Raw genomic sequence first — 517,479 nt, 5'->3', positions numbered from 1 at the left:
ATTTTCATCTTGTCAGCTATTTGCTTTGTTGTGCAAGTATACATAATCAGGGAGCTGGGAGGGACAGAGAGGGAGGTGGTGTTTATGACTCTATCCACAGTTTTATCACTATCACTATTTAGTCTGTAAAGTGTTTCCCTACAAGCAGTAAGTCACTACTTTCTTCAGTCTGCTTCTCCCTTTGCAATTCCCTTCAATCAAAAATTTGGCTGCAAGGAATTGTGTATATGTGCAAGAGGAATAATCTAGTGAATTGTTAAGTACAACAGATAAACACTCCACCCCAAGTATATGTCAGTCACTTGGAGAATTTAGTGCCAGTTTCACAGGTAGGGATCTGATTACATTAACATCGGTTTGATTCTAATAACACATTTATTGGTTGAATTTGGTCGATCGTAGTGGCAGCTGCTGCATAAAAGCCATACTAGCATGAGTTGCATACTCCCCCAGCTGGAGAAATTCCTTTCAGGGCTCCAAAAGCTGCGAGTGCTGCAGATGAGTTTGAGGTAATACTCCAGAAGCAGATTGTAGAAACTGAAAGTGAGACCTGAAGGTGGGAACCTCTGCTGCTTTGTGTAAAGGTCTCCTCAGATCCAAGGTATCTGCAAAATATCTCCATGACCTGTGATCTCCATGAATTGGAGATCAAGAACAGATTGGTTGTAGGGGTGGTCCCTACTCCCTCAAATATCAATATTACACCAATATTAAATACAACAGATTATTTACCTGAGCTTTTATTTGAATCAGTTTATCCTGCTGTTGAGCCTGTGTAGTCTTTAATGTGAGGATATGTTCTGAGAACTCAGCCTAGTTTCAGTTTAGCAGCACTGCTGGCATACCCATGTACCTCATCACCTGTCAGAGCCAATATTGACTAGCTGTGCACCAGAGATAGAAACTTCAAATAGCTTGGGGGCACCAAGAAGCAAGATATGCCAGGAAGACCTGCAGACTTATTCAATGATTTTTCCACATCCGAACCACAGGAAATAATTTCATACCATAAGATGCCAAGCTGTATCAAGCAGCAGCAAGAGGGGGCTGCTCCAGAAAGAGAAGCAAGTTGGAGGATGAAGTGACACCAGTGAAGCAGGCAGGGCAGTGGCCTGCTGCAGTCTCTGAATGCAGAAGAGGCAGATCTGGGGATGATAACACGGATCAAACAAAATTACAGATCTCCAGAGAGGTTCATAGCAGGGAGACGGATCTGAGGTCAAGTCTGCAAATCAGGGTCAGGATCAGTGAGGTGCAAAGTGATGCACAGGTGCAGCTGCAATGTAAAACAGGCTGCGACTGGAGCAAGGGCTTGAGCTTAAATGCAGCATCCACTCCTTAAATGCAGGGAGAAACCAACAAAGTTTCTCCAAGCTCTTCCTCACACATCGGATGTGTCACCACTGCCTGACAAAAGGTTACATGGCTGTGCCAGGTCAGAAGTGGCCTTGAGCACAGGCAGCCAAACCCATAGGAGTGAGGAGGCAAGGCTACAGAGCCTGTAGCTGCACCCAGGGCCATGACAAGCTAGATAAGCTTTTCAGCTAAAGCAGTGGCTAAAGGGGCATTAATGGCAGTTTGTACTTAGGGTGGAAGTGCTGGGTTGAAAGGCAGATATGAGTAAAATCAGGTAAGGACTCATCTGGGAACCGATATGACTTAATATTTTCATGACTTTGCATTAAAGAGAGGGGCTTTTAAATTAATTCTGCTGATAAAATATGATTGGGGAGGACCAATGTATGTTTTGTAAATTTTTTGCATTTATGTATACCAATATACAGTGTGAGTTTATACAATTTTTATTCTCAATGACTCAAACATAACAAATTAGAAGATCCTAAACACTATAAGATCCTGGGTCATGCCAATAAGGGATATCAGTAACAGTTTCTTATGAGAATAATCAATAAAGAATATAACCCCAAACTCCTGAGTAGAAGTCAGTGAGTCACAAGGCATTTTTGAGTCACCAGAATGATGCAGCTATGAAATAAGCAAGTAGAGCCTAGGATACATAAAGCTTAACATCAGGGAAAATATTTCCAGTGAAGATATGAAAATTAATACTGTTGCATCCCACCTAGGATATCATAGGGAATTACAATCACGCATGTTCAAGAAGAATTTATTCAGACTTAAACAGAGCAGAGGCCTCTGGGGAAGGGAGAGCTTATCTGAGACACATAGATTAGAAGGGTTTGATTTGTTTAACCTAGGAAAATAAGATGTGAGACAGTTCTAAGTGTTACAGGGATGTTAATGGATGGAATTGTCATAAAAGGAAAAGAGCATAAACAAGATACAGATCAGTATAGGCTGGAAAATGGAAGATAGTTTCTAATCATAAGGTGTGGAAACAGCCTTCTGTTAGGAGAGCAGAGGGGGAAAAATAATCTATTTAAAAGTAGACCTTGGTAGATTCATGAAAGTAATTCCGTGACAAACTTGCCTGCAAAAGGCAGGATGATTGGATTCGATAACCTGTATGACCCTGCCCTGTATTCTTAAGTGGACTGCAATCAAAGGATAAAGAAAATAAACATTAAAAACAAGCTTTAGAGGATAAAGAGAAGATTCAGATACAGCACTTAGGATGAGTTGAAATATGTCAACCACAAGAATCAAAGAATTAACCCATTTTAGGGGCAAGGTGAGATGGTCTGTGATTTGGACCCAAGTCAGGAGGAACCAGGATGTCCTCATGCCAAGGTGATGATCACCCAAAGCGGGTGTTAGGGAAGGGGCTGGCAAAAGACAAGTTAAAGACAGACAAGGGATAAAGAAATGAGATATGTGACTAGGAATCAATATCAAAGTAGAGAACAGAATTAAAGATCAAAGTAGACAAAGGACACATGAAGAAAAGAGTGAATCTAACACTGATAGAAAACTATTCTTGTGAAGCCTTCTGTTGCCAGGGTCACAGAGTATTGTCAGTTTAAAAGCTGATGCAGATAACTGCAGGTCCAAAAGCAATCCTGTAAAATTAGGGGGGAAAAAAAGGAAAAATAATCAAAAGAACAGGGGGAGGATAGGCCTGGGCCTAGGTAATAAAGAGAAGGTTACTATAATTTGGCAAGAAAGACTGTGAAGAGAGGATGACAGCAATAGCAGTCACTGCATGCTGAGGAGGCTAGAGTCAAGAGCAGAGTGGTTACAGTTTGATGAGCTACACGTGGTGTCAGGATGGAGCTCATTTCAGAATAGAGCTCATTTTGTTTCGACTCCTCCATTTTGCCTTGCTCACCACCCCTGTAATTAGTCAGACTAATTAGCATACCTGGCCCACTTACTGTCATTATTTATCATTAACTCTTATAAAAGCTAAATGCTCACCTCTTAGTACCTCAGTATTGGTATTTACACGTAAGGAACAGACAGGAGTCATGGTCTTGCCTGGTACTGGATTCTGTGGGCCATTTGGAAGTGCCACTCATTTCTAGTCTTGACTTCTATTAACTTCCTTTATGCCTGTGCTGCTATTTAATGTGGCTTTTGTTTTAATTTTGATCCTGTGAAAATAGAAGAGCAATGTCAGTGACATTATGTTAGCTTATGTTTAGCTAAGAATATGAAGCAGAAAACAAATAGAATTTCTCAGCCCATAATTAATATTTACAACCAAAGTCTTTAGGTACTCTCCATAAATAATATACCTGTTGCAAAGCCTTTTGTGGCTCTATTTTCAGAGAATTAGATAGCTGCCAAAAACGACTTACTGATTTTAATAGCTACTCATTACATAGAAACTAGAACTTAGTCTGAAATGACACATAATCGTTTCACTTTTAGAATGCATTTAAAAATACTTTCTATCATTCATTTATTTAGGAAGTCTGTTGCATGTGAGGAACTGTCAAAATTGTTAGATCCAATTAATACGAAAAGTTAACATCTACTAATTTTGCCCTGAAGTATAACTTTACCTCTCATGGAATGGAAATGAAGATTATTTGGCTGAGTCATCAGAGTGGGTTTTATGTTTCCCTGCCAGCCATTAATGAATTGTAAGAAATAAAAATTAAAAAATAATAAAACAAAAGATTAAACCAAATCTGTAGAATTAGATTGACTTGCCTTCCTAAAAATGGATATTACTGCAAAACATGCAGATAGGGAGAGAAACAGATGGGCGATATCTGACAAATAAAATTTCCAGATACTGCCCCATCTGTTTCTTTCTACACAGTTCAGCTATAAGCTTTTTAGCATTATAGGGTTGCTTAGGTGATATTCCTCTTTGCAATGACGTCTCACCCAGACACTAGCAAAAGCAGGTTGGTACAGTAATCTGAGAACAAGGATCAGTTCACTAAACGGTTACCAATTTATATCCTCAAACATACAGGCATTAAATTTTCCCTCTTTTATAGTGGAAAGATTTTATCTTCAAAAAAAATTTTTGTGAACTCTTTGGCTTGTTTTTGAAATTTTTTTCTAGAAATAATAAGATCAGCAAAGTTAGAGGAAAAAGAAAACTAAATGTGCAGAAAATATTGCTTCACAAGGGTAGCAAAAGAAATGCATTTATAAGTACATTGGAGACATTAGATCATTGTCGGTTAAGATGCAAGCAGTTCCTGTTGATCTCCTGTACATTTGAAGACCATATTACTTTATCTGGTAAAATCTAAATTTTTGCCTTCTCTGCTTAGGTTTTATTATGTTTTCTTCACTTCCTGATACTTTTGTAAACAAAGTTTATTGTTCCTCTCTGAAACTCTGACGCCTTAATTTATGAAAGAAAAATGTGTCATGAATATTGCTACATTTTACAAGAGCCGAAATCATCTGGAAACTATCATGGCCCTAAGGAGATAACCATACAGGACTACCCAAAAGGCAGCACAATCCCCCACTCCTCCCATACACCTGGGTGTGCCTGGCGACATCTGAAATGATGAGTATGAAGTGTTAGAATCAATGTAATCAGCTGCAGGGTTATAGCTGCACACATGATTACATCTTACTGAGCTGGCTGTACTGTGGTTTGATAAGGAAAAATCTTTGGAATGTTGCTAGATCAAGGCCTTTAGAACTCTGTATCATAGTGTAATCAAAGCTGATGACAGTTTGTCTTACAATAGAGAAGTTTGTGACTAACTAGAGAGCAAATTATTGGTAAAGAAAGGAAGGAAAAGGAAGGCAGGAAGAAGGAAGGCAGGCAGGAAGGAAAGATTTAATCTCCTAAGCTACTGTTGAGTTTTTCTCAGCCAGTTTACTCCAAAACAGAAAGGGCCAAGCAAGAGATCTTCATTAAAGACTTCTTCCATGCAGCTGCTCTGCAAAGTGACAGATGGTTAGTGTGTTCTTCACTATTTTGATGAAAAGTCAATTGGTACACTTTGTTCATTAGGAAAACCTGGAGAATTCTGTAAAAGAGCAGTGAAGGTCACGCTTTGTCAAATTACATACTTGTATACATGATCAAAAGTTATCTTCTTCATTTAAGCTGCAGCATAATTTTCCAATCAATAAAGAAGCCTCCAGATCTCATCTGCATCCTTAAAATTGGGTTCTTAGAAGTAGATGCAAAGTAGACTTTTCTGACTTGTTTGAATTTTAGGTTTTCTGAAGGAAAAAAAGTGAAAATCTTGAAACAGGAAATATCTAAAAGGAAGAATTTTTAATGCAATGCCCTCTTTGAGCATTGCATGTACTATTTAGCAAACGCCCTTGTGTACTTCTACAAAAACATCTGTCTAAGGGTCAGCTTCTGTACTGATAGAAATCCCTTTAGCAATCTTAAAATGTAAAATTAAGGGATGTTTCTAATGTGCATGTACATCCTCAAAGAGAAATTGTGGCTTGGTGCCATCAGGAAATTGCTTATTCTATGAAATCATAATATTTTTGAAAAACAATTTTAAATGGCCAGATTAGACAAGCATCTTTCATTTAAATAAATACCCTATAAACAATCTTTATTGATAGGCACACTGTATTACTGTTGGCTGGACGATTATTTTAGCCAAATAAAACTAGTCTATGGCATGAACTCTAAAAGCTTTCATTCATGGTATACCTGCCCATCAGTTAGCCTGCAAAAGTACAAACACAATACAAATACTACCTGTTCTAGGCATCCAAAATAATACCACTTCTGCACAGAACCAATAGGAACAAAAAACATAGGAAGAAAGAGGCATATGGAAAGTAACTCTTAATGAAGCAGTTGATCTTGTTCTATATTTATAGGCAAGAAACAGAATATTTTTTAGATACCTCTTGTCAGGTTTTAGCTTGACAGCTAGACTACAATAAACAAGGTACATTCCTAAATTAATTTCATATGAGGCTGGTGACTGGATGGTCAGAAGAACAGAAGGCTCTTCTGCTCGGTCCAATGTTGCAGACTTTTACACCTTGCCACGAAACCTGCTCCTTATTTACAGAAATAAGAAAACAAATGTGGTTTTCACTTGACATAGAGGGTAGAGTTCTGTATATTTTACATGAGACATGTTTTTTTTGTCATCTTTTCAGGTTATTATCCCAAAGATCTTGAGACAGTGTTACTTGATTTCTCTTCCATGTACAGTTGGTTAGTGAGAGTTCATTTGCACATGCATTTGTTTCACTTTTAGGCACTGTCTTTTATGTGTTTACGAAAAGGAAGGAATGGTGTGACACATATGAGAGCAACACAATAAAATATGACTGTGCACACTGGGCAACTGAGGTACTTTTTACTACTCTTTGCTGTTATTTGTTGTTGCATGTAATATACTTTCCTTTAGTAAGACTTTTGGCATCGTCTCCGGCAGGGAACTCACTGGGAACTTGAAGACACATGAGCTGGATGAATCAATTGTTAGATAGGCTGAGAATTAGCTGGTCTGCCAGGCTCAAAATGTCATAATCGATGGCTTACCCACTAAATGGTATCCAGTAGCAAAATGGACTAAAGGACCTCTAAACATCTCACCAACAATTCTGCCTGTGATTTTTGTGACAGGTGCATGGCATGTTTGCTGTTGCTCAAAAAATATAATTCTTTCCTTTATAAATTGGGAATGATCTTGTAAGAAAATCAGTGAATTCTCATCAATTGAAAGAGGTAGAAAACGAATAGTTTTCCTTGGAATATTTTAGGTAATGTATTGCAAACCATTCCCTTTATAGCTAGTTTTCAAACTTGTATTTTGCATCTTCTTAACCAATTACTGCATTTATAAGATACTTGTTTTTACAAATGGATAATGAGGTATTTCACACAAACTGTTTGCTATGTTTGGAATATTAAACTCAATAAAGTCTTAAAATACATATGAAATTAATATTAAAACCATGAATTATGCTTTAATAACATTAAATATCACATTAAAATAAAAATATTAAATGTGTACATATAAATATGCTTCTAAAAGTTGGTATATATGGTTTTAATTTTCTGCTGGTATACTTATATATATACATACCCACTTGCTGGGTATTAAATACTACTTTTTAATGAAAGACTCATCCATTAATCTATGTAAATAAATGATATATATCTCTCATAAACTATCAAATTTTTAGTAATACCGTTGTTTTAAATCTATGTGAGTGAAATTTGAAAAAAACCTTGGAAGTTGTTCGAAAATTACTTGTAATTTCAGATTTTAGGAAGCTGATAAATTAGGACAGGCAGCTGTCTCCTAGCTCCATATTTTGATTTTATTCTACTATAAATTTAAGAAAATCTCACTAGGGGCTTGTCAAGATTAATTTATTGTTTATGAAAAATACTTAAGAGTCTCCCAGTTCAGATAATTAAAGATATATAAAACAAAAACAGTTGAGTATGTTAAAACACAAATTAAATTCTATTTCAAATCTACAAGAGGGTATTACTGATCCCTTACTGCGATGGCAGAGGTTACTGAAGTAATGTTTAGGATATCCTGTAGGATATATGCAGCTTTGCCAAGAATGCAACTCTGCCAAGTCAGTTCACTTTCCTAATCCTCAGGTTAACGTAAAATGGGTTCATACTCCGAAATGGACTAAATCAATTAATTTCCAGGACAGCTGGGAATTATGAGCATGAATCCTTCTCCATCCTGAGAATCAGGAGCAACTGTGATACACTGAGGGCCTTGAGGAGACATGAGAAGCTGCTTTGGGGAGCCTTCCCCTTATTCTTCTGGGACCACGACATAAGCTCAGGCTGTCATCCTGGTTCTGTGCCTGAGTCATGCTGCAAATATGGTTGTTCATACCTCCCTGATTCTGACTCCAATCCACACACTTGGCTTTCTGACCTAGTCCCTGACCTGTATGGGCACTACAGACTACACTGGTAATCACTGGGCTATGTCCAACCATGGTTACAGTCACCAGACCTGATCTGCTTTTCTCATTCAGGTGCTTCATTCTTTTCATCAGGGCTGCTGCCTTCTCTGCCTTGGTGTTGTTGCAGCTTCAGGTTTGCTTCTCCTTTCAGAGCAGCCTCTCCATGCTGCTCCCAAACACTGATGGGAGAATGTGCATAGGGATTCCAGTGCTGCATGCATCAGGAAAGTGACCCGAGTGGGCTCAGCCAACTATGGTTCTCCAAGGATGTCCCAGGAAGCCTTGTACCACCAAGTTAGGGATTCAGAGTAGGTCATAACCCCCATCCATTGATGGAAGGCCCATGTTGTTGAGGTGCAGGGGACAATGAGTCAGTTCTTGAATCACAGTGCTGTCTCCCTTGCCACTGTGTCCTGCTGGAATGGATGTAGATCCTTGTCCCAAAGGACTCGAATAATAAACAATATACTTACAAACCCATCTACATTACTTGGCATAGAGAACATTTTCTAGCATGATGATCGAAGGCAATGCAATAAAAAGTACAGCTTTAATGAGAGACAGCCTTGACCTTGTAGACCTTATAAACAAAGAAGGGTAAGATCAGCAGGAGGTAGGAAAAATGAAGGAAATAAAGACCTGAATTTTGGCAAATCAGATTAACAGCTGAGATTTTTGAAGTATGTTTAAATATATGTGTTCGCTACTATAGTAGTTTATTCCAAAATATATTGTGTTTGCCAAACGCTATCAATATCCTGTGCTGCACTCATCTAGTGCAGCTTGTGCTAGCTTTAACTCTCAGTAAGAGCTCTTCAGGCAGCCTAAGCATTACTCAAAGTATCAAAATAGTCTTTTTTTTTTTTTCTTTGAAGGTCCACTTCCTGGAGGCAACTGATTTCCTGTGAATATCAACTTCATTTTAAAACAAAATGAGAATTTACAGGCATATTGATTCCAGAGGGAAACTTGATCTGAGTGCTTGATTTGAAAGAATAAGGAAAAAGTAAATAAAATAACATGTTAAAAACGTATTGGATTCTTATAAATTCGAAATTTCTTCGTGAATGCTGGGTGCTTATAATTGTCAGTAACAAGTTGAGCCTTTTATCAATCAAAATATATTTGGGTTAGGATTTGGGGATAGGGATTAGATTTGAAGGAGTAAGAAAAAACATCCTTCAAATGGCTAATTGTTTCTGTTGAAAAATATGTTCTCACCTGTGCATTATAAAAAATTGAGTGAGGATCAGAGATTAACTGGGAATACATTCAACTTAACTTCTTTCTCCCTTTTGCAGGAATCAGGAGAGCTTCTCCCAGCTCCATCCAGCCCAAGATTACACACCTGCACCATGTCAGAGCTAGCCTTGGGCACAGCCAGCCCCCTGTCTGGGAGGATGTGTGTCAGGCTGCACTCAGAGCCTTGACAGGGACTAAGACAAGATAGTGCTTTGTTCTATGGGGTAAGAGTAGTCAACCTGTGTGTCAGTACAATTTACTAGTTTCAGGACTTTCTTTACTGTGGTTTGACATGGAGGTTCTTTGGGAGGTTTTGTGTCTAGGGCTGTTACAATACTGAATAAATGCTCTTGGTCTGTACTGAAGAGTCACAGCAGAAATTACAGAGGTCTTGCAAAGGGTAGCAAAAACACCCTTCTTGATTTGTTACTATCAATAAAGAAAATACGAAGTCTGAAAAAAAATATATGTAGATGTCTACTACATCTATCTATTCCACAGATGTTCTGGAATTACAAAGTAAGACTGATACTGCTGTCACCTGAAAACATCAGGACTTTTAAATTCCATAGTCAAGGGATCCAGTAGCCTGAATTGTTGATAAAACAGATAAAAGCAAATCAGAATGAAATTAGCACTGTCAGCAATTGAGGAAATGGGTCTTTTTTATCCCTGTGCTACATGTGAACGCAATTCTGAAAAACTAATTCTTTTAGCAAGATTAGCATGAACAACATTGTAGATTATAATCAGAATGAATAAAGTAATGATTTTTTTTCTTACCTCATAGATGAAAAAGAAAAAATGCAGTTTAGAAGGTACATTTATGAAAGTTTAGTCTTCTGAGTAGCAAGCAAGGATTACTTTCGCAAGCTGTGTTGGCATTTATATCTGAAAAGCAAATGGAATTTAATTATTTTGATGAATCACTGTGGTTTTCAAGATTCATCAGTCATGACGAAAAATTAATATGCTTAATAAGTGATCATTCTTGTTCCAGCCTAGTAATTCCAAACTTTTAAATGCTCTTTTCTTAATTCTAGTTAGCATATTAAGCATGGAATTATATCATTTTAAATATATCATTTGAACTATAGTGGTTTATTTAGGAAATACGTTGCAGTACTGGTCCAAGCAAAAACTGCTTCATCTCTACTACCAGGTATTAGTCTGCACACTCTCAGCTGTGTTTCCAAGCAACATGAATTCCCTCATCTCTTTGATGCATTTCACCTCAGTTTCTGTCACACTGAGCTCCTACCTCACCTTCAATTGTGATACAGCCTGCTGTTGGTGCTTCCCGAAGGTTCTTGTCTGAGTGCTGGTGTACTTTGTAACTAGATTGTGGCATTTGAACAGCCACAACACACAGATCCATACCTACATTTACAGTATTCTGGATCTGTTCCAATGGCTGCCCTAACAAGGATATTTTTGAGACCTCACAGCTTCAATCATATCCATACTTTGAATTTCTGGGGCATCTCTGAATATCATACCTCATGTGACTTCACAGTCCTGGTTGAGAGGAACTCGAGCATTAATGTTTACTGATAGTACAATTTCATCTTCTATATTCTGGGATGATCCACAGTAAGCTATCAATTTCAATATATCGAAGTCCCCCTTCTGGGACTTAACACTAGATGTGGATATTTCTGGTCCATTTGAAACCTAAGATGACATTATCGGGTTCCAGTGGGGATACATGCCCAGCTGTTCTCAGCTTTAAGGATACACATTCTTTCCAACATCCGTGGAAAAAAATCCCTGACTTATATAAGGAACCAAAAGCAGAGACAGCTGCTCATTATACTTTAGCATCTCTCAGTCACAGTATTAGACACATCAACCGTGTTTATGATGCCCAATATTTTTGAAATGCCAAACAGACTACCTTACTGTATTGATACTTATTGCATGACAGTTCTTACTTGTATTGCCAGCATATATATATATTTGCCATTGCTAAATGTTTAAAGTGTTAAGGTCCACCAAGGCTGCATGTGATACTGGCTTAATGACATGTGCCCCTTACAACCTAGAAAAGCAAATGAGGAATCTCACTCACATAGTTGCAGTAAGAATTAACGTTTCCTAGACCTTTCACCTACCTGATGTTGTGTTAATACCCTTGTGGATCTGGTTCCATGTGAAAAATATTATCTATTGTATCATCTGCAGCTACACTGATTCTACTTGTCCTGATTTATTCTGATTTGTCCTGATATAAAGAGTCCTGCTCTTTACATCTTTTTCTTTGGTGTGTTCAGCCTGGAGGAGACTGAGAGGAGACCTCATTGCAGTCTACAACTTCCTCATGTGGGGAAGAGGAGGGACAGACACTGATCCCTTCTCTGTGGTGCCCAGTGTCAGGACCTAAGGGAATGGCCTGGAGGGGTGCCAGTGGAGGTTTAGGTTGGATATCAGGAAAAGGTTCTTCACCCAGAGGGTGGTTGAGTAATGGAACAGGCTCACCAGGGAAGTGGTCACAGCACCAAGCCTGACAGAGTTCAAGAAGAGTCTGGACAATACTCTTAGGCACATGGTGTGACTCTTGGGAGTGGTCCTGTGCAGGGCCAGGAGTTGGACTCAATGATCCTGATGGGTCCTTTCTAACTTGCCATATTTTATGATTCGGTGAGTCCTATCCTTCCTCCTGTCCTCTATCACTCATTTCCTGAAGGCACTAGATTTCTTTATTTCTTCTCCTTATTACAGGCAGAAAATTGACTCAGCTGGCTAGAGTAGGGAAAGAACATTTCTTGTATCCCAAATGGTAACTTTCTGCTTTACTCTCACTTGTAAAAAAGGTTTCACAGCACCAAGCCCAAAGCCCCTCTCACATCCCTATGCAGCATCCTGCTGTTATGCATGCCCAGTCCTTTTAGAGAAGCTGGGGTCCTGTGAGAGCTGAATGAAGAACGTCATTTTATTCAGTGCCTAACATAAGGCATGGTGGGTGGCTGCCCACACATGCAACAAGTACAAAAATTTGTTTCCAAGATGCTTCCCACACATTTCCAAATCTTCCCTTGTTCCCCTGATACTATCCTGAACCTGGAGCCTAGAGTTAGGACATATTACCCCACCTTTTATTCTTTTATCATCTTCTCTGAGTACTCTACTTCTAGACTAAAAACTACTAGAATGTGCAGAAAGCTGTGGAAGACCTCTCTTGTTGGAGGGACTACAATGTGAAGGGACAGACAGAGAGATGGGCTTTGAGGCATCAGTGCATCAAGAACAGACTTAGGTCCCCCTTCTCCCTTCAAGTAATGTTTTGTTGTATAGTACCTTTCTACATAAGCACAGAACAGAATCACTTTCTACTAAACTTATCTCCTGAGAAGAACCAGCCACTTTCCACACCTGTCTAGTCATGTGATTTGGAAAAAGAGACAGCAACTCAAGGAATGCAGCAGTGGTGCCTCACTGTCTCTCAGGGGCCCATTGATGGACTGGGAACATTTACCTGCCTGAAAGCTCAGTTTCAGGCTGGTGGCATTTGTCCTTAATGGGTATTAGCAGTGCTAAAAAGAAGACTTCTGACTGTCTCTTTGACAGTGAATTACTTCTGGTGACTGAAGGCCTGAAGAGTTCAGTTCCTCGCTTCTCTAAATTTTCTTTTGACTGCTTTCTGGGATGGTATGGGACTCTTACACATGCCAAGAAGGTCTCCTACTTGACAAAGAAAGGAATTGGTTGAAGAAATACAGGTTTCCAAGACAGAAGACAGCTCCATTGAGGACTGTGAAAAAAGGTCAGAATCATCCTCATGTCTAAACAGGGGGTTCAGCTTGCTGTGCAGATCAATGATAGGTGTCTACTAGCCCAGACCATGCTGGTATTTTAAGCAAGAATCCGTAGTGAGTTGTTACTTCTCTGGGGTAGAAATATAGCTCTGCATTAGCCTGTGTAGAGGCAGCTCATATCATTTCTTCAGGAGAAAGAAAATCAGCTCATTTTGTGAAATAAGAAAGTCTCAGTGGGACAAGAATGAACAATCACAAACCAGTTATATATACGAATATTACTTTTTAACTAACTTTCATATCATTTCCATGTGTTGAATGAACTAAATCATTCTAGGATTTGTTTACCTTGATCTGGTTTTCTTTAGATATAGTACTGTAAAGGGAATATTGATCCTTCTTTTAAAAGAAAAGTTCCTAGCCCTTTTACTTGTAACCATAGAATTTAAAATATATGTAAGTGTACTATTGAATCAGTAGATTTAAGGAAATTAACAACTCAACTTTACTTCTGTACCAAGATCCAGTGAACTTTACCTTTGTGCCAAGATGCAATACACACAACATTGTGTGAAGTTAGTAATATTTCTGGACACATCTTATTGCTAACCCCTAGCTCTCTTCAGAAAAAAAACCTTTAGCCAGGTCTGTTCATAATGAGTGCTATAGGTGCACAGGACATGCAAAGAGGTGAATAGTGAGAGCAGAACACACAGAGATTGAGAGGGGAAAAATTTTTGCTTCACAATCCATCTCAGAAGGCCAAAATTGACTCTAAAGCAAACAGACCTATACCAACAAAACTGTTTTTAGTAGATGTTTTCCTGGTCTCTGCCTAGGAAGGGAAAGTTGTGTTATATTTTCAGCATTCATAACTCAGTCATTTTGACTGTTTATTGTGAAAAACCGTGATACAGATAATATTGATAGTTATACTATGTGTGGATGTATTACTTTAAATCAACAGCAATTTATTTTAAAAACTTTTTATTATAGATTTTCTGCATGTACCAAGAAGTCTCTTCTTACTGCAAATCTGAGAAATTGAGAGTGTCTGCCAGACAAAACAGCTGTATCAATAGGTAATTTTTTCCCATTCCTCTGGTTTATGTGGAGCACTGTGTGAAACCCAATACTGCTTTTCAACCCTTTTTCTCTCGGTTGCAGCTAGCAATCTCTGGTTGGGAAAAATGATGAAGATAACTTTTAAGGGTATCAGAGAGTGACAGGTGCTCATTGGTCCTTAATTCTCTCTTTTCTCTTCTCTTCTCTTCTCTTCTCTTCTCTTCTCTTCTCTTCTCTTCTCTTCTCTTCTCTTCTCTTCTCTTCTCTTCTCTTCTCTTCTCTTCTCTTCTCTTCTCTTCTCTTCTCTTCTCTTCTCTTCTCTTCTCTCCTCTCCTCTCTTCTCTTCTCGTCTCGTCTCCTCTCTTCTCTCCTCTCCTCTCCTCTCCTCTCCTCTCCTCTCCTCTCCTCTCCTCTCCTCTCCTCATGTGCATTTCTTATTGTTTAACTTTGCCTCTCTCTATCAGCAAACACTTTGTATGTGGGAAGCACACAACACACAAATTCAGTCCTGCTCTAACTGCAGTAATAACAGTTGGAGTTCTTGATGGTCTGAACATGCATAAGTCAACAGGCACCCATGGGATGCACCCGTGATGCTGAGGGAGTTGGCTGATGTCATTGCAAGGCCACTCTGGATAAATTTTAATCAATCATGGCAACAGCAAGAGGTACCTGAAGACTGCAGGAAAGGAAATGTTATTCCTATCTTGAAGAAGGGCAAGGAGGAGCCAGGGAACTACAGGCCAATCAACCTCACCTTGATCCCTGGAAAGGCAGTGGAGTGGCTAATCCTGGAAACTAGTTCCAGGCACATGAACAAGAAAATCATCAGGAATGGCCAGCATGGTTTGACCAAGTGGAATACATGTTTGACCAACTTGATAAATTTTTACAGTGAAATTTCCGGCCAAGTAGATGAGGGGAGAGCAGTGGGTATTGTCTGCCAGGACTAAGGGTATCCTCGGCTGTGTTAGACAAGATATAGACAGCAGGTCAAGGGAGGTGATCCTACCCCTTTACTCAGTGACTTGTGAGGCCAAACCTGGAGAGACGGTCCTGCTTAACCTAGAGAAGAGAAGGATGAGATGGGATCTCATTAATATATGTAAGTAACTGATGGGAGGGTGCAAAGTCAATGGATCCTGGTGCCCAGCAGGACCAGTTTGTGCAGTGGGCACAAACTGAAACACAGAAGGTTCTGTGAATACGTCAGGAAACACTTTTTTACTCTGTGAATGACCAAGCACTGGCACAGGTTGCCCAGGCAGATGTGGAGTCTCCATCCTTATATTCAGAAGCCCATCTGGACATGATCCTGGCCAAGCAGCCCTAAGTGATTCTGCTTGAGCAGAGGGGTTGGACCAGATGAATTCCATAGGTCCATTCCAACCTCAACCATTCTGTAAGTCTGTAGTTCTTCTCATAAGAGTAATTTAGACAAGAAACCTTAGAAGCTTAAAATCAAATTTGATCAGTTTAAGAAAAAAATTACATAAGAAATTTGTCCGTAATAGGACAATACTAGAACTGGTGATAGTGGAAGTTTCTCATTCATATGTGTCTTCCTTTAAAGTTACCCTTAAAAAATTCAGTAATTCTTTTCATTAAAAATACGTACTGATAGAGGTAAAAATGAGATCTTTAAAATATTATAAAATTATTTATGCTGTTTAATCATGCAATGATATGTGTGTTATGCATAATTTAGGTTGCTTTTTTTACTTAAAAAATAATGAGCTAGGTATTTTACACACACAGCCACAAGAAATCTTCCCCATAATCAAACCACTATGTCAACTCTCTTTATGTTTAATGAGCTGGCTCAATTAGAATATACAGCAATATCCTTTTTTATTATGGCTGGGTGTATAATACAAGGGGTCTCAATAACAAAGAAAGAGCTGCAGGAGTTGGCCAAATGTGAACTTCAGCAGAGACTCACAGACACAGTTTTTTCCATTCTTATTTCTAACTTCTACTGCTATCCCCTCTCTACCCTGCTCAAATTCATAGTTTATTCAGCTCCCTTCTATGAATTTGGAGTCAGCAGCTGGATATTGTACATACCCAATCCCTTCATGAATCTTGATTATTTTATCATCTTATGGACTGACCCTCAGAAGTGAAAAGTCATGTGCTTGTGACTCAAAGGGAATTGTTCATGAGGGTCTGCGATTTGGCAAGAAGTGCTCAGTAATTCTGTGTTTAAAATATGAATGACTTCTTTGTACACAATTTTAGAAGTAACAATAAATCTATTGTATTTCTATTCCAGTGTGTTGTAATACAGCCTGTGCACCAGCTGTTCCTGTTTACAGCATGAGAAAACCCTTCATCTTAAAGGCTCGTTTAAACAGAAAGTCTGCTGTATATTCTGATCATGCCATAAGCATGTAATTCTTATGAACAATTATATGATCTAATCATATTATTTGATGATTATTTAGATCTAATTAGGTTAGGGTTGAGTGAACTTTGATCTTTCATATTATATTTTCCATAGATATCTGTGCATGGAGATGTATATACAGATTTAACTTAGAAATAGCATGTTTATTATTATTCTTGGTCTACTAAACAGGTAGTAAGGTGCTAGTGTAGAATTAATTGGTTTGGTTTAATTAACTGAGTTAATTTGCATCTTCTTCTGTTTTCTCAAAATCGCCCTATTTTTTAATCTAAAAGATTGTGTCGACATATGCAATATGTAGAGTGCCCTTCTATTTATGTAATACTGATAATAAGCCACCACACAATTCCTCTTAAATTCTCAGTAATGAAGTGCTGGCATGTGTCTGATTTTTCTCCATATGGTTTTAACGAAGAGCTTTTCAGTTTTACTAGTACATAATTAGAATATATGCATAAATCCCACTCTATTGCTCCAGTGTAATTAAAGATCTTTCTTCAAGAAGAAAATTATAAAGCTTTTCTAAGCAGAGTTGCTGAAACCTGAAATCCTTGACTAAATGCATTTTTATGCATGAATCAATCTTCTGAAATAGTTCTGAAAACAATTAATAATGGTCTGCTTAAGAGAAAGCATCTTAGTTGTTTAATGTGGGAGAGAAGTTTCTCAACATTTTCTTCTGCACAACTTTCATAACAGTGTTAAGAAAAGCAGAATGTTCAGGCATTCTGCTCATGTGGAAGATACAAAACTCCTTTGTGCTAATTAGCTTTAAATAAAACTCCTTTCAGGTAAAGTTATTTACATGTCTGGATGTCTTATAGTATATACACCAGTAAGGTATAAAGCCGACTCACTCTAAAAATAGACTATTTTTGGCTACTCAAAAAATAGACATTATAGAACTATATAACTAATATTAATTTATTTAAACTTTACCTCCTTTTGCCCAGGGTGCAGCAGAGGCAGCTAACAGCCATAACACTTTGCACATCTATTTCTGGGTTTCTTTTCTTGCCTGGGTTGGTTGGAGGACTTCCAGGAATTTGTCTAAGAATTTCGAGGTGGCTGCTGGAAAAGTGTGAGTACTAGAGGCTTTTGCAGAAGCCCACATTTTCTCTACTCTTCCTTTTATCACCAATGTTACAGAAGCTTTTCTTGCTGCCCTGAATGTCCCTGACTGGATTTATTTCTATCAGAGCTTTAACTTTCCTAACCAGATCCCTGGCCATTTGGACAATCTCTCTGTCCAGGTTGCCTGTCCTTGCTTACACCCTCTGTACGCTTCCTTTTTGTGTTTGGTTTTGTCCAGGAGCTTCTTGTTCATCCACTCAGGCCTCCTGATGTTTTTTCCTGGCTTTCTCTTTCTTGGGATGCATTGATTCCAAGCTTGGAGGGGGTGATCCTTGAAGATTAACCTGCTTCCTTGGGGCCCTGCTCCCTCTGTACCAAGCAGATACCTGAAGAGGCCCAGTCTGCTCTCCTGAAGTCCAGGGCAGTGAACTTGCTATGCCTCATCCTCACTGCCCCAAGGACCTTGAACTCCACCATTTCATGGTCTCTGCAGCCAAGCCTTCACATTTTCCACCAGCCCCTCCTTTTTGGTGTCTCCACAATGCCAGTAAGATCACTGCCCTGCAGTTGTGTGCACATCTCTAATTCCTTGTTTATGCCCCATACTATGTGCCTTTGCATAGTCCTTTGCATTTGAGTCCCTCATGAAGCTGACTTACCAGCTGGAGTAGCTGAAACTCCTTTGTGATGCTCTTCAGGTGCTCTCATGCTGACCTGATCCCTCTCCAGGTGCTGGACATCTCTTCCCGGCACTGGCATCAAACTGGTAGGAATGGAATGGATTGACATTCCTCTTCCCTGGAAACTTTAAAGTTATTCTAAAACTTAGTTTTATATAGTTAATTTTACTTTAAATCATTATATGATCCTATTATGAATATTTCCTCTGTCATGTTCCCTTACTGGTAGCTGCACAAAATGTGAAAATATCATGAAGATTTCATATGGTTTCTCTTCAAGCACAGAGACTTGAATGATCCCAGATTTTGTATTTATTTTTAATCAGAAATGCTTCTTGGAATTGGACACTGCCACTTCCCAAAGGAACTGTGGGTGGAAAAAATCACTAAAGATAAAAAGATGAGATAAAAAGAAATAAAATGCCTTGTTTTTAAATTGAGTTCTTGAAGAAATACCGTTGCTAAAAGGGAAAAACAGTAGAGATAAACCGCCTATGAAGCTCGATGCATTTCTAACCTAGGGAGTAGAGCACAGCAGTTTTATAGTCAGGAGCAGCAGAGGTTCTATTCATCTATTTTCTGCTTCTTTTGTTTTCTCTGCTTATTCTGATTCAACCACCTGTACAGTTTCTGTTATTTTGATTTAATTACTCGGTACTGCTTCTTCTTATCTGGGCAAGTGCTGATATTTAATCTCAGTTGCATAATATAAGCAAGTTTAGCACCTCTGAGCATCTCTTTACCTGTCACAGCAAAGGACAACAAAACGTTTTGCAGTTCTTTCTCTTTTTCATTGATGGATGTCTGTGCTGTAAGCCTATGCGATTTCACTATTTATCCACACTTTTGAACTTCGTATTTAAAAAAAAAAAGTAAGAGACTGTGAGGAAGGTCCCAAATCATCCTTCAAAGTCCAAAATGTATCTCATCAAGAATGAGGGTAAAATATATCATTTCCAAATGACTGTAAGCATCACAACACTAAGTAATCATCTCTGTAATTTCAACTGCTCCTAAAAGTAGTGGTTTCTATGGATAACACTAAATTAAATGCAGAGACAGATGACAATAATGCCATGCATATAAGTTACACCTGTATCTTCCTGTGTAGGGTTCCTTGAAGACAATACCTATAATGAAGACATAAAATAAGTGAAGAAACTCTCCCTGTAAAGAATGAATTCTTGAATACAGAGGCTACAGATGAGCACTGAGGGAGCAGAACTTGCTGATGAAGCAATACAGTTGGACCTGGAAGACTACAAATAAACACAAAAAATTGTAGCTCTGGTGGAAATACATATGCTTTCCTGAAGGCAAAGTAAAAAATCTATTATGCTGTGGAACATATGTACAAAAATATCTAGCATGGCTTTCATGTTGTCAGTTATTTCTAAAGAAGTGGAATTAATAATTTTATGTGCTGTGTAAAGAATCGCTTATATCTGCTGCTCTTCATTGTCACAGCAATTTTATTTCTCAACAACTTTCTCGACTTGAATCATTGCCATCAACTTCACCTATTACTTGTAGATGTGCTTTATTGCTTTCCTATCCTTCTCCTTTAAGTGGCAGATTGCTTCATCTGGATGTTACCTTTCCAGTTAGTAAACTCTTGATCTTCACATCTGTTAATTTCACAAGGAAGTGGAGGAGGATGTTAGTATCTATCCACTGACCACTTACCTACATCACGGAACTTTGTCAGACGTGACAGGCTGTTTATTAGTTGTAGTGTGTGTTATTAATATATATTGGTGGATTAAAGAACAAGATGTTGTGACTGATAGCTCTTTTACCATACCATCTAAAATTAGACTATAAATACTTATTTATTTTTGTAAAACTATCATTTAAATTCAGCAGAACAAGAACAAAACTGAAATTGCATGCCTTCTACCACTGTGACTGAAGTTTAAATTTAAACTCGTATTATTTCATCAGCCCAGTTAAAGAATTTTGCCATTGAATCACTGTTTAGGTATGGTTTCTACAGGTGCTTTGTGACAGACACTTAGCATATTCCCCACAACCTGAGATCCTTTCCCAGTTCTGTGAAACAGGTACACCTCTACAGAAGGTTATATCTATTTTAAAAGTGAGCCTGAAAAGGCAATGCCGAAGAGCTGTAAATTATATTTACGATTTGCTATTGTAATCTTAATTTAGATACTTTATGCATCATTACAATAGTAATTTACCACATAATCTCATCTTTTCACCCCATATTATCCTGTGCTCAAGGGATAGTCTCCACATAGCAGACAGTTACTCAGAATCACTTTTTAGTCCATATTCTTGCACTCAAGAACTATGAAATTCTTACTTTCCATAAGGTGATAAGGTGACAATTTAAGAAATGTAAGCATCCAGCTTCCTAAATCAATGGGAGCAAATCACTGCCAAATAAATTAGGTTTAAAATATTGTGTTTATTGCTTTAGAAATTGAGTGAATCTTTTTCTACTATAACATTTTGCAATAGGGTCAATTATTTTAATTTACATGTACTTACATGTCTGAACAAAAGCACAGATTATTGGCAAAAAATGCCAAAATTATTAATGAATTCTAATGCCAAATTTAATCCGCATCTGGTGAGAGCAGTAAGATGGGCTACATTGCTGCAGCAGTTACAAATTAAAATAATCATTCAGGAGATGCACAGGATGGGATTCACTTCACCTGCCTTCTCATGACTACAGTACAGACAGGTATAGAACTCTAAGCTAGTAATTCAGGATTTCCCTTATATATAGAGGGAGAAAATAGCCAATTTCATTCTACTGACCTATGGCATCCAACCTGCTTCAGGTGCCAACGTTAAGATGAGACAAACAATTCTTTAGAAGCATCTGTTTTATTCTACTGATTATATGAAAGGGGCCTAAATGGGTAGCTCAGAAAATTTCTCTGCTGCTCAGAGGAATTCCATCCATATTAATTTATGTAAAAACCATGGTGCAACTCACCAAGCTGAAACTTAAGTGCTGCAGACAGAGAGAAAATATATTTCTCCATTAGCTACAAAACTGCCTTGTCTCTTCTGGAGATCATCAGCCATCTTAGCTCCATAATGCTAATCCTTTCCTAGATAATGGTGATTTCTCTCCAGTGAACTAGCCAATGGGAACATACAAACCTCTAGGCATTTAAGGGCTACATCATGATACATGTATACAAATGGCCTGAATAAAGGTCAATGCCTACTTCTGGCATGTGCATCTCTTGTGAGCTTGATCCGTAGCGCAAATATTCCTTGAGGGTCAACCCTGGGATAGGTTTAAATAGCCACTCGTGATGAGTGGCTATTTCCTTGGCATTTTCCCTGATCCTCACAAATTGCATTTTTTTTTCCAGCAGAGTATCCTTAACTGTGAAAATTGCAAGAACTGATTCTCTTTCCCTCTAATGCAAGAAATAGAATGTTAGCATGTAGAAGAAAACTATGTTGAGAAACATGAGGAAGAAACATGTTGAGAAACTCAGAAAAGCATCCACATTTCTGATTACATATGAAGATTTTGTGGCATGTCTTAGGAAATATTCTATATAAAGTAACAAAAATCTTCATACTATGACATCATGTCCTTGAATACTTGATTCCAGTTTCCTTTCTGTCTCTATTCATGTTCTTATCTTCTTTTACCCCATGCAGACCTATGTTTCTTACAGCCATTATTCCTACTGTTTTCTTTCTTACTCCACTATGGACTTAGTTCCTTCCATGTCTCTCAGGCTTTGAATAGTGCCTTCTCTTTCTCTAAGAACTGTGGTCCTCTACAGATTCCGGTGCATGATCAGATTCTTTCTAGAAACTTTCAAGTACTCATCTGTTCAGCGTTAACCACTCCATTCTTTCCCTTTTGTTTTAAATTGTCATCACAAAAATTCTTTTCTGTCTGGGTTACAGTTTATCTTCTGTGGGGAGGGATGTTATCTTTCATGTTCCTCTAAAGTGCCACATGCGTTTACACTCATATACTTATATATATTTGCATGCTTGAACATAATTTTGAATAACTATTTAAAGAGTAGCCAGAGTAATATGCATAGAGCATGCCACAATACCAAAAAATATTACAAAATCATACAAATAAATATAAGTGAACATGAAGAAACCTTTCTGAACAGATGTTATCAATTACTAACATTATCTTTCATCACATGTTGTGCCTTCTCTGTGTCTGCTTTCCAAATTTGTATGAATGGCAGAAACACCTAGAGATGAATTTTGCTAAGAAACCTGAGCATTCAAAGAAGCATCAGTTAAAAGTGTGGAAAAAAAATGTTGCAAATATTTATGTTAGGGATCCATAGAACCAAAAGTTAAACCCTTATTTCACTACAATGGTGGTCTCAGTCACCATTAACCTTCACCACTCGAAGGGTGGATGGACAATCTGTGATTTTTTTTCTGGATATGCTTGTCAAACTGAACAATGTTTTGTTTCAGGTATTTTTTTCATTGCACACTGTCATCTCTATTTTAGTTTAAAGTCATTCAGGCATCACCAAAAGCTTTTGGTAAAGAAACTCTTTAGACATATTAGTCTCTTTACCTAAAAGGGCCCTATTGAGCTTCTGGGATAGTAAGGATGTACCTAAACTGTGTGACACAGGCACTCAGCAGTGCACCTGCATTCCTGGTTACTCCATCATACAGCGTCAGAGTTCTGTGGGAATACACCACAGGCCGAGCTTTGCCTAAGATTTTCATGCTCTCGGACCCAAGTTTATACATAGGCCTAGTGCACACTGACATGGAAAAACTGAAAAAGCCCTTTAGTTGCAAACTGATTCCATTATGGGAAGTAATAGCAGTGTATATCCTATGAGCACTTATTTATTATTCTAGATAAAGCATCTCATATACCTGGGAATGTTGTGTTTGCCCCAGCTAGCCTCAGGACTAACAATGGTGAGACTATTTAAGACACCTTTTTTGTGGAGAGAGCTCTTCTCCCTTGTGAAAGGGTATGCTAAGCAGCAACGACATTCTTACTACCCCAATACTTGGACCAAACCCATATCCCACAGCAAAAGTGAGATTATAAAGATTCAGCATTAAATAAATGCACTGCTTTGTTGGATAAAAGCATACGGGGCTGATGAACTATTTCATTGGCCTACTTTTTATTACAGCTCTGAAATACTCTTCTTGATGGGTATAACTAAGGGTCCTACAGTCAAACAAATTTTGAATAAAACTATGGCCAACACAAGTGGCAGCTCTGAAGACCTTATTTCCTTGGGCATAAGCAACTGCACTACGAAATTCTACTGACCAAGAAAGATTCTTTTCCAAGCCTATTTTTGTGCTCCTCCTGTTCCTGAAATTCAGCCCTGTCAAACTTATGATTCACAGTGACAGTCTGCTGCTTTCCAAGAAAATTTGAATCTCAGTTTAGGTACTGAAATAGAAATAGGTGAATAGGTGCCAAGGACAATGATAACCACACTTACAGGCCTACCATAAATCAGGAAGTTTTTCCTAAGACAAGACAGAACGTTTAATTAAATGTAAAATATTGACTTGTGTGGATAAAGAACATGTGTAGAAAGAATGTCTAGCAGAATTACTGCATGGGAAAAGTACAGAACCCTTCAACTGAGTCCAGCTCTCATTTGTTGCCTTTACTGCTTATTTCTGATGGTTTGGAAGTAACATAATAAATACAAAATTTACTGCAGTCATCTAGACAGCAGTTTTTAATGCAATAATAAAACCAGATTTGATATATCTTCCTTTGTTATTTATGTCAGTGAAACAGCCAGTAAATGTACAGCAAGGTAACTAAGAGCATAATTTGCCCTACTAGCTGGAAAAATCAAAGCTGCAGGGAATATACAGAATGAAAAACCCATACCCAGTAGACAAAAAGGTTAGACTCCCAGATTGCCATGTCTCTGTCCATCTTCACTTCTTAAACTGTATACCCTTCATAAAAAAGCTGTCTCCTACTGGTTGATTTTAAGACACTTCATCCAAAGGTGGCTGCTAGGATCGCTAAGAGCATTAAACATAGATAATAATAAATATTGTACAATGATTGCTTGTGTTGTCCTGTGCTATGCTGTATGTCAGAAACAAATAATGATATTTCATTGAAACAAGTAATCCAAAGAGTGTACCAAGTTTGGGATTTCTAATATAAATATTTTATTAAGATTCGGATATTTCTGGAAACTTAAAGACTTACTTGCCTTTGTTTTAGTAGTCAGTAAGAAAGCAGTGAACTTAAACCGACTAAAAGCTATTTTTTTAAAAGAGATTTTACATTACTTTTGAAGTTCTGTATAACCATGAAAAAACAATTTTTACTATTATTTAATTTTTCTGGATGGGTGCATCTGGCAGATAAGAGATCTGAAAATGGGATTCCTTCCAGTGCTGTAAGAGGGTCTTGGATAAAACTGGACAATTCCTCTCTAACCCTGTGCAGTCAAAAGAATTCGTTCTATACTCAGAGATATCTCTCTGTTTCTAAAGTTGCTTACACTTCCCTTGATTTAAATAGCTGTATGAAATCCTAACTAATCTACAAGGAAAAACAACAACAACAAAAAAAACTTGAATAAAAATAAATTTTAAAAAAACCAAACAAAAGAAAAACAAACATTCCCTCCCCACCAAACAGCACTCATTGCTGTCTCAATAAATTCTTTTGAATAGAAAATAAAGATCCTACAAACACCAGATAAACAATACAATTTCTTATGTAATACTTCATTTGTAGCAATCAACATTTACATTTGATGGAATTCAGTTCCTCAGGATGTTAAAATGGTTCTTATCTGCATTTAATTGATAAAACTATCTTTTAAAATGCTAAGTATCTGTTCCATGACATTATGCTTTTCACATTAGATAAAGCCAATGACAAGAAAATGGTTCACTCCAGAAATGTAAACATCTACAGAAGTAATGCTTCAGAACAGCCTGAAAGGACATAATAATGTTTACCACTTCCCATGATTCCATTTGTGTATCTCAGATCATTCTGTGTATATTAGGAAAATTAGCCATGCGATTTCTGGCATTTTTTTCACTTTATAGATACTGTTGCCAGGTTTACTTAATCTGGGCAGTATCTACACCTATCACAGAGCATTCCTCTCAGAAATCTTCCTGAAACTTCCTAGTGGAATGGTTTCCATTAAAGGAGAACTAAACTAAGGTCAAAATTTGCTGTAAAACCCACTTTTGTATTTTCAAGCGCCTTCCAGGTCACTCCAGAAGACCATGATATGTTTGTGAGATGGCTAGCAACATCCACTTTGTCTTTAGAATTACCAATAAATAGATATTTTAATGAGCAAGAGACACTTTTTATTCAGGTCAGAAATCAGCAGATTTCACAATGTGTAAAAGAATAGTCTAGAACATTGAGCGATAAACCCATGGACTTGGAACATACAGGAGTCAGTGATGAGGCTTGAACAAGGTAGGCACAGGAACATAATTCCATACTAATTGTGTCTCTGAAATATTTTTATTTTTAGGACAGGTGATTAAACTGTGGAGAGCTTCAGAATATTAGTTTTCTGATGAGACCTAGAGAAATGTATGTGTCTGATTGTAAAAGACAGAACAGTGAGGGTTGTCTCCATGCTTATTTAATCCTGAGTACATAAGAAACAGGAGACAACAAGGCATGCATGATTCATTTTGGAAATGGGCAAGTCCGGAGAGTTCCTAATGAGACTGCAGTGCATAAATACATACAATATGGCAGAAAAGTCACTGGTTCAGAATTCTTGTTCAGAAATATAAACTTCTAAAATTGTTGTGAGAATTCCTGAAATTTCTTCTGACAGGAAGGACATGCTAGGGCAAGCAAGGATTGTAACTGCTCTCATATGCTCCGAGGTCCCCATGCTGACCTTTTATAAGTGAACACTTTTTTCAGCATGATCAGCAGTGTTGTACCAGTTATTCAGCTGTTAATGAAAAAACTTAGCTGTTAAAACGCAGTACTCTTTAGAAAGAAAGAGAGAAGAGGAACGTGTGGCAGGTATAGCAAATAACAAAAGAAAATGGGCATAAATTAACCAATGACAGTGTAACCCAATTTTCTCTCTCTTTACCTATCTTCACAAATTCTGTGGGCCATGTCAGGAAGGAAGAGGATACTTTTGTAAATACTATTTTTAGTATTTTACAGTGTGAATAATCATAATATTAATATATTATTATAATGTATACAATATATCTATTTATAATTCACAACCATAAAGTAAATGTATCATCATGCCTCTAAGTCTCTCCTCTAAATGTTGCTGGTAACAGTGAATTAAATGTAGTTACAAACTAGCTACTTTTCTTTTTCTTGCTACTTTAAGCTCTATTAAGAACATTTTTAAAGTTCTACTGACCTCTGTAGACACTAAAACACAACAGAAAATTCTCACATCTGGAAAAGTGAACTTATTTACATGCATTTTCTTAGCAGTCAGTCCATCAGCTCTAGTTTTTAATGAAGCATTTTGTTTTCTTCTGGCAGAACTATTTATTTGTGTTAGAAACATGCATAATTTCCAGGAAAAGATTCTTGCAGCCACCTGTAGATGCTTCATGAATGACTGATCTACACAGATGCCATAGGTAAAAGGAAAAACAATTTGAATTGTAAATTGAAGCTTGCAGACTACTAAATCTTGCTGCATGCTACTCTGGGCAGTATGTTGAAGACCCTGGAGATATTTCTTTAGCTGTCATTTGAAACAGGCACAAATAAATGAACCAAGGACAGCAAACCATTAATCACAGCTACACTATCAAGGCTAACCTACCAAAAGGAGTGACAACGTACAACTGCTGAAAAAAATAAAGACATGTAATGAAAGATTTTACTTTTATGTTTGGTACTGAGGATGGCTCACCTGAAGCAGACTTTTTCATCTCTTTTCAACTGCTTTAGGGAAACACCATCTCTCTTTTTGGGACTGCTGAGGTGGGACAGCTGCCTAGACACCGATGAAGAGCATGTGAATTTTGCTAGAAGAGATGAACTGAACAGAGCTCGCAGCGAGAGCAGAGAGGAACCAGATGGACCCCTGAAATTTGAGCTTAATGTTTGTCACCAGGATCCAGAATACAAGTCCCCAGCTCCCTTGCCACATGCTCAGGTCAAACTGATCACCAGCTGGGAAGCAGGATGGAATGTAACAAATGCCATTCAGGTAACCTTTTATTTCCACACTTATTCCACTCATCATTTAAAAAACTGGTCATCACTTAGCCTGCTCTATTTTACTTAGCTGTACCATCATTTTGCTTATTCTAAAAGGTTTCTGTGAATTTATTACTCACATATTTGAATCTTTCTGCATAAGATTAGCACTCTGATAAAACAGAGTTCCAAAGAGAAAAATGATACATATGTCATCTGAAGTTTAAAAAGTGTTTAAATTAGGTGGAATTGAAAAGGTGGTGATTGCGCCTGTTTTGGAAGTGCCAACATTATCTTTAATAAGCATATTTGAATTCAGAGATGTTTGATAGAAATGTGAAATAAACATCTGATAAAAAGAGGATGGTAAGAGCCAGACTGACGTCAGACATAAATTTACTGACATGTAAATTAAACTAGAAATAAATTGAAGCACGAAGCACAAGAAGTGTAATAATACTTGTCAGTGTTAAAGAAAATAGTTAGGTTGAATAGACTGAAAGCATTTGGTCCTAACATTCTGTGTGGAATTTGAGTATCTTTCCAAATCCTTAAATTTAGCATTAAGTGTTTCAGAATCTTTTTCTCACTTTTCATGATTCATTTCCTTACATAATTCTATCATTACCACTAACTTTCTGTCTGACATGGTAAGAAGAAAGCAGCATCCACAGACACATCTAGTCCCAGTAACTGTTGCTTAAACACTTTTTTATGCCACTTTAATTATAGAAAAATAATCTTTCCAGTGTCACACAAGTCTGACTATGCCGATGTACGTTTGTTTACATATCCAGTTCATCCCTCAGCTCTGCAAGGGAGGAGAAAAAAGGACATATTTCTAACCCTGGTGTATTTTCAAACATGAGCACCACCACATGAGAGCCAGTGCAATAACAGGGCACAGTAGCATATCATACTCTGAAAGTGTTCAGCTGTGAATAAAAGTGTGAAGTCCTAAAATACCCCAACTGCATTCTAGTAACACATTTTATCTTCAATCTCCCTCAGCAGCATCTAGTCAGGACAGGAGTCTGGGATGAGAGCCCATTGTCTCTGTGAGTTTTGCATTTGATTTCACCAAAGCCAAGATTTCATTCTGGAAGTCAGTTTTGTCAGTATTTGCTGTATGACCTTTTGGCAAATCACATTCTCTAACCCATTGTTTTCCTTTCTGAAAAACAAAAATAATAATGCCTCTGTAAACATATCAAAGTCCCCAAAAAACCCTAAATGTTGTGTACAAAATTACTGTTAATTATTAATAATATAGCTTTCAATTAAAAAATAGACTGATAATGTATTTTAACACAATCAAATATGCAGTTGTCTATTTAAAATCAGGAAAAATTCAAGCTAACTTATCCAATCAAATCAGTAGCTATGGTCTTAGTCAAAACTCTCAGCATGCTGAGTGTTAATTACCATGGCTCTCATTTGGTCAAATATTTTAGAAACTAGCATTAAAAGAGCAGTTGGCTACAGCCAACTGTATTGAGGTTTTCTCCTAAGGCAGGCTGAAGGTTGCAAAGCCTGGAAACTGCAGTTTTGCTAATAGTATAACCAAAGTGCCCTACTGACACTTTATTAAACTGTGTGCTTGTGGGACCAGGTATGTGAATCTGTGTACACATATTTGTATTATTCCTATTTCCCAATACCCGGGATTGGGAGCAAGTCATTTGGTTTAGAAACAAAGGCAGAGAGCAGAGAAAGGGAAGGGGAAAGGCAGGAGAGGAGAGAGGGGAGAATATTGAATGGGCATCTGTCAGTAGAAAATAACAGTTTGAAGAAATTTCTATGAATAGCTTTGAAAAGAAAGTCAGAGTTGTGAACAGAATGATTAAAACAATCTAAGTGTTCTTGACTGGTGAAGATAATCTTTGATAAAATGACAGTTGTTTTGCCCTACCCAGAGGAAAGGGCAGAAGTGTTTTGCATGACAATTAGAGGTAAACATTTCAGCAGAATTTTTAAGTGTTCTAAACAGTTATTTCAGTGAATTCAATTAGTCTAAAAATGAAATTATTTTGCAATCCAGATTTATTATGGGAACAATTAAATCTTTGGTCTCTGAAATTAAATACAAGGGTTTTCTCACAGTGTTTTAAATATGAGTCTTTTCAAACAAACAAGAAGAGATTTTTATTTTGTTCTTAACTTGAACTGAAAAAATATGCACTTTTGGTGCTGATACTGTATGTGCAAATGATTGCTTCAGACATTTAAGTTTCCAGGGAAACATGTTTCGTATTTCAGCACTGCACAGGCAAATCAAAACCTGTTTTCAGTTAATCTGGGTAAGGACAGAGACCATAAAGCTGAGTTAATTCAAATGGGAAAATGTACTGCATCATCTCGCAGAGTGATGCAAGTTGCATTTGTTTGTATGTAGCAGTAAAAGGCCAAAATTATTTGTAATGACTTGTACACTGGTGCTGGATAGATAAGCAAAGCAGTAGTCACAAAGAAGAAGGTAGTTAAATTCCAATGGTACAGTATTTCACAGCAGAACCAAAGGACAATAAAGACTATTTATTTGCCAGTCACATGTAGTAGGATTTTTGCAAAGACTATGGAGAAAGCCAAACTAAAAGAAAAAGGCATTCAGTCTATAGTGTCATGAAGGGGCACAAGACAATGAAGAAAAAACAAGCGAGAAAGAGAAGTGAAATAATGGAAAGAAGTGAAAAAATGTTAATCTTACCTATAATTTATACCTGTGTACTTTATAAATGTAATTTATACCATTGTGAGTCGATCTCCACTTAGATCTCAGGAGGGCCTAACAGTGAAAAAGATCAACCGCTTTACCAGAAAGATTCAAGTGTCTTCCAGTACTATGATGCCTGAACAATCTTTAAAATACAGGCTAATATAATTGCACAACTTTTCTCTGAATGTTTGGTAAAACATGATGTATCAAATCTGGCTGGAAAGCAGCCCAACAGAAAAGGACCTGGGGATGCTGGTCAACAGCAGCGGAACATGAGCCAGCCTGTGCCCAGGTGGCCAAGAAGGCCAATGGAATCCTGGTCTGTATCAGCAATAGTGTGGCCAGCAGGACCAGGGCAGTGACTGTCCCTCTGTATTCAGCACTGGGAGGCCACACCTCAATTCCTGTGTTCATTTTTGGGCCCCTCAGTACAAGACAGACATTGAGGTGCTGGAGCATGTCCAGAGAAGGGCAACAGAGCTGGAGAAAGGTCTGGAACACAAGTCCTATGAGGAGCAGCTGAGGGAGCTGGGGCTGTTTAGCCTGGAGAAAAGGAGGCTCAAAGGAGACCTTACGACTTTCTACAATTACGTGAAAGTAAGTCGTAGCCTTGCAGGGGTCGGTCTCTTCACCCAGGCAACCAGTGACAGAATGCAAGGACATAGCTTCAAGCTGTGCCAGGAGAGGTTTAGCCTGAACATTAGGAATTATTTCTTCACTGAAAGGATTGATAAGCATTGGAACAGACTGCCTAAGGAGGTGATGGAATGACTATCCCTGGAGGTGTTCAAGAAATGACTTGCCGCAGCACTTAGTGACATGGTCTTGTTGACAGGGTGGTGATGATCTTAGAGGTGTTTTCCAACTAAAATGATTCTGTGAAATCCAACTACACATTCTCTTTGATTCAATGCATCTAATACCTAATGTTGCCAACATTCATATCCTTACTTTTGCAAAAAATTAGGTTGTACAAAGATTAGAAATACCTGCAGCAATGGAAATTTTCTTGTTCCATGATCAGAGTAACACAATATGGTGCTTGACTACTGTCAGTGCTTCCAGGAATAACAATAATGAAATTAGTGTTATTAATCATTACTTTTCAATGTATCAATAATAAATTAGCAATTATTTCTGTAGAAATCATAACTATTCTCATTATATTTATATTCTGTGTATTATACATGAGTTTAGAAAAGACTCAAGACTTCAATAATCATAATTTTAAAACCTGAATATCCATATTCCTTTCACTGCATGCCTTTATGACCATATTTCTGTACTGAGTTCCAATTTTAACTTAGGTAACTGCAACTCCTAAATGCTTAACTGGAAAACACACTGATGCTGAGGAACAGAATTAGCAGACATGCCTCCAAAGTATAGAGGCAAATATCTGAGGAGTGTCTAAAAACCCCTCTCTTTAAGCTTTACTGACACAAAATGTAAGCATTTTCCAAATATAAATATGTACATGCTTGTAGTCTTAGAAAATAGATCATTAGATGTGTAACGATATAAATCCTCTCATCCTGAACCTTAAATAATTTAGTCATTTTTGGCTAAATAGCCACTTGGATTTTAACTCCAGCACTTGATCCAAAGTATTTATTTTCCAGACGTGAGAACAAGGGTCAATCCTTTCTTGAGCACAGAGCAGTGATTTCCTTGAATTATATGTTATATATTGAAGCTGAAGGCATATGCATTGAAGCTAAAGTCATACTCTGAACTAAATTACAGACATCTGAGAGAAACTAACTTCTGCATTTCATATCAAGATGTGGTATGGAGAATTGAAGGGAGATGCCCAATGCTGATATCTAACCTAGGACCAGAAAGTAATTCAAGTTTCCAAATGAAATGTCAAAAAATGACAGCACAAAGTAAAATTCCAAGATAGTAGGACTATTGTGGTGGCCATAAAAATTCCACATAGTGAGTATGATTTTAGATGAAATGTGCCAGCAATACTGGCAAATTTATTTTTCCAAGGCTTGCAACCACAAACCCTTATAGCCAGAACTGCAGACCCAAAAAAAGCCCAGTGAGGGCCGTCTAAATTCCGATCTGTTTTTTCTATGATAGAATGTCACCATTATGCAATGCAATTGATAAAAGATATATTTTAGGGGAGAAGACTCTGTAACTAGTGTTTGTACCCTGGTTTTCCCTTCTGATTTTCTCTTGAGGGGACAAAAAGATTCCAGACATACGTCACTACTTTGTATAACCTTTTATTTCAGCTCAGACCCTGTGGTAGGCTTCTTTTGTGCACATATTCATATAGTACAGAGAAGGCTGCATTCAGGATATATATCTTCTCTATTCCCAATCCTACTTCTTATCATAAAAGCTTTTTATCAAAAATGTGTTATCCTGCAACAAAGAAATAACATCTAAATCAGAGAAATATCTTTATTTGACATGTAAGCATGGTGCAGCAGACTGATTTTGAGTTAACTAACTGCCATTCCCATAAATCTCATTAGACAATGTACTTTATCAGTCTGCTTTTTCCTTGGTCAGCTGCAAACACTAAAAAATGTTATGAAGACAGAACTCCTAAACACAGAGAAGTGGCTCATCTAAAATGGTTCCAGGAATAAATATTTGGATAATTCTCATGGGATTTAAGTTGCTGTTTTGTAGATTTTGACTTTTATGTCATATGTCACATTATTTGGGCAATAACCAGGTGTGAGGGAGGGAGTATTGATGGATTTACGTTAACATATTCTACTGTAACTATTATGGAAACGTTAGGATGTCAAATCAGTTTCCATAGCCCCTCCATGTCAGGTTTTCCATCAAGTAGAAACTGTGATATAACATAACTAGTCCACAAAATTATTCCTTGGACATACAGATAGTCCCAACATATGGACTATTGGTTCAGAAAGCACAATACTAGCTCCTGAAGCCCAGAAAAAAGCACATGGGTTACACAAGCAACAGACCAAAGTATTGCAATTCTTTAAGCCTTCTAGGTGTTAAAATGACATATCAAAATATCTGTAGAAGTTAAAGCAGACCTTAGATCATGCTTGCCCTCACCATGTGTTCAAAATTGCTGTTCTCAACAAATGAGTTAACAAGAGTTACAGGAGGCGTCTCTCTCTGTGTGTCCTTCATAAATGATTCTAATAGCCTCAGTAGTTTGGCTACAACTGATATACTTTATTATATAATTTATTATATTGATCTAATTTAAGCTAATCAGCATATATCTCATATGAGAGGGAAACATTCTAAAATATAATACTCAAAAAACCCATGGAATTTAACATGCAACCTCAGCCTTAAATCTCAGTATCTTGATTACACTGTGTGTAAGATAGATATATTTTTAAATATATATTCTTAACCAATACTTTATTTTATATCTTGAACAGATTTTTACCTGAGTTTTACAGACATACCTGTCTAATGTTTCATTCTTTTGATAACAGTAGCCAGAATCACTGCTGGGCCTAAAGAAATATGAATAATTCTGTTCAGAACCTCAAATTATAATCTTACATTTCAAGAAAGTATTTATTTGACACTTGATTTTTAGCAATGACAATTATCTATCATTTCCAACAACTTCAGCAGAAACTCTTCTTGCCTTGTACTTTTGAAATCTGTGTATTTCAGCATCTAAATTTCAAAGCCACCATGTCTTCTTGAGCTTACTCCTAGAAACAGCAGCAAACTGCAATGCATAGTATACTTATCCTGGGATTGATGTTCAGTTTGTCACAGTCTGGTAAAGAAAGTGCTTGAGAAAATTTGCAAGTGGCTATTTCTTGTAAGTGAGGACTTCTCGTTGACTTTTCAGTTGTCATATAAGTTTGAAAATTGTTTCATCTGGAAAATCTACTACTATTAATCTTTTAGAGCAGCTATTTTATAGATGTGAGTCCTCCTACATGAAGCAGATGGTAATAGAAATTGTGTGCATGTAAAAGGACAAAAGAACTAGGAAGTAAGCATATAGTAGTATGGCAAGTAAACTGGGAGGGACCAGCTCAACTCTTCTCCTTACAGTGGTGCTTTCCACTGGTAATAACGTGAATTTTTTGCATTAATTGGAATCTGCAAGTTGCTCTAGCATGCTGCCAACAGATCTCGTTAGTAAGGACATAGAGTCGTAGAATCACGGAAGATCCCGAGATGAAACGGACCCATTAGGACCCATCATTGGGTCCAATACCTTGCTCCAGCACCTGCAAGGTGCAGTGCGTGGTCCTGCCTTCAACACTGACAGAATTCCTTGGATGGATGCACTGGAGGAGTCTGTCAGTATTTTAACTATTTTATATCTCACTCAAATACATCTCCATCCAAGGGCTTCAAACCCTGCCATTATTCAAAGGCCAGCTACTATCAGTGGTGTTGCTAGAGCTTAATAGACAGTCTGTCAAGTGACAGAGGTATGATTTACATACTCATTTACATATATTTGCAGAAAGGGTGTGTTCATTTCCATTTCTTCCGTAACACATATGAAACAAATGGTATGTGTAAGTACCTCAGAAACCTGAACATTGTGCCTCCTCCTCCTCTCAGGCCTCTTTTTATTTCATTTCACCATTAGGAAGCCTTCAAAGCACCCAGGAGATGGCCTGCTCTGGTGGTGTTAATGCCTAAAAAAAGCTCTTGCGTTGGTACATAGATAAATTAGAAACACGCACACACACTACACCACTCCTTTTCTTTGCAAGACTTTTTTATAAGGAAAATCTTACCTGCATTAATACATACGGTCATGACCAGCTTCCTCTTCTCTGTACTGCTGTCCCTATCCAGGCACACAACTAATGCTGGCAGTCTCTCCTGAATGTCTGCCTCGTGCCTTCCTCCCTGAGGTCATTGCTTGCACCAGACTCAGGCTCTTGGAGCTCCTACAGACGCAGCTGATAGACACCACATCCTTCCCCCTTGTCTTTGGGAGTGTGGAACTGAGGCAGAGTGTGTTTTCCTGGGCCCGTTCAAGTCCACATCTTATTTAGATCCTGCTGCTGCATACATAAAATATTGGTCTGTCTTTCCAGCAGTCAAGCAGTTAAACAGAGTTCCTAGTCTTTCATCCAGTGTCTGCCCACACCAGAATTCCTTCATTCCCTGTGTGAGTCCTTGTCCTTGCTACCATGCAGGCCTGTCATCTGGCATCATCTTTCAGTCAGGCCTCTTTCTAGAGACTCAGACTAGGTCCCTGTCCTGCTTATTTTTATTGTAAAACCTCACTATTACATAATCTGTCTTACCAATCCACAAGGCTAAAACTGATATGAGCACTTATAATTCCCTGTCTGGGTCACAATAACACATTTTTCCCTAACCTTTCCAAGCTCACCCCATGCATACCCACCTGGAAAGCTGATGCAGTTCCATAACTCATAAGACCACAAGCTTTTGCAAGAAAGTCTTCAACCATCAAATCAAATGTAAGCTGCTCATTTTTTCTATAATAATCTACTATTTTTCTTCCTTCATCTATTGACTTTGGTCTCTCTTTTTCCAGTTACAATTACCATTTTCAATTTGTTAAATACTTAAACAAGCATTCCTATCAACTGATATGAAAATATTCCTCTGATACTCTTAGAAATGTCCTTTTGATGAAAATTGCAAAGTTATAAGCTACACTGAAACCAGCGTTTCCTCTCTTGACTCACAGTATCTGGTATTGACTCAAGGTTTCCTTGACTCCCCTCTCCACCTGTATTTTTTTTGCGTTATCTTTCCCCTAGATTTTAAATTCTTTGGAGAAGAGAGCATCTCTTTGTGCTTTGTTTGCACATTGCTTTACACAATGGGATTACATTCAAGAACTTCCAGGTGCCCCAATACTGAAAACAATTTTGAAAGTGAGTCTCAAAATGTTTCCTATTTTACAGAAACTCCTTACAAAATAATGATTGTTTAAATGTAGCCTGTGATAAATCAGTTTGACATTTGATTCAGTTTCGCCTCTTTTCTCTATAAGGAATTGATTCTCCTTGCTATTGAGACTCATTGTAGAGGCTGAGCACAAGATAAATCAGCAAAAGAATGTGATGAGAGTACCTTTAGAATATTCAGCCATTAAAATGGGCATTCCATCTTAAAATCCAGATGGCAAAGAAAGAAAATGACAGAAATATGATATCAAAGATAAATTGATAGTGGCGTTATGAAAATTTTACTCTTTGAAACAATAAATGTTGCCAAAAACAAAGTATCAACTAGTCAGCTGCTTGAAAGCAATGATCCCTTTATTCCGTGGGAGAACCCAATGTGCCACGACTTGTTGCAGAACAAGGATCTCTGGCTCCCTCAGGTGAAGGGAATAGCTGATGTACTTTCCCACTATACTAAAATCAAATTAATCTACCATACTTTTTGGTGTCATCAATCCCTGCAAGCATTTTTAACAAGCTGAATTAAAACAGATGGTGTAATTTCTCCTTCTCTTTTTTAAATTCATGGTAGGTCACGTGGTATTTAAATACACTGTTATTAGGCAGCTTTGAATTTCTGTATCTGTTATATTTGGCTACTTCATTGTTGTGGTGTTACATTAGACAGTTAACTTTCAAAACAAAGCCCAAATTACCTATTATAATTATTCACCAGCTTTCTGTGACTGAGATCATTTGTATGCCATTGACCAGCTATCACTACTGGAAAACATTCTTCTTAAATATGTTCTTTCTGCCCCTGTTCTTAAACTTATGAGGTATGTAACTTCAGCAAATTTGCTTTAATAAACTGTATTTAGTAATATAACTCCTCCCAGGATAATATTCCTCCCAAGACAGCAAGAACAGAGTGACAGGCAGCAGAAAGTAAAATATTTTGTCAGATGGTATTCCTTTCCTGTTTTTTCTAAACTTCTTTCACTTCCATTAGCAAATTTTCGGAAGGGAGCTCATTTTTTTTATGAAGTAAAAGAGTGAGCCCTAGGGTTTGTCAAGCAATAAAAGTTAACAAGCTCAGCACTTGCAAATGCATAGGAGAATTTAATGCTGAAAGTAAGGGACATCTGAATTATTATAATGTGCTGGTAGAATCAGAAAGAGTGATGTTTCTCTAGCAGGCTTTCCACATGGTAAAGTTTCTTCCACACAATCCATAGACAGTTAACCTGCAGTTTACTTCAGTGTATATAATTCCGGACAGCAGTAGATTCACTGAAATGGTACAAGGTCTGTCTGATTGAGCAAATAGAGCTATGTGAGAAAATAAAAAGCCCTAAATACTGATTATACACAGCATTGAATATGACATATTGTAACCTAGTTTTAGCACAGTAAGCTGTATAAAACATTTTACCCCTAAAGCTAAGTAAAAGAAATTGTCTTCTATTTGTATGTCTTCTCCCTCTTCTCCCCACATACACCATGCTTCCTGGAAGGCAATGTTTCTCTGTATTCTTGGCCAGTGGCACTGGTTTTGCCATATGTACAATGCTGTGTTACTAAATAGATAACAAAAAAATGAAATTTAATATTTACTTCTTGAAAATGTAAACATATGAGTCAAAGTGAAGAAACATTCACTTCAGCTCATACACACAGGCTGCTATCCATTTCAGTTTCTCTTAGTCCATTTCTTGAATTGACACAAATAACGGCACCAGTAGATTATGTTTTGTAGTCTTTACAACAAACATTTTTTGTTGGTTTATGTTATCAGTAGCAATGGCAGTTTCAGGCCTTTTCCTTTACTCTACAATATTTCTATTCATGATGTTTTTTATTGCTGTTTCCCCCTCCAGAATCATGTTTGGTTCAGGCTAGTTCCTCCCTGATAAGCAGAGAACATTTTTCTTTTCAATTTTAAAACCCATTCTAATTTAATTATTTCAGACTAAATCTGGCTATTTCAGAAACTGTGAATTGTTCTATTGAACCTTGAAAAAAATGTGGATTGAGAATAAGAATTATAAACAATATAGACCCAATATATCTTATTTTTATAAGAAACTTGTTTCTTTTGTTTATAAGAAGTTATCTATTTTTTTCTGTTATAATGACTGTTACTGCTCTCACTTTACTGTCACTCTAGAAGTTGGCACTGAAGTTTATTCTATCTCACTACATTTTGAACCCATTCTCTTGTCTCATTGTCTACATGATTTTTGCAACTCCAAATGGCATCTCCTCAGCCACCTTCCCTTGAGGGACTTGAAAATCTCCTTCTAAGCTTTAGTTGGAACCTGGAGTTTAAAATGAATTCTCCAGTCCTGCCCTTGTTGCCTTTACTTGCCTACTGATTTCTTTCACTTTGGCTGGAAAGCCAACTGCTCTCAGACAGAGCAGTTTCTTTTATACTTTTTGTTGTTGTCATCTCAGGCAAAAAATAAAATACCTGCACAAAACTGTAGGCTTCCCTCTGCTCCTTGGATGGGATTTCAGAGACTCTTTATTATCTCCTAAATTGTGAGGAGCTGCCATTCCACCCCTGAAGGTCTCCTTTCCTATTCAGAAAGGATAATCAGCTGCATAATGCATACTTTCCCTCTAGCTTTCTTCTTATTCCTGTCTTATGCTCAGTTAAGTATTTTTCATATCCAGTCATTTTTCCTCACAGCCTCTTGCCCATCATATTCTCCTACCCCTTGTTTCTGCCTCATACGGTTCACAGTCTTATGTTCTAGTGTTCTGCACTTTACCTGAGGGCACTTTTTTTCCCCTCTTCCTGCCTCCCCCAGTGCAGTTACGTTCCCAAGTTATCCAGCTTCTTGTGCTTCCTTTGCTCTTCCAGGGCCTGCCATTGTCTCGTGGCCTTTGTAAAGGAATTCACTTGACTCTACAGATGACAGAGAGAGACACAGGAATCTCTGATGGAGATTCACAAAATCTAAAACAAGTGCCCTGCACAGTGGAAACAAGTAGTCATATGGTGATCCTTATTTCTATCCATCCTTTCTGGAGCTACCGGACCCCTTCCAATTCAGATATTCTGTGATTCTGTCATTAGCTTAACTTTTTGCTGTGTTTAGGTAAGAAAAGTAAGGAATCCTGTTCCTAGTAAGAGGACATCAAAGCAAGGTAGATTTGTCATGTGTGTCTCTTCTGCTACTGTGTGCACTCATTCATTGAACATCTGTTTTAGACAGCGGTTGGGTGAGATTAGCCCAATTCATAGATGCTAAGAAGAGATAATTTCCTTGGGTACCAAAGAGAGTAAAGAAAGTAGTCACTTTAGTAACTTCAGTTACAGGCACTGAGTTTTCACCTAAAATTCATTAATTACACCTTGTGAATAAATTTCAATTTTGCTAAAAATTTGAATGTAAGAAATGAAAATTATTTAGGAGAAAGGAACAAAAATCAAATGCAGCCTTGAAATTAATTTCTCAAACATGAGATCACTACAGATTTCAGCACCAAAGTAGGAACAAAGGAGAGATTCAATAGAGCTGAGAAGTTTTCTCTGCACTATGAGAATGACTCAGGTTAAGAACAGAAAAGAAAACTCTTTTTTCAAATATACAAACTTTTACAGCAATTGCTTAGCTAACTGTTTTAATAATGAAAGAAATGCTTTTATTTCAATCCTTACAGACAGTTTTTGTATGTAAAAGTTAAGAATAAACCTGAGGTCTTCATCAAGGATCAAAAATAATCAAGGTCCCCAGTTTCTTCCCTCAGTTCCTCTCCAGTGCAATTGCAGACTAAGAAAATAAATAAATAAATAAATAAATAAATAAGAAAGAGGAAAATAAAACAAAACAGACAACACAGAAAAGGAATATTACTTATTTTATAACTCCAGTCTTTTTTTTCCTTGGCCCATAGAGGTCAAGGACCTCTACCACAGTCTGTACAACAGAATGAGAAATACCTCCACAAGTAGTAATACTTCAAGTATTTTACATCTAGAGACTTTAAAAAGATGTTTTCAATGAGCATTTTATACATTATATGCCTGGTTTCACAATGTAGAACCATATTCAATTTTTTTTTAATTTAAATGAGAGTTTACCTAACTTTGCTTTTATGATGAGTGCTCAGAGCATGCAATAAAACCCATTCACATTTCTTTTCTGACCTTTATTTTTTTCTCTTTGTTATTAATTATGCATATTTGGGAATGTTTGTCTAATCTACTTGAAATTAAGGGAATTATTCTACTTTGTTAAACATTAAGAATGATGTGGTCTTTTATGACATTATGGGACAGAGACACCTCCATTATCAGAATTCATTTGCAACCTCAACTTTATTTGTATCTGTGCATGATGAATTATCAGGCTGTAAAATCAGTTGCTGCTTCTTTTATCCTAAAGGTAGAAGCCTCCAGGGGTGCCACTGAAGTTTAAGTGAGGTTAAGAGAGGAAAAGCAGTAGAAATTTGTGTCTATACCCAGCCTAATGGTAAACCAGCATTTTTTTCTCATGTATTCCAGAGGAATAGAGTATGGTACTCTGTATCATTTTAATGATTCCTGCAGACCAAACATAATAGCATACCACTATTTATGTCTTTCATCTAGACAATTAACTATATTCTCCCCAGGCTGTGCTCTGGGACAAATTTCCCCTTTATATGCTGAAGTCTAGGAGTCATTACAGCTTGAGTAAGAGTCCACCTAAATTTGGTGGTTAGGTCTGTACTGAGGAAAGAACAGGATAATATCTGCCAGGGGAGATAAGTCACCTTTTATTCATGACAAATCCTATGCTGGTGTTCAGAAAATACAACTCAGCTTCTATAAGATGTAACCTGTCTTCCTTTTCAGCTCTCAGAGGTGCATAAGGTTTTTTTCCAATGCAAAGTTCTTTGCAGTATGGTGTTGTTTTCTTCCATTTCCACTTCAGCATTACTTGTTAAAAGTGACAAGAACTGTGGCTTGTCCCATCCAGGCAGCATTCAAGAAAAGCGCCTAATGAGCCAAATGCTTTCTCACAGCCTGAGTTTGAACTTTCTATGCACTTGAATTCTTCCTTTTGTTATGTCAGTGCACGCTCAAATAAAGTTATTTGACTCCCCACTGCTTTGCTTTGCTTGTATTCTCCCAAAGCCCCCCTCTGCTTCCCCTCAAGCTCTTTTGGCCATACATTCATGGAACTCACTTGCATGTTGCTGTGCTGGATGTTTGGATCACTTGCCTGCCTTCAGGTGAAATCCTGGGCTATAATGAGTGAAATAGGTAAGCAGCCAGGGAGTCTATGTTGCTCACCAAAACTAACTTTCAGAATAATGTTTGTTTTAGTTTCAACTGACTTACTTTTTTTATCTCTTTTTCCTCTCTGATGCATAACACATAATAAGAACCCTCATTCTCCTATAAAAGGATGCTTTCTCCTTTGGGACCAAGCAAAAAAATGTTTTCTTAAAAGGTAATTTGCTTGGGAGATTTTCTTTGTGTGATTCAGTTCATTCTTGCAGAGAGCTCTGGATTTATGCAAACTAACGTTTTCCATCAAACCATGAGGAATTAAGAATCAAGCATATTTCAGTTTGGGGACAAATATTTAAACCAATAGCAAAGCCAATGGGATCAGATTTCACATTTAGTAGCAGCAATTTTTTTTCTTTGTTTTCCCAGACATTTTCTTTCCTCTGTTCACTTTTCTTATCTTTAGGAGATTCTTAAGACTAATATATCCACTAAAAGGAGAAAAAAAATCAGTGGCTTCTGTCAGTCAAATGGACAGATACATTCTGCTGTGCAGACCATGCAGCTTCTTTATCTGCTTAACTTATCACAGTATCTTCTGAGCAGTCTATATCTGCCTTATCATCTACTTATGGTACCTGAAGGATTGACAGGTAAGCACTTCTAAAGTTTCTTTCAGTATATAAGGCAATTGAAGGCATTAATCACAGAATAAACACCTTAGTCACTGTTGTCCCTGCAGCTGAAAGAGGCTGGCACTGGCAGAGAGAAAGAATAAGAAAAATCAGGAAAAACAAGATTGCTGGGGTCTAATACAACCATCCCTGAAGTTAAAGGAAGATTTTTCACTGACATTAGAGGAGATGGATCTGCTGTTAAGGTCAGACAGGCCATAGACAATATTTGAAGTTTTCCACAGAACAGCTCATTGTATTTTTGAATTCAAACTCAGCTGAGCTGTGAACAAACTGTGAAGTGAGAGGGAAAGTAGATGAATTCTTTTCCTGAAATCTATAGAGCAGTGCCAGGAGTTTGGGTAGCCAGCCAGGGAAATGGAAATTCTTACTGCTGAGAAGTAATAGGATATAACTGATATTGCAAATACGTGATGGGATGATCTATGCACCTGGAATTTAAAAGTTATTAGATAAAACATGTTTACCTAAAAAGAACAGGCAAAAGAAATGAGGGTGGCACTCTATGTTAGAGAGATGATTATCTGTGTTAGAGCTATTGTCTGGAAAGAAAAATTGTACTGTTCTTGGCGACTTCAGTTTTAAAGACCTACGGCAGGCGTTCTATGCAGTATGTAGTAAAACACCATTGAAGTTTCTAAAAATTACAGATGGTAATTATCTAACACAAAAAGTATTGAACCTAGCATAAGATAATTCTACTTTGAGCCTCATTACATTGGATAAAAGGGAACAAATTGGAGGATCTAATTACATTAATTATGGGAAAACAGAGTACTTCATACCTCAAAAGTGAATTTTTCAAACCTGGAGAAAATTATGAGAGATAATTCATTAGGAAGAATAAATACGGACAACCCATTGTGAAAGAAACTTTAAAGTTGTTTAACAAGAATTTTTGAGATGTCCAGAAGGCACACCTCATAATTAAGAAACAGTATACCAATGTGTTAATACCCCTCCTACTTCAGGAGTTAAGTGAATGTATCAATTAAAAAATTTTTAAGTATATGTATATAGCAAAAGGGAGAAATAAAAGGTGAGAGTAATAACTATATGTTACAAACAGTAGCAAAGAGAGGAAAAAATGGATCTCCCAGTAAACAGGACAACAAGAAAACAGTTTTTAGGAATTAGTAAAAAAAGAGGCTAGGTTTAGTGTAAAAATTCAAAACAGAAATACTAACTGTGGCAAAAATTAAGTATAAATGGAAGTGTGTGTCTATCTATGTGACTACGTATGCTTGTCTGAAAGTACCAGGAAAAACAGCAGAACAAAGTTAAAAAGGAAGGTCTGCATTAACTGCTACAGAGCAGCATATAAGTGATTTCATTTAAAAGGAGAGGTAGAAAAACTCACCTATAACTAAGTGTTAAGGGAACCAAGTAGAAGAAGGTATTTATAAAACATGCAGATAAGATAAACACTTCTGTGAAAGCCAGGAATTTTGCCTAATATTTATGAGGGATGAGACAAAATAATGAGGCAAAATATCTAAAACTGCATCTGTTCCAGAAGAGTATAGGAGGTAAATCAAAAATCTGTTTGTCATCACTAATCGAGATGAACACCAGAGACATAATGAGCACTGGGCTGATGGCATCTCTTGTCCCCCTTGGTGCACACAAATGATCCTGGCCAAGTCAGGGAGACACAGGCACCAGAATACGTGGATGTAAGTATGGGAAAAATTAACTTAGAGATTTTCTCATGTAAGAATACCTTAATCTTCTCTGAGATCACTCACTGAATTTTGCAACAGTGATTTCCTACTTTAGTAGAAGGAGGTTCTAAGACTCTTCTTAATTCTAAAAAAATAGATGCAGCTGTTCATAAGTAGTTCCTCTAGAGAACCAGGAGGACCTGCTCATAGCACAGGAGAAGATAGTGCCATTTTGTAATTTTTCAGGATATGCATTATGCTATTCTGCATAAGACATTTAAATGTTATGTCTCAGAGTTTCTACACTGTGTGTACACACTCCATGCTCAGCATGGACATCGCTGAAAGGAAATTCATCTCAGATCTGCTAATGGCCTATTGTAAGATAGGTGTGAATTTTAAATTGACGTGTCTAATTTTTCCAAGCTTAGACTTGGACAATTAACTATGAGATAACCTCAACTGTTATTTAAAATGGGTGTTGAAATGGATCTCAACAGTATTTTGAAGGCAGAATGCCCAGCAAGTTTTCACTTGGGAGGCATAACAAAAGACACATCTGACCAGATAATATTCTTATTCAATTACTACCACATGTGGACTCTTCAAGAGATTGTGGATATCATCCCAATATTTTAAAAACCCAATAAATCCTGACTAGTGAAACCTGGCAACAATGCTGAGAAAAAGAATGTAATTGTTGCTACAGTTTTTAATTGATAGAGAATAAAAAGCTAGAAATATAATTAGTGTCAATCATTATGTTTCTGGAGAAAGAGTTCTTACAGTCCTTATTAAACACACTTCAAATTAATCTTTTATGACATTGTAATTTAGTCAGTGAAAGATAAATAATATATTTACATTTTTAAAAGGAATTTTGACACATTAATATACAACATGCTGATTTAAAAATTAGTGCAACCACAGAGTACATCTTAAATGGATTAACAACTGCCTAAGTGACAGGTTCCAAAAAAGTAACTGTCAGAGTGGACATATTGTCAAATGAATGAGTTTCTAGTAGTGTTTAGGAGGTTACCTGGTAGAATGATCAGCATCTGGTCCAGTATTATTCAAAGTAGTCAACAGTGGTTTGGAAGAAGATGCAAAATCACTGATGATCATGGTGGTGACTGAGAAAGGAAGACCATGGAGGTCAACAAGCAAGTAGCTTTCTTATCATGGCATGAGATTAAGGGATGTGCTATGTTTTTAAATTTATATTAATAAAGTTCCTTCTTTGTATAAATACCACAGCAACCAAGGCTTGCATCTGTTTGGGAAAATTATGTATTTCAAATAGCAACAAATGTTAAACAGCATAATTAAATATTTTGTGGAATTATACTGAAAAGCAGGGATCTTGAATTTATCTCCCTACTCTTCCAAGAAGATTCATGTAGGATGCTTTCCGGTATAGTTTCTATGTCTAACCCATGTTCATGCAAGGTATCAAATGCATAGTTGGGGAAAATAGTCAAACTCAAATGAACCATTCCAGTGGAGTAACTACACTCCACTGAGTGGAGTGAGAAAGGCAATCAGAGCTAATTTGGAAGTCTGGCATATCAGCATGTATTCTGCATATAGGAGAGCTGTCCTAAGGGAATAATTTTCAGTTAAATTCTTCTTCATTTCTTAATTTATTTTTCCATATGATTAAATCTTAAGGTGAAATAATTTTCTCTGTCTCTGTCTTGATTTTTAGCATTTCTTTTGACTCCATTTAATTTTATTGTCTTTTGGCATGCCTCAACTCTGGCCATGATTTGACCTTCTTTACTTTTTAATTACTTTTCAGTTTGCTTTTTTTTTTCAAAATGTCATATTTCAGGTTAAAACAACCTATGAAACAAAATATTTTACTTGGGACTAAAAGCTTTAAAACTGAATATGAAGGAATTTTGATATCTTTCTCTGAGTGTCTGTCCATGCTCACTTTTCAATTTTTTTAAACACATTTTATTCCTTGGGGAGATGCTTGTCCTGAGGTGAAGGAGTGTGATAGCCGTATGATAGCAAAAAGCCCATTTTTTTATTCAGCACTGAATCAGATGTCAGCTATTTTTAAATAAGAAGCCAGCCTTGCTGGTGTGGGAAACACACACATGTAGTTCAAAGAGTGTAGTCAAACCATCAGCAAAGTGTTTTAATGTGCAGATGTAGAATGGAATTCCTGTTCTGCTTGTTTTTTTGAAAAAACAATTGTAGGTGGATTGGTGATTCCTGGTGACACCTGTCGTACCTGGATGCTTCTGCTTGGGAGTATTCTGACAAGGCAAACAGCTTCTAGCTGATTCCGACCTTTTCTTACCTGCCCTTTCTGCTCTTCTCCTTGCTATTTCTCCAAAGGCTGGTCACCAGCTGAGCCCTCAGTTCTTTGTCCCGCCTTGGCCCAGCTGCCCACGGCTGTCTGCTCTGGGTGTTTGACCAGGACCTCCATCCAGACACACTGACTGACACAGAAGAGTGCACTTCCATCCTCAGTCTAGGGTGAAAATACCCAAGTCTTGCAAATGTCGTGGGACGCAAGGGAAGATGCAACCTGCTGGGCAAGTTTGGGCTCTCTTCTCACCCAGGGTGGATGGAGTGATGGTAAATAACACAACCACTCAAGATGCTCCATGGCAGAGGATAGTTTCAAAAACTCCACCTCCTCTGTCCCCAGATATGTGAGTGCTTTTTCCCTGTGATATTCTATTCCATGAACAGATCACCTTAAAGCAGCAAATTTGAACTAACACATTTGACTTTGCTCTAGAACAGTTGGAAATAAAGCCACTCAGACTAGAACACTTCCCAGACAGAATGCTGAAACTAAGAGTTATGAGGCAATTTAGGGAACAGTTCCTTTTGCTGCTCATTTTTTAACTGATGCCTCACAGCTAAGGCTGTCTGTGCCATAATTTGGACATGAGACACAGGATCAGAAGATTCAATAAACACAAGTGCTGGGACCAGGCTGGACGAAATGTGCAATAAGAAATGGTGCAAGAATTACCTGAGTCCCTTTTTCCACTAGCAAGGAACCATTGAAATTTTGTCATGCTCTATCTGCATTCTCTGTGCACTCACCTCTCATGAAAGGGGCACAAAAGGCACCTTCATCAACATCCATGAAAGGATTTCTTTATGGTGGATGAATTTTCCACGTAAAAGTCACTTTTAGGAATAATCTAAAGTTGCTGAGCAGCCGCAAGCCAGAGAATACAGACTGGTGCCTGTTATATTACATCGACAGTAAAATAATTTATTAAAAATATCTCTTTTTTTAGCTAAATTATTTAAACTTGATAATGTTCTTGATAATTGTCCTAACAGAAAGTATTGCTTTTGGAAAGGTAAGAACTGGAGAGCAGGTACAAAATTAATTTTGAAGCCTGGAAGTTTACATTTGTTCTTTGAGTTCTGGTGACCATCAATTACAGTTTTGGTTATTTTGTAGAATTTTGTTATTACTATTCTTTTATTTTAAATAGAAAAAAAAAGTTCCTGGAAAGGCAGAAAAAGCATTGTTCTTTCACCACAGACATAGTTACTGTATTGGCATGGTCAGTGTTTTCTCATTTCTCTCCACTAAACATGCTCTATATTCAAAAAGCTGTAAAACCAGTTATGTCCACAATGTTTGCTTTCTATTAGTAATTGAGACCTGAAGTTTACAAACTCTGGAAAAAAAGATGTCAAAGACATAAGCTGAAAGAAATACTTAGAGTTTCTATAGAAATGTTCAATTTAGAAATTCTAAACTCTAAACTTTGGAGCAGACAACCATACATAATTTTAAGAAAAAATATATATAGGCAAAAGTGGGTTTATTTAATAAGGTCTGAATTCACAAAATGAAAAAAAAAATTCAACCCAAAAAAACCCACCTCTATCATCCTGTGGTCTGTGTTAGCTACTGAATTAAACTATTTGGTATAAACAACAGCAAGGAGATGTTAGAGGTCAGAATTACGTTATGCTCTGATTAAACTGACAATTACGCATGGAAAAGCAGACACCTGTGGGAAGGACTGTAAATGGCTGTGATAAGGTCTCTCAAAGTCTTCTGCTTTGGTTTAGGCTGAGGCTGGTCATCCTTAACAGATTGAATTCAGCAGGGGAGAAGCCATTGTGTGGGTAAGGCCTATGCTGACACTTACCTGCAGGTTAATTATACAGTGACCCTTTGGGTCAACAGATACAGTTTGAACTCCCGTTGCAGATTAGGCAGCAAAATAATACTGTGAGTATGTGTGCTAGTTTGAAAACAAACCAGTGGGAGGCACCAAGTCAGAATAACAATTTAATGGACATTAAAGAAAAGGGGGGAAAAAAAAGGTAAAAGAAAACACTGTCAAACTGACAGAGTCAAGGTACAACCTGACACCCTGTTAGGCAGGGTGGTGGTAGCAGTCTGGTAGAATGGTGGCTGCAGTCCTCTGAAGCAGTGATCCTGTAGTAAAACAGTCTGCTCTTCCTCAGGAAGTCCAATGGTGGCTGTGTAGCTCCTGTCCTCTGGAAATCCAGTGGGAAGCCAGTGTCTCTGGTGTTCAGCCTCAGCTTATATCCACGATGGGATGCTTGGTTCCTCCCTCTGGGTGGAGCATCTCACAATGGGGTAACGAGTCATGAGGCAGAGTGTTGATTAGGCTCATTAACAGAAGATAGTCCGGAGGGAGTTATCTCTGAGTCAGGCGGCAGGACAATGATGGGCAATTAACAGAAAGATAGTCTGGGGGGAGGAGGCAAGGAAACACTGCCCCACCTGGTTTCAACAGCTGACAGGGGATGGTAATAGAATACACTGCAACCCAGGACATTATCCACCCCTTATTCTATTACCATCTACATTATCCCAAATCAATACCTTCTTAAACTCTAAAACACACATACATATAGATAGATATATATACACAGTGAAACCTACACACCGTTCTCACCTAAGATTAGGTCTCCTTGTGGTACACAACGGGTTTCCCCATCTTTCTGCATTACCCACCAAGTGCAACCAGGTCCTTGAGCAAAGACAATCCCACGGATGGGTTTGTCTTTGCCTGAGGTGGGATTAATCCAAACAGTCTTTCCTAAAATACCTCTCAGGTGTACCACAGGGACTCTATCTCCATCCACTGTGTGCAAGGGTTCAGACTCGGCAGGACCAGCTCGATTGATGGACCCTCGGGTATTGACTATCCAGGTGGCCTTTGCTAAGTTCACTTCCCAATTTTTGAAGGTCCCCCCACCAAGTGCCTTTAGGGTAGTTTTAAGTAGTCCATTGCAGCGTTCAACTTTTCCGGCAGCTGGTGCATGATAAGGAATATGATATATCCATTCGATACCGTGTTCTCTGGCCCAGGTGTTGATGAGGCTGTTCTTAAAATGAGTCCCATTGTCTGACTCGATCCTATCAGGGGTGCCATGTCTCCACAGGACTTGCTTTTCCAGGCCCAGGATGGTGTTCCGGGCTGTAGCATGAGGCACAGGGTAGGTCTCCAGCCATCCAGTGGTTGCTTCAACCATGGTCAACACGTAGTGCTTGCCTTGGCGGGTTTGGGGAAGGGTGATGTAGTCAACTTGCCAGGCTTCACCATATCTGTACTTTGACCATCGTCCACCATACCACAGAGGCTTCACCCGCTTGGCCTGTTTGATTGCAGCACAGGTCTCACAACTGTGGATGGCCTGTGAGATGCTGTCCATGGAAAGGTCCACCCCTCGGTCACGGGCCCATCGGTATGTTGCATCTCTCCCCTGATGACCAGAGGCATCATGGGCCCAACGAGCTAGGAATAATTCTCCCTTGTGCTGCCAGTCCAGATCCACCTGTGATACTTTCACCTTGGCAGCTCGGTCCACCTGCTCGTTGTTGTGATGTTCTTCATTAGCCCGACTCTTGGGTACGTGCGCATCCACGTGTCAAACCTTCACAGTCAGCTTCTCTACTCGGGCGGCGATGTCCTGCCAAATCTCAGCAGCCCAGATGGGTTTCCCTCTGCGCTGTCAGTTGGCCTTTCTCCAGCGATCCAGCCATCCCCACAGAGCATTAGCTACCATCCATGAGTCGGTGTAGAGATAGAGCCTCGGCCACTTCTCTCGTTCAGCGATATCCAAAGCCAGCTGGACGGCTTTAAGCTCTGCGACCTGACTCGATCCACCTTGTCCCTCGGTAGCTTGTGCAACTCGTCGTGTGGGGCTCCATACTGCAGCTTTCCACTTCCGGTTAGCGCCTACAATTCGGCAGGAACCATCAGTGAAGAGGGCATAATGTCTTTCAGTCTCCGGTAGCTCATTATATGGTGGGGCTTCCTCAGCACGAGTCACTTGCTCTTCCTCTTCTTCAGAGGATAATCCAAAAGTCTCACCTTCAGGCCAGTTTGTTATAGTTTCTAGAATCCCAGGGCGATTCGGGTTTCCAATACGGGCACGCTGTGTGATGAGGGCGATCCACTTGCTCCATGTGGTGTCGGTGGCATGATGCGTGGAAGGAACCTTTCCCTTGAACATCCAACCCAGCACCGGTAGTCGGGGTGCCAGAAGCAACTGTGCTTCAGTGCCAATTACCTCTGAGGCAGCTTGGACTCCTTCATAGGCTGCCAAGATTTCCTTCTCTGTGGGAGTGTAGTTAGCTTCAGACCCTCTGTAGCTTCGGCTCCAGAATCCCAGTGGTCGGCCACGAGTCTCACCAGGCACCTTCTGCCAGAGGCTCCAGGACAGACCATTGTTCCCGGCTGCAGAGTAGAGCACATTCTTCACCTCTGGTCCTGTCCTGACTGGGCCAAGGGCTACCGCATGAGCGATTTCCTGCTTGATCTGGGCAAAGGCTTGCTGCTGTTCGGGGCCCCAGTGGAAATCATTCTTCTTGCGGGTAACCAGGTAGAGAGGGCTCACGATCTGGCTGTACTCGGGAATGTGCATCCTCCAGAAACCTATGGCGCCTAGGAAAGCTTGTGTTTCCTTCTTGCTGGTCGGTGGAGACATCGCAGTGATCTTATTGATGACCTCAGTGGGAATCTGGCGTCGTCCATCTTGCCACTTTACTCCCAGGAACTGGATCTCTTGGGCAGGTCCCTTGACTTTGCTCCTTTTGATGGCAAAGCCAGCTTCCAGGAGAATCTGGATGATTTTCTCTCCTTTCTCAAACACTTCCTTTGCTGTGTTTCCCCACACGATGATGTCATCGATGTATTGCAGATGTTCCGGAGCCTCACACTTTTCCAATGCAGTCTGGATCAGTCCGTGGCAAATGGTGGGACTGTGCTTCCACCCCTGGGGCAGTCGGTTCCAGGTGTATTGCACACCCTTCCAGGTAAAAGCAAACTGGGGCCTGCATTCTGCTGCCAAAGGAATGGAGAAGAAGGCATTGGCAATGTCAATAGTGGCATACCACTTCGCTGCTTTGGACTCCAGCTCGTACTGAAGTTCCAACATGTCCGGCACAGCGGCGCTCAATGGTGGCGTGACCTCATTCAGGCCACGGTAGTCCACCGTCAGCCTCCATTCTCCACTGGACTTACGCACTGGCCATATAGGGCTGTTGAAAGGTGAATGGGCCTTGCTGACCACCCCTTGGCTCTCCAGTTTGCGAATCATCTCATGGATGGGAACCACAGAGTCTCTGTCGGTGCGGTATTGCCGGCGGTGCACTGTTGCTGTGACGATTGGCACCTGTTGTTCTGCAACTCTTAGCAGTCCCACGGCAGAGGGGTCATCTGAGAGGCCAGGCAATGTACTCAGTTGTCTGATATCTTCTGTCTCCACAGCAGCTATCCCAAAAGCCCAACGATGTCCTTTTGGGTCCTTGAAATATCCATTTCTGAGATAGTCTATGCCGAGAATGCACGGGGCCTCCGGGCCAGTCACGATGGGGTGTTTCTGCCACTCGTTCCCAGTTAAACTCACTTCAGCTTCCAGTACAGTCAGCTGCTGGGATCCTCCTGTCACCCCAGAAATAGAAATGGGTTCTGCTCCCACATACCTTGATGGCATCAGAGTACATTGAGCACCGGTGTCAACCAAAGCCGTGTATCTTTGTGGGTCAGATGTGCCAGGCCATCGGACCCACACAGTCCAAAAGACCCGATTCTCCCTTTCCTCTACCTGGCTAGAGGCAGGGCCCCTCTATTCCTGGTCATGTTGCATGTTGCTCCCTTCCGGTGAATACGTTCCTGAGGTCCCTTCAAGAGGATCGGTCATATTATCATTCCGGTACCGTCTGGAGTTCTGTGTGCGAGAGACCGGAGCAATATTGACTCTAGATGCGCTTCTTGTGGTAGTTGTCCCTCTTTTTAGTTCACGTACCCGAGCTGCTAAGGAGGAGGTGGGTTTTCCATCCCACTTACTCATGTCTTCTCCATGTTCCTGAAGGAAAAACCAGAGGTTACCTCGTGGGGTATATCCTCTCTCCCTGGTTGGGGGTCGCCGGCTCCTAATGGCAGAGACTCTTGTTGGTTCTGGTGAGATCTGGTAAATCTCTTCCTTAAGTTCCTTTTTCAATTTCTGATGGCCTTCTTCAATCAAGCTCCGGACTTGCTCAGCCAAAAGACTTGTTTCCACGGATGAGACATGGGTGCGAAACGGGGCTGTGACGGTGTCCTCGTAAATCCTCAGTTTGTTCACCAAGATGCCCACCCTGTCCTCGCCTTCCCTCCATTGCAGTGTTGCCAGGTAACGGGAGTATATCTCTGGTCCAAGGCGTGCGAACCTCAACCACATCTGTGACGTGCACTGGACACCATCTGGGCTCTTAGGAAATCTCTCATCTTCTGAGAAAATGATCTCCAGCACAGCCAATTCCCTCAGGCACCGGATACCTTGTTCCATTGTGCTCCATTTTCCTTGGTGCACCTGGAGGTCTTCTTTACAAAGGTACCTGTCCCTTACACTTGTAAGCAGTCGCCGCCAGAGGCTGAGGGTTTCTTGGGTTCTCCCGATCCCCTGGTCAATGACCACATCCCGGGACAGAGATCCCAGTTGCCTGGCCTCACTTCCGTCCAGAATGGTGTCATTGGCTGCAGCGTCCCAGATGCGAAACAGCCAGGTCAGGATAGACTCGTTTGTCTGGCGGGTGAATTCCCTCCGCAGGTCACGCAGCTCACCCAGGGATAGCGATCGAGTGATGATCTCCGGTTCTGCTTCTTCTGCTGGGTGCGAAGGTCCTGCTGCATCCTCGTCAGTCACTATGCGGACTGATTTGCTTTTTGATTTCTTCTTCTGCACGGGGGCAACTGCAATCGGTTTAGGCTGTTCTGGTTCAGTGATGGTTTGCATGGGGACGCTGACAGTGCTTTTGGTTCCCTTCTCCTCTGTGTCAGTCTGCGTGGACATGGACGCTGCTGTCTTGCGTCTGGGTTCTTTCTCCTCTGTGTCAGTCTGCGTGGACATGGACGCTGCTGTCTTGCGTCTGGGTTCTTTCTCCTCTGTGTCAGTCTGCGTGGACATGGACGCTGCTGTCTTGCGTCTGGGTTCTTTCTCCTCTGTGTCAGTCTGCGTGGACATGGACGCTGCTGTCTTGCGTCTGGGTTCTTTCTCCTCTGTGTCAGTCTGCGTGGACATGGACGCTGCTGTCTTGCGTCTGGGTTCTTTCTCCTCTGTGTCAGTCTGCGTGGACATGGACGCTGCTGTCTTGCGTCTGGGTTCTTTCTCCTCTGTGTCAGTCTGCGTGGACATGGACGCTGCTGTCTTGCGTCTGGGTTCTTTCTCCTCTGTGTCAGTCTGCGTGGACATGGACGCTGCTGTCTTGCGTCTGGGTTCTTTCTCCTCTGTGTCAGTCTGCGTGGACATGGACGCTGCTGTCTTGCGTCTGGGTTCTTTCTCCTCTGTGTCAGTCTGCGTGGACATGGACGCTGCTGTCTTGCGTCTGGGTTCTTTCTCCTCTGTGTCAGTCTGCGTGGACATGGACGCTGCTGTCTTGCGTCTGGGTTCTTTCTCCTCTGTGTCAGTCTGCGTGGACATGGACGCTGCTGTCTTGCGTCTGGGTTCTTTCTCCTCGGTGACAGTCTGCGTGGACATGGACGCTGTTGCTTTGCATTTGGTTTCTTTCTCCTCTGTGTCAGTCTGCGTGGACATGGACGCTGTTGTCTTGCGTCTGGGTTCTTTCTCCTCGGTGACAGTCTGCGTAGACATGGACGCTGTTGCTTTGCATTTGGTTTCTTTCTCCTCTGTGTCAGTCTGCGTGGACATGGACGCTGTTGTCTTGCGTCTGGGTTCTTTCTCCTCGGTGACAGTCTGCGTAGACATGGACGCTGTTGCTTTGCATTTGGTTTCTTTCTCCTCTGTGTCAGTCTGCGTAGACATGGACGCTGTTGTCTTGCGTCTGGGTTCTTTCTCCTCGGTGACAGTCTGCGTAGACATGGACGCTGTTGCTTTGCATTTGGTTTCTTTCTCCTCTGTGTCAGTCTGCGTAGACATGGACGCTGTTGTCTTGCGTCTGGGTTCTTTCTCCTCGGTGACAGTCTGCGTAGACATGGACGCTGTTGCTTTGCATTTGGTTTCTTTCTCCTCTGTGTCAGTCTGCGTAGACATGGACGCTGTTGTCTTGCATCTGGGTTCTTTCTCCTCGGTGACAGTCTGCGTAGACATGGACGCTGTTGCTTTGCATTTGGTTTCTTTCTCCTCTGTGTCAGTCTGCGTAGACATGGACGCTGTTGTCTTGCATCTGGGTTCTTTCTCCTCGGTGACAGTCTGCGTAGACATGGACGCTGTTGCTTTGCATTTGGTTTCTTTCTCCTCTGTGTCAGTCTGCGTAGACATGGACGCTGTTGTCTTGCATCTGGGTTCTTTCTCCTCGGTGACAGTCTGCGTAGACATGGACGCTGTTGCTTTGCATTTGGTTTCTTTCTCCTCTGTGTCAGTCTGCGTAGACATGGACGCTGTTGTCTTGCATCTGGGTTCTTTCTCCTCGGTGACAGTCTGCGTAGACATGGACGCTGTTGCTTTGCATTTGGTTTCTTTCTCCTCTGTGTCAGTCTGCGTAGACATGGACGCTGTTGTCTTGCATCTGGGTTCTTTCTCCTCGGTGACAGTCTGCGTAGACATGGACGCTGTTGCTTTGCATTTGGTTTCTTTCTCCTCTGTGTCAGTCTGCGTAGACATGGACGCTGTTGTCTTGCATCTGGGTTCTTTCTCCTCGGTGACAGTCTGCGTAGACATGGACGCTGTTGCTTTGCATTTGGTTTCTTTCTCCTCTGTGTCAGTCTGCGTAGACATGGACGCTGTTGTCTTGCATCTGGGTTCTTTCTCCTCGGTGACAGTCTGCGTAGACATGGACGCTGTTGCTTTGCATTTGGTTTCTTTCTCCTCTGTGTCAGTCTGCGTAGGCATGGTGTTTGTTGCTCTGCTCTTTTTCCCTCCCTCATCCTGAGGATGCTGTGCCATAGCTCTGATTCTAAGCATGGCGTACATGGTGCAGGCTGTACAGAGAAGACAAAGCAGAACTGACAGCAAGTTTATGCCGTCTTTGACATCCAGAGGGAATTCAATATTTTCAAAAACTGCTGTGCCTGGCCTGAAAGGCTGGAAGAAACCACTCTCTACTCCTCCCACCAGGGGCTGGGTGCGATTGTTGAGGAGATCCCAGACATAGGAGCCCAGACTAGGACAGCCAAACAAAACTGAGTATATACTCCGAATGGTATTCATCGCCTCGCAGGTTATTATGCTGTAGGCATAATAAACCATTAAAGCAATTCTCATACTATTCCCTGGTTTTAACAGGAGTAATACTACAGGCAGATAGTTCCCCATGTGAGGAAAAATATAGAGAGCAAGATACAGTACCCATGTAGACAAGCTGAGCACCATGGTGAATAGGTTTCCGTTAACACAAAATTGTAATTCTGACTTTCTCTCAGAGCTGCCCCACATTGGGCGCCAAATTATGTGCTAGTTTGAAAACAAACCAGTGGGAGGCACCAAGTCAGAATAACAATTTAATGGAAATTAAAGAAAAGGGGGGAAAAAAAAGGTAAAAGAAAACACTGTCAAAGTGACAGAGTCAAGGTACAACCTGACACCCTGTTAGGCAGGGTGGTGGTAGCAGTCTGGTAGAATGGTGGCTGCAGTCCTCTGAAGCAGTGATCCTGTAGTAAAACAGTCTGCTCTTCCTCAGGAAGTCCAATGGTGGCTGTGTAGCTCCTGTCCTCTGGAAATCCAGTGGGAAGCCAGTGTCTCTGGTGTTCAGCCTCAGCTTATATCCACGATGGGATGCTTGGTTCCTCCCTCTGGGTGGAGCATCTCACAATGGGGTAACGAGTCATGAGGCAGAGTGTTGATTAGGCTCATTAACAGAAGATAGTCCGGAGGGAGTTATCTCTGAGTCAGGCGGCAGGACAATGATGGGCAATTAACAGAAAGATAGTCTGGGGGGAGGAGGCAAGGAAACACTGCCCCACCTGGTTTCAACAGCTGACGGGGGATGGTAATAGAATACACTGCAACCCAGGACAGTATGGAACAAATGAGATAAGCTTGGTACAAACTGCAAGGAACTGAGAAAACATCATTGTTCTTATGTTAGTATGGAAGACAACTCTGTGGCTTTATCTTTTTGATTTTTTCATAGATTTGGTTTATTTGTGGTGTTTTTAAACTCAATCTGATATGTAAATGTTCTCCAAGGATTGTTTTCGTAGAAAGGAAATCAAATTCACTTCTTTAGGCGGCTATCTAACTTCCCAGTCAGTGAAAGCCATGATTAAAAATGGCATCATATCAAAAGCTGTTACATGTGTGCTACCTGCAGCCTGGCTGCAGCCAGATATCTAATCTTTTTAAGAAAGTAGACTGCTTGATGGCAAAAATGGTAGAATTTTGAACACTTATGTGAAGTTCATATACAAAATAAATGCTAATTACACTGCAAGGTAATTGGGTCATGAGACCAGTATTAGAATGGAGACATTGAGAGGAGAGATTTGGGTGACTAAGTACCACAAGCTGTGTAGTTGAATGTGCCAGCTCCTAAATGAAACGGCATCTGCGACTTATACAAAACCAATGCTGTAAATGAAGTCATGGAAAACAACCAAAAAAGATATCTGGCCAATGACTTTATTATTATTTCAGTAATAATAACTGAGCTACTTCTGTTTCAACACATAAAGGCATAGACCTTTCTAGCTGAAATATATTAGTGCATGTATTTAATTCTTTTAGCTCAAATCCAATTGAAAGCTGAAGATACCTGCTTCTAGAGTGAAGCCTGGTGAATTAGACAACATTGCTCTTTCATATGATAGGTACTCTATTTTTCTCATTGGCTTAGAGAAAAAACACTCCTCTAATTTAAGGACTTTTTTCTTTCCTGATTGATGGTCATCCCACAGTCTGCCCAAAAAGAACTGCTATTTTGTGTCTGGAAGAGGAGAAGACTACTTTTTATATGTTGATGATTATTTAGTGTTTTAAAAAATGCCTCTCTTCAGAGCCCTCTTTATGAATCACGCTTGGGAGTACTTGAATCACATGGAAGTGGGATGCTAGGTATAAGCCCTACAAAGCTGAGACAGGCACCTGACTTCTTGATGACGTCTATCAGAGATGAGCTCTTAGACTGCTTTCACAGAAACTGTCTGATAGCCATAAAACCAGAGAAAGTTCATGGAAAACACCTAAGGAAGAAGTATGCCTGAAACTCTGGTCCCCCACATGGCCTCATGGTCATGATTGTGCATGGTAAAGTCTAAGATTAAGATTTATACCATTAAACTCACCTCTTCTGTTTTGGCTCCTGAAAGTCAACAGCACTACCCACTCAGGAAGTGAGGGAAGTGTGGGTTGCCCCTTCTGTGGAGAGACCTGTTTCTGTTGGGGGTTCATAGGTTTTGCAAAGCAGATAGGGTTGCTCAGGTTTGGTTAGAAATAAAATCTAAGTGTGTGTGGTCCAAGTCAACTCCTTCTGTCAGGCCAGAATAAAAAGCATGAGCAAAAATACTCAGATTTCATCATGTGATGGGATGCAGTAAAAATATTGAAGTGAAAATTTCTGCAGAACTAATTGTTTTTCTGCAGGAATGTGTTTTGTTTCCTCCTTACCTTTCTTCAGTTGTCATGAATAAAAATGCCTGACCAGTGTGACTCATGTGCAAGTCCGAATTTCAGGTTTGTAACATAAAAAGAGAAATGTCATAGAAGCATCTTTCTTAAATTGGATGTTTTTATTAATAACTAATTTTCAAGGGCTGTGTTGGTTTTCTGCTGATGAAAATGAAACTACATAAAAGTGTAATTTGTCCCTTAATAGAGAGAAGAAAGAGGGAAAAAGACAAAGAAGTGCTCATAGTGTTCTGTGAAAAGTAAAATTCCTTCTTTTTTTATCAGATAAAACAAGTAAAACTGTGTTCTTTTCAAAAACTGTTTAGTGAAAAAAAAAAAGTTTTTATATGTTTTGCATGTATTTTTAAACACCTAAAGAAGTTTGCACAGTGTAGAATCTCAGCAGTGAGAACAACCATTTTAGCAGCAGACTTAGCAAGAGCAAAGGCCACATGAGGCAGAAGCTGTGGAGGAAGCACAAGCATAGTCTGATGCACTCTAATGCCATTTTCTCTCCAGAGGTCTGTTAAAAATCCTTAGACTGAAGAGAATTGTCATTACTGAATCTATCTACACTGCTGTTCTTAATTGGAGTGAAACGTGTACAGATGATGCCAGAGATGCTTAATTTTACTGATACTGAACCTGTTTCATTAATATGCATGTTGACTGAATAACTAACTATGAACCTTCTAAAATGTGCTTCTAATCACATCAGCGTTAAATATTAACTAGAAAGCTGACTCTGTCATTCAGTCACATTTTCATTTTCCCAGCTTATCATTATGTGGGTGTTGATAGAAGTAGTTACTTTTGCTGGTAATTTCGTTTATCATAAATAAACACATTTCTCATGGTTGTTATTTACTTAGCAGAATGGAGCAGTCCTTACACCGTGCAGCTGGGTGAAAGCAACGTTCGATGGAGGACAGGTTTGGGGTGCAACTTCTAGTAAACATTTTGCCTCAGGGATTTTGTGCTATCTCTCTCTCTTTTTCCTCTTCAGGGAATATTTGTCCTAGGATTGCCGTATGCTCTCCTCCACAGTGGATACAGTGGTCTACTTCTCATTGTCTTGGCTGCAGCATTATGCTGTTACACAGGCAAAATTCTAATTGCTTGCTTGTATGAAGAAAATGAAGATGGGCAACTGATACGAGTGAGAGACACGTATGAAGATATTGCAAATGCCTGCTGCAAAAAGTTGTCTCCCAGTCTAGGTGGCATAGTTGTCAATGTGACCCAAGTGGTGGAACTGCTCATGACATGTGTTTTGTATCTGGTTGTTAGTGGGAACTTACTGTCTCATAGTTTTCCATATGTACCAGTGACTGAGAAAACTTGGTCTATAATTGCATTTGTTACTCTCTTGCCTTGTGTATTTATCAGAACTCTCAAAATTGTTTCCAAACTCAGCCAGCTTTGCTCTTTGGTTCATTTTGTTATCATCCTTGTAGTGATAACTTACTGTCTCACACAAATACATCAGTGGTCCTGGGCAAAATTCAGACTCTCCCTTGAGTTTGAGGACTTCTTGGTCTCTGTAGGGGTGATCATCTTCAGTTACACTTCGCAAATATTTCTTCCCACACTTGAAGGTAACATGAAAAACCCAGGGGAATTTAGGTGTATGCTAAATTGGACTCACTTTTTTGCCTGTATCTTGAAAACAACCTTTGCACTGACTGCTTTCTTGACCTGGGGTGAAAAGACAAAGGAAGTTATTACTGACAACCTGCCATCATTTTTTGAAACCCTAGTGAATTTATGTCTCTTAACCAAGGCTTTTCTTTCTTACCCTTTGCCCTTTTTTGCAGCCACAGAAATTGTGTGTTCTTGTATTTCCAAAGGTAACCATTCCAATTACAAATCTCCACTACTTGCTCTGGCTGTAAGAGGCTCATTTCTCTTGTTAACTCTGTTGATGTCCATGTTCACACCACATTTTGCCCTGTTGATGGGTTTGTCAGGCAGTGTAACCGGTGCTGCTATGACTTTTCTTCTTCCTTCTCTCTTCCATTTAAAACTTAAATGGAAAAAACTGTCCTTCTTAGAGAAATGTGCAGATATCTCTGTTTTTATTTTGGGCTTCCTTTGTAGCCTTGCAGGCATAGTTTGCTCAATAAAAGGGCTGCTTGAAGTATTTGGAGGACTGTAAAAGATTTCCTGAATGACAAATAAGGATCAAATCTTATAAATGCTTTCACCCTGTTAGTCAGTATATATGAGATTTTGTCACTAGGTAGAATTAAGCATATGCTTAAATGTTTGCAGATTCAAGTCTTTAACTAGAAAATTATGTGGCTCTAAGCAATCTGGAAAATAACATTCATAGCCAAAAAGTACAAAATCAGGCCTCTTTAAAACATTGAGAAGAAAGGTGTTGGAGATGGTTTAGCATAAAAATAATTGTAAGTAATCCTACATAGTTTTAGCCATACATGACATGCACATCCTGAAATTACTACTGCAAGGGATTCCACCAATTTAGCCAGAAGGTTCATAGGGTTAGATACTGTTCAGTCTCAAAGCTATCAAAGCTAGCTTACAGGATGTAACTTGGAGAGGTCTATTATTGAAAATGGATGAAATATTATTTCACCTCATTGGCAAACTGCAATTCAACATGTGAACAGAACAAATTAGTGAATTTTGGTTTTTATGTAAGACAAATTCTACTACTTGTTTTTTAAATGAATAGGCAAAAAGGGAGCTCAGTTTAAAACAGCTTTGAAAGTGTGCTTTTATCACAACTTCAAATGGGAATACAGTCAAAGGCGCATTCTAACAGTTCAAAGTCTTGGAAAAGAGAATTTTTTCTGAAATAAGCTATAGCCAGTGACTGCAGCTTTTCTGCAAGTCTACCTCCTAAGATTCACGTCTCTGCAATGCAGCTACTCTATTGGTTGAGTGACTAGAAGTCTCGCTGGTAGCATGAAAAAGTTAACATGCAGTTCACTTTCCTTCTTAGGCAGGAAATTTCTTAGATCTGTGTATTTTATCTGATTCTATTAAAAGCTCAATGAAGTAAATCAAGTTCAATAAACAGACACAGTTAACTTCCGGTACAATGTGGTAGATCTTTAGCTTTAAAAGATATTGGATTAATAAAAAATCAGCATTGCAATGTATTTCACATTAGTGATAAAACATTATGACAAGAAGTGTCAGAGTGCTCTAATGAATACATATTATCTTATCATACTAAATCTCTGTTATAAAACATAATTAAAGTAATTAATTCAAAGAAGAAAGTGTGTGTTTTTATTATGAACAATTTCACACAACCTTGTACTGTGTCATATGGAAAAGTCTTTGTACATCAGCGTAAGACTGGGTGACAAAGAGCCCAGCACTATCTGCTTAACTGAGCTATTTTTGCTATGTAGTGTCTCAGCATTAATGCTTCTGTCCTGCGTGAGCAACAGTTGCCTCTCAAGGCTAATTTGCTGAATGATAAATAACATGCAACTAAACTAAAGGGAGGAATTCTGGAAAGCCTTGTATGTCACTCTGTTCCTTTCTTGTCTGCTAATGTACGCCTGTCATGTGGAATAGCGATGAAACGTTTATTAAAATAAATTGCATTACTACAACATTATCAAGAAAACTGTGGAAATAGCTAGTATCTTAGAATCTTATTACTTATTTGGTGCAATGGGTCAAATTCTGCACTCAAATCCTCAACAATTTTAAAGATATTTGATAAAATTTGTGCTGGAACAAATAAGAGACTTTTTATTTTTATGTAAAATGTCAAAAATACATTGTTCATTGAAAGGGTTGAAAGCTTATTATTACTGCTATGACACAGTCAGAAAGATATTATTACTTGGATGATATTAATCAAAGGATATCATTACTTTCTGAGTGGAGGAGCTTCACAGATAAACAAACACACAGGAACAGTATTTGTTCTGTTTATCCTGTATACATCTCTAAGGACAGAGGGAGGTTGTCCAAAGAGTTTTGTAAAAAGTCTTTCAGATACTTTGCTTAAGAACTCTCCAAAAAAAATCTCTTTTCCAATCTCCTACTTTTATTTAATGTGCTTTGTCTCTAACTCTTCAGAAAATCTTGGGATTCCCTCAGTGCATTTGCTGTTGGGAAAACCTTGAAAACCAATATAAGCAATTTATTTTGTGGCAATTTTAGGAATTCCCTGGTTCATCACTGTGATTCAAAATTGGCTTTAGCTGTACTTTCTTCTCTTAGCCTTTTCAAGAAGTCAGTGCCCAGTCCTTTCAAGTCAAAGATGGTCATTCCCCATTTAATCATGCTCCCTCTTATATACGGTCTTTCCTACAAGGATAAATGCTTCCTGCTTTATAACATATGTACTATTATTGTCCTTATTTAATCATTTATGTAATTTCTGTTAACATCAGGGAACAGCAAGGGCTATGATTAACAAGTCAATAGAACTGTAAATGCACAAAAGGAAAGTCATCCAAGTGCAAGGCCTCAAGAAGTCACTTACAAAAGCCACTAGATTAAGAGAGAAAGCATAGTTCAAGACTTTTTGTGGCCAACACTCAGCAATTTTGATGTGTGCCATTGTTGTGGGACACAGCATATGTATGAGCTTTGCTTTAAAGCCATGCCCAGACATCTTGATGAGAGACTGCCTTCTGGGGTCAAGTAAGTGAACCTCCCAGTTTGGAAAGGCAGAGATGCATATACACACCCTACAGACCAAGCCTGAATCTGGTTCTCAGCACATGATGAAGACAAATATTCGTGATGTAAGGCTAACTCACTGGATTTCATTTCCTAAAACACACAACTGCATCTTTTTAGATATAAACTTATTTCTGAACATTTCCCAATGGCAAAATTCTATTAAAAGGGCACATAAAATAATTGCAACTTTCTATATTAGACATTAAAATACCATCTATAGAATATGTTTAGAGAATCTGGAAAGGTGGCGTTACTATAAATTATGAACCAAGAGGATCTGCATTTATCTAAGTAATGACTGCTTGGAATTTTTGTCACTAAATTTATACTACCAATCATTAGAATAACTGAAACTAGGGAACTAAAAGGCTGACTAAATATTAGTATATTATTTTGGCCACTCCTGGATTATTCATTGTAATATGATGGTGCTTTATCAAAATTAATTCTGAAAGCAAACAACTGACAGTAGTGAACATGAAGAAAATGGTATAGAACAAATTTTGTGCTGAAATAAAGCATTTTCAAACACTCTTGCTTCATTTGTTCTGTCAGTAGAAGTATGAGTAAAGGAACCTGCTTCCTTTCAGCAGCATCACAGGCATTGCCCAAAATGCTTCTCCCATTTTGTAGGGAACACCAAACACTGCATTCCTAGTTCTGACAGTAGTCGTGCAGATTTAAGTCAACCAGATTACCCTAAAATTAAAATATAGGCTCAGCTAAGTTATCTTAGGAATCTCAAGTGTTTATTTATTAAGGCTTTTCAAAGCTTAAATCTGAAATTAGACCGAAAACCTTGCTCTACTGACTCAGTGGGAGAACAATAATTTACTTATGTGGAACAATGCTCTAGCCTCTGTGGTCCATTAACAATACTTAATTTACTTTTGCACCAAAATTGGTCATCACTTTACTTCATCACTGTAGTTTATTTTTGACATTACTCTACCTCTTCTCTTTTTCCAGCAGTGAGATTGATATTTTTTCCTGACAACGCTACTAAAATGTTACAGAGATGTCAGAAGAGCGGTTGAAAAAATTCTTGAGGTTAACACTATTTCATTAACTCTTCATCCTTGATTGCTCACTTTATTTTTATTTTCTGAATTCTGAACTACATGTACAAAATGCACGTCATGGTAAACTCTGAAGAAGTGATTGTATAAAAATTGAACAAATAAAATGTCCTGCAAATGCTTCATTAACTCAAGTTACAATTTTCAGTGCTTCTTTTTAGAACTACCACATTTTAAAAACTGAGAGCCGATTTCTAGAAATCATTTATCCAGTTCTTCTGCATTATTTATAATTATCTGGATGATATATTGGTCTTAGAAAATATTCATCTTCTAAAATGGAGTAGAAAAAGAAGTATTTCTCAAAAATATTTCTATAGTATTCTGAGATTTAGTTGTCCCAAGAGTTCATATGGGATATAAAATATTGGAAAATTTATTGTGTTCTTTAGTTGCTGACAATGTATGTAAAAATACATAGTCTAAAAATCCACCTAAATATTTTTGTTCTCAGCATAAGTATTTGTCAAGCTGTTGACACACTAAAGTTAACTTCTTCATTTTTCCACAGCGTCATTACCTTTATGTGGTCACCCCTCAGATGTCCAATATATTTGTCTTCAAGCTGTCTCTTGGAGGGGTGGGAGTTCCAAGATCTTCATTTTACAGTTTTGGGATGAATACTCAGAGCAGAGATGAACCCAAGAGGGAATCCCAAGGAATTTCTAGGTTAATACTTGTTGTTGTACCATGTCTTTGTAGTGATCCTGACAGTCAACATTTCTTTTTTTTCTCTCTTATTCATCCTTCATTTTATCTCCTCTGTCAGTTTGTGCCTGGATAACATGAAGGTATATAGCACAGCAAGCACCGCATTACGCAGCATAAATATTTAACTGAAAGCTGCCTTTCTCATTTGTTTTTTTTTTTCTTTCAAGATAGAAATATAAAATTAAATAGCTAAATAATAATATATAGAGGGATGCAGCACATGGGAGACAAATTAAAGACAGAATAAATGCAACACAAAAAGCAAAAGAGGAGATGAGGGAAAAATGTGGAAGAGGAAAACTGAAAACTGGCAAAAGTTTGAGAAGTAAAAAGGAAAAGAAACATTACAGAAATTAAAAAGCTCTGAAGGAGAGAAGGGAATGGCAATGTGGGAGAATTCATTTAATGTATGATTTAACATCATCTATAAACATTTTCTACAGTTTTGCACAAGCAGTAATTCAAGCTATTCCAGTTAATGTAAGTCAATATATTCTGTGTGTGAACAGTTTTCCTTTGTTTCACTTCCCCAAACCTCTTATGAATTCAAAACATTTAAAATAAAATCATCCTCATCTGCGTGGAACTACCTCCATATTTTATGTTTTCTGTTACCCAAAGGAATTTGAAAACATGCTAAATAAATAGTATTATAAACAGATTCGCTTTCTCTGTGTGTCTTTATCTATTCCTCTTCTTGACCTCTACTGCAGCAATGATTCAGAGATATGCACTGCTTCTAAGCAGTTATTGCCTAGCAGCCCCAAAGCCAGTGCAGAAAAAGGTCTTAAAATTGGTAAAAGATTTTTCACCATGACCACCACAGAGGCTCTTTTGCACTTTGGGCCAGAAACAAAGCTAATATCCCTGCAGAATTCTCTGTCTGGAAATGGCTTAGATCGATTTATGTGCCTGGTAGCAAACTGCACCAAGGTGGGAGTCGGGAAAAGCTAACACTGAGATGGCATTGTACTTACCCCTGTTGCTCCTTGGGTGACTCAACATGTAAAATGGCAAATTGTACCAGCATATAAAATAAAATATCCTTGTGAGGTCCTTCACGCTCGCAATAGGATCTAATTAGACAGTTCCCCCAAAATCAGCAATGTGTGGGAGCAAGATCCAGTTCCCTCCAGAGAGTTTGGAATAGACCAGCAGGAGATAAGGCTGCCTTTGGATGTAACGTGACTTCTGATCCAAATTCTGCATGGATGCTTCAAAGCAAAGTTTTTGCTCCTACATTAAGACAAGTTTTGCTATATGCTTTCTATGCTAAGCTAAAGTGCTAATGATGGCACAAAGAATTATAAGAAATCAAGGATTTATTAGTAGCTAATCAAATAAATAAATGGGAAAAAGGATGGAATAATGGCCTTAAGGAACAAATTCGAAAGTGACTGGAGAAACAAAGAATGGGAAGAAAAGATTGAGTGCAGTAGAAATTAAATTGAAAGGTATAAGGTTAATCTTAATTTCACTCTGTGCAAAATTGAACACAATTTAAATCACAGATAAAATTTGAGGATTTCATCAAGGTTATCTTTTACCCTGATCTTTTGGCTTCAGTGATAGATTGAAAAGGAACTGTGTTCAATAAAAAATGTTCTTTTGTCATGGGTTACCATCTACAATGCTGTTTTCCTACACAAGGCTCTTGACACCCATAAAATTGTTCCTACTCAAGGTGGAAAACAGCAAAAACAAAATAAAAAAGGCAAGAAAAGTAATAATTAGCAATGAATTCTGAGTGTAGCCTACCTTAGGCCAGGACCCCAGACAGCATGGGATGTACAGCTAAGTCAACAGGTGGCCATATTGTTAGCACTGTAGCAATGATAATTATTTGCAATAATAATGTAATGAGCAAAGATGGGGTGAAGGCAGAAGGATTAAAGGAGAGCATAAGCCATGCTACATCTACCAAATTCCTAGTGCAGCTGCTTCAGGGATACTAAGCCTCCTGCAGACAGCTGCATCCCCCTGTTGCCATCTGTGGCTTGCATCTCTGGTGCTACTACTGCCGACAACTTGCACAGTTGCAAAGGCCTAACCCTCCATCGGCAGAAAATATCTGCTCCCACACCTTCTTGCAGGGAGCATGGCTGCCACCTGATCCGTAGGATACCAGGGCTTTCCTGAGATTTAATCAGCTGTTAACTAACCCTAGGAGTGATGTCTAGAGAGAGGAATGTCTTGCCAGCTGAGACATCAGATGGGAATGTAGGATAGGCATTAAGTTATCAGTTTTATTAGACAACACTAATCTCATTGGTACAGACTTGCTAATTACACTTCAGGAGAAAGTTTTATTACAAATGGTCTGATAGAAATCTGAAATGGGTCAAATTTTAAACGTTGGTTAAGGTAAAACAATCCAAGTCAAAGTGGGTCCACTGACTTCCAAAAGACTTCCAAATGAACATAGTGAAATAGATCAGAAACAGAAGATTTATAAACACATTTTCCCTTCCTTCCGTCTCGCCCTCAGTCCCTTAGGACTCACAGTCAGAGACTTACTGTGCCACTGTTTCCCCTTGCTCCCCAGAAAAAGACTTTCTCATCAGTTGAGACCCAGTGTGAAGACTGTTCCCTGTTCTTCTTGAATAGACCCTCATTCTCCACTTTTTGTGGATGTGCTCTTTGTCCCTGCCTCTCTCACTTGCACATCACAAGCAACTCACTTCTGTGCATTTTCAGCACCCTTCAGGAAACAAACCACTTCCCTAAACCTCCACAGGTTGCTTTTGGCCTGGTATAGCAGCCAGGGCAAGGGAAACATAAGCAGGCAGCCTTCTCTCCTAGATCATTGGTGCTGGTTCAATGTGCTGCTTTTACATGATAATCCACAAACAGGTATCTAAACTCATGGGCTGGCTAATACAGGTGATCATTTGCATTAAAAAAAAAAATTCTCCCATAGTCTTTCTAATTGTATCAGTCACACGCCTTGCTGTTGTGGGCCCAACCATAATACTCTGGAAATGGAAGTCATGCAAAACAAGGTACTACCAAATAAAATATATCTGCTTTACTTACTGTGGGTAAACCCAATCTGAGCTTGATAGTTTACATGTCACAGTGACTCTGTGCGTGAAACATGTGAGACCATCAGGCCCTAAAACACCAATTCAAATCAGTTAAGTATTGTGCTCTCAAAATCAGTTACCCAACCAAATAAAAATTTAAAAATCAACATCGTGGAGGTCTTATTATTAATCTTGCCATAATACAGCCATACAGAGAGTTTCAGGTCAGAGCATAGTGTATCAATTGGGTCTGGAGTACAGCACAGCTGTTTTCAGAGCCCTGGAGCATCATCAAACAGGACAAGAGGATACAAATTGCAGTGGCTTTGGGAGTCATTAAGCCCACAGATCTCAAAGTGTGAAGGGCTGGATCAGAAGTCCTAAAGAAGTCTTATACTCCTAGGATGGACAATATGAGCAGCTCTGAAGGACACTTCTTAAATAAATGTCTAATGCAAAGCATTATCCCTGATTGTTTTCCATCCAGGCTTAACTTAAAGATCCAACACCTCAATTATGCCTCAAGGCTACAATTTAAGACTTACTTGCTGGCCTAACCTGTTTACATCCCTAGGAACAAAAAGCTGACCTTGATTTTCAATGACGCTTCTATTCTAACTCCAGAAACTGGAAATGTGTTTATTTGACAAGACCCTTAGCTGAAGCAAATGCAACACCTTACTTGCTGTTCATCTTTTCTGTCAATGCAGCATTTTAGCCTAAGGCCTGATTAGGATTTTTTTAGGGTGATTGGACATGATAAGCTCCTGGAATAGTGCTAAGCCAGTGTAATTGGAAGAGGTCTTAGAAGAGATCCAGCCTCTTAATGACATATGGTCAAAAGGTTACTTTGAAAACCAAGAGGTCTTTCTGACTCCGTTTTTCAGCTCTGCAATTTCTTCTGGACTGAACCTGGGAATGTGGTTCTGAGACTTTTTTCTAAAGATAGAATAAAGAAAGCAAAGCTCTTGAATGCTTACTTTGTACGATAGTGTATTGGAGCACTGTATTTTACTGCTTAATGTTATTAAAACTACCGATAAAAGATTGCTTTATATCAATCATTAATTTCTAACACATAATATATTATATATAAGAACCACAATTTAATTTACCATTGGACTGAAATAATCTTAGAATACATAAGATAAAGCACAGAATAAAATTGGATAAGACAGAATAGGTTAAGAAAAAATAATTTTATATCTTCCTGAAAACAAATACCATTGATATTGCAGGGAGAGGCAGTTGTAAATGAGAATTACTAATATTGATCACATTTAAAAGTATGATTGAATCACAATATGGTCAGAATCTTGCTTTTATGCAAGAAAGTCTATGTACAGCATCATCTATTTAGGAATTACAGACCTAAGTTATATTTATTTCACTGAAGATTTCTTCCCCCAAATTAAATAGCAGAAGTAGAGAGCTCTGGAGGGAGATAGGTACAACAAATCCATAAACCAAGACAGAGGTCTTTGAGAAAATATGGAGTTTCCTTGACTACAGTATAAATCCTAATCTTTGAAAACCTTAGCTTTATGGAAAAATACTATTGCATTTCTTTTCATATAAGAAGCCTATATTATATTCTCCTTTAAAGCTCTTGACAAAAACAGTTGACAAAATCATCCAGAGCTGTTTTATGATGTAGCCTACTGCAGGAAAGGCAAAACAGAGAGCAATCTGCTGTTTTAATTACATGTTCGAAGCAAATGCAATATCTGCAGCTTTAATAAACTTCGACCCTTTAACTGAATGTGCCCTACAAACACATTAATGCCCATCTGGGAAATAATCCAATGAAATAATCCAATCATACCAACAGAGAACGACTGTTAGATTGGCAAGTGAGGGCTCATACACTTTGGTCAGTAGCAGGATGTTCTCTATTATCCTGTTGCCAAAGCTAATAGAATTCCATAGAATTATTCATCTTTATAAGAAACTTGAAAATCCAGTTGACTTGAAATGAGTCAAACTACCATCACTGTGAAATTAAGCCCTGTTAGGTTACACAGATATTAGCTGGCAGAAAAATAAATGTAAACTCAATTTCTCTTTGCTAGCTTCACCCCTTGCTTCACAAAGGTGCCTTTTTTTTCCCCAGCAAAAGGGAGATGATGTTGCTATTGTTGGCCTCCTTAAGTCTGTTGTATGTGAGCTGTGGTACAGAGAAAAAAATTAATTCAACGGAGGAAACTGTTCAGAAAATTGATTGAATCCAGAAAATCTCCCAACTGCCTGGAAGGACCTAGTTCAGTCTCAGAAACAAAGGCTACCTGCTTATTACCTTTGAGACTCAGAGAACACAATATGCAACAAGTGGAAAGGAAAATTTTCTCCCCATTACTACAATGGTATTTACTGCCACCAGTTGTGCCTAAACTACAGTGAAAGATTCCGAACTTCCCAGTTTTGATGTTACAATGGCTAACAAAGTCATAGAACTGGCTAGTGTCTCACAGCTAGGTAAAATCTCTCTGAACCAGTGAGGTCCAGCCAACTGATATTGATTATTATATTTATTTAGAGCCACTGCATTTTGATAGTTATGAGGAAATTTTGAAGTGTGGAGAAGGAGTTACATTGCTGGCAAGATACATCTGCTGGCATAAACACAAAGCTGGCAAAAAGATAAGATAAAAAAAGAAGTAAGTGATTGGCCCAAGACTGGAGAAAGCAAGCTTGTCTTTCTGTTTCCTGCCCAGATATTCTATTCATTCTGCCTAAAATGTCATGATTTTAAATTGCATGTATAGGTCCCTAACTACTGGTCAATGCAATGGGTTTTTTTAAAAAATTGACTGTCTCCAAAGGAAAAAAAGTGAGATCAGACTCCAACGATTTGATTAATAGCAATTTGAGGCTGCTAACAAAGTTCCCATTCATGTTAGGCTTTTTGTTTGTTTGAATGTTGATTCTACAAACCAAGAAAGCATTTAGTTAATTCTTCTAAGGTCTTGAGCAAACAGCAGGAGGTAATAGCTTGTATTCATTTCTAACCTTAAAAAGCAAGGGTTTTCATGAAAGTCAAACACTCACTGGCAAAGTGCAAACTGTAAAGGAGTACTTTACTCCTGCTGCCTTCATCAGAAACTGTGGAAAATGGCCACACTGAAGACATGAGACCCTCTTTCCAACTAAAAATTCTAATTTGGCAACAGAGTTGCAATAATAAATCAGTTTTCTGTTGGAATTCATAACTGTGTAATGTTTACAGTTACTAAGCATTAAAGGATACCTAATTTTGCTGTATGTTGAAAAATGAAGCAACTACAGGAAAGCTTTAAAATTTTTTACTTCTTTTTATTTTTCATCCTCACTCAAAAGATTCCTTTAGGATATTTTGGAATATTTTATTTTTGCACTATCCAAATTATACAGAATTTCACACACAACTTCCTTGGAGCAACATCGTTGTGTGAAATTACTAAAAATCAGTAATTTATTAGTTCAGACCAACTTTTTTCCTTTCATTTTCTCAGGATCTGATGAAGTAGTTTGCATTCTTGGGAGACCAAATATTAGCAGTAGCTATGCCACTCCCTTCATACCTAAAACCTAGCCACATTTATGCCTAAGACAAACAGAAGGTAGATTCTGACTGAGAGTCTGCACACATAACCAGGCACAAGAGACTTCAGAAATTAACCTTGTAACCCTATACCCTTATAATCTTGTATGAGACATTCCCATGCAAATGAGGGACTGCAACTATAGCTCACTGTGTAAGATCAAAAGTCCATCCAGAAGTGTAACACCTCTCTGTCAGTGACCAAATACAGATGTCTGGGTAATGGTGTACAAACAAAGCCAGAATATGTCAACACTTCTCCACAATACTTTTTCAATCTCCAGTGTTGAGTGGTTCAGCAAATTCCTGAAGGAGAGATATTATCTGTATTCGTGTATTATCTGGTGAATTTTTCTTCTGTTAATTAGCTTTCTGAACAGCTGTACAATTTTAATATCAAAATATCCTGTGGGAAAGATTCCGCAGTATAACTAATTTAGTTAATTTTCAACCTACGTCTCAAAAATATCATTTGAACCTTCACTTGCTTTTGTAGAAAAAAAAATATTATTGACTGTCTTGTCCAGGCCATGCTGGCTGTACAAAATTAAGTTGTCTCTCCCAGCTGAACATTCCTAAACAATTCAGTTGCTCCTCTTATGGAAGCTATTTAGACTCTGGTCGCTGCTGTTGTCCTTCCTTGAACTTTTTTTCAGCTCTGCCCTGTCCCTTCTGGGCATGAGAGATAGGAGGGAACACCAGAAACTGAACATGGTATTTTAAAAGTGTACATAACCTGACATGCTGTTTTGTTCTCTATTTGTGTAGTAATCATTTCCTGCTCTTTTATTGGTAGCATTGCTCCTGCTGTGGTGGCTCAAGGACATACCAAAGCAAGCAGCTTGGAAATGGAGGCAATATGTTTATCAGAGCAAATGAAAAAAACTAAAAAACTTTTGGCATGCGTTTCACAAAAGGGATCATATGTTGAAGAAGAAGTGTAATACCTAAAAATTGTTTTATTTTGTACTTGCTTCTTTGACTTTTAGTGAATATAAAACTGACATTTTCACAGAAGTATGTGTTGCATATCCAAGACCTTTCTTTTTGTTGAGCTGCAGCAGAAGTACAGAGTTTGTGACCCTGCATTAAATTAGGATTATTTTTTCCATTTTTTGTGTTACTTCACAGAAATCAAAACCATAGAATGACAGACTCATAAAATATGCTGAGTTGAGAGGGACATCAGGATCATTGAATCCAACTCCTGGCCCTGCACAGGACACTCCAAGAGTCACGCCATGTTCCCGAGGGCATTGTCCAAATGCTTCCTGAACTCTGACAGATTTGGTGCTGTCACCACTTCCCTGGGGAGTCTGTTCCAGTGACCAGCCACCCTCTGGGTGAAGAACCTTTTCCTGCTATCCAACCTAAACCTCCCCCTACTCAGCTTCATGCTGTTTCCTCCCATCCTGTCACTGGGCACCAGAGAGAAGATGTGCCTGCCCGTCAGCTTCCCCTCATAAGGATGTTGAAGACCACAATGGAGTCTCCCGTCGGTCTCCTCTCCTCCAGGCTGAACAGACCAAATTACCTCAGTGTGACTTCCCTTCCAGACCTTTCACCATCCTCGTGGTCCTCCTTTGGACTCTCTCTCTATTAATGTCTTTTTATTGTGGCTCCCAAAACTGCACACAGGGGTCGAGCTGAAGCTTGCTCAGTGCAGAGCAGAGCGGGACAATCCCCTCCCTTGCCCGGCTGGTGATGCTGTGCCTGATGCACCCCAGGACACACTGGGCCCTCCTGGCTGCCAGGGCACTGCTGACTCAGGTTCAACTTTCTATTGACCAGGACCCCCAGGTCCCTTTCCATGGGGCTGTTCTCCAGCCCCTCATTCCCCAGTCCACACACACAAGCAGGGTTACCCCATCCCAGGTGCAGAATCCAGCACTTGCGCTTGCCAAACTTCAAATGGTTGATGATGCCCATCTCGCTAATTTGTCAAAGTTTCTCTGCAAGGTCTTTCTGCCTTCGAGGGAGTCGACAGCTCCTCACAGTTCAGTGTCCTCAGCAAAGTTACTTACTACTGCTTTGAGAATAACTGGTCTGCAATCTCAGAATCCCTAACTGAAAGGATTGCAAAAAATTATTGTCAGAGTCGCCATCTTCCATACCTTTCATATAGAGGTAGTTTTCAGGAATGTATTAGTTCAGCTGTATTTCACCCTCAGTTTCCTTTAGATGTCCTGGCAGTTTGCTCCCCGGAGGAAAGTGTAGTGCTGACTTGCCAGCTGGGGTTAAACCACCGCAATTTGTTTTACAACCTCCTCCACAGACCAGTTTAAAAGAGATTCTCAGACTCGTCCTAGTAAAGGTGACTTCTGGAGTGTGAATTTCTTAGATCTTCCTCGCTGAGGAAACGTGCAAGAATCCCTTTGGATTTTCTGCTGTAATTCCTCCTCTCATTGATATGTCAATTGACCTTAATGACTCCAAGGGAGGCAGCCCACGCCGCAGGGCTTTGAGGAAGAGCTTGCTTTTAGTTTTAGGTGTTTGGCAAGTATTCCCTAAAACATTCATTGTTGGCCTGTGATTTGTATCATTATGTTTAATTTGCCACTCTTCAGGTTTTCTTCCCTTTCGCTTGCTTGGACATGCTTTGGTTTTTTGCAGGATATCTTCTTACCTTTTTCAGCATTTCTTTTACTGGTTTTCTGTCCAAATCAAGACTGTAAAACTACACACTTAGGTGGATAAAACAGAGACATGCCTTTAGTATATAATTATTTTTTAAAAATCTTTAACAATCCCCCCCAACACATAACTGTTTCTTTCATTATCTTTCTTTACTACTTTTTAAAGTCTCTTTTATTAGTTGTTTTGCTTTTTTGCCATGTCATATTCTCACAGTAATTTCGTTTATTTTTCTGCTCATTCTTTCCTGCCCTCTGAAAATTCCTTGCTCATAATTTGGTATAAATTGCTGCATTTCTTTACTTTTTGACTCTTTTATTTTCTGTTGGCTGGAACCTATGGAGCACATTTTTGGGTTCAGCTGTGTCACGTGCTGATTGCAAATGCTTAAAGTCAGGTAATTGTGATTAACATACAGCCATTAATGCACCAGAAACAGAATGTGTCATGTAAGCAAGAATTTTTCTGAGCTGCTGCACAGAGTTAAAGTATATGCTGCGATCTACACACTTAAATGAAAATCAATAGATAGCTGTGAAATGAAAACACCTCAGGGAGATTCAGGTTCTACTGAAAGCACTCTCTTGGGGGAGGGTGCAAACGTATCAGACACGAGCAAAAGCCATTGATTGAGAGCTGAAGGGAAAGAAAGTTCCAAAAGTTCTCTTTAGGAGGCTTATTCTGTCCTGTATCCTTAGCACCCTACAGATAAGCATCAGGCAAATTTAATTCTTTCCTTCAATTGGCTTAGCCACAGAGAAGAATTGCTGTCCTAAAAAAACATGTATGAAATGCCCAGCCTAAGATGACTCACGTACTTAGAAGACCTATAGATCTTGCCTTTATCAGAGACACCGAAAACAAATTTTCAAAGGATGGAGTGTCTGAGATGACTGATGTAATGAATTACCTAATCAATTTTCTGCTGAAGGACAAGGCAATTTCCTGTCTAGACTATATTGTAGAAGTGCTTGATACAAATTTTCAGCAAGCAAAAGAATAGCTGTCTGTGACTGTTTCTGTTCACACAAAACCTGCAGAAAACACTGCAAGTTTTTTAAAGTAGTACTGAACTGACTAAAAGGCAGGATACACAATAAAAACATAACATCCTGCTCTCCTCAGTGTTTCTATTGAGAGCAGGCAGTGTTTATTTCCAACTTACCAGTTGAAAAAATTGTGATATTAAAGCCAACCTTGCCTCAGGTCCTCTCTTACAATCTCAAGGCTGCATGACTGAACTGTGATACTCTCCTATCTGTTATATCAAATTAATAGAATTATTTGTGAAATAAAATGCCTTTTGAAAGTAAAGGTATCACAATTTGACTGATAGGTTGCTTCCCCTGCTTAGCCATTTTTGTCTCTATTATTAAACTGCAATTCAAATGACAATTTAAAACAATTCTTTTTGTTTCTGAACTGGATTAGTCTCATTAAATGTACTATTACTTTGCAAACAATTTCATTTCTTTGATTATTTGTCACACACTTGTTGCCACTATATATGTTCTGTTGGGTACTTGCTATATGTCTGTTACAGGAGAATCACCTCTTCACTGTTAATGTTAGTAGCTCCTTGAAACAATTAATTCTTGAGTTGCAGCACTTCCATGTGTTTTTATTCATCACATATATTCAGCTAATGGCATAAGAGAAAAAAAAATTAAAATTACAAAAATTATAAAGGTGACTTATGAGCACTGTGCTCTTCTTTAAGGACATGCATACTTCTTGTGGTTTCACAATACTTTATTCTAACATCAGGAGCTGATTTCCATCTATCAATACAATACAAGAAGAAAATTTTCAGAGGAAAAGTCAAAAGAGAAATATTTGCCGTCAGTTCAAGACTCAAGTACTGAATGGTACAAATGCTCTGAAACTTTTAAATGTTGAGAGTACTCAATAAATAGAAATAGAGGCTAAATGTTTTTCAAATTAATCACACTAAAAAGTAGGTGGGAGGTTTTGGGGGGGTGGGGAGGAATGGGTATTGGGTTGTTTTTTGGGGGAATTTTTTCATAAAAACACAGAGACATAAACAACCTGGGTTGGAAGGGGCATGTGGGGTTTGTCTTGTCCAGTCTCCTGCTCAAAGCAGATACAAATTAGAAGTCAGGTCCAAAGTGGATATGCCTTTGTCTTCCCTACATCCTGAGGCTGAGGTACTCAGATCTTCACTGCATCTGCCCTTCTGGCCACCCAGCTCAGTCCCCTGAAGGCAGAGTTTGGGGCAGAGAAACACTGAGCTGAGCTGGGGATCATTAATGGAGAGAGAAGGATCAGATGGGATGGCAGATCTCATATACTTCTGCAGTCCTGGGTACCACAACCTTTGTCTCAGGAGCCAAGGAAACTTGCTCCAGAGCTGCCTCTGTACCAGACATCCTCCCCACAACCTAAAAGATGGTAACAAGGTCACTTCACTGTTCTAGGGATATTTTGTTCTAGCATATTACTTAAGCACACTACTGGATATCCTTTGATAAGTGAACGTCACATGAGATAAACCAATAGGTTTACAATTTCTGAGCTGCATTTCCATAGGAGGTTTATGTTTGGTGATTCAGTAGGTTGTACATTTCATCTTGTATTTTCTTGCCTTTACAATAGTTTAATTTAACAATTACAAAAAAGGATTTCCACATCATTGTAGGACCAGGAAAAGAAAAGAAAATAGAAAGAAAAGGTCACTTGTTCACAAAGGTTTTGAAATCCTATCCTGAAATTATGGTTATTGTTATGGCCCTACTGAAAATCAGAAGGAGTTTTACATCACAAAATGTGGAGCTATTTGAGTTAGTCTGTAGACACTAGAGTACATAAAGCATTTTAAATGCCTGAAATAGAAAAAGTAATACAGTTAACAGTATTGAGTACATTTTTGGCACTAAACAACTACAGATCTTATTCCTGACATATTTAATCAGTCCTATAAAAAAAAATAGCTTTTAGGAATACCTGTGCTGGAATAAAAAATGTGTATGGACTTCAGCATTTAAGCCTGTGTTAATGAACAGATTAAATATCCACTCTGGAGACACTGGGAGTACTAGGACAAAGCTGTAAGGCAGGTACCTCTCTACTATCTCAGTGCAAGCAAAGAAGGTGGATTTCTGACTGTAAAAGTATTTTCAGCAGCTCTAAAGATCAAGTTAAAAGAGTATTTGAGATTGTTCAAGCTTAGTTACTACGTTTTATGATGACAGAAGGAGTGACATAGGCTGTCAGCAAACATCTCGAAATTAAATCTGCATGCTGTGTAAAATAATACTCCTCCACTTCCACGGCACTACTGTAGACTTCCTGAAATGAGATACGAAGGAATAGAACAGTTAATTATATTCTGATGTCAGAATATGATTAACTTCTTTTTCAGAAGAAGAAGTCAGTTTAAGAATCAAACTTTCAATACCACTTTCCTAGTGAAAATTGTTTCCCAATTGTAAAAGAGATTGCACTAAAGAAGCACCTATACACATCTTGCTCTTGTATCACAGGTGCAGGAACAGTGCTTGCTTAGTGCCAGAATGAGTGCGACTGCAAGTACCTGTGGAGCTAAAGCCGAGCTATGGTCAGCTAGTACAGCTCAAATTTCTACCCATCTTCAGGGCAAATCTAATTCAAGGCAAATTAATTTCAAATTTTTAGAGTTTATCTGCTTACAAGTCTCTCAAATATTATATCAAAGTGCTTGTCTCCTAATGCAGGGATGACACAGCCATTTTAAAATGTGTACAAGAACACACTATGCACATTGAATGGTGGCAGAGGTGTTAAAAATATGGTGTTGTGTACCCAGTAGGCAAATTGATTGGCAAGTCAGTACCAGTGACATCTTTGCATTTAGCACACCCATTTAGCACCCTGACTGGGCTTGGAGGCAGTGCGAGGGCAGCTCCAGCATTCCCATGGCAATGGTGTGCTTTGCAGGTTATGATCATAAGAGAAGGTTAAATTCTCCTTTGTCTTGTGCATTATGCTGTCATTTAAATCTGGTGGATTGAGCGCAAACATGCATCAGAGCAGTAGTGGTGCAAGTACACCCAGTTACACTGGAGCTGGGCAGGGGGTAAGTTTACATCAGTGAAACCGCCTCAAGAAGCTGCCTCGTCTTCCTCTCCAGGTGCTTGGTCCCGACCCCTTGACTCTCCCAGCACCCTGCTGGTACAAGTACTTCTTCAGCCATTCATAGATCTAGCACAGATTCCAACCGAAAAAACTGGCCTTTGTTGTGGGGTGGTATATTTGTTTTAATCCAGGTCAGTGCCCCATACAGTTGCCATGCAGAGCTCTGCAGACCCAAGAGTTGGCACAGGAGCTGAGGCAGCCGCACTGCTGCTGACATCAAATCACCGCCTGAGGGACACTGTCTTGTTCCAGAAAAAGGTGTGTCCAATAGCCAAATACCAATTACTGAAAAACCTGTCTAAACTGGAATTACATATGACACTTCCCATAACAGCAGAGAAAATTACTGGAATCTCTCATCTCAGGTAGTAGTTATGTGGTCGGTATCATTGGACTCCACATCTCCAGGCCTGCGTTCCTCCAGGCTGGCATCACTGAACCTACATCCGCAGGTGGAAGCCTTGTAAAACTGCCTTAGGAGAATAGGCATGCATGCACACATCACACACACACACGCACACACACACAAGCATGGTTTCCACAAGAGAAAAAAACTCTACACAACCTCTTTGAGGTCTGTGAGGCTCTATAAAAATGTTGGCAAAATGTTTCAAAATGAGCCTCAGTCGCTTTAGCCTTTGCATTCTAACTGACTGGTTGCAAATTTTTGGATTGCTAAAGAAGGAAAAGTGTAGCATTTTTTGTTGCCAAAGACCAGTGCAATGATCACACTTGACTGCCATTTCCCTGACTGCATCATGTTTTATATCCTCTCTGCATGAAACAGTAGCAGTACATTAGGTATATTACAACAACATCTGCCCTCAGTAAGAGGCAATATGCTCTTGTATTGCATAGGAAAAGTCTATGAATGAAGCTGATATAATTAACATCCTTTGAAGGCAACAATTATTAAATAAATAAAAACAGAAACTAAAGAGTAACCAGTGCATTACCATGTATACAGAATTTTTCAGCCATCAGTATCCATTTTATTCTGGACTAGTTATTTTTCTCTTCTATATTAGCACAATTCTTTGTCTTTTCAAGACACAAAGCTATATGCAGACATGTACATTTCATCCTGATGCCAGTATAGATGATACTAGATTATACCAGTATAGATAGAAATAGATGGTGTCTCTGGACCAGATCAGAAGCTGAAGGAAATTGGCTTCAATGTATCCCTGACAGTTTATACCAGCTGAGAAACAAGATTGCTCTCTCTATGTGAAATGGAGTTTCAAAGACAGATCAGAGCACTTTTATAAAATGACCTCAGTTTCTTCAGCAAAGAATTATCTTTATACTCCCCATCTTTCCAATAGGTGGTTTTCTACTTTTTCTTTCATTTATCCTAACAGTTAGTTTGTTTGATCTTTTTCTCTTCAATTTTTTGTGGTATGAAGTTGAATTTGACTTGGCATGTTAGGGTTTATTTGGGCACTTAGAAACATATATAAAAATTTGTTTAGGCAGCTGCAAATAACACACATATACCTAGAATGTACACACATACTCCCTATACCCTACATGGTTATTATATAACCCAAATGGTTATTAAGAACTGTCATATATTGAACATGGAATTATTTAAACGCCAAAACCCTGGAATATCTGAAATCTTCACCCCTCTAATGTTAGGGATCTAACCATTAGGACTCAGTCTCAAAACCTCCACCTGATGAGCAGACTTACTCATAGGGTTTTTTAAATAACTCGTTCTCTCGGGAAATGGACACATTTGATTCTTCCTCAGTCAGAGTTTTCAGACCTCAGTCTCTTACCACTGAGGGAAATATTCTGAGCAGGATAGAGAGCCTGGAGGGTGCAGCTGTGATGGTTGTGTGTCCCTTGCACTGTTGATGGAAGTGGGGCACTGTGCAAAGGGGCACTTGGTTCCTCTGGGGCTGGAGCACATTCCTCTGCAGCTGAGAAGTAAAGACATGAAGCGGCAGGAGAGTTTCCTCCTTTCTGAATCAGTAATTCTGCATTTTGTGGGAGACTCCCAGCCTGCCAGAGCTACCTTAAGGCAGCCTCTGACCTGGAGTCTGGCACACTCTCCACACAGATCATGGGTGCTCCAGAGCAGACATACAGGACTCCACACTCTTTCCAGCTCTAACACAAACACAGAAAGGCAGGCTATATCATGTACCTTAAAGACCGGGATGCAGTCTGCACAGGAATTTTTCTGAAACAAGGTTATTAATTCTAACTTTCTCATTTGAGTCTCATTCGCTCTCTACAGTTATCTCCATCCGTTATCCAGATACCTCCATGTAACAGGAATATGAAAGGCTTGTTTTATGGTCTAGATTCAAGATTATTCTTTGTCCATCACATTAAATTTTACTATCCTTAGTACTACTTGGTTTCTAAAAAAATATTAGTTTTTTACTTTTTGTTGACCTGTGCTGGTTACATGAGAGAGCCTTTTCTCAAACACAATTAATTAGTTGCCCAAGTCCACCTGATTTCTGGATTCCTGACAAAATGTTTTAAATTCTTTAAAATACTGAAACTCACCAAAGTACCTGAGCACACACTGGACTTTAAGCATCCTCTCAAGACAACCTTTCTTCAGAGGGACTCTTAAGAAACATGGTTTAAGTGCATGTTAACAACTGGTTTGCCGACAAGAGGCTATACTGCTTTAGATCCCATCCTGTTCTGGTTGAAGTCATAATAAAAGGATATTGTCAAAAGCAGTGACTATTGAATTAGTCTGTTAACCTCACTGCTTTGAGACTAATCTGGGAAAAATTCCAATGTGCTTAATTTTACAGTAACTCTTCAGAAACTCATAAAACTTTTTCCTTACATATTGAAATACAAGGTATCTTATATAAAGAAAACAATTTGTACCCTCATTTCCTTGAATGTAATTTCATTTAAAAAAAAGAAGAACAGTATACAAGAAAGCTTCTTGCCCTTACAAGGTCTTAAAATAATTAATAATATGAATTTATATCATCTTTGTAAGCAAATATATTAGAACAAATTTTGTGCCATGGCCTGTTTGGAACAGAATGATTAATCCCAGGTACACCGGCTGAGATCACCAATGCAAAATACTCTGATGGTACAACACCATTTATGACTTCAGTATGTTTAAAGTCTCCTGATAAATAAATGGGGTGTTAGACTAATTAATACTTGTGAAGTGCTCTGAGTGCCTAAGATGAAATTTGTTGAAAGAGCACTGTTGGGGCCCCTCTCCCAGGGCTCCATGGCAGGGGAGGGACCCCAACAGAGCACATGCTTTTTTCTTATTCTTCTGCAGAATGAAAAGCAAAGAAATTTACAGAATTGCAAATAAGTGCTTGTTAATCAAGAGCTTTAATTAATGAAAAATAACAGGAATTTTCTGCACTATGTCTGTGAATATCTTCAGAAGAAAAATATTTCGGGTTTTATGCACAGTTGTTGATTTCTGACTGGTATTTGACAAGCACAGGGATGGAAGATAAGCTCAGAGGAGGGTGTGCGGGGAGGAGGCTGTTGCCCCTATACGCAATGCTGAGCCTGGATCCTTCACCACGGACTATGATGCTACCAGAGCTGTCACGGGCTCCTTAGCTCGACTCTCACTTGTCCTCAGCTACAGCTTATTTTTCATAGCAGGTGTAAGAGGTTCTAAGTCTGCTCAACTAAAATTAAAGAGACTGATGTTTATATATGAACGTGCTCCTTTCACCACTGGGAATATATATCTGTTTAATGTATAGAATATAGAGTTATTCAGTGTTTGTTTACTGGCCATGTCCAAAGAACTGTTTGTTAGTCTGCTCAATGCATTCTGTTCTAGCTTATAAAAAATCAGATCTTCTCTGTGGAACATGTATTCCCATGCTCATCTTTCCTCTCCCCACATGCTCATTTCAAAGTTCAGACATCAGGTTTCACCCGAGAGTGACAACTGTGCACACATTTTTGCTGAAAAGCTAATGGACCATCACATCCTGCTGTGTAATTTTCTCACCATTCTTTGAATTCTTCAGGATGAAGGTGAGGATGGCTGCATAGCAGGCTGCCTGTTAACCTGCAGTCTAGCTCAAAATGGACCTGGATCCTGTGTACCTGGATTCCAAGACAAATGCTTTTATTTTCTAGACTATGTTGGAGATCTAGCACTAAAACTTCAGCACTGGCTCTCTTTGATCTACACCATATGTATTTTGGCAACCTGGCCCTGACACCACATATCACTGACTGTTTCTTTACCATGATGTTCATGAGATGCAATACAGACTTTAGCTGAGAGAAAGCAAACCTTGCTTTTGTCCACCACTGTGATGCCTGGTCTTCCAACAATGGTGCAGGTTATTATACTGAGTTTAAACTCTTAGGGATTTTTTTCTAGAATTAAGACAGCAAATAGTTGGCCAGTGCAGTTTACTAGACAACGCACATTTTTCCTTCTATGGATAAAATCTACCTTCTAACTGTAGCAGTCTGAGGAAGGTCCAAATAAAGGTAATCATTCCTAATATCCACTGTAGAGGGAAAAAAGGTTTACAACTACTTTTCTCAAAACAGCACAGATAACTTTTCATCTCTTTTTATCTCAGTTAAGAATCTCAGGGAAGAATCTGGCAAGCTAATGTGCAATGGCCTGCAAAACATTTGCTACCTGTGCAAAAAATTTCCCACTGGGAAAGTTCAGGCTTTCAAGAAATCCTGCAGGAAATAGCTCCTTATCCAGCTACAAGCACCACTCACAAAATGAAGCTCTGTTGCTAAAGGGATCCAACATTACAGAGAAATTTATCTTTTACAGAGATTTTCCTACCTGTTACTGTTTTCTGCAGATCCGTGTAATTTTTTGTGTATCTGTGGGTTAAAGGAATCTTGGCACTTGCTGTATCAACAAACCAACTCTCAAGCTTCAGCTCTCTTATCTAAAACCCATTTTCTAACTGTAACCTCGCTATTTATATATATATTGATCCTATATAGGAAGAAAAATGGCCAGTGCAGTTTCAAATGGTGCGAGTGCTCCTTCCTTTGATAGATTAGTCAACAGAATAATAGATTGCAATGTGGGATTTTTTTTTCCCCACAGGTTAATTTCACTCTGTTGTGTTCAATATTATTAGAATTGTTACCACTGTAGCTGATGTATGGCCTGTGATATCTCACTAACAGAGTGCCTATCATGTGTGCACGTGTGCATGAAGACTGGCTGTTTTATCTACCGTTTCAAAGAAGCTTAAAAAAATATGTGTGGAGCATTGCTTTCCTTGCAGCTGCATGGACCACAGACTCTTATTTAGTCCTGAAATATTTAGAAAGGTGAAGTCAATAGAAACTTTAACCTTCTGAAGTTGAGTCTTGATTTCGCAGGTCCTTTGCTTATTAACTTGGTTTGAAACATACAGGATTGTGCTCCTAACTATGTTGCAATGCTGCTGTTGAGATTACATGAGGGCTTGGTAAGAACAAGGCTTGTCAGAAAAATCTTTCAGCAGCCTCTAGCTCTACTAAGACAAAGTAAGTTTAACAGTGACTTTCCACCATTATATTGGAAGCAGGCTCTCTCTCATATGTTTTATTAAAATAATTTGCAACCCAGATTAGCTTCATTGACACCTTGCTCATGGCTTCTCTTGTCAGCCCTTGTTTTTCCTCACACTACTAGAACACATTACTTATGTTTTTTCAACAGTGTGAGTGTTTATGAGATGAGATATACTTCAGATTTTGAGTGGGAAATTAGTTAATTATGGATATTTTGTCTTTTGAAAAAACACTGGTTTTTAGTCTGTTTTTATGTCCAGGTTTTAGACCTTCATCTCTCTTGTAATCTATTGATTAAGGCTGTCACTTTAGTTCAGCTAAGGATGCTCAAGGATACCAGTTGTTTCAATGTTTATGCATTAAGATCACTAACATTCTTTCAAACTATCCACTTAAAGTCTTTGGCAAAACTCTTTGTTTTCCACAAAACTAAGCAGAACCTGAAAGTTAAGTGTACCCTGTCCCTAATTATGGCTTTTACAAATTATGTTTGTTTTCTGGAACTGTGTCTAATGCAAGTAAAAGGCAAAAAGAGACAGAGTGATCCCTCTAATTACATCATTAGCACCATCAGAGTGTTTACCTGGAAGGTAGACACAGGCCTGGGTACAATCTTGATCTGCATGGAGAGCTGGCAGCTATGACTGCACTCGGCAATACCAGGATAGACACCACACCCCTGGCAGTAAGAGGAAGCTATTTCCCTCTACTAACTCCTGCCCTTACAGCCCAGTAAGTCAACACACTTAAGAGGCACAGGAACCTTTCATTCTTGCTTGGCTGTTGGTCTCTTAATTTATCACTAAACACATTTTTCGCTAGGTTATAGGGGTTTGGCTGTCTCCTGCTCTCTTCTTTGAAGATTTTCTCCTGTGCACAGATATGGAAATGTAGTGAATCAGAGAGCATTCCACCTAATAGTCTGCCCATAGACCTGCTAGTCTTGGGAGGCTCCTTGGGTTGCCCTATAACCTATGGTTAACAAATTTATTTGAGAAACTGAAACCACCTTCAAATTCCTGCTTCAGCTCAGGTAAAGGACTGATCTGTACGTTGCCAGATGCCCCCATGATCTGTGCTTCTCAAGTCCCTCTGTGAGCAGGGCTCTCAATCTCTCAATTCTTTGCTGTGTTAAAAGTCACTGAAAATTACAGACTTCAGATTTCTCCAGGAAGTTATGAAATGTTTTGGATGTCATGTTGCTCATCATAAGCAAAACCTTTGGGACCCAAAACAGAGTAGCAATAAAAAAGATGTTTTATGTTCCACACTCTCCTATAAAAACAAGGTAATATCTGCTTTGGAAGGAAGGATTCCAAGGAGTAACCTGAGACCCTTTGCTCAGGAGTACAGAGACAGGCTGCTATTTGGTAAAGTCCAATTTAAGCCTCCAGACCAGTCTCACCACTGCAGCAGTTCCCAATGTGAATAAGCTTCCTGACAGAGGATGTGTGAAGCCACAAGAATAACCATCTGCTGTCTCTCCACAAGCCAGTTTACAAACTCTTCCAGGATCCTGGACTCCTTGAAGGTGCACTGCACTCCTCCTGACCGGGGGAAAGCCTCAGTGGACTATATATGAGTCGTGACTGGACTAAAATTCTCTCTGTTGCTTTCACTCTATGATTTTGTCTCAAATGTAATTAATGAGAAAATGACCTATACTCCTTCTCCCTTCTGTGTGTCTGGGATAATACCCAGACTTATTTCCTTTAGCAAATAGCTTTACAGAGGGAGTTCAACTTCCTTGTTTTCCAGATTAACTCAGGTTAATTAATAACAAATTCTTCATCATTAAACTAAGGATAATTCCTTAGGGAAAAATCCCCTTTTGTTTCATCTCATTCTTTTATCATTGTCCAAAGAGAATTTTCATTTCATAATGACAAACCCTAAACAATTCTCTTTTGATTAAAACCAAAAAGTCTTATCATACTTATTCTCATGCTTCTGCCATTCCTGCAAAGCTCTGCAGGTACCAAAAGCCACTCCCAGATCACCCTCAGTCCCAAAAAACAAACTGAAATTTGCCCCTTTCACCTCCCCCTTCTCTCTTTCCACAGACTGAGGACTACTTGTATCTGGCATTTTGGAGCAATCTGTGAGTAAGGCATTGAGAGATCTGAATCTAGATCTTGTATTTAGAACCAGTTATGGGAAGTGGAACATATAGTTTCAAAACATGTATTTTCCCTTATAGTACATTTGGAGGACCACAGTCAACAAATACTTGTGGAATATTTCAAGTGAGTAGAACTGTCCCAAGTTGTTTATTTGTGATTTCACTTCAATAGATTTAGTGACATTTTGGCACTGACTGACAATCTAGGTATTTAACCTGTCTAGATATAACACAGACAAGGTCATATTAATCAGCAAAGTAAACAGTGAATTTGACATACTAGAGGTGCTGCAAAAATATTAATGAATAAAAGATGCCAGTTTTAGTTCAAGTAACTCCAGTTCCAGGATCTCCAATAACAGAGGTATGTGTACATGTGATAGGTGAAACTGTCTTTGTGAAGGAGGATCATAAATCTTACGTTAAAGCAGTCTGTTTCCACCACAGTATACCTTAATGTTCATGTGAAACAGAGCCTGTTCCTAATGGCTCTATCCACAAAAAAAATTCAATCACTTTGTGTTGATTGCTTGCTCCGGACACCAAAATTCCCTCTAAAAAGAGGCAGTTAAAGCTTTCAATTTTTGTGTTTCCTGTCAAGGCACTGAGGGAGGTGAGTGAGTTTTGGGACTGCAAATACTTAAAACCATCTCAAAGCTTGTTACATAGGAAGTGAGGCAATTCACAGGGCAGAATACTTTGTACTCCTGGCAGCAATATCTTTCCTTGTTTAAAGTTGCCTTGTTTGCAGAAGGGCCATGCATGGGTGTACATGAAAGCAACTAAAGCTGCTGTTCACAAGGTTCCCTAAATACATTAACCTTGCGCTGGAATGGGGCAGGGATTTACTTTAATGGTTACAGCAGGAGCAATGAGATTCTTGAATTGAACTCTCCCTTACATCAATATTTAACTTTGAGGAAGGCTAGAATTCAGAGAGATATTGCTTTTCCCCCCTTGTTTTAATTGGTATCATCTTCCTCTCCCAAGATACTTGAAGATTGTAATAAGAAATATTTAGATCCCTCTTTCCACATTCATTGAATATACTGATATTATATTTTATTAGAGTCTCAAATAGCTTACATCCTCTTCTTAATAACCCTATGCCTTACAAGCTTCTGTTTCCTCAAGCTACAGACAAATCCTATTACAGGGAGTAGATTAAACTGGGCCTTGACAGATCTTTGCAATTCACCGACAAAAAAGGACAAGTTGTCTTACTAATAAGACGACATCATGATCACACTAATATTATGCATCTCAGTGCTCTCAGATGCAAAAACTTTTATGCAAACCCCCTCCAGCAGGCACATTACCCAAATAAAACCCAAGCAATTTTCTTCTAACAATAAGCTAAACTATCTAGTAGAAAGAATTACTTCAGTTTCATATTGCACACCAAGGAGCCATCAGTCAACAACTGCATGCTTGATCATGCCCTCTGGCTCCACATCCGCAAGGGACCCAACTCATCCAGATTTTCTTCTGCCACTATGAATGATGTGTATACTTTTGTGTACAAACATGAGCCCTGAACAGAGGGCAGAGACAGGGCTGAAGGAAGAGAGCACAAAGAAGCATTTTGTTCTACTTTCTCTTAGGCTCCACAGTGTAGCAGAGGATAGATTTTTGGTGGTGAATGCAAGGGGAGAGAATCACAGTGCACAGAAAAAGCAGTTGTACCCTTTAAAATGCTCTGAGCTCTCTAATAATGCCTAATTCACGAGGATTTTAACCAACATTCTTTTAATCAACAGAAACCAACCTAAGTGATCGGGTGCTTTCAGTCCCATTTTAAAAGTGGCCATGCGATTTCTTCAAATCATTTTGATGTGTGCAAGGATAAAGGAAACTAGTGGCACCACCAAGAGAGTATTAGACCAGCTTTCAGGGCAGTGGTCTGAGAAGAACCTCTTGCAGCAATTCTGTTATCCAGGATTTCACACTCCTGGAGAGCACCCATGACAATTAGCAATCTTTGATTCCTTGGACATTACTGCAGAAAAGTTAATAAAACCATAAATAGGATCTACTTCTGAGATTCTGGTCAGACTTTCTTCATGTTGCTGTTAACTGAATAGGGCATAAATTCACACAGATGGAGTTATTTCAGACAGGGATTATGGCTGCATGGAAAAAACAGTAATGAACCTTCTCCATCAGTATATCCTTTGGAAAGATTTGAGACGAGTTATAGTCTCAGGTACTTTTTCTGTGGAACCCCCAGGACACCCAAGAAATCTCATTTCTCCAGGCAGTCTGAATGTGCAGATGAAAGGAGAATCTACTCCTTATTGAGCAACAATAATTTAAAATCTCTATTAACTTACCTACTGCTGTATTTTTACCTTTCTTGAGTTACAAAATGGTAGAGCGGTCATAACACTTTCCTTACAGGCTACACTACAGACTGTGCAACTAAGACAGATGGAATAGAATGGCTTCAGGATAAATATGAGAGAGCAAAAACTAATTCAAAAATTTAACATATATAAAAAAATTAACTTTTTGCCATGTTCAACAGGTAGGTCTAAATCTCCACACAGGAGTATAGATCCATTTTTTCTGTTCTTTTTGATAGCTATTTTTTTTCGTTTTGCAACAGACTGGCAGAAAATGATTGTGTTCAAGTGCTAGTTCAATAAAATTTGGGGCAGATATATAAAATTCAAAACATATATAGGCAGCAGTATAGGATCCTGTTGCCAAATCCATTTAGTTGTATTCAAACTCACCATGTTTAGCCAATTATAGCTATGTTTGCTGTTTAAGACTGGCAGTATCTTAGGTTTGTTATTCTCCCCCTCATACTAATCATACTTGAGTACCGCTGACTTGAGTTCTGTCCAATATTTTTTGTCCATGATCTTTCTGTAGACTTTTTTTTCAAAATAAAACATCGTATAAAAAAGTCAGGAATTCAAAGTCATGGTTCCCATGGTAACATTAAATCTTTCACATTGCATTGTACATGCACTAAAAATAAACATGTAATAAAGTACTGCATTTTGTATGTCAAAGGGAGCAAGTGAATAAGGCCAAGTACAAGGTCCTGAATGTGGGCCAGGGTAATCCCCAATACAGGCTGAGCATAGAATGGGTTGAGAGCAGTTCTGAGGAGAAGGACTTGGGATGCTGGTTAATGAGAAGCTCAACATGAGCTGGCAGTGAGAGCTTGCAGCCCAGAAAGCCAATCATATCCTTAGCTGCATCAAAAAAAGTGTGAAAGGAGGTGATTTTTCCCACTCTACTCTGCTGTCATTAGACCTCACATGGAGTACTGCATCCATCTCTGGGGCTCACATTAGAAGGAGATGGACCTGTTGGAGCAGATCTAGAGGAGGGCCAGAAAGATGATATGAGGATGAAACATGTCTCCTCTGAAGACATGCTGAAAGAGTTGTGGTTGTTCAGCCTGAAGAAGAGAAGGCTTTGGGGAGACCTTACAGCAGCCTTCCAGTAGCTACAAGACAGCTGAATAGGAAAAATTTACAGGGGCCTAGTGATAGGACAAGGAACAATGGCTTCAAACTGAAAAAGAGTAGGTTTAGCTTAGATGTTAGGAAGAAATTCTTTCCTGTGAGGGTGATGAGGAAATGCAACAGGTTGCCCATCCCTGGAAGTGTTCAAGTCCAGATTGGATGGAACTTTGAGTAACCTGCTGGAGTGGGAGGTCCCCCCCTGCACATGTCGAGGGGGTTGGAACGAAAAGATCTCTAAAGTCTCTTCCAACTAAAACCATTTTATGATTCTGTCAAGTGACTGCAGCTTTCATTTTACTTGCCTGGATTTTACAGATTGAAGTTTCCAGCCCCAATATCTCAGAAATGTGGTTTTACACTGACACAGATCCATAATGTGCAGCATCTATTTACAGCAAGTACATACAATCTGCCGGATGGGCAGCACTGATTTACACCAGCTGAGCTTGGGACCATCTGTGCATGTACATTTGGGGATGTGCTGAGTCTGCAAAGGGGCAGGGGCAGCACATTCCTGTGCGGCACACAGGCATTCTGGGGAGTTCCCTTACAGCTTCAGCAGTGCCAGAAAAAGGGGGCAGGGGCACTACAGACCTTACCCAACCTGTCATTGGCATATCATCACAAATACCAACAGGAGCAGCAATACACTGATAGGCCAACCTGCTTTTCTCTACAGTTTGCAGCCCCTTGGCAATTGGAAGGTATTTCTAAATGGAAAAATATACTAACAAAGTAATTATAAATTCCATGCAAATCGAGACCTACAGTGTCTGGAAGTGCAAAATAAGGAATAGCAGCATAAGCAAAGAGCTCCCCTCCATATTGAGGAAGGAAGAAGTGTTTTGTATATGCTTCTTGTCTTCAAATGGACTTAAATAAAATCAAGAGCTTGTGGGCACAGAGAAGGGTTCTGAGATACTTCTTCTCTCCAGAGATTGTGGAAACCAGAACCCAAAGTACATAGGGACTTTCAATAGCTCTTTTATATGCAAGGCATGATACCTTTTATATGAAGGTATCCTCAAAATCATATGGGTATCTGATGTTCAGTCACTGAGACACAATTTCCTTTTACCTCCAGAACATGTTTGTACAATTTTGGTGTCCCTCATCTTAGACCATCTCATCTTTGAAGGAGTTGTTTTCTCATCACTGAAGATGCAGCCTGAAATACCACATGGCTCTTACTCATGACAAGCCTCTGAGATGCTGTAATGCTACTAATGCATCCCATAAACCACACTAACACAGTTTTGTTCGACCTGCAGTTACTAAATAAATGTTATCCCTTGCATATCTCCATTTAAAATGAAAGGATATCTGAAGAGTAACTGTGGCATTAGGTGAGTTTAGCTTAAAAACAAACAACTCTTTGTGTTTGAGGTTGGGTTTTGTTTGTTTGTTTTGTTTTGAAAGATCCTAAAAAACAACATGCAAAGAAAGACATAAAAACATGCATGGTATAAATGTTATGATCCAATAAGGATCATAGGCAGTAGGCAGAAAAACAGGATATGTTTGTTACTGGAAGAGGACAGGGAGGCAGTATCTCTATTACAGTGTTTTTTCATGTGCTTTGGAAAGAGGCAATCCATACATACCCTTAACTTACCTCATACTCATATTTTGTGAAATGAGTTTAAATGTAATGACTGTATCTCAAAAATATGATTCCTGTCCTAGAGGGTAGAAGCACTTTCTGAACATTTCCATGTGACTGGTATGATGTTTGGACTTAGTTAAGTACATTTTGACTCTGAAAGTAGGTTTGAGTCCATTTGCTACACCTCTAACATGAAACAAGGGACATCTCCTACATGTTTAATGTCCAGATTATGTAGAGGCCTCCGAATTTGTGAATGTGTGAAATTCAGATGCGTGAAATGCTTTGCTATGAGTCATCAGAAAAGAGAGCTCACTTTAGAGCTCTTCGTGATGCGTGCTTGTGCTAATGATGATGGGTGAGCCTCTCTTAAACTTTGTGTTAAAATGACACTCTTGTGAAACAACAACACATGTCAACAGGAAAAAAAAACTCTGAAATGCTGTGACCAGCTCAAGTTCTCACCTACTTCTACAGTAATTCTAACACCACATCCTGTAATACAGTAATTCTCAGCATAAACTCCTGTTTTGGAAAATTCATGACTTTTCACAATCTTTGTCAGTTCATTTACTTAGTTAAGAATTTTCTCCCTTCTTTGGAACCATTGAATTCACTGGCCAGGTTTATGCAACAGTAAATATTCAGTGAAAGGTGTATGTCTATATTGGGGGACATGTCTATCTTCTGTACCTAAGGGGCCAAGGGATTTTTTTTCACAGAAAGCACACACCGAATATTTAGCACAGTGACATTCTATGTAACAAGCTCTAATGGAATATCTGAGGTTTTACTGATGGTTGGCATAAGTTTTCAGGAAACATAATGCTAGACTGGCCCCCCTGGAGTGTGTACCTCAAATGAACTCAGATGTAGAAACGTTTTCCCTTTTCCAAAGAGAAAACTGTGATGGCAGCTGGATAGCAGAGCTGTTTCACACAGATGTTATTGAAAGTAGGGTTTGCATCCTAGATCAAATCAACATATGGCATACTAGGTACAATTTTATTTTTCTATCTTTACTGCTACTGTCTAAAGTTATTCATTGCTGGCAAGACTGAAAGAGGAACAAGCTAGAAAGTATTCCACAGCAACTGCTGTGTAGGACGCAGGGATACACCCTCTTTCAAATGGATGAAGTATTTTAAGATACCCCTGGTGTTCTACAAGTCTAGTGGCATGGATCACAGGTTCATGCCTCATCTGCTTCCCTGCAAACTTGGTCTCCTTCAGGTAACTAGCAGATAAGGCTTACCTGCATGTACTGCAGTGAAGTAGAGAACACCGTTATCTTCTGTTCCTGTTTGGTAGCAGATAGTGAGAAGAGGTGATGCCTTTCTGCTCCAGTTAACTATGTCCTGACAGAGGTCCATGCATGCTGTCCCTTAAGGAAAATAAAAACCAAAAAACCATAAGAATATTTTCTGTTTGTCTGTCGGATTTTTTAACTGTGCAACTCTTATCAGACCAACTGTATGTGTAAATTCAGTGTAATTAGACGCATTTTAACACTTCTCACCTAATACTTTAATCCCCTCTAGACCAAGGATATCCCCAGTTGGGGGGAAACACAAAAAGCCTATGCAGTTAGGATGTTTCTGTAGGTTAAGGCAGTGGAAACACTTGACACACAGAGCCAGGTTTCTGACAGGACTAATCAGCCAGAACTTGGCTTGTGAGACCCTTGATTAACCATAAACAAAATACCGTTCTAACAAACTTTACATAGTGCTTTGGAGGGTCAATCCTCCATCCCATACTCCCCCAACTCTACAGTATTGACCTCAGCTATAGGGCATTCACACTTTCCACTCCTAAAGTACTCTTCCACAAGATGTCTTTTCAATCGTTTGCCTTTCTGTTTATCCCAGGTGAACTTCTCCAGACTTTGTCCCTTGGGAGCTTTCTCATTATTCTCTTCTTTGCTCTGAGGCCTGCAGTCCTTACTGGACATCCAGCTCCAGTGTAGAAAAAAGCAAGAGGCTGTTGCTCTGTGCCCATCTTCCTGCACCCTTTCCAACTGCTGCTTTGGCTGCCATTGCATTTTCTTCCGACCCTCTGGAAAACCTGGTAGGCTTTTTTCTTTACTTTTGATTCCCATTTTTTAGGGTTCCCTATCTATTTACATGCTCCAGGAGACTCTTGCAAATATCTCAGTCTCTTACTCCAAAGTTCCTTACAATTCCTAATAAAAAAATGTGGGTATGAGAACATATACTTATTAATTCACTGATGCACATGCACTTTTAGCTCTTCTGTATGTTTAATTCTTTCTTTCTGTATATCTAACTCTCTTGTTTCTCTGTAGTTCCAGGGGAATGTCTCATTTTTCATGAGATCCATGCCAAGAACTACTTATTTTAGTTCAGATCATCTGATTCTTGCTAATTACTTAAGGGAAAATGATCATGTAAAAAACACCTGGAAAGAAGTACAGATGAACTACTGGACCCCAAAAGAATATTTCAGAATATTATAATAGACCAATGTACATTTGTAACATATCATATCTAGTAATTATGTAAGTGCCAAAGTTAGTTCCTTTTACATAAAAAGAGCTACTACAAATGCCATACTTGTTTCATTTAAAAGTACTTGAGGAAATACATGTTCTTCAAATCAAATACAGAGAATGAGAAACTTCTGAGGAAGAGGCAAGACACAGAAACAAAATTCCAGTGTTGAGAATTACCTGCTGTTAGAGATTCAAACTGAAGTAATGAGGTCATTAGTTTTATCTTTCTTTAGTTTCTACGCTTTGTGGGTTTGGTTTTTTATACATATTTGTGCAATACCTAACTGTAAGTGGGTGCTTCTATAAAACAGTTCACAGTTAATAAGCTAATGTAGAGAGAAGAAATTACAAACAACTCAAGCAGCTAATATGTTGACTATTAATTAACATGAGCGATTTATTCAGTGTTGTAGCCAGACATAAAACCAGACTGAAAGATGAAAGGGCAATTTAGAAAAAGACTATAACTTACACCGTTATCAGCTGCAATATCTGAGACCTCAAATACTGGCCTAATTACAGCTCATCTGAAATGTATCAGGGCCTTATCCTCTACAGGAAATATTAATAGAAAATTACTTGCTTTTCAAAGCCAGTAAGCCCATCTGCAGGTCCCATATCAGCTCCCTCCAGACATATATCTTTTTACACATGGGTGGTCTGTCATATGATGATTGACTCAATCTTGACAAGAAAAGGGATAGAAAAATTATCGCTTTGTGCAGATATGACCACTTGTGACTTTGGCAGGTGAATCAGTACAGATTGCCCAACACCAACTTAATTGCAAGAGATAACATTTTCATCAGTTCTTCCATTTTCATAAGCACCAGCCAACATGCTTATCCTTTCTGTGCTAACTAACCCCCTCTCAGATTATGACTCCTGCCATATTTTGTCCATTGGGACCAGCCATAGGTAACACTAATATTCAGCAGCACTGAAGCTATTGAGCATTCTTTTGCATAGCAAAGTAGCATTGAGTAGCACTCTGCTACACAAATGCAACTACTTGCAGCTAAGGTATTTCTCACTGTCAGCAAACACATCACATTTCCACCTTTTACTGAGGTGGTATGTATGTATGCATGTTCAAAGGCAGATGAAAAACTGTTCTGCGAGGATACTGGCACCCTGGGTTATGAGCAGAAACAGTGATGAGCAGGTGGTTTGAATACCAAAACTTTACCAAGCTTTAAACTTTTGCCCAGGTTTAGGATATTAACAAAATTACATAGGATGATAGTCCCTCAGACCATGGGAGGGACGAAGCCAATTCTGAAGTATATTCAAATCTCTAGGATATTCAAATCTCATCAAACCGTGATTTTTATATTTTTCCTCCCCAAAGGCTGGCCTTTGGTACTCAGTTGAGGTGTTTTAGCCGGTCACAAGGATTATTTCTAAACTTGCTCATCTTGATTCTCTTGTAAAGGAAAAAAATCTCTGTTCTTGCCTTTCTGAATTCATCTGAAACCAAAAGCAGGAGGTACTACTACACCAAATGGGGCCAATGCTTACTCACATTTATTTACAAAACAGATGCTTTCCAAAAGTAAGGTACAAGAAGGAACACAAACACCTAGTTACAAGATCAATCTTTAAGCTATGTTTTAGAATAATCTTTCAGTGCACCTGAATGTCACTGAAGCAGAGAAAGAAAGGAAATCAACGACTAAAACCTCAATTGAATAGTAAAGAACTGGCAGATGTGGAATCTGAATATTATAGCTTCTAAGCAGAAACAGTAAGTCTCTCAGTGTGGGACACTTTTTTGTTTGTGTTAATTATATTAATTAGAATTAGAACTTCCACCACTCCAATTTCTTGCAGCTGTGTGGTGCTAGCTGTTATTGTTATCACTCACAAAAAATACTCCAACAGAGGGCACCAAGAAAATTACTTACAATCTGAACACCCACACAATCCTGTCACATTGGAAAGACTGCAGACAGCATAACTAATAAAGTTATTGTGCTATTTTGAAAGAATAATAACATGTTTGAAGAGACCACATTAACCCTGTTGTAAAGTATTGATTGCACTCTATAGTAAAGGAAATGAAACAACAAAGACATAGTGTTTTAATTCTTTTCTTATTTGTTCTTGCTAGTTTTTCCCTTTTTCAATTTACACCTATATTTGAGAACACAGAGAATGTATCACCTATGGTTCACAAAGGCAGTTTTATTTTCATAGACACTTTTTCAGCAACTTGATGTTTTTAGGATTATAGTTCAATTCAAGCAAGTGGTTGTGAATATGAAAGAAATTCCCATCTAAAATGGCTTGAATTCTGTTTATCATGTTTCCTTCTCTGTAAGAAAAAAAAGTCAATTAAAATGCCAAAATATGTCTGCTGATTGGTTCTGGACATTTCAGTTTAGACATGTTACCAAAAAAAGGTATAATTATCATTTCAGTTGCTAAGAAAATGCTCTAATTTCATACCAGTGCATTACAAACAAGCAAAGCAAGTAAGGCCTTTTGCAATAATTTGCTGTTGTTTTGAAAGCACATCTGCTTGCCTACATCTAAAATACAATGCCCCAGTATAAAACTGTTATAGATGAGACTGAGGCAAATATTCAGGATAATTTTAGGATTTAACATTTTCACAGCATTTAAAGCACTTATGTCATTAAAATACTGAGATTCAGTTACTTCTACTAGATTTGTTTAAACCTGATAAAAGCTACTTTCTTATTCTGTGCTAAACTGTAAATTTAAAGGCAAGAGAACAACTGAATTATCAGAGAATGATGGATAATACAAACATCAATACATAAAAATCAGTTATCATTCTGTCATATTGTAAATGAACACAATTTTTAATCAGTCTCTGTGGTGATTTCATATATATATAAAATCACTTCACCTTTTTTTTTATCTCCTCAAGTGGTTCTTATAAGAGCATGATTCCTGTAATTGCATTTCCTTCCTTTTCTATGAGAGTATCTGTAAAGACATTTGGCATCTCATCAGCAAAAACAGCAGATGGAGAAAGGCCTTCCTACGTGCTCTGTCAAGGGAATTGCAAGTTTAGGTGGGGTTTTAATAGACATCAAGGATTTAGTGACATGCCAAAGATTGCATGCCTTCACTGTGCTTATTATTTGTGCCTTTCTCTTTTAATAGAAATGAAAACAATTACTGTGCAGAAAACATTTAACTTCTCTCTGAGAGTATCATACCATATGGTATGGGGGATGTATAGCTGACAAAATGAATGTAAAAATGAAGCACATACACTTCAGATGATGCTAGTTGAACTAAATTTATGCTTGAAATTTTAACCGAACTGATAGAAAAGTTTACAAATAGCAAAAAACTTCCTATGCTAAAAGCACTTCAAATAAAACATTAAAATACTTGTTAGTGAGTTTGACTTTATTTAAAAATGGCCTTGGGGACCAAAGAACATTTAAACAGACAACTACGTAGGCACTGTAATTATAAGAATTAAATCAACAGAGTTTTCCCAAATAACAGTCTTGTTATCACATGATAGCACATGAAATTGCAAACAGAGCACATACTTTTCTCAGTTACTGGGAAAAGAGATTTTCCTGATAGGACATGATATTCACAAATGAGGCATGAAGATATTTGTACTGGCCATTCAAGGAGGGGAATAAAACCCTTTTTGGTAAGAGAGAAAATTCACAGCTTGTATCTTGCATATTTCTCAGGGAGTCATTAAAAAAACCTGTATCTGATGACTTAAACCCTCAGCAAATTTACCAAAAAACCCCCAGACTATCCTGAATTTTCCTTTCTGTGAGTAAATAAATGTGCTCCCAGAAAGTTCATTAGCATTCTCAAAATCCTACAGGACATGAAGTCAGCGTCAAAATTCTCCATGTGGCACACGTGAAATGCTTGGGCTTGTACAGATTCTAGAACTGGATGAAAAGATTTTGTAAAGGGCCTTCAACAGCCTAATCTCTTTCAATCTTTCATGGTATGAGTTCCCTGCTTGTCTCATAGAACAGAGAGAATTTCTGTCATGCTCTAGAATTCAGTGAGGAAATACAGAAATAAGAGAACTCACCGTTAGGTAGACCTTCATTGACATGGTGACAATATTCACATCCTTGCAGCAAATCTTATCTGCAGAAAGCAGGAAAATAGAAAGAAAAAAAAAAGAAGATTAAATAAGATTTTGGGACTTTGGGAATAGCATAGCATAGAAATATTAGTTACAGTGTTATAAAAGCACAGGGGAGTTGTACCAAGAACACTGCAGCTGCGCCAAGATCTCTTGAATCAGGTTTCAGACAGCTCAGTATCTGCATGCACAGGGGAGAAACACGAGCTATTAATTGCAATATTAATCATATATTACCACTGTAGTATTGCAAGGAAGCATGTCACTGCATGTCCAAGACCAAATGTCAGTAATCTCTGCAACTGCTGAATTCCTTACACCAAACTGCTACAGAAACTTATTTTCTGGGGGAAAAAGTAAAGGTATGTTTCAATTGGGCTGCCTGAGCAGATCCCTGACCAAAATTCACAACAGTGACATAATTTTAAAGTCATTTTCTGAATACTAAGCACCAGGCATAGAACACAAAGAAAGGTCTTGAGGAGTTTCTCTGCTCACTTTTCCTATGCATTTTTTTTTCCTGACTTCTCTTTCTCTTTGATCAGAAGATTATTCTGGCCTCAATATCATCCTTTCCCTCACCACTGCCTGCTGTCCAAGGACAGCTGCATGCCCAGCCAATGTGCTCCTTTTAGTGCCCCCACCAGAGAATGATGATTTAATTTTGGCTTCCTTGAAACAGGAATGTGCTAAGAAACCAATAATTTACATTTCTGGTATACCACTTCCTAAAATGGTACTAAAGCATTTCATGGTCTGTAAACCTCTTAAGCTATACCTTTGAAAATCTTTTGAGGTGATCAGTGCGCAAATAACACACATCTTCAGGGTGCTCTGCCCACTACTCCTGAACTCACTGAATTTTATAGCTGTGCAAGAAGAGCCACAAAAAACCTAATGGCACATCCCCATCAGTTTCAAAGAGGCACCAAAGCATAGAAATGAATGTGATCGGTCCCATGTATCATCAGCCAAGATTGTTTTCCCCATACAAACAAATGCAGAAAATAAGCTCTTTCTTTTCCTTTCAAACAAAGGACACTCAGATTAGCTGAAAGGCTCAGGTGATTGGATACAAGACATTAAGACATTTGTCTGTGAAATACAGTTCAAATTCAGACCAGAAAGCTGAAGTTCTTAGACATCCAGATCACAGAAACTGCCAATGCTGTGGTGGGTAGCTTTGGCAAAGACAAAGGATTGCATAACCTGAATAACTGAAACAACCTCTAGCATCCTGGATGTTTCCCTGGGCACGCAGAATAGGGCTGAAATACATTGGTAAGATGTCTCATGGAAAGTTGCATTTTTGTTAGTTGCGCTGTATCTGTACTGGGGATAAACAGAGGGTTCAGTCTCTCAGGGCTGTCAATCTGTCATCTTACACACACAGAGAGAACAGGTTTTGCCTTTTAAAAGAAAGAACACTGTGAACAGAAACTCATCATTAATCAAGGCTTATTTCTCCATGTGAAGGAAAAAAAAGCAAAGTCAAGTCACCATCTCCACATTTGGAGCTCTATTCCACTTCACAAGCTGTGGATAAAGAATATAAAGTAGAACCAGAAAGTTTGTCCTTAGAGAGAGGAAAAAGAAACACTTAGGTCTCTGTGTGGGATATGCTGGTCTGTGGAAGTTGAATAAACTTGTACAATACACATTGCGATGACTCACAGAGCTTGATGGAGGAGCACTGTATGCTATCCGTCAAACATTTGCTTCAAGACAATCCTTGAAACTTTGAACACAGCAGGGTGAGTAGATCACAAACCTCTCTGTAATCCCTGCATGCTGCTAGGCACTCTACCTGCCTTATAGCAACAGTGGTTATAAAAAACCCTCCATGTGCCAACCTGAAATAAATTAATGAGACTAGTTATAATTTATGACTGGATAGGTAGGCTTCCACTTTGCGATCCCAAAGAGTTGCTGGAGTAATCGTTGTAAGCATAAACCAATAGAAAAACCCATCTCCTCCAGGTGTTAGAATTGCAGATTTCATTGTAAATCAGGCATGACTCAAATCCCTGACAGTTGATGATTAAAAAATTACAGTAAAAATAATTTTAAGTCCTTTTTAACAATATATTCTTATTAGTTTTATTACTGACAACCCTCTCTGAGATCTATAGTACATAGATAAAACAGTAATTAGTGTAGGCAAAAGCAAAGACTAATTTAGAGAGAGATTAGCAAGAGCAATTTTTGGAACTTAAAGGTTGAAACATTTTCAAAATTAAGTTTATTAGTCAATGAAATCTATTACAAGGCAAAGTGTTGGTTAAAGACTTAGACTCCATGAAAAATAAAGACTGAATGCTTCTTCAGGCCTTTAACTCAGCTGAACACAAGTGTGGTCATTTAAAAGAGGGTATCATTGGATGACACCACTACTGATACTCTTACACATAAAGCACACAAATGATCCATTCTATTGGCCTTAAAAGCTAAATTTTGAAATCTCAACGATTTTTACCATTTTTAGTGATTTAATATATATTTTTCTCTCGGTGTATTTTGAAAATGCCCTCAGGAAGGGTGCAGGGGAAAGCAGGGAGGCAGGGCAGAGAGTTATGAGATCTGGCCCAGTCTAGCAAACTATTATCATAAGGCATGATGAAGGAGGCTCTGGTTTCAGTGGGACTGTTCACAGTACCACGTGGAGAACCTCTGTTGCTGGACAGAGCTCTCATTGATTATATAACAACCAAATAACCAGACCTGAAGTGCTACAAAATGCATCATCTGAGTGCATTGAAAAATAAAGGGAACATATTCTCTAATCTTTATACTTGTAGATGTTACTTGCAACCTCAAATGCAAAAAAGTAGGCAGAAGTGAGATTTTAAGCAGACTATACTGCTTAATAAATGAAATATTTAGCACTCTGGAATTAACAATTCTAATCCTAAATGCCAGGCAACCACTTTTGAACTGCTACCATAGCTAATTACTCCAGTGGGAAAGGAAACAGCAGAAAGGGCATTTCAGCTGTGCAAGGACAGGTTCTCTCTGAATTTATATTTTGTCCAAATAAAACCTGTAGTTAGATGGAGTTCATGGGAATCTTAACCCTTCCTTCTTAGGAACTGAAGGGTTTCTGATAATTGTCTTTTTCTTCCTACTGAATAAGCAAGTGATTTTCTCTAAGACTAAGATAATTTATATTTATAGTTTTCTTTTTTCATTTTATCATTGTCTATTATCTCCTCTGGGAAAATGATTTAATGATATTGTTGTCTCAGTGGTGTTATAACTAGTGCTATGATTATAGTGGTGCCACATGGTGAATAGTCATTAAGTGCTGGCACTCAGGTGGGCACTGGAAAAACAGTAAACAACCAGCTACCTCTTCTCACTGGTACACCAAATGAGAGAAACATGCCAAACTATTGTAAACAGGACCTTAGAGGTATTATGTCATTTCCTGGAGGCTGAAATATTCCTGACTGAGAAAACCTGAAGATGAGGTCCACTAGAAGTTACTATGAAACATTTTTTGGGGCTCAGATTCATTCATAATACCTCCTTTGAGGTGTCTGAGACTAACAGACTACTTCTTTGGAGTATGAGCAGCCAAGAGGGGGGACGAATAGACTAGAATGTGGAGAAAACCAGGCTGAGATACTACAGATTCCCTCAGGTCTCCCAGACCGGTTTTGAGCTAGGAAGATAATAAACCACCCAAACCCAAGCTGAGGGTGAAAAATGGCCAATCCTTCATACAGAAACACCACCTTGCAAACTGTATCAGTGTTACTTCTGCCATCAGTACTGTAAAGATGTAAGATTCCTGTTTGCATCCTAAATGTCCCTGCCTAGAAGAGATGGCAGCTCGAGAACAGGATGGGATAATGCAGAGTGCAACAGTAAAATGTATTGATCCAGCTGTCGAACCTGGAGAAATGACTTTCGTGTAGGCCAAAGGAAGATCCACAAGCACATTTCAATCTGCAAATATTGCTGAGAACCTGAGGACTGTGTTTTTTTCAAGGGAAGGGGCATCTGCAAGGAGTTAGGTAAAACAAAGGATGTGGGCTTATTTACAGCACATAAAAGGAAGGTAATGTAATACAGTATATTTGTCACAGAGGATGAAGGTTGACATGGCACTTGCCATAGGTATTCTTGAACTATTCTACTGTCCTCTAGTCTGTCATTGTTGAGATAAAACGGACAGTAATACAACTCAGCTGAGTAAGTGAAAGCCGTGATAATAAATAATCATCCCAGCACAGACAGGAAAAAAAGCATCCAAGTTCATTATAAAATCTGCCAGATTATTCTACATAAAGTGAAAAGTCATTTTCCTTAGATCTTCATTGAAAAGAAGAGAGTTCAGAATCCAGTGGAGGTACATTTTTAAAACTAAAATAATCAATTGGACCGGGTAAAATAATGCTCTCACAAAAATGCCTGAATGAACCTTTTTTTTAGAAAACAACAAATTCTATGACAAGCTTCCAGGTAAACCCTACTTTCTGTTCTACAAATTTTTTACTTTTCAACACTCTCCAGACTCAAATAAAATTATTATTAAATGTATTACAGTATCCTGTTTCAGGTAGCACTGTCTTCCTCAATGCTTTTCTCTCCAACTTCTCTGATTTGTTCCTATAAAGTTGTTCTAGAGAAGGGAGAAATCTTCCAGGTATTACACAACTAAAGCTGGATATAAGAAATGTAAGTTTTAAATTTAGAACTTAAAAAAAAAGAAAAAAAAGAGAGAGAGAGAAGAATAGAACAACTTTACACACAGCTTCAACCTCCTGACATACAGTAATTCAGAGTGAGTCACCTTCCATCCAGCAAAGAGAGAGTACGGTAATTCAACTGCCGATAAACTCTTTGGGCAGAAGGTAGCCTATTTTAGATAAAATATATGCACATCTATTCTTGGAGTAGATAGCCTTTTCCATTTTAGTAGCTTATTTTAAAAACCGAGAATTGAAAACTTCATCTCTAAAATGAAGGGATAAAAGTGGAAACTCAGGGCTTTATGGTAGGTATCTGAAATCTTGGAGTTAAAGTACACAAAACTGAGGTAGTAATATTCTAAGAACAACCATAAAATAGCTGTCAGACCCCAGAGACAAAGTCTTTATGAGTTTGTGAGATTTATCTGATGAGACTTTCCACTTTTGAAGAGAAGTTTAGTAGCAGACTTATGAAAGACTATTCTAATAGAGAAAGCTTTTGTGGAGTGACATGAACAATCACTATACCAGATGTCAGTTATGACTTGTGAGTCTGCTGAGTATGTATTAATGTGGCTTGATTAATTTCCCTTGGGGATGAAATCTTCCTAAAACTATAGACAAGATGGCAACCATGATTTTTTGGCAATTCTTTCTGCAAAAGTATTTTCTGAGCATTAACATTTCCTCAGGTTTATATGAGATGAAGAAATAATTCAATATCTATTCCTCCTTCTTTGAGAGGTCATATATCCCTACCCCAGCTGACAAACTTACATCATCGGCTGAAGAAGACAGAGCTATATTTTGTTTAGCATCTTTCCCTTCCTAGGTCTCCTTTTCCCTGCAGGTAATATCAGTAAACCTCTACCAGGTATGAACTTTCCTTTTCTAGTGGGCTGTCACTGATCAGCAGTGTAGCCACAGATACGAAGTGCATATAGCTGGGACCCAGTTTAGCTTTCAATTGGAAGGCAGTGAGATTGCAAAAATAAATGTGAGTATAGTCCTGGACTTTAAATATCTTTAATCATATTCCTGTTCCCTTGAGTACAGACTGAGTGATTGCAGATTCCAATTCTTATTTCTGGCTATCATTAAAATTTGTGAGGGTAAGGTTGAATCATATACTGGGCTCCTTCAGTCTCTTTCTTATTCAAATCATAGCCATCTTTTGGGTAACAGCAAGAACCTGAATACATTCCTTTATAATGGATAAATGTGCCAGAGCACTGGCTAATATTTTTTATATTGTCACTTACTCATGGTTGTTTATGCTCAGGGTTGTTTTCTTTAGACCACTTTATATTCAGGCAGACTTCTCAACACCCTCATATGTATCAATTTCCAATTAACAAGAAGACGTGGAAACAAAAGTTTGGATCTCATGGAAGTTTGGGACACACCACTGTAACACCAACAGTTATTACAGGGGGACTAATTTTTCTCCTAAAAGTCAAGCCTAGTTTTCTTTCATTTTGGTAACAGGTTTTACAGTAGTCTACATAGGACATTTATGCCTGGATAAGCCAAACAAAGTCCCTACCTATCCCATCACACCTGCTCAACACTACTGAGTTCTGCATTACTTAAAAGTCACTTGTGATTGATAAGCTTTATTTATTTCACTTCAAAGTTTTCTGATATAGGTCTTCCTTCAGATAAGGGTCCTACAATGTGTGCTGTTGAGGATCTAATGGTAATCTCAAGAACAGTATATCTGTTAAGGGAAGGAAGACTGAATTCTCAATCTATTGTACTTCTAAATAATTAATTTGCCTTCAAGCCCCCTTAATAAACTAATCACTAGATGTAGCACAACTGGACATAGCAGCACTGTGAGAGATCTTGAGGCTACAGATGACTTGCATGTCATTACTACCCCTAGATAAATCACACCATTCAAATGAAGTTGTTGAAATTTTGTCAGTAAAGGGGCCCATGGTTTGACATTTACAAATGCATTTCAGATGTCTCTTTTCTATGAGATATCTCCTCTGCAACTTCTGAATCTTTTAAACTTTGGGGAAAAAAGCCTAGAAAAAGAGATATCATAGAATCATAGAAAGGATCTTCAAGATCATCCAGTTCCAACCACCCTCCCCCAGGCAGGGATGTCATCCACTAGACCAGGTTGATCAGGGCCCCATCCAACCTGGTCTTGAACACTTCCAGGGATGGGTCATCCACAGTTTCTCTGGGTGACCAGTTCCAGCACCTCATCACCATCACAGTAAAGAATTTCTTCCTAGTGTCTAATTTAAACCTACTTTCCTTCAATTTAAAGCCATTCCCCCTGTCCTGTCACTACACGTTCTTGTAATTAGTCTCTCTTCATCTTTCATGTGTACTCTCCTCCAGTAATAGAAGGCCACAATTAGGTCACTCCAAAGCCTTCTCTTTTCCAGGCTGAACAAACACAATTTTTTTAGCTTGTCCTCATAGGAGAGTTCTTCAACCCTCTAAACAACTTGGTGACCTCCTCTGGATTTGCTCCAACAGGTCCATGTCCTTTCTGTGCTGGGGATCCAGAGCTGGATGCAGCACTGCAGGTTTCACAGGAGCAGAGCAGAGGGGCAAATCCCCTCCTTTGCCCTGCTGGCCACGCTGTTTTGGATGCAGCCCAGGATACACTTGGCTTTCTGGGCTGTGAGTGCATGTTGCTGGGTTATGTACAGCCTCTCATCCACCAGCACCCCCAAAATAGTATTTAAGTGTTTCAAGGCCTATCATTTGACAATTCACAAACTGCATGCTCTTTACAGGTTCTCAAGACAAAATTATCCAGTTCTGCACTTCTTTATATGTACAAAATATCTCCATGTTGCTTCTGCTAATCACAACATGCTAAGCCTGGGTTAAAGGTGGAGGAAAAGTGTAACTTTATTTCGCATCATGTTGATTTTAAGTTCATTTCTTTCACCCGTTAACTTTTTACGAACATTTTACTTGCTGAATTTTAAGTGTTCATGTTTACTCAATTGAGCCACAAGTATATGCAGGTTTTCCTAATAAGGAAACAGAAGCAATACTGTGTGATTTATCCTTCTGATCACAGACAACCATTTAGCCCCAAAAGCTGCTGCTAAAGTGGTAACTCTAGAAAACCCATTTTTGTGTTTTCCTTTTATATTAATTTTTCTATCAGCTTTTTGTTTTCACTGCATCACATTAACACCTGCAAGACCTCATTCAACTCAACCATTCTCTACTGTTGGATCTCTTTGTCTACTGCACTTCAGTGGCAACAAATGCTCTAAGGCCATCTGTCCATTTTTCTTCACAGTTTCTCATGAATCTTTGCAGAGCACATTGAGTGTCTTTTTGGAGTTGTTCCAAAACCTGAGCAAACACCTTCAACTGAGTTCAAGCTCAGCTTTAGTGCTGTGGACTTTAAAGCTGTACCTGCTTTCAAACCACTGCAAGCAGCAGGTACAGGTACAGGTACAACAATCTAAAAAAAATTGGTCAATCAGTACAGCAGTGAAATGTACTTTTGCAAGTCCTCAGAAACTTTCAAAGTCTTTTTGGTGTCTTCCCCAATGGCACAAAATAATGTTTCCTCCTATGTTTCTGATGAGGAGTATGAGTATGAAGCTGTGATGAATGGCATGGGGATAGAAGTCGACTGGTAAGGCTTGTAGGTAATGTGGAAAGGTGCATTTGCTTAAACACATACATACAGAAAATGTGTTGCAAGAACTTGTTCAAAACCAAGCAGTTCTGAGGAATTTAATGCCTTCATAATCACCAATCAATGAATCACTCAGTTATTCTGAGTTTCATCTGTTAGCTGTCTCCCAGAGACCAGCTCTCAGTGTCCCTTGCTTTAGCCAAAGAGTGCCTTACAGAACAAGACCCTATTAAAACAGAGACTTTTACAGAACCTGATATTTAGACAAACTCAGGGACCAGTTTCTTTCTGGGCTGGATCTCAGCATGAGAAATGCAGAGTACAATGTAATTTTGAAGAGATGAAATTCAGTAAAACAATTTATTTCAGAACAAGGCCATGCCTCACTCCTTCTTGAAGGCTATTCCCATACTATATTTCAATTGTCAACTATTTTGTCTGCTCAAAGAAAAAATAGACAGTATTTGGTTAATAACAGGAAATGTGCTCTTTTTAAAAAATCGCAGGCTATTTTATCAAAACTGCAGAAATGACAAGCAGACCCAAGTAGTACCCCATCTCTGGATAGATGGTGGAAAGTTCTACCCTGGAAGGTGGACATTGCCGAGAATGGTGGTCAAGTGAGAATGGGAGGCTCAGGATGGGAAATTATAAGATGATAAAATAGAATAATAGAATCGTTAAGGTTGAAAAAGACTTCCAAAATCACAGCCCCACCCTTTGACTGAACAAAATGCCACACAGTAATCTCTGTAGCCACTCAAGCCTGTCACTAGCTTTGATGACAGGGGGCTGAAGAATGTGAGCAAGAGCTGCAGATACTCTGTCACTGGGCAGTTCACCTGTCGCATGTCCTGGTCTCACCATGAACCACAAGTATCTCGGTGAATGTGGGCTGCTCATATTTGGAAGTTATTATCCAGGTCCACCTGTGCACGCATGATATACATCAGTGAATCCTCATCCTTTTCAGAGCTTCTGACTGCCCCACATTTGCTTCCAAAAAGCAGCTGTATGAGGGGAAGCTGTTGAAAGGCATCAGTAAGACTCTCAGCATTGTCTCTTCCTCTTCAGTCCATGTGTTCATGGTTTCTTAAAACAAGAGTGTTGGCTGCTGATTCTCTGTGAAATTAGCATACTCTCAAAAAGTCTCTGTGAGTTCTAGGCATTAAAATAACACATGTAATTGAAATTTGAAGTATATTTCATAGAGGTATTCTTTTCAGAAGTCAAAATACAATGAAACCCCTGCCACAGGTATTGTTGGATAAGGAAACCTCAGTCAATAGAATTCTCAATATTCTTTAGGATCTCCAACCTCGAAGAGCTGGAACTTCAAGGCCTTGGATCTTGCTAAGGCTCACAAAATAAATGAGCAGATTTTCTCAAAGGGAGCAAATGTGCAGAGGGGTGGAAAGTTGGATGGTAGCAGCAGGATAATGAGAATACTTGACTATCTTTTTTTTGAAAAATTTCATTTAAATCTCTCCAAATCCCCTTGTGCTCTAGGAGAATGGTTAAAGGTTTCTTTAAAAAAAAAAAGAAGGAAGAGGGAAATATTTTTCCTGGTTAGGAATACGTAATTTACTATAAGATATCTAGACTTTACTTACTGTTCAAATACCGTAGGAACATACCATGTTAGATGTGGATTCTATCTTAGAGCACTGGAGTATTGCTAATTTAAGATATTTTGCTGTGAGATGATATATTGTGCTAGACATCTGTCAGTCACTATAGATATAATTAAGTGATAGCCTGTGTTAAAAAATATGTTATGGTGGGCCTAGCAACACCCAGAAGTATAATGGGAAGGTTTTAAGCAGGAATGCAAAGAGGGTAGAGGCATCTAGTAGAGTTTCAGAACCAGTTTCTTGAAACTGACAGATTTATTTGACACTTTATTTAGGTGTTGTAATTATTAAGATAAAGACTGCACCTTCCCTAAGTTCCAAATAGCCCTCGGGCTGGAGGGAAGGGTGTTAGTGTGGGGTGTCTCCATTTTTCTGCTATTACATTAGACTCGCATTTAGTATACAAGTTGTTAGCTCAGACACTTTTTAAAAGACCTGCAACAGGTAATATAGATTTGCTTGCTCGTAACTGAAACACAAAAATGGGTAAAACATTTAGAGCTCTAAAAATGTAAAAGCTGGAGAAAAATAAATCCATTCCTGTCATATAGCATAAAAAATACCTCAAACCTGAAGTGTAAGTATTTGTCAGGATGTCAAGTACGGTAGAAGGACACATAGAGCAAACTACACATAATAGTTCAACAGATGCAGACACACAGAGGGAAAAGTGGAATTGTATGCACACCTCACCTCTACCTCTCAAGCTTGAACTCACTAGTCACAGAAAGAATAGCAATCAAAATCCTTTTTGTTGCTTTTTAATAGCAATGGAATAGTGAGAAAGGATGAAATCTCAGGGGACTCCTACTGGAACATATGTAAGCTATCTGGATAAAGCCCAGATGATTGCTCATCATCAGTAGGATCCATCACCTCAGACCAATGAAATAAGCAGCAACCTGGAGCTGCACGCTCACCATCACCTAACCACCTCTCCCACTCCAGACAATCTGCAGTGCTGACCACTGGAGATAGCTGCAAGCCTGTCATGGAGGTAAAAGGGAAGGAAACATTGGTCTTCCTCTCCTCTGCCCTCCCAAACAACTCCCGAGTTATTTGGCCTGAAGTCACTTTTACAGTGTTAGTTGCGTAGCTCCCAGCATGAAGGCAGGCATCAGATACCCACGTACTCCCTCACACCAATATGACTTGGTACATCTTTTTCATTAACAAGAGAAATGGTGGTGTATCCCCAGGCATCAGAAGCTGGGCTGGCACATTTTTTTTGTTCACCTTCCTCAGAACAATTTCCCATCTGGTACGTGGCCCATCCTTCCTGAAATACTGGGTGTCATGAGATCATCTCACACAGCTCCCATTCTTCTTGAAGTTTGAACAAAGAGCCAGTGTTCACTGAAGCACATCATTTTATAGTTCATGGTAAGCATGCAATCTGATTTTCAGCCACTCCACCCAAATGAAGGACAGGGTTTTCCAGGTGTAGAGTTTTTTTAGTGTTGGGCATGTGTGAACTACACATTATTTTGTATAACACATTGTGGTTCACTTTTTTTTTTTTTTTTTCTGTGAAAACTTGAGGGCTTGTGGGGCTTAAAGGCAAACCTATCAATTGCCAGACAACGGCTGGAAAGGATTTTGAATCACAGCAAACCTTTGATGAACCTGTATTGAATTTCGAATTTGCAATAAAACCTGTGAGTTTCCAGTGGTTTCAGGTTCAGTTGTAATCATTATACAACATCTCTAATTACAAATTGCCACGCAAAAAAAGAAAATCTAATAAAAAATAAGTTAAAATAATTGGAGTAAATTATGTTTATTTAAACATAAATTCCAGCACTGGTGACTTTATCTGTTATTCCAAATGATTTTTGGAGTACTAAGCTCTGGCAGTGTAAGGACCTGCAGTGCTTTTAGAAACAGAGAATGAGGCCTTTATTATAGGGCATACCTGGGGTCTGGATCAGGAGAGAGTATCCTTTGTCGCAATCCCGGGTGTCAGAGTCGCACAGCTGCACACAGACCTGTCTGAAAGGTCAGATAGTGATCACACGTGGAAATGATAGGATAATGGCAATACTGTTTATTACCGTTCCAATTGCGAACAATGAGCCTTTACTGGCGTTAGGAGCCAGACAAGTGTTGCCAAAGAAAGCAAAAACACGAATTCTGACTCGAGGATACAGCCAGGCTGTTTGATGCGCGCTGATAATACCACGCTCGCCACCCGATCTATACCGCGTTTCCAAGAGCGGGATGAGCCAACAGATCCCACCCGAGGCGCAGGGACTTTCCCCCGCAACCAGCGCCCGAGACCCGCCGCCCCCGGCCGCGCTCCCTGCCCCGACCTCCCGCCCCGCCAGCTCAGCCGGCGCCCTCTCCCTTCCGCCCCTCTCCTCCTTCTCCTCTAGAAGCGGCAGGTTCCCCTCAGGCTGGAGGTTGAGAGCAGGGGGCTCGCACAGCCGCCTGTAGCAGCTCCGGTGCCGTGCTGAGTCGAGCCGAGCCGAGCGGAGCCGCACCGAGCCAGGCTGCGCCGTGCCGGAGAGGGCGGAGAAGAGCCGAGCCAGCCGAGCCGTGCCGAGCCGCGCCGCGCGGCGCCAGGGACAGCCGATCCGAGGGGAGCGGAGCCGATCCGGGCAGCGCCGATCCGAGCCGGTGCTGCCCCCGCGCCTGCAGCAGGAGGCGCTGCCGGGCGCCGCTGCGCCCGCGCCGGGCTGCGGGCCGGAGTCCCACATTCCCCGTGCCAAGTGCCGGGGAGCGGGGGTTGGACGTGAGCGCTCGGCTCCTCCCTCCCGCCCCACTCGCCCAGCAGCAAAGTAACTCCGGAGTACGAGGGGAATCGGTGCCACCGCCGCCGCGTTCGTCGCGCCGCAGACGGCTGCCCCAGCGGGCGGCCCCAGGGCCAGCGGGCGCCCCTCGGCGCGGGGGTCTCCTGGCGAGGCGCCGCGGCGAGAGGGGAGGTCGAGCTGCGCTCCGCCCGCCGCCGCGGGCCGGGGCAGCCCCGGCCTCTTTCAGAAACTTCTCCGCAAGTCGGTATGGGCAGGGGGGCCGGCGCCGCCGCCTCGCTGCCGCTGCTGGCGGCGCTCGCCCTGCTGGCCGGCAGCTCGCCCGCCCTGCTCGGGGCGGCCCGGGCCCAGCTCTCGGCAGGTGAGTTCTTGCTCGGCGCCCAGGTAAGGGCGGGCGGCGCGCCGGGGTCGTGTCGTGCCCGGACTGCCTGCCGGGAAAGGGAGGGGAAGGAAGGGGAGAGGGTTGGGAAGGGTCGCACTGCTCCGGGGCCCGGCTCCCGCCCCGAGGACCGGCGGTGGGGCTGCAGAGGGGCTGCCCCACACCCCCACCGCCTCCGCTCTGCGGGGCGCGTTGGGCGACCTACGCGTGTGCGCAGGCTGCTGGTGCGGGGCTCGCAGGGGCGGGCGAGCGCGGGCTTCGAGCGCCTCACAAACTCCCTTTCCTCACCTCCTCCTCCTTCTCTCCCCCGGCCAGCCTCCCAGGTGCCGGCGGGGCTGGAGCTGTTGTCGCCCCTTCCCCCGCTCAAACTTTTCCCGGCGTTTCCCTGCCCGGCGCGGAGGGCGCAGCCCGGCCGCTCCCCTCGCCCCGAGGCGTGGGGCGGGGAGACACGGGGGCCACTGGGATCCCCCCTCCCCACACTAAAAAAAGAGTGGTGGGTGAGAAACAGGACGGAAAGCACCGATAGGGTCGGCGTCTGTTTTGTGTGAAAGATGCGAATTTCTCGCCCCTTCCTCCCCGGCCGCCCAACGCCACGGCGTTTTGCGGAATTAAAGCCCGCGGGGCAGGGCGGTGGGAGCTGCGGCCGGCGCGGTGGTGAGTTGTTGGCCCCGGGGGAGCCTCGGGGCAGAGAGTCCGGGGCTGGAGCGGCCGCTCCGGGAAGAGGGGGCAGCATCTCCCGTGTTGCGCCGGGGCGATGCGGGGCACTGGGGACTCTTGCGCCGGACCGTCACCCCCACCTGCTCCGCTATAGTTTATGAAGCACCCTTCGTTTGCTTGGGGTGAAGCTTTATCGTGAACGTGTTCTTATTTTTCGCGGCGTGAAGTGTTACGCGAAGGACTGGCTGAAATAGAATTAAGGCTCTTGTTTTTCTTTCTTCCCTCCCCCACTTTCTTTTGAATAGTACTTGCGAATGCATCGGGTGCATCAGTTGGACAGGCATTTGAGATCTTTATCATAGGCTACTGATTTGAAAACTGCCGTTAATAAAAGTATCTACACTCTTGAGACTTTAAAAGACTGATGTGTGATGTGACTTTAAAGGGGCTTTTCTTCTTTTCCTCCTGGTCCTCCTATAAATTAGTTTTTAATTGAGACATTTGAAATGTCATCGATTAAGAAATACGCTGAAGCAGTGCTGGTCTGAACAGATTATATCCATCCTTTTGTGTCTGACTTTGGTGTGTATAATTTAACCTCTCTGTGTCAGAATTGTAAAATTACATAAGCGCCTACGAGCCCTTTACCCGGGAAGGGAAATGTACCATATACACAGCTGGTAGGTTGTAGAAACAGCTAAAATAAAATATTCCCAAGCGTAATATCTTTTCATTCAAAACCATAGTTAAGTCAGACCAGTGATTTTGCTTTACTCTTAACTCATCAGACTAATGTTAACACCAAAGGTAACACTTACGTAAAGATTTTTTTATAAGCTCGTTCACTGGTGTAAGGAGAGTAGGAAGTTCTGATAACTTATATGGTCTGTGGTATTTTATGCTAAAAATGTGGCATGCAGCCCATTTTGGAATTGCAAGTTCAAGGAGTCGGGTTGGTACTGTAGGGTATGTGTTAGGTAAGTGGAAAAGAACGTTCAATATCCTTCTGACCAGAGTAGGTGAAGCTTGTCATGGAGTTGAACAATTGTATCTAGGAAACACAAGATTAATTTTTGTGTGTGTGTGTGTATAGCATGTCAGTAGCTAGAGACTTTAGTTTCTACTGCCAAGTATCAAGAATACTGATGTATTGAGCCAGCCGGAGGTTTATTAATCGGAGACACTCAGACTTTTTTGAAGGTTTAGCAAAATAGAGTTGTTAGTAGCTGGTTCTATCATTGTACTCAGTTTAAGGTATGGTTCTTGGGCTCTTATTAAATGCATTTGATATCCACAAGTAGAGCTATGCCCTACAGAATTTGGTAACTGCCACAAACTTTGTTTCGTTATTCTAAGTCAGTCCCTGGGGTGTGTGCGTGTTTGTGATTCTGTTGATGAGACTTCTTTATCCTGGTGTTAGTGGATGCACACAAAGGTTTGGGTTCGTATGGCTGTTCCAGTGAGAGCCTTTCTGTAGCTTATAACGAGAAGTTTCTCTGGTGCACACTGGAACATCTGTTTTATACCTAGTCATCTCCACTGTTCAACATAGATGTTTGTAAAACAGTACCTTTCATTGACTGCCTTCCACCGTCCTCACCATAATATAACAGCCTGTACTTTTCCAAGTTAAACTAAACCTAGCTGATTCTTAGCTCCCTTTTTATTAGTATTCTTCTTGTCTGAGCTGCAAGAATTGAAAACTGTTAATTTTCCTTTGTCATTAATGAAGGTATTAAATCAGTCTGGACCTTTCACAAATCTCTCTCTCATTGTAATTTGATTTTTATTTCTTTTTTATGATGCTCTGTACTACTCCTGAGCATGAACGATAGCAAGATCCAGAATTCTTCATAAAAACTTTGACGTGTTTATTAAGGGTCTAATCAAATTAGTATGAATTTTTTGAAAGTTGGCCTTCTTTGGGAACTGCGTGTGATGATTTGCCGTCTGTTCTTCCTCCTAACATATTCCATGAAAGCAAATGAGAAGGAGCAGCAGCAACTTAGGAAAAAGAACAAGATACATTTTGTAATTTGTTGCTGTCTTAGAAATTGTGTATATCTTCTCCGCCCCCTTCGTGCATAATCGAGACATTGTATCTTTTGTTTTTCTCCCCAGATTTCAAATGAAAAAGCCCCCAAGCAAACAAAACCCCAAGCAGCTTCTCTCTGCTCTTCTCCCCCGCCCCCTTCCCCCCAACACAGCCATAATCCGCAGTGTAATGTTTTCTGGTCTCTGTAGATTGTTTCTTTACACCGCTGCTTTCCATGACCCTTCAACTTGGGTGCGTGCCTGTCAGAATCTAGGCCAAAATGTTTTGGCAGTGTGTTCTCTGTTGAAGTCTAGCTATTCCTTATATAGCACCTCCTTTCATCTGCAACTCCTACAGTTTGATAAAGAACAAGTTCAGCTTGTTTTCACAACTCAATCACTTTAAACTTATATTTTTTGAATATTATTTTTAGCAATTTGCATATTTTCAAATTTGAAAAAAAAAAAAGGAATATTTAAAAAAAAAATTTGGAAGAATGTTGCCAGCTTGTCAGCTAGCTGATAGAAATATGCATTGCACTGCCTCTGATGGTGTCTGTGCAAGTGTGTGGGGTTTTTAATTACTAAATAAAAGATATGAGGATAAAAATTCTATGTGCATCAGCTTACCTGAAGGTATTTAACTGTGGTATTTCAGACCACAGGTTTTTTAAGCATAAAAAGCACTGTATGTTTTACGAGTTCAAGTAATTTATTAAAATAGTTATTCCTTAGATTTTTGCATGCAAAATAGTTAGTGTCACAAATGAACATGTAAGAGTAAATATTTCTAAGTTAATCATTTTCCCTTCCCCTGATAAAATAGTTATAGTCTGTTTTTGGGAGTGAATCTAATTCAGAAATTTGATATGATAAAATAGAAGATATTATTTGTTTAATAACATTTTTTTCCATTAAATATACTTACAGAGAATAATATGAAGATTGTAACCAGCATATCTCTTGTTTGTAATCATATAGTAGAAGACACTGAGAGCTCTTTGAAAATGTTGAAAAATACTTTAAAGTAATCAAACTCAAATTAGCTCTTTGCCACCAGAACAGCAAAAGGTTCTTCAGTCACATTTTACCTTGAATGTGCTACAATTTGCATATATACGAGATATACAAGAGACACTGGTGCAGGTAGGCGTCTATGTATAAGAGACTTATCGGTAGTTTTTTTATTTCCCATCAAGCTGTTAAAATGTATTGACAAATTATATGGAAAATGAGTGAAATTGGAAGTGAAATTATTTTCTCGCTTTCATCACCTCCTTCTCAAATGTTTTCTTCTCTTTATATATTCAGTTCCTTCCATGGCACTGTTGGTTCACAGATTACTTGTCTAACTGTATTTTCAAGTGCCATATTACACTTATACAATGGATATAAATTTTCTAATTGGAATTTAACTGATTCATGTGAAATTGAAAGCACCCACAACGCAATGACCCCGGAAGTCCTGTTTAGTCCCTTTTTTCTGAGAAATTACAATACTGCTCGATTAGTGTGGTAGTGATGTACACAGTGCACCTTAAAACAAGGAAGAGGTCTTGCTCTTATTTAAGATCTAGTTATGATAATTAATAAAAATTTAAAAATCCTAAGGAGGGAGGATCTGCACACGATGGGGTGGGAGGTCCACCTAGTCCAGTCTCAGATGGTGGGCACTTGGGGAGAGGGATTTTTGTCAAGGTGAGTGACTTCCTCTGATTATTGTCTATCCACAGTGACAAAGTGTTAGTATTTTGTACTGTAAGTGGACTTTGTAACCATGATTGTGCCTGATGACATTTTCAGCCTGTATTGCTTTTAGCATTTGCCTTGCTTTCTGGTAAGGAATCTATGAGTTGTATGGGAAAAGCTGTGGTCCTTTGTTTTTTGAAATAGCTAGTTGTATTTCATATATCCTAGCTCTTGTATTAAAAGATGAATGATAATTTATCCCATTTTGCCTTCTTCATGCTACACAGAGTTTTTTCACTCTATCTCAACCGTTCTTTTTCTAGTCAGAAAAGTCCAGTTGTAGCCATCTTCTATGAAGCTACCATTCCATATCTTCTTTTTATCCTCTATCAGCCTTCTCTTTCTGTTCCAGTTCTACATTGCTCAGAGCATCTGTGAGACAGCTGCCCAATGGGTTTATACAGCCCTTAATAATGATTTCTGTTCTGTTTCTTATCTATAGCGTGATCATTCCTGTCATTTCCTTGGCTTTTTTGACCATTTGTCTCACTCCTGGTTGTGAGCTGAAACATCTGTGGAACTATTGCATTACTGAAGAGCTGAGATATTGCATTAAATGATGGTCTGTGATGTGGCTGTGACAGTGGACAGCAGAATTCTTGGGAAGGAGAGAGTCTTTAACCAGCCCTTTTGGAGGAAGGAGAGATTTTAAGCAAGGCTCTTGAAGGACCTGTGACATCATGTTGGGTGTTTGGGAGAGTTTAATGCTTACCACAGTAGTTTGTCTCTTTCTCTTTCTTGAGATGCTCTTGTTAATACAAGTAAGTTAAAAAGAGTTTATCCTCTTACATGTAAAGATTCACAGTGCCTGGATTAACATGCAGAGAGATCTGCAGCCTTGCTGTGGTGCTGCTTCCTGCTCTTGAGTCCTTACGATGTCTTTGTATGATCTCTGTTGGGTAGACCTCTAGGTCATCTCACCTCTCAGGAGATGGTATGTGACTGAGCGTTAGCATCTGTTTTGGTGAAATCTCTACTCTTTCTTTTGCAACACAGATCCTGTTGAATGTGTAATAAAAAAATTACTTCAGTTCTGTTAGCTGAGTCAGTTAGGATATACCTTGTGTTTTCAGGTGCTGATGGAATCCCTTCTGTCATAGCTTATCATGGTCATGAAAAGATGCCTTTGTAGTGCTGCTCTCAGAAGTGTGTGCTCAGATTTGGAGCTTCATTTGCAATCTGCCTATGCTGTTAAACTAAGCTAAATTACTGCTGCCACAGAGGGGGGCATTTCTATCACTTGAGTAGCTCTCGGGTCTTTGCCTGTGCTAGGTCTGGCCATCAAGTGGCCTGTGGGTGAGTTGGTTTAGCTTTATGCCAATCTCCTTGAAGGGAGGATGGGGCTTGGGATTAGTTCCCTATTGGTTCACTGATGTTTGGGAGGATGAGGGCTGATGGTGGGAAGGCTCAGTTTGACAGCTGTAATTGCAGTGCAGCTCATGTGAGGTGAACCTGGCACTGTTTTGAGTCACACTGGATCTACACTCTACTCACCATGCCAGCTGAGGAAGTACAAGCAGGGGCCAGGAGGGCACAGACTGAGGTGGGAAGAGAGGCCTGGTGCTCCCTCTGGAGCTGGAGGGGTTAGACTGGGTGAAGGCGTTTGAGGCTGCGTTCTGGCTGACTGCACACCAACTGATGACAGCGTTATGCTAGTGTTTCTGACATGCAGCTCTGAGTAAAATGGGCTTAAATGTGTTCTTTTGTTCTAATAGGTAGCTAAGGCATTTATTATATAATTGTATAAGCAAGGAGTGGCCTATTCATGGCACTTAGTAGAGAGCAATTGTGATGTCAAGCAACAGAGGACTTGATGGAGCTGACACCTAGGTACAAGGCTAGAATTAAAGGATGTTGTGACACCCAGTTTGGGGCACAGCAGGAACTGGTTTACAGCTGTTTTCTGTGGTTTCCACATTTTTCCATGCATGATCTATCCTTGCCCATACTCTGGGGTTTTTAAATAGGATTGCTCATGAGATGTGGATGTGGGTGTAGAAGAGGAAAAATGGCCATGGTTTCTAAAGGCCAGAGTGAGCCATTTGGGCAGTGGTAAATGGCACTGGTGAAAAATTTGCATCATCTGGTTGAGCATAAAGTCCTTCTACACCTAATTTTGTAGGTCAGAGAGGTCATTACCTTGTGCTGTTTCCTGGTAAGCCTTGACTACAGGTGGCTTTAAACTAGTTGTTTAAAATTGTGCGAACTACCCAGCTGAAGTCACCTATAGTGCATACCTGCTATGTATTTGCAAGCCACTTAGTCTGCTCTTACTAGGAGGCCATGTAGTTGAAAGCTGTGTTTGCATTTTCAGTAAAAGATCTGAGGGATTAAATTTCTTGAGGATTGGTGCTGTGGAAAAGTTCAATTCTTTGTCCAGTACTAAGGTAATATGAGGTTATTTTTGTTAGCCAGTGTATGAAAGATTGGACCTTTCAGTTTGTCAGAAAGTCATTTACTTCTGTTGCCACTTACTAAAAACATGTGATTATATTTATTAATTGAGTAGGAAAAGAAGCCATTTCTCAACTACCGTGTCATGAAATTAATTCTACTGACTTATGAGACACTGTTGAATACTTTCAATCCAAGTTCTGTTGCAATGAAATTATGCTATGTTCATTCTAATTATTACACACTGGTTACTCAATTTATTTTGAGGTGGAGTTGTATGCTTTCTTTTGTGTGTAAACACTTGTTCTGTAACAGTAAAAACGACTGATGAATATTAACCAGAAGAGAAAAATGCTATGAAGAAGAATTGTGGCTGTAATTCAAGTTAATTCAAAACTGCTCAGAGTTCAATTTTTGACTGGATAACTGACTTCTTGAACTATTTTTTGTATTACTATTTCTGAATAGAGGTTGTGCTTCTTTGTGAGTACTATAGTGTGGTTTATGATATTTGTTGTTTTTAAATGATTTATGGTTTTAAGTAAAAAAGAAAAAAGACTATTAAAGCTCTGAAATTTTAGGCTGTTTTTGCCTTCTTCACTACAGTGAAAAATAAAAATACGAGACCTGGCAGAGAGTTGCCCTGTCGCTATTAATTAGAAAAATGCTCTGATTTTGTATTTTGACACCTCATTGTATCTGTATCACAGCTCTGTGATATTAGGCTAGAGTAAGATCAAAATTGTCTTGGTTCTCCTAGTGTCATCCTATTCGCCTGTTCTTTGTAAATGTGAAAGCACTTATCAGCCATGAGAGTGCTGAAGAAATGTGACTGAGTTCATGACCAGGTAAGTTGTCAGTGCTGACTGCCGTCACTCTGTTTAAAATACTTTAAAGGGACACTTTCTTATAAAAATAAAGGCAGTTTTATGTTTTGTTCAACTTCTGATTCCTTAGAAGAAATGCATTTTTACAATTGCAGAATGTACTTTCTCAGACATCTCTCCAATTAGTATGCTTGAGTCTGAGTGCTGCATGCATTGTAAGTAGACAATACATATCAAAACACTGTTGTGTTAACTTCAGTGCTATTTGTCATAAGTTTTACAGAGGAAATAATGGTGTTGGCTTAAGAATGTTAAGTAAACAGAAGACGCCAGTCCAGTTTCGGAATTACTGAATGATTGGTCCCATAATCCCTTCCCCCATACCTGAAATAAGAAGTGGACTGTCATTTTCCCTGCTGTTCTCACACTCCTTGTCCCTGTGGTGGTGCATCTGCCTCCCACCTTCCCCAGGCCAGTGTTTTCTTTAAGTGACCTTAGACACTTGTGACAGCCCCCTCTGCCCCTTTTTTTTAACCTCCTTGGCTGTCCTTGTTTTTTGTTGGAAGAGTTTAATGTTTTGTGCCATAAGTGAAGGGAGGTAAGGTAGATGAGATTCCTTACTCAGAATGGTTAGGTATAAATAAATAGTTGAGTATAAATATAATTTGACTTTTCGTGAAATTTTTGTGTGCTCCTTTGCTTAACTGGTTAGCTGTATCTGTCTTTGTTTATGCGACAATGTGGTTAGGTGCATTCCATGTTCACTTTCCAGGCTAGAAAATTTCCAGTTAAAGAGGCTTTCCACTCTTGCACAGCAGAATTGTAATAAAATTATCTTTTCAGTCTTTTCCTTAGCCAATTCAGAAAAGCCAAACAAATATTCTCCTTGCAGTTAGTTTTTACCAGTAATCAGTCCTGACTCAATTTGTGAGTATACTAGAAATTGAAAACTCATTCCACAGGCTGGCCAACTCTTCAGCATATGAATACTTTGTGTGTGTGGTCTTGTTTAGTGCAAAAGGTCTATTTATGTTAAGTTTCTTGCATTTGTAAATCTCTGAGGGGTTGGCTTTTCTTCCTTGCTACCTTTTCTTTCAGATAGCATAACAAACTATTCACAACCCCCACCACAAAGAAAACCCTTTGTCTCCTTGCTTTACTTACTTGTAAGAATGTAAGTAGATATGTAAGTGTGAATTAAAGAAAGATAATTTCCAGGTAAGAGCAAAACCCTTGGCGTGTAATGATTTGGATTTCTGAATCAGTTGAAACGAGGCTTGGTAATGAAAGGGATTATAATTTTCCTGGTAGACACAGGCTAAATAGATGGGTGTAATGTCACAGCATGTAAAGGTTTAAAGGTGGGGTTTTTTTCTGACTGAGGTGGCTGAAACCTGGAAGTGAGAAGTTGTTAATCAAATTGGTTTTTGTTTTAACTTTTAATATTTTTGAACCACTTCTGTTAGTAGTTACTGACTTTAGATGCTGTTATTAGCCACTGTGGCTGACTTTTACCTTTGATAAAGTTAGTTTAATGGTTTAATGCTTTGATTCTTCTTACATAAGCGGGAAGGTGTTGCATTCCTAGGTGGTGTGTTATTCCCAGTACTTTTTTTTCTCTGCCGTTTTTTTTCCCCTTCTTTTTCCTTTCATTTGAAATACCTGTAAGCTGATTTAGTTAAGTACTGTAGGGTAGGTTAACAGCTCCTTCTGAGTCATGTTGAAGGCATGAAGTGCTTCCAGGTCTGTAGTTCTTTCCAGGGATGAGCAAGTTCCTGGCCAGTTTGTGTATCCTGTTGTCTGCACAGCAGCAGTTAACTACCAGACTCAGTTTATAGGTTGTTTTAAAGGCATTGAAATGGATATACTAAACAGCTTTTTGGGGGGTGGTGATTGTTCTCTCTGGCTCACTTATCTGCGTTTTTTGAGCTTATACTCCAAATGCTCAACTCTTTTGGTGATTTATTGGTGTTTCTGTCAAATGTTGAACAAGGAGTTGCATTAAATGACCAGCATTTTGGAAGGGCAGGATTATGCTCTCATTTAGAGAGGCTGCACAGATGTTCTTTATGAGCATTCAAAAGAGGGGAGTCTGTACATTGCTTTAGGGTTGACAGAAACCATGTATTTTAAAATCCTTGGTCTGAGCTTTATGGGCTATGTGACAAGGCTGTGAACCTGAAAGAGTAGCATTTGTGATTAATAATGACATTTGCAGACCCTAGGAATACTGGAATATCTGTTGGATTGCTTTGCTTGCATAGTGATAGTATCCAGATGCTAAGCATAAACATCTCTCTCTGTTTGCTTAAGCATGGAAATGGAAATGAAAACAAGTACCAGATAATTTGAGTTTCTGGGAAATAATTTTGGCCATCCATCTCTTTAAACAGCTACTCTTGCCACCTGAAAGCAACCTTAAGTAATTAATGGGCCAGTCCTTTTCTATGATGAAGAAGTTGAAAGAATTAGAATAATTATCTTTTAGTGGAAGTGAATATGTGATTAAACAAACAACAAAAAAACCCCACTGCTCTTGAACGTGAAGCATTTGCATCGTGAACCTAAACCTAAACAAATACCATCATTAGCAAGTGAAGCAAAAGGCAAAGAAAATACTCAAATTTACTGAGTTTCTCTATTAGGCAGACCCCAGAGGACACAGGAACAAGTGAATGAAGTTGGTAAATGTTTATTTATTTCCCTAATAAAATAACAAATTTATTAACTTTTGAAGGGCACAACAGTACTGATGTCAATTACCTAATAGGCAGTTTAAGTTCTTACCAAGTACTGTTTCCTGGGCACTGCTTGTGTAGTACTTGCAACAAAGCTGTAGTGGAAAGTAGTTTTGGAGAATTTCTTGTCTTGAATAATACTTTGAAAACGGGTAAGCAACATAATCTTACTTTGATTTATGAAGAATAGGGGAGGCATAAGTGCACTATTCCTTTGTCTTTGAAGGAAAAGCAACTGGTCGCATATTTATTGGAGGACAAAATTAAGTATTGGGATCCCAATTTTGTAATAACTAAGTCCTTAAACCATAAAGATCCCAAGTCCCCTTACATGTTCTTCCACATCAGTTATTGTCTTGTGGTTGAGGATCAAGTCTTGTGATGGTGGCAGCATTTTAGCTGTGCTAACAAAATAGAAGATTTGAAAAAGAGTAGCGTAAAATTAAGAAGTGGTAGAAGGGATCTGTAAATCTATTACAGAAATCTTGAAGCGGATGAATTTCTTCAGTACTGTGCCATGAATGAGAAGGATGCCTTTTTTTCTCTATAAGACACAAAATGTGGACGGAGAATGAAAGAAGTTAAGCCCATCCTTGTTGCTGCTCTTCAGCTTTTGGTACTTTAGGAATAACTTGTATTTTATCATCATCTTGTTACACTGACAGGTTTGTGGGCAGTAATACATAAAATTCTAAACAGCTCTATTCGTGCTGTATGTTGAGTGTATTGCCAGGTGAAAGAGGCCAGAAAAACAAACTAGCCTACCAGCCTGTGGGATGAATACCTTCTTAGTTAAGACTGAACTACGGGTAGGCAGGGGGTTTTGATCACTTTCTTGATAATTCTCCAGTTTTTTCCATGTGTCTGCTCAGCTTTTGTTTTATTGGTGTGGGGTTTTTTAAACTCCCAGATTAGGGTACCTTTATCTTCCAGTTTACTATATTAAAAAGGCCTTGTCAAGGTGGAATCCAGGTAAAACTGGTTTCTATTTATTTCCTAATCCTTTTTTGAGACATTCTGCATTAAAGATGACTGTGTATGGTTTATCATGGTATTCTTCCTGTCCATCTTTTACATTCTCTCTTATCTGCTTGTTTACTGCGTCTCTCAACTGTAGTAATTAAGTATCTGATTAAATTTACATTCCTTTGGGTAAGAATTAAGAAAGAGCAGGCAGTATTTGACCTCAGTATTTAAGCAAAATGGGTCCTTCTTATATAAAAGATTATTTTGTCTATGTTTAGGTCCAGAGAAGTTGCTATCTCCTTATACTTTTGCAGTTCAGAACACAATTTAGGAAAAGAGTGGGATTGAACTTTAGGATTTCTGTAATCTGTCAGGGGAAAAAGCAGAGAAAGTATAGCAACATTAAGAACATTAGAGTTTCACATATTAAAAACTTCTGTCTAAATAAGTTGTAATTAAGAGGATTTGCCTTTAGCAGTATAAAAGATAAACTACCAATGATTGTATCTTCTATGTAAATGTTCAGTAATTGATGTATAGCTCATAAATGGACCCAGTGGCTGTTTGATGAATGTGTTTATACATGATAAAATATATAAATACTTCTAAGTCCCTGGAGTATTTTTGCTTTCTTTCACATATGATTGATCAGTTTACCTAAGACACAGAGTAGTTTGTTCTCAGACGCAGTTTACAGATTCTGGCATGATGAAATGTTATAATAGCAAGAGATAAAATGCACGGGCAAAGAAGATATTCTTAATGGGGGACTGTAATCAGTGTTTGAAAACTGGCTAATGGATTGCAGAAGATAGCAGCCTAACAGACAGACAGCAATAAAGACCATGTATGAAAATGCAAATACATGGTAAAATTAAATGAAGTCAAAGCTTGGCTAAATGTTCTGTATTTCAGTTTGCTTTCCAAAAACTTTGGAATGAAAGGCTTGGATAACTAGGAAGTCATCCTTTTTTAATTTAAACTGTTAATGTTGAATGTCTGTGAATAGAAACATTAAAAAAAATAATTTCCAAAGGCAAAATAAAGTTATGTTTGGGTAGAGCTGTCTGCATACTTAGCTGCACTGTATTTTGGTCTTGGAAACTTATGAATTGCTCCAGAAAGAAATTAGAAGGATCTTGCCAGTTTTATCTGTGATGCTAGTACCTCTCAGGGCAATTCTGTTTTTGTGTCTTAGAAGGACTATGGCCGTATCTGCATTGGCAAGCAATCTAGTGCAACAGATGCTGGTTGCAGAATTGAAGCATTACAGAAAGTGAGGCACTTGGAACCATTGCATGTGGTGTAGCCAGGCAGGGTTACCTCAGATTTCACAGTCTCTTTCCTGTAGGCTCATTTTTTTCTGGTGTCTTGGATTCCTAAGGATCTCATGGTACATAGTCCACTAACTTTGAATCAAGCTTCCCTGAGAAGTCTTGGAGCATTTCAGATGTGGATCTTCTGGTGTGCTCGTCTCTGACTGTGGTGGTGAAGTTCACCCGTATGAGAACTGTGCTGAGAAACAAACTAATGGTAAATGGCAATCAAGGCATTTATTTTCCTTCTCTTTTGAACCAAATTCCCAACACAGGTACGACTTATTTTAAAAAAACAAACAAAATAACCCCCAAAACTATAGGACACTAGACAGACTCCCTGCTAGAGAGTGTATAAAAATCAGCAGGACAAAAAACTGAAGAGGAACATGCTCTGAAAAAGTAACAATATTTTTGAAATTATGTCTCTTCTCCTTTTCACGAACATGCATCTCTATTGTGGTTTTAAGTGTTTGGCTAGTAGGCTTTTCAAGTGGTGAGCAAATAAGAGATGAAGATGATGATGTCTTAATTTAGTGATGAGTGTTTTCAAGGCCAAGAAGCTAACCTGGCAGGAAAAACTGAAAGCTTGTTTAGATAGTGAAATTAAATACTGTATTCATACAATGCTCTTTATTTGGGTGGGAAGAGCAAAGATTGGCCTCAAAATGTTTGAGGCAGATATCATGCAGGCTGTAGATCTCTGGTTCTGTTTTCCTCTCTGAGATTCTGTTGCCCCTTGCGATACTCATAGTTGAGAGACCTGAAGTACTTTAGTCTCATTATGTTCCTGTGATTTCTGTTGTACTATACCCCTCATTTAGCACCAAGACTTGACTCAATCAGAGTGTACAATGTGGCATTATGCTTTAATTTCTTATGTTCTAAATGATGTCCTAGTTTGTTACCTAGGTGTGGGGTTATCCCATCCTGCAACAGGTAAGTGAAATTTTATATGAAGCAAGACTGCACAAAATTATACCCCACTGAGAGAACTAGTCCTTAATAAGGCAAGCATGTCAGTGTGTTTGCAAGTAGCGTTGATGGTAATAACACTTATTTGTAAAGACACCAATAACGTCTCAGCCTGGCAATAACATCAGTAACACCTACAATGATTTTGAGGGAAATGGTTGGTAAATGGGGCCAAACTAGTAGTTTTCCTGTGAAAATCTCTGAAAAGAGGTAGGGGAGGGAGAGAGAAGAGTTGTTGGTAAAAATGAAGTAGAATATATTAAACTTGAAAATGGAATATAAATCATAGGAAATTGGAGTTAAAATAAGAATTGACCAGGAGCAGGGGGGAAGCTGCATGCTAAGACCAGCTGAGATGTCTGCCCCTATAGAGTTTAATATCTCACTATGTGTGAAGAGTGTGATCTGGAAATGAGATTAAAACAGGAGTTGACCAGAACCAGGAGATGAACCATTGCAACTTCATGGAGGTGTCCACCCCCAAGGAAATTAATATCGCACAGACTAAGGAAAATATGATTTGCAAAGAAGATATACATGCATTCTCTGTCTCAAGGAGATCATCTTATAGGACTTGGATAGGAAGTAGCCTTGACTTTCTATCAGAGACTAATGTTCTGTTGTCAAATAGATTCTTCCAAGGCCATTTGAACATTTTACTTTAGCAGATTTAGCAACAAAACTACTATTGAATGTTTTATTAATGTTGCAAAGCATATTGTGGCAAGTTCACTCTTCTCATATTTAATCCTCTTCCTTGCACAGTAACTAATAAGCAGATCAGATTTCTGATTAAGCAATGGAGGATCGATGTCATTATTAACATACGAGACAGTTTTTTTTCTACCTCTGTTAGTGCAACAGCTCCCAAAAGCATGGAGTGTCAGAGATGAGATTGTTCTTTAGAAGGAGGGAAGTGCAAATTTTTCGTAGTTTATCTGTTAGAAAACAGTGGAATATGTTTTTTTTATTTTATGGTTTAGTTAAATGCTGTATTTAACACTTTAGTTGCCCTGCTTTTTCTTGAGTTCTCCTAGTAAATGTTTTCACAGAAGTCAGGGAAGTATATAAAACTAGTTATCTCAAAATACAATTCCAGATGAGATATATTTGGTTGCACACTGAGTATATCTGATGATGAAGAAAAATTTTCGAATCTTCCCCTGCATCCCCAAGTTTTAGCATCAAATCTTTCAGGCATATAAGTTTCCTTTGGCTAGAAGTCATGTGGATGTCAGCTATCAAAGTTGTGTGTTTCACTAGGCACTCAAAAGAAAAGCATAATTGTAATTCATGTTATAGTAACAATACCTACACTACCACTTATTGCTGTCTTTCCATTTTCAATGCCAGTTTTCTAATGGAGGGTGACCAGTGCTCCTGGTTCTGTTGGTGGCTGTCGTTGAAATAGAATGATTTACGGAGTAAGTTGTGGTGTCTCTTTCTTCTGCTGTGTTAATCAGGACACATGGGATGTTACTGCGAGCCAGAATAGTTTGGGGTTGATGATTTAATTTTGAGTGGATTTGTGAACGGCATCTGGACCAAGAACATTAGTGCATGGGCCAATCCTGGCAGCAGGAATACCTGTGGGTGCAGGCTGGATAGTGGCTGGGTGATGCCCTGCGAGGAAGGGGTCTGTGGTTCATTGCTGGCTGGGTATGCGTGTGAGGTTTTTTTGTTTGTTTGTTTGTTTGCTTCCGTGGGGCTTTTAGTTAATTTTTTATTTTAGTGAGCAAAATGAATTACATACTGGACTGCACTGAGAGGATTGTAGCTGGCAGATTGTGGCAAGCTGCTGTCCCCCACTACTCAGTGCTGGTGACTTATGTCTGGAGTATTTTGTTGGGAACTGTGGCTCTTGCCCTCTCCCGGGTCACAAAGGATGTGGGGAAGCTGAAGCCTCTTGGGAAGTTACTGAGGTTGGGGCCTAGATGGTGTGACCTAGATGGTGTGATCTCCAAGGGGCACCTGAAGGGAGCTGGGCTTGTTTAGTCTCAAGATGAAGAGTAAGGGGATAATGTTAACAGGAGGTTGCAAGGACTTGAAGGGCGGTTATGAAGATGACAGAAACCATCTCTTTGATAGCAGCAAATAATACAGTAAGGGGCAGTAGACTCAAATTGCAGCTTGGGAGGCTCAGCTTGAGTACTATAAAACATTGCTCGTGTGTAGGAGGGTGGTAGAGCAGAACAGACTGCCCAGGGCAACCCCTGTCCATTGAGGCTTTCAGTCCTCAGGTAGACAAAGCTGTGGCTAATGTTATAGTCTTGGTGATAATTCTGCTTTGAAGGGGATATTTGGCCTAAATGGCCTCCAGAGGTGTCTTACAAGCAACACTTCTTTGATTCTAGTAGAACTGTACCCTGCAATTTCATGGGGCGTGGGAACAGGTCGATGCAGGTTGAAAGTGCAGGCTCCAGCCTGGCAGAATGGCTGGCTGGTCTCTGCTCCAGAGAGACATTTTGATAACCTTTGCTCCTTCGCTGAGCAGTCAGACTGGATTTTTCTTTTTTTTGTTTTTTTTTTTGTGAAATGATACATTCACATCTAACCCAGGAACGGGTTTGCAGAAACACATGGACTTCTTTGCTTTTTTTCTTTCCCCCCCCCCTCCCCCCCAACTCGGTGAGTTGGGCAAAATTTATGCTTCTTCATGCAAACTCATTTATAAACTTGATTCACTCTGCAAATCAAGCATGAAGACAGCAAGGGTTTGGAGTTTGACTTCTTGCTTCTGTTATATGGAAAGCATAGCTCTCCTAGTAAGAGGATGTCTGGAAGTTCTTCCATGTGATTTCCATTGTTCCACGAAAGAGGCACCTTACAGTTGTATTCAACACTTGCTGAGGTAAAACCTCTCATGCCTGTTTAACCCTTGGCTTTTTGAAGGAAGTGGTGAAATGAAAAACTCCCTTTCCAACACAGAGGACACCTTATGTGAAGTTTTCTGCCTGTCACAGACATGTGTGTAAATACACTTCTCTCTGTTGCCAGACCTTTTCTCAAAACATGCGTGAAGGTGATGTGTCCATATGTGACAATAAGGTCAAATTCAAATTAAAAATTAATTTAAAACGTTTTAGTTGAATCATGTTAAAATTCTGTGTGGATTGCTTTCATTCAGTATTAAAATGTTGTATTAAAATTCAGTTTAGTGTAATTCACCTTAGGAATGGATTAGGTTAAATTGGATTAAAGTAGACTAGTTCTGGAAAAAGAGGCTCCACAAGTTTTTCAAAGTGAAGTAAAATGACTTTAGAGATAATTTAGACTAATTTTCAATATGTTCCAATATGTCTTCCTATGGTACATAAACACTTTTGTCAAGATTAAAATAAGGTAGGTATATGATTCAGCTCTTCCTTGCTCTGCTGAGGATAAATGTCAAATCTCTGTTTTTTTAATGTTGAGCCCTTGTTTTATCCTTCTCTTTTGGGAAGTCTCTGAAGGCCCTGTTGAGCCTTCTTCCTCAGTGTATTAGGAAGGTATATTTTTCAGGTTCTCCAACAAAGTTACTTGAGAAGAAGTGTGAACTCAGATGATATATTATGCTTATTCAAGTTGAGCTGTGCAAATTGCGTAGCTTTTAGTACAAGGCTATTTTTAAAGTTATCAATAAGGAAATGTGTAGGAAGGGGTGTCCCCTACAAAACACCAGACACTTAACTAAAAGTATGGCATTAAGGTCTGTCAGCAAGACTGATTTATCATTTGTGTAGTGCTTTCTTTGAGACTTGGTTGGCTTTAGCCTCAGAAGTATTTCAGATAACTAAGGTCCCCGAGGCATCTAGTGATCTGTTTTGGGGCAATTTAAGGAATTGTGATCCATGACCATCTGCTCTAATAATCCCGGTCAGAGCTTGAAGATGCAGATCATGGAGAGGGAAGTGTGTTTACTCCTTTGTGACCACAGTGGATGGCCGTGCTTCTGCTTAGCAAAGGGGGCCTTAACTCCTTCAGCCGCTTTAACCAATCCAGTGGGAGTTCGAGCAGTGAGCACGCTGTGTTGGCAGATTCTGAAAGGGATTAAAGTCTCCTTGAAGCTGTGTGCTCTAAAGTTGTTACAGGCAACCTTCTCATGGTTAAAAATCAAGAAACAAGCTGCTGCTTACCAAGGAAAATGTGCCCCCTCTGCCAAACCCTCAAATTCAAACAGCCCACAGAATAACACCTTTGTGCATGATGTGTTTGATGTGATGTATACTAGTATTTGTGAAACAAGCTTTTTCATATTGTCAAAACTTTTTGAGCTAATATATTCAGGCTATTTTGTATTTGGGAAAAGTAGTTACCTCTTCGTATTTGTTTTAATATATGATAAATTAAGTGATGACTTTGTTGTGAATTTAGAATTTGAAATGGAAGCAGTCTTTCATTCCAGAAGTACAGACACTTTTGTTTTGTAGAAGATCAGTGCAAAATTTTGTAGTAATTTTCTGTAGGTTCAATGTAAATTATTAATATCCAAGTAAGTAATTTTGATTGGCTATTGTGCTTCTTGGTGCTTAACTACAAGATTAAAAGAGTGGATTGAGTTCTGTTTCGTTTAGCTAGCACAGAATTCTTCAGCCATTTCTGTGGGCAAAATGCCTTCTGTTATGGGATCTGTGTTACCTGCAAAGATCATTCGATGTCATTTAGTTAATATCACATTTGCTATATTTGAAGGAAGAGTCCTTCACTTAAAGTGCATTCAGTTTGGGGTTACATAACACTAACCTTGGAGACTGTTGTGATTGTAGGATTTTGCTTCCACTTCTATATCCCATGTATGTATTACTGAGTACTGTCCTGTCACTTCTGTTCCTCTTTTGCATGCTATAATTTCAGTAATTTGCATGCTGTAAATTCAGTCTGATGAAGAGTTTGATGCACACTCTGGAAAACTGCACATGGCTAGCAGCCTGTTGTCATGAAAATAGACACTGAGGGCAAATATGCAGATAATCAAAAAATGTTTGCTTTAAAATTCTGATTTGAGAAAGATCAGGAGCTTAAGTTGCTTTAGATGGGGGGAAAAAACCCTCTCTCCCACTGGTTGCTGGTAACATTTCCCATTGGAATGATAGTGCTCTTGACCCACATATGTTTTTTTTTGTTGTTGTTGTTTTTTTTTTTTTTTTTTTTTTTTTTTTTTTTGGTACAGTACATCATTGTTGATGACTCCTTGCCATTCAGAAATTCAGGAATAATGATGATTCAAATGCTTTTTAAATAGGAAATCCCATAATATTGATGAAAATGAGGAAAAAATGAGAAGCTGACAAACAGTTGAAGCACCAAAACCAGAAGACTGTGTTTAATAGGATATTTGTCTTCATTTTTTTTTATTATTCTGTATTTTTCCCCACTCTGTGATTTAAAAGAAGTATGAAGAAAATGTTAAAACACTACTTATTGGCCTAGACTTTGGATCCCATTCTTAAATACTGCCAGTACTGCATCTTATTGAACATCCTTGAAATACTTGGTATTATATGATTGGAATTTTAATTTCCTGGAATTTCTGGGAAAATGCTTAAACTCTAAAGGGTTTTGCTTGATTATTCTTTTTAAATTGACTGTGCTTAGGAAAGTTAAGCAACCCCATTCAGAGAATACTCCAGGACTGCCCAAAGCAATTAGCATAAACTTTGTGGTTTCCAGTTAAAACTTCTCATTCACAAGAAAAATCTATCCCATTTTTGGCTTGTTAGTTTGAATAAAAGAAAAACTTTTAGGCTTTCAAGCCTGCATTTGTAAAATAATTTCAAATCTAGTGTGTAGGCTTCCAAATTGCTAGTTGAAGACTGGTTTGTTTAAAATATGTCAACACTAATTAAATTTAAATTCTGTTTGGTTTCATGTATTGGAAGTTGTTCTTTGTATGATCTGGAGCTTTCCTTGGATTCCATAGTGGTAATGTGTGCTGCTTGAATGAGTTAACACTGCTGGCAGTTCAAGTAGAAAGAAAAAACCTGAGGAGAAATTATGTTCAAGTGGGTAGCCACTTGCAATATGATACCAGTCTTGAAATTCCTAGAGCCAGATTAGTATGATCTGGTTTATTCCTACAAATACGGACCTTGGGGCTTTCTTCATTGTCAAGTGAGTACGTTGAAGTCACAGTTCACTGCAGAGCCATGTGTATTATGGATATTACATACTTCTAGCTTGAACAAGGAGGGAAAGAAATGAGAAGTGTGAATGTTTTTGTTTTCAGGCTAGTTTCTAATGTAGGGAGAGAGGCAATTTTATAGAGCATTTGGCATTCTTAGAAGAAAAACTAAAAAAAAACCCTAAAATCTGCTTACATTCAGGAAGATTGGTATTTTATTTATTTCCCCTTCTGTGTTTCTAAGAACATCTTAATTAAACAAGAAATCTTTCAAGCATGCTGAAGCAATGCTGCAAAATTGTTATACCTGTTTTCTCCAAAACTATGATGCCTGTAGCAAATTTGTGAATTAAAAATGTCTCACTCTCCACTTTTTACCTGAGACAAGGAACATTTAAAGGTTCTCAATAAGGTGCATGTATGCATCCTTATGTAATTTTAACTTTTCTGCACGTTAGTTTATTATTATTACCCCTCATCTGTTTTGTGTTCTAATTATTGAGCACTCGTTCCAACTGCTTTTACTAATGCAAACAGAAGGAAAACCAGGAGAGAAACCATGAGTCAACTGAAATAATTATTTTTCATGATGGCGAGTTGAAATTGATTTATTCAGGTGCTATGTTTCTGCATTTTTCTAGGATTATCAACTGCAAGTTTGATTCCATCATGGGGTTACAGATTTGTCTGGCCTAATGTATAATTTGGAGCTGATTTTTACAGTGCATTTTTGGGATTTGTTGGAGGGTTGCTTCCAGCCTGCCTCCAGCATCTGGAGGCAGGTGCTTAGGATCTTGGAGTTCTTCTGAAACAGAAACTTTGGCTGGTACGAGATTGCCCTGGCACCAGGATTTTGTCATTCAAATCTTTAGTATTTCTGTGACCTTTCTGCTCAGCCACCTCTGAGGATGGTAACAAACTTCCCTGTGAAGACACTGGAAGGAAATCTGGAAGAGACTGGCTGAAGCCTGACTTGTCGGCTGTGGAAGTCAGTATTACTCATGGTAGCTTTAGGCTGTCATGAGACTTTGGGCTGAACTTTACATACAGGTTTTAGTGCTCTGGAAAGTAAGTGGTTATGGTAATTGTGTCTTCAATCCTACTTCATTTCTACGAATGGAGTGTGGAAGTAAGGGACTTTTTAACTTCTCCCCAAGCTTGAGTAGATTTTGACTGCTGTCTAAAAAACTTAAAAATGTTAATGCATCTAGGTTAACATGACAAGCAGTTTTTCTTTTCCTGGTTTTCCATGAGATAAGGTTAGGAGCAGGTTCCTTGGCAGCTGACCTGAATTGGTGCTTCTCTTGGTGCCTCTCTCTTCCTCTTTCCTTGGCATGAAACTCCCTGTTCCGGGTTTGCCAGTCCAGCCTGATAATCCAGCAGGAACCTATTCCTTGAGGTGCTACTTAGGTGGAAGGGTGGGCCAGGAGCAATGCTGTTGCCGCAGGGAGGCAGCGGGGCCAGCAGCGATCCTGGGAGTGCAGGGTCAATTCCCGATCTGAGAGAGCTCCAGATCCTTGGCTTTGTGGCTCAGGTGAGCATGAGTCCAGGCGCAAAGGGTGGAGGCCATAGTTGGTGTGCCACTAGGTAAGAGTGATGAATATTAATCATGCCCCTAGGCGTTCCCTTCATCTGTTAACCTGTTTACTGGCAAACCTTTCAATTTTTTCCCCATCAGACACGTCTGGATAGCTTTCTAGGGCTTCAGAGTTAAGGCTGAGTGTTTTTCTTTAACTTGGGTTGACTGCCTGCTGTTGGCTAGGAAGGATGAAGTGCCCACTCCATTTCCCCGGGCTCCTCGCAGTTACAGCTGCAGCTAAAAGGTTGGAAATTCTCCAGAATTCTCCATCCACTTCTGGGAGAAGGATGCAATTTATTTCATTCTGAAGCACTGTGCAATGCTTGTTGCCGCTAGTCCTAGATGAAAACCAAAAAATTGTGCACTCTAATTTTCAGCCATATGTTCGTTTAACCAACTCAAATGCCAGTATTCTCTGTAAGCCTCCTCTATGTAAACCTCCTCATGCCTCCTGTGTTATGTCTCCTGTGGCCTCTTTGACACTTTATTAATATCTGTTTTCAACTGCTCGAAAAGGTTACAATGTTACTTTAAAGGGTTTTGCGTTTTTGTCATTGTGATGTTATTTTTCTCCTGCGATTTCAAGTGGTAAAAGGTCAGAATTGGTAATCAAATCTTACTGGACTGAACTTAGAATATATGCTTCCCCTTTTACCAATTATTTTGTGTCAGTCTGTTTGTAACTTTCCTTGGATAGCATGTGGAAAACTTTTATAAGCATGAGCGTGCTATAGTTAGTATGCCAGCATGGTGGAAACATTTTTCAGGTTGTATTTTTTTTTCCTAAGTAGTCCTCCTTTAGGGTTAGACAAATAGGGAAGCAGTCTGTTAATGACATTACTAATTTCATATGGGAAGACTTGAAAAGGACAGGCTAATGAGAGAGTTGAAGTGAAACGATTTCATGTTTTTTATTCAAGGTAACTTTGCGATCCTTCTGGATGACATTAGTCCTGTCTGAAGGTTTCTGTAGTGATTCATAAATTTGAAACCAGAGAGTATTTTTGTAAAAGCAAATATGTAGTTTGGCATAGTAGCTTAGTAAGTCCTTTTTCATAAAAGACTGAAAGTGCTACCTCTTCTAGATGAATCATCCTAATTATATCTTTCCACTGTAATTGCACGTGCAGTATTATTAGGTGGCATTAAAGATGTAAATGATAAACATTGCAGATTTATTCTTCAGATTGTGGTTTCAGGGCTCTCTTTCCTGCTTTCTTGGTCTTGACAATGTTGCATGGAGGTAAAGTCTGCTGCTTTTAATCACACTTTTATTTTATGAGTTCCATGTACCATTTGGTGCAAACCAGGTTGTAACTGTAACTCTTTGAACAGATGAATCTTTTTCTTGGACTGATCGTGGAGGGATAGTGTTATGCAGCTAAAACCCCAGAGTTTATTAATGGCACAGTACAGAAATTGCGACTCTCTCTAGGACTTTGTATGTGGCTTTCTGGGTTTTTGAAGGTGTCTGAAGTGGACAAGTGATAGTAATTAAGGTAATTTTGATAGTCTGATTAACAGAAATATGTGGTCAGGGACTTCTCTGCGCAGCCACTCTGTGTTACCAACACTGGTGTTACCATTAACCTGTTACCACATTTGCATTTACTACAGCTGAGGGTGTTTTGTTGTTAGTGATTCTATTTATATATTTATTTATTTATTAAATAAAAAAGAATCTTGCCAGTGACTGCTATGGTCTTAAAAGTTTACTTTGTAGAAAATTAGACAGGAAACTTGTGTCATACTCAGTACTGACCTTGAGCATGTAAATACACAAGCATCTGATTTTACAGACTCCTCTTAGAAAACATTACTTTTAAAAATATCTTTTCCTGGCTTAATGACCTGAATTTTTAGCATTGTGTTCTCCTAGGCCTAAACTTTGAGTCAGATTTTATAGTTCAGCAGCATTTAGGGCAGAATCCCTGTATTGAAACTCCACGATGATCACATTGTGAACAGGAAAAGTGGATTTGAATGTACAGATTTGAAACTCCTTGCTCTCTTTGGTTTTGTTTGAGTAGGTTTGGATATATCTAGGAGAAACGATAGAAAGATTTGTACTATTGTTCTCTGTTGTGCAGGCAAACTAGAACCTGTGCTGTCGACTTAACTCATGGTTGAGTCATTCACATCCAGTTTGGGAAGTAAAGGGGTTCTCTGGGAAGAGACAAACGTAGCCTAGAGAGGTTGCTGTACTTGTCAGTACAGTCTGGATTTTGTCCCTCTTTATTGGAGGGACAGAGAGCACTGTGATGTATCTGAGAGGTGTTTGTTGAGTTTGTGACAACCTAATCAAAATTGGCAATATTCATTAATGTTAAATTCTGTTGTTAAATACCAAAGTTCATTTTGTTGTTAAATACCAAAATTCATTAATGTTAAATATGTAATGTTAAAAATTGTTTTGCCCATAATTGTTCAAATCAACATTTTTCTTATTTAGTCCTTATAATATGCACTGGAGACTAACTCAGAGTTAGCTATCTCAGTGTTAATTGGAGCATTAACTGTTCTACCAGTCAGACTCCTAAAAAAATGGAATCTCTGATCTTCAGCAGTGGATGTAAAGGGTCTGTGAAGAAGGTGAGGGTAATGCCTGGGTAGATATAGTAGCATGCTTTTTGAATATGGCATTCTTAACTAATAACTTTGCTACAAAATTACAATTTTAGACTGTCCTCATCTGGAATCTTGTTGTAAGGTTAAAGCCGGTTCAAGATCTTTTAAGAGACAGGTTTTACAATGTTGTCCACTAGTGCTAAGTAAGGCATTATTTTAATGCTTCTGGGACACGTCAGAATAGATGCTTCCATTTTCTCACCCGTCCTGTTTAATTAATTTTTGTTGGTCATTAATTCTATGTCAATCCCTTTGTTCAAGAGATGGAAGGAGGACAAGACCAGTAGGATTTATTTAAATTACTTATAATGTTCCCGTGGCCATTAATATAATAGCTGAATGCTTTATGAAAGCTATGAAATTTGATGCAATAACTTCCCTGTTTTTAAATAAGGTTTGTGGGATTTAATACTTTCTCTCAGAGAATGTCTGCAAATGAGTAGCTGAATGCATGACAGAAAAAGAGGAATAGTGTTGAGAATAATGCAGAGTAATGCATTTTGCAATCTCTCATGTTACAAATGCAAAGTGTCTGTTGGAGGTAATAGAAAACATGAAATTGTAGGTGCTTACAAGCTGTAGTTACAAACTTTGAAGTTTAGGGGAGTGGCAATTTATCTTTTTTTGAAAAGTAGTCACTTTAAAATACCTAATTCTGATTAATTGTCTGGTACTGTGCTTCATTGCAGACAGTTATTCTCTCTTTTGGGTCTGCAGTGGGAAAACCTCTAGCTGAGAGTGCTGAAGAAGTAATCTTCCTGTTCACTGACTGCTACATTTTATCTTTGGAAGAAACCCTTTGAGAACATGCTTTTATATGGTGCTCTTGATTTTTTTGTACCCTTTCACTCTTCCATTTGACTTTTGTTCTTGTTGGTAAGGAGTAAAGTTTGGAAGTTACCAAGTTTCATAACTTCTGATCACCAGTACAAAGTCTGAGGACTTCTGCCGTGAGCGGTGGTCAAAGTAAAGAGTGAACCTTAACTATGTAACTATTAAATTTTGGCACACATTTAAACCTGGAACTTCTTTGAACTTTCAAATATTTCTAACAGAGCATTTTGTGAGGGAGTTTGTGGGCATGCTTTTGTTGTTTCTGTAGAGCTGTAAATGTGAATAATATTTCCTGCACAAAAAAAAGTGTGTGATTTCCCTTCTCTAAAAAGCATATGAACTGAAACACCAGAGAAGCTGTGGAGCAGTAGCTTAAATCAAGGAGGTAAAAGAATGAGCAGGGAAAAAAAGTATAATCTGCATCTGAGTTGAGATGAAATTCCTTATTTTATTCTCAGATTTTAAAAGTACTTTTAATCAAAACTTAGTAGAAAACCTTTACCTGCCTATTTTAAGTAGCAATTTTTATGGGAAACAGGAAAGCTGGACATAGAGCAGGCTATGAGCACATAATTTACGATCCAGTGTGCAAGCACATATGAATGGGATAACATAAATTAGTAGAGGAGGCAAAAGTGCCATTTTTCATAGAGATTGAATCTACAGGACAGCATTAACGTTGTAAACATTTTAGAGGAGGTCAGTGTTAGCCAAGCAGTGATTTATAGAGAATGGCATAATTTTTTTTTTGGTCAACACACAAAGTAAAGTTTAATTTCCATCTGTATTTCCTTATTGCTTGCTGGTGTTTCTTCCACTCCCTCCTGGTCTCTCACCCCTCCCCTCACCAGACAAGCATTCCAAAGATAGCCCAGAAATACTCTTGGGTAAAATCAACTTGAAGGCTCCGGAGTGCTTGTTGTAAGGAAGAGATTAGATTTGTTTGGACAGGAATGTAGAGTTGAGTTGCTCATAGCGTGGTGTCACGCAAGTGCATGTAAATTGTTCTAACAAACAAAGTTGAACACATTTTATTTTACATGTGATGCTGTTACAAGATCTGTTTCTGTAAGTAGCCTATGTTGAAGACAGCAGGAAGCATCAATTTCAGATGCTTGTAAGCCAGTTTATAAATTATGAAAGTTGTGTGTGTGGCTTATTTTGTTTGTTTTCTTTTGGGTTTTTTCCCCCCTTTTATTTTTGTTTAGAGAATCGTGGTTAATTTTTTTAAAAAAAAAATCTGTGTAATTATATGTGCACTAATTATAAATGCAACATTAACCTGACAACCACAAAATCAATATGTTTTGCCAGATGTTTAAGTAGTGTGATTTTTGCAGGCACTGCACATGTGAGTTCTACCTTTTTTTCTGTTGACATAGAGTCTTGGGTGGTAGTCTTGGGTACGACCACAAGAAATGCACCAAACCCAAGAAAATAATTTTTCTGATACATACACATACACTTTCATGTATTAATTTTCTGACTGGACTTTAATTTCTCTTGGAATTTCAAGCTTCATACATGCAGCAATTTCCTTTAAAGCTGCGTCCAACTTATTTGCAGAAGCAAATCCCTTTTGTCAGTAACAAGTAACCAGGAAGTAAAATGAAAAAAAAGCATTGGAAAAGAAACTTTAAGAAAAGATTTGAGATGAATGCTTTGTTTCTCCCTGTCTTGCACAAAAGTCTCTTTTTCTTCTCAAGCCATTTAATTGTGGGCATGAAGGGATTTTTGTTGTTCCCAGGTTATTTTTCCAACTAGCTTGGAACTATCTGAATGTTGGATGGGGGACGCCTTGCCTGTTGCAGTGAGGTTTAAACTTTCTGCTGGAAGAGCTTCATGTAGCCACGAAGCTGACTGAAAGCTGTAGGTGTTGGCTGTGTATGGTGTCTCCTTCTGGTACTGCAACCCAGGAAGACCCTCTTGGGCGGGGTCTCCAGGAAGACAGGTGACATGAAGAGAAAATGGATGGATAAATATCCAGGTGAGCTCTCCTCAGTTTGCAGGCTCTCAGGCTTGTTGTAGAGTAGGAATTTTGTAGGTACTTGATGGATTATTTTTTGACTGAAGCAGATCTGCTTAATTTTTTCCCATTTCAGTAAAAAACTAATACGCTCTGGGGGAAGCTGTTGTTGGGAGTCAGCTGGCTTGAGCCTGTCATACTCTGGTTTTGTGTCTCCTCAGTTATTTGGTTTCTCCTTCTGCCTTGATCCACCCTTTTTTTCCTCTTTTGGTTTGGGGGAAGCAATAGAAGCTTTAAAAAAAAAAAGCAAAGCTCGAATTCCCTTCCCCCTCCCTCCCCCCCCACCCCCCCGGTTTGTTTTATTTGTAGATTTTTTGGGTATTTTTGTTTGTTTGTTTTGTTTTGTTTTGTTTTCGTTTTCTCTGCCAGTGAGTTTCTCTCAAGACCACCTCTAGCAACTCCCCCTCTTCCCGCTTTCCGAGCATCTTCCGGAGCCGTTCCGGGCTCTGCAGGCCGGGAGGGGCCAGGAGGTGGCGGTAGAGAACACGCCGGAGCCGCGGGCGCTGGCGCGGCTCGTCCCCCGCGGCCGCGGAGCGGCGGCCGGAGCGCGGTCCCCGGCCCTGTGCCAGCAGAGGGGTCCGCGCCCTCCCGCCCACTACGGGAGCCCGTGTTGGAAACGCCGCGTGTAACGAGAGGTTTTTGGGTTGGCTGGCTTTTTGTTTGGTTTTTAATTTTTTTTTTTTTTTTTTGAGATTTTACTAGCCCGAACTAGGGAGAAGAGAGGTAACATAGCAGTGCGTGCATCTACATTTTAATAAACATGTTCCTCCAAACCCAGAGTACAGCATAGACAGTGACTGGCTTATTTAAGGTTGTGTGAACTTTTCCTCTCCTAAATTCCCGATCTGTCCTCATCTATTCCTTATCTTGCAAAATTGGAATATCTTGGATTTTGTTTAACCAGACGTCCTCTTTTCCCACAGGTTTGTAGAAATTCATGAGCTGGAGGTGTGAAACTGGAGGAATGTTAAAAGTTAAGGAAAGCCCATTAGCTTTATTGGAAAGCTGAAACAGTTGGGAGTTTGAATGAGCAATCGTAGCAGTGAAGTACCTCCTCTCCTCCCACTTCTGTCTTCATGCTGTCACGAAAATGTAAATTTTATTTGACCAATTTAGAAGCCTGTGCAACTAAGTTGTGCCATATGAGTACTAGTTCTCACACCCTGTCTTTCCCAAGCCCACAGCCTTCTTGGCAAGGGCCATTCTGCACACTGTGGTGCAGGTTGACGTCCCTTGGCTGGTACATCAGGCGTGTGCCTGGTAACAGAGAGCACCACGCCGTCCTGCTGTTTTTGAGTTCTGTTGCCAGTCTAGAGATGGGGACAGGGAATGAGACATTGGTGGTGTAGGACTGCTGTTGTCTGCGGAGAGGATGCCCACAGCCTTTCCAAGGGCTGGTGTGCCCCTACACCTCCGAAATGTGGGGAGGCTGGAGCTGACCTCCTCAGCTTTTGGTGGGTGAACTCCAAGGAGATCCCCTCTGGCTGTCCAGATGCTTATTAACTATCTTAACTCTATGGGGCCACCTACACTAAATTTTAGGACATTTTACTTATCAAATTGTATGATTCAGTATTTTACAGTCTATTCAAAAAACAGTGTAAACAAACAGTAACTTCAATGCTAACTTGAATAGAAGTGTTAGTTGTGTATGTTAAGCCATCTCCTGTTTCGCTCCTGAGACTTTGGAAATAGCTTCCTATTCAAAATTATAATTAGTGTAACTTGTTATTATTTAATAATTGTGATGCCTTATGTTTTCTGTCATCCATATCTAGTGTTGAATTGCTTCCACAGAAGAACAAAGAAGTTCCGTTTTCGTAGTTTCTCTTTTCTGCTCCCTTCCCTCCATTTTGAAGTTCTGAAATGCTCTAAAAGGCTCTCCTGGAAAATCAATTTGCTGTTTATGTTGGTTTAATGCTTAACACTCCCTGCATGTCCTTTGTACCCACAGCTGTGGAATGCTCTGCTGCAGTTGAATTTGTGCATTTTCTGACATGCAAAATACAGTGAGAAACTTCCTTATGAGAGGAAGGGCTTTAGGTTCATTTTCAGTGTTTAATTTTTTTAAAAGAACATCAGGAGTAACAATTCAGTGCACAAAGATTTATGTCCAATCTTGTACAAGTGTTCTGATATTGCAGTTTGATAATTAATTTTATATTCTGCTTAGTAAGCTTGCAACCACTTTGGATTTTAGAACAGGAGTGCTACTGCATTTAAATTGCTACCTGCCCCCTGTGTTAAGGGGAAATCTAAAGTAGGAAGGAATAGAAGTTGGAGTGTGCTAAGTATTGTAAAAGTTAAGTGATATAGTTTCTTTTCTTGTTATTTCTGCTGTTTGTTTTCCACACTGTAGGGAAGAGTGATTTATCATCCCAAAATCAGTTAATTAATACTTCTTGTACTTCGTGTGATATAGCAAGACTGGAAAGCCTTTTTGTGAACTTACTGTTTATCTCTAACACGTCTTTTTAGGTGACTTGCTCATGTAGAATTTACTTTGTCAGAAGGAGAAAAGGAAGCTCAGGGATGCAGTGGGATTATTGCATAGATATTTTGAGCTGCAGTCACTATTTAGGATAAAAAAATCTCCTAAGATTTTCTGGGGGCTTTTTTCCCCCCCATTAAACTTGTTTCAGAAAACAGAGAAATGATCTAACAGCTAACTTTTTTTTTTTTTTTACTGTCGTTTCCAAACTTCCAAGTTTCTAGCAGTTTCTATATATGAACCTTGCTGATGATTTCACAAGGACCATCAGCTACTTTGAAGTAGTTCCCGTCCTTTTGAAATCCATACCAGAAATAGCAATAAGCTAGGAGACAACAGGAGAAGGAAACCTTGTAGTTGTTTGCATGTATCTCGGGATTAGCTGAGTATATAACTGTGAGGAACAAATGCCTAGTGGCAAGGCTTTGAAGAATATTGTAAGAGACGTTAGTTAATTTAAATTGGAATTTAATTTGGCAATTGATAAGGGACATTTGCAACATGTTTATAATGAAGAAAACAAGCTTTCTTTACAAGTATGCCAAATTGCAAGTGGGGAAATTAAAATTAGTTTAAAAAAAAGTGAGAAAAACCAGAATACTAACCGTGATTCTAGTTGTAAATCCTTTAATGGATTTAGTGAAGTTGCTAAAAATGGGAGTCATGCATTTAAGCTACTGGAAAGAATTCTGTGGGTCAGAGAAAGTCTCCTGAGTGCTCCTAGGCACTATGAAACTTAGAGGGTAGAAGTGAAGTCCATGATGGCAATACTGCCTCGTAGAGAAATCTTACCAGTGACAAATTTTGAACTGAGGACTGTTATCAGCTGCTAACAAAAAGGAAGAGTTTGCTTTTGAGATAAGACTGGAAAATTTCCAAAAACTCAGGTTGTGGAAGAGGGCATGTGTGTGTCTGTGTATAAATGTACCGTAGACATTAGTTGGTTTCAGTACCGGCTGTTGTCATCAAAATGAGCAATTTATGAAATGATTTTTTTTCTCTTGATGCTGGTACTTACTGTCTTTTTCAAGGGTTATATCAGGAGAGGATTTCACCCAGTGCATGCAAGAGGTCGTAGGGTATAAACAGAACAAATGTGTGGTATTGAGACACAGAGCTGCATGCTAATCAGGGCAAGCCTGGACTTTGAAGGACTGTGTTTGTGACCTCTGATGTGCCTGCAGGGAGTCACTACACAGACTTGTGCAGTGTTTCGAACTAATCAGGTCTGTGCAATGATACCTCTAAAGCATTACAGTGTTGGAGTGAGCCTGCCAGGATGTTTCAGTCCACAAATACCTCGTCAGCATTGTCTAGTGGTGCTCTGGAGAAAAACAGGTTCTGGCTGACAGCAATTATAATATAGTTAACGAGGAGGGTGCAGCTCAAACTCAGACCTTGAGGGTAGAGTCCACTGTAATAGGATTTTCAAAGTATGTCAGAAGATATGAGATAAAAAGATATGCTATTGATAGAGGCTTTCATAGCAGCTAATCAAAGGAGGTAGTTACCATGAAGAGCAGCTGCTTATCCAGAGTGCTTTCAAAGACAAATGGAGAGGTCGAACTGTGCAGTGAAGGGCAGTTCTGCACTACCCTTTAAGAGGGGGAGGTGACTCTAACACGATAACAGTCCTTCTGGGGTCAGAGAGTGAAAAAAAGGTATTAAACCAAGGATGGCCTACTTTAGTAATTTTCACTATATTCACATGCCACGCAGTTCTGAGACTTTGAGGTGTATTGGCTACCAGATAGCTGGGTAACATTGTACTGGAGACACACTCCATAAAGTGCAAGGAGCAAAATACTTACCATGTTTTCATTTATTCAGATTTGGAATACCCTTAGAAGTGCTTTGATAATATGGGGAGAGGAGAGAAGGAGCAACTCAGGTTATCTTTGTGTATTCAATCATTTTATTTTTTTGACATGACATGGATAACGTTTTGTTTTGTTTTTAAAAGGTTTTATGATAGATCCCACCTTTTTGATTCCTGTAAGCTGACTTGACAGAGTCTCTCCTCATTATTAGTGAGATGCGTCTCAGTCTGACAACTGAATATGAGAAAGTTTTGTTTCCCATAAACCTGGGGACAGCGTGTAGTTATTAGACTCACACATCTGTGTGTTTCAAAGCCTTACCAGCAAAGTGACTGACTTCGAGGAGGGGGACACTGAAAGACTTTTAACCCCTGCAGGGAGATTTTGTGGCACCATTTGCTGTGCTGCTGGTCCTCTTGTAGTCACCAGTGCTATCTTCAAGTCTGCTGAAAACAGGTTGCACTAATTTTAATGAGACATAAGTTAAATGGGCCAAAGTTATACCTGAAACCAGGTGTGGAACACTTGTAGATCTGTCCCCAGTCTCCTAGAAAATTAAGTTTACAGCACTTGTAGAGCGTTCTTTTACTGTGGTGCCTGCAGTCCCAAAGGAGTCATAGTTTGGAGCTACATTTTTAAGTGAAATATGGTTGCAGATCTTGTTAACCATTGGAGTTCAGCTGTGCAGCAACAATGAGAAGCAGCAATTGGTGATGGTGTCCAGAGCAATGATAACTTGACACCTCTGAGGAGAAAGGCCCAGAGCAGGGAGGTGCAGTGCAGTCCTAGAAGAGTTACCGTTTGTACATTTGATGGCAGGGTGTCCATATATCTGTCACTTCAACTACTCTTTCAGTACAAAAAAAGTAGTTTGTTGCTCTTGAGAAAATATTTTCAACCTAGCTACAAAATTATTGCCACTAGGATGACTCTGTAGGTGAAAGCCTTGACTGCCTAAATCAGGCTTTAATTTCTGGGGTATCTACTGTTTAACTCACCAAATATATCCAAGGGAGTGTATGTTGAAGTTTATAATGCAGTCTCCGTAACGCAGAATTACTCTATTCTGTGACTGGTCGTGTTGTGTCCTTCTGTGGTTAGGACAGTGTCTGCATTTGTGGAGTGTGCTGTCTAGTTGGTTTTCTTCAAAGGAGAAGAAAGCAATGGAATTAGGAGGGAAACGGTAGCCTTCTTCAGATAAGAATTTCTTACAAGAATTTCTTTCAGATGCTTGTTTAATGTAGCAGAACATGTTAACAGATGGAAATACCAGGCCCATTTCAATGGTGGCTGATAGCATGCCTCAGCATAAGAAATTCTTGAAATTCTTCTGTTAGTCACTGTGAAAATATAAAAAAAGGTGGTGCTTAGTAGCCAAGAAACATAAAGTTGACCTTCTGTTATTTATACTTTGACGTGTTACATAAACCGCTTGATTGTACTAGGAAATGAAGTAAAGTTTTTTAAAAATTAATCCCAGAGAGACTAGACATGTTCCAGACAATCTTTAAGGACTGTCAGCAATATTTGTGTTTGTCACCTGATATAGGAAGCAATATAATGAAATAGCTGAAAACTCTGTATCTTTTCTGTGATCTGTTATGTCTCAGACCATGGAAATATCAAGAGATTTGTGTTAATGTTACTACCCTTTGAGAAGGGCAAGTGATCTACTTAAACTTTAAAACATTGAGCCTACAATATTTTTGAACTTGGACCAAGAATCATGTGCAGTTGACACTCTAATGCATAGGAGATACTTTCCTGTCTACAAACTAATAGAAAATATGAATGATTGGGTTTTTTTTTTTCAGTAAATAAAAATTTCGTATATTGCACAGTACAGCAAAACATGGTACAAACTAGGAAACATTTCATTGTGATTTACAGGAGATGATTTTTTTGTCAGTTTTAAGTATATGGAAATGTAGAGGTTCGCAATAAGCTGTATGCACCCTGGAATTGAAAGACCTTCGTTAGACAGTTCAGACACCAGTTACTTTTGCATTTGATAGGAGACCTTCCATTTGCAGCTTTTAACCATTTTTAAAATGCAAATGAAATGGGAATGAATAGAAAATTTGATGATTGACCGAATACTACTTTATAATATTATGGTGTGCTAATGTTAGGATCTTAGGTGCTCAGTTTTTGGGTACTGCAGAGATTGCTTGTTACCTGAGAGGTGAAACAGGTGACTGAATAACTAATGTAAGTGTCATGCTATATTTTCAAGGCAAGACAAAAAGAGGGGAGAAAGCTAATTAGCAAAATTTAAAAAAAAATTATCTAACAGTTTGATTTCACAGCAAGCAAGCAAACAAAGCCCAACAAACCTACTGTGGCCTTATTCAGTCACTTCCTCTGAACAATTTATTTTAGATTCATTATTCAAGAGCTGAAATCTGATATACCTCTAGATAGGGAAATTTGGAGTGATATTGGAAGACTCACTAAAAAGTTCATCCAATCTAGGAAAATTTTTGTCTCCGGGAAATAACTTTGTGTTCTGTATTTGAGTACTACTTATTATAACTTGTCATGTACTTTTCTACCCTGAATGCATCAGTCAAACATTTTTGGAAGTACATTGGAACAGACTGCAGCATTTTTTAAAGCTGAGCTTTAAATTGTTGATTTAAGTTTTATCTCTGAACAGATTTTGTTTTTTCTTCATCTTTAGAACAAAACAAAAAACCCCAAACCCTATATGAATTCAACCACCTCAACAATTATGTTTATCACCATAGACTGTACATCTTTAACATCTTCAGATACGTAGATGTTAAGCTAGGAAAATGACATTCTCTTGGTACTTTTGTTTAGTAAAATCCCCTTTTTTCCCTCATGCTTACCCTTGCCCCTTGCTCAGCCCCTCCCCCAAATTGGTTTCTATTCATTAAGGTAATATGTAGAATTAGTCACTGTATGCGGATTTGCAGAGAGCATTCTGCTTGTGATGAAGCAGTGGACATTATTCATGTAGAAAAAAGCGAAGGAAGAGGACACCTGGAAAGAAATTTACTTTCGGTTTTAAAATCAAGTTTTATATTCAAGTCATCTTCAAACTGGGTTGATGTTCTTAATCGTTCTCTCTGAATTTTATTTAATTATGTTAATCAAGGAATAGCTGAAGAGTAGCTAACTATTAAGCTATTCCTAATGGCTATTCTATTAATAGATAAGGGCTAACATAGCAGTTAGCTCACTGATTTCTTTTTCCCTTGACAAACTATGTCTCTTTTCCCTTGCTTCTCTTGCACTGTATACAGCTGATCCCACTGACTGAAGATGCTAACAGGGAGTAAAGCATTCCCACCAGTTATTCATAACACTGGTATAATGATATATTTGTTTTATGCAATATGCTTCTAGCTATGTTTAACTTTCCCCTATTTTTAGAGATAGTGCTTAGAACATTTTAAATGAGCTTAGAATCAGATTTCTTCCTCTAACATTGTGTAACTGAACCCTTTAAAATTAGCAGAATATGTTCCAATAGAATTGAAACACCTGTGGCAATTGCCTGAGTGTGTAGACATATTTATCTCCCTCTAACTACAAAAGATGTGGGTTAGAAATGTACTTAAATACACTGTGTCCATGATTCATGTGCCTGTTATAAAATGGAGAAAACTGACAAATGTTGTTGATTGTCCTCTCAAATAATGGGTTTTCTCTTATTTTTCAGTCTTTTGTTACCTTGTTGTTTAGTGAGTCAGATTCTTTTTTTCTGCTCAAGCTAAAATCTTAGGAGGTTGAAGAATAATCTCTCAGTATGCCATTAATGGTCTTGTCCTTGGTAAGGATGCTTTAAAAATGCATTTTTAAAATTCATGGAATCTTAAATACAGCATTGCTGCTGTTGAACTCATCTTTAGCAGGAGTTAGGGAACGTCACACATTCTGTCACCCGTGCAGTTAAGCCTTTTTATACTTGGCTTATCTGAGCAAGGAAGTTGTCTGTTTCCATTTGTAAAATAGCTGTGACTAAAGGGGGTCTTTTGGGGAAAGGTTAGAAGTTCCTTGCAGATGTAATATTTGCTGAAAGGAATTAATATGTGCTTCTGGTGGAATCCTCAGCTAGGCTGGTCTACCTATTCTCATGATGGATTAAAAAAGAGCCAGGGAGACTAGCCTGGCTGTTACTTATCACAGTTGGGTGAATACAATCTCCAGCTGTTAGTTCCACCTTCCAACTCTCAAATCCTTTAGTTTTACCTGTCTGCTCTTTCACTAAGCCTGTATATATAGATTAAAAAAAAATAGTTAGCCTGTTTTATTTTTTGAAAAGAAAATCTGGCATAGGGAGCACTCACACTTTTCTTGTTCTTGTTGCATAGATTTGGAAATGGGATTTAAGTGCTTTAAGGGCCAGTGATGAAAGCAGGATGGGCAGTCTACAATGCAGGTGTAGAGTATGGGGAGACAAGTATGCTGAGGTCAGGCCACCTTTCTCACTATCTCTTCTTTGAGACATCTACTCCCAGTGTTCATAATCTGGATGATTTTGCTGTTCTGTACTTGTCTCTACAGGACTTGTGTTTTTTCCTTAATGAAGAACATGAAAGAACTTGTAGGGCTACAAAAGGAAAGATTTGTATTGTTTTAAGTAGATCTTTCCTCTTTATAATGTCAACAAACCCAACATAGGAAGTTTTATGGGAGTAGGAAATTTACTGGGGACACGGTGGTACTGGTGGAGAGGGATCCTGAAGGATGTTTTCAGTTCTTGTTGTGTACTAAAAACTTGTTGTTTGTACGTACTGTATATTGCTGCCAGAGGGGGAGGTTTTGACTTCTGTTCTACTCATTTGTGTAGTTTCTCTGATGCCAGTGGAAGGATGAGTGGCCCTGTCCTCAGACAACTTTTCAGGGACAGCATCTGCTTATGCTCACTGACTTCACCAGAACTAATGCAGCTTTAGCATAGATCTTGACAGGCTTGAATGCTTGTCAGTGTTGTTTTCCTTTTATTCAAATTTGGCACCTAATGCATTCAAAGACATGCTGGCAGATCACCTAATTGAGAGTTTTGTATTTGCTTGGTTAGAAAAATTTGCTGAAATAGGATATGCTTGACAGATTGGTTGCAGACCTCCTAGGGGGAGAGATGCCATTATTAGTGGTTTAAGTGCCAAGTTGTAGGAGTGCATAGCATAGTTGTAAATATGGATATATTTCCATCACATCTCAGAATAAAACCAATTTAACCTGTCATCTCAGAAACTAAAAAATAAGATATTGGCACTTTTCTGATAAAATGGGCTACGTAATTATTTAGATGTGTAGTCATTGTTAAGTTTAACCTGTGTTATTTCCATTAGGGCATTTTGTGCTCTGGATAAGTATTGTGAACTGTGAATCAGAAGTTATAGATGTAAGGATTCTAATGAGTTTATTCATGGTCTGCTGGCACACAAAATGTTATCTAAATTTATCTGATTGCTTCTTAGTTTTGTGGCTTCAAGGAAGTTGAGTTGATTGAGGAATAAGGCAAGTACTCTGGGAAAGTACCTTTGTAAGGTGAACCTGCTATTTGTGCAGACTGCAGGTATTTCACTTTTGCTACATAGTCTCAAAGGAGAATTGGTGTGTGATGCTCAGCTTGACAGCCAGTTATATGCTCTTGTGTGACTGCTAAGTGAAACTGGCTAATTGATAACGAGTCTATTTATTCTTGCTTGTACTTCACAGTTTCTTTGTAATAACTATTGCAAGAGGTTTAGGACATGTCATAGTCTTAATGAATGTAGATAAATAAAAAAGTACTTGCAGTCTTGCTTTGGCTTCAGGAAGTAATTTTTCAGCAGTCATGATGTAGGAACAGGGTGTAGAAAACTACTTTGTAGAAGTCTGAGACATATTTTTAATAAACAAAAACAACTAGACAAAACTATTGTGAGTTTCTTTGAAATTTGCTTGCAGTAAATTATCATGAAGGCTTTATTTCTGTGATTCAGGTAATGAGATATTGGGCTTTTTAGTCTGAGGTCACAAGTGCTTTTATGGTCCTGGTTCAGTAGTCAGAACAGTGACACATGATGGGGAGAATGAGACAACGCAACATCCCGGAATGGTTAATCCAAGTTTATGTTCAATTGCAGAAGAATGAAAGAACAAATACACAAAGAGAGGCTGAATCATTATCTTGGTTTTGTAAATAACCCTTTCCCAGAAGCCATATTAACATGGTCACACATGAGGCTTTTGTGTTGGAGTTCCCATGTTGTTTTAGATTTTAAGGGATAAGTGAATGAATCTTGCTGTCACCTTCATGACTGGGAGTACTAAATTATAAATAAAAATGCTGCTTGCATGAACAAAACCATTTGCATGCTAGTGGATAATGAGATGTCCAACATTTATAATAAACTTTTATCATAGATTAAATCAATATTCAAATACATATTAGATTTTTCATATGCCACCTACCATGAACTATTAAAACCTGATGGTTCTCCTGTAGTTTTCTCCACTTTGAGCCTAGAAGGAGGAAACAATTAATGATCATGCGGTGTCAAAAAGTCCAAGGCAGTTGCAGAACAGTTATCTGTGCACATATTTAGAGAGTGAAGAGTAGCTAGTGTTGACTCACAGATAGCATAATTGCCTCACACATAGCATAATTTCCCTTCCTTTTTTATTCCCTCAGGCCTTGCAAAATTGTTTTGTATCCTGAAACATGTTTAATGGAGCTATTAAGAAGTAATGCCTTATGTTTAGGAGCTGCACTGCTATCATGGGGTACCACCAATGAACCAAAATCACTGAGATCACAGTACAGTTCTGAATATTTAAAAACAACTTCTAAGAGCATATTTTTTTTAATTGAGATGATTTAATATACAGGAGATCTTATTGTGACAAAATGTCAGTTTGAGACTTCCTGGATTTATTCAGGCTGTTGAAATCACAGATTTTTGAATTTTAAAGTATTCTGGCTGTCATAGTTGAATTAATACTTCAGTTATTACAAGTGATTAGACCTAATAAACTGTGGTGGTAGTACTAGATACAGTGTCCTTCATTGTTTATGCCATTTTAGAAGATGGAAAGAAATCCTGAATATTTACGTCTTAAGAAGAAAAGGCTACAGTGGGATACATTTGATGTGCAACTGTTCCTCTAGAAATGACAGAATATGAGCGGGTTAGGCTGTGTGTGATCTGTTTAAAATTTAATGGTGATTTCTGTTTTGGAGGGTTTGTGTTGTCCTGACTGAGTTTGCTTTCAGTACCCAGGCTGGGAAGTGCAGGTCAGCAGAGTTTTTCTTTCTATGTAGGCTTGGATGAAAAACATGTAAGGCTTTCTACCCCTTTTTTTTGTGGTCTGAAGGGCTAAGAGGTGGTGCAGTGCCAGAGGGCCATGGCCCTGCATTCTTCTATGCTTTTCTCAGATCAAATGAGAAGTAAAATAAGGGGTTTTATCCTCTTCCTTCTTAGCAGCGGTTTGTGTCCAACTTCCCTGTATAGCAGAAGGTGTAGGTATTTGAGCAAGTTGTCACAGGCTGAGGTAGGGCATGAACTTCAAGCCTGCTGATGGCTGTAGCAATTTTATACCCCTGTGTATCCTGTGGTGCATGTGGAAAGATACTAGTGCCTAAGTTATGTTGAAACAGGATTTAAGGGATAGTCAATGAAGCCGGAAGAGAAGGACTGGCAACTGTTTCTTTGTAATGTAGCACGAGGTTGAAGCAGAGCTACTGAGTACCAGCAGCAGGGGGTGAGAGATTGTCCTTGTTGTTCCTGATTCTGAGTAGTGGGTAGTATCTGTACCCCCAATTACTTCTGCTGTGAACTAAACTGCAGGTTATTTGAAATTTGTTTTAAAACCAGGACACTTTGGACCCTTCCATAATCAAATACAAAATGATATTGCCTTTGCAGTCTACTAAAGAAGTGGTTTGGAGGTCTGTAATGCAGAAAAACCTGGATAAAATATCTTTAAAGTTCTCTGGGATGCATTGAATACAGGGGGAGAAAAATAGTTTGAATTTGTGATAGTTATAGGTGTCTATAAAAAGACTTATGACTGCATTCTTGTACTGAAAATATGCAGACATGAGGTGTTTTTTAGATTACAAGAGTGACTTGCAGAACAGTGAGAAAAGAATCAAGAGATCACACATGTAGTTCCTAGATGCCTGTAATCTGCCCTGTAACTGGTCAATGTGTTTGGAAAAGCTAACTCTAGGAGCTCTGCTTCCTCATATGTAAGAAAATGCAAGTTGTGGAGAAATAAGCGTGGTGGTGGTAGCAGAAATGTGTGACTTAAAAAATAAAAACCAGACTCATGAGCAACCTGTAACTGTATGAAAAGTTTGGTGTTAGAGCCTCTTGGTACAGCTATATTTGTGACGTAAACTCAAACCTCTTAGAAGGTAATTTAAAATGGCCTCTATCTGGACAGTGTTTCATTTGGGGATCTGTTTTCAGCGTGTAAATTCAAATATTTTTGTCATGCTTCTCATGCTATTTTTCCATCAGGTTATTGAAAGATGATTTTGATTGTTTCTTGGAAGAGTCTACACTGTGCTTAGCTGTCATGATTTTTTTTTCTTGTTTTGTTTTGTTTTCCCCCCGATTGACAGTTTAATCTTTCAGAACAGTTAAAGACAAACTTTTCAGGGGACCTTTCTGAGCCATGATGAGTTACTAGATTAGTTTGACTGCCATCAGGTACCAAATCTGTTTCAGCAGGGTGTGTACATTTGAATGTTGTAAGAAAAATCCGGTTTATTTTCTTCAGAAGGTCTTTTAATACTTAGGAGTTATGGTAATGCTGCCAGTAGGAAAAGTTTAGAAAACGGTTTTTCTACATAGAAACCTAACCCAGCTTCAGAGAACAATAGCAAATTGAATGATTTTTTATTGCCATTTGTTAACAATGTCATCCTCCCCTTCTTTACTGATCTCCAGTCAGTTTTATGTTGCCTATGTGAAGTCGGTGCCTTCCGCTTTGTCTTAGTTGACACTTTACTAGAACTAATGACTAGCAGCTGACTGTTGTTTTCCAGTCATGAAAATCTAATGGGATATGCATTTGTATAATAAGTGTTTGAATTCTGCTGAGGACTTGTGAAATTTGGAGAGTGTTCCCCTGTTTTTCCTTGAACCTACAGTTGATTATGGCATCTGTTGTGAAAGGACTATTTCTGAATGATTTGGGGACGTGCTAGCAGGCAGATAGTGAGTGAAAATTTGCCATTGAAATGGTCAGAAGTTTAGTTTATGTGCAGGATCCTGAAAAGCATCAAGACTTAAAATGCTTTGACTTGCTGGTATACTTCTCTACTTTTCTGCTTTCTGGTTCTTTACAGTCGAAATATTTTGTGCGCTTTGAGTTTACATTTCTGTTTTAAAAAATTTCAAATGTTAGTGGATACTTTCACACTTCAGAAGTGCAACATTAGGTGCTGTATCTGATGCAATGGTACTATGTGCCAGGGAGGTAATGAAATACTAAAGAGGTGCTCAGCATTCCATATATATTTACCTAATCTGACTGTATGACTGCCAGATGTTTCAAGGGAGTCATCTGTCTGAAGTCTGACTCCCCCAGTGAGCTTTTGGGGTGAGAGAAATGGTCTATGTCATTAACCTTTGATTGTATGTATTGCACTTGACATAACAAGGCAATTAAGTTATTGACAATGCTTTTTTAATGTCAAAGTTGTATGCTACTCAGAAACAAACCCTCTTTGTTTGGGGATATAGATATGTTTCTTTGCAAACTAGTTCAAGACTGGCAGTACACAGACCTATTCTGTCTGTGGGAACTTAGGGAAATCCTGGAGGGTGCATGCTGGCATTATTCTGCACTTGGCCAACAGGAGGTAAATAACAGTTAGAAGGAAGAGTGGTTTCATAGTCATAAAAAGCAGTGGTGGTAATTTTCATGCTATGTGTAACAGAAGGTGTTTAATTAGGTTGCAAGTTTGCAGTGGGGTTTTTTGGCCGTTTGTTTCTCATCAAGTCATAAATCCCTTTCTTCATGTAAAACCAAAGCTATTTTTGTTTGTGGCTCAATGAGCTACAGTTTATGCAACAACAAACCCATCTTGGTTCACTTATATCTGAATGACAGTATAGAATTTTTTCCATCCACCCTGGATTACCAGTATTGGGATACCTGATTTATACCAGGTGTATATTGAGGTACAGGAGTTGTGTGTGGACTGTTTGTGTAAGCAGATAAGTGGCACATACCGGAAAGGTGCATTGTTGCAGGGACCTGCCTCTTAAGCAAACACAGCTCTTACTTTACTAGTAAAATACAGATATTTTGTTTACATTCACATTTTAAGCACAAAGATATGTGTTATAAATAAAGCTAAGGGAAGGTGATAGGTTGGTTAGTAGAATTTCTCTTATGTTATGGAACGCACTTGTTTTTGCAAAATTTATTGTCTTTCAGTTGGGGTTTGTCTGGCAAAATTTTCAGCTTTTTGGTATCAAAGTGACTTTGGAAAGGAAAAAGAATTGATGAAGTGCTTTTTTGCAGATTGTACTTTCTGTTCTATGACTTAAGTTAATGGATTACCTTGTTAATAAAGTTACCTAGTGACTTACCCTGGCCTTGCTGTTGACTGTGAGTGGGAAGGGAACTGGTTAAGTGACAGCCGTCGTTCGAGATCCTCTGCTCCATGGGCCAGTGTTGATGTTTGGTACTTCTCCATTAGCTGGAAGCACAGATACGGCTGTCATAGCACTGAATGCTTGACTCTACATTTTTGTCTCCATGATAGTAAAGTGCCTCAGAGAATAGAAACAAGTACAGTGCTTCATGAAGTGTGTCTTGCACAGTGTATCCCTGACCTTATTGTGTAGGAGTCCCTGAATCTGAGCCAGCCCACTCCTCGGATGGTTTCCCTGAGCTGTGGCTGTACTAAGGTTTGCTCTGTATAAGGCGGGATTTGAGTGAGGCACTACTTAGTAGTGGGATGAAATCTGGATGGTTTTGACTAAGTGCTTAACATTTCTCTACTCACAGTTACCTGATTTAAGTAACTTTTTTTTGGAGTGGGTTTTTTCTTCTTTTAAATTTTGTATTATCTTGCTCCTCTTCTGAGTAGCTTTGTCACTAAAAAGGTCAGGAGAAATACAGTGATGAAAATTTTCTAATTTCTGTATGCAATGTGAAGAATAGCAGTGTACTTTGTTTCTAAGTTTGAAATTATAAGCAAAGATATAAGCTAGTATTTTAGGAAAGAAAGGATATGGTAGATTTATTTTGCTCAGTATCCTATTCACATCTCCTGGTGTTCATTTTTGTTGTGAGCCAAGGGCAGAGATATTGACTGTAATCAATTCCCCTTCTCTTATTTCTTCTCCTCTGTGTCACAGTTTTTTCCCTGTGACCTGTGCCTTTACAGTTCTATAGATGAATGTAAATATCTTATGGAGCAATCTCTGTAAGATGAAGTATTCCCATATTTCAGCTCTTTCCTTTACAGCTTCCACCATGCCTTGTTAAAAAAAGAGAAGAGATAAAACCCAAGCCTGTGACACAGAGCAGAAACATGAATCTATAAATAACTGTTAATAAATGTCTCTGGCTGAGAATGCAAAATTATGTTAAATGTCAAAGGATTTTTCCTTTCACCTTTGGTGTAATCTTAGTGCTTATCTGTAGCAAGCATTTTTTTTCCCATTGAAAACAGTTTCTAAACTGGAATGTGTCAGTTTATAGGGGCTTTGTATCACCTCATTAGAAAAGCAGGCATTCTTCTGAGGGGGAAAGGAAATATGAAGAATCCCAGATGCAGTCAAAGCTAGGAACAAGTTTTCTAACTTTAAGAGATATGGAAGAGAACGCTTACAAGTTGCAAGGATGCAGAGAAGTGTTCCCTTCCTGCTGAAGCTTTGCCGGCTGAAGAGGCTGATGCTTGTAGCTGCTTGTAACTGCTGCCATGCAGGGGTGATGCCCTTGTGACCTCTGCCTCCCCTCGCTGCACATTCACTCTTGCCCATTTGTCCAAATCAATTGTGTAAACGGGGTTTGCCCCTCAAAGTCACTGCTTTATTTTTAGTTGGTAACGCACTTATGTAAGGAATTCAAAACGGCATTTTTTCATAAATGGTCTGCCTTATTTAAAGGGTTGTGGGAAGGAAGAAAAAGAGAAGGATTTAGGGATCTTGTGATGATCAGCATGTCAGCATGTGTGGCCCATACTGGGTAGTGTGGAGTACAGCTGCCAGTTAATGTGCCGTCTCTAGTCCTGTTGGATGGGATAGGATGTAATTGCTTTGGAGAGGCAGAGGGCGTGTCGTTCTATTTTTCGAATATTGGAGAAATCCTTCTTTTTAGTGTAAGGCTGTGTATTTCCTGGTTTCTCAAGGAAGGCTCTAGCTTGAGATTTGGTGATTTCTGACCACTATGAAGAGAGGCAGCTCACTTGATACCACGAGGAGTAGATGCATAGATTCTGCCTCCTTCTTTGTGTGTGCGCCTGTGATTGATGTTTTTCATTGCTGATCCTGACAAGTGGCACCATTGTACTGAGGTGAGGTAGAGAGAAATTGTCAGATTGCTTAAATCCCTGTGAAGGCTGACAGCAGAGCTATGGTGGAGGAAGAGGGAATACAAATAACTGTGAGGTTGATTTCCACCCCCTCACCCCCTTCCTTCTGCCCAGCCCATGTCTTTTTGAGTATGAGGGTAACACAAGGCAGTTCCACGTGGGAAAGTTAAGGAATTAATGTGCCGTATCTCAGTGTTACTGTACTGGGGCTAAACAGATGGTGTAATTAGCCTACAGCGGTGAAGAGCTATTTTTCTGATAAGATAAAAGGAAGTAGTTGTAGGTGGTAGAAGAAGAATCTCTTAAATTGGCAGGGCTCGCAATGTTTTTATACAAATGTATGAAGTGTATGGGTCTTATAGGTCCTTTCCAACTGCAGTTATTTTTTCTTTATATTTTTGTTTGTTGAGTGGCTTATAAGGGAAAAATATTTTCAACACTTTTACCAAGCTCATCTGGAAGAGTGAAGGAATCAAAACCAGACATTCTCTTCTCTTGGTTAATGGTGATTGTATATCTTTGAAGTGATGGTGAAAAAAATCTTCCTTCCTTGACGAGGGCTTGGGAGGCTGTTGGAGGATGACGAGGGTCTGTAGGAGGTCTGTTCTTGACTGACCCCCACGTGTTCTGGGTTTTGAACTTGTTTGCTTTTCATCTCTGTTTCTGGCTTATTTTTCTGGGATATTTTAAAAAGACAGGAGCAATTATAAATAAAATTTAGAAGAAATAAACAAGAATAAATATGGCTTGCACAATTTGAAAAAGAAAGCATCTAAATGAGAACAGTGGAAAAATGAAAAAATGGCATCGGGAAGAGAGGAAAAATGGCTATATTGGGAGAAATACATCCACAACTGGAACAAGATTCAGTTTTTTTTCATTAGTTTGTAAGTCCGTTGAATTACTTTTGCTTGCTTATGAAAAGAAAACAGGCATACTTGCTTTTTAATCCCAGGTCTTCATGTTTTAACCCTAAATCAGTAGGATCTCTTCTATCAATGACTTAGTCATTCTGATTTCTTGATAGTTTGGTTAAGAATGGCTTCTTAGATATATTTCATAAAAGACCTGGCATTGGTGAGTAGAAAAAATGGCAAAAACATTTGCATTGAAGTTTTTTTTTTTTTTTTTCTGATATTTTTCTTGCTTTTTCCCAGGAAGCAGTTAGGCTTGGTACATTGGTTTTATTTGCCTTTGCTGATAGAGGCTGCTTTCTGTTGTGCAGTGGTAGCTTCTGCCTGTGTTCAGAGGATCTAATTTCTCTGTTTACTTGAAGGGGAGAATATATAAAGCTTCCCAATATGCTGGGATCTTTTCCTTTTCATCAAAAAGACTCCAAACATCCCTCAAATCTAAATTTGAGCCTTATTTCACAAACCTTGTTTTTGCATCCTCTTTCCTGGGAGAGGAGGTGTTTGGGGAGAGCTGTGTTTTGGTGGTTGTCTGTATTAAAATACTTCTTCAGGAATATCCACTGGACTCTGCCCCCCACTACTCTCCCCAACACCACCACCCTTGCCCCAGCTTGTATTTTGAAGGACACCAGAAGGTAACAATAATCTACAAGGTGACTTATACACTTCCTTCAAAGAATGTACCTACATCCAAAGGGAAGTGGAACAGGAGGGGGAGGATAAAAATATTAAAGGAATGCAAAAGGCTTATCCTAAACATTGTGTAGTTGTTAATGAAACCATTAGGGCACTAGTTTATACAGTGAGGCTTTTGGTTGTTTGTTTTTGGGTTTGTTTTTTTGGGGGTGGGGGGATGTTGGTTGCTTTTTCTAAAAAGATTTAGTAGATTTTCCATTAAAAGTGGTTGAGAAAGCATGGTGATAAGTGATTTTCATGAAGTCCCTACATGATGAACATCAGTTGGGTGTCCATTTTGTGAATGTGGGTCATAATTTCTTTTAGGTGACTGATGCTGTTACAGAGCTTCCCACTGTCATAATCTCATTTCCTCTTGCAGCCATGGGGAATGAGCACACCCGAGTGGATACAACCTCTCAGCACCACTTACTAAGAATGTTTCATCTGGTCCTGAGTGCTCCCGAACAGGCAAAGGGGCCAAAGAATCCCAGCAAGCGTTCAGGTTGAACTGCAGCCCCTTGCTCTCACTGGTGCCAGCTGCCTACTTCCCTTGGCTTGGTTGTGTTCTCTGAGCACTTTGCTCCTTGGCAGGTGTGGCAGGTTAGAGCACTCAAAGGAAATGGAAGAAGATTTTTAAATTTACCATTTGTCTATACTTTGACTCCATTATTCCTTCAAAAAGGACTACGGATTAAACAAACTGAGGAGGGGAAAAGGATAAGAATGGTATTTCAGGAGGGGAAAAAAAAAGCACATTTTCAAGGAATTATATATAAGGTAATAGTATGTTAAGGATATTTTTGAAAGTTCACTTAATTCCTGCCTTTCAAAAAGGTTTTAACACTGTAGCTGACATTTAGGTACCTAGTTTTAATCAAAGGGAGAGATGGTTGGATTTAGATTAAATATCATTCCTGTCAGCTCCTCTTTTTGTTTAACAAGAATCCGTGTGTGTGCATAAATACAGATGTGGGTGCATATCTATTTTTTTAATATACATACTTGTGCTCTGTGTGTTGTATATATAAAAATAATTTTATGTGAATACAAATCAGGTGTGGGAGGATGTAAATTTCTTCTACCTTTCTTTTGTGAGGATAGAAACTTGAAATACAGTGATTATGTTCACTTTTATTTGTAAAAAGTCTACTGGAGGATTAAGAGATATATTTATTACATCTTGTTCTGGCATTGAGAAGGATGAATAGCAGAATTGTTCCCTGTCAGGTATTATCCTAAGAAGTTATGGTGAATTTCAGTTTATCTGTGCCCCCAACTTCATCAGTGTTGGAAACACTCTGTTCTTAAACTACGGAACAAATTCAGAATGCTTTTTTTTTTTCCTGGATATGTATTAGTTTATAAAAATTTGTGTCCCTCTTTCAGCTATTGAATTTAATTTTCTACTGCCCAATGTGTGCAATTGTTTTGAGTGAAGATTTTTATGAATAAAAATGTGTTTTTAATTGACAAGACTGTCAGTTTTGAATCCCTTTTAGATTGGAGAAAGAAGGTATTTTTGAGTTTGAATTCTCCGATATTCAGATGTACAGGAGGATGCTTAATGGCATTGCTTTTCCTGCTTGAAAGTGTATTGACTAGAAGCTTACCTTGTTGCAGGCACATACACTTTGTGGACCAGAGTAGGTCCTCTGCAACTGTGTAGCACTCCTAATTTTGAATTATGGTGCTTTCCCCACCACTGCTTGTTGAACAAGGCCAAATAAGGTTATGGAGGTTGTTGTATGTGTTGAGTTAATGAGCTCAGTGAGAGGCAAAATGCATAGGCTGAACAGATCAGAATCAATCCTTGGCTATTGATTAAACACACCTTGCAAACCCATCTGAACTTAATCGAATCTCTTGATTTAAACACTATATAACTATTGTATTTTTTCCTTAGTTCAGTAAAAGACCCAGATGTCTGCTTTGACAGACTGAAAAAAATTTAGGCAAATTTTCAAGGTTGAAGTGCTGTCCTGAAGTTGATCTGTTCTGCATTTTGTCATGCCATGCTCTTTGCCCTGGCACAAATGTGAAACCAGCTTGTGGGAAACAAACACCCTGGCTGTCTTTTGCAAAAGACAAACACATCACTTTGTAAATAAAACAATGTAACATGAGTTTAGAGATACTGAAGGGCAATTCCAGAGTCGTTTTTATTTAATCTCTTTTTTTATCTTTAAATACAGGGATTGTTTTGGGGAGCGTGTGTGTGAGATAACTACTGGAAACATTCACTGAAGCTCTGTATTAGCCCATTGCTTAAGACAATGCATTTCCTTTTTAGTAGCTATTGCTTGCTCTTAAATATGTGTACAAACTAGTTTGGGGCAAATATTTCTGTTTAATTAGTTTTGATGCATTCACTGTGCTTAGTTTCTCTACTTACTGTGTCTTCCCTCCCACTCCTCTTTATGTGAGGACAAAATTACAGTCACGATAGCAACTTTCTAGTTAAATTTATTTGCCTGTGGAGGAAGTGATTTAAATTAAGTGTGATGCTTGGCATAGTTCACAGAAATCGCTGTGTCCCTGTGCAGCTTTGCTCGGGTTAGCTAAGCTGTGTTTGAAGGCCAGGGCAGCCACAGAAAGTTGGAGGTCCTCTACTGCAGCTGGCAGGTTTGCACATGATTTTGCCAGTATTATACAGCATCCTTACATCAGCATATGAAGAGCTGAAAATGTTTAGGAGGTTTCAATTTACAGATGTCCTCATTCTAGAAGTCCACCAGAATTATCCACTTTGGCAGAAATTCCTCAGTAGTCTGGGAATAACTGTACAAGAGATAATTTAAGGTGCTTTTAAGAGACTTGTGATAAATCTCTCATATCTTTAGAATGTAGTTCAGACTTAAAGTGAATGCTGATCTTTTAGGGGTATATAACTTACATTCTCATTTACTCTTAAAGGTGTATCTCAGAAGAAAAAACTGGGAAGCTTTGCTGCTATTATGTCTCAAATAAGCTGAAGACTCTGCTCTCTGTTGTCCTCTGACAAAATATTTTAGGAATTTTGAGTAGTCGGCTTTGATTCACTCAATATACTGTGCTTGTAAACTTCTGGGATTATTTTATTTCAAAAGGATAACAGGGATGGTGTTGTGTTAATGTGGAACCATTCCTTTTATCTAAAGCAATGCAGTAGTTCTCATTTTGGGGAGCTGTCAATGCTATGTGCTGTTCTCTTGTCTGGGGACCTACAACAATGCAAGAGAATGGGAAAGGGTAAAAGAGTTCTTGCAAAAATGTGGAAGAGACCAGCTGCTTGTGATCTTAGGTAGAAGTCTGAAAAAACCTACAAGGTCCAAATAGCCAGAGCCACTTGATTTGTCCTGATTTTAAAACACAAAATAGGTTTAGGAGGTTGGGTTTCTTTTCTGTTTTAGAACTACTTCATGTTTTCTAAATAGAGTGTTCTTTTAATCCAAAATCCCTCTACTGTAGTCATTTTAGTACATCAGGGAAAAATCAAAACCAGAAAGCCAGACCAGGTGTGTTGATGCCCTTCTTTCATCCTTGGCATTGGCACTTTCTTTGGTACACAAATGTTACATAGCCTTTCAGTGCAACATCTGGCCTGTTTAAAAGATATGCAGTTGGGTCAGCTGTAGGGTAAAGAAATTAATTCTTAGTCATAGTTTAAAAACATTTTAATTACAATGATGATGATGATGGTGTAGTTTTTTAACTCTGCATGTACTGAAAGTAGTTGGGAGTGATCTCGTTCTTCATGAGTCATGTTGAATTCTTCTTTCTACCCCCATCTCTTTGTGCGTGACATGTTGAGAAACACTGCTGAGGGAGTGGGTTGGAGTGAATGGTTGTGCCACAGGACACCTGCATATCCCAATCCTTCATTCTAATTAGGTTTTAAAGTGTCCATACATTGAATTTCATAAATTAAAAACAACTGATGGATGGCAAGGAAAGTGTGTGATGAGGCAGTGCATGTACTTTTTTATGCCTTGAGGAAATGGAATGGGAATGTTACACTTTGGGCAGACCCCAGCTAGATTTGTGGACAACTGGGGTAAGAAAATTTTTTGAGACAGAAATAAAGAGAGAATGATTCATAAGCAAGGGTGTCTGGAATAGAGAACAAGGAAGGATGAGTCAGCAGGAAAAAGAAAAGTGATGAGGTTTACAGAGATCACAGCTTTAGAGTGAATGTAAAAGGGATTACAAAGGTTTGGGCTGGGAGGGAGAAGTCATATAAAAATGTCAGGTATACAGCATTGACTTTGCCAAGTGAAACTGTAAGAAACCAATCTGGCCTTGCAAGCACTCAGGGTGAAGTACTGCCTAGTTTTCTAACACAGAAAAGTAAGTAAGCATTTCCCCCCACCTCTTGCTCTTGCTCCCCTCACTGCCCCTTCTCCCTTTGCACACTGAGCTTCCAGTCATCCTTAGTCACTGGCAGGATGTCAGTATTTCCTTAGGACCTTTAATAGCAATTTCATAGTGTCTTGAAAGTGGGTATATCTATTTATGGAAAACTTAAAATAGTCTCAGGTCTTGACAAAGGGAAGTTTGTCATTTAATTTATGTGTGTTAGCTTCAGGCTGTTGAACAAACAATAAAGTACTTTAACCTTGCATGTGCTCACTTGGTACTAATAGGCTTTCTTGAACAACGGTTTAATGTGTGAACCAAGTCCACTTTAAACCTGTGGAAGTATCTGTGGAGATTAAATTTATTTAAGATTTGTCTTTGGAATTATGCATTTCTTTTTCCAAATGTTTTGTGTTGGAGCAGCTTGATGGGTGGGTAGAGTATAGTAATCATGGTTTGAATGGCTGTAGTTTACAGTGATGTTCTTGCTATTCTTGGCTGTAGGCAGATTTCTGTAAGAGTGGCTTAAAAGCACAACATTGCACATGTTCACATTTTGAATGCTTTTTTGCATTTTTCATATTCTTTTTATATCATATCCTATCTTGCAAAACCAAATGCTTTTGCCCTTTACCAGAGTACGTAGAAAAACTATTTTTAAAACTTCTTTTCCATCTGTTGGTTTCACTTATTAAAAGAGAAGAAAGACAGTGAAGGAGGTGGAAAGGAATACAGCAGTGCAATCTGGTATTTAACAAACCAGAGCACATTTAAAATTATATTATATTTATGTAGCTGTTTCATTCAAAATTCTCCTTAAGAAAATCTTCCTTCTGTTTTGAAGGGCCTAAAATTGTCTAAGCACGTCAGTGGAGTAATCTTGACTTACATTAGTGTTTGTTAAAATAAGAGGTGAGACTACCCTACTGGTGATTCTTCCTCCCCTTCTCCCTCTCTGTGAGGAACATGGAAACAAAACTGTTCCTAAATCTTCAGGATTTTTCTTCTTAAAAAAGTGCTCTTAAACAACATTTCATAACAATTTAAATTGAATTAATAGCAAACATGCTGAATGTTCATCTCTATGCATTTCCTGGCAGAATTTCAGAGGACTGTTTAGAACCAGGGTGGAAGTAAGTCGCTAAACCTTTCCAGTCAGAATTGGTTCACATTGATTTCTCTACCTCTTAAGCCAACATGTGTGCTCATATAAGGAGGAAGCAGTATTTGTGTTTTCACTAGCTCTCTTCAGTGATGGACTTAAGTGACTCAGATTTCAGTGAGCCCAGCCACTTCAGCCTTGTTTTAAATTTGAATTAATGGTGGAAAAAGGAATTGCGTGCTTGCAGCTGTATGCTTGTTTTCTCTGTGCCCCATCAACAGTGTTTCTTATCATTAATGCTAGTCTGCTGATTTTTTGCCTACCCAGGGGGAGAAACAGTCTTCTTCACTATCTGGTTACCATTGTTTCCTGATATATTTGTGAGTCAATATGTTTGCTTATTTTTAGAGAAGTGGAAGGAAACAGGGGAGGCCCAGGAAGTTGACAGAAACTGCAGGGAAAATAGTTTGCAGCGAGAGATTCACCTTTCCTGCGGTGGGTGGCAGTGGGTTAGCCTTTCCCCCCTCTCCTCTGCAGGGTTCAATGGCAGGAATCACATTGCTTGCTTTTGAGCTGCTGTAGACAAGGGGTATTATTGGCAGGCATGATGATGACTGAGGAAAATTCTTTGTGTGAAGATGGGGTAGGAAGGTGTTGGGTTTAAACGGCCTTGGGTCTAGCCAGGCCTTTTATCTCTGGTTACTGAAAGATTGATTGTGTATCTCAGAGTACATCTGTGATGTGTTGCTAGTCAAGCAGTGTATATGAACTCCAATCCTTAAATTAGGGTAAGAAAATAATTATACATTTCGTAATAAATGATGCTAAATGGTAGAATTTGGCAAATTCCATTCTGTTTCGAGAGTCACTTAAAAATCGTAGTGTTTTATTGCCCTTGTATAATGTCTGAGAACCTTGATAAGGAGGTCACAAGTGGGTGTGCAGTTGGGCATGTTTTCTTTTTTTCCCCCAGTGATGTGAACTTAGTCAAAATATTTGTTAGAAACACTGAGTTTAAAATTATATGGCTCTCTCCAAAGTGGTGAAGAAATGTTTACATGTGCTGCTATCAGGAACACATATAATTTTAATTATATTTCCTGCCTGCCCTCAATTTTGAATAGCACAGCTGGGAGGTAACTGGAAAGAGGACAGATGAGAGCAAGATGATTGTGTCAGAAAAGTTTGAGAACTCTGTCCTGGAAACTCTTTTTTAGAATGCTTCACTTTAATAGCAGCAGTTGAAAACTTTTCTCGTGTTTGAGGTCCTGCACCCTTTATCCTTCCTATGGTAATGGAGAACAGATTCATGACTGAGGAAAGCTGCTTCCTAGGCAAGGGCTTCTTCTATGTTCAACTGTGTGCTCCCAGATATTGCTACTCCAAGTGGTATATATTCTGGCACCAGGCTAACCCCTACCCTAACAGAACTCTCTTCAGGCACTGCCAGAGCAGTGTTTTGTTGTGACTAAGCCATGGCACTATCAGCTTTCTTATTATCCCTTGAGCTTTATCTAATTCACATTGGATGCCTTCATATGCCTTCATGTAATTCTGGATTACTAACTGTCCAACTCAGTCCTTGACAATAGGCCGAAACAGTGTATTTCTTCACACTGGAAAGACAATTTTATGAAATGATGAAGTCAAATGTCTTCATGCCAACCCCATGCCCACCATCCCAGTTTTGTTTCACTCTTTTTCTTTCTCATGTGTTTTTGAAAACAAAGTGTAAAAAAAGGACCAGCAGAGAGGATGTTCACAGAGTAGCAATATAGAGGCTGTGGAGGACGACTCATCCAGGTCAGGTCACTTTGCAGTACAGATTATGGAAGCAGAGTGAATCTGTTTGGGACTGTGTGCTCTCACAAACTTCAGGTTAGTGCAATATAACTAAAAGTGAATGTGTGATGAACCCTTTCATTTACAATACAGTGTAGCATTTTTTTGCATAGAGCATCACTTTAATGGGGTGAACAAGCTGAGTGAGAGATTAGTGTTCAGTGAAGATGAAGGTTGTGAAACACCTGCTCTCCTCTGCCAGCCCTGTTGATGCTTTTGTTGTCATTTGATCTATTCTGTCTGGCCTAAGATTGCTCTTCTAGAACTCTGTTTGGAAAGCATTTACATCACACAGCTTCCTCTTATGCAGTCAGTATACTTGAAGTAAAAAATTTTGTAACAGCGATTGTGGAAGATGGAATGTGCAAATCTAGTAATTTGAAGTCATATGGAAAATCTTCCACCAAATTTGTGTGATTCAGATTCTACAATCTGAATGTAGAATAGATTCCTGTATGTTAAGTAAAACAAGGCTTCTCTTAAAGATCTTACTGGACTTCTTACCCTTGGTTTGCCTTTGCTCATTTACAAGTTGAGCCAAGTATTAAAGGTGATGGGGAGAAGTGAAGGCATAACTTGAGATCGTGAGATGTGGTTCATTTCAAACCATGTAATTCAGTTTAATTTGAAATTTAACCTCATTTAAATAGATGGGCTGCCAATTTATTTTCTAATGCAGGCATGCCAGCCTTCTGCTACTAATTGTCTGTATTAAAGCCTTCTCAATGCTTGAGTTCGTCAGATTGCGCATGACTGGCGTAGTGCAACATTGCATGGTTACAGCCTCTCTTCTCGTTTGCAGCTCTGTAAAGTATTCTATGCACATTCAGTAACTTGGAATTTGGACTTCTCTAGGATTAATCATCATAGATAAAATCCAGGCCTGCACATGATTTGCTTTCTCTGCCAACTTGTGTAGGGTGGCAGTCCCTTGTGAAGGAAAGGCTACATAAGGATGGTGGAGGGTGCGGCTGAGGATAGGCCAGTGGCATGTTGCGCACTCACAGCTGCCTTCCCTGGTACAGAGGCATCTAGAAAGCCTTTGGGAAGTCCAGATTACAAATTGGTACTACAGCAGCAGAAGAGGCTGTTGAAACCTTCTGGCTTGGTTTTTCTGGGTAGTTAGGAATTGTGGATTCCCCTTTTCAGCTCAAGTCTGGTCTGGTCACCTGGCAAGACTATGGAGGGCTCTGTAGCTGTTACCAGCATTTCTGCATGAGTTTTTGTTGGCACAGCTCCAGTGCTTGCAACTTTAGACCAGGGTGTCTCCCCAAAAATGGTATTAAAAATTACAAGTGTCCAGTGGGTATTGGTGCTCACCCTCTGTAGAGCTCCATGGTCATTGGGAAGGGAATGTGAAGCAAACTGTTACCCTAGATCATGTTGATGTACAAGAAGCTCTCTGTAGGAGAGGGAGTGGTTCATCATGCAGAAAAACTGTTTTCTTAAGAGTCAATATGCTTAGATTCCACATAGTGTTTATCCTTGTTTCAGGGCTCCATCCTCCCTTAAATTTAATCTCTTACTCTGTAAAGACAAATAGGAGGGCACTTTCAGAACAAAGGTGATTTACTAAATGAAGAAATATACTATTTAAATTTCTTAGTATAGAAAAACAATTTCTTTTCTTGTACTTAATATTCTCTCAAGAACACCTGCCTATTGCACTTTGGCAGTTCCTGTTCCTTCTAGTTGATTTTTGGATTAAAAAAATATATGTTCAGATATATTACAAATCAGAATGAAAAAATTCTTATGCCTTCTAGCTTAATTTTTGAATTCACTGGAAGAGTGAAAATTACCTTTGCTGCCTCTGTGTTACACACTGTATGCTTGCAGTATTTTCTAATAGACATGAAGCTATGGTGAGCTTTTAAAATAATTTTGAGTGGCTAGTAATCTTGTCTAAAAATGCAAAAATTTAGTTGTACCCTGTTGGTATGAATGTTCTAAGTGTTATTTTTTTTCCCCACATACAAAAATAAGGATGCCTTCTTTGGGCTTAGCTTGTGAGCTCTAAGATCCATATTAGGTATGTGGTTCTTTTTTTTCAATTGAGCATTTTTTTCAATTGAGCAGACTTGGACTAAACAACAGTCCTGATTTTACATAGACTGCAAACTTCTGAGATCCACCACCGCCCCCTTTCTCCCTTCCTTTGTCCAAATTGGCAATAATGGCTTCACTCTGCTCCCTGTAACAAAGATAGTCTTTTCAGTACTTTGTGCTGTTTCCCTGTATTTCTTCCCATTGCCTTCACACTTGTGTAATTTTTTCTGTCCCGTACTACTTTCTCAAATTATCCTCTTTGCTTGTCTGTTCCTATACTGTTTTATACTAGAGTAGCAACCTCTAATATGTCTCTCTTTTAGTCTGTTCTAAATGAAATACATTGTGTTACATAGTTGCACTTGCCATTTAATGGGGGTTATTTTTTTATATTTATATACAAAGAAAAACACTCCAAGGAATGTTATGTTCATTTGGATTGTGAGGGATGCAACCCTTGCATGGATGTGCTCATTTGCAGTTTATGGCTTGCCCCTTCTGACTTTAAAGACATTCTTCTCAGGTTTGAATAGGTGTAGGTGTTTAATGAATGTTAAACCTGTACAAATGAAAGATGAAGAAATGTGCCTGATGATATGAGTCCTTAATTCAAATTTCAGATTAGGGGAGCTTTGTATAGGCCCTTGAGAAATTTGTTACTTGCTATTATGCCTAATGTGAGTACAACAGATTTTAAATAGCTTGCTTTGTCTGTTCTTCCATGACCTGCTCACTGCAATGTGGAAAGCAGATACATAGCTGTCCAAGTCTGATTTGGAGTTAATCATATCTATCTTAACTTCATCCTGAGTCTTAAAGATAGGACTCTTTGTTTAACTGTCATGTGGACTCAGCTGTCTAACTGGAAAAGGGAGTCTGTCATGTCTTGTATCTTTTACCAGTGAGTTAAGGATGATGTTTTTCTAGGTGTGCTTCTAGTTCCTCTTTGCTTTTATCAACTGGGGACTTGCTTTTCTTCCCTAGTTAAACTTCTTTAATTGAGAATCGTGGTGCCTTCTTCAGTAAACAAGGCAGCAACTGTTATTAAGTCTTTTTTTCTCCAATAGTAAGCTCTCCCTTAATTGTTTTTGTAATTTATTTTTTAATGATTTCTACTGGATGGAGTCCTTTGACAGGGCTCTCTTTGCTGGTCTGCTGCAAAGAGACAGTCTAATCTGTGAGAACCTAGTTATGAACAGAAATTGTTGGGAAGGTTTCCATGCTTTTAAGGGGGTGTGTGGATAGTCTTCCAATGAACTTTCAATTGACAGTTAATATTCTTAGAGACAATAGGCTGGCTTAAATGCACCTTCATTTTTCTTCATTGGTCTTCAGAGCTAAGTGTAAATGTTGAATGTTAATTATTCAACCACAGAAACAAATGATGTGGTTGATTGACTTCCAGGTGCAAATGCTATTATCAGGCTCATATGAGTGTATGTGAGGTGTTATTGTGTGGCCATGGTGGTGTCTTTTGGGTTAAGAGTATTCCACAATGTCAATACTAAGTATGCTGCTGAGCTGCTGCCATCCTTGCTGGGTGAGGAGGCACTGGAAGTTGGGTTGAAAACGTGCCACAGGAAACCTTGAGGCTGTGGTAGGAATCCCTGTAAGGCTGTAAGGAATCTGCTGGGTTTTTTGCTTTATTGCCCATTCTAATGTAGTCTTCAGGCCCCTCACACAGCAAATGTCACCACTGAGACCATATGTACAGTGCCTGTACTTCCGAGCTTTTTCCAGAAAGGTGGACAGCAACCCTTACCCCCACACTGTGCTGTTCCTTGGGCCCAAAAGAGAAAGGACACAATCACAGGTGGGGGCCTGAGGGGCAGGGGTTTGAGAAAGCAGTGCTGTATGCAGCTGTGCAGCACTGCAAATCCTCATTATCCTCTACCTCCTGAATCACACTAGTACTGTGGTATTGATGTATAATCACCCATAGCGCGGGAAGCAGTGTTAATGTTTATTGGCTTTGTCTTTACCCTGCTTGTTCATGCCAATTCTCATCTATAACAGAGCTTGCATAAAGACATATAAATGCATAATGAATACTGAACATCTGTACGTAGTACTGTTGAGCACTTTTTTGGTAAAAGTGTTTGGAATGCTGGCTGACTATTTAAATACCCACAAAGGAATCTTGTGATCTCACTGTGTTTTATAAAACTTGTCCTAAATATTTAAAGACAATTTTGGGATTTCAAAAATAGCTTTATCGGGTGTTAGTGCAGCTCTTGAGTTTGAATTGTGCTTTTTCAGTAGGCACGTGTTTAAAAGAGAAAAGTAACCCAAAATTATTAGATCTAAACTGTATGTAGTAAAATAAACCTTGACTATGTAACATGTTCAGTATTTTTCCTATTGATGCTCACTTGAATTTCAATACCCTCCACAAAAGTTCTTTTTTTTTTTCCTTTTTTTTTTTTTTTTTTAATTCCAGTTAGCCATTAGGCTTGCAGATCGTTATTTAATGGATAGTGTATTAATGGACTTCCCACCCTAATTACTAAAATGAGTGCATCACGAATGCACTAGTCAATCAATGACTGAATGTGTGTGTTGGATCTTGAACGCTCTTCTTTTTCACTCAATTGCCTCAGATATCCTGAGAGTTTGTCTTCTGAATTTTAGTCACACCTCAGTAATATTTAGAGATACAAGCTGTAAACATTTTGTCATTGAACTCAATGCTATTCATGAAGTGTTCTTTTTGACTGTAATTGGAGGTGGTGATTTTGTTGAATGAGTAGAACCTTGTTTGGTTCTGCCGCACAGCTCTTGGAGTTCTATTAGTGATGATAAAGCGTGAGTTGGAAATGTGAATGCGTGTGTATCGATACCCATCTGTCAGTTAGATACATATAAAGGCACTCATATATAGGCTTATGTATATTTAAGGCTCTGGCCTTTATTGTTCTTATGTTGCTTTAATGTAAAATCCTTACTTTAGACTCAAGATATGCAACTCAGCAATAATGCATTGGATTTATATGAAGGTTCAAACTGCAGAATGGTTTGTGAAGCTATTTTATTGAAACCAGTCGAAAGATGCATGCTATGAGCAGTAGCAATAAGACATGATCAGGGCTGTTTTTCATGTGCTGTTCTTCTCTTAATTACTTAGGATATATTCCAGAGACCAGGCTAAAAACTCTCTTGCAGGAATGGAAACCAAGAAAATGAAATCTCATTGAAGAACTTGAAATTCAGTAAGAGGATTAGTACTGTGACTGTGACTGTAAACAACAATAACAACAACAAAGTTACTTAAGCAACCTGTGCCATTTGACTCTGTGAACCAAAGCTGTTTTCTTTTTCCAGGTGCATCCTAAGGTATGGGCAGTGGGAGGTGGTTGTTTACACTCTGCCTGCTGTGAGCCTATTTGGCTCATTTGTCTTCTAGGTTAGGTGTCTGGCCAGAGAACCCCAGAATGCTGAGGTGAATCAAAGAAAAAAATGATCTGTTTTAAGTTGAAATTATTCAGTGATAGAACACTGTGAATGTAATAAACTTGCTGTTGAAAATACAGGGAGCTGGTAAAGCCTAGTTTTTACCTGCATCCTAACTGCTGGGCCAGTGGCCACACAGGCAGCTAAAGAGGTTTTGTGTAGAGAGTTGCATGTTAAGTTGCTGAACACTTGCTTGCTGCTTTTTTTTTTTCGGTCATTACTAAGAATGTTATGAATTGTTGCTAAGAGTTACGAAAAAAACCCTCAACAATTCCAGGTCAAATAGACTTGAAAGAAGATCTCTGGCTACAGTACAAGGCTCGATTGACAATAGTGCAGTAAGGCAGTATAATCCTATTTCAAAAGACATCTTTCAAAAGACATCCATTTTCTTCCCCTCTCATGTGGATTGTTCTGGAAGTGCTGAATAGCTTCTTAATGAGTCATAGGTTGCAACCCAGTCTGTGCCGTGTGTGTAACCCTCTTTCCCCCTTTGGTCAGTTTATCACAGAGCTGACACAACACAACTCTTTCAACATAGCTTCCAGTCAATTATTTTGAGGCCTTGGAGTCAGCCAGTATTAAGAGCTACTGATAAGAGTGCAGGTTTTGCAAAAATGTTAATGGAAGATAGGGAATGCATTTTTATCCCTCCAGGCAATCCGTCTCCTTGAACCACGGCTGTCCCCTGCTAGGAAGAGAAAATGACCTTCATAGTATGACAGCTTTTTGTTACTAAAGTTATACCTACTTCTATATTTCATTTTTTAGACAAGCCTTTGAATTCAGAAGTAAGCATTCTGGTGTTTCACAAGAAGACTTCAAAGAGTGTGTTGGTTTTAGAAATGAGGTTTTTCCAATGTTTGCATCTTCTGAATGAATCATTGAGTTTATTCGCTAAAATGAGAATAAACATTCTACCGTGGCCCAGCCATAGACAGACTAGATGCACCTATCAACAACTTCTGAATTTTTAATATTTTTTTTTTTTGAGGAAGACATTAAAGTAGATGTGTCACTCGTTTTTCGTGTGTTCTAAAGTTTTATTTTCAGAATGGCAATATCCAAGAGCACTGGAGACAGTGTTTGCTATCTCTTTAATATTACTGAGAAGTTATATCTCTGTAACCCTAAGTAAATGTGATAACCACTTTCAGTGACTTAGGCTAGTTAAAAAAAGCATGTTATGTTACAGACTAAAGAGATGATGCATATAGCTACACACCCCAAATAAGTATGAAAGGAACTGTTGGTGTTGTAGCAAGCAATCAGTTATTGGTTCACTGGCTTCTTGTAGTTTCAAAATCCAGAGTTTGTATATATGAACGCAGCAGATCTGCACTGAGGAGTTGAAACTATTGTACAATCCATTGTGTATTTTGAAAAACCTGTAGGAGAAAATACCTAGTAAGTCAAGCTTTTGGACTTTATATGAATGTTGTCTTTCACTTAAATGATGTGAAACATGGATATAAATCTGAAATATGTTTGTGTATATATAAAGCAAGCAGATTAATTCAAGATGAATTTTGTGGAGGGAGATAAACTTCTGATGTGAATACAGAGAACGATGCCAGGATGAAGCAGAATTTGACAGAACTGTAGTACAAATCTGTTGTGATTCCAGGTTGAACTTTTTTTTTTTTTTGTGAACCTCTTTCCATGGCTGCTGACTTCTGCTGTAATTTTGCTTCTGGTCAGATTTTATGTTTGTGATACTGGCAATGCTGTTGTATGATCATTTAACTCTGAACTCCAACTGCTTTTGGAAGTAGTTTCATATACCACCAGCAATATAGTAGATGTTAATCATGTAAATGGTGCACAGCTAAAATGTAGAGACGTGCCATGCTAAAGTGATTATGGTTTCAGAATGTTACTTAACCTCTGAAGGCTACCTTTCCTAATTTTTTTCATGGCTTAATCTGAATCTTTCTCATTTGATTCCTTCACTTATATGAAGTAAGTCTGGTTTATGCAGAAATGGAAGTAGTAAGGAAGGGTTTCAACCTAGTAGAAGACAATGTACTCGTATTTAGAAAAGTTTAGCCATGTAACTATGAAGACAAAGATGTAGTGGACCTTGATTATGGCCTAATGCACTAATTAAATATTTGAAGTGTGTTTTGATTTTCTGCATTCTTTTTTTTTTTTCTCTGTATCATTCAAGTGATGTCATGGCCATAAAAATGCTTCAGCTTTCTGAAATTTGATTAGTTGCTGTAAAAGTAGTCTTTAATTTGAAAGAATCTGCTGTGAGATACGTAGTGACAGTAAGTTGAACAAGAGACTGTGAGCTGTGCAGACTACACTCTAAAAACTGTTTCTTAGGTGCTGCAGTTCTAGGCATGTTATTTAAGACATGTTAGAAAAACTATGCAAAGGAAGTTTTTAAAACCATGGGGAAGTCCAAACATTGTATGTTTCAGAATTTTCTGTTGTCAACAGGGCATTATTACTCTGTTAATTAAAAGTTTCAGTGTAAAAAGCTGTCAATCATACCCTGCCCTATCTCTCCCCAACCCCACATCCCCACAGATAAATGCTTATTTTCACACATAGAAGTTACATTTACTGTTAAAAAATGAAATATATTTTTCCGGTGTTCAGGTATAGTTTTATTTCTCTATGCTTTATCTGTTTTATGGTAACTTTTCCAATGAAGTTTTACAGGTTCATTAATTTTTGTCATTGTTGGTTATTAAAATCTTTTGTCTCCTTATATTCATGGCATAAATCCAGCAGGGCTGGATTTAAGATTATCTGGCTGGTGCCAATAGAAGCAGCAGTTTGAATATCACTGTTTAATTTCCTCTTAAAATGCATCATGTTGCCTTTGGGGCTCTATACACTGGAAATATTCTAACCTGTTTTAAAACTGGTTGGAACACTTGTATAGATCATGGTCTCTTCTGCAAACAGCGCTGGTTTGTCTGACCTGTTTTCTCTTGAAATAACTCAATAAAATGACCCCAGACTGCAGTGTTAATATGCTGCTTATTGCTCTTTAAACACATTGGGAACCTCTTGTTCTACTTAGAACTGCTCCTATACAACTCTAGATTCAAAATCACTTTGCTTTTTTTTCTTCTTTTTTCAGGACTATGTTGTCAAGCTTGCCTTCTAAAAGGTCAAGAGGATTTGTAGATGTGAGCACAAATTTAAGAGTGCTAATTAGGGAAACCAATGTAGAAGATACCTATTTGAGGCTTTTATCTCCTACTAAATGGAGTTTGAATTGTCTTGATTTGTGCATAAATTTGGGTCAGACCTGGAAAACTGTTCTGACAAAAGATTTGTTCATAAATCCGCTATTTAGCTGATAGCACAGTGCTCTGTATTAGGACGTCAGGGTTAACTTCACTGTTATTATTGTTAATGTAAATCTGGCCATTTCTCTGTGTTATGTTGTCTTTTTGCTCCTGTGAGACTCATTTTTTTTCTGAAGTGGCAAACTACATCAGAATGCTTTATAACTGAACAAAATGTTTTAAGGTCTTTTCTCCTGCTGGTGTGGGGGAAAATGTACCATTAAGTCCTCACAGCAAGGAAGCATCACAGCTTTTTGTTTGGGGCTTCTCAACTTCTTCTCTATGGAAAACAAATCCCAAAAAAAAGTCACCACAAACAGAAACATTTTTGTCTGGGCTGTGATATAAAACTATTATTATTTACTGGCTTTACAACTTTATCTTAAGCACTGAAAGTTGTCTTGTTTTGATAAGAGTGTTTAAATTATTGAATCCCAACTGAACTTTTTTTCTTCTTTAATTTCTAGTATAAGCTGTTATGGCCTTTTTCCAGAAGCTCTCTGCTGCATTTTTTTCCACACAGATGACTAATACTGGGTATGACCATAGAGTGTTTTGCATCAGATATGTCTGAGCATGCTCCAAGCCTGAGGAGCATCATGTCAGCTCTTATCCAGGGGTTGTGTTGATCCAATGCAAAGCTCAGGCCAGGCTAATGTGATTTTTTTTCCAGTCTGGGCTCTTTAGTTCAGGCTGGCCACCATGTTAACACAGCTTCAAAGCTTTCCAGTGGCTCAGAGTGCTGGCAGGGCAAACTTGCTTCTGCTGTAGAACTGGGGCAGAGCAAGTCCCTGTCTGCCCAGTGCTGACTGTATTTAGTGAGCCTAACAAATCACTGCTTTCCATAACCTGCTGTCCTGTGGTTGCACCAAATGGCAGACCTTGGAGGAGCACCTGCAGGGAGGCCTTAGGGCTGTGGGCACATGGCTGAAGTGACAACTGCACTTTCATCCCTTTAATAGGTAGGTAGTGAGGAGCCCACCTACTTTTGGAGCAGCATGGATTAATTTTGTGTATGTTACTTAGGATGCTCTAACTGCAACACTTACTTGGTAATGGGAACACAGCTTTTGTTATTAGAAAAGGGAATTTTTTATGTTTGTGCTTGTTAAGGGAGATTTCACTGTTCCTCTTGGACTTGGCTTTGTCTCTTCAATAAAAAAAGACTGTGGATTTTGGTAATTAGTGAGATTTGCACATCAATACAAGAGTAGATGGTTTTCAGGTGGTGGTGACAAACCTTTAGTTGCATATACATTGTCTTTAATAAAGGACATAATTAGGCTTGGCATTCTTTACTCCATTAGCCAAGTTCCTAGCCTTAAAAACCAAAATGGCTAAGCTGTTCAGATGGTCTCATTCCCTAATCATTGACTGTCAGAGACAAAATGTAATAAACCATAGCTGCAGTTCTTGTACTGGGCACTTTTATTCTTGTTGCCTTTACATTTAGAATTTTTTTTTTTTCCTGGCAGATTTTTAGAACATCCCCTCCTCTCCCGCATACAACACCAAAAAATCCCCACTTCACTAAAACACTAAAATTGTTATACTTTACTTTTCCTGTTGTAAAGTACTAACATGATGTAGCTGAAAGACTGAACTTGGTTTTCATCACAGGACAAAGCACAAAAATATCTGCTGGAGAGGAGGGATAAACATGACCAAATATTTTTATAGTTCACAAGAAATCTTGAAAAACATTTTGTAGATCTTATTTTTTTTGTCATACATGAGAACTCTTGCACATTGCTATTTTTAACATTAGGTCAATGCATCTTCACTTCTAGGTTGAATCTATACTGACCTTTTAATCAAAAGCTAGTGCTGCTGCTGATATTCTCTAGGATGAAAAACTGCTGTTCTGTGTGCCCATATTTTGCTTGCAGGGCAGAACATACCACTATTCTCTGTTTTGTACTTTTTGCATTTATTTGCTGCTATTTAAGAATGAATTATAGAAATAAAATTACAATTCTTAGTATGCAGACAGATAAGATGGAAGACAATCACACGAGCTACATTTGAAAGAAAAGTCAGACTGGAGAGAAATCTGTGAGAGGGATTTGTGTGCTATCAAAGCAATTTGGTCCCCTGTCAGCTCGTGCATTATGGAGGAAAAATTATGGAACCTTCATAGAAAGTAATTCTTATTCCCTGTAGCACAGTTCCCTTCTAAATTTTTGCTTTCCTCTCTCTGCTTTGTAAGCAAGAAGGAAGTGCTAAATATAGAGTAAATGGAGTTGGAGTCATTTAATGACCATTCAGTTGCTTTCATTTACTAACCAGAAGAGTGGGTGGTCAAGTAGGTGGTTCTATCAAAGCTCCTGTATGTAGTGGAAGCTTCATGTTCTTTCTCATTTTCTTCCAATAAAGTTTTGTACTGGTGACAAAATAATGAAGCATACTAAGAATCTAGAATATATAAATAAATTTTGTATAGTTTGATGAACATTTCAACAACAACAGCAAAAGGTCCTGTTTTCTTTTCTGTCAATTTTCTGCTCTTTTCTCACTTAGCAAGTTGTGAAGCTATAATGAAGGACTGATGCATAGCCAAAAGCATGGTAGTGACCATCATCTCTGGAAGCTTCATGTTCTGACACTCTAGAAAAGCTAATTAGGAACAGCAGTGGCCCAGCAAGGAGCTGTTGCAGTAGTTTGTTATCAAACCTCAAGATCTATTGTGGGCTCCGAGATGAACTGAAAAAAACCTGATTGTTTAGGAATTGTTAATCCACCCTGTCTTTAGAGATGCCTCAGAAAGCAGATACTACCTTCTAATCTCTCAAGAGATAATTTGAAAACAAATGAATCTGTAAGAATAACTTTGGATTTTTTAAGCACAGTGTTATATGTCTGCAGAAATACAAATGTGGTACAGGTAGTTCTTAATAAAAGCTAGAACTGTTCTAGTTTTTACAGGACTTGGTTCTCACAAAAATAAAGTGGAGTAGAAATAATTGGAACAGAGTATTTCAAATGGGATAGGTGAAAACCTCCAAGCCTTTTACAATAAAGCTATATTGAGTAATGCTCTATTGAACCAAGGCAATAGCTGCCTCTGTCTGATCATCAGCCTTCTATGTCAGTGCAAGGGGAGTGAAATATAGAGCAAAAGTGTCTTACTGCCAGTGCCCCCTGGTGAATTCCATTTTATTAAGAATGTTAGTTGTAAGCATATTTTTGTTCATTCTAATATTACATATTTGATTGAAAGTAAAAATGCAGAAACTTTACCACTATTTGATCCCTGTTTATACTAAGAGGATATATAAAGCATTTTTTTTCTACACAACAGTACCTAAAGAATTACTTGTATAAACGAGTGGACCTAAACTTGACTAAAGCTACTTGTTACTTATGTAATTGGTATCTTTAGGCACTGACTGACTTAAGACTTGCTCATTTAATTGAGAGTTTGACATTTATTGTGATAATTTGTCATGAAGTAATTAACAACAGTGATTCTAAGTAGAAATATTTTTATTGAGTTTTCTTCTAATTATTCATTTTGTTTGAATTGTATTGATGACATATAAAAAGAATTCAGTATCAAGTATTTTTTTCTTGGAAAAAATAAAGCATAACATCTAATGCTTATTCACTGTTAACCTTCTCTTTCACATTTTAATACTTTGTTTCTTTCCTTTCACCTTACCCATTTAAAGTAAGATGCTGCTGATAAAGAGGAGCAACTCTCCTCCTACCCATTCCTGTCTATTTTTGACAGCCTGAGTTGAAGAAGGCTGCTATATCAGAAGCATTACCGTGTGTGTAAATAGCCCCTGTATGCATAACATCTCAACTCAAAATCTGTGTTAAAAAGTTCTTGTAAATTTAGCATCAATCTGCGCTTACGTACTCCTACTATATTTAATTCTGAGTACCAGCAAAGGCTTACTTCACATATACATATTTCAGGCACAGCTGACGAGAGGACTCTTTGGCAGGTTATGTCCTCGGACAGAACCGTGTCACTCCAGTGCTGCTCCTCATCTTCTTTCTCTTCTTGAACTGACACTTTCTTCTTCTTGAATTCTTTACATCAGCAGCAATGTTCACTGGTCCCTCCCACAGGCCAACCAGTGTATTTGTATATCCAGTATATCCAAAACTCTGACTACTTTCTGTCAGCTAGTTGCTTGCAGATTAAAGCACCGGTGTTTGTATCTTGTAGAAATGTAAGAGCATTTAATTTTCATGATTTTACTCTTCAGAGGAAAGAAAGATGAATCTGAAGCAATTAGTCTAGCATATGAATTGGTAGCAGGAGGTTTAAAGGTGACCTGAAAATGTTGATTGAATAAACTCAATTCATTTATGGCTGTATAATTTAAAACTAATTCAAATTAGATCTTCCTCTGCTTGCTTTCTGAAATTAGAGTTGTGAATTTCTGGTTTGCAAGACCTAAAAGCAGCAAAGAATTAAATTACTTTATCTAAGAATGAAGATGTCCACTTGTTCCTGATGGCAAAAAAAGACAAGATTTTGAACCCTCTTCAGAGTAGCGTTCATATAAAAACTCTCTGGCCTAAGGAAAAAAGGTCTTTAGTTCTTCTTGTCTTCTGCCGTCTGAGCTGTTTCTAATTGTCTTTCAATATTTCTAAAGAAGTATGATTGGTTTTGGTGGTGTAGAGTTCATGTATTCTTTTATATTTTCTCTCTACAATGTACAGATGCAAGGATGATGGGGTGAGGTGATGAAATTGCCTTGCTTTATCAGTGTGGTGAAAGATCCTTTCCTTAAAACCCACTGTATCCTGATAGTGCTATTCCTACTCTGGCAAAGGAGACTTGAGGAATAGGTAGGATCCTGACTTTTCATGGTTTTTATTTGCTATTTAATTCAGAGTTAGTGAAGATTCTAGAAGTATTAATTGCAGAGCTATTATGTGGTAGGTAGTCATTTGTCTTGAATAATATTTGAGAACACTTATGTTGCCTAACGTTTTCTTCACAAAGTATGAGAAGGGATTTGGACCTGCATGCCTTTTTTTAACTGAATGCTGAAGGAATTAAATTTTTTTTTGACAGTCAGTCTCCTTCATGTTGGGTTGCCTGTTTGCTAAGAAATTAATTTATTTCTAGCACTTTTCCTCTTTAATATTTTCTAATTCTCTAATTTATAGATTGATTGTAGTAGTACTGAGTGGGTTGAAGTAGATGGATTAGAAGGGAGGTAGCAAAATATTTCTGGTAATCAACTTTCAGATTTCATTACTGCTGCTGTTGATGTATGTGTAAAAACCAAACCACAGCAGTTTTTGGTAATGGAATTTCTTGCATTAGCCTGTGACTGCTCTGGGTTAAAGCCTGTGCTCTGTGAGTTTGTTGCTCGCCATATTTGCGTGCAGATGTGCTCCGCTCAGCTGTAATGCAGCTGGGTCCCACGCTGCCTGCTTGCACCGAGGGATTCTCTGGCCACCACACAGGTGCTTTGGAAGCATCCTGAAGTAGCAAGGCTGAGTGAAACCTTGTTCCTGTGTGGTTTCTTATCCTCTGCTAGTGAGCTGCCACTGGCAAGCTGTGATGTGACAAAGCTGGCAGTAATAAAAAACGTGATGTTTGACACCAAAACAGATCTGAGTACAATAAGTCAGATGAGCTTTCAATCTTTGTGACTGTTTTAGCAAATGTGTATTCAAAGTGAGCAAATGGCAGAGCAGTGTGACTCAGTAGTGGCAGCTGGGGTAGTGATGCCATCTGTAGTCTGAAATGACACTCAGAGTAGCGTGGAGTTGCACGACAGCTACGTGTAAGGTAGGTGGGCCCAGACTGATACAGGATATTCAGGCTGTGGAGTAGCAGCACTGAAGAGCAGATGTCCAAAGAGTATGAGGGATCCCTGGGAAGATCCAATATTGCTGCTGTGTAGACTATTACTGTGATTTTTGGGCTTAGAGGGAGGGTGCTGCATCCAATTTTATCAGGTGGCCATAGGAAGTCAGAGACCTACTGAGAGTGTTGCTGAAAGAGAACAGATGTGAATTGTTTTGTTAGAGCTCTTTTTTGGAAATGCTCTGCTACTGACTTGCAAAAGCATTACTAGAGATGGAAAATATGCCAACTGCAGTACCAGCACTCTGCAATTGCCAATTTGCAATTCCTGCTTCCCTGAGGATTAAAAAGGATTGACAGTAGCTATCAACAGAAGTCATCAGCATAGATAACTACTTTATGGATTGAAGGGTAACACTGATTAGAGCTTTGAAAATGTGGGGCGCTACTCCTCATACCCACTCTTGTGGTCTGTTCAGTTGAGATGTTCTTGTAGAGTCTGAAAACAGTTGCTGGTGTTGCAGAGTAGGAACAGATCACTTAGGGACTGTTCTGAGTAGGTTTGTTAGTGGACTGTCTCAGTGTACCTTCTCAATGGCATCAGTCATCAGCATTTTCTGCTATAAATCTACAAAATGGTGTGTCTTAATTTAGGACCTCAGAACACAGCCAATGCCAAAAATCAGCTCTGCCATCTTGACTAGTCTGTGAGATGGATTATTGGAGAGCCTTGCAGCAAATTCTGAGTGATGATTTAGTTCTACAAAATGTAACTCAATGTAACTGATCTTGGGTGTCCCTGAAAATTAATTTTTAAAAATTTTTTTGTTATTTAAAGGGAAAGTGTTAAGAGAATGGAGCTAGTCTCTTCTCAGTAGTATTGCTCTCAGCTGAGCAATACAACCAGAGACAATGGCAGAAACTGATGAACAGTTTCTGAACTGAAAATGAGGAATGACTTCTTTACTTTGTGGGTGACCATGCATTGCAACAGGTTGCCCAGAGAGGTTGTGGACTCTCCCACACGGGAGATATGGAAGAACTGTCTGGACAGAATTCTGAGTAAGGTGCTCTAGGATGATCCTACTTGAGCGGGGAGGTTGAACCAGATGACCCACTGTGGTCCCTTCCAACGTGCCCCATTCTGTGATTTATCCTGATTTGAAGGTGATACTTCTCTTTAGTGAGAGGGCTATAGACAAGCAAGATATTGAGCTAATGGGATCAAAATGGTGTTGATATGCCTCAGCTTTCTCCTAACCCCTGCAGCATACCTGCCTTCCTGGATCACAAAAATGAAGACTATATCTAAATGCTTGAAGCTGTAGTGATGAGTCTACCAAGTTAACTCTAGCTGATACTAATTTGGGCTGGAAAATGAGGAGTGTTTTCCATATAACTAGTCTGTATAAAGATCAAGACAAAAGCATAATGGTGTGTGGGTCACTAGTCACTACAGAAAAGGTGCTGACAATGTCTGTCTCTTTTCTTTGGCTAGTAAACAATGTGTTAGCAAAGTCAGTCATTTTCAATTCTCCTTGCTCTGTAGGTGGTATGAGATTCAAGCAGAATAATGCTATTGGCCTCTCAGTCTGGTTCTCAGCTTTGAGCTGCACTAGCACTTCTTCATTCTCAACTTCAGAGATGGTATCAGGGCAGCTATTACTAAAATATCTTAAAAAAACTCTGAAAGCTTGCATTTTGTTAGCTGTCCACAACACATGTCCCTTTGCCAGGTTGACTATTCTGACTCTTAAACAGATGTTGTTGGCAACGTAGATGAGTAGGATGGTATGATTTCCTCTCACCCCTTTTGGACACCTGTGAGCAACTAAAAGGAGGAAACACAGCCAACCAAAGGGTTTGCTTGCCTAAGCCTCCATGCCTTCTCATCTCCCTCTAAACACAACTGCCTTATTTCTTATACTAGCAATGGAGTCTTGTAATCTTCTTTTTTTTTTTTTTTTGGTGCTTATTTAACCCCTCATACCCTCTTTCCCTCTAACCCTCTGGGTTGTTTTAACTGCCTAAACCAGTGGAAAGCAAATCCAAAAACAACAACAGAGGAATGGGTTTCCGCCAGTTGCTGCCATGAGTTTTGTTGAGTTGAATTGGCTGGCTTTCTGTAAGGGGGCATAAACAGTGAAAGGTAACAAAAATAAAGTTTGTTCTTTGAAAATGGAGAGAGAGGAAGTGAAAGTGGAATGCAGCCAAAGTGATGGGCTATAAAGAGAGTATTTTCAGCAGTGCTGTGAATAGATAAGAGTGGGAGAAGACTCATTTGTCAAGGGCAGAGAGGAGATGCCAAGGTGATTGGGTTAAGGGGAGATGAAGGCTGGAAGAGAGTGTGGCTCAGAGAAGCTTTTTAGTTATCCTTCAAAAACTGAGTATAGCAGGAGTGAGGACACATGAAGAGGCTTGAAGGAAGATGTGAGTGTTGAACGATGATACCTGTAATACTTGAGAAAAGAAGTGCTGACCTGAGATCAAGTGTGTAGTGAAAGAGTAAAAGGGTGGTTGTAACTTGTGCTGCCCTACTCCAAGGTTATCCAAAAGGCAGGCTGAGGTTCAGTTTAGACAGAAGGAGACCACTTTAGATCAGTGTTATGATGAGGTCAACCCCACAGAAAAAGGGTTTGCAAATGCATTTGTAGATGAGGGCACCCAGAGATGAGATGCAAACAAAAAGACATGGAGTCTGTCTTTGTTCTTTCAAAGTGTATGCAAGGAGGGGACAGAACCTCACTGTGCTGGTGGGTGACATGGATTTGCACTTGAACTTAAAACAGCCATTTGTAATAGTCTGTACCTGTCACTTCTTTTTTCTTAACAAATTGTGGTATGAACAAAACATATCTGTTTTTTCATTGTCTCATACTTTTTTGGGGTGGACTGTGATATGGCAAAAAATAAGGGAGGAAACTTCTGGTCACACTTTGATGCTGTTTTATTACAAATTTCTTATATTCCTCTGGTACTAAAGTGTTTCAATTCAAAATCAGCAAAATTTTTATTATGCTTGCTGCTTTATTCATTGCATCCAGATTATGTGTTGGTTATTAAGTATTGATTTTTCTATTGCATTAAAAATTGTTATGCTTTCTTGGGCTTTGGTCTCTATGAATTATTTTCTTCTGAATGTATTGCTCTGCATTATGTTCTGTATTTTAACCTTTAAATGATAACTTGGTAGTTCAGATCCAACTTTGAGCTTTCTTTAAATTATAATTGCGAAAAATTAGGAAGCAGAGAAGAATATTGCTTTTGTGGAGAAGCTAGAGTTTTTATTTTAATTTTTAATTTTTTAAAAAATTATTTATGGTGACAAGTGATGCAAGCATTAGGACACACATTGTCCACTGAAACAGTTCACGTTTTTTCTTCAGGCTTTAAGAAAACAAAACAAACCCCAAATGCGAAGCTCTCCAAATATTTTCTCCTTATACAAGATTTTTGTTCTCAGATGAGATATAGTAGGAATTTTGAAAATTATTCTTTTTAGCTGCTTATCCTGCTGCAGCCTTTCTTTCCTTCCCCTAGAAAATTGCATACTGTTTTAGGTAATGGCAGACCAAAAAATGAATGCTTTGTCGTATACACCTTTGTGAATATAGTACCAAAGGATAACTGAAAAGATATTGTGAAAACATGGGCATGTAATACTGGTATAAGTTCTAGTTGAATATGTAAGTGTCTTGTCTAATTTGAAAAAAGAGAAGCTAGTGCAAAAGCGAAGTGTGAGACTTTTTTTCCTTTTTTTTCCATTTCAAATGTTCTCTAAGCCTTTATTATTTCTATTATAACCCTTAGGAGATGGAAAACTAGAACCACACAGATTTCTGGGTGTGGCTTATAATTTTGTAAAGAAATGTTCAGTATTCTTTTATAAATTTTCTCCCTTTTAACTCTTGAATCACCTTTTGGCTATTATTTAGCATCAAGCTGATGTTTTCATGAGAATATTTAATTCAGTCTTAAACTCTAAAGGCTGAGTGGTGAATTTATGCTCTGACTAGTACCGGCACCCTATCAGTGCCTACCGGGACAGTTTTCAGCCACAGGTTTTTTTGCACTTAACTTCTGTGCAATGTGCAACATAAAGGGATATGTTTTCACTTGTGTGCTGGAGTGGTAAGATTGTCAGAATAGTGCTTCTCTGTTCCCCTTGCTGTGCTTTGGGCAGTCTGCCTTCAGGACACGGACGGATGATTGGCTTCAAAAAGCTACGACTTCATTGCACAGCATAAAGCAGGTTTTATCCAACCTTCAGGCTTACACTATTTTAAAAAGCCAACCCAGTGAGAATGTTTCTCCATTTAAGAAATGGAGAGATTAAACACAACTTGAATCTGCTTGAAAAATACTATAATATAGTTAAGTATTCTTGTAATAGTTAGTTTTAGTGAAACTCAAGCGCAGATTTTCAGATAAAAACACAAGTTTAAAGTTCTTGAGTTCAATTCCCTGGGAAGCCATAAAATAATGTTATCTTTGTTTTTTAAATGGTAGTATTACTACTGTTCTGATTGTAAATATTTTTAATATAAAATAGTGATTTCTTGCTAGAAGTTTATACGCCTATTGCAATTTCTCTGTTGAGAGTTTTTTTAATTGCACAAGTAAAGCCAAGTTTGATGGCATATCAGTAAGTTTTGTGCAAAATGGTGTGCTGATTTGTGCTGTTTGTTCACCAGACGTCTTGCTGAGGACCAAATCTGATGAGAGAAGAGATACACTATTTTCTTACATGCACAATTTATATTTTAAATCAGTTCAACAGCAAGTAGTGATTTGGCTACAAGATGTAAAGGAAGAAAGTGAGTTGTTAGCATAATATGGGTTTCTCTGAGCGTTAAAGAGCTTTGCTGTCAGATTACTCTCTCCCAATGTAATTTACCTAAAATATTTTCCTCATAGAAAATATTTTGATAAATCTTACTTTGCTGAAGAATGAAGTAACAACTGATACAAAGAGTAGTGTGTGAAATGAATCATCCATTTGACATTCATTTGATTCTGTAGGGCACATGTAAGGGAAGACTCAGATTTGTAAGTCCAAAAACGAAAGGTAGAAGACAGAAGATAAAAGAAAAATCTCTTATTTCTTTGTGTTTGCTGTTCTCAGCTTGTTCAATATGAAAAGTTTTCATATAATTCTTGTTTTTATCTTAGATTTTCTGTGATACTTTAGTCCATCTTTAAGCATAACATCGCAAAGGACAATGTTATACTTGTCTTTGTGATTGAATAAAAGGTGTTAAAACCAGTAAGGAAGTGCAAAACTTCATTTTGATACCAGGGAATGTATGAAGCATTGCTGAGGAAAGCTTAAGATAAGACATCATTTTAATAGGAGATTATGCAAGGAGAGCCCAGGAAAGGATGGGCTGCTCCATATAACCTTGATTCTGGGAAGGTGATGGAACAGTTTGTGCTTGAAGCCATTTCCAGATATGTGAAGGACATCAGCAAATACTTTCTGCTTGGACATCAGTGGACACTGTCTTCCAAACAGGGAAGGTCCCACTGAGCACCAGGAAACACTAATACATTAACGTGGGGTTTTTTTGTTTTGGTGGTGTTTTTTTGTTTTGTGGTTTGTTGTTAGTTTTTGGTTTTTTGTTTGGTTGATTGGTTTTTTTGGTTGTTTTTTCTTTTAACAGTGTGGGTTACTGAGTACCGGCACAGGTTGCCTAGGGAAACTGTGGAATCTCCATCCGTGGAGATGTGGTCTGGACATGGTCCTAGGCACCTAGCCTCTAGATGGCCTGCAGTAGCCCTTCCACACTCAACCGTTCTCTGATTCTGTAGATTGGGGCCCAGTATATCTTGAATTTGTTATTTGTTGGTCTGTATCTCATCCAGTCTTTCACTAAATTTGGAAGTTTGGCTGTCTCCTGTTGGTGTAGAAACCTTCACTGCTTTCAAAATACTTTTATACTGCTCTTCTTTCTAACCTTCCTTTCATCTTGCTGGATTGTATGAAAAGATATGCAAGATATTAAAGTACTTACCACTTTTCTTACTACAAAATCAGAAACTAGAGCAGTATCTGCACTTCTGACACAAAAGTATTTAGTGTTAGTTTTATTAGCTCTTAGTTTGGCAGCGCCTGTGTGTGTGAAGGTATATTTTTAAACTCAGTATGTACTGCTCATGGCCCTCCTATTTATGTGCCAAGGTTTGGTGATTCACTGCTAACTCAATTCTTTGTGTACCTTGACGTTGTTTCTTGAAAGATCTCTTCTGAGAGGTTCTTGTCATCCTCTTGAGGCTCTGGATTTATACAATGACCGAACTCTTCAATCATCTCTCTACCTTCTTGTTCTTATCTCCTTCTGAGGCTTCAGAAATGATCTTTTGTTACAGCTTCTGTTATTTTCAACATCAGAGCTCTTCTATTTTCTTGCATTTAATTTGATCTTCCTTTTTGCATGACCATTTAATATTTTATGCACTATCTTATGCTCACTTCCCCTTAGGAAGTCCTCAGCTTTCATGTTGGCCACATTCATTTTGAGCTCTGTACCCCCATGTACCTTGAGCTTCTTTTAAACTTCAGTCTGCATAACTTACGTACTCTTGTCTCATTTACTCATTTGTCTGGCTTCTGCACTGATGCTGTGGGAATTTGTGTTTGTTGTTCTCAAAGAGGAAACTTTTTTTTTGTTGAATATTTGCTCCTATTGCCTAGCTGGAAGCTTTTGTTTTTGTCTTTTGAATGAAGTTTTAATAACTGATAGAAAAAGAGATGGGTTCTAGAACAAACTTTAAATAACTTATATTGTCCCCTGTCACCCTACTTTATGGCTAAACTGTCAAAATTGTAATAGGGTGGCACTGAAAAGCAGTGTCATGGAAAGGGACCTGGGGGTCCTGGTTGGCAGAATGCTGAATATAAGTCAGCAGTGCTCTGGCATCCAGGAGTGCCAACCCTCTCCTGGGGTGCATCAGGCACAGCATCGCCAGCCGATCAAGGGAGGGGATTGTCCCACTCTGCTCTGCACTGGGGAGGCCTCACCTCAAGTGCTGGGGGCAGTTCTGGGTGCCACAATATAAAAAAGAGATGAAATCATTAGAAAGTGTCCAAAGGAGGGCCACAAGGATGGAGAATGGCCTAGAGGGGAAGCTGTATGAGGAGTGGCTGAGGTCACTTGGTCTGTTCAGCCTGGAGAAGAGGAGACTGAGGGGAGACCTCATTGCAGTTACAACTTCCTCGTGAGGGGAAGAGGAGGGGCAGGCACTGATCTCTTTTCTCTGGTGACCAGTAATAGGACCCAAGGGAATGGTCTGGAGTTGTGTCAGGGGAGGTTTAGGTTGGATATCAGGAAAAGGTTCTTCACCCTGGGGGTGGTTGGGCGCTGAACAGGCTCCCCAGGGAAGTGGTCACAGCACCAAGCCTGACAGAGTTCAAGAAGCATTTGGACAATGCTCTCAGGCACATGGTGTGACTCTTGGGGATGTTCTGTGCCCAGGAGTTGGGCTCGATGATCCTGATGGGTCCCTTCCCACTCAGCATATTCTGTGATTTTGTGATGTGTAGTTGTTAGGCCTGCTTTTGCAGTTGAGTTGGTGGCATGATTAGTAGAGATAGAAGTTGAGCTGTGAACTTATTTCTTCCAAGTCCTTATTTAATCTTTTTTTTTTCCCTTGGAGAGTAGGTTACAAAATAACCTAGCAGTCAATCTGCAGAAAATTTTGTGATTTCATGTACTGTTAGTAGGGCTATCTTCATTTAACACTCCTGCTGAGTTTAATCTTATTCTTATCCATTGCTTTTTAACAGCATATTGTAAGAATGTTTAGGAGAAATGCCAGAGCCTGTGATATCTATATAAGATTTTTCTATAGATAAGCACTATCAGTGTCTTGGAAAAGGTATTGTTTTCAGAAGCTGCATTGTAAGACGGAATATCCATAAAAAATAATCAAAGTGATTAATTTATTTTTAGAACCCTCAATTGTGTTCTTGAAGTCAGAGAACTTGCTTGCTGTCATTTTATTATTGGTATAGGTATGAAAATATTTATTAATTTCAAGTACATGATTCCACCCCTCAAAACCCCAATTTTTTATATTCAAATGGTATAACTTCTTGTCACCAGTGCAATTGGTCAGAAGTTTGCTCAGTGTACTGCAGGAATACTGAAGCTTGCAGCCTATAAGCTGAAATATTAAATAGCCTTGGTGTTCTGTGGATGTTTTAACTTATCTATTGATGAAAATCTACACATAATTTCATGAAACTGTTGATTCTTCTCATGGTTTCAGAAATGTCTTGTGAACTGAAATGGAAATGGTCTTGGTAGCTTCAGTTATAGAAAGTGATCTGCGTATGTAGGGCTGTTTGCTCTCCACTGCCTTTCCCATCCCAAGGAAGGATGAAAAAGACATTAAGCAACTGAGACTTTTCACAGCTACCTCCTATCACCTCTCCAGTAAAGAACAGAAGAACTTCTTATCCCTGGAGAATAAGAGGAAATTTAAAGACACTTTTGTTTAGATTATGTTTTGTTTCGTTTGGAAACTGAAGGACAGAGAATGTAATAGAGGCTGATCTTTTGAAGAAAAAGAGACCTTTGTCTCTTTCCTTTTTCTATCCAGTTCACTGCTGGTAAAGCATGGAAAAGATTCTTCTTGGCAGTGAATGTGAAGATTTTTGAAATTCGAAATATACAAGGCTTTTCCAGGCTGGGTATATAGAGAGAGAGAGGCTAATTTAATGGAAGAAATTTAATAAATGGCATGGCCAGGTAGACCATATCTAACTGTGAATCTTCATGCTCTGCCAATATTTGAGGTTAGGCTAAATGCTGCCATTAATAGTGATATGTTACTCTGAAGAGTACAGGAAAGGATGTCCACCTGAGGCTTCTTGCATTCTCAATAACTTGCACCTAATAATTATCAAGTTCCCATCTTTCCTTTCTAAAATTAGCTATGATTAAATTAGCTATTTATTAATAAGGAATATGGAAGGCAGAAAATGAAAAGAAATATGCATAGATCAGACTTGATTGTAAGCTGTTTAGCTTTTTTTCCCCCTACTCTTCTCCTTTGTTATTGCACTACTTAATGACTTTTGGAGGGTGGGATTGGTTCTAATTTCACAGTGATTTATAGCAAATACTGATTTAGGAGAGGTTTGTCCAATTCCTTGTCAGAAAAAAATGTATTTATAGGGATGTTTAGATTATTTGACTGTTAGACAGCACCAACAAAAGCCCTACAACTAAAATATAATAACGTTAATTTAGGAATAAATTACAATATTTCCTATTTTGTTGTTGGAGTTTATATTCCATTGGTGCTATTGAATGAGACTTGGAGTCCCATGTTCAAGTTACTAAGCTAAGAGGGTGATTAAAACTTCCTGATATTAAGAACAAGATTAGAAAAAATTAAAAAACTTTTGCAGGTAGTTGAATTTACTTGGCTTTTACTGCTGTTACTTGAAATCAGTTGTTTTGTATAATGAATTCTAGTACTACAGAATAAGATACCACTCTAAGGAAGATAAATATTCTTAGTATTTAGTATGACTTCTCCTTGTAACAGAGAATCTGTAATTCTCCTTAAGTGCAGCTCTTTTCATGGTTATTTTTTTAACATTAAATAGTGCCTCTGATCTTCTGCCTTTTTAGATGCCATAGGTTAATTAAGGTTGTTTCAGTGTTAATTTCAGTAGATAATACTTAACATAAGCATTTTAACACAAGTCATTAAAATTTATTCTCAAACTGCATTTACATCAATTCTTAGTATAGTCTCAATAGGTGTTTGAATGCTCTGCAGTCAAGGTGTTTTAAAATGCTCATAACAGAAATAATGTAGTGCCTTTAGGAGATGAAAACATCCTATGCTTCAAGGTGTGCTATAATATGAACAGGTAAATTAATGTGGTAGGTGGGTGATTTTTAAAAGCAGAACTTGTACCTGTATGTATACGACTGAAAAGAGACCTGCTATAGCTCCTTTATACTCTTCAACCTTTGAATTCACCACTCAATGGGAGAAGAAAAAAGTAAATTTTCACAGGACTTTTACCTGACATCACAGATCAACATAATTTTGTACTGGGTTCTTGCCATGGAGCTATCTACTTTGATAGATTTAGAGCTATTCATTATGATTTTACAGCAGGTGGTGGAGAAAAATAAAAGTGTGCTCTCAAACAGAAGGAGCAGATTGTTCCACTAGTCATTTGAGCTGAATGAGAAAAGAGTATTTCATCCCTGATGCGACACCTTCATACATGGAAGTCCCAAAAGAAACCATTGGTAACTGAGCCCTGTGTACAGGAGAAATTGTGCTGACAAAACTTTGTTTTGTGCCTCTAGTAGATCTCTTCTCTTATGCTGTTGGTTTGCTGTTTCCTTGTCCTCCTGGTCTGCTTGTTCCTAGTGGATGAGTTTCCTCGCTCACAACCAGCTCCTTAAAAGGGAGGGGCATGAACTTTGAGATATTACTAGTGTGTTTTGCATTCTGCATAACACCAGAAGTGGTTAGATGAAAAACAGATCTCAGAACTAAACTGTTAACTCGGATTCTTTCAACTGTCTTTCAATACATGCCATACTGTGCCTGAAAAAAATCCTTTGCCATGCTGATAGGTTATAGTACTAAGTAACGGAGAACACTTCCAAAATCTAAATATTAAAACTGCCATACAGAATATTTACATGCTATTTGGGAATAGCATCTTTTAGCTAGAAGTCAGTAGATCTCCAGTGCACCATCCTTATAATGCTATTAATAATAAATGTTGTGAGTATCTTTAATTTAATTTAATGTTGTTGTGCAACTGCCTGTTTCTATTCTATATAGTAGAAGTGCATAATCTCTAGGAAGTGCAGTGAGAACATTGGAATTGTTAGATAAAGATCAGCTATTCAAATTCAGAATCAGTTTTTTCTTTTTGTCCTGAGCTGATGAGCTGGGAGGCCACAGTAAAGTTGTACTGGGCATCCATTTATCAGTGGGAGTTATTGACACGTCCTTCTTCTAGTCTTAAGCTTATTTTTATTTTAACCTGGTGGAAAAAAGATCTGTTTAGCTCTTCTTTCCTGGGTTGTGATAAAAGGAGGTAGGATAAATCCAAATCACAGGGCAATGTCAGTGCCAAGTGTTGCTGCTAAGGAATTATCATTATGATTTTAAAACTGTGCAATTGATTTTTAAATTTAAATAAATAAATAAGTATTTAAAAATAGCTTTTTATAGGTATTTTGGATTTGTGTGGCGAAGTTTTGGTGGCTGGGGGGGTTACAGGGGTGGCTTCTGTTAAGAACTGCCAGAAGCTTCCCCTATATCTGTCAGAGCCAGTGCCAAGCTCCAAGACAGACCCTGGCTGAGCCTGTCAGAGACAGTGGTAATGCCTCTGGCATAACAGATTTAAGGGGAAAAATTTTCTGTGTGGTAAAAGGGTTTTTAAGATTTGATATTCTTTTTCATTACCCTACTCTGATTTGATTGGTAATAAATTGAGTGTGGTTTGCCCATGATAGTAGTTGGTGAGTGACCCACAGGTATTTCAAAATATTTTTCTCTCCCCTGAGGAGGGGATTGATAGAGCAGCTTTGGTGGGCACATGGTGTCTAGCCTGGGTCAATCCCCCAAAATAGATGATGCGTCAGTTTTGACTATAATGTCTTTACTAAATCTTCATTAAATTTTGGTTGATTTTGGGTATTTTATGATTAATTTTGAGATTAAATTTAGGTTAATCTTGATGACCTTGTTATTAAGCAGACCTTTAATTTATTTTCTGAGAGTTCAGTGTGGGATATTAATCTTTCTTTTTATAATGAACATTTAAGATTCTTTATCTTTCATAGATGAAAATGGACATGTAGGCAGGAAATTTTTTGAGGCTAGCATGATTTATCACTTATCTTTTAGAAGGACGTTGAAGGGGAGTGTGTGTTCTCGGTCTGTTTAAGCTGAAGTTGATAACGTAGTGAAGCTTATGAGAAAAGATAATGGATACAGTGAATTGTTGTTTTTCTTGGTTTCTGTGAAAGGTAAATGTTTCCCAAATACTTCACAAGCAACTGAGCAAATTTGATTGATCCAAAATACAATTAGTAGTTTGACAAAATAATCAGAGATATTTAAAATTCTGTCTTCTTATCTATCTATTCCATCTGTTGGTGGGGTGTTTGTTCCCGATGGACAACCTGTGTTTTTCTTTTTGCTTGTCTTTGATGGTTGAGGGTGACTTGATTGCTGCTGCCACCTCCGCAGGTGTGGCAAGTCATGACTCTGGTTGATGCTGTCACATCCAGCTCTTCTGGGCCACGTCCTGGGGGCAGTGTTGTTTGAAGAGAGGAGATTCTACTTATTGCCTTCCAACCCAGTCCCTTGACCCACATCAGGCTGCTGAGGTCAGATCAGTCTGGTGTATTACTCTGATCACTGCTGCTGCTGCTGCCATCTTTTTCAGAAGCATGATAATAGAAATATAAGGTAAATATGGATTTAGGTACTGCAAGATCCAAGAACATTTGAATGTCAGCACTGTGTACTTCCAGCTGGGAGATTGAGCAGATGTGCACAAATCACAGTGGTAGGATATGTGTGCTGGTAGGTATGGACAAATTCCAGTGGCAGGGTGGTATTGAAGAAAAATTGTAAGTTATGTATCAGTGGTAGCTAAAGGAATGTGGTGGTGATAGGTAATGGGACAGTGGTTGGTAGTGAAGTACCATTTTATTGAGTTTTGGAGGAAGTTACAAATGTCTTAGTAGGAGATTTCTGACTTATCATCTGTAGGATATTAGCGGACTGTTGTCAAAGCGTTAGGCAACAAATGTGAATGGCTATTTGAGTTCAGCTGCTGAACTTCATTGGAAGGTAGTGAATGTTCATCAAGCTGATCCACTGTCTTCCCTGAGCAATGCTGTTACATTATTGTGGACAGTGGCCCAGTAGCTGAATTAGGGTGCTAATAAGTCCTGGCCTACTGTGTGCTTTTGTCAGATGTGGTTTTACGTTTGAGTGGTTTAAGATTTGATTTAAAATGTATACAGTTTTGAACAAATGACTGGGAACAAAATATATCACTCCTGGTTTCACCCACCCACCACCTCTTCTCCCTGTGTTTTCCACACAGCATGTTGCACCAGGTTTGTCTCTTTCTGCCTGGAATTACTGAAATAGCATGCAGGCAATTGACTGTTAAAAGAGAGAAGGAGAGGTCTATATTTGCTCATGTTTTAAATCTTAAGGAGTAGTCTGCAGGGGGTTTGAAATGCTTGGCCTGTCTTGTGTAGTACTGGATAAAACACTACAGAATTAGTTGTTTACCTGCCTTGAAAAGTCTCAGTATGTTGGTAAGAGGTAAGGTGGCAGTGTGCTCCATGAGAGGAAGCCATTGGTTCAAGCAGTTGTTACAGGGTTGATTTTGTAGTGGGTTGATAATCTGCCCTGATAAACTTTGCTCATATGTATATGATAAACGCACACTTGCTTGTTCTGTGGGTGCAGCCATGAGGTTGGGATTGCTTGCTGTGTATTAAAAGGCGAGTTGTTATTGCTAATCAGAACCCTGATAACTAAAATTAATAGTGGGTACAAAGACAAGCAATTAAGGACATTCATCTTCTAAATGAGACTAAAAGATTCATTGGTGGTTTAAATTTATATACTGAGGGCACTTAAACCATTAAAAAGGGTAATGGGTGCCCTGCAGGCATGTGCTTCAAAGCCGTATGTCATTTCGGTGCTGGGACAGGAGACTGATAACTTCCCTTTAAGGGAAACTGCTATTCATTTATCAATAAACTGTTGAAGGAAATGTACATTTTTTTGCTGTAGAGTGCTCATAGAGGTGTAATGTAAGTTAAATCAAAATGCAAGATTTATGTTCTAAGTATTTTTGGTGTTTTCATAATAGATTTTAATTAGAAAAGTCTCTCACTGGTAACAGAGGGCACTGGATTTGGGATTTTGGAAAGTATAAATATTTCTCTGACACACAAATATTTCTCTCGTGCCTTGCAGTCTTTGACAGTGACACTGATGTAGTAACCAACAGGGAATAAGATGTTGGGGCTTTTTTGTTGCTGCTGTTGATGCTCTGCTCATGTTTCACAGGGTGATGTTTGAGCAAGTTTTGTTAATACAGAGATGAATATGACGTTTTAAGGGTTTATGGTACAAGGATTTAGCACAAATTTTGCTTCAGTATAGAATTTTCTTTCTTTGTCCTTGCCAGCTGAAACATTGGTTAACAGGTAATTCTGGGGGTGCCTGGGTATGTATCTGGCAATGGGTTTTGGTGAGGTAGGATTATCTAAAACTTGGTTTTGTCATTCATTCAAAATTACAAATACTTTTGCAGATTTTTGGGAACTATTTGAGTTATCCCTAATAAAAGATGCAAGATAAAAGATCTCTTGGTGTCGGACACAGTACAGATTTGTTTATGGAATTTAGTAAAAGGAAATTACTCTTCCCTAAATATGAACACTGTTTTTGCAAACTCTCTGCCTGTTACCTGATACTTGAATATTCTGTTTTGGGTAGGTTAAAAGCATTTTCATTCTCAATTTGGTGACATACATGCCCATTCCTCCTTTCCTTTTTCTCTGGCCTTTCTGAGTTCTATACCATGTATATCTTGTACAGGGGGCAGGAATGAGCACAGGCTGTAGTTCTTGATGGTCCTGAATCTCCCCTTTCCCACCTCCAGCCCATTTGCCTCTGGGGTGTGTGTGAGCTGGTGAGACCCAGGCAGGCATGGAAGAGTGTTGGCTGTTTGTGCTGATGGTGACTCATCAGAGAGCAACACTGGACTTTATTGTAATAACGGGTTTTTGTTTGTTCTCAAAGTACTTGTCCCATATTTTGTATTTAAAAGTCAGACAACAAAGTTAATACGAACACCCTGTTATTCTAGAAGTGTCTTAGCAAAAGGAACTTTTGTTGTGATAAGTGTTGTTATTTGGATTGATGTGCCTGAATTACTGAGGACAGGAAGAAGTGGATTCAAGAAATATCTCCACTGACTTCCAAAAATGGTCTATAGTCTAGTTCTTGGGTTCTTATATAAACTTCTCTGGATTAAAAAATACCACCTAAATCATAACGAATGCAGTGTGTTTTCTCTTTCACTCTCTCCTGGTATTGCCTTTTGTTTTTGAGCAGGAGGAGCAAACTCTAGGGCTGTGTGCCATGAATAGAGAGAACAGCTCATGCAGAATTGTATGCATGACATCTGTATTTTCTTGCCTTTATGCTCTGCTTTTTCCTTTGACCAGGCTCTTTTGATTCCTTTGTTTCTTCCTTCTCAAACTTTGATCTTTTTCTGTGATTGTCATGCTTTCTTCTCTTTTTCCCAGACTATTTAATGGCCTTGAGTTAATAATGGACTAAAAAAGTTTCTGAATGAGACAGGGCAGATATTACTGTTATGCATGGGAATTCTGTCCTTTTTTTTTGCCTCCCATCCTTTACATTCCTCCCATTTTTCTTTCTCTCTGTCACTTCTCCTCAGAACTTCTGTTGTAAGGTTTTGATATCTGTTGTTTTTGTGACCCTGAAAAAATGCCTTGCTATGTTATGCTAGACTGATTTAGTAAATCAAGATTACCAAATTCATTCTGCAGCAATTATTTAATTTCTAAGTAATTTTAATTAATTTTTCTGACTGTTTTGGGCGCAGTATTTATCCTTGTTGTCAGTGTTTGGACTGCTTATGTTTTCAATGCATCAGAGTTTTTGATTTTCATCTTTGACCTCGGTCCATTATTTTCAGCTGTCCCTGTGGTTTAGATAGCATGTTGCTTTTTGTCATGCAGATAGGTTTCACTTGGATTGGTGACTTCAGGCTATGATTTGCTCTGAAAGAAGGTGCTCTTGGGGGAAATTGGTTGTGTGGAGTAGTGATGTTTTTACCAAAGAGAGTGGAACACTGATGGGTGAGTTGTTTGCAGGCTTTAGCTTTGTAAAAGCAAGCCTGTGAACTGTGGTACAAGGCTGTGCAGGCACTGCAGTTGTGGTGGGCCCCTGAGAAACACTTCTGCTTGACTCTTGAAAGATCTCTGCTTTTAAATAAACTAATAACAAGTTTCTTCTCTAGGAGGATGCACATTTGATGATGGTCCTGGGCCCTGTGACTACCACCAAGACCTGTATGATGATTTCGACTGGGTGCATGTCAGTGCTCAAGAGCCTCACTATTTGCCACCTGAAATGCCTCAAGGTGAGAAACCTCATAGATATTGAAGGATAAGTTTCTTTATAAATTTGGAGCCTCACTGAATATGGCCTCAAGGCCATGCTCTGAGATCCCCATTCTAACCTTGATAAGGGAGGTAATAAAAAGAAACAAAACTAATAAATGTAACAGTCTTGGTAATTGAGAAGCCTTCTTAGATCAAATCCCCCTGTAAAGCTGGGATGAGGCGTAGGGAAGGGAGAAAGGAAGCCACAATTTCCTCTTTATTCTGTGTGGAATTCCTCTTGACTTTAAGTCAAATTCTGTGTTTTATATGACAGCTAATGTATCGATTCAATTATTCAGGTAGGCACTAGAAGAAATGGTGAAAAAGGGATACATGCAAAAACCCTATACACTGATTCCTTCCCTCCCCTCCCCCCAACCTCCTATCATCCGAAGGTAATCAGAAAAGCTTTGATTTATGGAAATATTGCTGTTGTTAATTACTATTTAGGACAGGTAATGAATAACTGAAGAGGCACAGCCTACATGACCTTGCCTGCTCACCTTTGATGAACAGCTTAATCGGCGCTTCCCAGACAGCATGATATGCTGAGAGAATGAAAGCATTTGAAATTCAGCTACATTTTCCAATTAATAATACATTAAGTAATTAATCATGCAGAGGAGGAAAAAAGGTCATGGCTATTTTATTTGTATCTAAAAGGTTTTGTGAAGTGAGGTGTGTGTGGAGAAGGAGTGGGAAATGTTGCCACACAGAAGTAACCTCACCTCTGCACCATTCTTTCCCCTGCTTTTTCATACTGTTGTGAATTATTAATGGTGGTTGATCTATATAATTTTACTTAACTGCTACCTAGCTGGGTTACCCCTGCTTTGGAGTCATCAATACGAGCAGGTGTTACCATGCCCAATAACTTGCAAAATAGTTTAATTAAGCAAGACCCACAGTTTATTTAATGGACTTCTTGGTGCTTCAGTTTTGCATAAGGAAGAATAAATTTAAAGCCTGAAGCCTCAACATTCGTGATGGTCTTATATTAAAAAAAGCTCAAAACAATATCTCCCCTAGTAAGGCTGAAATTAATTACTATTCTGTTTGCATTTTTCAGAATCTACATGTTTTTTTATAAAGGTTGGAGGTATCTTAATTGTGATGGAAGCACTATTTTGGGAAATTTTGGTATTTTCAGACTTTTGGCACACCTTGTCTAGGAAGAAGAGCAATTTGAGGAATTTTATTTTGAATGAACCTAAATGACGAGATAGCTTCTTGCTTACCCCAAATAACATACCTGTCATCCTTAGGCAGTTTTCAGTGTTAAATGACACAGTGCTCTCTGGTATGTGATTTCTGTTCAATTCTGCTACAGACTCTTTTTTTTCTCTGAGTGTAGCACATGGATTCTTTCAGAGGAAGTTCTTATTTTTGCATCTGTATGCAAAATTGTGGCTGCTCAATAAAATCTATCAGAATAAAGGAATTTTTCAGGGATAGTCCAAAACAGATACAGCAGAAGCTCTGGTTATTATTATTTTCTTTCTTTGGTCAAAATGCTAGGCTTCTTGTTAAAATGCTAGGCCAAGCTTGATGTTTGGTGACTGAGATGTGGACTAAAACTAAGCCTCAAATCTGTTCTGGTCTGATGAGCTTTCCCTTAAGAAGTTCAGAGTCTTCAGATTCTGAAGATGCATGCCATATCTAAATATTTAAGTTCATTTGTGTTTGAAATAGCATAATTTTAAATTAAGTCTAAAAAGTTAGCCTGGTTCTAACATGAGTGCTGAATTCTTCTGATGGATATGCAGGAAATGGAACAGCAAGAGGTTCAGGCAAAAGCAGAAGGAAAATAATTGTGCAGTCATCTGCTGTGCAGTGTTTTAACATTGGTGACCCTTCCTGATTACTGTTGAAACTGTAGGCTTGAAAGCATTCTACTATTCATGAAGAAGTTATCCAAGCAGAATAAGATATGCTAATGAAAGTATAGATAAAATTAAACTACTGCAGTTTTCAATTTGAAAAATGATATGTTTTCTAATCTGTAGAAGCTAGGAATCTCTTAGGCTCCACTGTTTCCTGTTCAGTCAGTGAAAGAGAGCAGAGAAGGGAAGGAGTACCTAGAAAAAACTAAGTAGCAAAGAAAACGAAGTCCTAGGGTAGGGGCTGTTTTCTTTCCATCTCTTCTTCTCAGGCTCTATAATCCTTCACCTCGGCACAAAGCTCCTTGATCGACACCTCCTCTGTATGGACACCCTTTGCAGTGTTTGGAAACCTTGACTTTCACATCTCTTTGGAATACAATAAAATGGGGGCTCCAGGCATAGATTTGTCTCGGGAGGAGCACTGTTTTACCACTGTGATAAGAAGGTAATACCCTTACAGTGAGTATGCAGCTTTCAGGGCTCTAACTTTACCAGGTTCACATGGAATCATTGTAGTTATAGAGGCTTTTACTCAATTTTCAAATGATAATTTTTAGTCTTCAGTGTCTTCAGTACTTCTTCAGAAAGACTTATTAAAAAAAACCCCAAACAACAAAACTCCCCAAAATAAAGAGTGCAAGAGAGAATAGGATACGTAAAAAAATAGTAAAAGGGAAAAAACTGACAATTGTTAATGTTATAGCAATTGCTAAATTGACAAGGGCCAATGTTTTACTTTTGATTCAGGGGGGGTGGTGGTTTAAATCAATGTTGTGCTTTGGAGAGCGATGATGAATCATGAGAAATTTCAGACCTAATGGCATGTGCTTCAGAGTGCTATGAAAATATGAAAGCTTCTCCTAATGGAAAACATTTTACAAGTGTAGCAATAGTAAATGCTATTGGTAAAGCAAGTATAATTACCTCTGACTAATTAATGCAACTTCAGATATTTTTTTAGACTGACCTACATTGTGTTTCTCAAGCTGTGAGCAGAGGCAAAAGCCACTTACCTCCTGTTATGGGAAAAATAAATGCAGCAATAATGATTAATTTAAAAATAAAGTGAGCACTTAAAGCAGGTGCTTGCGTACATGTTTAAATATCAACTTGTAAATTGTCCAAACTGCAGCTTACATGATAAAATCTTTGGATTACTTAGTAAGACCTGGAAAAACATCTGATTTCCAACATTAGCTTTCTGAGAGCAGTGAAAGCAACTGTGCTAGATCAAGCTAAAGACCTGCTGATGTTGAGTGTAGCCATTAGCAGTTGCCTAGGCAAGAAAGTAGAGGTAGGACAAATAAGTGCTGATCGACGCCCTGGCTGCTCTCCTACTTTCCAGCTGTTTGGCATTTAGGAATGTTCTCAACTAGAAACAGTCTTTATTAGTAATATTCTCAAGGAGTCTACTGTTTTGCCCTGTCAGCCTTGTCTTACTGTGTGCAGGCTCCTTGAAGGCTTCAGGTATCTGCTATGGGCTAAAACAGAGTGCCAGGTTTTGTTATGGAACATGGGGAAATGCAGCTCTTCTTGCTTGTTTTGGACTTGCACGTGACTTCTCTGCTAAATATGTTGGTCTTACATACAGGAAGTGTGCACAGCTGAGTACTAATCCTCACCTCCCACCCACTCATTTTTTTTTAAATACCTCTTTAATAAAATAGACACTTTTCTCTGGACCATAATTCCTAGGTCAAATGGTCCAAGACTACTGAAATGTTCCATAAGTGGAAATGGTTCTGCAACTGTACATTTGCATTTTGTGGGAGGCAGGGCTGCTAAGCAGGTGTTGTATTTTTGTAGACATGGTGACAAAAAGTGAAGTCCAAGTATTTACCTTGTGGTCTTTGTCCCTCTAAAGAAAGATATCTTCTAGATGTTAAAGCAAACCCTTTAGAGCACATATTATATTTTCATGTGTGTTATTTTTATACATCATACTAAACAAGATAGAAATTGGAGAATGCTCTTAAGCTGAAATCTAATTTTGTCTGTGGATATTTTCCAGTTATTTTAGGGAATTATTCATTGTGTGTGGGTAACTTAATTTTGCAGAATACAAGAGTAAATAATAGTGCTTTCTTATACCACTGGAGATGTGCAAAGGGAGATTTTATCTATATTAATAATACATTTACTGATGGTTTTACTCCTAGATAGATAGTTTATTTACCCTGTTTGCTTTGCCTGTTAAAAGCAGCATTACTCTGGGGCTATGCAAGGTCAGGGCATGAGAGCCTGTAATGGGCTGTGCGATGGGAGCCACTTAATGAAGTGCCTTTTTAATGTAAGAGCTATTACCCTCCTGGTTACAAATGCATTTTGAAGAATGTCTAAATTATAGTGGACAATACTGACGTGCTGAGATGGACATCTTTTTTCTGATCTCTCAGGTGGATAATGTTCCTGGATTGGATGTGTGCTAATTTTTTAAAATTGGTTTTATAGAAATCTGAGAAAACTAAATTAACAGCAGTGGGGGTGGTCCTTAGCTGCACTTGTCATCTGCCATGACTAAAGAAAAACAAATTAAATCTTTAAAGGTATTCCTTAGTATTATAGAGTTTTGCAAATGCAAATGTTATTTGTTACAATGAAGAGTATTGCAGAAATAATTTTGTCACTTTACAGAAATTGTATATAACCTGTTATGCTGCCTTGTTAACGAATAAAACTAAATTCACTATTCTGAAAAAAAGGAAAAGAAACAAAACAATCCTGAAAAGTAAAACATTAACATATTCTGGTTTAGGTGGATATTTTGGGGGAAGATTACAGAGTTATTTCAGAATGGAGAACGTATATGGTGAAAGGTATTGGAGGAAATCTGTCGACAAATAATCTTAGGCTCTACTTTCATGGTTCTTTTTTATGGTTTTTAGGTAGAATGTCTGACTGCTCATTACCACATCCTGTCATGCCCAGAGGCATTCTCATGTTTCTGCCTTCTCCCAGTTGTTTTGATGCGCATGTGGTTGTCTACTTGTGTGGATTGGAAATAAAAAAAGAAAGTATGGAGCATGGGTCAGTTTGTTAGCCCTGTTAGCTCATTGTGCATCTTTAAAAAGATTTGCCATGCTTGTGCAGCTGATGAGGAGCATATTAGCTCTTGGCATGAGTGGGTACAGGGCTTGTGTAAACCTCTAGGGCACCTGAAGGAAATATGAAAATTACATCCTTAGATTTGCGTGCAACTTAAATGTTACTGTACAAATAGTGTTGAATATTTGTTGTGATCCGAAAGGTCAGTTGTTCTCTATTTAAGTTCTGCCTTGTACAGAAAGGAAATAACTTTTGTGTCACCTGCATGACCCAAAATGAATTTCAGCGCAGGACCAATGTCAGTGTTTATGAAATGTATAACTGAGAGAGGGCAGCCAAAAGGTCATGAAATTTGTGTTTTAATATAGATTTCATATGGATGTAGCTCAGGAAGGAAAGCTGTAATGTGAATGTCATATAGATGAGACTTCTGGCCTTTTACTTCACTTAAACCTGAATTTTTCTCCTGTAAAAATGAATCCACCAACCCATGAATAAATTTAAATTATGTGGAAGTGTAAGGGTATAGTCAGACGAAAGCTAACTGGGAAGCAGTGTCTAGTGAAAAAAGATGCATTTCTTGAGGCATGGAAAAGATTGAGAGCTCGGCAGTGGGAGAACCCTCACCATGTCCTGGGTTACAGAGCTCTTGCACAGTGATGCTGCTCCACACGTGAAGTGGCAACTTGCTGTTTTGTGCTACAGAAGGGTGAACATCAAACAGGGTCTCTTTCTGGGTCTCTTTATTTTAAGAGAGGCGAAAAAAGTTTACTAGTCCACTGAGCAACTAAGAACTGAATTTTCAAGATCTTGCTGCTCTAGGACTTGCTTTGTTGGTGTAAAAATCAGAGAAACTGCGTGAAGGAATTTGTTGACTTGTCCATAGATTGGAAAATGCAATCCCAGAATGTAGTGGTTCTAAAATTTGATAATTGAAAGCTTATCTGGGTCACTCATAATGTTATGAAGTAAATTGCAAAAGCTTGGGTCATCTGTTTGGAGCCGCTAAGAAATTCTGGTTGTCTTTCCCCCCTTTTACATTTCTTTATATGATAGGATGGATATGTTTTATTTAAGGTGGCTGAATTTTTTTCATTGGATGCTTAAGTCTTCATATTCTCCTTCACCCCAAAAGCTGACTGGCATTTATTTCCTGCTTAGCTTGTCAATGCACTGCAGAGCTGAATTTATTTGAAGTACTTCTTTGATCAGAAAAACATATTTTCCTGCCTTTCTTGTTCAGTAAACCTTGTGTTTTTTTTTTTTTTTTTTTTTTTTTGTCTGTGTTATTTGGTAGTAGCATCTTTAACAGAAAGAAGCCTACCTTGTTAGTCCAGTGCAATTAATGTCTGCCTAAGGAATGTGTGTAAACATCCTGATCCTATTTGGCTCATTCAGTACAGTGCACTATCAATCTATTGACTAATTCCAAGGATTCCCTGTTGTTCTCAAATACATCTGACTTGGTATAAGGTGAACAGCAGAGGGGCACAGGGAAGGCTTTATAGATATTGCACAATGTATCAGTGCTTTTGTACAATTAGATAATCTGGTTTTTGTCAAGAAATTTAGGTGTGAGTTTAGTAAAATTTTTGTACTAATAGTAACAGCTTTGGCATATGAGTAACAAATGTCTTGGGTTTTCATTCATTGACACAGACTTCTTACTGAATTTGCACAAAATTACTTCACCTTTAAGGCCAGCTGCTACATCCGCTTATCTACACTGATTTGGTTGGTTTTGCTTTTTGTTTTCCTCTTCTAAGTTATAATACTATTTTGTTCAGCCTTATCCCTTCTATCCAGTGTAAGCTGTATAAAATGCAGCCTTCTGAGAAACTGCTCCTTTTTCCTTGTTCTTTTTTTTTTTTTCCTAGTTCAATATTTGAAGTATGTTTATATGTTGTACTGAATCTGAAGTACTAAATTAAAACAAGGGAAGAAACCCGTTTGTTATAGATAGAGTTTCAAAGTAGTAGGTCAACCTTGGACAAATCCACCTTTGCCATCCTGATACCATCAGAGCATTTGTAACAGTATTCTTGCTTGTGACAGAGCCTTCTGTCGAGTGGTGCAGCTTTCTGGCTTCTGGTATCTGTATCTCCAGGAGTTCAAACGGTATTGGTCAGCACTGTGAGCAGGGAGAAATGACCAGTTCTGGTCAACTCTTGCCACTCTTGGTCAGAAGCCTGGGCTGTAAGTGGAAGTGTTTCATTGCTTGCATAAAGTCAGCTGCTGCTTCGGGAATTGTGAATGTCAGTAAGAGGCATTACCTGCAACTGCTATTTTGGTAGCATTGTGAAGGGTGAACAAAAAGCAAAATGGTGCTGTGCTGGCCTTTCAGAATTGAAGGGAAAACAGGGTTGAAAAGCACCTTGGTAGCCTGGAAGGTGTTACAGATTATTTGAGGCATTTAGAGGCATTCAGAGTGGGCAAGGCTAGAAGTCCAAAGCACAGCAAGGAGCAGTGTTCGTTTGGTTTCTCACAGTTTACCTGCATGGAGAGGAGCAAGCCAGCCTGGCTTTTGAGTAGTGTATCTGCCTGTTGTGCCATTGTCCTACCATCATTTTCACTCTCACTTTCTGCTTGTGTGTGTTTATATGTATTTATTATTTTCTCCTGAAGATAACAGTTGCCTTGCCTTCAAATTTTCTGGGCTATTTTGGAGTGCACTGGAGGGTCAGACCTGAATTAATGTAGTGCTGCTTCTCACGTGGCTTCATTTGGCTCAGAGCACGGGCAGAGCTCGTGTCCTCCTGCTCACAGTGCAAGGCACAGGGTCAGCACATCTGGTAACCTGGAACCCTCTGTTTGGCACCCTTTGGCTGGACCCTCTCATAGAAAAGATCAAAAGCAGACAACTAGTGTATGTGAAGTTATTTTATGTTTGCATGGCTGCTTCAGCTTGCTGTAAGTGTAGGTGGCATTCTTCCCTGTCCCTGTCTACATCTGCTCCTACTCTTTAGCTTTACATTTCTGTAGGAAAACTCAATGCTCTGCTTTCTGTTCCCACTCACCTGTGTGCAATTTTTAGCAGTAATAAAATCACATCTTGTCATGTAGGAGATGGAGAAGAAGTGAGATTAGAAGTAGGGGAAAAAAGTAAACTAATTTTACTATTTGGAAGAGGATAAATAAAAACAGCACCTAGGAACTATTTGGGGAGGAGAGTGAAGGAAAAATATTGTGATGTATGAAAAAGATTGGTGTTCAGACAAGATGGAAAAAAGCCCTGTAATAGAATGAGTAATGTATAGTGGTTGCTAATGCAGGTTATTGCTTCTGAAGCAGTAAACTTCAGAAAGAAATGCCACGTATTTCTGTGGCTAGGGTGTTATGGTAACCCTTTGTGCATGGGTATGTCCCCTTCCCTGGGCTAACTTCTGACTTTGGCCACAGCAGATATGAAGCCTCTTAATGGAAGTGAAGCTGTGAGATACTTTGAATTCACTGCAGAGTAAAAGCATCCCCAATTTAGTACGGGACCTGTTATGCAACTGTAAACTAATATCTGAATTACCTACAAATCTATAGCCTGAGCAATGACAACCCCAACAACAGAAGCAGCAATGCCCATAAAAATAAAAACCTTTAAGTAAGATGAGATAAAATTCAGTAAGCCATATAATAGCAAAAAAACCAAAGGGAAGTGATGCTTTCCTTCATGTTTTCAATGTACAGTGCCTGAAATTTTCCTGTCTGCTTAAATATTGATTTCTGAGGTCTAACCCTTTTGCTGCTCAGCATGTAATTTATGTTCCCTTGTGCTTTTGCTGCAGATCTGTGCTGATGCGGCAGTCATTGATGTTTGTTAATAGTGACTACAGCTGCAGTATTAATAAAATTACTATTTTATAGAACAGATTTTGAATTAGCTGAGAAGGTTCAAACTTTTCATAACTTGTGGTGAGCTAATGAAACAATTACAGTCAGAAAACTGCAAAATATTTAATTTGGGTGTTTTTATCATTACTTACTATTGCTATTTGTTCAATTTGTTTTTATTGAGCTAGTTAGTAAGGTTTATTTAATCTCTCTTTCCCTCTTTTCTTTCTTCCCTGTCACTTTCCTCCACACCCAAACCTCTTTGCTGGGATTATTTTGTTCCCTTTCCCACCTTGCTACACATAAATACTTTGAAAAGGCAAATCTGTCTTATGATGGTTACACAGATTTCATTTCTGAGCATGTAGGCTGTGAAGAGGCAACTGCCGAGGTGGTGCTCATTAGGGAAAGAGCAGGTTTGTGTCAGGTACAGGAACAGATTCAGTTCCTTTGCTTTGCTTTACCTTGTATGTGATGTTTGTGTTTGTTTCTGAATCTTGTTTAATCATTAGCATGTGTAATGTTATTTCCACACACACACTGACGTTCGAAGATATCTTTTTTATTTTTTGTCTCATCTCCTCCTGGGCTTGAAAGAGTAACTTTGTTAAAGTCTGTTTTAGAGTAGATTTTAGAATATTATTAAGAAATTAAATGCATTGAGGACATGACCCACTAGAAAAATACTACTCTTAAAATGCAATACATTATTTCTCTCCAAAACATGTTGCTTCTGTCCAAAGGTGAGTGGGATTTTATCAGATTTAAACTGTAGTTAAAATTAGCAAACAGGAAAACTTGAATTAGATCATACATTTTAAATTTGTTTGGCATTTTACATACTGTCTATCTTGCAGAGGAAAAAAGCATATTTTCCCCTACCCCTCTAGGGCCCCCCACTCCCATACTCTCAGCAGACTTGAAAAAGCACCAGTCTTCTATCAGGACCCTACTTTGTATGGAAAGGTATAATTAAGTAATACTCTGAACTAATAAAAGCCCAAGGGTGGGATTTTTTTTTTTTTGGGGGGGGGGGGTGAGTGATTATGCTTTTTATTTCCTGAAGAAAAGAGGCATTTGATACATATTTGTTTCAGGGGAAATAGCTTTTAGAGCTCCCAGTCTATTCTGCAGTATAATCACACAGAAAAAAAAAGAATAAACATATGGAACTTAGAGGTAAACTTACAATGCACAGTGCTGGACTATCCAGAGGTACTCCAGTTAACCTTGTGTTCCTGAGGAGGGAGAGATGACCTAGCTCTCCACCCATTGCTGAGTTAGCAAAACCCCCAAACTTCCTTGTGTTCTTCTGTCTTTTTAAAGAACAGTTCTCAGGATTTAACAGCTATTTACTCTGTTTGGGATCAAACTATTTTTAGCTTCAAAAACCTCGCCTTGTATAAACATGAACCAGACATACTGTACTCTTTTAGAGAAAGTCAACAAACAGTATGAACTAAGCATCTTTCTCGTGCATTTGTGTTCTCTTAACTTATTCTCGTGAATGAGGGATCAGTAAGCACATGGCATACAAACAGAAGCAGCTGTTGTCATTAATTTTTCCTCTTTGGTATAGCTGACATCTGCTAACATAGCCTTTACCTTTCTCAGCTTCTCCACTGTGTGTGCCAGGCTCATGGCTGGCTTTGAAATCTCCCAACTTGTGGACTTTCTTAAAAGAAATAAAGAAAACATGCAGCTGAGTGAGATTTGCAGTGACATTAGGAAGTATCCCTTGCACTAGCAATCGAGACGGCTTCCTGCATCTGTTGGTTACAGTGCTTGGGAGCAGGTTGCCTTGGCTCCAGGCTTTGTAGGTGGTCTCTTATCACTTTCCTCCAGACTGATGGTAAGAGCTCTGCTTTCTAATTAGACTGCAGTTGCAGGTAGATATTAAGCCAGTATAAGTTTCCAATTAGGTTGCAGCTTCACAGGTCACAGTGAGCCAGCCTAATACCTTACTGTTGAGTAAAGGGATTATTCTGCTCATTTTACTCCCTCTCCTCCCTGGCCTTCATGTTTCACCTAACTTCCTTAGCTAGTTTTAGTCATCAGTGATCACTGAGAACTGATATAGCTCATTATCCCTGAGAAAATGTTGTTGTTTTTCTGGATTCATCTGACTTAGGGAATTGACTTGACTCGAGTCTGACAAGCATCATAGCTAGCAGCACAAGGGAACGAAGGAGCTGAAAGGACAAGGGGCATAAAAACAAGAGGAGAGGCAGGCACAGGGAGTTGTTAGGTCATGCCACCTGTAAGCTGGAAACAGCAGTTTGTGTTTTGAATTTTGTGATAAATATAATCTTAATTTCCACCCTGTCAGCCCCAGGTTTTTCATTGCATGGTCCTGCTAATGCCTTTGTATTGGATCTTGTCTGAAGCCAAGAGATGAGTCTGTTCATCTTGTGAGTAAGACAATGGATATTCACATTTGTGTGTAAGTTCTTTCTCCAAATGTGGAAAACCATGTAAGCAACTTATTTGGAGGATTCAGACAGATATGTACTTTTGAGTATGTTGATTGCACATTGTTGGAAAACATTCTCCACTGGAACTCATTGAGTGTATAAGGAGGAGGAGGAGGTTACCACCAAGTGAAAAATGTTGGTCACCTGGAAGCAGGTGACTGCACAAAGACAGCTGCTGCATGAAGCAAATATGGCCTATTCGACAAATAGGTGTTTGTACAATGGCTTAAAGAAAACATGGGTAAAAGTGGACAATGAACTTCTTAGATAAAAATGTCTGGTGTTTTCCTCTAGACTAAATAAATTTCACAATCCAACCGGCTGACCTAGTATGAAAAAACCTTCTCAAAATTACTATGGAAATTTGCTTACATTGTATGAAATCCATGTTACTCACAAGGTACACAATTTATTTTGCATATATAATTTATATTTATATAAAATTATATTCATGTAATATTCATGTGGAATTTATATGAAGATTTTGATTAAGGAATGTGAAAGAAGCAAAGTGGCAAAGCAGTGTATATAGATTGTGGGTAAGGATCAGAGAATAAATCAGCACAGGTGATATTGCTGTGTGTGTCTGCTACAGCCTATCAAGAGCAGGAAACAGATGAAGCCTTCTTTATGCAGTTGGTGAAAGCGTCACAGCCAGAGACTCCCAGAGATGCTGCCTTCACAAACAAGGAAGAGCTGTTTGAGTATGGTTAAGGGCAGCATCAGCCGAAATGATCATGAGCCTTGAGTTTGAGATCCTGAGAAGAGTCCCCAAGGCTAACAGCAGAATTACAGACTTGAATTTTGAAGAGCAGATTTTGACCTCTTCAGGGACTTGCTTGGCAGGATCCCATTGGGAGGTACCCTGAAGGGCAAAGGGGTTCAAGAGACTTGGTGGATCAAGGACAGCCTCTTGGAGCACAGGGACGGACTGTTGCCTTGTGCAGAGAGTTAAGCAGGTGTGGCAGAGTGGCATTATGGATGAACAGAGCCTGTGCACTAAAAGAATTCACAGAGAGAGAAGCAGGGAGAGGCTACTTAGAAAGATATGGAGACGTTGCATGCTCATAATAGGGACAGAGTCAAGAAAGCCAAAGCTCACCTGGAATTCAAGGCAGAAAAGGAGCTGGAGTACAACAGGAAAGGTTTCCTCCATAAGTGCTCTGGCAGCAAGAGGGAGGCTAAGGAGAGAGTGAGCCCATTGCTTAGTGAGATTAGGGACCCAGGGACAAAGGAAAGAGGATGTACTTGATGCCTTCTTTGCTTCAGTTTTCAGAGGTAAGGACTTATCCCCAAACCTCTCAAGGGCTGTGAGAGTGAGACTACCTGAGGAGATGTGGACAGAGGGATCACTTAACCACTTGGGCATGCACTAGTCTGTGGGACTAGCTGGAATGCATCCAAGGGTTGGCAGATATTGTGAGGCTGCTTTCTCTATCTTCAAAAGTTCTTGGCACTTGGGGGAAGGTTTGCAGGACTGGGACTGTCAGGGGAAGGTTTGCAGGACTGTCACACCAGTTCTTAAAATGGATTAGAAAATGGGTACAGGGAAGTACAGATCATTATAGAAACAGTTTCCAAACAAGTGAAAGGGAAGAAAGGGGTTGGTGGGAACAGCCAACATGGGTATGAAAAGGGTATGGGTATGAAAATCATACCTGATGACTCTTACTGCTTTCTGTAGTACAAGGTGAACAAGGTATCATGTGTCCCATAACTTGGCTTTAGTAGGCCTGTAACACAGTTTTTCATAGCTTAGTTTTCACTGAACTGGAGAGATACGAGCTCTGCAAATAGATGATGAGAGGAAAATTGGCTGAACTCCCAGATTCAAAGCTGTGATCAGGGGTGCAAGTCCTGCTGGTGGTCAGTTTAATGTCTTTAGAGTGCTGGAGGGCAGGGCTGTGCTTGAAGGATCATGGACAGGTTGCAGAAGTAGACTGACAGGAACTTCATGAAGATTAACAAAGGGAGATGGAAGGTCTTGGCCCTGGGGAGGACCAGCAGCCTCATGCAGTAGCACAGGCTGGGGCCAGCTAACTGAACAATGGTTTTGCAGAACCTGGGAGTCCTGGCGGAGCATGAACCAGCAGTGCATCTTTGCAACAAGAGTGGCTGATAGCCTCTTGAGGCTGCTGGAGTACACACAGGCCATCCTTCCTTCCTGCTTAGCACTGGAGAGACACATATGAAGTGATGTTCCTGGTTCTGGGCTCTCCAAGACAAGAAAGGCACGGGCATGCTGGAATGAGTCCAGCAAAAGGCTGCCAAGCTGGTCTGAGAGTGGACCACAGGATATTCAAGGAGAGACTGAGAGAGCTAGGTGTGTTCAGCCTGCAGAAAAGAAGGCTCAAAGGAGACCTTATTTGTGGTCTAGAAATGCCTGATTGGAAGATACAGGAAAGATAGAGCCGTGTGCTTTTCTCGTGGTGGTGGGATGAGGGGCAGTGGACACAAATTGGAATATGGAAAATTTTGGTTTGTGTTTTTTTAATGAGTGGTAAAATCAGAGCAGATTCCCAGAGGCGTGATAGGCCTGCTGTGTGGTTTAACCTGATCTGAGTAATGTGTTGGACTAGAATGGCCTCCGGAAGTACCTTCTAACCTGAACCACTCTATGACTTCATTACAACAGGTATATGAGCATGTTGGCTAAGAATTAATATAAATTAAGGACTAGAAAATTAAGATGATGAAAACTAAATAGAAAAAATAGATTAGTGAGTTGAACAAGATGGAGAATGGTGTGGGTTTTTGCCTGCCACGAATTGGTATTAGGCAGTAGTAGTACAGATCTGAGGGAGCTGAGAGTTGTGCTCAGGAATAGACATTGTGCAATAATCCTTATTCTGGTAATAATGTATTGGCTTTGGGTAATGTACTTGCTTCTCCTACTGGTAATGATGATATCAAATGGCAACAGCTGAAAAAGAAATACATGTTAAATCTGTAGGACAGGGCACTATCCATGCAGGACCTTTTGAATGAAACCCTTGATTCCAGATTTTTTCAAGTCATTTAGGATGACCTAGATTTTTTTTCTTAAAGACTGTAGATTATTCTAAGTTTTTGTGCTTTTCTCATTTCAGTGTGATGATGAACTTGTTGATGCGATGTTGTCATTGTATCAGCTGGGATTTTTTTGAAGACCAGAAATTATCCAAAACTTTTGGTTCTTTTTAAAATAATCTGCTTGGGTAACAGTTGATATGGTATTGACTGCAGAGCAGTATCAAGGGAAGAATGAGGCTTAAAGGTGGTAGCATAAGTAGATTTTTTTGTTGCTGTTTTATGAAGGTAGTGTTTTATTCACAGAGTATTCTTTGTTTTGGTACTTGTACTCAGTCAGCCCTTTATGACTACTTCTGTTTGTGGGACTGCAGCTCCAAAAGCAATGACTCAAGAGGTCTCAGGAGTGACAGGAGATTTTACAACCATGTATGGATATATGTACAGTTGGGGTATAAATTGTTTGTGGGCAGATGTAATTGCATCTGCAGTGAGCATTTGCCCTTGTGATGTTGTCTATTTCAAAACCAGATGCTGAGAAATGGAAAAGAACAGAGAACAGAACAGTCAACCATGTTTAGGGTTTGGAAAGCGCCTCTTGGTGAGACTGAAGAGTGACTGCCTCTTGAGTCAGTCTGGAGGAAATTTCAGCTCTTGTGAGAAGGGCCAGAGAATGGCTGCATGAGGAAAAGGTTTAATTGGTGATGACTATTTAACCTAGCCACCAAAGACACTGGGTCTAGCAACTGCAAGCAGAAGTGATATAAAATCTTCACTGCTCTATTTTAAACATTTCTGTTCTCAGCGAGGGAAGTTAACATTAAAACAATTCGGGTTACTTTAGATTTTTTGTTGCTTGTTTTGTCACTTTTTCGTTTTCAGTGACTTGTAACTGGCCTACTTCAGATCTTTGTTTTGTAGCTTGTTTATGTATTTATTAGTTTCCACAAGTGCAACTAAAAAAGAACTATTTATCCAGTCTGAAGTGGAAAGGTGATTGCATGGATGTGTGTTATGAAGGTGCAAAATGAGTATGAGCTGGAATGCAAACCCTTGAAGGCAGCTAGGCCTGTCTCTTGGGAAGAATGTAGTTTATTCAGCCGGGAAGTTGTTGGGTAGAAAGATTTATTTACTTATTAGGTTTTATAATTTCAGTGTGTGGCAGCATTTTAAAGTTTGTACCATGGATTGCCAAAATTTTCAGATTCGTAAATTGGGAAATTGTGGCATGTCCAAGAGTTCAGCACCTTCTCCCTGGATCAGGATCACCCCTCACCAGCCCAGAGATCCTTCAGTCTGCTAACCTGTTCACCCCATCTTCTAAAACCAACCATCTTCTCTGTCTTCTTCCCCCACTACCTTGAGACAGTTTCCTTTTGCTTCAAGCTCATTCAGGTCTGAGATCTCAGGGGGTGACCCCACCTGCTCTGTGTATCAGCAAGCAGGTCTGAGGAGTGGAGCTAGGACCTAGTACCGTGGCTGTGGTCACTCTTGAAACCATGTGTATCTTGAAACTTTGTTCTTCTTTTGCCTCTTTCTCCTTGATCCAGCATAGGTGGATCCATTGATCCATTGCAGGTGCGATCCCCAGATGTGAGAGGTCACAGCACTGCTGGAGAGTCATATGAATGCCTCCTTGAGGGACCTGCATTATTTGTATATTATTACATATTTTTTATATAACATTCATCTATTTAAAGAAGGCTTCAATAAGATTTTCCTAAATAAACATCACATACAAAGCTGTCCAAACCAAACCTCCAGCTCCTTGGTTGTGAAGCTTTGTGTACTATTTAGAGCTTGTTTTAGAGGTAGCAATATTTTACAATTTCAGGCTTTTAAGAAAGAGGAGCAAAAGAGTGTTTGTCATCATGACAGCTGTGGCAGGTGTGTATTTACTGAACAGGCCCTTGTTAAGCCAGCAATTTGAACAGATACCTCAGGTAGGCTCCCTGATGTCAGCTAATTGGTTACAAGATAGGAAGTGAAAATTAGAGATTAGTGAGAGTTTTAACTTTTCCTTGAGTAAATCCGAAATAGTGGTGTTTTTGGGGGAGAACACGTCCAAATACTTCATTCAATGTATTCTGCTTAACTTGAGCACCAAGTTCCCTTACCAAGAGGAGGAAAGTGGTATTCATCCAGATCTGTGCTAAGTGTTTCCTATTGACTTCTGGAAAGGGAATGCTTTGCTGCTCCTTTTTGAGTAATACGCTGACTGTTTCTGGATTGCTTGCAGACTTTAGCTGACTTTGCTTCTAGGAGAGACTTTCAAATATATCTGACTTAAATAGATGAACATTTATCTTCCATGTGCTTTGATAGCTTCTCCTAAAACATTTCCTGTTAACAAAGATATTTGCATGTAAATGTTTATCTCTTGCATTCCATCTGCTCCATCTCTTTCATCCTTAACTCAAATCCTAATTATGGTAGCATTTATGATTTTTCCGCAAGGAAACTGTGATATCACTTATATAGGATGTAACATCTCTATAGCAATATTTGAAAAGATAAATTTGAAATTTTACTTGATTCTTATCTTAATAAAAATTTGATAAGTACAGGGAATCAAATCTCGTGGTTAAGAGTGTAAAAGGGGGAATCAAAAAGTGTTTTTCACCGTTACTCAGTAGTGTTTTACTGAACTGGAGAGAGACGCAACACAATTGATTGTTGCCATAATGCAGAGGCATTGAGTTTAACAGATGAATGATGTTTATTTACTATAAATCTCAATGTTGTTCAAGTGTGCAGTAGGCTTTATTGTTTTTTATTTTATTCAGGTGTCCTGCATTTAGCTTTTACTTAGTTAAATAAAGCAGAAAAAAATTTGTTGTAAAAATAACAGAGAAAATAATTTGTGTCTTGGGCTAAATTAATGTCTGGATGCTGGAATCTTGTGGAACTAAAGCTTATGATACACTTAAAATATCCTAGCAAATTCCTCTTTAAAGATTTGCATCAAGGTTTTTATTATTTACCTACCCATAATCCTGTAGATAACTGCTTAGGATACTGCAGTGTGTTTGCAGAAGAGATCATTATAAAACATAATTCACTGTGTTAGTCCAGTTGCAGATGGACAGTTATGAAGACAACCATCCCTAAGTTGCGAAACAGCTGCTTTGTGGGTGTGGAGAGTGCCACATCCCCATCACCTGTTTATCCTCCTTCACTTTGAGACTCAGCATGACTTGTTGGAAATGTATTGAAATCTTTTGTGGGTAGCTGAGCATTACAATTGAGAAAACTGACTTAAAGGGAAAAAACCACTTAAGTGTCAGCTGAAAAAAAGATCTGTTGTGTCCTTCCATCCCTTCCTCCAAACATAAACTGTAAATGTGGGACTACAGACTCTGTCTCGTGATTTGATTCTCCTTAAAATTCTATAATTGTACAGTTACAGAGAAAAAGAAAATCCAGTATTAATATAAAGCTGAAAGTTGTAGTCAAGGAAGTTTATTGACCAAAGTATAAGGCTGTAAGCTAATGGACTTATTGCTTAAATTATTTGGCAGGTTTCATAAATATTTTATGATTTTGTCTAAATGTTCATATTTTGAAGTAAAGTTTGAGAAATAAAACAAAAGCATGATCTAATCTAAAATGTAAGTATTTTTTAATGTAGACTACTATACCAGTCTGCTTTCAGATAATTTCAAAAATATTATGGAATGTTTCATGGTAAACATAAACCTAATGTTGCTTTTAATTCATCATTTACCACAGCAAAGTCTCTGTTCCGTAATATCATCAGCATATTAGTTCTCCGTAAGATCTAAACCACTATAGATCTTGGGAAAACAAACTTTGATCAAAGACCTGAACTTGAAATACATGTATTAATTCTTCCCTTAGGCTTGGTAGGATAGTGAATATTTTTTTGTGTTCAATAAGAAAGTTAATTTTAGTATTATTAAAAACCTACAGTAATCTGCATGCTTCCCTGATGCCTTTGTACTTGATTGAAATTTATAACGGGAAGAAAAATTATACATAATGATATTTGTTTTTGACCTTACATGTTGATTAGAACCAGAGATAGTTACCATTTTATTTAATTGCCTAAAATGATGAAAAACATTGATTTTGTACTTTGTCATTTCATAGCTATCCCTTCCCCTTTTTGCTCTGACTTATCTTCATCCCTCTCCCACTCTCCTGAAATGCTCTTAGCTACCCTTTCATAGATAGGCACAAGGTCATACAATAAAAGGACATCTGAAGCTGCAGCAACATGACTTCGGTGTTTCACAATCAGTTTGTTTGCTTACATTAATACATATGCACAAAATGTTAAGGATTCTGCTATTCCTTTCATTTCTTTCCCTCCCCCAAGTACCTTCCTATGTGCTAAATGAGAGTAAGTGATACACCAAGGAAGCCTGAGGCAAAAGAACTAGCATTTTTCATACATATTTGCACTGCTTATCAAAAAAAATTAATGACTCGAGTTTTAATCTTCTCTCAATCTGATGAGATGCAAGCCGTTTGCAGAATTCTTAATTGACCTTTGAAATATAATCACGGAGTTATTCACTAAATTAATTCTTCTGAAAAGAAGGTCTGAAGACTAAACCCTTCTAGAGTAGGTGGGTATATTGGAACGCAATGTAAACAAGGAGCAAGTAAAATGACCTGGGGTTTGCAGGATGATTTGTTTGCTTTTTATTTACAGAAGGCTGGCTTAACATATAATGTTTAGGGAATTGTTCTTTTTGCTTTACAAGCTAGGGTGTATAGAGAGTTAACATTGCCATAGTAAATGGCAAAATTTAGGTCAAATGTATCTGATTTGCAATTTGAGGTTCTGTCATAACGAGGGAGAAGAGACAGTGAATGGCTTTGATTTACATTTTGTTATAGTAAAAATGATGTGATGAAGGCCAAGTTATTGATGCTGTGAGCTTCATAAAATGACAGCCAATCTACTACTTCTGAAGGCAATAAAAGTCTAGATCACCAATGAGAATAATCAGGTATTTTTATGGAAAACTGATATTTTAAGCATTCCTTTGCCCAAGTGTTTTCTTTTGAAGACCTGCTTAAGTATACAGTTCTTACAGGATTCTTCATTTTCACTTGTGAGCTTGCTTTCATCCAGTGGGCTCCCTACCTGACACTAGCACAATGGCACTTATAAATCTGACCAAATGTGTAATCTTGCACACCAGACGTAGGAAACTGGGAAATCTTATCAACGTAACTGAGAGAGTGTAACGAAGACTGGGCCAGGCTATTCTCAGAGGTGCCCAGTGACAGGACAGGAGCCAATGGGCACAAACTGAAACAAAGGAGATTCCTTCTGAACATCCGGAAACACTGCTTTACTGTGAGGGTGACTGAGCACTGGCATAGGTTGCTCAGGGAAGTTGTGGAGTCTCCAGCCTTGGAGATACTCAGAAACTGCTGTGCACATAGTCCTGGGTAAGCGCCTCTAAGTCACCCTGCTTGAGCAGGAAGTTTGAACTGAATGACCTGCAGAGGTCCCTTCCAACCTCAACCTTTTCTTTTTCTGTGAAATCTTTGAATTTTGTTTTCTTATTTTCCGTAAGTGTAAAATACTTTTATTAAGATTTAATGCTTCTGAATAGCCAGACAAAAGAGCTTTCCAGCTCTGAAAGTACTGTCCATCTCTTTTATTGTCGTGTTCTGTACACATGAAAGCAGATTTGATTTTGTCTACAGTTCTGTTAGGAACAAACTAGAATTTCATTGGAAAAAACATTTCCTTTTGAGTGTTGCACCGCTCTTATGATTCCTCTGTTACTTTTTCCATCTGATACTGGCACCGGTGCTCAGAGTAGGTTTTAACTTAAGCACAACATCTTCACCTTATGCCACTTTAGTATTTTTAATAATAACAATTTTAGCTTGATTTTTCTGATGGATTTCTTGTGTTGGCAGTGTTAATTTATATACAGTTTCCTGGGGCAACACAGACAGTTTTATTACTGTTATGGCTTTTCATTATAATGAAAATTCCACAAATAAGTGACATGGATGTCAATATTAGAGATCTATGAGAGAGAGAGGAGGCAAGAGTAGATTTGCTCAAATTTTCATCAAGCTTTTTCTGAGTTTGTTTTTTTTAAATAAAAAAACCCCTGTAAAATAAACAGTTTCATTTTTTATTAATTCATTTTAATTAATATTTTTATAAATTATTAATTTAAGAATAAATTTTATTAATTTCATAAATTTAATTTTTAATTAATAATTTATATTTTTAAAATAAACATTTAATCTACTTGGAGATAGTACAAGTTTGTAATATTGCAGAAGGTAGTTATAATTTTCTTTTAATGTTTTTCAAGTTTGATGTTTATGACTTGCCATGTGGTATTAAGCGTATGCATAAATTGCAGTTCATTGTGCCCCTAACTGGTGCGATATAGTAATTTTAAATCTTTAACCACTCCATTAAAGGATAGAGATTTTGGAGATTTTTTGCTATCTAAGAGAAGAGAGCATAATTAAAGGAGGTGCAAACCCACATTTATAAGATATATGGCACATCTGGCAGCTTGTGTGAAGATGTTTGTTTGGCAGTGGGAATGCCTGCAATTTTATCTGCCAATCTGACACAGTAGGAGTTTAGCTAATGAGGTTGCTTAGCAAAAAGTGCATCAGGAGGAAGTCAGGGTTAAAAATAAGCATACATATGAAGAGGGAGCAAAAGATTTATAATGGATATAGAACTGTTCCAAGTTGTTATGGCAACTAACATTTTAGACCCATAATTACCTGTTAACAATGCTGCCAATCCTACACAAGATTGCATTTTAGTTACGTGTTTTTCTTCAATATTTTTTTAAAATCTTGACATATTGCCCAAAATAGTCAGTCTTTTAAAGATGTCAATGATGAAGGAAAGTCCGTACATTTTCATTTTTTTTGTACAGCTACATTGAATAAAACCCCAAAACTTAATGGAATAAACTAAAAGAAAACCAAGAAAAACCCAAGGAAACTCTGTCTGATTTTGTTACTGAAGCATTTTTTTCCCCCTAAAACCTGAAAAACAGATGTTAAGATATAAATCCTAGTATTACTTGTTGCTCAGGCTTAAATAATGAACTTTTTGAACATTTTAAAATCAAGATAATAATGCTGTTTACTTTCTCTATGACGATTTGTGGGAAAAACATTGAAAATATATAGACATAATCAATTAACAACCAGAAGGCATAATTTAATTATTTGCCCTAATTGTCCCACAATGGAGAATAAATTTAATTTTTTTTTGCCACCCCTTGAAGTCAGCTTTTTTTCATCTGTGTAGTAGACGTTCTGACAACACTTCATAAACTTAAGGGTGTAAGCTCTTCTAAGAGAGAAGAAGAATTTTAAGTACGGGCTTTTTACTTAGCAGGATTTTCTTGTCTCTGAGGACTTACTGTGCCACAGCACTGTTGGAAGATTTGGTATAAACGTAAGTTTGATCAAATCAAAATAAAATTATAGCGACATACACACATTTATTAGTTACAAGCTACCTTGGAGTCGTCATAATGTGACATGTAGTTTGCCTTGAGATTGGTCTCATTTTAGGCTTTTTTTTTTTAATTTGAAGAGAGAAAAAGTCTACGTTTTTTTTTTTTTCTTTCCCTTTCCTGTACTTCCTGCATTATCTGTGCAAGAAGGATGAGACAAATAAGAAGAAATAGTTGTAATCTAGAACTTGCCATTTTTCTAATCAAGGGGGCCTGGAGTAATGTCAGTTTTTCGAAAAAAGTGTGAAATTTTGAAGACAACTCAAGGAAAATAGACTTCTCCAAAGATGTGTTTAGGTACAACCCTCTAAATTTCTTTCAGGTGGAGCTGTGGCAAGGCACTGGATATTTAAGGACTGTGTTTTTCTGCTCATCTCAAAAACTGAAATTGTCATCCCTATTAATTAAGTGTTTTTGTGAGCACCTCCTTGCTAACTGGCTGACAAGTTTTTCTTAACTAAGAAACAACCAATTCGAGTATAGTTGATTCTTCTTCCAAATCAGATATCTCCATGGTGAGGTGTCTTTAGCTTTTTAACCCTTCAGTTTTTCACATGTGTGCAAAGACTGTGTTGCTTAGGTAGCTTGGAAAACCAGTGTACCTTAAATTTGTCAGGTGTTGCATAAAGTTCTTGTAGTGTTGAAGAAGACTGGGTTGTGTTCTCCTATGTTTTTTGAAGGTCATCACTAATGTCACTGAATGGTTGGATTTGTATTCCTACTATGACAAGGATAAGCAATTGTTTAACACCCCTGAGTTCGAGTGTGTGAGTATTATTTAGCATAATGTAGTAGAACCTCTTTCCTCTTGTGCATTTCTAGTAAGGGCATATTTGCAATAAAATGAAGACACTTGCTGTTGGTAAGTGCGGTGTTTGATATATTGATATATTGATATTTGATGTGTGCACAAAACGGTGACATCACGTTTTCTGGCCATTTGGAAAGTAGGGAACTAAGCTCGAAAGAAAGCTGGCAGCCTGAGCTGGGAATGCAAGCTTTGTCAGCCATAATTAAAGAATGAGGTTCCCAGAAATGCTCAAGATCTTATTTTTTTTATCAAATGTATTGGAAGTGTGAACTATGTATCAATGAGGAAAACAGGAAAGAATACAAAGCCTGAAACATTAAATACAATTCTTCAAACACATCTGTCCATGACAGAATTTTAGTAGGAACTTGCTAAAAGCTTAGAATTTAGTTCAAACCCCAACCTTTTTTGTGAGATGTTAGAAGCTAAGAGCTTGGAGGGGTCTGTTGAGGACAACAAATATTGAAGGATTAAAAAGAAAATTCCAGGTCATCTTATTACAGGGAAGATGAACGAGTTATTTTAAATGCATGTACACAGTAGAGGAGTTTTTGTATAAGAACATCTATGGCTGTGTTTACAGGAAGCCCTCAGGTACTGTCCACTGCAAGGAATCACTGGCAGCAGGGAATAATATTCCAGGAATTCAAAAGAAACTGGAGCTGTGAAATTGTGGAAGTATTATTCTGACCGTTGCTGACACCTGAAAGTGCAAAAGCCTGGTGCCATCTTTTGCAAAGGGCTGGAGTAGGAAGGAGGACAAATAGAGTCATCACAGTGGGAAAAGTTACCAGTAGGATTTTCACAATATATTCTGTGACCTTTGCTGTTCCATGTCAGAAATGTTTTGTGAAAGGAGGTAAATTCTGGGACTAAAGGTTTCTATGTAAAATAAAATTAATTACTATGATTACACTTGCATCATATTCCAGAGAGCTGCAGAAAAATCTTATTCAGTTTCTGGATGACAGCAAAATATTAAAGTATGTGAAGCACAATGCACCAGTTGTGCTTCAATTTACTTATTCAAACTTTGGAGAAATTCTTTGCTTACTGCAAGAAGTGCCTGGCAAATAATCAAATACTGAGTTGCCGTGGAACTTATTGAATGGGAAAATGGAAAGCATTCATAGGCTGCAAGAAAACTGCACTCTTGTCCTGCATGTAGATGCTACAGAGAGACTGGTTTTATTAGGACTTACTTTGCTAAATTGAAGAGGGAAAACACCAACAATTAGTGGTGCTTCCTTGTCCTAGGCAATTTTAGGTAATTCTATGCAATCAACCTGCTGGTGGTTGATGCTTGTGCAGGTGACATAATCTTCCAGTCCAACTCAGTTTTAATAGCACTGCCTCTGCAGATCTACGTTGCCATTCTGGTACAGATATGTTAAATCTCTTTTCACTAATTTGTAGTGCTGTTGTAAGCACGCAGGAGGTGTATTATGTGGTTAAAGAGAGTGTGGTCAAATTGTGGGCTTGGGTTGATGGAATCTTCTTTACCAATGGTGCTTACATGCCTTCACATGATCAGAGCTGGGCTGAGTATTATCTGAAAGGATATAGAAAATTTAAAAAGAAAAAGAAGCAGAATAAAGAATAAGGGATAAAGAATGATGGCTCTTTTTACCTTTACTTGAAGATGATGAATTTTGAAAAACAGCATGTAGTGTAGAGGAGCTTGAGCAAGAGAAGTCAGACATTGTGTGCTTTCAGACATTACACATAACCATAAACCAAACAGTATATATGAATACAGAATAGTTTTTCTTAGAATACCTTTAGTAGGGTGAGACAATAAAAACAAACAGCACAACATAATGAAGGATGATATGTATGTTTGAGTGTAATAAATTGTTTTGACAGATGAAAGTGCTGGATGAACTAGTGAATGGTAGGACTTTCAGTATGAGAGTTTGGTAATACACAGTGGCTTATGACATTTCTGTCTTGCTTGCTGGAAGAATGAACATGGGAGAAAATTAGACCTTTTCTTGTGCTGTTCCTTAAACATCCCAAATGGCCAGGGCCACAAATATTATTATTTTAATATTTAGTGATATAATGTAACAGATTATTTCAGAAGCTCCTGCCTACTGCTTTCTCCAGCTCTATCCTGGCATGACTTGGAGAGAAAGTGGCTGCTTGTACGCTACCTTCGAGAAGCAGGGACATTGGCATGACAGTTTAGTATTCAAATTTTGAAGGAGGTGGACCTGTTTTGAAGACGTCCACAAATAGATCCAAGGGTATTAAAAATAGCCATGAAGTGGCTTGTGAAGCTGGCCTTCTAAGTACCTTCCTGAAAGCCTGACCCTTTTCCAAACAATAGGGATGAAAATTACTGTAAAACTCAGATTGTTTCTGTGGTGGGTAATAACAGGACCTGGATATTCTCAGTTTCATGCTGCAAGACTTGGTGACAGCTGGAAGAGGTGTGCTGGGAACTAGCTTGTAGTCGTGGATGTTGCTTAAAAGATTGGCTTTTACATTTAAGCAAGGAGAATTGGCTCATGTTCTCCTCTTTTGAGAAAACATGACTTTTTGCAGCACTGTTGTTGTTTGGTTACACTTTCTGAAAGGTGTGGGGCCTTTTTGCATTTAGTAACTCTTTAATTTATGTAACAACTTCAGCATCTTGGATTAGGGATTCTTGAAGTAGATGCAGCTCAGGAGGAACTCTGAGTCTGCATTCATTTGATGGAACAACCTGGTTGTGTTGTTGTTGTTTTTGAGTGGTATGTTATGTAGTTCTGTGGTGTCTTGAAGCTGGAAGAAGCCTTGTTGAGTAATCAGAAAAGTATGAATCACTGATTAGTTTATTTATATAGTCAAGAGTACTGTTTTCTGCCGAGAAGTGAATAAAAATATACTTTAATGGTAATAGAGTATAACTGAAACAAAAAATAATTAATTTTTAAAGTTAATTTAAAAGCTTTCTCTTTTCGCCTTTCCTTCCTTTTTCTGCACTGGAAAGCATGAAAGCAGCATTCAACTTTGGTTTTCATTCATTTAAGGTGTGCATTTTGGTTCAGATAAAAATATTCTATTAAAAATACTCAAACCAAACACAAGTGTTGACAAGCTGTGAACAGACAGCTGTTCCAGACAACCATGTTTTTGCATTCCTTTCTACTACACAGAAGATTTGATTTGATAATCTCATAAAGAGTTTATGCGGGAAAACTCTGGTTGTTGTTTTTTTGCCCATATCTTCTCCTTCTTGTTGAAAATTTAGACAGCAACAGACAGCTCCTGAAATTGGGAATGCCAGAGGGGGATGCATCTTCAGTCTCACCATTGTTAGTGGTAGAGTGGCAGCAAGGGAGATGAGTCTGATAGCCAGATTCTAGAAAGCTGTGCATGACAGTTGGCTCATTTATGTATCCTAGGCATCTGCCTTTCTTTATAAGCTTCCAAAAATGGTGAGGTCTTTTGTGTATATGGTACTTATTCTTTTGCACTGAGAAAATAAAAAAGGAAGCAAAAAGTAGTGTCTCCCTAAAGAATGTTTTTATCTCTTTGTTTCTGTGCATGTTTTTCCCATTACTGTGTTTCTCCTGAAATTTACACTGTAGTTTTTTTAGGTTAAGGATCAAGTTTATTCATACCAAAGTAGCATATCCACTCAGTGTCTCATGTAATTCACTTTTGTAAATAAATATTTTTAAGCTGAGTTGCATGGACTGGACAGGATGTCTGATTGAAATGTGGGAAACTGCTAGTAAGTGTCTAAAGCATAGAACTAGCAAGCTACACGTAACTCATTGGAGATGATTCTCTAGTAGGTCTCTGCAGGAACATCTAAATTCAAGCAGCTTTTAGATATGAGCATATATGTTAGAAGGACTTTTCTCATTTCTTAAGTTGTTAAAACATATTGGTCAATGGGAAGTATTAAATTGTATGAAAAAGTGAAATAAAAAAACCAACATTGCTTTTTGCATTCAGTGAATACTTGAAAAACTTAAGCATTACCATTCCTTGCCATTTGTAGTAATCTGGAGGGTGTTCATGCTAGACAAGAATTGTTTTTTTACAAGTGTTCATTTCACAGGTTCTTAGTTTCTGCTGTTTTTGCAGGAAGATTTTATCCAGTAATAAAGTTAAGCGGTAATCTGTTCTCTATTAGATTCAAAGGTTTTATAGACTTGATCAATGGTGAGTGTCATGAAATACACACTGAAATTGTTTTCGGTGCATTGTCGCCAGCCCCTGTTGGTGTCATTCTGCTCCCACTTCCTAGGGAGGTGAAATTTCTTAGATATTCTTGAGATTAGTAAATTCTTAACTATTTTTAGAAGGACTTGAAATTCAGAGGGGAGTCCAGGTTAGGAAAAACAGCTTAGTTTAATGTAAGTAGTGTTTTATACATTATATGGCTAGGAGGGACAGGGGATAATTTTTTTTTTTAGTTTTCTCTGAAACACATTTTCCCAGAGATTTTAGTGATTTGATTTATTTCAGGTTAATGTGTAGGGCCCAGTTTAGTGCCATGTTGCATTTGCCTGCCTAAGGGAAGCACTGCGTATTACGTAGGTTGAATTAGGGAAGCAGTGTGCATGGACAAAATGTTTCTGGGGGAGACCCAGAATTCATATGAACCAGAAAGAGCCTCTGGTAGGTTGAATCATTTCAGCAGTGAGGCAAAACCTTGCTTGACAGAAGAGACACCACAGTACACATGCTGGAGAGCAAGAAGATGAAAGATAAATCTGACACTTTGTCAGAGGTGGAAGAGATTACATCTTTGTCTCACAAAAAATTAGTCTGGGAGTAAGTGGGAGAGGTTGCATGAAGAGCCAGAGGTCTGATGACACACGGAATTAAGGGATCCAGGGCTGTGTTTGCTGCACTGTCCATTTCTCCAACTGTAGTTCTCAGGTATTGTGCTATTAGTGCTGGTCTCATGGTTGCTGAGAATTGGGTTTTTTTTTTGGTAGGAGGTAAATAATATATTTTAAAAGGTTGGTAGTGGTTCAATATGACTGTTTGATGTTGGAGGAATGAAAAATGAGTTTTCATCACCTCCGCCCTCATCCAGAGCTTGATATGGGGGGATTTGTTATGACTGTGGGTTAGGTATGAGGCATATTTTATTTGGAGAAGTTGGAACAAACAACCCCCATCGTTCCCCTAATACCCCTGCCCCCGAACGCAGTAAGTGAAAGCAGTTCCTCAGAATCTGATTTATTATAGGGTCTTATATCAAGAATTTAAAATTGCCTGGTTTTGAGGAAAATAGTCATCATAGAGAAGCATACAATTTTCTTTATACCATTTGCTTAATACTGAACATTACTGCTGCATCAAATATGTGAGAAAAGGGGGGTTTTGCTGGTGTTATTTTCCATTGGCACTTAGTCTTTCTGAAATCTGAAAATTATTATTAAGCCCCCTAATAGGCAGAATTATTTTTGAACGAAGTAACAATTTATCTTCAACTATCCAGTTAACTCTTGTTCTCTGTCCTCTCTTCTAGCCAGTTCTCCTTGCTAGACATAATTTTCTTTTCTCTGCCCCTCTACATTTTGAACTTACAGTTTTATTTCGTATGATTCTCATATATTAGTAAGGGAAATAAGACACTTAAGAGTGTCCTTGTGATTTTATTTCAACAATTTTAAACCCTTTATACTTCCCCTAGTCCTTTGAAAAATATCCATACCATCATTCATTTTTATACTCTATAGAATCATAGAATGATGGAATGGTGTGAGTTGGAAAAGACTTTAGAAAAACTAAAGTTTTTTCCAGCTCTAGTTCCAAACTCCTCTACCATGGGCACGGACACCTTCACTAGACCAGGTTTTTCAAAGCCCTGTCCAACCTGGCCTTGAGCACTTCCAGGAATGGAGCATCCACAACTTCTCTGGGAAGTCTGGTCCAGTGTCTCACCATACCTGAGCCCTTTTAAGATATATATAACAACATCAATTAGTATGAAAGATAGAAAATTATTTGGGTTTTTTTTTCCTAAAACGGAGCTAGATGTGCAATAAGTAATAAAATTTTTCAGTTGCACTTGTGCCTCTGAAATAAATCTACATGGATGTTACAGACTTTTCTTGTCTGTACCTGAACAAGCACATAAGAAAAAAAACCTAAAAAAAAAAAAAGTCTTGAAATGAGATGTTTCAAAGCAGCCCTCTAGTAGTTGCCTCCACAGCCTTTTTGCAAAGACTCAGAGAGGGACAGAGCTTTAGAAAACCTGCATTGATCTCAATGTGTTCTTTCTGCTTCATTCAGTCCCTCTTTGGGAAAGGTTGAGGAGAGCCCTGAGCAGGCTTTGTTTGGGTGTTTTAAGGCTATTTTTATTGCTTACAAAATATTTGAAGTTTTTTGTAGTCTGGAGGACTAATTATCCAGCTATCCACAGACAAGGACTGGAAGAGTTCCCAGTTTAGGCTTCTCTGTTACTTGTGTGCCTACTTAGTTGAAACAAAACCCTTAAGTACTTTGTTTTTATTGTTTATTTGCTTAATCTTGTCTATGAAATTCAAATAATAGAGAGGTTTCTGTGAAGCAGATACTGGCCTTAAGCATATTGAAGTCACTAAATTCATGCTATCTTCTGAAGAATTGCGTTACCAGATATTTACTAACAGCAATCTTGTTTTTGAATTGGTAGCCTAAAAGTGGAAGGTTTTGCTTTTTAAACATGGGCAAGACCTGTGTACAAGAAAGGCATATCCTGGAACTCCTGAAATATAATATTACAAGAGAGTTGCTTTGGGAAAAAGATCCCCCCTGGTTTAATGTACAAAATAATTTAGTTAAAGCTCTGTTTTAAGAGGACTTTAAGAGGTTCATTTCTCAACCTCCCATACTGTGCTGCTGGACTTGGTCAGGCTGCACACTGCTTATCTTTATTTAACCTATTGCTATCTTTCTCTTGAACTCCTCTCCTCCTGCTTGTCTGTCTTTTCAGCTTTCAGTCTTGCATCTAAAGTCATTCTGTGTGTTACAATTGTGTTTCACCCTTTACCCTCCTTTCCTTTAATACTCCTTTGTTTGTAATCCCATTGTTTGCCATTACTTTGAGATGTCTCACAGCCTTGTATCACAAGCTGTGTTGCAGAACATTACTGCTTTTTTGTACTGCAATGTATTCTAGAGGTGGTCCTGTGGAACTCTGTCCTTAACTTTTCTGCAGCCCCGTGGTTGCCTTTTACCAAGTGTTTGTGTGTGTTCTTTTTTTTTTTTGTGTATGTCTAGCTATGCTTTCCTTTCACTTATATTAATTTTCATCTCTGCTATTCCATCTGGTTTTGTGATATGTTTTTTCCACCAGCATATTTGATGTGATTATTTTTATGTGGAATTTCAGGGTGATGAAATCCATATATATATTGTATTCTATTGAATTTTCCCTTTGGTTTTTGTCTGTTTGTTTTTTGATTGTTTTGGGGTTTTTTTTGTGGGTTTTTCTTGGAGTTTTTTGTGTGGTTTTTTTTTTTAAATTTCTTCCCCCTTATATTTAGTTTTTCCTGGACAATAAGGTTCTTGCCATAGGAGTATGAACTAGGCAGCGGAACAGAGCTTCAAAGTGAAGAAGAATGTTTTTGCCTACTTAGCTCCTAGTGATGAGTGGTCTTGAGTAGAAATTAATAAACCTAAAAGAGAATTGTGTAGTATTAAATGTGTCTATTGGCTAACTCTCAGAAGTAATTCAGAGTAATATTGAGGTGTCTGACAATGTAATTAGGCTTGCATGTTATCGTCTTGTTCCTTCCTCAGCTTAATTATACACCACCCAAAATGATTCATGAAAGGCGAAGATGTTTTCTGTTGAATCCAATGGAACAATTACATTTCTGGAGGTGATGCAGGAGTACTCCAGTGCTTTTCACTACTTTGGGTACCACAGGTTCATGTGTGTCCAGTTTGAAATGAAAGGGTGGAATGGAAATTTTCCAGTATGTTGCTTAAAGTGAGTCTCTCTGGCACAGCAGCACTTTCAATAGTGTTATGATTTATCAGTATAGAATTCTCTTTCCATACCAATGTGATGCCCCTGTCAGTTTAGAGTAAGTAATCCAATTTTTAAGGCTTTGAATGGAGGTGAAACTTCATAACCATCCCTTCTTTGAAGACAGGAGCAATGTTTCTAATTGTTAGAAATGATAAATAGCTGTCTAAGTAATTGTGCCTTATAAAGACAGTGAGGCACTGATCACTCACAGTAGCAAATGTGCTTGCTGACCTTTGAATTAGAGGAGAAATTGTGGCAGATATTAAAAATTATGGCCTGTTGGTAGTTTTTCTTCCCAAAAGTTATACCTGTCGGAGATTTTGAACTTCAGCAGCATGGTTTACATAATACTGTCATTCCTTTTTTTCATGGAAACTATTGATTCATTGGATATCATATGATATGAAAGCATTAGCATTCTCAAGGAAATGCTAATTTGCAAAAAAATTAATATATACTCTGAATATAAATTGCAAAAAATAAACTGTGACAATTTGTTGCTATGATACAGAACTGAGTTCTGGCAAAAGAGAAGTGTAAAATTAAGGGCAGAGTGGAGTAATTGTTTTAGATAGGCTACAGGTGTCTGGCATTACATAGATGTAAATATTATGTGTATTTGATACATGCTTTTATTTGCTTCTCTTGGCTTCACCCTCCTGTATCCCTGTACACCCACAATGTCTGAAGGTGCCTTTTGTGTAGAACAATTGAGCCTTGCAGGAGAGAGGCATTTCTCCTGATGATTCTAGCAATATGCATCATTCTATGTACTGATTTTATCACACACTGTTCAAATTAGTCCATTAAAATTAAACATCACTGAATATTTCCATAGCCACCTGTGCTGTCTTAATTCCTGTTTTGCTAAATAACTGAACCATATGGTTGCTTCAGGCCTTGCCTCGCCCTTGCTGTGTTGAATGTTACAAAAATGCTTGATAATATTAAAGGAAAAAAGTGCTTCTTTCAAAATAGATCTTACATCTTTCAAGGTATTATTTTTATTCTGTTACGTTTCTTAGTAAATTTACAACTAAAATCATAATTTGTACCTGGCGTTAAAAGAAATTAATGGGTTTTATTAGCTGTATAGACTTTAAAATTATTTTCAGCTTTTGAAGGTATTTATTTGGTTTTTTGTTTTGCATTTTCTTCAGATGAAACAGCAGCTTACTTGTTCCTGCGGGTCTGTGAATCCGTTTATTTAGATGTTTATGTATCTTTTATGTAATAATGAGAACACTGGAGAAAGGAATGTGAGATGGCAGTGGTATAGAGCCAGAATGCCTTCTTGCATTGATAGCTGATGGATTTCTTTTCCACCTTGCCACTATCTGCAATCATGTACTTGGCTATTCACAGCTTTCCCAAAACCAGCAAGCCAAAAAAGCCCCCAACCCAAACAGTTGATTCCTGTGTAATTATGTGAACATGTCTAACTAATTTCTATTGTTAGTGTCTAATTTTTGCTTGATGAATTAATACTCAAAATGAAATTGCTGCGTCATGGGTAACTTTGCTTTAATAGGGGCAAAGATTTCCCAGAGCTGTGAGTTTCTTTGCTTGCACACCACTGTAGTTTAAGAAGGTGCATCTAAAGAAAGCCTGATATGTTTACTGGGTGATCTCATCATTCCCTCATGTCCCCTGGTTGTGCAGCCCCTCCATGCTGGGCTGGTGTTACCTGATGTCCAAGCTCTCGGGGTGCAGTTCTGGACACTGCTCGGCTGCCAGTACGCATGCTATGCTGTCTTCCAGTTTATGCCTTGTGTTGTCCACCAGTGTTCCAGCATGTCTTTTCCTTCCAAAAGTCTACCCTGTGGTAGCTGTCAATGGCCTTGTCATTGTACTGCAGAAGCTGCCGAACTGTGGTCCTCTCGCCCCCCCTTTCCCAGTTCCACCATTTTGAACTAAGGAAGGACGGAGGGTCATGTGAAAGGACAGTTTCAGAGCTGTGCAGGGGACACACAAGACTCAAGGGTGTGGGAGGCTGTGGGCCAGTCTGGATGGCCTGAATGGAGTTACCTGTGAGTGCCCGGGGCCAGGGAATAGCTGCTCTTGCTGCTGACCTGGCCATTTTAGGAGCAGGCATTGAAATGAAGTGTCTTCTGTCTGCCAGAACTGATGATCTTCAGCTCCATAACCATGTCTTGACAGTATATTTAAAGGGGTAGTGAGCCAAGGTACAGATACAGGAGAGTACCAAGAAGGAAGTTCTATAATGTTTAATGAAGTGCAAATTTATTTCTCTAAATATATAAGCAGAAGAGAGTGACGCAGTAGATACCACACCTCTTAGCCTGTGAGGCTTACTTCATTAAGCTTAGGAAAGAAACATTTGATGAAACTGAAAAGGTTTTATGGCAGATGAAAAGCTGCTTGGAAAACACTGATAGCATCCAGTCTTTCTTATTGTTTTTGTTAGTGCCATGGATGATGAAATAACAAATGTTCTTTGGCTGAGGCTATTCAGGTTATACCTGTGAGCCTATTTGAGGGTAATCTGGGGTTCAAAAATTATTGTGGTGCACTGGGGTAGTACTCATCAAGAAGAATTGAAAAATAATGAAGAAGAAATTATTTGGTGAAACTGTGCAGGCTTATTACTCCGTTGTGAAAAAGGCAGACAGAATTGATTTGTAAGCAGTGTTCTGTGTAAACATACATTAAATAATCTTTTCAGGGTTTTTTTTTTCTTAGTGCAGTTAGAAGAATAGGTATTTTTATTCAGTTTGGAGTATGGAAGGAAAATGCCTGTTCTGGGAAATCTCAGAGGAAAGCAGCAGAAATGACAGAGGGATGAACAGCAGCCTTTCCTCTGTGCAAAGTCCAAAGAAAATTAGGATTGTTTCTTCTACTGGAGAGAAAAAGGAAATGGAAACTTTCAAAAAGTTAAGGGTTGGTGCAAAGACGGGGGTAACCTAAACTTCATTTTGGCTGGTGATAGGTTAAGCAGTAATAATCTTAAATTGCAGTAAGAGAGATTCAGGTTGATGATTAGAGATAATGTTAATTGAATTCTGGGATTGAGTGCTTAATAACTGTCTCTTACCAGAGTCGTAAGTGTTCTGCTAACTACTGTCACAGTCTTTTGTCCTGAAGTGTTGCTATGTGCATAAATACCAGGAACAGTTTTGTCTTCTCTTTATGAGAAAAAAACATACACAGAATCTATTGCCTATTTTTATCTCTTTCTGTTGGAAAGAGTCAAAATCCCTTTTCTTTCACCTAAGTGCTGTGCATTTCCATTCTGTATAGGGAAGATTCTGATTAGTCCTTGGTTAGTCTCAAGAGGGTTGATAGGTAAAACATAACAGGAAATAAATATTTGATCTTTTTTTAAAATAACCTATTTTAGTAACTACTCTCTCATTATTAACAGCTGTACTTGTTTTCTAAATTTGTTTGATATTCCCTTCACAGAGATTTTTCTTGTTTTTAGAATAGTTTAGTGTTAAAAGACAATACCATAATACCATCTCTCTTCTTTTCTGAGATGCTACTTGACTTCTGAGTATTTGATTTGGACATTCAACACATTTGAAGGCAGTGTTATGATTCATGGTTGTTAACAACTTTAGTTTTCCTCTATGGTTTCAGCAAATTCTAATTTTGAAAGGGAAGTTTCAGGGACTGAAATTATACTCTTAGTTCAGGATAAGTTATACATTCCCTTAGGAAGTACAGCTGCAAAACCTTTGTTTAAAAGCCTAATTGCAGCTGAAAAAAGAAAAGAAAATAGCTTCTTGGATGACTTGGTACTCTGATATCTGTATGGTGCCACTGGAGAAAACAAAAGTGGGAAATAAATCACAGAATATATTTGCATTAAATTACCTTTGGAACATGACTTCAATGTCCTAGTAGTCCTAATAATTAATTACAATGTTTGGCTAATGAATATTAGTGTTAAAAGTTCACAAATTGTCTGAAATGGAGGCAAGGTTCTCATCCTTCATATGGTACATATTTGGGTAGATTTATCAGGTTTTTTGTACTTTTCAGAAGTCTAGGTTAATCATATTACTTGCTGCCAGGAAATTGCTCCATGTGCATGAAGTTACCAGCTATATATTATGGGCTTGGATGCATATGTTTAGTATTTTGTTGGCATTGTGAACTTCAGTATTCAAAATAGAGGAGGTATTAAATAGGATTAGCATGTATAAACTCACTATTTGGAAGCAAAAAGCTGTTTCAAATGTTCATGAATTGGAAAATGTGGTATCAGGAGGAAAGACGCGAATCTTTATAAACTGAGATGTGTTCTGAGATGAAAACAAAACTCCCCCAAACAAGAAAAATGACCAAACCCCATTAATAGCTGTTGAACTTCAAGTTTTGTCTGAAACAGCAGTCCTAGTTCATATGCAGTCTTTCCCCTTGCTGTTCTCCTATTGCTGGACACTGAGTCCGATTATTTCTTTCAAAACACTATAAAAAATGCTACTGTGCTAGCATGAGTGGTTTTTATAATAAATATGGTTGTTTCCATCCATTTCAGAAGTATTTCCCTGTAGAAGAAAGATGGTGTGTACTAGAGTGTAAAACCAGTCGAGCTGCTAATATAATTTGAAGGGCAAGGGTTTTATAAGGAGAGTTTATTCATTTATTTTAAAACAACTAATTCGGATGGAAAACATAATGACCTCTCAGGCATCCTAGGCTCCATCATGGCTGATGGAGATGCAGCAGGCGTCAAACTAGGTGTAGGCTATAGCCATGACTCTGGGTGTAGTGTCTTAATGCTAGTCAGTTAAAGTGTTTGGGAGAGAAGAGTTGATGTCTGGGAGTGGAGGGATGTTAGCAAGTGGTGAAGCATGACGAGAGTTGTCACACACCATATATCCCATGTCTCTGTCTTGACTGCGAGCTCCAGCATCTAGGAGAGCAAGGAATTCTAACTCTTGAACTTAGGGTTTTAATGTATTTTGTAAGCCTTCCTAGGTATCAAGACAAATGTTTTAACCATGTTTTGGGTGGGGGGTTTTTGTCCATTTTTTAAAATTTTCACAGTCTGTATGAATTCTTTCTGGTGTGCAACATGTATTTGGGGTTTTTAATCTTGTTTCTGTGGTAATTAATATAGTGTTGTACGAATCTCCATACTCTTGGGCAGTGCATTCCTTAGTGTGTTTTTTGCATATGCATGATTCATGGATTTTGACTGTTCTCTTTAGGTATTGTTAAATTATTTATTATAATTATCATAGAGATATGCACTATAGGATTGCTTGCACTTGCAAGATCAACATTACCATCAGTAACTGGAAAATCAAAATAAATTCCAGAACTAACTGTCTGTATATGATCCTTTTTTAAGCCTCTTCCTTTCCATCTATGTAATATTCAGCTCTTTATGGGGCATTCAGTGTCAACACACCACGCTTGTTAAATTGCTCAAGATTTTATTTTACAAATATGCATAACCATGTGTTGATGGTCTGGAAGACAGATGGAAGACTTCCTTGGAAGCTAATAAATTTCAAGGTTTCCAGCTTTTTTCCTTAAGCAAGTACTTGAGTTCATTAGAGAGTACTGCAGTTGTATTCTCAAAGGCTTGACTTCTGGTTGTTCTCATCTTGAGCGTGAGTCACTACGAAGTGAAGTATGTACTTCAGAGGGGAGTTCAGATAATATTTTGAAGAACAGCAAAAAAATTGCTATTAAATCTGTCTTCTGAATGCATAGGGTGAATATTTTTTCCACTATTTAAGTATTGTTTTATATTGTTTTTCAGAACTCCTATCAGTGGTAGTCCTTCTCAGCAGTTGGTTCTTAATTCATGTTGTGCATTTAACCAAGGAATATACAACTCCTTAAGTGTAGGTCCTACACCTGTAAAAGCAACAAAACCTGGAAATAACAAAGACTCTTCAGGTCACTGTTGCATAAAACAATGTTCTGAGAAAAATTGATTTCATAACAGGAAACATAACTATTTGGTGCCAAGAAAAAGTGGTTGAAAATAAAGGAGTGAATATTCTTCCTGTTACCAAAAAACCCCTAAAAAACCCAGTGAAAATATTTTACAAACCTCCCATGCTTTAAATAAATTCTTAGACTACTATAAAAAAAATAGGACGTTTAATTTCCTCTTCTGAAGGTCTGTAATAGCAGTTGTAATCCACTGTCACATATAACAATGAGCCTTTATTTAACTGTTGGTGATGCTTGGGAGTAGTATTCTCAGCAGATTGTTAATTCTTATTTTCTCCTGTCACGTGCTTATCCAGGGAATGACCAATTTTGTTTCTGTTTTCAGTTTCAGTGTTTTAAGCTGATAGGAGTAAATATCTTCTCAATGCACTTTTAATACTGTTGCTTTTGGAAGAATGACTAGTGTGTTAAAGACGCTCTGAGTGTGAATGTGCATCCAAAAATTATATTTTCCTATTCAGTTAAAATCTAAAATGCCACTTAGAAAGAGAAAAAAGCCTAGAGTGTTTGCAGAGTATTTTTTAGCTGGCAATGAAAAAAAAAAACAGTCCTAAAGACTCCTTTTGAGTCTCCTTTCTCTAAATAATTTCAAGATAATTGCAAGAAGTTACTTGTAACTATTTTTTTTAATGGGGAGTATCCCACTTGTCTATCTGTGTTACGACTTCTGTTTCCTCTCTTATCTTGATGTGGCTCTGGTTCTTGGGCTTTTCCAGGGGTCAGTTCATTTCCCTCACCTAGGAAGAAATCAAACTTTTCTGTCTCAAGAGGAGGGCACAGGAGACCTAGGTCATTTATTACTGGATTTGTGTGCTGCTTTGCAAGGGTCTGATGAACATAGATGGAGGAGGGCACAAGGTAGGAGTAAAAGTCCTGTGAATTTCAGTGGTTGTGAGCTTTTAGGTCACCTTGACTGACATTTGTGAATTTTTTGTGACCTTTTTTTGTGAAGTTTTTTTGTGCACTGCAGCAAACACACAGCGGCACACCAAAGACTTAAGCAAGCGCTCAGCACTGACATTTTCTATAAGACTGTCTGCCCTAGAATACTTTAATAGCTTCATATATCACTTTAATTTCTTTTCAAATAAATAATACTCCACAGAAATAGATAATTTGATCTCCATCTCTTGTAACATTCTCAGTAAAGCATGTCTCTTTTATCAGCATCTGAAAAATCTAAATGCTGAATGTTCAGTGGTGGTGGTGATATGGCAGCATCCTAGACCTGTAGGTGGATACAGAATGGCCAACACTGGTCTTTTATCCTGGAGGGTCTGTCAAAAAATGGGTGGAAAAAAGCCAACACAGAGGGAGATGTCTGTTTGTACCTTACTGACTGCATTATTCAGTCAAGTAATATCAGAGCAGCTTACAGGAATGGAGAAGTAAAATGGATTTAAGCACTTCCGTACATGTTTTTCACACAGTGAAGTTGTTGCAAGTGTTCATAGGTGTTGGTGTCTTCATGGGACTGAAATTTTCCCAGGAGGTGCAGGAGTGCCTTGGGGTTTGGCAACTTTAGCTGCTGCTCTGGGAACTGCAGATTAAAACATCTGACTGGCGCTGGGCTGTGCAGGCACAAATGGTACCCAGTTATTTGATATCCCAAGAGGAAGGCTTCATCCTGAGTTGATAGTAATCTAGAGTTGGAAGTTTCTTGGAAATTTTGCATAGAAAAGACATTTTCTTCCAGAAGGAAAGCTGGCCAATGAATGAAGAAAAGCTGGCTGCTCTTTGGGCAGCCAGATCAGCCCCTGGGTGACTGAGAAGCATCCTGGAGTCACTGTGCCACCATGTCTGGGTTATTTATGGGTTTGCAGCAGAAATTCAGACAGTTCAGAGCTGTTGTTACTTTTGTCTTAGCCATCCATTCACGGACTCCGATGTTAAAAATTCATGACAGAGTGCCTCGCTTAATCCCTAAATAAGTATGAAACTATTCCATGTGCCTTTTGGTTACTGAAATGCAGCTTACTGGTCCGTAACGCTGTCCTTCCATAAGCTTGCCTGATGCACTATATCAAATGTCATTTTCTGACTGCTTTGTTGGAAGAGGCAGTTCAGAGCAGCACAACACAACATGTATGCTCTCTTGTACAGACTCTACAAGATGCATTGCAAATTTCAGTTGCTGGAATTTTTCTGTCTCAAGTTTTGGAGTGCTTAAAGTCTACATATTAGCTAAAGGTCCATCACGTGAAAAAAGAGGGAGAAAATTATCATACCTCAGAAACTGGTATGTCATCATGGCCTATTTTCTCTGCATCAGTATGAACAAATCCATGGGATGTTGGTGTTATGTATGAGAAAACTACAAATTCCAACACTTCCAAAGTGTGTATTTTTTGTATTTATTCATTTGTAAAATGTTAGTATGGAGAACAAAACTTTTGTAGCTACATCTAGCCCAAGGAACAACTTTTAGTCAGAAGTTCATAATGAACTTTGTTACAAATACTGCAGGCGTTTGAAACATAGAGGTTTTTCCTTTCTCTTTTTCTCTTTTAATTGCAAACATTTTCCTGTTCTCATGGAATTGAACAAGTCATGAATGATATTAGTATCATGACAGTAGAATCATAGGTGCAAATACAGGCAAAGTGTTGTAGTGCCCATGATATTAATTCTGTGGCTGATCTGGTGCTATTTTCATTTGTCTTGCCTGGGTCAGTCTTGTGCTGCGCTGTCTTGTCAGGCTGCGTCCCTGTTGCTTGACCTCCGTGGGTGTGGTTAATGGGGGAATCCCAGTTGCATGACCTTGCTGGTAGAGCAGGGCTTTTGGCATCAATGACTACAGCCTGGAGGGCAGGACACCTTTTCTCCTTCTGTGAAATTGCAATACCAGCGTGAAATTGATGAATTGATGAGCTCTTGCAGTCCATGAGGCTGAGTTTCTGTTCAAATTGAGAAAGTGCTCTGCTTTTATTTATACAATGTAGCTTAATAACCTGCCTTGGCTTGGTTCTTTTAATAATTCTCCTTCTCTGCAGGAAGTAGGAAACCCCAAAAAGATTTGCATTCTCCAGAAAAATTTCCCCTGCCTGTATGGTGTATTTTTGTTGTTATTTTAAATCTCTGTATTAAATTGAGTGTCTTATCTTGACTTGCATTTGACTTGCGGTGCTTTGGAACTGGGCTAGGTAATGAAGTTGAAATTCATGATCCTGAGTAACCCCCCACTTTCACTTTAACAATATATAAAGAAATTGAAACAAGCCTTCAACAATATGAGTCTTGCATAGGGAATGATATTGTAAACAAGTGAAGTAAGTGGAAAAATACCTCTGAGTTATAGCCATCTAAAGAAATTTTGTAGAAATTTTGTGTTGTTTACACCAATAACATTATTTTTGAATTTTTTAAGACGAAAAGAGGTAAAATCAGGATATAATTATATTGAATGTTTCAAGTGTGTATCAAGTAATGTATCTTAAGTGTGACTATAGTGTTACAAAGTAACATTTTTCTCCAGACACACTCCTTAAGGAGTATCCTTAACTGATGGTGCAGGGCCCTAAAACTAAAAACCCTAACAATGTCTGTAGTTTTCTTCATAATTTCTTGGGTTTTTTGCTTTTTTTTTTTTTCCCCTATCCTAGGGCTGCAGACATTTACTGTATGTTAGGTAATCAAGGGCAAAAGAGAACAAAAAGGCTATAATAGTTTGAGGTTTTATTAAACCCAAGCACATGGAGGTTTACCTGGAGTATATTTAACATATTCATAGGCTTTGTCTTTTTTCTTTTGAAAAGAATATGCTTCCTGCAAGAAGAAAAATTTAGGAGCTTTTGACTTTTTTCCATTAGCCTTTATTTTTTCCTTTCTTGCAAATTACAAAAAAGAAATACAAGTAGAGGACTTTCTCAAATTGTCACAGGGGAGACACTCTCCAAAGAACAAAATAGGCATAAATACTATTGGGTGTGAAATAATTCTGTGAATTAATATAGATGGTTTTGAACTTCTCTTCGCAGCCTGCTTCCAGTTGCAAGCCTATTTCTCTGTTTTAGTGCCTGTTCATTGCCTGCAGTCTCTCATAAATGTTGCGTAAAACATAATCAGGGACTATGTTACACAGTCATTATCAAAAGACAAAAAGGTCACGTAGTCTCGAGCTTTAGGATAAGGCACATAAGTGCCTGGACCCTCCATTTCATGTAGTTGACATTGCCATGAAGTGAAGAAAACCCCTTCTTCTAATTTTATGGGGAAGACTTCTTTTCAGCTGATCTTTTTCTGTGAATCTATTTAAGCATCTTCACATTATGCTCTACCAAAAGGGGATGTATATAGTCAGGTTTTTTCTCCCCCACCAGCAAACCACAAAATTGCATCTACTTCTGTACCTTTAAATCTAGTTGCATATGAAATTTGTAATGTTCTGAACTATTTTTTTCCCACCTGAAGCTGAAAGTCCTAGTAACTGAAGGAGCACATTCACGGGCAGAGAAATTACCACAGTATGTCCCTAAAATGGAGATGGTTTGATGGTTAGTTCTTGTTTGGAGGAAAGCGGATTTGCAGGAGCTGAAGACCAGCCTGCTGAAAATTACAAGTTTCACACTTCAAATACAAACCCGTTTTTCAGGAAGCAAGGAAGTGAGAGAAAATAATTTGATTGGGAAACTGCTCTGTCACATTGGTACCTTACAGAAGGCAAATTTTATTTTATTTAAGGATTTTTTTTTTAATCTTAGCATGAGTTCTTACCTTCAGTTGACTGCTGGGTGATAAGAGAGCTTAGTTTTCAGTAGGGGATAAAAACTAAGACTTTTCACAATCAATTAGTTAAAGAATTCATTTATTCTGAAATGATCTGTCCTTGCCACTGAACTAGGACATCAAGTTTAGTGCTTATCAAAATAAATAAAAGACAGTGAAATCTATGAGGTATATACAGCTGTGTTTAATAACATGGCTCAGGGAAAGTCTAGTAGCTCTTATTCCATAGCCGTGTAGATGCCCTTTAGCAAGTTCATGAATTTAATGCCGAATAGGCATCAAAATCTTCCTGAAAGGCTGATCCTAAAGCTGAACTGTTTGCATGAACTGGATCAAAGCTTAGGAGGCAGTGCCATTTAGCTGTTTCATAGTCTGTTGTTTCCATTTTGTGTAGGAGAGAATTGGATTGACCTTTTACATCAGGAATAACATTAGAAGCTATTAACTGGCAAATAGATAGAAGGCACTTCAGAGAAGAAAAGCTAAATGAGAGGATTGAGTTTGATTTGGAGAAATCTAAACTACATTCAAGTAGGAAAAATTAACACTTGAGCTTCTTGGGAGAAAGAGAACATATAACTCTTAAAGATTGTACATTTGCAAGAATGAAGAAGATTCTTCTGGGAATTACTGAAAGAACAATGAAACAAAATCACTGTCAAACTACAAGAAAAAATTTCAAGAAAAATGTTACTGATGAGTTGTGTGCCTTTTGTAATGGCTCTAACTGCCAGAGGAACTAAAGACGACATACTGGAGCATGGTGAAATAATAGGGAGTGAAAGGAATATTTAAGAACGATGGGTATTTGTCCAGGCATAAATGATGACTTTGGATACTTCTTACATTTTTTTGCAGCATCATCCAAAGTTGAAATTCACCCTTTCTGTCTTGTAAGAAGAAACAATGAACTTCTGCTCTTTCATGTTAAGTTTTTCTTTCTCCATTGCCCCAAATATGTTGGTTTGGTTTTGTTTATTTTTTAAAATTTTCTTGAATTTTTCTTTTTTAACCGTTTTGGTATTTAATGGAGTAACTCACTTGCAACTGACTTTCTTCTTGTAAAACCTTAGTGGAAACAGAACACAGAGTAGTGTTTTTTCTTCCTTGTTTTCAAGGGAAATAGGTGTATGTAGCATTTTACATCTGCTTGTGCCTGACCTTGCTAGGCCAGTAACAACGGGGGAAAAAAAATCATAGAGCCTGGCTCTACTGGGATTTAATAACACACTTAGTACTAACACTAACTGCTGCTCTTTACCTTTCTGGCATTTGTGGTGTGTTGACCTTGGCTAGTCCCTCACCCTGCCCTTTTTTGGTCCTTTCCTCAGCAGCACAAGGGGGAAAATAGGGTGGGCAAGCTCATGGGTTGAGAAAACGACAGGGAGATCACTTATTTTGTAAATCATCAGTTACTGTCACAGACAAAAACAGATTCACCTTGGGGGAAAACTAACCCCAGGCACAGGGGGATTGGAACTGGGGGCTGCAGTCAATCCATTGCACTTGGTGTCTGCTGCTCCTTCCTTCTCACCCTATGTCCCTGCTCCAGCCTGTAGCACCACCGTGAATAGTGAGCTGTAACATTTGCTCTAATCTCTCACTGAAAATCTCAAACAATTAGTTAATCTCAGGAATTAATGAGATTGTGAGCAGTTCCATTGTTTATACTTTGCATTTCTGCCAAGTCCAGTAATATCTTAAGATATCATGAAGATTTTACAATAATATAATTATTAATAATTAATATTATGGTATTGCAAGCATATATAAATGAGGCAAAACTACTAACTCTTTCAAACATATTGTATTTCTTTACAAGTAAAGAATGACTTTCTTATGAAAGGTGTAAGAAAGTATTTTGTATGTTTTCCAAAGATATCATTTTGCTGTATAGTTTGCTCTGGCATTGGCTTCTGATTTTCTTGGAGTAGGTAGATGACTGAGAAAGGAGCAGAATTCTGTACAGTTGCGTAATACAGCTGCTTAAGTTTAAAAAAAGGAGGAGAAGGAAAGTAGTTTTTAAGATGCTGAACAGATGCCTTGGCTTTGTGATAAATGGTCTATGAGTGCTGTCTGGAGCATTTCATGAAGTGCTGTAGGACTAACATGTAGATAGATGCATGCAAATTCATTGCTAAGTATTTTTAAATGATGAAAAATGAGACTGAGAAAGTGGAGTACTATAAAATATGTTGATATGCTAAAAAATGTATGTTGAAGCTTCCAAAGGCTATAGCAGATTCCCCTACTTTAGAAACAAGATCTTTAAATACTTCTAGTTTATTTGTTATAATTTGAATTTGATTTTCTTTTCCTTCCAGTGGTTTTAAGAGAAGTTGGGAGAAACATTTTAAAAATCTGCAAAGGTTGATTCTGCAAAGGTTATATTCTGTTTCTTCCTTTCCCCCCCAGACTGACTTCAGAAAATGTTGGTGGGTTTATCTTCTTCTGTATCTTAGCTTTAGAAATATTAGAAGTAAACGGGGATTTTTTAGTGTTTTTTTTTTTTTTTTTGGGGTGGTTTTTTTTTGGTAGGAAAGACTTGAGTTGCTTTTTGTGTATTGCTTTAAAATATTTGCAAAACACAAGTAAGAAAGGCAAAGAGGCAATTTAGATGTCCATGGATAATCAGTGCTAACAGTGTGGGAAGCAGTCTGTCATTTTTCACTGACCCTTTTCAGTTTTCTAACTCTTATGTAGAAGGAAAAAACCCCAAATTACTGATGTACAGCCTCCCCCTGCCACATTCATAGTATTTAGTAACAAAACTTTTGAAAATCTTATTCTCTAGTCTGATGATCAGGTGCTTGTAAGAACATATATATTACTAAAATAGAGATTACAAACTAGCATATTACTAAGTTTATTCTAGAGGCAGGGGGCATAAAAATTACACACCAGTGGATGTGGTTTACAAACACTTTCTCAGGCAATCATCAACTGATTCTAGACCATAATCTTTAAAGATTTAAAGTAACAGCAAATCTAAATAATATAATATGATTCTTTTGTGTCTTTATAAATGGGTATTAATGATGAAGAAATAACCAGGAGTTGCTATTTTACCAAATTCTCTAACAAAAAATAAATAAAATAATGGATTCTGTATATAATTCTTAATATGAACTACTTGCTTATGTTACATTATAGTCATTTTCTTTAAACCCTTTCTTTAAGATGACTACTAAAAATATAGATTTCAATGCACTGTGCTTTAATAAGAGCAGCTTTCCTTCTAAAATATTTCTTTCTCATTTTTTTTCCTAAATTTTTTAGCACAGACTTGCTTTACAGGCTAGTAAAGATGCTAAATTAGCCCCTCACACAGATGATTTAATTCCATGTACATAAATTTTCATCTTTTCCTGAGCAACAGCTTGTGAACAATTTTCAGAATGCCTAATACAACTGTTTAGGACATACTAGAACACAATAGTTCCTTGTTGTCTAAAACTCAAAGGATAACATTTGACGTACAAAATGGTAATAATTTATATGACTATACTTCAGAGAAGATTTTTTACCAGTATTCATGCACATACTCCCAGGACTTCTGCAAGACTACTCATTTGGGCAAATGCTCACATATCCATTACTTTTTTAATTTTAGGTTAAATTTTTTCTCTATTTTTGATGGATTTAACCTGAACTTTCCTCACGAGGAAAGGCTCTTTATTGTGATGCCCTTTAGGACTGAAAATAAAAGGAAAATCCATCAACAGGAAGGTTCTGGAATCATTAAGCAGATATGAAGGTAAATTTTGGTTAAGAAATTTTCCTGTAGCAATGATTTAGATCGTATGTTGAATTGGATTTTCTCACTTGGTTGGAAAGTTTGGCCTGGCATGCCCTATCTAGCAAGTTTTTTTCTCTGAGGTTCATTAACCAGGTAGTGCCTGGTATGGAGCTGTCCCTCTTGAAGAAATGGATCAGCTCTGGGCTAGGTTAGATGGCAGCCTGTCTTTACCATCCATTCTGAAGGACAGCAGGACAGACTGATTCATCATTATTGCCTGTATAACCCGCTGAAACATATGATTTCCTCTTTCTGCCTTTGTAGCTAGACAGGCACAGCCTGTTTTACTTTGTGTATATTTGTAACACACATTTACAAGGTGGACACTCTTCTAGCTATAGAAACTTCTATTATCCCCTTAAATCCGTTGGAAAATGGAGGAGCAAACAAAACTTTTCCAAACAAGTTCAGCTTGGTGTCCTAAGTCAGCTATTTCCACTGCTAATATATCTCAGATTCGAGTCTGCCTCTTTTTTGGGGGGTAGAAAAAGGTGTGATAAAGCTGCATTGAGGAATGTGAACCTTATTTTTCGTTTTATTTTCAGAAAATCTGCAGAGCAAGGTGAGAAAATTTTGGCCTCAGTGACCTCAGAATAATGATTATGCTTTTCTTCTCTTGTTATTTTTTCCCGTGTCCATCTGTGATACTATTTCCAATTATCTGATCCTAAAACGAGAGAAAAGTTTGTAGGTGGAGGCATCTAGATAGGTACTCAGAGGTATGTGATATCTTCTGTAGATACTGCTTCAGTCATGTTTTAAGCCATTTTATAGCTTGCTGGATTTCATTTTGATGTTTCTGGGATAAGAAAACCTATGCATTTCATCATTTTTCACAGTGAATAATCAGTTTCTTAGTATTTATCTTTTTCCTTACTACCGCCTTTATTTTCCCTCTTTCCCCCTCTCCCCTCCCTTAGGATCATATATGATAGTGATTTCCTCAGACCATGACCCCGGAGAAAAGACTCGACTTCAGCTTCCAACAATGAAAGAAAACGATACTCACTGCATCGATTTCAGCTACCTTCTGTACAGCAAGAATGGAGGAAACCCAGGCACTTTGAATATCCTCGTTAGGGTGAACAAAGGACCACTGGCTAATCCCATCTGGAATGTCACTGGCTCCACCGGCAAAGACTGGCTTCGAGCAGAGCTGGCTGTCAGCACTTTCTGGCCGAATGAATATCAGGTAAACTTGCCATAAATTCACGCCACTTTATAATATTTACTGCAAGGTCCTATTCACTTTGTGTTGTTTTAGTCTGTTCTGATGGAGTATTCTCCCAATGTCCTGAAGTGAAGTGTTCCATTCAGTATAAATAATTATGTGGGAATGGATATTTTTTATAGTGGGTGAATGTTCATAGTTATCTATTACTGTATAATAGGAAAAAAAAATAGCTGGAAAAAAGCCTTGTTAAAAGAAATGGTAAGGTTGAAGTCCAGGAGCATCAAAAATTATAAACTCCCAGAAATAAATTGCCTGTGCAACTGTAATTTGTACTTGTCGTCCCTCCTCTTTTGTTTATGCCTGTGTTACCATGTCTAATTACATGACTGTAAACTATGGTTTTTTCCACATGACATTTGCTTCATTTGCTGTGCAGGCAGAATGGTGCTCACCTAATGAGCAGCTGTTCAGGATGTGTTTTTTTCCCTGTTTGTTTGCTATGGGACAAAACCACCCGCAGTGTAGGCCTGTTGTTTGGAGGGAAAATTTGTTTTGTTATTACTGGATGCTGTTATTTGATTTGTTTGATTAACCTAAGAAAGTACCTGCAGCTGTTTTACTCAGTGGGTATTTGATGTGAAGGATAAATCTCATACATGGGCATTTTTGTTCTGGCGTGTAGGTGTGGGAAGAGTTGGATTACATGTGCTCATCTGAGTTGTTACACCATGAGGTGTTACACCACAATGTGCTTACAGGCCCCTATCTAAATATTCTTCATCAGTGCTCTTGCAAAGAGTTTGGATCTCCAGAGTAGTTATTAAATGACAGAAAGTGGCTGCTTTATTAATGGTTTTGTTGAATAGTGGTACTGTAGGATTGCTTCTTAAAAGTGCCTTTATCTAAAGTTTGTTGCAATTGCCCACCATCAAAATAACATCCATGAATAAGCTTCAGTGCAAGCAGCCTTACTTATACAGTGAAAATTATGTAACTTACTATCATTTTATGGGATTTTTTGGGGGTTTTGTTTCCGTGGTTTTAATGATTTTATTTATAAAGAAATTTCGTCTATAAAGAAATTTTATTGATAAAGAAATTTCAGTGGCATTGAAACTGGGTAAAATTTGATTTAAAGGTCTGAAGCCTGGCTCCAGAAAACTTGGCTTTTGAAGAGGTGTTTTATTAACCCTTTTTATGTTGCTAGAAAGTACCATTTGGTGTCCTTAAACAAACCTCGGGAGCCTTTTATAACAGTACAGTAGTGATCAAGTATAGCAGCATTATATGCAGTAAATCAGTTTTCTGCTCACAGATGGCCAGGCTTGACAATGAGATTGGTGGTTGGAGCCTTATCTTAGCAACACGGCCATTTTTCACTTACGTTACAGCCTCCACATTATCTCTCCACAGACTCTGCTTAAATTCATTCTTTCCTTTGCTTGGTCGTCCAACAGAATATTGAAATCATGTGTAACCCAGTTTATTTTTAAATTAAAAATAAGCCTGGAGTAGAACTGGAGGACTGTTAATGCAACCTGCTGTGATTTGTGTCCAACTTGCACAATTGCTTTTATGAACAGGAGGGGAAATCTGCATGCTATCTGTGCACAACTGCTTGTTTGCACGAACAGGGTTGGTATTTTTGTGGTTTTGGTTCTTTCAACTCTCAAGGTTCAGGTTCAACATTGCTCTTGGTAGATTTTTGTTTGTTTGTTTGTTTCTAGTTTGTTCCTTAGTTTTGAGTTGAGTTATGCTTTGGAATGGAAATATTTTTTTCATTTTTCTTGTTAGAGTTCCATGCTGTACAGTTGTACCTTGTGATTTTGGCACTTTTATCTACCTGTTGGTCAGTGAGTTTAGCTAGTACTGAGGAAAATAAGCACTGGTTTCTATAACAAGATGGAAGTGGTTCTTTACTAACCTGGGAATTGGATCCCTGCCTGTACAAGCAAGGTCACTGCTAAAGATCACTGCTGAGCACAATTGTTTGCATGTACTTTGTTACAATCAGGTCAACTTCACTGCCCTTTCCTTCACTTTTAAGTGAAGGACGAGAGTAGAGATTATCAGGGGCTGAATAGCACAGGTTCGCTCTAAGGAAGTCTCATGTGGTGACTTGGAAGTTAGCAGCCTGGCCAAGTTAGTTGTAGTAACAGTGCTGCACCTTGGCTAATTAGCTCCTAAAGAGCATTTCTGTCCTCTGCTGTGCTCTGTTGAAGCTTCATTGCCTCCTGCTCAAACTAGCACAGTGTTTTTACATGTCACTCTAGTATAAAAAAGAAATTAGTCTTATGCATTTTTGGATGGATTTAACACCTCCTTTTACTCACAGGAATATATTTTTTAAAAAAATCAAATTCCTTAACTTTCTTTAACTATATTCTGCTGGGCAATTATTTATATATTTATTTTCTGACAAACACAGTACAGTTTATTATAGTAGCTTTACTGGATAAAACTTTTTACCTAGTTTTGTACCCTGTCTCTGCTGGCAGATAGGAGTGGAAGTTTGTAGAAGAGTTCAGGAACAGGACAAACTCATACCTCCCCCAGAACACACTTCCAGCCTTGAGCATATATGTGTTTCAAGAACTTTGAGTTAAGAACATAAGTGGTGCCTTTCTGTATTCCTGTTAGTACTTTTTTTTTTTTTTTTTGGCAATGATTTAAGCTTCTAGTGTTTACAATATATATGACAAGGAATTCCAATGTTAATTCCATGTTAGGACTATTCCTGGGGGTTTCTCCAAGCCTGGGGCCTGTAATTCTTCACTTGTCGTATTTTGCACTCGCGGAGTTTCAGAAGTCCTGTAATGATCTGTCTTCTGTCTCCTGCTAGCAAGACATCTGCAGCTTCTATTCTGCTTGTTTAACATGAGGATGAACTCTTGAAGAAAAGGGCTTGATTAGAGAATCCCTTGGGATCAAGTTGATTTCATTTTGGTCCTTGCTGGTTCTGGAATCTTTTTTTTGTCACCCTGTTGGATATATGCCACATTTGACCTGACTCAGGTTTGCTTCAAAGGAAAAATATTTTGTGATTTTTATTGTTTAAACTTTGTAACTGACTAGGAGTTTTGTCACTTTGTTTTCTTTGTTGGTTATTACTGTAATTAATTTATTTTGGTTGAGATGTTTATTCCTGTCTGGATGAGTTTTTTTGTCTAATGCTTCTGTTCATTTCCCCAAGTTCTCTCCTCCTTTGCACAGTAGGGATTATCCCACTGCTGAGGGCTGTCTCTTCCTTCCTGCTTCTGCCACAGTCATTTTTCCACTTCCCTTGCTACCTATGTCATTCCTTTTTACTTTGATTTTGTTTGTTTGTGGTTTGTTAGTTTTTTTGTACGCAGTCTCCCAAAAGTCTCTGTTTTGCAAATTTGTTTTGCTTCCACAGGATCACGTCTGTGCTCGGTCACATATGAGGTCCATTTTGCAATGTGAACCATGGGCTTTCCATTTTTGGTTTTACAAACCTGATGTTTATATCAGAAACTGGTAAAGAAACTCTTGACTTGGAACCATAAATTTCAAACTTGTAAAAAACTAATTACTTTGTTTCTTTATGGTTCTTTAAAAATTCACTATACAGTAATGGTGTTCTGCAGTTTAGCAAACATGCTGGCTGGGATACTGACTTCATAGGCGTGATGTTGCACCTGGAAGTATAGCTAGCAAAGTAAAAATACTGAACTGCACTGAGCAAAAGGTCTTTTATCAGCTCAAAAATACTGCCGGAAAACTCTGGAAAGCCAAATAATTCTCTTGCAGGATTGTGAATCCTGATTTGGATAATTAATTTGTTCTTTATTATAGTACTGATGATTTATAGGATTTGCAAAAGTTTAAATTGCTCAAAGATCTTGGAAAATTACTTTCCTTCATCATCTTGAAAGGTCTCAAAACTGTAATAGAAGTATAACGGGGAATGGTAGACTGAAGATTAAGTAATGGTGTGTACTGTTGGGCCATATGCCACATAAGGTAGGAAACAGATTTCTTGTGAAATATGAGAATTTTTGCCTTTTTGGATATCAGATCACTATTCCAAACTCGTAGACATGTGAGACTGTAAACAAGCTGTATGCAGAAAAGTTTGGGAAGACAGGGAGTTAGAAGAGATTTAGTCATTAATTATAGCTAAGGAAGGAAAGCCACAAGTGAAATGGAAAGCACCTGCGTGAACTGCATAGAACTGAGTTATAGGCTAACTTTAGAAGAAACCCACCCTCCCAAACTCCAACTTCCTATTTATAAGGCAAATGTCCTTTTTTTATATATGGACTTTAACCTTGAGATACTCTCTAACATCAAGAAAATACAAAAATCATTAAAAAAAAAATCAGCAACATTCTAAAAGACTGATGTATTCATAGGCCTTTATTTAAAATATTTTGGAACACAGAAAATTACTGATAATAATACCAAAGACAAACTTTATAAATAAACTTGGAGCTAGTGTAACTTTTTGACTAGGTAGGAAAAAATAATGTAATGCAGAAAGCGCTTTATTTGAAAATTTTGAGCAACACTGATAAGCAGCCAACCAGTTACTGTTACAGCTCTCTGTGTAAGTCTTGGATGTTGAGTTGCAAGACAGTGAAAATTGTCTGATGGAAATCTCAGCATGAGGAGGAGTTCAGGGGCAGAGGAGAGCAGTCTGTAACCATGTGTGAGAGGCAGTGCTGAAATACGCTAAGTTATCTGGCTTGGGAAAAGACCCAATTTAGACAAATATGATAGAGTTCTGCAAAACCCTCACTAATATGAAGGAGATTCCACTTGCAGTTCAAGAATTACGGGCCTTTTTGGTCTGGTGGGTAAACCAGACGGAAAAAAGTGAATGGAGGTTGGTCACACTGCAGGCTTTAGACCCATGAATGTGCCTGACAGCAATAGCTGTTGTGGATGCCCAGCCCCTTCCACCCCTCAAGAGTATGTGTGCTTAACTTTTTCTCTGGATTCCTAGATGTAATTTATATTTTTTATTCTGTGGTTGTTTAAATCAGTTTGGTCATATTTTGTGTAAGTTTTTGCCTGGCTGTAGAAATAAAAGCTATCTTTGTCTGCCACTACTATTCCTACACCCATTTCTCTTGGCTCTTTTCCTCTGGGGTAACATAATATTTTAGACTTTTCTAAATTGAAATTTAAAATTAAGCCTTTTAAATTCTTCCAGTTTCTAAGGGTGCTCAGAAATAAAATATGAATTAGAACATTTTTGGAGGGGTGGTTGGTTTCGTTCTAGCAGAGATATAAAAATTGTTTCCTAAAATATGTTAGTAAAATATGGGTTAGCTGTATAATTAAAGAAATCTAAGATAGTAGTTAATAAACTGAGATATTTTTTTTCCCTAAACTTGGAATAGCTCTTGTTTGTAGGTAGTATAAATCACTGAATTGTTCCTTGTATAGGTGCATCATTCTTTATCATTCCTTTTGAGGAATAACTCCCTTGAGAATACTTTGTGGCTTTTAAGAGTTTAAGGTGACTGTCAATAAACTATTTTTTTCTAGTTCATTAATGCACAATGAAATGGCTTATACATTTGTTTGTCTCCTTTGTTTTCCTTCTTTCTTTTATAGTTTTCACCAAATGAAAGCACTTTTAACTGCCTCACTGCTTACCACTATCTCTAATGTTTGAAAATATCTCCAAAGAGGAATGATGTTGCTTTCTCATCAGAAATTTTCTAAACCCCTAAGTGTTCTCCTGACTATTACTTGCTAGGCAGCACTTAATCAGAAAACTTCTTCTTTATACAGTTAATTGAAGAGTTACTCAGAGGGAGACTTTTTAAATAATGAACTTTCTTATTGCTTTTCCAAGCCTTGCTAGTACAAAAACAACAGCAGCTTTTTTAACTGCTAGGATAAACATGAATACATGCAAGCAAATCTGTCACATTTCTGTCTCATTTCTTCCAAGATATTTATTGATTTGGTGAGGACAAAAAAAGGCATAATTTCCAATAGAGTGATTACCAGAACCATTTTAATAATTTAGTTCTGCAGATCACAAAGCACTCACAGCCCTCAAAGGACTTGTACAAATACTGACTCATTCCAGTATTCAAACTGGGAAATCATAGTGCAGGGAGTGAAAGTGAGCATTGCCCAAACAAGCCTCGTCACAGCTGAAGTGCCAGCATCTAGGTTTTCAATAACACCATAAGTATTGGAGACTTCTTGGAAACTCTTTATTTTTTCTTAGAAATGACCAGCAGGCTTTGACTGTTAGTTCAGGTCTGTGGCGTTGTTTCAGCAGGGTATGTTCTGCAGGCCAGCCACAACGTGCTTTCTTTCTGTCTAGAATTAGCTCATTTATGAACACAGGAGCTTCCTGAGGGACAAGGGAATGACGGTAGTGGGAAAGCACATAAATAATGATGATGTATGCTGTTGGCCTCTCCCCCACCTATTGTGTTGTCTCCTCCTGCCCACCACTTTTTTTTTTTTTTTATTTAGGAACTTTAAAATTGCCTTAAGGAGATGTATGTAATAGCTTTCCTAGCTTGGTGGGTATGATTTTTGTTAGCCTATCAAAATAGATGAGACCTAATTTATTTTGGGGTCTGCTGCATTAAAAAAGGGCTAAGCTGATAAATTAGTATCAAAGAATTTTTACAATTAAAAATAGCAGAAATTATTGTTAATCAAGTGAAATGTGTCAGCCATGTCTAAGTCACTAATCCAAGCTGTACTTCACCATTGCAAGCAGAGATGGCTCTGCCTCCACAAAACACCTAAAACTCCATTCCAGCAGGGGTGTAGAAGAAACTACTTTGGATAGGCTAAGGAACTGTGGAATCTGAGCAATTGCTTCTGTTACTCTATTCTTAGTCCTGAGTTGAAAAAAAATTGAATTTACAGAATTCTGAAGCTAAAGAGTTTATGTGCTGAAAAAAGAAATGTTAGCAGCTTACTGCCTCCCTTTTCCTTTGTTTAAAATTTTCAATAGTCTTTTCCACTGCTTTTCTTTGGTATATTAAAATTTGTGTGTAGGTTTCTTTTGTTCTACTGTGCTCTGGGTTTCCTGTGCTATATGTATGATCTGAACTGAAAGGAGAGTAGAAGTATTATACTTGGAGTACTGAAGTATTGTAAGGAATTGCATGGCTCTACATACAAGACTCTTCAATTCTCTTTCCATCAAATAATGCAGTGCCAATGAGGCTGATGACGATTTTGACCTTTTTTCACCGTTCATGCAAAATAGTGATTATCTTCAGGGTGCAGTGATGAAAATTTAGTAGATGCTTGATGTTTTCCAAGGCAGTGAAAGATTTGGAGGTTAGTATTACCTTGATAATTACCTAAAAATCTTAAGTGGAACACTACTGGTTGTAAACTCATGAGGGCTTACTTTGAGATAAATACATAATACTTTTAGCCAGTGCCTCATTTCTGGGGAGATATATGTGACTTTAACCTCAGCACTCTTCCAGGAAACATTCCTCGCATCTGCAAGGTGGTATGCAAATTTTGTTTTAACCTTGATTACCAAGATTATGAAAAGCCTGTAGCATTCTCCTCCCTATCGTACTGCAAGCACTGTCAGGCAGTGAAGTGGAAAACACACTATTGCTAATCAGCCATCTTGGAGTGCCTGATTAATTTTTTTCAGAAATACAAGATTGACTTAAATCATCATGTGTAAATAAAGAAGTTCTGGATATGGTTCCTTTTGTCGAGATTATTCTTTTTTAGGATTTTAGTCTGTAGTTGAAAAGCATAATTACTTGTTACATAAGAAGCTCAGATTTTGAAATATTTTTATCAGCTTCTGCAAGATCATATCCCTAAGAAAAATTGTGAATATCACACTATGAAGGAGCTGCAATGATATACTCTTCCACTTGGCTCTTTTATTCACATGAAAAGTGAAATGAATGAAAGGGGATTATGGCAGAAATCAGTGATATATGCTTGAAGTAGATGGTTAAAAGAAAGCAGAAACTGATAATACTTTCATTTCATTATATGGGTTCTGAAAAGATTGAGTAATGAATTGTGCTCTGCTAGGGGTTTCCAGTCTACCCCTAAGTGAAAGAGAATAAAAGAAAAAATATAATAGTGCAGTATAGAATCATTATCAAAAAGTTCACTAAAATCTCTGCACTTCAAAATTGGAAACCAATCAGTCTCCAAATTCATGGGCCTTGAAGTATCAGGGTTTTCAGTTTAAAAGTCTGAACTCATCAATTCAACACTGATAAGATACTGTGTTAGGTAATTTTTGCTATGAAGCATTGTATGCTGTCGGACGTCTGGATTTTGCCTGACCACCCCCAACCCCCAGTGCCTCTTTGGTGTTGTGGTTTAACCCCAGTTGGCAATGAAGCCTCACACAGTCCCTTCCTCACTTCCTTCCGCCTCCCTGGTGGGATGGGGAAGAGAATTGGAAGGGCAAAAGCAAGAAAATTTGTAAATTGAGATAAAGACAGATTAATAGGTAAAGCAAAAGCTGTGAGTGCAAGCAAAGCAAAACAAGGAATTAATTCACCACTTCCCATGGGCAGGCAGGTGTTCAGCTGTCTCCAGGAGAGCAGGGCTCCATCACATGTAACAGGGCTTGGGAAGACAAATGCCATCAGTCCGAATGACTCCCCTTTTTCTTTCTTCTCCCATCTTGATATGCTGAGTATGATGCCATAAGGTGTGGGGTATCCCTTTGGTCACTGGTGTGCTTGTGGAGTCAGATGTCCTGGCTATGCCCCCTCTCAACCTGTGCATCCTCAGCCTACTCACTGGAGGGGTGGTGTGAGAAGCAGAACAGCCCTTGGCTCTGTGCAAGCATTGCCCAGCAGTAACAAAAACATCCCTGTGTTATCAACACTGTTTCCAGCACAAATCTAAAGCATTGCCACATGCCAGCTACTATGAAAAAAATGAACTCTACCCCAGCCAAAACCAATACAGTTGGAAAAAAAATTATACTGAGAATTATGCAGCTACTTAACTTTTCTTTTGTCCTTTTCTGACTTTTGTTATTAAGTGCAAGATGAAATGCTCAGGAAGAATTTTTTAAGTATGTGCACACCATGCTATAATGTATTGGTTGTTTTGATGGTTTTATTTAAAATATTTTCTCTTTTTCTGATGCTAAATGATGAACAAGCCCGAGGCTTGGAGTAAAGTCAAAAGCTGTTCTTCATCCAGACTAATACGTAATAGGAATCCCATGTTGACTGGTGATATGACCTCCTCAGAGAGAAATAAGTACCTCATATCTTTATAATTCTCTCTACCCTGTATGTGTTTCTTTTCTGAAGTTTAGACTTTGTTTGAGGTGACATTGAAAAAACAACTGAGATAGTTGCTCTGAAGGAGAAAATAATCAAAATTCAAAGATGAGGGGGCAGTGTATCAATTAATTTGCACTAGAATCAAATTCTGATCAAATGTACAAGGTCGGTGTATTTAAAGAAATAAACAAACAAGTATTGTTGAATTTTCTGCTTTGCCCAAAAGATATTACAAAGCATTTTAAAGTCACCCCCACCCTCCTTGCCCCATCTTACCAGAGTGAAGTAAATTATACCCCTATTCTGGAAGTTCTGAAACACCATCTGAAGTAGAACAATTTTCTGGTGCTAAGATAGTGATGGGAAGTTTGTGAACTGGTAATTGCCCAGTGGGAGATAAAGTGATGGCACAGTCAGGCAGATAGTTCTCTGGGCTCCAAGCCAGGGATAGTTGCATTGCTGTCTTTACAGACACGTTATTTTCCTCTTAGAGAGTTCTTCCCCTTTTCCTAGTCAGTAATGGAGCTCCTTCACTATTTTCTTTAAATGTCTTTATGTGCAGCTCCTAGAAGATTTAAAGAATTGGTATAAAACTTTTTGGAGTGGATTTCTTCTGTGAAGTACCTTGACTACATAAAAGTGCATCCTAAGCTGTTTTTTTCCTGATGTTTTTTGGTTTGATTTGTTTTATTGTGGTCTCGGTGTCTTCTGGAGCCTTTTGTATGTTATCCATGAGATCTTTGAATGTACTATTCATTTGCTGGAATGGGTCCTGTAACTGGAAACCTTTGTGATTTTGCTGATGCCCGTGCCAGGATTACTGCATCTCACCTTGAGTCGCAAACAAGCAACAGCAAACGGAAGCCCAACAGTGCTGCTAGTGCCAGACAACTGCAAGGCAGAGCAAAGACATGTTTTCCATGCTCATGGAAGGTACAGATTGTGTGGGCACCCCTGCTAATGCAGAGCAGGGGAGTTAATGGGGTTGTTGCAGTGTCACTTTACTGACCTGCTGTGGTGTGAACAGCATATTTACCGGGGGTGGTTGTGTGTGCCTGCTTGCTGCTTGTGTGTGACTTACCTTTAGAAATTTCATAATGTAGATTTTTAGTCTAGAGTCAACTTTTTGGCTTGGCTTACACTTTTGCCATAATTGTCAATTTTGCTCTCTTTACTATGTTCTCCAGGCAATGAATGTGTCTCACAGGTTGTGAATTATTCAGTAGGTGGTGTCTGTTGGAAGAAAATAACTCTCACCTGGAAATAGTAGTTGCAGTTTGCTGCTATTTATGGAATGAAATTACTTACAAGAAAGGAAAGCATATTTGTTCAATGTGAATAACTGTGATAAGCCTTTAAAAAAATTAAATAGCACAAGTCCTGTAATTCCAGTCTTCCTAGTGCATTGTTGAGTTACTGAAAGAGAAATCAAATATTAGGGAATTTCTGGTAGCATTCATCTTGAGGTACTAGACAGAACAAGAGGTATGGGTTTCTGGGGGTATCATCCTGCCACTGATTTTTTGTGGAAGGAAGAAGAAACAGCAGCTGTGCCAGATTCAACAGCAGACACCTAAAGGATCTGCTTGCCCAGGGCATTTCTAGTGCACTTTGCAAGGAATAGAAAACAAGGAGAATGGAATGAGTGATGATACTGCATCTTCCAGCTGTCAAGCTTCAGCAGTAAAACACTTTTTATCTAGTGTATGTGGCTGCCCTTTGGGTGTGCATTATGCTCATATCGTGTAACTTTTCTAGGTTTGATCGTTAGTTGATTTGGTTGTACCTGATTAGCTTCAGGTGTTGCAGTTGACTGGTTAACTTCACAAGTAGATTTCATCTGAAAATGAAAAAAAAAACTTCCCAGCAATAAACAAACAAACCCAACAACCAAAAGTTCAAAAATGAAAATCTGCTGTGGACTTCTAGGCAGGAATGGAGACAGATAATCTTCATTTAGTCTGATTTTTTTTTTTTTTTTTCTTCTATCTTTGTGAAATCTTAAAGGCACACATGCTCAGGTCCACACTCTCTCACTTGATTGAAGCCCTGTTTCTCACCCTCTTCTTTTCTACCATGCTTAAGGGATTACTGTAAACTTTCAAACCTCCAATAAATGAGTTAAGAAAGAGTTACAACCTTCACCATCTGTCTTTCCACCCCCCCCCCTTCTTTCTTTTGTGTTAACTTTTGTATTCAGTATAAGTGTTTTGTTGTATGTCTGCACTTGCAACTTGTTCTTTCATTCAGAGGTTTAGTGGTTGAAAGAAAATCAGCCACTGATATCCCTGAAACGCCATGTTTAACTGATGAATTGAAAGTTGGTATTTCCCTAATTCTGTTCCCTGCTTCCCACTCCTGCTATACCCAGAGCTGTAGGCAAGAGGGTTGTAATGCTGTTTTTCCCCCTGCCACTGTCCATTTTCCAGCTTTCCTTGGAAAGGGCTGCTGCCCTTGGAAGGGATGTAGAGGAAGCTGGTGTTGGTCTTCCCTCTGCACTGCCACAGGTCCTGCTGTGAAATTACTTCCAGGATGCTATTTGGCCTTCTTTGATAGGGTGAATATGTGCTGCCCTTGATGCTATGCTTGTACTTGTAAAGAACACACAAACATAACGCCCACCATGTTTTTTTAAAAAATAAATAAAACAATACTTATTAATGGTGAATAATAATACTGCTGCCCTTGATGCTATGCTTGTACTTGTAAAGAACACACAAACATAACGCCCACCATGTTTTTTTAAAAAATAAATAAAACAATACTTATTAATGGTGAATAATAATACCACCACCAAAGAAAACCCCTTTACCTAACCCTTCCCTTTTTCCATAATGGTAAACCAAGTGGATTACAAGTTCTTGTTACTATATTTCTAATGCTTTTTAATGTAAATCTTAAATGCAGAGAAACAATATGTTTTTCCATGGGAGAGAGACAAACCCTGCACATCGATCCAAATTTATTTCCTATATGAACTGAATTATTAAACTATTTGTACTGTACTGGAAGTTGTGATAAGTTATCAAAACATGGTTATGCTTTTTTGATACAGGTTGAAATATCAAGCAGCTTGCAATGCATTTCCAGGTTGCTAACCAATGTTTTCTGTCATAGCCAGATGACCAGTTGTTCATTGTGTGACAGAGAAATCAGAACAAAGCCAAAATTTGCTTGGTTAGCACATTTCTCTTTTAAATAAAAATGGTACATGCAATGGGACTTGTGCGTATATGAGCGAGCATGTGTTTGCATGTGCCTAGGTTTTTTACTTTTGTTTTTTATAAAGATAAAAATGAACCTTAAAGTAAAGCATCATCTTTGTCCCTGGACTTAATTACGAGGTCTTAACAGCATGTATTTGGACAATGACATGGAAATTAGCAGCAGCTGTCTGGTTTTCCAAAAAGAGCTGGAACATCAGATGTACTTATCTTGGTAGCATTGAATTCAATCTGAATTTCACTTCTGGGTGTTGATTTACTACTATTTGTCCAAAGTATAATGTGTAGCATAACCAATATTTTTCAAAACGCTATGCAAGTAGTTTCAGTTTTGTCTTGTTTCAGAAATCCTACTGAAATGGAACATGGCATGTGTTTTAATGTATTATTTGTTTACATACGTTAGATAAATGTGGCATAGCGCCTTGAAACAGAAAAATGTGTTAAGTGGGTATTTTGTCACAACAAAACAGTTAAATCAGACACATAAGCTTTCTTTGGCTGTAGCTTTACAGAACCATTGGTTAGGTTCAACACATTGGATTAAAGAACTGCACCCCAAATTAGAAAGGTTTCCCCCCCCCCCCCCCCCTTTTTTTTTTTAAATCCCTTCCAACCCTGTAAGAGTTTAAACCTTTAATTTTTCTGGAACTCACTTCCCCCTCACCGCTTTCTTTTTTCCTTCCTCCCTTCTCCCCCTTGTTAAGGGTATTCTGTGTGATAAGATAGTACTGAAAAGTGTGGGTGCTTCAGAACCTTGTTGGTTGTGATCAGATCTGTAATGGCAAAGAGTGATGAAATACAGGTGTCTTCACTTCTGAAGTTAGAGAGAATTTTATTTTGAGCAAGTGTATGTCTTATTCTGGAAAAGGGGTGACAGGATCAGTAGCAGAGACAATAAACTTAGTTTCATTTACGGATATTCTTAGTAATCACAGAGAGGGTTATAATTTTGCTCAGAAGTGAAGTCATAACAAAGCTAAGTAATTTTATTATCCATCTTAGTTAGATTGTTAATTAAATTGGGAAAACTAATGTCTTCATTTTAAAATCCAGAATAGTCCAAAAGTCTACTGTAAAGTTAAAACCGGTTCTGCGAGTGCTGCGTATGGCTGAAATTCAAGAGCAGTTTCCCTGCTGTGAAAGACCTTCAACCGAAACTCTGCAGAAAGTGGTCTTGGTAACTAATATATTCCAAATTCTTGTACTTTTTCAACAATCTTTTCTGACAAGTTTGAGGGGAGAATACTTTAATTTGGGCCAGGGTGGGAGCAAAGCACAGCACATGAAAAACAAGTTAATTGTGCCATTTTGCAAATGCAGCCTCGTCCCCTCCATGCAATTTAGCTTCCTTTCTGAGCAGGTTTGTGCTGTATCAGTAAAAAATTAAATAAATTACATACTAAAAAATTGCAAGCTCTGCAAAGCAAAGCTTAAGTACACCACACAGCAAAAAACAAGTCTTTCCATTCTGGGCTTATAAGTAGCCTAAGTTTGATGAAGAGTGTGATGCTTCTCTGCTGGGTGTAGTGGGCAGGGTTGCATAGCCAGAGCAGGAGGGGGATGCAAGGGAGTGGTTTGGGGATCAGGAGGCTCGTACACTTTTTAGCCTATGGCTCAGCACGGTACTGCTTTTGATGCTGAGACCTGTGTTTGCTTAACCTGGGCTGTGTCAAAACTACCTGGGACTTCTAACTTGCTGCACTGAGCAAACCAGTCCTTATTGATTTTTGGAAAAAAAAAGGTTGTATTTCCATTTAAGATCTGGGAGGTTGTTTTCTCAGGGCTGATTGGGACAAAAGCTTGCTCCAGTGCTGTTTGGAGACATGGATTTACTTTAGGCAGGTTTGTAGCCTTTGTGTTTGGGAAAGGAAGTTTCTGAACCCATGGCAAAAGCAAAATACTTGTAGGGCTTTTGTCTCAGAAATCTGCAGCTGATCAGGAAGGGATAAATCACAGGTAAGGCTCCAGAGCACAAGCTGCTGGAACAGTCAGCACCAGAGGGTAAAGGTGGGGAAGACAATGGAAAGTTGTCTCTTGAGCTTCAACTTCCTAGAACTGGGACATCAGTACAAGGCAAAAGATCTTTCTGGAGGCATCCTTTAAGGGCCAGTTAAGTTGCCTCTCGAGAACTGATGGTGACAAGAGTGAATGCCAGGAGTATCTCTAGGGAGATTTTATTTTTGACAAAAAATATCAATTATTGAATATTTGCTTTCAGAAAATACATGTCAAAGTGATAGTAGGATCTGCTTCCTTAAATGTAATCAACAGGTTTAATGTGTTTATTTGCAAAACAAAACAAAACCCAAAGTAATTAATATTTTTTCAAATTGGAAAAAAAAATCAAGCGCAGTTTTTGTAAAAATGTAAAACCAAAACCAGATCAATTTCAAGCCATACACACTGTGAACTGTAGTAATTCCAGTATTGTTTGGTAAAGTCAATTAATTCCAGAGTGAGAATAGGGATAGATACTTGATGCCTCCAAAGATCACACAGAGGAGGTGTGCCGCTGCAAATGGTACTCATTTGGGTAGAAACTCCAAGCTGAAATTACTTTTTTTATAACACTTCTCTGAAAGTGTTAGATGAAGCTAAATCTGTATCTGAAAAATGATCCAGGAAAATTTATCAATCACAGAAACTGGACCTCTGATTTTTCATGGGTATCGTTCATGTAGTTTCAAATCAGAATAGTTAATTAAAGAAAATGGCACAGTTTGTGTTTACTCTAAAATGTGGTTTCATTTGACTGCTTCAGTTTTAACAGTTAAATTACTGTAATTTTAAATGTAGTGATTTTTCATGGTGTACAAAGGGGCCCTATAGCAGATCTTAATTTCTTTTCTAAATTCTTTATTTTCATGTAAATATTATGAATTTGAGTTGATGAGTAATTTTTACCCTCACTTTTTAATGTTGAAATTTTTACAGGTGTGTCCTCCTCTAGTTCCAGAGTGATGATATTTAACGTATAATTAAACATTTAGAGCTATAGAACTTGTATCTCTGCTCTAATACAGTTACAAAGTTAAATTTGCTATGTAGAGAATAGGAATAAAATTTGGTTGCAAAACTGATAAACTGCAGAAATATGCTAAGTATTCAGGAAAGAAAGTTTTCTAGAGCTTTTTGTATACAATACATAAAAGAGTGCTAAATAAGTCAGTATTCTACATGCTAGAATGGCGTAAAATTTTTCAGGGAGGGGTTGATATTCTTCTGAAATTCTCCAGGGAGAATTTTCACACACCCTAGTTGAAATAAAACTTGGATCTGTAGGTTTTACTGGTAAATCTGGATGTGGTTATTAGTGGTCTTTAGTATGTTTTTACTTATTGTTGTTTCTTGTGGTTGCTAATGTACCTAAGCTTTGGTTTTCTTAATATTAAGAAGATGTATCAGGTGGCTGCCATTGGAGACAAGTTCCCACATAATGGTGGGAATAGTGTTTCCTTTTTACTTGCTCTTATTGCCATGGCAGATAGCAGTAATTAAAGGCAACTTTAAATATGACGTTTTAGTTTCTCTTTCAGGTTTTCTTTCTCAAGCCAATTAAAATGAAAAATACCCCCCTATTCTCCATCCCCTGATTGTGTGTTGCTGTATTATCTCTTCATTTCCACAGAGTTTGTTGGCAGCTTCATATAGGCAGCATAAAGCACCAAATTACCTAAGATTCAAACCTCTGACAGCTTTTTTTCTCCCTTGTCTTCCATCATCACCTTCTACCTAATTTGCAAATTCATCACCCATATTACAGCATTTGGTATTTTAATTTTATAAATGAATCTTTGCTATTTTTCTCAGAGGAGTAATTTGCTCCTTCATGGTTGTTTCCTTTCCTGTAAATGAGTTGTTGGTATTGTGCTGGCTGTAAGCTGCCTTTTCTAAGGGTGATTGATGTTGAGCCGGCATGCTAAGGCATGGTGCAGGCCAAGGGAAACATTGGTCCTGAAAACAAGTAACAACTCAGTTTGAACATGAATTGGTCCGTCTCTTCTGATTAGCTGCAACATCTCAGTACATGCATTTCCTGAAGTGGAATGTAAACAGTTTTTAAGAACTGATAATTGATACAGATATTTTGTGCACCACTAATCTTTGTCATGTCTTGCAGGCATGTATCCATCAGTGAAATCAGCCTCTTCAGAGTTTTCGGTAATGCAGATTCAGTATCTATATGAGTCACTGTGTCAGCTCCAGGTTGTCAGTGTTATACAGAAAAGAGGCTGAGGTCTGTTAACTGAGCAGTGTACTATAGTTAAAGATGATTTGTATGGGGCAATTTAAAAAATGGTCTATTGGTTCATTGCCAGTGAAATAAAAGTGGGCAACTTAGGTGTGTAGAAGTCCAAATCAGCAATAAAACACAGCCAGAATACAGTACGGTGTGATCGCTGACAGACAACTAACACCATGCACTGGAACTACAAGTTCAAGAAATCCCCAAGGAAGGTCCACTGTGCTAACTGGCTTCAGCCTCTCACATTCAGATTTGTAACACAATCACCAGGTCCAGTTTGCCTGGCATTACAGTGGAGATGGAGACAGTACATGCTGGGCTCATCTTAGTCCTTCCAAGGACACAAATAAAGATGTAGTGAGAGCAATGTGCAGCTGGAGAATAAAGTGATTATTCATTTTACAGTCAGTCTGCATGAGGAAGATTTGTGATGAACACAATGTTAGCTTAGCATGCATTTTCATACAGTAAGTATTGAGAATTAAGGAGATGTCCTACTTGAAAATGGCACAATGACTATATTTTGTATGTTTAACTTCTATATGGACCTGGGGAACAAAGCCAATACTGCTGGATCTAATGTCAGTTAGCAGTCCTGAGGCTTAACATTTTTTGGTATCTTCAGTGATTATTTCTAATATAAGGATTAAAAAGGAAGTTCAATTATAAAAGCTTGTATTTCTCTACTACTGTAATTTCTCCAGTTACAAACACTTGAGACAAATTTTATTCACACTTAGCAGGTATATGCTGTAAACCAACATAGCCTCGTATTCCTGTGTGTCTTTTGAACATGCACATGTTGAAAAGAGCCTCCTGGCCCAGGTAAGGCATTTCTGGGCTGCTCTCAGAAGAAGCTGATTTGGCGAGTCAGGCCCATATTGACTTGCTTCTACTTGCGGTGAGTCTGCCTTAGCAGTGCCCTGTGTCACGTTGGTTTTGTTGTTCTTGCAGAACAGTTCAATTTCAAGGGAAAACTGAAAACCAGGCAATTTCAGGGGAGAACTAAAAAATTCTCGCAAGGCTGCAATTGACCTCTTTTATCTTTAAATCACTTCCATCAGAAATAAAAGATGATTATTTCCCATGTATAGTTACTATCATGTCATCTTAGTTCAGGTTATTTTCACTTACTCAAGAGGCAAGGTGGGAAGAATCTGGGATGACAGTGGTGCTAAGCTGAGCTCATCAAAGCTTCCAAGGTTTTAGAGTTTGTGTGCCAAAGAGGCAACCGAACTGCAGTGAAAAAGCAATTAAATTACTCAAGATAAAAGAACCTTTTGATAGATGTGTGGTTTAATTTAACTTCCTAAATTAATTTGAAACATAACAGTAAAAAGCTTCTGCATCTGTCCATGTAGCTACACTTGCTTGACATGAAATTTCTTCCTCTCCCTCTGATTTCTGAAGGACAAGGCCATGCTGGCACATTCTGCACTGTGTAGATAGTGCTGTGCAAGTAAGTAGACCATATTTTGATGAATTGTGGGGATTGCTTTATCTTTAGTTATTCATATGCACCTGCTGTTGAATAGTTCTTTATTTGGCTATTCTTATTTTAAAATATTGTACTTCTGTTCACTCTTAGAGACTGGTTCTGCCAGAATGCCCTCACCTTGAACTTGTTCATGAACAGCTGTACTGAGTAACTGCATGTAGACAAGACTGTAATCTTTCGTGATGAGTACAAATACATGCTTATCCAAGTAGCTGAAACTGTTAACAGATGGCAGATGGAAGTAAAAACATATTGTGTGCACTGCTCCTTCTTTCTGTGTTCTTCTCCCTCCTGTATTTGGGGAAACCAGAGAGAGAATTATCATGTGTTCTTGAAAAGTTGTTGTAACTACTCTGCCAATGAACTTTCAAACACTCAGCTTCTAACAAAAGAGTTTTAATGTTCTCATGTCTTTGCAAAGTTGGAAAATGTCAAATACCAGTTCTGAGAAAAACATCACAGAAACTCCTTGTCATCTATTTAGAGCAGAACACAGATATTTGCAAGACAGAATGTCAGTCAGGATTTGAAGTAGTGGTTTTTTGTCCATTTGAATGGAGAAGTACTGAGTTCTGTTGAAGTTATAAAATCTTAAAATACTTAACTTACTGTTCAGAACACTGATTTTCAAAATGATTTGCAGGAACTTACAGAATCTTGAACCTGTATTTTTTGTAAAAAGGGAAAACATTTCTTCCTCGAAGTGTATTGAGCAATATGACTTCTCCTTAGTCACGTTGATCAAAGGGTCACTTTTTTCTGTACCTTACAGCAGTTAAATAAAATCCCCTACAATTTTGGAAGCTTGCTTGCCTTTTTTTTCCCCCATTGTCATATCTATCCCAGAAAAGAACTAGGGAAATACTTTTTTTTTGTTTTTGAAGTATGTCTAAGGCTGTTGGTCATTTCGAAGTGTAAGTTCTTTTTTAATAAGAAACATTTGGAAGGGACTGATAGTGGCAGGAAGTTGAAAGGACAAAGAGTTCTGATGTTTATTGCTATCTTGTTAAATTAGTTTTTGCTGCAGTTAATCAAGTTACATGGGTTAGCTGTCAGAAGTGAAGTTTGAGAACCCTGTGGCTTCCATGTGGTTTTTGTTTTTCTACTGCACTGAGGGATTTGTTTGCTTTCTCTGAAGTGTTTCAGTTTCATATTACCTTGTTATTCTCTCCCCATGATAACTTTTTCTTTTAACTTGAAGTTAAGCTTAACATTGGGTTTATGATACGATACTGGATAAAAATGGTAGGAAATATTCTGTGATTTCTCTGCTCATCTTGTTGCCTGAATTACAGCACCTTCAGAGAACTGACTATTTTTTCCATGGGAAGGCTTCATTCACCCACTTTTCCAACCTAAAGAGCAGGAAACCTGGTGGGCAGGTTTTACAAGCGAGCAGTACAGACAGATTAAAACTGTCAGAAGACTGACAGTTGAAAATTCGAGGAACTGCAGCTTGACTGTAGCTTTACTTACTGAAGGCGTAGGAACATCCTTGGGGCACGATTGTAAAAGGAGGCAGTTAAGTCTGACTGCATTTTCACATGAGATTAGGAACCTATTTCTTTCCCCACCATCCCCAGTGTGGGTCAGCCAGTGTCTGCTTGACCCCACACAGCTTTCCAGGATTTAGTAGGGGAAGCACTACCTGGCCACAGGAAAGTATGGGGCTGCTTCATCTGTGATTTCAGTTTTTTTATTGAAAAATAAACAGAAAAGCTGTTACAATTCTAATATATTGAAATTGTTTCCTTCCTGTTTGTGGTAGTACAGCGCCACTGCTCCCACTCTTCATGCTTTGGGATTCGTTGGACCAACCCACTGGTTAAACCACTTAGCCTGGCAGAAAAACTAACCCTGAAATAAAAGTCAGCAGAATTTTTCTTTGGCCTGTGGAAGGAGGGGCTTTGATGCTGTTAAAAGGCAGCACTGAGCAGCCAGGAGCAGTGAGACTAAGAAGGAAACCAGCCCTTGCTGATAGGAAAGTGCTAATAATGTCAGCTGCTTGTTAAAATGTTGCCAAAATGATCTCAATTTCAGAAAAACAATTTTTTTTTTTATCTATTAAGTTTTCTTGTTTATGATTTATTAGTTCATTTAAGATGCTTACTTGTGTTTACATATTTGTGAATCCCTAGTGTTTCTTAATGTGCTCAAAAGCTGAAAATTACAAATTGCTGCAGTACAGACATTTGCTTGGGATCTGAAAGTAATCCTATGAATACCATCTCGATTTTAGTATTTTTTTACCCCTGTTTCCTGAACAAACAGGGATCTATTATTGAGGTTGTGAAATAAAAAGAAATTTTTATGTGTTTATATATAAAAATTGAGCATTCTGTGTTACCTTTGAAAAAAAAGTCACTTGTTATATGTGCTGTATTACAGAGATCCCTTTCATGAGTCAGAGTCAGTCACTATTTATCTCAGAGTGCTCACTTTTAAAATTTTGTTCACAGTTTAAATGGGCTTTATAAAGCAGTTTTGTTACTTAAAAAAAATTAAGTCTGCTGGGTCAAAATGTTACCAAATTATATTTATTGGTCTGAAATAGTAATTTTTGCTGTATCTTTCTAAACATAGTCTTCACTTTCTACTGTGACACTCAGATTATCATTACCCCCTAGTAGCTACTCTAATAGTAATCATGACTATCTAAATATTGTTATTTAAAAAGTGATGTATGTAAAATTATTTTTAAGAACCTGAAAACCCTTAAGAGCATTTGAAAGTAGCACTTGCAATGTAGTAAAGATGGGAAAGCTGATATGGAATAAGCTATAATTAACAGCTGCTTCTGTTTTCAAAAGACAGCTTTAAGTATGTTTTTCATATTAGAATTTAAAGAGATAACTCCCACTGCTGGAGCCAATTTGTTAAATATGGAGAAATTGAATCCTTTGAAGGCTACTGGAAAGATTGAAAACTGGAGTTTTGCACTAGACAGCTGTTTTGTCTGGCTTCTGGTAGATGAGATGTCAAGCCCATACTTTAGCTTAATCTTCACTTGTGATTCAAGGAATGTTAGAGAATACAAAAACTTAAAAGCAGCTTCTTTTGGGACCCTTCAGAGAAACTAATTATTATTAGCGACAGTATCTAATGACCTTTTCTCGTTGTGGCCTGTTATGATACCTTCTCCAGTGCACAGCAGTTTTTTATTTTGCTTCCAATCATATTAATTATAATAATTTTTGTCATAGCAACCAAGTCTTACAATGTTTTGTTGCTAAGGGGTTTGTTAAAATGAAGATAAAGTATACTTAATTGGGGATTTTTTTTTATTGTTAAAATGAAAGCAAAGTACACTTAATTGGGTATTTTTTTAAAAATTAGTGTGATTTTAAATGAGAGTGGGTTTTTTCCAAGCCTTCTGACAAGCTTGGAATCTTCTATTCTGCTAAATATGTAGGTTCATTACTACTTTTTATTTCCTTTAATAAAGGGTAAGACATGCAGAAGAAAGAAAAAAAAAAAATTAAACTCTATGAGAAATACTCCACTATTATTCTCTCTATCATTATGGAGATATTGGAAGGATCCTTTGCTCCTAAGCAAACAGCTCATTTAAAGAGCCTCTTCAAAATAGAGTCAGCCCCACAAAAACATGGAAAATATGATTTTTCAGAGAAACCCTGTGAAAAAGTGGAATGCTGTGAACAGCTATGCTATGACGGTTAGGACTGTCCTTCAACTCTTATCCGAGAACTGTACTCCCAACCTGGCTGGGATGGTTACTGTTAATGGGATGTACTAAGCCAGTAATATAGGTTGGTGGGGTAAATGTTAAGATGCAATGTGGAGAGTAAGGCTTGACTTCTATGAATGGTTATTTCTTGAGGTAATTAGTTAGGAAACCTACCTAAGAGGAAACTTCTGTCTAGCCCTGGAAAAAACCAAATTATTATTATTATTATTATTATTATTATTATTATTATCTCTATAGCTATTTCATAGGAATCATCCTGTTGCATTCCATAGGAGCAGTCTCACAGGAGTGAGATTTTTCTGTGGCAAAACCAAAAATACATCAAAAGGAACAGCTGAAAGGTTAAAGCACTTTCAGCTAACATGGACTGACCGTCCTGCGTAAGAGGGGTCTGGAAGAATAAGTGTTAAGAGGGCCAAGAATATCCCAACAGCAATGAACCCAAAAGCTGTTGTGATTTAAGACCAGAGAAAAGGTGACTATTACAAGGAGGAGGCAATCTTTTAAACAGTGCGAGTCATGCCCTAATGACAGTAATAAAAAAAGGGAGTTAGAATGTAAAAGAGTAACACACCAGGCCTAGGGCACTAATGGCTGAAATAAAAATAAAACCACTTCCCCCTGCCCCTATCCCATCCCCCCCACCCTGTTCTCTCCCTTCCTCCTTCTTTCCCCCAGCTTTTATTGATGAGCACAGCACAATATGACATGGGATGTCCCTCTGGCCAGTTGTGGCCGCAACTGTCCTGCTCGTGCCCCCTCCAAACCTGCTGCCCACCTGCAGCCTCCTTGCTGGTGGGGCAGCATGGAAGCAAAGCCTTGATGCTGCACAAGCACTGCTCAGCAATAGCTAAAACATCCCTGTGTTGTCAGCACTGTTTTGGTCAAATCCAAAATGCAGCACCATATGAAGAAAATTACCTCCATCCTCTCTAAAACCAGCACAAATAGCTAACACAGGAATAAATGTACAAAATGGAGTATAAAGAGATCTTCATCCTGTTCATGCAAATAAATTGTTCCTCTTAGACCTCTGAGCTAATGGAAAAGAATTATGTGAAGACAAGCATAAGGATGATTCCGTTGATATTTTTTAAGATTCAATAAGAAAAGTTTTGACTACAGGTTTAAATTTTCTTGTGAAAAATATCTATAAAAAGAAAACTTGCAGTTCATTTGCCTATAAAAAAAAAGACATTATGGGTAGGAGTAAAATTTGTGGTCATAGATTAGGACGCTGAGAGAAAATCCAATACTGGATTTTCAAAAAGAAGTCTTCTGGAAGGTATGCATCCTCACAAATGAAATAAAAAATTGATGGTTAAGTGAGAGGTAATTTTTTCCAGATCATTCAAGATTGTTTTGGATAGCCAAAGCTAAAATTGCCTATGAAAGGATGCAAAAGCGATACAAGAGTGAGCCAAACAAATTTAATGATAAAAATATTACAGAATAAATGATGTGTTTGAGAAGAAATTTCAATTATTAATTTGTATCACATGGTGATCACAGATGATGGCAAAGAAACGGCTGCCAGGAGGAAAGAGCTATTGGAAAGATTCTGGATAATTCCGTGAAATATCATAGCTCAAAAAGGTAATCATAAAGAAAAATAGAACATTAAGACTTTCAAAGAGAGAATTAATACATAAAGAATGGAGGAGAAGAGTTCTAATAGCATTAGGTTTTGACTGTTCTAAAATGGTGCCTGCCATACAGCCAGGTAAACTGTGGTTAAATAAAAGAAAAAGGCAGTTTTAAAAAAGAAAAACAACTCCCTAAATTTTCAGGGTAGGCAATGAGCCTTAAAGGGCAGGAAATGTGGTGAATATATGTTTTCATGACATATTTCACACCAAGTGGAGAAAAGGGTATTTTCTTGCCATTTATGGTACATCATGTAAATACTCCTGTAAATATTTTTCGGTGTAGTATTAAACAACGTAGAACAATCTGATTCAAGTTTTTTCTGTTTCATATCTGATAACTTTAACAGTGTCGTAGGTTTATGAATAAATGTAAAGTTGGTCAAAGTGTGAAGAGCAATTTTAGAGTTATATTTAATTTTGGAACTCACATTTTGACAGTGAAAATGATGGTTTGGGTCAAGTAAAAAGTACAAGAATTTTGGAGCTTCTGCTTTGGAGAGTACATAATAGGATACCTTGTATAAACTTTTGGCATTCTTACAGAGGCAAGAGAGACCAATACTATTGGTGGTCAAATGGTACAAGTCAGATTAGTTTAGTGTACTTTTTTGGCTTTAAGACATTTAGAGGAAAGGTAAAATTGTCTACTCTCAACCTATTCAACTTTCATATACTTCAGAAGTTCTAATCGAAAGGGTCCTTCAGACATGAAATGCTATCCGTGTTGCTAAGTGTCATCTTCATTTCCTGATGTTTCTCTTTAGTATAATAAAGAAGATGTCTTCTTGAGGGCTGTAGCTTTTGGTCTTCCATTTTAACCATCTTTGGTCCTGAAAGGGCAAACAATAAAATGGAAGTTCCTATTATTTAGTGTCCTGTAAGTCATCATTTCCAAGAAGGAAAAAAATATATAATTATAATCATCTTTCTCACCGTCCTCTTATTGACAGCATTTTCTCACTAAGGAAACATACATCTCATCAGCTAGGAGATAGAAATCACTAAACTGCTGCTTAAAAGGGCACATGGCATTAAAGAATTTTTAGAGCTTGGGATCTCTCCTCCTAATAATCAGAAACCTCTGGATAAAAAGTTTCCTTTTCTGTATGGGTAGAATCAGATTCTGATGCTTTCCTCTGCTTTCTCTGACTGGCATTCACGAATTGTATGTGTATGTGAAGAAGCATATAGATATATAGCCTATTTTTCAAAAATATGTGGAAAAGCAAAGCCAAAGAAATAAAACTATCTAAGTTCATAGTGTGGACTTTGAATCTACTGCCTAGAAGATGTTCAAGAGAAGACAGAACTACTCATCTGAGGCATGTACAACAAAAAGATAAGAGGCAACAGTTACAAGTCTCTGACTTGATGTAGGGGGAAAAATGAGTATTTAAGCACCACTGTTATTATTCAGGCCAACATTTGTATTTTTAGCTTTATTAATTTCCCTGTCTGCGCTTTGCACACCATCCTGACTATGGATGGAGTACATCACTGGTATGTATTTCATAAGCACTTGTCCTGTGAAATCAAGAGCCAACTCTTGACATGTGGGCAAAACCAGCTACTCTTAGTTGCAGAGGAAGGACTTGCAGCTTTCAAAGAAAAAGGAATTAATGCATTCCTCACTGGCATGCTGGACTGAAATATAGTCAGGCAGGAGCAAAATAATGAAGGCTAAACCTCTCTCTATGTACGGAATGAAAAATTTGAAAAAGATGTGCAAAGCACTTGCTGACTCCTAAAAAGCAGAAGTTTACAATAAATATGTGTGAAATGATCACCATATGAGGTTGCATAGTATAAGCTGTGTGTGATCTTCATGGGTGGGCTGAAAACATAACTGCTAGGCTGTGCTCTGCGCAGTCATTGACATATGATGGCTCTTTGATTTGTATAAAATATATTTATATTTTATTGATTCATAGCAAGCACATTGTTATAGCAGCAAGCAGCTTATTTACAAAGGCAAAATATGTAATGTAAATGGCAGTGAATCAAAAGAGCGTTTCAGAAATGTGAGCAGTGTGATATGCCAGTAAAATAAACACTTGTTTGTTTGTTTTCAGTATGTGCTGAAGCATATGCATTGAACCTTCTTAGGTAAGGAGAAATAACTCTAGGTAAGTGGTACTCCAGGCAGGTTATTAACTACTCTTTAAAGAAAACAGCAAGAGAAAAACCAGAAACTGAACGGACTTCAGTCACTTAACTGATAATGTTAATATACATTATATACTTTTGTGTATTTATAGCCCCGTAAAAAGTAGATCACTTACAAGTAAATGTTCCCAGGTAAAATAATTGCTCTCTTAGATGCAGGCATTTTGAATTAATTTATGATAAAAATATTCTTTGTTTTCAAGAATAATTATGGAGTTTTGGTAAGGCTCCATGGTCCATGAATACAGTAAGTTTCATGTTTCCTAGCATCAATCATGTACATTCTCTATATCTGGGGGCAAAGCAGCAGACCTGCTCCTTTCACAAGTCTTGCCCCACCTATCAGCAGCAGTGTACGAGGCTACATTTTCAAACCTTAGCTTGCAAACTGCTTCCTGTCCTGCTGAGACAGTCAGATTTCAGACCTCTCTTAAGAAGCATTGTCATATTTGTTGGATATAAGTGTGAAAAACAGATGCAAAATCAGAACAGGTAGAAAAGTCCTGTATGTACAAAACTGTGTAGTTCCAGAAGGTAGGAGTAGGAAACAAACCAGTGATGGTTGCAGATCTACCCAGGACATGGGCAAAGGATCCTAAGATTTGACTGTAAATGGAGCCGCTCAGTAAGTGACTGTGGAACACTGAGGATGAAGGGGAGAATGTGGCCATTTTTCTGTCATGTCAACAGGTGACACACAACAGGCAGAGTAAGGGAAGGATAAAACCTGATTTCAAATCCTTTGAGACTTTGCTGTAGTTGGACAAGATTTTTATGCTTAGCAAGAGGCTTCTATCAACTGCACAGAGAAATGGCTTGCCTGCTGTTCAGAAATACTGTGTGAACACGGCTTTTTGTTTCACATATGTTTTATTTTGTCTTTCAGAAGTTAATTTAGTGCTTTGTTCTTAGAGAAGTAACTGCTGGATTTGCTGAAGTCAGTTATTGAATTGGTCAAATTTGCCCAGTAAACACTGAAAACTTTTTGTTTCTGTGGAGTATTTAGCCACATGTGTCTTTGAAAAGTGGCTTTCAGGTAAATTGGTCTTGCTGGTTGGATCAAAGCAAGCATATGCTTCGCTGGCAGAGACAACCACAAAATGAGATGAGTTAAAAGACTTTCCCCCCTCTCAGGGAGAAAATAGCGTAGAGGAGTTAAGAAGCAAGATTTCAGGCTTCTTTTTTTAGCTAAGATGCTTAACTTTTATATAGAGGTTCCTGCATGAGTGAATTAAAAGGACATCAACAGGTATTTTCAGATAAGCATGTGAATAAAGAGTGGTTGGACTTGATGACCTTAAGGTCTTTTCAATCCTAAATGATTCCATGATTCTATTAATTTATTTTTGCTTTAAGTAATTAAAATTTCTGTTCCAGACTTGAGCTGCCAGCTGTGGGACATTGTCAACTTCTGGCTTTATTTTTACTATACTACTTCACAAATGAAGATATTGTTTATGTAGGAAGCTTTCAGGTGTCTGTTTGAAAAATATATTAATATCCTTGAATAAAAGTCTCATGGGTTTGCATGAATGAAGTGGAGCACTTTAAATGAAAAGAATCAAATTACTATCCTTGAAACTCATTTCAGAGGATAGCAAAAGATACTTTATCCTTTGCAGAAAGGTCAAGAAAGAGTGAGAGAGGAGATGGTCAGGGAGATTGGAGGGGAAAAAATAAGGAAATGATGGTTTGGGAAGTAATTTTTTTTGAAAAAAAAAAAAAATTGTACATCTCTCTTTATGTGTACTCTGACTTGATGAATTGAGCAAACTTACAAATAAAGACATTATCTTGCATACAGTGGTTGGTTTCCTTTTGTTAATGGAATGTCTTTTCATGAAGTGACTTCCTACAACTGGTTTTGGCTACTAATCTATGAAAAGAAATGCCACTCTTTGGTTTGTCAGTGAAAAACATTTTGACTTGACCTGATTTTATTGTCAAATCTATTAATTAATGGCCTAGATGGGGAGGTTGGGGTTGGTTTGGGGATTTTTTTCCACTTTAGTCTTACTGATCAAAAAAACAGCTAAGTCAAAAGAGACAATAAAATAAGTATGGTATGAATTCAGTATAAAAAATGTTCATTTTTAAGTCTGTTAGATTTTATTTAAATTTCAAAGGAAATTTTTGTCGTTACTTTCATGTAGTTTAGGTATAAAAATACTTGTATTGGCCTGTGAAGGTAGCCCTTGTTATAAACAGGGCTGTTAAAATGGTGTTTTTCCCAACTTTTACATGGAAAGAAAAGTTTGTGTATGAAGTATGGCAAGTGCTTGTCTAGCTACTCCTGTGTGACACCTAAGTAACAGTCTTCCTCACATGCAAATATTGGAATACAGCCTTCACTGGTTAGTTTTCAGAGAGGACATGAGACTTTCTATAGGTACAGTATTCCATTCCTTATTTTCCCTTTCCTCAGGCTACGTGCACTAAGAAACTTAATTTCAGCCAACTGCTGTGAGCCTAATTTCACATTGCATCAATTTTAGGAACTGCAGCGACAATTTTTATTTAACCTCTTTTTTCTTTTCTTCAGTAAAAACATTGCTGGAAAATGGAAAAATGTAAAACCAACCAAACTCAAACCCCGATTTTTTTTTTCTGTCTTATCCTTTGATTAGTTCCTCCACTGTTCACTGGGTAGAAGAAGAGTTTGAAAGTAAATAAGAATTGAACAACTGAGGCAACATAGTAAATATTTACAGTTTTTGATGTATGGATGTGTAAGTGCGTGGAGGAAGTACCTCAAAGAGCATCTTCAGAATGAATGAGCTGGGTTTTTGTGTGGTAGTTAATGTAATGGTTTCTGTTAGAGCTCTGTAAGCTGGTAAAAGCATGAGGTGCTGTAGTGACTTAATCACACAGAGGCACAAGGATCTGCTGAGGATAACTGCATGGAAATAAGCATGCTGTGTCATTCCCTTCAATGGTACTTCTGGCTTTCCCCCCTTGGAAATTAAAACATTTGATAATTAAAAAGTAGTTGGTTTTGTATTTCATACGTATTTCTACTTCAGTTAAGGACTGTTCTACTATTGCAGACTTGTGGTGAGGATATGTTTGGTTATTTCTTTCAAAATTATCTAAAATAGCCTTTTAACCTATGTTCAGCTTATCTATTTTTGTATTCGTTTAACTCATAATGGTAGCAGGATGGTATTTGAGGCATAGTGAGAGATGCTGCTGAATGTCTGGGCTTTTTACTTCGTAGAATTGTGCTTTAAAGCTCTGGAACTTAATGACTTTTTTCCTTGTTATTAACTGTGTACCTCAGTCTTCTGGCACTCATCAAAAATTCACTTTGGATACAAGATATAAAGTTTTTTCTAAGTTGAAATCAGACATGTCTAAATATCTAAACTATAAATAAACCAGCTTGAATATTACATACCATCTGTTCCTGTTTCCCTATACTCAAAGTTAATCGTTATGATAATAGAATACTTTCTTTTCTCCTCTGGACCTTCATATAGTGTGTGGATGAAGTTTCTACAACAAACAGAAGTTTGTATTGAAGCTCTCTTACAGTGTCTTGAAATCTTTTATGCTTCTAGAGAGAGTGGCAATAAAACAGTAAGGGGAAAAAACCCCTGTGTGCAAATGCCTGCATATGTTAATACCCTGACGTGTCCATAAAAAATTGCTTTGCTCACAATGAAAGCATTTTGTCCTCATAAGTCCATCCTGGATGTAAGACTTGAGGCATTCAACACTTTATGGTGAAATAATATAAGATGAAGAGGAAGGAGGAAAAGAAATCATGACTGTTAGTAAGGGATTGTTCTCCATATCTCTCAGACACAAAATGAATAGTACCTGAGTTCCCTAGATATTCTGACATCCACTGAATTTATTGTTCTACAAATACCTTGAATTTTTTCACATCCAGAGACCTGTTTACAGCGCAGAGATGGATCACACAGGTTTTTTTCTTTAGTTTGTATTGTTCTTATTCATCACTTATTTTTGTCAGGGCTGTGATGTTTGACTTTGGTTTTGTGCACAGGATTGACTAAGTTTATGCCAAGGATAGCCGGATATGCCAAAGGACAAAATGACTATTACTCAATTTGTCGTATTTGCCATTATTAAACAGTAATCACTGTAAGGGAGGGGAATAGAAATGCTTTGAATAGCCCTGTCCTGTCACTGCTAACCTTGATTGAAATGAAAGTCTGCTTTGCCAAGGTACACTGTTTATTTCCCATTCCGATTGCAGAGGAGAAGCCATCCGCTGCAATATCAGTCATTGTTGCTATCAGTAAATGCTGGTAAATTAAAGGTGATCTTTGAATATTTTGTAGTATTTTGGTGTGTCAGTTAATGAAACATTTTCTCTTTACTGCCTGTAAAGGAGCTAGCCATAAAAGTTATGGAATCATATTTATGGTTCTCTAAGCAAGGTGTGCAAAAGTAATTTTAGCAAATGTTATGAAATAAATTTAAAAGGATAGGTTTTGTGTGGTGTTTGTTTTAAAATAATTAAATCTGGGTAAAGCTTCTGTGCTCAAATGTCAGGAGTTGAGGTGTAAAGTAAACATGGGCATGGAGTTAAAGTTACTGTTCAGGTTTGCAGTTTCAGCTTGCTTTTCAGAAGTAATAGTCTTGCTGCTTTAGCTGATACACGACTGACTGAACCTCTCTGGGGCATTACACCACCATGAGACAAGATCTAATCACACCAGTTTTCTTAAATCTTGCAAGTGCTTCTTATTTAATATTGTATAAATATTTGGTTACTCTTCATATTATTTATGTGTCCTTAGCCAAAGTATAACTTACCTGACTGAGCAATTAAATACAGAATATAATGATTGTCATTTCAGGCCAGGATAGCTGACGAGAAAGTGCAGTGCAGGAGACAGCATATTTTTTATGTGTCTGTGTATGTTCTCGTATCTAGTTTCCAATAACAGAAACTTTATCAACTTCCTGCGATTGGCACATCTCAAGCTCTGGTTATTGACAGGATGGGGATTGCCTGAACGCGGCCGACACACTCCACTGAGAGACTATAATTGTTGGTGCTGTATGAACACTTTGGGGAGATTAGATCTGTTTGAAACTCTGGAATCCAAAGAGCTGGGTGTTGTAACTGGAAAGCCTTGAAACTTCAGGCTGAGGTTGGGCTGACATGGTTGGCATATCTGGCTTGAAACTATAAGGAGAGAGGGTCTGAAATGCATGGCTGAGGTACTTGGAAGCAAAGCAAAATCCTGTTTATCAAATTGTTTTTACATATTTCTCTGTCATGTTAAGTTTTGCCTTCACAGACATATGGTCTGTTCATATCAAGCAAGAGTAGAATTTGCCTTTCTTATATACAGTGTGAAGTCTGTGTGTGTATGTGAGAGCACAATTTATATCTCTGTATGGAATGGAAACGGGCAGAATAACTCAGAAAGGTACTATCAGCTGAGAAACTGTTAGAGAAGCAGCAGCAAAAGAAAGTACAGCACTCCAATTTCCAAACTGATAAGAGACAGATTATTGGAATAAAATCTGAAGAATGTGAACAATACAAATAACTCATGAAATCTGTGACTATTTTATTTCCAAAATTCTTTAGGCACTGGCTCTTGTATTACTAGATGTTTTGGAAGTGAGGTAAAATCTAGGACTATCTGTAGCGTGATCTAGGAATATTATGTATGTGTTTTCTCCTCCCTATTTGGTGATGCCCATTTTCATGACAGCAGTGGGCACCAACAGACATGCCCATGACCCCAGATGTGCCAAAGTGATCAGCTGGAGTTTGGAATTGGTGCAAACTGAGTATTACTTTGGTCTCTTTGTTGTCTTGTGATGACTTGGTGTTTGTGTTTCCAGTCTCATTGTTTCATTTATTTTATTTGTGCACTGTCCTTTCACTCAGCTGTCTTAGATGGAAAAAGTTTGCTTACGTCACTGGAAGTTTCCCTACTATTTTAGCTTTGTATTTCAAAAGTAATAGAAATTAATTTTAATTTATAACTATTTTAGTGTTCAAGGGTGTCAGCAATGAGGAAGCAGAGAATGAGACTTAGGCTTAGTGTAAAGTTCCTGTGAAATCCCAGTGCTTACAGGAACAAGAGAAGCCTCAGATGACATCTAAATAGAAGACCTAAAAGAAAATTGTGCTATGGAAGCTAAGTGCACTCAATTTTTGGAGAGAGGACAGTAAGACAGCATGTCAGGCAAGGATGGAGATGAATCTTAGCTTTATTGAGGGATATATTTTGATGGTGGTACTTTTGTTTTGAAAGATGAACCAAGGAAATGGCGTAGTGAAATTTTTTTTTTGGAGATGCCAGCATGGAAAAGAGAGACAGAGAATTAAGGAAGATGGAGCTGTAGCTGCAGGAAGCCTTGCTTTCACATTGCAAATTGAGTGTATTCTCTTGGGAAGGAGAGAGGGGAACAAGATAGGCCAGGTGGCAAATGAGGGAGAGTCTGGAACACACAAAGCTGTCAAGAAATGCCTGATAGAAGGGAATGTTGTGTTGAGGAAAGGAAAACTGAGGAGAAATTAAGTTTGCATACAGAGAATGTTACATGTTAATTTTCCCCTGAAATTATTTTTATTTTCTAAGAAGGGTGTTGCAAAGTCTGACATTGAACAAAAACATTGAAAGTTGTTTTAGGATCTCCATGTTTGTTTTGGTAGTGTTGTACAAGTTACCTTCAAGTTAAGGGACTGTTTCTTTTACAGAGTTAAGACAAGAGCTTATTCAGTGTTGTATGTCAGGTGCAGGTATCACACATTGCAATCAGTACCATGAATTCAAAGCTGCCAGGAGATGTGGGAAGGAGAACCTAAAAGTTACATGGAAAAGAGCTGGGTCTGTTTTAAGCAAAGGAAAGCGGAGAGGAATCTGGTAACTCCGTGTGGATCAGTTGGATTTATAAGAATATCTGAAAATGTTGCTAACTAAAAATGGCATCAAGAGCCTGACAGTTTATCAGCAATCTTTGGATAAACATAGTTCATATTTGCTGAGACTCAGTGCGCTGTTCATTGTGTGTAATCAATACCTTGTCCAAATTCAAAGTGTGTATTGTCACATGTAAACACATTCATGCATGCATCTCTATATCAATTACTAAATGCAGAAATATTTTAATATGCTATAATTGGATATCTTGTTCTCCTCTAGTATCTCTAGTATCTCCTCTAGAAGTTGTGTATATATATAACCAGATGTTAAAAATATATATAGTTGAACCTTGTGCTACATTTAGGCTTGAAATTTTATTTAAAAGATTTTTGAGAATTGATATCCAGAAGAAGTAGTGTAAACAGATCAAGGCCTATAGTTTTTAACACAGAAATGGATTTGGAATAATTTTTGTGGCTCAAAGAACTGTGAAAATAAATATTAATGCATTTAAAATGTGAACATAAAGTAAATGCATATTCTATGGTGAACTTTGCTAATTTAAATCTACATGGATTTTCCATTAGGAAACAATAGAGAAACTGACAGATACTGGCACTGCCTTCAGTATTTATTGTGGTGGAGCAATATAGTCTTGGCTTTTGCCCATATTCATCTGTGGTTGTTAAAGCTGTGTTTTAATGTTGGGAATTTCTTGTGGCCTGTGGTGTTTTGCAAACCTTTGTGAACTGAACATGATGATAATCACCTGTGACTACAGAAGCCTGAATCTGGTGAAGAGAGAAATCATCATTCCAATCGCAAACCCTAATTTGCTCCCACTTAAGAATTGCCTATGTCATCTCTTATAAAATGTCATGTAAGTGAAAAGCACTGTGTTGAACATAATGAGAAGTGCTGTGATACAGATATCAACTGGATCCACTGGTGGGATAATGCCCCTGCCCCCTCACTGGAAAAAAAGGGCAGTTTAAATATAGGTTTTGACTTTCCTTTAATAGCCAGTGGCACAATCTTTAATAACTTACAATGGCTTACAATAATGAACAATGAACCTTGAGAACAGAGATTGTAAAATGTGTTTGTCTTGGGCTTGAAGTTTATCTTAACCTATCTGCAGGTTACTAGTAAGGATGTCCTTCTCTCTTATCTGCTCATCATAGATAAAAATTGTCATTTTATGAGGTGAAAGGTTAGTACTCATTATGCAATCTTTTTCTGCCATTTAATAATCCATTTGTTCGAAAATTATTTTATAGGCACGCTAAAAATATGTTTCAAATTAAAAGAAGCTGTGGTAAGTTTGCTCTGCTCATTATAAAACCTAAGCTGTTTCAAGAACAGTAATTGCTTGGTGTTTCACAGCTATTTTTCTGAACAATTTCAAAAAACCAAGTTGGTGCATTATCCTGAAGAAGTTCAAAGGATGTGATTATGAATGGTTCTTGGTTATTTCTGTCTTTCAGGAGACAATATTCATTTGGAATTATTTTTGCCTTCCTTTTTCTGTGGAGAAAAATGATACATTTATGTGCAGTACCAGAGACCAGGAACATTACTCATTTTGAGGCAAAATTACTGAAATAACTTACGTGGTACACCTATAGAAGAAACAAAAAAGGTCTGCTCAGTATTAATCTTCAGCACTTAAAAAAATGGATTGTTTTGAGAACAGAGAGACCCTTTTCTCTTGAATTTAGGATTCATCATTCCTTTGTTTGGTTTTTCAGTTTAGCTTGTTTGTTTAAAGGCTAGTCAAAGTATCAGATGTGTTTGCAGATTGATAATAGAGGGAAGGTGGAAAGGAAAACAACTAATAGGACTTTAGTGGATATATTAAAGTTAAGGGTTTTAAGGGGGGCAGAGGACGTTCTTTGCCCCCAAGTCTCTGTCTTGTTAATTTTTATCTTTGTGTGGTGTGCTTGACTTGACTTGTCAGTAACTTGTCCTCTCTGTTCTGATCCAGTTTCATTTGTTGAGCTCCTTAAGAACTCTTTCATACTTCTCCCTGCAAACTGAGAATATAAGCTGAATAGTGCTAGCCTTCTACTCCAAATAAATGGAAGAAACTACAAAGATTCTGTATTTAATTCTTTTACTGTTAATGATACAATTCCTGAAAGCTCTAAAATTATTCCAGAAAACTATACCTGGAGAATCCCTTCTGAGTTAACATATTGGTCATGGCCTGTGGTGGGGTAATCTAGATCTGGTATCATTCCTGCCTGATGTTTATCTACTTAATATCACAGACAGATTCCACAGCTATTACTTTTGCTGCTTCATCATCTTTACTACCTATTTCTGATGTAGAAGTACCCTGAAAAATAGATATTTCACCGTGACAATCTGAAATGCAAGTTTCTGCTTTAAGTATGAAATTAGGGAATTAATCTGACTTGTCTGATTTCATTAAGCAAGGCATGTGATATTATGTGTAACCAAGTAGTAGTGACAGTTTAAATAGTTTCAATGTTACTGGTCTAATGCTTTCAGAAGTAGGAAGATAATTTTCAGAAAGACTTGTTGAAATTGCATCTTAGTATCTGGAGGCATGGCATATCTGGTGTGTTTAGGGACCTTTTCAAGGACTTTGTCTTTGTAGCTCACTGGGTAGTCTAACTGAAGGCAAAATCACCAAAACCTGGTCCTGAGTGTACACCCTAGACATGACATGTAAAAGGATGTCAGTTAATATACTTTGAAAGATTCGGTTAGTGCTTTTTGTTTGTTTGGGTTTTTTGGGGTGTTTCTGGTTTTGTGCTTGGTTTTTGTGTTTTGCTCTTTTTTTGTTTTACTTTACAAAATTAAATTTTAAGAGTGAAAAACTGTGGATACCATTGTGTATCTATGGAGGTGTATTCTGATTCTCTTTTTAAAGGTGTATCAGTTTATGGAGACAGAAGCAAAACTTTAAGCTCTTTCTTCTTTAATTTCATTTTTAATGCATCACGTTCTTGAGGACCACCTGGTTCTTTTGCTTTTTCATTCACAAATGTGAATTTGATAGGCTTTGCTGTCACTTTACCAGCCATGAGAAATTAATGTCTTTCAGTTGTAGCAGGAAAAGAAAAAGGGAGTTGAACCAGTTATTAGGTGTGGCTTGGGGTTGATCTTCTATCCTAACCCTATGTGGAAATTTTGCTGTTTACACTAAAGTAAGGGTGTAGCCTGTCAAACTGATTTGTTCAAAGCTACTGTGGAGCAATGAATTAATGGTTAACAAAGTTTAGCTTGCATTCCATTGCTTCACTGTGACAAAAGCCATTTTATACTTGATTTCTTTGCTGTAACGTGCTTCTGGAGAACTTGCTTGTGTTGCCTTTTCCATGCAATTGTTTTACCTGTAAATTAAGGCCCTATGATTATCTTTGATAAATATATGGATTTGCTGGGTCTGTAGTTACTGCTGATAAACTGTCATCACCAAAAAGGCAGTAGTAACTGTCCTCTTAAACTTCTGGTTCATTAAACCAAAACACAGAAAAGCTTTGAGATGAAAAAAAAGAAAAAGAAGGAAAAATATGAAAAAAGCATACAAGATAAATTAGGAGTTACTGTGAGTCTGCTCCATAGTCCAGGGCAGTATGATCATTTAGGCTTGGATTCTCACATGGAAATACGGGAATTAGCACAATAGATTTTGGGCTTTGGGTTATAAAAAACCTTGCTTATTCAGATGTCAGCATTTGACAATGATGTATCTGTGAGCTCACCCTACAAGAGCAGATGTAGGGCAAGGCTGCTGGAAGCACATTGCGTTGTCCCTTGAATGTGTCTGTGCTTCTCTGTGGCTATGGATAGCATTTTTCATGGCTAAAAATGATTGCTGGAGAACCTTTTTTTGATGAATGATATTTTATATATATATATAATATTATGTATATTATATTATTTTATACTATAAAATATTTTATATTTTTACTAGGTTTTTAGTGGAAGTGGATAGCAAACCTTTCCAGGTGACTTAAACAAATAGTGCTTCCATCATCCCACAAATGATTCATAGGCAGGAATCATCACAAAACAGGCAGGTGTTAGTTGGTAGCCAGCATTCTGGCGGGATACATCTAGTAAATATTAGTAGTTGTGAAATGCATACATGAAAATTTTCAATTAACACTTTCTAAAGTGAAAAGGATTATATTTAATCCAACCCATAGTGAGTGTCTGGAAGATAGATAGTGAGAAGTGAACTTAAGCCCTTCTGTTTAATATAAGTGAAATAAAACTATTTTGTGGGACAATAGTTTCAGAAAATCAGAATGGTCAAAGCTGAAAGGCACCTTTGTGGGTTATCTGGTCCTGCTCAAAATTTTTCCACATGATAGGGAATTCCCAAAGGTCTTTGAAAGTCAAAAAGGACCTACCTCTATTCCAGATTTGGAGAAGTGGCATTATGCCAGGCTTTGTTTTGTATTGCTGCATTTTCAGGTAGCTACCCATGTTCAAAAGGACTGCTTCTGTGCCACTGGGAAGAGTTTCCTTAATATTTTAGTCTATCACAAAAACAAACAAAGCATAGAGTATTTCATATGGATTCTTAACTTTAACTGCTACTCTCCCAATTTTAGCCTTCCAATATCATGATTTACAGTGCTACCAATGTTTTGTTGCCCATGGTTAAAAGTCATGCCTTTGTATGTGGTGTTACTGTTATTTTTAAATCTCAATCATTTAAGAGATTTCACCTTTAAACAAATGTTTTGGTTTATTGAAGATCTGGTGTTCATAGGCTATATAAGGATATTTTTTCTTCAAGTTCTTCAGTCAGTTAAGAGCAGGGTGGGTTTTTATAAAACTGTAAGTGTTCCCGCATGACAAACTACTACTGCTCCAAAGCCAGAGCAGCTGTAACTCATCCGTGTGTGGTGCTCCATCCAGACATTTTCTAGGCAGAAGTCTAGAAACATTTGGCATAAGCAACTTAAGAGAAGTAAACAAAGATAAGTGCTGAGATGTAGAGATGTGGGTTTTTTTTTTTTCTGATGTTCCTTATAACACAGTTGTTTCCAGGGTCAGTGGGTCTAATTTCTAGCTTTTCCTGCCATGGTGTGACTGTCATATATGTCCTTTCAGAGGCTTGTTGTGCTTCATATTAATTGTGTTTTGCTGGAACATGTATCTTGTTTGTGGAGGTAAAATATTGTTATTAACTGTCCTCATGTCTGAATTGTTTAACTCACCAAAACCTCACCTACAGTTCTTGCTTTCATGTGAAGAGATGATTTCATATTTGTGTCGTGGATTTGGTTTTTGTTTGTTTTGATTTTTTTCCCCAAAAAAACCTCCTACTGAGTAGGTAGCTAGGTCACTTACCACTAATACATTGACTAAAGATCACCCTTTATTACCCTTTGTAGGCATGTTTTTTGTGTGTGATTCTTCACCAGAGAGCACGAACTGAGATGAATCTTGGAGTACAGATTTCCCTATGCCAAGTGAAGCTTAAATATAACGTTAGGGATGAGAGGAGATGTGATTCCCTTGAAGTCCTTGTCGGTGACTCTGAGATGGCTGGAGAATCTGACATGACAAGCTCAGCTGGATACCAGTGAGAAGATAGCCTTAACTCCTTTGGTTTTCAATGTCAGGAGGTGTTACTGAGGATAAAAGAAGTAGTAGGGTGTTAGCTGACTTGGCAGAGTTGAGATCCCAAAGTTTTCACCCAAGTGTTTGATTTGCTGTGCTGAAGTTCTCTTGGGTCACGTCAGCTGCAAAGGCTGCCTCACAGCATTACTTGAGCATTCAAATGGAATTAATTATGTTTTCATGATTTCTAGATTAGTTCAGCAAAATTGTCTGTAACTTTGGCAAGGGAAACACTTTTTATTATGTTAACAAAATTTTTTTATGTTAGATAAAATTTCTTTAGCTATCCCTTTCAACTAGATTCCATTAAGTGTTTCTTTTGTAACATGACACTGTTTTAATGTTTATATTAATTTTTAGTTTCTTGGTAATGAAACCTTTGATTCAGTGTTTTAAGATGCCTTTAACACTGTAAAAGCATTGAATAGGGCTAGAAACTTGTCAGTGAATAGGATTTGTTACTATTTTATATATAATCGGTCTTGCTGTGCATGGCTTTTCATCTGCAGAGATTATTTTACTGCAAGACAAACTTTCTTCTATGTGCTGTTTAACCTTTAACAATTCTATTGCAAGTACTAGGTTTAAGTATATTTGGAATCACCCTACCGTGCTGTTACAAAACTGAAAAGTAATCAATGAAAGAGGTGTGTACGAAGGAGGAAAAAAATAACATTTTCTTTTTATGTTCTTATGAAAGACTAAAGTTTCGTATCTGTGAGGCTAATATAACTCACATGTGGTGAAGTTAGTATAACTTCACTGCTTCTTTTGGTTTGAATTTTGCTTTGGTTTCTTCTTTGTTTGGTTTTGTGGGGTTTTTGTAGTTTGTTTTTCAGTGGTTTTGTTTTTTTTTTTTTTTTTTTTTTTGTGTTGTACTGTGGTTTTACTGTGGGTTATCACAGACATGATAACTTCTGTCTGCACACAGGTCTCTAGTACCTTTCCATGAAGCACTGGAATTAATCTATGTACAAGTTTGATTTCAGATTATCCAGCTAGTAGAAGCCCTACAATGCCAGAACAAAAATATGTTGTAGGTTGAATGCTTCATGGAAATTACAGTACCTAGGTTTTTCCTTTTAAAATCTTTTTTATATTTTCATCTCCAATTCTTCACCTCTCTCTAATTATTAGATCCTAGGAGGAAAATATTGTCAATGAAACACTACATTTTTGCTGTAACTAAACCTTTTAATGCTCACTTTTATCTCACTAAGACATTGCTTTCTATATATGATGATGTGGCAGGACTGCTGCCAAAACTGGGAGATTGTGCCTCCTTCACTACCATGACTGGTCAGAACCAGTCAAGAGGAGAAAGGACGAGGAAGGTCTCCAAATTATACTGAAAATACCCTTCTTGGTAGTGGTGGTGTACTGCTTACAAGAAAACAGTTTTTACAAGACCTAGGAATAATTGTATCCTTGAAGGTAGGCTTTGGGCTACAGAGGGGTTTTCCCTCTTTCGTGAACTACATTTTGCACTTAATTGACTAGGTACGTTCTGGGAGTGCTTATTTTGATCAGTGCCTCAAATGAGCTAATGATGATGACACCTAAGCTTTTGGATCCTGGCAAGAGTTAAAAATTCAGTGAGGCCAGTCCTTAAGAAGCACATTTCTTATATTCCTGCTAGTGCAGACTTAGCCTTCGTGATGATTACAGGATGCATTGTTAAGGCTGTGAAGCAATATGACAGTTTGAGTATTTCTTAAGCATTAAACTTCAGTAACTAAACACCTGTAGGAGTCTCTGCTGTAATAATTACTACTTTTTCCATTGCATTCAAACACTGTTGAGTATTTAAATTGGTCAAAATATTTATTTCTGGAAGAATATTAGATGAATAGTGATTTTAGAGCTGTGATTTTGGATTTTAGAGCTGGGATGTGAAAAGGTATGTGGTATTTTACAGTGCCTAAATCAAAACAACTTTTTATTTATTTATTTATTTTATATTTTGCGGCACATCATACACCTAATTTTCATTTTGGAGCCCTTTGCAAGCTGACAAGTATATAGGTAAGAGTGATGAGATTGACAGAATCTAGTTAGGTTTCCAAATGTCCCTCTGCACAAGCTTAGAGTGAAGCTGAGCTGCCATTCAATGAAATACTTCCTTAGATACAGAATTGTTTCATCATGTTCATATGGGACCAGAGTGGGTGCCAAAAAACAGTGCAAGCACAGAAATTGTTAGGTAAAAGCTACATTGGAGTAGCAAGGACAGTACATAATTGTGAGGTCCTGCAGAATGACTCATCAACTGTGAGTGATTGAGAAATAAAATGACAGGCAGATTTCAGTGTCGATAATGAGATATAAAATAATGCACACTACATAAAATCTAAGTTTCACACACAGAATGATGGACTCAGCTGAAGCTTGCCATTGCCACTCTGCAGCAAGATCATGAGGTTCATAAAAACATCAGCATATAGCCCTGGGATGGTCAAAAAAAGCAAATGAAGTGTTGAGAATGGTTAAAGAAGTTCAGTATAAATTAGGTAATGATGTTAGGCTGTTGAATAAATTATGACTCACCCATATTTTGATTACTGTGCGCCAGCTCTGCTCTCATTATCTTCAAAGAATATAGTGCTGTTAGAAAGAGCTTTAGAGAGAAGGATGAGCATAATCAAAGACAAGGGAATGGCTTTTATATGAGATTGGCTGAACAATCTGGGACTCTTCAAATTTGAGACAAAATTACTTTTACCTTTACATTTGGGACATATACTAGAGGTTTACAAAGTTGTGAATAATATAAAAGGCTGACTGGGATCAATCTGTCAGTGATTTGGGTCATTAAAGGAAGTCTGGTATAAACCATACAAATGGAAAGGTCTCTTAGTGCTGTCAATAGTAAACCCATGGATTTTTCCAAATGACACTGCATTCACTAAAAGCTTGCATGCTCATAGGGGAGAAAATGGCCCAATATATGGACAAGAGATACATTAAGAATGGCTAAATATGTAGGAGTGCATCCAGCTCAGGGAGTTCTGGCACTGGATCTTCATTTGTATCTGAATGTAGGTACTTCATAAACCAGGATATGGAATTTTATTTGGAGAAGTAAATGACAATTTGTGTATTACCTTGCAACCGTGCAGAAAATTCTGGGATCAAGTCTAACTCCCTTGAGTAGCATTTGAATTACCTGAAATATTCAGCACTTCCCATTCTCATTCATGGTGTCAGTTCTGGTACAAATGAGACAGGTTAGTTGTCTCTATAGCCCTGCTCTGTGCCAGTCCAATTCATCCCCTGGAAACAGTTTCTCCTCTCTATTAAAGAAAGTGAGCATCTCTCAGAAGTGCACTATATGAGCACGCAATTAAATTGTAATAAGTGGAAGGACATTTACAGTTGCACAGACAACTAATGTTTGCTGGCTGGAGTGATAATCTGAACTATTTTTCAGCTAAAACGAAAGTGTCGAAGCCGTTCTTTCTAGGACTGTGAACTGAACAGCAGTGCAGAAGAAGTGCAGGATTCACTCCCAAAGCACTGATGTCTTATTAGGATAAGCTTTCTCTGGTGAAAGCAATGGCTCAACAGTCAGTTTTTTCTCAAGTACAGTGTGTGTATTTGAGGAAAAGAACTACCTCAGGTTCTTGTCTGACTTGTCAGCATTTTGAATTGCTGTTTCTGCCTATATATGCAACTCTCCTTTTCAATTTCCTATTGTAAATGTGAACAGATGTTATCAAATTAAAGCCTGATAATAATTTTTAATTATTATTAAAAGAATTAATTTTTTAATTAATTGCTGCACTTTTTGCTATATTGTCTATAGTTATGAATGCTTCATGATTGTATTTGTACCAATTATGAATTTAAAAAATGGCACTATATAGATGAAATCTTGGCTCTCCAATATCTGTCTTTTTAATCACTGTATTTTTCTTTTGCTTACCTTGTAAACCTTGTTCCTTATACCTTTTTATAGACTTCTCAACTTTCCATATTTCTTCATATTTTCTCTCTTGTTTTGTTGTTATTTTTCTTCTCATGGATCTCTGTGTCTTTATCTTTCTATTTTCTGTGGTTTTCTCCTTTTCTGATAACTTCCTAATCCTGCTGGGTGGAGATTACTGGAACTAATCTGGCAGAGGTAGAAAATCCCAGTAAATTAATTCCCAGTAGTGTCCCAAGAAAAGTAACTTTCTCTCCTCTGACCTCCAGTGTAGGAAGGTATCAACATACAGGAGAAGGACACACTTATATGGGCGGAGCTTTCCTGAGAATTGGATCTAAATTATTTCCAAGTGAATTCATAACAACCCACTTAGAAGGAGGTGCAAATTTAGTTCAAATCTCAACAATGATGCTCAAATTTCTTAACTGGACTTTAAGAAACTATGTGCTTTCAGAGTTTGTGTATGTTATAGAACTGTATTTTGTTATAAAGAAACCAGTCTGTCAGGAGGACTTGAAATACAAAGATTATTTCTTAATGAGTTGTCTTCCATACCATGCAACCATTTAAATAAAAAAGATGATAATCCAAATTACTAAATAATTAAAGATACATATATTGATGTTTGTTACTGGGAGCAAGTGCCAGCTCTCTGAAGCTGCCTGAAGAGTGGGTAGACCTTGTCAAACAGTACTCTGGTCAGAGAGGTCATTGGACAAGGCACGTTGTGAAAGTAGGGCTCCCAGACACTAAATTAATTTCCATCAAGCTGTTGTTGGCCAAGGCAAGAAGAAGAGGCAGAGAATGAAGTGGGTTTTGTAACTAAATTGAATTTGTGTGCAAATAAAATTAGAAGGAAAAAAAAAAGAAATTGGTTAGAAGTGCAGTCTTAGCAAGAATGTCTGGAAAAACTAGAAGAAGGATTGTAGTCCAGTGCTATCAAAATATACATGCCCTACAGGCATTCTCTCTCTGCAGTAAAAGCACAATTTTGGGAGCTCTGTAAACCACCACCAAACAATTCTTAGTTGTTAACTGCCTGCTAGGGGTGGGACAAGATATTGGATGTGAAGACAGTCTCTTCTTTCCCTTCATGCACAGGAATTTCCTCATTGCCTTGCAAGAATGAAGAATGAAGTTAATAACTACTGCATCAATCTCATGCTGCAGCCGTTCTTTTTGTTGCCACTGGGGAGTGCCGCACAATTTCTGTGTTTTCCTGTGCAACTGTGCTGCAGAAGGTTACAGGAGACTATATCGTGACCCCTAGGAAGAATACAAATTTTGTTAAAATTGGTTGAGCACTTGTGTGCTCTGATGCCTTACCTGTCTGAAAGTAATGGCAATTTTTTCAGAATTGAATCATGTTTGCACCTTTAGTTGAGATAAAGCAGTATGCAGTTAAACATGTTTTTTCTGGCGTGTTATGAGCAGCAAATCCAAAGCAAACCATGTATATGAATGGTATGGAACCACAACACGCTGAGTAATAAATATTCCATTCAGTTGTCAAACCTTGTAGGAACTTCAACTAAATGAAAAAGGCAATGTGTCTTATATCTGCACGCTTGCCACCGGGGGAATTCTGTAGAAATGAGTGTTGTAAACATTTTTTCTTTCATTTTGACAGGTAATATTTGAAGCTGAAGTCTCAGATGGAAGAAATGGCTACATTGCCATTGATGACATCCAGGTCCTGAGTTACCCTTGTGGTAAGTAATGATTAAGAGCTGCATTTTTCTCTGTCTTTTCAGGACATATTTGATATTGCTGTGGACTGCTCAGTTTTCATCACTCGATCACTGATATTCTTTGTTCTTTCAATAGTATTTTTGTTGCAGCTTCCAGGAAGAAATGTGATTGCAATAGTGATTTACCTGGGTGAAATCATTTTCTGCCAGAAGTAAATTATACAAGGATGAAAAAGCAGGAATTCTTCAGTGTCTTTTTAGTCATACGCAGTTGGTGTGCATAATCAAAATGGGTTTTAATGTTAATGTGTTTACTCACTGATTAAAGAAGACTGAATTGGCAGATGCTTGTAGGAGGTTTATCAGATTTTATGCCCCTTTTCTTTTTTCTCTTTTTTTTTTTGTTCTGAAGAGACAAAATAGATTAGAAAAAAAAAGGAAAGAAAGGGCTTCTGGCTATTGAACTACTAAGGAATTGTATTTTGTTTATTTTTTTGTGGACAGACTTCAGGTATTTGTGTTTGCCTTTCCCTGCTAATCCTGGGGAATAATTGCACACATGCAAACACAAGTTGTGAGAATGAGAATATTCTACTAATAAAAAATTGTGAGGAAGAAATTGTTACTGTGCATTTCTGGCACTTGTTATCAAAATTTTTTGACAATTTGTTTCTGATCAACTCTTCTCATCTGCCCCTACACATGCACTTTCTAAAATATGATTTCCTTCTAACGTGCCACATGGCTGATAATTTAATTGCTTTCTGAAATGACCAGGATATAACAATATCCTGCTCCAACTTTGCAAAATTATGCCAAATAATAAAGTTTCAACGGCAACCTCACTTCTTTTTTTCTCATTTTACCCCAAACCTTTTAAAACCATAGCTCTTGGGGGCTACCAAGCTTACAGAGAATTTGAGTGAGTTATCTTTAATATTTCAGCCAGCCCAAATATCTGAAGTCTGTACTCAGCAAAGCTCTGCTTGAATTCAGAATCTGGCTTTTGTATTTATTTTCTTCCTCTTCTTTGTGTTTTGTTTTGAAGTGCCAAAACAAAAGGCACTTGGTTACAGTCATCCCAGCACATTATCAGTATGTTACAGTATTCAGACAAGCTCTTTTTGTTACTGATGTTTAAACCCTGTTTGTTCCAGTTTAATGTTTTTTTCCTGTGCGTCATGTTTTTTTAGTAAGCACAACAAAAGAACAGTTCAGCTACTGTTTTCTTTAGTAGTTCTTGAGAAAGGGGTGGGTGAGCTGTGTGATGTGCCCATTCCTCAAATGTGTCTGTCAGCTTTTGTAGGTCTAGTAAATCCTTCAGGTGGTTGTGCCACTGAGGTCTCCTACAGGCTTTGTCAGTGTGGGAAATAGATTTGTCAATCCCTGAAATACTACATTCAATGTCACAAATGATTTTATTTTCCAAAACAAGTGCTGAGTTGCATTGCAAATAACATAAACAGTATCTATTTGCTTGAGCAGTATGATGCTAATTGGGTTTTTCTCAGTATGATGGATTTCATACAGTCAAAAGTCTTTGGGATAATTCTTGTCAAGTGCTGCTGACATTTTGGCATCTGATCTCCTTCTTTTGGTTTCGATTTTAAAAAGACTTTATTATAACACACGTATAACAAAGTTAGTAGAATCACCAGTGGAGAAGGGAAATGACTGAAAGCACTCCTCAAACACAGATGAGACAAATCATTTTCTCTCTTCTGTTTCTATTTTTTAGCCAAAGATTGTTAAAATATGGAGGTTGAGGGAGATAATAATGTTTCTGGTACCTTTACTTTTTTGTAATAACTTCTGTTTGTAATTTTTTTCCCTCTCTGCAGATAAATCTCCACATTTTTTGAGGCTGGGGGATGTAGAGGTCAATGCAGGGCAGAATGCTACCTTTCAGTGCATTGCTACAGGGAGAGATGCAGTGAATAACAAGTTATGGCTCCAGGTAAGGCTAAATCATGCAAGTCTATTTGGCTAGAGGACAAGCTACTTTCTGGAGATGAAATATTTAAAATTCAAAGCCTTTTGTTCTTCTGCATGGAAAATATGTTGTTTAAATGCAATTTTATCTCTGTTCAATCGAGAAACTTGTAATCAGTTTTGCAATGTTGTAAAGCTTGGATTAAAAATTAGAACTGGTGAGGGCACTGCGGTAAGGTTGGCCCTTAAAGTCATTGTGGGCTTTCTCTCATGGTAAATCAACTCCTCTGTAACAAAATGTATTATTATTAAATGCAGATAATTGGCATTTGGGATCTAGTAAGACACAGATGTAACACAGCTGTCAGGAATTTTGAGGATTTTTTTAGCATCTATAGTACCTGTCCAAGCAGGTGGCTGGAGGGGTATGGCTGTACTTCTGTGTGTGTATCAGTTTTACTCAGCAGTGTATTTATGGAACAGCATAATAAATAAATAAACATAAATAAAAGGACTACATGTCCTTTTACTCTGTCTCCATAAGAGGACGAACTTTAATTTTTACCTATGTATAATTGTGAACAGTATTATGTCGGAATTTAAGAGATTACTACAACCAGAATATAAACCTTCTTACTGTGAAAGAGGACAAAAAAGAAATAAACACCACCATCTCTCCAAAACACTAAGTCTCCTCTGTATTGTTGCCATGGGGTACTTATATTTAAGATCACTGGTTAAGTAGAAGGATGACAAAGTTTCCAGTTGCTCTTAAAAAAATAAAATTTTTCCACTTAAAAAGGATTAAAAAAATCACTTCAGTGGTACATGTACAAGTTTTGTGCATTCTTTAATTTATATGTAAACTGTTAAGTACCAACATTCCTTTAGAATGGTTTCTAAATATATCCTCTAAAGCTTTATTTTTTTTTAATGTATATTTATATTTATTTTCAGAACTAAAAATTATGTAATTTTTGGGAAACGTACTCTTAAATTATCTACAGACAGAACTTCAAAATACCTATTTTTTGTCACATTTTTGTTGTATTTTGAAGTGAACTATAATCAATTATTTCAGTCTGTTTGATTTTTGTTTTAATAGTGGATCTGAAAAACCTTGACTGTTGCATATAGGCATGTCATAAGCTTGAAATTTTAAAGAGATTTTTTAAAAAGATGATTAAAAAATCTGATATGCAAAATGTATTATTAGACAAATATGCTGCAACATTAAAAAAGGAACACAAGCAGTAACTTCACTGCATTTAGTGAAAAGGTAGCACAACAGTAGGAATGATTTGTACTCCATGTCTTTGAGCAGTAATTTGTTTAAATTGAGTACACATGTAATGCATTCATTCAGAAAAAGCAGCTTGATTTTAGAGACTTGCCAAGTAAAGCACACAAAGCACAAAAAATGAAACTGGCCTGGGTTTTGCTATATCCAAGGCAAGACAATAGTGATAGGAGCATTCCAGCAAACCTGTGAAGCGCCACTTTCAGTTGATCATGGGTCAGAAAGACCCAATAAAGAGAGCCAGCTGGAAACCTTCCCTATCGCTCAATCCTTGGAGTCAGATAACTCTGACAGATTATCCTACCTAACTTTCACTCCCCTGAGAAGCCCAGCTCATGGCCAGATAAACTCAGAAAACATATGTTTTGTCCCTCCATATGCTTCATGGGTAGTTTGTTTTTTTGTGTGTGTGTATGTGGATCACAGATGTGATAATTTCTCACAGTGTGATAGATAAAGAACTTTAGAGGTTATAACTCTGCTTGCCTGGGCTTGTGAAGTTCTCTGATACTCTTGAAGATACCTTGATACTTGAGCTTCTGTTCTCTTTCTTGTCTTCCTGTAAACAGTACTGAATTTTCACCAGTTTAAGGGTGAATTTTTTCACTCATCATTCCAGCTCTCAATTCTGCTTGCCCAATATAAGTGTGAATCGGCAACTTTCCCTATATGGATAATTTCCTTAGAACTCAGAGTAACTATTGTTGAGCACAGCTAAATGTGAATTTACTCCTTATCCTTAAAACCTGGCATGGATATGTATGGGCCTCATGAAACGCTGGAGTGTAACTTGGAAAAGGTTCGCTTTAACCTTTGATCAAACTCAAGATTAAAAAAGCCCGAATAGCCTGAAAGGAAGAACTGGCAGATCAAATCAAATGCCTAAGTAATTGTTTTTGAGAGCCTTGAGCTGAAACATTCCAGGAATGTATTTTTTTCATAACAAGAAAGGCCATTATAAAAAAAAAAAATTGCAAAAATGAAAAATAAGTGGATGATGGTGAGGGAAAAGACACTTGCCAAGCACATTGTTTTAGAGAAAATAGCTTTTGGTTATGTCCTTATTGAAAGAGAAAAACTATTTCATTGAGGAGGAAAAAAAAACCAGCAAAAAATTTGCTATTAAAATACATTCTTTTATAAGGAAAGGTTCAAGGAGCAATCTGGGACATCGGGGCTTTTTGTATCTGAAGAGATCTAAGATTTCATTTGCTTGCATTGAAGCAGTAAATATGTGCAGCTAGAGATTTTGTTGAAGACTCTATCAGTACTGTGGCTCTTGCAGTCTTCTGTTTTGAGAAGAATTTGAGTAAATTCAGCAGCACATGGAAAAAAATAGCAGCCAATCTGCTCCGCATTCAAAGTCCTGCAGTCCCATGGCTGCTTCAGCCAGGTTCGGTCTGAGCTGCCACAGTCTCAGCTTCACCCTCTTGGTCCCTCTCTGCACTGATCTGGAGCTTTTGCTGCTCTCCAGTAAGTCAGTTCAGGAAAGGGATCTGACTGGAAAAGATTTTGACTCCAATTGGATTTTTGTTGTTGCGGGGGGTTGGAGAGGACTGTTTGTTTCATTATTGTTTCTGTTTGGGTTTTGTTAATTTGTTCATTGTTTTGTTTTTGTGGGTTTTTTTGTAATTTGTTTGCTTGGTCTTTTGATTTTTTTTGTGTGTCTTTTTCCACAGCTTGATTCACATCTAAATTACCTATATAAATAATGCCAGCAGGTGGAAAAAGATTGAGATGTTTGATTAGAAGCAGGGAAGAGGAAAAGATTATAACCACATGATGTGAAAAGAGGATTTTGGTAGCTTGCATCCTTGTAGACCTATGTAAACTTCAATTTTGTTTTAGTTATTGGGCCCTGATCATATACTAGACGTTCTATCTGCAAGTACATTTCCATGCTTATGTTTTTCCCAGTGTATATATAATTAAGTGCACATAACTTTATGTGCCTAAAAATAAAAATGGATAAAAATAGGTGCGGCATTTCAATACACTGTTTCCTGTGTGTTTACTGCTGTAATGACAGTGTTTTCATCAACACTATTTTCTATAAGTGTATGTCTGTAAACTTTTCAGACAAATAGGGATTAACATTGAATTGAACTTCTCCTGACTTTCACGGCTGCAGATTCTGCTTGTGTGTTTGTTTGTTTCTGGATTGTATCTGGTCTCTTGTCCCCTTTGATATCCCTTTCTTCCCACCTCTGTAGTTTGCAGCCTCAATGGACCAATGCTTGAGACAGTCAAAGCTCTGTCATTGAAAGATAAGCAGTAAAGATAACAGAAGTTTTCAAAAGTTGAAGCTGCATTAATACAGAACAAATATTTGCACAGATAAAGAGATTTAACTGGTTGAACAAGATCTGAAACACACCTTTTGTGACAGTGTGAATAGTAGGTGTGGGAGCAGGGCAGAAATGCAGCTCAAATTCTTTTGTTCTTCACCTTTTCAGCCTGATCTGCTATCAAATCTTTTACAGTTGTGAGCTGAAGAATTGAGCTGAAGAATTCTATTTACGACCTGCAATTATTAGCAAATTCTGAAAGGGTTGCAAAGTCCTTAGTTTTTGTTTAAAAGTTAAACAACATTGATGTTGTTTCTGAAACACATTCAGTCCTTAACAGTGCCTAATATCTTTTTTGCCTGCCATTCTCTTCCAAATGTAATGCTGGGGAGCTTTTTTTCTCAGTATTTTCTGCCTTCTCTTTAAGCTTTCTGCTGTAATAAGTCACATACCAACAGCTGTAGTTTGATCTTACTGCCCACACTGAAGCAGTTGGGTTGTGTGACAGGAGTCCCTAAACCCAAGGTGGTAGCCTAGGTTTTCTACCTGTTATGCTTTGGTATGCTCTGATTTATGAGCTTTAGGAATTAGCAGAAGTTCTTGTTGAAAAATGCTTTCCTGGAGGAGGTGAACTTAAGTGTGTGTGTAGTCTTAAAAAAATGAATATAGTGTGTATAGATATCATAATTAATCAGTTCTTGCCCACTTACTGATTTTGTTTCTTTCTAAAGCCTATGAATTTTCTTTCCTTGAAAAGACACTTAAAGAATATGGAATTTTTCTTTTATTAAAATTTGATGCACCTTGCTGCTTTGTGCACATTGATTTTCTAAATTAGTATAAAAAGAACCCCTGTTTTATTCTATTTATTTGCCTGTGAAATGCCATGCATTCCACTGGAGTTATGTCAGCAAATAAGCTTGCAAACAAGTCGCTTCTGCATGGTAATCCTATGCTCAGAATGGATACATGTTACATATTAAATGTTTGAAAGAATAGTGCACAGAGGGCATTTCTAAATATGAAAATGCAAGAGTCAGGGGGGTGGGCTCTGTTTCTTATTTCATTTGAAGATTTCTGTTTGCAGAAAGCTTAATTTCTTTACTAAGATAGTAGAGAAACAGAATTGACTGGGTAAATTAAATAACATTTGGGTACACCAAGACTCCAGAAAGCAGTGTATGTATTGTCCAGCATTTGTTCTGCTGATCTAATTGAGATATCAGAGCAATAGGGTTTTTTGCATAATCGGGCTGTGTTTAACAGCTTCCTGAGCTGGGAACAATTGTGGCTCCCAGAAGCCCAATACGATCTTCAGTGTCTTACCGATGTCCGGTTTAGCTGGGCACTCGTACAGTGCAGAGCATAGAGCTTTTTGCTAGAACATCTGTTAAACCATATGTCTTGGCACCTGGTTCAGATGGCGATAACTGCGGCACTAATGAGTCCATCCATCATTGCTGAGCTTTGCATTAACATAGCATTGGATTAGGGAAAGCGGCTTGTTCTAGCTTTGCAGTCAGATGTGTTTTGCCACGGTCTGCGGTGATACCATTTGCCTTGGCGAATCTGAAATTCAAAGGGGTACCGGCTGCATGCATTTAAAGGTTTAATATGCGCCTTGTAATCCTGGGCAGATTTGCCATCTGAGCAGTGGTGAACGGGCCAATCTGTCAGCAATAGCTGTGGGTGCTGGCTAACCGCCCTCCACTTGGGCTGCCAAGGCTGGCGCGGCAGCCCCGTGCCCACCCGTGGAGACACTCGTCAGCGTTAATACGGTCTGATGCAGCCCTTCTCTCTGCCAGAGGAAAGTGTCTTTCCTTGTGGAATAACAGATAATTAAAGCAATTGCCTGAGAGTAATAATTGAAAAAGTGAAATTAAACAGCATTATGGAAAATAAAATGCAAATTGCTGTAAAAACAATGGAGTCGGGCTGACCTCCCAGCGGTACCAACTGTTAGTGGAGGATGAGCGAGCGTCTGTTCGGGCTCGAACAACTGGCTGCTTCTCTCTCCCTTTGTAGAGGAAACTGCCATAATCCTCAATGTCCTGTTCACCAGCATCTTGGGTTTTGGTGCTTATTGCCACAGAATGGCATGTGATATTTAGCATTCATTTTTCTTGCTAAGTACTGCATATATGCACTCTTTAACAAGTCTTTGGACTGGGCACATGCAGATGGTATCCTGCAATGATGCATTGTGCAGGACCAACATAGTATTCCAGGAATTTAGATTAGAAAGGGTATATAAGAACTCATGCCTCTGCCAAAGGGTTGAGGGACAAAACATTGACTATTTGGTTTTGCTTTCTGGAAGGCCTATTTCCTCTCAAAGGAAAGAAGCTATGCCACTGTCATAGGTTAGCAAGCATAGTCCCGGAAGGGACGTCCTTGCTAAGGGGTGCTTACAGTTTCCTCTGGGAACTGATAGAACCTATCAGCTGGCCAGTTTGAATATGGACAATTCTCTAAGCCACTTAAAGTTGTGATCACCTCTGTGATCCACATTTAAGAATAGGCAAACTCCCCCTCCAAGCTCTCTCTCGTTTCCGGTGCTGGGACAGGTGGCTGCGGGCCCCGTGTGGGGGCCAGCGGGCCAGGCCGGGCCGGGCCACGGCCATCCTGAAGCCATGGACCTGTTCCAGCTGTGGAACCCCCCCCACTGCCTTGACGTGGGCAGCCAGAGCGGCTCGCCTCTACCCCCTCTCCACTGCGATAAGAAAAATTCAACATTCCAGCTGCAAAGCTGCAAGGCCGAGGTGAGAGTAACCCTTTTATTGCTGTGAAGAGCTGAAAACCTGAGGGAAGAGAGAGAGGAGATGCTTAAAGCTGAAATTCTCTTGTGAAGCTATGATATATCAGAGTATCCTGTTGTAATTTCATGAAGATCTGGGGGGTGGAGTGTTCAACTCGTAAGCAAAAGCACCTGCGCTGAGATAGGCAGATGCTGACGCAGCTGTAATTTCATGAGAAGTTTGGACAGGGAGAGATGAACCAGATGAGGACTTTTGCTCCAAACGGGAAAGGAGAAAACCTCAGTTCCTAGAGATGCCCCCAGAGATAGTCCTAGAGATGAAGATGATGAAGACCCTTTGCTCCCAGGGAAGGAGAAGGGCCTCTGTTTTTGTTTCTGAACGGCTCAACCTTAAAATTGTACCCCAAAAAACTTCAAGAGTGGACCCTCGAAAGCAGTTGCGGGAAAAGCTGCAAGTCGGGGGAAAGGACTCACACGCAGGCAGAGAGACTCCTCTTCCTAAATGGACTGAACAATATTTGGAAGTGGGCGGCTGGCTCATTGTGATACTGTTTTCATAGCATGAGCAAGAAGAGACTTCTCTTTCTAAATGGACTGAACAAGGTTATTATGGAAGTGGTAAACAGACTGAACATCTTAAGGGTTGTCTTTTCATATTGTCAGTGGGAGAAGGGAGGAAGGTGGGGGGAGGAGGAGAGTTCTGAAGGTGGTATTTTTTTTTTTTTTTTCTTCTTTTAGGTCTGTTAATAAACTTCTTTATATTCTTTCAAGTTTGGTGCCTGTTTTGCATTTCTCCTAATTCTTATCTCACAGCAGATAAACAGTAATGAGTATTTTGGACCAAACCACTACAGCCACACAAGTGCCTTCCGCCTGCTGTGAAGACATGGATTAGTATTCAGCAGGAGGGTTGGAGTGTGGACCATGGGCCTTTGGGGTAAACCATTTAGCTAACCCAGCAGTGAATGCTGGGAGGCTTGCTTTTGGTCTTGGAATAAGTGCATCTATAATAGGAGAGTCACGTCCAATTTAACTTTGTTTTACATCATTTGCGTGTTACCTTCTATGGGTTTTCTAATGTAACTTTTCCTTTCGAGATCCTACTGCATTTTGATACAGTTAATTAAGTGGTTAAGACACCCTTTCTTTAGTTTGATGATAAAATATTTGCTGTTACAGTGCACCTGCCTAGTCACCATGTTCATTATATTGGAAGAATGTTTTTTGTTGGTTTGCACAAATTTTATGACCCCTGAAAGTTAAGAAGAGCTGAGTATGCTCTAAATGTTAGAAAGGCTTTGTTACTTTGCTTTTTTATTCAGTGCAGCCTAGAGAGAGTTCAGAGAAGATGCCTTGCTAGCATCCACCGGGTTTCAGCTGTGGAACTGTGATGAAGAGTTTTGATCCCCTTTTTGGTTTTGGTCAACTGTCAAGTTTGATGTTTTTTGGTTTTGAACTGAAATAAGTCCGTCAGGCCTGCTTGCCCTAAGGAGGAGTGGGAGCTATGATGTTTTGTGGAGGCTGTGGGAGGAGAGAAGGCCTATGGCTCTGGTTTTGCTCTTCTCCCTGGGTGTCAGGAGAGGTGGATGAGCCTCTGAGGAGCCTCTGGGGAGACAGAAGACTTTTTTGGATTATCAGCATCATCTGCCTAAAGCAAGTACTAATTTGCACAGCAAGCTGGGCTGCTTGTGACAAACCTTCTTTCCTCAGCCAGTAAAATTGCACTCAAGTCAACATCATCTTACCTTTATCTTGATTACTGACAGTGGCTAAGCAGGATATAAGTTCTTTTTTTTGTTGTTGTTTTGTTGAGGTTTGTACAGAAGCTTCACTTTCATCATTTGTCTCATATTGGTTGCTTTTACTTAGAGAAGATGTTTTTGAAAAGAAGACTCAGAATAGGGAGACATAAAAGACTTTTTTGCAATGACTTGTCTATTCTACCAGCACTTTCACCTTATCATATTTATGTTCTGTGATACATATTCTGGTTTTCCAAACCTTTTTTTCAAAGTTGTATGAAAAGCTGCCTTGAAGTGGTCTATGAGGCTCCTTGTAAATTACTTGACTTGTAGTTTATTCTGTATCACAGACTCCTGACTCAGACATGGTTAAAGAATATTCACCCATGAAAAATACAGTATTCAAACTTTGTTTCACAGAGGTTTTTTTCCTCTGTTTTTTCCCCCCCTCTATTCACCTTTGATGCTATCTATGTCATTTAACCCTGAATGAACCATTCTCCCTCTCGTCTGCCTCTGTTTATCAGCTTCATGGATAAATATGGCAGTTTCCCCTAAATGTCCGGTCATCCTAGGTTTCAGCAACATGAAATACTGTAATCCTCCTGGTCTTAATTTAATTCTGCCCCAGTTAGCTAAGTCCTCTGGTCTGCATAGCTAGCAGTCATTTAGTTTACACAGCAGCCTTTGGAGTTGCCCTGTAGGCCTTCCCTGGGGTCCTTTGGTGGCTGGAGTATCTGCTGCTGGGGGCTGTGCTGCTGAGCATGGCCCCAGTGGTGCTACCTTCCCCTCCTGCCATTTTGTACTTTACAGGTAGAACAGCTGCAGTGGAAGTTTGGTTCTCCTGTGTAGTCCTGGTAGTAACTCCTCAGTCAGCCAGTGGCTGAAGCCCCCATGTAAGTGAGGCACCTGAAATTAAGGTGATGTTTACAAAAATATATACTATTATAAATTCCTTGGCCGTTCTGTCCTGTGACTCTTGTCTGTTATTTCCTGCATTCAGGTTGTCTTCTCCTCAGTAGTGTGATGTGCGGTAGGTAGCCTAATACCCCCAGGCCCTAGTTTCCTCAAATAGCTGCAGGTCTTAATGAATTACAGAAGAATAAGAACAGCTGGTAGGCTTGGCTGCTTTTAGAAAAGGGTAAAATTGTCTGCTGAGAAATTTTTGAGGAGCTGTCTTGTGGTGGTCCTCAGTAGTAGGTTTTTGTGCAACTTTTTTCCTTCATTGTTTTCTACTTAAGCAGATTTTTTTGTTTTGTGCTGCAGGATAAATACTGTAGTTCAGTGTGAGCTGCTCAAGGTGATATAGACCTTAAAACACTGCGTCCGGAATCCATAATTTTGTGAATTACGTGGTTTTGGTTGTTTGTTGTTACCTTTTTTTAGTCAAGAGCACTGCATTCAAGAATCAAAGGTTTCTGGAAAGCTTTATTTTGTTTTAAAATATACTTTTTTTGGTTTTTTTGTATGTTCAACAATTTTTCAATTAGGCTTAAACTAAGAGGCTTTAAAATGCTCAGAGAAAGTGAGTGTTGTGTTCACTTGTGTAGTGGCATGCCCAGGGACACGGTAGTTTGAATTTTGCTAGTTTGCCTCTGGTGGCTTTTATTATAATAAAATAAATTAGAATTTCCACCTCTAAAGGGCCAGATGGCTCTCAATTGAATTATTTCATCAGAGCCCTTGATTTCTTCAGTAGGAGGGTCAGTGCAGCATGATAGAAATTTGAACTACTTCAAAGGGGACAAGTTTGACTAAGAGCAGTGCATATTACCAAGTGTCTTGGGGTGACATTTAAAGTAATTGTGGATTTCTGTACTGCAGTGCAGCATGCAGGATAAATCTTGGCTTGTCGCATTTGTTCATGATCTTCAGTGTATGTTTGCATGGGAAAAGCTGTGTGGTTTTTCTTGCTAATAAGTGAATGCACAGTTCATTGGAAAGTAGAATCTTATTCTGGTTTGCTATGCATGTAGGAGACCAGAAAGTTAAAGCAAGTCCTATTAATTTCCTACTTAAAAGATATTTAATACTTCCTCTTAATAATCAAACAAAAGAAATTGCTACTTCCCCTTCTTTTATACTAAGAATATAGGATTATTTAGGCATATTATTTAATCTATATTTCTAATTCATTATCTGTTTGAAAAAAAATGATTTCTTAATCTAAATTTTATAAATAAAATTGGAAAAATAATCCCACTATGTTCAGTAATTCTATCTTTTGTGAGGAAAAAAATTAAAATTTTATTTATAATTTCCTCTGATAAATGTATGTCATGCTTTATTATGTTCCTAGTATGTTAATAAATTTCAAAATGTCAAGAATATATTGAGACATTTGTGTAAAAGAAGAAAATATAATAATAATAATAACAACAACAACAGGAGCAAAAATAATAATATTTTAGAAATTGTTTCAGATTTTTCTCCATTTGGAAATTGTGTCCTAAATGCTGTAAAAGAATATGTGTGTCTGTGGAAAAGTGACAGATAGGTGCATATAAGTAAAATTTAAACAGTACTGTTATTTGTGTTGTTTATTCCACTCACTTTTTTTTTTTCTTTTTTAGTAACATGATCCGGCAGAAATTGTGCATTATTGCTGGCATTCAAACTATCCACAGACAGCCCTCTTTCTTTTTTTCCCCTCATCAAAAAAAGACATTTCTGCCTTTTACATAATGAGTAAACCCAGGAATGTTTTGGAACATGTTGTTTACAAATTTCCCTTGCCTCAAGGCAGCAGAGATTTACTGCCCTGGGCTGCTGGGGGCATCTTTCCAGCCCTTGTGCTTCTGGGGAAGTTATGATTGCAGCTTTGGGGATTGAGTTGCTCAGACAAACTGTGGACTTGTGCCCTGCTCACCACATATAACTTGCCCTCTCCTCTACTCCCAGTGGCTGTGCAGTGAATCTGATCGCAAGCTAATCCATTTGGTGATGATTATATATGCAGAGGGAGAATATTTTCAGGAAGGTTTTTTATATTCCAGGTTGGTTTTTTCGCGTGAGCACAGGAGGGAAGGTGAGGAGGGAGTGAGTGCAGGGCAGCTGATAGGGCACTGCTGCCAGCGTAGCGCGGTGTCACTGCAGCTGAAATGTTGACATCTTCTGATCTCTGGAGGCATCCCAGCATCCAGCTGAGAGCCCGAGAAGGCAACCAGAGTTGACTGTAATTATTAGCAGTAGAGCAGACTTATTTTAAGGTGTTTACAGTAAGAAAGGGATGGGGATGTGTAAGGTTGAACTGTCCAGGCTTATAAAAATCACTGGTGTGAAATAAAGGGTTCCGGAAAAATTTAGAGAGAACATTGCTGCAGACATGTATCTTACTGCTATAAAAAAGCAAAAAAAGCAAAACCCACCACTTTTCAGCCTGAAAAGTTGAGGGAGAAAGGCTGATAAATTTTAAATATTTATAAGATATGCACTTAATTTCTACCAATTAAATAAGATGTTGGAGTTTAGGTTCTTCTGGTTGCACTCATGTTCTAAACGATCCACTAAAATTGCATTTCATATTTATTAAATGCTTGATTTCTTTCATGAAGCAAAAGAGAGATATTTAAGACTAATTGTTAATTTACCTAAGATTGTTTTCAAGCTGCATAGACTTTGCTGTTGACTTTATTTAAAATATAGATGATCTAATTTCATTGCCTGAAAAAGATTTAATAAAATCATGTTCCTATCATATTAAAAATAACTTTGAAGTTAGAGAGATTTATTTAAGACTCTAATTTTAAATGCCTGAAATGACAGAATTAAGGAGATTTTTTCACAGGCTAATATTTCTTTTAATCAAGTGTTTATAGAGGGTAGTTCTTTGTGAAGCCCAGAGTTATTCTCACAAAAGAGGAGAACTGCCTGGTGGTGACCTCTCTTAAATGAGCAATTCAGGGTTATCAAATCAGACAGCAAGGGACTGGAGGAACCAAGGATCACACAGGGTACAGCCATTACCCATTAGTATAACTCCACATTAATTTTAAATTGAATTTTTAAAACTTAATTGAGCAGCATTTTCAAGCTCTGTTCAGTGTGAGCAGGACATAAATTGAAACAGTATGTACCAGGAACCCTTAATAAGCGGAGAGCACTGCTGCCTTTCTTCCCTCTCTTTTAAAATCAGTAGTAATGCTCTGAGATTAAAAAGAAGAATTTAATTAAGAGATCATGACAGTGCATCTGAACTCTGACTGGCTAATGGCTTACCAGTGTAAGGGATATGAGCTGAAATGAATGCAGGGTTTTTTCTTTAACATCCATTTTTGGTTGAGAACTCTCTTCTGTTTGAACTTTTCATCATTTTAATGATGGAGAACTATTCTAATGGATAAGCTGTACATGAAGAAAGACTTTGAAAATGTAGTTGTACAGTTGAATTCCCAAGAAACAAATTCTAATACAGAGAAATTAGAGCAACTGCTCCAAGTCTTGTAAAATAATATGGTAGGAAATCACTGATGTAAATAAAAAAGAAAATCTGAGGTGGTGTTGTTCTAGAACTGTAAAGCTTGTACAATTTTATTTTGATTAATTTCTCTGAAATTGCATTAATATTTCATTTTAAGTGGAGTCAAATTCACTTTGCTTCTCAACTTAAAGCGTGCAGATGATCTTAAGTAAGCAAGCTCTGATCTTCAGAGCGTATATTATTCTATATAGCAAGCTTGGATGTGCTTCTCTGCTGCAGACTAAGTGCTTGGTGTTCCAGTTTAAAGCACTGGACTGATTGAAATTAAGTCCTTCATTTTAGAAAACTCCCTAATATTTATTTTTCCCTTCATAGCAGAACAAGAATGACTGCATTACATGGTTTACTTGTCAAGTCTGCTATCATATAAGTTTTAAAAATACACCATCAGTTTATTATTGGCTGCTCGGTATTTTTGACAATCACGTGACAAATTTGTATTTAATGGGGGAGCTTGACTTCCCTTTGCTGGGTGGCTATGGTGTGGCAAGGTCATAAGGGTATGGGGCAAGCCTGAGAGGAAGAAAGTATCATGAGGTTTATTTTTTGGGTTACTTCAAGGCACTAGATCCAAAGGTTATATTAAGTTATCATTTCAGACAGTCCAAACCTTTGGTAAACACTGGGGGGAGTGAGGGGGGGAGGTAGGGGGTGGGGAGAGAAGGAGGGTGGGGAATGCAGGGCTTGAAAATTCTTCTTTCAAATTTAATATTTTCTATCAGGAGAAGCCAGCTGGAGGGGAAGGTGCTCCTACCACAAAATAATTTTACTCTTGTTTAAGCATCACCAAAATAAAGCCTTTAACATCATCCCTCATTTGCTTGATTTTGGAATCTAATAATTTCATTGACTCCTGAAGTTCAGTAAGGCCTTTCATTTGCAGGAGTATTTGCAGGCATCAGAAAACTTCCTTAATTTTTCTAAATGGGAGTCAGAGACCCACAGAGCTGAGGAGGGAGCCTGTGTCTGTCACTGGGTGACTTGGCTGCATCACAATTGGTCCAGGTATCCTAGTGCCCAACATCCATTGCTTTTGCCTGGGGAACACCCACTCAGAGACCACCCCTGTGATAACCAGGCTTGTGGTGGTTTTGGGATGATGACAGTTTTAGGGAAAAACAATGAGAGTACCTCTTGGGAGTGTGCCATTTTGCTCTGGAGATCTGTTTTCACTCTTGGTATCTTGCTGCTCTTTCTGGCTGTGCCCTGCAGACAGAGTTTATGCCTGAGGAATAGCTCCTTGTTGTTCCTGGGGAAATGACAAAGAGGGTGGCTGGGTGAGGGAAACTGGATGGTGTCTTCCTGCAGTGAGAAAATCACACCAGTAAACCTGTAGCTGGTAATGGTGATGGCATGGTCTTTTTAGTGGAATATGAGTGACTGAAATCTGCCTGCTTGGTGTAAATAGAATTAATCTGTTTAAATATATTAATAGTTACAGTGAATGCTTGCTTCAGTGAGTGTGAAGTAGTGATGGACCCCTGGTTAATCTACCACAAAACTGTTTAAAGTGACTAACCCATGCTAGGACGACAAAGGGTAGATGTAAAATGAAGCGTCTGAGTGTTATGAAGTACTCCTGCCTGTGACAGGAGGCTGGCTGATATACACATGCAACATTAAATCATCTCCTTTTTCTGCCCTTTGTGTTTTGCCACAGGCTTTCACGTTATTAAATTCTGTGGCTCAGCAGTAGCGCTTTTTGTGTTAGAAAGCTTGGAGTTTAAAACCTCAATGAAGTTTCTCATTCCTGGGGTTGATTAGAGCTAAAAATGTCCACAGAGGTCATGCTTTGCTATGCATTGAGCAGAATGGGTGGTTACAAGAAAATGCTGACGTTTTTCTAGGGACTGAGCAATACTGAGTGCTCAGAAACTATATCCTGGTCAGGGAATAACATATAGTTGATCCATGGGATAGAGCAGTGACATTGCTTGTTCGCTTGGTGCATGTTTCTGGGGGTTTTTTAATGCTGACTTTTGGTGAAGGGTCTGTTTTTCAGTTGAAATCAAAATAGAGCATTTAATGTGAATGGTAATAAGGAAAAAGAATCCCACAAGAGCTCAAACTGTTTCTATCTTACTGACCTGTCACCTGGCCCCGCAGCTCCAGACAGATTAAATTTTTCAGTGATTTGTGGCAGCTATGATTTTTTAAGAACTCTCTAAGCTCCTTCCTTTAAATGAGATCTGTGTTATTCCTCTTTTAGTGGCTTCCTGCCCTCCACTTTTTATGTCAGCTAGCTTTAGACGGATAGGTGGTGCTTAGTATAACAAAGCTAAAATTTTAGAAGGTATTGAGCTTGGACAGATAAAAGGTAGCATTAAAAAGGAAACATTAGTTGGTTGGTGTAAAAGAGCTGTTGCAAACCTTTGAAATCCCTCAATGCCAGGTTTGTTTAAATATATCTTACAATACACCCAGTGTATGTGTCGTAAATCTGCTTAAAGTTGAATGAATTTTCTTGGGAGTACAACTGCTACTGCTGGGCTGTCCTAGGATGATTTCAGCTATGAGGCAGTTGCAGCTTAGTATGTCATGGTCATGTTTCGTGCCAGTGCAAAATCCTGATGGTGCTTTTCACTGCCAAACTTGATTTTTAAATGCTATTGAGTACTGCTTGTTTCTTGATGCGACCCCAGCACTGAGCTCTTCTACCACGGAAATGGAACACGAGCTGAATGCATTTGAGTTGAGGTTTTGGTTTTTTTGTGTCTTCTTTATATGATGATAAGGATAAATGTCTTTTATATCTTTTGAGATAACTCTGCTGTGGTTACTCTTATTTTCAGAGAAGAAATGGAGAAGATATTCCAGTTGCTCAGACTAAAAATATCAATCACAGAAGATTTGCAGCTACCTTTAAGTTGCAAGAGGTGACAAAAACCGACCAGGATTTATACCGCTGTGTAACTCAGTCAGAGAGAGGTTCCGGAGTGTCAAACTTTGCTCAACTTATTGTTCGAGGTAAAGTTTTAATTTTTTTCATTTTATCCAGTTAAATGCTTGTAATACCAGTGCTTTCTGCTTACATTTTTTATTTAGCCTCCATTTGCCTTGATCTGAAATGATCATACAAATATAGCCCTGTGAAATTGTCAGAAGATGAAAGACTGATTTGTAAAGCTTCTTAAAATTGCTTTCCACAGAATGCATCTGTGTAAAACCCTGATCCCACAGCATGTGGAATGTGCCTGCATGCTCTTCTGTGGATGCTATGTATTGAACTTAAGGTGCAAATCAGATTCCACCTATACATAGTTACCATTCCCTTTTAAAATCTGTTGCCTTGAGCACACTGGTAGTAGAACAAATAATACATTTTTCTGCTACCTGTGAGACAGGTAGATAAAGAGTTGTAAACTTTCACCCACCCAAGGATGGGGAGCATTGTGGAGAGGTTCTGTGATGATTTCCAACACTGAAGTAAAAGGAAAGAAAACTTGCTTTTCCCACTTGAAATATCTTTTTGGTTGAAATTAATTCAAAAGCCTGCTGGTGTGAAACCATAGCTTGTTTGTGGTGTGATCGAGTTGGTAATTTTTTTTTTTTTTTCATTTTATGCTCTGGAAGCCTGTAATCTTGACTGGAAAAGGATATGGTTGAACATAGGAGTTCAGTTCTCACTTCCAAAATTGTGTGCTGTATGACCTGTAAGCTATTGAACCACTTCTTACCTCATTGTGTCACCTCCAAAACTGCCCATTTTATTATGAGCTGTGATGAGGCTTACTGGTTTGTAAAAGGGAGAGAGAAGTGGTGTACAAAATCTATTTGTGGGGCTGCTGCGTGGTGGAGGGGCTGTTTTGGCCAGGTAGGGGCAGGGGTCTGACACACAGTGGGTTCTTGCTCGGTTTGTTGGTGAAGCAGTGGGCTGTTTGCTCAGTTTGGCATCTTGTAGTCAGACACTGAATCTGGAATGGGGACAGGGAAAGCAAGTTTGTCCTCAGCCTGTAAAAATAAAAGTAGTGTAGGAAATGCCCTGACCTATTTTTTATCTGGTATTTGCTGGCAGAGGTCTTTTCCCTGGGAGACTAATTGATTGAGGTCAATCAGGTTTTACGGCTTCTATAAAACATCAATAAAAATGGGCCTTGATGACTACAAAGATTTAGACAACATGTTAAGAGCTTCTTTTTATTCTGTTAGATGTACTTTTTGTCTAGCAAATTGCAAGATGCTCTTCATCCTAATAAATTGAAATAAGTCCTTTTGAAGCAAGAAAACAAACTTTTGTTGTTAGAAAGGCAGGGAAAATCAATGTATTTATCCAATAAATGAAGTTTTCTATTTTTTTTCTAGTATAAAACAGCAATAAAATGATGTTAAGAACACTATTTGTCTCAAAAAAACCCTAAGGCAAGAATATAAAATTTCATAGAACCATCTTTTAAAATGCATAATCTTGTCCTGCTGAAAAACGTAGGTAATTTCATAGATAACACCATATTTATGGCTCAAGGCATAAATCTGATATTTAACTATATATATAGCAGCTATAGAATTGTTGGGGTTTTTTTTATTTTAAGGTTAATTTTACTCTTTGTGTGCTTTTTATTAGAATTTTAGCTGTTTTTAAATATAGATATACACACACATACATATATATATATATATATTTATAAAAAAAGTATTTTAAAAACCCCCAAAAGATAAACCTTCCCAAACCATTTTCATCTATTTGACATCATGGTAGAGAACAAAGATATATGTTTTATAGTTGGATTTATTGCTTGCTGTTGTATTTGAAAAGCAATATACAGTAATATATTTTCTTGTTTGTCTGGATAACTGCTAAATAAATCTTGTTAGCCAAAAAAGCATACCCATACCCTTAGGGATCAGCTACCCTGGTGTTAAAACTGTACTGAAAATTAACCATAATGACAGGTCCTATATCTCAGTGGCACTTTAAAGCTGACATCCTGCTACATGGATACAAAAGATGATAATTTTAAAGGAAATTTTTGGGCCACTGATATGAATTGGCTTTAATAAGAGCTGGCATAGTATTGCCCATTGTCAAAGATGACCCAGGGGGAAGAGTTTATTAGTGAGTTTCCTTCTAAACTGGAAGTGACAGGGCATGCTTGGGGCCCTTTTGTTGCTGTTTGTAACAAATGAAAATTTCGCTGCAGAATTCTCATGCTGAAGAGTATTGATCTGTGTGTTCTCACAGCCAGAGGAGGGGAAAAAACCAATGAAACACAATTTACTTTGTCATGGCTTTAGTATTGCTTCCAGATAATTCTGAGTAACGATAGGGTCTTCGGTTTGTAGAAGCCAAACTTTATTGACAGCAGTGTTTATTAGAGAGCCAGGGATGAGGAACAGGAGTTGTTGCTCAGTAGCTCAAAACCTTGCTGTTTAGATACATGGCCAAAATATGGATATATCTTGGGATATGTTTATACAGACATGTGATACCATAACACAGGTGTAGAGGCATCTGACACTTTCCTGATGAGCAGACAATAAGTTAGTCTTGGTAATGAAAGTTTCCAGTTCTATAATGCATATTAAGTTGAAACATCTTTATTTCATTTTGAGCTTTAGCAGAAGAATTACTTTTAGTGGAGTTCTAAACTCTATTACAGATGTAGTTACCTGGGGGGGATGGTGTACATTTAAAGACCCTGAAAGGGATAACTCAATTGCTCTGATTAGTTTTTTGAAGAAAAAATTGAACTAGAATAGGATTTATAATTAAATTAAGAGATTTTACCAAAAGTAGTTCCAGTCAATGATTTAACGTCTCACCTTTGTTTAGAGCTCGTCTTCAGCTCCCAGCTCAGTGGCTGCATTGTATTGATTTTTTACATGGTTTCTATGGCATTGCTATTATTCTTGAATGCATGCAGAAGTTCTTCCTTTCCCCTTCCTTTTACAGGAAGTTTGGTGATGTCATTACTGTTAGTTGACTTACCCTCCTGAATATGTCCATCAGATTAATTGTCTATTTATATTTTCCCTGGTAAATTGGCAGTTTCTGGGAAGGGAGTTTCTTGAAGTCTTCAGGGTTGTCTGCACTGGAACTTGAGGGAGATGCTGGGAGGGAGGGAGGAACAGTACCTGTGATAGATAAGAGTGAACAAGAAGACACTGATGGTTTCTTTCTTTTTCCTTGTTTCTTATTTGCTTTTGAGAACAAGTGTATCATGATCTCAAAGTCTTTCTGCTCCCTTTGCTGCTTAGTGTGGAATTTTAGAAATTAAGTGCCCAAAGTGCCCACAGCTGTGCCCTGGCTCGTGTATATTTGATATATAAAACTGTGTAGCCTTTCCAAGTTACAGTATCAAATGTTCTGATCTTCAGTCAGTAGAGAACTTTGCCCCATAATCACTTCTTGCACTGTTTCATTGTTCTGAGCTCTTAAAAATGTACTGGAATGTTTCTCTGAAGTTGTCAGTATTCGCTAGAAAAGTTACCTTGTGCATCAAGAAAAAGGTAGTGCCCAACAAAGCTGTGATCAACTTCTTAGTTGATGTGGCATGTTAAAAGTGGCTGGGAGATGGGGATGAAGCTGATGTTACATGCTCATGTGGTTAGTTAGCAAAACTTTGTAAAATAACCCAAATTCAGTTTGTCCTCGTTTGGAATGTCTTACTCTTGGGCAGTGTTGCAGGGACTGTGAATAAAATCACCATTTTCTTTGGCTGCAGTACTTGGAAGATACAGGTGATAAGCCTCTATTTTCATTTTAATATATATTAATAACAGTTTGTTGCTCCAATTGTCAAAAAAAAAAAGAGCAAACCACTTTCTTAAATGGTATGATAATGAATTGTACTTTATATAAGGTGTTTGTATGTTTTCCCAAGTCTGTTTTCTTCTAAAGTAGCTGCACATTATTAGCAAAATAATTGTACAACACTTGATATTATGCTATTAAATGCTGCAAAATCAGCAGGAAATATGGTATATTTTATTTTATGTAGTGGATCTTGCACATATGAGTTGGAAGAAAATGTTTGTTAAAGATAAGTGATAAAAATATGTGAATCAAAATGTATGAATCAAATATAGTATTTGTTAACCTATGGATGGTTCTATCATGTCTGGTTCTACTGCTAAGTTTATAAGTTTATTTGAGTCATAAATTGCAGCAATTTTTAATGTTTTTATGATGTAAATTCTTTTTCTTTTCAACATTTCTTCATTCAACCAAAATGGCTCTTCTGTACTTGGTTCAAAGCAAGGGGAAGTCTCTGCCTTGATTTATAGTTCCAATATGGAATTGTCTTCATCTGCCTGGTAAATCCAAGTTAGTAATAGCAAACAAAGGCAGTGTTCCTCCACTGTCTTCTGAATGTTCTTCCAAAAGTTATAAGTTCTGATGAACTGACCTGTTTTATCAGTTTGTGGATATCATTGTTTCTTGTATTTGATTTGACATTGCAAGCAGTCTCTCTTCTGAGTCATCAGGTTCAAGTTTTGGTGGAGTTTGGTGGGGTTTTATTCTTCTTTGTTTGCCTTACTGGGTTGAGTTTGCTATCAGGAGCAGTTCTTGTTATGCAAGCCTGACAGTGATTTTTCTGCCTTTTTTGTCTGAATCTCTTTAGGGATTTTGTATAGGAAAACTAGTAATTTGGCTGGTTCCCAGTGATGCTAGAACACTGTGAAGATGGAGTTTGCCCCTGGCAAATAATGGGAGCACTATTTTTTTTTTTCTTACAAGAAAGCTTTGAAATATTTCCATTTGAGAAAGCTGTGGACTGAAACGCACTTTCCAAATTTCACTGGTAGTTGTTTTTTTCTGGAAAAAAAAGGTGAACTCTCTAAACTTGCTTCAGATGTGTGTACTCAATTTTGTGACTTGGCTTATTTGTTCAATATAATAACAGACTTAAAAATATGCCAAGGAGAGCACTAGGTGGCAGGTAAAAAGTAAATACATCAGGTAGCCTGAATTTATACTCCCTGCCTGCAAATAGACTGAAGTATTTTTATACCAATTTTGCAAAATGCCCCATATTTCTGTCCTCCATTATTAAGTTCTCTGATAAATAGGAAATTCATTAAAAAAAATTTTCCCCCCTTCTGGTGCTATTACCCAGCATCATAAGTATTAGACAGTTCAGGTTTTTGTGATGCTATGTAATGTGTTCAGAAATTCTCCAAGAGACAGAGGCTTTGGACTGTATTTTTGAAGAGTCTTGAAGAGGGCCTTTGGAACGTGTTTTTCTGAACGAACTCAATTTCACACCAGAGAGGAAATTAGGGAGAGAGATTTGCAGTGCAAGTCCATTTATTGAAATCTGTGGGCTTTACATCACTACCTTGTAAAAGTTTCCTTTTCAATCATCACCAGACCTCAACAGAGGTATGCAAATATTTTATTTGAGTCAGAAGACCCCTGTGGCTGCCATTCTTGATTCATAAGATGCATTCCTGGAGTATTGATATTAATACTGCTACACTTTTGGATACTCAGCTCATCTTCAAAATTACTTTTTACTCTAAGTTTCCTCATTAGTTGTAGCCTAGTCCTCACATGGCTGTATCCCTGCAGGACGAGTAGATGACAATGTCATATTTACTTTGCAGTGTTTGGAAAAATAAGGAAATTATTTTGTGAAGTTTTCTAAACCTTGCTAATAAAACACAGGTTATATTTTGGGTGTATGTTTAGGTATAAGCATTCTTCAGAGAGTCCAGGATCCAATTAAGTTGATCTTTTTATGGCATTCTCTGGTTTTAATTTCTCTACTGTATTAAGATCTTATCCTCTTTAAGTAGGTTTAACATGTGAATCTTCCTATTTTCAATCCTCTGTTTCTTACAGAAGGTAAAGAGGGTCTGTCACCCTGAAGTCAAATCCCAGCGTTCTTTACATAAAAAGAATGAAACAAGAATATAGGAAAATGCCTCAGAAAAACTTTACGTTCATAATGAATAAATTGAGCCAGATGGGAGTCTCAGTTTTGTCATTCATCTACATATCAGAAAGAATAGCAGCTTCACTTTCAGGCAACTCTTCTGTGGAAGTAACTCTGCTCAGCTCCTTTGCTGAGGCAACATTTGTCTCTGGTTTATATCATTAATAGGTACATTGCTCATTTTCTTTAGGAAGTGCAGGAAAGTTGCTTTTGCTGGAGAAGCAGGAGAAAACAGTTTTGGCTGGATTTTTCAAAGGAGCCAAAGAGACTTTGTTTCACATGAGGTAACAGAAATGCCAGGGATTTGGCATAGGCTCCATTCCATCTTTCTGCGTTGAGTAGTCTTGGCTGCACAGGTTTACATTTGAAATGACAGTCACAGAATGGCTGAGATTGAAAGGCACCTCTGGAGGTCATCTGGACCAAACTCCCCCTGCTCAAGCAGAATCACCTAGGGCCAGTTGCCCAGGATCATGTCCAGATGGCCTCTGAATATCTCCAAGGATGGAGATTCTGCAGCCTCCTTGGGCACCCTGTGTCAGTTCTCAGGCACTCTCACAGTAAAAAAAGTGTTCCCTGATGTTCAGAGGGACCTTTGTGTACTTCACTTTGTGCCCAGTGCCCCCTGTTCTGTCACTGGGCACCACTGAAAAGGCTCTGTCCTCTTTGCACACTCCCTTCAGGTGCTCATACACATTAGCAATATTCCCTGAGCCCTCTCATCTCCAGCTGACCAGTCTACTTGAAGTCTTTCTAATGTGAACTGGTGCTTTATTGTAGTTCTGATGTGCTCTTCAGGAAGACCTGAAACATTTAAGGTAAAGCACATGTTTTGCCTTTATTTCATAAGACATGAGTTTTGTACTGATTTTATAGGCTAAATTAATATTCTCATTAGGCAAAACCTAACATTTTCAGTGCTGCTATGCATCTTGTTAATGTATTGTCTGAACTTAGAGGTGACTGGTCTGGATCAGAGCAAAAACCCAAGTCCTGTAGCTCTGTGTCCTGCCCTGATAGCCAGTGTTTGGAGCAGAGTATCGGGGAAAAGTAGATGTAGAGGCATCCTTTGTTTACATAGAGTTTTTCTATCCCAGGGGTCTGTGGTTCAGACATCTTCTAAGTAAAGGGCAATAACCTCTCAGCCTAGACAGAGGTGTTGTGCCTTAGTTTCTCACTCATAAGCATGCAGGAACCAAACAGATTCATGATTAAGTAATTAACTTACTTGGTGCAAGGGCCGTTTTCTATTTATAGTTTTCATTGCCTGGTGTATACTTTTTCCTGACATCTGTGATGGATGTTGATGCTTTGTGGCACTTTGATTCACAAGTTCAAGCAGCATGAGTTCCTCTTGTGTTTCCTGCAAGGCTTCAATACTGCCTGCATGAGAGCACATGGGATAGGAAACTCTGTGAAAATCCTCTTCTCTCTTCCCTGCTCGCTTCTCAGGGGCAAGAAGCATGATGGGAATGCTCTTTCCACAGGCTCCAGGTGGAAATCAGAACAAAAGGAAAAAGAGCAGGAGGAGGAAGGCTGGGGATGCTGACAATTTGCTGGATCTATGTTTGTATGGCTATTTTTACATCTTTTTGAGAGCTGCTTTTCTATATGTGAATATCGTTGCATTTCTAGGCATTTGATCACGTCTAGAACTACAGATAGCTTTTCTTCTGTCATTCCTAATTAGTAAGTGTGACACTATTTTGTGTGTCATTAGGTGTGACCCTGTTCTGTGTCCAGGAATGAACACATAGCAGGCCTGACTGGTTTTGTGATGGCCGTCTTTGACTAAGTTACATAAACATTCAGACAGGAATGTGCTTTCAAAGCAAATCTCCAGAAAAGGGCCCTTCCCTGCTTGCCAAGCAGTGGACTGCTACTTGCTCCTGTCAGGTCTTGTGGAGACTTTGCCATGGCTTGGCAGCAAAATAAATACAGCTGCAGGGTCAATGAAAATCAGTGGAGGCCTACAATGGGGGGTGACCTGGGATGAACTTGACCAAGTGGCTCACAGTGGCAGAGGTGTTAACTCTGTTCTGTCAGGCTTAGTGCTGGCTTTAGGTAATATTCCTCAGGGGTTTTCTGCTTCTGCGGCAGATCAGGTATCACCTGCTCTGCCTACCCCAGCAAAGACAAGATACGATGCAGCTTCACTCAGCCTGAATCAAAGTGGTATTGCTGGTGATACCCCACATGTGGCATCAGCGATTGTGTGAGTGAGGTCTCACTCTTTAGGTGCACTCCTATACCTCTGCCATTTCCTCATGTGCCTCCTTATTGTGAAAGTACTCGAGTGAATCCAAACACCAAATAAAGCATTTGGGAAATTAAAATGTGATCACATTGAATAGTGGGATTCTTGTTGGCCTTTAGGCTTGATAGGAGTCAGTGCAAAGGAAAAAAAGAGGCACGGGAAAATCTTTTGACAAGTGTCACTTCAAGGAGGAAATAAGGGGGTTCTTTGTTTCTTATATCTGTGTTTTATCCAAGTGCAGTGGCATGAAGATCATTTGCAGTAATGTGATTCTTCTCATTTTAATTAGAGATGTCTCCAGACTGCCCTACCACATCACTGCTGTATTTCACTTGGATAATTTCCCTTCCAGTATCTGGTCTGTCTCTACATTTATTTAAATCAAATATTTCATTTGAATACTGCAGCTCGGAATGGTCTCTCTCAGTTTAAATGCCACAGACATTAGTGTGGAGGTTAAAATATTTACTTAAGTATAGACAAAGTTCCCTTACCTGCCATCATATTCCAGTTTGGGGGAGGGGAAAACCCCTCTAGATTTGACATCTCTGTATTGTGCAGAGTTGTTAAAAAGGGTGCCAATGAGTAGATGCATGGTAATGATGAAAAGGAGTGCATTTGGAATTCAACATAGATGGCAGAAATGCAGGGTGTCAGAGAAGCCGTATATTAAAGGGAATTTGAATTGGAAACTGAATCCCAACCTGCCACTGGGGGCATTTTGATCATTTTGATTTATTAAACTTTTATAACAGCATTCAGATGAAGCTGAATTAAAACGCTTAGTCTTGGGGTGGTTTATGGTATACAAGTCATCATGCTAGTGAAGTCTCACCGTGATCAATGTAGAGTTAATTTAAGTTGCTTTTTGAATGCAGGTGTACCTGTGTGCTTTAGTATGTATTTAAAAATCTAACAGTGTTCTAATACTGAATCACTTAACAAAAATACAGAATGAAGCCATACTGACATTTATTTTCAGCTGCCTTTGAGTGAATCTTGCTATTAAATTGTAGTTGAACTGCAGGAAAACAAACTGCGTATATATTCTTATACCAATTTTAAATATTGATAAATATACATGCATTATAAAATAGCTAGCTGTGAAAATACAACTATTTCCTTGAAAAAGGGTCATACTGCTAAGGACATAGATGCTTGTATTTTACTGTTCTGACCATCTCCCAGCCTCAGCAGCTGGACGTAGTCTCAGTGTGCACCATCCCTGCAATAAAAAGAAATCAATTACTATTAGAGTGGCACCGTAGGTTAAAGGCATTACAGGTTCACACTCAGTTTTGCAGCAAGGAGATGATACTTCGCTGCAAATGGGGAATGATGCAAAAGATGGATGAGACAGAGTTCAAGGAGCAGTACTCTGAGGGTCTGGCACTATCATTCCAAGCTGTCTCAGAGACATGATGGATGATTCAATGGCAAGAAGCAATAATACCCGATGATGAGAGATTCGTCTCCAGATCTTGAGCCCACTGTATACTGTCTACCTGTTAGTGTTCTAGTGGCATAATGGTTCCTGATGTGTTATGAAGAACTAAACTACTGTACTTAAGCAGCTAAATTGGTATGTTGAATTTAGTAACCTAGATTTTTTTGGCACCTTCTATGAAAGCAAGTAGCATATCAAATGCTCCTGCACATGGTAAATTTAATTACCTCTTATTTATGCATGGTACCTGTTGACAGGATCTTGTAAGCTATGCTAATATGATAGGTAATTTGTTACCTCAAGAAATCACTTTCTATGTGCCCTCTGATCATTATCATGAAACATGATAAGTGATCTAGCACATGAGGTGTAAATGAAAATGAAGTACATACTTTGATTCTATGTCTAAATTGTCGCTTGAAAAGTTGTTGCAATTATAATGGAATTTATCTCATAAAAATATGCTCTGCAATGTATCAATGACGTTTAATCATCTTGGTTGGGGAGTTATTTGAAGATAATTTTAAAGAGATTATAAAAAGTTCACTCAGAGTAGTTTGCATAGAAGATTTTTTTCTTTCCTAAATAGTTTTAAATATTTGTCTGTTTAATAATTCATACTGCAGGATTTTTCTGCAGTGTTAACTGCTGGAATATTTGCAGAATTATATAGAAAGGAGTGAGAAACAGATCTGCCTCTCCTGAAGAGGGAAACTTAGCTACATGCAGAAAGATAGATTTCTTCCTGCTGAGATGCAGTGTTGAATTCAGATGTGCTGGTTTACTAGAGAGCTTGTCATTGAGATTGATATGAAACTGCTAACAGGCATGTCCTGGAGAACATTTAAGGAGTGTTATAAGGAAAATGAATGTGTTTCTGTCCCCTGTTCCCCAGATATGTTCACATTGCTAATGGCAGAGTCTGTGTCCCACCTCCTTCATGAGGAAGGATGACAGTGTTGCATTAGGACTGATGTTTGAATTTTCATCTCTTCCCTAAATTTTTTGTGATTTTTATTTTGTTTCATTTTAAACTTCTTTGTTTCCAGGATCTCATCTACAACATTTCATGTAGTTATTCTGCGTCCATTTTCTTAGCCTTTTAGCATATCTTGTAGTGGCAAACATTTTGAGTGTACCATCCCAGTTGATGTCTATATGTGGTATCAAGTGCAATTTTTCACTTTCCTGAATTCTTTATTAGTAAACCAAAGAGAAAATTTCTGTAGATGAGTTTGGGGACTAAACAGAGAAAAAACACAGTGAACAGTGTTAGAAAAAAGTGAGAGCACCTTCTTAGGAATCAAAACTTGCTTAGGAATTTACTTATATTAGAAACCTTACAGACTAATAAGAATGGTCAGTAGGGATGGTAGAGAAAAGCCTCTCAACAGTCAAATTTACAAGAGTTACCTTTTTCCTTCAAGAAAGGAGGATGAAAGTACAAAATAACACAGAATGATAGAATTGTCAAGGTTGGAAGAGACCTTTAAGATCATCAAGTCCAACCGTCAACTTGGCAGTACCATTGTAACCCCTAAACCACCAAACCATCACCCAGTGCAAGATCCAGACACCTCTTAAACACCTCCAGGGATGGTGACTCCACCTCCTTCCCAGGCAACCTATTCCAATGCCTGACCACCTGAACAGTGAAAAAATTTTTTTGAATATCTAATCTGAATCTCCCCTATCTCAGCTTAAGGCCTTTCTCTTTGATTGTCTCACTGCAGACACAGCAGGAGAGATCAGTCCCCACCTCACTGCAACCTCCTTTCAGGGCATTGTAGAGAGTGATGGGGTTTCCCATGAGCTTCCTCTTCTCTAGCCTAAACAAACCCAGCTCCCTCAGCTGATCCTTATAAGACACGTTATCTTGACCTTTCATGAACCTGGTTGCCCTTCTCTGATCACAATCCTTAATCAGTGTGATCTGAAAGACATAGATACTGCATAGTGTTAGTTATAAAGCAGGGAGAACTTTTGATAGGTTCCAGGTTTATTAAGAATGATAGTCCTAACTTTGTGTGAATTACTTAATTTGAATGAATAAATACCAGCAAAAATACTTTGCTCAATTTAGAGTTTTTCTCTGGATATTTCCATAAATAAATGGATCATAAGGCAAATGAATTTGAACTTTATTTGAATGTACCAAGCATCTTATAGTTTGTGGAACCTAGATTAGTCTTTTATTAACTTTTTTGATATTTATAGTAGCTCTTTGCTCCTTGTGCCTGTCTTGTAGTAGATCCTGTAAGCCATATGGAACTGTACCTGTTTGTGGACACAAGGAAGAATACTACAAAGTGTCAATGCCATATGTGTTTTTAGTAAAGCTGTCTTACGTTAGTAAGCTGGCTTACTCATTTCCTGAGAAAATCAAGAATATTATATTGATTTCCTGATCTTTTTCACCGTCCAGTAAAGATTAAGTCTAAAAATATTTTTTTTCTTTTTCTTTTTTTACCTGAAATTGGAGTTCTGAGTTTATGTGAAAATCTCAGCTTTATTCTTATGTTGACATCCTCATGGTAATGTAAGTTGTATTTTTAAACAACTGGAGATATAAAGGCTACTGATTTTGAAGGGAGAGGGGGTAAACTAGATGTTTTTCTATGGCTTAAAAATCGAGATTGAAGTCTCATGACTTTTAATGCTTGCTTTCAACTTTACTCTGACTTTGAATGATGTTGACAGCAGTTGGAAATGTCTTGACTAATGATTTATTCTTCAACTTTCCACTTCTCTTAGACTGGATGACTTGCATAGCCTAGAAAAAACAAGCTACATTTAGTGTGATCAAGTTTGTGATCTATGGGCTGCATCACCAGCCATGGGAATATTTTCCCCTTCTTTTTATTGGAGATAGAAAGGAGCAGCTGTTTGGCAGTGTATGAAGCTTGGCAGCTGGATACTTTCAGGGTACGGTTGCAGGGTGGTTTGTTGTTTTGTTTTGTTTTTTTAATATGTGATGTTGAGGCACAGTTCCTTCTTTGAATGTGTACAGCATGGCACTTGGCCACCTTAGTGCACTGAAGAGATCTGCAAGTTTGCACAAGTATGGCATGCTGCAATCCTCACTTTTGCCAATGCCTTTTCTGTTTTGGTCTTTTTCCCTATTTTGCACCTCTGGACTTTCTGCAATGTGATTTAAGTCTGCCATTTTTGTCCTCTACCTGTTGGTTGCTACTTCTATCAGTGGAACAGAGAAAATGCTGTCAGGTTGAATGTGGCAATAAATGACAATGAAGTAATTGAAAGGTGATAAAAAAGTCTGTTTTACTAGAAAGAATAGCTCCTTTTCCAAAAGGTTTTGTAAAGGTAATATTATTGGACACTTCAAGAAAAAGATTGGACTGTGTCTATTTTCTGGCTGGCTGCAGACATGTTTAAGATGTATTTTGAGTTTAGGCTTACAGACTTCTTTCCTGAGATTTGTCTTTGTTTTATGTGAGAAACTGCCTCCACCTTTTAATATTTACTTTTTGTTGCTAAAGTTCTTTACCTTCAGCCACCTCCTAATGCCATTTCATGAATCTGTTTGACCTTCCTCTTGCATTTTTCTTCAACACAGCTGCCTAAAGAAATATTTAATGAGTTTTATTTTTCCTGGGAACACCTCCAATACCTACTTGACCTCTAATTAGGTATGTGGACTATGCAACACAAAGAATTGTGCCCTAGTGACACTTTTTTTCCCTCCAAATTACTGTCATTATCAGTGACATTTTCACAATTAGAAACAAAATTATCCTTGTTTTTTTACTTTCAATAGTTCCAGGAACAGCTTTAGTATACAGCTTTGAATAATATTATAAGAGGTCAAAGAACTGATAGAGAGAGCACAGGCTGGCTTTTCATTCAGGCCAAATCAAGTGATGGTTTCAAGAAGTTCACCAAGCAACTTTCTGGAGTTGCAGACAGATAAGAGCGGTTTAATCGATGTTTTGTTTTGTCCAGATTTTGCTGCCCTTTACGTAAAACCAAAAGAAGCCCTAAATTAGGAATTGAATGGTATGTCAGTACTTCCAGGCTGTAACAAAGAATTTTTAAGACGTGTCATGGAAGGAAGACAATGTTCTTGCTCTGAAGCAGAATGTTTTGTATGGGTGCTATTGCTTACATTATAAAAAATGGAGGGGACAGGCAGGGGAACATGTGTGCCGAACAGTACGTGCAAACAGTCACCTTATTAAGGAGACTATCCCCCAAGACATTTGCATCATTAGGACTTCTGATAATTAAGATAAACTATACTTCAGTATGGAGAAAGCCTTCTGGCCAGTTGACTAAGCAGATGCCAAGTGGAAGCAAATGAAGCTAAGTAGAGCTCTCAGGCAATTAACAGAAATTAATGGACCAGGTACATACAGTCTGTTTCCTGTGGGTGTCAGTTCAGTGTCCTTGCCCTTCCTGCACTTTCAGCTCACATGACTTTCAGGGGTTTAGCACCTGAGGTTTCCTTATTGAAATTTGCTGGGATTTATCACCTGCTTAGCAAAGCTCACAGGATTCCTGTGGCGGATTAGAAATTTCACAGGATTCTAGAATTTTAATCGATTGAGTGGGAATAATTGAAGCAATTCTTTCATGACAAGAAACCAGTTTTGACTCATACCATAGTGTTACAGAGGGAGACTTCCAGAGGGACTTTCACTGAGTAAAGAGCTGAAACCTGTCACTTACTATTTGGTCTGATTTCAACCTCATTTCTGAAAAAGCCATCTCCATATTGCCATAATTTATGAAGCTTCCTAATCTGTGAGGGAATTTCTTGCATACTCTGTTTTTGACTGATTCTGTGCCCCATGAACAGATTTATACACCAATTATTTATTTGTTTATTTATTTGTTAGACCCTGCCTTAAAGATATATATGTAGGCATGGGCAATGTCTGTTTGTGCATCAGTATCTGATATTACAGTAGAGGCAACAAAAGGCATGGTCCTACCTCTCTTTTCTCTCCGACTCCCCATTTCTGCTTCTTTTACATCAGAAGCATGCGTGTCCCTCTCTCCAGTGAGCTGACTGGGGAGCTAAATTTGAAAAAGTCCTGACACTGCAGAAAGAAGTGGATGTTTTTGTGTCAGACTAGTTTACTTGTAGTAGAACCACTGGTCTGGAAAAGATGGAAAGACCAGAAAAGAGGTGGTAGTTCACTCCCCACAATGATGTTGTTGTTTTGGGTTGGCTTAGATATAATGTTGAACTGCATCCTCAGCCTGCTTTGCGGGTGGATTACGCTGTGCTGCAAAAATCTTGGTGCCCACAGAGAATTGTGGTGTGGGAATTGTTCCTGAGACAAACACTGTTGTCTTGGGGGTTTTATTTGGTAGCAGCTTCCTTGTATGAACATGCCCTTAGAGAAGTTGATATAGCAGAAGGGGGCTGACAAGAGATGCAAGTATGTTCCCTCAAGCCCACACTATCTTGTCATAGCTGCAGAGATAACCAGATACCAGAATGATAGGCCTTAATGTAATGGGCCTGAATAGAAAAACCCCATAGTAAACCTCATCTTTGTGTTGTTACGGAAAAGAACTGGTGGAGTTGCTATGGAAGAGGAAGAAATTGACCAGGAAAAGAAACGGTAAATAAAAAGGAAAAGAAAGATAAGTAAAATATTTCTCTTGAACTGGACATTCAGTTTAATTTCAGAATGCTCTTCAGGCCATTTAAATACATAAATACAATAACATTTGGAGTGGCTTTTCAACAATATACTAATGAAGTAAGCTATTATGGTTTGTATAGATGTAATTAAAGCATAGAAAAGCAAACATAACTGTGTAGTTGTTTTATCAGTAGTATTCAATGAATAATAAGATAGACAACTATGCACATATCACTGTGCTGCTCTGAAACATATTTGAAATTTTCATCCAAAGGAAAAAAATGGGGGAAAAATGCATTCTAGTCAAAGGATTTGTTGAATCTAAATTAAAAATATTCTTCCACTGAAGAAAAAGTGACTGATTGCAATATTAGAAGTAATTCAAATTTCTCAAAAGGATATTTAAAAAGAGGGAGGGCACTGTAAGGTGTTCATAATTCATAGAAGAGAGAAGGCAATACAAAGGCAAAAATAGTATGCTGAAGAGTAAAGGATTATGAACTTGGGTGAGAAAAATGCCATGAAGACTCATAGGTGGAATAACAGGTGTTTTGTGGCTTTTTAATAATTGACTAATATATGATGTAAACGGGGCATGAACAGAAATGCTTCATTGAATAACTTGAGAAAAATTAGGCAACATATCAAAGGGAAAATGTTTTGGTCTCTTTAGTGCTTTCAAAGGGTATTTTGAGCTTCAGCAGTGTTACTGGCCTGCTTCTGTTACCCATTTTTTGTGTTGTAGAGAAAGAAATGATAAATAATTCAGGCCAAGAAAAGTATAAATATCACCGAGTTAGAATACTCACCTACACGGGAACTACTTAAACTACCTGTGAAACAATGGTGGACAGCAGGGCAAAACATTTTGCTTTGGCAGGACAGGCTGTGTAGACAAGTGGTAGTTTTATCTTCTTTTAAGGTATTTTAGCAGTTATAAGCCCCAGTATTGCTCATGGATGGGCCTGCAGTGAGAAGCATCAGGGTAGTTCAAGCAAGCTATTTTACTTGCTGACTTTGTTTACCTTTGTTGTTCATTTTCCCCACACGTTGAAGCGATGATGGGATAGGAAAAAAAACTTCCTAAGATGTATGTGGAATGACTTAACGAAGGTACAACATAATTATGGTCGTCTTACTACGTCTATATTACGTTAACCATTCAGGGATGTAAATCAACAGAAAACTGATCTCTTTTCAGTTGGCTAGCTTATATTGCTTTGGCTCTGCAAAGTAGCTTTTGTTTTAAAATCTAGAGCTCTCCATTCAAGCATCAGAACAAAAAAAAAGAAACTTTGATAATTTATAATTAAATGTGAAGGAAATGTGACCACACAGTCATGGGCTATCCACACTCTGAAGGAAGAGGATAGTTGGATCATTAGTAGATGTATGGAGAGGGCACTCACCTATAATGCATTACATATAATAATACATGGATTGAAGCCTATGGGTTATTTCCAGTATTGTCCAATAGTCAATGAGTAGCTTGACAGCTAGCAGCAGTTTGGTAGCTTTTTTTGCTTCTAGAGAGCATGATAGTGAGTTCAGAAAATATTGCTACTGGGCCAAGATCTTCTTAGTTCAGTGTATAGGCTTAGGGAAAGATGCAAGAATGAGAGAGGCACACAGTGATCCACTCCTTTCATACATCATTGAGCATCTAGCAATCTATAGCTTAAGACTTACCAAGCCAGGGACTATATCAATGTATCATGTGTGTAATATCAATGACAAGCCTTCTACAAATTTGTCAAATAATTTCTGAACTTGTGTTTTTGCCCAGTTGGGAGCAATAAGTTCCCACAATTAGCTCAAGTTACCCACAGAAGAAAGTACTTCCCTGCAAAGTTGCCATCTATTTTCACTCAAGAAATAGCAAGTCTTTCCATATTAATCAGTTTCATGCCACTTGTCATTTCATAAACATCTAGCATGTATTCCTTCAATCATCATTCTTTCCTGTTGAGTGTTGCAGATTGATTAAATGTCTCCACATAGGAAGCTGTACTACATCTTCAATAACTTCTATTTGGCCTTTTCTACATCTTGTCTTCTAGCTCATCTGGCAGGAGGTAGGAAGACCAGATCTATATAATTTATTTTAGATAACATTATGAGTTTACACAGTAGCACAAGATATTATGCTTTCTTTGTGTTTGGTTCCTAATAATCACTGATCTCTTATCTTTTTGTCTGAATTGAAGTGACGTGGTCTTGAAATTCCCAACAGAAATTTTATTCCTGTGTGATTATACTGATTTAGAGTCCATAAGGGATTCATAAATCTCACTGCACTGCTTTGTATTTATCAGCTTTGACTTTATTTTACATTTTATTTCTTAATTCTTCAGTATCTTAAGGAAAACAAGAAAAGCTGGGTGTGGCTATTCACAAAATACCAGCAGCTGTAAGATAAGGCCGAAGATAAGGCTGTTGCTGCTTTAATTGGAGCCGTGACTAAAATCTATGTTTTCTTACTGACATTGTAGGTAGACATATGACTTAATGAATGTGTCGAGGAAAATGGTTCAGCCTCAAAAGGAGGGTTGTAGAGACTCCTCTGGGAATCTCTGAACCTGTAAGGTAAGGTGCTATCATTGGAAATGGAAAGTCTCTGCACAAATTCTGACTCCAGTCAGACAAGAGGAATGTATGTGGAATGCCCTTATGCTGAGAGATTGAATAAGTGACTTCTCTATAAGTCTGCACTATGTTCTGAATGCCCCTTTTTATTATCTAGTGCCTCACCTGCAACTAGGCTGAAAAATCAAAACGTCATTTTGGAAATGCTAATGTAAATGTTTTTCTTGCAGCTATTTTCTGAATTTGGATGAACTCTTTTATCTTAACCCTCTCATCTTTTATTGTTTTGCTGCACACATACACACCCACTCTTTCCTCCTCACTAAGAAATGCAACCCCAACTTCAGCCTCTCTAGCCCATTGCATTCCAAAGGAGAAAGTTGGGGTTTTTTGGTGTGTATGGAGTTATTCTGTTTTCAATTTCTAAGTCACTGCACTTAGGAAGGTATAAAAAATATGTGCATGAGACTAGTTTGTGGTACCTCTATATTCTTGACTGTAACCAAAGTTAACTATAAAACAGGTTTCCTGTGCTTGTGTGGCCCTGATAAAGGGATAATTTGAAGACTGGAAAAATGCCAGAATCGGCTTCGTGCTCAGATTGCCTAGCCCCTGAGTTTTCACTGCCTGAATGTGGGTACTAAGGAGAAGGATTTGCACCCTGAGAATGTGCCACAGAATTTGGGAAAAGAGGCTATGCCAAGTGGGGAGAACTTAGATATACAAATCTTGCTGATCACTGACTTCTCTGTCCAGTGACCAAGAACTTCTTAAAGTAAAACTCTAGTGAATTTGGGAAAGAAAAAAACTATGTTAAATGAAAAGAGGAAGGTTTAAGGGATTTTTTAAAATGTCAAAATGCTGTGTTGTGGCTTCTTATGCTTGGAAAAAAGTTATGTGCATCTATTCTGAATGTTTCTGTGAGTCCAGCTTGCCTTTCCCATTACACATTGGGGAGGAAGGTGAATAACAGGTGAAGGCTTTCTTGAGAGCAGGAAAGATGATGTGTATTGAGAGGTAGAAGCCTAAATAGAGTTAAGTGGGGCAGCTTCACCAGCCCTCTGACAGTGTTGACAAAACTGCTTTTTTTATGCCCCAAACTCACATTTATCAGAAGGATAGAAAGTCCCATGAGAGAAGTTTCCTGGTGCCTGCAGTTATTTAGAAGGAAACAAACCAGCCAAATTCTTCAAAGAACACTCATACATTAAAAGTTTGAGGCAGAACTTTGGAATTCGTCAGGAAGAGTCGTGATTTTCCTTGTCTTCATGAAAAACAGTACTTAAAATTTCTGAAAAAGTACTCCTAGCTTTGTGTACTGGGGACAACAGAGCTTGCTGGTAAAATTGCACAAATTTTTTTCCCCATGATGGCATGTTTTTGTTACCAGCACTCATGTAAAATGTAAGGGCTGCTTTAAAGTATTGTTACTGTCTGTTTAACTGGTAATATGGTGACAACCGATTTATTTTTGTCTCTGAGTCTTTTTCAATGTGCTCTTAGGTGCTTGGTTCAACATGCAGAACCAAAAAAAACCCAGTCTTCAACAAAATGCCCGTTACACACAGGCTATTTAAATTTTGGGGCATAAATAAACAACGTAGTTTGCTTGTGCAATCTTTGAAAGTAGCATTTACCACGATGGTGCATATTATTACCAGTGGATCTTGTATTTGAAGAGGAAAGCTGTACTGTACAATTTCTACCCTAATAATTTCTTCTCTTATTATTTCTGTAGAGTTGTTGATTTTGTTTGCCCTTCATATGTGAATACACGAGGCTGGTTACAGAACTTTCAGTGTACCAGCCCAGGTTCAGTAGATGTTGGTTAGTATCATATTCAAAAATTAAAACATGCAGTAGTAGAATAATGTATTCTTAAGTTTGCTCATCAAAAAATTAATAAGATAACTTAGAATGGTTAAAATAATATAGAAAAAAATTTTTTTTTATTATTAAAAAAGCATTATTTATTTCAGATTTTAAAGCTGTGATGAGGTCGGAATTGGCTCAGTTGCCTGAATTAGGGCAGTGTATAAGAATTTCATTTATCTTGCCCCATTTGATATCCCTGTCTTCAGTTTAACCATTAAATATCAAAAATCCAGAATTTAAATAGAGAGAGATTAACAGAATTCAGGAGCACAACAGGCAGCAATCACAAACCAAGGATCCAGCACAATCAGGATTCTTAAGCAGTGACCGGAGAAGGACTTCTGGAGAGGGGGAAGAGCTTAATAAACATTCATGACATTTCCCCTGATACCATCTCAACATCAGATTCCTTCCATCAGTGGTGGTGAGCCTGATGGTTGTCTGATTAGTTGGTGGTCCACCATCATGTGGTTCTGAGGGAACATTTTTACAAATTTGAGTGCAAAAGCTGCTGCCTCTCAGGTGAGTGGCACTGTGGATTAGTCGTGCTGTAGATCTCAATACAATTGAGCTAGCTTTTACTGACTGTCCAGTTGGACTATGATTGGATGGGTCTATTTCTTGTGAGACCAGAAAGACAGTTGGTGACTTCCTAGTCAGATTTCTCCCAGTGTAAGCAGTCACATTAACCATGTAAATAATACTACATAACAGTAAATGTTTGTGTCAGCTGAAATCAGATGCAAAATTTAGACTCTTTTACTGTACTCTGGGAATTTCTATTCCAGAGTCATATTGATACGTTGAACCCTTTTTGCAACAAAACAAAGGCAACATGTTTTTATCAACTCATCTAAAATCATAATATCTCGTAAAAAATTCATTAGTATGCAGAACTGGTGGGGTTTTCTGTTCTGATTTGTTTTTCTAGAAAGTTCTTTCAGGCTTTTCATCACACTCAGAATCCATTTGGCAGTGGGGTGGATGGCAGCTGCTTTGTTACCTTCATTTCATAGGTATTTCTTAACACCTGTCCAGGTGCTGTGGCAAGGGTGGTGGCTCCTTTTGGCCACTTCTATCCCCCTACCCCTTTCTGAGGGTGGCTTTCATGGTGAAAACAGATGTACTAGCCAGCACCTTCTTAAAAGGCAGTCTCAATCTTTGCCTTCTCTTTTCCCCTGTCTCGAGAACCTGAACTTGTGCTTCTGTTTCTGTACTGACACTGGCTCTTGTCTGAAACCACTGTGAGTTTCTGCAGGGGCCCAGGAAAGCAGGGAACTTCCATGTACACCTCTGCAAGAGCAGTTTTAAACCTAAACCATCATGAATGTAGTGTAGATGAGTGACACTGCAAGCAACATTGATGGTGGGAAGTGAAGGAGTAGGGTTGCCCTGTGAGGTGCATGTTAGATGATGTGTATTTCACATCTGTGATGTAAAACTGTGGTGTAAAAACCATTTTGGTTTCCGTTGGTTCATTGCAAAGATTGAGGGAAGTGTCTCAGTGCTTCCTAAAATTAGTCCCCTTCTCTGTCATTCCAGTGGGCTGCTTTCTGGCATTTTTGGCAAGAAATATTTGGACACACTGTAATAAGACATGTGAAGACATTGCTGGTGGGAACATCTATATGCGTCTTAGAAAAGATTATGAATAGAAATAGAGGGATTTGAGCAAGAAAACAGCCCCTCAAAAATAAATTTGCTCAAAAGTGGCAATGGATTCTGTCATTTCCCCCCCATAGATTTGCATAGGCTGAGCACACACGAAATCTCTCTAGATATTCATTAATGTGTAACCCTTATATTGCCTTGTATCATTTTTTCCTTTGGTGGTAGTATTAAAGTGCTGACAGAAAGCCTTTAACATCAGTGAAATGGGATACCTTAGGAAGAACTTTGCAGAATGCCTTGCAAGTCCAAAGGGGAAGGTTTTCTGTTAATCTCTGCCCCCTGTGCATTTGTAAGGTCTTGCCTTAATAATAAGTGTGTGACCTGCTTGCCTTTCTTCCTTCCTCCACCTCTGTGCATCCGTGATTTAACCCATGGTTTAGGTTAATAGTTACAGTAAAATCAGTCTCACCTCTTACATGGTTAAATTTCTGTAATTGTTATTAAATACAGACGTAAATGCTTGGAAGCCAAAGCCATGCCAGCTATTCCTGTCATCTGCAGGTACTTTAGAGTTCAGTAACCTTCTGGTACAAGGACGTGTACAGCTCGCTGCATTTATAGAGCATGATACTGTTTTGAATTCTGCCTCACGATGATACTGTCCCAACAGCACATGGCACATTTTTCTCCGTCATTCAAAAGGCATGCAGGAGAGCTGGTGATAAAAATTTGTGTTAGTGTTGGCAGGTTATCATGTGACTTCCAAAATATGGCATACAGGAGAATTCCAGGACAGGCAGGAGTGCTATCTGGGTGAATTTTTTTAGCTTTCAAGTTTTATAGTTAGGTAGAGCTAGTGAGGTATAAATCTCTATTAGATTTGGTTTTTTGTTTGTTTGTTTTTCGAGGTTTTTTTGTTTTGTTTTGGGGTTTTCTGTTTGTTTTTTTTTTTTCTTTTTTTGTTTTTGTTTTTGCTTGGGTTTTTTTGTTTGGTTGGTTTTGGTTTTTTTATTTTTCTTTCCCCCCCCCCCCCTTCTTATTTTATTTATTTATTTATCTATTTATTTATTTTTGTTTAACTGAATTCTGTTGAAATGCTCTGATTTTGTTGCAGGTGTTTGAATTTTTTGAGTTTGATTATAAATATGTCACTGTAACTTCTGTCCATCAGAACGTTTCTATATTTGGGTTGTTTAGGCAGTAAACTGAGTGTGTGAGTGACTACTGACTACATGACTACATGACTACCCAGCATCAACAGATATAAGAATAACGGAAAAATCTTCACAATCTCATTTTACTGGACCAGTTCAGACTTAAAATGAAATAATAACAAAAATAATGAAAGTACTTAGAAAATAAATATATTCCCATCACACATTGCATGTAAAAAACATGCATTGCATAAGCATGTAAAAGAAAATTCTGGAGTCTCTAAAGCAATGTTTTGTTCTTTTTCAGGCATTCTTTCTGTAATCTTTAGTTTTATTCCTTTTCATCATTGACAGCATGTGGATGTGCATGCAGAATGCAGTATCGTCAAATTGCAGAGCCTTGTAGAGTTGAGGGTAATCCTTTCTTGGGAAGTACCAATTTTGAAGAAGACATTCAATTTTCTTCTCAACCTGCTGGTTCCTGACAATGAAGCAGATAAAACATTTCTTTCCAACAGTAATCTCAACATTGACATCTCAAGGGCATTACTGATACATGTGGATAATGAAGTCATTGTGATCAAGTCTTTGCTGGAGACATTTCTATAACTGACTCATTTATGCTGACTGATTTTTTTATTTTTTTTATTTAAAATTTGAATGACTTCTCATTACAGGCACCTCCTTTTCTTACATTTATTCATTTTTCCTCTAGGATTGTGCTGCATAAATGCCTTTAACACAATGCAATCTTTTTGACAAAATGTGTCATAATCTTCTAATTGATTCCCATAGTAACATAGCCTACTATCATTCAAAAAATAAGCATGTGTACTGATCATAAATTGTGTAGAGAGATGACATAGTTCAATTTTTATTTAGACTTTTTTTTTTTTACATGTAAGCTGGGCATGTTCTTAACCTTGTTTACAGTTTCTGCTGACAATGCTAAAGCTGCACACTGTTCCTTTATTTTAAAGGAAGATAATAAAATGAACATAGTGGTGTTTCAAATCAAGGTGAATAAAATGCCACGGTGATGCATAGGATATAACATCACTATGCAGAAGTTAGCAGTTTTCACTGTTGAAATAATTCCTATTTCAGCATTTTAGGTGGTCAGTAACTGCCACGTCACCTAAATTAAATACGTTTTAGCTGCATGAGCTTGCAGACTTTTTTGTACCTATGACACAAACTTTATGTATTAGCTGCTCAAAGCTAAAACAGTAGCTTGAAGTGAGCTTGTGACATACTATTCCTGTTGGCAGACCCCAAATTAGAGACATTATGGTGAAATATGTCAGTACCCTACCTAAGCCAGTATCGTGATCTCACTGTTCAATTTGCCATTTCTGTTTGTTGCTGTTTTCTCTCCAGTGACTGATTCTCTAGGTAGTTACCTGAATTTCACTGTTAGAGATATTTATTTTTAATGTTTATTTAAAATTGATTCTTTCTGTTTTTCCATTTCAAGTAATAAAAGACAATGAAAATGGTCTTGCAAACTCTCTGAAGAGAGGTGGATAAATCACTTGACACCACCTGGTCACTAATCCATTACTTACAATGAGTTCTTTTGTTCCAGACAACTAACTCTCTTAATTAAAATATAACATTTTGTAAGTATTCTGTCTCAACCTCTGGACTAGCAGCTAGTGCCAGATACTGTGCAGTTGTGATAAATTCTTTTTTATAGTCACAGAAACAATTTTCTGAAGTCACAGAAATAAAGTCTGCGTAAGTGGAATTGAAAAGAAAAAACGGGTTTGAGAAAAACCTTTGTAGCAGAATTGTAGATCATGAGCTGTTCAAGTTTCTCCATGCAGCCATCATCACTTATGGTCACAGGACAGCAGCTGAGATAAGTCAGAATTAATTTTTGATTGTGTTGGAGTTTTGTTTGGTTTTGGCTTTGGGGGTTTTTTTTTGTTGTTTTGTTTTGGATTTTTTTTTTAAATAAAGGTAGGCTTGTAGCTATATGGAATATTTAACTTTAAAAGCCTACTGATTTCTACATGAAGAAGTCATTCTATGGTATGATATGTCAAAGTTAGTTATTTTTATGAAAACGTCTTTGCTGCCTTCTCATCAGTACAGTGCCTTCCCCAAGCTACCTGTAGAAGACAAAGATGAGATCAACAGAAACTTTCCCATCAGAAAAAAAAATTAAAAATGTACAATTGTTAACAACGTAGAAAAATAAAGCACCTGTTAAAATGAGTTAAACTTGACAAGCAGAGAGACATTTTTGTCCATTGGGAGAAAAAAAAAAAAAAGATGAAACAAATTTATTAAGAAAATGGTAAATGAGTTTATGAACAAATAGAAAAGCCAAGCAATAGCTTGGGGAATTATTAATTAAGTGGCCAAGGCTTGTGAGAGCTCCAAAGGACTTGCAGCTGGTTGGGTTTTTATTGTGTTAATTTCTCAGCAGCATTTGTTCTTGCAGTAGTGGACATGATTGTAAAATTTCTCTGAGGGGAGTTATTTTGAGCATTGCAGCTGGTTTAAGCAAGTGTGCCTTCCTGCAGCCTCTGCAATGTGCCCTGCCCTGCAGTCAAGCTCATCCTCCTTTATTCTGACATTTTTCAGATGCATTGTGTCTTTTGGGCAGGAGTAATCTGTGTAGCTGATGTATAGTATGTCTGGCTGAGAATAAGTTTGCACTTGTTCTTCTCCTTTGTGACAAGAATAAGGTGGGCAGCTCAGGTGAGAAAAGCAAGTACCACTATGTGGTGTGCAAGCAAGAATCCCATGAGCTAAATCCATAATGGCAGCATTTCTCACTTAAGACTGGGTGTATGTCTGCACCTATGAATTGGGTAGTTAATATTGTCCTGATGTAATTTTATTGGACTTCCCATGTGAAGTCTGATTAGTGGTTGGAAGGTCTTGGAGCAACCTAGACCTAGAGGTATGTTTTTAATAATGCTGAAAAGGAAAATATGCCATGTTCTTGTAGGTTTTTTGGTTTGGGGTTTTTTTTCAGTCTTTTTGCATTTCCTTGTTTTCAGAAGCCAAGGAGAGTGCTCAGTTCCCATTACTGAACTGCCCTCAATGTGCTGCACAATCTATTTGATGCATAGGCTTTTGGGATTTTTTTATTCATCTTCCATGTGTTATTCAGCAAAACCACTAAGGACCAAACTACTCACTAGAGATGGAGCATATAGGGTGACAGACTCAGCTGTGAGTGTAGTCTGTCATGCACAGAAAGAGAAAACTTGAGACCTTGTTGGAAATTTAAAAATAAACTGCGGAGGCTTCCTGTGACTTCAAGGTTCATGATACCTCTGCTGTTCATCAGGTCTGTGCTTTCAGCTTGGCATCCCTCAGTCCTCTGCATTAACTTGCTTTTTGACTGAGTAGAAGAATTTCTCATCAGGCAAGTTCTGTTTTCTGTAATGCTTCCCCCTTAGCTGGCAAAGTCCCCTGTTTGTGTTAATACACCTTGTATTGGTGCTGAGGTGTGGCAGGTCTTGTCAGAGTAGAAGACAACCAGGTGTCCTTGCAGACAGGCCGAGTCCAAAATAAACTTATTTGTCTTAAAATCTGATTGATTTTTTTTTTTCCTCTCAGAGCAGTACTTCCTATTAAAGATATGCCACATGCAGAATGATTTTTGCAAAAATTAAAAAAAAAAAGCCAGTGTTTGGGCTCAAAGCCTCCATGGTTTGTTTTTATTTTCAAACTGTTCATAATTCATTTTGTCACCACCTTCATGACCACTTAATTTCTTTCATTTATACTTCTTTGGAGCTGTAGGTATTCCCCCAACTTACAATTAAGGAAATGCAGAATTTCTTACTGTTATTGTCGTTCACTTAATATTCTCATTGTTACATTTGTAGCTTAATACTCTATCTGCATTTAAGTTTTCAGTCACTACTTCTGGTTAATTCTTTTTTTCCGCGGGATTGACTAGCTTTTAAGACCAAGAATTTTTCATGTTTTTTGAATGTTTCCCTGCTAGTACTTGACTGCCATAACTTTTTCTTCTAAATGTCATTCATGTTCTCCAAATTTCAAACAATATTTCTACCTCTTCTGGTTTTCAATACTTTTTAAAACAAGAATCTCTAGAGCAGTATGTAATCTTCCAGTACACGAGGAGTACTGAAGTAGTGTAACTCTTGGCCCTATATGCCTTGGGTATCTCAGACTGCATAGCCAGTGTGGTCAGGCACTGAACCTCAACTGAATTCAACTAGAAAACCAGAGAGCTTGTAAGAAATATGCAGACATACTTAAACAGCTTTGCGAGAAATTTCCCTAGAAGAGGAAATGAGTTTGATGTAAGTGGGAGCTGAGTCAGTCTTGAATCATTTGTGGAGGCATCTTTGCTATACTCCCTAGAACATCCAGTATTAGCTGTATTTACATGACTTTATATTTTTGTTTCTTTGAATTATGACAAATTTTAAAGGAACTTTGTATTCTTTTGGTTGACCTACTTTCTTGATAGTGTATGGTGTAATTAAAACATCCATTTTAATTTCTGGGGAGGTGAGGCTGATGTTGGGCATTCTTTTAATAAATGAATGTTTTGTTATACTTGTAAAAATTAGGATTTTTATGATTGCCCCTCTTGTGTGTATTGGGTTAAATAGTTAATACTCAGCATATCAAGTGTATGGCTTGGTGTGAGATATTTCACAGAACAAGCTGACCATGCTGTCACCAGAGGGAAGGCACAGTGTGTGCGTGAGTGGAGGGGACTCGCAGGCTATTACTGCACAGCGTTAATGTGTGCAGGGGCTGTACAAGGCACGAGTGGGATAGAGTGGATGAAGGCATGCACCTGCTCTGTGTGTTCAGGCTCTGTGGTGACCAGCCCTCTCCTCCCCGGCTCGTCAAACCCTTCTGCTGTGTAGCAAGAGTCTCTTGTGTCTGGTACATGTTATGCTCAGAAAAACATGACTCTTGTATATAAGTAATATTTTATCAGGCACGTATCATCCAGTATCAGCTTTTCCTCCAAAATGGAACAATATGTAGAATTCTGCTTTAGTTTTATTTTTTTCTTTGAACTGATCATTAACAGTATGATTGCCAGAAAGATACTAATTAAACCACCTTCCTTTGTTTTAAACTTAGGAAGTATTTAATCTTGGAAGGCAACATGGTGTAGTATGCATATATTACTTGAGAATATTGGAAGTTTTATGCATATTAGTCACTATAATAATAACACTAATGACCTTTTCTGGTTGTTTTTTTCTGTCTGTGAAAGCATAATTATTTGCATACAATGTTTAATATTGAAGATATGACACAACCACTTAACTGTAGGAAGACTGGTAGTGGAGGTTGATGCTGCATGCTTATTCTAGTCATTGGTGCCTAAATATAATACTACATTTAATATACAATGTCATATACATACTGATGTGAGCATAATGTACTACTAGTAGCTCAGCAGAATGGGAACTTAGTACTGATGAAATGTCAGTCTTAATTTTTTATTACCTTAGCTGTGGGCATTTTATGTCAAAACCAGAGCTGACCAAATACTGCAAAATGCAATGCATGAAAACACTTTCATTTATTTAATGTCTTGAAGATGTACAAGTGGTCTTTTAATATAGTCTTTCTGAGATGTTAGTGGCCATGAAAATTGTAAGGGATTTCATCAGATTTAACACCTTTAAGCACTAGCTAAAAATACAGGCAGAAAATGAGTCAGTAATTAAACTAGTTACATTGGAAAAGGAATCTTAAATTTTGTGCTTAGCAAAGGAAGAAACGAAACTCACCATTCAGGGTCTTTGATCAAATTGTTAAGTGTATCTCAAATACCTATCAAAGTCCATTCTACTGATGAGTTAAACTGTCCATGGGTTGAAATATTTTTTCATAAATTATTGTTTGTAACTTTATGGCTCTTCACAGAGGGCTCATGGCTGAGAAAAAGGGAACGAAGCTCAAGGAAAATTGACTGCTAGGAATACTGTGTGTCTTAGCCATATCTCCTCATAATATTTGGGGAAGGTGGGTTCTTTTTGGCAGAAATAAAGGGCACAGTTCTCCAGTTGGGTTGCAGTGATCAGGGCAGTGAGAAGGTGGAGGGAGGTCACCGTGCTGCCCCACGTGGCTTTGGGTCTGGTGAGCCTCAGTTTCCTGCAATTCTCTAACCCAGGCTCTGAACATCTAAACCATCACCTGGCTTGGCTGAAGCTGAGTTTTTATGTTGTTTAAAAGCCAGAACAAACTTCTGAGAGGCTGATTTTCTTTAGGGTACTTTTTCACATATCTCCTTTTATTTTTCGTGCCTTATATAAGAGGTTTTTCATTTTTGGCAGACTGTCTTCTCAGGGCACTCTGCAAGTGGATTATTTACTACAGGTGGACCCAGATTGCTGGGGTAAAAAGCCAGCAATATACACTTCCTTGAAGGATGTAAATTGTGTTTTAAAACTCACTGAAAGAAAAGTATTGTTAATACGTGTGATATTTGCTATGGGAATAGCAACCAAAACATTAATAATGGCTTTGTTCTGTCTTTTTAGCTATCAATGGCAATTTTTAAACTGTAAAAGTTCCAGGTTGCTGTATATACAAAAGGAAATTGTGATTTCAAATTATAAATGTGGATGTGGTTATAGAATAATGAATGGGAATAATTAATAGAAAGTTAATTGGGTAACATCAGAAAAGTTTATTCTGGTATATTGGGATTGCATGCTTCAGTTGATACTTAGTGTACTTTTGGGATTTCTGGTTGCACCTCACCTCTGGTTCTGATAGTATATTGTATTATGAAGAATATTAATAATGCTGCAGAACAATTACTTGTTCATTTGCTAACTGATTAAAATTCATGCATAATTTATTGGAACTGGGAGAGACTTTATAAATAAGTCTCCTTGGCCTCAAGAGCTTAAAAACAAAATGCGTATGCTAATATAAGAATGTGCTTTACTTCTTAACATAAAAACTTAATAGGCAATGGTATGTTAGTCTCATTAATGTGAGGTTTTATTTGTGATAATCATGCTCTTAATCAAAGTGTATACTTCTAAACATAGCCATATGTTTTAGAAGTTTATAACTTGGAGTTGGCAGTGCATCATGATCATCAATGAGGATGTTTTCTGCTATAATATACACTGACCTTAGCATACATTAGTTTGACATTTAAAATGTTAGCTCCAAAGCAAACAAACTGCCCTCATTATGCCCAGCTGCATTTCTGAGCTTTGATGCAGGTAAGGGATCTAAATTAATTCATATGCACATTTATTGCCAAAACATGGTAAAACGTTAATAATTGCTTGAGATATTTTCTATAGTTTTGTATATCCCGAAGCAGAAATGGAAACACTTTGGAGCATTCACCTTTTCACTCTGGGAGGAAAAAAATCAGCTCCCATTACAGCCACTATGACAAGGCTACAGACTCCCTGGTCTGCAAACTGAGTGTCTTGAGAAGCAGTTAATTTAGAAAAAGGTCTGCAAGATAAGTGCCAAAATCTGGGAAACCTGGTTGCTTATAGAGCTGGTGAATATACTGTTTGGAACAAGCTGTGGTATCTGGAAGGGAAGCTTTGCTGCTGGAAATAGAGAAGCAGACAGAACCAGGGAGTCATTAGCTGAACGTCAGCATGCAGGGAAGATGGGACATCAAAGGAAGTCCACCACTCCCCATCACATTTTCTGTCACTGACACTGATGGGATCATCCCTGGGTGACAGAACACGTGGAATGCATCTGTGTCTTAACTTGGTTGTGTGGAATGTGGGGGAAGTGGTGCAAGGGTCCCCTGCTAGGGAAATCTTATGGTCTGGGGTCAAAAGTTATTTTTAATGTACTGGCCATGAGATCCCCTCTACCTGCTCAGAGTTGCTGATTTGTAAGTTCTGCATCGCTGCTGTGTGAAACCCCTGTGTGCACTGAATCTAGCATCGTTGCCTAATTAACTGAAACAAATTAGTTGAAATATAAGCCATCTGGAATGAAAATGAACCCTCCATGTTTATCAGTGAATTCATTTTATTAGAAAAATACCTGTTGCTTGTGATTTGTTTCTTAAAATAAATCATGTTGATGCAATGTTTCTATGTTAACATTTCTCAGAGTAAGGAGGACCACCCCTTCCTGTTTGGTCTGTCATTACCTTTTTCACTGTGCAGCTGCATTGAAATATTTAGGCAGGCAAAAGCTGATGAGAAGAGGGGATGACAAAAGGCAACACACATCCTATTGTTCAAGTTTCAAAATCAGTTAATAACTTACTAAAGAATAAAATACTGTATGTTGTTGCCATATGTCTTTATTTTGTCATTCTCCTGGCAGCTTTGCTCAGTTCTGAATATTCTGAATGCCTGTAATAGGCATCTATATCCTTTTCCCTAACTACATCCGGTGGGTTTCAGATTAGCTGCAGTGATACTCATTTTTAAGAATATTCTGTGCAGGGGTAGTGTATCATCTCTTGCAGCTCTTTCTATAAGGAAAGTACAAACATGGTTTCAGTCAATAAAAAAAAATCTCAAGTTATTGGTATAGTAAATTATATAAATGAGCATAGTTTTTTTCAGAAAAAAATCTCAAGCAGCAGCAATATATAAATCAGACAGAATTTTGTGGTCTCCAGCTGAGCTTTTGAACAGGAAAAAATAGCATTGAGCAGATGCCAGTAGTGCACCACTCACTCCCATCAGCTGAAATTCTCCTCAGCTCTTCTTCATTGATGTCAGTTTGAATTTGCTTCTGAGGTTTGGAATTTTCGCTGACCAAACTCTGACAACTTTCCGTGTAGAGAGCCCTCCTCTTAGTGGGAGGAGGGCTTTTTCCAGCTTTTGTTTTACCGCTGGCTTATTTTTTGTCTCCCCTGCAGAGCCACCTCGGCCAATAGCACCCCCGCAGCTGCTGGGCGTTGGGCCTACATACTTGCTCATCCAGCTGAATGCCAACTCGATCATTGGGGACGGCCCCATTATCCTGAAAGAAGTGGAGTACCGGATGACGTCCGGGACCTGGACCGAGACCCATGCAGTCAACGCACCAACGTACAAGCTCTGGCACCTGGACCCTGACACTGAATATGAGATTCGGGTCCTGCTCACCAGACCGGGCGAAGGTGGGACGGGGCAGCCAGGACCACCACTCATCACCAGGACCAAGTGTGCTGGTGAGTGTTGCTCTGGAAAATTAACAAAAACCCAAAATCTTTTACTTTATGGTTTAATTGATTGGCAGGCGTGTTGGCTCCAATTAACTTCTATCAGGACTTAAGGATTCACTTCACACCCACAGGATCCCCAAGTTTCTGGATCAGTAAGGTTTTGCTTCATCCTCTTCTTTCCCTGGTCATTGTCTAGGTTGGTAACCCTTGGAGGCTAGGTTAGGAGGCGGGAAGTTAGAAATCCAAGAAAACATTTTACTCTTCCTCAGGCAAGGAATGGAACTTGATTTCTGGAAAGTACTGACCTCCTTGCGTCTTCACCTTGATATTTTCAAATGCATTTTAAGTAAACTTGTACATAGAGGAAATTGCATGAGAAAAAAGGATATGTTTAAGAAATAGAGCCTTGCAAAAAAAAGTGTAGTGTACTTCTGCATAATTTGTCTTTTCCCAAGCAGTTACGCATGGCCTGACAGAGTCTCCAAGAACTAAAATATGAATACTAAAATCTCCAGCTATGACTGTTCCCAAGGGAAGTGATCACAGCACCAAGCTTGCCAGAGTTCAAGAAGCATTTGGACTGCGGTCTCAGGCACATGGTGTGACTCTTGGGTCTCTCCTGTGCAGGATGGGGAATAAAACTCAATGATTCTTGTGGGTCCCTTACAACTCAGAATATTGTATGATTCTCTAAATTGTAAAATACAATTGAAAATATTAATGGAGTGTTTTCTCCGATTTTGACTGCTATCACCAAAATCATGTGCTGCTGAGCCCTGCAGTCTGCTTCCTGTTTCTTAGAGTGCCCCTGCGTGGCCAGCACCATGAAGACAAAGCACTGCCAACTTGTGTTATATGCTGTTCCTTCTAAAGCTTCTTAAAGTTATTTTAATCTCAGCTTTCTCAAGAAGAAAGATAATGCCTATGTCTCATAGTTGCAGGGGAAAATAATTATAGATTTGAATCTCAGACTGTGAGGAAAATAAGCAAAACTAAATTGTGGGTTTTCCTTTCCTAGTCTCAGGACTTCTAGGGCCTGATGGTATTTTAAAGTTGGCGCAGTATTAGATTTAGCAAAGTGTGCTGATAACCATCTATTCAAAATTGCAGTAAAGTAATCAGAACAACAAACCAGAGTGTCAGGTTTCCATGTGTCATGTATATACGTGCATATGAGAATCAGAAATATGAATAGTTTTTTCACAAGTTGGTGACATCTCTGATGGATGACCACTCATTTTGTTTACTTAAGGAAGAGTGTCAGGGTCTGGATCAGAAGCCAGGAATTCTAGCAGATTAGCTCAGTGTGTATGAAATCCAGAAAATTAGAGAATTCTTTTTAAAATTGGGAATGGTATGGTCAGAAGCTGAGGCACAAATCTGGAGTAAGACTAAACTGAAGGCATCTTTTGGAGTTTGTGATCATTTTTATAATTTAGTCTTTCTTTCCAGTGAAGCAAAAAGATCTATGTGTCTATCTCAGTTAAGATGTCAGTCTTTGAGATCTAAGTAAGGTTAAAGTATTGGTTTATTGCACGGAATTGGTTTAGACATTCTTCTGAAAAAGTAGGAATTGGAAAACAGCTTCTGTTTTAAAGCTGAGACTAAGAAATCCAAATGTTCAGGTTGTTTTCCTAGCATTTGAAAAAAATGTAACTTTAATTTACTCAGGTTGTGACAGAGTAAAGATTTTTAATGGGAAAGGAAAAGAAAGTAAGTAATGATTTATGTGACATGTTTTTAGAAGCCAGTTAGGGAAAACAATGTTATTGTGAGTGTGGGTTTATTTTTAAATTTTTTTAAGCATAGCACTCACATGTAAGGCTCCAAAATCTAGTCTGGCTTGAGAAAAAATTTCAACTCAATTTAATCCACTATGAAATTAAGCAGATTAAAAAACACTTGAGAAGAAAGTTCTGAACTTCTGTGACAGTATTATTTTAATAATTATAAAAGTTCAAGCTGTTTATCTTGTAGCAAGACTGATTCTTCCTATTCCATGAAAATGAAGGCAAATAATTTTTACCATTAGCTAGTTTCAGTTAGAAGAAGGTGTGTCAGCAAGGGTTTGTGAAGACTGAAATATGGTCTCCAGCACCAGGGATGAGTCAGAACAGAACCAGCTTGAACAGCAGGTCGCCCTGCTGCCTCCTCACCTGTCTGGAAAATGAGACAGACCTTCCTTTTCTGCAGTGCTCTCCCAAGGCTTCTGATAGATAACTGCAAGTCCAAGTCAATATGATTTTTTTGTCTGGATATACATATATTTTGCTTGTAAAAAGCAAATTATAAACATAAAAATTAGTCTCTTCCAAAGAGAAGATTTGTAAGAAAAGGTAAAGGTAATAATGGAATATCTCACCCTGCAGTCCCTGCTGCTGTTTGTATTGTACAGGCGACTGGCAGGTGATTGTGCTATATTAGATTATATCTCTGCAGCAGTATCTTCTTTCTGGATTTTCTTCAATTATTCCCAATTCTCATTTCTGACAAGATCCCTTTTTTTTTCAGCCAGATACTCTCTTTTCTGTCAATGTTCTTTGTCAATTTTGTCTTTCCCTAAGTTTTATACATATTAGTTCGAATTCTGAAACAAGTTCTAATTGATTATCTGCTCGATATCAGATGGAATGGTGGGAAATAAATGAATTTTTAACATGAAGTTTGACTACTCTCTATACAGATTAAAAAGTGTGCATTAGAGAATGTTGATCTGATGAGATTGTAAGGATTGAAGTTTACATTCCAAGTAGCAGCAACAGCAAACTCACTGAAAAATAATGAGAATAAGCTAGGGTTCTGCTCTTTGTTTATTTAGTGCTTAAGCAAATATCAGCATTATTTTCAAATGACGTTTAAAGTATTTTTTCCCCATAATTCATTCAGTATTTATAATTTCATGCTATTTTTAAATAATGTATTATTGATCAGTTGTTCTCTGCGTTGCTGGAGATATACTCTACTCTTTAGCGATTTGAGTGATGATCGTACTTTCCTCATAGTCATATGTGCACTTTTATTATTAAGTATTTAGATCAATTTATGTCTTCCTCATAGCAAAACTACTGTCTGGTGACTCATTTACTAAATGTTTCCACTAATGCTAAACAAAATTGTTCTTTAATGAAGAAATAATTCTTCCACTAGTTAAGTCCTCTGACAGCCTATTTGTCCACCCGGCATTTCCCAGGTAATCTTTCCCGTGCTGAAGTGAAGGCATTTTGCTAGATATGTTGTTTTATCAGTCTCTGATTAAAGATAGTGCTGAGCAATCAAATATATGAAACCACTGAGTGTTTTTAAGTGGCTGAAGTCTGAAACATCTGAAGAAAACACTATTTTCTGACATTATCCTCTGTAAGAGCCAGGTGTATGCTTTGTTATTTCTTCTTCTAAGCACCACTGATGATGACATGATCATGGCATTGTGTTCCCAGCTGCTGATGCTGAAGGGTACTGCCTCCCCCTCAGTCCTCACAGGGCACTTGAGCTTTATTTCATTATGACTTCACCTCTTGCCTGGTGTCATTGCTCAGATTATTCGCTTCTCTGGGTTTTAACACCAAAACAAAAGGTAGAGGGTAACACTTCATCCAGAAGTAATCCTCAGGGCTGTTTTCTGTGGCTTTGGAGTGTGTTGTCCTTCTGAGTGTATCCTCTGAGTTGTGATTGCCTTTCTTTCCTTGGGGGAGTGGAGGGAGAGGGACAGGGTGTAGAAAATACGTGATAATCTAAACTTGTCCACTTAGCCTGCCTTTTCAACTGCAAATTAGAAGTTGTTCTCTTATATTGGCTGCTGCTTCTGAGTAACAGCTCACAGCTCAGTTTTATGATTAACTGATTTTTTAGCAGCAAAGGAGGTCAATAGTTCAGCCTGTCCAGAGCTTAATATATGTACATGGTGGAATTGCTCACTTCTACTTTACTGAAGTCTAGCACAAGGGTGTGATTTTTCAGAAAAGCATGAAGAATTGTAAAGCAGTTGGAGAAAACAGTCCTGTGTGTCTTCATTTTTTTTTTTTTCTTTGTTTTGATAATGAAATGAACAAGGGCAGGGGGGAAAGCTTTATAGCTTTAGCAGAGCTGAGAAACAAAAAATATTTATCAATGATATTATTATTATTACTATTGTTATTACTGTTATTTCATTGTTCAAAAGCATTATCCATCACAGAGACCTGCTATTGGTAACAGTCAGCCTCAAGGCATAAGAGCAGGAGATGCTGGTTCAGTGATGCAGTGCTGGCACATGATCCCCGGCAATTGAAGGCTTGGGAGCTGGGCTGCTTTCTGCTGCCTTTTTGAAGTACAGAATATTTATGTACAGTTTCCATGTATGTTAATTTCGAAAACAATATACACGGAGTACAGGATACTGCTGAATTCTCCTCTAACGAACAAAAAAAGCAGCACATGGGAAATATTGAAAAACAAAAGCAAGCTCAAAGGCTTTTGATCATTGTCTTGGGGTTTATAACAGAGGGACCCCAGTGATGTTGCCATCAAGAAAGTGACCCTGCATGACTGCCTGGGGAACTAAAATGTTGTTGTGGTTACATAAAAATTGTAAATGATTTTTCAAATGAGTGGAGTGAGGGGGACATTGCAGTATGGAATCTGCATGCGCTGATGTGGGACGTGTACAGTGCTACTGCACGCAGTGTTTGTTGCCTTTTACACTTGCAGAGTGATGGCAGGGGACCTGGGTTTACAGGTTTTTACTTTGTGCTGTACATGAGAATTTAGGATGTTGATATATGAGACAAAGGTTTTATAAAATTGGGTAGAGGCAACATCACAGGAGGCTCCTGGAATATACAGCACTGAATGGATAAGTTGTGGTCTTCATTTGTGTCCCTTGCAGTAGTGCAACTGCAATTGTTTAAAACTTTGAAAACTAATAAAAATACAGATAAATGCGTAATTTTCAACCGTTATTTTTTTTTAAAGGGGACAGAGAGAAATATTTACCTTTAAAGAAAAAGAGCTGTCTTCATGTTTCAAGCAGAATTTTACCTTGTTTCCCTCAAAGTAGGTATTATTATGGACTTAGACTATAGCTTCAAGGGGAACATGAATACATTTTGAGTGCTTAAATTACATGTTTTTATTGCTCATATTTTTGTTATTTACAGTTTGAACACATTTTAAGAATCAACTAAAGATGAACAACTTGAAATGAAATGAATATGATACTTCTAAAAATTACTTTACATTTGTCATTCCGGAAGAGGACTCATTACACCAATATTTATAAGTTGCTGTTGTTTCTACAAATGTGTTTGGCACTTGTGACTGTTTCTGGGCTTTTGGCCAGGTTCTAATTGGAACCATTTAAGATCTCGATATCTGATTCCAAATGCACCAGAGCCTTGTTCCATATAGGTTTACCAGTTGGTTATGATACGGGGGGGGGGGGGGGGGGGGGTGGAGCTATTAAGACAATGGAAGAAGTCTGGTCTAAGGAACTTCATCATATTCCCTTTAAGACTGAATACTAAAATTGTTATTGAGAAGGCATCCTGTAGAAGAGCTACCTGATTTGGACCATCATCTGGCACCCACAACCATGCTCTGTTTATTGTGCTGCTTGCCATTGCTGAGATACCCATACCACATATAGAATCCTAATGATGCTTATATCCATAAGAAAGGACTGTAGTGCAGCTGACTTACCTAGCAAGAGACCAGGCAGACTGCCCAGCCAAGTTCTTGTCAGATTGTGTAAATTAGGCATGGTATCCTCTTTTTCAAAGGAGCGCGATGCTGATGACTCAGTTGAATTGGCAGTAAACTGCAAGTTCAGACACTGACCTCCCCTAAATTAGTTTTCAACTTTTTTTTTGTTCGCTGTATTCAGGCAAGCTTAGTATCATTTATATGGTACTTGCAGCTGCAAGTTCCCTCTGCACTAACTGGAAACTTTCTTCCTGCAACATTGCGAGTGCCATGTTATACAATGAGGCATGGGTGCCCTGAATTCTCTCATGCTTTATTTTTCAGAAGAGTTTTGTTTGGGGCTAGTTTTTTATAGTAGAGTGTCATAATCAGCAGTAAGTCACTGTGATGCTCTTCACTTAGAATTAGGGTAGCAGACCTAGGCACATGGGCTCCTCTAGCATGGCCACCCACATTTCAAAGCCTCTGTTGTGTGCAGTGGCCTCTTCTGCCTTCTTTCTGAAGTGTCTACCAGTGGGCAGGGGGGGATGAGTTACCTGCAGCAAGACATGGTTGTGGTCATTGGCACTTGACACGCTGGTCAGTCAAGGTTTTGGTGCAAAGACTTTGGTTAGAGTTACTGGTTCTCTTTCTGATGAAGGACACTAGGTCAGGATACGCCTTCGCTGTGTGGTAGAAGCAGGGGGAGGAAAGGGAACAGCTGCCAACATCACACAGATCTCCCCTGTGTCTCAGCAATTTCTCCATCTCATCTCAGCTTGGTTTGTTTGGCGGCTTTTCCCAGGGCAGAGCATGCCACAGCACACTGAGACTGTCATGATTTATCCAAAGTGCATGTAACTAGTCAATAGATCACACTTCTGAGAGGAGCACTGTCTGTGGCAAGAAAATATATTGCAGTGCATTAATCCATGGTGCCCATTCCAGCTGTAAAAGAATGGATGTGGACAATAATTCATATTGCAGCGCTTGAAAGTGCTGTGGGTGCACCCAGGCCAGATAACTCACAGCCTGATTAGAGCTTCTCCAAAGTTGGGGGACTGATATTCACAGATTTTTGGTCTGTGTCTGCTTCTTAAAAACATGGCCGCAGGTTGAGATAATCTTTCCCTTTTAGAAGACTGGAGCTCTTTTTTTGAACAGAGACTTCTATTTTTAATTTCAGCTGAAATAAATTTTTTTTAGCATGATTGATTAGTGTGTTTGATGCTTTAGTTTGGTTTCATAATTAAGGTCTCTCAACTGTTCAGGAATGCAATATTAATTTTATGGCGTTTGAGAATTGGTAAGTACGTAAATAAAACAAATTTTTAAAGGACTGACTTTTATTGTATTTTCATTTATCAGTCTATTAAAAATTAATCAGGGAAAATTTTAATAAGGTTTTTTAAGTTGCTCTGATCATTGCAGCACTAAAATGTTTTGGCAGCATACTAATTTTTCAGTTATTTTGGTGCTTCTGGCAGAGTAGTGTGGATTAGATACGGAGGGCTGTGAGTAGCAGGAGTGGAAGGGCAGAAGAGGAAAGCAGTACCAGCAGCGTGTGCTGGGGTAGGAGATGTTGATGAGATTTACCAAATGCATTCAATATTTTTTCTCTCACCCCCATATGTCTTTCTCCAAAGCCATTACAAAGAGATATCATGTCTTCCCAAAAGCACTGGTTCTGACAGGCATCAATTCTTTGGACTTTCTTCTGCTAGATAAATATTTGGTTTTCATTTAATTCTTGTTTGCTTTTTAATTATTTTAACCTTGTTTCATTTTAATAGTGAGCAGCATAATTCTTTCACCTAATTTGAATCTAGACTGTATGAAGCAGAACTGAGTGAATTTCACTCTCTTCACCTTATTTCTCAGTAAATCCTCCTGCTGGTGCTTAGAGGGGGAATGGACCATGTGTTGCTTTTGTATGGAATGATAATGAAATAGCCTCCTTTTTAACAATGAGTTGAGGAGCATATTAAGTAGCAACTGATGTCAAGTTGCACCTCAGGTGATCAGTAGGTCTAGAAACCTAAGAATGACTTGTCAAGGCTCTTAATGTTACCTGGTTTTGCTTGCTGTTTTCAAACAAAAATCTGGAGTAGTCCTGGAAAGCTCCAGATCACTTGAAAAACAAATGTTAAAAATAGTGACATGAAGGCTCAGGATCACCCAATTAATTAAAAGCTTGTCATCTTGACTTTAATTCTGAACAGAATAATGGAACAGCCAATAGCAAGCTTGATTAATAAAGAATTAAGGAAGTAATATAATTAGAGACAATCAACAGATTTATAGAATGCTCTTGTCAGAATAACTTGATTTTTTAAAAATTAAATTACAGATTTGGTTAATAAAGCTGATATTGTTCTTCTCTAATGCATTTAATTTTATATAAGGCATTTTGATTAAGAAACCAGAATAAAATCAACTCAAATGGAGAAGAACTGGTTTATATAGCTAAAACTGGTTTTATGGATTAATTGAATAAACATTTCTGTTTGGGCCCTATCAGGAACAGTTCCATGCAAATTTATAAAGAAAATGTAACTATGATAAAGCTGGCAAGTTACAGAATATTATGAAACTGGTAGAAAAAGAAGCCTCTTGAATAAAGACTTGAGTTCTAATTTACAGTGGCTTTAATTGGGTGATTCTAATCTATGTTTCAAGTATAACATTTGCAGTATAATAAAAACAAAGTAGGCCATATATACAGAGTGGGAAAAGAGACCTGAGAGTGATGGACCATTAGGGATGATGCCTAGGCACTGGAACTAGAAGAAGTCCTGTAGTCCTTGGCTTGTAAACCAGAGCAAAATTTCTCACTCTTTCCTTAGTATAGGAGAATGTTTTAAAGCTTTTGAAGGTGTATTCTTGAAATTGCATACCAAATTAGTTTTCTTCTAACCCAAGTCTTTTATCCCCCCATCTCTCCAACCGCTCTCCAAATCTGTATAGCATCCTTTTCTACAGAATTAAAGGTATGGCACTGTGCAAGAGTTTGTTGTCCGGAGGATTAGGAAACCAAAATAAAAAAAAAAATCTTGCAGAAAGTTGGAATCTGGAAACAAAATCTTGTTGTTTATGTGTGATGTGACCAGAATTAATACTGAGTTTAGAGATACAGACATGATTTAGACAGTGATTTCTCATGGGGTCAAAACTTATTTCCATGTTTCACATCTCCACCTCAACTGCATAAGCCTTTTATTCCTTTGTATACTAGTATTTTTCATTTCAGGTTACCTTTGAGAACTATTTCATTTTATGCATTTTGTTTTTCAGGTCATTAATTGCTAAAAGCTATTTCATTACCCTTGGAAGTATCAACATGCTAAATTATCATTCAGATAATTAAACATTTCAGATACTATATCGGTACCATAAGTACATATTTTGCAGTTTATTACCTTTATTTTAGAGAAATTGTGCTCAACAAGAGGGACTGGTGAAAATATATTTGACAATGTACCTTCTTTTGTCTGCAAAATGAACTCTAACAATTAGGCTGAAATTTCAGAGCATGAGCACCCACTGGGAATATGATGTGCTCTATTCACAATTCACAACCTGTAGCAGCTTAGATGATTAGAAATAAATAAGCTGGTTGAGTAGTACCGTGTTTCCTTAAAGTAATGGCCTTTGAAGACAGCACAGAACTGCAATTCAAGAAACCTGCTCTCTGCTTATGCCCTTTGGCATCACCTTTGACAAATCACTTCACTTTGGTGTCTCATTGCTATTTGGAAAGCAGGGGTGACTATGAGTGTTTCCCCAGCAATTTTTCTCAAATTTATTTACCTCACATGACTTTATTTTTTTCAGAGCAAGCGCTTTTCTTACTTTTGTTGTGCTGGCTGCAATGAGATCTTGGATTTATTTGTCTGAATGCTAAATATTTTGCAATGAGAATCTTATACAATGAAGATCATATATAAGGGGTGAAATTTTAATTCATTCAGTGACAGGTTTTATAACTGATGTAAATTTTGTGGTCTTGTAGACAGACCCTCTCCATGAAAATAAAGACGCACCACTGCTCTGCATTCAGCTCTCAGTGTGACCAAGAGTTCTTTGTATCTGTCCATGTAGAGTTGACTTTTGGTGTTAGCTTGATATAATAAGGGGTGGATGGGGAGTGTAGGAAGAATGCAGCTAACACACTGCATAGAAATCAGTGGAGATTAATTTATTCCTGAACGTTTCTTTTTTTTGGGGGGCTTAGCTCTTGCCTATTATCTTCCAAATAGCCATAATTAAGGATCATGCAAGTTGAGCTGTTCTTCTTTTCTTTGTATGTCTGCGACTTCACCTCGAAGACCTCTTAGGTTGCCATTACCAAGTTTTCTGATGCTCAGTTTTTTGTGTTTGATTTTTCTTTTTCCTTTTTTTATTTTAACACAACCATATGTCCCCCTTCAGTCCCAGCTATTCCTTCCATTCAGCCTAGAAACAGAATTTAAAAGTTTAAAGCAAATATGGATGCTTCTGTCTAAACAACGGATGAGGGAACAAATAATATGTTGTAGAAATTATTCATATTGCATAATATGCTTGTAGGTTTGCAGTTCATATGGTGATGAATATAGTATAAGAACCTCTAGAGAAAAAAAAAATAAATAAAAAGTTTTAGAGATGTGGCTTATCTTGCCTAGCAGTAATTGGAAAAGGTGAGGGATGTGGATTTGAAAGGCAAGTTAAGATGGTAAACATTTTTCATTGTCACTTTACTGATGGGCATTTTCAGAGCATATGCGCATACTCTATACAACGAGAAAAAAATAGATGTAACAATCGGATTGTGTAGAAATCAATAAATCGTGATGCTTATGCCTTACTGTGAATTATTTAGTCCTGAATTTACTAGTTGTCATGTGCATTAAATTAAGGCAGTTCACAAATATAGGGTTTTTTTCTCCTGTGTTAATTTGCTCTGGTCCCACAGTGAGGAAAAATGTGCTATCACTCTTCAATATTGCTTTCACAAATCAGCTTTCTGTCTCTGTGTTTAAGAAAGAATTTGCACGTTTAAGGTGGGAATTCTGAGTCTGTACAATAATTTCTGTGATGACTCTAAGTGATTTAAAGATCTTTTAGAAATAGATATGCTGTGGGTTCCCATGAGTGAGGCTTCAGCTGGGCTGCTGCATCCCAGGGTGCGGGTTCTGCGGCAGCCATAACCTTTCAGCGCACTCTGAAAGTCTACCTTGTGGGCAGACTTAAACTAGAAAATATCAGATGCTCCTGTTATGCATTTTGTTGTCCTAAAACAAATCTCTTGGACACTTTACATAATTTTCTCAGTAGACACATGTGCCAATGTGTGTTTTATCCACCTCGAGAGCAGCCATCCTGTACGGGTAATTCTGTATAAGGTGCTGAGATATGATGGGCAGGCTTCTTTCTGCCTGTCTAGACCATCACACATGCTAGGAAACAAATGTGCAGCAACTGTAGTAAAGAACAAGCGCAAAAAAAAAAAAAAAACAGTAGTATTTACAATCTGTTTTTTACAGTCTTGAATTGCAAAAAATCTGCCTTTAAATTTCCTACTGATATTCTCACCATCCTTCTTTCTCTGTTTCGTGCTATGCCTTACTCCATCTGATATGGACTTGTAGTGGGGGTTAAATATAGCACTGACAGCTCATGAAGAAACTCTTTTGTCTCTGGTGCTAAAGGTCTGTTTTTTGGAGCAGGGTTTGCGGAGCTGTTTTCCACACAGATCAATTGCTGGTGTGAAAAAATGGGGTACTGGAAGCACTGCATCTTCCAGTGAACCTCTCAGTGAACATGATTGCATTTAAAAAATGTGAAAGTCATTGTATATACCTTTTTGTTGTTTGAAAATTTAATAATTGAATCCATTTCTTTGAATTTAGCAACATTAGGAGTAGTCTCCTTTATGATGAATAAGATCATAAAGGAGGACATGGGCCTGGGCACAATAAGATGCCTTGATACTGAGGTCTGAGCATCCTTGCAAACAGGCAGCATTGGGAAGCAGAGCTCTATTATAGTGTCCAGCCTCTAATATTTTAATTTCTGCAAGTAAAGTGTGACTTTTCATCCTTGGTAAAGCAAGTGTCTAGCAATTTAGCAAGGGACAAAGCATAATGCCATCATTGGAGAGATGCATTGTCAACTTGGACAGGTGATATTTAAGGAGCCTGAAGAGAGAAATGACCTGGCAGTGCAACAAGACATATCACAAGTGACTGTCTCAGAAAGAATGAGAACAAGACAGACAATTTCCATTACTTCTCAGTGTTAAGGTACTACCATTATCCCCTAAACAACCACACGCTCCAAGCAATAATCATGCACTGTCTTCTTCTGTACAAATATGAAAGTGGAATTCAATCTCTTTGACACATATTGCTTCAGCTTGTCTTGTCAAGTTGTTTCTCTTCTGGAGCTCAGCTGATGTATAGTGAATGGGCTTTGTATACTGACTGAAATGGGGAAATAGTTATCAAGTTTCCTTTGATGCTGGCTGCAGAGGTGCCGAGGATGTGCTAGAAGAGAGAGGCTTTGTTTCTTGTACCCTGTAAGTTATTGCCAGTTAGAAAATCAGTGAAACCACAAGCAGTTCTTCAAACTGGTTCCTCTTTTGCAGTCCCTTTCCAGTCTGATCCAAGTACACTGTTAGCTGTGTATTAATTCCCATAATAGCTGGGAGAGAGGCAATCATTCTTTTTCCACTGTCTTCCCAGTAGTGTGGAACTCCGGTGCATGCTGGGTTTTATGGCAGGATTTTGTGCTTCTTTTTCTTTGTTTCTTTTTTCTCAGTGGGAACCTGCATTTGCAGTAGGAGATAGAGTTTCTACATTTTTTGTATCAGTCAGCTCCTGCCTGTCAATGACAGTATCCACTGTCATTATGGTATTCTGCACATTGGTGAAATATATTTTATGGTAAACTTGTTTTAATTCTGAATGGATAAATACTATGTTGCAACTGTTAGAATTCTTATAAGGAGAAATTAAGCGATTATGTATAAAAATGAGGGAACTATATAACATCCTCCATTAATAGTCAGTACCATCCTGGAATCTGCTGGTTTATCTTACCCTGTGGTGTAGTGGACAACCCACTAATTCCATATTTGAAATATTTTAAAATTTAAAATACTCGATTTGAGTCAGATAAAAGAAAATTTTAAATATTCAATTTTTTATGCATATTCAGGATAACTTTCCAAATAACCCAATATCTATTTAGTATGCCTCTGTTTCTGTTTTTCTAATTTTAAAGCAATCAAGTATGTTTTTTCTTAGCTGACTGCATCAGTACAGAAAAGTGATAAACTTCCCTACCATATTCTGGATCATATGGTAGGTTGTTAAACTCATATTCTGACAAATATGAGTAGCTTACAGGCCAGGCAAACCTTTCAAGATGTTCTCTGATGAATGCCTGGTGGACCATGTGCTTCTGTGTACAAAATATGTGTGAGGGCTCGTGCACCAGTGCTGCAGAACTTACTTGTGCCGACAGCTGTCAGTAAGGTGTATTCTTTGTTACACCTTTTGCAATCTAGTTGATTATTTAAAAGCTGTATGCAAGGAATACAGGAAAAACATATACACCGTTGTGTTTATTGCCTTTTTTAGCCTACGCCATCTACATTAGTTGACATTGTATTTTTATGTATAGATTTTTCCATCTTGCCTCAAGGACAATAATAATATAATACATATGCATAAGGAAACTGAATGAAGGTTGTTACTGATATCTCAAAGGTGGCATTTCTTAACTTTTAAATACTTTATTTTGCTCTTTTACTGCAATATAGCTTTTGTGCATATAATTTGCTGTGAACAACTACAGCAGATATGAAGATCCTTCAAGTTCTTTCACTTGAAAGTTTCTTCTGGCAGAGAGAAAAAGAAAATTAATAAAAAATGTGGTTTGACATTTAAAAGAGAATTATTTCCCTTAAAATGCATGAAAGATGCAAACTCTTAAATTGCTTGACTTTGCACATTTTAGAGCATTACTCTGACGTTCCTTAAACCTGCATGTGTAGCAGGTTTCTCTGTAGCAAGCTTCACCTTTGTTTCCCAAGCTAATTGCAATAGAAGAAATAGCCTTTCATCCCTTCAGAAGGCTACAGAATTTTGTTTGTCATCTAATGTCTTTCCCCTTCCATTTAAGATCTTGGCTGTAAAGCCAGACATGACCAAGTTTGTTTCCCTGGGGCTTCTTATCTTTTGGGCTTGTGTAGTCACTGTCCATTTCATTGATCCCTACATTTTTTGTTGCTGTTTTTGTGGTGTTCATGGAACATCTGTAAATCAATTTCTTTCTAACACTCTGTAACTTCTGGATTTGTATTTGTGGTACTGCTCTGTGTGTGCCTAGAGTTAACTGACTGAGTCCTCTCTAGCTGCTGGCCCTCAGGCCTTTTGGTTTTTCTGAAGGATTCTTCTGCTCCCTTGACAGTTACACAGTGACAGAGAAAATCCCAGAAGTGGTGAAGCCAGCATTTGCTTACCAAAGCCCCTTTACCCCATCCTCTACTACAGAGAATCAGCTGAAGTCCTTATGCAAGAGGACAGCATTTCCTATTTTAAAATAAAATGTAGGGGAGAGCAAGAGAGGTCTTGAAATGCTCTCTGCTGCCTTAGATTTTCTTAGGAATGAACTAGTTGATGAACTTTACCATCACAGTAGCTACTGGTGCTCTAGTTTCCCAGCTGTCTCTAGGCCACGCGGTTCAGCTCACTTTGCCTGGAAGGTGGTGCACTCTCTTTCTTTCTTCCTCCATGAGGCTGCTAACCTGCAGAGGCAGTTCCTGGCTTCCTGTGTCCCCCAGGATGCATAGGGTACATTCTCCCATGGGTTTGAGGGACCAGAGGAGATGGAAATGGTAAGACACCAATTTAGCAGTTTAGATCTAATGTACTGTAAAAGAAGAAGGGAAGAGATCGAGGCACTGCAGGACATGAGGACCAACCTGTCCCTTGCAAATCCCTGCTGCACTTCTGCTGTTGAAAGTCTGGCATGCACCGCTGTAACTAAGGGGCCGAAGTAGGCAAGGGACCCATCCTTGAAGTCTGGGGTCAGAGAACAGCATGGGACAATGAGGGATGGCATGTCTTCTCATCTACCTTTTGTAGGGAAATTATTCAAGGCATAGATGAAGAACCAACGTCAACAGTTCCTGAAAGAGTCATGGTGAAATACATGCTTCAAAATCCATCTGTCTTGCTTGCCTTACAAAGGAAAAAAGAAAAAAGAAAGAAACAAAAAAAAAAGGAAAAAGAAGAAAAGCAGACTGATATTCTCTGTTGTGTTCAAGGACAGGAAAAGATCTAGCTTGTTGGGACTACAGCACTGAATTGAAACCTTGCAGTCCCTGATTGCTTCCAGAAATTGCTTGTGAATGTCCATCACCATTCATAGGTGTTGCTGGCAGTATTTTCAGGAAAAGTATTTCAAAGAAATAGAGAAGCCTTTGTTCTGAGATATGAAAGTGTGTATATGCACCTAAACACATAGATGTGTTGAAATAAATATCAATTTCAAGAAAAATATTCTGATAGCTTTGTAAAAAAAAAGGTTTCAACATACTGAAACATTTTTCTGTAAGTTGTTGTAACATCTTTAATAACTAGGCAGATGGTTAGAAGTATTTTTCTCTCCCCCAGTGTATTACAATAGATATGAAGGAGAAAAAATCCATACCTCTTGTATTTTCTGAATTTGAAAAAATAGACAAAACTGTATGTTCCTGCCCGCTGTCATTTGCAAAGAAGCAGCCACTTATTTTCAGTACATTTTTCTACATTGTCAACATAGTAGTTTTTTATCTCAATCAGTCATTTAAGAGGCGTACATAAATGATACCAGCTACCTGGATGTCTGCAGCAACTGGAATTCACCATACCATTTGGAACTCCCTGCATTGTAAGGATGGATTATGATGAGAGAAAGCACTACTTAATCTTAACAGTTGTGTCAAGGAATTAAGTTGGGGTAAAGAGAAAATAATGATAAAAAAGCAATATAAATTATAAATAAATGCAGTTTGAAAGTTGGAAAAAAATTACAAGCAGCCGAGAAGTAAAAAGATTTGTTTTTCCAGTTGAAGATGGTGAGGGAAACTTATTACGGATTTTTTGTTGTTGGCGGTTTTGGGTGGGTTTTTTAAGATATTGTTAAAGTTAGGACTTTGGAGAAAACATAGAAGAATTGTTAGAAATGGAAATTTTACTTGCGGCATGAATGTTTGAGTATCCCAGCCACTGATATTGAAGAGGTTGGACTTCCTTGTGTGATGCATGCAGTGTAGTAATCTTGTGTGTCAAGATTGCTGCTGATCTCTGCTGGGGCCAAGAGCGACTGCTCTTTCTTTTCCCTCCAGCCCCCTTGGTGCATAATTTGCCTCTAAGGTGTTCTACTTTTAACCCTTCCTGAAAGTATTGGTCACTGGTTTTGTGTTTTCATCTGGTATCATCGCGACTGGACCAGTCTTTGGATCTGTGGTCAGAAGGTCAAACTGTTTGTAAGGGTAGACTCAGGTATTCCATCAGAGGTAAATATCTGTCAGCTCATGAATGCTTGCTGAAAGACACCTGTTTCTCTCTGGAGGGTAAATGGGTCAAGGCAGGGTAGAAGAGTTTTTCAGTTGTTGCTATTGCAAGTGATTTCACTTTTCCAAGTACATGTTTAATGATGTTTCCCTTGCGAGCAGTGTTTAGTGATCTCAAAACCAAGCTCCCACTGAGGCATGGCCAATGAAACCTGACCTTGAAATGATAATGCAAGCCATGCCGAAAATTAATTGCTGGTATCATTTTCTCTGGCGTTTGATTTTTAATGAATAAAGAATTGCTGCAAATTTTAAAGTTCTTATAGATTTGATGCAAATTTCCCCTTTTAATTTTTTTTTATTTCAAATTGATAGCTCAGTTGCGATTTATTGAGGGTATCTGTTAAGAACTATTCTGATTTTTAAAGTTCCATTATAGAATATAAAGGAAATACAATGGTTCAATGGAATTTAGAAGCTTAATTCATTGGTTTAATATTATACTTGCAAAGCACATAATTTAATTTAACAGTGTTAGAAAAAATTGTTTAAGTCTAATTTATGTTGACAAAAGCAGTACAAAAGTATTTTGCAATAAGCAAGGCACTCATACAGTGCACAAGAAATCGATTTTATATTACGCATTTGTATAATTAAGTAAAGTGCTAACTTCGAGGTATTTCTTATGACAGCCCATAAGGATGCATTTTTTTACACTCTTGCAGTTACTGTTTAAGTTGAAAAGCTCATTTTATTTGAAAATGTTGGCTACCAAGCATGCCAATATAATTGACACTAAAAAAAAATTTAGCTTTACATGTTTTATTATTAAGCAGAAGTAATTCTGTATAGATTTTTTCCTTGTTGCTGTAATTTTAATTACAATATTGTGGATATCCACATTTGAAACAGTTCTCAACTTCAGCTGGTCCAAAGTGAAAGGATGTAAGATAAAACCATCTGTGCTTTGTTTCACCCTATACTCCTCTCAAGCATTTATGTTACCACTCAGCCTTTTCCTCATACTCAATTGTCCTTTTTCTTTTAGTAGTAATTTTATTCACTTCATAAATTTAGCTTTGAGATTTAGAAGTAAGTTATGGAAGTATGTCAAGGTCTTTTCTCCAGGTTCCAGTCATTTGTCTCTTTTTTTTTCTGAAAGATATAAGTTAAGGTGTTTTGTGATGGATGGATTGGTGGATTTTGGAGGGAAGTTGTATATTTAGTATTGTTCAGAAAATATAAAACATGGCAGAGGATGCAAGGAGACTTTCCTGATTTTATTCCTTTCAACCATTTTCCCTAGTGTTGATGGCAATGAATTGGATGTGCTTTACCACTTCACTTGTTTTTCTCATCAACTCTCCAACCCCTGGGTATTCACTTTCCACCTTTCTGTTGTATCAGGATTTCAATTTCCAGTTAAGTATCAGATACTGGACTTGGAAATTTAAATACGTCTATGGATGTGAACTACTGTGAATCAAAGGAAGGCTGTACTTCTGTCCTGTAAGCATCAGTGTCTGCTTTTATTCCTCTTGTAGTCACTCTTCTCTGTAACACTAATCCCAAACTGCCTTAGCAATACCTAAAATCATACGGGCTTGGTTTTTTTGGTTTTATATGGTTTTTGCCCTCTGATCACAAGGCAGAAAGAACCAAACTGTTGGAAGAAGACGGGAAGTCAACCCTTTCATTTCTTGTTCATGAATTCTTGATGCAAAAGAAACACAGAAATTGCCATATCCAAAGTAAAACAATGAGCAGTGATTTACTGTTTCAGTTTATTATGGAATGTTGTTAAGTCGTGCCTGATTTTTTAAGGATGAGTTCAGCACTAGTTGAAACTAAAGAGAAGGGGCTTCCCAAGTCGCAAGTTTCCGAGCTTTTGGCAGGTTTTTTTTTTTAATTTTCATCCTTTGCTTTAAACATTGGTAGAATGAAACAACATGATCACCTTAAAATTTGACACAAGCCTGTTAGACACTTTATGCTCTGCAGTGGCCACAGAATTCTTGGTGTAACCAAAGCTCTAGCTGATTGGGATGACCTCAGTGCATAAGAGTGCCATTGGGTATGACCCACTGGTATTTATAAATAAAGTTTAAACACATTCTCATTTTATTTGGACTAGCTAGAAAACTCAGTATTTGCAGAATATTGCATTCCTTAGGTAGAAGATTCAGCTGATACTTTGAGTTTACTACTTAGTATTGAAAAATGTTCAGCAGTTCAGCTTTCAGCATGCAAACCTGAGGTCAGGAAATTGCATACATTCTTAAAACACAGAGTCTGCACCACCAGCATTATTCTAGAATGGTATTATCCTATGTTTTCTGTTAGAAAGAAGATACTCTGTAGTGGTATGAATTTTACTTCTGCGTTGTTTCCATATAAACACTACGACAAAGTTTTCTTCTGAAAAAACATTGGCTCTGCTGCTTATAATTGTAAAATCTTTGTGTAAAGTTGATGAGTTCCAAAAAGCTATTTTTGCCTTTCTAAATAGCTCAGTTCAGGTAGTTGAAGGAAAATCACGAAGCTAGGTAGTTTGTTTTTTCTTAATTTCCTATAGCTACAGTGCAATTCCCACAGAAAATAAGAACTAAAACAAGAGTATAGAACAAAATTAAAGCTCAGTTATCTCAAGAAACTAACAATGCAGATTGATTGAAAGAGAACAGGTTGAGTTACTATAAATGTGATATAGCTAATAAATGAATGCAATCATTTCCCATGTAATAAATCTTCCTTTTGAAAGACAGAGTTTGCTCATTCTACTGAAATGTGAAAATAGCAAAAATTAAATAACATCTTTGATTCTTACTCCTTTTTTTGTCAAAAATGAAAAAAAATTATACTATCAAGAATCATAAAAATAAATTAATTGGAATAATCAACTTGCAAGGTATTACCACCGTGTAAGAAATAATGATAATATTTGATGCCCTAGAATGAGTGGGAAATCAGCAATATACTGCATTGTATTATTATACCAATGTATCTGATGTCTGAAAACTTAAATAGTCTAATATTCTGAGTTTTCTAATCAACAGTATTTTCTTTTTATTTTCTCCATTTCCAATCCCAAAAAAGCTAGAGCGCTTGCAAAGCTTTATGACAGCAGAGTGATCTATGTCACCTAAAATGGTCCCTGAGTTTTCTAATGCAAGAAGTAATGTGGGATTTGTCACACGAGTGCTTGAGAAAGACTAACTCAGAAGAACAAGAAAATAAAATCATTCTAGATGCCTCCAGTGTGATGATTTTTTTTCCCCAGAAATCTGAAGGTACATCAGTTGTATGGACATGATTAGAATTATCTGTCTTAAAACTTCAGAAAATACCATTGCATCCCTATACATGTTTTTATCGCAGAATATTGTTCCAAGTACTGGCGAGTTCATTCCTTAAAACCAAACCAGGTTTTGCATTACTTAGCATCCTTCCAATAATTCTTCCTAATTTTTTTTGTATGTGCTGGCTGCAAACATTGCTTTACATATAGATGGCTTGAGGCATTGTTGTCCTTTGTCTTCTTATTGCGTATCTCCTGGATGTTGCCATCTTGGCTTCCCTTTACCAGGGAGAGTGGAAAAGATCACACAAGGCCCCTCTGCCTACGGCCACACAAAGCCAGCCATGCACATAACTGTGAGTCCCCCTTGTTGCCAATTTAATTGGAGCTGCTTGACTTTTCCACTATAGAAAATGTACTGGTGGAGATTTTGGGGGAGAGAAGTGCTGGCAGACAGGCATTAATTAACTAACTGCTGCACTGCTAGCGCTTTCAGGGCAGGACCAGGATTTTGATTATCTCTCTGTCCTTTCTTTGGACATATATCTGCAAAAGTCTATTCTGCCTAGATCATGAAATGTGAGTACTTTAAGATGCCTCTGATTAAAATGTCTAGAGAGAGTGACATAGGCCAGCTGGCACAATCACTAAAACTGGAGTTATAGGTCAAGCTACCTGTTTCCAGTTTCATGCTGAATTCCTCAGTAAAGATAGTGCTATTACTGTTAATATAAGGCAGTAGGTCAAACTCTTTCAAAACAATTAACTAATGTGTTGGGGTCTTGATGTGTTATGGTGAGGTCTCCCACCTTCAGGTAACTGCTCAGTCTTCCCAGGGGAGCTGGTGTCTTGACATGCACTGCAAAGCCCAGAGAACTGACTGAGTAAAGAAATGCCATATTTATGTAATGTCTAATCTGATGTGTAAGTTGTAGACATCAGGCTCATATTAACCCATCTGATTTAGTCTGTAAACCAGCTACTGACCCCAAAGTGCTCAAAGTTAATTATTGTCTGTAATTATTTTACTGCTCATTTAAAAATAATGAATGTACAGTGCTTAGAAACAATCAACTATGTAATACTGAACTTTATTACTTTCATTTTCTGGCATGTAAGGAATTATTTGGCTTTTTCTTGGGTTGAAATATGCTTTACCATAAAGAACTGTAACAGTAGTAATTTGCTTGAAATGTGGTTGAATTTATCGCAGCCAGCACAAACTTGCATGCAGGTTTATTTTCTGTCTGATTTCACAAACAGAAAATAAAATAAAAATTAATTTTCCCCTCTGATCTTGCAGTCTCCACCTCCCCAACCAATATGAATGAGTATGTTTAGAAGACACATCAGTAATACAACTTTAAAGTATTTTTTTCTTAAAAACACTATACTAAAAATGTGAGGCTCTGTGTATGCCTTACAGGGTTCTGTGTTTATTTTATTTAACTATAAGTGAAACTAAAAAAGCATTTTTTGAGTGGGTGTCATATGAAGAAAGAATGTTGGTGAAAGCCGGTGTCCTCACTGTCTATCTGAGCTGTCTGTGACAGCTGCTATTGTTTAATCATCTAACCTACTTCCCCTTCTCACTGTAGATATTAACCTCATAAGCACAAAGTCTTTAGAAGTTAATGGCCTGTTATACAAGTCTACTCATGGTGATGGGATATTAAGTTATAAAATGTATTTTGCTATGTAACTAAACCTCGAGTTGTTCTCATAAATAATCGCTTAATTTGTTAGTTTAAATTGAGCGCATCTATTTTTCTGCCTCTGTAGTCCTTGTTATGTTAGGAGTGGTATTAAAATGTGAGTCTGGTAAACATAATCATAAATCTCTTGCCTACCCTGAGACAGTAAAAGAAGTGCTGCTCATCAGGGTTTTTTCCTTTGAAAATAGAAATTTCAAAATTAACAGATTAAGGAAGACAAATTCAGTGTCAGTATGTTCTGTCAAGACCCTTACATGTCCCTGACAAGCCTCGCTGAATTTCATTTTACATTTTGAAATCTTTGAAGAGTTAAATTTGAATTGAAGCTAATGTTACTGACAAGAGGAAAATAGAAGCAATTGCTTTGCACTAAACAAGTTTGAATGGTTGTTAATGTGAATGACTTTCAGGCAGCAAATGTCAGAGAACAGTAGATTACTTTCTTTACCTCGGGCATTTTAAACCATCTCCTGTGGAAGGCCTGACATAATTTTTTTTTCTTTCTCTTGAACATGGGAAGCAAAGTAATTGGAGTCTGGTAATTTCAGCCTATGGCTGATGAAGATAAATCATAACGAGCTACTGGAATGCACACTGACAGTGCACATAGGGCTACAAGAATGTGAACTCTCCCTAATGCAATATTCAAATTTTGCTTCCTTCCGATTAATATTCTAGAAGGCCCCTGAAATTTTTAATTATGAGGCCAACCTCCATTTGTTATTCTGCAGAAATTTTAAGCCAGAAACCAAATGATTCAAAACAATTTCACTTGGTCCAGGACTCTGGCACCTGAGCACCACACCTCTTGCTTGCCGTGCCGAGGCAGGTGCACAGGATCCTCTCGCATGTCTGCGGGGAGCAAGAGCTCGTTGTGTTACTTTCAAGTGAAGTTGTTTTCCAAGTGAAATGAAATTACTTCTCATGGCAAGTGGTCACATAGTTGCATCCCAGCATTTGTTTCCATTAAGCTGTGGCTGACTGGCTGCAGAAACTCAACCCATGTGGTGCAGCTGGCAAACAACCCTGCTGCCTCACCAGGCTTCATCTGGATTCACGTGGTCCCTTGGGGTTAATGCTTTTCCCAAGGGAAGGAATGCAAAACTGACCATGGGACAGGAAAGTAATGATGCAGTTTTAGGTTGGGTTATACTTCCAGGGATTTGCACACATTGTGGCTTTGTGCCTTTTCAACCCTTCCTAGCTGACAATGTGCTCCTTGATCCTCATGACTAGTCTGGGCAGTCTTCAGTAACAGGACCATCCACCCATATGTGATGGTTCTAGCTCTGTCCTTGTCTGGGAAGGAAAAGTAGATACATCCCAAATATTTTATCATAAAAACTCTCCTGCTGTTTCAGCAGGCATGTGGCAGTGCCACATCACTGGTTGAGGAAAGGTGTGGGGGAACCTGTGGGAATACAATTTTCTCTTTGGCTACTCCATCTACTGGCCTTGACTGTAAGCAATGGCATAGCTTGCATCCCACAGCAATTTACCCAGTAGGTAGGTTGACTTATTTCTGTGGTCCCAATTGCACTTGTGGTAATACCTGATGAAATTGTTTATGCAAATAGTATATTAACTGGAAGACACGGCGTGGTATTGATCAAAGCTATTTTCTTCTTTTGATGCAATTCATCCAGTAGTTTCTGCTGAGGAGAAGTATTGGGAGCTTAAATATTTCATTTCAGTGGTTTCAAAATGAAATGGCTCCTCTTCTTTGATTTTGACACAGTGCTTTTTTTCAAATTGAGCTAAGCTGGTTTGTAAAAAGGAAAAAAACTACCTGGCAACAATTATATTGAGACAACCAGAGAAAAAGTTTTCTTCAGTTTTACTGAAATAATTTTTCCCTTTTCTATTTTCCTTCCCATCTTTTTTCTTTTTCTTCTTTTTCCTTACTATATTTGTTCTGAACTGAAAATACCTTACAGCTCTGTATGTAAGCATTCCTTGGGGTCATAGAAAGAATTGTTTCATTTTACATTTCAGTACCTTGTTTCCTTCCCTTGTGTTTCACAGCCAGGGAACAGTTTACTGCCACTGATAATTTTCAGGGGACCTGAAAATACAGAGGAGGAGAATGAGCACTTTTCTCTGGGGTAAGCCTTCTCCTCTCATTCAGGACCCAGACCTCCATGTTTCTGATTGAAGATGTCAGCTGACACTTGCTGTCAAAGGCCCTACATAGATCAAATGCAGATATTTGTATGAAGAAGGGCTTTTTGGTTTTTTTTGAAAGGAAACAGAGAAATCACCTATTGTGTTTCCAAAAAAAATCGAATGGAATACTACGCAAGTCTGTTGGCTTCCACCTCAGATTCAACATTTTGCTTGTGCCTGAATAATTTCGCCACGAGCTCTGTGAGGTTTATTCTCCTGGGAAACCTTGCCAGTGAAGAACAGCTCTTCCAGTTAGTCGGTCCCTCTTGAACACCTTTTTTTTGTGGCTGGGAAATTGAGATTTGGCCTTGAACTCTTGAGCTTGCCTGTGGAGTCACATGATGTTTGCCTCTGCTGTTGCCATGTGCTCCAGGGCACTGCTTGTACCTAAGTGAAACTGAATTTTGAGGCTTGTGGTGGGAAAAGAAAGACCCTGGGGCAGCAGGAAGGGGAAATTTTGGGGATTCTATAGCTTAAAAGGTTTTTCAGCACCACAGGCCCTGTACCCAGAGGAAAGGTGCATACAGACTGAGGCATTCAGCTTATGCATTTAAAATGTTACTCAACCAACCCATTTTCCTCACTGTTCTATGTTTGTAAAGCTTACTGCAGTCCCAGACATTGCATGCAGGCCAGCTCGGTGGAGATGCTCCATCAGTGGCTTCTGACCACCAAACCACTCTTTAGCTGGTAGTATAAAGTTGGTGCTTCCACAAAGATCTAGTATCACTTTCTCCATGATAATTAATTGGTAGCTTCATCCGACATCCTCTGAGTATGAATTAATTTCTCTGAAGTTTTACAACTTTAAATTGTTGTGAAGGACTGTTGCCTGCTAGAAAGAAGCCATATTTTTAAGTGCTATTATTTTAACAGATTCTAAAAAAAGTCATGTGAACCTAGAACAGTCAAAGCCCATTTTCAGAGTTGTAGTCATCTGAAACGAAATTTGTGCCATAAGTCTCAAATCTGCTTTTGCCTAGTCATTGATTTCTTCAAAAATTGCCACTGCGTCAAATTGAAAAAAAAAAAATTCTGTGTTTTTAAGCAGTATGTATCACATTATTGACTGCTTCTTGAAGGCTTCTAAAGGCCTATTAAAAAAGTGCTTTCTAGTATGTTCATTTAAAGCTTTTTGTTATGTGAAGTTATGAAAGTTTGGGGAAATCTGCTTATTATCTAGGAAGACATACATTAATGCGAATTATAGTGCCAGGCTCCTCAGTCTGTATTGTTTGGTGCTTAGACAAACACTTTGGTGTTTGAGAGCAATACGACTGTGAGCACGAAAACAAACAAAAAAGGAAGTTAGAAACAGTATTTAACAAACAAACCATCTGTCTCATGTCATTCAATAAGTGATAGATCTACTTTTTTAATGGCTGGTACTAAGCTAAATAATTATAACACACCCCAGTAAGCAATGAGGACATGATATAATTTTAAATAAAAATTCAAGTATAGTTGTGTTTTAAATTACTTCCTGCTATAATCATAAAACACATAATTATCTCGTAGGCATACGTGGAGAAGTAGGGTGAGTGAGAACTGTGAAAAATATTTTTTGCTTGCATTTCTTTACAAACTGGGACTTTCTAAAATATATCATACCAATTGTCAGCCTTCAAAAGAAAGCTTTTATCATAAGACCTACTGCTCATGCACACAGAAAAGGAAAATCAGAAGTTGATTAGATTATCATAGTCTTTGTGGTTTTATCCTGCTTTTCCACAATGCAGAATCTGAGTAAGGGGACTTGTGGATTAGTTTTAAATTATTTTTGTGTGTTTCTGTTTGGTTTGGGGTTTTTGAGTACTCTGGTCTCTTCTACTGTATAAATTTTGCTGGTAATTGAAAGTCTTGTGTTTGATCTCTCAATCTATTGCTATGGAAATGAAGGTTATTCCAGAAATTCTTGCTTTATGCATTTGTTGACAGATTCAGAAGGGAGAAAAGGTGAAAAAAAACCCCAAAACATCCTTGATAAAGAAGGAGGGAAAAAGACATTGTCAAAAGTGTTGGTTTAGGATGGCTATTTTTAATTCTTAAAAAGTTCATTGCATTTGGATTCTACATTTGATTTTTGTGTTCCGTATAATACCAGTTCTAACTATTTTAAAATATATTCTTAACATGAGCTGATAGAGGAATTTCAGCATTAAATGTGGATCCCTTTGTGACTTTTAATACATGATTAACTACTTTGCTAGTGCATTTGACTGCTATTCAGCATTTGAGTCAGCAGAATCATTAATGGCTTGTAATGATGTTTGGCTTTTAAGATAACTAGCTAGAACTAGTCATGTTATAAAATGTCATATGTTAGACAGGTCTTCAGTTAAACTTCAGCATTAAATGATGCCTATTTCTCCCCCATTGTTTGACTAGAATGGGAAATATGAATGAACTAATCCAGTGCTAGGAACAGAAGAATTCAAATCTTAGAAATCCAGCCCAGGGGAAAGCTAATGGAAATGGGGACATCTCCAGAATTTTGTTTAACTGCAGTAAAGAACTGCAGGAGAAAATGGTTGTAAAAATGCCAGAGAATTATGGAGGAAATATGAACTACACAGCACTCACGTCAAAATGTTGCATCTCCAAAAGAGAGCTCAGGAGAGAGGTAAAAGCATGGTGAATTTGGCTGTACTTGGCTGTTTACTTTTTTCTTTTCCTGTGGAAAGGAATATCGCAGGTGGAAAAAGGGCTTTGAATAGAAACCACAGACCACGGACAGTTTACATGGGTAAACTATTGCAAGACTTGCAATTAACTCCAGATAAAACAGCAAATGTGTCAAATAAAATAGGATACTGTGAGTGGACCCAAATCTTGCAGAGAATAAAGCTCTGGTGGTGAGTGCTAGAAAAAAACTAAGGCAGTTAAACTCCAGAGAAAGGCAGACAGGCAGGCTCTCAAATAGTTGCTGATCATTTCTTCAGGCCATGTCCACAGTCAGGAATTTCTGGGATAATCTGTATGTTGTGGGAAGCTGCTTTTGGTGTGATATCCTCACAAGATGTATGTTAGCACTAACTTCTAAAGAGATAAATAAATCCTTAGCAGCTACCTTCACTGGGATATTAGCATTGTGTAGAAGACATCTGGGTGGTGATTTTTTGGATGCACATATTCCTGAGCCAGCACCTGTTCCCAAGCTGATTTCATTCAGTAAGCCAGTGCTTGTCTTGTGCTGTTTGTGAGGTCTCTTTCCCTCCCTGTTCTTTTTGTCATTGTGTATCCTGCTTGCTATCCAGAGAGGGAATTGCTGTGAATAAAAGATCATAAGAGAAGAGAACCTAATTTGCTCTGCCCACAAGAGATGCTCTGTGTAAATAAAGAGAGATAATGGAAAACTACCTTCTGTCCTGAAAAGTGAATGTGAATGACATGTGGGTGGAGGCACAACCAGTATTTGAAGGAGAATTTTGTGACAATGACTTATCCTTTTCTTGAGTAAGAAGGCAGGGTTGCCATACAGAATGCTGAGGCTGCCTCAGATTATTTTTTATTATTTCATTTTAATCTTTTATTTTTCTCCTTTATTTCCTTTGGGGTTTGGGGATGGTTTTTTTTCTTCTTTTCTTTTTTAAATTTTTTTTTCTTTCCTTTATTGCTCAGTTCTAAAACTGAGTAGGACTGGAATATAGCCCTTCTGTAAACTACCATTACTAAGTCTTGGAAAAGTGCTATTTTGACTATGCTGTTGCTTCTTCTTTCCAACACTGAATGTATTGGGTTTCAGAGCTCTACTCTAAATGTCTGCCCTGAGGAATAAGATATATGTAGGGAACTTGCAAGGTCAGAGATGATACAGTGTAGAAATCTGCTGCTTTTTTTTAGAAATCTCAAGTATGTATTTCCTGCCTCTTTCCTTATTCAGTGAAGATACATAAAGGCTAAATGTAGAAGAAATTGAGCTTCAAGCAAGTTTCTAACATAAAAACACAGACTCAAAATAGAACTTGGCAAGTGGATGTTATCTTTCATCCATAGATCACAATCTACAATGGGTACTTTGGGAATTGCAGCCATGCCTGGCTGGACAGGGGAATTTGGAGTTCTTTGCCTTTCCTCTTTCTAAAAAAAAGTCCTCATAGGTTTGATTGCTTTTGACCAAAGCATATGTGTATGAAAACTTTTCCTCATTTGGAGGGAAAAAAGGGCACTTGGAGGTTAGAGACTAAATTAGTTGTATTTGGTGGGGGGGTGGGGGGTTGCAGGGGGTGGGAGGGGGGAAGGAGGGAAATTAAATTCACTTGCTGCAAAATATGTATCAGCCAGACATAGAATACAGTTTCTTTTCCTAGTCCTGCCACAAACATTTGGCACACTGTGTATTTCATATACATATGAACAACATATTTGATGGAGCAGCAGCAAGCAGCCATTCTTCAAATCAGTTAAGACCAGAGTGCCGCTATTAAAATTGTTTTATAGCTAGCAGGCACCCCATATTGTTTGCAGAAGAGCAGTTACTGTAACCCATATTTCTGGGAGGGAGGGCGAGGTTGTGTCTTTCCTGCAGCTTAATATTTTTGGTTCTGAGGTTCCCTTGTGGAATTGAGAGGTTTATTAATAAATAGTATGTATCGTATTTGGAAGGCTGCTGATTTTGAGCTGAGCAAAGGAAAGCTTGTGGTGAGTTTCTGGCTCCCAGCCATAGTCATTTGAAGTGGCTTTGTAATTTCTGAATAGGCATGTGCTGTTCCCTTAACTGATTATTCTGAAGTTTTCAGCTTAACTGCTTCCAACAGATTCTTGAGATGTAGATAATTATTTGAATGGTCTGATAGGTGTCCCCTCCATGGGTAGTTGCCCCTGAAATCCCTGACTTTCAGCAGGAGGAAAGCAACTTGCCTAAGCATCAGCCAGGATCAAAGGCATGTCAGTTGCTCAGGGCTTCGTGTGCTTGTCCAAGTGGAATTGGCTTGAGGTCTTCCAGGGCTCATCCCTCCCCTGAGGGGAAGGGGGACCTGCATATTCAGTTGGTTTCTTTTAAAGCAGATGAAGTTTTATGAAACTGATTTGTGTTAGTAGCATATACTGGGACCAGTTATGGCACAGCTAAATAATTAACAATGTAAAGTTGTCAACACAGTCTATTTTCAATGTTTGTCACTAAATTTCATTGGAATTCTGCCTCTGCCAAAGGAGATTGGACTTCAAACCAGTTGGTACTCACTTTATATTGTTGCAAGCTGCTGAAGAAATCAGAAGTAGAAAATTTGTTTCCTTTACCATACATTGCAGTTACATCTTCAGTGATTATTTTCTTGATAGAGTGATCCAAGCATTTATTGACAAGTCTGCAAAATGTTGATGGCGTTCTGTTTTTCAGGAAACAAGATTTCTAGGAACAGAATTTAGGGACCAGCCAGTGGTTTAAATACCATTTTGGCTGGCAACATTATAAAAGTATTCTTTATTTTTAGAGACTTTTCAGCCCATGCTGTACAATATCAGATATGTTGGATGGAACATAAGTGCTGCAGTAAGTCTTGTATATTTAGTCCATAAAGCATACTATTGTGACTTTTTTTTGAGAAATCTTCTATATTTGCAAGGCATTAGTCCCCTTAGATGGTGGTTGTGAAGGGTTTTTAAGCTCGGAAACCATTCTACAAACACAGGTAAACTTTGTTGGGGGATGGTGAGAGTGTGAAGGCTGAAGCAGTAGGAATAGGACAGCCGAGGGGGAGGTAAAACTAGTGCTGCTTTCAGGCTCCTGTGATATCTGTGCAAATTTCCACCCAACAGAACTGAAGCTATTTCTCCATTATCCTGACTGTAATACTCTGTCCTGAGATTGAAATGGAGTCCTGTATTTCTGCTGTAGAATAGGCAAACTCAGGTGGAGAGCTATAAGTCAACAGATAGGTCTTTCTTGTGAGCAAATAAAGAATCAGTTTTTCCACCTATAGCTTGTTGTGATGTCTGGTGTGTTTTAAGGGGTCCATCACCTATTCTGGAAGCAGTGCTCCTGGAGTGGATATCTCTTGGTGCCTTTTTCAGGAGAGTGAAGACTTCAGAGTGAGCTGCACAATGAACTGTTAGTACATCCCTGCAGAGCAATTATTTACCAAAATGCTAGTGAAACTGTATACAAAACTATTTTCTTTTCTTGTTTTATTCAGAGGTCCTTTTTCTGAGAGCAGAGTGATCTTACTTACAAGCATGTTTTCAACTGTTGTTGCACTGTTGCTGCTGCTTGATCTCAGTTTGCTTAGAAGTTACTTTTCTCAAGGAAGATGCCAGAGCTATGAAAGCTTAAATCTAAATTGCAACACGCAGAGTAACAACTTTACAGATGAATATAAACTGGTTGAGTTATAATGAAAAATTGCTCCTCACTAGTAACAAATGAAGCTCCAAGGCATAACACTGAGCACACTTTAGGAAGAAAAGATCTTACTGTTTTCATCTTTAAAGTTAGACCTATAGAGAAAACACTGGTATTTTTCCCTGTGTGTGGCATGGTCAGCTGGCCATCTGCTATTAGGAGAATAACAAAATGATTACAGGCTGGGACAGAGGACTTCTCCACCATAAAAGTGTGCCAGCACATGCTAAGGTTAACTTTTATCACCCATAGCACTTAATAAAAGGATTACAGGGATCTCAACAGAGAAGATTCTGCCTTTTGTATTGTCTTCAGAAGTGGCCTTGATTTATAAATAAGAAGTAATTAAGGATTTATAAGATATGATCGGACACAGTTTCATGGGTCTGTGCAGCAGAGTGAATATATACATTGTGCATGCCGAGTGCAGCAGTAGGAAAGCTGCACAAACTGTGATAAGTAACAAGTAAACTGTGGGGGTTTTTTGCTTTGGTTTGTTTTTTGGTTTTTTTCCACTGGAATCTATAGTGTTTTCTGACTGCTCAGAAGCTTATGCCTGGCATGTGTTATTGCTTAATTATATCCTGTTGTGTGATTTGCAATACACGCAATCTGATCCTGGAAACAAATGGTCTTTCAAAATTATAACGTGTTCTCCATCCTTATTAAGTCTTTGGATTTTGTTGGAATGTGAGTATGGGCTGCTTTCACTCTCTTCAATTTCTCCTTGTAAAAATTAAAAAGTTGTTTTTTACTTTTAAATCTTTACCTATTGATAGATTCTTCCATCAGGTTGTCAGCTATTTCAAACCCTTAAAATCCCTGAACAAATTAAATTACAAATCTTTCTGTGACTGTTCATTTCCTAACAGGCTTCTGTTGTCTTTCCATCAGTAACTTTGTTAAGGGTGATTGCCCTGTAACTCCTTGCTTCTGGCTCCCCTTCTGGCTGAGCAGTCAAACTTTTAGAGGTACAAAAATGTGTAACACCTTTCTGTTGAACCTTTTGAGGAGACATTGAAAAACCATGACATAAGGCAGAATACATAAATAGTTTTTGTTTTAATTTAAAAAAAAAAAAAAAAAGAGATAGAGAATGCCCCAAAAACCCCCACCAAAAAAAACCCCAGCAAAACCAAAAAGATATTACTGAAGTGTCAAAAGTTGTAATGCCTTTAGCAGGATTTTGAATGGGATTTTAAGACCTCTTCGTAATTTATTTGGCTCTCATGGGCAGCTTCTAAGGCTACTAACAGTAAGGCTTGAGTGTGTTTTGAATGCCTGCTGATATTAGAGAAACTAGGATAGCTGATGTATTTCACAAGCTATTTTACTCCATGTTTCTTAATTATGAAGAGTTAGCTTGAGTGGGTGGTGTTTTTGACAGCCTTCTGAAGAATATTGCAAAAAAGTCATTGCAAATCCTCTATTAGAATGTGATACAGACTACAGGGATGTGACATCTCTCTTGTGTTGTTTGTTACTGAATACCTCAGCCGTCGCTAACTGATCCTGTTTTTCACGGCGCGGGCAACTTTGATGTGGTCTTTGTCAGATAAAAAAAAAGTACAGAATTTAATACAAAAGCTGTAGGATAGCTGAAAAAAACCCTTAGTGACTCCAAAGCCCAAAATGTCTGAACGGCTTTTGAAATATTTTTTCATGTTTGTCAGAATTTCTCTGGCATTGGCTCTGATCACTCTAAAAACTCAGGTGGCATTATCATTCCATTCTAGTCCTGCAAATAAAAATGTCTTTAAATATTCACTTGAGTAGTCCCAGCAGAATTAGAGCAATTTGGCTGAACTGTGTTTGCATGCAAGGTTAAGACCAAAGAGGCCAAAGATGTTTCTAGTCATATTGAAGGGAGGTTTTTATGGACTGAGAAATGGATTCTGAAAGGGTAAACCTCCTTTTAGGATCCTGTCAGGATTGTCCGAATGACAACCTGGATAAAGAAGAATAAAATATGGACATGCATAACAAGAGAAAAGAAGAAAGTGTAGATACTAGTAGTTAGCTCCTAATCTGTTTTTCATGCTGCAGCATTACCTTTTTGTTCTGTTCCTTGGGCACCCCTACATGCCAAACAGACAAGTTTATTCACCGTTCTGCTTTGCACATGAAATGATGACTGAAGTTACCTAAAATGGTGACTAACCAAGATCATCTTCCACCAGACATGTGTTTTGTGATGCTACTTTCTTAAAGTACCCCAGCAATCTTCATTACAGTGGGTTGTATTTGAGAGACAGGGCAGTCTGCCTCAGAGGGTCAGGAGCAGCCTATGGGAATTCTCCCTTGCATTTTCTCCTGTGCTGCTACTACCAGAGGACAGAACATGTCTACTGAGGTTTTCATGGGAAAAGGAGATGAGGGGATTTTTCTGAGCTTGCCAATATTTTCATGGTATTAATTTCATTTTCGTGGTATTTCAGTATTATCTTTAAACCCTCTAAGGGATAAAATAAAGTTTTGAAAGTATAAAAGATGCAAAGTATAATATTATGCATAGCTTGTCAGAAGTGAAAATTAGAGCATGCTCCCTTCTTTCCCCTCTGCCCCAAATTACATGGCTTGTTGGTGCTTTAAAATGTCTTTTGAGCTGTTATTCTTAAATTGGTTGAAGTAGCCCAGGTAAATTTGAAGTATCAGTGTCAGGCTTTGCAGGGACTGTACTGAGTGTGGGGTTGGGAGGGAAACTCCCCTCTGGTCTGTTCAGCCTGTCCAGAATCCATTCCACAGTGCCCCTTGTCCTTTCCACTGGATATTTGGAAAAGCTGTGCTGCAGGGCCACTGCCAGGGACAAGGTGAAACCATATCTCCCTGCTTCAGAGTGCCCTAGGCTTTTTCATAGTTTTGGAGCCTGCTTCTCAGATCCAGGTTAATAGGCTAATGAGTCTGTGAAGTGAGTCAAGAGAATGAGCAAGCTGCTTCTGTTGTGGCAAGAGGGGAGGAAATGAGACCCAAGGGAAGTCTGAGCTTCCTGTGCTGGAGTCATGCCTGAGCTGGGTTACACATTACAGTTTAACAGTCCTGTAGATCAGGCTTAAGGTTCAGCAGGCTTGCTAGTTTCTGGTCCAGTAGAGTTCAAAACAGAATGAATTTTCTTGTTATGGGGGGGTTGGATGATCCATAAAGGATTGAATTATAGTTTTCCAGAAACCTAAACTAGCTTTTTAATATGTACAGTTGTTACTGAGTATGCCATTTGGGTGAATTCAGATACCACTGGGCACAGAAAAATACATTATACAAAGGATTTTAACATTATGTTTTACATCTACTTTTCTGATTTGTCTGCTAAGAGAGCAAAAATAATAAGAGGGAAAGAAGTATGGAACGTAATGAATATTTACATTATTTAACCTATTTTGTTGATTGACTGCTGAGAATATTCTCTGTCTTAATCAGAGATCTGTAATTTGATTGCCTCTTCCCTCCTGCACTTTGCTGTCTTGGAATACAGTTTATGGTCATGCTTCGGACTGCAGTTGCAAACAGGTCCACCGGGAGGAATCAGGCATAGTCTTTGTTCAGAAGTGTTGATGTTTTTCATTATGATTATTACAACTGCAAAAGATCTGAGATGCGGTAGGCTCTCCTTTTTTCCTCACATTATCCCTTGCAAAATACAGCCTTTCCACAGCAGAAGCCTATGTTCTCCTCTTTTGTTAAGTTTATAACATTTGGGGAGCAACTAAATAATTATGGGATGGCTAGCATCCTTTCTTTTTCCTTCCTAAATTGTAAACTACAGTTTTCTGCATGGCTGTGTATAAGTAACCTCAGCCAGTTATGCATGGCAGCTCAGACCACCACATAGCCCAGCTTTGGCCAAGGCTTCCATGGTCTATTGCTGTTGGCCAACATAGATTTCCAATCACCTTAGTCTCTGAAATGCCTATGTCTTGCCTCACACCCAGGGCTGGTGACTCTGCTAGTTTTGTGTCACCTGAGTCTCAGGTTTACATTTTAAGATATTTTATCAGTACCTTCATATTTGGACTCTTCAGGGAAATCAGAAACCAACACTGGGGTTACTTTAGGGAGAATGAGGTGTCACATACAGGCAGCCGGTGCAAAGCAGAGCTTATGGCTGCGAGTAGTATTTGGGATATCCTGACCCCCATGTAGTATGTGGAGGTAGGAGTCCAGAGCTGTCTTGCAAGGAAAGGGCATGATGGATCTCTGTTCTCAGAAATCAGGGAGAAATGCTGCTAGGTTGTCAGCACAACCCCAATGCCCATCTGCAGAATACAGGCACCTGCAAGTCATCTGCTTTGCCAAAGGGGATGGATGCGCTTGCTGAGTGAGCTGCAGAGCTGTATTCACCATGACTAAAGCTATTAGTTAAGCCAAAATTTTATGGAGGAAAAAACCCCCAAAAATTAGAGCACTGAACTCACTGGGAGAGAAGAGAAAGGGTAGGGCTGGATCCAAGGCAGAGTATGTGCCCCTACTGACCACACCATATTTCAGGGTAACTTAAGCATTCCCACACCTTCAGGCTCTCTTAGAGACTGTTAAGTAGAGGGAAGTTCTTAACCTTCATAGTAAAGGTATCTATAACATGCTAAAATGAATGTTTTGCTTAAGTTATATACATTCAACATACTTAAGTTGAAGTCACGGATTTACTTCCAACTTCCTAATCAGGTTCTATCTGCCTGGCACACATGCAAGTCATGTAGTCAAATCTTGAAACGTGTGTAAACCTGGACAAGTTTTAAACTAACCATCTTAAGCTACTGGTAGGAGTATTGCTAAGGGAGCAGAGAGCACTGCAAAAGCCAAAAAAACTACCTAGATACCTGAACAAGCTCAGAGAGCCCCTGTCTGTCTCTGAGATCAGTGCTGCCTCATCTCTGGCCCTACATAGGTGCCTGTGCTGCTGACACAAAACCAGGATGTAGCCAAGCAGCGTCACATGGTTTACTGTGGCATGGATGTCATCTGAGCTTTCAAATAAAAGTGAGTACTCATCAGTGCTTTATGTGAAAACAGATTAGATAACCTAAGACCCTGAAAGAAATTTCACCACCTTAATCTTTCATCCACAACTTCAAATTCTGAAAGTGTCTCTTCTATAATATTCACCAACATTTTGCTTTCCAATACCAGTATTATCTTGGTATTTATTGCTGTTTTGTTTTTTTTTTTTCCGTATTTAGTATTTGGCCTTTGAATCTTGTAATTGGCTGTTCTTAATGTAGGGTTTTTAATGTTAGAACAGGTATTTTTAAATATCATCAATACCTTTCCAATAAATTATGTTTAATCTGGAGTGTGGAGTTGATGAGGGGAATGAAAATTGTGAATATATGATAAAACAGAATTAGTTCAGAGCTGAGAGTCTGAAAACCAAATCTTTCAGTGATCTCCTGGTGTGTTTGCTCATTTGTATGCAAGAGTTAAAATTCGGTTTAGATGGAAGGAATGTAGATGCTATGTCTCAAAAGTTAACAATGGTACTGACCTAAAGTAAATGATTTGCTAATTATAACAAACCAGGGAGAATGTTTCCACTGTGCCCCTGTGGTGTATGCTTTTTAGGCTGTTCATTTATATTGGAAAAATATTCATATTTGAAGCAATTGTGCACTGTGTGTAGAGTTTGCAAACAAGATATGAAACTAAGAAAAAAAACGCTCAAGAAAAAATATTAAAGTATTAATTCTACAACTTGTCACTGCCCCAGTACACATTTGCAAATGGAGCAGTAAAGAAGCACTCGTTTTCTGAGAGTTTGCCCACATGTAGTGAGCCCAAACTAACAAATTAAATGGAACAGAATTACAGCCAATACTAATTTGCGCTCTGGCTCACTTACCATGTAATTTTTTCCTGAAATATATTCCTATTTTCGAAATGGTTTGAGTATCAAAATGCTTTAGAATATTTGCTAATAGGCTGTGAATTACCACGGTGAACAACATTCACTAATGTTTATTCCAAGTAGTTATACACTTTTCTGTTTTTTTAACTCATTTACTTCCAGTGTTAGGAAATTTAAAAATTATCTCTGCTGCAGAAGATCATCCATTTTCCTCTGAAATAGCATAAGGTTCTTCTCTGATAGACCCAGTACATGTCTGAAGGGAAAAAAATTGGTCCTTGCTGTAAATAAGTTAGAAGAAAAAGTTAAAACAGGAGGCTGACAGAAATAAGGCTCAAGGAAACATGGGACATTATTGGCTTAGCCACTTCACATTAATGGGTTTGTTTTGTTGTTTTGGTTTTTTGGGGTTTTTGGTTTGGTTTGATTTTTTGGGGTTTTTTTGAGGCATTGTTATCAGGAGAGATTTTAGATAAGGAATAAGGAGGAAAGGAAACTGGCCCAGACCCAGCAGAAGAAAGCACCCACGAACTTGGGTAACACTTACCTGCTTCACAGCTGTGGCCCCATCAGAGATGGAGGTGAACATGAAAGACAGTGAATAACAACCTTTAATACATACATGAGTTGAAATAAATAAGCATTTATTCAAGCGAGAGTGGGATGAAGTCTTTTTGTTAGCTTGAAGGAAACTCCTTTTAAAAATTTCCTTCCTGCTTCTGACCACTCTTTGTTAACCCAACAGTTGAAGAAGAAAGCTCCCTACCTTCTGCTTTATCTTCACCTAAAAATATAATGTGTACCATGGAAGTTCACTTTACTGGAAAGCCCAAGGCACATTTTAGTAAATGTAACATTTATATACTCTTCTAGATATTTATATTCATAACTCTGGCTGCATTTTGTGCTTTGTTTTGCTTGCATGGATAACAGTTGTGATGGATTTGTTCACCCTAGATGATATTTATTCCTTTTACTTCATTACACATAATCCACCTGTGCTGGATCTTAAGGTCTGTGTACACTTTATACTCTACTAGAGAGCTTATCAGCTTCTCTGCAGGCAGCTCAATTTGAATTTTAAAACTGAAAATGAATGAATTTGTGCTGCTTCTTCAGCTTCTCACAGAGATACCCTTGCACCCTCCTAGTGGTGTGATAACTGGGGGATATCAAGCTTGCAGGGTGTTGTTGATTTTGACTGAAGGGTTTATGATTTCATTCTGATCAGAAGCTACTTCTACTATTATTATTTCTGCACTTCTCCACCTCTTTCTCCTTATGAGAATGTCTGAGATTTGTTGGCTAGGATAAAGACATCAGGGAGAACAAGAACAACTGGTACTTTTTATTTTAGATAGACTCAAAGTCCAGGCCCAAGTGTATAAATAATGTTCATATAAATGATTCAACTTCATCATCCTGTAAGACAAATTGTTAACTCACACATAGATTCCAAGGCAGGTAGGTGTTTAAGAAGTTGTTGAATATCATTGAAATGCCTATTGATACCTGAGTTACTGAATCTTCTTTACGATGCACACCTAAAGTCTTGATAATGTCAGATTTTTTAAATTGAGTCTATTTCAACTTACAAATGCATTAATTTCTTTTAACTTGTCAGTGTACCACAATACACTCAAGCTAATAATCATCAAAATATGGAATCATAGAATGGTTTACGTGGGAAGGGACCTTATAGATCACCTGTCATGGGCAGCGACAACTTCCACTAGACCAGGTTGCTTGGGGCCCCATCCAACCTGGCCTTGAACACTTCCAGGGATGGGACACTTGTCTGGGTGACCTGTGCTAGTGCCCTACCATCTTCACAGGAAAGAATTTCTTCCTGGCGTCTAATCTAGACCCACCCTCTTTCAGTTTAAAGTTCTTATTCCTTGTTCTATCACTATTCTCCACCCAGCCTGTGTTTGTGCTTGGAATTGTCCTGATCCAGGGGCAGGACCCTGCACTTGGCCATCTTGAACTTCATAAGGTTCGCACAGACCACCCCTCAAGCCTGTGAATCCCTTCCCTCCAGTGTGTTGTCTACATCACTCAGGCTGCTGTCAGCAGCAAAATTTTTGAGCGAGTGCTCAATCCCACTGTTCATATCACCAACAAAGATGTCAAACAGCACTGGTCCCAACACCAACCCCTGAGGGATGCCATCAGACAATGGGGTCTACTTGGATATCGAGCCCTTGACCCCAATTCTTTGAGTGCAACTGTCCAGCCAATTCCTTGTCTACCAAGTGGTTCACACATCTGATTTGGAGATCAACCGATCAATTCTGTGATACGATTCTGTGGTATGTCAGGTTGCTCGGAGCTCCAGCCAACCTGAACTTTAAGACTTCCAGGGCTGGGGCCTCTACAGTTTCTCTGGGGAACTTGTGCCAATGTCCCACCACACTTTCAATATCAAAAGAAGTATTTTCAAACTTCTGTTCCTCATGTGGACTAGAGGATGCCTTTCTTCCTACAAAAATTGTGAGTCATGTAAAGCAGGATGATGTTGAAGTAGAAAATTTTCTTTAGCCCCTTCTTTTGATTTCTCTTGTCATAAAATACATTTTTATAATCTCTCTTTAAGAGTCACTTTATAAAACGATGGGCAGAGTGAAGCAGGGAGAATATATACAATGAAAATCAAATGTGTGTAGTTATCATCCTGTTCTTTTAATGGGGAATTGATGAAACACAGAGGAAGAGATAATTGCTTCTCCATTTAAGCAGAAGTGATTTTTATCTTCAAATATTCTGTCCAGTATGTTTTAACACTGAAAAATTCATGGCTTCATATTTCCAGTGTCATCAAACAGCATATCCTGTATTTTGAAATATATTTTTGTTTTTATATTACATATATTTATTTCTTAATACATCTAAAATTCTTATTAAATACAGATCTGACTATGACCTAAGGTATTTTTCATGAAGTGTAACTTTACTGTATTTTTATTGGAATTAATGTAATTAATGCTACTTGTTCTTGCTGGAAATGCAGAAGAAAGGCATTTCTTGATAATTATTAGAAATTCTAACACAGTGCTTTTGTTTCTTGACCCCAGATTTTATCTGTTAGGGATGTAGCCTTGGGTTTTCCATCTAAATTTCATATGTTTTCCTTCTTTTTCATTATAGTGCTCAAATGATGTCTCTTTCAGTGATTTAAAATGGTTTAGAGTCATGGATACACTTACATATGATACCAGTGATATTCTTCCTTTTTTTGGTATGTAAAGATGAAAGCCAATGCTGTTAATGAAATGTTAACCCATTTGATGTTGCCCTTTTAAATTTTACTTCTTGAAAGTTTATGTATATTTCTTGTTGTTTTAACCCTGATCCTAATAATTTGTTCAGAGGTGTGATTGGATTTCTTTATTTTCCTTCACATTTGAAACCCATACCATTCTATTTGAGGTGCGAGGAAGAGCTATCTTGTTCTAGGTTTTCCTTTTTCAATGCAGAAAATAAAAAGAAAAATATCATAGTATAGTGATTAGCTGGACTCTATTCGTGTTAATATCTAAAAGAATCTATGTGTATGGCATCTGTTTCATCTTAGCTGGCTAGGGATTTGGAGCAATCTGCAGACAGTGAAGAAACTTCATTAGCCATTTAATGCACCAGTACCGAGTTAAGTGATGGAATACCTTCTCTTCTGTACAGTGTAATTTTGTTGAGGAGATAAATTGCAGGGTGCATTTTGTCGTGTTGTGTTTTCATGTTAGTTGATTGTAATTATTGTTCATGGGGTTACTGAAGTTAATTTCTATATGGGAGAGATATGTAATTTTCCTAGCTATATAATGCAAAACATGTTCAACTGTCACTAATATATTTAAGTTTCATTAGAGTGAATTGTTTATCCTGATTAGACAGAATTGTAGCATGCCTGAAAGAAAAGTAGAGTGGTTATAGGACTTGCTTACAGTTATGCACTCTGCATTTAAACACGTTTATAAAAGGAAACACTCTCCAAAGTAAGTTAAACAAATTAAGTGGGCAGAATTGCGATTTTCCCAGCTGTCCACAGTGATGGTGTGACTTCACTGATACTTTCTTTTCCCTTATATTTTCATTTTGGCTGCTGGCTGCTAGTTGCATCCCATGCCTTACATTACTAGGAAGAAAATGTATTAGGTCTTAATTTCTGAGCCCTGTGACTTGCACTTTCTAATAAATCTGTAGAATTTGAGGATTAAATTGCACAGCTGTTTGTAAAATAAATTGGATGTGACACAAACTGCAGGTAAGATGTCTCAGAGGTTTTTTTCTAGACTGAAAAGAAATCTAAAATACTCGTGGCCTTCAAGAAAAATCAAAAGCACCTTTTTGGGAATACAATGCTTTTGAGAGAGTGAACTTAAAATCAGCAAACCCAAGTCAGGTAGGCCAGTGCTAGATGGCAGCTGCAGGCAGGTGTGTAGCATTTGCACAGGCACGACATTCAAGAATCCTGATCAGAGGTTATCTGCCCTCTGACCTGCTGCAAAACACTGTGCATAAGTGAAGGGCCAGGCTGATTTCTGCTTTTCCCAAGGCACTCATGTTGATCCCCTGAAGAGACAAGATGTTTTCTCTCAGGAAAGCAAACATACTTAGGCGGCAGGTATTTGAATAAAATGGGACTAATTTTGGAACATATATGGAAATCTGTCCAACATTAGACTTTTTTAGAAGCCTAGCATTTACCTAGATTTTATAGACTGCTTTGCGAGGAGTCAGTTTTATATTGAAAGAGATCTTTCTGCCTGGTGAGACGAAAGCTAATAAAGGAAACATTGTTTCTCTCTCTGTGTTGTCACATTTTCCCTAAAAAGAGCTGTATTTGTATCATTCTGTTACAAGACCTTTGAAGGCTGCATTTCACCTTCACAAAGTGTAGCAGAGCTGGATAGTTTGTTGATATTTTCTGTCATAAGGGAAAGCTCCACAGGCACTTTGGATGTTAATGCTACACGGGCCTCTTAAACAACAGGGAGAGGGAGGGGTTCAAATCTTACCATCTTTCTTATGACCTGTTGCTTAATATCCCTGTATCCTAGCTCTATATTATTTTAGTAATAATGCAGTTTGTTGGCTGAGTAGTGGAAGTCCAAGGTGAAAAATCAAATAGCCCCTTAAAAAAAAAAAAAAAAACAACCAACCAACCAAAAAAAAAAAAAAACCGAAAAACTTGCCCTTTTTTTCCTCAAGAATGTTGAGGTAATGAATAGCAAGTTCACTCTGGTCAGAATAATTAGGAATACAATTTTTACATATCCATCATCCCTGGACTCCTTATACTTGCACTGTATATATCAACAAGAGGCTTTTCAGGCATTTCACTGCACACTTTTGTTGTGTTGGCTCCCCATCTTGGAGTCCACATCTAGACTTGTTTCTTCTTCATTAGTCATAAAGTGGTCTGGTATCAAATATTAACTTCCAGGAAAACCACATTTATAGAGTGTAACCAATAGGTGAACATAAAAATTAACCCGCATTCCTTTCTGTCTTCCCTTACCCATATCCAAAACCATGCAGTCTTGACTTTGAGAGCAACAGTTTAAGACTGTCAGATGTTAAACCTCTGTCATAAAATTCAGTTACTTTCATGTATATTTCTTATGTATACACTGTATAGGAGTTTTCAATCACACAACAGTACCTAAGGGATTACATTGTGTTCCCTGTCAATTTTTTTTTTTTTTTTAAATCTCTCAGTAACTGGAAGCTCTTCAACTACAGCTTCCATGAGATGGAAATGCTATTGTTATGATCTATTACAGAGGTCAGTGTTGGAAGAAGATTTCTGGAGAAAACCAGTGAATTTCAATTTCTAATTAATTCATTTTGTGCATCTAAATGTCTCTCCACCCTGTCCAGGCTCAGAGCACAATGCATGCCTAATCTGCCAAAGTTTCCTATTGATCTCCTTTAGGTCAGATTTCCTTTCAAAGCACCACCATTAGTAGTTCGTGTTTAGTTACCAAGGCAAGGAGTTTCTCCTGTCATGCACATCTTGGATTTGGAAAACTGCCACAATTACAAACACTTACTTGTTTTCCAGCGCTTGACAGAATGCCAGAATAGAACTGCTTTTAATTATACAAAGGCTGCTGTAATTGCCTCATCCTTTGCATGGCATATCCATTGTAGATTCTACTTTCAAGTATTGTGGGCTTTCTCCAAAGAGGAGGAGGTCTTACTCATCATTGTACTTCCTAATTTATCCATGCAGAGTAGCAATCTGTCCTTCCCTCTGAGCAAAGATTTAAAGGAGAATGACTGACATGAAAGTTTCCATTTTTGCAAGGTTTCCTGCCTCTTCTAAAATATGCCACAAACTTTCTTAGGAATTTAAAGCTATGCTATATCTGTCCAGTGAGAACAGTATATTTTATGATGAATTTCCTCTGCTGTTTCATTATTTTTAGGACTGAATCCCCAAAAATGTAGCTTGAGTGAGTAAGATTCTACTGAGATCCATTTTAGTGAAAAGTATAAATGGATTTATTTATGCAAGTTTGAAAGAAGTTGATAAATGAAAGTTACTTTAGCATCTATTCTTAAACACTGCTTCAACCCACAGTCCTGTGAATAACACAGATTACGAATCTGTGAGATTATATAAGAGGACAAACATTCATAAATACCTTTTATATCTTAAGCATATATTCTCACACTTCTGAATTTCTTCCATTCCCTTGCTTGCTGTTTATTCTGACACTAAATTAAGAAAGTGACTTGTGGAATAATTCATTCTGCACTTTCTTAAATGGGGATATTGGAAAGAACCTTCCCACTGATCAGATTATACTCAGAAAGAAGTGTTCTAGGCTATGATGTGAGTTAGTTAGAAATGGATCCTTAATGGCAATGAAAAACAGACAGACAAAAAAAGTTCCCATCCTAAATATACTCTAGAAACCTATTGCCTAAAATTAAGTTAAAAACTTCACTATGATGAAAAATAAGTACTGAATTGTTGCAAATTCTTACAGTGCAGTTGGTGTCATGCTATATATTCAGGGTTGGCATGACAATTTTCTGGATGTGGAGTTGTCTGATGACATTCAGTAAACTCTTACACATAAAATGATATGAAGAAATACTTCATTGGTTCCCTTGAATGGTGGTTTTTTTCCTCCTTTCAGAGTGTGAACTTTATTAACATGTTTGACTAACTTGTCTTATATCAGAAAACATAAATACCAAAGGGAAGAGAGGTGGGGGCAAAAGAGGTGTAAGAGATTCTAAAAAAAAAAAAAAAATGCAGGTTTTTCCTAGCATTTCAGTCTTTTATTAAAGATAATGAAATTTAATTTATGACTGGTTTTGGTAATATCCATGCCCAAAACGCCCATAAGTCTTGTCAGAACTAGATAAAACTCAATTTTATAAGTGGAAACGGTTTCCTTAACAAGATTAAAACTGTGGAGGAGCAGTTCTGTGGGATTTGCTGTGTTTACCAAGCTGGCTGCCACTAACCATTAGTTACAGAATTGTTTATTGCTTGCCCTGTTCTGAGTTGCCAGGAGTTTTAGTTGTCTCTTGCATGGGAAAAAAATATCAGCCGGAAGACTTTGGAGATTTCTGGATGCAAGGACTAAGTGCTATATGTTTGTTTGCATCAAAAATACGGAAGCAATATGATATGCCTAAGCTTTCAAGCAAGGACTTGACTCTTCACAAGGAATTTCTGTCAAGGGAGGAGTAGCTTCTTCTATTCCTGTGAGAATGCCACTGGAGTTGTAAGCCTTTGAAAAAATCACATCTCAGCAGAGACTTGTTAAGGTTTCAAAGACTAACCCCCCATAGATTCTGACTATTTAGAACACGACTGACCAGTACTGTTAGAGGTTGAGAACATCTTTACTGCTGTTGTGCTGGACTGCTAAAAGTTGTTTCCATCTAGACAACAGAACAGAGTAGGACACAAGAGTGTGTCCCTGTGCTCTTCATAGTCTGGTAATTTCCTGGCATCACAGGGAGGGAATGAAAAAAAGGAAAGAGAGGTGAACCTGCAAAATGGGAAAAACCTTGGCAGAAAGTCTGTGTGAGAGAACAGAGATAGAAGGTCAGTTCAATAGAGTGTAGGTTGAATAGGAGCTGGAAAGCTGCAATACTGAGGAGACAAGGATTGAGGCTCGAAATAGCTGGGCAGAAGTCAGGGAGAGCAGGGTCTACTAGGAGAAAAAGAGCTTCTAGATCTGGGGCAGACAGCAAAGATGGGACTTGAAAGGGGAAGCTTGTGGGATGACTAGTGCCACGAAGACTGGCATATCTGCCGTAAGAGGAGAGACTGAGAGAGCTGGCACTGTTTAGTCTGGAGAAGAGAAGGTTTAGAGGGAAATTATCCATATGTACAAATACTTATTGAAAGCAGAAGAGGCAGTGGGCACAACTGAAATATGTGAAATACATAAGAAGAAACTTTACTGAGAAGGTGGTCAAACATTGCATAAGGTTGCCCAAGGGACTCTGGAATTACCCTCAATGGAAATATTCAGCACCTGACTGGACTGTACCCTCAGCAGCCTGCTGAAGTTGCTGACCCCACTTTAGCCAGAGAGGTTGGTCCAGACTATCTCCAGATGTGCCTTCTGACCTGAGCTGTTGTGTAATTCTGTGACAAAACAAAAGAGTCTATATGTGAGAAGTAATACTGGCAAGGGGAGTTAAGTAAGGGGAAAATTACATGTGGATCATGGTTAGCCTACAGGATAGATAAGAAAGGATCAGATTTAGAGAAAGCTGAGAAGTGAGCCTGAAATGTAGTCTGCCTCTTACTATTTTTTAAGTACCAGCATAAAGCTGCAGAACTGACAACAAAATCATCCCTGCAAAATGATGTCCCATGTCACTAGGTTGTCAATCCCTCCCTGTTGCCCCATTGCTTCAAAGCTGCAGTTGTCTCCACTGGGGACTTGAAAGCTCAAAAGCTATTGATGATTCTGGTAGATATCTGCATAATAGCACAAAATGTTCTGTGAAGCAAGTTGCACACAGGTGTCAAAGCCAAGCCCTCATTAGTTAGGAAATGCCAGATTTTGATTGCCAGTGCAGTCTCTTATTTATTCTTCTTCAGGGTGTGTGCCGAGACAATGTGCAATTGTCTCATTAGCAGTAATCTTTAGCTCATTCAGTGAAGAGGATGATTGTGCTCTGGGGTGTCTCATAAAGAATCAGGTGTTTTATAAAGGGGTTTCTTGGCAGTAAGACCCTTACTGGATTTCCAGAAAGGTGGAACTCATTGTCAAACATGGCAAAAGACTTCAGGAAGAGAAAGAAACCTTTTTTTGATGGAAGAAATTGAGCTCTACTCTCAAAAACCTGGATTCTCATGAAATTTTTGAGCAATTCTAGGTAGGTCTTATTAAACCAACTCTTTCACAAATGGCTATTGATAGAATTTAATCTGGGTCCCTGCACTGGGGTCCTGGAGAACAACCCACAGAACTGCTCATTCTTTTCAGCTACAACTGGATTCAGTGGTAATTTACCCTGCAAAATATTTAGGAATAGTAACACTGCTGTATTTGTGACAGGCAATGATACAAGAAGGTAGCTGTATGGGGGAAAATGATATAATTTATTAGACCCAGTGGTACACCTGAAAAATAAGCAAGCAAACTTTAGGGCATATGGGCTCGTGCTGAGAATGAATGACTCTGTTTGCTGAACAGTCCCTGGACTGTGTGTGCAGCTTGCCAGGCTGGGTAAGAGGCATACCCCTGTGTGAGGGGTGAGGGAGGCCTCTGCTAGGGAAAAGGGAGTTTTTGACTAAGAAAATTAATACTTTTTGCTCCAGTCTGTTTAATGCACTATTGATATGGTTAGTTTTGTGCCTGTGATGTGGTTAAGTTTTGTGCCTGTGTGACTGGAAAATGTGAAAATAATGCATAGTTATCTGCTTTGGCATATGGAAATAAATAATAGGCAATAAGAAGTTTAGCATCAAATTTAGCTATTAATTACTAAGATGTCTAAGCAGAGAATGCAGTTCAATTCAAAATTTGATAACTTTGCCTGAATTCATTTACTGTTTTATTGTTTTTAACAATATGAAATATTGCCATGGTGATTGGTAAGGAAAACTCGTCTGCTTTCACTTGATCTGGTTGTGTGTACTGTAAATGTATGTAAGTAGATTCTTTGGCTCTACCCATGCCACACTGAGTTTTGCCAATTTCTTCCCTGAATCTCCAGTTTTGGACTAGTTTTCTTTTTTCTCCTTTTGAATCATAGTTCAGACCATTAGCTTTTTCTCTTTCTCAGCTGCCTCTGAGCATTCATAGTCCTTGGCAGAGTGCCCAGCAGTGCTTGTCCTCACCAAATACTGTTCAGATGCTTTTAAAGTGACACTTGATGGAGAAAAAGGGAAAACTAGTATCAAAATAAATGGTGAGGTCAATACAGGCATAGCTAGAACATTAGATCTTGAGCCCATAGCTCTTTGTGATATATTTGTGATACCTGATGAAATCCACTTAATTTTTCTAATCCTTGCTGGAAAGTCACAGCATGTGATTTCAATTTATTTATTTCTCCAGAGAAATTTTGATGTTCGAGCAAGTTTTCTTTACATAAGGAAACTCTGAGCAGCGGGGAGAGACAACTATGGTCTAGGGCTTTGTTTTGCATATTACTTAAATATTTTTTAAGTTATTTGCTGGCGTCTTTATTAATTGCAACCTTTGAGTTAACCATAAGTGATTCAAATAAAGCATACTTGATTTTCTCCTAATTCCTATAGAGACATGGTTTGCATATCTGAAGAAGTTTCTGGAGGTGTCTGAGGTCTGTATGGTGTATGCAGAAGGATAGTATTCACTTACTTAGGGATCCAAGCGGTGAGGCTCTGCCCAGCCCTCCCCAGAAGTTCCCTCCTGCTCCCAGACCCAAGACAGCCCCCAAACCCCATAACACTCTGATGGGATTACTGGTAGCTTTTTGTTGGCTTTTTTTAAAGAGAACATCTGCCATCCTGCCTTTTCTAGTCCTTTTCCTTTTCCTGGAGCAGGGTTGGATGTGTGTTTCAACTGACCCTTGGCTCCAGCCCCAGGTGTGCATTTCTGCCTGGAAAGCACAATGGTGAATTGCTTCCCAGGGGAAGCAGGGACAGCTTGATAGATGCAGGATCTTCACTATAAATGAAAGGGGCACTGCATGCTTTTGCCTGTCCATTTACAGTTCTGATCTAAGCAAAGTTCTGGATTTTGTAGCCCAGTTCTGGGTACTAGGGACAATAAAGTTACTCACTGTGGTTTCTCTTCAGAGGATTCAATAGATATAATTTGTCAACCAGCAGATATGCAAAGTAGCTGCAAATTAGAGAGCAAATTTCTCTGAATTCATTTATTTGGATTTGGAATTGAATTGTTACAAAAACCTACTTTTATGTTATAAGAACACCTCAGTTATTTCACTATTTCCCTGTTAGGCAGAGATGCAATTTTATAGGGTAGGGATGACCACAAGTTCCACCATTCCCAGCGTTTCCCAGGCTTCTGTGGCCAACCAGGTTATATTCCCTGTGCAGCTGCCATCCTGCCACCACCATGTTGGGCTGGAAACATCGTTACAGCTATTTGAACTTGGTCACCAGCAGGGCTCGACTGTGAGTTCTGGATTAATGTTCAAGCAGCAGAGGAAGTTTTTGGCATCTTTAGGAAAGGTCAGCAGTTCTGAGCAATGTGGAATACAACAAACTGTGAAGGTGGAGAGATAAGATGAGGCTTGCTTTATTGTACCAGGTAATAAATTGATTTCTATGAGATGACAGCTACCCCTTTCTATGAATTTTTATGCATGCTTCTTACCTACTGTTAGTTTTAAATGTATACTGATACAAAGGGGTTTTATTTCAAAAAGTTAAATTTTCCCTAATTAGAATTCAGGTTTTTTTCTCCACGATAGAAAGAAGTGAGAGTATGTCCAGATGCATGAAATAGCCATTTAAATATGCAAATGATAAGAACCTGCCCTAAATTTTGGTCTTTTTTTTTAACCTGGGGACATCTTTTCTTGCAATGCTGGGTTAGCAGCCCTGTTTTGTTTTGCATTTTGATGGCTCTGTATTTGCAATACAAGCTCAGAGACGTAATCTTGGAGACACTGAAATTTTCGTCAAAAGTTTCAGAGTTGTTTAGGCTGCTGATCTCCAAAATATGCATGCACAGCACCATTTAATACCATTGCTGTTATTAAAGCAATTTCCAAGAAAACCATGCTACATGTTTCAGTAAGTTGTTTTATTTTCCTTATCTCACTTTTCCTAGATTGGCTGTAGCTGGGCAGAACTTGCTAGCAACCAGGTGGCTGCAGCTGCAGGCAGTGGGAAGCTGGGTAAAAGGTCTGCAAACCTGGTGTGGTTGTGGATTTACTGTCTTCGTTCTCATCTTTGGTCCAGCTACCTTCCAAGGCTGAGAGTTTGGGTGGATTAATGAGGGGAAATTCTTGTCCTTTCTCCCTCTTAGACTAAGGGAGACAGGTCACAGTTTAATTTTCCTTTCTGCTACCCTGCTCATGCTTTTAGTACCGTTGGGATTCAGAAGGCAGCAGGATGGAGCTAATTTGGGCTGGGGAATGCACGTGTCAGTAAGGTCTGGGAGGGCTAAGGGGCTTAGCACTGAGGTGGGGGAGAGGTTCTCATCACAGATCGCCTCCAAATGCCCCCTCCACCACTACAGCAAGAGTAACGCAAGTTGTAAGTCCTCTTATCCTTGGAGAACAGCAAAAGTCAATTCTGCCTGCAGTTCTGTGATGGTTTAAAGCAACCTTAGCTGAATGTAGGTGCTTTAGGATGTACTAGTGGAAACAGAGCGAGCTCAGTGCCAAAGCTGTGGTGTGGTAGCATGGATTCCTTGTCTTTAGATGTTCAGAAGCAGCATTCATTAACCTGAGGAACATTTGCGCAGCTTTCTTAGTAAATCAGGTTGTACTGTCACTCCCTCCACATCCTGACCCACCGTCTTCCTCCCCTCTCCCCTCGGTCTTAAATCCAGTCATTCTTGTTGCTGGCAAACAATGAGCCTGCCTCAAGTAGTAATATCCCCCCTTGGTCCCTGAGGCTGTTAGCCAGCATGAACAGGCTGGGGAGATGCCTGGCACTAATGCCTTCTCATCTTGCTGAGCTGCTGCAAAATCTGGTCTTTTGTATAATGGTGTCATTTCCTTGTGGGACACATAAATGGTGCCTTAGTTCTGCCTGAGAGCCAGGTTAGCATTTGTGAAAGCTATTAAAAAGTTTGTAGATGTCAAGTAAATGTATATGATTAAATAAGTGATTCAGCTAGTATAATTAACAGATGGCAGGAACAATTACATATTCATATTTCAGGCCAACAACATTTGGTAGATATAATTGCCTTACAGGTGTTAACTGTCCTTTATCACGAAATAAGGTGTCTCTAAACACTGAAGGTACTCAGCAAAGTGACTTGTGGTTATGAACTCACAAGGAGGTTAATGGCTCTCCTTTTGCACGTGATGTTGGAAAGCTAAATTCAGCTCTTAAGTCTGATACCAAACCTAAGAAAGTGGAAGGAAAGAGACAAGCAGCTGTTACATAATCTGATTTGTGAAAAAAGTCACTGAGCAATACAATGGGTTTAAATTCAGTTTGATGCTTGAGAAATGCAAAGTCCAAATATGCATTCAGGGAGGAAAAGACATCTGCTGGAATAACTCCTTGGTTGGTTTTTCTTTCCAAATTACTTTTTCTTCCCCTTATGAATTGCATGTCATTTGGATTAGATTTTAGTAAAGATTGTGATAACCTGTGGCCAGAAGAGCAAAAATGAATAAGTAGGTGGTAAGTTTATTCTCATTTTGTAACTGTTTTTTTTTAATAGAACCCAAAAGGGATTATTCGCTGTAAGTCTTATACAGTAAGGTTTCCAAAGATGATAACTTGCATATATAAAATACAGACACTGTAATTTTGAAGGTTCTTTGTTTTATGCCTTACATTTGGCACTTGATTTAAACAAAAAGAGCTAAAAGAATTGATGGAAAATTAAATAATTTTCATTGGTAGATAAATAGGACATTAATAAAATTTCCATTACCATTTCCATAGATGCAGGAGATAAGGTATACAATCAAGAGCAAAGGCTGATATTTAGTTTTCACCTTTCTTCATAATTGTTATCTAGAGCTATCAAAACATTAGACTTGTTTCACTATTATTATTTCAGCATTGCATTATTTTGATTAAGGCTGTTCAGTAGGTAGTCTAGTTTACTCCTGTTTGGCATCAAGGATTGCTATTTATTAAACAATTTAGGCAGCTTAAACACTAGATTCCACTAAATATGTCCATATTGAGAGTCATATTTATACACAATGGTGGTTCCTGCACTGATTCTGGTCACGGTTTTCAGCTGTGTTTGTCAGGGAACACAGCAATTGTCCTCTTCAGACGTATGTTAGGGGAGAGGGAGCAGAAAGAAATGAGTCTAGAGACTTCTCTCAGATACAAACTTAAAGAGAATAGAAAACATTAATGTTTGTAAGCACTGCTGGCTGACTGCTGAAGCACAGGTTATACACCTTTGAGCTGCATCAAAGCCTGTTATGATGCTTGGAAGAGTTGGGAGGGCCTGGGTGGAGTGCAGCGCTTCAGCAATGGGCTCCACAGCCTGTGCTAGGCATGGCATGGGTCATGCCCTTCTTGATAGGTTCTCAAACACTGAGACCTGAAGCACAAAGAAATATTCCTCATCATTAAAATGTTTATCTCTTTTGTAAGTTTTCCTGTAGTAAAAATGTCACACGCATTATTCTTGTTATGCAAAATAGCAGCAAATGGCAAAAGGTCAATGGTAGCTGTCAAGATTATCAGAGAATAATTGTAGCAGCTTCATGGCATATCAAATGTGAAGGCTTTTATTTAATAATAGTTCAGTGGAGTGGCTGGGAAGTAAATATCAAATGCAAAACAAATGCTATGTGAAAGGAATGCAAGGGGTTTAATTTTTTTTTCACTTTTCTCTTGCTCACTCAATCATTTTGAGACCCTCTATTGCCACAGCAGATGTTTCATCTCCTCCATCTCTGATTATGTATATCTGACAGTTTGGAAGTCTCTGCAAGTATGACTTGATTATATCATAATTTCTTTCTTTTATAACCTTCAAAATTTTTTTTCAATTTTTATTCTGATGGAAGAGTATGGAAATGTACCATTTCAGCGAAAAGAAGTTCTAGGCTGAGATGGTTTTATAATGTGACATACTTTGAAACTGAATGTCTGTCCTGAGAATAGAGAATTAGATCTTCTTGGAGCAGTTTTGACAAATGCTGCTTGACTTACCAGTTGTGCATTAGAGGCAAACAGGATTGTTGAGATTTTGCTGTTTTCTTACAGAAATGTCATATATGTGAAAATAGCATGATGCTGTGGTAGCAGTCCCATATGTTTGAGAAAAAGGAAGGAATTGTGTGTTATGTACTGCAAATCTTGAAAGTATAAGGCAATGTTAAATAGAAGAAAAGACTGAAGAGATTAATTTAAAACAAAATATATTAGATGTATTCCAAAGTCCAGGAAAAGACACCCACCCTTTTCCTCTTTTTTAATCTGTTTTCTGTTAGGAGGGTATGAAATTAAATATTTGGATTTTTTTTATTTTATTCATTTTTTTATCACAAGTGATAAACTGAAAGGGCAGGTGGTTCAGTATGCAGTAGGTACATAGGAGAGCTAACCACTTAAATCTTAGTTTAAACCACTTGGATTGTTGTGTATTTCAGTGCTAAGTGACAGTAGTTTCCCCTAGTTTGAATATTGAGTCAGTTTAATTAACACATTTTAAGGGTTAGAAAGCTAATTTTGAATTCTGTGTATCCTGAATTGGAGCATTTTTCACATATGGACTGTAGTTTTCAATTATTTAAAAAAAAAAAAAATCAGGTAGGGATTCCTTGCAATTGAAAATAGCATTCACTGTTTTACTCGTTTGGGTTTACTGGGCTGGTATGGAAAGACAGAGTTGCCTAGCAAGACATAGTCAGTTTTGAAATGCTATATCAGGGTTTTAACAGTGATTTATTAATTCTGGCACTATTGCAAAGAAATAATTAATTTTCTGTAAAAATTATTTAATATGGATTGCTATGTCTATGCTGTGCATTGTTGATTTTAGAACACCTCTAACCTTGCTTGCATTTTTGAAAAAATCGATAATTGCTTTTACACTATTTTACAAGGCATTATTTAGTTCTGTGTGATTGCGGCGGGGGGGTGGGAAGTAATTCTGATATGTTCCTTATTTGCTGAGTTACCCTGTGTATAGCACAGCTGAGAAGGAAGAAAACTGCGTAATATTTGTACACAAAACAGTGGGGGATGTTGCCAGTGACATACAAAGTGTGCTGGAGGAGGCTTTCCAGGACATTTGATAATTTTGACAGGAGACACATCTATTCAATAGATGAAAGATACAGATGGAAATACATACCTCAGCTAAATCTGAAATGTGATAATTAATAAATGTGATAATAAGTGTTGGATATACTGATTATTTACACAAGAATTATAAGAGCCGCTTTAAAGGTTAGTTGTTTATCAGTATATCAGCTAATGAAGTTCTAATGTTGGGGTGGGGGGAATAAAGTACAAGGAATAGTTTAAAATATGTGTTTGCTGTGTTATGAATAGCCATAACCATAACTTAAAGGATTTTCCCTGAGGTGTTTGGAAAGTTTTTAGTGTGCTGTTATTACAGATGTTGTATTGATTTTCCTGGACTCCATCTCCTAGAGTAAAGTGGAAGAGGGTGAAAATTCAGGGACTTTTTTGACTGTGTTAATTCAATACAGATGTGAAATTTCCTCTGCTAGAATTCTGTTTTATTTAAGGCTTAGTTAATTCAGCATCTAATGTCTTGACCAAAAAAAAAAATCAATTTAACAGCTTGTTTATTGATTTATAGTATTCAACTGCAAGACAGAAGAAAAATGGATGAGAAGGTAATCCCCTCCTTCACACAGCATAGGCCTAAGTTTGTCTGAACCTAAGATGTTTCCTCTCTGTTAGTGTGACTTGATATGATGTGGAAGAGAGGTGGGAGAGGGAAATGGGAAGCTGGCAGCCCAGTTGTAACTTTGGTGGTGTTGCATCCCATCTGTTTTTGTCCATACAAAACCTGAGCTCTTCAGAGATGCCCCATTTAGGTCAAAGCCCAGGAAAAACAGCAGGTAGTACAGGTTCTGGCACTGGTGTAGAGAAGGTTAATCCGGACTTTTAAAATGCTTTTCTGATTTGAAGACTATAAACACATTTTGTGACACTTTTATGTTCAGAGTGAGTGCCCTAGTTTTGGATCTCTTGTTTGCCAGTAATAAAATGCAAAATATCTTGTGTTTTTTCCTGGGTGCTGGAATCAAGTATCTGATGTCGCTGTATCTGAATTTGGAGTTGCCGATGACATTGTTAGATCAAACAAAGAGCAGGAAAATATTTTTCCAAGCTGTGGCAGGAGTATCCAACACACCTGAGGCTTTCAAATAGAGTGGTTTGGAATTTAAAGGTCTAAGGGAGCCAGGTGGGATGGGGGAAGAGGAGTGTCTATGGAGAAAGCAAAGAGATGTCAGTTCATAAAGCCTGCTGGAGACCTTGGTGAGCTGTCAGATCTGTCGAGAGAGACCTTGAGGAGTTCTTGTTCTGTGACAGACAAAAACTCTAGTAAAAAAGTTTCCTGAATGAAGAAATTTTTTTTTTATTTTATCCAGATAACATACAAATGCTTGCTTTGCTCTTATTACTTACTGCTTAAATTTTTCTTTGTAGCTAATTTATGAACAACTTTGCCTTTTTGAAGGGGTACCAGTGTCAACAAATGTGCTATGCTTTCAGGCTCATCCTAAGACTGAAAAGACACAGGCATCATTCTTGTACCTAAATCTGTGTCTGTACAGGAACATCTTGAAAGGACAGTGGAAAAGCAATCAACTTTCATATAAATTGACAGAAGTAACACTAAAATTTCAAATGCCTACGTGTTTTTTATACATCCTTATGTTGCTAATGCCAGAAGATAGTATTTCGGAAGGGGAGGAACAATCTGACATTGAGTGGCAGAAGGAGAAGGTTATCTGCTTTTATTTTAGTTGTGTTGATACTTGTTCAGGTATTTGAATTATTTGTTGAAAACACTAAAGAAAAACAAGTAAAACTGACAGTGCAACCCCAGTGGTGTGTTTTTCTGACCAGAAGCTGCAGGAGCATTTTAAATGGGCAAGAGGATTAGGTTTCAGAGAGGTGTCTTTATGTTTGGCCTCTGACTCTAATTCAAGTTCTCCTTGGGGAATCTTCAGTGACTTTCAGCAAGGCACTGGTCTTTAAGAAAAAATTGTATCATTGTATTTTGCAGTCAAGCATGACTGCATTTCTTGAGGTGTTTATACAGGGAGAAGGCATAACCCTCTTTCTCCCTGTATTGGCATTCTTTTCTGGTTCTGTTTTCTTTTTCTCTGCAGCTGATAATATGAAATAATTGTCATATTTTAATTCAGACTAATGTGTGTATACAAAGTCTTTATTTTGAGTGATGAGGAAAGTGAATTAGTAAATATGTTTGCAGATAAAGTTGTATTTATCTCTAATTTTCTTGCATCTTTGGATTCCAAAATCCAATCAAAATTTTGAGCTGTGAAGAGAGAATCTGCAAAGGCAAGATAGCTCACTATAAATTTATGATGTTATACTTGTAGAATTTTGTACTTGCTTTGAGATTTGCATTTGAAGCTTCATTTTTACCTTTTTGCCTCCTCTGATAGTTTAGAGACAGAATAGATAGTATAGTTTACTGTCTACGCAGGAATGTAAATAAATACATGCATTTGGAAGAAGTAGTACAGAAACACAAAAAGAGTTTTGGGGGATGGAGCCCAGCAGTCACCAAAAGTTCTTTGTGTAGTGGTGATAAAATGACAAAAAAGCAGGGTCAGAGCTAGGAGGAAAGATGTGATTTTCTGAGGATGACCAGTATTGATAACTGAATGCACATCTAGTGTCCATGCTTTCAACACACAAATGCAGATTTGGGAGGAATGGAGAAAAGGACCACAAAGAGAGTCACAGCTTAAGATGTTGTATTGAAAAAGGTGACTTAAAGATCTCAATCATATAAGTCTATCAGAGAGAAGGAGGTAATTATACAGTATTTGTATGGAGAATAATACTACGGGTACAAAAGACCTCTTTCCTCTAGAGGAGGTAAAATGTAAGAACCTCAAATGGCTGCATGCTGAGATCAGGCTCATTTAAATTAGAAGTAAGGCACAATTATTTGTCTTTAACAGTGGAGCTATTAATCATTGGAACAAATTACTGAGAAAAGTGGTGGGAACAGACAATTGCCATAAATTATAACTCCCTGAGGAACTACCACAGGATTCAGTTATTGGTTTCACCAAAGAGGCATATTATGGAACCCAAATACATTAGCTGAAGGAAATTGAACTCAAGCAGTAACACGAGCCATGTAAGGCTGGGATATTATCAGTCGTGTGATGCCAAAGCAGAGTCATAATTGTAATCATAGCTACAGCTCCATCATTTGTTTTTACTTCATAACAGTATCATTAAAGTGGTTTCTGATCCCCTTGTCTTTTTTCAAGGAAGGTAAGGAAATGAAAGTTGTTAGATTTTCATACTCAGACGGAAATGAGGATAACAAAAATTTTACAGCTTTACTTACTTTTGCAAAGAGTCAGTATCATTTTGCTGTCAATATAATCTGGTATCTTTTGGCTTTATTAAATGTCCTACTCAAATGCCAAATGCTGATTATTATAATGAGGCTTGTAAAACAGTAGGTTGCATAAAACTTTTTTTCCAACCAGTTCTATTAACGACAAAGCTGGTTTTTTTTGTGGACTATATAATTTAAATTAATTTCTTATGAATCTATACATAACTTCCTCTTCCAATATTTTATATTTAGGTAGGATCTATTAATCATGCTAAAAACAATTAAAACCAACTCAGAGTATTGTAGATCTTTTCTAAGAGAGATAGCAGTTTTCCTAGCAAGCTACTCAGTCATGGCCTGATCAAAACAGCTGAGCAAGAATGAGGTTTCAGAGCCAGCAACCACAAAGAAATCAACCAGACATTTCAAATAAATTTCCTTGAGAATCTTTGTGTCAAGAAACAAAATATCTGAATTTAAATGGAGAGCAGCTTGAAAAAAAACACACTTGCCAAACTCCCCAGCAACTGAAGGAAACTTCATTTTATACACACTGCTTAATTAGGCAGTAGTGTTTGTGTCCAAAAGAAGACAAGCAGTCTGTTGTCCTTTGGGTTGAATGCCTACTGGAACCGTTTCTTGAGGGATGCATTCCTGAGGAGCCAAGCTTCAAGTAGAGCATGGATTACATTCTTTGCTTGGAAATTCCTATGGCTGTGGTGACTTTTTCCTCTGAAACCATTCAGAATTTGTGCTTGAAATTCTCTCTTTTCAGAGTATATGGCCTCCTTTCCTGCAGACTATGTGTCACTTGGACAAGCCAGTCTTGCAGCCATGGCAAAAATACCCCATGGCAGATAGATTTCACTATTAAATAAACTAGTTCACCCTCCCAGTAAATGGCTTGATTTAGATGCTTAGCTGTGAAAATCATATATTCTGTTTCTCTCTTCAGTCTCTGTATAAAGCCTTTGCTCAAAACCAACTAATACAGATTAGTCACTTTGTTGTAATGTTGAAAAAGCACTGCACTACCATGGTAGTAGTGAGAAAAGACTGAAGGCATAAATTTCATTAATCATACTGGTGATTGCAGTCAGCACAGCTTGCAAAACTATATTAGCTAGCCAGTTTCTTCCATGACTCCGACATACCTGATTTTTTTCTAGGTGTTAAAATGGGCCTCTATGCCATGTACATTCATATAACTATTGGCCTTTTCTCTTTGCTAATTTCATTAAGAAGTAAAGGCAATGTACTTAGATGCATCACTGCACACTTATGATGATTGACTTCTGATCTTGGGTTTTATTATAATGTTCAATAGAAGTAAAATCTGACCCAAACCCTCTAAACAAATGAAACAAAACACTCATCAACAAATTTCTAGTAGATATGTATGACAACCTAAGGTTTATTAAACAGGACAACCCCAACCCATTTTGTTTAGATGTCTGCCCCTTGCCAAGTATCTTTAAATAGTGGTGTAAAATATGCAGATTAAAGTACAGTGAATTTCTCAGTCTTGTTCTCTAGTATAAAATCATAGAATCATTTAGGTTGAAAAAGAGCTTTAAGATCCTTAAGTCCAACCATAAACCTAACACTGTCTACCATAAAAGTCTACCATAAAAACCACAGCCCAAAGTGCCACATTCACATGGTTTGCAAAGACGAGACCTGAATTCTTCCGTTCAGCTTTATTTTGCACATTTGTCTTAAATACTTCAGTTAAAAATAGTATTTTTAATAGGAAAAAATGCTTCTGGTATCTGTGAACTGCAAAGTTGCATGTCAAACAAAGCGAAGCTTGGTGAAATTTGAGTGAAGAGCCTTGCCATCTAACAGAGATCAGTGCCAGATGCTGTGAAGCAAGACAAAAAAAAAAAATCTTGTTCTTTCTTAGGGAATTCTCTGCTTTTCACCATATATTTGGAAATCAGATCAAGCCTTGAAGTCACATTTATATCTCCTATGTATCTGCCATGACTATTGTCCTGAGAGGTGTAGAATTTATGTTGTTGGGAATATCCAGAAATAGACTGGACAAGTTCCTGAGCAATCTGATACAATTGCTTTGAGGAGGCGATGGTGTTATATGACCTTCAGAGGTCCCCCCCATGCTGAATTTTCTATGATGCTGTAATTTAATCTGCCTTCCAGATAGCCAAGTCAAAAGCAACAAGTGAAGAGTTGCTGGGAAAAGCAAATGTGCTTGGGGGGGTTTTGGTGGTTGGTTTTTTTGACTGTCAGCACATGCCCTTGTTACAGCTCAAGTTAATAGTAATACTGTAATTTTGTGTAAATATTAAAGTAGCAAGTGAAATTTGGAAGGCAAGAGCTGCCATAACTTCAAGGTTCAAATCAAGGAGAGGGGGAAAAGGTGGTTATGGAGAATATGGCCAGCTGGAGAATAAGGCTGGCATTACAAGCTGGTATTAATGGATACGGGTACGAATAAAATTAGCTCAAAAAGTAGTGCAGAAGCTGTCAATAATTAGATAGATTTGGAATGTAAATTAAAAAGAAAACTCCACTGCTAGTATATAAAAGCCTTCAAAACAATTCTGAAGAATTTTATATTTTTAGGCATTCTACTGTAGATTCTTAATTCTGCAACTTATCATGATTGTTGATTAAGGCTATGAGCTAGTGGCTTGATTCTGGTGACAAGAGGGGATGGTAGTAGATTGGATGTGTGCTCTTTATGTTGATCTCCAAAAGGTTAGCAGCAAGATGGGGTGCCAAAAAAAAAAAAAGTCTGCAGACACCCAGGAGAATTTTTAAGTCTTTCAGTAATAAGGTGGGACAAAGGGATTGTTCTTCTATTTATTTTTAAACATTTATTAGACTCAGCAATAAATCTGATTTAAGTGACATAATGCTGGTGTCCAGCAATTAGCCTGCACTTCCAAATTAATACCGCATTCGCCTGTGTGGCCTTGACTTGACTAATTGGCTGCTTTTCCTTCTTTGCATTCTGTTGTGAGGGTATGATGACAGTGATTCAGCATGTACAACACAGGCATAAAAAAATAATTTAATGCTCCACTTACTCAGCAGGCGTGATTGACACTCTCTTGGGTGACTGCTGCAGCAGAGCTGGTCGGGGTAGCACATTGGCACTTGCTTTGCGCTAACAGCAAAGCCAAGACAACTGTTCTAGCACAATATCTTTTTGAAAGCCACAATGTGGTAAAATTATTGAATATGATTGACAGCTTGAACTAGATAGCTCTCTAGATGGGTATCTAGAACAAGAAAGCACATAATAAAAGTTGATGATTCCTGCAAGCAAAGAGCTTATACTTTACATTTGCATGTGAGTGAAAAGTAGGTTTGTTTGCTTTGCATTTAGAAGCACCATCAGTTCTTTATAAAGTAAAATTGTTTGCTCATTAATTAATAAATTTTTATAAAAACAACTGATTTTGAAAGGAGGATAAGTTATTATCCACAGCATCTAGGATTGTTTTTCGTTTGCTGGATTTGCCACCTTTTCCTGTTGTCACTCATCCAGTTTTACTGTCGACAGAAAATACTCTAGGATCATTTTTCATGAACATTTTTATGTCTCTGGGATCATGGAATAAACCAGAAGAGTTCAGACCAAGTTTGCGAAGAGAAAATTGTTTCTAAAATACATTACCTTCTTTTACTGTAGGTGAATTGTTTTATGTTTTTCAAGTTTCTGCTTAGACAGGAAAGAATAGCTTGGCAGAACACTAGATGGCTGAAAGTGAAGCAGCAGGGCAATTTCTTGAGAGTATTTTATGCAGCTAAATGGAAAAGTATTATTTGAATTTCATGGCCTATTTTAGAAAACACTTTCCCAGCTTGCTAGTGCCTCTCAACAAGGCTTTTTTGTTGCTTTTGTGCTCTTTTTGCAAGGACCTTCTTTCACAGTGGCTAAGAGGAGCTTGGGAGCTCACTTCTGCAGAGCCCTGCTTATGCTGAGGGAGCTCCAGGAGCAAAAGTTTTGCAGGATTAGGTCCGATTTCCTAAAATAGCCTTGCAAATTTTGCAGCCACATGGTATTAGGAAAGAGAGTTGATACCATATCAATTTTGTCCAGACAGCAAATCAATATCAAAAACAAATATTCCATATCATCCTTTTCTTTTTGAAGACAAAGTTTTGAAGAACTTTTCAGAAAAAGAAAAAGTTCCTCTCTGGAAATTATCAATTTAGGGCTGTACATTCTAAAGAAAATTTCATGACCATTCCATTAACAATTCATAGACAGTGCTTTGCCTGCTGACACAGGAATGCAATTTTTTCTCACAGGTGCATCACATCAAGGAACAGTTGAATTGAAATTGGAATACCTAAAATGCACAGACAGTTGTTTAAAATATCTGTAAAGAAATATCAAATTAAGGTGTTAAGAAGATTATTCATGCAGGTACAAGTATTAGATTGTGATAATCACTTGGCAGTGGTGATTGACGAATGGATTGAGGAGTTTTCTTATTCATGTTTAGTCAAACTTTGGCAGGTGACTGTGTGACTTAAGTAAGAAAATTTCATTGAAATTCAAAAATGGTAAAATTTCATAGTTAACAATTATCCACCTTAGAATATCATTTTCCCCTTGTCTGCTTACCAGCATTTTAAGAATTCTACATACCATTGAAAATGGTTTCTGATCTTATTCAAGATTTTAATGTTAGAGGAATTCTTTGCTTCTGTATTTCTTTTGCCTGAAGAAAACGAGCTTGCTTGTACTATCAGTTTGTGTTCTTAAATTTGTATGAACCAATGAAGAAAATTAAGACAATTTGTTAAATAAATTTCCAACTGCTTAGAGAAAACTCTTCTGTACAGCTACAGGTTTGGTCATTCAACGTTTGAAAATAAATTACCTGGATTGTTTCACTGATGGGACAAAATACATACAGCAGAGGCATTGTATGATACAGTGTCACTTCTGGTTTTAAACCACTTAATGAATCTGTGTTTCATCCAAGGTTTATCATATGCATTATATAAAGATATCTGTCACTATGCAACATATATATTGTGTGATATGTAGTTTTGTGTTATTTATTTTGTGAAAGGGGCTAGAATAAGGTGCAACACACAGTTGTTATTGGGTTTTGCCATACAAACACAACATTGGATGTGTTAGTTCGAAGGCTGTGACCAAGGCAGAAATTCAAGGCTTTGTGTGTTGCAGGCAGTGGGATGGAGGGTGGGTGGTTTCAACTGAGGCCCCAGGGGCAGCAGGAGCCAAATAGAGCAAAAGGGAAACAGAAGAAAATCTTATTGAGACAATTTCAGTAGGTCTGTGGCGACAGACAGGATGAATTTTGATGGATGTTTTATCTGCATGTGGGGAAGTGAACATATCTGCACAGGTCTATCAGTGTACATGCACACACATATATGTATGTACAGGTTTTAAGTGGATATCAAAAGTACTGCCTGCAATTTTCAATTCTTAGTTATCAGAAGTGAACGTGGCCTTTTTTCACAGTCTACATCTGCACTTAGTCTGCACTTTGTACTGTGCTTACGATTTATTTATTATAGACTGCATTCTACATTTTTTCATTTATTTCATGTGATGATATTTATGCTTCCTAACTTGCAGAACTGAAAGTTTTATATACACGAGAAAGGAACTGAAGCATTAACGATACCCATAGAAAATTCTTGTTTAGCTTATTCACACTACTCCAACTTAGTCATTTTGCTTAATAATCATTACATCCTCAGCTCCCAAATATATAGTTTGTAAACAAAACCATAAAAACATGTTTATGAATGTGTATTAGAGAGAAATGAACAATATATCACCTAAGCAATAATGGTGATTTATGTTCAAATAAATGTTTGTAAATGCTTTCTTCATAGCATTGAATAGTTAGGTTCACTGTTAAGGTGGGTAAAAAGTGTATACATGTGTGTGTAAATGCACACTACATATTCTTTATAATTGTTATTGTTTTAGATGATATCTTCCATTCTGCTTTAACATAACCAGGCCACTAATATTTAAAGTCAAAGGTTCACTTTTTTTCCTATCCCTAATAGTTTTGTAAATGACTTTACAGAATTAAACTGCACAACTGTAGTCTTGAACAGGCTTCTTAGGCATTTTGTAATGTCAGGCTTCCCCTGTGTTTACTCTTGCAGTCGGATGCTTGTTGACATGCTGATTTGTGTTTTACACCACTAGATAGGTTTTGTTAATTTGGAGGAATGAGATTAAAGAGGTCATGCCAGCTTTTCCCCTCCTTTGCTAGATCATATAGTTCCTTTTGATTTAAACTCAGATTTAAAAAGAAAAAAAAAGTGGATTTTTGCAGCTAAGCTAAACTGGAGAAATCAATAGAATTTATTATCAAGGGATGTCTAATCTCTCAAGCTAATACAAGACTTTGCAGCTATTGATTACATGCTACGGATGCATAAACTGTTAATCATGTTGGAGGCAACAGAATAAACGTACTATCAAGACAAAATGGGCAAATAATTGTCGGCGGTGCAGTTATAGTTATCTGTTCACTACACCTAGGATGCAGGGAGAGCTGTATTTTGCATCCAAAAAATACGTCCTAAGATATATTGAATATCCCCTCGTTGCTACTGGAACTAGTGTAGTAGAGCTGATTATCTATGTAATAATTCAAATGCTTTTTTCAGCTCCCTGAGGTATGTGGTCAATAAGAAATTTGTAAGCTGGTCTAATAAATCAGTCACTAGATGAAGTGAAAAGAGAAAAACTCATAGATTTTCATGCATAGCATTATAGCCTTTGTTTGCACCAAAATAAATCGGTAGTGTTAACACAGTATAAATACCATAGTTTCATTTATTCTGGGTTCATATTTCACATGGCAAACAGATGGATATACTAATGCATAAGAAGTTCATTCTTTTTGTTTGCATCCATATTTGTTTTGTATTCTGTATGTGCCACACATTTGAGAAGGGAGGTGCACAGCAATCCCTATGATTTTTATTGTGGGAATATGTACCTGTTAATATTTTCTTTCTTGTCAGACTGCAGAGAAGACTTCAAATTGCACTACTTCTGTCAACTTCATTTAGCTTTTGTTCCTTTGGTCTTCACTATTTCTCAATGCTTCTAGGTTTAAAAAGGTTGAAGGCTTGAGTTTTCAAATGTGGCCGCCTAAAATCAGGCCTCTTAACTGCTGACATGAAACAAGATTAAAAATAAATCAAACCAACACTAAAAACAAAAACTCCAAAACAAACAAACAAAACCAACCCAACCAAACAAAAACCCTACCACCAAGTACCTCAATTAGACTTTCCAGTTTGCATTTACCTACATGGCAGGTGTCCTGGTTTTTGTGGATTCTGAGAATGAGGGAGTTCAGGTACTCCAACAGTGGAGTAATATTTTATTCCAATAACATATGAGAAGGACATATCGATCCAGTTGGTAATGTAATGTGGTGTGCTTTTGGCTTGGAATACACATTTAGTAGGTAGAAGAGAGTCCCTGACTGAAGATAAGTAGTTCATGAGCTATCACTATGTAGCTGTTAAAGAATTGGGGCCGATGCTGATAATTGATTAATGCCTTTACTTTAAAGCTGTCTTTAACTCTACTTGGAAATGGTAAAAAATCTACCAGTTACAGACAAGAAACTTGAATAGAATTGGCAAGAATTATTCTGTCATAAAGACAGGCTGGTCATAAAGACAGACTGAAATGTATGGCATTTTTGGGATGTCTGAAGGATCTTCCTGTAATATCATCATATTGTTAAATAATGGAGTTATTGGGAATTAATCTGAACTAAATTCTTTTGGATTTGTAGGTTAATAATCCTTGGAACACGGGAGCTTCATCATGGATATACTAATACAGCTCACCTTATCCAGGGATTTTTGTTAGCTTTGTTCATAACATGACTTAATTACAGTTTGCTCCTTTGACAATAGCATGTCACCCCCAAAAGTACAGAAGTAATCACAGTTGATGTGTATAGGTCTTAGACTGTGGCTGTCTCTTGAAAAGTTTAACTCTAGCTTGGTCCTTTTTAATGAGTCATACACTTCTGTATTCAGCAGTCCTAACTAAGTTCATGATCTGAGGAACTTAGTATCTATATAAAAAACCTTTATGCTTGATTCATTATTCACTAATAGCAAAATAACTGAGAGTAATGCAGCTGAAATAAGCAACTAAGAAACCTTTGCAGTTTTCTTACTGCACTTCTGACAGCTTTGGGCTGTGCTTCCTTTGACTTTCTTCACTCTTACCTTTCTTCCAGCTTCTTTATCAGGGGTCTTTCAGAAGAGTTCTTTATAGCAACAGGACTGTAACTTTTGGGAACATTTTGTTTTTGTAGGACCTCGCATGAACCAAGAAAGCAGCAACAACCACAGTGACATCTTAGAATAATCCTCCTTTATTTCCCACATGCCAAGCAAGGAGTTACCCTGGAAAGGTCAGGATAAGACACAGGACAAGGAGATTCATGCTCTTGTAAAAGAAAAGTCTGTGAAATTCCAGTGGCTGTTCAGACTGAGAATATTAACAGAAATAGAAAGACTTATTTTTTTCTATGTAGTTTTTGTTTTAAAAGGCAAGACAATCAAAGGAGCCTCTTTGAGAAACACTGTGCTTTAAGTTATGGGGTTATTACCTGTACTTTTTAAATAATGGTCATACATTTGCTTTTCTATGTGAGAGTTTATATTTAACATAAGCCCCACATCTCTCTGCAGTTCCCTCAAGTACACAAATTTGTGCATTATCACGCCTTCCAAGTCCAGTTTGTTTTCACCTCCTGTGTCACCAATGAAGGCTACCTGGGTTACTCTTAAACTTGATATGAATTTCAGTCAATGTAGTTAAAGCAGAAATTGGAAGTCAGCTCCTCCGTATAATGACAGACTAGAAAGAGTTCAAGGGGGAGGAAGGATCCAAACAGCAACCCAAATTAAAGAATTGAATGCATAGACAGTGTGTAGACAGGATATGCTGGTTTTTGAGAAGCACTATCTTTATCTGAAATGCTTGTGCTTTAAAATTTGTCTGTTTTTCATTTCATGTGAACAAATGTGCATTCTGGTTTCTTGTCAGAAGATCTAATTCTCCCACCTCTGCCAGGTACATGGAAATTAAACTGTCTTGCAGTCAATATTTAGGATTTCTGAGGAAAGGCAGCAAAAGCACAGCACATGTCACACTTTGCTAGCCTCATTGTATGGGGTTTTTTTCACAGCTTTTGGGACATCTGCTTCTCTCTGATTGACAGCAGGCTAATAAGTATTATCATTAAAAATAGGTTCTGAGGAAATGCGTGCTCTCACCTTGCTGCTTTGGCAGCTGTGAAGGTTTTTGTTTTCACTCCCATCTCTGTGTAAGTGAAGATAATCTCTACAAAGAGGCTTGATATTGACCTGTCATATCACATGTTGCTTACAAAGCACAAAGAAATTGAATTTCATTTTATCTGTTATCTGGAGTGTCTTATTAAATCATCCTGCAGTTGAGAGGTTGTATGGGGTCAACAGATTCTGTCTCTTTTGCCATATATCCCTCAGTTGTTAACCTTTGGAGAATTACTAAAATGTTCTTTATTTTACCCCATAAGGTTGGGTTAAATCTTCTTGATCCAGAAATTGTTGTGATTGAGTGGCACATGCATGTATTTTACATGGTTTCTGGATAAGGATTGAGGATTTAGTAATCTGTACAAATGTAGAGATCTCTTATTATTCTGGTTTTTCTGTTCTTTTGATATTCTCCCAATGCTTCTGTTTTTAATTGGTTCAACGAGGCTAAAAACAGTCAGATTGGACAATAGATCTGAGTCAGCAAGCACTTGGTAGTATTTGTGTGCCAAGGCCAAGACAGAAAGCAGAGGCGAGGAGGAGGGAGATAACAGAGATGGGTATTGCCAGGTATTAGAAGCAAAGGGCAGAGAGAGAAGCTGGCCATAAATAGAAGTGGAAGTGGGGTGGAGGTCATAGCAGCAGCCCATGGGCAGGCAAGGTCTGGCAGAAGGGAGCCTGTCATCATTAGTGATGTTCACAAGAATCTAAAGGTCAACCCTGCCACCACCACCACCAAATCCTCCATATGCCTTGTTGCTGGGTTCCTGTTTGAAGATCTAACTCTGCCAGTCAGGATGTTCATGTCTAAGAGCTTGACGCAGTCACAGGATATTGAATTTCCTGCAACAACAGAAGTCCTGCATACTTTCTGCTGTCACCACAAAGGACTCCCTCCAGCATTTTATCCGATGGAGAAAAAGGCTTGAAAAAAATAAATTATGAATATCTTCTCCCCAAAAATTTAAATTTTAAATACAAGATTTAATGCAAAACAACAACAAAAAAAGCTGTTTCATTCAAATGTGAAGCTCTCAATCAAGAAATCTTTCTAAAAGAACAAGCCAAATTGTTGTTTTTCAAATAGCATATCCTCGTGCTCAGATATTCAGTAGATGTCTGGGCACCGTTATGCTTTTTCAAACTTGTTCTAAGAAAACCTTAAGAAAAGCCTACCAAACCGCTTTTTAAAAAAAGACTAGAGTGTAGGATTGGAGTTAGAATTTGGGTAGAAGCACTGGCATGTACATTATAAAGGATCTCTCTGAATTGCTGCAGCTAGGTGTCTGATGGCCACCAGTGACCTGGGAGCTGGGAACCATTCAGTGTTCTTGTGCCCCTGGCAGTAATTCACTTAGTAGCTTTGAATAAGCCATTGACCTTTGTTGTACCTCTTTCTCTTCACAGAAAAGATTTAACACCACTTACGTGTCTCACAGGGGTAATTGGTAAATTAATGTTTGAAAAATATTAAGTGCCTTCTGACATTATTATTGAAACTCCAGCAGACAGGTTAAGGATTGAACAGGTATTTTGAGAGCATCTTATTTCTTCCCTCTTTGTCATAGGCTGCCACTTTGACATGGGTAATGAAACAGAGAAGTGTGAACTCATGTACTTGAAAGTCCATGTATTTTGGATAAAAGTTCTAGATGTGACTTAGAGAGGAAAGATGGGAAAACAACTGGGAAGACAAGATGTGAATTGAATTATTTGGATTAGCAGTACTCAAAGAGCGTCAAGAGATCAGAAGGTAATTCATAAATTGAAATTAAATCCCAATAGGGTTAAAGAAATGTTCCAGTGAAATGCAAACCCTAAATTGTGATGGGGAAATGGAAAAAAAAAGAGATGAACAATTTTTCTCCCATCAAGATCAAAGCTGTTCTTAATGAGATGGTTGAGATCTTTGGGAAGCCTACTCAAAAATTCAATAGCGTTTTATCTGAGAAAAGTAATTATTCGAAGATTGCTTTCTACTGAGGTGTTACAGATGGAGACTTTGTGGTGTGGTAGTTTAAAACAATTGGTCTTTACCTCTAGAGATTCCCAAGATGAACATTGCCCAGAAGAAAGAGTGAAATTGTGTTTTTAAAGCATCGTTTTAGGAGCAGTGGGACAGTTGGCAGAGTTTACTAAAGCTGTTGAGAGACTCTGCAGACTTTAATTACCATCTCAATATTGCAGAAGTTGTTTAATTTCTGCCAAAGAAGGGAATAGTTGTGAGAAAGTGAGATCACACTCTGTCTTTCATTCTTTCCTTTTTGACAGGTGAATAAAGGATGCTTTTCAGTATCTCCTCTAATGCTGTGACACATTTGTAAAATTTGCATAGAATTGTAAAATAATTTTTCTTTAAGATTAACAAAGCTTTTATTTTTTTTTTCTTCTCTCTTGAAAGTGCTGTGCAGCATAGTGTAAATGCAGTTTAAGTCTTGTCATGAGAGATGCAAGATGAAAATGGTGCGGATTTTCTGTTACTGATTAGTCAGCCTCAAACACTAATAGTTTCAGACTTCATGGTCAGACGCCAGGTGTTATGTTGTGTTAATTCCAAAAAATTTTGAATTCAGGTTTGAATTCCATCTCTAGTGGGAGTGGTTGGAGGCACAAACTGGATTAGGAACAAAGAGGAAATTATTAAAATGAGAAAAATCATTCCATTTCAGAAGGAAAACTTAGCCTATAACACATTTCCTTGGTGAATTATATGTTTACTCTTTTAGGCCTCAAACTCTAAATCAGGGTGTATATAAGTAAGTTTTGCACTGTCATTCATGTGAGAAAAAGGCTGATTATACATATCTGTATGTATTTATATATATATATATATATATGTATGTATGTATGTATGTATGTATGTATGTATTTGTCTTAACAGTTCTCTTCCTCCATGGCACTTGAGTGTGTTCAGTTTTTTCCCAAATGCTTGAAGTAGCCAAGTGAATACTAATTCCTTGAAGACCCTTGCCAGCTCCTTCAGTAGATCTACTATGTTGCAATTTTTTTTTTTCCATGACTGCCTCACACCTCTCTGTACTTGCTAATGCCCCAGCTATTGTTTTCTCTATAAGGCCCTGTTTTTTCTCCTTCTCTTCAAGTCTCTTATCTCTCAAGGACCTTTTCAATGCTATCTTTCAGTTTCAAATCTCTATTATTAGAGTACACAGCGTGTTCAGACAGCTACTGTCCAGGAAGTCAACTTGCTAATTTGTATTTTTCACTGTATATATGATAAATCAGTATTTAAGGGCAAAGTTAATATATGTGCTTGTTCAAAATGAAGAAAGGAAAGGATAGATCATGGAAACAAATAGGTGTAATTTTTAATCCTTAGCACTCATCCTGTTACTAGGAATACCTTTATGTTATATTTAGAATTCAGTTGTTTTGATGTTTGAAACTAAATGTTTGCAGTTTGTCTGGCAAACTGCATGCTGAATAGATTAGACTGATTCACGTTTCCTTATTTCAATATACCATCTGTGCTTTTGGCTGGTTTTTGCCTCACTGGAACTCATATAAGCTAGTTACAAAGTTTATGCTCGGAAAGAGAAATCCTATACTTCATTTCCTTCAACAATCTTGACTGTTTTGACCTTAAACCAGAAAGGACACAAGGCTGAAGCTGTATCAACAACAGGCTTTATTTTCTCTGGTGAGGAAGCATGGTGTATTTTCAGTGAAGATCTAGTATATACAGTCATGGTCATAATTTTCATTGTGTAATCATTTTAATTAAGTTCGATGATAAAAGTTAGCCTTGCGTGAGGAATGAATAGAGAGACAGTGAAAGACTGATGACCACTTGGGGAGCATCATGTACCCTGCTGGTGGAAACACAAGTGTGGAGAGCAGCCGAGCTCGGGGAGCAGGTCAGAGGTTACCTGCTCATAGTAATGTCCAATCATGGTTTTAGGGATTTGAAGGAATCAGGATGCAATGGAAATATCCAAAAGCACTTTTTGTGCCGTTTCTGAGGGGTTTTGCTTGAATGAATAGCTTCATTACTCAAATAATAAACACTAATTAATATCTGCATCATTTTTGTAACTGCTAGTTTAGTAAGGTAATTTGTATAATTAGTATACAGTATTGCTTGGTGGCATGATAAATCATAATGTATTATATGTTCACTCTTTACCATTATGATGTATTATCTAATTTACACAGGTAAAAAAAAAGGAAAAGGGCAAGGGGAAAATCAAGAAGGGAAGCCAGCAGTGACAGCTGGGTGGCCTTTTGGTCACTCTTCTTGCATCTGTTGCCTGTATTCTCAATTGCTTTGAATTGCTCCACTGATAATTAACAATTCTTTTTCTCACTGTTGCTAAGTCTCCATCACTGAATAAAGCCTGCAAAGAGAGGACAGAGAGGAATGAAGTAAAAAAAATTAAAGACTGGCAGCTTTTTTTCCTCCAGGGTACCTGTGCAAAGGATGATATTTTCCTGTTTGTTAGGTGCTTCCTTTACTTTTACATTCACATCTACCAGCTACAGTTCAGCACAAGGATGAAGAATGTTAACAGTGTTTTCTTCATTATGCTCTGTTTTCTAGAACCTATGAGAACCCCAAAAACACTGAAGATTGCTGAGATACAGGCCAGACACATCGCCGTGGATTGGGAATCTCTGGGCTACAACATCACTCGTTGCCATACTTTCAATGTCACTATATGCTACCACTACTTCTGTGGACACAATGAGAGCAAAGCAGATTGCTTGGACATGGACCCCAAAGCACCTCAGCACGTTGTGGATCGTTTGCCTCCCTACACAAATGTCAGCCTCAAAATGATCTTAACCAACCCAGAAGGGAGGAAGGAAAGCGAGGAAACCATTATCCAGACAGATGAAGATGGTATGTTAAATGCTCTTATGGAAATTACATCCAAGTCCAGTCTAGGCAGGTGGAAGGAAATTACTTTGTGTGTTACAATATGTATCCCGAAGGATGGAAGTTCTTTTCTATTAATGTATTAATTAGCCCCCAAATGGTAGCTATGAAGGTGTTATAGCTGTCACCCTGCATATGTAGCTAAAACCGTCCATGCAGCACAAGTCAAACTGGATCTCTCTCTCTCTCTCTCTCACCAGAAAAAGGAGGATGGCTTCCCAGTCATTCAAAAAATGTGTTAATGCAGGTGATGAGAAACACATGGTGGTGTTAGACTTCTTCACAGTATTAGGTGTGGTATTTGAAAATTAATTCTGTAAATCATATTTAAATATTGAGTTCAGTGGTTAAAGACTTTATTCAAGATTTAAAACCTCTACAGCAAATATATTTGAGCAGTAATTTATGTTACAGGTTACAGAATATAGTGTCTGCTAACTATTTGAAAGCCCACAATCAAATTAAAGTATTATTTTGACAACTTGAGAATTAGACTCAATGATTCTTATGGGTCCCTTCCAACTTCAGATATTTGAACATTCTTCTTTAAAATGCTTTCAGCAAAGTTTCATTGACAAGACAGTTGAATTTACCTCAGCTGTGAAAAAATAAAGAATAGATTTAGACATGTTAATGGTGATCCATTCAGAGGCTGGGCTATGAATCTTAGTATCAAGGATATGAAAATAAAAATCGATATTTTTCCTTAATAATATTTAAAATGTTGTAGCAAAAATCAGTTTCAGTTTCTTTTTCTTATGTTTAGATTTTGTGAAAGTACTGACAACAGCAAAATGAAAATAGATACTTCCATAGGTAACAAAAAGAGAATACTTGGACTAATATAAGACTGTAGATAAATAAAAAGGTAAAATTGAAAAAAGTAATGTGTTTACTTGCCTGCAAAATAAATGAATGGGAAATATAGCTTTATATAACAGTCAGTGTTAGTGTCTGGTAGTGCTGTTTTTCCATATATTTTCAATTTGATGAGAAATAGAAGAGGAATATATTTACTGTTGCAATAAAGAGAGAACAATTTATTACATAGGTAGAATATGAGAATATGAGCTGCAGAAAACTATAGACACAGATGCATCATATGAAGATTTACTGACAAGTACAGAATTAGAATATTTCATGGAATTCAAATTAATTTTTTATTTATTTTAAACATAATTAATGATGAATTACTTCTGTGTTTGTGTTTACATTGTAGATATGTATGGTTGCTATTTTCCTTGAGGTTAAAAGAGTAGTAGTGATATTGTTAAGTTCATGGAAAATGGATTTCTTTTCCTTTTAACTGGATTTTCAAGAGAGATTATGGTTTCCAATGGCCTTTGCCTTGCTAGATGTGTGGAGATGGCAGATGGTCACTGTGTCCGTACTTGTCAGGAGCAGAGTCAAATGCATTTTTATACTTTGTCTCCTGGTTTTGTTGTTGATTTTTCTTGGAAGATGGTGCAAACAAGGCAGGTTTTGGTCTCAAGCTAGCACACCAGCATACTGTCAGTGAACTTGAGTTGAATTGGCTTTGGTGTCACAAGTGGTGTAGTGTAGAAGAAGCCTCACCCAGTGAACTAAAGTTGCCAAGGTAAACTGTTTGAAACAGATGTTGTTTTCACAGAGGGACTGATAAATTTTAAAAGGTACCTATATTTAGGTGTGCTGGTGGTAATAATGCTTGTGACCTGAAAATAGCCTCCTGTGGGCTTGACTCTGTGAAACTATTGGGATCAGAATCAGATTTTAATTTTGTGTTACTGATTGATTGGAAGTCTATGTCTTGCCATGACTACAAACTACTGGGCTTGCAGACAATGTACAATACTGAGAGGTTCACACCTGAGTCTTTCCTTGAGCTCTCACAGCAACAGTAAACTAAATCCCGTAGCTGACTGCTTATGTGTACACTGCTAATTTAGTTCCAGTCCGAGTGATCAAGTATCTGAAACTATTTCCAAGCAGAGTTTGCAGCTTAAAGCAGGACTTGGACTAAGAAGATGAGAGGTCCAATTATGTATGTGATTCTGTGCCCTACATTTAACACATGGTCAGATGAAGCTGCATTGTCTTCATGGTTTTTGCAGGTTTTAGAGTAACCATGATTTTAATTAGATCATGGAGGCATTATCAGTGATTCATTTTGGAGAAGGAAAGTAGAAGAAATAGGGTGTTGTCCTACATTTTTGCAAATAACATTAGTTAGAAATAGCCCTGATTATGATTATCTGAAACCGCCCTATGTTTTATATTTTTCATAAATAGAAATTTTGAAAACTCCAGATGACAACTGATAATTAAATTTTTGTAAGCTTTTCTGAAGGGTGGGATTCTTTACAATGCTGCTTTTTTTCACAAGGTACTGCTAAACAAGCAAAAACTTTATAGACTGTTGGAGTTAGAGATGCTTATCTCATGTTTTCTTGTCTCTCTTCCTCTCTACCATCTTGCCCTCATTTTCTGTTTTTCCTCATACTTTCCCATGCTTCCAAGCTGCCCCTTTCGTATCTTCAGTTGTTGTTTTGTTTTAACCTTTCCCTTCATCTCACTGCGTCTTTCAGGTAATTTCTTTCCTTCTGCCAGGAGCTTTACACTTTCCTGAACTTCTAGGATTTCCTAAAAGCAGAGGACTTTAGATTTTTATGAAGCTCTTCTGTGAGACAGGGAGGATCTCTGGTTGTCTTTCACATAGGTTCACATTTATGTAAGGCTGTACAGCTGGGCTGGGGGTCTTTCAGAAATGGCTGGACCCGTCAGAGTGCTGAGTGGTAACTGAGTTGCATATGATACCTGGAGCAGAATTAACTCATGAAACAATTAGTAGAAGAATGAGGTGAGATTCAAAAGCTGTGCTTCAGATCTCTGGAGCTGTGGCTGACAAACGAGGAAGGTTTTAATAGCTTGTAAATCAATATCTGCAAAAGAGTAAAGCCCAGGAATATCAAGACAGTCTGAAAACAGTCTTTCTTCTGACCAGAGCTAGATCTGAATACTTGGTAGTTTCAGTATTTCTGTTTAGCACCAGAAGATGGAATTAATCTTAAAAGTATGTTTTAGTACTTCCAGAAAGTTGTATTCCGTGTAAAAATAAAACCCCTGAATGAGACACTGATAAACAAACTTTGCAAAAAGACAATGAAAACAGGGAAATTTGTGAGTCTTTTAAAAGTGAAACAACATCTTTTGCTTTGGGGAGAAACCACACAGCTACTAAGGTTTGGAAGAAAGCTCTTCTGAGTACACAGGCACTTGGCATTATCTGTGCTATGACAGGGACTCTGCTTTTCCTGGCTTGTACAGAAGATGGACAATGTTTGAAGCATTTGATAAAGGAAGTAGAGGAAGGCTCATGCAACCTGTGGCTGCATACATGCTGGGCAAAGACCGTGTTTGGCATTTTGAGACAAAGTACAAAAACCAGCAGTGAATTTATCACTTAGCGTGAATCATCAGCATGCACATGTTCTTGGAGCTGCCTGTTGACCAGAGCACTGCCAACGCAGAGGGACCCTTTGTAAAAGCAGTGGATGAATGGGATTAAAGCAGATAAATGCTTCCTTAATTTTTAATTGGAAACAGATGCAAAAGGCAGTGGATTAACAGGAGTAGTGACTTTAGCCCTGAGCGAATAGCTATAGAGAAAGCAAATTGTGAAGCTCAAAGTGTTCAATGGTGATTTTATAACCAGTAAGGGAGTGTGTCATTGAACAGTAGGTAAACAACTGATTGAAAAGGATCACTTGGATTAGGAGAAGTATCCATTTTGGGGCTCAAAGTATACCAGAACTTTGGTCTGGGCCAAAGCACATTCTCATTGGACACAAATGATGTCCCCTGATCTTTCAGGGGCTCATTCAGCTCCATGCAGAGATATTGAGAGCTATGATGCAGGGTTAATACATCAGCTGTGCAATCATTACTCATGCTCCTGGAGAAACTCCAACAGGCTTGCCACTCTGGGGAACTGCAGAGGAAGAGGAAATGTTATAATTAGAAGACAAAAAAAAAGAGAAAGAGTGAAATGCTTTGTATACTGTCTAGATGTGTGTCCTGACATCAGCTGGGATAGAGTTAATTTTCTTCCTAGTAACTGGTACAACACTGAGGTTTGGATTTAGGATGATAATGATGTTGATAGCACACTGATATTTTAGCTGTTCCTAAGTAGTGTTTATACTAAGTTGAGGGCTTTTCAGCCTCTCATGTCCTGCCAGCGAGAAGGCTGGAGGGGCACAAGAGGCTGGGAGGGGATGCAGCCGGCGTACTGACCTAAACAGGCCAAAGGGACATTCCATACCATGGAACATCATGTTCAGTTTATAGAATGGGGAGAAACTTGGCCAGGGTTCACTGCTGGGAAAACAGCTGGGCATCAGCCTGTGCGCGGTGAGCAATTGCAATGCCCGTAATTTGTTACATATATTCTAATTCTTTTATCATTGCTATTCTTGTTATTTTCTTCATTTTTTCTCCCCCATCCAGCTGCTGAGGGAGGAGTGAGCAACTGGCTAGGTGGAGCCCAGTTGCTGGCTGGGGTTAGACTATGACACTGTGTGTAGAGGAAATATCTTTCACCAGCTTCAAGAGGGAGGATTTTATGGCAATAGTTGATATTTAGTATTCTTCTATGATTGATAGTAGTAAGTTTTGTAAGTTGCCTTTACAAAAAACCGAACTGAACAAACAAAAAAACCCCATTTGCTATGAGAAGCATCTTCTTCCTTCCTGCCTTCCCAGTTGTTCTGGCACCCTAGGAAAATGATGGAGGAAAGAAGAAAATACACTTTGATCAAAGTAAAAAAACAATGCTTCAAGGAGCTTTGAAAAAACATGGACATAAATCTTTACTGGTAGCACTTTAAAAGTTGCAAAAACAGCCCACCTGGGAGAAAAGGTTAATAAACTATGTCCATTACAGCAAAGTAGGGCTGCAAAGATTGTTTGAAATGGAAAACTCTCTCAAAAAATGTATAACTCGCATAGCTGAGTGACACATGCATAGATGTCAAGGGAACCAGGTATGCTAATCCTAATGGGGGAAAAGCTGGCAAATAGTTGCTCTTAGCAAAGAGAACCCCATGACTAAGAGATAAAAATTTCAATGCGAAGTTGTCCGTAAATGTCACTGCTAAAGGTATTGACCTCAGTTCTTGCTATAAATGAGACACTAGTTACATACATGTCATAAACATTGACAAAATTTAGTGTCAAGATAGTCAAATACAGGAGGAATTTTTGTCTTTAGCAATAGTGAACTGAAACAGAGTATAACCAACCTACTATCATTGATGAAAGGAGCCTGGAATAACTTATCTGTCCTACATCTTGTGAAAATAACCTCCATTCTTTTTTTCAGATGGTAAGCAAGTTTTGCTATTGGCATGTCATTGAGAGAGAAAAAGTGCTTGCAGGACATGTGAGCATTTTTTGTGAAAGGCATCAGAAAAGCTGATTTGTGAGAAAGAAAAAAAAATATTTAAAATAAAAAAAATTTTAAAATATTAGCACAGATTTATTTTAAGCTTACACTGAACAAATGATGAGTGAAGTAAGCTGTTTTAAGATATTGTGGAGACTAGAAATGCAAGCTGGGTTTTATATGAATAGCTAAGGAAAAATTGGCCCTGAAATGCAGAATTATTTACCCTGGCTCAAACAACTTCCTACTTTCATTTCCATTAGGTACCTATATTAGAAATGTTATAGCTAAAAAAGTGATACTGCGTATACAGTTATTTTGTTGAAATGCTGTATTCAACATAATGATGCTTGCATGTAGGCCAGAATTAGTGGCTCTTTTAGCAGTTTTTGTGGTGGAATGAGGGCTTGCACGTGGCCCCACAAGTTTCTGTGTTCCTAAGCCATGTGCTAGCTGAAAGCAGTCTCCAAATATTGAATTGCATACTTTCAGAAAGTTGTAAAGCTTGTATGTGATGTTACTTCATCCTGAAATTGAGAAACATTTCCAAATCCCAGGAATGAGGTGTACTGAAGTCAGCACTCGATGTGAAAAGGCTTTAAACAAATTCTGCCTTAGGTGTCCAAGCGCCCAAATTTAGCACAACCAGAACTTGTGCATTTGGATATTGGAACAAGCTGGCCACAGAAGTAGTGGAATCACCATCCCCGGAAGTACCTCAGCTCCAGGCTTTCATAGAGTTAGGGTTAGGGTTCAGGGAGCCAGAAAGCCTTCAGCTCCAGGGGCACTGGATCTGCAAAAGGAATGCCCAAGGGATCAAGGCAAGGCATCAACATTGCTGCCTCCACATCCATTGGAGTCTGGGTCACCCATGGTGATGGGGACCTCAGCCTCAGCACCAAGCTTCCATTAGGGTAAGGCTGGAGTTTGGAGAGCCAGGAAACCTACAGCTCCAGGGACACTGGGGCTGGAAAAGGAATGCCCAGTGAAACGTGCACCAGACAAGACTCAATATAAAATCTTTTTTTTTTTCTCAGTAACGTTCAATAGTATTTTGTTCTTTGCTGCAAATAGTCCAACTTGAATGATTTCCAAAGAGGTAATTTTTGTCACCACATATTGTGTAAATGCTCTTATGGTAAAGACTAGCAACAGGAGTTCTGGTTTTGTTTTTCCTTTTTAATATATAAAATTTGCTTCTATTTAAAACTTAGTCTTCAGTTGTAGTAAAGCGTAAAGTAAAAATGGCAAATCCTTCAGAAAAAGCCAATGGAAAGGTGGACCATTTTAGTTTCTTGTAACGTTTAAACAGTGGGAGAGATTAACTGTCACCATCTCCTGAAAATGAGCATCTACTTTGAGAGAAAGGCTGTAAGTTTGCTGCTGATCTGCTGCCCTTTTGATTACAACAAAACAATTTTTCCCAGTATAACCCTGCATATTCCTGCACATAACTTTTACCACAGAGCATAGTAATACTGTGCATGACTTTCAAAGAGTATAATAATAATAAAAATACTCTGTTTACATGCACTTTCATTATTTTGTAGCAGGAAAACTGAAGCAATATAAATTCATTTTTATAGTGGTCGGTGTCAGTTAATACATTGTTTTCCCAGAAGTAATGTATTGTAATATAAATCTCCTGTTAAGTCAGTGTAGAACAACATTTAAGTGACACTATTTGTGAATAACAATTTATTTGTGACTGTGACATAATTTAATGCAAATATATTGGTCTAAAATGAATTGGTGTGATGTCAGATTGATGGTTTGTACATACATTATGCATAGTATTTATAAAGTCCACCACCCCACATGCATATAGAAGAAAAGATTATCATCTATTCACTATATGAATAAATAGCTTTATTAAAAGAGCTCTGGAGTTGCATGTAAATTATGAAAGAAGAGCTTGTGTTGTTTGCACTATAAAACCTTGCTGAGATTCCCTTCAAAATTGTTTTATCTTACTTTTATATATATGTGCATTTTATGTTTGTCTACATTTTTACTGTTGTTTATTTTTAAGTTCAAAATCTCTACTGATATCCATATAGTTAAACCCACTTGAATTATTTCACTTCTTCAGATAAGTGTAAATCTTGACTTGTTGGAAGTTTAACATAGAATAATGCGTGGCAAAGAAAGTGTGTTTAATGCTGTTGTCACTGAGAGATGGTGGGGGTCACACTTCACAAGGTCAGCAGATGGAAAGAAAATCAATGAGACCATAATCTTTTTCAAAAGTGGGTGCAGAGGCCAAAAGGTCTGAGTTCAACTCCTCTAGCAGCTACTTATACTTTTAGAATTATTCAGATGACAATGTTAAGTAACATATTTCACCTTAATATGCTTGTAATAGTCTTGAGTGTTTTGATTTAAGTGTAAACTGTCTGTAAGTCCAAGGGAAAGAGTGAGAGCTCGTGTTGAAAAAGAATGGGAGCTGAGAAGTCAGCAAAAATGTGCTGTGGTGAGTGGTGGATCTTCTGGAGCTGCTCACACAAGCCTGAAGAAAGCCTTTGCTGTCTGTGAGGAGTTCTCCAAAAGCTATTATCAACACAAGGATGACATTTACCTGGCTAGTTTTCACCCAAGTCCTTGCTAAATATCATACAAGGGTGTACTGGGTCTGGCTCAGATGGAGCTCATTTTCCCTCAGCAGCCCTCACGGTGCTGTGCTTTGCATTGGTACTCAGAAAGGTGCTGATAACACCCCAGTGCTATGGCTACTGCTCTGGCACTGCATCAGCGCTGGCTCTCAACATTCTCCCCCCAGCAAGAGACTGGTGGTGGGCAAGATCCTGGGAAGGGACACAGCCAGGCCAGTTGACCCAAATTAACCAAAGGGATATTCCATGCCATATGACATCAGCTCAGATGTAAAAGCTAAGGGAGGGAGAAGGAATGGGGGGCAATTCTTTTACAATTTTTTGCCTTCTGGAGCAACCCCTGCATACGCTGGAGCCCTGCTTCTCTGGAAGTGGCTGAACATTGCCCACTCATGGGAATTAAAAATTAAATTTTCCCCTTTGCTTATGCACGTGCAAACTTTTGGGTTTTTTTTGTTTTTCTTTTGCCTCTTTAGTAATCTGCCTTATCTCAGCCCACTAATTGTTTTCCATCTTATTTTATCTCCTCTGCCCTGCTGGGAAGGGGAGAGAGCAGCTTGGTAAGCACCTTGGCATACAGCCAAAGTCAACCCACTACAAAAGGGAAGGCTCTTGACACTGTTTTGGAAAGGTGAAGTTTAAGATATTGCTGAAGTCCTTAGTGTCTTGCTGGGAGTCACAGGAAATAGGCAGCGGTGGCTGCCTCCATGGAGAAATGATGTTTGAGTCCTCTGGGTAGTGTTACCAACAGGCTGCCTTGCTGTTGTTCTGTTACCTTGCTGTTGTTCTTTTGGTGGTGTTTTTTTGTTTGTTTAGGGATTTTTTTTGCTAATTTTAGCCTTTTAAAAATTTCTGTTTGTAACAAATACTGAAGAACAAAGACACAAAAGAGCAAATGAGGATGTTAAGGTATTACTTTGACTAACCTGAAGATATTCTGTTCTTTAAGCAAATTCTCTTAATCCTGCTTTTCTCTTTCTTCACTCTCTTTACCCTTTTGGTAAAACAGTGCAACTGAGACATTTTTACTGTGGCTGAACTGGAAAATGGAAAGGAAAAAATAACTTCAGGCCATCAAAATGTGTCCTTCAAACTAATATTAATTTATATTCCTTTTTCTGGGCACTTGAACTTTTATTTGTTTCTTTGTTTTAATTCCAGTTGAGTTGTCAAATTATTTAAGTTAATCCCAACATTCATTTTTATGAATTTGTGGGAGTGGATGAAGTTTGTGGGAATTACTGTTCTCTTTCTCTAAATGCTTGTTGTCTTTTTCTTTCTGACTCTTTTGAACTGGGATTCCAAGCAAGCTGCTCATTGCTGTGCTAGCTTCTGTTCTTGTGCCCTTCCCATGCCAGGGGGAAGAGAAGCATGAAACTAACTTGGATCACATAATTCCAGTCACTTTAACATTGCTACTGCTGCCCTAAGCATCAAATTTTATATTTCAGGAGAAGAAAACAGTCATGGAATGAGATGAGCCTAGACACTTCTCCCACCTTGGTATTTAAACAAAAGGTGTAGGAGGATTTATGCAACCCTCAAATGCAGAGCCCTGCACCCAGTTTCAACTGAATATGAAGCATTTCTTTTTAAAGGCACCATACAAAAAGCATTTTGCATGTTTTTGAGCAATCGTGTCTGTTTTCTTTTTACCTCACATACTTTGAAGTGGTTTAATGTCAAATTTCATACACTGTGTACATGCCCTGGTGAATATCCATGTCCTTTCCCAGACACAGATGTACATGCACACACACAAAAATGTGCATGCATCGTCCAAGGAAAATTTCATGTGCAGCAGGGTATATTCATACCTCTTTTGAGATCAGGGAAATACTGTAGGGCATTCCCATGAAAAATGAAGTGTTGCCTACAGGAAGTCTCTCAATGACACAAACAGCACAGAGGGGCTGTCACTGCATGTCAGCCTTCATCCACTGCCTGGTCTGTCCCTGAAGAAAAGCACCAGCCTGTGATTTTAGTTAACTTCTCCTAAGCCTTCATATGACAATTAGATGAAAGGGTTATGTGAAGCTCTCACCTATTTACTTCTGGGCTTTTTTGACGTCATGAATTTATTATTAGTGTGCCAAATTGTGTTGTGTCAAGGGTCAGATCATCATTTATAGCTTGCATGTAGACTGAAATAAATTCCACTGATGGGAGAGACCACTCACTCTTTCCTGCTGCTAGCACAGACCTGGTGCTTCCTTTGATCCATCGGATTTTAATTTATTTTTGCTCTTCGTAAAACTTCAGTCTGCTTTGATAATGAATATCCAAGTAGTGTCATGCATAAGGCTCACTGAAAGTTGCACTGAAGAAAATGGGCTTATTAGAAAGAGACAGAAATATATGTCAATATATTACATAGAAATAACATTTTTGATTGAAAGACTGTAAATCTGAACAACTTTGTCTCTTTGAGGAGGGAAGGTGTTTCTTTGGGTTCAGAGTTTTTCTAGGCGGTCACTTAACCTCACCCCCTTCTTTCAAAATGTGTGTGTTCAAATCTAGGTGAGCTGCTCTGATAAAAAGGAATTGTATGTGTAGGCAAAAGTATCTTGTAAGCTGTAATGGAAGATAACTAAGTGCTTCTGGCTGGTGTTGATGGGATTACCAGGTGCTGTGAATCACTTCAGGCAAGGAGGCCTGAGGTGACATTTCAGACTTGTTATTACACCAGGGGTATTGGTTCCATTTGAAATAAGAAAGTAGGGTCATCTTAGTGAGGTTTAGTTCAAAGCTTTGAAAACATCTCTTATTGGAAGGAATTGAAGTGAGCAGTCTTGATCCTTCTGCACATGAGAAGGTCAAAGGCTGAAAGAAATGGCAGCTGAGCTGGTGTGTTTCCGCATGTTCAGCCCTCCCTTTTAAATAAGGATTTATTTTAAAACAACAGATCATAAGAAGATGTGATTTAGAGCTACTTTGTTAAAATTTTCTCTCATTTGACACTGTCTGTGCCGTAATTATGCCTCCCCTGATGGGGGAGAATTTTAGAGTCTTTGCCAGGAGTCCAAGAAACGAACGGGACCTTCAGCCTTCTCTGCTTTCAGATAGTTGTTTATTAAGTCTTATCAGAGAAATAGGGCCACTAATGTGACCCAGACATAGCACAGAGCAGAGAATGGAGGAGAATGCCAAATAATCAAGATTACACAGCCTTTTTAAAGGTAAATTAACAAACGGTCACTAAAAGCGTACATTATTTTTACTTTTCCACCAATGTATAAGAAATCATCTAGTCACATAGACTGGAACTGCGGAATTCTTTATCCAATCATCCCAAACTACTTCTACTGCAGAATATGGAGTAGTAGAAGAAGAAGAAGGTCTAGAGTACAACAACAATCCTCCATTTTGAAGTTTTTTGCTTTTATCTATTTACTATATTAACGAACCCAAATCCTCTAAATTTTTCACCCTGTGACAATCTTTCATAATATTCTATCACCTAGTTCACACCAGTGTAGATTCTAATTCTTCCCAGAGGGCAGGCAATTTTCTCCAAGGATGAAGGTCAAAACCAGTGTTGTTCAGGGGGGTAGAACCCTTCAAAACAGGCAGAGAAATACTCTCTGCACTCTGGGTTCCCACACTCTCCTTTGGAAGAAGCTGTATAACAGAGGCTCTTCCTTGCCTTTGATTTTTCCTTTTAAAAGAATTTTAGAACCATGTAGTCCTTGTCCTAAGATACGCTTATTACAGAGTTCAGTGATGTTCCCTGAAGTTGTAATCTAGCTTGAACTGTTTCCCCTGGCTATACTATGAGACAATTTGACTTTGCATGGAGTTTTGAAAACCGTATGTGTGGATAACGTTAACGTTTCAACTTCGTGCTCTCTCTGCACTGCAAATGACAAAATAGACTTTGAAGTGCTTTTTCACACACTCTACCATTGCCTTTTGCATGCAAATGAATACTAATAAAAATAGACCCATTCTCACTTTTGGTTTTAATAGGATGTTCTGTCATCTCTTTAGTTTTTCTGTCTCTTGAATTTCCTATTTTTAAAACTTTCATTTTGTTTGTAGTGCCAGGCCCTATACCTGCCAAATCAGTGAAAGGAACTCCTTTTGAAGATAAGATCTTCCTCAACTGGAAGGAACCTGTGGATCCAAATGGCATCATTACTCAGTATGAGGTAATCATTAAACACCTAACTAGTATAGGATGGGGCTAGGGAGGTGCACCAAGAGTGACAGCGCGTGTTTATGCTCTGTAGGCAGCTATTCAATAGTATACTTCTTTCATTTACTGAATACATGATTTTCTGTAGTGATTAGATATTCAAAATTTGTAATTATGGTGCATATGGCTGTCCATCCCTGTCAAGTGGCTTTGCCACATAAGTGCCTTAAAAATCTTGTATTGTTGCTATACACCGTTCCAAAGCCATGACAGCCATGATCTGGAAAATTTTCTTCATTTGAAGAGAAGGTTACATGAAAAGTAAGATTGTTATTAAATTTGGAGCAATGTTTTTTAGCTTTGTTAGATCTTTAGATATCACCCTTAAAAGAAAACCTCCATACAAATTCTGTTTAAAGTGTATTTAATTTATGAGCCTTCTGGGGAGCTTCACAGGAGGTTAGCAGGTAACACCAGCTGATTCGAGCAACAAATACCACACTTTCCAGCACTCCTCTTTTAAAGGAACAGAAGATAAAACTTTGTGTATTAGTGAATTATAGGAAGGCAAAACAACGAATCAAACAAAACCCCTTAAAAATCTATTTATTTATTTATTTATTGCTTACAAAATTTGCTAAATAGTGTGGGTTAAACCAGGCAGGCAGGCAGTTAGTTCAGCCCCACTCAGCCATTTGCTCACTTCCTCTCAGTGGAATGTATCAGTGGAATTTTCCATACATGAACTGATATGTAAAAGCAGTTGATGAATGGGATTAAAGCAGATAAATGCTTCCTTGATTTTTAATTGGAAACAGATGCAAAAGGCAGTGGATTAATAGGAGTAGTGGCTTTAGCTCTGAGAGAGCAGCTATAGAGAAAGCAAATTGTGAAGCTCAAAGTGTTCAATGGTGATTTTATAACCAGCAAGGGACCGTGTCATATAACAGTAATGATGAAGGATGCCTGCATAGCCTTTCAAATAAGGCAGAATCTTCAATAGCACACATCAAGCCCCCACTGGTTTAGTGCTGGACTTGGCATTGGTGGGTTAATTGTTGGAATCCATGATCTTAACATTCTTTTCCAACCTAAATGATTCTGTGATTCTGTGGTATCCTCAAGACAGATGGGTAGCTAGAGGAGCATCTCTCTTTTGTTTACTTTCCAGCCAAGCTAACCTAAATCCCTTGTGACCAAACTTTTAAGAGTCACAAAAAAATTGTTTTCCCAGGTCAGCTATAGCAGTATACAGTCATTTGATCCTGCAGTTCCAGTGGCAGGACCTCCACAAACAGTGTCAAAGCTGTGGAACAGCACACACCACGTCTTCTCCCACCTGCACCCTGGTACTACTTACCAGTTCTTCATACGTGCAAGCACTGTCAAAGGGTTTGGACCAGCAACTACGATCAATGTAACAACCAACATCTCAGGTAAAAGCAAACAACAGCATAAAGAAAAAACAGGGAAGGGGAGGGTGGAAATGTATTTTGAATATCCTTGTAAGACTTGAGAAATTGTGAAATGCTAAAGAAAACCCCCACAAAAAATCCTACCATGTTATGAAATTACGTTACTAAAAATGTTTTTGGGTGTATTCACCACAGGGAAGCATAAGTTCAGGGATAAATCCTTGCATGAGATGGAAATTGCACAGCTGTAGTTGATAACAGTTTTTTCTGTGTACTTTCATCCAAAGATTTTGAAGTGCTGTATAAACCTTAACTAATTGGGCCTTTCAACACTCATAGGTCACTAAGAACTGCATCTGTTTTGCAGGTCAGTAAAGTCAGGTGCAGAAAATTACTGACTTACTGAAGGTGACACCACTTAGCAACACACAGCTATAACAGAGTCAGGGCAGTTGGGACAAAGTGTGAATTTATTTTGCCAGATTCATATAAGTCTGCTTCCTTATGCCTTTATTCATTTACTGCAGTGCACCAACTTCAACACTGTTGGTCTTAATAATGCACTGTAAACTCTAGAAGACAGTAATGCCAAATGAAGTGCTTTAGTACTTTTATAATTTCCTAAATTTCAGTGTTATTCTCAAAAAATAAGATAGTGGGTTATGCAGTTGATAGTGGAAGATAAGTCATTGCTACATTTAGAGAAACTCTTTTTTTTGTGACATGGTGACTTCAGAGCTTGGCAGAGATCAAAGAAGTCAGTCATTTAGAAATTTAAACATCACAAAGCAGGCTATTTTCCTTATATCTGTCATAATGTAACTCAGATTGTCCTGTAAAGAGAAGTTAATAATGTAGTGGAATGCACCTATGATTTTTGTGGGAAACTATTCACATAGTCTCCTCACAATACATGAAAACACGCACATAAATCAAAATGGGACAAAATTCAAGGCAGAGCTCCTTGAATTATGTAGCAAGTGAAATGCTGTATTTGTCATAGCTAACTGGAGCAGTTTGTTGAATTCCACCCCAGCACGTAAGCACTAGCAGTCCTATCCCTATCCCTTTGAAACACCCAAACAATGCACCAAAAATCCCCAAATGATGTGTTCTGTTCTGTTTATGTAGCTATTAGGTTGTTTTGAAGTCTGATATTTTACTCAGGTTGTTTTAAGGTCCTTGTGTTTCTTCACAACCAATTCTAATTCATAAATTTTCAGATATAATGATGGTGTGGTACTTGCATACTTGTCTTCTAACCTCTTTGTAGAAGGGAAAGAAAAGAGGTGTGTATCTTGCTAGCTTGTCTGGTATTTCAGTATTTTGAGGAAAAAAGTGCCTCAATGTGTTTGGATTATTTAGGACTAGAACGAATTCAGGCTTCTTCAGATATGCCCTCTTTTCCACACAGAAATTTTGGGAATTTTGTCCAGAATCCAGTATAGCACAACTTTCTAGACAGAGTATGGATCTGTTAGTTGGCAAGACATGGTTAATGCTAAGAAAGCTCAAAGGCGGGCTGTGACACTACTTGTATCTGAACTCCAGCCTGTTCTCCTTTCTATCCTACTTTACGCTGAGCTGTTTTCCAGTTTCACTCTGCATGACTGATACTTCATACGCAGCAATGCATGTTTCAGAAAATGCTAATTTTAGCTTACTGAGGAGTGAAATTATTCCTTTTAACTAAGCTTACAAGTGGTTACTCTGATTCTAGTGAACACAGTGTAAGCAGTAATTTTAAAATTAACATTAAATGAACATTAATTCTCAAATAATATTTCCTGAAATAAGAGCAGGTTTTGTGCTCATCTAGGATCTAGGACTAATGAAGCAAGGCTTTTAATCTTTCAGAGCTCTTCTATCTATTGATATAGTATTGTTAAATTATTATGACTTAAATGATTGACATCCTGCTAGGAAACATCTTTTTGTGAAAGTTCATTTTGAAATATACAGGCTTCGTTCATGATTTTGTAATGATACAGCCACATACTTAAAAAAACCCCAAACATGCAGATAGTTTTCAAACTAGTGAAGAATTAACAATGATTAGAAATCTATCATTTTCTAATTCACAGAAAATCCTGTTTCTTTCCTTGCACTAGGGCTGAAATCAGCAATAGTATTACTGGTGAGGACTGTAACAGGCAGCAGATTAAAGCTGGATGGTTGATGTAATTGCCAACACTAGCAATCCCACCCACAACCAATATTGCTGCCATGAAGGCATGACAGTCTGACAGTCCATTAGTGAATCAGTTCCTGAACTACTTCTGGTTTTGACTTCCATTTTGTTTTTTCATAGTGGTTCTGAAGCTGATTAATGAGCAGCTTGGCCGCCCATTGATAGGAATGGGCATGGGAATAGACTCCCCGAACCAGTTCTAGTCCACACATGCATGTCTATATAAGTCCCAGTTTTCCTGGACGCTGGTTGGCATTAGCATTGTTTCCCATGACATTCAAGAGGAAATGTGAAAGGTTCTTAAATTGTTGGAGGAGGATGGTAGAAGTTGGGTCTTTGACATGATGACTGTAGTTATTTGAAGGGTAGAAAAATTGAGGCCAAAATGGTTTTTTTTGTAGTTTAGTGTTTTTTGTCAGTCACCTCCTCCCTCTATTTCTGTCCTTCTTGAATAAACCTGTTTTAAGTGTAGAGGTGTCGTGATTTGATGGGAAGCGGTTAAGGATAGAGTTATCAATTGTTGATGAAGTCCCATTCATGCTGTAGTAACAGATTATGCCTGATTGGAGAAACTGTTTAAAAATATTCATGTGGCTGATAATGACTGTGGCTTTGTTTTATACTCCAAACAGCCAAAACCTCATAAAAATTCCAAATGTTTTCACTGATTTGTTTCTTGTTCTTTTCCTTCCCTCTCAACATTAATCAGCTCCCACTTTACCAGACTATGAAGGAGTCGATGCATCTCTCAATGAAACTGCTACTACAATAACTGTACTCTTGAGACCTGCACAGGCCAAAGGTGCACCTATCAGGTAAAAATTTTAAAAATATATATTTAAAAAAAAAATAAAATCAAGAAGAGTTTCTTTTTATAGTTGAATATTTGTTGTGTCACAGTACATAGAGCTGTTCATTTCTGAGTGATAGTAATTTTACACCACTATTGTTTTTCTTACCTACACCTAGCTTGTCAATAGACGTGTAACTAAAAAAATCTGGGTTTGGCAGGTTTTTTTTTTAAAGATAGTCATGACCTGAATCATTCAGCTACCTGACCTGTTTGATATAGGGTCCCCAGACCACCTTCTAGCCATTATAATTTCATTTTACTTTCTCACAGTGCCTCTGAAATATGACACTGAAAGGTGTTTGTGAGAAAGTAGATTTGAAAATAACACTTCCTCTCCAGTGCTTCAAAGTCAGCTACTCTATAGCATATGTGTATGATTGGAAAATTGGAAGCCGTGGGGAAATGGGAGAATAATAGTGATGAATACAAACTATTTGACCTTTTTCTTCTGAGAGTGCTTCTTACTAGGAATCATGTAGCAAGCCATTAAATTTTATTTGGCGTGTCCTCTAATCATATTAAAATGTTTCATTTATGTTAACTTTGAGGGGCCTTTCCATTTCTGCTCTCTGTTGAGAGATAATTTAATTTTGTTTGCAAAGATTAGTCCACATCCTGCTCTTTACTTCTACTTGTTAGTGTAAAAATTTTATGATATTATTTGATTCCATTTGTGATTTACTGATGTGGCAGCATCAGCAATATTCAGGGGCAGGGTTGACTAATTGGGGGTTAATTAGCTGCTGAGCATCAGGAGGTTTTCATGCTATTACCCTTGTGACATTTTAGAGAAACAGGGGCTAATCATTCTGTGTTACATTAAGTCAGCTATCAAGGCTCAGCTGATGTTGAGTAACATGCCCAAATCCTAAAAGTAGAGGAAAATTAATTGTTTCCTAAGTCTATTTCCATTAAGGGGAATATAAGTTCTATATGAATGTAGTGAGGATGAGTCACATAACTATATGCATTTTTATGTGCTTATCATATAGTCACTCTTATGATTTATATTATCAAGTTATTTATTTATATTCTGTCAGAGAAGAAAATCCGGATTCATCCCCTTTAAAGGAGGTTTTGATGTGTTATATTTAAAATTGTATTCCCATGGATCATTCATTTCTGAGAAATTGCCCTGGGGCAAACCTGGGATTTTTGTGGAACAGGACTGCTTTCAGTAAGGAACTTGGATTCTTAAAATAGAGATTTTTTTAAATTAATACCTTGGAAAACAGACTTGTGGTCTGAAAATGCTCTCAAATCTGAAGGTGCTTAAACTCACTTTCCTCTAGGGCTTTGTAGGTGCTTTTAAAGACTTTTAAGTGTCCTGCTGCTGGCCCTAATGAAAGCTGTCCTTGTTTGGGTAATGTGATACCTATTCTCTCATGTAATCCATGCAACATCCTTTCAGTCTTGTGTCTGGCCACCTGAGGGAGCTGAGGCAAATTCTTGCCCAGAGCATCCCTGCCGGACACCACTGGGATCTACTGATAGTGGTGCATATCTTCTTTACAGCAACTGCTCCGGGGCAATCCTGGGCTGACAGCAGCAGGGTTCCACCTTCAATCCCACCATGCAGCTTCAGGGTGTCAGTCTTGGGTCCTGGGTTTCTCTCCTGGGTGGGTGCTTCTTTTGTGAACTGGTAGCATGATGGGATGTGGCTAGAGAGTTACTCACGGGGCTAGAAAATTACCTAGATCAAGAAGTTCTGGTTTCTCTGCTCTGTACTTGTAGATGAGTAACTTGCTGCAGAGTAAACCTGAAGCACACAAACTCACATATATTCCATCAGTTTTCCTCACAACATCCTCAGTTCAACGGCATGAGCTTGTCACTGTGGCCTATGAAGATGGCAGGAAGGATCTATGTGCTAAATGTTAATAGACAGTTTGATAGTCATAGTTTCATAGAGTATTAATCGCTGTTGTTTGACTGTGTTCTCAAAAAGCATACTTCTTTCTTCCTTTCTGTCATCCTCCCTCTCCACTTGAGTTAATTTCTAAAATCTAAGATATAACATCAAGTTTCTAACATCAAGAGGCCAAGGAAATAAGTCCTTTACCATAACTGGAGACTTGGGCTTTATTCTTAAAATCAACCAGGTGTTTTATTCCTTACTTGGAATGAGAAGCATTCTCTGGTGGAATGCAGAAGGAATGGTATTATTCCCTTTTCTGAAGGTATGCATATTTCTGACGTATGCAGTCAGGTACTTTTCAGCAGCTTCTTAATAAGGAGATAAATGTAGCACACTCAAATTCTGAATTGATTCAATGCATTTGCTAAACTTTATGATATATTTCAGTGAAGCTTCACTCCATCCACACTGCAGTTTTGTTTCCTCTAGAAGCTGGCTTACTGCCACAATGAGTGTTACTAGGAAGGTGGGGAAAAAATGGATCACTGTGCCTGCAGCTGTGATGGAGTAGAAGGGACTCAGATGCTGTTATTTAGCCAGACCCTGAAGAATACAACTGGCTTTTTGAAAAGTTTTGTTTCTACCCAGTCCTGTAATCTCGGGATCTGTAGATGGTCATTTCATTTAATATCAGTAGGTTCATGTTTAAAAATTTTTTTAAAAAATAGGAAAAGAAAAAAGAAGTAAACGGAAAACAAGTTTAGTCTGATACTCTTTTGCTTTTACAAACAGAATTATGCTATGGTCAGATTTCCATCATAGCCTCTCCATCAGCACAGCCACTCAGCAAACAGATGTTCCTTGTCTTAAGTATAACCTATGAGTGGTGTTTCTTTAAGACACTGCCTAGCTGCCCTAGTCACCACAGTTTAAACATGACTCTAATCATACCTTCCTTGTCAGGTTTTATTGTGCAATCTCTAGCATTCTTTATGGCCTCCTGAAGTTTTAAAACAAAATTACAAACTAGAAATGCAAAGGGAGACAAAGCTGGATGGCTCAGGCTCACTTTGAAGCGCGTATTGTTTCACCATTAATCTTGTGGATGAGATTCCAGTCAGTAGAATCAATGGTGCTTCGGTGATTCATTTGAAGATGTGATTTGTTGCTGTAGTTTTTCTGAAGGTTCCTAACTGAGTACCAGAAAAACAATTTTTTGTTTTCGAATCCTACTGCAGATCAGGGTTACAAAGAGTGTGCATCAGAATCAGAGTAAATTTTTAATGATTAAATTTATTTTATTTGATTAAGTGCTTTTCTTGTACTTCCATGTGAAAAATTAGTTTGTTTTCATTTTGCAGCAAGATTAATTAAGGGGACCATGGCAGGGAGCAACTAAAACAATCATTGTCAATTAGAATTACAAGAGCTGGGGCTGAAACTTGGGCTCATCAGTCAGTCTGGTGCTTGACAAAGGAGAGGAAGATGTGCCTCCACTGGACACATAGAAAGAAATGTCTAGCAGGTATTTAAAGTCTACTCAGAATAGGGCTGAAGTATGAACAACATTCACCACTGCCATATCTCTTTGGGAGCCTAAATTTTTAGGGAGGGATGAAAAGGAAGATCTTTTGTCAGAGACCTACACCTGTTTGCAATTGTCTTGGTCAATAGGGAGGTACTGTACAGGTTTTCTTAAATTACCAAAAAAAAAAAAAAAAGATTTTGTCATGAAAAATAATTTCTTCATGGAAAATTTCAGCTGAGGAGTTCTTCAGCTGATGTATCTTCAAAATTTCTCTGCTTACCTGGCTGTCTCAGATAACTGTTCGGCCTTTATGATTCTGATGACTTATGTAGCAGGTTCTGAAATTTTTATTACTCTTCAGAATATCTCAGAATTTATTTTATTCATCAAGAAGAAGGAATATTGTCATCTAAGCTTCCCACTCCTCTATCTTTATTTCCCTTTTTTAATCCTTCTCTGCTCTGTGGAAAGACTGGGAAAAAATGCTGTTATAGGAATTCCCCCAGCTTCTGTCACAAGGAAGCTCTTTCAATAACTGAATTCTCATCAGCACAAAAAAATGTATAGAAAACCTAAGATAATTGAAGCTAAGATTAGTTATATGTAAAGACACAAGGATAAGCAGCGTACATAGCTAAATTTTCACTAGTACCTGATACCAAAACATATTTGAAGCCAGTGAACACCCCACTTTTCAAGTTGCAAATTTAGCTTTGACTTGTTTCATCACATGTTACAGCAGGGTGTCCTTTCTGACCATTATTATGTGCACATAGAGTAACAGTGCTGCTCTGGAACCACTGCAGTGTTTAGTAAATGGGTTTAAACAGATGGTATCACAAAGGACCCAGAGGTAAATGACTGTATTCCTCCATGTCTTGTTAGCCTATAATGTTGCATGAAAAATACTGTCAGATTCCCCTTCTAAAGAGGATAGGAAAATCTTTTATTTAAATGTACTTTGTGAACACGCATCTAAAAAAATAATTTAAAATAAAGCTTTTTTGGAGACTTAAAACAGTTTCTGTTATTTGCTATTTTTTCTCTTGAGTAAGTGTAGATGACTACAATATGTATAGCTGTGTCCTATTTTCCACATATTGTATATTTTTGTACGTAGGGGTCCAAAAAGCATTTTTTGGAAGATATTTTATATAAATTAATTTATTTGAAAGTTTTTCAGAACTTTCAGATTTTATTGTGGTCTCACGCTTAAAATTTTTCTATACCTTTTACATCCTATTCAAAAATTACAGTGTTCTTTTAAAGAATGCTATAAAAAGAGACTTTTAAACAATGATTGTCATGCTGTTTGATTATTTGTTTTGATCTCCAAAGAGACTTGACCCTAAAAAAGGAGATGTGCCTTAAAATGAAGATACCCCATTTATGCCTTATTCTATAAAATCGATGGGGAAAGAGGGGTTGACATGGTAACTGTGGTGCGTCTCCTCTCGGGAGCTGTGTGACAAACCAGACTGTTCCAGGGCACCGTTGACTCCGTCACGTGCAGACATTGCACTCTCCTTCCTCTGTCCCTGCTGGCTCTCTCCTTTGAAGTTGCCAGGGTGTCACAGACAAGCTTCCTGCTCTTCTGTCACTTCTGAGAGCAGAATTTCTGTCTGTCCCCATCCACTGGCAGCTGATGAGAGAAGACTGCATAATTCAGGCAGCAGAGACGTGGTGTCTGTGTCCCAGTGCTCTCCAGTTGGTGTCTGGCCAATTCTGAAATGCTTTTTTACCCTGCCTGGGTCCAGGGTCAGCCCAGGGAGGGAATGAATGCCAGTAGTAATTTCTTATCTTGGGACATTATAAATAAAAATTTTAAAAATATTTTTTATCCTGTCAAGCTTTTAAAATATCAGTGCTTTTAGGAATTTTTGCTAGTACATTTGTTTTGAGGCATAAAGAAATATGCTGGATATACAGGGGTTTTGTGCAAGTGATTTGGTGGTACAGTCCTCATTAACTGGAGATGGTTGATATGTAGAGTTTACCACAGAAGGTGATGTATAACTGAGCTCAGTTCGTGGACAGTTTATGAGAAATAGATATCCCCAGATCTAACTTTTTTTTTTTTTTTTACATTCTTTTTTCTACCTGGAGTTTCAAAACTGACATGACTTTGTACATTCTTTTTGGACACATTGAAATGGAAGAAAGACGCATTCCTGCTTAATTTTTAGGTGCTAGGTAAAGGGGATGCTAACATTTTCTTTCAGCTCAAGAAAGACATGAAACTAATTTTCCAGTTTATTTCTTCTCCTCTTTCTTCCATTCGCCAGTATCATACTTTATCTCTGCCACTGCAGTTATTGGGTTTTCTGGGCAGCAGTAGCAGAGAAAATTGACAAAATAATTTAATGCTGCCCCATAAGTTCTGAAAGGAAGAGGACTGTCTTTGCCTTTCAGAGTCCTTGCAGCAACGCAGTGACACTTCAAGAATTTGGTTCAATTTTACCTTTTCTGTTTAGAAAGCTTTATAACAAACCCAAGACAGACAAATCTGCCAGTTTAATTCAAAAGCTTCAGGTTTCTTGTCTACATGCCTTAAAACCTCCAAACCTCCTTTTTTCTTATAAAATGAAGGACTACCTTCTGCTCTCAGTACGTAAATTCTGTACTTCTGAAAGGCAGAGGAAGCTGATAATGAGTTGGTAACATCCTGCAGTCAGGTAGTTCCCCTAAAGGAGAAAGAAGAATTATAATTACTTGTTCTATTTTGAGCAGGTGATTTTGAAAAGTGACCAAACCATGATCCATTTAAAGAGAGGTATTGGGAGATTGAGGTGGTGTTTTGATGGGCTAAATACTCTCTGCTTCAGCAATTTGTAACATTTTATCATTGACAACTGTAGAGGAATGAGGCAGTCTATTTCAGTGGAATGGACAGATTTCTGTCCATCTGTGCTTGTATTACAGCATGTCACTTGTACTTTGGATCTGCATAGCTCTGAGCCAAGATAGAAGCCACAGCAAGGTCAAGAGGTGGAGAAGCCTGTCAGCACATTCTGTCTCTAATGATATGACAACTGCAAATTGGTGCTTCGAGCACAGCCTGGAGGCAGCCATTATGTTGGGTCTTGAAGCTCAGCTTTCTCTAATACTGTTTCAAAGGAAAATGCTAACTTCAGATTGCTTCTGATCAGCCAAGAGTTTAATCTGTTGTAGTTTAACACAGTTGTTCCTGTGTTTCTTCTAAAGAAATAAGGGTTAAAAGAAAGTAAAAATAAGAGGTCTTGTATCGTTGTTTTTCATGAAAAAAATGGATGCTGCTTCTTTCCAACAGCTGAAATAAATAGCTTTGCTGTATTTCCAGCTTTTGATTCTTCTCTGCATCCATCTCCTGTCTTGTCCTTTTTTCCCCTGTCTCACCAGTGCCTACCAGATTGTTGTTGAAGAGCTGCACCCGCACCGAACAAAGCGAGAAACTGGTGCCATGGAGTGCTACCAAATCCCTGTCACCTATCAGACTGCTCTTAGTGGAGGGTCACCGTATTACTTTGCTGCTCAGCTTCCCCCAGGAAACCTGCCAGAGCCAGCCCCCTTTACTGTGGGTGACAACAGGACTTACCAGGGTTTCTGGAACCCCCCGCTGGCTCCTCGGAAAGGCTACAACATCTATTTCCAGGCCATGAGCAGCGTCGAGAAGGCAAGTGCCAACAACACCTTTCTACTGGAAGGAGTCAAAGACATGCCTGTGGTGACAGTTGGGACTGTTGGAGTTGGATGTGGGAGGTGTTGGCAGTGGCATGACTGAAATACCCTCGGTGCTGTGACAGCATGACAGTGCGGCATTCACATTTCACATCAGCCTCGTGTCATAGTAACTGCTACTAGATGAGAGTTTAATACATCTCACAGTAATTGTCTGAGGGAAGTAATTTCAGGGCTGTGACTCCGTGTCCTTGGTAAATAACATCCACAGTCCTTTCCCCAATTCTCAGTACCTGCACTCCTCTGAAGATTAAATTACTGCAGGATAAACAGTGTGGGCTGCACAGTGGGCTAGCAAAATATTGCAAACTTTTTAAGGCTCTCACACTGGACATCAAATAAAAAGTAAAAATTTTCTTAAGCGAAAGTAACCCCTGGCCCACCATGAGTTTGAGAGTCTTTCTGAGAAGATGTACATCAGGTTTGCACCACTGCTGTGCCGTAGAATTATGGCTATCACTCACCTTCATTACCTCCTTGATGTTTCTTTTTAACTCTGCTGCTGAGTACTGCTACTGGCTCTGTATGCATATGGAAGGAAGAAAAGTGTCAGGGAGAGAGTTTCTGAGGTTCCAGGTGGGAAGGAAAACTGTGGCTCTGCAAGCCCCAGGCTGTTCCTCTTGAATGGTTTTTCCTCTTGTAAATGAAAAATGGGGGAGAGGAAAGGTATTGGTGAGAAGGGAAAATGTGGTAGACAGAGAAACTTGCAATATTTAAAAACTAATATTTTGATATGCGGTTTAGAGAACTGAAGTGTCCAGACAGTTCAGACAGGAACTAGAAAGGACAACTAGACTGATAGTCACTGATATCCACCAGAACCATTGGAAATCCACCACGCCTTCCTTATGCTTGGGTCTCTCTGGTGACTAAACAAATCCTTGCCAACAGACAGCCTTGCCTCGGAGTCTTTTGAAGAAAATCTCACCTTTTACCTCTGATTATGAAAATTGGATATGCATCAAGTCAGAATGGGAGCAAAGGTGTTTGAAAACTAGATTTTTTTTCTGATTCAATAGACCACTCCCTTTCTTTAGTTCTTATTTAAAGACCTGAATGAAGTAAACAAAGTAAAATAAAAGGTGGCTTCTAGGCGCCCCTCCTTATTTCCCTCACCTGCTAAAAATAATTCTCTTTGTTTTTGTGGACTACCACTAGACTGCACTGTAAGGAAATATTTTAGCTTTTGTATTTTGACAGATAAGTAGAAAATGAGGAAGGACAGAGAATTTTTTACTTCAACTTGATTTCAGTTTGTGAGAGATTTTAATCCTAAAATGGATTTCTTATGTTTGAAACTTTGGATTGAATTTCTGTTCCTACAGGGATTTAGGGGGAGGTTTTGAGGGGAACTGCAGTGCATTCTGCCAGGACAGAGATCTAGTGGTTGTATGATAACCTCTGAGCTGCAGAATATTTAAACAGAAGCTTTGCTGTAAACCAGTGGGATCACCAAAATAGGCAGAGGGAAGTAAAGTAGGCTCTGAAATACATGGTAGGGTTGAGAAGAGGTGATCCTTGTAGGCATAACAGAAATAGACAAGTAAATCCAGTAACTAGGGAGAACAGGTAAGATTATATTAGTAAACTTTGCGGGGCTTTAATTTAGATTGAAAAATTGTCTTTATTGAACACTTACAGTGCCTCACTTTAGAGTTTTGCTAGCTCTTTACAAGCTGTGCTTACAAACCAGCATCAACATATTTTACCTGTTGCTTTCAAATCTTCAAGAGGACACAGATCCCAGGGGGTGTATTTGGGGAGGGAATACTGGGGGGTGGAGGACTAGAGTAAGCATATTTTGTAGAGTGAAACTGTCATTATTATATTTTCAAATTATATGCCAATATTGTTTAGAGTGATCTAATACAACAGCAGCTGCATCCTCTCACACAACCTTATGCTATTTCAGTATGTTTGCCTTTAAAATAGTTGCACATTCTACACTAAGGTCAGAAAACTCATTTATGATTGACCCTCATCTGTTCAGGTTGTCCAAACTATGCATAAACAAGTAATTTCTCTGTTCATTTGTTTTAATTGTTGACCAAACTTCTGAGGGAAAAGGGGAGACTGGTAAATTACACGCAAGTTGTCTTTGCATGTGCAACATCTTCTGAAGCACATTTCTGTCAGATCACTCTCTCCTGGGCAGATTGTATAGGTTATAGATTAACTGTGGAGGGACACCCAGGCTGCACCTGTGCTCAGTCTACACCCAGAAGCATGAGGGAGCATGTTGCTTATGAGCTTCAGGCAACTCTTTAATAGTGTCAGGATGTAGCAAGACATAATTTTGGAGGCAGTGGTGAGCAAATGTATCTTTTCTGCTGTACAGTGCTGCTGGAGGTCAACACTGGCTCAGGATTTTTGTGCCGAGACATAAATAGGAGTGCCACTCCTCCTCTTTTTTACTGCTGCACCCTCTCTTTATATTCTTATGGCACAATTTCAATTTGATTTGAATAACCTGAAACTTTGCTATATTTGGGCTGTCCTGCACCTTTTCTCCCCATTGTTATCCTGGAAAGTATAGTCCAATAAAGGCAAATTCCCCAGCCTCCTCCCCTGCTAAGTCCCGAGCCTTACAACAACCAGCAACCTTGTTGGGTTGTACCAGCTGATCAGTAGATCTAAGATGAATTTATGGAGTGGGTAGGGCAAGAAAAAGCCCTTGATCTGACTGTTTGCTTTTCTTTCCTTAACAGGAAACCAAAACTCAGTGTGTTCGAATTGCTACAAAAGGTAAGAGGTTTGTCCCCACACACAAAGTAACTTTTTAAATGAAATGTGGTGCTGCTATTAAAGGATCAAAGCAAAGCCAGTACTATCCCTCTATTTTGAACCACTTGATTGTGTTAAAATGTAATGGTCTGCTGCTTTTTATCCTTTGGTATTGAGCCAAGAGAGTACTGTTCTAGCAATACTCACAATTTAGACAAAATAGTGACACCTCTTTTTTCCCCCTCCTCTCTGTGGTTTTTGAGATCTACTTTTAGAGTGCTGAAGCATTGCAGGCAGTAAATAGATGGACAGGGGAGTAGAAAGTCCACGTGGGTAAACTGTCTGTTAAACTAACAATTATTTCCAAGCAGGGGTGGAAATAACTTAAATGAAGGACATGGCAGTTAATTTTCCTAAGTAAGAGCTCCAAGTGTTAGCGAGACATAGGGGAGGGTTGATTTGAGAAAGGCTTGTCTCTTTGACAGCGAGTTCCAGGGCTAAGGCTGACTGCATAGCTGTGAGAATAAATCATGTTGACCCCATACACAGCAGGTTAATCACATACTGCTCACTCAAAAACGCTGTTTCATCTTCAAATGAGGACTTAGTTGTTCTGCTTATTGTTATCTCTTGCTTTGACTGTATTTATAGCCATTTGTTTTGGTGGCTTGATTGTGCCGACATGAGAGTTGTTTGATAGACTCTGGCAGCATAAACAAGAAAGGAGCTTACAAATGCCCAGAGTCCTCTGCAGAGGCCCAGTACTTATGTTGTCTCTTTCTAAATGTATATTGATATTCAGCATAAAAACAACTTTAGATATGAGCAACTGGGTATTAAAGTACTGTGGAGGCACAGCAGCCCCATTTTTTCAATAACTTCCTTCAATTTAAATCTTGTTCCAATGAAAAGCTGATGCCTCTAATGAGATGGTAGAAATCAAACATTTTCTTGAGAAACCAGAAAATAAAATGTACTTCTTAGGATGTGTTAATATTTTCATCAAGTGAGGTAAGCTAATAAAAACAGGAAATTAAAACCATGAGCTAAGCCTTCTGTAAAAAGTATATCAGCATTATTTTTCTTATGTTTACCTGGCAAGATGAAATGTTTTAATTAAAATATATTTGCATAAACAAATATTTATGTACCACAAGCATGTATTGCTAGGATTTGAGTCTAGGGAGGGTTTTGAAAGCCTCAGAAATAACTTAAAATATTTCAGGGCTGTGGAATGGGAAAGCGATGGTCTCTCTCATAATAAATTTTCTGGATAGTAATAATAAAACAGGAAGGGAATTCACCTGTCATATGAGGAAATTATTTTTTGCTTAACCACATGCAGTCCCCCAATCTCAAAGCAATGTTCATGATAGCAATAGACCTCTTGGTGGTTGCTTGTACACCTTCCTCTGCTGCAATAGTCACATTCCCCCTAATGGCTGTAGACTGAAAGAAAGGGAAAATAAGAATGAGGTTTCTTACCGTTGTGTCTTATATATTGCGTTTGCCACTCTGACTGAAGACAAGTTTTCCTGAAGTAAATGCATTACCTGATATATCAGTGCTAAACTCCTTGAAAGTGGAGCTAAAAATCAAAGTGTTTTCTCTGACTTATATTAATTGGTAGATGTGAATTGCAAGGGGAGGCAACATTAGGAGCAAATGCTTTCTTTTCCTCTGCAGGAATGCATTTAATATGGAATCATCACTTCAGAGTCATGTACATTCATATTTCTCAAATGAGTTATACTGGTATTCTAAAGTATTTACATTTTTTAAAAGCTTGTACTGATTTTTTTCCCATGTTTTCATCATAATAGTAATAACATGATATGTTCTGCTCGAAGAAAAGTATACTTAATATACTGGTTTATGTATATGCTCATCTGATTACCCTGATTTGTTTGTTGATTTGTTTGTTTGATTTTTTGTAGTGTGCAAGATCGCTTTGAATCATTGGCAATAGGAGATGCCTGGTTACATTTGTAGTATTTTCATAGGGAAAAGAGTCCTGTCTCACCTTACCCACCTTACCTAATGCGCTCTAGTAAAGCCAGCATACCTGTGTAAAATCCAGAAAATTGTCTAAACTATGTATTCCATTATGAATGTAGTGTGTAGTTCTGTGTCATCTCCTGTGACTTGAAGCAGCCTACAGGTGGCCAAACTGCATTTTGCCTTGAACATGTTGAAAAGGCATTAAAAATTATAAAAAGCTATGGTGGAAGGGAGCAGGGAGGAACAACATAAAAGGTGCACGTTAAGACAAAATCTCCCTGGTAGTGAAGTTCACTGTTACCAGCAAAGTTACTTTCTTATTTCTATCTTGTTCAAGGATCTGGTGTTATCTACTGTGTATATTCACACCAATAAGATGTAAAGAGGGAAAAAAATATGACAGTAACATCATGGTTTGGTGCTGGAGAAGTTCATTCTTAACAATTTTTTTTTTTTTTTGAGAGCTCCCTAGCAACATACTTTACACGTATGTTAACATGTTATGGGTTTCACACGTCATTCCCAGGGTTGCCTTCTACCTTTGGGAATTGATGGAATGCTTTCTTGATTGGTGTCAAACTAATGAAAGTCAACAAATTTAAATTGAAGCACTTGTACTTTTTTTAGTCGGTATATTCCAGGTGCTGTGCTCTCATGCGCTTCAATAACAAATGCCCTGAAGTGTCAAGTCATCTAAAAGATGGTGCCAAATCATGACTAAAATATGTTGCTGCTCTTTCCTGGTGTGTCTTCAAAAAATGTTTTTGAGTAAACAGAGAAACGTACTAGTGTTGGGTGTATTGTAATACACTGAGTTAACTTTTCATAGTAAAAAAAATTGGAGCAGCACCTGTTTAAAAAGTAGCCTCCTGAGCAGTTCCTGTATACTTGCAGCTGAAGGATGAATGCCAGTGATTCTTTGATGGCCCTTAATTAGGCTAATAGTAGGATTCCCCCTTTTTCTAGACACCTACTTCCATGGCACTTTTAAGAGCTAACTTTTGCCCTTCTGCAGAATGGAGTGAATTGGCCCAGCCAGTTATCCGAAGTGACGAGAGACTGTGAAAAGTTACAGACAGTACACAGCCTGTTCACGTAAGCTTTCATTCTTGAGGGAATCAAGTTGAAACAATGTTAAAAATAACTCCTTGTATCACAGGTGATGAGTACAACATACCTAAAGCACCATTTCCAATTACAAATATAGTCCAGAATATATATTAACTGTGAACAACTTTAATTCCTTGGACACTTTTAGCTGATACTGCCTTCCTCTGTTAAGCTGAATCCTCTTCTCATCCAGAAACTCTTAGTAACCCATGATCAGTGTAATTTTTTTTTTCCAACAACATTTAATTGTTCTCTACCTTATTATTTTTTGAATCTATATAGTAAGATTACCCAGTCACGAATAACTTTCCCGCACATAGTAACTGAAGAAAGAGAAAAAATAACAAACCTTGTTTTCTGAAGAGCAGAGAAGAGTGCAGAGACTGAGAGTGCAGGTCAGATATTCATTAGGAATGGAAAGATGGAGTAATGCTAGGAAATATGTATTATTTGATAAAAACCTTGTTATATATCATTTCCTAAAGAAAGTTCTTGAACTTCCTAATACTAGCTTATTAAGGCAGATTTCAACTACAGAATCCTGCAATTGTTGAGGTTGGAAAAGACCTCTAAGAACACCAAGTCTGACCATCAGCCTAGACACCATGTTCACCACCAAACCACGTCCACAGGTGCTGTATCCACATGTTTTTTGAATACTTCTAGGGATGGTGACTCCACCACTTCCCTGGGCAGTCTGTTTCAATGCTTTACAACCCTTTCCATGAAGAAATCTTTCCTAATATCTAATTTAGACCTCCTGGCAAAACTTGACACCACTGAGTAGTTCATAAGATGCACATATCAGAATGAATACATGATAACCAAACCTGCCTAACCAAACTGTTGATAAACTTAAGTAAATAGAAGGTGTGTGCACTTCAAAGTAATAGATGATGTTGGTAACTGATCTGTCACAACCTGGAGTTGAGTTTGACTGTGTAAAACTTTGAACAGGTTTCTACTTGCACACAACATCAGCATTTCATTTTACAGTCTAAAATGTTACTGACTGCTAAGGGAATGAAACTAGATTAACATGGTCAGAGAAGAGTGATGCTTCAAATTATTTAGCATGTAAATAGACATTTAAGAGGACAGAAGGGACAGCAGAGCTGTTATTAAGCAGAGTATATGAAGTTGACATTTGTGACAGTTTTCAGGCTGCCAAGTTTGAGGCTAACACTGATTTATGTGTATTCTTTTGTTTTGCTTAGTGGGCTAGAGAAAAATATTGAAAATTTAATTAGAAGAAATCTACTGTGGCAGTAAATAAAGAAGTGGTGTGCCTGGCAGCTCTATCACAGAGTAGTTAGAGGGAATAAATGAAGTCCAGGGTTTCTCATTCCACATTTAAAACAAGAACTTCATCAATTCCAACATTATTTTCCCTTGTGGTTTTCATTTGTGTTATTAGTTCAGGCAGCATAGAACTTCTCTATCTCTATGCATGTTTGGTTCATACAGATGGATGACAATGCCATTTGAGATGATGCGCATCTGGAAGTAATTGTGAAAGGGCAGAAAATGACTTTTTAATCTGATTTGAGGAATAAAGAGGTCTGGGTGGTAACATTTCAACTGCAAGTGTGCATTTAGTCCACCATCATTACTGCTCTGAATTCATTCCCACAGCAGTTGGGGATTGATCCAAAGGCCTTTGATGTCAATGGGAGTCCTTCCACTGACATTAATGTGCTTTGGATTAGGTCTTTAGAAGTCATAAATCTGTCTAGACCATAATTATTTCCTTGAAATTGTTCCTGATGATGTTTCTGCTCTTAGGGAAATTTGTGAAAGTCAAATCACCTCCTGTTGCAGGATGCTCAGAAATGTCTGTTACCGACTAATGCACAAATGAAGGGAATATGGTAAATGTATCTGAAAGGAATTTTCTCGCACTGTTGTTGATACGTTTTGATCAATGCTGCTACAATGACTTTGAGCTGTACCATCACAATAGGAGCTGGAGACCCAAGTGGCAATAAAAATATAGAGAAGAATGCAGGTGTTTCCTAAGTCACGTCTTTTTTTTTTCTCATTCATAGGAAAAGCATTTAATATGTTTAAACTTCAGAGGTCTTTTGCATAATGTCTTTTATCACACAAAGAGGAGAATTTAGTTGACTTGCTGAGTTTTCCAAAGATGGAAACAGAACATTAGCATGGCATATTTTTCTCTTTTGTATATGAAATTGCAGTAGCTCACCAAGGAACCACATCTGCTAGTTCTGATAAGTAATACCTTTGGTTGTAAACAAAAAATTGCATGATCCCTTGATGGAGTATTTGATGATGGTTATTAAAAAAACAGTTAAGGGAGGGACACCTCCAGATATCCAGACACAAAACCTATAATGTGAATATTTTCATGTATGTACAAAGATTGAAATCTTAGCAATATAAAGATTTCCTAAAGAATAAGAATTTTAGAAGTAAGAACTCAGGTAGAGTATTCAATTTTGTATTTAAATATTAGAGAAGGAATGTTGATACGTTGCAAGGGTCACCATCTTAGCATATATGCTCTTTTAGTAGATGCCTGGATTATTACGTCTCTTCAGCTATTATGTATATTATTTCATGAATCAGACTATGGGCATTCAGTGTTTTGCATCCATTGCTAGAATGTATGGAGACATAAAGGTAGAAATACAAAGTTTTCAAAAAACTCGTTAGATTTTTAACTGCAATTGAAAATCCTTCATTCTCCTTATAATAAATGTGCATTTAAAAGTACCCTTTGATAATACTTCTGGGTGCAGGGGTGTATTTCAGCTCCTCTTTTCTTACTGTTCTTTCTCAGTTTCTCATTTCTCTTTCCTTAGGTGTTTATCTTCTTTGTGTCATTGTAAAATTACAAGTGTTTAGAGAAGGCAAACTCTATCATCCCCTGATTGGACTGGTCTCAGCCCCTTTTCACACAGGCAGCCTGTGTACACTTTCCTTTGCTATTGTGATTAACTGTACCATTGACTAAAATGGCCTCTTGCAATGCCTGGGGTTGAAGAGTGTGTGAGGTAGATCAGGCAGAGATTGCTGCCTCTAACAGCCTGTCACAGGCATTTCATGTGCACGTTCAGCCTTGGAGCAACAAGAATTTGGCTCATGTGTACTGCAGTGAAGTTTTAGAGCAGCCCTGGGACAGCTCTGTTTTCAAGAAAGAAGGAAAAACGGGTCTTTAGGAATTATAAATTGTGTTTATATGCAGCCAGTACTCTTCAGCCAGGATGACACTTTCTCTGCACTGGCAAGCGTGACAGCACAGTCAGCCCAGAGTAGGTTTTGCCACACACATAATTTACACATAAGCTGAATATCAAACCAAATAAAGCCACAAATTGCTGATGCTGGAAATATCCCTACATTCAGGTATCTTACCACCCTTGTTAGTTCCAGTAGAGAAGCTACAGTTCAAACTGATGAGGTCAAAATCAGTCATACCTGAGATCAGTTCTGTTGAAAGGTTCTTTGGATTGGGAGATTTTAATATAGACACATTTACTGAATTTGGAATTTTATAGGAAAGTCCCAGATTGCTTTGGAATTGGTTATGAAAACTTGAATGACACTCCAGTAGTAATGATATGCTCCAATCCCTAACTGGTCATTGCTGTCCTTAGTTCTGATGTGCTGTTATTGCAGAAGATGTCATGAATGCATTCAGTGTTGGACTAGTAATAGCTTCCTTCCTGCGCTACAAAAATCATTTATGTGGCTGATTGATGATATGATCATTAATAATGAGGAGTCGATGTTAGCAGATCATACATAAGCCAACACAAAAAATCAGATTCTTAAGGAGTATGTATGGCTGGTGGTCACAGAGCTGGTGGAAAAAAGTGCTTGTCTAGCTCTTTGTTATCCCTGTTACAAATGACTGACGTCACTCAAATTTGCCAAAATTAATTAACCTAAGTCAAAATAATTTAAATGTTTTCTAGGTTAAAACAATTGCATAAGCAGTTCTGAAAGCACAGTAGAAATGACAGTATATGATGGAGTGGTTGTGAAAGGCAACGGGGAGGTAGTCTTCACCGTACTCAGCTGCATCCAAAAGGTCATGTTTAAAACTGCTAGAAGAAATGAAACCTCAAGGTCAAACCTGCTTGAATCCAACTGAAAAAAACCCAAACATAAAATGTTGCATCAGTATGCAACACCTTACCACAGAGGAAGTAATCTTTGCAATTATTCATTCTTGTATTAACAGCTGCCTAATGCCAAGATATTTTTAATAGAAGACAAAATATATTTGAGCAGTAAGGCTGCTCACTGTGCACCTGGACAGGAAGGACACAAGGAGGACATCAGAAAAGAATGGTGCCCAAAGAACTAAGAAGAAATTCAGCAACATCTAAATCAGAAATGTGCTCATTCATTTTTATGAAAACAGTTTAAGACCGTGAAATTAGCGTCACCATGTTTCTCTGTATCTGATTGAACACTTTTATCTACATGAAAATAAGTCCCACCTTATTGTCGTGAACATTACAAGGGTTTATTAAACTATTTGCATGTCATCTCTGACAGAGCGCTAAGTTCTACAGATAGTCATCTAGAAACAAGGAGCAGCATTGCCAAGTGTAGTAGCACTTCCTAAACACTCCAATGTGTTGCACAGCAAGTCAGTATGGTAGATTGGCACTGCTGCCAAGTTACTCGAATACAGAGACTGGGACTTTGTCAGCTGCATAAGGAGAGGATGGCTCTGAAGTTCAGGAGCTCATGCTGCTTTCTGCTCTGGTGTGAAGTTGTGTACTAACCAGGCTGCTTTTGGAAAGATGCCACCTGGAAGGGCTTGCAGATGGACCTTGTAGGCAGGGTGATCTTTCTAGAAATAACGTGGTTATCACACATCTGTCTGTCACAGCAGGAGGTATCTACAGGCACTGTTAAAACAATTTTTGTGGCCAGGTGAATTCAAAGCATAGGGAACAGAATTACAACCCTGTGTGGTGTTTTCAATGCTGTGAACTTAGGAAGTGTCTGGAGACTTTTGTGTGAGTTCAGCAGTCTGGAAAGGACTGTGAATATACTCCATGCTGCACAGCGATGAAGGTTCTTGATCAGGAGGGACTTCCAGCACCCTTTACTGTCAAAGAGGTCATGAAATATATTACATGCTTTGACACTTTTGTTTAACATCTACTTTGTTAAATCAACAGGAAAGGTAACCACATTCAGTACCATATAGATGCCAGAATATTTAACCTGAACATTAAATCAGAGGTTCCAAATCTGCTGACTTGTGTTCCTTGCTCTTTGCTGATGACTGAGTATTGGTTATTCAAACATATGTAAGCAGACTACATATTATTGACTGTTTCAGCACCTCTCCCAAGAAGTTTGGCCAGGCCATTTTTCCCACAGGGAAAAAGAGGTCCTGCTCTAACCTTACTATGGTGGAAAATATCCTGAGGCAGTAGTCTGTGCTGATGCTACACAACTGAAATTTGTGAGAATAGCAATGCTACTTCACCAATATACTTTTTTCAGAACACCCGAGTTAATAGCAAAGGCATGCAGGGAGTAGCAAAAGCCAATATAGTATTTAGGATGTTAAAGCAGCATGTCTGAAATAAGAGGCATCTGGCTTCAAATAAAACTAAATATCTATTGTATGTTAGTTGTTGTCACTCTGTGTATGGCTACAAAACTTGGATGTTTTATCGTCTCCATATCTAGCATCCAAACCATTTCCAGCTCATTGCTTTCATGCCCTTGCTGCCATAAAACTGCAGGATATTGCCCTGAATGATGCATTCCTAAATTGCTGTCACATTGTTAGCACTGAAGCAAGATTACAGGACATCCAGTTATGCCAGACCTGCTTATCATGCGGGACAACAGATTGCCCAAAACTGGCTTCTATGGGCAGTTGAATTGAAGAGTATAGCTCAGAGGCAGCATAATGAGGTGGTTAATGGATAAGTTTAAGGCAAATCCTCACTTATGTGTCATCAGTTTCACAGTGTAGGAAATTAAATCTGAAGATTTCCTGCTCTGGTGAAGAATAGGTACTTATGCCATCATAACATTCAAATAAAATTTGAATGGCACTGTATGGTAAAAGTGAATATAGTAGTGAAAACGTTGTATCTGCACACTTCACAGAATCATGAAAATGTTGAGTCTTCCTGGGACAATGAAACCAAGTCCTTATGTACTGATGGAAAACAGGAATCACAATCACTCTTTCCATCCCTCATTCTGCTGTGTTTCTGAATTTGCCATTTCTCCAGGCTCAAGAACGATGCATCCTAATGAAAAAGAAATCTGTCAAAGGGAGCAAGAGACCTGCATGGATGAACAAAGAACTCCTGTCATTACTCAAACATAAGCAGGAAATACACAGGAAATGAAAAAGGGTCAGGCCACTTGGAATGAGAGATTGTCAGAGTAAGCTGAAATGAAACAAGGAAGGCCAAGGCCAAGGAGTTAAATCTGGTCAAGGGTGTTAAGGACAACAAGAAAGGCTAAGCCACTCATGATCATCTTTAAAAGGTCATGGAGATCAGAAGAGATAACTGAGGACTGGAAGAAAGCAAACGTCCCAGTCTTCAAAAAGGGCAAGGAGGAGGACCCAGGGAACTACCATCTAGTCAGCTTGACCTCAATATCCCTGGAAAGTCAATGGAACATCTCATTCTGGAGGCCACCTCTATCCACATGAGTGTCCAGTAGTAAATATGGATTCACTAAAGGGAAATCATGCTTGACCAACCTGACTGCCTTCTATGACGAAGCAACTACCTTGATGGTTAAGGGGAGAGCAGCAGGTATTGTCTATCCTGACACAGTCTCACAATATCCTCATAGGCAAACTCAGGAAGTGTGGCCTTAATGAGTGGACAGTGATGTGGATTGAGAACTGGGTGAATGACAGATCCCAGAGGGTCGTAGTCAGTGGCACAGAGTCTAGTTGGAGGCCCCAAGGTTCAGTAGTGGGCCCAGATTGCACTAGATGACAATGTTCCTTCCAACCCAAACTATTCTATGATATGAAGATGTGTATTCTGGTTGTACAACTTATTCTTGGGACCATTAGGTAATGACAGAAAAATCAAATTGCTGACTCTTCGCCAGAACTGTTAAAAGAGGTTTTAATACTATATCCATGTTTTTAACAACAGATGAGCCTTTTTCCATATCAGAGAGAGAAGGGACAGGATTCTACAGATACTGTAATTGGCATTCAAATTGCCTCAACATATGGAAGGCATTGATTTACACAAGTACAGGCATTTTTTAATGTGAATCTTAATTTTTATGTACACTAACACCATCCGGATGGTGTGAATTTGCTTTTTTTGTTGACCCATTACAATAGAAAACATGTAGCCAAGCAAATCTCAAATTGACCATTGATCTGTTTCTAATTTCACAGATTTTGCAGAATTGAGTCTGTCATTTCTTTTTTGAAATGATGTTGCTGCATCCCCTAGAATTTTGTACCAACTTTTATAAGGACTGGTAATTCAACATGCTGTAATTATTTTCTGCAAATGCAAACAGATTTTCTCACAATTCTTTAGCGTTTCTCATTTCTGGTAGTTCATAAAGATTTAATCCTGAAGGGTCAGTTATCTGATAATATTCCAAAATTTAGAAAGTTTGTAAGTTAGTTCCCATTCTGACACCGCTAGGGCTGCCCGAGACCTCACGGTGTCCAGCTGCAGACATCCTTGGTTTCTGCTGCAGCAAGCGGAGAGGGCCAGCTCCTTCACAAGGAGCGAGCCCCAAACAAGGATATTGAAGAGGTGTTGGAGGAGGCAAAGGAAGAGAGAGGGGTCTCTTGTATGGGTTCTAGCTGGTTTATTGCAAGTGGAGGGTCCAGGGACAAAACACAATGGAATGAGAGGGTCCAAGGTTCTTACTCTCAGGAAAAAAAGGAGGCAGTATAAGGGGAAACAACCAATGGGGATTGACTAAGGGGGAGGAGCCAATAGGGGGGGCTATCCAATGGGGATAACTTATGGGAGGAGATTACGTGAGTCAACCAATGGGGCGTCAAAGATGGGAGAACTTTCTAGAACTAATACATAGGCAATTAAGGGAAATACATAAACATGAACTCATACATAAAACTGGGTGAAGAACTCCTAAGCCAATAAACTTGAAACATGTAAACTAAGAACCATTAGGAACATGGGAACTCGCCGTAACCACGGGGAGAGAATCAGACCTCTGTGTTCTGGAGGCCTCTTCACCATTCCTCTGAAGGTTCTGTTGCAGTGGTCATCCCCCCATGCACCGCAACACCATTCTTCTTGAAATCATTGAACCATAATATTTATACAGGGATTTGCATCCATGTGTTCACCTCTCTTAGCATTTACTTTTGTACACGTCTAATAAAAAGGTTATCGTTCCTTGTCCTGGCGTAAAGGCTTTTAAGATACTACACTGTGAAAACTGAGTACTGCGTGCTTCATCTGCTCAGTGAAACATCCAGAAGGAGCCTCTGTCCTCTATATCTCAAATGGGATCAAAGATTAAAATTGCTGTGTGTAATAGTGTATTTCCTTTCCTACTTGCACATTTACAGAAAATTCTATACATATCAGATGAGAAGGCTGATTTTTCAGACTACTCCGTCTTTTGAGGAATATATGTCCCAAGTGTCCATGAACAGCAGTCAGATATTAACCATCATGGTTACAAAGGACTTTTGATCAGTAACTTGAACTGTGGAGTGTTCCCTGCTTACGTGTTTCAGCCTAGATTGTGCTGTACACTGAGATGGGAAAAGCTGCTGTCTATTTGCAGCAGTCACTACATATTTGTAAATCTACCAAATTCTTATTTTGCTTTTGAACTTCATTTAGAAATCCTCCTTCTATGATAGGTCATTGGCAGTTTAGTGACTGAGAGATCATAGAATCATGTTAAGGCTGTAAAAGATGTCTAAGATCTTGACCCACTGAACTGTGTCCCCAGGTGCCATATCTGCAATTTTTTGAACACTTTCAGGCATGGTGATTCCACCATTTCTCCCTGGGCACCCTGTTCCAGTGCCTAACCACCTTTTCAGTGAATAAATGTTTCCTAATGCCCAATTTAAACCTCCCCTGGCACAGATAGAGGCTGTTTTCTGTCATTTTGCCACCTGTTACCTGGGGGAGACCAACCCCCACCTCACTACAACCTCCTTTTAGGTAGTTGTAGAGAGTGATGGAGGCCCCCTGCGCCTTCTTATCTGCAGCCTAGAGAACCACAGCTCACTCAGCTGCTGCTCATGGAAAACTGAATTGCATCATATGCTTGTCCAAATACGAAAGCTGGTAATTTGGTTGCCTTTGTATTAAAAGCACGTTGCTTACTCAGCATAAGCTCTGAGACATCATCTTACTTAGTCAAATCAAATAGCTTTACTAGTGTAGATTGAATTCAAACAGAACTGTAGAGTTTTCTCAGAGTCAGAAAGTGAAATCAATTTATTGCATGCACAGTATTGAGCAACAGAAATCACAACTTCCTGGATGTCCCTTCAGTAGTGGTGAAATTTAGGCAGTGAAATTTTATACCCATGAAACAGAACCATCTGGAAGTATTTTTCCAAATTTTTTCGGGAAGTACAAATCTTTTATGCTTTATTTTTGATTAACCCGTTCAATGAACTATTTAGATGAATGCAAACACATACTTAGAACAATTTCCTTTGCTAGCAGAGGGATCTGTGGTGCTTGCACAGATCAAAACATAATGTGATAGATGGTAAGCACAGGGTGCTGTTGGGTTGGACCTGAACCAGACAGACTTTTGTATGAACGAATGCCTATAGCTTGGAGGAGAAGAGGAAAGCTATGCAGGTACTGCAGCTGCCTGAGCTTACAGCTAGAGTGTAGTGCCTTGCTTGCCTCCAGCCAGCCCACAGAGGGGATGAGCTTGGTAAGTAGCACATGGTGCACAGCTGGGCCCACACAGCGAACCTGGCAGGGACGTGACTGCAGCATGTAGCCCATGTCACTGCTGAGGTGGGGTCATACTGCCAGAACAAGAGAGCCCCCCCAGTTGTTACCATAACGCATTCTGAGATTTGGGAAAATGAGGATGTGTCCATCTCATGCTAAACAACACTTGGCTAGATTTTCAAAACTCTAAGATCAAGTGACAGCTGCTTTGTATCTAATGGCAAAATTTCTTAAAATAAAACTCCTTCCACATTTGAGTTGCTTGCTCAACGTCTTGTCAAAGAAAAACACATCAGCTGTACTGCATACTCCATTCAGCCATGTATGGAGGCTTCTTGAGTCCTACCCAATGCTGAAGTATTTCATCAAGCCAAATTTTGTTATTGCCATAGCTGGAGCTGATGACATAAGAAAAAATGTAGGATTTCCAACAAATTGTCGTAACCTTCGCTAGGCTAAAGGGGAAATACAATCACACAGGAAAAGCTGACTGTAAGTCTTTCATCTTTTCCTTCTCAGGATGTAGCTACTTAAGGTAGTTAGAAGCAAATTATACTGTGGTATAAATGTTTGAGATAGAAGCATAAATAAAACATCCCTAAACTGGAAGCTAAGTACAGATATAATATATATTTCTTTTGTCAGCTTTGAAAATGGCTATTGTATGTTAAATTCAGTTTTTTATGAGAACAGATACTCAGTTATTTTCGTATTCTGCTGGGTTTTGTGCCACATTAGTTTTGCTAACTATGTAATTTTTGAGTCTAAATTAATTGTCTAACTAGGTGTTTTACAGCAAAGAGAAAAAAGTTATCACCCTAATGAAAAATATGCAATCCTCTATCTGTAAGCATAATGGGTGCCTTGTGATATTTACAGTCCCACAACTTATTTTTATCTTGGTTAAGCAACTTGGAGGACTTGCTTCTGGTTTGGGGTAGGGCATACGAAATAATGTATGGTTTTATGTTTCTGCTGAGGTCTCTCCACTCTCTCTTCCATTTTATTATTACTACTGTCCAGTTTAATGTAAGGTATTTCAACTTTTCTGATGGGAGTTCTCTATTGAAGAGAAAGATCTTGCTTACATTGGGATATACAGCATTGCCTAACCATGCCTGTGCTGTCTGCACAGTGTATCAGAGCAGCTTTTCTGCAAACTGAGTAATTAATTTCTTAAACAGCATACTCTAATAAAAAATAGTATTGTAACTTCATTTTCAGCAAATAAACCATGGTGAATCAAAAAGTGTCAGGAGGCAAAAGAGAATGTGTGTTCTTGTACCTGAACAATTTGCTGTGTTTTTTGAGGTGTCTCGTCAATTCAAGGCTGGGTGCTGGATCTTGCCCCATCTCTCTGTGTACGTGTAGATTTCTCTCTTGGAACTGTAAGTCTCATTAGGATCAGAGCATGAGGTCTTGGCTGGGGGATTGCTCTCCTCTGATTTGTAACTATGGAATAAAGAGGAAGAACACAGATACTTTGCCTGTGTAGAGTGAATATGGTTATTGTAGTCATGTATATGTTGAGAAAAAATTTGCTCTATAACAATAACTGACAATTTTTCCTGTTCTCCGAGGACGTTTTTCATTTTAAAGTTTGGCTTTTATTTCACGTACTCAATTTCTCCACTCACATCTAACAATGTAATTATTAGGAAATTCCCATGAGCAGTATTGAAGAAAGATGCTGTCTTAGGGATATTTTAAGTTTTTCAAGATAAAAAGGGCTTGGTATCAGAATTATTATTGATTTCCAGTCACTGTAAAGTACACACACATCACAATAAAAGTTAACTGCCTAGAAGAATGTAAAAGAGCAGTGACTTTAAATAAAAAGAAATTCCAGATTAAAAAGAAACCAGACTAAAGTAAATGCAGTGAACTGCTTTCTTTGTGTCTGGAGTGTTTTCTTCATACGGTTACTGTAAAAACAATGTTTTCTTTTGTTCTTTTTAACACAGGCAGGAACACATCAATATTTAATTTGACCATAAGTAGTATATGTATTCCATTTAACCCCAAATATATTTTGGACTTCGTATATTTTTATAATGATGATGTGAATTTATAAATCCTTAATGCCCTTAATGCTGCCCATATGTTGTGTTGAAATCTGTAAAAATAAAAGTCAAGAAGATAGTTATGGGCTCCAAAAGCTGAAACCAACCTAAGCCAGTCTAACAGCTAAAGATTTATCAGCTGGATCCTAATGCTCCTAAACCTTTGGCAAAACAAATGTTGCCCTTGAGAACTTATCTCATTATATCTGGGCATCTTAAATCACTCTACAGAAATAATGCAAAATAAAATAAAATGCTCTACTTCTAAATAGAAGGCATGATCCTGGCATCTGTGCTTCTGCCCCAAGTGCTGTCCTTCTGTGCCACAATCAGCATGAGCTTTTCTTAGATTTATGCTTGTGGGTATATGGACAACTGGAAGTCATTTGGATATGCCAGTTGTCCTCATTATTTTTATTTTTTTTTCTCCTTATCCACTATCAGTTGCTAAGGATAGTACTAGTTTTACTTTGAAGCGGTATGCAGCCAAGATTACTTCATGTACATTTTTGAATCTCAGAAGGAAAGGACAAGAAAAGCCATTATAAGGACCAACATGAATGTATTTTCCACCAACAGAAGATGACGGTGATTCTTCAGCATGTGGAAAAGCTCTGCCTCAGGTTTCTACACACACTTGCCCAGTACCTGCTGAAGACTAGTCAGATTGAAGCAATCAGGTGTTCTCATCAATTTACAAACTTTTCATACCTATTTGAAACCCAAGACTTCTAAAAGCTACAAATCATTAGTAGTTTGGAGGCTATCTTGCCCATGGGACTTAGAATTTCTTCTTGTCATCCTAGCTTTTGTTGGTAGCCTTTTGTTAGCTGACAGTTCCTTTCTTCCTTTCACACCAGCTATTCATTTTGCTATATTTTTTCCCATCCACTCATAGTAAACTGATGAAGCAGCACAGCATTATAATGAATTCCTATTTGGTTAGGCAAAAGTTGGATTGTCGTGAGTAATCGAATTATTCCTCTGGAGACAGGATTTCTAAGTAAAGTGATGAGGTGAGGCGATTACAGCTGTAACCCTTACAAGCATAAAAAGATGTGTTATGCTAATCCTTTGTGAATGGGCTGAATTGAAAGTGAGGGAAATAAAAAAGAATGCTCTTGAAAGAAGAAGGGGGGTATGAAAGGACTACTGTGTCATTTATTCCCTTTTCATTCATCCTCTCTTGCTACAGATAAAAAAATAGTGGTAAACTGGAGTACTTTACCTGTCAAGTTTGACATTCAAATAATTTAATCTTTAACTGCCTTAAATACTGTGTAAAAAAATGAGGGGGTGGGAGGATAGGTATAGCAAAAAAAAAAAAGTGAAAAAGTGCCAGTTAGTATAGGCTGCTTTTTGTTAAGGTTGCTAAATGCTGTATGACCTTATCTTACCTTGTTGTAAAAGCAGCAGAGCGAGGAAGGGAAAAAGAGACACTGTGGAAAGTAAGAGTTATGCCAAACATTACCTTTATCTGAAAACACTTATAGCTCAAGTGCAAGATCCTTGTAACCCCCAGGCTTGTTTATTTTCTGTTTCCACTCTTTCAGCTGTTAAATAAGAGTGCTGTGTCTCAAGTTAACACCTAAAAGGACTTTTAGAGGTTCAACTAGAAGGAGAGATGGCATGTAAATTACAATAAGGTAACTAACTGAATAGAGCATTATAAATATGTCTTATTAATTGGATAAGAAGAAGCAGCTTGTTTGTTTTTAGACGATCAAACTGGATATAAATGGCCAATGGTATTAGTGGCTTTTGGTTTTCTTCTGTTGAGTTGGTTTTCTTTAAGATTTGGAACAATTTTCATTGTTGCTTTTATTTCTTCCTTTCTGTGTGCATTTTGGAGGGTGGGACAGTTGACCCCGACCGGCAATTAAGCACCCATTCAGCTGCTCTGCTCACCAGCAAAATGGGGAAGAGAATCAGAGGAGGGAAAGTAAGAAAACCTGTGAGCTGAGATAAGAATGGTTTAATAAGTGAAGAAAGGATTAATTTTTTTTTTTTTTTTAAGGGATACAAAGGCAGTCGCTCACTACCTCCCACAGCCAGTCCAATGCCCAGACAGTCTCCAAGCTTTGGAAAAATAGAATTCCCAGGTTTTATTTAAGCATGACATCATATGACATGGGATACCCCTTGGGGCCAGCTGTCCTGATCATGCCCCCTCCCAGCCCCTTGCTGGTGGGGCAGTGTGAGAAATGAGGAAGCCTTGATGCTGTGCAAGCACTGCTCAACAATAGCTAAAACAGTGTTATCAACACTGTTTTGGTCACAAATTGAAAACACAGCACCCTAACAAGTGCAGTGATGAAGATTTACTCCACCTCAGCCAGAGTTATCCTTATTCCGCCCTCAGACAGACAGATTCCTTAACAATGCTTAGACTTTAAGGTAATGCTTTTCAGCATACTATATTTCCAGTGAGAATGGAGGAAGTTTCAGTAAAATTTCTTCCCCTACATAGGTTTACAGTGATGATTCAAATTTGGTGTTCTGAAGTTTCATATTAATGAAAGTCTCCATTAGCTCTAAATTTGGAAAAAAGATACCAATGGGCACAGGGGAATGAACTGCTTATTTTTCCCTGTCAGATACCTGAAACGAGCTAGAATTTGAGAACAGGGACTTTGAAAAATTATAATTCCCAGAATGTACACTTTACACTTATATTTCCCCCGAATTCCTTGAGTTCAGCTTCCCTGTAAAGTCTCTCTTTACTACTCTCTTACTGTTTTGCCCACATCCCTCTTGAAATATTTAATGTATTAGCTAAGGCAAAAAGACTTTTTTTAACCTCAGAAATTATTCTCAAGCCATTTCTGTTCATTTCATTGTGGCTGGGACAGACCCTTGTGCACAAGGAGCCCTGCTTGAAGTGGGAGGGATAGCCCGGCGCTGAAACTAACTCAGCTTAATCTCAGCTGTAATCTTCCCTGATCCAATGTTGAAGACAGGAATGAAATCCAAGATGACATATTCTGTTACTAGAGTATTTGATGGGCCAAGAATGTGAGAAAGGTCTCTACAAAACTCTGAGCAGGAGTTCCTTAGAGTTGTTACCCTCCTGCAGCAGCACAGGCATAGTGGAAGTGCTGTGGGGGAAGGATATTTGGGTTTAATGGGGAAGTACATACCAGTTATAGAAAGCTATTTCCTCTGGACTTATGGGATGAGGACTATTTGCCTTTTTCAGAAAAATTTGTTTGAATTTGGCTGTTGCTGTCACTGGGTTTCCAATCAGCATTTGTAATTAAAAGTTCTTAAATATTAATGGTACTTTTTATCCTTGCCAGAAGTCGAGATTAGTGTAAGATGGTTCTATGTAATGAAACTTGGTTTGAATTCACATTCACTAAGTGAACATTGTTAAGTCAATGAGCTGAGTGAGAATGAAATTTAGTGTATTGTTACTAAGTAAAAGATTTCATGTTTCTTGAAAGAGGCTTTGCAAGTGTTCAATAAACAGAGTGAAATTGATATTATATTAAAAATATCTTCTGGTGATAAAACTGATTTAATAAATACCTGCAATGTCTATGAATGCTTAATAAGGCATTTTTTTGTTAGTGGGCATAAATACATTTTTCTGTATGTGTCTGAAATAAGATTTTTTGCATATGATTCTGCTGGAAGCTTAGAGCAAATACATCTAACTAATTGTTGAAAAATGTTTAAGTATTGCGTTTATGTAAACTGATAGTCCTTAAATTGGCATCTTTGTTCACGACATTTCATGAAGTAAAAGACAGAATCTTGAAATCAGACTTTTCTTTTAGTAGTTTCCGTTAAGAGTGGTTGAACCACTCCTTTTTTGTCCATCCTGGTGTAACCCTCTTGATTTCAGTAGAAGTCCTGCTCTCAAATGCATATGGAGATATTCAGTTTGCCAGGTCTCAAGAGAGTAACTGAATGTAAAGAATATTTAAAATATTTGAAGTAGACTGAACATTTTTTAGTTTAAAAACCTGTTCAGACTAGTTCACAATACAAATAAAAGTTTTTTGAAAAATAAATAGACAATGAAATTTAGTCATTGCTTTTCTTATCTTTAGACTTAACCTGATTTGGATTCATTTGGTCAGCAAAGGTTACTTTTATGAATAATTTCTTTATGCTTAGGAAGAAAGTACTCAGGCTTAAAAGCCTTAAAAGAAACATCAAGGGTAAAAGCAGTGCCATACTTTGAGACAGGAATTGTATGATTGTGGAGCGGGGGCAAAGGTAAGGGAAGGTTAAATGACAGGATCTTTGTTGATATTTTCTGTTACGTAGAAGGTGACATCACTTCCCTCATTTGAGTGATGTTGTTTGGTTGTTTCTATCTGCACAGTAAGAAATAGGAAGGGATGTACTTGCTCCAACTAAAGGTGAAGGCTTACTAGCAGTGACCCAAGGTGTATATCACAAGGAGGTTCATCTGTAAATGACTCCATGCAGGTTTGATAGTGCCTTCCAGTGCTTCTGCCTTTCAGATTCCTAACACTATTTGCATTCCTGTTCTGCCCATCTCACAAAAAAGCAGAGAATTTATGCAGACCAAATGGTAGTTTTCTGGGGTGGCTGCATATGTAGTTGCATCTGGAGTTCCCATTGCTAACTAACACAAGGCATGGACTTTCTGGATTGTACAAAGTAATGTCTGTAATAGGTCTGGATTGTGCCTTTAGAAAGAAGGAAAGAAATAGGCCACCTCTCTCACTCACAGAGATCCACATTTGGATTTGCTTCTCTTTTTATTGGCATATATCTCTCAGATTCATGTAGTGAGGGATAAAATCCCCATCCAATTTAAACTGATATTTTACAATCACAAATCACTGATTTCATTTACATTTCTTACTTTTCTTTTTCAGCATTTTTTCCTGTGTTCTAGTGATAAAAAAAGGCTTTTATAGTTTTCTTATGAAGTTTAATGTAGTCCCAAGTTATTTAATATTTGCTTCAGAAATACGTTATTATTCTCCACTTTCTGTTTCTTAAATGCTTGAAGTATGCAAACAGTTTTGAATTTAATTTTATTTTTTGAGTATTTGGTAAATAGCAGGCATGATCATATTGGATTGCACTATGTTTTCATGTAGTACTTACTAGTCTTATCATTATACCAGAATCAGGCAAGAGAAGGTCTATCAGATATTCCATTCATTGGCTAATATATTTCCCGGGTGTACATTTCTTTTCAGACATTCGTTGAAATATGACAATTCATCTGATTTATGACAGCTGTTCAAGCAATCTGAAAGTCATCTCCTGTGTTGGTGCTGTCTGAATATATGAGGTTGAATCCATCAGCCCAAGTTTGAAAATTTTGGCCAGCTGTCTCTAAGAAAGCTGATAGATAACATTGCTTGGGTTTTAAGGAATGAGAAGTTGAAGTGAACCATTCATTAAAGTCGTATCAAGTTAGTCAGTGAATAAATCCATTTTTCCTGCCCTTGAAAAGATGAAAGGCTGTTTTTGCCGTGAATGGCCAGGAATACCTGCTTATAAATGGGAACTCACAGTGTGGAGTGGCCTGGGTGTTTCAAATTGCAGTTCACATTTGCCAAAGAGACAATGGAAATGAGGTATATACAGGTGTGTTTTAGCTTGTGTCTCTGAACACTAGAGCACATTGTTTTAATGTCAGTTCTTGTTTAATACAATCTTTGTTGTCATTTTAAGATGTAAATTTGGTTTTGATCATTGTTAGACATAACTCAGGGCCTCAGTATAGATATTTTTGCCACCTCATCTGCAAGAGTTCTTGGCACTCCATCAGTTTAAGGTGATTTTCTCCTCCAAATCAGTCACATTTTAATCAGATCACAACTGAAAACCCTAAAACTAGATTTAAAATATAAATACCAGAACAGTAATCTTCTTTGCTGACAATCCGTTACATAAATCATAATACAATATTTGCATGTTATAGTTGGCTTCATTTATTTTGACTTTTATGTGAATTTGAAGCTTTTGTTAAATATATGGTTGGGGTTTTTTCCTTTGATACAGCTGTATTTTCCTGGAGAAACTAGCTGAGAAAGCAGCAGCCCAAGGCATATCCAATACAGAGCAGGCCGTTCCATCCTCTGGATAAAAACAGCCAAACACTCTATTACCTATGTAAAACGCGCACTGAGGGGGCACCAAAGTCATTTTCAAACTGATACCTTTTAGTTCTGCATACTGTACAGCCATTACTATCTTTCCTACGTCCTCACTATCTTTTGCCAGAGTGTGTGCTTTGTGAAATTAAAAACTGGTTCATCTTTACCTTTTATGAACAAGTATAATAACAGATACAAAAAGTTCATCTAACTTTAATCATAGAAGTTCTCTATTACACCTGGTTCCCCTTCACAGTCTTGCGTGAATATTTCCTCAAGTAATGGAAATAACAAAAATCTCTTTATTTTTTTCAGATGAGGGAGATTATTAGAGTTTAAGATTTGAAGATAACTTCAGTATTAAAAGAAAAAAATGCGAAAAAGTAGAGTCAAAGGTTCAGAAAGTGAACCCTTGACAGTCTTTTTTCTTGCAGACCTGTGTTGTCCTGTAGTCTGCAGGACTGCCATCTCTTCTTCGTGGTTGAAAGTTTCTTTGACATATTAATAATGTAGGCATATATAGAAAGAGAGGCAATGACACAGTGTGAAAGGCTTTTAATATCATTACAGGTCCTGATCTGAACTCAATAATCAATGGCAATCAACCCAGAGCTGTGGTTATTGATGTGTTTTTCATACAGTTGTCATTGCATTAGCTGCACGTTGTTGCAGTGTCATTATGTCTGTGTTTTTAGATGTCAAATGTGGTAAACAAGCCTACAGACAGGCTCATGACTTCTTACACAGGGTTTAAGGCTTAGGTAACATATTTGGGTTGGAAATGGCGGTGTAGCAGAATATGACAAAGCTTTTAGCCAGCTAAAGGCTGCTGCCCTCACATCACAGCTGGTAGACTAGCACAGATAAGCACCATGGCTTTGATATTTCAGTCCAAAATCAGGTGGCAGAGCTTAAAGTGCTGGCATAAGACCTTTCAGATGTATTTGGATAAGCAGATTTGGGAGCAACTGCATAATTAGGGTAATGGCTGAGATAGTACTTGCAGCCTGCTGTGATGTGCAGCTGGGTGATATCCCCCACTGGTTTGGAAGAGGATATTTGCCTTTCCCTCATGCTCCCAGACATCCAGCTGCTTAAGACAGGTGTCTTAAGCAGTAGTGCTAAAAAGTTCAGGAGAACCTCAAGAGTTTTGACCCATGTAACTTTCTGGGAGCAGATGCTCTTCCAATAGGAAGGCTTTACATGGGAAAAAAGGGTTCTCTGCCATGGCTGTTGCACTCCAGTGCAGTTGTTTCCCAGCCAGCCCAGTGGACTCCTACAAACACTACACCATGTTATTAAGGTATTATAGAACTGAAGAAGATGCAAAAAAATTCTCTAAATGGAAGAATATAGCTCTTGTGAAAAAAAGCATCTTTGCTTCTTTCAGAGTATATCTATTTACTCTTCCACTCTATGTGAAAACATACCAAATTTTACAAGAAACAAAATACCAAAGGCTATCAGTCATAACAGTAATAATCTGGGATACTAATAACAGACGGGTTATTAAAGATTATATATAAACCATACATATATGCTATATATAAAATTTAATCTATGCATGTTCGGAAAAACTAGGACCTACCTCCAAAGGAAGAATTAACCGCTTGTTTTCTTGGAGGGTTCTATGTATTTTTTCACCTTCCACCATTCTGAATGGCACATAACAACTGATAACTGCTATCAAAGGCTACTAAATTTAGCACTATACAAACTTTAATTTGTGTGGGTTTGGTTTTTTGGAAAGGACGAAGGAAAGATGATTTCTGTTCTTCCTCCTTGCCTCAGTCTTTTGATTCCATCTGCAATGTTATTAGCACCACATTTGGTATAAGAAAACTTTTCATCTTGGGAATTTCTGTATTTTGAGCTATCATTCACAATGAGAGTTTGCACTTTTCTGGTGGAGGAGAGTCAAGCTGTCCTTACTTCTTTCAGTGTAATTACGCAGGTCTGCAATAACTCTGCAATTCCTGCACTACCAGTAAATTCTCACTTGTGATTTTATAGTTGCTTAAATTAGCAGAAATTATTCACGGAATATTATTTTCAATAAATATAGCAAAATGGAACTTCAGACATTTGAGAGTAATATTTTTCCCCATAAACCATGTCATGTGCCTAGATAAGTGATAATGATCATTATAATGTACTTTCTCTGCTAAACTTCTTAAATGCTATCTGGTGGAAAGGCACATAAAGATGAGGCATTGTGTATATTTGTTATCAAACATTGCTTTTTTTAGTAATTTTAAGAATTAATTCTGAGCTAACAAGCTGTATAGGACTCATTGTCAACACCAGGTAACTTCTCAGTGCGGTGTCTTGCGCAGTTGAAATTTTAAAACATCAAGAGAGATTTTATCTTTAAAAACACATGTTTTTGAAGGCAGTTTGTTTAGAGTAAAACTTGAAAGTTGATGGATTTATAATGTGGCCAAACACTAACTTAACAAATTATCTCATTAGCAAGAGGCTGACTGCTTTTATATGTTCCCAGGAAATAATGCTGCAACAGGTCTAACAGGTCCATTGCGCTTATAAGGGAAGTGATCACAATGACCTTAAGAAATGGTAACATTCCATCCAACAAGCAATTTTTAAATCAGGTAGATCAGAGGATCATTCTTAGCCAATACCCCTTTCCAGAAAATCAGAGAGAAATAGTGGTTTATATTTCATTGTTTCAGCCTGATGACCATGAATATTATGTATTTATACATCCATATTTTAGGTACCCTTTTCAAGATCTGTTAATACACATGCCATGAAAAAATTTGGTTTGAATTTTTAGATCTCTACTTCCATATTGGCTACTGAAAGAAGTACATCAAGTGGCTCAAGAAAGCCTTATTTTGAAATTCTTTTTTGGCAAGACAGAGAACATTAACCAGATTCCCAAAAAAAAAAGTCACATTAGGTGTTTCCCTGAATTTTTCCAACATTTCAAATATGCAGCTGTTACAGGATGAGATCTGGTATTTTATAACAAGCCCTTAATATTGTCCACAACGTATATTTTAGAACATCGTATAGATTTCTAAAACCTGAGTTCTCACAGAGATTAGGATTTTTTCAGCTAAATCTCCAGCCTTTGCATTGTTAGTGACAATTTTGAAATTATGACCTGAAAGGGAACTTCAAAGATTGAAAAACACACTGTAGTAGACCCCTGGAAATATGGTATCCTGATTCCTTTCAAATATTTATTGTCATTTGTTTTGAAGGTAAGGCTGTCCAGAATGGGATGGGAGAAAAAAAGGTTGCATCATGGATTTTCTGGTGTCAAATAGACTAACCAATAGACTCAAATTTATCCACATGTAAAACTCAACAACATAATTTATTCTTAGTGTTTTGGAGCTGAAGGTTCCAAAGGCACCTTAACCACCTGGACTCCATCATGGGCTGTGTCCAGGAGGAGTCTCCCCTCTCTTGGGCAATGCTGCTGCAAGATGGAGACAGGCCATGTTCCTCTGACCTTGGCATTTGCTCTTTGCTTTGAGAGGTGCCATTTCAGAAGCCTTAGCCCACATTTTTATCTCATGTCCTGTCCCATTTAAGACAACTGAACTAGAAACTGACAGTGTTACTCCAACTTACACCCCTGTATAAAATGCCTTGTCACAGTTGCCATCTGTATTTGCCCAGAGCTTTTTGTGTCCTGGGGGCACAGTTGCATCACTGAGCCAGCTCCCTTAAAGCTAACTTAGTTATTTCTGCATAAACAGCTGTTTTCTTGCATGAGGATAGCAGCTTGCAATTCAAAAGCTTTAAAACCTGTGGATATATATAACATTCACTGAACATCCTAATTCCCTGTAACCAAATCCTATCCTTGCCATAGTTTTAAAGATGGTAAAGTGCCTGCAAAGTGCATGGGCTCCAGAAGTATGTCTTAGTGGCAAAAGTTGTAGAAATGCATTGATGGCACTAATTTTCCCTTTCAATGTGACCCAGGGACAGCAGGGCAGAGTGTTGCAGGAACACTGTCTCCTCAGCATTGTTCTTGCTCTGGCTCTCTTCATCTGCTCATGTCCAAGGTTTCTCAGCTAGTGAGGCAAACAGATTCAGCACTTTCTTCACCTGATACTTCTGAATCTATTAAGGTAAACTCTTTTCTAATTGGTCATAAATTCACGGACATTACTGATCTCAGAGCCCTCATTAATTTTCTTTTCAGGCCCTTATAGCAGCAGAGTCTTGGTTCACATGATTCTGTTTTCCTTAGAGTTTCCTGCCAAAGTAGTACCATCAGTGAAGTGATCTGAAGGTCCTGGAGAATTGTAGAGAAGTGTTTGATTTTTTTTTTTTTATTGTATATTACTTACCAAAGCAACATTTATCAACATTTGAGAGGGCTTAACAGCACTACTCAGGAACTGGTCTTTTATACATAAATGCATGTATTATACCGGAATTCCAGGTAGCATTATCATTATTGTGGGGTAGTATAAGATATGCTGTGCTATATTGTTTAATTAATTAAAATGTATATAAATATTTATAAGCTATGTGTTCGTAATTTTAAAAGCATCCAGTGGCATAATATCAGGCTATTTTTCTGCATTATCTGGAAGCAGGATGTGTAAGCAGGTGGTCACCTGTTTACTTGATACCATATTTGTATGCACAGCCAACTGTGGGACTCCCTGTGCTTAACTTCTACAGCTCCTTACACCACCACAAACCTGACTAAATAGAGGTTAGCCTGAAGCTGTATTTATTTCAGTTTTGCATGTAAACAATCAGAAGGGGCCCATAAATAGTGTCTGTATCCATTTCTGCAGCAATGACCTCTTACGTAGAGAACATAGTCATATTTAATTTTGTCCATATGAAGGCTTTACTTATCACAAAGATTTTGGGCCTTGAGGGCTCCTTCTGTTAGGCTCAGCATCTGGACCTGGTGATACCTCCCCCTTTCCCCCAGTGAGGGACACTCATGAGGATAAATTTGGCACATTATGTTGCAACACAAATGTGAGACAGCAGATTTAATCTAAGCATCACCTCACTACCCTCCCCTTTCAGGACAAGTTCAGAGAAGAGGCTGGTGGTGCCTGGAATTCCCCTTTCCACTGGCAGAGCCTGTTAAATGCTCTTGCTTGGGACAGTCATGAACCTGGTTACCATGGTGACAGGGATGAACCTGACACTTCAGAGCGCAGCTCAGGGAATCACACTCTGTGTTCACAATCACATGCAATTTTTCTTTCTAATAAAGCTACCCTAAAAATCTGTAATTTAGAATCCTGGAAGCAAAGCTTAAATGGATCCAAACCCCAGTGAATTTCTGGCATGCCTTCATCTCCCAGAAGCTGTACTCCAAGAGAGGAATTCTTTAGGAGCTATAGGGAAGGGATAATTGTGGAGATTCCCACTAAATATATCTTCAGCTTTCAACTTGAGAAAGCAAAATCAGTAGTGCTGTACCAAAGTGACCCATGTGAGGATATCTTTAAGACCTCACGATTCATGTGTGTAGTTTGCTAGAAAAAGTTGCACATCCTGTCTCCTGATCCCTACAAATATACATTAAAATGTTTTCAGCAAATAGAATCATCTCAGACTTTTTTTAAAACTTTTAATAAAGCTAAAAGGGGTCTTCTCTCACTGAACTTGAATTTATTAATTAAATTTCAGACTTATAAAAATTTCCTTAATTGCACAATGATTATCACTGTAGCAAAGCAGTAACAAAACAAGACTGATGCAGGCAGAACAGTCTTTCTGGGCAGATGATTAAAACACAGGGCAGGCCAGTCTTAAAGAAAATATTTGTCATAGACTGTCAGTTTCTCAACAAGCCCTTTTCTCAGCTGGTAGACTGACATGTCCAGAGCTACCTTCAGTTTCATTTGATGTTATCATGATGTTGCCTTGTTGAACTCATTCAGATATCATTCCTGGATTTAATTAAAGGTTTTCAAATGCCACATAACAAAAGTGCAGAACAGATTATCTTGAGCAGAGCTGTTTTGAATATCAAGCTATGCAGCAATAACACCTGTTTGTGAGAATTCAAAGATCTGCCATAAACAGAAATTAACATTCAAAGAAAATGCAGTATAATAGAATAGCAGCTTTAATCATACATAAAACTAAGTTTCTTTCCTTGCTCACACAAAGGAAACCCAGCATAAAATGCTGTGAATGTTAAGAGAGTCAAATCATATGGTGAGAAGGTTGCATATAAAAATGTTGTCAAAACATCTGATTTAAAGCTGTCTTTTAGAAGGCTGGCTGTTCTCTTAGTGGTACCATGCAAACAGTCCTGCCAAATCCTACCAGAATTTTCTGCTTGAATAATTGTATTTGGATGAGTGAGTAGAATATCATTATCTTGATTCCTACACCATCTTCTTGGGAAGGTATAGGTGAATAGATTTTGTGCTGAGTGTCATAAATTCTCTGAGAATTTTTCAAGGCTGTGTGTAAATTTTAAACCACAGAAGGAAGGAGAAGACAGTAAAGAAATATGTGCCATGACTGGATTCCTTATGCCACAGTATACTTCAAAACTTAACTGTAAATATTATACATGTGCTCAATTTTAGAAGTGGGTATTGGATATCGTGGTGTTTGATTAAAAATGCAGTTAAAAAATTTAGAGTAATAAGGTACATCAGGAAATTGTGAAAAGATGGATCCTACCTCACCAACTGTTAGAGTTTTATTGTCCCTGAGTTAGCAGTGCTAGTCTAATTTAGTGCTGTTAACAGTTGAACTTCATGGTATTGATCATGGAAGTTGACTGATTGAATATTCTCCTTTAGTATCTATGAAAACAAGGAGAACAACTTCTTATATGGTGACTATTACTGGCTATGTTCAGACTCAGAATAACTGGATCGAGTTATTTTATGAACTTTGTGAGTGAGACTGTGGAATATGATTGTTGTTACCGTTCATTAGTTCAGGAGAACTAGATAAATTGCTAAAATCCAGTGCTCTCCTCCCAGTCTAGCTCATAAATCTTCAGTGTAGGCAGCTATTTTTGTACAGGGGGAAAATGTAGTTAATGCTCTATTTCAGATCAGAAACTCTTCTTGCAAATTTTATGGAAGATGAATTTGCATGTGTTGAAAACTGTAGGATTAGTTCTTTTTAGGATCAAAATGCAGAAAACATTGTGATATGCAAGGCAAAGACATCATAAAAATTAACACTTATTTAATGGTCTGTTAGAGTCAGGCTGGCCAAAGGAATTAGTAGTCAATAGAGAGTCCATTTTTATATGATCATCATTCTGTTACCACACGAGATTCTTTCTGAGATCAATAAATTAGCTTTTAATAGAGTGTGATGTTCAAGATATAAGAGGATTGCAGGACTACAGTACTAAAAACGAACATTAAAAATTTGCAAAGCAGGTGTTTTTATAACTAAGTATATATAACTAAGTGTAAGTAATTTAGAGCATTTTTGCCCTTTTTAGAAACATACAGTAGTTAACTCCAATTATCAGAATAATTGTCTCTCCAATTTAGAGATGTCCTGTTAGGATCGTGTCATGGACAATGTCAAAGGCTTACAGAAGTCCAGAGAGATGATATCTGTAACTCTTCCCTTGTCCTCTGATGTAGTCACTCCATCATAGAAGACCACTTGGTTGGTTAGGCAAGATTGTCCTTGGTGAAGCCTTGGTTACTTGGGTTACCTTGCTTGACAAAACCAGCAGTTCAGCTAACAGAAGAGCCACTTCTGTAGGGAACTAAATCCTGATTGTCTTGTAGAGGGTAGAGAAAGCATGTTCTCAGGGTAACCAGAAGTTTACTTGCTGCTGTAGTCCTTGTGCAAGCAGCAGCCAGGAGACACTCACTTATATGTACGTGTAGGTTCAACATATGAACAGAAGGTTTCTCTGTTTTTCTCTTTGGTTATGTTTGGTTAAGCTTGCACATAGTTATTACAATACACTTTGAGCTATCAAAGTTAAAACACAAGTAATATGAAATGCGTTCAAATGCGTAAGTTTCATTAAATTATTCTATGCTACCTTCAAGAGATTCCTCAAAATAATCATTGCATGTGTCATAGGTTAGCAAGCATAGTCCCGGAAGGGACGTCCTTGCTAAGGGCTGCTTACAGTTTCCTCTGGGAACTGATAGAACCTATCAGCTGGCCAGTTTGAATATGGACAATTCTCTAAGCCACTTAAAGTTGTGATCACCTCTGTGATCCACATTTAAGAATAGGCAAACTCCCCCTCCAAACTCTCTCTCGTTTCTGGCGCTGGCACAGGTGGCTGCGGGCCCCGTGCGGGGGCCAGTGGGCCCGGCCAGGCCCTGCTTGGGCCAGGCCGGGCCGGGCCACGGCCATCCTGAAGCCATGGACCTGTTCCAGCTGTGGAACCCCCCCCACTGCCTTGCCGTGGGCAGCCGGAGCGGCTCGGCTCTCCCCCCTCTCCACTGCGATAAGAAAAATTCAACATTCCAGCTGCAAAGCTGCAAGGCCGAGGTGAGATTAACCCTTTTATTGCTGTGAAGAGCTGAAAACCTGAGGGAAGAGAGAGAGGAGATGCTTAAAGCTGAAATTCTGTTGTGAAGCTATGATATATCAGAGTATCCTGTTGTAATTTCATGAAGATATGGGGGGTGGAGTGTTCAACTCGTAAGCAAAAGCACCTGCGCTGAGATAGGCAGATGCTGACGCAGCTGTAATTTCATGAGAAGTTTGGACAGGGAGAGATGAACCAGATGAGGACTTTTGCTCCAAATGGGAAAGGAGAAAACCTCAGTCCCTAGAGATGCTCCCAGAGATAGTCCTAAAGGTGAAGATGATGAAGACCCTTTGCTCCCAGGGAAGGAGAAGGGCCTCTGTTTTTGTTTCTGAACAGCTCAACCTTAAAATTGTACCCCAAAAAACTTCAAGAGTGGACCCTCGGAAGCAGTTGCGGGAAAAGCTGCAAGTCGGGGGAAAGGACTCACACGCAGGCAGAGAGACTCCTCTTCCTAAATGGACTGAACAATATTTGGAAGTGGGCGGCTGTCTCGTTGTGATAATGTTTTCATAGCATGAGCAAGAAGAGACTTCTCTTTCTAAATGGACTGAACAAGGTTATTATGGAAGTGGTAAACAGACTGAACATCTTAAGGGTTGTCTTTTCACACTGTCAGTGGGAGAAGGGAGGAAGGTGGGAGGAGGAGGAGAGTTCTGAAGGTGGTATAATTTTTTTTCTCTTTTAGGTCTGTTAATAAACTTCTTTATATTCTTTCAAGTTTGGTGCCTGCTTTGCATTTCTCCTAATTCTTATCTCACAGCAGATAAACAGTAATGAGTATTTTAGACCAAACCACTACAGCATGCAATACACATGGATTACAGTATGATTTATGTCTATGATTGCTTTCATATAGTCCCCAAATGTAGCAGTCTGGAGAATGCATATATTATCTGTTGCTGGAAATATATGTATAATAATCCTGGCTTCATTTAAGTGCCAAAGAAATTTTTCTGCTGATATTGGTGAGACAGGTATCGTTTTGCCAGTAGATTTTAGCTTTTTGGGTTTAGGAGGCTCATGCACTGATTAAACGCTTGGTTAATGTATGACTATTCAATGACATTTTTCTCAACTAATTTAGGACTCTGTGGTACCTTTCTAGTGAACATCAGCTTTATCTCATAAGTAGCCTTAAAGTTCATGGAATGAGTTACTGTCCCTTACTTCAAAAACCTTAATGTGAGGAAACAAGAACAAATGGTAAAGCAGTCGATATCCTCCTGGCTTTCCACTGCTGTTCGAAAATCTTGACAGAGAGCTTCATTTTGAAGTTACTGATGATCCAAACCAATCATTTCCTGGAGAGTATATAATAAAACACCTGTCCCTAAGTTAGCCAAATAAGTAAACACCCTTAGTAACCTTTCCATCAGATTTTCTGAGATGTGGATGGTTGTTTCTCTAAAGTAACCTTTATGAATGAAACAACTGTATGTGTGGCCATGAAATAATTTTAAACATCACTCTGGGAAACACGTATATTTTAGCTTGCTCTATCAAATTATAAGGGTCCTATCTTGCTCCAGGGAAATGTGAAACTGTTCTGTCACTCTTTCTCCTTTACTCTCTCATCACTAGTACTCCTTTTAAAATAACCACTGTTCCAATCAAAGCTCAAAACCTGTACTGTTGCATGTATTTTTGAGCCTTCAAGTTTTGAAGTGCATCTCCAGGTCACATCCAATCCCTGTGATTGTATTTTGAAATCTCTCAGAGACTTCACCTTAAATCTCCATCCACACAGCTAAATCTCTTTGCTCTCGCCTTAGTTATTTTGCAGATTGAGTATTTCTTCCTTTTGCTAGGTCAGAGCTGCCCAGCTGCATTCATATTGTACAATTCCAGACACAACAACTATCCCAGTCCTGCACACTTCCTCTTTACCCTTCCCATGTCCTTGCTGTTTCTCAGTACTCCATAGAGCAAACATGATTTTTTTTTTCCCCATTGGCATATTAAGCCATTTATATTTAGCTTAGATTTGTCTTTTGACTCTACTGATTGGCCTTTTGGCTCTACTGCTTATCAAATGTTCATTCACATTTGTCACATCCAGCCCAGCTAATACTGGACTGGGAGTTGATTCATTTTAAGCATGGAGAATGTTGAATACCTTTATCTTCCAGTTCTGCCTCAAAAGTCATGCCCCTCATTTCCTTTGTTAGACAGTATCATTTGTGTATCCAACATTAATTCTAGCTCATATGTGTTGTACCTGCACACACCACTTGTCTGATCCCCACTTTTACCCCTTGACACCTCAACAACACACAATACAAACAAAAGATATTCAGTCCTCACAGGTTATGTATTCAAGTGTGCATGCAGGCGTGTATTTACATAGAGAAGGAAGCATTTAGTGTTTCTGAGTAGACAGAGTTCAAGCTGTAGGTGAGAGAGATGATTATAATGATGAATTCTTATGATGATGATTAAGTTTTACGATTAAAGCACTGCCGGATCTCTCACTGTCTGTCTACCTCTCATGTGGGTGTCTGGAAGAGAGTATGTTCCTAACTCAGAAGGTTTTTCTGAGGGTAAGTTGTTACTACATGGTTCAAATACTGCTGAGATGAAGGTTACAGAAACAAGTAATAAAGAGAAATTTTAAACAACAGCATTATCCTTCCCTCGAAAGGTCCTATGGGTTCCCGCACATGGAATCTGAATAGAAATGATCTGTGTAATATGGTTAAACCCAGAAAGTGTTAGATACAATTATCCCTGATAATGACTGCATTGGCTTTCTGACAGGAATAGATTTTCAAGGGAGCAGTAGCCTTTCTCTCTTATGACTTCACCTTGGTTTTCATTCTGCTGCTTTTGGTGATCTGTTGAGAAGCATCCTAGTTTCAGACTAAAGGACACTTTCTGCGTAATGACATAGGCATGACGATACCAACAGTTTGTAACTATTCCACGTGAAGCTGCTGCTAGGGGAGAGTTTAAGTGGCATCTGCTGCACACTGGGTGGAGAGTGAGAGAAGAAGGGCCAGAGGGAGAGCAAGCACATGGACCCCTTCATGCCAGTGAGTGGAGGAAAGGCCACAGCCTTAGAAAGCAGGAACTAGAGAACTGGAAACCATTTTCTATTCTACAAGTAAACATCTCATGGGATTTTACCCCTGGCTGAAACCTATTTATATTTTTTGTATTTTTACCAGGCTGGAAAAGCTCACATCCCTGATCCGTTGCACACCAGGCTGCTATGCAAAGAGGTGCAGACTGAATTGCTTTGCACTTTCCTGTATATTCTGTTTTTCTCTCTGCTGTAACCTGTAGCCTCAGCCTACTCAGCTGTGTTACACAGTGGTTTCATCTCTCTGTAGAACACTGGTTTGTGGGTTTTTTTCCAGGGCCTATAAACAGAAATAAAACTCCTGCTGACTTTAGGCTTGACTTTGTGGATGACCTTACTTAGAGAATCAAAATTCCCAGTAGAATGCAGATCTCAGACCAGATGCTGTAAGGTGAATTAATGTCCAAAGGTGGACTGAAACTGGATGGAGAAGCACTGCAGCTTAGGGTTCAGATTGTGGCTTGGAAAAAAGTGTTTTACTATTTGTGTGTTAATGTTTTCTTACTATTCAGTGTTAAATATTCCATATTTAATATCTGAAAAAATATCATGAAATAAGGTAATGGTGGTAAGTTGATGGATTGTCTCTCCTTTGTCTTCTGCTTTTTAATGCTGTAACTTATTTGGAAATCCAGGTGCATAAACACTTCTGCATGTGTGGAGGTGTATATATACATATGTATTTATTCACCTGTATATATACACATATACTTGCTTTTGCAAGGAGGGCAACAAAGATGGTGAAGGGCCTTGAGAAGAAGCCACATGAGGAGCAGCTGAGGTCACTTGGTCTCTTCAGGCTGGAGAAGAGGAGGCTGAGGGGACACCTCATTGAAGTTACAACTTCCTTGTGAGGGGAAGAGGAGGGGCAGGCACTGATCTCTGCTCTGGGGTGCCCACTGACAGGACCTGAGGGAATGGCCTGGAGTTGTGTCAGGGGAGGTTTAGGTTGGGTATTAGTAAAAGATTCTTCACCCAGACAGTGGTTGGGCACTGGAACAGGCTCCTCAGGGAAGTGGTCACAACACCAAGCCTGACAGAGTTCAATTATTTGGACAATGCTCTGAGGCACATGGTGTGACTTTTGGGGATGGTGCTGTGCGGGACCAGGAGTTGGACTTGATGATCCTTCCAGGTCCATTTCAACTATGCTTATTCTATGGTTCTGTTAAGTTTATACTGTGTCTATGTACATATGTGTAGATGTTTAAACACGTGATGCCTCTGTCTATATTTTGACTACTGTTTGTAGTCAAATTGTATTGACACACACATATTTGAAAATTATCACCAAAAATTATTTCCTTGTCTCTCATGCTTACACATTTAAGTAACTTCTATTTTTGATTCATTTAGCAGCAGCAACAGAAGAACCTGAGGTGATTCCGGATCCAGCTAAACAAACAGATCGAGTGGTGAAAATAGCAGGAATAAGTGCTGGAATTCTGGTATTCATCCTACTTCTCCTTGTTGTCATATTGATCGTCAAAAAAAGGTAAGAAAATTATCTGTGCTGATTGATCTTTTTTTTCTCCCCTCCCTATCAAACAATAAAAAAGGGTGTTTTTTACAGGTCTTTAGAAAAAAAGTTTTAGGACTGGTAGGTCACGCTGGTCTTTGGACTAGTTCTTTGTGTTTTCTTTTGGTTTTGCTGTGATTCTTAGGATGTCTTTAAAGAGAGGATTTCTTTATATTTAAAATCTGATAACTATACATTTTCTCATACCTATTTATTTCCAAGGGTTTTTAAGTTGGAGATGGAAGAATGTACAGAATATTAAAGTGGGTGGAATTGAAATTCATGGAGCCTTTTTTATTTTTTAAAGCAAAGAAAAAATAGTAACTTATTATTAATACACTTTTCATGCTTTAACCACTTAATATTATTTTCTCTATGCAGTTCTAATGAGTTATTTGTATCTGTATGTTACCCAGCTTGCAAAATAATGTAATTTTATACCTCTATTTATGCTCTTGTAAACCTGGAGTTTTTTCTTAAAAGACATACCACATCACTGTAAAATTATCTAGTGAGTCCTTAGTGCATGCAATTGTTTAAAAGTGTATTAATTTGAGTGAACTTACATTTTTTTCAGTGCTTTCTTAGACAGTAAGCAATATCGCCATCTTCTGGCACTGTTCAATGCTAACCCTGCATCCCAATCCTCCTCCCTGTAGTAACTTGTGCTATCCTATTGCTTGGTCAGTGTTTCAAAGCCTAGCCTTCCCAGTAGTTGCAAGTCTTTTCACCCGGCTTAAAATTCCATAATATGTCCCTGTAACTCCGTAGTTATAGTACAGAAACTAATTCCTCTCTCTCTGTGCACTCCCTCCCTGGCGGGTCCCCTTCACGTGGCACAAGCTGGTTTCTCTTGGATAGAATGAGCCCTTTGCCTTCCCATGGTGTGTGCGTTGCGTTCCCTTGCCTTTTGCAGGAGTTATAATAAAAAGTATTTTTGTAATTGTTGCGTATATTCCTCTGAAATGCAGCTTGCTATTAATTTTAAAGATTAAGATCATTCTCTATGTTATAATTACTGGTTTGCATTAGATTTTTTTAATTTATTGCCTTTTTACAATTATCCCTGGAGATATATAACTTGGAGAAGAAACGTCTGCATTAGAAACATTAGGTATGCTTATAGTGTTCTGTGTTAGTTAGCTACATATGTGATTTTTCCCAAAAGTGCTTTTACTTTTCTCTGTTGTTTACCTCTGTGGTTGCGAATTAACACATATGCAAAACGTCCAACTCATCATATGCTAAAAAGACATACCAGTATTCTTTATTTACACAACTTTTGAAAAACAAAAAAATAAGTTGTTTTTCAGCTTTTAGGAGGAAATCTCTATATTGTAGCTTTGTAGCAAGGTATGTGCTGGGAAGTATGATCTTAGTGCGTGTTACAGTGGTCCCCTTACGTTTAATAGAAAATTCTGTGTGTGCATGTGTGTTTGTGTGTGAGAGAGAGACCATCTAACACTACAGTGTCAGTCACTTCCAGATGTGATTGACTAGTTTTGCAAGTAACAAACAAACAAACAAATCCATGTGTTTATTTTTCCTATCCTTTTTGCCTCTTCCTTTCAGAGTCCTTTTAGGCTCAAATTTTCACTATTGAATTGTTTGACCAAAGTCAGTTAATTATATCTGTGAAGTGATATTTTTAAATTTCCACTTTTGCCCCCTTCCCTCCTCTGAACCTGTGAAGGCAATATCCTTTTAGGAATTATCATCACTTTAAGCACATAATATTTCTAAACTCCTGTACTATTTTGTATTCTAAATAGGTGAGAAATTAACCTGCTTAATGAATCTTTAATGTTTGGCAATTTTTCATCATGATAGTTTAATTGGTTGGCTATTGCGTATGTTGTAGGTGTGTCATTCTTCTCCCCCTCTGCCTTTAGTGAAAATGGGCACTTATTTAATACCAGCTTTAGTCAAGTCTCTTAGAAAAGGCATAGGAAAACTGTGTTCCTGAGTTAAATCAGTCCATCTAGTGAATCAGGGCAATTCATATCATGAAGCCAGAAACAGCTTTAAAAACTCTGGCACATTCACATATACAAAAACACACTTCACTTAGTTTTGGTGGGACTGAAAACCAATCTGTCTGAATCATCCTCTGTAGTGTACCTATTCAGTGATCCATTATGTAGTATCCCTTTTGGTACCTGAATTGACCACAGCTTTTTAGATGGAAAAGTCAATAAAACAATGGTTTCTGCATTTTTATTAGTTTATTAAGTTGTATGCACAGCCACCACTATCTCAAACTGATTAAATGCAGCATTACATTTTATTGAAAAATGGAGTACTAAGCAGTTTTGTTCATGAGCTTGAGATGTTTTAGACTTTGCCTGATCATTTTATACAAATTGGTTTGAAGTTTTCCTGAATGAAGCTCTTAACAGCTTTTACAGACTTTTACTGGAGTAATCAAACCAGCTAAGAAAAGGGATACTGCATCTTTAACAAGCAATGCCATTTTTATTTTCGAAATCATTGTTGGACTATTTCCAAATGTCCTTCATTTCCTTCCATTTGTTTACCTTCCATATTTTTGACGCTTAGCATGTCTACATCGGCATTTCCAATTGTAAGATTTTAAAATAGAAAGCATATGTTTGCATCCAGGAAATGTGTGGTGTATATGCCAGTACACACATGTCTGCTGGAAATGTGCAGTTTTCTTTAAAATGTGTGTACTCATATAGCTACACATACTACGCATACAAACATATATGTATACAACTGTGTACTGATAAAGATGTTAACGGGAATGACAAGAAATTGTTTTCTGATTAAATGTATTTATAATGGAACCTTTATTTTTTGTGATGGAAAAGTAAAAAGCATATCTGCTGCACAAGATTTGTACACAGCTGTTCATTTGTCATGACATCTAGGCGGTAATCATTATATTATGCTGAACTGCATGTTGAAATTACACAATCCATTTAATTTTCAAAATATTTGGCAATAAGTGAAATCTCAGCATGTAATTTTCTCAAGTGGTCTTTCTAAAAAAACAAATCATTTTTATACGCTAGGGGTTTTTTGGTTTTGGTTTTTTTTTTTTGTTTGTTTTTAACTGCATGGCAAAGTAAGGCTAGTTTGTGCATGAGCAAGTTGAAATGCTAACCAAAGAAACATGAATTTTTCAACTTTTTTTTAAACGCACATTTCTCTGCTTTATTGGATGTGACAGAGTCACGCTTTTCATTCACCATTGCTTCTCTTTTTCCACTGTCTGTGATTTGCTTGCCAGGAGGAGCTACTATTCTTACTCCTACTATCTGTAAGTAGAATATGGGTGACGTACTATTTTACGTGTTTTAAAGATGCAGTATCCCTTTTTAAAAAAGAAAAACAGTCTCTATAATTTTTCCAAAGTTCTATTGATTGTTACTTTTTGTTGTTCTCAGGCTTGAAAAATTGCTTGTATCATTGTTCCTTTTATTCTTACCCTGTTGTTTCTTTTTTTTAAAGGGATATTGTATTTCTGACTGTATATTGAGACTTTAGCTTTTGCTACAGATTTTTCCTTAACTATCATTTTAGTTTATTATAATCATAATTTAATTTGCATTATGGTTCACAGCAACACATCAGACTGAGGAAAAAAGCTCTTTTCCCATTTCCTAGTTAGTGAACTGTGCCTGTAAATCACAAACTGAACTTTCTTCAAGTGTCAGTTCAGGAGTGATCTTGTGCACCGCCTCTCCTGTGCAGGTTGTAGGCAGATGCCAAACTTTTATAAATGGCTTATGGTCTGCCTCTTTTGCTTTTGAGGTGCTTTGCATACACATCTTTAAGTGTGGATCTTATTTTATGGCATTGGTTTGTATAAAGTTTTGCTTCACTGAAGAAAAACTGACTTTTTTTATACTTGTTGACCAAATGAGTTTTTGTGAGGACTGTGACAGTTTTGTCTGTGATTGAGCAAGCAGTTACACACCTCCTTCATTTTAAATAAATGCACAAAGCCCTTGACTTCAGAGGAGTTCTAGGCATGCACTTGAGTGCTTTGATGAAGTGGTGGTGTCCGATAATGATGCTCTTCCACATTTTTAGGCAAAATTAGTGGACTTCTTTAAACAAACTTAAAAAAAAAGATAAGCTAGTTTAGGTAACTGCCATTCTCTGATGTATTGTGACAAATTATAATTTCCTTGTTAAATAACAATTGCTTCAACTCAAGATAATTAACCACACAGTTTCATCCTATGATGAAGCACATTTCCCCTCCAACCACTGTAACACCCACCTGTGCAGATTCATCCAACTGAATCCTTTAGCAGATAATAAGAATCATTTACACTTTCTGTCAGCTTCAAGTCCTTTAACCTAATGATTCGCCTAACTATCACGAAGCATAGATTGCATGTGCCTTTAGCTGAGTGAGGGAAGGAAAAAAAAGGAAAGGAAAGGAAAAAGAAGTCATCAAACTGCAAGGGAGCCAGGAGCTGTTGAACAATAAAGCTGTCCTCCCACTTCCCAGCAGCTTTGGGTTGCAGTAATACAACACAATAGACCTTTTTAGGCATTGAAGCAGAGCCTAAGAATTAGAAAGTAGCTACTGTAATAAGCTAATAACATGAAAGCCTTAATAGCTGTTGATTTATTTAGCTTAGCTAGCAGGTTTTGTTACAAAGTGATGCTTCAAAGAAAAGCTTAATATCGTCGAGAGATGAGATGTAATAGTCTTTTTGTTCTGTTTCTGTTAGGAAAAGGTGCTCTTCAGTGTACAGAGACTATTTGAAAGGCTTTGAAACTTAAAAAACGACTTTGAACTAGAAATGCTAGTTTTGTGAAGGCTTTGATACTATTGGGAACCAGTTATAAAGCTCAAGCAGTTTCACTCTTGGAAGTTCTTATGGTCTTCATTTGTTCAACCAGAGTGTCATTTAAACCAGCTCCTCTTAAGTGGAAAGGAATGTGTGGAGTAAATGTATAAAATAAAGCATTTTAGGGGGGACATTCAACATTTTTTTTTTTTTCATTTAACAACTGCTACAGAACTCCATCAAACAATAGTTTGATGAAAAAAATGATAGGTTTATAGACCACCTTTGGGATTTTTGTAGCGAGAATGTTACTGAGTGGTAATTTTCCAACTATTCCATCCGTAGATGGAGAAAAAGAAGGGGGGAGGGGTTGTGGGAAATGTGACAAAATAAGGACATGAGTCTGATTGGCGGAAGAATATATTATTCACAGGAGGGCTTTGTCCATCCATATTCTACATTGTGGTCCCTCATCATGAACCAAGACTCTTTACTTAAGAAACAGCCCTATGACTTTTTCTTAAATATGCACAAGCATGAAGTACTTTTGCCCTAGAGAACAGTGTAGGTCCTTTCTGGTGAACATTCCCAGGACTCAACAAGTAAATGGATGGATAATTTGCACTAATAGTCTTCATAGAATCCCAGAATTTTTTGTGTTGGAATGGACCCTAAAGATCATCTACTTCCAAGCCCCCTGCTGTGGGCAGGGACATCTTCCACCAGATCAGATTCCTCAGAGCCCCATCCAGCATGGCCTTGAAAATGTTCAGAGAGGGGAAGTCCACAACCTCTTTGGGCAACTAGTGTCAATGTCTCACCACCTTGATAGCAAGGAATATCTTCCTAGTATCTAGTATTCTAATATGTAATAAGTGTCTAATATTATCCTTGTCTGCTCTTAGAATGTGAATGGCATATTTAAAGTTGGCAGTCCTTTTAGTCAAGAGAAATGTAAGATAAACACTGTCTAAACAATTACCAGAGCATTTGATGGTATTCTGTGCAGAAAAAGCTTATGAAGATAAGCAGTGTTTTAAATATACATTTTCAAGAACTCAGTGTCTTAAGTGATTGTGTCTCTCCCATGTGGTGTCAGATTTATCCAGCTAAACAGGTCTGTTATCTGTTGTATTGTAGTCATGGTTTCAGCTGAAAACAGGGAGATTTCAGAACAGTGTAATGCATGTTACAGGTTTCTGCAGAACCAAGGTGCACCTCATGCTGCTCTGCATAGTTCCTGCTACTTGAGATATATGCTTTAAGTGCTGTAGGATTTAAGTTATAATTAAAATATATTACCTTCTTCCATCTGACTCCTGGAGACAGTGAAAATCACTTCCAGTTCTTTATCAAAAGGGGGGAATTGAGAGATATTTCTGAAATGTGTACTTTAAGAGCATTGGCTGTTAATTTGAGGGGTTTAGTTGTACAGATTAGGTTGGTCTTTAACTGTGATACAGAGTGTAAGACTGTTAATGTCAAGATTGCGATGTTCCCAAACTGCATGAAAGGGTAGAATGATGAGGGTGGTTTTGTTTTTCAAAGAACCAAAGTTCAGTATCAGGAACATAGTGTGGTATTCTCTTGTATCTTGTATCTTGAACGGGCAGCACAACCTTTTACATAAAACGTAATATAAATATGTATTGAATAATTATGTTTCTTTTGTTACTTCATAGGTTTTTTGACTAACAAAGTAATTTAGAAGGTTACATGACTCTTTTTCCCAACAAGGCAAGCAAGGGGAATGAATTATCCATTTATAAAATCAAAACAGATATTTAAATGGAGATGGTTGATAAAACTGCATGCACAGATGCTTCTTATTTGTCATTTCAGTTAAAATGTAATTATATTCTCTAATTTGTTTATATTAGTGTAATTACTCCACAGGAAAAAAAATTACTACCAGGCTACAGAAGTAAGCACTTCTGTGCTTACAGCATTTTTGTGTGTGTACAGAAAACACAAGACCATGACTGTTTCATAGCAGGGTGCACAGTTTTACCAATTACATGCTGAAAAAATTGTACAAAGGGAAATAAGTCAAACTTTTCAGTCACTCAGGATTATAGAGAATGATTACTGTAGACACAAATGTTCATCAAATATTAAGGTAGTTTACGTTTTGTTTTTTTTTGGCTGGGCAGCAAACTTGCAAAGAAGCGCAAGGATGCCATGGGAACCACCCGCCAGGAGATGACCCACATGGTGAATGCCATGGACAGGAGTTACGCCGACCAGAGCACTCTGCATGCAGAGGATCCCCTGTCAATCACATTTATGGACTCTCATAACTTCAGCCCCAGATGTAAGTAGAGAGTGATAGATACTCCAGAGAGTAGGTGAATATGGAAACGCAGAAAACAATTCTGCTGTTAAGGAAAATTGTTTTGAGCTCCAGCTTTTCCAGGAACACTGGTAAAGCAAAAGGCTGAGTAGGGATATTTGTGTGTTATCCTTATTGGAATGCGGGAAGTTATTTAATTAAATATTTGCATGTGCTTTCACTATGCAATGATATTTGTTTTAGGGAAAGTATTATACTTATTCTAGAATAACTCAGTTAAAACTTGAAATTGCGTTTTCCCTCATGAGGCTATTTAATGCCAGCACATAAAATATTACTGCATAACACCGTGTCTGTCATGAAAAATAATAATATGAGGTCCAAATTAATTTCTATTTTTTTGGCAGCAAGGACATTACAACAGAAGGAAACATTGACAATTTTTATTGCTGTTTGTGAAGTTTAGGAACAAGCTTATTAATATATCTGCAAATTTGTTCTATATTTATATTCATATTTTATAGAGATGCCAACTGTCTGGTTTTGAAAAAGTTTGGGCTTCTGACTGTTAAGGGTTATAGCTGCCACTGTTCAGCACTCTTGCCTCCCAACATCTGCTCTATACCTTGCCAAAAGCAAGATACTCCACTGGCAGACTGAATATTTCAAAACTAGTGTATAAGTTACAAAGGGATACAGTTCTGCCATGGAGCTGAAGGTAGGAACCTGAGCTTCGCACAGCTCCATGGACTTGTGGCTTGGCTTTAAATAGATCTGAGCTGCCTGAGCTGCTTCTGAAGTGCCATCTTCTGAGAATGGCACTTCGTATCCCTTCTTGTCTCCAATACTGCTTACCATGCTTGAGCAAAATACATCCCTTAAGGCTCTTAAGATCTTTCCTGGTTGTTTTAAGGGAAATGGGTTTTGGAGTAGGGTTTGTTGCTTGGTTTATTGAAGCTTACCAAACTGCAAAATGCTAACATTTTAAGTGTCTCATAACCAATTATAAATGGGAGTTTAGTATCAGCCTGGTGGTTTTTCTACACAGTTTTGGCTGGAACAGTTTGAAAAGTCTCCAAAGTTTGATGTCTTATTGGCATTGAAATTTGTGGAGGCAGGATTGCAGAGACATTTTGATATGGACTGTGATGGTGGATCCCAGGCTAAGTATTCATCAGGAATTTACATGGCTATTAGTGAGCCAGGGCTGCCAGGCACACAGGCAGCCTTTCAGATGGACTGATATGATGCCAAGGCCATGAGCTCCAGCCACCACAGCTGTCCTGGTTGGTTGGCAAAGAAGTCCAACATCACCGATTTCTAACATCCTAGGTATGTGATTTTTTGTGTATTGGAGGATTTGTTTCTCCTGACCATTGTCTGTGCTAGTACGAGTGTTCCAAGCTTTCAGGATTTCCTGAAAGTAACAAACTTTTCAGGCAGATTGTTTGAGAACTGGAGCTTAATTCTGTCACAGACATGTTGAAATTATAATTTTTTGTTCCAGACTGGAACAAAAACAAATCCTGGATTCTGCCATTTCTGTCTGAAACAGTGCATTTATCTCTGCATGGTTCTTGTGATAATGAAAGATAAAATTCTATGAATTTTATTCAGACATCTGCATCTGTGTATCTGTGATTTTCCTGTACTCATTATGAGCAATCTCTTTGGTACTGCACATTAAAAAAGCTATTAACAGTAAGAATGTATATAATTTTTTTTAATTACCTGGAAAACTTTATAGAAATACCATTTTATTTTGAGATTAGCTATTCAACTATTACATGAGAGGATAGGTTTAAAAGGAAAGAAGTGAGTTCTATGAAAGTGAACCTTTATTGTGAAGTGAAAAAACAATAGTGAAGGAGGAGCCCTTTCAAAAACTAAATTGCATGCAATGTCTTCTTTATTTCATTTCAGTAAGGATCTCTTTGCTCTGATCATTACATTTCTGAAGTGTGAAATCACTGCCTTTCATTCCTCTTTTATTCAGGATGCTTTCTGGAACTGTATTTGTTCTGGTTTTCTCTTGTAATAAAATTAATGGAGTTTAGTTAACACTTGGTTATACTCTGAAGTATATTGTTTTTATTCTTAAAAATACATAAATTAAGGGTAATGTATTTCTTCATGGGCTTTGTTTTCCTACAGTGCCCAATGATCCACTTGTGCCGACAGCTGTGTTAGGTGAGGACCCTAGTCCATCATTATCCATTCCTGCATGAGTTTTGTCTCCTTGCATGGTTGAACGTTGAAACAGCTTGTTTTATGTAAAATTATGCTGTTGCCAGAAAATAATTCTACTCTCAGTTCATCAATTCAGACAACTGACAACAATTTCAGAATAAAAATTATTTTATATACTCATTAAGAAGTTATTCCTAGCCACTGCTAACTGAAGAGTAAATGAGGAAATATGTAAATGGAAAATACTAAAATTTTTCTCCCCAGAGCTTTGAAACTGAGTTCCAATAAACTGATATGTGAAACTAGAGCTCTATTAAGATATCTTTACAAATAAAATGCAGGTCCACATTAGCATTTTTTGGCACCCAAAGCTCAATTTTCTAAGTAAAGAGAATGAGAAGAAAAATAGAAAAGGGAAAAACTTTCAGAATATCTAAGAGGAAACAACAACTTTCTTTGCATGTTCTGAGCAGGTACTTCTGTATACTTGTATTAATTACATAATTTAGTTGGCAATAACTAGTAAATTTTTCAGCTTTATACTTACTTTAACAAGAAGAACATACATTGAAATGGACAGACTGCCTATGTCAATGCTGCATCTAACACTGAATGCAGGTTTTAGTGTTGTTTTTTTTTTTTTTTTAATAAGATAAAGATATAATTTATACTCACATTTTCGGTTGGATAAACACAATGTGCAGTATTGGGTTTCAGTCAGTTGCTGAGGTTATTTTAGGATAAAAGACAAATATCAGGAAGTGGATGTGAATGTAGACAAGTTGAAAATTAGATTCCTAGAAGTAAAGCTTAAAGGGACCTGGGGGCAATTAAATCCCTTCACTGCTTTGAAGACGGACATTATACATATAATACAGATTCTTTATGGAAATCGTCTCATTATGTTTTAAAAATCTGTAGCAGTTTTGCTCTTGCACTGGAATGTTCCAGTGCCTCAGTCCTTCTTAGTAAAAATAAATTCCAATTCATATTAGTATTATTTGGGACCCAAAGGTCAATTTTTTGGGTATTAATTACTACTAACTGTTACTACTAAGTATTATTAATGCTCACCCCTAGTTTTTCCTAACTAGGCTTATCTAGACTAAATCTTCATTGCTGTGGATTGAGCCATTTCCTTTTGAGAGACTCCTAGAAAATATGGAAAACTGGCACATTTCTGTCCTTTCAAAACAGTCTTTTACACATTAAAAGGCTCTTGTGTCCTCAATTATTTCTCTTTTAGTTGAGTTTAACCCCATCATTTCACTTGTAGCTGATGTTTTCTAAATTTGTTGTCATTATTTTCCTCTGAATGCTTTCCAACTTTCCAAGTCATAGGCTGAATTTTAAATTGCAGTGCCCCAAATCAGGCACAGTTCTTGGAAGAAGTCTTAAAGCTGAGCTGAGTGGAATAGGTACCCCAATGCCCCACTTTTACTGTTTCTGCTAAATGAACTGTATTTTCTCCTTTTTATTGTGCTCACGTTACTGACTTGCATTGAGTTATCTGTAAAATCACAGTTATCATTTTCCAGTCTATGACTCCATTCTGCAGTTATATATTTCACTTCCCTTTCCAACACACACTATTGTTGCATTCACCATTCAATTCACCTTGTTGATTTTCACATTGTCTCCCAAATAATCAAGAGAACTTTGAAGTCTGATCCTGTGAGGTACCATCCCATACTGCCATGGTATTTGCTGCTGTGGTAGGCACAGTTACAGACAGCTGTGAATACCAAGGGCAAGGAACTAACTGAAGAACAGCTTAATAGTTCCTGTCTGCATTTCCATTTGCTAGTAATTCTATTCTGGGCATGATAATCTCTTCCTATAAGCAAACCATTGATAGCTGGAAGAGATAATATTTTTCATTGAGTGGACTGAAATAGTGGAGAGAAGTGTACAAACTTTTGGGCACACCATGTAGTAGAGGCTGGGTACCTGTAATCTTGTTCTTTGGAACTGCATAATTTGGCCTACTCCATTTTCATATAGCCTTTGTTCGGCCCAGCATGACAAAACAGTTTTCTTCTGCCTTATTTAGAGAAAAGGAATATTTTATGGGTTCTAAATCATAGCACATGTTTTTTTATATGAAACTCTTACTACTTTGTAGCTATGCTAGTTTTCTTTTTCTTCATGTATCAGTTATTAATGCTGCTCTCCATTCTGTGTACATTAGCACTAAGTTAGTATGACAATTTTGCTTTTCCCAAGTCCCTATTATTACACTGATAGTATAATAATGTGGCCCTTATATTTTTTAAACGGCTTTCATTGTTACATATTGTGAAGATTTAACAACTTTGAATGTCGCTTTCTTTTAGCCATTTTCTAATATAGTCCTGAAATAAATTTCTCATGTTCTGTTCACTCATTGTTTTTTGCTGCTTCAATGGGTTAAAGTGCCTATTACTGGTAAGTATTCTGTGAGGAATGGGGAGAACTACAAATCCTGAGGTGGTTTGAAATGTGTGTAATTTAGTAGGGGTAACACTACAATAAAAAGTGACTGCTGCATGTCACTCATATTGTTAGGCAGGTTAGTGAGGCATAAATGTACTGAAATTAGCAACTTGGGTGCTAATTTTGAAGAGTTGGATTTCTCAGGAGATTTAATTTCAGAAGGCATTAATGGTGTTTGCATTGTGGTGTAATTGTACAAAATTCAACCCTTGGGGCATTCATTTTTTTCCCAGAGTGTTTTGTCTCCTAATCTGGATCCTTTGCAAGGAAAACGGTAAACTGATTTCAAAGAAGTTTAGGAGGGGTTGACTACCCACTTCTCATTCCAATAGCTACTTAGATTAGAATTTTTCTTCCTGTGCAGATTCATTTGATCTGATAATTAATAATTTGAATAAAATAACTATTTCACAGAAGGGATTGACAAAATGTGATCACGTCATGCAGCTTTGACATTTGGTTTTGATATGAGAATCGGTGTAGCACAGAGCATTACAAGAAACTTCTTTGCTTATACAGGGCAAAAATTGTGACTGAAATTAGCACACTCAACTCAAGTTTCATTTTTCTACTAAAAGACCTGACTTAAAATGACCACTCTGTAGTGCTGATTCATCTTCCTAAGTGGAGGTGGTGTTCTGAAGTGGTGGCATAATTGCTTCTCTTTTTTACTGGGTTCTCAATTCACTCTTTGTTGGCTTTAGACAAATTACGTGCTTATACCACTGTAGAATTATTCTAATTTATTGTTTAAGGTATAATATTGCTACTGATACATATTAGCCCTTAAAAAGTTACTTTGGTTGATAGAGTCTGGAGTTTCCAAGTACATTAATGTCATGAAGTTTTGTAGCTTCAAATAAAATGCCCCTCAGACATCTTTATTGCTGGATGAAGGACTGCAAAATTTTGTATGTGTTTGCTGTTAAATTCTTTTATGTGCTTCACAGTATTCATGTGCTGGAGAGTAAGTGCTTTGCCTTCTCAGAAATTAGAGATGTTTTTGAAGGAAGAGGTTCAAAATAGGTATCAATATGTATAGCAGCAGGTGTTACTGCTCTGTGGGTACGTAATGCACCAATTTCTTGTGAATACAGATGAAAATCACAGTGCAACAGCAGAGTCCAGCCGACTCCTGGATGTCCCTCGTTATCTCTGCGAAGGCACAGAATCCCCGTACCAGACTGGGCAGCTGCACCCTGCCATCAGGGTGGCTGATCTCCTGCAGCATATTAACCTAATGAAGACCTCTGACAGCTATGGATTTAAAGAGGAGTATGAGGTGAGATCTCCAGTGGTGGGGCTTTGCTAGGAAAAATCCCTTTGAAATGGGCAGGCTTTTGTTTGCATTGTACTGCAAAAGGATGGAACCAAATGTCATGGGCTTAAGTGAAAAACAGATTAACAGGCATAAGATTCTTATATATGTAACCCAAAAGTGAAGTAGTAAATGGAGTCCAGTGGTTTGAGCCTTTGCAACTGCCTGGTAGAAAATCCCTGTGTGTTCCCTAGGGTATAAAAAGAATCTTTTTAACATATTGTAAGAAGTTGCCACTCTTTTGTTGCTGCTCTTTAGTGGAAATGCTATAATTAGTTATGTGAGCTATTTTTAGTGCAGATCTCCTGGATTAGGTTAAAGTAAAGAGTTTAACCTGCCTGGTTTTGCAAGAAACATTGACTGGAAGCACTCTCCTGATTTATTTTAGCATCTCAGTAGGGCAATACCGGGACATAACTCCAGCTGAGAAGCAGTAAAGATATGATAAGAGTAGTAACATCTTGAAGTTCTAATTAAACCTGCCTGAGCATGTCTACTTACAACTTTATTGTTAAAATGGAAGCAAGAAATTCCCAGCACTGGAGGTAGAAGATGAGCACAGATTCATTTCGCTTCTGGTCTCTGAATCTGTTGTGATTCTTTGGGATTAGAATATCAGGCAGGACACAGAGTAAAGATGGGAGTGGGACTGCCAAGTTTGCTCAAAATACAGCTAGGTTTACAATGAGTTTTCTCTGAGTAAGTAATCTCTTCTGACACAGTTTTCAACCTTCTTTCTGCAGCTGTCTCTACTGTAAACATAAGAACTGGAATAAATAAATGTGTGGTTTTTAAAAGAATATTATGCTCTTTTCCTCTCTTTTACTTGCTTTGTTATGCTCTGCCTAACTTCAAGGCTAAGCCCAAGTGTTAGCCACTGCTGGGGGGGAGGGTGGTCCCTGATGCCATATCAGGGGTTTTCCTGCTTGCTACTTCTTCTATCGCTATACATGACATCTATTCCCTGCTTTGGGCTTCTGACTGTGCATTAAAGTTCTGATTCCATGGCTACTGTGTATTTTCTGGAGAGAACTTACCCAGGATTAAGAGAACATCTGGAAGGAAGGAGTAGCATAGACCTACAACAGCTGTAAAATATCTACGGGCAATGAAGAGAAAGCCAAGGAGAAATAAAAGCTGCTTCTATCAGTAGTGAGAGATCAAACTCTTAAGAATTCAAAAATGTAGAATAATTTTGCTAGTGGCTAGAGGGAGGGATATGGTGAAAGGCAACAAGAACAATGAACATTGACAGAGGAGAGTTCCTGATGGCTCTGTAGGAAGGAAAGCTGTTTTACTAAATAATATGTGGAAAGCAATGTAATGCTGTAGTAAACAGGCTGTGTATTACACTGTCTTGTAAGAAGAGTGATCAGTCTCTCTGTGCTTTCTCAGTTTACTGTCATTCCTCCATAGCAAGAATGTAGAAGCAAGTTTAGCCTTCCGGCAATTACAGGATTTGAAATCCCTCTGGAGTTCCTCAGTGAGTTGCCTATTTACCGGTAGCAGTCAGAGGGAGACAGGCTCCCTTCTTCTCTAGATATTTCTGTACCATGGTACTGCCTGGGTGACCAGGGCAGGCGAGCAAAGCTGAACTTACTTTTTGGTGGGGCAGTTCTTTTAAGCTGTTATTTTTGGAGATAAATTAATGGTCAGAATGTTTTCTTTCGGAACATTTTTATTTATAGAGTTTCTTTGAGGGGCAGTCAGCTTCTTGGGATGTCGCTAAGAAGGATCAAAACAGAACAAAGAACCGCTATGGAAACATTATAGCATGTGAGTATCGGTGTCCTCGGTTTGAGCGATAGCTCTACTCGTGTGTTACTCGGGCCATGCTCTCTCTTCCTTTGCAAGTCTCCGGTGGCACAGCTGCTTAATACCTGCAGTGGAGAAGCAGGACAGTGCCTCTTTCAGCTTTTTGTTGTTGTTGTTGTTGTTGTTCTTCACAGTTCAACTTTCTTCCTTTTATAACTCAGGCTGAATTTCGCATTTGCATCTCTGTTGTGCAAGCTGTGGTAAGCATATACGGGCAACAAACTGGCACTCATTTGGACGCTGATTCTGTTTATTCGCAACTTGTATTGTTTGACCCTTGCAATTGAACATGCAGGAATCACGGTGCCGGACAAGTCCCTGAAGAGTTACCTCTTCATCGAATCCCAAGTGCATTGCTAACTCCTTTGTCTTGATTTCATTAATGTCTCAATATGAACTTGAGCAGGCTTGGGTTGGAAGTGAGGAAAGAGTAATCAGCATTTTTGGTTTTCTAGATTACCAGCAGTGGAGCTGATGTTGAAAGGGACTTTGAGCAAGTAACCTGGTTTCTTTGTGTCTTTTTAACCACATGTAACAGTGCCAATACCTTTCAGCTACACTTAATGAAACGTAGTGAATGTTTTTTGAAGTAATTGCAGACCTCAGACAAAATGGTTCTTTGTAATTCTGTGTAAACACTTCGTATTTAAGGATTGTAAATTTTGAGGCACTTATGACAGCTGATTTTGGTTTTCTAGATGACTTACCATTAATATCTTACTTAAAAATCACACTTCAAAAAGGCTCCGTAACCACTTGGTTTTTACAGATGACCACTCCAGGGTGATTTTGCAACCTGTTGAAGATGATCCATCTTCAGATTACATTAATGCCAACTACATAGATGTGAGTGGAATGCACAGCTTTCTCCCTCTCAATTTGCCATCTTCTCTATGTGAAATTATTGCATGTTATGCTACAAAATTATTGAAAGCTTTCTTTTATTAAGAACAAATGTACACTTTCCTTGTTCTACGTCCTAGTACTCACTGACATTGTTGTGCTTTCTTTCACATCTGACTTTGGTTTGGGCTGTAGATTTGGCTGTACAGGGATGTAAGTACCACTATATGTGAATAACAGCATCCTATTGTAAATATTTAATATAGATATTGTTATTAATTACTTTCCTCTTCTATTTTTATCAGTTGATAACTATGCATGCCTCATCTAATTTATCTCATCTGTTCTTTTAAAAAATTTCTTTTTTGTGTGAATATTTTTTGTACCTGTTTTAAAAAGATAATTTAGCCTTTTAGATTAGCTCTGAATATTACTGGATGTTAGGTAACTCAGGTGAGCCTATATGTTAAAGAGAATTTGCTGTTCCCAATTTTTAGTGGATTTTTCTTTTCCCCTTCCCATGTACATGTGAGAAGCTAGATAGTATGCTGCACCGTAGTTGTTTGAAAATATACCTGTGTAGTAGTCGTAATATATGTTTGGCAGAAAAAGGAGGGATGATGACATTTGTAGATTGGGTTTGGGTTTTTTTGTTAGTTTGTTTTTAACAATTTTTTTTAGACAAGCAATATTTAGCTGACATTTGTTTTAAGGTGCTAATTTAGGTATTACAAAGTATATACACAAACACACATATATATATTTCAACAGGGAAACTTCCTTACTTCTGCAAAAAATCTCTAAAATTTGAAATTCCATAATCAGAATACAAATTATATTACAATTTTTAAAAACAAATCCAAATTTTGCCAGGTGTTTTTGTTAACAAAATATGACTTTTCTCTAATTAACATCTTAGGAATAAACTAGTTGTTGTATTCAAATTAATTCCAAAGCAATTTGAAAGGTAGTGGAATTGCTATGACAACTGTTTTTAAAATACATGGCTTTGATCACTTTCCTTTATAATCGTACTTTAGTAGTTTTTCCTGACCACTTTTAGTTGATAAGTTAATTAAGAACCTTTTGAATATCCAGGATACAAATATTTAGCTTCAGATATATTTCTGTCTTTTTATTTGGATATTTTAACATGGCAATTTCTGTGAAGTAATAGGGCCATGATACTTTGCCTGGGGCCTTAAACAAGAAAACTCTCTCAGATTTTTAATAATTTCAGTTCCTTGAGGATGTTGTTTTTCTTATTTAGGAGTGAATTGAACCTCACCAGAAGCAGACAAGAAAGCTACAAGTTAAAACTGGCACTTTACAATTTTTAAGTGACACTTTTCTTCTCGAAAGCACTACTGAGTGTAAATGCATGTTGCACATGTTCCACTTCCATAATTTGAAGCTGTAGCTTGATATTAAGGACTTCAGGAGAAATTCTTTTGTCATTGGATGCAATTTTGGTCTCTTGTAAAGCCAAGAGTAAGATTCTCAAAGGTGTTTCCAGAAGCCCCAGAGGAAGCTTCTAGACAGGAGAATGAAGCAGTCTGTAGAAAAGAATATAATTTCCTTGGGTACACGGAAATCCTTCACTTTATTAGCAACTTGTGAATACCAAGAATCCAAGGGCTTGTATTCCACTGTAATGCAATACTTCCAGCAAGTGGCCTAATAAAACTTAACCTAGAGAATAATTGGAGTTATTAACATTTGCACATTGTGAAATTCAGCATTGTCTTCTCACGAGCAACACGAAACTTTCCTTCCTCTTTGTAGCTGAATTGCTGGGACTAGTCAAAATATACTCTGAATTATTTCCTCAAGAGCAGTAGCTCTTTGTCTTGTAGTTTTTATGTGAACAATTAGTGCTGTATAGTGCTGCAAGCACTGGCATAGATCCAGCTATCTGGAAAGGCTTAGTTGTGTAGGGCTATCTATTTACATATATATATGTGTGTGTGTGTGTGCAAGAATGTGTATATACTTGTGTGTATCATGCCCACTATAACTGATGCACACTTTGTGCAGTCAAGAACATTTCACTGCAGTAGGACCTTGACTCTGTGCACACACCAGTGTCTCTGTCCCCATTAGTTAGGACTGGGGCACATATCTCTTTGTGCTTTATAGTGATTCTCTGTTTAGAAGAAGACAAAAGGTGTGTATTTTTTCATATTGGCTAAGTTGGGAACACAGATCAACTGTGAGATAATAGGGTGGCAGAGAATTTTTATTAAATTTTAAATAAAAGCCCCAGTGTATCCAGCTAGGGAAATAATGTCAATAGAGGACCCATTTTTAGATGCAAGGGACCAATCTAGAGTACTTCTTGGTACACTGCAATGTCTGTTCAAGTCAGATGTTCTTATTTTCATTTTATCTGTTGTCATTCAAACCTTTTCAATATTAACTGGTTTTTTAGGTTTTGAGCTTCATGCTGCTCTTAAATATTGGTTTGTTCTGAAAATGTTGTCTAGAGCTAAGGATTCTGTAGTATCCTTATGCTTTTATTTTCCACTGTCTGTTAGCAATATGGTACTCAAACCAACTTATATTGCTGTTTTAGGGATATCAGAGACCAAGTCACTACATTGCAACCCAAGGTAAGAATCTGCCAGCTTTAATCAAATTGAACAATTGTTCTCTGTAGTGTTCTACACTGTTTTGATAAAATAGAAGTGGAAAATAAAGCATACCCAGTATTGTGAGTTGTCATCTTGTGTTATGGTAAATTAACGTAGCATGTTTGGGTGGAATGTGAATAAAATCAAAAATTGCACTAATTTATCATGTTAATTAGCTATTGAGCAAATCTGTCAGTGATAAATTCAGCTGATAAAGTCAGAACCTACTACCATGATTTCCAATTATGAAGATGAATAGAGAAAAGAGACATGGACAGAGAAGAGAACAGTTTCATCCTGCCTTGAGGCATTTTTCTTTCCATATTGCAATGTTTTATTTTACTGTCTACAACTTAGTCCAGGATGCAGTGAAGACAGTAATGATAAATAAAACTGTCTCAGAAAATCTGGGTAAAGTAAGGCCAGAGGACAAAGATTCTTTGTACAAAGGAGTGAGGGAAATCTTTATCATGTAACACCCTACTAATAAAAAGAGGTGCTAGAGAAAAAACCTGAATTTCTATGGAAATTTTTTGGTTTGTATTTCTGATAAAACTCCTCACAATGAGGAAAATCAAATAGATTAGTCTAAGATTGCACTGAAATATCAGAGGCTATGATTTAAAATGAAAATAATTAGATTTAGGTATGCCATTATTTGATCTGTGAGCATAAGCAGATAGCTGTCTGGAAATATCCTGTTATTTGTCTCTCAGTTGATTGTAGGTGCACACAGGAAAGTTGAAGTAAAGACTTATTTTAAAGCAGGATGCTCAAAGTTTTGTCCACATTTGTTTTTCATTTTTGCATAAGTGCTGCCTAAATAAGTTTCTATATGGCATTAAGTCTACATTTGTATTTTATTTATGTTTTAGTATGCAAATCATTGCACATAATAGTGAGTAAAGCAGAGAAAAATTTATTGCTGCTTTTGTGTGCAGCCTTTGATCTAAAATATGAAGGAATATGTTTGAGTCTTCAAATGTGGCTCTTAGATTTAGTGGTGTGCTTGGCAGTGTTATGTTTACAGTTGGACTAGTCTTTTCCAGATAATTCTGTGATTCTATATCTGTTATATACAGTAATATTTATAGTACTGGTGGATGGTGGTAAAGGAGCTGTTTCGGAGATTATTGTAACAGGGTAAATGCCTCTCACTCAACTGAACATGTCTCTGCAGCAGAGCAGGAGGCAAAGCTTAAACATGTGCTTCTCATTTGCCTCACAGAAAAGCAGTTAATTTAGTTTAAATACACTTCAGTGGGAAGTTTCTGGCTCAGTGCCTACTTGTGCTTCCATGCTTTGCCAGGAACCAGATAGCAAGTGCACAATATCTGTACCAGCAGCCCTCCTGCCTGATACTTCACTCTGGCATGGGCATTTCCTTGGTGAACATCTGAAGAAACTCACTCTCAACACTATTTTAACAAATGTAAAACAAAACTGGAAGTGTAACTATAGATGCAGTCACACATTGCTGTGCCTTGTAGTTGTCAAGCAACTTCTGCCATTTTGCTACATGAAACACCTGCCATTAATTTCTTTCAAGTGAATTCAGTTGAAGTGAGAATATTCAGCATTGGATAGAAGTAACGATACAATCTGGAAACCGGCACAATGGTATGATGTGGTTTCACAAAGCTCTCTTCTCTGAGCAAGTGTGCTCACATGCATCAGCTCTGAAAAGCACTGGATTTTATTTTTAGCATTCACTTTGACTGTTATTTCTTTGCAGAATATTACCTGGAATTTTTTCTTGCAGGTCCAGTTCATGAGACTGTGTATGACTTTTGGAGAATGATATGGCAGGAGCAGTCAGCTTGTGTTGTGATGGTCACAAATTTAGTGGAAGTTGGAAGAGTAAGTTTTTGGGCTTGTTTTTCTTTTAATGCTGCAAGCTTAAAGAAAAACCTGCTGAAAAGACATACTATTGACAGAATGTAGAAGGGTCTTGTGACGGACAACCCTGCACCCTGAGGGGCCAAGGGGGAGAAGTCCAGGAAATGTTGCAGTTACGGTATTGTCTAAAAGCAACTTCTGAAAACTGATGCTGTCTTGCTTTCATGAGTAGTGGAAAATTGTCTGAATCCAAATTCATATTTCAGCAGAATAGATTTGTATATTGTCACTCAAATGAGAAGAGTAGTGGAAGAAATGTGCTTCTATATCAGTGGCTAGAAATCAGCAAATTATTTACAGTTTAGGAGCAACACATACCTCAGGGAGGTCTATAAAGTAGCTGGGATTACTTGCAACAGTTTGATTATGAGTACAAAATGCATCACAGTTTAGTATAAGTGGAAATATATTCCATAGCTCAGCACTAAAGAAAATACAAATGCTCATTTGGAAGTGAATTTGGCACCTAAGTACAGCTGTGTAAAGCAGTGGAAACTCCTTGTAGCTAGTGCTTAACTTGACATAACAGCCACTAGCCATGACAAGCCACATGAATCCATGGTCATTTTGGAAATAAATGCGGTGTAATGCAGTACATGCAGTACTGTATCCTCAAGCTTTTCTTTTCCCTTGGTGTGAAATCATACCCATTTTTTATTTAGGTCAAGTGTTACAAGTACTGGCCTGACGACACTGAAGTTTATGGCGACTTCAAAGTGACTTGTGTAGAGATGGAGCCCCTCGCGGAATATGTTGTCAGGACCTTCACTCTGGGAAGGGTGAGTGCATTTTGAAAGGGCTTAGCAAAATACTGTTTCCTGGTAGCAAGGAGGATGAAAGAGGCTATGCTGATGTTTCTGTGGAATACCAAATGTCTCCAGCTTGTTAGCAGGGCCACAGTGTAGGCAGCCTTACCTTACCATGGCAGTTATGCATTGCGCCAGCACTGCACAAGCATGCATCTCACTGTGGGACTTTGAATTTCCCCAGAAATGTCAACTGCTGCCATCCCCTCTCTGATAGTCACCTTTTCTCCACAGCCACACTTCTGAGTTAAACTCAAGTACCACATTATGAGTCATGCCTGCAGTTCATCCCTACACACAGTGTCCTGACCGCCACTGAGTCAATCTCAATCAAAGGACAAATTCTGTGAATACTCTATGTGATAGAGTTGTGGTCCTATGCTAAATTATTATACTTGCCTTTAAATGTAGCGGGCCCTTGTCCTAGTTAGCAGAACTTCTGAAAATCAGTGTGAAATGCATCAAAGTCTATTTAAAAAAAAAAATCTTCAGTGCAGTAAAACTAGCATACTTAATGTCTAAAGTAAAAATTACAAACTTCAAAATTAAAGTAACCCAGTGACATCTCTAAGATTCCTATGGATCTTTGCTTTAAATAATTGGTGAAATGATGAAAACTGCATGTAGATTCTATCAGTATGTGTGATCATTATTTGAGTCAGATAATACCTAGTCTGTGAAATACCTGGAATTTCATAACCTTTTTTTGCCTTTTACAGAGGGGCTACAATGAAATCCGTGAAGTTAAACAGTTTCATTTCACTGGCTGGCCAGATCATGGAGTTCCTTACAATGCCACAGGCCTGCTTTCCTTTATACGGAGAGTCAAATTATCTAACCCTCCTAGTGCAGGGCCTATTGTTGTCCATTGCAGGTGTGTACAGAAGAAGTAGATTGGTATTTTTCACAACTGTTTATATGATTATTTGCAGTAATCTTTGTGAAGCATCCATCATTTTGAAGTGCTCTGGTTTTGTTCCCTTTTTGAATTGCCTAATTCACACTGCAGTAGGATTTTGGAGGTCTACAGCAATGTTTGAAAATAACGAGATTCTAGTACACTTTTCCTAAATAGAATAGTCTGAGATTTTCCTTTTCCTGCAACAGCTGCACCAGCTAAATCATGATACTCCAGGCCATCATTTTAGGTAGCCTTCAACAATTTTGTGACAGTGTTCATGAATGAGTGTAGATACATCTGCTTTGATAGCTTGGTGTTGTATATAATGTCCAAACAGATTATTAATTCAAAGCAAAGTAAGCAAATAGATGAAGAAAGATGGAATGAGGTTAGTGGCAACAAATACAGAATGTTTCTCCTGTGCAGCTTTTGCAAGGTTATGTTGTTGGGACACAGTCCTTTGACAAGTAGAATTTGCTTTCTACAAATGTTTGATTTACTAAAACATTTTAGTCAAACGTTTAATTACATTTTGTAGATAAAGTTACTCAGCCGTTACAGATTTTAATAATTCACTGTGCAAAAACTCTCCATAGCTTTATGTAAAGCCAAAATAAATCATGAGTGAATCTTCTGGATATTGTTAAATGTGCTGTCTGAACTAGCTTGGAACTTGGCTGCTAAAACATACATTTGAGTTTCTTTTTATAATAGATCACTTAAAAATCATTCTTACTCTTATTAAAGAAAAACAAGATCTATAATATTCTGAAGTGCATAAGTTTAAGCATTCTTCAGATTTCAGTTAAACTAACTTCTTTTTTTAATGTAAGTATTGATCTGGGTGATAAAAGGAGGAAACTTCTTTTTTTTGCTGTTAGTGAATCAAATGTGAAGGAAAAGTGTTGTTTTGAACACATCAAAAGATTTTAAGGATGTTGTGATGAGAAGGAGAGAAGATAAAAATTAGATAGTGGCTGTGATGAAAAACTGAATGACTTTATAAAAATGCTCTCAATAATGGTTATAAAGTTTGTAGATGTTTTTCTGGGTCTATTCCTAACAGTATTTACTGATTCTTTTTAGTGCTGGTGCTGGACGGACAGGTTGTTATATCGTGATCGATATCATGTTAGATATGGCAGAAAGAGAAGGTGTGGTGGATATCTACAACTGTGTCAAAGCTTTACGGTCCCGGCGCATCAACATGGTACAAACTGAGGTACAGCAGTTTGCCTTCGAAGCACCTGATGCTTTTTGAAATGTTCTAGATCAGAATTTCACTGTGAGTCTGAAAAGAGCATGCAGTGACCTTCTCAAGGGGGTATCTCCACTGGGGACCATTGCTCAGTGTAAAAGCTCCCAGAACCAGGGTGGTGCAACAAACCTGCCAACTCTTGCAGTCTTCACAGAAACAAGTGCCCACCTAACTTGGTAACAAAAGGAAAGAAAGGAGGATCTTTTCAGGGAAGACCTTCTATTAGGCCTGTCTGGGATGTCTCTCCCCAGCTCTGGTATCAGCAATTCCAGGATCCCGAAGGTGGAATTTCAGCAGGCTGCCACTTGATTTAGACAATCTCCAATCACTTTATCTATAAATTGACTGGTGAACTTTATTGTTGCGTTGCTTGGTTTGGTTCAAGCCATAGCCTTCTCGGAAAGCGCTGAGAGGCTTCTTAGGACAGAGAGGCAGTTCCGCTCTCCCGTAGTCCTTCCAGACGGCCCCATGCTCCTGCTCTGGCCAGCTGTCGGCCCTGCAATACGGTGACAGTAAAGGAGGCAGAAGGGTCTCTTGTGGCGGCCTCAGAGGAACTTTTATTGTTACATGTTGACCAGCCGGTTCCCAGAGGCAGAAAGACACGTGGTTCGAGAGCCAGGAGGGCTTTCTCAGATCGCAGGGGCGGTACATGGGCGGGGTTGGGGTACAGGAACCAATAGGGAGGGCCCGAGGGAGTGGCCAGGGCTAGGGGCAGGGGAGGGGGGGAAACCATGTGAAATAAGAAAAGAAGTGGGTAAATAGTGCACCGCACTTTATGTCCATTTTACACTCTTTTCAACTCTGTTTTTGTTTATTAACCTTGCTGCCAAGCTTTTTCCATTTTTTACTCTTTTGGTCTTTCAACATGCCTTCAGCAGCTTTACAATAAAACTCCTTAGGAATTAAGTTCTAACAGCTCTCATTCTGCCACCAGAGTACCACTGAGCTTCCAAAGAAACACAGGTTATTGGTTTATATTGGCATATTACCTGAAGTGGTTCACCACTTCTCTCTGCTGCCCTCCGTAGGGACATCTACCTGTGACCACATGGAAATCTCTGTAGTTGGCAGCCAAACATATCAGTGTAATTTGGTGCAGTTTTTATTCCATGCTGCAACATGTGGCAGTTGAACAATAGATGTTCCTGGTCAACTACGCCTGCCACAGGGCCATTAATCTTTGGGAAGTGCATGGGGTGCATTGTTTCGGTGTGACTGCTTTAACCATCCCAGTTTAATCTGCACTTGCATGTGAATTATTCCTTTCTCTCCCTTTTGCCTCTTACCCCTCACCTTCTCTCAGAGGTTCGCATACAGCAAAATCTAGCTGTCATTGCAGCAAGTTCTTCTGATGGTTATATAGTCCACAGAGATGCCAATAGCTCCATAGTTGTGTGGGTAAGGCACACAGGCTGTAGAGCCAGAAGATGACCGTGGTCCCCAGACATGTGCTGGTTTTACAGGCACTTGTAAAAGTTTGTGCTCTTAAGAACCTCATTGGTATTCATAATAGCTACGTGAGGCTGGCACAGTTCTAGACATGGTTTACATCTATTATTCTTGGGGTGAGTAAATATAATGGGCATTTTGTGTAAAAATTGACAGGAGGCCGAACTGAAATAGTAATGCAGTTATCTAGGACTCAGTCTATGTCAAGGCAAGTTGAGAAAAAATGGGAAGAAGTGGCTCTTCCGCTGGAAGAACACTGGAATTTATTACTGGCCTAGAGCCAACTATGAGGCAACTGATGCACTAGCTTGCACATGCATAAGGAGAATGCAGCATGCCAAATACTGGCTAATCATTACTAGTGCTTGAGGCAATTTACACTTTCTGCTAACATCAGAAGGTTGAAAGCTATTTAAAAAAAAATTGGTAAAGCCAACAAGTCTTTGGCATATGTGCAGAAACCCACAAGCACTGCAAGAAAACTGAAAATCTCCTGTTACTATCCCTGTTCTGTTGTTTTACTGAATTTAAATTGCTCCTGAAGAAAACATCTGTGTGCACTACACCCCTGTAAGAACAAGACTGTATTAAAGCATTATTTAGTGTATTGATGGACAGTACTTTGAATGAGTTTAAGAGTGTGCAGTAGGCCTGTTTATCCTAAAAGAAAGAAAGATCTGTTGGTTTTAAATGGCTAAATTTTTTGTTTCTTTTCCTACTTTGATAGGAGCAGTACATCTTTATTCACGATGCCATTCTAGAAGCTTGCCTGTGTGGAGAAACTGCTATTCCTGTCTGCGAATTCAAAGCTGCTTATTTTGATATGATTAGAATAGACTCTCAGACAAACTCTTCACATCTCAAAGATGAGTTTCAGGTATTCACAGTTCCTACTAACTCTTGATGTGACAACAATTTTTTGCCTCTAGATACATTTAAATTCTTTTAAGGAGAAGGTTTTTCATATCACTTTTATAGCACTTGGTCCCTAACTTTTTTGTCTACAAAATAAAGCACCCATGTTTATGTGCTTTGCAAAGTTGTTTTAAATACAGAATATCCTCCTTTTAATAAAATTGCAGTAAATATCTGTCTGAAATAAAAACCAGTGAGTAAGAGGCAGAGAGAGTTTTGTCTTGCATTTGCACAGCGAAGGCATAGCTTTTTGGGGCTCCAAAGGACCCTCTTTGTTTTATTCCTTTCAGAAGGGGTGGTGTCAGGCGGAATGTGTTCAGTGGTACACAGAGTGCCTTTAATACCTGCAGCTTAACCCCCTTGCAAAGCCCCATCATGTCCAACAAACAGATAGGAGCTTGTATTTGCTAATGTCTTCTTGCTAATGCCTTATGTTTTCTCATATTGCAATATCTTACAGTAAAACTTGGGGAATCTCGAGTCCAATGTGTGTTAGCTCAGCGTGCTAAAACAAACGTCCTCTTTCCCTTAGACCCTGAATTCTGTGACCCCTCGCCTGCAGGCGGAGGACTGCAGCATCGCCTGCTTGCCAAGGAACCACGACAAGAACCGCTTCATGGATATGCTGCCACCTGACAGATGTCTGCCTTTCTTAATTACTATTGATGGGGAGAGCAGCAACTACATCAATGCTGCTCTTATGGATGTAAGAGACTACCTTCTTTGTCTGCATAGCGTGCCATGGAAAGCTCTGTAATGTGAGAGAGAGCACTTGCTGGTTTAAGAAAGGGTAATTCTTTGTTACTGCAGTGCCCAGTAAAACAGTCCTAATGAAGAAGGGTGAGGGGGAAAGGGTAAGAAACCCCACCAGCTTGTATTTTTTGTTCAGGAGGTTTGTTATCTTTAGTCTTTGGCATCCTTGTGGGACCCACTGGAAATCTCACCTTTTTAACAGCATTATATAAAGCTCTAGTCTCCAGACCTCCAAATCTCAAATCTCAGCAGGATCTCAAAAATCTGTTGTTTGTTAGGAAGTTAATGTTATCTCTCTGAGCATGAGGTTACTATCACTATTTCATAAAAAAATCTTTCTATATTGAGGAATGAGCAACAGAGGAAGAGAAAAATTGTTTTCTTGGCATGTTTGGGTGTAGAGTATAGAGCTGGGGGTTTTGTTGTTCATATTTTGAGTTGCAGCTCTTTAAAGTTGAAGTCTGAGTGACAGAAGTACTGTCAGGGGAAAAGGTGAATTAATGGGAAAAATGGAGTTGAACGTGCTTACACGTGCCTGATCGATAAAGCAGTTCACATGCTGCCAGGTACCTGCCTGTGCCTCCATTAGCATTTCTAAAGTTAGTCCCCTAAAGGCACTTTTACAGTAAATACTTATATAAGTGGCCTGATTTCCAGGAGCATCTCCCCTTCCTCAAAAATGAAGTGCTGTCAGAAACTGCCATGTCAAGGAGAGATGCTGAGATAAAATGGCAAATAGCAGCAGAAATCATCAACACTGATTAGTATAGTCATCCTTGAGTTCTGCCTGAGCTAGTGCAGAAAACAAACTGATAGCAAAATGCAGTCCCCAATCTCATGACTACCTTATTGTGTCAAAAAAATAGAGGAGTAGCATGTGTAAGACCAATGTATTAGGGTGTCACAGAAGCTGAACAGATGAATTAGAGCAGTGAACAGAATTCTGGTAGCAAAAATTGTTTAGAATTGCAGTTAAAATTGCATTAAGCACCTGGATAAAATGGATGTGCTATGAACCAACCAACAGACCTTCACAGAGGAGTGTGGTTTGGTGTCAGAGGAAGACAGCACAGGCTGTGGGGGGCAGGAGGACTCTGAGTGTGCAACAGCATGTGGCAGGTAGGGGCATGAACCAAGCAATGTATTAATGGATCAGTAATCAGAAAGTTAGAAAAGGCAGAAGTGGTAGTAATAAAAGGAAAAAAAGCAGCAGAAAAGAAAAGGTATTATTATATTGCAGTGAAGGCATATAACAAGATTATAAGTAAAGAGTTAAAATTTTGAGTAATGCAAGCTTTTTTTTTTCTTGCATTTTGCCTTCTGGTTGTTTCTTTTAAGACTGATTTATTCAGAGAAGATGAACTCCTGGACAAGAAAAAGGGACTTTCAATAACAAAGCAGAAAGAGAAACTTACCCCTTATCTTTCTCTTATCTTGAGAAACATTAGAAATTATGGGGAAGTGAGGTAGGAAGACACCAGCTAGGACATGTTTTATTTCTTAAAAGTACAGGGGAAGAATCAAAATTGGTTGGCCCTGTGCTATCCATGGGCAGATCTAGGAAGTAGGACATGGATTGCCAGTACCCCAACATCCTTCCTGCATTAGAAAAGGTAACAAAAATCTAGATTAAAAGTGTCAGCAACCTCCTTAATCTCTTGTCAAACAAGTACTGATGCTAAAGACATTAACAACAAGTTGTTGGAAGGTATGTCAATATATTGCACATGAAGATCCCTTAGATCAATTTTCAAATAACAAAGCTTCCATAGCAAAAGTGGTTTATCTACCCTACCAGGTCTTTCGCCGAGGTTAATTTAGTCTTCCATGGATGGTTACAAATTGCCTGCAAAAAACTTCTGTTCTATCCTCTTCTGCTTGCTGCTTGTAATGCATCTGCCCCTCAGCTGTTAGTTGCATCTCAGTCACTGTGCAAGGCTGGAAATCCCTGTTGGCAGCTGTGTGTAACAGCATATAGAAAATGGAACCTGCAGTTATGGCAGGAAGTAGTATTTTGCTGTTTAACTTATGCTTTCTGCTGGAAATGGGCCCAGTGATCCTGAAAGTCAGTTCTGTGGGTGTCCCTGTGGCTGTGCACTGTGAAATAGAGTTTGGGATTGAGTTTAGTCCCTGGTTTGGTCACAGAGTTCATGTACAACCTGCTGTGGATAGGGCAATCTTCTGAGACCTCTGCACCCCTCTCTGCATCATGGGGTGAAGGTTTCCTACTTGGCTCCTGGACACAGTGCCTAGAGCAGAGTTGCCTGATCCTCAGCTCAACAAGGCCACGTAGAACATCTTCAGTGCCCGGAGCATATCTGAGTGTAAATACAGGGCTTGTTCTGTAACCAACCACAAGGCAGAGTAACCTCTGAGCAGAGTAACCTCTTTGTTCTCATTGGAGATGATAATATATTTTTAACTTCGACATCTTCGGTGAAATATGAAGCAATTGATGTCACAGCTTTGTTCTATTTTTATGTTTTTTTCTGTTGCAGTGTTTCAGTAGAAATTAAGTACTTACTTCCCATTACTAATAAAATTGTTTGCCTTTACAGAGCTACAGGCAGCCAGCAGCTTTTATTGTCACACAACACCCTTTACCAAACACTGTGAAAGATTTCTGGAGATTAGTGTATGACTATGGCTGTACTTCTCTTGTGATGCTAAATGAAGTCGACTTAGCACAGGTTAGTTTGGAGCTCAAGTTTTCCATGTACCATCGCATGCTTTAATCCCTCTGGATTTACTACATGATGAAAATGTAGAGCAGTGCAGTGACTACAATTATTCTCTGCTTTACAGCAACTAATCAACACTTAGTAAAGGTTAGGTGAGATGTCTGCAGTGGAATAAGGCAATACTCAAGTAGTAAGTTACCATTTAATGATGCCTGTTTTGCTCTGGCACAGGGCTGCCCACAATACTGGCCTGAGGAAGGGATACTGCGGTACGGCCCCATCCAAGTGGAATGCATGTCGTGTTCAATGGACTGTGACGTCATAAACCGAATTTTCAGGATATGCAATTTAACAAGAGTAAGTGTTATTCTAACAATATGTGACAGAAAAATGTGTCACTTTTAATGCTCTCTAGGCTTTTGTGCTTTTTAATTTTGAATTATAGTAAAATACTAATGTTCATAAGACATTACCCAGGAAGGAGTCAGCCAAGCATCAATATCTAATACTAATTTCTAGTACTTTCCTACATCTACAGTCCTTTCCTACAGTACTTTTCTACACTAAGCAGACAGAGCTTTAAGGTGAAGGGACATTGTTCTGAGGCATTCTCACTGATGAGTGAGAAGCATTCTGTACTCTGTTTGTTTGGTGTACAGTAAAAGAAATATCCCTGTAATTAACATGTACTGACAGATATTTAGTTCATAGCTTTGGTAAGAGGTTTTCTGTGGTGAATCAGGAACAGGAACACTGAGGCTGATTGTACAACCAGCACCTTCTCAGCCTAAAATGTGAAAACCACAACATGAAAGGCAGATTGCGGCACCCTGCAAAGCAGGGTGTGAAAAAACTCTGAAAGTTCCTCTGCCTCTAAAGGGTTCTGCCACCACTGTGCCTCGACCTACATTTATCTTTTTCTCAACTTCAGTAGCAGTGCCAGTCTTGCATTCTTGTCAGCTCTTTGATACCTTGCACCATCTTGTCTTTTTGCTGTCCCATAGTGTTTCACACTCTTGCAGCACCTTCTCAAACCCTACTCGCCACACAGTGTTTCCTCTTTAGCTCACCTCTATGAATTGCTTATTTAAGTTGCCTGCCACAAATGCTTGTGACACTGTTCTATATACAATTAACCAGCAATCCTTATTTTACTTACCACAACTGTTTTTTCTCTTCCATCCAGTACTGAACTTATCACCAGCTGCTAGTGTATCTTGAGTATATGTTTAACTCTCATTTATCTTAAAAGACAACTGTGGGGAAAATTGATTACTGTGTACACTAAGATTTTTCTTGTATTTTATTTTATTTTATTTTATTTTATTTTTGTTTTATTTTGTCACATTTTCATTTTTCTGAGGGCAAATATCAGTTTTCATGTGGCCAGTATGTTGCTCAAATTTTTATTTTGCTTATATTCAGAATTGCAAAAAGCATTTTCAGCTCTTCTTGAAAACTACAGGAAACTAAAGTGTGGGCACACTGGCAAATATTACACCATAGTGCTTTTTTCTTGTATTTTGAACTTCCTCTTTTTTTTTTTTTTTTTTTTCCATTTCTCCTTTTTTTTATGATGCTTTGCTTTTCTTCTCCTCTACTTGCTTCTGTCTCCCATGCCCTTTTGCTCATAAATCTTGCTTTTAAAAATCTCTCTGCTCTGTTCTTCCTTTTCTAAAATCCATATTCCTACTCGTCATCTTCAGCTTCAAGAAACTAGATAGACTATTTATTCTTCCTCTTATTGGGGCCTTTCTTGTGACAGTCTAATTCTGTTCAAAGATCTCCCTGTGTCACATCTACCACATGCAAGGCTCAGAGACTGGCAGCAAGGCTGTCATGACAGTCTGGCACAAAGGGAAGATTTCAAGGACAGTAGTCATGTTTGTGCACCAATATTACTTGTTGTTCATTTATAATGGGGTTACTTCGTGCATAGGAGCCAAAGGTTTCTCTCTTTATTTCTGAGGGTCTAAGGATTTAATAGTGATATTGTAAATTGATTATTGGTGTTAAGCAACCTTGGCACATAGAATCTATGGAATCTAGGGAATTTGTTGATTTAAAATTCAGGATAGGTTATATTTGTGATTGATAAACTGTAGTGTTGTCTTCAGTATAGTTCCCTTTTTTACCTCTTCTGACATCTTCCTTTAGCTGAAGTGGTAGAAATTACTGGAAGCCCTACCATGCAATGTATACTATGTTAGAATCTGTACATAATATAAACACCTAGGTTTCATGTTAGTTTTATATTTTGTTTTTCTAAACCAAGATGTAAAGGTGCCATTTTGACCTAAAGCTCTTGGATTTCCCTCAGCCACAAGAAGGCTATCTGATGGTCCAGCAATTCCAGTATTTGGGATGGGCTTCTCACAGAGATGTACCAGCTTCCAAGAGATCCTTCTTGAAGTTAATTCTTCAAGTTGAAAAATGGCAAGAGGAATGTGAAGAAGGGGAGGGCCGGACCATCATCCATTGCCTGTGAGTAACTTGGAGAAAGTCAATTGCTGCTCTTCAAATAAATTCTTAAAAATTAATTCCTAGTTTAAATTTGAGCAGTATTCTTATGTATACCTTCTTTTGCACATGTGCCTGCTACTTTTCTAATATATAAAAAGAAAGAAGTACCACTGCCTACCACTCTAGGTTGGTTTTTTGTCAACTTTTGGATTTTTCTGTGTCAGGTCAAGGAATGAATATTTTGGGGGTGGTACTATAATGATACTGTGTATACTGTCATCTTCTGTACATAATAGCATGTTTTTCAGGTGCAAGAGTTGTACAGATCTGTTTCTTCTGCCTGGTTTCAGTAAGGAAGTCTTTTATACTGAGTGCCAAATAGGGGTTTCCTGTGTCTCTTTTGGATAGTGTACTACATTTTTCCCCAAAAGGAAGGCCTACAGTATTTTGATAGATTTAAACTATGGATAGATGAAATCAGAAAAAAAAGCTCTATTACACTACATGATACTAAAACTATTGTTGGTAAATGACCACTGGCTGCTTACCTGATACTGAAATGGGAGCTGGTTTGGGAGTTTTGAAAAGACAGCATCTTTTTCCTCCTAAGCAGAGAATAATCAATCTGTCTCCTACCTTATTTAAATAAAACATTTAAAACCTAGGAACTGAAATATGTGTATCTCCTTACTCTGCAAAAAAGTCTTCTGTTTAAAAGTTCAGAATTAACTAGTGACCCGTGTCTCCCTGCACCACCTCAAACTTAATAAGAAGAAATACCTACCTTAATTTCTTTGAAATTAAGATTAAAATAGTTCAGAAGTGTCCCCAAAGGTCAACAAGTTATTAAATCAGTGATGCCTTAACATATCTGGTTGAATAATCCTCATATCATAGGTGAATTTCAGTGAGTGTCTTTCCAGAACTAAGTGCAAAATGTACTTGGCATTGAACTTGTTTTTATTATTTCTAATGTTCTACTTGCCATTGAACTTGGGTATCTTTTTTTTTTTAATTTCTGATGCATATGTAATTTAGACTTCTAGCATGGTTGGGCAGCATGATGGGCTGTAAGGGCAGAATTCAAAAGCAGTAATTGAGAGGAAGGTCAGAAAAAGCAAATGTCTTAGACCAAACCCACTGGAGCTGCAAAGAAATTGCTAAAGTGTGGTGTCCCTCTGGGACTCAGGAATCACTTGTGCTTACAGAGTGAGAGAACAGAAGTGCGTTTTGGATGCTCTCTTAGGCCACAGTGACATTTAAGTCTCTCCTTTCCTTTCCACAGAAACGGCGGTGGCCGGAGCGGGATGTTCTGTGCCATTGGCATTGTGGTTGAGATGGTGAAAAGGCAGAATGTGGTGGACGTTTTCCATGCTGTGAAGACCTTGCGGAACAGTAAGCCCAACATGGTAGAAACTCCGGTAAGCCCCGCAGGGTTACTGCAAACAGCCAGGGAGAGAGAGGCTGTCTCATTGTGTGAGCTGCGTTTTCAGTCCCGTGCCCAAAAACCAGTGCAAACCTACCTTGGGCCACAAGAAGAAAGGACAGATATTGAGTGTAAACTCAAGTCAGCATCATGAGAGGACAGGCTTAGCATTTTACATTACTTTTCTTGTAGTGGTTGCATGCTTTTCACAGAAAGCATTCTGAGTTAACAGAATGCACTTTAATTTCCCAAAATAACTCGGTCCGTTTGAAAGGAAGTTGCAGCAGGCTGTGCTCACACAGGTCGTCTTGAAATTGTACAGAGCAAGGTATTTCTCCTTGGTAGGAGCAAGTTGTGAAGTACAGATTTGTAGCTGGATATGTGAATATATTGCTCCTTAGTAACAACTGCTGCTTTGAAAGTTGTACTGAATAATGATAATCTTTTTTACTCAGATTTGTAGTACTCAAAATGATACCTCAGAACTTTAAAATTGAACACTTGGATCTAGTATGTTGCAAGTGAATATATAAAATCATTTAGGTTGGAAAAGATCCTTAAGATCATTGAGTCTGACAGTTCTATAATAAACGATAAACTAATATAAACAATATGAGCCTGAATTAGCAAAACTGCAAGACTAAATATCTGTATGTACATTGCCAGAACTCAACCTTGAATTTTCTGGTTAATCTTTATGCATGCAGTATGAGTGCCTGTCTATTCAAACATTTGCTTCAGTCACAAAACCCAAATATTAAGGACTGGAAGGTCCTTAAAAAAATTCTCCCACATGGTTGTTTTTCCTTTTTGTAGGTGAATGAAAGCAGGTTATGTAGTGTTTGGGAGTTTCTGCCATTTGAGTCTCACACTGCCAGCTGCCAGTGTCACTTTTCAGCCAGATGGCTGCCTACAGCATAAAAATCAGGGATGCCAATTGAAATTAAAAACATTTTGTAGTTTACGCATAGTGGAAATTGCTTCTGACCCTGTGAACTTGCATATTGTGCAAAATGGCTGTAGCTGCCTCTTCTCATATTCCCCTTTTTCCAGGTGCCAGTGTTTGCTTAATATCAAATAGCTTCTGTGGCATGATTCTCTTAATCATTGTGCATCACTTCTATCCCTTGCCACCACACAAATTAAGATGGCTAACGTGTTAACAAATAGAACACCCTGTAGCAGCAGTGACACTGGGCTAGGTATTGCTGCTTTTGCTGCAAATGCTTTGCATTCTCCTGTGCCACAGACATCTGAGACACAACACATTGAATTGCTGCCTGGATTTCAGTACGCTGCTGTCAAGAAAACAGGTCAGATCACATGGAAAATTATTTGTGTCTCTGTAAAGGGAGGCCAAGGTAGATTGTGTTTGTTTCTGATAAGTGCCCTGCAAACTTATATTGCATTTCAAAATAGTCCTGAATTCCAGCGCAGCTTTACACTGAAGTTGCTACATTTTTTTAGTTATGTATTTGTGTTGTGTGGATTTTTATTCAGAACAGTTGAACAGCAGAAGTTGTTGAGTCGTTAGTTAGAAAACAAAGCAGGGAAACCACTATGCAGCACTGTCATGTGCCCTACATACAGCAACAGGATCAGATAACAGCAGTGAGCAGTGTAATAGAGCCTTTACGATATCCCCGCAATTTCCTGTTAATGCATCACACTATCTTCCTTTGCAAACAAAAATAAATCACAAAGGCAGATTTGTTTTTTTAAATCATAAGGACAATAGACATCAAATTAATTTCCTTGGCTTTATTTCTTCTTCCCCTCTCCTCTCTCCTTCCTCTTCCCCATCTCACAGTATCAGCTCAACAGCAGCATTGTTGAGGAGAAATAATAACCACAGTGAGGTTTTATGCTTTAACTTCTCTTTTAAATGTGCATCTGATATTTTGGATGCTACATCAACAGGACTGTACCAATGGGCTCTGGACCCCAAGCAGCTCCATGTCATGGCTCAGTATTCCCCATCCATTCTCTGGCTGCCCAAGCAGCAGGCACCAGTTACTGCCCAATATCTGCTAACTCAAATAGAAGTTTGACAAACAGAGTCGAGATGCTTTCACTGCAAGAATGTTCTGACTGAGAGGAGAGCTTTTCACATTTGATAAAAGAGTTCAGAAGCTGAAAAGATCAGAGAAGCACATCATTGCTTTCCATGGTCAGGATCCTTTTTCACTTCACTGGTTAGGGTGAGTTTTTAAATCAGGGCTGGTAATATACTTGTGTAATAGGGGGGAAAAGTAGAAAATCCAATCCTGTCTGGCTTACTAGTTAGCAAAGGATGTTCTTAGTTACAGATATTGCTGCTAAGATTTTAGATTTTAATGTACCTTCTGTTTCTGTACCTTCTCCCCTTAAAGGAGCAATATCGTTTCTGCTACGATGTTGCGCTGGAGTACCTGGAATCCTCTTAGTCGGAAGGGATGTGGCGAAGTTCACCAAATATATGAATCTCAGCAAGCTGTTTTGACAACAGTTCTTGATCCTGTGAAGAAAGATTTTAGGGGAAGAAGGGGGTGGGAGGGATTTTAAATTTTAAATGCAAAGTATTTTTCTTATGAAGTTGTGTATCTTAATAAAAGAACTCAATCTGTTTCTATGCTTGTATACAGTATCAACATTTAGTGCCACATAAATACTATTTAATGAAACCCAGAGTCAGAAGAGATTTGCGCAAATTAGACCTTCTCGTGTGTGTATATGCAGCCGTCTCTCAAATGCAGTAGAGCGACCATCTGTTGCATGTATCAATATTTCCTATATGGTATTAATTTTTTTCTTTTGATACATTGTTAAAGTACAATAACGGTGCAGATTGATAGTAAGGTTCATTCTTTATACGTTTCAAGTGTTGCATATATATATATTATGTATAGTAAAAGAAAAACTGGCTTATTTTGTTTTAATGTGCAATGATGGCTGGATCACATAAAGATCTTTATAAAGAAACTTAAATATAAGCCAAAGACTCAAGTGTAAATATGTCTATATGGAGAAAGCACATGTATTTATTGTTTACTTGCATTCCTTTTTTGATGGCTGAAAAAAAGAAGAACCATTTTTCTTGAAGAAAGCTTTTTTTGCTGAAATCAAGTGTAAACAATTTTTGTAGTTTATTTTTTGTATGTTTTAGTGTAAGTAGAAGACATACTTTTTATGCATAGACCAAGAAACATTGGTATAGTGGTTTTGTTGTGTACATGCTTGTGATTCAAATTCATGTAAACAACTTGATTATAGAAGGTCTTTAAGTACAGGACCAAAATCTAAACATTTTCCTGAAAGTGTATAGTTTTTCACAGTTGCATTAGTTAAGTACTGATCAAAAAACTATGTAAGGAAGTGCACACTTCAAAATGGCCCTGCCTGTGACTTGCACAATATTGGAAGAAATTTTTAAGATCCATTAAAATTGTACAGGAACTAATTGTTTAAAAAATATTGAAGCACAGATCAACAGAACTGTGACACAAATAGATGGGTCTGCATATGCCCTTCAGGGTAAAAAAGTATTTGTTTAGCAAATTGTAAAATTAAGCAATGTTAATTTGATGTCTATGAACATGTAAGCTTTGCTTCCAAGAAAGCAAAATTTTAATAAACCAATGCCAGATTCTGATTATTATAGTTGTGGTGTACAAAATATTACTTTGCTTTTGCTTAGCTTGCATCCATTTCTTCACAAAGTTTCCTCTATATTAACAGCTGAAATCATTCCAGTCTCTTCTTGGTCATTTTTAGAAATGACAGTAAAATGCTATGGTGCTTTTAAATATTCTGTAAAGTAAGAGTGAACTAAATTTTTATTTAAAGATTGGTTTATATTTTTTTCCTACTTTGATAGCCTCTCACTTACTGTCCTTGTTAAGGAGTCATTCTTGTCTGGAAGACCAATGTATTTGGATAAGGAAAATCTCAAAAGGAAATAGTATTATTTTTCACCCTGGTGTTTCAGGGAGTATGTCATAAGACTCCATGTGTCTCATGGAAGTGAGGGGACTGAAAACCTGACCCAGAGAGAGCACAAAAAGAGTGCGCAGTGGAAGAATAGAAGTGTTCCTAACCTTGGACACTTGAAGAGGGAAATGTTTCACTCCCTGAGGCGATGGAGTATGTCCTAAGTGTCTTCCTTCAGATACATGGAATTATCCATTCAACACTAGAAACAGCAGAGAAATGTTTAGCGAAACACTGCTTCTCAAATTTTTTTAGTGCTTCCATCTATACTGCAGAGCTCCACCTCTTTCAGATCTAAACCACTTATTTTTTTTTGTCACCACTGTTAATTTCTACTTATAAACAGCAAGGTAAATAAATAAGGTTTGAAAATGTTCACCGGGTCTGGTTTCTTAATACTCAAATTGCCCTATTCTTTCTTCTGCCACACTGGAAAGTGGATTACAAGTTACGTGCTTTGTAACATTCTTAACTTTCCCTATGAGAAAATGGCGTTCAACTAACTTTGGCAAAGTGCTGGGTCTGTTACCTAGAGCTGACTGTCTGGTCACCACATTTTGTGGAAACAACATGCCTGATGCATCCTGCCTGTTAGACATCTGTCTGGCACTAAATGATTTTGACTGTGGAAAAATCTTCCTCTGTTGTCTGTAAAGGATGTTGAGAAGATTAGAAGTCTAGATTAATTTTGTGACAGATGAGATGAGTAGCTCTTAGGATTGTGGAATTCAAAAGCCACATTGTTTACTGTCCAGAATGATATTTATGTTTTGGGTGGAGTTTTTCTCATGGACAGCTGCTGTGTTTGGGACAGTGGGGTCCCCATCAGAATTTCATAATCCTGGTTAAGATCTTTGAGTTCAGCTTCCCCTGGACATTAAGCATGACTGGTGCAAGTGCCAGTATAAATCCTGGCACTGAAGCACACTGAGCCTGCAAAAGAGTCTTCCCTGGGAGCATCCCCCTTGGCTAGAAGATATAGCTGCCACTGGTTATTCTGCAGAGGGGAACTCCACCAGTGTTCAAGTACTCCGAGAGTCATGTAATTTCTGTAACTGTTGCTGACTGTGGTGATCTAAAGAGCTTTTGCAATACCTCGTGATTGAAAAATTTCTGGGAAATTCTTCCTGGCAAGGTCAGGGAAAAGTATGCAGAAGGAATATGGTATGTGAGATGCAGATCAGAAATATCATTCTCCAGTAATAGTACCTCTTGAGGTCTCTTAGGCAAAAGATAATATTAGAATGTTCTTTTTAGTATAAAATCAGAAGGGACAGATTGTGCAGCTCTTCATTGTGCAGCTCTTTCCCCTCTCTTATCTCACCCAGTGTCAGCAAATGCCAGCTTTGTTTTCTGAGGGTACCAGCTCTGTTACCCCAGATAAATGCTTCTCCAGTATCGTTTTCTTACACCCGTACAAGACAAGAAAGGGAAGTGAGGGGACTGAAAACCTGACCCAGAGAGAGAGCACAAAATAGTGCGCAGTGGAAGAATAGAAGTATTCCTAACCTTGGTACACTTGAAGAGGGAAATGTTTCACTCCCTGAGGTGGTGAAAAGCCACCAGCACCAGTATCGCAATGGGCCAGCAGCTCCTAACCTGGAGTGGTCCATTCAAGATTCCTCAAAATCTTTCTGCTTGCTATTATCCTTGCTGAAATACTAGCACAGACTCAGCCAAGTGGCCAAAGCCTGCAGAGTGCATTGGCTCTGCTTTCCTCAGCAGCACGAAGAGAAGGCTGGACTCACGCATGCAGTAAATACAGAAAGCAAAAGGGCATCAAGGCAGAGTACAAAGAAGCACAAAAGGCTTCATCCATGGAGGTATGTGAGATGATTCAAATTTGAAATGAATGAAGTTGAAACTGGTTCAACGTCACATGATGAAAGTAACCAAAAGAATGTACAAGGTCCCAAAAACATGGTAGCTATGTACAAGAAGTTATTCTTTGCTCTAAAGCTGAGAAGTGATGACTCCAGCGTCCTGCTCTGTGTAATTGTTAGTGGAAGGAGTTCTGTGAGCCACTTGGATGGTTTTGGTTCATTTTCTATAGGCCAGTAATCAAAAAGGTAACTTAGGAATGTGTTGAATTTATCTTAATTTTCCCACGATAACCAGATCTTAGGATCCAACATTGAAGAACCACAAAAGGCGTCAAACGCCTTGGAAGTGTTTAAAGCAGTGTCATTGAGATGGAATAGCCACTAAACCTCAACACCCTGTATAGTGAGAGGCTTTCTCTTTTTTTTTTCCTTTTAGCCTTCTGAATCTGCCTTCCCTGTTCATAGGGACCTAATTCCAGCAGAAGGAGGTGTGAGGAAACTCAGATTTTGACCTTTTATCTGGGTCCTGGGAGATCAGACCCCAGCTGGTCGATGAGATCCTAGTATTTACATTTCCTGCTTCCTGGGTAAATTATGCCATCAGGAAACAACTTGGAAAGAGGTTTCGCCTTCCTGGAAAACAGTCACTGGCATATGAATTTGAAGCTTGAAGCTTAGTATCTTCAGTATCTTAGTATGCAAACAGTTACTGGGATTTATTTTGGTTGGGCAGTTGCTCAGTTAATATATTTACTTCATTTATGCAATGTCCTATATACTACATTAAGAAACAGAATATTCCTTGGAGAAACATGAAAGGCAAAGCTACTGCAGGAGTGTGCTCTTTCAAACCGATTAACAATTTCCAAAATCAAAGGTCTAAAAAAAGCAGACTGGGGAAGCAATGGTAGGCAAGTACTTTGTCACTGAGCCTCAAGTGTGAATTGAAATGTTAAAGTACAAGGAAGGGACAGCCTGAGAAAAAACGTTGCAGAATCATTGCATGGCCAGGCCACCTGGACTGACAAATGACTCTATAAAGGACCTCTTTTAAACTTCACTCTGCTGCAGTGTCAGAAGAAACCCTGAGATCTTGAAATAAATGTAAAAGCTGCTTTTATAGTGCTCTGCTCTGTACTGAAAAGAAAAGTAACTCATTTTCTGCTGTACTTTCCTGTGTCACGTAGAGGTCTGAATTGAGTAAAGTGATCCCAATCTCACAAAAAAACCTTTGTGGTGCTTTATTGCTAGTGGTCTTTGTTAAACAGTCAAAGATCTTGTAACCTCTGCAAATCCAAGATAGTCAAGGGTATCTGTGAATATTCACCTATGTCATTAGTTTCTGGAGTTGAATAATCTGCTGGGATCAGATTGTGTGTACTGAGGGTGAGACTTGCAGAATATGCAGAGGTTTAGTCCCATAAATTTTCCTGCAACTTTATGCAGAAAAACTTTTGTTATTTTTTTAACTAGGGGCTCTGTTTGAGCAAACATTGAGATACTGAGAATAGAGAAGTGTTTCTAAATTATTTTAAGCTTCCTGGACGTTTTTGCTTTAAGCCTGAGTAAAAAGATGGTGTGAGGTTTAGGTAGTGGTTGACAGGCATAAACGTTATTTTGGCCCATGCTTCTCAGAGATTAATTCTTTCCCTGCTGTTGGGTTTGGAGTCCTAATTTATGCAGAGATTGACATGTATGATGACAGGCACAATAGGATGCTTACCTAATAATAATGTTTATTAACTGTGTCTTGGCCAACAAAGAACAGATGTTTTTGTGCCGTGTTGAGATACAACAGCTTGATTTCAATAGTCTTTTGTAATGCCTTCTAGCTTCCATCTGGATCAGAAAATAGTCCCTTACTTCACAAATTACATCAAGATAAATTTGAATCCCCATATGCTCAGAGATTTTTGTCAAATCTCCTCTAAGTAAAAGAGAAAAAAAGAAGTGTGTGTTAAAAAAAAAAAGCAGCAAAAAAGTCTGTCTACTGGACACGGAAGCAAAACATGATCCTTCTTGCGAGCTTGGGAGTATCCTGGAGCTTTTTGGTAACGAGCACGGAAATGGCATCTGGCAAAACACAGTACCTCCAGACTGTGATAATATCTCTGCATTTTCCTGCCAGGTGCAAACCAGTGTGAGCACTTTTCATTTCTCAGTGCAAAACTTTTGTCTTTCTTTTGCGTATCTAATCTTCTAGAGTAGTATCTGAAACAACACAGTATTTTGAAGAGTCCTGAAATGTTGAAGAAAGTGACTGTCTTTTTGCAGTCCGATAACAAACACAAAACCAAAGGTTTCAGTATCTTTGGGGTTTCTCTCTCAAGATAACCAGAGAGAGTTGTTTTTTGTAGTAGCCATAAAGTCAAACTATAAGTTTCAGAAAAGTTTTGGGAGACATTTGCTTTGCTTAAGTCCCAGCAGGTGAAATCATAGTGTGTTTGTGATCAAGGATGTTAAACTACTTAATATTCTGTTAGTCTTTCTGACCCACTGGCTGTATCCACAAATGGGCACAATAAATATCCCATCTGGACCCATGATCTGAGCTATCTTCAGCACAGAACCTGGTGCTGTAGCCTTTTTCCTCACTTTCAGGGTGAAGTTGTTATGAAACTCACTGATAATCCAGATTAACATTGTAAAATTGCCTCTGTGTACTGAAAATGCTTGAAAACCCCTGCTCAAGGGGTATATGTGTTCATTTTAAATGAAGTGAAAATCATAGGAAGCTGTGATAATGCTGCAACCTTTTCTGTTGTACAAAATCTATCATTGAAGCTTCGGTTGGTGTGGTTTAAACTGTATAAATAAATTGCTGCTTGGTTTCATCTCCTGAAATGATCAAGGTTTCCAGCTTGCCTTGCAGTTAGAAATACGTCAGCAGTTCTCATAGGTCAGACTTCTTCAGGGGTGAGGATAAAATAGAGAATAAAAGCACTAGGCATATTATAGGTTCTTCTAATATTTCTCCTCCAGCCAGACGAGGTGGTTCAACTAGTGTGAGAGTGAGCTGTAATTACAGCTGTGAGAAAATAACTGTGTGGTTTTGTCTGTGGCAAAGGCTTTAAAAAATTTCTTTAAGAAAACAGGGAAGAAGTGCAGGCTTTGTTTCTACTTCAACGTGCCTTCCTTTCAGTCACTTGTTTACTTCAAATTATAGCCTTGCCTTACACAGACCTTTCTAAGATGATAGTCCTTTAAGTAGTCAGAATCACAGCCTGCAGCAATCTCTGTCCTTAAATACAAGCAAAGTGTTGGTATGTGGATTGAAGGTAGCAGGGACGGGTATGATGAGTCCTGTAGTGTATTCAGGGGGTGACTACAATGGGCCTAAGGAATAGGCCTTTAGCTTTTGCACTGAGGGATTTGTAAACTTTGTGCAAGAGACAGAGAATAAAGTAGTCAGTGAACTGACTGGGATCAGCACAAAGAAAGGAATCTTGCTCACCAGTTATTTGGCAACAGCATAGAAAGCACTGGCTTTGGATGTAAGAATAAGCAGGATGGAAAGTATAAAAATCTAGACAAGTTTGGAACTTCCCCAAAAGCATGCAGTTATGAAATATATGGAAGGATATAAAAATTCTGACTGCTTCAGTCAGTGAAAAAGTTTCAAATATTGAGTAAATGTCATGTTTCTGGTCAAGGAAGGTTGAACAATTGATTTAAACCACTGAGGATAAAAGATGCTGAGCAAGGGACAGTGCCAAGGAAAGAAATAGGCAATTTAAGTGAGCAGATCCTTCAAAAAAGGACATTTCTGCAGAGGTATTGTGAAATATTAAAAAAATAATAATGCCACAAAACCAGGCTTAGCACAGGCAAGAAATTTGAGGATCTGATCACATGCCTCATTTCATGACCTAGGAACTCCAGTAGGTTTCTGGAGTCAGTCTGCCTTGAAGCCCACAAGGTACAATTTTGGTGATACCATATTGGTTGATGCCAATCAAGAAAAGGAGAACAATGCTGCAACATTGAACGTGGTCACTCCTCTTGGTTCTGAGGACAAGCAACAAATGAGAAGTAAAGTAAATGTGACAGGAAGTTACAGCTCAAGTGAGATTTCACAGGGGTGGTCTCAGCCCCTACTTCACTGCTAAGTGAGAGCCAAGTGCTACTGTGCAGGCTTCTTTTTGATGCTTTTTTTTAGCATAATTATATATATATGTATGTAAAATTTTCATTTCTTAGAAGAAGAAATTTTAAACTGAGCCAAGCAACATCGGAGATTGGGGTTGAGACGGGAGAGCATTTTTTGGGAGAGCACTCTGAGAGGCAGGTGCTTTACTGTGTCCTCCAGGGAGCCACAGTAAAGGAAGATTTCAAAGAGTGAGAAGAATTCTGAGTGTCCTGAAAAACAGAAGCAAACTTGATAAAGGAATAGCTTCAGAGTCCTACATGATTTAGCATTTGGGGAAAATTGCAAAAATTGTACTGGGGAGGGGCACATGCTGTGCAAGTTGGTCTGAGTTTACAATCCAGCATGTCAAAATAAAAATTAAATTATCAGATAACCCTGGGAAAAACAGAGACTAGAATGTGACAATTATTTTATCGATATACACATATAAGTCTGCATTTTCCAAATCTTCACTTTTAAGAATTTAAATAACACACCTGCATGGTCATGCAAAGACTCCTCACAGTACCATGATGTCCTGATCTTGCTCATTGAGTTTGTCAGGAGATGTCTATTCTGAACTTGTCACAGGCACACAAACATTTAAGGAAGACAGATACTCATCTCTTTTCAAGCCTGTGTTCTTTTCAGACTAGATTCTATACTCTTACCTGGCCATTTTTTTCTTCTTCCAATGGCATATGTAAATTGACTGGGATCCAGCAAAAGGATCAATTTCAGTCAATTACAAAAAAAATATACAAAACATTGTATATGTTGCTCAGTTTCGTTGTTTCAGTTTGGTTTTTTTTCATTCTTGTTTTCACAGATGTTTTTTTACTCAGCACAGGCTGAAGCAAACCAAGCATGAATGGAACATAGTATTATTTCTGTAACACATTTCAACTTTTCATCAGAGACAATTTCAACAGGTAGCTCCAAATTTACACTGGATACCTGGACCAACACATGCCACTCTCTAAATTCATCGGAGGTCAGCTGGCACCTCCGAAAGCAAACTTCTTGCTGCTGAGTCTTTTAAGCAAGATGAAAATGACTTAATTCCAAAGTGAAACCTCTGCAACTGATCTTTTGCTCCTTCCAATGCTTCTTTGTGGTGGGGAGGAGGTGAAAAAGCCTTCACCCTTACAATTCTTTAAAGGTATCTCCAAGTCATTAAAGGTCCATGGGCTTTAAAACAATATGAAACAATGAAGGAAGAACTTTGGTAAGTGATATATTTAGGTGTGTTTGATTTAAAAAAGATTCACCCATCAATGTATGGGGGCAGGTTGGTTAACTCTACAGAAGATCCTATGTCTTAAGGGAAAGGAAACAGGAATATCTGGATGCATGTACTCCAGCATGTATGGTGTAACTGGCTTCCTGTCATGGGAGATCTTGATGTGCTACTGTGAAGTGATTTTTAAATGAAACTAAAATTGACTAGTCAAAGGAGTATGGCAAAAATAGTTTTCCCACACGCACCTTCCAGTAACATTACCGTTGCTGGTGTCCACCTGGAAGCTGGGAGACATGCTGCTGTCTCTTTGCCATGGGGCTGGGTTAGAACACACAGTCTGGGCACAGAAAATAGTATTTTATGTATTTAAATTTATTTTAATATTCAGAAATACAATGTTCTGGGAAAACCATAACTGCCTGAAACGAGGTGATGCACCCCAAGTTACAAGCATCTTTTGAGCTAATTGCTCTTTTTGCTCCTGTCCAAGTCAGGAGAGAGGACAGTCCCAGGGCATAGCTCATGAAAAGTGCCTATCATAGGGCAGGCTTGGATGGACAAGGGGCTCTGATTATGTGCTAGTTTTAGGAAGCAACCTCAGCTGTGTGCTAAAACTGAAATCAAATTTTCTTTAGCAGTTTTTTTCAATCTTGGGGCTGGTTTGTTTTGGGATTTGGTTTTGGGTTTTTTTGGAGTTTTTTTGCTGTGACTTCTTCCTTTGATTTCATGTTATTTTCTCTTCTAGGAAGAGTCTGAGGTTTTGGATTGGATTTTTTTTTCCCCTTTTATAAGAACCTTCTCTCATATGATATATTAAATCTTCCTTGGCTCATCTTCAGTTGTACTGCACTGGTGGATTTTGTTGGTGAGCAGAGAGCAGAATTCAGAAAAAGAAATTAACAAAATACATTGTTTGTAAAATGGACTTCAGTGAAGTGATGGCTTTGTAGATTTCATCCTTTAGCCTTGGCAAGCCTGAATTAATTTGTTAACGTAATTCTACAAGAACATTTACAGATACTTTCCTCAGAGAGATGTGGAAGGAGTTGCAGACTTTAATTTTTCAAAATGGGTCTATCTATTCATGCTGGCTGTGTGTTAAATCTCACATCATGCTCAGCACCAAAAGGTCCAGGATGCTGTAGTGCCCCACAGGCTCTCAGCAACCCCCGGCTCGGGGGTCTCTGGCAGTATGGTGAAGGGAAGAAAGGAAGAAAGGAGAAGGGTCCAACTGCTGTGCTGTATGCTTCATCCAGGAGAACATGTGCTAGGAACACATTGAAGGAGATGCCCAAGGGTCACAAATGCTCTTGGATGTCAAATAAATGTACATGCAACTAACTGAAATCAAGATGAAAGGCTGGCAGAAGGACTTATACTCCAAAGTGAGAGCCCCGGGATGTTTCCTTACAGACCGTTTGAAATCTTAGATAATTTACCCGTAGTTCGTGGAGAAGGACAAGGTGAAAGGGCTTTGGCTGCATCACAACATATGTTCCATACTGCAAAGCTTCCTACAAGAAGAAATGGATGCAGTGTGTGCTACTCAATAAGTTACTATTTTGCATGAGAAGTAATGAGATTTATTTGGCTTGGTGAACCTTCACATGGAGAACATTCTGGACTGAGTATTTTAATAGGAGAGGGCTAAAATAAACACAAAAAAAGGTTAAAATAAATGCTACCTATGGGTTCTTCCAGAAAAAAAATATTTTTGTGGTATTTTTATAGATTGTTTTGGAGAAGAACCCCTGTGCTCTTTCCTCTTTCCCAGGTGGGAAGACAGGCTTATTGACCAATTTGATAAGGAAAACACATTTGTTTTCCAGCAGTTTTCCCAAATGAGTCTCTAAAGGCTTGACTTCTCACAATGGGAAGTGCACTGCACGCTGTTAGTGATTTCCCTGCTAGTCACAGGCTACCACAAGGATGATGACTCTACAGGACTGGGAAAGATGTTGGCCAGCAGCCATCCCTTGGGTGAGGTAGAGGATGCAACCTGTGCCACCACTGAGGGCATTAGAGGGGTTTTGGAGACAACCCTACTTATGTTAATGGTACCAGGAATGGCAGAAAAAGCAGCATTCTGCTCTTGGAGAGGGAGAAACAGGACTGGAAGAGAAAAAGAAGGGGATGCTTATGTTTGCCTGTCCATTGTTTATGGTGCTCTCAGATTTTTTTAATGACCAAATGTACTGGATTCTGCATTAGTTTAGAAACGAACTGAGACCCTTCCCTGAAACCAAAAACCTTTATTTCATGTTTGTGTCATGGTTTTTTTGTTTACTTATCATCCATAAAGCACTTCTTGTATCTGTGCTTGTGACGAAATGCAGACAAACCTCATCTCAGCTGGACCAAATACAGCCTTCAGTCAACCATCCCTAGGGATAAGGAGTCATGAGGGCAGACTGAGAACTCCCTCGACAGTCTCTTCTCCCATGGGCTGAAACTCTGGCAGGTGCCAGCCCAAGAGTCTGGCTGCCTCCTCAAATAAAAGCAACCTATAACCTCTTTATTTCAGGTCTTTGTTATCCCACAGCTTTCTTAGACTTTTCCAAATTCCTTCATCTATGTTCAATTTGCCTGTGTATTTAATTAAAAAGATAAAAACCAACAAAACCTGAAACAAAAAAAAACATAACAAAACAAACAAACAAAACAAAAAGATAAACCAAAAACCTCCGAGAAAGAAGTCCACCAATCACTGATACCTTTATACTGCTTCTCCTTAAGAAAGAGCAAGGGACACCTGGAACAAGACCATAGATGCAGAACACTGAGGCAGCAAATACAGCTGAGTTTTCATATGGTAAATTATAATGACAACCAAAATGCCTCGCAGCTGGGTAATATCAATGCCTTGGAAGAGGTAGGAAATTAAAATCAATTTCACTGATATGTTGGCAAGTGTTAACTGCATTTTATATGAAGCCTTTATTCTTTAATGAAACACAGTTTTCCTGTAGAAACAATTTGCTTTTAGATTCAGCTTCATACACAGAAAGGAAGTAATTACAATTAAGTTTGTTCTTCAGCTTTCTGAAGCTGTTTCTAAAATAGAGCAAATAAAATTGTGTGCTTGACAGACTATCTTTCTGTGGACCTTTTAGAAAGGCTCCCATTAATGATGAAAAAAAGAAAAAAATAGAAAAGTAGAAAAATAGAAAAAAAGAAAAAAAAAAGAAAAAAGAAAAGAAAAGAAAAGAAAAGAAAAGAAAAGAAAAAAGAAAAGAAAAGAAAAGAAAAGAAAAGAAAAGAAAAGAAAAGAAAAGAAAAGAAAAGAAAAGAAAAGAAAAGAAAAGAAAAGAAAAGAAAAGAAAAGAAAAGAAAAGAAAAGAAAAGAAAAGAAAAGAAAAGAAAAGAAGAAAAGAAAAGAAAAAAAAGAGAAAGCAGTTTGGGGTTTGTATGCATTTTAAAATGATAGCTAGTATTTCAGTTCCAATAAAAATGAGCAAACACATGTGCTACCAATTCATCATTAGCTTGAAAGTCAGAAAAGTCTGTCATTTAAGATAAATATTAAGGATGAAAAAATATTAAAGGTAACCATTATTAAACTAAATGTTTTGTTGATTTCTTTTACCAGCTGTTTAGGCTAAACTGAGGTTTTTAATGCTCCCATAAAGAGGAGTTATTAGTGCTCTTTCTTCTGGCAGTGTAGACATTAAGGGTAAGGCATGTGAGACACCAGTTTTCATTATAGTTCTGTTAAAGCTCTTTGCTTTCAGGAAACGTCAGACTGTTTTGCTTTCCTTCTGTGGAAAATTGACAGTCGATAGGTGAAACTTCAGGAATAATTAGTGAAAGTAGCTATGTAAATTCCATTGGGGGAATCAATCTTTCACAAATATATTTAAATTAATACAGGGTCTTTTTCTTTGAACAGTGACAGGGTGCAACAAGATTATTTTGGATTCCTTTACCAGCATCTTGAAACCTACATTGTCTCTTTAAAAATGAATTACAGCCCACCCCACTCAAGAAATCACAAAGGGAGAAAATGATATTTGAAATTAATTCAAAAATTTCTCCTACATGTCTCCAGCTGTCAAAAATGAATTGAAGATATGCCAAATATATTTCAAAACACTTTCTGTAATTTGAAGATATCTCAAGTAATTTTTACTCCCAAAATTTTTACTCCATCTTTAATGGACCCATGCTTCTCCCGAAAGCCGCAGGATGTCTTATTTTTATTTGCCCCTCCTTTTTCTTTCCCCAAAAAAAAAAAAAAAAAAAAAAAAAAAATAGCCAACAATCCATAGAAACCAGATAGATAATGAAATTTACAGTTTGGGTGTTGAGTTGGGAGTATGTGTTTGACATATTTTTTTTTTTTACAGGGAGTAAAATTCTTTATTTTTTAGAAAGAGTAAATATTGGTGCTGTGGTGAGAGGACTCAGGCTGGGTTTTAGGTATCAGAACTCGTGACCATGGCTTTGCCATAGATTTTCTGTGCAGCCCTGGTTATGTTGTAAGTTCTCTGCTTTGAGTCTACTCAAGCAAAATGATATCCCCAAACTGAGTATGGAAGATAGAACCCAAATATGTTTAATATCTGCTTATTAACTTATAAACTGGAACACTGAGAGTGCCTGAATAGATTTTGTAGTGTGATGCCATGCACAGATCGATAAATATTTCCATTAGAAGAGTGAGTTCATGTTCTATGCTGTCAAATAAAAAGTGGTAGCACTGGCTGAAGATGGCCTGGATGGCTCATTTTGTATAAACAGTCATTTTGGCAGGTGCTTCTTTGTATTGGAACTCCTACTGTATTAAACATTTGCATTCTGCTTTATCTTCAAAATACTTTATAAACACTTCAGTATCAATCATCTTAATACATTTATAAAGACAGGTAGCATTAATACCTGCCAATAGATGGTGGAATTTTTAGCTTGAGACTTTATACTCTCAAGGCTATTTTTAGCTTTGAGTCTATACTGGCGTAGAGCTTAGAAATCTCAAATAGTGTCCTTTTCTCTGTGGTTGAACAAAGCATTGGCAGAGTTGCCTGCCTTTGCAGCACTTGAACCTTTCAGGGGGCTGAGTGTTCAATACACACCTGGTGCTAACACTTTAAATGCATTAAGACCATTATTCTAATCCCACTTACCAACAGCTGGGGAGAGATTTCTGGAGATATATTTTCTATAATTTACTGATGTAAACAGAGCTATTACTCTTTGTTGAAGAAACTTTGGAAAACTTCATGTCAATATTCTTCATAAGACTGTAACTTGAAATGCTGTTATAAGCAAGGCGTTTCTATGGGAAGCCACAAGCAGCTGAAAGCCATAACTCTTCCTTATTAAGAATCTACTCCAACTTCTATTAAAATCAATGAAAAGATCTTTCTGACTCCAGCAGGTACAGAATTGCTCAATAAAATGTAGAAAATACCCACAGGTTATTATTGTTCAGTTCATAAAACGTCAGCCAAAAACTTACTGTTTTTCACAATGTAACGTGTGTACATGTGCTTCAATTCTTTTAAAAGCACTGGGGTATCTTGGTTCTTCAATAGACTATTCACTGGAGTCAGACATTGGTGAACAACCCTGTGGGCTCAGGCACTTTTACTAACAGTTTTTTGTTCATACCTGCTAAGCCATTTAAATTTCATATGAAGAGCACGTCTGAGATCTTTCTGTCAAACCGTAAGGAAATGTCAAAGAACTCAAAACGTAGTTCCTGAAAATATAAAGGAAAGCTCACAATAAAATCACAGGACATTAAAATGTTCCAAGATTTTAGAGCCAGAAACCACCACAATTCACAAGGGTGACCACCCGCTTTGTGGAGGTGTTAGGATTTTCAACAGAATCATTTTTATACCAAGTGCAAAAACTCGGAACAGAGCAAGATTATATTTTTAGAAAGGCACATTTTATCTTTATCTGTGGACTTCAACTGATGGTGAAGCAGTATAAAATTCTGTGGGTAATGATCCTTGCTATTTAACATGGCTCTTAATTTTAATTTCCAGCAGGATCTTTCTCTGCCTCTGTCTGCAGATTTGAAAAGTCCTCTACCCGAATTGACTCATCCTAGGGGAAGTGTGAGCAGTGGCTGTCCATGGAAGAAAGAATGTTTAAAAAAAAGCTAAAAAAACCAAAACAGCTTTCTGGGGTTGGTGAAATATTCCGTGCAATGAGTGCTTTATATTTTCAGGTAAAGTTGGAAGCAATTGTTGCAGGTTCTGGAGGACAAGTAACCTAAATATTAGGCTAAAAAAGTTAGGTTGCTTTGGCTGGAATTATTTCAGTGCTTAAGAGCTGATCACCTTTGGCTTTGTTGGGCAATTAATCCTATCCACCTATACATACTGAAGTGGCAGAAAAAGCTTGTACACAAAGACCCACCCATCACGTAGTAACGCATGTTACAGCAGTTCATGTTTCAGTCAGGTCTTTAGCCAATTCTGCCTTTGTATCTCTGGAACTAATCTAGGTATAGCATTGCAGGCATTAGATTTTTTCTCATTGGGGACAGTTTATTCAAGCTGCTGAGACCATCATTTTATGTCACAAGGGCCATTGGAAGGGCATGGCTGTCAGTTTAGTGTTGTGCTTCTTGGGTGGGTTGTGTGAAACGAGTGATATTACCAGAACCAGTGTAGGTTAGGAGAGGAAGACCACAGCTCCTGAAAGTCTCTGTAGCTTCTTTTAATGCTCAGTTCACCTCTGGCACAGTTGAATATGATGCTGTTCACCTGACTTAGTTTTTCTGACCATAGATTCCGATAAATGAAGGGTGACACTACAGCTAATCACTCATAGGAATAGATGACCTCTCTCCCTTTCTTTATCAGAATTGTTCTTGATGATGTCGTAGAGTCCTTTATTTATTCAAGGCCTAAACATTCCAGGAGTCCACTTGTTCCCTTGGGAGATTATTTCACCGCTCAATGCACCTGTGTCAGGGAGGATTCCCTACAGCTTAGACTGACTCTATTTTTAATGACAGGTGGAGTTTCTACATTTTTACTGCTTCTGGTCAGGACAGGGTTCATATTTTTACAGTAGCCAGGAAGGACCATGGCCAGGACACTGAGGTTATTCTATATCACCTCACATCATTGCTGGGGGAGGGGAAAAGGGGCTCCTGTTTCCAAGGAGAAGGGATTCCTTCTGGCTGAAATAAACATGCCAGGGAGACCATCTGGTATTGTTTATTGTTGCAGGATCTGTGGTGAGCATTTTTACATGTGAATTACTCTCTCTTTTATATACTTTTATTAATAATTTTGTTGTTGTTACTGTTAATTTTCATCTCTAATTACTGTTTCCAGTACAGTGTTCTTATCTCAGCCTGTGATATTTGCCTTTTGTGCCTCCAGTTGGAGGGCGGGGAGGGGAAGCATTGCGTGGTTTTTTTAGTGGGAGTACTAAACTGGAGAACATAATTCCTAAACCATGACAACCTTACACTGGAAAAAATTATGTAAGTGTATTGAACTTCCTGTAGTATCTTGAGTTTGATTCAAAAGGTGGCATTACTATTCCATATCAGCCTCACTCACACCTGCCTCCCAGGTCCTGGCTGTTCTGAGTTTCCCTAAAGCATTTTCCTCTTTGGAATTACTGTTCTGCCAGCTATATCAAATACATTACCCTTATGTTTATAAGCTCAATAAATGGTGTGTATCTTCCTGTATCTTAGTTTATCTTCGTTTCATATTTACAGGATTGTTTTAAAATTTCCCTTCAAGCAGCTCAACTAATGGCCACATTTATCTAAAGAATGGCCTGAGATTGAAAAATATTGCAATCCTTCACAGGTTTAGAACTGATTTTCTTTGGAAACTTGGAACAGTTTATTGGCTTTCTGAAAAACAATAATTAAACCCACCAGCAAGGTAGGAAAATATTCCTGGATATAGTTTTCAGAATTCTGTGTTTTGCCCATGTGCCCATCCTTCTGAATTAGCTGACCACTATTTTTCAGGTACATTCCCCTACAGCTGGTTCTTGGCCACCTCCTCAGGGAGTAAGCAGGGCTTTTCCACCTGGAGAGATGTGCGTCCCTGCTTGTGTGCACCTTCCAGAGAAGCTGGAGCTGCCAATACCGTGGCTGCATGAGGACTCATGGTCACTTTGGGTGGTGTTGGTTTGGCTGTGCAACTTGACTTCACCCCATTGCTAGCAGTAGAGACGGAGTCGCCAAGCTGATGCTACCTGCAGGTTCACACAGGGCAGAGGTAACGCTGAGGTCCTGACAGGCTCTTTGTGAAGAATGCCATAACTTAGAGCTGAAGATGGGGTAAAGAGAGGCTTGTGAACTCTGTTCTTTCCGTATGGGAAGAATGGGTTCAGATATTGCCTCCTCTCAGTACAGTATACATACATTTTTTCAGCAGCTTGTCCTAATCTTCCATACTGGAACTTGGACAAAACAAAAGGAATTTTTCTTAGTCAAGTTCCTCCTAAGAATTTAGCCTGCAATATGAAAACCTCCTCAAAGACTACCTTATTACCAGCAGTCCATGATGACAATGTGATGATATCCCACTCTGAGATCAAGGATGGTTTGGAGATAGCAAATTATTTTCCTCTGCTCTTGGCATTACACATCAAACTGGAAAAAGCTCCTGCAGAGCATTTGGAAGAACAGGTCAATGATTCTCATTTACCAGTCACTGTGTTAGCAGAGCTGGGTACTCTTTTGATAACACATGACCAGTGGATAGCATTCCTGATTTAAACTGCAGTTTCAGACAAATGCCTTTCTAGTTCCTTCATTGCAGCTAAAATGATTGGTTTTGTTAGGTTATGTGATAAACACAGAAGCACAGAGGAATAACAGTGGATAGAGGAAACCCAAAAGTATTTCTGGGGTATTTCCAGGCACATTACAGAGGCTCTGGACCTCCAGAGCCACTTGCACATCCCAGTGGCAGCAGGATCAGAGGCCACTGGATGGACTGTGCCTAAGTTCAGCTGCTGGAGGGATCCTCACTGCATGAATACATATGTGTGTATTTCCCACTAATACATCAATCAGCCAGAAAGCAGAACAGGATGAGGCCATTGGGGCTTGCTATGGTTTCTCTCTAGGTTGATTTGTGTGTGTGGCAGTGTATATGTGTGTGGGTGCTGTATATATCCGTGTGTCTGTGCCTATTGGAAGTGCATGCTGCTTGCTGGCCGTGGGATCACAGAGTTGTATCTGCCTTCTCTTCTGCTGTTGGGCTGCTGGATTCAGCAGCATAAACCAGGTTTGGTTCTGAATTTTTATTGTGTGAGATCCATGTCTTTTTGTGCATTTGCTTTGTTGGATTCAAGCAATTTTGGAAATATTTATTAATTTGTGTGTGTGTTTGCCATTCATGTTAAATGTTCTTTTGTGGTGTTGTTCCTGGCAGGCTTACCAAAGCGAAGAGCCAAATACAAGAGAATTGAGGAACTGTACAAATGGCCTTAGGGGCTCTTTATCCATTGATCAAAACAATGTGTACAGGTAAAGCCCAGCTGCTGGCATTGGCAAAATACCTCACAGCCTTGGGAGCTGGTACCAAGAAACTTGGCTTTGAGTTGCTAGAGCTGCACACATAATATTTAAAAATACAAAGGTGTCCCACTGAAATAACTGAAACCACTCACACATTTCACTGCTTTGTGCTTGTAAGAACCAGCTTTTTACAATATGGGTCTTTTGATTACCACTGAATATCTGTGTTTTCCCCAGCTCTCTCACAAACCAATTACATTTGCTTAATTTCAAATGTTTTTTTCTAGAGAGGGTAGTATAAGTGATGTCTTGCATTAAAATAGTTGATGAGCTGTTGGCTGTGCATGTTCTCTAGTTTGGCTTTTACTAATATCTGTGACTCCTAGATCCAAAGTCCTGTTACTCCTCTTTCCTGTAGCACCTGCAGCATTAACAACTGGCAATAGTGAGCTCTGCACCTGCAGACTCCCCACTAATAAAACCTATTTCATATTCTCTGGAGAAATATTTGTTAAGAGTTAACAAACTCTTAATAAATTTAAGGTAACAAACTTTTCAAACTCTGTAGGTAGCCTGGCACCTCAATGGCCAGTGCACCCACTCTGAGAGTTTAATATGTGAAGTTTTTAATACGTCTCCTGCAAAATATTACATATAGATGAAATGAAGCTAGCAAGCTTTTTGAAAATAAATGGTTGATTTTCTTACTGTTTTGACACAATATCATGCTTTCTACTTTCCCTGACCCCTCAGGGAGCCAGGAGAGCAGTGTAAACAAACATGAAATCACAGTCACTTCTGTTTTCCTCATGATCTGAGTCTGCTGCTTATTTACTATGGCCTTGTTCTTCACAAGAGTCCTTCTGAAACAACAGTGCTTGATCAAGCTCAGAATGGCAGAGCTGGGACCAGTGCTGGGGGCTTGTCTTCAGTGCAGTCTGATTTTCACCTGGTACTGGACAGTAGTCTCTTAAAATTCCTTCCCAATTGCAGCATCTCAAAATCAAATTACCACAAATCATTGGTGGCATTAAAAATGTTGGCCATTTTGCCTAGCAGCATTGTGTTTAAATGTCCATTTACAGGATGAAGTAATTTGTATTCTATTTGTATGTCTTAAATCAAG

The 517,479-nt window shown here is 38.3% G+C and overlaps 2 protein-coding genes across 19 annotated transcripts; both read left to right on the top strand.

Moving 5' to 3' along the window:
• Positions 1–27,382: 27,382 nt before the first annotated feature.
• Positions 27,383–64,675, top strand: LOC116441689 (vesicular inhibitory amino acid transporter-like). The gene is made up of 3 exons (XM_032103879.1): positions 27,383–27,691; positions 30,454–30,518; positions 58,848–64,675. Exons 1-3 carry the CDS (start codon positions 27,383–27,385, stop codon positions 60,034–60,036), a joined length of 1,563 nt encoding a protein of 520 aa, XP_031959770.1. The 3' UTR covers positions 60,037–64,675.
• A 45,254-nt stretch (positions 64,676–109,929) lies between these two features.
• PTPRK (protein tyrosine phosphatase receptor type K) lies at positions 109,930–500,076 on the top strand. Of its 18 annotated transcripts, none has more exons than XM_032101639.1 (35): positions 109,930–110,163; positions 193,389–193,511; positions 239,442–239,713; positions 283,473–283,554; positions 285,375–285,490; positions 300,826–301,000; positions 332,303–332,596; positions 401,741–402,043; positions 414,158–414,267; positions 415,489–415,690; positions 418,570–418,675; positions 425,478–425,751; positions 428,525–428,561; positions 462,677–462,812; positions 463,909–463,950; positions 466,093–466,122; positions 469,756–469,925; positions 472,059–472,094; positions 474,510–474,521; positions 475,667–475,851; positions 477,576–477,663; positions 478,472–478,548; positions 478,741–478,758; positions 481,121–481,157; positions 482,941–483,038; positions 483,740–483,856; positions 484,603–484,757; positions 485,871–486,006; positions 488,219–488,368; positions 488,939–489,112; positions 491,718–491,849; positions 492,072–492,197; positions 494,161–494,324; positions 495,589–495,724; positions 498,102–500,076. In XM_032101639.1, the coding sequence occupies exons 1-35, from the start codon at positions 110,052–110,054 to the stop codon at positions 498,153–498,155; spliced, it is 4,479 nt and encodes a 1,492-aa protein (XP_031957530.1). In that variant the 5' UTR covers positions 109,930–110,051; the 3' UTR covers positions 498,156–500,076. The 18 variants fall into 18 exon arrangements, with proteins under 18 accessions (XP_031957530.1, XP_031957531.1, XP_031957529.1 ...); XM_032101640.1 differs by having other exon boundaries at positions 462,674–462,812; positions 469,765–469,925; XM_032101638.1 differs by having other exon boundaries at positions 462,674–462,812.
• Positions 500,077–517,479: the final 17,403 nt, after the last annotated feature.

This window comes from Corvus moneduloides, chromosome 3, assembly GCF_009650955.1.
Source record: "Corvus moneduloides isolate bCorMon1 chromosome 3, bCorMon1.pri, whole genome shotgun sequence".
NCBI classification, from domain to species: Eukaryota; Metazoa; Chordata; class Aves; order Passeriformes; family Corvidae; genus Corvus; species Corvus moneduloides.
The sequence above is the reverse complement of the archived record's forward strand: the minus strand, read 5'-3'. Positions and strand labels throughout refer to the sequence as shown.

Bases quoted from the DNA above. Each gene is read 5' to 3' on its own strand.
- PTPRK (XM_032101638.1), top strand. From the start codon at position 110,052: ATGGGCAGGGGGGCCGGCGCCGCCGCCTCGCTGCCGCTGCTGGCGGCG. The intron at 484,758-485,870 runs GTGTGTACAGAA...GATTCTTTTTAG, and splicing joins CCTATTGTTGTCCATTGCAG to TGCTGGTGCTGGACGGACAG. The intron at 488,369-488,938 runs GTATTCACAGTT...TCTTTCCCTTAG, and splicing joins ATCTCAAAGATGAGTTTCAG to ACCCTGAATTCTGTGACCCC.
- LOC116441689 (XM_032103879.1), top strand. From the start codon at position 27,383: ATGGCTCACCTGAAGCAGACTTTTTCATCTCTTTTCAACTGCTTTAGG. The intron at 27,692-30,453 runs GTAACCTTTTAT...ATCTCCACTTAG, and splicing joins ATGTAACAAATGCCATTCAG to ATCTCAGGAGGGCCTAACAG. The intron at 30,519-58,847 runs GTACTATGATGC...ATTTTGCCTCAG, and splicing joins AAAGATTCAAGTGTCTTCCA to GGATTTTGTGCTATCTCTCT.